General features: G+C 46.4%; 4 protein-coding genes and 8 long non-coding RNA genes across 33 annotated transcripts; 1 reads left to right on the plus strand and 11 right to left on the minus strand.

The window, feature by feature from the left end:
* Positions 1–15,180: 15,180 nt before the first annotated feature.
* On the minus strand, positions 15,181–114,432 carry LOC128825717 (uncharacterized). Of its 2 annotated transcripts, XR_008442706.1 has the most exons (12): positions 114,371–114,432; positions 108,427–108,553; positions 70,417–70,631; positions 69,477–69,842; positions 68,991–69,107; positions 67,560–67,646; positions 67,076–67,194; positions 65,582–65,724; positions 18,838–18,924; positions 18,356–18,474; positions 17,113–17,255; positions 15,181–15,250 (listed from the first exon to the last, which is right to left on the minus strand). It is a non-coding gene; the product is annotated as an uncharacterized LOC128825717 (long non-coding RNA). The 2 variants fall into 2 exon arrangements; XR_008442707.1 differs by lacking the exons at positions 70,417–70,631; positions 108,427–108,553; positions 114,371–114,432 and adding exons at positions 80,185–80,272; positions 82,327–82,417 and having other exon boundaries at positions 69,477–69,839.
* Positions 114,433–132,694: 18,262 nt separating this feature from the next.
* Positions 132,695–144,393, minus strand: LOC128825747 (uncharacterized). 4 transcript variants are annotated; one of them, XR_008442719.1, is made up of 13 exons: positions 143,692–144,393; positions 143,190–143,381; positions 143,023–143,076; positions 142,524–142,661; positions 141,861–142,221; positions 141,340–141,471; positions 139,027–141,040; positions 137,871–138,722; positions 137,207–137,566; positions 136,686–136,817; positions 136,216–136,386; positions 136,049–136,102; positions 132,695–135,700 (listed from the first exon to the last, which is right to left on the minus strand). It is a non-coding gene; the product is annotated as an uncharacterized LOC128825747 (long non-coding RNA). The 4 variants fall into 4 exon arrangements; XR_008442718.1 differs by having other exon boundaries at positions 132,695–135,910; XR_008442716.1 differs by having other exon boundaries at positions 136,049–136,386.
* A 6-nt stretch (positions 144,394–144,399) lies between these two features.
* Positions 144,400–147,858, minus strand: LOC128825748 (uncharacterized). 2 transcript variants are annotated; one of them, XR_008442721.1, is made up of 5 exons: positions 147,177–147,858; positions 146,013–146,866; positions 145,370–145,738; positions 144,866–144,997; positions 144,400–144,557 (listed from the first exon to the last, which is right to left on the minus strand). It is a non-coding gene; the product is annotated as an uncharacterized LOC128825748 (long non-coding RNA). The 2 variants fall into 2 exon arrangements; XR_008442720.1 differs by having other exon boundaries at positions 147,173–147,858.
* Positions 147,859–148,582: 724 nt separating this feature from the next.
* Positions 148,583–152,622, minus strand: LOC128825751 (uncharacterized). Its single transcript, XR_008442724.1, has 6 exons — positions 151,775–152,622; positions 151,119–151,477; positions 150,610–150,745; positions 149,465–150,305; positions 148,963–149,154; positions 148,583–148,849 (listed from the first exon to the last, which is right to left on the minus strand). It is a non-coding gene; the product is annotated as an uncharacterized LOC128825751 (long non-coding RNA).
* Positions 152,623–155,970: 3,348 nt separating this feature from the next.
* LOC128825749 (uncharacterized) lies at positions 155,971–160,010 on the minus strand. Of its 2 annotated transcripts, none has more exons than XR_008442722.1 (6): positions 159,163–160,010; positions 158,507–158,865; positions 158,002–158,133; positions 156,853–157,693; positions 156,351–156,542; positions 155,971–156,237 (listed from the first exon to the last, which is right to left on the minus strand). It is a non-coding gene; the product is annotated as an uncharacterized LOC128825749 (long non-coding RNA). The 2 variants fall into 2 exon arrangements; XR_008442723.1 differs by having other exon boundaries at positions 157,998–158,133.
* A 1,380-nt stretch (positions 160,011–161,390) lies between these two features.
* LOC128825752 (uncharacterized) lies at positions 161,391–162,542 on the minus strand. Its single transcript, XR_008442725.1, has 3 exons — positions 162,458–162,542; positions 161,953–162,084; positions 161,391–161,644 (listed from the first exon to the last, which is right to left on the minus strand). It is a non-coding gene; the product is annotated as an uncharacterized LOC128825752 (long non-coding RNA).
* A 1,720-nt stretch (positions 162,543–164,262) lies between these two features.
* On the minus strand, positions 164,263–165,467 carry LOC128825803 (uncharacterized). Its single transcript, XR_008442739.1, has 3 exons — positions 165,422–165,467; positions 164,767–165,125; positions 164,263–164,393 (listed from the first exon to the last, which is right to left on the minus strand). It is a non-coding gene; the product is annotated as an uncharacterized LOC128825803 (long non-coding RNA).
* Positions 165,468–171,077: 5,610 nt separating this feature from the next.
* On the minus strand, positions 171,078–176,292 carry LOC128825493 (uncharacterized). Its single transcript, XR_008442684.1, has 2 exons — positions 175,851–176,292; positions 171,078–172,143 (listed from the first exon to the last, which is right to left on the minus strand). It is a non-coding gene; the product is annotated as an uncharacterized LOC128825493 (long non-coding RNA).
* A 66-nt stretch (positions 176,293–176,358) lies between these two features.
* Positions 176,359–329,031, plus strand: LOC128825491 (adapter molecule crk). Of its 8 annotated transcripts, none has more exons than XR_008442683.1 (7): positions 176,359–176,701; positions 259,907–260,106; positions 286,412–286,518; positions 288,567–288,773; positions 296,674–296,810; positions 326,742–326,814; positions 328,065–329,031. XR_008442683.1 is itself a non-coding variant. In XM_054008021.1 (7 exons), exons 1-6 carry the CDS (start codon positions 176,458–176,460, stop codon positions 312,991–312,993), a joined length of 903 nt encoding a protein of 300 aa, XP_053863996.1. In that variant the 5' UTR covers positions 176,359–176,457; the 3' UTR covers positions 312,994–313,032; positions 314,886–315,860. The 8 variants fall into 8 exon arrangements, 7 of the variants coding, with proteins under 7 accessions (XP_053863996.1, XP_053863995.1, XP_053863992.1 ...); XM_054008021.1 differs by lacking the exons at positions 326,742–326,814; positions 328,065–329,031 and adding exons at positions 312,986–313,032; positions 314,886–315,860; XM_054008020.1 differs by lacking the exon at positions 328,065–329,031 and having other exon boundaries at positions 326,742–326,928.
* Positions 320,515–430,186, minus strand: MYO1C (myosin IC). 3 transcript variants are annotated; one of them, XM_054008016.1, is made up of 32 exons: positions 430,039–430,186; positions 384,572–384,727; positions 383,177–383,292; positions 378,489–378,687; positions 377,612–377,692; positions 374,145–374,324; positions 373,681–373,779; positions 373,328–373,441; positions 366,760–366,831; positions 366,348–366,467; positions 365,984–366,066; positions 365,104–365,209; positions 363,394–363,474; positions 358,506–358,597; positions 355,787–355,881; positions 355,489–355,535; positions 355,087–355,167; positions 354,766–354,871; positions 350,279–350,396; positions 343,756–343,869; positions 343,505–343,581; positions 343,297–343,365; positions 342,981–343,065; positions 341,973–342,132; positions 340,765–340,848; positions 334,467–334,560; positions 334,294–334,349; positions 333,335–333,470; positions 331,807–331,877; positions 330,916–331,013; positions 323,465–323,564; positions 320,515–322,126 (listed from the first exon to the last, which is right to left on the minus strand). In XM_054008016.1, the coding sequence occupies exons 2-32, from the start codon at positions 384,695–384,697 to the stop codon at positions 322,100–322,102; spliced, it is 3,087 nt and encodes a 1,028-aa protein (XP_053863991.1). In that variant the 5' UTR covers positions 384,698–384,727; positions 430,039–430,186; the 3' UTR covers positions 320,515–322,099. The 3 variants fall into 3 exon arrangements, with proteins under 3 accessions (XP_053863991.1, XP_053863989.1, XP_053863990.1); XM_054008014.1 differs by lacking the exon at positions 430,039–430,186 and adding an exon at positions 401,402–401,548; XM_054008015.1 differs by lacking the exon at positions 384,572–384,727 and having other exon boundaries at positions 430,039–430,119.
* Positions 430,187–466,514: 36,328 nt separating this feature from the next.
* On the minus strand, positions 466,515–498,695 carry INPP5K (inositol polyphosphate-5-phosphatase K). 7 transcript variants are annotated; one of them, XM_054008073.1, is made up of 14 exons: positions 498,677–498,695; positions 497,432–497,506; positions 490,766–490,873; positions 489,790–489,898; positions 487,682–487,798; positions 487,113–487,288; positions 483,996–484,107; positions 483,231–483,340; positions 479,519–479,545; positions 477,384–477,576; positions 475,062–475,199; positions 474,357–474,440; positions 472,247–472,351; positions 466,515–469,813 (listed from the first exon to the last, which is right to left on the minus strand). In XM_054008073.1, exons 2-14 carry the CDS (start codon positions 497,485–497,487, stop codon positions 469,715–469,717), a joined length of 1,434 nt encoding a protein of 477 aa, XP_053864048.1. In that variant the 5' UTR covers positions 497,488–497,506; positions 498,677–498,695; the 3' UTR covers positions 466,515–469,714. The 7 variants fall into 7 exon arrangements, with proteins under 7 accessions (XP_053864048.1, XP_053864047.1, XP_053864045.1 ...); XM_054008072.1 differs by having other exon boundaries at positions 497,432–497,509; positions 498,677–498,694; XM_054008070.1 differs by lacking the exon at positions 498,677–498,695 and adding an exon at positions 498,478–498,667.
* Positions 498,696–500,374: 1,679 nt separating this feature from the next.
* On the minus strand, positions 500,375–545,561 carry PITPNA (phosphatidylinositol transfer protein alpha). Its single transcript, XM_054008046.1, has 11 exons — positions 545,379–545,561; positions 528,028–528,173; positions 524,261–524,352; positions 519,315–519,322; positions 517,909–517,983; positions 517,406–517,489; positions 513,220–513,297; positions 512,859–512,969; positions 506,296–506,418; positions 505,452–505,521; positions 500,375–503,280 (listed from the first exon to the last, which is right to left on the minus strand). The coding sequence occupies exons 1-10, from the start codon at positions 545,559–545,561 to the stop codon at positions 505,474–505,476; spliced, it is 948 nt and encodes a 315-aa protein (XP_053864021.1). The 3' UTR covers positions 500,375–503,280; positions 505,452–505,473.
* Positions 545,562–566,434: the final 20,873 nt, after the last annotated feature.

A 566,434-nucleotide genomic window follows, 5' to 3' on the forward strand; every position in this document is an offset into this window, starting at 1 on the left:
CAACCAAAATGCTTTATGGATCCCTTCCATAGCTGAGGCGGAGCGAGCCCCCTTTAAAAAGGGTTCAGGTCTCTGTGGGTTTGAGCTCCTTAGGACCTAGCCTTTAAAATGCCCCGTGCCGTTGACCTCTCCCTGTCAGAAGGGTGCAGGTCTCCCCTTTCTAACTCCTTTTGGGCCGTTGGCACTCGCTGGGCAACGACACCACCCATTTCTGAGGGAACGGAGGTCTCTCCTTTACAGCGCTTTTCCCTCTGGCCCATTGGAAGACCCCAGGCTTAAGGACCACCCTGTAAGGAGGGTTTCGGTCTCCTTTGCCATGCAAATTAACAGGTCACTTTGACAGGCCCGGCAAAATGACTGCCCTGTAACCAGGGTGTAAGGTCTTATACCTCTCACGCTTAAGCTAGGGGAGCCTTTCCGTGCCTGTGGCTTAGCGACTCCCCCCGACCCTCCACCACTTGAGAAGGGTTGAACTTCTGTTTCTCTTAGTCACAGTAAATTCCCACAGAATGATTTCTACTTGGCTTTTTTGAGATTTGAAGTGAAATCTTACTCGGGACCTATCCCGGTCAGATGGAACATGGTGTGGCGAAGGGGCGGCTGTAAGGGGATGGCGGAGGCCGTGGAAAATTCGCCCCTTTTCTCAAAAAAGACAAGAAATGGCCCAACCAAGCAAACGTCACAAAGTCTGGAAATGAACAGGGGAGTTGGGGGGCTCCTTTCGGACCCTCACTTCCGTGTAATCCTTCCTCAAGTCCTTTTGCCCTGCCCAATTTACACCGCTCAACCAACCACAACTTTCACCCTTTGTTTTCTTGTGCACAAGAAAGAACACTGTCGGACTGACGAGCGCCAACTGCAGGGATTCGGACAGCTCCGTTAGTTGTGTCCGAATTCCTGGCCTTGTGTCTCTTTGGTGATAAAGAGAGGAGATTCCTCGGGCTACCTTTGAAGAGATTGATGTGGCGGTCCTTTCTGAAATGTGTTCATGTTGAGATGTAGGTAGATGCGGTGGTATTCAGAGCCGGCACATGGGTGCACCTAACCCTACTAACAGGACGGCGTCACAGGTCAGAGGGGTCTTTTTTGGTAAAGGTAGGGGGCACAAAGTTGTCATTTTCTTGGTGGGGTAGGAGGTAAGTCGGGAAGGGTGTCGCTGAGGGATGGAGGATTGATTGGAAAGGGGACACTCAGCAGGATCCCTCCCTTACCTGTTCATTTCCAGATCTTTTCACATTCAGGACTCCCCCACCCCAACAGTGTAAAGGAGGTATATTTGACTAAAAAAAGGGTGACTGCCCTGTAATCAGGGTTCAGGTCGCTTTCCCTTTTCTCCTCCCTACATTGGCCCTCTTCACGCCAAGGTCCAAAGTGAGCGCCCTCTAACTAGGGTGTGGGTCTTTCCCTGCCTTTCACAAGGTAACACTGTCATTTGGAAGGTAGTTCTAGAAACCAGCCTCTTGAGAGGGTTCAGGGTTTGTCCTACTAGCTGTCCCGTGCCCTCCTCACTCACGCACTCAGCCAAGTCAAAGCCCGCGTCCTCTGCATCCACCTGGACCCGCCTTCTGCCGCAAGCTCTCCTGCATTCTGAAAGAGATCGGTGCCGAAAAGAAGGAATTAGGGTAATTTCCGGCAGGGCCGAGTACCTTGCCAATGTCATCTGAATCTACCTTGTACACGTGCTCTCTACTGAGCCACACCTAACCCGCTTCACCTCTCTCTTTCTAGCAACTCAAAGGACAAAATGGACAAGATGACACAAGCACCAAAGAAACTGCAGGAAAAGGGAAGAAAAAGCCACTGCCAACGGCTGCACACACCGCACACACAGCACACACCGCACCCTGTACCGAGGGATCGGGTTCGACACTTCTCCTCACAGGCTTAATCCCCCTTCAGGTGCCCGGTAAAAGGACCTCCCTGTAAACAAGGATCAAGGTCCATTCCTTACCAACCAAAATGCTTTATGGATCCCTTCCATAGCTGAGGCGGAGCGAACCCCCTTTAAAAAGGGTTGAGGTCTCTGTGGGTTTGAGCTCCTTAGGACCTAGCCTTTAAAATGCCCCGTGCCGTTGACCTCTCCCTGTCAGAAGGGTGCAGGTCTCCCCTTTCTAACTCCTCTTGGGCCTTTGGCACTCGCTGGGCAACGACACCACCCATTTCTGAGGGAACGGAGGTCTCTCCTTTACAGCGCTTTTCGCTCTGGCCCATTGGAAGGCCCCAGGCTTAAGGACCACCCTGTAAGGAGGGTTTCGGTCTCCTTTGCCATGCAAATTAACAGGTCACTTTGACAGGCCCGGCAAAATGACTGCCCTGTAACCAGGGTGTAAGGTCTTATACCTCTCACGCTTAAGCTAGGGGAGCCTTTCCGTGCCTGTGGCTTAGCGACTCCCCCCGACCCTCCACCACTTGAGAAGGGTTGCACTTCTGTTTCTCTTAGTCACAGTAAATTCCCACAGAATGATTTCTACTTGGCTTTTTTGAGATTTGAAGTGAAATCTTACTCGGGACCTATCCCGGTCAGATGGAACATGGTGTGGCGAAGGGGCGGCTGTAAGGGGATGGCGGAGGCCGTGGAAAATTCGCCCCTTTCCTCAAAAAAGCCAAGAAATGGCCCAACCAAGCAAACGTCACAAAGTCTGGAAATGAACAGGAGGGATGGGGGGCTCCTTTCGGACCCTCACTTCCGTGTAATCCTTCCTCAAGTCCTTTTGCCCTGCCCAATTTACACCGCTCAACCAACCACAACTTTCACCCTTTGTTTTCTTGTGCACAAGAAAGAACGCTGTCGGACTGACGAGCGCCAACTGCAGGGATTCGGACAGCTCCGTTAGTTGTGTCCGAATTCCTGGCCTTGTGTCTCTTTGGTGATAAAGAGAGGAGATTCCTCGGGCTACCTTTGAAGAGATTGATGTGGCGGTCCTTTCTGAAATGTGTTGATGTTGAGATGTTGTAGGTAGATGCGGTGGTATTCAGAGCCGGCACGTGGGTGCACCTAACCCTACTAACAGGACCGCGTCACAAGTCAGAGGGGTCTTTTTTGGTAAAGGTAGGGGGCACAAAGTTGTCATTTTCTTGGTGGGGTAGGAGGTAAGTCGGGAAGGGTGTCGCTGAGGGATGGAGGATTGATTGGAAAGGGGACACTCAGCGGGATCCCTCCCTTACCTGTTCATTTCCAGATCTTTTCACATTCAGGACTCCCCCACCCCAACAGTGTAAAGGAGGTATATTTGACTAAAAAAAGGGTGACTGCCCTGTAATCAGGGTTCAGGTCGCTTTCCCTTTTCTCCTCCCTACATTGGCCCTCTTCACGCCAAGGTCCAAAGTGAGCGCCCTCTAACTAGGGTGTGGGTCTTTCCCTGTCTTTCACAAGGTAACACTGCCATTTGGAAGGTAGTTCTAGAAACCAGCCTCTTGAGAGGGTTCAGGGTTTGTCCTACTACCTGTCCCGTGCCCTCCTCACTCACGCACTCAGCCAAGTCAAAGCCCGCGTCCTCTGCATCCACCTGGACCCGCCTTCTGCCGCAAGCTCTCCTGCGTTCTGAAAGAGATCGGTGCCGAAAAGAAGGAATTAGGGTAATTTCCGGCAGGGCCGAGTACCTTGCCAATGTCATCTGAATCTACCTTGTACACGTGCTCTCTACTGAGCCACAGCTAACCCGCTTCACCTCTCTCTTTCTAGCAACTCAAAGGACAAAATGAACAAGATGACACAAGCACCAAAGAAACTGCAGGAAAAGGGAAGAAAAAGCCACGGCCAACGGCTGCACACACCGCACACACAGCACACACACCGCACCCTGTACCGAGGGATCGGGTTCGACACTTCTCCTCACAGGCTTAATCCCCCTTCAGGTGCCCGGTAAAAGGACCTCCCTGTAAACAAGGATCAAGGTCCATTCCTTACCAACCAAAATGCTTTATGGATCCCTTCCATACCTGAGGTGGAGCGAACCCCCTTTAAAAAGGGTTGAGGTCTCTGTGGGTTTGAGCTCCTTAGGACCTAGCCTTTAAAATGCCCCGTGCCGTTGACCTCTCCCTGTCGGAAGGGTGCAGGTCTCCCCTTTCTAACTCCTCTTGGGCCGTTGGCACTCGCTGGGCAACGACACCACCCATTTCTGAGGGAACGGAGGTCTCTCCTTTACAGCGCTTTTCGCTCTGGCCCATTGGAAGGCCCCAGGCTTAAGGACCACCCTGTAAGGAGGGTTTCGGTCTCCTTTGCCATGCAAATTAACAGGTCACTTTGACAGGCCCGGCAAAATGACTGCCCTGTAACCAGGGTGTAAGGTCTTCTACCTCTCACGCTTAAGCTAGGGGAGCCTTTCTGTGCCTGTGGCTTAGCGACTCCCTCCGACCCTCCAGCACTTGAGAAGGGTTGCACTTCTGTTTCTCTTAGTCACAGTAAATTCCCACAGAATGATTTCTACTTGGCTTTTTTGAGATTTGAAGTGAAATCTTACTCGGGACCTATCCCGGTCAGATGGAACATGGTGTGGCGAAGGGGCGGCTGTAAGGGGATGGCGGAGGCCGTGGAAAATTCGCCCCTTTCCTCAAAAAAGCCAAGAAATGGCCCAACCAAGCAAACGTCACAAAGTCTGGAAATGAACAGGAGGGATGGGGGGCTCCTTTCGGACCCTCACTTCCGTGTAATCCTTCCTCAAGTCCTTTTGCCCTGCCCAATTTACACCGCTCAACCAACCACAACTTTCACCCTTTGTTTTCTTGTGCACAAGAAAGAACGCTGTCGGACTGACGAGCGCCAACTGCAGGGATTCGGACAGCTCCGTTAGTTGTGTCCGAATTCCTGGCCTTGTGTCTCTTTGGTGATAAAGAGAGGAGATTCCTCGGGCTACCTTTGAAGAGATTGATGTGGCGGTCCTTTCTGAAATGTGTTGATGTTGAGATGTTGTAGGTAGATGCGGTGGTATTCAGAGCCGGCACGTGGGTGCACCTAACCCTACTAACAGGACCGCGTCACAAGTCAGAGGGGTCTTTTTTGGTAAAGGTAGGGGGCACAAAGTTGTCATTTTCTTGGTGGGGTAGGAGGTAAGTCGGGAAGGGTGTCGCTGAGGGATGGAGGATTGATTGGAAAGGGGACACTCAGCGGGATCCCTCCCTTACCTGTTCATTTCCAGATCTTTTCACATTCAGGACTCCCCCACCCCAACAGTGTAAAGGAGGTATATTTGACTAAAAAAAGGGTGACTGCCCTGTAATCAGGGTTCAGGTCGCTTTCCCTTTTCTCCTCCCTACATTGGCCCTCTTCACGCCAAGGTCCAAAGTGAGCGCCCTCTAACTAGGGTGTGGGTCTTTCCCTGTCTTTCACAAGGTAACACTGCCATTTGGAAGGTAGTTCTAGAAACCAGCCTCTTGAGAGGGTTCAGGGTTTGTCCTACTACCTGTCCCGTGCCCTCCTCACTCACGCACTCAGCCAAGTCAAAGCCCGCGTTCTCTGCATCCACCTGGACCCGCCTTCTGCCGCAAGCTCTCCTGCGTTCTGAAAGAGATCGGTGCCGAAAAGAAGGAATTAGGGTAATTTCCGGCAGGGCCGAGTACCTTGCCAATGTCATCTGAATCTACCTTGTACACGTGCTCTCTACTGAGCCACAGCTAACCCGCTTCACCTCTCTCTTTCTAGCAACTCAAAGGACAAAATGAACAAGATGACACAAGCACCAAAGAAACTGCAGGAAAAGGGAAGAAAAAGCCACTGCCAACGGCTGCACACACCGCACACACAGCACACACACCGCACCCTGTACCGAGGGATCGGGTTCGACACTTCTCCTCACAGGCTTAATCCCCCTTCAGGTGCCCGGTAAAAGGACCTCCCTGTAAACAAGGATCAAGGTCCATTCCTTACCAACCAAAATGCTTTATGGATCCCTTCCATAGCTGAGGCGGAGCGAACCCCCTTTAAAAAGGGTTGAGGTCTCTGTGGGTTTGAGCTCCTTAGGACCTAGCCTTTAAAATGCCCCGTGCCGTTGACCTCTCCCTGTCGGAAGGGTGCAGGTCTCCCCTTTCTAACTCCTCTTGGGCCGTTGGCACTCGCTGGGCAACGACACCACCCATTTCTGAGGGAACGGAGGTCTCTCCTTTACAGCGCTTTTCGCTCTGGCCCATTGGAAGGCCCCAGGCTTAAGGACCACCCTGTAAGGAGGGTTTCGGTCTCCTTTGCCATGCAAATTAACAGGTCACTTTGACAGGCCCGGCAAAATGACTGCCCTGTAACCAGGGTGTAAGGTCTTCTACCTCTCACGCTTAAGCTAGGGGAGCCTTTCTGTGCCTGTGGCTTAGCGACTCCCTCCGACCCTCCAGCACTTGAGAAGGGTTGCACTTCTGTTTCTCTTAGTCACAGTAAATTCCCACAGAATGCTTTCTACTTGGCTTTTTTGAGATTTGAAGTGAAATCTTACTCGGGACCTATCCCGGTCAGATGGAACATGGTGTGGCGAAGGGGCGGCTGTAAGGGGATGGCGGAGGCCGTGGAAAATTCGCCCCTTTCCTCAAAAAAGCCAAGAAATGGCCCAACCAAGCAAACGTCACAAAGTCTGGAAATGAACAGGAGGGATGGGGGGCTCCTTTCGGACCCTCACTTCCGTGTAATCCTTCCTCAAGTCCTTTTGCCCTGCCCAATTTACACCGCTCAACCAACCACAACTTTCACCCTTTGTTTTCTTGTGCACAAGAAAGAACGCTGTCGGACTGACGAGCGCCAACTGCAGGGATTCGGACAGCTCCGTTAGTTGTGTCCGAATTCCTGGCCTTGTGTCTCTTTGGTGATAAAGAGAGGAGATTCCTCGGGCTACCTTTGAAGAGATTGATGTGGCGGTCCTTTCTGAAATGTGTTGATGTTGAGATGTTGTAGGTAGATGCGGTGGTATTCAGAGCCGGCACGTGGGTGCACCTAACCCTACTAACAGGACCGCGTCACAAGTCAGAGGGGTCTTTTTTTGGTAAAGGTAGGGGGCACAAAGTTGTCATTTTCTTGGTGGGGTAGGAGGTAAGTCGGGAAGGATGTCGCTGAGGGATGGAGGATTGATTGGAAAGGGGACACTCAGCGGGATCCCTCCCTTACCTGTTCATTTCCAGATCTTTTCACATTCAGGACTCCCCCACCCCAACAGTGTAAAGGAGGTATATTTGACTAAAAAAAGGGTGACTGCCCTGTAATCAGGGTTCAGGTCGCTTTCCCTTTTCTCCTCCCTACATTGGCCCTCTTCACGCCAAGGTCCAAAGTGAGCGCCCTCTAACTAGGGTGTGGGTCTTTCCCTGTCTTTCACAAGGTAACACTGCCATTTGGAAGGTAGTTCTAGAAACCAGCCTCTTGAGAGGGTTCAGGGTTTGTCCTACTAGATGTCCCGTGCCCTCCTCACTCACGCACTCAGCCAAGTCAAAGCCCGCGTTCTCTGCATCCACCTGGACCCGCCTTCTGCCGCAAGCTCTCCTGCGTTCTGAAAGAGATCGGTGCCGAAAAGAAGGAATTAGGGTAATTTCCGGCAGGGCCGAGTACCTTGCCAATGTCATCTGAATCTACCTTGTACACGTGCTCTCTACTGAGCCACAGCTAACCCGCTTCACCTCTCTCTTTCTAGCAACTCAAAGGACAAAATGAACAAGACGACACAAGCACCAAAGAAACTGCAGGAAAAGGGAAGAAAAAGCCACTGCCAACGGCTGCACACACCGCACACACACCGCACCCCTGTACCGAGGGATCGGGTTCGACACTTCTCCTCACAGGCTTAATCCCCCTTCAGGTGCCCGGTAAAAGGACCTCCCTGTAAACAAGGATCAAGGTCCATTCCTTACCAACCAAAATGCTTTATGGATCCCTTCCATAGCTGAGGCGGAGCGAACCCCCTTTAAAAAGGGTTGAGGTCTCTGTTGGTTTGAGCTCCTTAGGACCTAGCCTTTAAAATGCCCCGTGCCGTTGACCTCTCCCTGTCAGAAGGGTGCAGGTCTCCCCTTTCTAACTCCTCTTGGGCCTTTGGCACTCGCTGGGCAACGACACCACCCATTTCTGAGGGAACGGAGGTCTCTCCTTTACAGCGCTTTTCCCTCTGGCCCATTGGAAGACCCCAGGCTTAAGGACCACCCTGTAAGGAGGGTTTCGGTCTCCTTTGCCATGCAAATTAACAGGTCACTTTGACAGGCCCGGCAAAATGACTGCCCTGTAACCAGGGTGTAAGGTCTTATACCTCTCACACTTAAGCTAGGGGAGCCTTTCCGTGCCTGTGGCTTAGCGACTCCCCCCGACCCTCCACCACTTGAGAAGGGTTGCACTTCTGTTTCTCTTAGTCACAGTAAATTCCCACAGAATGATTTCTACTTGGCTTTTTTGAGATTTGAAGTGAAATCTTACTCGGGACCTATCCCGGTCAGATGGAACATGGTGTGGCGAAGGGGCGGCTGTAAGGGGATGGCGGAGGCCGTGGAAAATTCGCCCCTTTTCTCAAAAAAGCCAAGAAATGGCCCAACCAAGCAAACGTCACAAAGTCTGGAAATGAACAGGGGAGTTGGGGGGCTCCTTTCGGACCCTCACTTCCGTGTAATCCTTCCTCAAGTCCTTTTGCCCTGCCCAATTTACACCGCTCAACCAACCACAACTTTCACCCTTTGTTTTCTTGTGCACAAGAAAGAACGCTGTCGGACTGACGAGCGCCAACTGCAGGGATTCGGACAGCTCCGTTAGTTGTGTCCGAATTCCTGGCCTTGTGTCTCTTTGGTGATAAAGAGAGGAGATTCCTCGGGCTACCTTTGAAGAGATTGATGTGGCGGTCCTTTCTGAAATGTGTTCATGTTGAGATGTAGGTAGATGCGGTGGTATTCAGAGCCGGCACGTGGGTGCACCTAACCCTACTAACAGGACCGCGTCACAAGTCAGAGGGGTCTTTTTTGGTAAAGGTAGGGGGCACAAAGTTGTCATTTTCTTGGTGGGGTAGGAGGTAAGTCGGGAAGGGTGTCGCTGAGGGATGGAGGATTGATTGGAAAGGGGACACTCAGCGGGATCCCTCCCTTACCTGTTCATTTCCAGATCTTTTCACATTCAGGACTCCCCCACCCCAACAGTGTAAAGGAGGTATATTTGACTAAAAAAAGGGTGACTGCCCTGTAATCAGGGTTCAGGTCGCTTTCCCTTTTCTCCTCCCTACATTGGCCCTCTTCACGCCAAGGTCCAAAGTGAGCGCCCTCTAACTAGGGTGTGGGTCTTTCCCTGTCTTTCACAAGGTAACACTGCCATTTGGAAGGTAGTTCTAGAAACCAGCCTCTTGAGAGGGTTCAGGGTTTGTCCTACTAGCTGTCCCGTGCCCTCCTCACTCACGCACTCAGCCAAGTCAAAGCCCGCGTTCTCTGCATCCACCTGGACCCGCCTTCTGCCGCAAGCTCTCCTGCGTTCTGAAAGAGATCGGTGCCGAAAAGAAGGAATTAGGGTAATTTCCGGCAGGGCCGAGTACCTTGCCAATGTCATCTGAATCTACCTTGTACACGTGCTCTCTACTGAGCCACAGCTAACCCGCTTCACCTCTCTCTTTCTAGCAACTCAAAGGACAAAATGAACAAGATGACACAAGCACCAAAGAAACTGCAGGAAAAGGAAAGAAAAAGCCACTGCCAACGGCTGCACACACCGCACACACAGCACACACACCGCACCCTGTACCGAGGGATCGGGTTCGACACTTCTCCTCACAGGCTTAATCCCCCTTCAGGTGCCCGGTAAAAGGACCTCCCTGTAAACAAGGATCAAGGTCCATTCCTTACCAACCAAAATGCTTTATGGATCCCTTCCATAGCTGAGGCGGAGCAAACCCCCTTTAAAAAGGGTTGAGGTCTCTGTGGGTTTGAGCTCCTTAGGACCTAGCCTTTAAAATGCCCCGTGCCGTTGACCTCTCCCTGTCGGAAGGGTGCAGGTCTCCCCTTTCTAACTCCTCTTGGGCCGTTGGCACTCGCTGGGCAACGACACCACCCATTTCTGAGGGAACGGAGGTCTCTCCTTTACAGCGCTTTTCGCTCTGGCCCATTGGAAGGCCCCAGGCTTAAGGACCACCCTGTAAGGAGGGTTTCGGTCTCCTTTGCCATGCAAATTAACAGGTCACTTTGACAGGCCCGGCAAAATGACTGCCCTGTAACCAGGGTGTAAGGTCTTCTACCTCTCACGCTTAAGCTAGGGGAGCCTTTCTGTGCCTGTGGCTTAGCGACTCCCTCCGACCCTCCAGCACTTGAGAAGGGTTGCACTTCTGTTTCTCTTAGTCACAGTAAATTCCCACAGAATGATTTCTACTTGGCTTTTTTGAGATCTGAAGTGAAATCTTACTCGGGACCTATCCCGGTCAGATGGAACATGGTGTGGCGAAGGGGCGGCTGTAAGGGGATGGCGGAGGCCGTGGAAAATTCGCCCCTTTCCTCAAAAAAGCCAAGAAATGGCCCAACCAAGCAAACGTCACAAAGTCTGGAAATGAACAGGAGGGATGGGGGGCTCCTTTCGGACCCTCACTTCCGTGTAATCCTTCCTCAAGTCCTTTTGCCCTGCCCAATTTACACCGCTCAACCAACCACAACTTTCACCCTTTGTTTTCTTGTGCACAAGAAAGAACGCTGTCAGACAGACGAGCGCCAACTGCAGGGATTCGGACAGCTCCGTTAGTTGTGTCCGAATTCCTGGCCTTGTGTCTCTTTGGTGATAAAGAGAGGAGATTCCTCGGGCTACCTTTGAAGAGATTGATGTGGCGGTCCTTTCTGAAATGTGTTGATGTTGAGATGTTGTAGGTAGATGCGGTGGTATTCAGAGCCGGCACGTGGGTGCACCTAACCCTACTAACAGGACCGCGTCACAAGTCAGAGGGGTCTTTTTTGGTAAAGGTAGGGGGCACAAAGTTGTCATTTTCTTGGTGGGGTAGGAGGTAAGTCGGGAAGGGTGTCGCTGAGGGATGGAGGATTGATTGGAAAGGGGACACTCAGCGGGATCCCTCCCTTACCTGTTCATTTCCAGATCTTTTCACATTCAGGACTCCCCCACCCCAACAGTGTAAAGGAGGTATATTTGACTAAAAAAAGGGTGACTGCCCTGTAATCAGGGTTCAGGTCGCTTTCCCTTTTCTCCTCCCTACATTGGCCCTCTTCACGCCAAGGTCCAAAGTGAGCGCCCTCTAACTAGGGTGTGGGTCTTTCCCTGCCTTTCACAAGGTAACACTGCCATTTGGAAGGTAGTTCTAGAAACCAGCCTCTTGAGAGGGTTCAGGGTTTGTCCTACTAGCTGTCCCGTGCCCTCCTCACTCACGCACTCAGCCAAGTCAAAGCCCGCGTCCTCTGCATCCACCTGGACCCGCCTTCTGCCGCAAGCTCTCCTGCGTTCTGAAAGAGATCGGTGCCGAAAAGAAGGAATTAGGGTAATTTCCGGCAGGGCCGAGTACCTTGCCAATGTCATCTGAATCTACCTTGTACACGTGCTCTCTACTGAGCCACACCTAACCCGCTTCACCTCTCTCTTTCTAGCAACTCAAAGGACAAAATGAACAAGATGACACAAGCACCAAAGAAACTGCAGGAAAAGGGAAGAAAAAGCCACAGCCAACGGCTGCACACACCGCACACACAGCACACACCGCACCCCTGTACCGAGGGATCGGGTTCGACACTTCTCCTCACAGGCTTAATCCCCCTTCAGGTGCCCGGTAAAAGGACCTCCCTGTAAACAAGGATCAAGGTCCATTCCTTACCAACCAAAATGCTTTATGGATCCCTTCCATACCTGAGGTGGAGCGAACCCCCTTTAAAAAGGGTTGAGGTCTCTGTGGGTTTGAGCTCCTTAGGGCCTAGCCTTTAAAATGCCCCGTGCCGTTGACCTCTCCCTGTCAGAAGGGTGCAGGTCTCCCCTTTCTAACTCCTCTTGGGCCTTTGGCACTCGCTGGGCAACGACACCACCCATTTCTGAGGGAACGGAGGTCTCTCCTTTACAGCGCTTTTCCCTCTGGCCCATTGGAAGACCCCAGGCTTAAGGACCACCCTGTAAGGAGGGTTTCGGTCTCCTTTGCCATGCAAATTAACAGGTCACTTTGACAGGCCCGGCAAAATGACTGCCCTGTAACCAGGGTGTAAGGTCTTATACCTCTCACGCTTAAGCTAGGGGAGCCTTTCCGTGCCTGTGGCTTAGCGACTCCCCCCGACCCTCCACCACTTGAGAAGGGTTGAACTTCTGTTTCTCTTAGTCACAGTAAATTCCCACAGAATGATTTCTACTTGGCTTTTTTGAGATTTGAAGTGAAATCTTACTCGGGACCTATCCCGGTCAGATGGAACATGGTGTGGCGAAGGGGCGGCTGTAAGGGGATGGCGGAGGCCGTGGAAAATTCGCCCCTTTTCTCAAAAAAGACAAGAAATGGCCCAACCAAGCAAACGTCACAAAGTCTGGAAATGAACAGGGGAGTTGGGGGGCTCCTTTCGGACCCTCACTTCCGTGTAATCCTTCCTCAAGTCCTTTTGCCCTGCCCAATTTACACCGCTCAACCAACCACAACTTTCACCCTTTGTTTTCTTGTGCACAAGAAAGAACACTGTCGGACTGACGAGCGCCAACTGCAGGGATTCGGACAGCTCCGTTAGTTGTGTCCGAATTCCTGGCCTTGTGTCTCTTTGGTGATAAAGAGAGGAGATTCCTCGGGCTACCTTTGAAGAGATTGATGTGGCGGTCCTTTCTGAAATGTGTTCATGTTGAGATGTAGGTAGATGCGGTGGTATTCAGAGCCGGCACATGGGTGCACCTAACCCTACTAACAGGACCGCGTCACAAGTCAGAGGGGTCTTTTTTGGTAAAGGTAGGGGGCACAAAGTTGTCATTTTCTTGGTGGGGTAGGAGGTAAGTCGGGAAGGGTGTCGCTGAGGGATGGAGGATTGATTGGAAAGGGGACACTCAGCGGGATCCCTCCCTTACCTGTTCATTTCCAGATCTTTTCACATTCAGGACTCCCCTACCCCAACAGTGTAAAGGAGGTATATTTGACTAAAAAAAGGGTGACTGCCCTGTAATCAGGGTTCAGGTCGCTTTCCCTTTTCTCCTCCCTACATTGGCCCTCTTCACGCCAAGGTCCAAAGTGAGCGCCCTCTAACTAGGGTGTGGGTCTTTCCCTGTCTTTCACAAGGTAACACTGCCATTTGGAAGGTAGTTCTAGAAACCAGCCTCTTGAGAGGGTTCAGGGTTTGTCCTACTAGCTGTCCCGTGCCCTCCTCACTCACGCACTCAGCCAAGTCAAAGCCCGCGTCCTCTGCATCCACCTGGACCCGCCTTCTGCCGCAAGCTCTCCTGCGTTCTGAAAGAGATCGGTGCCGAAAAGAAGGAATTAGGGTAATTTCCGGCAGGGCCGAGTACCTTGCCAATGTCATCTGAATCTACCTTGTACACGTGCTCTCTACTGAGCCACACCTAACCCGCTTCACCTCTCTCTTTCTAGCAACTCAAAGGACAAAATGAACAAGATGACACAAGCACCAAAGAAACTGCAGGAAAAGGGAAGAAAAAGCCACGGCCAACGGCTGCACACACAGCACACACCGCACCCCTGTACCGAGGGATCGGGTTCGACACTTCTCCTCACAGGCTTAATCCCCCTTCAGGTGCCCGGTAAAAGGACCTCCCTGTAAACAAGGATCAAGGTCCATTCCTTACCAACCAAAATGCTTTATGGATCCCTTCCATAGCTGAGGCGGAGCGAGCCCCCTTTAAAAAGGGTTGAGGTCTCTGTGGGTTTGAGCTCCTTAGGACCTAGCCTTTGAAATGCCCCGTGCCGTTGACCTCTCCCTGTCAGAAGGGTGCAGGTCTCCCCTTTCTAACTCCTCTTGGGCCGTTGGCACTCGCTGGGCAACGAGACCACTCATTTCTGAGGGAACGGAGGTCTCTCCTTTACAGTGCTTTTCCCTCTGGCCCATTGGAAGACCCCAGGCTTAAGGACCACCCTGTAAGGAGGGTTTCGGTCTCCTTTGCCATGCAAATTAACAGGTCACTTTGACAGGCCCGGCAAAATGACTGCCCTGTAACCAGGGTGTAAGGTCTTATACCTCTCACGCTTAAGCTAGGGGAGCCTTTCCGTGCCTGTGGCTTAGCGACTCCCCCCGACCCTCCACCACTTGAGAAGGGTTGAACTTCTCTTTCTCTTAGTCACAGTAAATTCCCACAGAATGATTTCTACTTGGCTTTTTTGAGATTTGAAGTGAAATCTTACTCGGGACCTATCCCGGTCAGATGGAACATGGTGTGGCGAAGGGGCGGCTGTAAGGGGATGGCGGAGGCCGTGGAAAATTCGCCCCTTTTCTCAAAAAAGACAAGAAATGGCCCAACCAAGCAAACGTCACAAAGTCTGGAAATGAACAGGGGAGTTGGGGGGCTCCTTTCGGACCCTCACTTCCGTGTAATCCTTCCTCAAGTCCTTTTGCCCTGCCCAATTTACACCGCTCAACCAACCACAACTTTCACCCTTTGTTTTCTTGTGCACAAGAAAGAACACTGTCGGACTGACGAGCGCCAACTGCAGGGATTCGGACAGCTTCGTTAGTTGTGTCCGAATTCCTGGCCTTGTGTCTCTTTGGTGATAAAGAGAGGAGATTCCTCGGGCTACCTTTGAAGAGATTGATGTGGCGGTCCTTTCTGAAATGTGTTGATGTTGAGATGTAGGTAGATGCGGTGGTATTCAGAGCCGGCACGTGGGTGCACCTAACCCTACTAACAGGACCGCGTCACAAGTCAGAGGGGTCTTTTTTGGTAAAGGTAGGGGGCACAAAGTTGTCATTTTCTTGGTGGGGTAGGAGGTAAGTCGGGAAGGGTGTCGCTGAGGGATGGAGGATTGATTGGAAAGGGGACACTCAGCAGGATCCCTCCCTTACCTGTTCATTTCCAGATCTTTTCACATTCAGGACTCCCCCACCCCAACAGTGTAAAGGAGGTATATTTGACTAAAAAAAGGGTGACTGCCCTGTAATCAGGGTTCAGGTCGCTTTCCCTTTTCTCCTCCCTACATTGGCCCTCTTCACGCCAAGGTCCAAAGTGAGCGCCCTCTAACTAGGGTGTGGGTCTTTCCCTGTCTTTCACAAGGTAACACTGCCATTTGGAAGGTAGTTCTAGAAACCAGCCTCTTGAGAGGGTTCAGGGTTTGTCCTACTACCTGTCCCGTGCCCTCCTCACTCACGCACTCAGCCAAGTCAAAGCCCGCGTCCTCTGCATCCACCTGGACCCGCCTTCTGCCGCAAGCTCTCCTGCGTTCTGAAAGAGATCGGTGCCGAAAAGAAGGAATTAGGGTAATTTCCGGCAGGGCCGAGTACCTTGCCAATGTCATCTGAATCTACCTTGTACACGTGCTCTCTACTGAGCCACACCTAACCCGCTTCACCTCTCTCTTTCTAGCAACTCAAAGGACAAAATGAACAAGATGACACAAGCACCAAAGAAACTGCAGGAAAAGGGAAGAAAAAGCCACGGCCAACGGCTGCACACACCGCACACACAGCACACACCGCACCCCTGTACCGAGGGATCGGGTTCGACACTTCTCCTCACAGGCTTAATCCCCCTTCAGGTGCCCGGTAAAAGGACCTCCCTGTAAACAAGGATCAAGGTCCATTCCTTACCAACCAAAATGCTTTATGGATCCCTTCCATAGCTGAGGCGGAGCGAGCCCCCTTTAAAAAGGGTTGAGGTCTCTGTGGGTTTGAGCTCCTTAGGACCTAGCCTTTAAAATGCCCCGTGCCGTTGACCTCTCCCTGTCAGAAGGGTGCAGGTCTCCCCTTTCTAACTCCTCTTGGGCCGTTGGCACTCGCTGGGCAACGAGACCACTCATTTCTGAGGGAACGGAGGTCTCTCCTTTACAGCGCTTTTCCCTCTGGCCCATTGGAAGACCCCAGGCTTAAGGACCACCCTGTAAGGAGGGTTTCGGTCTCCTTTGCCATGCAAATTAACTGGTCACTTTGACAGGCCCGGCAAAATGACTGCCCTGTAACCAGGGTGTAAGGTCTTATACCTCTCACGCTTAAGCTAGGGGAGCCTTTCCGTGCCTGTGGCTTAGCGACTCCCCCCGACCCTCCACCACTTGAGAAGGGTTGAACTTCTCTTTCTCTTAGTCACAGTAAATTCCCACAGAATGATTTCTACTTGGCTTTTTTGAGATTTGAAGTGAAATCTTACTCGGGACCTATCCCGGTCAGATGGAACATGGTGTGGCGAAGGGGTGGCTGTAAGGGGATGGCGGAGGCCGTGGAAAATTCGCCCCTTTTCTCAAAAAAGCCAAGAAATGGCCCAACCAAGCAAACGTCACAAAGTCTGGAAATGAACAGGGGAGTTGGGGGGCTCCTTTCGGACCCTCACTTCCGTGTAATCCTTCCTCAAGTCCTTTTGCCCTGCCCAATTTACACCGCTCAACCAACCACAACTTTCACCCTTTGTTTTCTTGTGCACAAGAAAGAACGCTGTCGGACTGACGAGCGCCAACTGCAGGGATTCGGACAGCTCCGTTAGTTGTGTCCGAATTCCTGGCCTTGTGTCTCTTTGGTGATAAAGAGAGGAGATTCCTCGGGCTACCTTTGAAGAGATTGATGTGGCGGTCCTTTCTGAAATGTGTTGATGTTGAGATGTAGGTAGATGCGGTGGTATTCAGAGCCGGCACGTGGGTGCATCTAACCCTACTAACAGGACCGCGTCACAAGTCAGAGGGGTCTTTTCTTTTAAAGGTTAGGGCGCACAAAGTTGTCATTTTCTTGTTGGGGTAGGAGATAAGTCGGGAAGGGTGTTGCTGAGGGATGGAGGATTGATTGGAAAGGGGACACTCAGCAGGATCCCTCCCTTACCTGTTCATTTCCAGATCTTTTCACACTGGTGACTCCTCCCCCGCCTTGTGTAAAGGAGGAATATCTTACTAACGAAAGGGTGACTGCCCTGTAATCAGGGTTCAGGTCTCTTTCCCTTTTCTCCTCCCTGTATTGGCCCCCTTAACAGCACCCGACATAATCACTCTGCAGAGTAGACTCTGGACCCTCCGCAGCCTTGATACCACAGAGCCCCTACCCAACGAGGAAGCACACGGCCCGTGAAGAAACTAGAGGGAGCACACATGAGGAATTCAAAGCACTGACCTCTTACTCAGAGCCAATTATCTGGGAGGCGGAAACCTGGGGACTGTTCATATCTGCTTAGAAGGATTTCCAGGTTGCTCAGGTCCACTTGTATCAGCTTCTCCTGTGGCTGGGGCTCCTGGCCAATTCCTCTGCAAGCGCAGCTGCAAAAGCCAAGCATGAGCCATCACTACACAAATCTCTATTGGTGTGTGAAATCTTGCCCTCATCCCTGCCTCCCTCTCCCATCCCATCTACATCAGCCCCACTGGATGAACAGAAATTGAGTGATCATTTCTCTAGTGGAGCAACAGTGATACCAGGTGGCCCGTCAGGGGAATGCACAAAGCATTTCCCTTAGGCAGTAACAGTGACACCAGGTGGCCACTCGGTGTAATTGCACAGAGCATTTCCCACATGAAGTAATAATGACACCATGTGGCCACTTTGGGTAATGCACAAAGCCTTACCCTACTGGAGCAACAGTGACACCTGTTGGCTAATCCAGGTAATAAAGAAAACATTTCAGGGAGCAGGAGTGGCACCTGGTGGCCACTCGAGGTAATGCACAAAGTAGTTCCAAAGGGAGCAACAGTGACACTGGGTGGCTAATCCAGGTAATTCACAAAGCATTTCAGGGAGCAAGACTAACTAGGTGGCCACAAGGGGTAATGCACAAAGAATTTCCCCCATTGATCAACAGTGACACTGTGTTGTCATCTGCAGTACCCTCAGAGTAATCCCTTAAGAAGCAGCAGTGACATTGGGCGGCCAGTTGGACAACTGCACAGAGCATTTCTTTCATGGAGCAACAGAGACACTAGATGGCCAATCGGGGAAATGGACAGAGCTTTTCCCCTGTGGAACAGCAGTGACGCCCGGTGGCCACTCAGTGTAAATGCACAGAACATTTCTCTCATGAAGCAAAAATGAGACTGCGTGGCCACCCCGGGTAATCAGAGAGCATTTCCTTCATGGAGCAATATTGACACCGGGTGGACACTCTGTATAGTTGCACAGAGCATTTCCCAAATAAAGCAACAGTGACACTGGGTGGCTAATCCAGGTAATGCACAAAGCATTTCCCCCATGGAGCAACAGTGGCACTGGGTGGACACCTGGGGTAATGCACAGAGCATTTCCTTAAGGAGCAACAGTGACACTGCGTGCCGTGATACAGCAGGGCCAGAGAGCAGCAGGAGAATGGTGGAAGAAAACTAGAGTGGTACGGATGAGCAATAGAGTGCCATAATTGTTCACTCACAGCCAGTCATGCAGAAGACAGAAAGCGGAGGACTGTTCATCTCTGCTTACAAGGATGTCCAGGCTGCTCAGGTTCACTTCTTCCAGTTTCTCCTCTGGCTGGGGTCCTGGGCGATTCCTCTGCAAACACAGCATATAACCCAAGCAGGAGCCATCACTGCCCAAAGGTCTATTGGTGTATGAGATACTGCCCTCCCTCTCCCATCCACTGTACATCAGCCCCACTTGATGAACAGTGACAGTCAACTCCCACAGTCACCCCCACCACTACCAATGGAGGATCTAGTACCATCATGTTTCTCTTCCCCCTCCCAATGCCCCAGTGGGTTGCAGACGCCCCAGACCAAGACTGTGAGCATGCACCATTGCCCATGTTCTATGCAAGGAGACAGGACAAGGGGAGAGAGAGAGTATGTTGGCCAACATATGAGAGCTCAGAGAGAGACACATAGGAAGAAAGACAAACTCAGCACCAGTACTCACCTTTCCGGTTCCAGGCCTCTGCTCAGGTGAACATGCTCCTCCCTGTCCAGGAAGATCAACTGCTCCCAATATAGAGAAATTCTCCCTCTGCACCCAGAACAAGGATGAAAACTTTTATTACAAACCGAACCCCACCTAAAGGGAAGCAGACATCTGTACTCAGCCTTTACCACACATGTATCTTAGAGGCCACCTGGGGTATTTTTCAGAATGTAGTTGCCCTGGAGCAACAATGACACCCAGTGGCCAATCACAGCAATGCACAGAGCATGTCCCCCATGCAGCAGCAGTGACACTTGGTGGCCACTCGCGGCAAAGCACAAAGCATTTCCCTCGTGGAGCAACACAGACACTACGTGGCCACTCAGGGTAAGGCAGATATCATTTCCCCACCACAGCGCTGCACTGATACTCGGTGGCCAGCCGGGGTATGGGCTGTCTGCCTTGGACCATCAATGCCATCCGGTGGGCAGACAGGGTAACATACAGACTGTGTTTCTCCTGGAGCAGCGGTGACATTATTCTTTCTGCTTTGACCTTCCGCCCCCGCCAAGCTGCAAGCTCAGGCTGCCGTCAGTCATAGGGGCACCAGTTTAATAATAATGCATAGGGACCGATAAATCCTAAGGATGGCCCTAAGGGGTGCCAAAAAGCAGTGACCTGGCTTGGCAGGGAGGAACCGCCTTCCGGAGACACCAGAGAGCCAGAACATCGGCTTGCAGGGGGCAGCGAGCCCCCACCATGGAGGAGCCGGTGCGGCGCGGGGGGGAGGAGCCCTGCAAAGGCGGCAGCGCCGCTAGTGGGGAGCAGCCATGCCCCTTGCCCCTCCTGCCCAGGGTGCGGACAGGCGGCCCCCCTGGGGGCGCCAGCAGCTGCAGCAGATGCATGCGGGCAGAGGCCCCCGTGCGCCCCCCAGCTCCCCACTTCCTGTGCTCGGGGTCTGTGGCTCCCGGGCATGTGAGCCACTGCCGGGGCGCGGGGCCCGGAGCCTGCTCTTTGGAGTGGCAGCAATGGTGGCAGCTCACATTCCCGGGAGCCGCAAAGCCTGAGCGCAGCGAGGAAGGAGCCGGGGGACGCATGGGGTCCACTGCCGGCAGGCATCGACTGCATGGAGCAAAAGTGACACTTTCTGGCCACACGGGGTAATGTACAAGCATTTCCTTAAGGAACAACAGTGACACCGTATGGCCTTGCGAGGTAATGCACAGAGCATTTTCTGCATCGAACAACAGTGACACTGTGTGGCCATGTGAGGTACTGCACAGGGCATTTCCTTCATGGAGCAACAGTGACACTTTGTGGCCATCGAAGATAATGCACAGAGCATTTCCTTCAAGGAACAACAGTGACACCATGTGGTCATGAGAGGTAATGCACAGAGTATTCTCTGCATCGAACAACAGTGACACTGTGTGGCCATGTGAGGTACTGCACAGAGCATTTCCTTCATGGAACAACAGAGACACTGTGTGGCCACGCGAGATAAAACACAGAGCATTCCCTTAAGGAGCAAAAGTGACACTGTGTGGCCACCTGGAGTAATGCACGAGCATTTCCTTGAGGAGCAACAGTGACACTGTGTGGCAATCCAAGGAAATGCACAGAGCATTTCCTTCATGGAGCAACAGTGACACTGTGTGGCCATCCAAGGTAATGCACAGGGCATTTCCTTCATGGAGCAACAGTGACACTATGTGGCCACGTGTGGTAATGCACAGAGCATTTCCTTAAGGAGCAACAGTGACACTGTGTGGCCACGCGGGGTAATGCACAGAGCATTTTCTAAATGGAGCAACAGTGACACTGTGTGGCCATCCAAGGTAATGCACGGAGCATTTCCTTCATGGAACAACAGTGACACTGTGTGGCCACGCGGGGTAATGCAGAGAGCATTTCCTTCATGGAGCAACAGGGACACTGTGCGGCCATGCCGGGTAATGCAGAGAGCATTTACTTAAGGAGCAACAGTGACACTGTGTGGCCAGGCGGGGTAATGCACAGAGCATTTTCTACATGGAGCAACAGTGACACTTTGTGGCCATCGAAGATAATGCACAGAGCATTTCCTTCAAGGAGCAACAGTGACACCATGTGGTCATGCGAGGTAATGCACAGAGTATTCTCTGCATCGAACAACAGTGACACTGTGTGGCCATGTGAGGTACTGCACAGAGCATTTCCTTCCTGGAACAACAGAGACACTGTGAGGGCACACGAGATAAAACACAGAGCATTTCCTTAAGGAGCAAAAGTGACACTGTGTGGCCACCTGGACTAATGCACGAGCATTTCCTTAAGGAGCAACAGTGACACTGTGTGGCAATCCAAGGAAATGCACAGAGCATTTCCTTCATCGAGCAACAGTGACACTATGTGGCCACGTGTGGTAATGCACAGAGCATTTCCTTCATGGAGCAACAGTGACACTGTGTGGCCACGTGGGGTAATGCACAGAGCATTTTCTACATGGAGCAACAGTGACACTGTGTGGCCATCCAAGGTAATGCACGGAGCATTTCCTTCATGGAACAACAGTGACACTGTGTGGCCAGGCGGGGTAATGCACAGAGCATTTTCTACATGGAGCAACAGTGACACTTTGTGGCCATCGAAGATAACGCACAGAGAATTTCCTTCAAGGAGCAACAGTGACACCATGTGGTCATGCGAGGTAATGCACAGAGTATTCTCTGCATCGAACAACAGTGACACTGTGTGGCCATGTGAGGTACTGCACAGAGCATTTCCTTCCTGGAACAACAGTGACACTGTGTGGCCACGCGGGGTAATGCACAGAGCATTTCCTTCATGGAGCAACAGGGACACTGTGTGGCCATGCCGGGTAATGCAGAGAGCATTTTCTGCATCGAACAACAGTGACACTCTGTGGCCACTCGAGATAAAACACAGAGCATTTCCTTAAGGAGCAAAAGTGACACTGTGTGGCCACCTGGAGTAATCCATGAGCATTTCCTTAAGGAGCAACAGTGACACTGTGTGGCAATCCAAGGAAATGCACAGAGCATTTCCTTCATGGAGCAACAGTGACACTATGTGGCCATGTTAGGTAATGCACATGGCATTTCCTTCATGGAGCAACAGTGACACAATGTGGCCACGTGGGGTAATGCACAGAGCATTTTCTACATGGAGCAACAGTGACACTGTGTGGCCATCCAAGGTAATGCATGGAGCATTTCCTTCATGGAAAAACAGTGCCACCGTGTGGCCAGGCGGGGTATTGCACAGAGTATTCTCTGCATCGAACAACAGTGACACTGTGTGGCCATATGAGGTACTGCACAGAGCATTTCCTTCCTGGAACAACAGGGACACTGTGTGGCCATGCCGGGTAATTCAGAGAGCATTTACTTAAGGAGCAACAGTGACACTGTGTGGCCACGCGGGGTAATGCACAGAGCATTTCCTTCATGGAGCAACAGTGACACTGTGTGGCCACGCGGGGTAATGCACAGAGCATTTTCTACATGGAGCAACAGTGACACTGTGTGGCCATCCAAGGTAATGCATGGAGCATTTCCTTCATGGAGCAACAGGGACACTGTGTGGCCACGCGGGGTAATCCACAGAGCATTTCCTTCATGGAGCAACAGTGACACTGTGTGGCCACGCAGGGTAATGCACAGAGCATTTTCTACATGGAGCAACAGTGACACTGTGTGGCCATCCAAGGTAATGCACGGAGCATTTCCTTCATGGAAAAACAGTGCCACCGTGTGGCCAGGCGGGGTAATGCACAGAGTATTCTCTGCATCGAACAACAGTGACACTGTGTGGCCATATGAGGTACTGCACAGAGCATATCCTTCCTGGAACAACAGGGACACTGTGTGGCCCTGCCGGGTAATTCAGAGAGCATTTACTTAAGGAGCAACAGTGACACTGTGTGGCCACGCGGGGTAATGCACAGAGCATTTCCTTCATGGAGCAACAGTGACACTGTGTGGCCACGCGGGGTAATGCACAGAGCATTTCCTTCATGGAGCAACAGTGACACTGTGTGGCCACGCGGGGTAATGCACAGAGCATTTTCTACATGGAGCAACAGTGACACTGTGTGGCCATCCAGGGTAATGCACGGAGCATTTCCTTCATGGAAAAACAGTGCCACCGTGTGGCCAGGCGGGGTAATGCACAGAGTATTCTCTGCATCGAACAACAGTGACACTGTGTGGCCATATGAGGTACTGCACAGAGCATATCCTTCCTGGAACAACAGGGACACTGTGTGGCCATGCCGGGTAATTCAGAGAGCATTTACTTAAGGAGCAACAGTGACACTGTGTGGCCACGCGGGGTAATGCACAGAGCATTTCCTTCATGGAGCAACAGTGACACTGTGTGGCCACGCGGGGTAATGCACAGAGCATTTTCTACATGGAGCAACAGTGACACTGTGTGGCCATCCAAGGTAATGCATGGAGCATTTCCTTCATGGAACAACAGTGACACTGTGTGGCCACGCGGGGTAATGCACAGAGCATTTCCTTCATGGAGCAACAGGGACACTGTGTGGCCATGCCGGGTAAAGCAGAGAGCATTTACTTAAGGAGCAACAGTGACACTGTGTGGCCACGCGGGGTAATGCACAGAGCATTTCCTTCATGGAGCAACAGGGACACTCTGTGGCCACGTGGGGTAATGCACAGAGCATTTCCTTCATGGAGCAACAGTGACACTGTGTGGCCACGCGGGGTATTCCTTCATGGAGCAACAGTGACACTGTGTGGCCACGCGGGGTAATGCACAGAGCATTTTCTACATGGAGCAACAGTGACACTGTGTGGCCATCCAAGGTAATGCATGGAGCATTTCCTTCATGGAGCAACAGGGACACTGTGCGGCCATGCCGGGTAATGCAGAGAGCATTTACTTAAGGAGCAACAGTGACACTGTGTGGCCAGGCGGGGTAATGCACAGAGCATTTTCTACATGGAGCAACAGTGACACTTTGTGGCCATCGAAGATAATGCACAGAGCATTTCCTTCAAGGAGCAACAGTGACACCATGTGGTCATGCGAGGTAATGCACAGAGTATTCTCTGCATCGAACAACAGTGACACTGTGTGGCCATGAGAGGTACTGCACAGAGCATTTCCTTCCTGGAACAACAGAGACACTGTGAGGGCACACGAGATAAAACACAGAGCATTTCCTTAAGGAGCAAAAGTGACACTGTGTGGCCACCTGGACTAATGCACGAGCATTTCCTTAAGGAGCAACAGTGACACTGTGTGGCAATCCAAGGAAATGCACAGAGCATTTCCTTCATCGAGCAACAGTGACACTATGTGGCCACGTGTGGTAATGCACAGAGCATTTCCTTCATGGAGCAACAGTGACACTGTGTGGCCACGTGGGGTAATGCACAGAGCATTTTCTACATGGAGCAACAGTGACACTGTGTGGCCATCCAAGGTAATGCACGGAGCATTTCCTTCATGGAACAACAGTGACACTGTGTGGCCAGGCGGGGTAATGCACAGAGCATTTTCTACATGGAGCAACAGTGACACTTTGTGGCCATCGAAGATAACGCACAGAGAATTTCCTTCAAGGAGCAACAGTGACACCATGTGGTCATGCGAGGTAATGCACAGAGTATTCTCTGCATCGAACAACAGTGACACTGTGTGGCCATGTGAGGTACTGCACAGAGCATTTCCTTCCTGGAACAACAGTGACACTGTGTGGCCACGCGGGGTAATGCACAGAGCATTTTCTACATGGAGCAACAGTGACACTTTGTGGCCATCGAAGATAACGCACAGAGAATTTCCTTCAAGGAGCAACAGTGACACCATGTGGTCATGCGAGGTAATGCACAGAGTATTCTCTGCATCGAACAACAGTGACACTGTGTGGCCACACGAGATAAAACACAGAGCATTTCCTTAAGGAGCAACAGTGACACTGTGTGGCAATCCAAGGAAATGCACAGAGCATTTCCTTCATGGAGCAACAGTGACACTGTGTGGCCATGTTAGGTAATGCACAGGGCATTTCCTTCATGGAGCAACAGTGACACTACGTGGCCACGTGTGGTAATGCACAGAGCATTTCCTTCATGGAGCAACAGTGACACTGTGAGGCCACGTGGGGTAATGCACAGAGCATTTTCTACATGGAGCAACAGTGACACTGTGTGGCCACGTGGGGTAATGCACAGAGCATTTTCTACATGGAGCAACAGTGACACTGTGTGGCCATCCAAGGTAATGCATGGAGCATTTCCTTCATGGAACAACAGTGACACTGTGTGGCCAGGCGGGGTAATGCACAGAGCATTTTCTACATGGAGCAACAGTGACACTTTGTGGCCATCGAAGATAATGCACAGAGCATTTCCTTCAAGGAACAACAGTGACACCATGTGGTCATGCGAGGTAATGCACAGAGTATTCTCTGCATCGAACAACAGTGACACTGTGTGGCCATGTGAGGTACTGCACAGAGCATTTCCAACCTGGAACAACAGAGACACTGTGTGGCCACGCGAGAGAAAACACAGAGCATTTCCTTAAGGAGCAAAAGTGACACTGTGTGGCCACCTGGAGTAATGCACGAGCATTTCCTTAAGGAGCAACAGTGACACTGTGTGGCCATGTTAGGTAATGCACAGGGCATTTCCTTCATGGAGCAACAGTGACACTGTGTGGCCACGCGGGGTAATCCACAGAGCATTTCCTTCATGGAGCAACAGTGACACTGTGTGGCCACGCGGGGTAATGCACAGAGCATTTCCTTCATGGAGCAACAGTGACACTGTGTGGCCATCCAAGGTAATGCACAGAGCATTTCCTTCATGGAGCAACAGGGACACTGTGTGGCCATGCCGGGTAATGCAGAGAGCATTTACTTAAGGAGCAACAGTGACACTGTGTGGCCACGCGGGGTAATGCACAGAGCATTTCCTTCATGGAGCAACAGTGACACTGTGAGGCCACGCGGGGTAATGCACAGAGCATTTTTTGCATCGAACAACAGTGACACTGTGAGGCCACGCGGGGTAATGCACAGAGCATTTTCTACATGGAGCAACAGTGACACTGTGTGGCCACGCGGGGTAATGCACAGAGCATTTTCTACATGGAGCAACAGTGACACTGTGTGGCCACGCGGGGTAATGCACAGAGCATTTTCTGCATCGAACAACCGTGACACTGTGTGGCCACGCAGGGTAATCCACAGAGCATTTCCTACATGGAGCAACAGTGACACTGTGTGGCCACGCGGGGTAATGCACAGAGCATTTCCTTCATGGAGCAACAGTGACACTGTGTGGCCATCCAAGGTAATGCACAGAGCATTTCCTTCATGGAGCAACAGGGACACTGTGTGGCCATGCCGGGTAATGCAGAGAGCATTTACTTAAGGAGCAACAGTGACACTGTGTGGCCACTCGGGGTAATGCACAGAGCATTTCCTTCATGGAGCAACAGTGACACTGAGTGGCCACGCGGGGTAATGCACAGAGCATTTCCTTCATGGAGCAACAGTGACACTGTGTGGCCACGCGGGGTAATGCACAGAGCATTTCCTTCATGGAGCAACAGTGACACTGTGTGGCCACGCGGGGTAATGCACAGAGCATTTTCTACATGGAGCAACAGTGACACTGTGTGGCCATCCAAGGTAATGCATGGAGCATTTCCTTCATGGAACAACAGTGACACTGTGTGGCCACGCGGGGTAATGCACAGAGCATTTCCTTCATGGAGCAACAGGGACACTGTGTGGCCATGCCGGGTAAAGCAGAGAGCATTTACTTAAGGAGCAACAGTGACACTGTGTGGCCACGCGGGGTAATGCACAGAGCATTTCCTTCATGGAGCAACAGGGACACTCTGTGGCCACGTGGGGTAATGCACAGAGCATTTCCTTCATGGAGCAACAGTGACACTGTGTGGCCACGCGGGGTATTCCTTCATGGAGCAACAGTGACACTGTGTGGCCACGCGGGGTAATGCACAGAGCATTTTCTACATGGAGCAACAGTGACACTGTGTGGCCATCCAAGGTAATGCATGGAGCATTTCCTTCATGGAGCAACAGGGACACTGTGTGGCCACGCGGGGTAATGCACAGAGCATTTTCTAAATGGAGCAACAGTGACACTGTGTGGCCATCCAAGGTAATGCACGGAGCATTTCCTTCATGGAACAACAGTGACACTGTGTGGCCACGCGGGGTAATGCAGAGAGCATTTCCTTCATGGAGCAACAGGGACACTGTGCGGCCATGCCGGGTAATGCAGAGAGCATTTACTTAAGGAGCAACAGTGACACTGTGTGGCCACGCGGGGTAATGCACAGAGCATTTTCTACATGGAGCAACAGTGACACTGTGTGGCCATCCAAGGTAATGCATGGAGCATTTCCTTCATGGAGCAACAGGGACACTGTGTGGCCACGCGGGGTAATCCACAGAGCATTTCCTTCATGGAGCAACAGTGACACTGTGTGGCCACCCGGGGTAATGCACAGAGCATTTTCTACATGGAGCAACAGTGACACTGTGTGGCCATCCAAGGTAATGCACGGAGCATTTCCTTCATGGAAAAACAGTGCCACCGTGTGGCCAGGCGGGGTAATGCACAGAGTATTCTCTGCATCGAACAACAGTGACACTGTGTGGCCATATGAGGTACTGCACAGAGCATATCCTTCCTGGAACAACAGTGACACTGTGTGGCCACGCGGGGTAATGCACAGAGCATTTCCTTCATGGAGCAACAGGGACACTGTGTGGCCATGCCGGGTAAAGCAGAGAGCATTTACTTAAGGAGCAACAGTGACACTGTGTGGCCACGCGGGGTAATGCACAGAGCATTTCCTTCATGGAGCAACAGGGACACTCTGTGGCCACGTGGGGTAATGCACAGAGCATTTCCTTCATGGAGCAACAGTGACACTGTGTGGCCACGCGGGGTATTCCTTCATGGAGCAACAGTGACACTGTGTGGCCACGCGGGGTAATGCACAGAGCATTTTCTACATGGAGCAACAGTGACACTGTGTGGCCATCCAAGGTAATGCATGGAGCATTTCCTTCATGGAGCAACAGGGACACTGTGGCCACGCGGGGTAATCCACAGAGCATTTCCTTCATGGAGCAACAGGGACACTGTGTGGCCATGCCGGGTAAAGTAGAGAGCATTTACTTAAGGAGCAACAGTGACACTCTGTGGCCACGCGGGGTAATGCACAGAGCATTTCCTTCATGGAGCAACAGTGACACTGTGTGGCCACGCGGGGTAATGCACAGAGCATTTCCTTCATGGAGCAGCAGTGACACTGTGTGGCCACGCGGGGTAATGCACAGAGCATTTTCTGCATCGAACAACAGTGACACTGTGTGGCCATCGAAGATAATGCACAGAGCATTTCCTTCAAGGAGCAACAGTGACACCATGTGGTCATGCGAGGTAATGCACAGAGTATTCTCTGCATCGAACAACAGTGACACTGTGTGGCCACACGAGATAAAACACAGAGCATTTCCTTAAGGAGCAAAAGTGACACTGTGTGGCCACCTGGAGTAATGCATGAGCATTTCCTTAAGGAGCAACAGTGACACTGTGTGGCAATCCAAGGAAATGCACAGAGCATTTCCTTCATGGAGCAACAGTGACACTGTGTGGCCATGTTAGGTAATGCACAGGGCATTTCCTTCATGGAGCAACAGTGACACTACGTGGCCACGTGTGGTAATGCACAGAGCATTTCCTTCATGGAGCAACAGTGACACTGTGAGGCCACGTGGGGTAATGCACAGAGCATTTTCTACATGGAGCAACAGTGACACTGTGTGGCCACGTGGGGTAATGCACAGAGCATTTTCTACATGGAGCAACAGTGACACTGTGTGGCCATCCAAGGTAATGCATGGACCATTTCCTTCATGGAACAACAGTGACACTGTGTGGCCAGGCGGGGTAATGCACAGAGCATTTTCTACATGGAGCAACAAGTATCAGGGGGTAGCCGTGTTAGTCTGTATCTACAAAAACAACAAAGAGTCTGGTGGCACCTTAAAGACTAACAGATTTATTTGGGCATAAGCTTTCGTGAGTAAAAACCTCACTGTTGCATCCGAAGAAGTGAGGTTTTTACTCACGAAAGCTTATGCCCAAATAAATCTGTTAGTCTTTATGGAGCAACAGTGACACTTTGTGGCCATCGAAGATAATGCACAGAGCATTTCCTTCAAGGAACAACAGTGACACCATGTGGTCATGCGAGGTAATGCACAGAGTATTCTCTGCATCGAACAACAGTGACACTGTGTGGCCATGTGAGGTACTGCACAGAGCATTTCCAACCTGGAACAACAGAGACACTGTGTGGCCACGCGGGGTAATCCACAGAGCATTTCCTTCATGGAGCAACAGTGACACTGTGTGGCCACGCGGGGTAATGCACAGAGCATTTCCTTCATGGAGCAACAGTGACACTGTGTGGCCATCCAAGGTAATGCACAGAGCATTTCCTTCATGGAGCAACAGGGACACTGTGTGGCCATGCCGGGTAATGCAGAGAGCATTTACTTAAGGAGCAACAGTGACACTGTGTGGCCACGCGGGGTAATGCACAGAGCATTTCCTTCATGGAGCAACAGTGACACTGTGAGGCCACGCGGGGTAATGCACAGAGCATTTTTTGCATCGAACAACCGTGACACTGTGTGGCCACGCAGGGTAATCCACAGAGCATTTCCTACATGGAGCAACAGTGACACTGTGTGGCCACGCGGGGTAATGCACAGAGCATTTCCTTCATGGAGCAACAGTGACACTGTGTGGCCATCCAAGGTAATGCACAGAGCATTTCCTTCATGGAGCAACAGGGACACTGTGTGGCCATGCCGGGTAATGCAGAGAGCATTTACTTAAGGAGCAACAGTGACACTGTGTGGCCACTCGGGGTAATGCACAGAGCATTTCCTTCATGGAGCAACAGTGACACTGAGTGGCCACGCGGGGTAATGCACAGAGCATTTCCTTCATGGAGCAACAGTGACACTGAGTGGCCACGCGGGGTAATGCACAGAGCATTTCCTTCAAGGAGCAACAGTGACACCATGTGGTCATGCGAGGTAATGCACAGAGTATTCTCTGCATCGAACAACAGTGACACTGTGTGGCCACGCGAGATAAAACACAGAGCATTTCCTTAAGGAGCAAAAGTGACACTGTGTGGCCACCTGGAGTAATGCACGAGCATTTCCTTAAGGAGCAACAGTGACACTGTGTGGCAATCCAAGGAAATGCACAGAGCATTTCCTTCATGGAGCAACAGTGACACTGTGTGGCCATGTTAGGTAATGCACAGGGCATTTCCTTCATAGAGCAACAGTGACACTATGTGGCCACGTGTGGTAATGCACAGAGCATTTCCTTCATGGAGCAACAGTGACACTGTGTGGCCATCCAAGGTAATGCACGGAGCATTTCCTTCATGGCGCAACAGTGACACTGTGTGGCCACGCGGGGTAATGCACAGAGCATTTTCTACATGGAGCAACAGTGACACTGTGTGGCCATCCAAGGTAATTCACGGAGCATTTCCTGCATGGAACAACAGTGACACTGTGTGGCCACGCGGGGTAATGCACAGAGCATTTCCTTCATGGAGCAACAGTGACACTCTGTGGCCATGCCGGGTAATGCAGAGAGCATTTACTTAAGGAGCAACAGTGACACTGTGTGGCCACGCGGGGTAATGCACAGAGCATTTCCTTCATGGAGCAACAGTGACCCTGTGTGGCCACGCGGGGTAATGCACAGAGCATTTCCTTCATGGAGCAACAGTGACACTGTGTGGCCATGCGGGGTAATGCACAGAACATTTTCTGCATCGAACAACAGTGACACTGTGTGGCCACGCGGGGTAATGCACAGAGCATTTTCTACATGGAGCAACAGTGACACTGTGTGGCCACGCGGGGTAATGCACAGAGCATTTTCTGCATCGAACAACAGTGACACTGTGTGGCCATCGAAGATAATGCACAGAGCATTTCCTTCAAGGAGCAACAGTGACACCATGTGGTCATGCGAGGTAATGCACAGAGTATTCTCTGCATCTAACAACAGTGACACTGTGTGGCCACGCGAGATAAAACACAGAGCATTTCCTTAAGGAGAAAAAGTGACACTGTGTGGCCACCTGGAGTAATGCACGAGCATTTCCTTAAGGAGCAACAGTGACACTGTGTGGCAATCTAAGGAAATGCACAGAGCATTGCCTTCATGGAGCAACAGTGACACTGTGTGGCCATGTTAGGTAATGCACAGGACATTTCCTTCACGGAGCAACAGTGACACTATGTGGCCACGTGTGGTAATGCACAGAGCATTTCCTTCCTGGAAAAACAGTGACACTGTGTGGTCAGGCGGGGTAATGCACAGAGCATTTTCTACATGGAGCAACAGTGGCACTTTGTGGCCATCGAAGATAATGCACAGAGCATTTCCTTCAAGGAACAACAGTGACACCATGTGGTCATGCGAGGTAATGCACAGAGCATTTTCTGCATCGAACAACAGTGACACTGTGTGGCCACGCGAGATAAAACACAGAGCATTTCCTTAAGTAGCAAAAGTGACACTGTGTGGCCACCTGGAGTAATGCACGAGCATTTCCTTAAGGAGCAACAGTGACACTGTGTGGCAATCCAAGGAAATGCACAGAGAATTTCCTTCATGGAGCAACAGTGACACCATGTGGCCAGGTGGGGTAATGCACAGAGCATTTCCTTCATGGAGGAACAGTGACACTGTGTGGCCATGCATGGTAATGCAGAGAGCATTTCCTTAAGGAGTAACAGTGACACAGGGTGGCCAAGCGAGGTAATGCACAGAGAATGTCTTTCATGGAGCAACAGTGACAGTAGGTGGCCGCTTGGGGTAATGCACGAGCATTTCCTTAAGGAACAACAATGACATTGTGTGGCCACGTGGGGTAATGCACAGTGCATTTCCTTCATGGAACAACAGTGACACTGTGTGGCCACCGAAGGTAATGCACAGAGCATTTCCTGCATGGAGCAACATTGACACTGGGTGGTCACACAGGGTAATGCACAGAGCATTTCCTTTATGGAGCAACAGTGACACCGTAATGCCATGCGGGGAAATGCACAGAACATTTCCTTCATGGAGCAACAGGGACCCTGTGTGGCCACGTGGGGTAATGCAGAGACCATTTCATTAAGGAGTAACAGTGACACTGGGTGGCCACGTGGGGTAATGCACAAACCATTTTCTATATGGTGCCACAGTGACACTGTGTGGCCACGCGAGGTAAAGCACAGAGCATTTCCTTCATGGAGCAACAGTGACACTGTGTGGCCATGTGGGGTAATGCATGAGCATTTCCTTAAGGAGCAACAGTGACACTGTGTGGCCACGTGGGGTAATGCACGAGAATTTCCTTAAGGAGGAACAAGTATTAGAGGGTAGCCGTGTTAGTCTGTATCTACAAAAATAACTAGGAGTCTGGTGGCACCTTAAAGACTAACAGATTTATTGGGGCATAAGCTTTTGTGAGTAAAATCCTCACTTCTTCAGATGCATAGAGTGGAAGTTACAGATGCAGGCATTATATTCTGACACATGAAGAGCAGGGAATTACTTCGCAAGTGGAGAACCAGTGTTGACAGGGCCAATTCAATCAGGGTAGATGTAGTCCTCTCCCAATAACAGATGAGGAGGTGTCAATTCCAGGAGAGGAAAAGCTGCTTCTGTAATGAGCCAGCCACTCCAGTCCCTATTCAAGCCCAGATTAATGGTGTTAAATTTGCAAATGAATTTTAGTTCTGCTGTTTCTCTTTGAAGTCTGTTTCTGAAGTTTTTTTGTTCAATGATAGTGACTTTTAAATCTGTAATAGAATGACCAGGGAGACTGAAGTGTTCACTTACTGGCTTATGTATGTTACCATTCCTGATGTCCGATTTGTGTCCATTTATTCTTTTGCGGAGGGACTGTCCGGTTTGGCCAATGTACATGGCAGAGGGGCATTGCTGGCACATGATGGCATATATAACATTAGTGGATGTGTGGGTGAATGAGCCCTTGATGGTGTGGCTGATGTGGTTGGGTCCAAAACCCCAGAACCCCGACTAGGTGTATTCTATCTGCTACCCAACATCCATAAACCCGGAAACCCTGGACGCCCCATCATCTCAGGCATTGGCACTCTTACAGCAGGATTATCTCTCCTCAGACCCTACGCTACCAGCACTCCCAGCTATCTTCGAGACACCACCGACTTCCTGGGGAAACTACAATGCATTGGTGTTCTTCCTGAAAACACCATCCTGGCCACCATGGATGTAGAAGCACTTTACACCAATATTCCACATGAGGATGGACTACAAGCTGTCAGGAACAGTATCCCTGATGAGGCCACAGCATGCCTGGTGGCTGAGCTTTGTGACTTTGCCCTCACCCACAACCACTTCAGCTTTGGGGACAACTTATACCTTCAAGTCAGTGGCACTGCTATGGGTACCCGCATGGCCCCACAGTATGGCAACATTTTTATGGCTGACTTAGAACAACGCTTCCTCAGCTCTCGTCCCCTAGTGCCCCTCCTCTACTTGCGCTACATTGATGACATCTTCATCATATGGACCCACGGAAAGGAGGCCCCTGAAGAATTCCACCTGGACTTCAACAATTTCCACCCCACCATCAACCTCAGCCTGGACCAGTCCACACAAGAGATCCACTTCCTGGACATTACAGTGCAAATAAGTGATGGTCACATAAACACCACCCTATACCGGAAACCTACTGACCGCTATACGTACCTACATGCCTCCAGCTTCCATCCAAGACGCATCACACGATCCATTGTCTACAGCCAAGCCCTAAGATACAACCGAATTTGCTCCAAACCCTCAGACAGAGACAAACACCTACAAGATCTTTATCAAGCATTCGTAAAACTACAATACCCACCTGGGGAAGTGAGGAAACAGATTGACAGAGCAAGACGGGTACACAGAAATCACTTACTACAGGACAGGCCCAACAAGGACAATAACAGAACACCACTGGCCATCACATACAGCCCTCAGCTAAAACCTCTCCAGCGCATTATCCACGATCTACAACCTATCCTGGAAAATGATCCCTCACTCTCACAGACCTTGGAAGGCAGGCCAGTCCTCGCTTACAGACAACCCCCCAACCTGAAGCAAATACTCACCAGCAACTACACACCACACCACAGAAACACCAACCCAGGAACCAATCCCTATAGCAAACCTCGTTGCCTACTCTGTCCCCGTATCTACTCTGGCGACACCATCAGAGGACCCAACCACATCAGCCACACCATCAAGGGCTCATTCACCCGCACATCCACTAAAGTTATATATGCCATCATGTGCCAGCAATGCCCCTCTGCCATGTACATTGGCCAAACCGGACAGTCCCTCCGCAAAAAAATAAATGGACACAAATCGGACATCAGGAATGGCAACATACATAAGCCAGTAAGTGAACACTTCAATCTCCCTGGTCATTCTAGTACAGATTTAAAGGTCACTATCATTGAACAAAAAAACTTCAGAAACAGACTTCAAAGAGAAACAGCAGAACTAAAATTCATTTGCAAATTTAACACAATTAATCTGGGCTTGAATAGGGACTGGGAGTAGCTGGCTCATTACAGAAGCAGCTTTACCTCTCCTGGAATTGACACTCCTCATCTGTTATTGGGAGTGGACTACATCCACCCTGATTGAATTGGCCCTGTCAACACTGGTTCTCCACTTGCGAAGTAAATCCCTGCTCTCCATGTGTCAGTATATAATGCCTGCATCTGTAACTTTCACTCTATGCATCTGAAGAAGTGAGGTTTTTACCCACAAAAGCTTATGCCCTAATAAATCTGTTAGTCTTTAAGGTGACACCAGACTCCTTGTTCTTTTTAATAAGGAACAGTGACACCGTGTGGCCACACGGGGTAATGCACAGAGCAATTCCTTCATTGAGCAATAGTGACACTGTGTGGCCACACGGGGTAATGCACAAAGCATTTCCTTCGTCAGGGGTCTGGGGTGGAGGTGTGGATGAGGGGTTTGGGGTGTGGGAGGAGCTTAAGGCTGGAGCAGAGGTTTGGGATGCAGGGTTCAGGAGAGGGCTCAGGGCTGGGGCAGAGGCTTGGGATGCGGGGGGTGGAGGAGAGTTCTGACTGGGGGTTCAGGCTCTAGGGTGGGGCCAGGCATGAGCAGTTTGGGGTGCAGGCAGGCTGCCCTAGGGCTGGTGCCGGAGGACTCCCCGCAGCAGGAGGGCCGACAGGGAGGGAGCATGGGGCTCCGGAGAAAGGCTCGCTCTCCCCCTTGCGAGCAGCAGGGAGCTCTGGGCCTCGGGAGAGGCCCACAGCAGCCCTGCAAGCCCCAACTTGCTCCCCTCCCCAGTTCCCACCCACTCCCTACCTCTCCCCTCTTCAGGTCCCTGCCGTGTGGCCCTTTAGAGCTGCTGCACAGCTAGTTATAGCCAGCTGCGCGGCCACGCAGCTTAGAGGGAATTTAGCGCACTTAGGCTCGATGGGAGCCGCCACTGACTCGCGGGCCTTGCAATGCAGAACACTGATTTATTATCTGAATTATCGTAGCAAATGGCCCATGACCCCATTGTGTTAGGCGCTGTACCCAAAGGGAATAAAGAGACAGGCCCTGCCCCTGCTCTAGTCTATGCCATCTCTAACATTAACAACTCCTGGTTCATGTTCCACGTAAGAGACAGCCCCAAATCCCTGCCTTTGTATCTCCTCTGAACAACCCGGGAATAGCAACACCTGCTTCTCCAGCCCCATGATGCACCCAAACAACCCTGTAGTTCAGTTAACAGCACAGCTGCAGGGGCTGGGGGCGCTGCCCTCACAGGTGTTCCCCTTACCTTGCGCTCTGATCGGCTGGGAGCACAGAGCGCAGTTTGTATGGGAGCAGGGCAGCAGCAGCTGCTCCTGAGGACTTCCAATAAAAGTCATAAGAACGTAAAAATGGCCCTACCGCGTCAGGCCCAAGGTCCATCTAGCCCAGTATCCTGTCTTCCCACAGTGGTCAGTGCCAGGTGCCCTAGAGCTAATGAACAGAACAGGGAATCATCAAGTGATCCATCCCCTGTCGCCCATTCCCAGTTTCTGGCAAACAGGGGCTAGGGACATCATCCCTGCCCCTCCTGGCTAACAGCCATTGATGCATTTATCCTCCGTGAACTTATCTAGTTCTTTTTTGAACCCTGTTATAGTCTTGGCCTTCACAACATCATCTGGCAAGGAGTTCCGCAGGTTGACTGTGCATTGTATAAAGAAATACTTGCTTTTATTTGTTTTAAACCTGCTGCCTATTAATTTCATTTGGTGACCCCTAGTTCTTGTATTATGAGAAGTAGTAAACAACACTTCCTTATCTACTTTCTCTACACCAGTCATGATTTTATAGACCTCAATCATATCTCCCCTTAGCCGTCGCTTTTCCATGCTGAAAAGTCCCAGTCTTATTAATCTCTCCTCATACGGAAGCCGTTCCATACCCCTAATCATTTTTGTTGCCCTTTTCTGAATCTTTTCCAATTCCAATATATCTTTTTTTGAGATGGGGTGACCACATCTGCACACAGTATTCAAAATGTGGGCGTACCATGGATTTATATAGAGGCAACATGATATTTTCTACCCTATCTTTTAACCAGTTACCAATCCATAAGAGCACCTTCCCTCTTAACCCATGACAGCTTACTTTGCGTAAGAGCCTTTGGTGAGGGACCTCGTCAAAGGCTTTCTGAAAATCATAGTACACTATAGCCACTGGATCCTCTCGGTCCACGTGCTTGTTGACCCCTTCAAAGAAGTCAATGTTCAGTGGTCCAGCGCTTCTCCCTGTTGTCAACGTATGTCCCTGTCACAAACATACAACTAAGGGTACCATAAAATCCCTCTTTACCCTGTAAAGGGTTAATTCCTCTTTTACCTGCCCTGTTGTCATTTGTGCCCCCTAAACTCGCACCCTGCTCTGCCACTGCCTGAATGTGCTGAAGAATGGGGGTCTCTTGCAGGGCAGACAATGCATTGCCTCTGCCCTGATGCAATCTAGCCTAGCTGGGTCCTCCTCCTTCGAGGTGAAGGAGGACCGGTCATCAGGCTGAGCAGGGCTGACTTTGTCAGGTCCTCGGAGTTAGATGACTGGATTAAAGAGCACTAGATCAGCGTAATAAGTAGAAAAGCATATGCTTGTCCAAAAAGCCCCTGACAGATTGCAGCCTGCAGTGGTTTAAAGATGTACAGAGCAACTTGGCACCACATCATCCAGTAAACCGATTGTCCACTGAGCTGAAAATACAGATGTATCAATTGCAAAACTGACTATGCAAAAACAGCAACAAAAGTCTGTTTTTTGATCAATACAACGCTGGCAACTGCACTGCCAAGGTCACCCACTGGGCCCAGAGCTGCAACTCCTCCTGTATTTTTATAGCACCTTTTATCCCCAAATGCGTTCCAACCCTACGCAAAGAGCAGCGCTGAAATGCAGCCACATCTGGGGGTCAGGGTGACAGCTGACCGGCTAAGTAGCAGATTGTAGAACAGGGAAGGCTGGGGGAAGGGATATTTCTCTAAGGACTTCCAAGGAAAACCCCATCCTCTTGGAGAAAAAACCATCTCTGGCAGGTCCTGCTACTCTAAGGACTTACCTGGAAGCCCCACACAGAATACTGTACGGTGTATGGAGCTCAGCTTCTCCAGCTATCTGCCGCCAATAGCAGGCTCACTGGAAATAGCTACAACAGGGAGCTTAGAGGCCGTCATAAAGTGAAGGGCTGGGCCCATGCTGTCATTTACCAAAGAGTCCTGGAGAGTTCACACCAGGTGGTACATTCCCCACAGCCATGCCCTCCTGCATTCCATGGCTCTCAGCATGGCAGTGAGGATCATACAAATACAAAAGAGCCAGGCCTGGGCAAAGCAGCTAACTTTGGCAGGGCCGCCCAGAGGATTCAGAGGGCCTGGGGTCTTCGGCGGCGGGGCGTCCCTGCCGCCGAAGACCCGGCACTTTGGCGTCGGGTCCCGGGCCGGAAGGACCCCCCGCCGCGAGTCTTCAGGGCACTTTGGCAGCAGGTCCCGGAGTGGAAGAAGCTTCGGGGGCCCGGGCCCCGCAAGAGTTTTCCGGGGCCCCCGGAGCGAGTGAAGGACCCCGCTTCAGGGGCCCCGAAAAAGTATCGTGGGGGCCCCTGCGGGACCCGGGACAAATTACCCCACTTGCTCCCCCTCGGGCAGCCCTGAACTTTGGGCCCATTCCTGCTCCAGCTGGACTCAGCAGCAAAGCTCCAATTGCTTTCAATGGCAGCAGGATCAGACCCGATGGATTCACCCCCGCCCCTCAATCCTCCAGGTACAGCCTTTCTCCACTGACATTCCTTAGCCAAAATCTGCTCCTGACCATGTTTTCAGACTAGAAATGTCTCCTACAACAGCATTTTAATGTACACTAATATAGGAAACTGCACTGCCTGGCTTCCTGCCCTTCAGTCATCTAGGCCCTAACATTCAGAGCTGAGCTACATTTCCAAATATATTGATTTCAGTTACAACACAGAATGCAAAGTGTACAGTTCTCACTTTATATTACTTTTGATTACAAATATTTGCATTGTAAACAGATAAAAGAGGTGTTGGGCGGAAAAATCACTAAGCGGGCTGGTGCTGACTGGGAAGGATGTGTTGGGAGGGAAATCCCAGAGGTGGGTTTTGCTGATTGGGCAGGAGGTGGTGGGCGGGGAAATCACTGAGGCAGCTCGTGCTGACAGGGTAAGAGGCGTTGGGCGGGAAAAGTCATTGAGGGGATTGGCGCTGACTGGGGGGGAGGTGTTGGGCTAGAAAATCACTGAGGGGGCTGGTGCTGACTGGACAGGAGGCTCTGAGTAGGAAAATCACTGAGGTGGCTCTTGCTGCCTGGGTAGGAGATGTTGGGAGGGAAAGTCCAGAAGTGAGTTTCGCTGACTGGGTGGGAGGTGTTGGGCTGGAAAATCACTGAGGGGGATGGCACTGACTAGGTAGGAGGTGCTGAGCGGGAAAAGTCACTGGAGGTGACTGGCGCTGACAGGGTAGGAGGTGCTGGGTGGGAAAGCCTTGAGGTGGGTTTTGCTGATTGGGCAGAAGGTGCTGGGCAGGAAAATCACTAGAGGTGGCTCGCGCTGACAGGGTAGGAGGTGCTGGGCGGGAAAAGTCACTGGAGGAGACTGGTGCTGACAAGGTAGGAGGCGCTGGGTGGGAAAAGTCACTGAGGCGGCTGGCCCTGACTGGCTAGGAGAAGTTGGGAGGGAAAGCCCAGAGGTGGGTTTCACTGACTGGGTTGGAGGTGTTGGGCTAGAAAATCAGTGAGGGGGCTGGTGCTGACTAGGTAGGAAGCGCTTGGCGGGAAAGCCCTGAGGTGGGTTTTGCTGATTGGGCAGGAGGTGCTGGGCAGGAAAATCACTGAGGCAGCTCGTGCTGACAGGGTAGGAGGTGCAGGGCAGGAAAAGTCACTGAGGGGGTTGGCGCTGACTGGGTAGGAGGAATTGGAAGGGAAAGCGCTGGATGGGAAAATCTTTCAGGGGCTGGCACTGACTGGGCAGGAGGCTCTGAGTGGGAAAATCAATGAGGTGGCTCGTGTTGAGAGGGTAGGAGGTGTTGGGAGAGAAAGCCCAGAGGTGGGTTTTGCTGACAGGGCAGGAGGTGTTGGGTGGGAAAAGTCACTGAGCGGGTTGGCGCTGACTGGGTAGGCGGTGTTGGGAGGGAAGCCCAGAGGTGTGTTTTGCTGATTGGGCAGGAGGTGCTGGGCAGAAAAATCACTGAGGCAGCTCATGTTGATTGGGCAGAAGGTGATGGGTCAAAAACCACGGAAGCCAACCTCAAGGACTGGGCAGGAGGTACTGGGCAGGTAAACCTGCAGATGATACCCTTACTGTAGAAGAGACATGGAAAGGAAAGGGGAACAGACTCTACTACTAATATTACAAAAAGTACTGGGTAGGAAACTCCTAAAGCAGCTTGCACTCACTACACAAATGGTCCTAGGGGGCAAATGTGTGTGCAGGCTTCAGCTTACCCAGAAAAAGACGCTAAGCAGGAAACCTCAAGCAGTTTGTGCTGACTAGGAAGAAGGTGCTGAGTTCTCATGAAAGCTCTCCTAACTTCTGCAACACACACGTGCTGAAAACTAGGAATTAGGGTAATTTCTATACGGGGAGATTACTTTGTAATCCTGATGTCTAATGAGCCACACCTAAACAAGGGGAATCTTTTAGAACCTGTGGCTGAGAGATTCCCCATCCCCCTACCCCATCAGAAGGATTGAGGTTCCGTTTCTATTAGTCACAGTAAATTCCCCCAGGATAATTTCTACTTGGTTTTTTTGAGATTTGGCCGAGTACCTTGCCAATGTCATCTGAATCTACCTTGTACACGTGCTCTCTACTGAGCCACACCTAACCCGCTTCACCTCTCTCTTTCCAGCAACTCAAAGGACAAAATGGACAAGACGACACAAGCACCAAAGAAACTGCAGGAAAAGGGAAGAAAAAGCCACGGCCAACGGCTGCACACACCGCACACACCGCACACACTGCACCCCTCTACCGAGGGATCGGGTTCAACACTTCTCCTCACAGGCTTAATCCCCCTTCAGGTGCCCGGTAAAAGGACCTCCCTGTAAACAAGGATCAAGGTCCATTCCTTGCCAACCAAAATGCTTTATGGGTCCCTTCCATAGCTGAGGAGGAGCGAGTCCCCTTTAAAACGGGTTGAGGTCTCTGTGGGTTTGGGCTCCTTAGGACCTAGCCTTTAAAATGCCCCGGGCCGTTGACCTCTCCCTGTCAGAAGGGTGCAGGTCTCCCCTTTCTAACTCCTCTTGGGCCGTTGGCACTCGCTGGGCAACGAGACCACCCACTTCCGAGGGAACGGAGGTCTCTCCTTTACAGCGCTTTTCGCTCTGGCCCATTGGAAGGCCCCTGGCTTAAGGACCACCCTGTAAGGAGGGTTTCGGTCTCCTTTGCCATGCAAATTAAGCCACAGGTCACTTTGACACGCCCGGCAAAATGACTGCCCTGTAACCAGGGTGTAAGGTCTTATACCTCTCACGCTTAAGCTAGGGGAGCCTTTCCGTGCCTGTGGCTTAGCGACTCCCCCCGACCCTCCACCACTTGAGAAGGGTTGAACTTCTGTTTCTCTTAGTCACAGTAAATTCCCACAGAATGATTTCTACTTGGCTTTTTTGAGATTTGAAGTGAAATCTTATTTGGGACCTATCCCGGTCAGATGGAACATGGTGTGGCGAAGGGGCGGCTGTAAGGGGATGGCGGAGGCCGTGGAAAATTCGCCCCGTTTCTCAAAAAAGCCAAGAAATGGCCCAACCAAGCAAACGTCACAAAGTCTGGAAATGAACAGGGGAGGTGGGGGGCTCCTTTCGAACCCTCACTTCCGTGTAATCCTTCCTCAAGTCCTTTTGCCCTGCCCAATTTACACCGCTCAACCAACCACAACTTTCACCCTTTGTTTTCTTGTGCACAAGAAAGAACGCTGTCGGACTGACGAGCGTCAACTGTAGGGATTCGGACAGCTCCGTTAGTTGTGTCCGAATTCCAGGCCTTGTGTCTCTTTGGTGATAAAGAGAGGAGATTCCTCGGGCTACGTTGGAAGAGATTGAGGTGGCGGTCCTTTCTGAAATGTGTTCATGTTGAGATGTTGTAGGTAGATGCGGTGGTATTCAGAGCCGGCACGTGGGTGCACCTAACCCTACTAACAGGACCACGTCACAAGTCAGAGGGGTCTTTTCTGGTAAAGGTAGGGGGCACAAAGTTGTCATTTTCTTGGTGGGGTAGGAGGTAAGTCGGGAAGGGTGTCGCTGAGGGACGGAGGATTGATTGGAAAGGGGACACTCAGCAGGATCCCTCCCTTACCTGTTCATTTCCAGATCTTTTCACATTCAGGACTCCCCCACCCTCATTGTGTAAAGGAGGTGTATTTTACTAAAGAAAGGGTGACTGCCCCGTAATCAGGGTTCAGGTCGCTTTCCCTTTTCTCCTCTCTGCGTCGGCCCTCTTCACGCCAAGGTCCAAAGTGAGCTCCCTCTAACTAGGGCGTGGGTCTTTCCCTGCCTTTCACAAGGTAACACTGCCATTTGGAAGGTAGTTCTAGAAACCAGCCTCTTGAGAGGGTTCAGGGTTTGTCCTACTAGCTGTCCCGTGCCCTCCCCTTTCACGCACTCAGCCAAGTCAAAGCCCGCGTCCTCTGCATCCACCTGGACCCGCCTTCTGCCGCAAGCTCTCCTGCGCTCTGAAAGAGATCGTTGCCGAAGAGTAGGAATTAGGGTAATTTCCGGCAGGGCCGAGTACCTTGCCAATGTCATCTGAATCTACCTTGTACACGTGCTCTCTACTGAGCCACACCTAACCCGCTTCACCTCTCTCTTTCCAGCAATTCAAAGGACAAAATGGACAAGACGACACAAGCACCAAAGAAACTGCAGGAAAAGGGAAGAAAAAGCCACGGCCAACGGCTGCACACACCGCACACACAGCACACACCACACCCCTCTACCGAGGGATCGGGTTCGACACTTCTCCTCACAGGCTTAATCCCCCTTCAGGTGCCCGGTAAAAGGACCTCCCTGTAAACAAGGATCAAGGTCCATTCCTTGCCAACCAAAATGCTTTATGGGTCCCTTCCATAGCTGAGGAGGAGCGAGCCCCTTTAAAACGGGTTGAGGTCTCTGTGGGTTTGGGCTCCTTAGGACCTAGCCTTTAAAATGCCCCGTGCCGTTGACCTCTCCCTGTCAGAAGGGTGCAGGTCTCCCCTTTCTAACTCCTCTTGGGCCGTTGGCACTCGCTGGGCAACGAGACCACCCACTTCCGAGGGAACGGAGGTCTCTCCTTTACAGCGCTTTTCGCTCTGGCCCATTGGAAAGCTCCTGGCTTAAGGACCACCCTGTAAGGAGGGTTTCGGTCTCCTTTGCCATGCAAATTAAGCCACAGGTCACTTTGACACGCCCGGCAAAATGACTGCCCTGTAACCAGGGTGTAAGGTCTTATACCTCTCACGCTTAAGCTAGGGGAGTCTTTCCGTGCCTGTGGCTTAGCGACTCCCCCCGACCCTCCACCACTTGAGAAGGGTTGAACTTCTGTTTCTCTTAGTCACAGTAAATTCCCACAGAATGATTTCTACTTGGCTTTTTTGAGATTTGAAGTGAAATCTTATTTGGGACCTATCCCGGTCAGATGGAACATGGTGTGGCGAAGGGGCGGCTGTAAGGGGATGGCGGAGGCCGTGGAAAATTCGCCCCGTTTCTCAAAAAAGCCAAGAAATGGCCCAACCAAGCAAACGTCACAAAGTCTGGAAATGAACAGGGGAGGTGGGGGGCTCCTTTCGAACCCTCACTTCCGTGTAATCCTTCCTCAAGTCCTTTTGCCCTGCCCAATTTACACCGCTCAACCAACCACAACTTTCACCCTTTGTTTTCTTGTGCACAAGAAAGAACGCTGTCGGACTGACGAGCGTCAACTGTAGGGATTCGGACAGCTCCGTTAGTTGTGTCCGAATTCCAGGCCTTGTGTCTCTTTGGTGATAAAGAGAGGAGATTCCTCGGGCTACGTTGGAAGAGATTGAGGTGGCGGTCCTTTCTGAAATGTGTTCATGTTGAGATGTTGTAGGTAGATGCGGTGGTATTCAGAGCCGGCACGTGGGTGCACCTAACCCTACTAACAGGACCGCGTCACAAGTCAGAGGGGTCTTTTCTGGTAAAGGTAGGGGGCACAAAGTTGTCATTTTCTTGGTGGGGTAGGAGGTAAGTCGGGAAGGGTGTCGCTGAGGGACGGAGGATTGATTGGAAAGGGGACACTCAGCAGGATCCCTCCCTTACCTGTTCATTTCCAGATCTTTTCACATTCAGGACTCCCCCACCCTCATTGTGTAAAGGAGGTGTATTTTACTAAAGAAAGGGTGACTGCCCCGTAATCAGGGTTCAGGTCGCTTTCCCTTTTCTCCTCTCTGCGTCGGCCCTCTTCACGCCAAGGTCCAAAGTGAGCTCCCTCTAACTAGGGCGTGGGTCTTTCCCTGCCTTTCACAAGGTAACACTGCCATTTGGAAGGTAGTTCTAGAAACCAGACTCTTGAGAGGGTTCAGGGTTTGTCCTACTAGCTGTCCCGTGCCCTCCCCACTCACGCACTCAGCCAAGTCAAAGCCCGCGTCCTCTGCATCCACCTGGACCCGCCTTCTGCCGCAAGCTCTCCTGCGCTCTGAAAGAGATCGGTGCCGAAGAGTAGGAATTAGGGTAATTTCCGGCAGGGCCGAGTACCTTGCCAATGTCATCTGAATCTACCTTGTACACGTGCTCTCTACTGAGCCACACCTAACCCGCTTCACCTCTCTCTTTCTAGCAATTCAAAGGACAAAATGGACAAGACGACACAAGCACCAAAGAAACTGCAGGAAAAGGGAAGAAAAAGCCACGGCCAACGGCTGCACACACCGCACACACAGCACACACCGCACCCCTCTACCGAGGGATCGGGTTCGACACTTCTCCTCACAGGCTTAATCCCCCTTCAGGTGCCCGGTAAAAGGACCTCCCTGTAAACAAGGATCAAGGTCCATTCCTTGCCAACCAAAATGCTTTATGGGTCCCTTCCATAGCTGAGGAGGAGCGAGCCCCCTTTAAAACGGGTTGAGGTCTCTGTGGGTTTGGGCTCCTTAGGACCTAGCCTTTAAAATGCCCCGTGCCGTTGACCTCTCCCTGTCAGAAGGGTGCAGGTCTCCCCTTTCTAACTCCTCTTGGGCCGTTGGCACTCGCTGGGCAACGAGACCACCCACTTCCGAGGGAACGGAGGTCTCTCCTTTAAAGCGCTTTTCGCTCTGGCCCATTGGAAGGCTCCTGGCTTAAGGACCACCCTGTAAGGAGGGTTTCGGTCTCCTTTGCCATGCAAATTAAGCCACAGGTCACTTTGACACGCCCAGCAAAATGACTGCCCTGTAACCAGGGTGTAAGGTCTTATACCTCTCACGCTTAAGCTAGGGGAGCCTTTCCGTGCCGGTGGCTTAGAGACTCCCCCGGACCCTCCACCACTTGAGAAGGGTTGAACTTCTGTTTCTCTTAGTCACAGTAAATTCCCACAGAATGATTTCTACTTGGCTTTTTTGAGATTTGAAGTGAAATCTTATTTGGGACCTATCCCGGTCAGATGGAACATGGTGTGGCGAAGGGGCGGCTGTAAGGGGATGGCGGAGGCCGTGGAAAATTCGCCCCTTTTCTCAAAAAAGCCAAGAAATGGCCCAACCAAGCAAACGTCACAAAGTCTGGAAATGAACAGGGGAGGTGGGGGGCTCCTTTCGGACCCTCACTTCCGTGTAATCCTTCCTCAAGTCCTTTTGCCCTGCCCAATTTACACCGCTCAACCAACCACAACTTTCACCCTTTGTTTTCTTGTGCACAAGAAAGAACGCTGTCGGACTGACGAGCGTCAACTGTAGGGATTCGGACAGCTCCGTTAGTTGTGTCCGAATTCCAGGCCTTGTGTCTCTTTGGTGATAAAGAGAGGAGATTCCTCGGGCTACGTTGGAAGAGATTGAGGTGGCGGTCCTTTCTGAAATGTGTTCATGTTGAGATGTTGTAGGTAGATGCGGTGGTATTCAGAGCCGGCACGTGGGTGCACCTAACCCTACTAACAGGACCGCGTCACAAGTCAGAGGGGTCTTTTCTGGTAAAGGTAGGGGGCACAAAGTTGTCATTTTCTTGGTGGGGTAGGAGGTAAGTCGGGAAGGGTGTCGCTGAGGGACGGAGGATTGATTGGAAAGGGGACACTCAGCAGGATCCCTCCCTTACCTGTTCATTTCCAGATCTTTTCACATTCAGGACTCCCCCACCCTCATTGTGTAAAGGAGGTGTATTTTACTAAAGAAAGGGTGACTGCCCCGTAATCAGGGTTCAGGTCGCTTTCCCTTTTCTCCTCTCTGCGTCGGCCCTCTTCACGCCAAGGTCCAAAGTGAGCTCCCTCTAACTAGGGCGTGGGTCTTTCCCTGCCTTTCACAAGGTAACACTGCCATTTGGAAGGTAGTTCTAGAAACCAGCCTCTTGAGAGGGTTCAGGGTTTGTCCTACTAGCTGTCCCGTGCCCTCCCCACTCACGCACTCAGCCAAGTCAAAGCCCACGTCCTCTGCATCCACCTGGACCCGCCTTCTGCCGCAAGCTCTCCTGCGCTCTGAAAGAGATCGGTGCCGAAGAGTAGGAATTAGGGTAATTTCCGGCAGGGCCGAGTACCTTGCCAATGTCATCTGAATCTACCTTGTACACGTGCTCTCTACTGAGCCACACCTAACCCGCTTCACCTCTCTCTTTCTAGCAATTCAAAGGACAAAATGGACAAGACGACACAAGCACCAAAGAAACTGCAGGAAAAGGGAAGAAAAAGCCACGGCCAACGGCTGCACACACCGCACACACAGCACACACCACACCCCTCTACCGAGGGATCGGGTTCGACACTTCTCCTCACAGGCTTAATCCCCCTTCAGGTGTCCGGTAAAAGGACCTCCCTGTAAACAAGGATCAAGGTCCATTCCTTGCCAACCAAAATGCTTTATGGGTCCCTTCCATAGCTGAGGAGGAGCGAGCCCCTTTAAAACGGGTTGAGGTCTCTGTGGGTTTGGGCTCCTTAGGACCTAGCCTTTAAAATGCCCCGTGCCGTTGACCTCTCCCTGTCAGAAGGGTGCAGGTCTCCCCTTTCTAACTCCTCTTGGGCCGTTGGCACTCGCTGGGCAACGAGACCACCCACTTCCGAGGGAACGGAGGTCTCTCCTTTACAGCGCTTTTCGCTCTGGCCCATTGGAAAGCTCCTGGCTTAAGGACCACCCTGTAAGGAGGGTTTCGGTCTCCTTTGCCATGCAAATTAAGCCACAGGTCACTTTGACACGCCCGGCAAAATGACTGCCCTGTAACCAGGGTGTAAGGTCTTATACCTCTCACGCTTAAGCTAGGGGAGTCTTTCCGTGCCTGTGGCTTAGCGACTCCCCCCGACCCTCCACCACTTGAGAAGGGTTGAACTTCTGTTTCTCTTAGTCACAGTAAATTCCCACAGAATGATTTCTACTTGGCTTTTTTGAGATTTGAAGTGAAATCTTATTTGGGACCTATCCCGGTCAGATGGAACATGGTGTGGCGAAGGGGCGGCTGTAAGGGGATGGCGGAGGCCGTGGAAAATTCGCCCCGTTTCTCAAAAAAGCCAAGAAATGGCCCAACCAAGCAAACGTCACAAAGTCTGGAAATGAACAGGGGAGGTGGGGGGCTCCTTTCGAACCCTCACTTCCGTGTAATCCTTCCTCAAGTCCTTTTGCCCTGCCCAATTTACACCGCTCAACCAACCACAACTTTCACCCTTTGTTTTCTTGTGCACAAGAAAGAACGCTGTCGGACTGACGAGCGTCAACTGTAGGGATTCGGACAGCTCCGTTAGTTGTGTCCGAATTCCAGGCCTTGTGTCTCTTTGGTGATAAAGAGAGGAGATTCCTCGGGCTACGTTGGAAGAGATTGAGGTGGCGGTCCTTTCTGAAATGTGTTCATGTTGAGATGTTGTAGGTAGATGCGGTGGTATTCAGAGCCGGCACGTGGGTGCACCTAACCCTACTAACAGGACCGCGTCACAAGTCAGAGGGGTCTTTTCTGGTAAAGGTAGGGGGCACAAAGTTGTCATTTTCTTGGTGGGGTAGGAGGTAAGTCGGGAAGGGTGTCGCTGAGGGACGGAGGATTGATTGGAAAGGGGACACTCAGCAGGATCCCTCCCTTACCTGTTCATTTCCAGATCTTTTCACATTCAGGACTCCCCCACCCTCATTGTGTAAAGGAGGTGTATTTTACTAAAGAAAGGGTGACTGCCCCGTAATCAGGGTTCAGGTCGCTTTCCCTTTTCTCCTCTCTGCGTCGGCCCTCTTCACGCCAAGGTCCAAAGTGAGCTCCCTCTAACTAGGGCGTGGGTCTTTCCCTGCCTTTCACAAGGTAACACTGCCATTTGGAAGGTAGTTCTAGAAACCAGACTCTTGAGAGGGTTCAGGGTTTGTCCTACTAGCTGTCCCGTGCCCTCCCCACTCACGCACTCAGCCAAGTCAAAGCCCGCGTCCTCTGCATCCACCTGGACCCGCCTTCTGCCGCAAGCTCTCCTGCGCTCTGAAAGAGATCGGTGCCGAAGAGTAGGAATTAGGGTAATTTCCGGCAGGGCCGAGTACCTTGCCAATGTCATCTGAATCTACCTTGTACACGTGCTCTCTACTGAGCCACACCTAACCCGCTTCACCTCTCTCTTTCTAGCAATTCAAAGGACAAAATGGACAAGACGACACAAGCACCAAAGAAACTGCAGGAAAAGGGAAGAAAAAGCCACGGCCAACGGCTGCACACACCGCACACACAGCACACACCGCACCCCTCTACCGAGGGATCGGGTTCGACACTTCTCCTCACAGGCTTAATCCCCCTTCAGGTGCCCGGTAAAAGGACCTCCCTGTAAACAAGGATCAAGGTCCATTCCTTGCCAACCAAAATGCTTTATGGGTCCCTTCCATAGCTGAGGAGGAGCGAGCCCCCTTTAAAACGGGTTGAGGTCTCTGTGGGTTTGGGCTCCTTAGGACCTAGCCTTTAAAATGCCCCGTGCCGTTGACCTCTCCCTGTCAGAAGGGTGCAGGTCTCCCCTTTCTAACTCCTCTTGGGCCGTTGGCACTCGCTGGGCAACGAGACCACCCACTTCCGAGGGAACGGAGGTCTCTCCTTTAAAGCGCTTTTCGCTCTGGCCCATTGGAAGGCTCCTGGCTTAAGGACCACCCTGTAAGGAGGGTTTCGGTCTCCTTTGCCATGCAAATTAAGCCACAGGTCACTTTGACACGCCCAGCAAAATGACTGCCCTGTAACCAGGGTGTAAGGTCTTATACCTCTCACGCTTAAGCTAGGGGAGCCTTTCCGTGCCGGTGGCTTAGAGACTCCCCCGGACCCTCCACCACTTGAGAAGGGTTGAACTTCTGTTTCTCTTAGTCACAGTAAATTCCCACAGAATGATTTCTACTTGGCTTTTTTGAGATTTGAAGTGAAATCTTATTTGGGACCTATCCCGGTCAGATGGAACATGGTGTGGCGAAGGGGCGGCTGTAAGGGGATGGCGGAGGCCGTGGAAAATTCGCCCCTTTTCTCAAAAAAGCCAAGAAATGGCCCAACCAAGCAAACGTCACAAAGTCTGGAAATGAACAGGGGAGGTGGGGGGCTCCTTTCGGACCCTCACTTCCGTGTAATCCTTCCTCAAGTCCTTTTGCCCTGCCCAATTTACACCGCTCAACCAACCACAACTTTCACCCTTTGTTTTCTTGTGCACAAGAAAGAACGCTGTCGGACTGACGAGCGTCAACTGTAGGGATTCGGACAGCTCCGTTAGTTGTGTCCGAATTCCAGGCCTTGTGTCTCTTTGGTGATAAAGAGAGGAGATTCCTCGGGCTACGTTGGAAGAGATTGAGGTGGCGGTCCTTTCTGAAATGTGTTCATGTTGAGATGTTGTAGGTAGATGCGGTGGTATTCAGAGCCGGCACGTGGGTGCACCTAACCCTACTAACAGGACCGCGTCACAAGTCAGAGGGGTCTTTTCTGGTAAAGGTAGGGGGCACAAAGTTGTCATTTTCTTGGTGGGGTAGGAGGTAAGTCGGGAAGGGTGTCGCTGAGGGACGGAGGATTGATTGGAAAGGGGACACTCAGCAGGATCCCTCCCTTACCTGTTCATTTCCAGATCTTTTCACATTCAGGACTCCCCCACCCTCATTGTGTAAAGGAGGTGTATTTTACTAAAGAAAGGGTGACTGCCCCGTAATCAGGGTTCAGGTCGCTTTCCCTTTTCTCCTCTCTGCGTCGGCCCTCTTCACGCCAAGGTCCAAAGTGAGCTCCCTCTAACTAGGGCGTGGGTCTTTCCCTGCCTTTCACAAGGTAACACTGCCATTTGGAAGGTAGTTCTAGAAACCAGCCTCTTGAGAGGGTTCAGGGTTTGTCCTACTAGCTGTCCCGTGCCCTCCCCACTCACGCACTCAGCCAAGTCAAAGCCCACGTCCTCTGCATCCACCTGGACCCGCCTTCTGCCGCAAGCTCTCCTGCGCTCTGAAAGAGATCGGTGCCGAAGAGTAGGAATTAGGGTAATTTCCGGCAGGGCCGAGTACCTTGCCAATGTCATCTGAATCTACCTTGTACACGTGCTCTCTACTGAGCCACACCTAACCCGCTTCACCTCTCTCTTTCTAGCAATTCAAAGGACAAAATGGACAAGACGACACAAGCACCAAAGAAACTGCAGGAAAAGGGAAGAAAAAGCCACGGCCAACGGCTGCACACACCGCACACACAGCACACACCACACCCCTCTACCGAGGGATCGGGTTCGACACTTCTCCTCACAGGCTTAATCCCCCTTCAGGTGTCCGGTAAAAGGACCTCCCTGTAAACAAGGATCAAGGTCCATTCCTTGCCAACCAAAATGCTTTATGGGTCCCTTCCATAGCTGAGGAGGAGCGAGCCCCTTTAAAACGGGTTGAGGTCTCTGTGGGTTTGGGCTCCTTAGGACCTAGCCTTTAAAATGCCCCGTGCCGTTGACCTCTCCCTGTCAGAAGGGTGCAGGTCTCCCCTTTCTAACTCCTCTTGGGCCGTTGGCACTCGCTGGGCAACGAGACCACCCACTTCCGAGGGAACGGAGGTCTCTCCTTTACAGCGCTTTTCGCTCTGGCCCATTGGAAAGCTCCTGGCTTAAGGACCACCCTGTAAGGAGGGTTTCGGTCTCCTTTGCCATGCAAATTAAGCCACAGGTCACTTTGACACGCCCGGCAAAATGACTGCCCTGTAACCAGGGTGTAAGGTCTTATACCTCTCACGCTTAAGCTAGGGGAGTCTTTCCGTGCCTGTGGCTTAGCGACTCCCCCCGACCCTCCACCACTTGAGAAGGGTTGAACTTCTGTTTCTCTTAGTCACAGTAAATTCCCACAGAATGATTTCTACTTGGCTTTTTTGAGATTTGAAGTGAAATCTTATTTGGGACCTATCCCGGTCAGATGGAACATGGTGTGGCGAAGGGGCGGCTGTAAGGGGATGGCGGAGGCCGTGGAAAATTCGCCCCGTTTCTCAAAAAAGCCAAGAAATGGCCCAACCAAGCAAACGTCACAAAGTCTGGAAATGAACAGGGGAGGTGGGGGGCTCCTTTCGAACCCTCACTTCCGTGTAATCCTTCCTCAAGTCCTTTTGCCCTGCCCAATTTACACCGCTCAACCAACCACAACTTTCACCCTTTGTTTTCTTGTGCACAAGAAAGAACGCTGTCGGACTGACGAGCGTCAACTGTAGGGATTCGGACAGCTCCGTTAGTTGTGTCCGAATTCCAGGCCTTGTGTCTCTTTGGTGATAAAGAGAGGAGATTCCTCGGGCTACGTTGGAAGAGATTGAGGTGGCGGTCCTTTCTGAAATGTGTTCATGTTGAGATGTTGTAGGTAGATGCGGTGGTATTCAGAGCCGGCACGTGGGTGCACCTAACCCTACTAACAGGACCGCGTCACAAGTCAGAGGGGTCTTTTCTGGTAAAGGTAGGGGGCACAAAGTTGTCATTTTCTTGGTGGGGTAGGAGGTAAGTCGGGAAGGGTGTCGCTGAGGGACGGAGGATTGATTGGAAAGGGGACACTCAGCAGGATCCCTCCCTTACCTGTTCATTTCCAGATCTTTTCACATTCAGGACTCCCCCACCCTCATTGTGTAAAGGAGGTGTATTTTACTAAAGAAAGGGTGACTGCCCCGTAATCAGGGTTCAGGTCGCTTTCCCTTTTCTCCTCTCTGCGTCGGCCCTCTTCACGCCAAGGTCCAAAGTGAGCTCCCTCTAACTAGGGCGTGGGTCTTTCCCTGCCTTTCACAAGGTAACACTGCCATTTGGAAGGTAGTTCTAGAAACCAGACTCTTGAGAGGGTTCAGGGTTTGTCCTACTAGCTGTCCCGTGCCCTCCCCACTCACGCACTCAGCCAAGTCAAAGCCCGCGTCCTCTGCATCCACCTGGACCCGCCTTCTGCCGCAAGCTCTCCTGCGCTCTGAAAGAGATCGGTGCCGAAGAGTAGGAATTAGGGTAATTTCCGGCAGGGCCGAGTACCTTGCCAATGTCATCTGAATCTACCTTGTACACGTGCTCTCTACTGAGCCACACCTAACCCGCTTCACCTCTCTCTTTCTAGCAATTCAAAGGACAAAATGGACAAGACGACACAAGCACCAAAGAAACTGCAGGAAAAGGGAAGAAAAAGCCACGGCCAACGGCTGCACACACCGCACACACAGCACACACCGCACCCCTCTACCGAGGGATCGGGTTCGACACTTCTCCTCACAGGCTTAATCCCCCTTCAGGTGCCCGGTAAAAGGACCTCCCTGTAAACAAGGATCAAGGTCCATTCCTTGCCAACCAAAATGCTTTATGGGTCCCTTCCATAGCTGAGGAGGAGCGAGCCCCCTTTAAAACGGGTTGAGGTCTCTGTGGGTTTGGGCTCCTTAGGACCTAGCCTTTAAAATGCCCCGTGCCGTTGACCTCTCCCTGTCAGAAGGGTGCAGGTCTCCCCTTTCTAACTCCTCTTGGGCCGTTGGCACTCGCTGGGCAACGAGACCACCCACTTCCGAGGGAACGGAGGTCTCTCCTTTAAAGCGCTTTTCGCTCTGGCCCATTGGAAGGCTCCTGGCTTAAGGACCACCCTGTAAGGAGGGTTTCGGTCTCCTTTGCCATGCAAATTAAGCCACAGGTCACTTTGACACGCCCAGCAAAATGACTGCCCTGTAACCAGGGTGTAAGGTCTTATACCTCTCACGCTTAAGCTAGGGGAGCCTTTCCGTGCCGGTGGCTTAGAGACTCCCCCGGACCCTCCACCACTTGAGAAGGGTTGAACTTCTGTTTCTCTTAGTCACAGTAAATTCCCACAGAATGATTTCTACTTGGCTTTTTTGAGATTTGAAGTGAAATCTTATTTGGGACCTATCCCGGTCAGATGGAACATGGTGTGGCGAAGGGGCGGCTGTAAGGGGATGGCGGAGGCCGTGGAAAATTCGCCCCTTTTCTCAAAAAAGCCAAGAAATGGCCCAACCAAGCAAACGTCACAAAGTCTGGAAATGAACAGGGGAGGTGGGGGGCTCCTTTCGGACCCTCACTTCCGTGTAATCCTTCCTCAAGTCCTTTTGCCCTGCCCAATTTACACCGCTCAACCAACCACAACTTTCACCCTTTGTTTTCTTGTGCACAAGAAAGAACGCTGTCGGACTGACGAGCGTCAACTGTAGGGATTCGGACAGCTCCGTTAGTTGTGTCCGAATTCCAGGCCTTGTGTCTCTTTGGTGATAAAGAGAGGAGATTCCTCGGGCTACGTTGGAAGAGATTGAGGTGGCGGTCCTTTCTGAAATGTGTTCATGTTGAGATGTTGTAGGTAGATGCGGTGGTATTCAGAGCCGGCACGTGGGTGCACCTAACCCTACTAACAGGACCGCGTCACAAGTCAGAGGGGTCTTTTCTGGTAAAGGTAGGGGGCACAAAGTTGTCATTTTCTTGGTGGGGTAGGAGGTAAGTCGGGAAGGGTGTCGCTGAGGGACGGAGGATTGATTGGAAAGGGGACACTCAGCAGGATCCCTCCCTTACCTGTTCATTTCCAGATCTTTTCACATTCAGGACTCCCCCACCCTCATTGTGTAAAGGAGGTGTATTTTACTAAAGAAAGGGTGACTGCCCCGTAATCAGGGTTCAGGTCGCTTTCCCTTTTCTCCTCTCTGCGTCGGCCCTCTTCACGCCAAGGTCCAAAGTGAGCTCCCTCTAACTAGGGCGTGGGTCTTTCCCTGCCTTTCACAAGGTAACACTGCCATTTGGAAGGTAGTTCTAGAAACCAGCCTCTTGAGAGGGTTCAGGGTTTGTCCTACTAGCTGTCCCGTGCCCTCCCCACTCACGCACTCAGCCAAGTCAAAGCCCACGTCCTCTGCATCCACCTGGACCCGCCTTCTGCCGCAAGCTCTCCTGCGCTCTGAAAGAGATCGGTGCCGAAGAGTAGGAATTAGGGTAATTTCCGGCAGGGCCGAGTACCTTGCCAATGTCATCTGAATCTACCTTGTACACGTGCTCTCTACTGAGCCACACCTAACCCGCTTCACCTCTCTCTTTCTAGCAATTCAAAGGACAAAATGGACAAGACGACACAAGCACCAAAGAAACTGCAGGAAAAGGGAAGAAAAAGCCACGGCCAACGGCTGCACACACCGCACACACAGCACACACCGCACCCCTCTACCGAGGGATCGGGTTCGACACTTCTCCTCACAGGCTTAATCCCCCTTCAGGTGTCCGGTAAAAGGACCTCCCTGTAAACAAGGATCAAGGTCCATTCCTTGCCAACCAAAATGCTTTATGGGTCCCTTCCATAGCTGAGGAGGAGCGAGCCCCCTTTAAAACGGGTTGAGGTCTCTGTGGGTTTGAGCTCCTTAGGACCTAGCCTTTAAAATGCCCCGGGCCGTTGACCTCTCCCTGTCAGAAGGGTGCAGGTCTCCCCTTTCTAACTCCTCTTGGGCCGTTGGCACTCGCTGGGCAACGAGACCACCCACTTCCGAGGGAACGGAGGTCTCTCCTTTACAGCGCTTTTCGCTCTGGCCCATTGGAAGGCCCCTGGCTTAAGGACCACCCTGTAAGGAGGGTTTCGGTCTCCTTTGCCATGCAAATTAAGCCACAGGTCACTTTGACATGCCCGGCAAAATGACTGCCCTGTAACCAGGGTGTAAGGTCTTATACCTTTCACGCTTAAGCTAGGGGAGCCTTTCCGTGCCTGTGGCTTAGCGACTCCCCCCGACCCTCCACCACTTGAGAAGGATTGAACTTCTGTTTCTCTTAGTCACAGTAAATTCCCACAGAATGATTTCTACTTGGCTTTTTTGAGATTTGAAGTGAAATCTTATTTGGGACCTATCCCGGTCAGATGGAACATGGTGTGGCGAAGGGGCGGCTGTAAGGGGATGGCGGAGGCCGTGGAAAATTCGCCCCGTTTCTCAAGAAAGCCAAGAAATGGCCCAACCAAGCAAACGTCACAAAGTCTGGAAATGAACAGGGGAGGTGGGGGGCTCCTTTCGAACCCTCACTTCCGTGTAATCCTTCCTCAAGTCCTTTTGCCCTGCCCAATTTACACCGCTCAACCAACCACAACTTTCACCCTTTGTTTTCTTGTGCACAAGAAAGAACGCTGTCGGACTGACGAGCGTCAACTGTAGGGATTCGGACAGCTCCGTTAGTTGTGTCCGAATTCCAGGCCTTGTGTCTCTTTGGTGATAAAGAGAGGAGATTCCTCGGGCTACGTTGGAAGAGATTGAGGTGGCGGTCCTTTCTGAAATGTGTTCATGTTGAGATGTTGTAGGTAGATGCGGTGGTATTCAGAGCCGGCACGTGGGTGCACCTAACCCTACTAACAGGACCGCGTCACAAGTCAGAGGGGTCTTTTCTGGTAAAGGTAGGGGGCACAAAGTTGTCATTTTCTTGGTGGGGTAGGAGGTAAGTCGGGAAGGGTGTCGCTGAGGGACGGAGGATTGATTGGAAAGGGGACACTCAGCAGGATCCCTCCCTTACCTGTTCATTTCCAGATCTTTTCACATTCAGGACTCCCCCACCCTCATTGTGTAAAGGAGGTGTATTTTACTAAAGAAAGGGTGACTGCCCTGTAATCAGGGTTCAGGTCGCTTTCCCTTTTCTCCTCTCTGCGTCGGCCCTCTTCACGCCAAGGTCCAAAGTGAGCTCCCTCTAACTAGGGTGTGGGTCTTTCCCTGCCTTTCACAAGGTAACACTGCCATTTGGAAGGTAGTTCTAGAAACCAGCCTCTTGAGAGGGTTCAGGGTTTGTCCTACTAGCTGTCCCGTGCCCTCCCCACTCACGCACTCAGCCAAGTCAAAGCCCGCGTCCTCTGCATCCACCTGGACCCGCCTTCTGCCGCAAGCTCTCCTGCGCTCTGAAAGAGATCGGTGCCGAAGAGTAGGAATTAGGGTAATTTCCGGCAGGGCCGAGTACCTTGCCAATGTCATCTGAATCTACCTTGTACACGTGCTCTCTACTGAGCCACACCTAACCCGCTTCACCTCTCTCTTTCTAGCAATTCAAAGGACAAAATGGACAAGACGACACAAGCACCAAAGAAACTGCAGGAAAAGGGAAGAAAAAGCCACGGCCAACGGCTGCACACACCGCACACACAGCACACACCGCACCCCTCTACCGAGGGATCGGGTTCGACACTTCTCCTCACAGGCTTAATCCCCCTTCAGGTGCCCGGTAAAAGGACCTCCCTGTAAACAAGGATCAAGGTCCATTCCTTGCCAACCAAAATGCTTTATGGGTCCCTTCCATAGCTGAGGAGGAGCGAGCCCCCTTTAAAACGGGTTGAGGTCTCTGTGGGTTTGAGCTCCTTAGGACCTAGCCTTTAAAATACCCCGGGCCGTTGACCTCTCCCTGTCAGAAGGGTGCAGGTCTCCCCTTTCTAACTCCTCTTGGGCCGTTGGCACTCGCTGGGCAACGAGACCACCCACTTCCGAGGGAACGGAGGTCTCTCCTTTACAGCGCTTTTCGCTCTGGCCCATTGGAAGGCCCCTGGCTTAAGGACCACCCTGTAAGGAGGGTTTCGGTCTCCTTTGCCATGCAAATTAAGCCACAGGTCACTTTGACACGCCCGGCAAAATGACTGCCCTGTAACCAGGGTGTAAGGTCTTATACCTTTCACGCTTAAGCTAGGGGAGCCTTTCCGTGGCTGTGGCTTAGCGACTCCCCCCGACCCTCCACCACTCGAGAAGGGTTGAACTTCTGTTTCTCTTAGTCACAGTAAATTCCCACAGAATGATTTCTACTTGGCTTTTTTGAGATTTGAAGTGAAATCTTATTTGGGACCTATCCCGGTCAGATGGAACATGGTGTGGCGAAGGGGCGGCTGTAAGGGGATGGCGGAGGCCGTGGAAAATTCGCCCCGTTTCTCAAAAAAGCCAAGAAATGGCCCAACCAAGCAAACGTCACAAAGTCTGGAAATGAACAGGGGAGGTGGGGGGCTCCTTTCGAACCCTCACTTCCGTGTAATCCTTCCTCAAGTCCTTTTGCCCTGCCCAATTTACACCGCTCAACCAACCACAACTTTCACCCTTTGTTTTCTTGTGCACAAGAAAGAACGCTGTCGGACTGACGAGCGTCAACTGTAGGGATTCGGACAGCTCCGTTAGTTGTGTCCGAATTCCAGGCCTTTTGTGTCTTTGGTGATAAAGAGAGGAGATTCCTCAGGCTACGTTGGAAGAGATTGAGGTGGCGGTCCTTTCTGAAATGTGTTCATGTTGAGATGTTGTAGGTAGATGCGGTGGTATTCAGAGCCGGCACGTGGGTGCACCTAACCCTACTAACAGGACCGCGTCACAAGTCAGAGGGGTCATTTCTGGTAAAGGTAGGGGGCACAAAGTTGTCATTTTCTTGGTGGGGTAGGAGGTAAGTCGGGAAGGGTGTCGCTGAGGGACGGAGGATTGATTGGAAAGGGGACACTCAGCAGGATCCCTCCCTTACCAGTTCATTTCCAGATCTTTTCCCATTCAGGACTCCCCCACCCTCATTGTGTAAAGGAGGTGTATTTTACTAAAGAAAGGGTGAGTGCCCCGTAATCAGGGTTCAGGTCGCTTTCCCTTTTCTCCTCTCTGCGTCGGCCCTCTTCACGCCAAGGTCCAAAGTGAGCTCCCTCTAACTAGGGTGTGGGTCTTTCCCTGCCTTTCACAAGGTAACACTGCCATTTGGAAGGTAGTTCTAGAAACCAGCCTCTTGAGAGGGTTCAGGGTTTGTCCTACTAGCTGTCCCGTGCCCTCCCCACTCACGCACTCAGCCAAGTCAAAGCCCGCGTCCTCTGCATCCACCTGGACCTGCCTTCTGCCGCAAGCTCTCCTGCGCTCTGAAAGAGATCGTTGCCGAAGAGCAGGAATTAGGGTAATTTCCGGCAGGGCCGAGTACCTTGCCAATGTCATCTGAATCTACCTTGTACACGTGCTCTCTACTGAGCCACACCTAACCCGCTTCACGTCTCTCTTTCCAGCAACTCAAAGGACAAAATGGACAAGACGACACAAGCACCAAAGAAACTGCAGGAAAAGGGAAGAAAAAGCCACGGCCAACGGCTGCACACACCGCACACACCGCACCCCTCTACCGAGGGATCGGGTTCGACACTTTTTCTCACAGGCTTAATCCCCCTTCAGGTGCCCGGTAAAAGGACTTCCCTGTAAACAAGGATCAAGGTCCATTCCTTACAAACCAAAATGCTTTATGGGTCCCTTCCATAGCTGAGGCGGAGCGAGCCCCCTTTAAAACGGGTTGAGGTCTCTGTGGGTTTGGGCTCCTTAGGACCTAGCCTTTAAAATGCCCCGTGCCGTTGACCCCTCCCTGTCAGAAGGGTGCAGGTCTCCCCTTTCTAACTCCTCTTGGGCCGTTGGCACTCGCTGGGCAACGAGACCACCCACTTCCGAGGGAACGGAGGTCTCTCCTTTACAGCGCTTTTCGCTCTGGCCCATTGGAAGGCTCCTGGCTTAAGGACCACCCTGTAAGGAGGGTTTCGGTCTCCTTTGCCATGCAAATTAAGCCACAGGTCACTTTGACACGCCCGGCAAAATGACTGCCCTGTAACCAAGGTGTAAGGTCTTATACCTCTCACGCTTAAGCTAGGGGAGCCTTTCCGTGCCTGTGGCTTAGCGACTCCCCCCGACCCTCCATCACTTGAGAAGGGTTGAACTTCTGTTTCTCTTAGTCACAGTAAATTCCCACAGAATGATTTCTACTTGGCTTTTTTGAGATTTGAAGTGAAATCTTACTGGGGACCTATCCCGGTCAGATGGAACATGGTGTGGCGAAGGGGCGGCTGTAAGGGGATGGCGGAGGCCGTGGAAAATTCGCCCCGTTTCTCAAAAAAGCCAAGAAATGGCCCAACCAAGCAAACGTCACAAAGTCTGGAAATGAACAGAGGAGGTGGGGGGCTCCTTTCGGACCCTCACTTCCGTGTAATCCTTCCTCAAGTCCTTTTGCCCTGCCCAATTTACACCGCTCAACCAACCACAACTTTCACCCTTTGTTTTCTTGTGCACAAGAAAGAACGCTGTCGGACTGACGAGCGTCAACTGTAGGGATTCGGACAGCTCCGTTAGTTGTGTCCGAATTCCAGGCCTTGTGTCTCTTTGGTGATAAAGAGAGGAGATTCCTCGGGCTACGTTGGAAGAGATTGAGGTGGCGGTCCTTTCTGAAATGTGTTCATGTTGAGATGTTGTAGGTAGATGCGGTGGTATTCAGAGCCGGCACGTGGGTGCACCTAACCCTACTAACAGGACCGCGTCACAAGTCAGAGGGGTCTTTTCTGGTAAAGGTAGGGGGCACAAAGTTGTCATTTTCTTGGTGGGGTAGGAGGTAAGTCGGGAAGGGTGTCGCTGAGGGACGGAGGATTGATTGGAAAGGGGACACTCAGCAGGATCCCTCCCTTACCTGTTCATTTCCAGATCTTTTCACATTCAGGACTCCCCCACCCTCATTGTGTAAAGGAGGTGTATTTTACTAAAGAAAGGGTGACTGCCCTGTAATCAGGGTTCAGGTCGCTTTCCCTTTTCTCCTCTCTGCGTCGGCCCTCTTCACGCCAAGGTCCAAAGTGAGCTCCCTCTAACTAGGGTGTGGGTCTTTCCCTGCCTTTCACAAGGTAACACTGCCATTTGGAAGGTAGTTCTAGAAACCAGACTCTTGAGAGGGTTCAGGGTTTGTCCTACTAGCTGTCCCGTGCCCTCCCCACTCACGCACTCAGCCAAGTCAAAGCCCGCGTCCTCTGCATCCACCTGGACCCGCCTTCTGCCGCAAGCTCTCCTGCGCTCTGAAAGAGATCGTTGCCGAAGAGTAGGAATTAGGGTAATTTCCGGCAGGGCCGAGTACCTTGCCAATGTCATCTGAATCTACCTTGTACACGTGCTCTCTACTGAGCCACACCTAACCCGCTTCACCTCTCTCTTTCTAGCAACTCAAAGGACAAAATGAACAAGACGACACAAGCACCAAAGAAACTGCAGGAAAAGGGAAGAAAAAGCCACGGCCAATGGCTGCACACCGCACACACAGCACACACCGCACCCCTCTACCGAGGGGTCGGGTTCGACACTTTTCCTCACAGGCTTAATCCCCCTTCAGGTGCCCGGTAAAAGGACTTCCCTGTAAACAAGGATCAAGGTCCATTCCTTGCCAACCAAAATGCTTTATGGGTCCCTTCCATAGCTGAGGAGGAGCGAGCCCCCTTTAAAACGGGTTGAGGTCTCTGTGGGTTTGGGCTCCTTAGGACCTAGCCTTTAAAATGCCCCGTGCCGTTGACCCCTCCCTGTCAGAAGGGTGCAGGTCTCCCCTTTCTAACTCCTCTTGGGCCGTTGGCACTCGCTGGGCAACGAGACCACCCACTTCCGAGGGAACGGAGGTCTCTCCTTTACAGCGCTTTTCGCTCTGGCCCATTGGAAGGCCCCTGGCTTAAGGACCACCCTGTAAGGAGGGTTTCGGTCTCCTTTGCCATGCAAATTAAGCCACAGGTCACTTTGACACGCCCGGCAAAATGACTGTCCTGTAACCAGGGTGTAAGGTCTTATACCTCTCACGCTTAAGCTAGGGGAGCCTTTCTGTGCCTGTGGCTTAGCGACTCCCCCCGACCCTCCACCACTCGAGAAGGGTTGAACTTCTGTTTCTCTTAGTCACAGTAAATTCCCACAGAATGATTTCTACTTGGCTTTTTTGAGATTTGAAGTGAAATCTTACTCGTGACCTATCCCGGTCAGATGGAACATGGTGTGGCGTAGGGGCGGCTGTAAGGGGATGGCGGAGGCCGTGGAAAATTCGCCCCGTTTCTCAAAAAAGCCAAGAAATGGCCCAACCAAGCAAACGTCACAAAGTCTGGAAATGAACAGGGGAGGTGGGGGTCTCCTTTCGGACCCTCACTTCCGTGTAATCCTTCCTCAAGTCCTTTTGCCCTGCCCAATTTACACCGCTCAACCAACCACAACTTTCACCCTTTGTTTTCTTGTGCACAAGAAAGAACGCTGTTGGACTGACGAGCGTCAACTGTAGGGATTCGGACAGCTCCGTTAGTTGTGTCCGAATTCCAGGCCTTGTGTCTCTTTGGTGATAAAGAGAGGAGATTCCTCGGGCTACTTTTGAAGAGATTGATGTGGCGGTCCTTTCTGAAATGTGTTCATGTTGAGATGTTGTAGGTAGATGCGGTGGTATTCAGAGCCGGCACGTGGGTGCACCTAACCCTACTAACAGGACCGCGTCACAAGTAAGAGGGGTCTTTTTTGGTAAAGGTAGGGGGCACAAAGTTGTCATTTTCTTGGTGGGGTAGGAGGTAAGTCGGGAAGGGTGTCGCTGAGGGACGGAGGATTGATTGGAAAGGGGACACTCAGCAGGATCCCTCCCTTACCTGTTCATTTCCAGATCTTTTCACATTCCGGACTCCCCCACGCCCATTGTGTAAAGGAAGTGTATTATATTAAAGAAAGGGTGACTGCCCTGTAATCAGGGTTCAGGTCGCTTTCCCTTTTCTCCTCTCTGCGTTGGCCCTCTTCACGCCAAGGTCCAAAGTGAGCTCCCTCTAACTAGGGTGTGGGTCTTTCCCTGCCTTTCACAAGGTAACACTGCCATTTGGAAGGTAGTTCTAGAAACCAGCCTCTTGAGAGGGTTCAGGGTTTGTCCTACTAGCTGTCTCGTGCCCTCCTCATTTACGCTCTCAGCCAAGTCAAAGCCCGCGTCCTCTGCATCCACCTGGACCCGCCTTCTGCCGCAAGCTCTCCTGCGCTCTGAAAGAGATCGTTGCCGAAGAGTAGGAATTAGGGTAATTTCCGGCAGGGCCGAGTACCTTGCCAATGTCATCTGAATCTACCTTGTACACGTGCTCTCTACTGAGCCACACCTAACCCGCTTCACCTCTCTCTTTCCAGCAATTCAAAGGACAAAATGGACAAGACGACACAAGCACCAAAGAAACTGCAGGAAAAGGGAAGAAAAAGCCACGGCCAACGGCTGCACACACCGCACACACCGCACCCCTCTACCGAGGGATCGGGTTCGACACTTTTCCTCACAGGCTTAATCCCCCTTCAGGTGCCCGGTAAAAGGACTTCCCTGTAAACAAGGATCAAGGTCCATTCCTTACAAACCAAAATGCTTTATGGGTCCCTTCCATAGCTGAGGCGGAGCGAGCCCCCTTTAAAACGGGTTGAGGTCTCTGTGGGTTTGGGCTCCTTAGGACCTAGCCTTTAAAATGCCCCGTGCCGTTGACCCCTCCCTGTCAGAAGGGTGCAGGTCTCCCCTTTCTAACTCCTCTTGGGCCGTTGGCACTCGCTGGGCAACGAGACCACCCACTTCCGAGGGAACGGAGGTCTCTCCTTTACAGCGCTTTTCGCTCTGGCCCATTGGAAGGCTCCTGGCTTAATGACCACCCTGTAAGGAGGGTTTCGGTCTCCTTTGCCATGCAAATTAAGCCACAGGTCACTTTGACACGCCCGGCAAAATGACTGCCCTGTAACCAAGGTGTAAGGTCTTATACCTCTCACGCTTAAGCTAGGGGAGCCTTTCCGTGCCTGTGGCTTAGCGACTCCCCCCGACCCTCCATCACTTGAGAAGGGTTGAACTTCTGTTTCTCTTAGTCACAGTAAATTCCCACAGAATGATTTCTACTTGGCTTTTTTGAGATTTGAAGTGAAATCTTACTGGGGACCTATCCCGGTCAGATGGAACATGGTGTGGCGAAGGGGCGGCTGTAAGGGGATGGCGGAGGCCGTGGAAAATTCGCCCCGTTTCTCAAAAAAGCCAAGAAATGGCCCAACCAAGCAAACGTCACAAAGTCTGGAAATGAACAGGGGAGGTGGGGGGCTCCTTTCGGACCCTCACTTCCGTGTAATCCTTCCTCAAGTCCTTTTGCCCTGCCCAATTTACACCGCTCAACCAACCACAACTTTCACCCTTTGTTTTCTTGTGCACAAGAAAGAACGCTGTCGGACTGACGAGCGTCAACTGTAGGGATTCGGACAGCTCCGTTAGTTGTGTCCGAATTCCAGGCCTTGTGTCTCTTTGGTGATAAAGAGAGGAGATTCCTCGGGCTACGTTGGAAGAGATTGAGGTGGCGGGCCTTTCTGAAATGTGTTCATGTTGAGATGTTGTAGGTAGATGCGGTGGTATTCAGAGCCGGCACGTGGGTGCACCTAACCCTACTAACAGGACCGCGTCACAAGTCAGAGGGGTCTTTTCTGGTAAAGGTAGGGGGCACAAAGTTGTCATTTTCTTGGTGGGGTAGGAGGTAAGTCGGGAAGGGTGTCGCTGAGGGACGGAGGATTGATTGGAAAGGGGACACTCAGCAGGATCCCTCCCTTACCTGTTCATTTCCAGATCTTTTCACATTCAGGACTCCCCCACCCTCATTGTGTAAAGGAGGTGTATTTTACTAAAGAAAGGGTGACTGCCCTGTAATCAGGGTTCAGGTCGCTTTCCCTTTTCTCCTCTCTGCGTCGGGCCTCTTCACGCCAAGGTCCAAAGTGAGCTCCCTCTAACTAGGGTGTGGGTCTTTCCCTGCCTTTCACAAGGTAACACTGCCATTTGGAAGGTAGTTCTAGAAACCAGACTCTTGAGAGGGTTCAGGGTTTGTCCTACTAGCTGTCCCGTGCCCTCCCCACTCACGCACTCAGCCAAGTCAAAGCCCGCGTCCTCTGCATCCACCTGGACCCGCCTTCTGCCGCAAGCTCTCCTGCGCTCTGAAAGAGATCGTTGCCGAAGAGTAGGAATTAGGGTAATTTCCGGCAGGGCCGAGTACCTTGCCAATGTCATCTGAATCTACCTTGTACACGTGCTCTCTACTGAGCCACACCTAACCCGCTTCACCTCTCTCTTTCTAGCAACTCAAAGGACAAAATGAACAAGACGACACAAGCACCAAAGAAACTGCAGGAAAAGGGAAGAAAAAGCCACGGCCAACGGCTGCACACACCGCACACACAGCACACACCGCACCCCTCTACCGAGGGGTCGGGTTCGACACTTTTCCTCACAGGCTTAATCCCCCTTCAGGTGCCCGGTAAAAGGACTTCCCTGTAAACAAGGATCAAGGTCCATTCCTTGCCAACCAAAATGCTTTATGGGTCCCTTCCATAGCTGAGGAGGAGCGAGCCCCCTTTAAAACGGGTTGAGGTCTCTGTGGGTTTGGGCTCCTTAGGACCTAGCCTTTAAAATGCCCCGTGCCGTTGACCCCTCCCTGTCAGAAGGGTGCAGGTCTCCCCTTTCTAACTCCTCTTGGGCCGTTGGCACTCGCTGGGCAACGAGACCACCCACTTCCGAGGGAACGGAGGTCTCTCCTTTACAGCGCTTTTCGCTCTGGCCCATTGGAAGGCCCCTGGCTTAAGGACCACCCTGTAAGGAGGGTTTCGGTCTCCTTTGCCATGCAAATTAAGCCACAGGTCACTTTGACACGCCCGGCAAAATGACTGCCCTGTAACCAGGGTGTAAGGTCTTATACCTCTCACGCTTAAGCTAGGGGAGCCTTTCTGTGCCTGTGGCTTAGCGACTCCCCCCGACCCTCCACCACTCGAGAAGGGTTGAACTTCTGTTTCTCTTAGTCACAGTAAATTCCCACAGAATGATTTCTACTTGGCTTTTTTGAGATTTGAAGTGAAATCTTACTCGTGACCTATCCCGGTCAGATGGAACATGGTGTGGCGTAGGGGCGGCTGTAAGGGGATGGCGGAGGCCGTGGAAAATTCGCCCCGTTTCTCAAAAAAGCCAAGAAATGGCCCAACCAAGCAAACGTCACAAAGTCTGGAAATGAACAGGGGAGGTGGGGGTCTCCTTTCGGACCCTCACTTCCGTGTAATCCTTCCTCAAGTCCTTTTGCCCTGCCCAATTTACACCGCTCAACCAACCACAACTTTCACCCTTTGTTTTCTTGTGCACAAGAAAGAACGCTGTTGGACTGACGAGCGTCAACTGTAGGGATTCGGACAGCTCCGTTAGTTGTGTCCGAATTCCAGGCCTTGTGTCTCTTTGGTGATAAAGAGAGGAGATTCCTCGGGCTACTTTTGAAGAGATTGATGTGGCGGTCCTTTCTGAAATGTGTTCATGTTGAGATGTTGTAGGTAGATGCGGTGGTATTCAGAGCCGGCACGTGGGTGCACCTAACCCTACTAACAGGACCGCGTCACAAGTAAGAGGGGTCTTTTTTGGTAAAGGTAGGGGGCACAAAGTTGTCATTTTCTTGGTGGGTTAGGAGGTAAGTCGGGAAGGGTGTCGCTGAGGGATGGAGGATTGATTGGAAAGGGGACACTCAGCAGGATCCCTCCCTTACCTGTTCATTTCCAGATCTTTTCACATTCAGGACTCCTCCCCCGCCTTGTGTAAAGGAGGAATATTTTACTAACGAAAATGTGACTGCCCTGTAATCAGGGTTCAGGTCTCTTTCCCTTTTCTCCTCCCTGTATTGGCCCCCTTAACGGCACCCGACATAGTCACTCTGCAGAGTAGACTGTGGCCCCTCCGCATCCTTGATACCACAGAGCCCGTACCCAACGAGGAAGCACACGGCCTGTGAAGAAACTAGAGGGAGCACACATGAGGAATTCAAAGCACTGACCTCTTACTCAGAGCCAATTATCTGGGAGGCGGAAACCTGAGGACTGTTCATATCTGCTTAGAAGGATATCCAGGTTGCTCAGGTCCACTTGTGCCAGCTTCTCCTGTGGCTGTGGCTCCTGGCCAATTCCTCTGCAAGCGCAGCTGCAAAAGCCAAGCATGAGCCATCACTACACAAATCTCTATTGGTGTGTGAAATCTTGCCCTCATCCCTGCCTCCCTCTCCCATCCCATCTACATCAGCCCCACTGGATGAACAGAAACTGAGTGATCATTTCTCTCGTGGAGCAACAGTGACACCAGGTGGCCCACCAGGGGAATGCACAAAGCATTTTCCTTAGGCAGTAACAGTGACACCAGGTGGCCACTCGATGTAATAGCACAGAGCATTTCCCACATGAAGTAACAATGACACCATGACAAGTTTCAGAGTAACAGCCGTGTTAGTCTGTATCCGCAAAAAGAAGAACAGGAGTACTTGTTGCACCTTAGAGACTAACAAATTTATGCATCCGAAGAAGTGGGCTGTAGTCCACGAAAGCTTATGCTCTAATAAATTTGTTAGTCTCTAAGGTGCCACAAGTACTCCTGTTCTTCTTTTCAATGACACCATGTGGCCACTTTGGGTAATGCACAAAGCATTACCCTACTGGAGCAACAGTACTTGTGGCACCTTAGAGTACTCCTGTTCTTCTTTTTGTGGATACAGACTAACACGGCTGCTACTCTGGAGCAACAGTGACATCTGTAAACATTTCAGGGAGCTGGAGTGGCACCTGGTGGCCACTCGAGGTAATGCACAAAGTAGTTCCAAAGGGAGCAACAGTGACACTGGGTGGCTAATCCAGGTAATTCACAAAGCATTTCAGGGAGCAAGACTGACTAGGTGGCCACAAGGGGTAATGCACTAAGAATTTCCCCCATTGATCAACAGTGACACTGTGTTGTCACCTGCAGTACCCTCAGAGTAATCCCTTAAGAAGCAGCAGTGACATTGGGCGGCCAGTTGGACGACTGCACAGAGCATTTCTTTCATGGAGCAACAGAGACACTACATGGCCAATCGGGGAAATGGTCAGAGCTTTTCCCCTGCAGAACAGCAGTGACGCCCGGTGGCCACTCAGTGTAATTGCACAGAACATTTCTCTCATGAAGCAAAAATGAGACTGTGTGGCCACCCCGGGTAATCACAGAGCATTTCCTTCATGAAGCAATATTGACACCGGGTGGACACTCTGTATAGTTGCACAGAGCATTTCCCAAATAAAGCAACAGTGACACTGGGTGGCTAATCCAGGTAATGCACAAAGCATTTCCCCCATGGAGCAACAGTGGCACTGGGTGGACACCTGGGGTAATGCACAGAGCATTTCCTTAAGGAGCAACAGTGACACTGCGTGCCGTGATACAGCAGGGCCAGAGAGCAGCAGGAGAATGGTGGAAGAAAACTAGAGTGGTACGGATGAGCAATAGAGTGCCATAATTGTTCACTCACAGCCAGTCATGCAGAAGACAGAAAGCGGAGGACTGTTCATCTCTGCTTACAAGGATGTCCAGGCTGCTCAGGTTCACTTCTTCCAGTTTCTCCTCTGGCTGGGGTCCTGGGCGATTCCTCTGCAAACACAGCATATAACCCAAGCAGGAGCCATCACTGCCCAAAGGTCTATTGGTGTATGAGATACTGCCCTCCCTCTCCCATCCACTGTACATCAGCCCCACTTGATGAACAGTGACAGTCAACTCCCACAGTCACCCCCACCACTACCAATGGAGGATCTAGTACCATCATGTTTCTCTTCCCCCTCCCAATGCCCCAGTGGGTTGCAGACGCCCCAGACCAAGCCTGTGAGCATGCACCATTGCCCATGTTCTATGCAAAGAGACAGGACAAGGGGAGAGAGAGAGAGTATGTTGGCCAACATATGAGAGCTCAGAGAGAGACACATAGGAAGAAGGACAAATTCAGCACCTGTACTCACCTTTCCGGTTCCAGGCCTCTGCTCAGGTGAACATGCTTCTCCCTGTCCAGGAAGATCAGCTGCTCCCAATATTGGGAAATTCTCCCTCTGCACCCAGAACAAGGAGGAAAACTTTTATTACAAACCGAACCCCACCTAAAGGGAAGCAGACGTCTGTACTCAGCCTTTACCACACATGTATCTTAGAGGCCACCTGGGGTATATCTCAGAATGTAGTTGCCCTGGAGCAACAGTGACACCCAGTGGCCAATCACGGCAATGCACAGAGCATGTCCCCCATGCAGCAGCAGTGACACTTGGTGGCCACTCGCGGCAAAGCACAAAGCATTTCCCTCGTGGAGCAACACAGACACTATGTAGCCACTCAGGGTAAGGCAGAAATCATTTCCCCCCCACAGCGCTGCACTGATACTCGGTGGCCAGCCGGGGTAATGTCTGGGCTATCTGCCTTGGACCATCACCGCCATCCGGCGGGCAGGCAGGGTAACATACAGACTGTGTTTCTCCTGGAGCAGCGGTGACACCCGGTGGCCAGTTGGGGAAATGCGCAGCGTGCATCTGCCCTGGAGGAGCAGTGACAGCCTGTGGGCAGCAGGGGCAGCACCAGCCCCTTCCTCACTGGGGGAGCTGAGGTGGGGTAGACAGAAAACTGTGGCAGCTGCATCCCCACCACCACCACGAGGCCTCACCCCTCACTGAAGTGCAAGTTCTGCCTCCGCCCCTCAGAGGCTCCAGCCCTTCACCAGCCCAGAGGCCAGAGCCAGGCAGGGTAGGGCGACTGCTACGCTAGGTGGCACAATGATGCAGGTAGCCACAGCGCTCCCCACCCTTGTCCTTGTGCTGTATGGGTTCCCGGGGCTGTGGCTGCTCCTCAGTTCCCGGCCGCCCTTCGACCACTCACAGACCTTAAGAGCCGCTCGGGTTGGGGTCGGGCTCCAGGGCCAGCAGAGCCCTCGGGGAGCAGTAACCAGGAGGGTTAGGACCCAGGAGCCCAGCCTGGAGCAGGTCAGCCCAGAGTGCTGTGCAGATCTCTGGACCCTTCACATAACATGTGTGGTGCAACTTGGTGACTGGAGACACAGGCCGAGGGCTACTCTCAGACCCCTGCTCATGTCCGCTACTGAATATGGCCTGCTTCAGAGAGGATACCTAGAGTGGCATGACCAGGGAAGCTCACCCAGTGATAGAGAAGGAAGAGACTTGAGGACTGAGCATACCTGCCCTCAACCCTCTTCCCGTTACACCTTTAGCATTACAACCAAAAAGCACCCCTTGCAACGGCACCCGACATAGTCACTCTGCAGAGCAGACTCTGGCCCCTCCCCCGCCTCAATCCCACAGAGCCCCGTGCCCAGTGAGGAAGCTCATGGCCTGTGAAGAAAATTAGAGCGAGCACAGATGAGGAATTCCAAGCACTGACGGCTTACTCACAGTCAGTTATGCGGAAGGCAGAAAGCGGAGGACTGTTAATCTCTGCTTACAAGGATGTCCAGGCTGCTCAGGTCCACCTCTGCCAGCTTTTCCTTCGGCTGCTGCTCGACTGTTCCTCTGCAAGCGCCACAAATAAGCCAAGCCGGAGCCATCACTCCACAAAACTCAATTGATGGGCAAAATCTTGCCCTCATTCCTGACTCCCTCTCCTATCCCGTCTACATCAACCCCACTCGATGAACAGAGACTGCGTCAATACTGACAGCGATGCTCCACTCATGCGCGCGCTGCCCCGCGTGATTGTTGTCCCCTCCCACTTCTACATGGCTTCCGAGACCTAGCCAGTGGGGATGCACACCTAGCATGCCTGCCCGTGTTCAACGAAAGGAGACCGAACAAGTAGAGACAAGGACAGACCGAGAAAATGGGTCAGACAACACACTAGAGAAGAGAGAGAGAAACATGGAAGGAAGGCAAGAAACTCACCAGCTAGAGTCATCCTCCTAGATGCAACCTTTCGCTGCGATGAACACACCGCTCCTGGCCAGACAAAATGAGCAGCCCCTGATAACGGGGGACCTTGTCTCCCTCGTAGCCACAGCTAGACGGGAACCTTTTCTTACAAACACAGACCAAGCTAACGGCGCATCCCTGCCTGGAGCCATGTGGGCCGTGACCAGACTCCTCACCAAACCAGACACTTAGCTCACTGACAGTGACGGCTGCTCCGTTTCCAGCTAGATGGCATCGCCATAGCCTGGCATCAACAATGCTCACTGTCTCATGGCTCTTGCGTGCCTTCCATCTCACACCGGGGGTGGGCTCTTACCCTTGACTTCTTTCTCCTTCCTACTAAGCAGAATACAAGAGGGAAAAACAAAAGTTATCATCGGTGTATGTTCTTCTTCTCCCTGTCCCATTACACCTTTATAGATACAATTAAAAAGCACACAACGCACACTCAACCTCTGGAATTGCTGGCCAGAGAATGCTGTGAAAGTCAAGACTATAATAGGGTTCAAAAAAGGACTAGGTCAATTCATGGAGAATAGGTCCATCGATGGCTATTAGTCAGGATGGGCAGGGATGGTGTCCTTATCCTCTGTTTGCCAGAAGCTGGGAATGGGCCACACAGGATGGATCACTTCATGATTACCTGTTCTATTCATTCCCTCTGAAGCACCTGGTATTAGCCAGTTGGAAGACAGGATACTGGGCTAGATGGACCTTTGGTCTGACCCAGTATTGCCATTCTTACGTTCTAATGTTAAGCAGCCCGTTGCACCTGCACCCAAGAGAGTCACTGTGCAGAAGAGACTATTGTCTCTTCCCCTGGTCGTAATCCCACAGCTAATCCCAAAATAGGGAAATTCTCCTCCCACACCCAGAACAAGGAGGAAAACTTTTATGAGAAACCAAGCCTCACCTAAAGAGAAGCAGCCGTGTGTACTCAGCTACTACCATGCATTTATCTTAGGCTTCAGCCGTGCCGCTAAAAGTTGTGAAGTGTAGTTATGAGGGAGGCAGAAAGCTGAGGACTGTTCATATCTGCTTAGAAGGATGTCCAAGCTGCTCAGATCCACTTCTGCCAGCTTCTCCTCTGCCTAGGGCTCCTGAACAACAATTCCTCTGTAAGAGCAGCTGCAAAAGCCAAGCATGAGCCGTCATTACACAGAGCTCTTGCCCTCATCCCTGCCTCCCTTTTCCATCATATCTACATCTGCCCCCCTCAATGAACAGAGACCGAGTTAACACCGACAGTCACCGCTCCATTCTTGCACCCACTGCCCTGCATGATTTTCGTCCCCTCCTACTTCTTCATGACTCCCGAGACCTAGCCTGTGGGGATGCACACCTACCACACCTGCCCTTGTCCTATGAAGGGAGACGGCACAATGAGAGGAGAGGAGAGAGAGAGTCCATGGGGCTGCTCTATGGATAAGTTCAATAGGCATCAGTGGCTAAGTGGTATGCAGGACTGGTGCAACCACTAGGCGAACTAGCCGCCTAGGGTGCCAAGTGGTTAGGGGCTCCCACTGGGTCTTAGTGTCGACCCTTCTGGATTTCCTATCCCTGTTCTGACCCTTCCTGCAGGCTCGGAGTCTTCCTGGGAAGGGGATCTAGTAGTTAAAAGAGAAAAAGCCTCCAGCCTGCCAGACCTATCAGCACAACACTGAAATTGTTAAAGAGCCATTCAAGGGGTAATGAAGCCACTTAACAGGCATTTGCCAACCCCCAGGTATATATTCAAAAAGAACAGGAGTACTTGTTTCAGAGTAGCAGCCGAGTTAGTCTGTATCCGCAAAAAGAAGAACAGGAGTACTTGTGGCACCTTAGAGACTAACAAATTTATTAGAGCATAAGCTTTCGTGGACTACAGCCCACTTCTTCGGATGCATACAGAATGGAACATATATTGAGGAGATATATATACACACATAAAGAGAGCATAAACAGGTGGGTGACACCTTAGGCCTTGGCTACACTCGCGGATTCACAGCGCTGCAGCGGCAGTGCTGTGAAGTACGAGTGTAGTCGCGCCACCTCTCCGAGGGGAATAGCTTGCAGTGCTGCGCGTGAGCATGCAGCGCTGCAGGCGCTGATTACACTGGCGCTTTACAGCGCTGCACTCGCTGCGCTCGGGGGGGGGTGTTTTTTCACACCCCTGAGCCCAGCAAGTGCAGCTCTGTGAATTGCCAGTGTAGCCAAGGCCTTAGAGACTAACAAATTTATTAGACCATAAGCTTTCGTGGACTACAGCCCACTTCTTCTGAAACCAGGTATATACTGTCAGTTTCTGAATGTACTGACAAAAACAGTTGTGCATGACGGTCATATTTACTCAGGACATGTCAGCCTACAGGATCTTAGTTTGCCAAAAAGCGGTGCCCTGGCTTGGCAGGGAGGAACCGCCTTCCGGAGACACCAGAGAGCCAGAACGTCGGCTTGTGGGGGCAGCGAGCCCCCACCATGGAGGAGCCGGTGCGGCGCGGGGGGGGAGGAGCCCTGCAAAGGTGGCAGCGCCGCTAGCGGGGAGCAGCTGTGCCCCTTGCCCCTCCTGCCCAGGTTGCGGACAGGCGTCCCCCCAGGGGCGCCTGCAGCTGCAGCAGATGCATGCGGGCAGAGGCCCTCGTGCGCCCCCCAGCTCCCCCCTTGCTGTGCTCGGGGTCTGCGGCTCCCGGGCATATGAGCCACTGCCGGGGCGCGGAGCCCGGAGCCTGCTCTTGGAGTGGCAGCAATGGTGGCAGCTCACACTCCCGGGAGCCGCAAAGCCTGAGCGCAGCGAGGAAGGAGCCGGGGGACTCATGGGGTCCACTGCCCGCATGCATCGACTGCATGGAGCAACAGTGACAATTTGTGGCCACGCGGGGTAATGCACGAGCATTTCCTTAAGGAGCAACAGTGACACCATATGGCTATGTGGGGTAATGCACACAGCATTTCCTTCATGGAGCAACAGTGACACTGTGTGGCCATGCGGGGTAATGCACAGAGCATTTCCTTCAAGGAGCAACAGTGACACCATGTGGTCATGCGAGGTAATGCCCAGAGCATTTTCTGCAGCGAACAACAGTGACACTGTGTGGCCATGTGAGGTACTGCACAGGGCATTTCCCTCATGAAGCAACAGTGACACTGTGTGGCCACCTGGGGTAATGCACACAGCATTTCCTTCATGGAGCAACACTGACACTGTGTGGCCACCGAAGGTAATGCACAGAGCATTTCCTTCATGGAGCAACAGTGACACCATGTAGCCACGCGAGGTAATGCACAGAGTATTTTCTGCATCGAACAACAGTGACACTGTGTGGCCATGTGAGGTAATGCACAAGGCATTTCCTTCATGGAGCAACAGTGACACTGTGTGGCCACGTGGGGTAATGCACGAGCATTTCCTTAAGGAGAAACAGTGACACTGTGTGGCCACGTGTGGTAATGCACAGAGCATTTTCTACATGGAGCAACAGTGACACCGAGTGACCACGCGGGGTAATGCACAGAGCATTTTCTACATGGAGCAACAGTGACACCGAGTGACCACGCGGGATAATGCACAGAGCATTTCCTCAAGGAGCAACAGTGACACTGTGTGGCCATGTGAGGTAATGCACAGAGCATTTCCTTCATGGAGCAACAGTGACACTGTGTGGCCACCGAAGGTAATGCACAGAGCATTTCCTTCATGGAGCAACAGTGACACTGTGTGGCCATTGAAGATAATGCAGAGAGCATTTCCTTCAAGGAACAACAGTGACACCATGTGGTCATGCGAGGTAATGCCCAGAGCATTTTCTGCAGCGAACAACAGTGACACTGTGTGGCCACGTGAGATAAAACACAGAGCATTTCCTGCATGGAGCAACAGGGACAATGTGTGGCCACGCGGGGTAATGCATGAGCATTTCCTTAAGGAGCAACAGTGACACAGTATGGCCATGCGGGGTAATGCACAAACCATTTTCGACATGGAGCAACAGTGACACTGTCTGGCCACGCGAGCTAAAGCACAGAGCATTTCCTTCATGGAGCAACAGTGACACTGTGTGGCCATTCAGGGTAATGCACAGAGCATTTCCTTCATGGAACAACAGTGACACTGTGTGGCCACGCGAGGTAATGAACAGAGCATTTCCTGCATGGAGCAACACTGACACTGTGTGGCCACCCAAGGTAATGCACAGAGCATTTCCTTCATGGAGCAACAGTGACACTGTGTGGCTACGTGGGGTAATGCACGAGCATTTCCTTAAGGAGGAACAAGTATCGGGGGTAGCCGTGTTAGTCTGTATCTACAAAAATAAAAAAGAGATTTATTTGGGCATAAGCTTTCGTGGGTAAAAACCTCTCTTCTTCAGATGCATAGAGTGAAAGTTACAGATGCAGGCATTATATACTGACACATGAAGAGCAGGGAGTTACTTCGCAAGTGGAGAACCAGTGTTGGCAGGGCCAATTCAATCAGGGTGGATGTAGTCCACTCCCAATAACAGATGAGGAGTGTCAATTCCAGGAGAGGTAAAGCTGCTTCTGTAATGAGCCAGCCACTCCCAGTCCCTATTCAAGCCCCGATTAATGGTGTTAAATTTGCAAATGAATTTTAGTTCTGCTGTTTCTCTTTGAAGTCTGTTTCTGAAGTTTTTTTGTTCAATGATAGTGACTTTTAAATTTGTAATAGAATGACCAGGGAGACTGAAGTGTTCACTTACTGGCTTATGTATGTTACCATTCCTGATGTCCGATTTGTGTCCATTTATTCTTTTGCGGAGGGACTGTCCGGTTTGGCCAATGTACATGGCAGAGGGGCATTGCTGGCACATGATGGCATATATAACATTAGTGGATGTGTGGGTGAATGAGCCCTTGATGGTGTGGCTGATGTGGTTGGGTCCTCTGATGGTGTCGCCAGAGTAGATACGGGGACAGAGTAGGCAACGGGGTTTGCTACAGGGATTGGTTCCTGGGTTGGTGTTTCTGTGGTGTGGTGTGTAGTTGCTGGTGAGTATTTGCTTCAGGTTGGGGGGTTGTCTGTAAGCGAGGACTGGCCTGCCTCCCAAGGTCTGTGAGAGTGAGGGATCATTTTCCAGGATAGGTTGTAGATCGTGGATAATGCGCTGGAGAGGTTTTAGCTGAGGGCTGTATGTGATGGCCAGTGGTGTTCTGTTATTGTCCTTGTTGGGCCTGTCCTGTAGTAGGTGATTTCTGGGTACCCGTCTTGCTTATGCCCCAATAAATCTGCTAGTCTTTAAGGTGACACCAGACTCCTTGTTGTTTTTAAGGAGGAACAGTGACACTGTGTGGCCACCCGAGGTAATGCAGAGATCATTTCCTTCATGGACCAACAGTAACATTAGGTTGCCACGCGGGGTAATGCATGGAGCATTTTCTACATGGAGCAACAGTGACACTGTGTGGCCACGCAGGGTAATGCAGAGAGCATTTCCTTAAGGAGCAACAGTGACACTGTGTGGCCACACGGGGTAATGCAGAGAGCATTTCCTTCATGGAGAAACAGTGACAGCATGTGGCCACACCGGGTAATGCACAGAGCATTTCCTTCAGGGAGCAACAGTGACACTGTGTGGCCATGCGGGGTAATGCACAGAGCATTTCCTTAAGGAGCAACAGTGACACTGGGTGGCTACACGGGGAAATGCACAGAGCATTTTCTGCATGGAGCAACAGTGACACCGTGTGGCTACGCGGGGTAATGCACAAAGCATTTCCTTCATCAGGGGTCTGGGGTGGAGGTGTGGATGAGGGGTTTGGGGTGTGGAAGGGGCTTAAGGCTGGAGGAGAGTGGTTGGGATGCGGGGTTCAGGAGAGGGCTCAGAGCTGGGGCAGAGGCTTGGGATGCGGGGGGTGGGGGGAGAGTTCTGACTGGGGGTTCAGGCTCTAGGGTGGGGCCAGGCATGAGCAGTTTGGGGTGCAGGCAGGCTGCCCTAGGGCTGGTGCCGGAGGACTCCCCCCAGCAGGAGGGCCGACAGGGAGGGAGTATGGGGCTCCGGAGAAGGGCCCGCTCTCCCACTTGCCAGCAGCAGGGAGCTCCGGGCCTGGGGAGAGGCCCACAGCAGCCCTGCAAGCCCCAATTTGATCCCCTCCCCAGTTCCCACCCACCCCCTACCTCTCTCCTCTTCAGGTCCCTGCCGTGTGGCCCTTTAGAGCTGCTGCACGGCTAGTTATAGCCAGCTGCGCGACTGCGCAGCTTAGAGGGAATTTAGCGCACTTAGGCTCGATGGGAGCCGCCACTGGCTCGCGGGTCTTGCAATGCAGAACACTGATTTATTATCTGAATTATCGTAGCAAATGGCCCATGACCCCATTGTGCTAGGCGCTGTACGCAAAGGGAATAAAGAGACAGGCCCTGCCCCTGCTCTAGTCTATGCCATCTCTAACATTAACAACTCCTGGCTCATGTCCCACGTAAGAGACAGCCCCAAATCCCTGTCTTTGTATCTCCTCTGAACAACCCGGGAATAGCAACACCTGCTTCTCCAGCCCCATGATGCACCCAAACAACCCTGTAGTTCAATTAACAGCACAGCTGCAGGGGCTGGGGGCGCTGCCCTCACAGGTGTTCCCCTTACCTTGCGCTCTGATCGGCTGGGAGCACAGAGCGCAGTTTGTATGGGAGCAGGGCAGCAGTAGCTGCTCCTGAGGACTTCCAATAAAAGTCATAAAAACGTAAAAATGGCCCTACCGGGTCAGACCCAAAGTCCATCTAGCCCAGTATCCTGTCTTCCCACAGTGGCCAGTGCCAGGTGCCCCAGAGCTAATGAAAAGAACAGGGAATCATCAAGTGATCCATCCCGTCGCCCATTCCCAGCTTCTGGCAAACAGAGGCTAGGGACATCATCCCTGCCCCTCCTGGCTAACAGCCATTGATGCATTTATCCTCCGTGAACTTATCTAGTTCGTTTTTGAACCCTGTTATAGTCTTGGCCTTCACAACATCCTCTGGCAAGGAGTTCCGCAGGTTGACTGTGCATTGTATGAAGAAATACTTGCTTTTATTTGTTTTAAACCTGCTGCCTATTAATTTCATTTGGTGACCCCTAGTTCTTGTATTATGAGAAGTAGTAAACAACACTTCCTTATCTACTTTCTCTACACCAGTCATGATTTTATAGACCTCAATCATATCTCCCCTTAGCCGTCTCTTTTCCATGCTGAAAAGTCCCAGTCTTATTAATCTCTCCTCATACAGAAGCCGTTCCATACCCCTAATCATTTTTGTTGCCCTTTTCTGAATCTTTTCCAATTCCAATATATCTTTTTTTGAGATGGGGTGACCACATCTGCACACGGTATTCAAGATGTGGGCATACCATGGATTTATATAGAGGCAACATGATATTTTCTACCCTATCTTTTAACCAGTTACCAATCCATAAGAGCACCTTCCCTCTTAACCCATGACAGCTTACTTTGCGTAAGAGCCTTTGGTGAGGGACCTTGTCAAAGGCTTTCTGAAAATCATAGTACACTGTAGCCACTGGATCCTCTCGGTCCACGTGCTTGTTGACCCCATCAAAGAAGTCAACGTTCAGTGGTCCGGCGCTTCTCCCTGTTGTCTGCCTATGTCCCTGTCATAAACATACAACTAAGGGTAGCATAAAATCCCTCTTTACCCTGTAAAGGGTTAATTCCTCTTTTACCTGCCCTGTTCTCATTTGTGCCCCCTAAACTCACACCCTGCTCTGCCACTGCCTGAATGTGCTGCAGAATGGGGGTCTCTTGCAGGGCAGACAATGCATTGCCTCTGCCCTGGTGCAATCTAGCCTAGCTGGGTCCTCCTCCTTCGAGGGGAAGGAGGACCGGTCATCAGGCTGAGCAGGGCTGACTTTGTCAGCTCCTCGGAGTTAGATGACTGGATTAAAGAGCACTAGATCAGCGTAATAAGTAGAAAAGCATATGCTTGTCCAAAAAGCCCCTGACAGATTGCAGCCTGCAGTTGTCTAAAGATGTACGGAGCAACTTGGCACCACATCAGCCAGTAAACCGATTGCCCACTGAGCTGAAAATACAGACGTATCAATTGCAAAACTGACTATGCAAAAACAGCAACAAAAGTCCGGTTTTTGATCAATACAACGCTGGCAACTGCACTGCCAAGGTCACCCACTGGGCCCAGAGCTGCAACTCCTCCTGTATTTTTATAGCACCTTTTATCCCCAAATGCGTTCCAACCCTACGCAAAGAGCAGCGCTGAAATGCAGCCACATCTGGGGGTCAGGGTGACAGCTGACCGGCTAAGTAGCAGATTGTAGAACAGGGAAGGCTGGGGGAAGGGATATTTCGCTAAGGACTTCCAAGGAAAACCCAAACCTCTTGCAGAAAAAAACATCTCTGGCAGGTCCTGCTACTCTAAGGACTTACCTGGAAGCCCCACACAGAATACTGTACGGTGTATGGAGCTCAGCTTCTCCAGCTATCTGCCGCCAATAGCAGGCTCACTGGAAATAGCTACAACAGGGAGCTTAGAGGCCGTCATAAAGTGAAGGGCTGGGCCCATGCTGTCATTTACCAAAGAGTCCTGGAGAGTTCACACCAGGTGGTACAGTCCCCACAGCCATCCCCTCCTGCATTCCATGGCTCTCAGCATGGCAGTGAGGATCATATGCATACACAAGAGCCAGGCCCGGGCAAAGCAGCTAACTTTGGCAGGGCTGCTCAGAGGATTCAGGGGGCCTGGGGTATTCGGCGGCGGAGGGTCCCTGCCGCCGAAGACCCAGCACTTCGGCGTCAGGTCCCGGGGCAGAAGGACCCCCCGCCGCGAGTCTTCAGGGCACTTCAGCGGCGGGTCCCGGAGTGGAAGAAGCTTCGGGGGCCCGGGCCCCACAAGAGTTTTCCAGGGCCCCCGGAGCGAGTGAAGGACCCCGCTCCAGGGGCCCCGAAAAACTCTCATGGGGGCCCCTGCGGGACCTGGGGCAAATTGCCTCACTTGCCCCCCCCCGCGGGCAGCCCTGAACTTTGGGCCCATTCCTGCTCCAGCTGGACTCAGCAGCAAAGCTCCAATTGCTTTCAATGGCAGCAGGATCAGACCCGGTGGATTCACCCCCCCCCCCCCGGCTCAATCCTCCAGGTACAGCCTTTCTCCGTTGACATTCCTTAGCCAAAATCCGCTCCTGCCCATGTTTTTAGACTAGAAATGTCTCCTACAACAGCACTTTAATGTACACTAATGTAGGAAACTGCACTGCCTGGCTTCCTGCCCCTCAGTCATCTAGGCCCTAACATTCAGAGCTGAGCTACATTTCAAATATATTGATTTCAGTTACAACACAGAATGCAAATTGTACAGTTCTCACTTTATATTACTTTTGATTAGAAATATTTGCATTGTAAACAGATAAAAGAGGTGTTGGGCGGAAAAATCACTAAGGGGGCTGGTGCTGACTGGGCAGGATGTGTTGGGAGGGAAAGCCCAGAGGTGGGTTTTGCTGATTGGGCAGGAGGTGGTGGGCGGGGAAATCACTGAGGCAGCTCGTGCTGACAGGGTAGGAGGCGCAGGGCAGGAAAAGTCACTGAGGGGATTGGCGCTGACAGGGTAGGAGGGAAAGCCCAGAGGTGGGTTTCGCTGACTGGGTGGGAAGTGTTGGGCTAGAAAATCACTGACGGGGCTGGTGCTGACTAGGTAGGAAGCGCTGGGCGGGAAAGCCCTGAGGTGGGTTTTGCTGATTGGGCAGGAGGTGCTGGGCAGGAAAATCACTGAGGCAGCTCGCGCTGACAGGGTATGAGGCACAGGGCGGGAAAAGTCACTGAGGGGATTGGCGCTGACTGGGTAGGAGGTGTTGGGAGGGAAAGCCCAGAGGTGGTTTCGCTGACTGGGTGGGAGGTGTTGGGCTGGAAAATCACTGAGGGGGCTCGTGCTGACTAGGTAGGAAGCGCTGGGCGGGAAAGCCCTGAGGTGGGTTTTGCTGATTGGGCAGAAGGTGCTGGGCAGGAAAATCACTGAGGCAGCTCGTGCTGACAGGGTAGGAGGCGCAGGGCGGGAAAAGTCACTGAGGGGATTGGTGCTGACAGGGTAGGAGGGAAAGCCCAGAGGTGGGTTTCGCTGACTGGGTGGGAAGTGTTGGGCTAGAAAATCACTGACGGGGCTGGTGCTGACTAGGTAGGAAGCGCTGGGCGGGAAAAGTCACTGACGGGGTTGGCGCTGACTGGGTAGGAGGAGTTGGGAGGGAAAGCGCTGGATGGGAAAATCTTTCAGGGGCTGGCACTGACTGGGCAGGAGGCTCTGAGTGGGAAAGTCACTGAGGTGGCTCGTGTTGAGTGGGTAGGAGGTGTTGGGAGAGAAAGCCCAGAGGTGGGTTTTGCTGACAAGGCAGGAGGTGTTGGGTGGGAAAAGTCACTGAGGGGGTTGGCGCTGACCGGGTAGGCGGTGTTGGGAGGGAAGCCCAGAGGTGTGTTTTGCTGATTGGGCAGGAGGTGCTGAGCAGAAAAATCACTGAGGCAGCTCCTGTTGATTGGGCAGAAGGCGATGAGTCAAAAACCACGGAAGCCAACCTCAAGGACTGGGCAGGAGGTAACCCTGTAGATGATACCCTTACTGGAGAAGAGACATGGAAAGGAAAGGGGAACAGACTCTACTACTGATATTACAAAAAGTACTGGGTAGGAAACTCCTAAAGCAGCTTGCACTCACTACACAAATGGTCCTAGGGGGCAAAGGTGTGTGCAGGCTTGAGCTTACCAAGAAAAAGACGCTAAGCAGGAAACCTCAAGCAGTTTGTGCCGACTAGGAAGAAGGTGCTGAGTTCTCGTGAAAGCTCTCCTAACTTCTGCAACACACACGTGCTGAAAATTAGGAATTAGGGTAATTTCCATACGGGGAGATTACTTTGTAATCCTGATGTCTAATGAGCCACACCTAAACAAGGGGAATCTTTTAGAACCTGTGGCTGAGAGATTCCCCATCCCCCTACCCCATCAGAAGGATTGAGGTTCCGTTTCTATTAGTCACAGTAAATTCCCCCAGGATAATTTCTACTTGGCTTTTTTGAGATTTGGCCGAGTACCTTGCCAATGTCATCTGAATCTACCTTGTACACGTGCTCTCTACTGAGCCACACCTAACCCGCTTCACCTCTCTCTTTCCAGCAACTCAAAGGACAAAATGGACAAGACGACACAAGCACCAAAGAAACTGCAGGAAAAGGGAAGAAAAAGCCACGGCCAACGGCTGCACACACCGCACACACCGCACCCCTCTACCGAGGGATCGGGTTCGACACTTTTCCTCAAAGGCTTAATCCCCCTTCAGGTGCCCGGTAAAAGGACTTCCCTGTAAACAAGGATCAAGGTCCATTCCTTACAAACCAAAATGCTTTATGGGTCCCTTCCATAGCTGAGGCGGAGCGAGCCCCCTTTAAAACGGGTTGAGGTCTCTGTGGGTTTGGGCTCCTTAGGACCTAGCCTTTAAAATACCCCGTGCCGTTGACCCCTCCCTGTCAGAAGGGTGCAGGTCTCCCCTTTCTAACTCCTCTTGGGCCATTGGCACTCGCTGGGCAACGAGACCACCCACTTCCGAGGGAACGGAGGTCTCTCCTTTACAGCGCTTTTCGCTCTGGCCCATTGGAAGGCTCCTGGCTTAAGGACCACCCTGTAAGGAGGGTTTCGGTCTCCTTTGCCATGCAAATTAAGCCACAGGTCACTTTGACACGCCCGGCAAAATGACAGCCCTGTAACCAGGGTGTAAGGTCTTATACCTCTCACGCTTAAGCTAGGGGAGCCTTTCCGTGCCTGTGGCTTAGCGACTCCCCCCGACCCTCCATCACTTGAGAAGGGTTGAACTTCTCTTTCTCTTAGTCACAGTAAATTCCCACAGAATGATTTCTACTTGGCTTTTTTGAGATTTGAAGTGAAATCTTACTGGGGACCTATCCCGGTCAGATGGAACATGGTGTGGCGAAGGGGCGGCTGTAAGGGGATGGCGGAGGCCGTGGAAAATTCGCCCCGTTTCTCAAAAAAGCCAAGAAATGGCCCAACCAAGCAAACGTCACAAAGTCTGGAAATGAACAGGGGAGGTGGGGGGCTCCTTTCGGACCCTCACTTCCGTGTAATCCTTCCTCAAGTCCTTTTGCCCTGCCCAATTTACACCGCTCAACCAACCACAACTTTCACCCTTTGTTTTCTTGTGCACAAGAAAGAACGCTGTCGGACTGACGAGCGTCAACTGTAGGGATTCGGACAGCTCCGTTAGTTGTGTCCGAATTCCAGGCCTTGTGTCTCTTTGGTGATAAAGAGAGGAGATTCCTCGGGCTACGTTGGAAGAGATTGAGGTGGCGGTCCTTTCTGAAATGTGTTCATGTTGAGATGTTGTAGGTAGATGCGGTGGTATTCAGAGCCGGCACGTGGGTGCACCTAACCCTACTAACAGGACCGCGTCACAAGTCAGAGGGGTCTTTTCTGGTAAAGGTAGGGGGCACAAAGTTGTCATTTTCTTGGTGGGGTAGGAGGTAAGTCGGGAAGGGTGTCGCTGAGGGACGGAGGATTGATTGGAAAGGGGACACTCAGCAGGATCCCTCCCTTACCTGTTCATTTCCAGATCTTTTCACATTCAGGACTCCCCCACCCTCATTGTGTAAAGGAGGTGTATTTTACTAAAGAAAGGGTGACTGCCCCGTAATCAGGGTTCAGGATGCTTTCCCTTTTCTCCTCTCTGCATCGGCCCTCTTCACGCCAAGGTCCAAAGTGAGCTCCCTCTAACTAGGGTGTGGGTCTTTCCCTGCCTTTCACAAGGTAACACTGCCATTTGGAAGGTAGTTCTAGAAACCAGCCTCTTGAGAGGGTTCAGGGTTTGTCCTACTAGCTGTCCCGTGCCCTCCCCACTCACGCACTCAGCCAAGTCAAAGCCCGCGTCCTCTGCATCCACCTGGACCCGCCTTCTGCCGCAAGCTCTCCTGCGCTCTGAAAGAGATCGTTGCCGAAGAGTAGGAATTAGGGTAATTTCCGGCAGGGCCGAGTACCTTGCCAATGTCATCTGAATCTACCTTGTACACGTGCTCTCTACTGAGCCACACCTAACCCGCTTCACCTCTCTCTTTCTAGCAATTCAAAGGACAAAATGGACTAGACGACACAAGCACCAAAGAAACTGCAGGAAAAGGGAAGAAAAAGCCACGGCCAACGGCTGCACACACCGCACACACAGCACACACCGCACCCCTCTACCGAGGGATCGGGTTCGACACTTCTCCTCACAGGCTTAATCCCCCTTCAGGTGCCCGGTAAAAGGACCTCCCTGTAAACAAGGATCAAGGTCCATTCCTTGCCAACCAAAATGCTTTATGGGTCCCTTCCATAGCTGAGGAGGAGCGAGCCCCCTTTAAAACGGGTTGAGGTCTCTGTGGGTTTGGGCTCCTTAGGACCTAGCCTTTAAAATGCCCCGTGCCGTTGACCCCTCCCTGTCAGAAGGGTGCAGGTCTCCCCTTTCTAACTCCTCTTGGGCCGTTGGCACTCGCTGGGCAACGAGACCACCCACTTCCGAGGGAACGGAGGTCTCTCCTTTACAGCGCTTTTCGCTCTGGCCCATTGGAAGGCTCCTGGCTTAAGGACCACCCTGTAAGGAGGGTTTCGGTCTCCTTTGCCATGCAAATTAAGCCACAGGTCACTTTGACACGCCCGGCAAAATGACTGCCCTGTAACCAGGGTGTAAGGTCTTATACCTCTCACGCTTAAGCTAGGGGAGCCTTTCCGTGCCGGTGGCTTAGAGACTCCCCCGGACCCTCCACCACTTGAGAAGGGTTGAACTTCTGTTTCTCTTAGTCACAGTAAATTCCCACAGAATGATTTCTACTTGGCTTTTTTGAGATTTGAAGTGAAATCTTATTTGGGACCTATCCCGGTCAGATGGAACATGGTGTGGCGAAGGGGCGGCTGTAAGGGGATGGCGGAGGCCGTGGAAAATTCGCCCCTTTTCTCAAAAAAGCCAAGAAATGGCCCAACCAAGCAAACGTCACAAAGTCTGGAAATGAACAGGGGAGGTGGGGGGCTCCTTTCGGACCCTCACTTCCGTGTAATCCTTCCTCAAGTCCTTTTGCCCTGCCCAATTTACACCGCTCAACCAACCACAACTTTCACCCTTTGTTTTCTTGTGCACAAGAAAGAACGCTGTCGGACTGACGAGCGTCAACTGTAGGGATTCGGACAGCTCCGTTAGTTGTGTCCGAATTCCGGGCCTTGTGTCTCTTTGGTGATAAAGAGAGGAGATTCCTCGGGCTACGTTGGAAGAGATTGAGGTGGCGGTCCTTTCTGAAATGTGTTCATGTTGAGATGTTGTAGGTAGATGCGGTGGTATTCAGAGCCGGCACGTGGGTGCACCTAACCCTACTAACAGGACCGCGTCACAAGTCAGAGGGGTCTTTTCTGGTAAAGGTAGGGGGCACAAAGTTGTCATTTTCTTGGTGGGGTAGGAGGTAAGTCGGGAAGGGTGTCGCTGAGGGACGGAGGATTGATTGGAAAGGGGACACTCAGCAGGATCCCTCCCTTACCTGTTCATTTCCAGATCTTTTCACATTCAGGACTCCCCCACCCTCATTGTGTAAAGGAGGTGTATTTTACTAAGGAAAGGGTGACTGCCCCGTAATCAGGGTTCAGGACGCTTTCCCTTTTCTCCTCTCTGCATCGGCCCTCTTCACGCCAAGGTCCAAAGTGAGCTCCCTCTAACTAGGGTGTGGGTCTTTCCCTGCCTTTCACAAGGTAACACTGCCATTTGGAAGGTAGTTCTAGAAACCAGCCCCTTGAGAGGGTTCAGGGTTTGTCCTACTAGCTGTCCCGTGCCCTCCCCACTCACGCACTCAGCCAAGTCAAAGCCCGCGTCCTCTGCATCCACCTGGACCCGCCTTCTGCCGCAAGCTCTCCTGCGCTCTGAAAGAGATCGGTGCCGAAGAGCAGGAATTAGGGTAATTTCCGGCAGGGCCGAGTACCTTGCCAATGTCATCTGAATCTACCTTGTACACGTGCTCTCTACTGAGCCACACCTAACCCGCTTCACCTCTCTCTTTCCAGCAACTCAAAGGACAAAATGGACAAGACGACACAAGCACCAAAGAAACTGCAGGAAAAGGGAAGAAAAAGCCACGGCCAACGGCTGCACACACCGCACACACCGCACCCCTCTACCGAGGGATCGGGTTCAACACTTCTCCTCACAGGCTTAATCCCCCTTCAGGTGCCCGGTAAAAGGACCTCCCTGTAAACAAGGATCAAGGTCCATTCCTTGCCAACCAAAATGCTTTATGGGTCCCTTCCATAGCTGAGGAGGAGCGAGCCCCCTTTAAAACGGATTGAGGTCTCTGTGGGTTTGGGCTCCTTAGGACCTAGCCTTTAAAATGCCCCGTGCCGTTGACCCCTCCCTGTCAGAAGGGTGCAGGTCTCCCCTTTCTAACTCCTCTTGGGCCGTTGGCACTCGCTGGGCAACGAGACCACCCACTTCCGAGGGAACGGAGGTCTCTCCTTTACAGCGATTTTCGCTCTGGCCCATTGGAAGGCTCCTGGCTTAAGGACCACCCTGTAAGGAGGGTTTCGGTCTCCTTTGCCATGCAAATTAAGCCACAGGTCACTTTGACACGCCCGGCAAAATGACTGCCCTGTAACCAGGGTGTAAGGTCTTATACCTCTCACGCTTAAGCTAGGGGAGCCTTTCCGTGCCTGTGGCTTAGCGAATCCCCCCGACCCTCCACCACTTGAGAAGGGTTGAACTTCTGTTTCTCTTAGTCACAGTAAATTCCCACAGAATGATTTCTACTTGGCTTTTTTGAGATTTGAAGTGAAATCTTACTGGGGACCTATCCCGGTCAGATGGAACATGGTGTGGCGAAGGGGCGGCTGTAAGGGGATGGCGGAGGCCGTGGAAAATTCGCCCCGTTTCTCAAAAAAGCCAAGAAATGGCCCAACCAAGCAAACGTCACAAAGTCTGGAAATGAACAGGGGAGGTGGGGGGCTCCTTTCGGACCCTCACTTCCGTGTAATCCTTCCTCAAGTCCTTTTGCCCTGCCCAATTTACACCGCTCAACCAACCACAACTTTCACCCTTTGTTTTCTTGTGCACAAGAAAGAACGCTGTCGGACTGACGAGCGTCAACTGTAGGGATTCGGACAGCTCCGTTAGTTGTGTCCGAATTCCAGGCCTTGTGTCCCTTTGGTGATAAAGAGAGGAGATTCCTCGGGCTACGTTGGAAGAGATTGAGGTGGCGGTCCTTTCTGAAATGTGTTCATGTTGAGATGTTGTAGGTAGATGCGGTGGTATTCAGAGCCGGCACGTGGGTGCACCTAACCCTACTAACAGGACCGCGTCACAAGTCAGAGGGGTCATTTCTGGTAAAGGTAGGGGGCACAAAGTTGTCATTTTCTTGGTGGGGTAGGAGGTAAGTCGGGAAGGGTGTCGCTGAGGGACGGAGGATTGATTGGAAAGGGGACACTCAGCAGGATCCCTCCCTTACCTGTTCATTTCCAGATCTTTTCACATTCAGGACTCCCCCACCCTCATTGTGTAAAGGAGGTGTATTTTACTAAAGAAAGGGTGACTGCCCCGTAATCAGGGTTCAGGACGCTTTCCCTTTTCTCCTCTCTGCATCGGCCCTCTTCACGCCAAGGTCCAAAGTGAGCTCCCTCTAACTAGGGTGTGGGTCTTTCCCTGCCTTTCACAAGGTAACACTGCCATTTGGAAGGTAGTTCTAGAAACCAGCCCCTTGAGAGGGTTCATGGTTTGTCCTACTAGCTGTCCCGTGCCCTCCCCACTCACGCACTCAGCCAAGTCAAAGCCCGCGTCCTCTGCATCCACCTGGACCCGCCTTCTGCCGCAAGCTCTCCTGCGCTCTGAAAGAGATCGGTGCCGAAGAGCAGGAATTAGGGTAATTTCCGGCAGGGCCGAGTACCTTGCCAATTTCATCTGAATCTACCTTGTACACGTGCTCTCTACTGAGCGACACCTAACCCGCTTCACCTCTCTCTTTCCAGCAACTCAAAGGACAAAATGGACAAGACGACACAAGCACCAAAGAAACTGCAGGAAAAGGGAAGAAAAAGCCACGGCCAACGGCTGCACACACCGCACACACCGCACCCCTCTACCGAGGGATCGGGTTCGACACTTTTCCTCACAGGCTTAATCCCCCTTCAGGTGCCCGGTAAAAGGACTTCCCTGTAAACAAGGATCAAGGTCCATTCCTTACAAACCAAAATGCTTTATGGGTCCCTTCCATAGCTGAGGCGGAGCGAGCCCCCTTTAAAACGGGTTGAGGTCTCTGTGGGTTTGGGCTCCTTAGGACCTAGCCTTTAAAATACCCCGTGCCGTTGACCCCTCCCTGTCAGAAGGGTGCAGGTCTCCCCTTTCTAACTCCTCTTGGGCCGTTGGCACTCGCTGGGCAACGAGACCACCCACTTCCGAGGGAACGGAGGTCTCTCCTTTACAGCGCTTTTCGCTCTGGCCCATTGGAAGGCTCCTGGCTTAAGGACCACCCTGTAAGGAGGGTTTCGGTCTCCTTTGCCATGCAAATTAAGCCACAGGTCACTTTGACACGCCCGGCAAAATGACTGCCCTGTAACCAGGGTGTAAGGTCTTATACCTCTCACGCTTAAGCTAGGGGAGCCTTTCCGTGCCTGTGGCTTAGCGACTCCCCCCGACCCTCCACCACTTGAGAAGGGTTGAACTTCTGTTTCTCTTAGTCACAGTAAATTCCCACAGAATGATTTCTACTTGGCTTTTTTGAGATTTGAAGTGAAATCTTACTGGGGACCTATCCCGGTCAGATGGAACATGGTGTGGCGAAGGGGCGGCTGTAAGGGGATGGCGGAGGCCGTGGAAAATTCGCCCCGTTTCTCAAAAAAGCCAAGAAATGGCCCAACCAAGAAAACGTCACAAAGTCTGGAAATGAACAGGGGAGGTGGGGGGCTCCTTTCGGACCCTCACTTCCGTGTAATCCTTCCTCAAGTCCTTTTGCCCTGCCCAATTTACACCGCTCAACCAACCACAACTTTCACCCTTTGTTTTCTTGTGCACAAGAAAGAACGCTGTCGGACTGACGAGCGTCAACTGTAGGGATTCGGACAGCTCCGTTAGTTGTGTCCGAATTCCAGGCCTTGTGTCTCTTTGGTGATAAAGAGAGGAGATTCCTCGGGCTACGTTGGAAGAGATTGAGGTGGCGGTCCTTTCTGAAATGTGTTCATGTTGAGATGTTGTAGGTAGATGCGGTGGTATTCAGAGCCGGCACGTGGGTGCACCTAACCCTACTAACAGGACCGCGTCACAAGTCAGAGGGGTCTTTTCTGGTAAAGGTAGGGGGCACAAAGTTGTCATTTTCTTGGTGGGGTAGGAGGTAAGTCGGGAAGGGTGTCGCTGAGGGACGGAGGATTGATTGGAAAGGGGACACTCAGCAGGATCCCTCCCTTACCTGTTCATTTCCAGATCTTTTCACATTCAGGACTCCCCCATCCTCATTGTGTAAAGGAGGTGTATTTTACTAAAGAAAGGGTGACTGCCCCGTAATCAGGGTTCAGGACGCTTTCCCTTTTCTCCTCTCTGCATCGGCCCTCTTCACGCCAAGGTCCAAAGTGAGCTCCCTCTAACTAGGGTGTGGGTCTTTCCCTGCCTTTCACAAGGTAACACTGCCATTTGGAAGGTAGTTCTAGAAACCAGCCTCTTGAGAGGGTTCAGGGTTTGTCCTACTAGTTGTCCCGTGCCCTCCCCACTCACGCACTCAGCCAAGTCAAAGCCCGCGTCCTCTGCATCCACCTGGACCCGCCTTCTGCCGCAAGCTCTCCTGCGCTCTGAAAGAGATCGGTGCCGAAGAGTAGGAATTAGGGTAATTTCCGGCAGGGCCGAGTACCTTGCCAATGTCATCTGAATCTACCTTGTACACGTGCTCTCTACTGAGCCACACCTAACCCGCTTCACCTCTCTCTTTCTAGCAACTCAAAGGACAAAATGGACAAGACGACACAAGCACCAAAGAAACTGCAGGAAAAGGGAAGAAAAAGCCACGGCCAACGGCTGCACACACCGCACACACAGCACACACCGCACCCCTCTACCGAGGGGTCGGGTTCGACACTTTTCCTCACAGGCTTAATCCCCCTTCAGGTGCCCGGTAAAAGGACCTCCCTGTAAACAAGGATCAAGGTCCATTCCTTGCCAACCAAAATGCTTTATGGGTCCCTTCCATAGCTGAGGCGGAGCGAGCCCCCTTTAAAACGGGTTGAGGTCTCTGTGGGTTTGGGCTCCTTAGGACCTAGCCTTTAAAATGCCCCGTGCCGTTGACCCCTCCCTGTCAGAAGGGTGCAGGTCTCCCCTTTCTAACTCCTCTTGGGCCGTTGGCACTCGCTGGGCAACGAGACCACCCACTTCCGAGGGAACGGAGGTCTCTCCTTTACAGCGCTTTTCGCTCTGGCCCATTGGAAGGCTCCTGGCTTAAGGACCACCCTGTAAGGAGGGTTTCGGTCTCCTTTGCCATGCAAATTAAGCCACAGGTCACTTTGACACGCCCGGCAAAATGACTGCCCTGTAACCAGGGTGTAAGGTCTTATACCTCTCACGCTTAAGCTAGGGGAGCCTTTCCGTGCCTGTGGCTTAGCGACTCCCCCCGACCCTCCACCACTTGAGAAGGGTTGAACTTCTCTTTCTCTTAGTCACAGTAAATTCCCACAGAATGATTTCTACTTGGCTTTTTTGAGATTTGAAGTGAAATCTTACTGGGGACCTATCCCGGTCAGATGGAACATGGTGTGGCGAAGGGGCGGCTGTAAGGGGATGGCGGAGGCCGTGGAAAATTCGCCCCGTTTCTCAAAAAAGCCAAGAAATGGCCCAACCAAGCAAACGTCACAAAGTCTGGAAATGAACAGGGGAGGTGGGGGGCTCCTTTCGGACCCTCACTTCCGTGTAATCCTTCCTCAAGTCCTTTTGCCCTGCCCAATTTACACCGCTCAACCAACCACAACTTTCACCCTTTGTTTTCTTGTGCACAAGAAAGAACGCTGTCGGACTGACGAGCGTCAACTGTAGGGATTCGGACAGCTCCGTTAGTTGTGTCCGAATTCCAGGCCTTGTGTCTCTTTGGTGATAAAGAGAGGAGATTCCTCGGGCTACGTTGGAAGAGATTGAGGTGGCGGTCCTTTCTGAAATGTGTTCATGTTGAGATGTTGTAGGTAGATGCGGTGGTATTCAGAGCCGGCACGTGGGTGCACTTAACCCTACTAACAGGACCGCGTCACAAGTCAGAGGGGTCTTTTCTGGTAAAGGTAGGGGGCACAAAGTTGTCATTTTCTTGGTGGGGTAGGAGGTAAGTCGGGAAGGGTGTCGCTGAGGGACGGAGGATTGATTGGAAAGGGGACACTCAGCAGGATCCCTCCCTTACCTGTTCATTTCCAGATCTTTTCACATTCAGGACTCCCCCACCCTCATTGTGTAAAGGAGGTGTATTTTACTAAAGAAAGGGTGACTGCCCCGTAATCAGGGTTCAGGACGCTTTCCCTTTTCTCCTCTCTGCATCGGCCCTCTTCACGCCAAGGTCCAAAGTGAGCTCCCTCTAACTAGGGTGTGGGTCTTTCCCTGCCTTTCACAAGGTAACACTGCCATTTGGAAGGTAGTTCTAGAAACCAGCCTCTTGAGAGGGTTCAGGGTTTGTCCTACTAGCTGTCCCGTGCCCTCCCCACTCACGCACTCAGCCAAGTCAAAGCCCGCGTCCTCTGCATCCACCTGGACCCGCCTTCTGCCGCAAGCTCTCCTGCGCTCTGAAAGAGATCGGTGCCGAAGAGTAGGAATTAGGGTAATTTCCGGCAGGGCCGAGTACCTTGCCAATGTCATCTGAATCTACCTTGTACACGTGCTCTCTACTGAGCCACACCTAACCCGCTTCACCTCTCTCTTTCTAGCAACTCAAAGGACAAAATGGACAAGACGACACAAGCACCAAAGAAACTGCAGGAAAAGGGAAGAAAAAGCCACGGCCAACGGCTGCACACACCGCACACACAGCACACACCGCACCCCTCTACCGAGGGGTCGGGTTCGACACTTTTCCTCACAGGCTTAATCCCCCTTCAGGTGCCCGGTAAAAGGACCTCCCTGTAAACAAGGATCAAGGTCCATTCCTTGCCAACCAAAATGCTTTATGGGTCCCTTCCATAGCTGAGGCGGAGCGAGCCCCCTTTAAAACGGGTTCAGGTCTCTGTGGGTTTGGGCTCCTTAGGACCTAGCCTTTAAAATGCCCCGGGCCGTTGACCCCTCCCTGTCAGAAGGGTGCAGGTCTCCCCTTTCTAACTCCTCTTGGGCCGTTGGCACTCGCTGGGCAATGAGACCACCCACTTCCGAGGGAACGGAGGTCTCTCCTTTACAGCGCTTTTCGCTCTGGCCCATTGGAAGGCTCCTGGCTTAAGGACCACCCTGTAAGGAGGGTTTCGGTCTCCTTTGCCATGCAAATTAAGCCACAGGTCACTTTGACACGCCCGGCAAAATGACTGCCCTGTAACCAGGGTGTAAGGTCTTATACCTCTCACGCTTAAGCTAGGGGAGCCTTTCCGTGCCTGTGGCTTAGCGACTCCCCCCGACCCTCCACCACTTGAGAAGGGTTGAACTTCTCTTTCTCTTAGTCACAGTAAATTCCCACAGAATGATTTCTACTTGGCTTTTTTGAGATTTGAAGTGAAATCTTACTGGGGACCTATCCCGGTCAGATGGAACATGGTGTGGCGAAGGGGCGGCTGTAAGGGGATGGCGGAGGCCGTGGAAAATTCGCCCCGTTTCTCAAAAAAGCCAAGAAATGGCCCAACCAAGCAAACGTCACAAAGTCTGGAAATGAACAGGGGAGGTGGGGGGCTCCTTTCGGACCCTCACTTCCGTGTAATCCTTCCTCAAGTCCTTTTGCCCTGCCCAATTTACACCGCTCAACCAACCACAACTTTCACCCTTTGTTTTCTTGTGCACAAGAAAGAACGCTGTCGGACTGACGAGCGTCAACTGTAGGGATTCGGACAGCTCCGTTAGTTGTGTCCGAATTCCAGGCCTTGTGTCTCTTTGGTGATAAAGAGAGGAGATTCCTCGGGCTACGTTGGAAGAGATTGAGGTGGCGGTCCTTTCTGAAATGTGTTCATGTTGAGATGTTGTAGGTAGATGCGGTGGTATTCAGAGCCGGCACGTGGGTGCACTTAACCCTACTAACAGGACCGCGTCACAAGTCAGAGGGGTCTTTTCTGGTAAAGGTAGGGGGCACAAAGTTGTCATTTTCTTGGTGGGGTAGGAGGTAAGTCGGGAAGGGTGTCGCTGAGGGACGGAGGATTGATTGGAAAGGGGACACTCAGCAGGATCCCTCCCTTACCTGTTCATTTCCAGATCTTTTCACATTCAGGACTCCCCCACCCTCTTTGTGTAAAGGAGGTGTATTTTACTAAGGAAAGGGTGACTGCCCCGTAATCAGGGTTCAGGACGCTTTCCCTTTTCTCCTCTCTGCATCGGCCCTCTTCACGCCAAGGTCCAAAGTGAGCTCCCTCTAACTAGGGTGTGGGTCTTTCCCTGCCTTTCACAAGGTAACACTGCCATTTGGAAGGTAGTTCTAGAAACCAGCCCCTTGAGAGGGTTCAGGGTTTGTCCTACTAGCTGTCCCGTGCCCTCCCCACTCACGCACTCAGCCAAATCAAAGCCCGCGTCCTCTGCATCCACCTGGACCCGCCTTCTGCCGCAAGCTCTCCTGCGCTCTGAAAGAGATCGGTGCCGAAGAGCAGGAATTAGGGTAATTTCCGGCAGGGCCGAGTACCTTGCCAATGTCATCTGAATCTACCTTGTACACGTGCTCTCTACTGAGCCACACCTAACCCGCTTCACCTCTCTCTTTCCAGCAACTCAAAGGACAAAATGGACAAGACGACACAAGCACCAAAGAAACTGCAGGAAAAGGGAAGAAAAAGCCACGGCCAACGGCTGCACACACCGCACACACCGCACCCCTCTACCGAGGGATCGGGTTCGACACTTTTCCTCACAGGCTTAATCCCCCTTCAGGTGCCCGGTAAAAGGACTTCCCTGTAAACAAGGATCAAGGTCCATTCCTTACAAACCAAAATGCTTTATGGGTCCCTTCCATAGCTGAGGCGGAGCGAGCCCCCTTTAAAACGGGTTGAGGTCTCTGTGGGTTTGGGCTCCTTAGGACCTAGCCTTTAAAATGCCCCGTGCCGTTGACCCCTCCCTGTCAGAAGGGTGCAGGTCTCCCCTTTCTAACTCCTCTTGGGCCGTTGGCACTCGCTGGGCAACGAGACCACCCACTTCCGAGGGAACGGAGGTCTCTCCTTTACAGCGCTTTTCGCTCTGGCCCATTGGAAGGCTCCTGGCTTAAGGACCACCCTGTAAGGAGGGTTTCGGTCTCCTTTGCCATGCAAATTAAGCCACAGGTCACTTTGACACGCCCGGCAAAATGACTGCCCTGTAACCAGGGTGTAAGGTCTTATACCTCTCACGCTTAAGCTAGGGGAGCCTTTCCGTGCCTGTGGCTTAGCGACTCCCCCCGACCCTCCACCACTTGAGAAGGGTTGAACTTCTCTTTCTCTTAGTCACAGTAAATTCCCACAGAATGATTTCTACTTGGCTTTTTTGAGATTTGAAGTGAAATCTTACTGGGGACCTATCCCGGTCAGATGGAACATGGTGTGGCGAAGGGGCGGCTGTAAGGGGATGGCGGAGGCCGTGGAAAATTCGCCCCTTTTCTCAAAAAAGCCAAGAAATGGCCCAACCAAGCAAACGTCACAAAGTCTGGAAATGAACAGGGGAGGTGGGGGGCTCCTTTCGGACCCTCACTTCCGTGTAATCCTTCCTCAAGTCCTTTTGCCCTGCCCAATTTACACCGCTCAACCAACCACAACTTTCACCCTTTGTTTTCTTGTGCACAAGAAAGAACGCTGTCGGACTGACGAGCGTCAACTGTAGGGATTCGGACAGCTCCGTTAGTTGTGTCCGAATTCCAGGCCTTGTGTCTCTTTGGTGATAAAGAGAGGAGATTCCTCGGGCTACGTTGGAAGAGATTGAGGTGGCGGTCCTTTCTGAAATGTGTTCATGTTGAGATGTTGTAGGTAGATGCGGTGGTATTCAGAGCCGGCACGTGGGTGCACTTAACCCTACTAACAGGACCGCGTCACAAGTCAGAGGGGTCTTTTCTGGTAAAGGTAGGGGGCACAAAGTTGTCATTTTCTTGGTGGGGTAGGAGGTAAGTCGGGAAGGGTGTCGCTGAGGGACGGAGGATTGATTGGAAAGGGGACACTCAGCAGGATCCCTCCCTTACCTGTTCATTTCCAGATCTTTTCACATTCAGGACTCCCCCACCCTCATTGTGTAAAGGAGGTGTATTTTACTAAAGAAAGGGTGACTGCCCCGTAATCAGGGTTCAGGACGCTTTCCCTTTTCTCCTCTCTGCATCGTCCCTCTTCACGCCAAGGTCCAAAGTGAGCTCCCTCTAACTAGGGTGTGGGTCTTTCCCTGCCTTTCACAAGGTAACACTGCCATTTGGAAGGTAGTTCTAGAAACCAGCCTCTTGAGAGGGTTCAGGGTTTGTCCTACTAGTTGTCCCGTGCCCTCCCCACTCACGCACTCAGCCAAGTCAAAGCCCGCGTCCTCTGCATCCACCTGGACCCGCCTTCTGCCGCAAGCTCTCCTGCGCTCTGAAAGAGATCGGTGCCGAAGAGTAGGAATTAGGGTAATTTCCGGCAGGGCCGAGTACCTTGCCAATGTCATCTGAATCTACCTTGTACACGTGCTCTCTACTGAGCCACACCTAACCCGCTTCACCTCTCTCTTTCTAGCAACTCAAAGGACAAAATGGACAAGACGACACAAGCACCAAAGAAACTGCAGGAAAAGGGAAGAAAAAGCCACGGCCAACGGCTGCACACACCGCACACACAGCACACACCGCACCCCTCTACCGAGGGGTCGGGTTCGACACTTTTCCTCACAGGCTTAATCCCCCTTCAGGTGCCCGGTAAAAGGACCTCCCTGTAAACAAGGATCAAGGTCCATTCCTTGCCAACCAAAATGCTTTATGGGTCCCTTCCATAGCTGAGGCGGAGCGAGCCCCCTTTAAAACGGGTTCAGGTCTCTGTGGGTTTGGGCTCCTTAGGACCTAGCCTTTAAAATGCCCCGGGCCGTTGACCCCTCCCTGTCAGAAGGGTGCAGGTCTCCCCTTTCTAACTCCTCTTGGGCCGTTGGCACTCGCTGGGCAATGAGACCACCCACTTCCGAGGGAACGGAGGTCTCTCCTTTACAGCGCTTTTCGCTCTGGCCCATTGGAAGGCTCCTGGCTTAAGGACCACCCTGTAAGGAGGGTTTCGGTCTCCTTTGCCATGCAAATTAAGCCACAGGTCACTTTGACACGCCCGGCAAAATGACTGCCCTGTAACCAGGGTGTAAGGTCTTATACCTCTCACGCTTAAGCTAGGGGAGCCTTTCCGTGCCTGTGGCTTAGCGACTCCCCCCGACCCTCCACCACTTGAGAAGGGTTGAACTTCTCTTTCTCTTAGTCACAGTAAATTCCCACAGAATGATTTCTACTTGGCTTTTTTGAGATTTGAAGTGAAATCTTACTGGGGACCTATCCCGGTCAGATGGAACATGGTGTGGCGAAGGGGCGGCTGTAAGGGGATGGCGGAGGCCGTGGAAAATTCGCCCCGTTTCTCAAAAAAGCCAAGAAATGGCCCAACCAAGCAAACGTCACAAAGTCTGGAAATGAACAGGGGAGGTGGGGGGCTCCTTTCGGACCCTCACTTCCGTGTAATCCTTCCTCAAGTCCTTTTGCCCTGCCCAATTTACACCGCTCAACCAACCACAACTTTCACCCTTTGTTTTCTTGTGCACAAGAAAGAACGCTGTCGGACTGACGAGCGTCAACTGTAGGGATTCGGACAGCTCCGTTAGTTGTGTCCGAATTCCAGGCCTTGTGTCTCTTTGGTGATAAAGAGAGGAGATTCCTCGGGCTACGTTGGAAGAGATTGAGGTGGCGGTCCTTTCTGAAATGTGTTCATGTTGAGATGTTGTAGGTAGATGCGGTGGTATTCAGAGCCGGCACGTGGGTGCACTTAACCCTACTAACAGGACCGCGTCACAAGTCAGAGGGGTCTTTTCTGGTAAAGGTAGGGGGCACAAAGTTGTCATTTTCTTGGTGGGGTAGGAGGTAAGTCGGGAAGGGTGTCGCTGAGGGACGGAGGATTGATTGGAAAGGGGACACTCAGCAGGATCCCTCCCTTACCTGTTCATTTCCAGATCTTTTCACATTCAGGACTCCCCCACCCTCTTTGTGTAAAGGAGGTGTATTTTACTAAGGAAAGGGTGACTGCCCCGTAATCAGGGTTCAGGACGCTTTCCCTTTTCTCCTCTCTGCATCGGCCCTCTTCACGCCAAGGTCCAAAGTGAGCTCCCTCTAACTAGGGTGTGGGTCTTTCCCTGCCTTTCACAAGGTAACACTGCCATTTGGAAGGTAGTTCTAGAAACCAGCCCCTTGAGAGGGTTCAGGGTTTGTCCTACTAGCTGTCCCGTGCCCTCCCCACTCACGCACTCAGCCAAATCAAAGCCCGCGTCCTCTGCATCCACCTGGACCCGCCTTCTGCCGCAAGCTCTCCTGCGCTCTGAAAGAGATCGGTGCCGAAGAGCAGGAATTAGGGTAATTTCCGGCAGGGCCGAGTACCTTGCCAATGTCATCTGAATCTACCTTGTACACGTGCTCTCTACTGAGCCACACCTAACCCGCTTCACCTCTCTCTTTCCAGCAACTCAAAGGACAAAATGGACAAGACGACACAAGCACCAAAGAAACTGCAGGAAAAGGGAAGAAAAAGCCACGGCCAACGGCTGCACACACCGCACACACCGCACCCCTCTACCGAGGGATCGGGTTCGACACTTTTCCTCACAGGCTTAATCCCCCTTCAGGTGCCCGGTAAAAGGACTTCCCTGTAAACAAGGATCAAGGTCCATTCCTTACAAACCAAAATGCTTTATGGGTCCCTTCCATAGCTGAGGCGGAGCGAGCCCCCTTTAAAACGGGTTGAGGTCTCTGTGGGTTTGGGCTCCTTAGGACCTAGCCTTTAAAATGCCCCGTGCCGTTGACCCCTCCCTGTCAGAAGGGTGCAGGTCTCCCCTTTCTAACTCCTCTTGGGCCGTTGGCACTCGCTGGGCAACGAGACCACCCACTTCCGAGGGAACGGAGGTCTCTCCTTTACAGCGCTTTTCGCTCTGGCCCATTGGAAGGCTCCTGGCTTAAGGACCACCCTGTAAGGAGGGTTTCGGTCTCCTTTGCCATGCAAATTAAGCCACAGGTCACTTTGACACGCCCGGCAAAATGACTGCCCTGTAACCAGGGTGTAAGGTCTTATACCTCTCACGCTTAAGCTAGGGGAGCCTTTCCGTGCCTGTGGCTTAGCGACTCCCCCCGACCCTCCACCACTTGAGAAGGGTTGAACTTCTCTTTCTCTTAGTCACAGTAAATTCCCACAGAATGATTTCTACTTGGCTTTTTTGAGATTTGAAGTGAAATCTTACTGGGGACCTATCCCGGTCAGATGGAACATGGTGTGGCGAAGGGGCGGCTGTAAGGGGATGGCGGAGGCCGTGGAAAATTCGCCCCTTTTCTCAAAAAAGCCAAGAAATGGCCCAACCAAGCAAACGTCACAAAGTCTGGAAATGAACAGGGGAGGTGGGGGGCTCCTTTCGGACCCTCACTTCCGTGTAATCCTTCCTCAAGTCCTTTTGCCCTGCCCAATTTACACCGCTCAACCAACCACAACTTTCACCCTTTGTTTTCTTGTGCACAAGAAAGAACGCTGTCGGACTGACGAGCGTCAACTGTAGGGATTCGGACAGCTCCGTTAGTTGTGTCCGAATTCCAGGCCTTGTGTCTCTTTGGTGATAAAGAGAGGAGATTCCTCGGGCTACGTTGGAAGAGATTGAGGTGGCGGTCCTTTCTGAAATGTGTTCATGTTGAGATGTTGTAGGTAGATGCGGTGGTATTCAGAGCCGGCACGTGGGTGCACTTAACCCTACTAACAGGACCGCGTCACAAGTCAGAGGGGTCTTTTCTGGTAAAGGTAGGGGGCACAAAGTTGTCATTTTCTTGGTGGGGTAGGAGGTAAGTCGGGAAGGGTGTCGCTGAGGGACGGAGGATTGATTGGAAAGGGGACACTCAGCAGGATCCCTCCCTTACCTGTTCATTTCCAGATCTTTTCACATTCAGGACTCCCCCACCCTCATTGTGTAAAGGAGGTGTATTTTACTAAAGAAAGGGTGACTGCCCCGTAATCAGGGTTCAGGACGCTTTCCCTTTTCTCCTCTCTGCATCGTCCCTCTTCACGCCAAGGTCCAAAGTGAGCTCCCTCTAACTAGGGTGTGGGTCTTTCCCTGCCTTTCACAAGGTAACACTGCCATTTGGAAGGTAGTTCTAGAAACCAGCCTCTTGAGAGGGTTCAGGGTTTGTCCTACTAGTTGTCCCGTGCCCTCCCCACTCACGCACTCAGCCAAGTCAAAGCCCGCGTCCTCTGCATCCACCTGGACCCGCCTTCTGCCGCAAGCTCTCCTGCGCTCTGAAAGAGATCGGTGCCGAAGAGTAGGAATTAGGGTAATTTCCGGCAGGGCCGAGTACCTTGCCAATGTCATCTGAATCTACCTTGTACACGTGCTCTCTACTGAGCCACACCTAACCCGCTTCACCTCTCTCTTTCTAGCAACTCAAAGGACAAAATGGACAAGACGACACAAGCACCAAAGAAACTGCAGGAAAAGGGAAGAAAAAGCCACGGCCAACGGCTGCACACACCGCACACACAGCACACACCGCACCCCTCTACCGAGGGGTCGGGTTCGACACTTTTCCTCACAGGCTTAATCCCCCTTCAGGTGCCCGGTAAAAGGACCTCCCTGTAAACAAGGATCAAGGTCCATTCCTTGCCAACCAAAATGCTTTATGGGTCCCTTCCATAGCTGAGGCGGAGCGAGCCCCCTTTAAAACGGGTTCAGGTCTCTGTGGGTTTGGGCTCCTTAGGACCTAGCCTTTAAAATGCCCCGGGCCGTTGACCCCTCCCTGTCAGAAGGGTGCAGGTCTCCCCTTTCTAACTCCTCTTGGGCCGTTGGCACTCGCTGGGCAATGAGACCACCCACTTCCGAGGGAACGGAGGTCTCTCCTTTACAGCGCTTTTCGCTCTGGCCCATTGGAAGGCTCCTGGCTTAAGGACCACCCTGTAAGGAGGGTTTCGGTCTCCTTTGCCATGCAAATTAAGCCACAGGTCACTTTGACACGCCCGGCAAAATGACTGCCCTGTAACCAGGGTGTAAGGTCTTATACCTCTCACGCTTAAGCTAGGGGAGCCTTTCCGTGCCTGTGGCTTAGCGACTCCCCCCGACCCTCCACCACTTGAGAAGGGTTGAACTTCTCTTTCTCTTAGTCACAGTAAATTCCCACAGAATGATTTCTACTTGGCTTTTTTGAGATTTGAAGTGAAATCTTACTGGGGACCTATCCCGGTCAGATGGAACATGGTGTGGCGAAGGGGCGGCTGTAAGGGGATGGCGGAGGCCGTGGAAAATTCGCCCCGTTTCTCAAAAAAGCCAAGAAATGGCCCAACCAAGCAAACGTCACAAAGTCTGGAAATGAACAGGGGAGGTGGGGGGCTCCTTTCGGACCCTCACTTCCGTGTAATCCTTCCTCAAGTCCTTTTGCCCTGCCCAATTTACACCGCTCAACCAACCACAACTTTCACCCTTTGTTTTCTTGTGCACAAGAAAGAACGCTGTCGGACTGACGAGCGTCAACTGTAGGGATTCGGACAGCTCCGTTAGTTGTGTCCGAATTCCAGGCCTTGTGTCTCTTTGGTGATAAAGAGAGGAGATTCCTCGGGCTACGTTGGAAGAGATTGAGGTGGCGGTCCTTTCTGAAATGTGTTCATGTTGAGATGTTGTAGGTAGATGCGGTGGTATTCAGAGCCGGCACGTGGGTGCACTTAACCCTACTAACAGGACCGCGTCACAAGTCAGAGGGGTCTTTTCTGGTAAAGGTAGGGGGCACAAAGTTGTCATTTTCTTGGTGGGGTAGGAGGTAAGTCGGGAAGGGTGTCGCTGAGGGACGGAGGATTGATTGGAAAGGGGACACTCAGCAGGATCCCTCCCTTACCTGTTCATTTCCAGATCTTTTCACATTCAGGACTCCCCCACCCTCTTTGTGTAAAGGAGGTGTATTTTACTAAGGAAAGGGTGACTGCCCCGTAATCAGGGTTCAGGACGCTTTCCCTTTTCTCCTCTCTGCATCGGCCCTCTTCACGCCAAGGTCCAAAGTGAGCTCCCTCTAACTAGGGTGTGGGTCTTTCCCTGCCTTTCACAAGGTAACACTGCCATTTGGAAGGTAGTTCTAGAAACCAGCCCCTTGAGAGGGTTCAGGGTTTGTCCTACTAGCTGTCCCGTGCCCTCCCCACTCACGCACTCAGCCAAATCAAAGCCCGCGTCCTCTGCATCCACCTGGACCCGCCTTCTGCCGCAAGCTCTCCTGCGCTCTGAAAGAGATCGGTGCCGAAGAGCAGGAATTAGGGTAATTTCCGGCAGGGCCGAGTACCTTGCCAATGTCATCTGAATCTACCTTGTACACGTGCTCTCTACTGAGCCACACCTAACCCGCTTCACCTCTCTCTTTCCAGCAACTCAAAGGACAAAATGGACAAGACGACACAAGCACCAAAGAAACTGCAGGAAAAGGGAAGAAAAAGCCACGGCCAACGGCTGCACACACCGCACACACCGCACCCCTCTACCGAGGGATCGGGTTCGACACTTTTCCTCACAGGCTTAATCCCCCTTCAGGTGCCCGGTAAAAGGACTTCCCTGTAAACAAGGATCAAGGTCCATTCCTTACAAACCAAAATGCTTTATGGGTCCCTTCCATAGCTGAGGCGGAGCGAGCCCCCTTTAAAACGGGTTGAGGTCTCTGTGGGTTTGGGCTCCTTAGGACCTAGCCTTTAAAATGCCCCGTGCCGTTGACCCCTCCCTGTCAGAAGGGTGCAGGTCTCCCCTTTCTAACTCCTCTTGGGCCGTTGGCACTCGCTGGGCAACGAGACCACCCACTTCCGAGGGAACGGAGGTCTCTCCTTTACAGCGCTTTTCGCTCTGGCCCATTGGAAGGCTCCTGGCTTAAGGACCACCCTGTAAGGAGGGTTTCGGTCTCCTTTGCCATGCAAATTAAGCCACAGGTCACTTTGACACGCCCGGCAAAATGACTGCCCTGTAACCAGGGTGTAAGGTCTTATACCTCTCACGCTTAAGCTAGGGGAGCCTTTCCGTGCCTGTGGCTTAGCGACTCCCCCCGACCCTCCACCACTTGAGAAGGGTTGAACTTCTCTTTCTCTTAGTCACAGTAAATTCCCACAGAATGATTTCTACTTGGCTTTTTTGAGATTTGAAGTGAAATCTTACTGGGGACCTATCCCGGTCAGATGGAACATGGTGTGGCGAAGGGGCGGCTGTAAGGGGATGGCGGAGGCCGTGGAAAATTCGCCCCTTTTCTCAAAAAAGCCAAGAAATGGCCCAACCAAGCAAACGTCACAAAGTCTGGAAATGAACAGGGGAGGTGGGGGGCTCCTTTCGGACCCTCACTTCCGTGTAATCCTTCCTCAAGTCCTTTTGCCCTGCCCAATTTACACCGCTCAACCAACCACAACTTTCACCCTTTGTTTTCTTGTGCACAAGAAAGAACGCTGTCGGACTGACGAGCGTCAACTGTAGGGATTCGGACAGCTCCGTTAGTTGTGTCCGAATTCCAGGCCTTGTGTCTCTTTGGTGATAAAGAGAGGAGATTCCTCGGGCTACGTTGGAAGAGATTGAGGTGGCGGTCCTTTCTGAAATGTGTTCATGTTGAGATGTTGTAGGTAGATGCGGTGGTATTCAGAGCCGGCACGTGGGTGCACTTAACCCTACTAACAGGACCGCGTCACAAGTCAGAGGGGTCTTTTCTGGTAAAGGTAGGGGGCACAAAGTTGTCATTTTCTTGGTGGGGTAGGAGGTAAGTCGGGAAGGGTGTCGCTGAGGGACGGAGGATTGATTGGAAAGGGGACACTCAGCAGGATCCCTCCCTTACCTGTTCATTTCCAGATCTTTTCACATTCAGGACTCCCCCACCCTCATTGTGTAAAGGAGGTGTATTTTACTAAAGAAAGGGTGACTGCCCCGTAATCAGGGTTCAGGACGCTTTCCCTTTTCTCCTCTCTGCATCGTCCCTCTTCACGCCAAGGTCCAAAGTGAGCTCCCTCTAACTAGGGTGTGGGTCTTTCCCTGCCTTTCACAAGGTAACACTGCCATTTGGAAGGTAGTTCTAGAAACCAGCCTCTTGAGAGGGTTCAGGGTTTGTCCTACTAGTTGTCCCGTGCCCTCCCCACTCACGCACTCAGCCAAGTCAAAGCCCGCGTCCTCTGCATCCACCTGGACCCGCCTTCTGCCGCAAGCTCTCCTGCGCTCTGAAAGAGATCGGTGCCGAATAGTAGGAATTAGGGTAATTTCCGGCAGGGCCGAGTACCTTGCCAATGTCATCTGAATCTACCTTGTACACGTGCTCTCTACTGAGCCACACCTAACCCGCTTCACCTCTCTCTTTCTAGCAACTCAAAGGACAAAATGGACAAGACGACACAAGCACCAAAGAAACTGCAGGAAAAGGGAAGAAAAAGCCACGGCCAACGGCTGCACACACCGCACACACAGCACACACCGCACCCCTCTACCGAGGGGTCGGGTTCGACACTTTTCCTCACAGGCTTAATCCCCCTTCAGGTGCCCGGTAAAAGGACCTCCCTGTAAACAAGGATCAAGGTCCATTCCTTGCCAACCAAAATGCTTTATGGGTCCCTTCCATAGCTGAGGCGGAGCGAGCCCCCTTTAAAACGGGTTGAGGTCTCTGTGGGTTTGGGCTCCTTAGGACCTAGCCTTTAAAATGCCCCGGGCCGTTGACCCCTCCCTGTCAGAAGGGTGCAGGTCTCCCCTTTCTAACTCCTCTTGGGCCGTTGGCACTCGCTGGGCAACGAGACCACCCACTTCCGAGGGAACGGAGGTCTCTCCTTTACAGCGCTTTTCGCTCTGGCCCATTGGAAGGCTCCTGGCTTAAGGACCACCCTGTAAGGAGGGTTTCGGTCTCCTTTGCCATGCAAATTAAGCCACAGGTCACTTTGACACGCCTGGCAAAATGACTGCCCTGTAACCAGGGTGTAAGGTCTTATACCTCTCACGCTTAAGCTAGGGGAGCCTTTCCGTGCCTGTGGCTTAGCGACTCCCCCCGACCCTCCACCACTTGAGAAGGGTTGAACTTCTCTTTCTCTTAGTCACAGTAAATTCCCACAGAATGATTTCTACTTGGCTTTTTTGAGATTTGAAGTGAAATCTTACTGGGGACCTATCCCGGTCAGATGGAACATGGTGTGGCGAAGGGGCGGCTGTAAGGGGATGGCGGAGGCCGTGGAAAATTCGCCCCTTTTCTCAAAAAAGCCAAGAAATGGCCCAACCAAGCAAACGTCACAAAGTCTGGAAATGAACAGGGGAGGTGGGGGGCTCCTTTCGGACCCTCACTTCCGTGTAATCCTTCCTCAAGTCCTTTTGCCCTGCCCAATTTACACCGCTCAACCAACCACAACTTTCACCCTTTGTTTTCTTGTGCACAAGAAAGAACGCTGTCGGACTGACGAGCGTCAACTGTAGGGATTCGGACAGCTCCGTTAGTTGTGTCCGAATTCCAGGCCTTGTGTCTCTTTGGTGATAAAGAGAGGAGATTCCTCGGGCTACGTTGGAAGAGATTGAGGTGGCGGTCCTTTCTGAAATGTGTTCATGTTGAGATGTTGTAGGTAGTTGCGGTGGTATTCAGAGCCGGCACGTGGGTGCACTTAACCCTACTAACAGGACCGCGTCACAAGTCAGAGGGGTCTTTTCTGGTAAAGGTAGGGGGCACAAAGTTGTCATTTTCTTGGTGGGGTAGGAGGTAAGTCGGGAAGGGTGTCGCTGAGGGACGGAGGATTGATTGGAAAGGGGACACTCAGCAGGATCCCTCCCTTACCTGTTCATTTCCAGATCTTTTCACATTCAGGACTCCCCCACCCTCATTGTGTAAAGGAGGTGTATTTTACTAAAGAAAGGGTGACTGCCCCGTAATCAGGGTTCAGGACGCTTTCCCTTTTCTCCTCTCTGCATCGTCCCTCTTCACGCCAAGGTCCAAAGTGAGCTCCCTCTAACTAGGGTGTGGGTCTTTCCCTGCCTTTCACAAGGTAACACTGCCATTTGGAAGGTAGTTCTAGAAACCAGCCTCTTGAGAGGGTTCAGGGTTTGTCCTACTAGTTGTCCCGTGCCCTCCCCACTCACGCACTCAGCCAAGTCAAAGCCCGCGTCCTCTGCATCCACCTGGACCCGCCTTCTGCCGCAAGCTCTCCTGCGCTCTGAAAGAGATCGGTGCCGAAGAGTAGGAATTAGGGTAATTTCCGGCAGGGCCGAGTACCTTGCCAATGTCATCTGAATCTACCTTGTACACGTGCTCTCTACTGAGCCACACCTAACCCGCTTCACCTCTCTCTTTCTAGCAACTCAAAGGACAAAATGGACAAGACGACACAAGCACCAAAGAAACTGCAGGAAAAGGGAAGAAAAAGCCACGGCCAACGGCTGCACACACCGCACACACAGCACACACCGCACCCCTCTACCGAGGGGTCGGGTTCGACACTTTTCCTCACAGGCTTAATCCCCCTTCAGGTGCCCGGTAAAAGGACCTCCCTGTAAACAAGGATCAAGGTCCATTCCTTGCCAACCAAAATGCTTTATGGGTCCCTTCCATAGCTGAGGCGGAGCGAGCCCCCTTTAAAACGGGTTGAGGTCTCTGTGGGTTTGGGCTCCTTAGGACCTAGCCTTTAAAATGCCCCGGGCCGTTGACCCCTCCCTGTCAGAAGGGTGCAGGTCTCCCCTTTCTAACTCCTCTTGGGCCGTTGGCACTCGCTGGGCAACGAGACCACCCACTTCCGAGGGAACGGAGGTCTCTCCTTTACAGCGCTTTTCGCTCTGGCCCATTGGAAGGCTCCTGGCTTAAGGACCACCCTGTAAGGAGGGTTTCGGTCTCCTTTGCCATGCAAATTAAGCCACAGGTCACTTTGACACGCCCGGCAAAATGACTGCCCTGTAACCAGGGTGTAAGGTCTTATACCTCTCACGCTTAAGCTAGGGGAGCCTTTCCGTGCCTGTGGCTTAGCGACTCCCCCCGACCCTCCACCACTTGAGAAGGGTTGAACTTCTCTTTCTCTTAGTCACAGTAAATTCCCACAGAATGATTTCTACTTGGCTTTTTTGAGATTTGAAGTGAAATCTTACTGGGGACCTATCCCGGTCAGATGGAACATGGTGTGGCGAAGGGGCGGCTGTAAGGGGATGGCGGAGGCCGTGGAAAATTCGCCCCGTTTCTCAAAAAAGCCAAGAAATGGCCCAAACAAGCAAACGTCACAAAGTCTGGAAATGAACAGGGGAGGTGGGGGGCTCCTTTCGGACCCTCACTTCCGTGTAATCCTTCCTCAAGTCCTTTTGCCCTGCCCAATTTACACCGCTCAACCAACCACAACTTTCACCCTTTGTTTTCTTGTGCACAAGAAAGAACGCTGTCGGACTGACGAGCGTCAACTGTAGGGATTCGGACAGCTCCGTTAGTTGTGTCCGAATTCCAGGCCTTGTGTCTCTTTGGTGATAAAGAGAGGAGATTCCTCGGGCTACGTTGGAAGAGATTGAGGTGGCGGTCCTTTCTGAAATGTGTTCATGTTGAGATGTTGTAGGTAGATGCGGTGGTATTCAGAGCCGGCACGTGGGTGCACTTAACCCTACTAACAGGACCGCGTCACAAGTCAGAGGGGTCTTTTCTGGTAAAGGTAGGGGGCACAAAGTTGTCATTTTCTTGGTGGGGTAGGAGGTAAGTCGGGAAGGGTGTCGCTGAGGGACGGAGGATTGATTGGAAAGGGGACACTCAGCAGGATCCCTCCCTTACCTGTTCATTTCCAGATCTTTTCACATTCAGGACTCCCCCACCCTCATTGTGTAAAGGAGGTGTATTTTACTAAAGAAAGGGTGACTGCCCCGTAATCAGGGTTCAGGACGCTTTCCCTTTTCTCCTCTCTGCATCGGCCCTCTTCACGCCAAGGTCCAAAGTGAGCTCCCTCTAACTAGGGTGTGGGTCTTTCCCTGCCTTTCACAAGGTAACACTGCCATTTGGAAGGTAGTTCTAGAAACCAGCCCCTTGAGAGGGTTCAGGGTTTGTCCTACTAGCTGTCCCGTGCCCTCCCCACTCACGCACTCAGCCAAGTCAAAGCCCGCGTCCTCTGCATCCACCTGGACCCGCCTTCTGCCGCAAGCTCTCCTGCGCTCTGAAAGAGATCGGTGCCGAAGAGCAGGAATTAGGGTAATTTCCGGCAGGGCCGAGTACCTTGCCAATGTCATCTGAATCTACCTTGTACACGTGCTCTCTACTGAGCCACACCTAACCCGCTTCACCTCTCTCTTTCCAGCAACTCAAAGGACAAAATGGACAAGACGACACAAGCACCAAAGAAACTGCAGGAAAAGGGAAGAAAAAGCCACGGCCAACGGCTGCACACACCGCACACACAGCACGCACCGCACCCCTGTACCGAGGGATCGGGTTCGACACTTTTCCTCACAGGCTTAATCCCCCTTCAGGTGCCCGGTAAAAGGACCTCCCTGTAAACAAGGATCAAGGTCCATTCTTTGCCAACCAAAATGCTTTATGGGTCCCTTCCATAGCTGAGGAGGAGCGAGCCCCCTTTAAAACGGGTTGAGGTCTCTGTGGGTTTGAGCTCCTTAGGACCTAGCCTTTAAAATGCCCCGGGCCGTTGACCTCTCCCTGTCAGAAGGGTGCAGGTCTCCCCTTTCTAACTCCTCTTGGGCCGTTGGCACTCGCTGGGCAACGAGACCACCCACTTCCGAGGGAACGGAGGTCTCTCCTTTACAGCGCTTTTCGCTCTGGCCCATTGGAAGGCCCCTGGCTTAAGGACCACCCTGTAAGGAGGGTTTCGGTCTCCTTTGCCATGCAAATTAAGCCACAGGTCACTTTGACACGCCCGGCAAAATGACTGCCCTGTAACCAGGGTGTAAGGTCTTATACCTCTCACGCTTAAGCTAGGGGAGCCTTTCCGTGCCTGTGGCTTAGCGACTCCCCCCGACCCTCCACCACTTGAGAAGGGTTGAACTTCTCTTTCTCTTAGTCACAGTAAATTCCCACAGAATGATTTCTACTTGGCTTTTTTGAGATTTGAAGTGAAATCTTATTTGGGACCTATCCCGGTCAGATGGAACATGGTGTGACGAAGGGGCGGCTGTAAGGGGATGGCGGAGGCTGTGGAAAATTCGCCCCTTTTCTCAAAAAAGCCAAGAAATGGCCCAACCAAGCAAACGTCACAAAGTCTGGAAATGAACAGGGGAGGTGGGGGGCTCCTTTCGGACCCTCACTTCCGTGTAATCCTTCCTCGAGTCCTTTTGCCCTACCCAATTTATACCGCTCAACCAACCACAACTTTCACCCTTTGTTTTCTTGTGCACAAGAAAGAACGCTGTCGGACTGATGAGCGTCAACTGTAGGGATTCGGACAGCTCCGTTAGTTGTGTCCGAATTCCAGGCTTCTGGGTACACGTCTGGCTCTGTTGATTTGTTTCTTTATTTCCTTGTGCGGGTATCGTAGTTTTGAGAATGCTTGGTGAAGATCTTGTAGGTGTTGGTCTCTGTCAGAGGGTTTGGAGCAGATGCGATTGTACCTCAGTGCTTGGCTGTAGACGATGGATCGTGTGGTGTGACCGGGGTGGAAGCTGGAGGCATGAAGGTAGGCGTACAACAGAGCCAGACGTGTACCCAGAAGCCTCCTGCTACAAGACAGGCCCAGACGAGAAACCAACAGAACTCCACTGGCCATCACCTACAGTCCTCAGCTTAAACCTCTCCAACGCATCATCAGTGATCTACAACCCATCCTGGACAATGATCCCGCACTTTCACAGACCTTGGGAGGCAGGCCAGTCCTCGCCCACAGACAACCTGCCAACCTTAAGCATATTCTCACCAGCAACCACGCACCGCACCATAACAACTCTAACTCGGGAACCAACCCATGCAACAAACCTCGATGCCAACTCTGCCCACATATCTACACCAGCAACACCACCACTGGACCTAACCAGATCAGCTACAACATCACCGGCTCATTTACCTGCACGTCCACCAATGTTATATATGCCATCATATGCCAGCAATGCCCCTCTGCTATGTACATTGGCCAAACTGGACAGTCACTATGCAAGAGGATAAATGGACACAAGTCAGATATCAGGAATGGCAATATACAAAAACCTGTAGGAGAACACTTCAACCTCCCTGACCACACAATAGCAGATGTAAAGGTACCCATCTTACAGCAAAGAAACTTCAGGACCAGACTCCAAAGAGAAACTGCTGAGCTCCAGTTCATCTGCAAATTTGACACCATCAGATCAGGATTAAACAAAGACTGTGAATGGCTATCAAACTACAGAAACAGTTTCTCCTCCCTTGGTGTTCACACCTCAACTGCTAGCAGAGCACCTCACCCTCCCTGATTGAACTAACCTTGTTATCTCCACACTGATATATACCTGCCTCTGGAGATTTCCATTACTTGCATCTGAAGAAGTGAGGTTCTTACCCACGAAAGCTTATGCTCCCAGTACTTCTGTTAGTCTCAAAGGTGCCACAGGACCCTCTGTTACTTTTTATGAAAGTCGGGGTGCTTATATACCCAGTGAAAGTTGGCAACTGTGACTCTGGTCCCTTCCCCAGCCTTAATCCCACAGAGCACTATATTCAACGAGGAGGCACACGGCCTCTGAACAAAACTGGAGTGAGTACAGATAATGAATTCCAAGCACTGACTGGTTACTCACAGCCACTAATGTGGAAGGCAGAAACACGAGAACTATTCATGTCTCCTTAGAAGGATGTCCAGGCTGCTCAGGTCCACTTCTGCCATATTCCTGTCCAGCTAGGGCTCCTGGACGATTCCTCTGCAAACTAATAAAGCCAAGCAAGAACTATCACTACACAGAGCTCTCTTGGTGCGTTGAATCTTGCCCTCATCCCTGCCTCTGTCACACTATCAGTCACCGCTCTACTCTACTATCCACTGCCCCGCATGGTTTTCGTACACCCCTACTTCTCCATGGCTCCCGACACCTGGCCTGTGGGGATACACACCTAGCACCCCTGACTGTGTCCTACGAAGGGTGCATGTTGGGGAGCAAGGAGAGAGAAAGGCTGAGGGGCCCCATGGGTGGTGGGAGGGACTGGGGGGAAGGGTAGGGATAGGGGTGCAGGTTGGGGAATGTTGGAGAAAGGAGAAAAGGGCACTGGAGGGCCCACAGATCTAGGGACAGAGTGGGGTGCAGGTTGCGTTGGGTTGGGGGTGTTGGGAGGGAGGAAAACAGGAGGCTATGGGGCCCAACGGATGGGGGGATGAACTGGGGGGCTGTTGGGGAGGAAGGCGGGCTGAGCAGTCCCTACAGGTGGAGGCATGGATGGAGGCGCAGGTTGTGGTGAGCTGGGAGAATGTTGGAGAGAGATGGGGGCTGAGGAATGAGTGGAGGAATGAATTGAGGAATACAGGCATGTGGGTTGGGGAAAGTTGTTGCAGGCTGGGGGGTGTTGGGGAGGGAGGGGGGCTGAGGGGCAGGGATGGGGGAAAGGTAGGGATGGAGTGCAGTTTGGGGTGGCCTAGGAGGTGTTGCAGGAAGAAGAAAGGAGGACTGAGGGGCCCAACGGATGGGGGGGGGATAGACGGGAGCGGGTTGGTTTGGGCTAGAGGAAGGGGGGTGTGGGTTGGAGAAGGTTGCAGGCATGGGGGGCGGCGCAGGTGGGTTGGGGACTGGGGAAGCAGGTTGGGGTGGGCTGGGGGTTTGGGGGGGGACTAGGAAATTTGCAGCAGGCTGGGGCGTGTGAGGGGGACGACAAAAGTCGTGGGGGGCGGGTTGGGGAAGGTTACGGTGGGTTGGGGACCGGGGAAGCGGGTTGGGGCGGACTGGGGGTGCAGGTTAGAGAAGGTTGCGGGGGGGGTGGGGACAAGGAAGGTTGCGGCGGGCTAGTGGGTGCGGGTTAGAGAAGGTTGCAGCGGGCTGGGGGTGCAGATTAGAGAAGGTTGTGGTGGGCTGGAGGTGTGGGGGGACAGGGCAGGCTGAGTGTGCGGGGGGACAGGGGAAACGTTGCGGCGGGCTGGGGGTGCGGGTTAGAGAAGGTCGCGGTGGGCTGGGGGTACGGGGGGAGGTTGTGGTGGGCTGGGGGTGCAGATTAGAGAAGGTTGCGGCGGGCTGGGGGTGCAGGGGGACGGGGGGCACACGGAGGTGCGGGCTAGAGAAGGTCGTACCAGGCTGGGAGTGCGGATTAGAGAAGGTTGCGGCGGGCTGGGGGTGCAGGGGGCTGAGGAAGGTTGCGGCAGGCTGGAGATGCAGAGGGACGGGGAGGTGGTCGGGGGAGCAGGGGGGTAAGGGAGGGTGCAGCGGGCTGGGGGTGTGGGTTAGAGAAGATTGTGGCAGGCTGGGGGTGTGGGGGGATGGGGGGGCAGACTGAGGGTGGGGGGGCGAGGGAGGTTGCAGCGGGCTGGGGGTGTGGGGGGGACGAGGAAGGTTGCGGCAGGCTGGGAGTGCGGGGGGGATGAGGAAGGTTGCAGGGCCACCCACAGGCCTCAGGCCCCACAGGGGCCCCCACGAGAATATAGTATTCTATAGTATTGCAACTTTTTTTTATGGAAGGGGCCTCCGAAATTGCTTTGCCCCAGGCCCCCTGAATCCTCTGGGCGGCCCTGGGAGGTTGCGACGGGTTGGGGGTGAGGGTTGGGGACCGGGGAAGTGGGCTGTTGTGAGCTGGGGAAGGTTGCGACGGGCTGGGGGTGCGGGGGGGAGGTCATGGCGGGCTGGGGGGGCAGGTTAGAAAAAGTTGCGGTAGGCTGAGGGTGCGGGGGGTGCACTGGGAGTGCAGGTTAGAGAAGGCTGTGGCGGGTGTGTGAGGGTGGGGGGGTTAGAGAAGGTTGCGGGGTGTGTGTGTGCGGGGGGGGTTAGAGAAGGTTGCGGTGGGTTGGGGACCAGGGAAGCGGATTGTTGCGGACTGGGGGTGCAGGTTAGAGAAGGTTGGGGGGGCAAGGAAGGTTGCGGCGCGCTGGGGGTGCGGGTTAGAAAAGGTTGTGGCAGGCTGGGGGTGTGGGGGGACAGGGCGGGCTGGGAGTGCGGGGGGGAGGTTGTGGTGGGCTGGAGGTGTGGGGGGACAGGGCCGGCTGGGTGTGCGGGGGGACCGGGGAGAGGTTGCGGAGGGCTGGGGGTGCGGGTTAGAGAAGGTTGCAGCGGGCTGGAGGTGCGGGGGGACAGGGACGGGCTCGGGGTGCGGGGGGGAAGTTGTGGTGGGCTGGGGGTACAGATTAGAGAAGGTTGCGGCGGGCTGGGGGGTGCGGGTTAGAGAAGGTTGCGGCGGGCTGGGGGTGCGGAGGGACAGGGACGGGCTGGGGGTGCGGGGGGGAGGTTGCAGCGGGCTGGGGGTGCGGGTTAGAGAAGGTTGCGGCAGGCTGGGGGTGCGGAGGAACAGGGACGGGCTGGGGGTGCGGGGGGGAGGTTGTGGTGGGCTGGGGGTACAGATTAGAGAAGGTTGTGGTGGGCTGGGGGTGTGGCGGGACAGGGCGGCCTGGGTGTGCGGGGGGACGGGGGAGAGGTTGCGGAGGGCTGGGGGTGCGGGTTAGAGGTTGCGGCGGGCTGGGGACCGGAGAAGCGGATTGTGGCGAGCTGGGAAAGGTTGCGGCGGGCTGGGGGGTCGGGGGGGGGGAGATCGCGGCGGGCTGATGGGTCCGGGGGGGGGGGGGAGATCGTGGCAGGCTGGGGGGTCGGGGGGGAGATCGTGGCGGGCTGATGGGTCGGGGCGGGGGAGATCGTGGCGGGCTGATGGGTCCGGGGCGGGGGGGGAGATCGTGGCGGGCTGGGGGGTCCGGGGGGGGGGGGGGAGATCGTGGCGGGCTGGGGGGTCTGGGGGGGGGGAGATCGTGGCGGGCTGATGGGTCCGGTGGGGGGGGAGATCGTGGCGGGCTGGGGGGTCCGGGGGGGGGAGATCGTGGCGGGCTGGGGGTCCGGGGGGGGAGATCGTGGCGGGCTGGGGGGCGGGCGGACGGGGGGGGAGATCGTGGCGGGCTGGGGGGTCCGGGGGGGGGGAGATCGTGGCGGGCTGGGGGGCGGGCTGGGGGGTCCGGGGGGGGGAAGATCGTGGCGGGCTGGGGGGCGGGCGGACGGGTCCGGAGATCGTGGCGGGCTGGGGGGCGGGTGGACGGACGGGGGACGGGCTGGGGGGTCCGGGGGGGGGGGGAGATCGTGGCGGGCTGGGGGGCGGACGGACGGACGGGGGGCGGGCTGGGGGGTCGGGGGGGGAGATCGTGGCGGGCTGGGGGGCGGGCGGACGGACGGCGGGCTGGGGGTTCGGGGGGGGAGATCGTGGCGGGCTGGGGGGCGGACGGACGGGGGGCGGGCTGGGGGGTCCGGGGGGTCCGGGGGGGGAGATCGTGGCGGGCTGGGGGGCGGGCGGACGGGGGGCGGGCTGGGGGGTCCGGGGGGGGAGATCGTGGCGGGCTGGGGGGCGGACGGCGGGCTGGGGGGTCGGGGGGGGAGATCGGGGCGGGCTGGGGGGCGGGCGGACGGGGGGCGGGCTGGGGGGTCGGGGGGGGAGATCGCGGCGGGCTGGGGGGTCCGAGGGGGGGAGATCGTGGCGGGCTGGGGGGCGGGCGGACGGGGGGCGGGCTGGGGGGGCGGGGGGGAGATCGTGGCGGGCTGGGGGGCGGACGGACGGGGGGCGGGCTGGGGGGGCGGGGGGAGAGATCGCGGCGGGCTGGGGGGTCCGAGGGGGGGAGATCGTGGCGGGCTGGGGGGCGGGCGGACGGGGGGCGGGCTGGGGGGTCGGGGGGGAGATCGTGGCGGGCTGGGGGGCGGACGGACGGGGGGCGGGCTGGGGGGTCGGGGGGAGAGATCGTGGCGGGCTGGGGGGCGGACGGACGGGGGGCGGGCTGGGGGGTCGGGGGGGAGATCGTGGCGGGCTGGGGGGCGGACAGACGGGGGGCGGGCTGGGGGGTCCAAGGGGGGGAGATCGTGGCGGGCTGGGGGGTCGGGGGGGAGATCGTGGCGGGCTGGGGGGCGGACGGACGGGGGGCGGGCTGGGGGGTCGGGGGGAGAGATCGTGGCGGGCTGGGGGGCGGGCGGACGGGGGGCGGGCTGGGGGGTCGGGGGGGAGATCGTGGCGGGCTGGGGGGCGGACGGACGGGGGGCGGGCTGGGGGGTCGGGGGGGGAGATCGCGGCGGGCTGGGGGGTCGGGGGGGAGATCGTGGCGGGCTGGGGGGCGGGCTGGGGGGTCGGGGGGAGAGATCGTGGCGGGCTGGGGGGCGGGCGGACGGACGGCGGGCTGGGGGTTCGGGGGGGAGATCGTGGCGGGCTGGGGGGCGGACGGACGGGGGGCGGGCTGGGGGGTCCGGGGGGTCCGGGGGGGGAGATCGTGGCGGGCTGGGGGGCGGGCGGACGGGGGGCGGGCTGGGGGGTCCGGGGGGGGAGATCGTGGCGGGCTGGGGGGCGGACGGCGGGCTGGGGGGTCGGGGGGGGAGATCGGGGCGGGCTGGGGGGCGGGCGGACGGGGGGCGGGCTGGGGGGTCGGGGGGGGAGATCGCGGCGGGCTGGGGGGTCCGAGGGGGGGAGATCGTGGCGGGCTGGGGGGCGGGCTGGGGGGGCGGGGGGGAGATCGTGGCGGGCTGGGGGGCGGACGGACGGGGGGCGGGCTGGGGGGTCGGGGGGAGAGATCGCGGCGGGCTGGGGGGTCCGAGGGGGGGAGATCGTGGCGGGCTGGGGGGCGGGCGGACGGGGGGCGGGCTGGGGGGTCGGGGGGGAGATCGTGGCGGGCTGGGGGGCGGACGGACGGGGGGCGGGCTGGGGGGTCGGGGGGAGAGATCGTGGCGGGCTGGGGGGCGGACGGACGGGGGGCGGGCTGGGGGGTCGGGGGGGAGATCGTGGCGGGCTGGGGGGCGGACGGACGGGGGGCGGGCTGGGGGGTTCGAGGGGGGGAGATCGTGGCGGGCTGGGGGGTCGGGGGGGAGATCGTGGCGGGCTGGGGGGCGGACGGACGGGGGGCGGGCTGGGGGGTCGGGGGGAGAGATCGTGGCGGGCTGGGGGGCGGGCGGACGGGGGGCGGGCTGGGGGGTCGGGGGGGAGATCGTGGCGGGCTGGGGGGCGGACGGACGGGGGGCGGGCTGGGGGGTCGGGGGGGGAGATCGCGGCGGGCTGGGGGGTCGGGGGGGAGATCGTGGCGGGCTGGGGGGCGGGCTGGGGGGTCGGGGGGAGAGATCGTGGCGGGCTGGGGGGCGGGCGGACGGGGGGCGGGCTGGGGGGTCGGGGGGGAGATCGTGGCGGGCTGGGGGGCGGACGGACGGGGGGCGGGCTGGGGGGTCGGGGGGAGAGATCGTGGCGGGCTGGGGGGCGGACGGACGGGGGGCGGGCTGGGGGGTCGGGGGGGAGATCGTGGCGGGCTGGGGGGCGGACGGACGGGGGGCGGGCTGGGGGGTCGGGGGGAGAGATCGTGGCGGGCTGGGGGGCGGACGGACGGGGGGCGGGCTGGGGGGTCCGAGGGGGGGAGATCGTGGCGGGCTGGGGGGTCGGGGGGAGAGATCGTGGCGGGCTGGGGGGCGGGCGGACGGGGGGCGGGCTGGGGGGTCGGGGGGAGAGATCGTGGCGGGCTGGGGGGCGGGCGGACGGGGGCCGGGCTAGAGAAAACTGAGACGTGTTGACACGGGAGCGACTGGCGCAGAACAGAAGCCGAGTTCCCCGGCGTACCGCGGTTGGCGTCCAGACCGCTGATATCACTTCCTCTTCCGACAACTTCCGGCCCCGCTCTGCAAACGGAAGCTGTAATGCCAAAAGCGCCTCCCGCCCAAACAGAGGGCGCTGGGCCCCGACCCGGCCCCCGCCTCTCCCACGGTGCCGCTGGATCTGCGGTGGCTGATGGGAGTTGTAGGCCGGGGTGCACTACATCTCCCACAAGCCACTGCTTCAGTCCTCCCCTCCCCCCCCAGAGGGGCTTAGATGGGCACATGGCAATAGTGGGGGCTGTGGATGGGCGCCGGGGGTGGGGGTCTTACGGTGTGTGTGTGTCCTGAGGCTGAGGGGCAATGGGGGGCAGGTGGGAGATGGAGAATAAACAGAGAGATTCGGGGCTTCTGGCAGTTTTGGGGTGTCGGGTTGTGGCTAGGCCAATCTGGGTTGAAGTGGGGACAGGTTGCTTTAGGACCCGCTCAGGGGGCATGGGAATGGGCAGGAGCAGGAGGGATGCAGGGCATAGGAGAGAGTAGAAGATTTTGGATGAGGAGGATGGGGGTGCAGATGCCCCAGGGGAGGAAATGAGAGGGATTAGGGGGCTTTATCTAGGTGAGTGGAGGAGGGTGAGTGCCGGGGGGGAGGGTGGTAGGAGCAAGAGCTGAAGTGGTTTCAGAGGAGGAAACTAAGGCACATAAGCCAAGGAGGGAACGCAAAGTTGATGGGGGGATGGCTAAGGGTGCCCCACTGTAACCTACTGTCCCCAGTCAGGGGAGGGGTCACCCATCCCCCTCGCTGTGAGGTTGGCTGCTCCCACTGGCAGCACAGCTCAGGGATGCTCCCTCTGTGACTCGCTGTTGCACATATAGAGGGCACGTCTCATAGCAGCTTGTGCTTCTCACCACCCCCTAGCAGCTAGAAGTTTCTGGTGCCTCACTCCATGGTGGGAGAAAGCACAAGACACTCCCATCGCCCCTGCCACCTCCATACCTTTTTCTCCTCTATCCAACCCTCTGCTTAGTGCCTTGCCCCTGCTGTGACATCTCAACATAGAGATGGGGCAAAAGGGTACCTGCCAAAATCCTGGGATAGCTCCCCTCCAGCACGGTACATGTGGTTAAGAGTGAAGGGAAAAGGGAGTACCCTGCCCCCTCATCCCACATGTTGAGTAATTTGTGATGTAAAAAAACCTGCTGTGACGGTACAAACGGAGAAACAGATCTTCCTATACATTATTACAGAGATTAAGTGGCACTGTTCTGCAAAGGTGCGTTGGAGTCAGAGATGCTAGAATGCATAGTCCACCACCACACATTTTTATTTAAAAAAACACTACCAACCTATCAGAATACATCCTTACTCTATAGAGTAAGCTGCCAGTGTGATAAGCATGACTGAGATACTAAAGAACTCAGAGTTATATGTAGTTAAAATTGTCTGTATTGTTCCGGGGTGTGATGGTTCAGCCTCAACCGTGCTTGTTTCTCCATCTGTAGAGGGTTAAGGATTACATTCTCCTGCTCCTGCCAGCCAGAATCTTGTGTCTGAAGCAGATTTCAAGGCAGTAATAGAAGTTTAGGGTCACCGCTTTGTTGTAGGTTTACAATTAGCATTGTGAAATAAGTAAAAGAATGAAATAATTGTTTTCTCTTGCATTTCAATTTGATGTTCCTGTTCAAATATTCTGTGTAAATCAATCCTGTTTTGTGCATGAATGAGGAGTGTGTGTGTTAGAATATAAGTGTGAAGGCAATCACCAGACCAAATGTTCTAGCAGGACAGAAAAAGGCGCTAGGAGATTACAACATGCCCCTATTGAGATGTCAAAGGAGCGCAGATTGATGACTCTAAAAAACAAGGCAAGCACCTATCAATTGGGACAAGATAGCTGTGATCAAAATCAGCATGGGTTAAGTCCCCGAGAGACTGATGAAGGAATAAAATAAGCAATAAGAACAATTTTAGAAAACAAGCACTCGTCAAACAGCAATTGATTACAGCATAACGATGCAAAACTCATTGGTCCCAATGAAGTTAGATCACTATATCAACAGGGTGCTTTACCATGAAATTTTGGGTTCGTCCTGCCAAGACTTCCCCGGAGCATCGTGTCACAACCGACAGAACCTGGCTCCTTCCTACCTATAATCAACCTAGCTGGCCACTAGGTTGCTCCAGACTCTGTACTGGTAACTACAGTGTGTGTGTGTATGATTGAATGCATATGCTAATTGTATCTCCAATAAATGCGGCATATTGCCTTTTCCTCTGAAAAAGATCCTGTGTGCTTATAAGCATAACACAGTAGGGGTGGGATGGTGGAAGAAACAGGAAGGGAAGCATTCTGGGGAATACATTTTCAACACCCAAGTGGGTCTTTGCAAACTTGTCAATATGATGTATTTATGTATTTTTAATCACACCTCCAGCGGCACCAAATAGCACATAGGGCAGCACATTCTGCAAACAAAGGTAAGAGACTACAATTCCCCTGCTGCATCAAGGCACACTGCACTAGAAGCACACCTGAGAAGCAGCAGCAGCTTTAAGTCCTTGTTCCCCCGCCCCCCGTCACACACACACACACACACACACACACACACAGAATCTGCACAGAGAGCTATAGACGTCTGTCATAACTATAAAGGGAAGGGTAACAGCTCTCCTGTGTACAGTATTCTAAAATCCCTCCTGACCAAAATCCTTTTACCTGTAAAGGGTTAAGAAGCTCAGGTAACCTGGCTGACACCTGACCCAAAGGACCAATAAGGCAACAAGATACTTTCAAATCTTGGGGGGGGAAAGCTGTTGTTTGTGGTCTTTGTTTGGGAGCTCGTTAGCTCTTGGGACTGAGAGGGACCAGACAACAATCCAGGTTCTCCACATCTTTCTAAACAAGTCTCTCCTATTTCAAACTTGTAAGTAAATAGCCAGGCAAGGCGTGTTAGTTTTCCTTTGTTTTCTCAACTTGTAAATGTACCTTTTACTAGAGTGTTTATCTCTGTTTGCTGTACTTTGAACCTGAGACTAGAGAGGGATCCTCTGAGCTCTTTAAGTTTGATTACCCTGTAAAGTTATTTTCCATCCTGATTTTACAGAGAGGATTTTTACCTTTTTCTTTAATTAAAAGTCTTCTTTTTAAGAACCTGATTGATTTTTCCTTGTTTTTAGATCCAAGGGGTTTGGATCTGTATTCACCAAGGAATTGGTGAAGAGTTTCTCAAGGCTTCCCAGGGAAGGGAATAAGCTTTGGGAATGGTGGCAGCGGACCAGAGCTAAGCTGGTAGTTAAGCTTAGAAGTCTTCATGCAGGCCCCCACATTTGTACCCTAAAGTTCAAAGTGGGGAAGCAGCCTTGACAACGTCTATGTCCCAATCACCACTGGACACATGCAGGTGAACATGGCTTTGAAGGGAGGCTGTAGACCAACAGGCAAGGAGAGAGAGCATGTTGGCCAACACCTTAGAGAGAAGTAATGAAGGAAGAACAAACACCACCTGTAGTCACCTTCCGGGTTCCAGGCCTCTGCTCAGGAGGACATGCTTTGCCCTGCCCAGGGAGATCAAAAACTCACAAGATGAAGAAATTCTCCCTCTGCACCCAGAATGAGCAGGAAATCTTTTATTAGAAAACAAGCTGCAGCTAGAGGGAAGCAGGAGTCTGTACTCAGCCTTTCTACACATTTATCTTAGAGGCCAGTCAGGGTAATGCACCAGTGTCCCCTGGAGCAGCAGTGACACCCAGTGGCCAGTCAGGATAATGAACAGACTATTTCCCCTGGAGCAGCCGTGACAGCTGGTGGTCAGTCAGGATAATGCACAGAGTGCATCTGCCCTGGAGCGGCAGTGACACCAGTGGCTAGTCAGAGGAAATGCATGGACTGTCTCTTCCATGGAGCAGCAGTGACACCCAGTGGCCAGACAAGGTTATGCACAGAGTGTTTCTCGAAGAACAGTAACACCCCAGGGACAGCACCAGCCTCTTCCGGTGGTGGTGAATAGACAAAAATGTGGCAGCTGCAACCCTCTTTGCCATGAGGCCCTGCCTAGGGTTACCATATTTTGTGCCTCCTAATGGAGGACACTCCCGGGGGCCCCGCCCCCAGCCCCGCCCATGCCCCCGCCCCAACTCCGCCCCCTCCCAAAGTCTCCGCCCCCTCCCCTGCTTGAAGCCTGAAGCAGGTAAGGGGGGAGGCGCGGCCCAGGCTGGCCCCCGGCAGCTCCAGCCTGGGTCGGCTCGGGCCCTGGCCGACCACCCCCGGCGCACCCCCCGGCTCCCAGCCCCGCGGGCCGGCTCCCGGCTCCCCGACCGGCTCCCGGCTCCCAGCCCCGCGGGCCGGCTCCCGGCTCCCCGACCCCGGGCCGGGCCGGCTCCCGGCTCCCAGCCCCGCGGGCCCGGCTCCCCGACCCGGGCCCGGCTCCCCGGCCCCGCGACCCTGGCCCGGCCTGGCCCCCGGCCCGGCTCCCGGCCGGGCACCATGCCCCCGGCCCCGCACAAAGAGGCCCCGGCCGAGCCTCCCGATTTTCCCGGATATGCCCGGCTTTGGGGGATTTCCCCCCGGATGGGGATTTGAGCCCCCAAAAGCCGGACATGTCCGGGAAAATCCGGACGTATGGTAACCCTAGCCCTGCCCCTTCTGTGGTTCCACCCTCTGCTCCTCCGCAGCGAAGTGCCAGCCCTGCCTCCTCTCCTCCAAGGCTCTGGCCCATGGCCATGTCAGAGGCCAGAAGCCAGAGTCGGGCAGGGTGAAGCAGTTGCTGCACTAGCTGATGTCAGAGTGCAGGCAGCCGCAGAGCTTCCCCATCTTGTCTTCCTGCTGCTTGGGACCCCAGGGCTGTGGCTGCTCCTCAGCTCCCTACTACCCTTTGACCGCTCACCGCCTGTAAGAGCCTCCCTGGTACGGGGTCCAGCTACGGGGCCAACACAGCCCTCGGGGAGCAGGACTCAGGAACCCAGGCCAGAGCACATCAGTCCGGGATGCTGTGCTGAGCCTTGGACCCTCCACCTGCCCTGGGTGGTAAACCCTTGTAAGCGGACACACGGGCCAAGGGCTATGCCCCGCTCACATCCTCTGAAGCAAGCCAGAGTTGGTAGGGAGGAGGACTAGAGTAGCCACCACACAAAATTCAGTTAAAGTCAAGTATTCATTAAGCTAATTTTTCCTTCTGGGGACTAGGCTGCTGCAACAGGGATGGGATGGGAGGAGCCTAGGGTAACTTCTAGGGAACAAATTTTTAGGCCTGACTGGAGTCTTTGCAAAAGCAAAGTTACAACCCCACCCCCCACCCCACCCCTGCGCACACACAAACACACACACAAAACACCCTACTGATCAATCACTGAACAGACATCCAGCTGCCCCAAGCAGTGCCCAGGTCACCACAATCTAGAAACACAGGCCAGAGAAGACAACTCCCATGAGGTATCAGGGCCGGTGAGGAGCTGCACTAGAAATACACATTAGATCAGGGGTAGGCAACCTAAGGCACGCGTGCTGAAGGCAGCACGCGAGCTGATTTTCACTGCCTGGGTCCTGGCCACCGATCCGGGGGGCTCTGCATTTTAATTTAATTTTAAATGAAGCTTCTTAAACATTTTAAAAAACTTATTTACTTTACATACAACAATAGTTTAGTTATATATTATAGAAATAGACCTTCTAAAGATGTTAAAATGTATTATTGGCACACAAAACCTTAAATTAGAGTGAATAAATAAAGACTCGGCACATCACTTCTGAAAGACTGTCGACTCCTGCATTAGATGTTGCCAAGGAAGATCAGTAGCTCTCAAGATGGAGAAATTCTCCACCTCCCCCTAGAGCTAGTTGGGAACCTTTTATTGGATATTAGCCCCAGCCAAAGGGAAGTACTCTCTCTAGTCATCTGAGCTGTCACCAGAGCCTTTAGGAGACACACACTTATCTTAGGACAACAACAGCTGCTTTGCTCCCCGCTGGTCTTGACTGGCCCCTGTCTTGAGGCCAGGCTAGTTTTGCTCTCCACCTCAGGACAGAGCTGAACTACTCTGCTACAAGTGTTCCCTTGCAGAAAACACAACCCAAGAAGAAAAAGTTAGTGGCAGAGACAGCAATGGTATTTAGCTCTGGCTCTTGCTATTCCAGAGGGATTTTTTCTACACTCCTTGAGACAGTAACAGCTAACTGAAGAGGCATCTGGCTACTTCTGCACCCAAAGCAATCACACTGCACAGCAGACTATTGTTCCTTCCCCTTGCCTTTATCCCAAAGAGGTCTGTACCTAACCAGAATGCTCATGTCCTCTGAAAGGAGCTAGAGTCAGTACAGACAAGGAGCAGAGTGCAATGACCAGTTATTCACACCCAGTGATGTGGAAGGCAGAGAGTTGAGGCCTGAGCATCTCTGGTTACAGGCAATTTGCCCTCCTGGAAGATAACCATAATTCAAGAAAACTAATGCTTTCCATTCCCGGGGCCCTGACAACTCCAAGTGGGAAGCCAGGACTCCCACAACCTTCACATGCCCCAGTTATATTCAACGACTTTTTTTCTCATGGACCCACCCCATGCTAACATAACACGTTTCTCTCCATAGACAAGAGTGTTTGCAGCACTCTTTCAATACTTAGTTTAAGTAAATTTCCATTTGCACCTACTCCCCATCTCGCTGTCTGGTTTCCATTCCTCTGAATGGGCTCAGGGTGGCTGCTCCTTCTCCTGGTCTCTCCTCCAGGTTGGCCATTCTCTCATCTTCCCAATGTCATTAGGAACTGAAAAGAGAACGTAGGCCAGCACTGGCGTGTGGAGGACAGACATGGGCAGGCAGGTCACCTGGCTTCTGCTTCCTGGAGCCCCCTTCCCTAGTCCCCTCCAGCCAAGCCAGTGCTTGAAGTGATCAGCTCTGGTAAGAGACTACAGTCCTGCAGGTCTCTCCCTACCGCCATCCCAGCCCATGCCTGGCCAGGATGCTCAGGTCCTCTGAAGGACCAGAAGATGGTTTTCTTTGGCTGTACTTGATATTGTGTCCAGTGACTCACACCCAGTGACTTGGAAGGACAGACAAGGAATAACAGAGGGTCCCGAGTTGCAGGCAGGTTTTCCTCCTTCACATTCAGTCTTGGGGAGCAGGGTGATGCTCCTAGCCCATTAACAGCCAAATGCGAGGCTCCAACCTCCCCAGGACCCAGCCCATGCAAACAAGAAGAATCTCTCTGTTCTCAGGGAGGCACCTTGCTACTCAGACACTGGATAGAGAGACATCATTTCAGCAAAATACACAGCTGCTCCTCCTCCATCACCAGACAGAATTCTCTGGCTACTCAGCTCCTGCTAAGTAGGATGTCTAGGCAGCTCAGGTCCTCTTCTTCCAGCCCCTCATCGGGTTGGGCTGCTCCACTGGCCTGGACAAGTCCTCTGCAAGCACAGCAAATAACCCAAGAGCCATCGCTTCCTGAACTTGTGCTGGGGTGTGAACTTCTATCTTCCCTGCCTCACCTGCACTAGAGCAGACCTAGATTAAGAGAGAGAGTCAACAATGATTAAAGCTAAGATTATATCACGGAGGTCACAGAATTCAGTGACATTTTCCGCCTCAGCCCTGGGGCAGTGACACTGGAACTGTCAGCCGCTGGGGGCCCCGTAGTTATCAGCCACCGGTGGCGGCAGGGGCCCCCTTCAGCTTTCAGCAGCCATGGGTGGTGGGGGAACTCCCACAGGCCCATGCCACAACAGATGGACCCCAGAGCTCCCAGTCGCTGCAGGCAGACTGGAGTTCCGCAGCCCCATGCCATTGCAGATGGACCCCATAGCCAGGGCCAGCTCTAGAATTTTTGCCGCCCAAAGCAAAAACAATTTTGGCCGCCCCCTCCCCTTCTTTAATTACCCCACCCCCAGCCCCGCCTCAACTCCGCCCCTTCCCCAAATCCCCAGCCCTGCCTCCTCCCCCCAGGCTCTCAAGCCTAGGAAGGAGGGAGGGAGGGGGAGAAGCAGCGCCCGCGCCGCGGCCACTCAGGATCTCCCCCTCCCTCCCAGGTTTGAGAGCCTGGGAGGGAGGGCGAGCAGCGGCGCGCAAATCAGCTGTTTCGTGCACCGTGGCAGCAGCAGCGGAGGTGAGCTAGGGCGGCCGGGGCACATTTTTAGGGGCGGCATTCTGGCGCCGGCCATGCCGCCCTAAAAATGTGCTGCCCCAAGCACCAGCTTGTTTTGCTGGTGCCTAGAGCCGGCCCTGCCCATAGCTCCCAGCCATCACAGGCAGACCCTAAAGCTCCCATTTGCCACATGTCGCAGCGGGACCCAGGAGCGCCCAGCCACTGTGGGCAGGGGCAGGGCCCCACAGCTTCAGCTGCTGCAGGCAGCGGGGGAACCCCACAGGCCTACACCACTGCGTATGGAACCCAGAGCTCCCAGCCGCTGCAGGTGGACCCAGGAGTTCCAAACAGCCATTGATGGCTTGGGGACCCCACAGCCCCACGTCATTACAAATAGACCCCTGTAGCAAACATGATCCTACCCCCTCTCTAGGGTGCCACTGACACAAAAACAATCTAAAAAAAACTACTTATGAATCACTATTGGCTGGCACCCCATTGCCACCCGTATTTCTATGCTGCTGCTGACCAAACCCTCCTGCCAAAATCTAACCCCCAACCCAAAGTTTTAAACCCCCCACCCATACCGGAGCACAAATTGCACCAAAAATTGCTCACCCTGGTCCCCAACCCTAAACCCCTTAACCCAAACCATAGCCCCATCCTCCCCCAACCCTAACCGCGAGCTCTGAGCCCAACCCCGCTAAGCCTGACACCCTCCCCCCCAACTCCCACACTGTGCAAACCCCCAGGAATCCTCCTTCATTCAGGCCGCCCAGCTACAGGGACTTGGCTCACACACACAGAAGCGGATTCTGCAGCTACAAACATCGCGCGCGTTCACTGGCAGCGCCTACCGCAAAGCAGGGAGTTCGGTCCAACCCCCAGCACCAGTGGCTGTGCCCACGAGCCTGTGGCTGGTTCGCTGCCCACAGGATCCTCGCGCTCCAGCCTGGCAATTTCCTGTCTCTCTTCAGCGACTCCAAACGGTCCTGGGGCTTCGAGAAGTTTCTGAGCCACAGTGCCTGCAGCAGCGATCTCCACCCCCAGGCAGTGACAGCCCATTGGCTGCCAGCTCGGTCAGAAAACGTCACCTAGCGACAGCCCATTGGCTGCCAGAAAACACCGGCACGTGCAAGCGGGCGCAACCTGTGAACACCCCCCTGCGGCTTTTCGCCAGGCAGGACGGCAGTGCCTGCTGCTGAGGGTCTCCGTTCCTCCGCCCGGGCAGCCGGAATCGGCGCCACTCGGCCTCGACCTGTTTCTTGCGGGCATTCGCTGAGCTCTGACTGCACAAGGCCCTGACGGGTCCACCCAGCATTGCTTTCAGAAAGCGTCACCAATGGGAGATTAGCTCTGTCAGAAAACGTCACTTAGTGAGGGCCCTGTAGGAGATCAGCTTTCAGAAAACCTCACCTCACTAGGCCCAATGGGAGATCAGCTGTCAGAAAACGCCTGGCAGGCTGGCACCACAGCTCTTCTCAAGTTGCCAGACAGCGAGCGGCCCGCCCCGTAACGTAGCAGCTCTTCCCACACTCACCAGCGGGCACTAGATGGGCCCATGCTGCCTTCCAATCCAGGTACTGCCGCGCGCCTCAACCGCTCCCCCATGCTCTTCCGTTCCGCAGTCAGTCACCCAGAGCCACCATCACAATAGCGTGCCTAAAACATGGGCAATAACACCCCACAACAAAGCCAGGCAACAGCTTAGTTAAGAGAAGAAGAAAAAACTCAGTGGTTTAGTCTCAAAACCGCCAGGAAACATAATTTTGGCATAACACCACATTTGTGTAATCTTGTGTAATCTCTCTTCTCTAGTTTATTAAAAGTGCCCAGCGCGCCTTCATCACGTCGGGCAACAGGCTTCCAGCTCAGGGTGACCACACCCCCAGTCAGTGGCAGGCTCCCAATAAGCTACACTAAAAATATGGGTCCCAACCCCAAAACTTACTCAAATTTGGCACCAGTGTCCCCAAACTGCCAGCTTTTAATATTCAAATAAGATATGCCACCCTCAGTCAACTCCTCTTGCTCTCCAGTGGAAGCCTGTCACCAGAGAACAACATTGATATTTAAATTAGCTAGTACATCGCTCAGTCAATTCCCTCTGCTCTCCAGCAGGTGATGTTGGAGAGCTCTGAGCTCGCTCACTTACCTTTCTCCCATCAGCTTCAGGCTCCAGGGTTTGCAAACGCATCTCTAGGATTCTAGCAGAAGAATATCACTTATTCACTTGGGTTAGCAGTTGAGGAATGTCGTGCTGTTCTGAGGGGACGTACTTGCATACTTGGGATATTATTGCAAAGATACAATTAGAATTTCTGTTAGACAATTTTAAGGGCAATTTATATTTGGTAAAAAACTTATTTATTGAAAGAAATGCTGGTGTGACAGCACGGTTACTGGATCTACAAAACACTTTCCCTCATGGGTGAAACAAGAAATTAGAATTAGAAAATTACATAGTTTGTTCCAATGTTGGTACAGGTTTAATTTCGCTTATGTGCAGGTTTGTTTAAGGCTGACTGTTTTGGTTTATTGTTTTGGTGGTTTTTTTTTTTTTTTTTTTTAGTTGAAGTGGAGCTTTTAATTGACTTTTGCTGGATTGGAATGTCTGACATGCAATACCAATTTTGACATAGTTCTGCATATTTTATACAGATTTGGCCAGTATTCAACAATTCAATTTTTTTATAGGTGGTTTTAATAGTAGGGCTTATTTATTTTATCTTATTTTATCATCCTGTAGTAGCACTCTTTTTTGATAATTTATGACATTTTTTAATTTTTGTTTTTAAAAACAAAATAAGCTTTTCTTAATGTTTGGGTTTTAAATTAAGCATTGTTTACAGTTTCAAATTTCGGTTTCTGATGATCTATTTAAGAGGATTTGGGATTTATACTAAAATTTGGACAGATTTAGATTATTTATATGGACTTGGACTAAATCCTATTTACTATTTTATTTTAATAAAAGTGATATTGCTATAAACCCTGGCCAGGGGGGAGAGGAGATGAGCCTGGCCTTTAACTGAGAAGCAGAGGCCTGGCCCCAATGCGGGTGGAGACAGGTGATGAGGGGGGCGCAGCCCCCCAATGTTTTCTCCAGCCCACCTCACCCCCCCTGCAACAAACGGCAAGAGGCTGATGCCACACCTGCTGGCCACTCTGCATTACCCCAACTGCTCACTGGGTGTCACTGCTGCTCCATAGGAGACCCCCAGTGCATTACCTTGACTGGACACCGGGTGTCACTGCTATGCCAAGGGGAACATGCTCTGTGCATTACCCTGACAGGCCACTGCTCCAAGGGAGACATACTCTCTGCATTACCCTGACTGGCCACCGGGTGTCACTGCTGCTTCATGGGAGATACACTCTGTGCATTTCCCTGATTGGCCACTAGATGTCACTGCTGCTCCAAGGGAAACATACTCTGCATTACCCTGACTGGCCACCAGGTGTCACTGCTGCTTCATGGGAGACACAGTCTGTGCATTACCTCGACTGGCCACCGGGTGTCACTGCTGTGCCAAGGGAAACACCTTCTGTGCAATACCCTGCCTGGCCACCGGGTGTCACTGCTGTGCAAAGAAAAATACCTTCTGTGCATTTCCCTGACTGGCCACCGGCTGGCACTGCTGCTTCATGGGCGATACACTCTGTGCATTAACGTTGTGACGGGTTGGATCACAGAAACCCCCTTGGGAGCTGCCACCTGCAGGGCCGGCTTTAGGCCGATTCAGCCGATTCGGCTGACTTGGGCCCCGAACCTAGAGGGCCCCGCGCTGCAGCTGTCCACCCCGCCCCCAGCTCACTTCCCCCTCCTCCCCTCCCCTGAATGCTCTGCCCCCTCCCCTGCTTCCCGCGAATCAGAGATTCGCGGGAAGTCTGAAAAGAAGCAGGGGTGGGCTGGCAGCACAAGGTAAGCTAGGGTGGTGGGGGCGCAAGAAGGGCTCTGGGGAGGCGCGGCCTGTTCCCGCAGGCCCCAGCGGCTCTGGCCTGGCTTGGCTCCAGCCCAGCCCCCGCGGCGCGGCCCGGCTCTGGCTTGGCTTGGCCCCCGCGGCGCGGCCCGGGTCTGGCCCGGCCCCCGCGGCGCGGCCTGGGTCGGCTCTGGCCCGGCCCCCGCGGCGCGGCTCGGGTCCCCCCGTACCTCCCGCGGCGTGGCTCGGCTCGGGTCCCCCGTCCCCCCCGCGGCGCGGCTCCGGGTCAGACCCAAGCCCTGCAACCCCGGCCGGAGCGCAGCTCGATTCCTGGGGGCGGGGCTTGCAGCAAGCCCCGCCTCCAGGAATCGGGCCCCGCTCTTGCTAAAGCCGGCCCTGGCCACCTGATGTGCAAAAGACTACCTCTGCTCCTGTTTTCCCTGCCAGCTCAGGACTCCAGCACCCTGTCTTGCTGAGCCTGACACTCCCGTCTGCTGCAGCACAGACCCAGGGTCTGAATCACTTGTCCCAAAGTTGCAAGTTTACCTGAAAACTGCTCACAGAAGTGTGCTTGTCTCTAGCACTCAGATGCCCAACTCCCAATGGGGTCTAAACCCAAATAAATCTGTTTTACCCTGCATAAAGCTTATGCAGGGCAAACCCAGAAATTGTTCGCCCTCTATAACACTGATAGAGAGATATGCACAGTTGTTTGCTCCCCCAGGTATTAATACATACTCTGAGTAAATTACTAAATAAAAAGTGATTTTATTAAATACAGAAAATAGGATTTAAGTGGTTCCAAGTAGTAACAGACAGAACAAAGTAAATCACCAAGCAAAATAAAATAAAATGCGCAAATCTATGCCTAATCAAACTGAATACAGATAATCTCACCCTCAGAGATGCTTCAGTAATTTTTTTCTCAGACTGGACACCTTCCAGGCCTGGGCACAATTCTTTCCCCTGGTACAGCTCTTGTTGCAGCTGAGATGATAGCTAGGGGATTCTTCATGATGGCTCCTCTCTCCACTTTGTTCTCTTTCACCCCTTTATATATCTTTTGCATAAGGCGGGAACCCTTTGTCCCTCTGGGTTTCCACCCCCCTCACTGGAAAAGCAACAGGTTAAAGATGGATTTCAGTTCAGGTGACATGATCACATGTCACTGCAAGACTTCATTACTCACTTGCCAGCACACACATATACAGGAAGACTCACAGGTAAACACAGTCATCTGCAGGCAATGGGAGTCATCAAGATTCCAAACCATCATTAATGTCCCACACTTTACATAATTACAATAGGCCCTCAGAGTTATATTTTATATTTCTAGTTTTAGATACAAGAGTGGTACATTTATACAAATTGGATGATCACACTCAGTAGATTATAAGCTTTGTAATGATACCTTACAAGAGACCTTTTGCATGAAGCATATCCCAGTTACGTTATATTCACTTTTTACCATATTTTTCTAAAACTATCCCAGTTACATTATATTCACTTATTATCATGTTTTTATAAAACCATATAGACTGCACAACGTCACAAACGTAACTGACCATCAGGTGTCACTGCTGTACCAAGGGAAACATGCTCTGTGCATTACCCTGACTGGCCACCGGGTGTCACTGCTGCTTCATGGGCGATACGCTCTGTGCATTTCCCTGACTGGCCACCAGGTGTCACTGCTGCTCCAAAAGAAAGACCTTCTGTTCATTACTCCAACTGGCCACCAGGTGTCACTGCTATGCCAAGGGAAATATACTCTGTGCATTACCCTAATTGACCACTGGGTGTCACTGTTCCTTCAAGGGAGACATACTCTCTGCATTTCCCTGACTAGCCACTAGGTGTCACTGCTGCTCCATGGGAGACCCCCCCTCCATGCATTACCTTGACTGGTCACCGGGTGTCACTTCTGTGCCAAGGGAAACATGCTATGTGCATTTCCCTGACTGGCCACTGGATGTCACTGCTGCTCCAAGAGAAACACATTCTGTGCCTTTCCCTGACTGGCCATCGGGTGTCACTGCTGTGCCAATGGAAACATGCTCTGTGCATTACCCCGATTGACCACTGGGTGTCCATGGGAAACAGACTCTGTGGAATACCCCGCCTGGCCACTGGGTGTCACTGCTCCTCCAAGGGAACCACTGTGTGTGCATCATCCCGACTGGCCACTAGGTGTCACTGCTGGTCCAATGGAACACCTTCTGTGCATTACAATGAGTGACCACCGGGTGTGTCACTGCTACTCCAAAGAAATGTGCTCAGTGCGTTACCCTGACTGACCACCGGGTGTCACTGTCGCTGCAACAGAAACACATTCTGTGCATTACCCCAACTGGCCGCCGGGTGTCACTGCTCCTCCATGGGAGAGAGAGAGACTTCATTAGCCAACCTGGCTAGCTCTCTGGCCGCCCAGCTCTGATGACAGTGCCACCAGCATCAGCAGTGCAGAAGTCCTCACTGAACTATGTGCTGCCCAGAGCAGGCAGAGGGTTCAGGATGCCCCACAGCAACCCAACAGCCCCACTCTGCCCCAGGCTCCTGGGCCTGCTGCTCATGGTTGATGCTCCCCGAGGGCTCTGCAAGAGCCAGGTTCCCCCACCTGGGTGGCTCTTGGGGGCTACAAGCAGTTGAAGGGCGGTGGGAAGTGGAGGGGCAGCCGCAGCCCCAGGGCCAAGAGCAGCAGCAGGAGGAGGAGACAGGGGAGCACCCCAGCTGCCCATCCCACGGCACAGCCAGCGGATCAGTCACCCCCCACTGGCCGGCTCCAGCCGCCAACCTGGCCAGGAGGAGGGCAATGGGGGGATGGGGCAGGAGGCAGGGCTGGCACTTAAGAGGAGCAGAGCCATAGAGATGGGTGGGGCCCTGTACCAAAGGGGGTGTGTGCAGCCCCCCCAATTTTCTGTCTAGCCTACCTCAGCCCCCCCACGGGGAAGAGGATGGTGCCACCCATGGAGGGGAGAAATTGGGGTTTCAGGGTTTAGGGTTTGGATTACAGGGTCAGGGTCTAGGGGTTGGATTAGGGTAAAGGAGAATTAGGTTTAGGGTGTGGATTAGGTTTGGAAATGGCTAGGAGTTGAGAGGGAGAGTCAGGGCCCCCCGGGGGAGGCAAGTGGGGCAATTTGCCCCAGGCCTTGTAGGGGCCCCCACGAGAATATAGTATTGCAATTTTTTTTATGGAAGGGACCCCCGAAATTGCTTTTCCCCAGACACCCTGAATCCTTTAGGCAGCCCAGGGGAGAGTAAGATTAGGGGAGGGGAGGAGTGGGGTAGGTTCTGGGAGGCAGGGTTGAGGGTTAGAGGGTTGTGTTTAATGCGAGGATGAGGATTAGCTTTAGGGATTAGATTAGGTAAGAGTTTGGGTTCAAAGGTGGGTTAGAGTTAAGGGGTTAGGGTTATGGTCAGGGTGGGGGTTATGATATAATAGGGTGATGATCAGGGTTAGTTGAAGGGTTAGGGTGCAGGGGTCAGGGTTGGGTTGCCTAGGGTGAAGGGAGGGGTCAGGATTTAGGGTTGGGTTGTGGTGTGGGATAGGGTCAAAGGTTAGGGGGAGGAGTTGAGTTAGAGTACTGGGGAACAGGAGTTAGGGTTTGGGATTAGGGTTAGCAGGTGAGGGCTCAGGGTTTGTCTTTTTTGCTCTTCTAATTGCTTGAATTGACCATTCTGTATCAATTTCCTGTAAATGTATTTTAATTCCTTTTAACAACTTTTCAAAAACATTAGTTTCATTATTATTATAACATCACCTATCTTTTTATTGTGAAATAGTAAATTACAGGTTTTAATACTCATGTATTTTTTTTGTTTTTTTAATGTCAGGCTATTATTTATGCCCATAACACTTGAATGCTGCCTGATTTCCTTGATTGTCTCAGCCCTGCGCCAGAAGTAGCAATTTGTGATGGATAGTGTCTGCCCTGTCACAGTTTCCTACCCCATGAAATCTCCATATTAAATTTGGATCTCAATAAAACAAATGTTTTCTAACTTAGAAAAATGTATTGTTAGAAAACTCATTTCATGTGTCCCAATTTCAAACAGAGATTTGCCAGAAGTAGCACACTGTGACAATGCATACCCCATCTGCCACAAATCGCTACTCCTAGACCCAGGGCTGGTGAATTGCATGAGGACAGCAAAAACGTGCTATGTAGATGTCAGTAACTGCAACTGGTAGAAAATTGGGACAGGGAGCAATTTGTAACAGTACGTCCTGACACTACAGAGGAGATACTGGGATGTTTCCCCCCACCCGACATCAGGCTCTCCACATTAGGGACAGTGGCTGCCAGGGCAGCTGGGGGCTGGTCTTGGTCTCTGTGATGAGCAGGCTACTCTGGGTGCAGGAGAGGGGCAGGTTGTTCAGCAGCCAGGAACCCAAGTGCTTGTCCGTCCCTGAGCAGCTAAGGAGCAGTGTGCAGCTGGTCCATGGACCTGCTGTAGCGCTGCTCTGTGGCCAGGCTTGGCGGTGGCTGCAAGAGATGGGTCAGCATCAAAAACAGCACAGCAAATGGGGAGCCAGGAGTTGCTGTGGCAATCAGCCACCAGCCAAACCCACAACCTTGTCAGCCTGCAGCATCACCATCTGTCCTCCATGTGCCACACACACACACCTCTCCATCCCTCCTCTGTATGCCAGAGACGCTCATCTATCCATCTCCAGACATCTCTGTTTCTCACGGATTTTCCATGCAGCACCCAACACAATGAGGCCCGGACCTGAGTGAGGCTTTTGGGTGCTGCAGTAGTGGAGCTGTAGGGTGACAGTGCATCTCTAGTCTCAGCCCCTTTTCTCTTAAGCCCGGAGCCATGACTGAGTTCACACCTCTCGGGCCCAGATCCCATAGTCCCGAAGATACTCAACCAACCACTCGTGCTCTGTGATCCTGTTACATCAACAAGAATCTCCCCAAAGTCCCCATGAAGAGGAGGAGGAGTGACACCTTGAGCCTGGCAGGCAGCATGAACTCTCCTCAGCATGGCATGGATCATCCCTGGGTCAGACAGATCCTATATGACTCATACGAGACCACGGGGGGCAAGAGAGTGCATCCCACTGATCCTGATAGGAGGTGTGGACCCTCCCTCTGGGGCAGACCAACCCTCCCCCGAGATGGATCCTCCCCAACCCATGGGAGACTACAGAGTACCAGGGAATCTTTTCCCAGGGTCTTGCTCTGTTGCAGGCTCTCCATGTGCTACACCGTATTCTCAGCACATCAACTTTCTACAGCTTGGATTGCTGTAAGGAGTGGAGGGAGGCACTGTTAATGAGTGATGGCAGGTACAAGGATTTGGGGACTCAAAGTGCTGAGGTGTCACAGGTGGGACAGTGCCATGTGTGTCCATCCATCCCCCTCCCCCCCATTTAGGCAGTGATCCCTGGTTGCTATTTCACACTTTAAGAAAAGAGCCAAATGCCACTGTTTGTCACAGGGTAATTTTATTTAACACACAGCATTCTTCATCAGAAACTTACAACCCCCACCTTGCCCAGCACCTGCCCAAACCAGCACAGTCACTCATGACAGCAAATACCCCAGAACATACAGACCCAAAGGGCAGCAGTTTTAATTTGAAGCAATGAGATAACGCCTAGAGAAGCTAGTGAGGGTCTGTGGGGAAGTAGACAAATTGCAACTAACTACAATGGGGAAAATCATAATCCACCAGGGAGAAAAACTGACTCCACTGGGAAATCAAGCGAGCCTGGGATTTCCAGCAATTCAGGATTGGAGCAAGAATTCTCCACTTCCCTTCATTGTCTGGCAATTTCCAGGGAAGGGTAAGGTTAGCAAGACCTTCACAAATGGATAATTCCCAACCCACTGTGGCCAAATGCACCCCTGTATTCACACCCTACACACTATTATAACAATCTTTGGACAAAATATGCCTTGTGAGGTAGCATTTGAAACTCAGTGATCAATACTATTTTGGTGAAATGGCGGTAGCAACAGTCTGTGTAAAGTTATGAAATTCCACCTATAGGGTATTAAAAGCACAAGTTCCAATTCACATAGCCTGATTAGGTGGAAGTGATCAAGCACACCTGTCCTAAAGAAAGGGATGTGCGTTTGCCTCAATTTGCATTTCAGCTGTAAACAGATTCCACAGAGGATAAGAGGGGGAAGAAAGAAGCAGTATACACGGATGAACAGAAACAGCACAAAGCCTCCTTCTTCCACCAAACTCCATGCTCTCAGCAAGAAAAAACTTAACCTAAGGTGAACACTGTTGTGAGAGGCTACCGGTGTGGTGCTTCTGTGTGCTGCCCCAGCTCTGCGCAGATAGCTGACACAGCAGACCCGACGAGAATCCCCAATAACCACAGAGTCTACTAAGATACAAAGGCCCCTCGGCCAGGTTTATTGCGACCCTGACACAATTTCAGTTCCCCGTAGATTACTTAGTCTACCGGGCATAGTGCTAGAAAGTGCCGCTCGGCAATGGACTCAGCTCAGTGGCGGGACTTTCCACTGCCCCCTCAGCCGGACAAAGACACCACCCCAGGGACACATTCTTATACACAAGTACAAACAAGTTACACATCACTCCTGACGTATTGAGGTGCAACCCCTCTACGTAGCAAGGTACAACCCCTCTATGCAGTAAGGGGCCGCCTCGCACCTTGTACCTGTTGGTTCGATCAAAACATCTCTATCCATCATTTTACCCTTTTGCCCCTGTCATTGGGATGGGTCGGTCTGTTCCATGTTATCTGTGGAATGTTCCCGTATGGTATGTCTTGGTACCATGTTTATACTATAACTATGCTAAATGAATATGTATTTCTGCAACATCAGCCCTTTCCTTGCCAACTTCTGTGAGCAGGGCCTGCCTTTTGCTCACAGCTTACCTTTGCTTTCTATGCTAGCAAAGCCTTGACCATTACTTTAGTTTGGTTCAGGCTTCATACTGGGCCTTCATTAGGCCTTTACCATGTTGCCTTCACTTACTACATTACTACAAACACTCAGGAAAATGTTTTTCAAATGGTGACCGAGCTATAAAAGGAAAGGGCAAAAACACCCAAGTTCTCTCTCCCTCATCTCCCTTTCACCTAAGATGATCAGAGAAACAGCTGCTGGACCCTGGAAGCAGATCCTGGCCTGAGGGTTTGGGCAGCAATATTACTGGAAGCTGTGGGAAGGGACTTCACAAGCCTAGTTCGTTAAGTTTAGGAAGCATTTTATCTTTATTTTTTCTTGTAACCATTTCTTCTTTAATGCCTTATTACTTTTGTTCACTTAAAACCTCTCTATGTAGTTAAAAAAACTTATTTTATTCTTGAACCAAAACTAATCCAGTGTTGTGAACTGTAAATGGAATTATCCACAAGGTGGCAGATTTTTGTATATTGACCTCCTAGAGGTACAACAGACCTAATCTATCTGGCCTGTCCAGGAGATGGCTGGACAGTGCACAACACGTTTTTGGGGTAAAATTCAGGACAGGGAGTGTGTTGGGGTCACCCTGCATGTGGTAGCCCAGGTCTGATGGAAGCCAAAGTGTGACTGGTGAGTGCTGACAAGCTCTGGGATCAGAGTCGTAGCCACACACAGACACTTGGGGGGGAAAGGGGGGAGCATCACGCTGACAGGCTGTTTGTGAGCTACCCAAGTCAGAGCTATAACAGAGAAGCACGGTGAGGTGCCCCCCCCGCGTTGCCGGTCAGATGACATAGCCCCACACTGGTCAGGATTACAGCCTGGAACATCGTACCTGAGCCACGGCAAGAGCCCCCCCAGCTGCTGTAGTGTTATAAAACACTCCCCAGCAGAATCGGTTACTTTGCTGTTGAGGATGCTGGAGCAAGCGGACCATGTACAGTAACAGGGGCAAAAGGAAGGTGTGGGGGGGGGAGCGGGGAAGGTCTAGACAAGGCTGCTCTTCCCTCTCTGAAATGATGTAGTGAGTTTCTGACACCTTCCCTCTCCCCCGCATACACCCTGCTCTTTAAATACTCTCAGTCTTCATTCAGGTGTTTACATACAAGTGACATCTGCACAGAGATGTTCACAAATTGGTCTGCTCAGCTGTTCCGATTCCCTGAACTGGCCACTCTTTCCCATTACCTCCAGGAAATGGAGTTTCACACATTTTAATTCTTTACTTTTCAAGAAACCTTCATATCTTCTTTTAACACTTCCTAGGGTTTTATTGTGACTCTCATTTACCATATTTAATACATTATTAAAAACCAAAACATTATCAAGTCTATTTTTATGATCACATGACTTCACTGGTGCTTGAATTGCTGGTTGGCAGGAATGGCTGACTCTAGACCAAGCGAGGGGTGGACAGCCGTTGCTCCTGTGAAACCTCTTTTTAAAATTTACACACAAGTAAAACAAGATTTTGCTAATTTAGAAAAAAATGTATTAAAATAGGTTTCAACTTGTGTGAAATCACTAAGTTACCTCTAAGCTGCACAGCAGCATATTAAACACTGTGCAGGGACTCAGGGCTGTGGCGTGGAGACATGCTTCTCCCCCAGCCCCGGACCTGCTGCGGCCGGGGAAAAAGCACCTATCCTGTGGCCCCAGCCCTGGAGCTGCCGCATTAGGGAGAGGTGCCTCTCCCCCCAGCCCAGGTGCTGCTGCGGGGAGAGAGAGCTGCGGGGAGTCCTCTCCCCGGCTTCCTGTAGTCCCAGGGCAGCCTGGACCCCAAACCCCTCATCCCCAGCCCTGAGACCACACCCCCAGATGGAGCCCTCACCCCCTCGCACCTCAACACTCTTCCCCAGCCCTGAGCCCCGTCTCACACTCCCAAAGCCTCGGCCCCACACCCGCCACATGAATTTTGTTACGTGCACCAATATGGAGGTAATATCACCTCCATATTGGTGCACATAAAATTCCTTCCACACATGAGTAGGAAAAATTAGAGGGAACACTGGTTCAAACTCTGACAAAGTCCAACCCATCTATCACAATTCCCTATCCCATAGACCCAGGAATGGGAAATTGTGGGTGTAGCAAATGGTGACAGGGCAGTCCTCCGCCCTCAACCCTCTCCATTCCACCTTTAGCATTACAACCAAAAAGCACCCCTTGCAACAGCACCCAAAATAATCATTCTGCACATCAGACTCTGGCCCCTCCCCAGCCGTAATCTCACAGAGTCCCGTACCCAACGAGGAAGCACACGGCCTGTGAAGAATACTACACCGAGCACAGACGAGGAATTCAAAGCACTGACCGCTTACTCACAGCCAGTTATGCGGGAGTCAGAAAGCTGAGGACTGTTCATGTCTGCTTACAAGGATGTCCAGTGTGCTCATGTCCACTTCTGCCACTTTCTCCTCAAGATCGGGCTCCTGGAAAATTCCTCTGGAAGCGCAGCTGCAAAAGCCAAACATGAGCCATCACTGCACAAAGCTCTATTGGTGCTTCAGAGCTTGCCCACATCCTAGTCTCCCTCTCCAATGCCATCTACGTTGGCCCCACTCGATGGACAGTGACAGTCCTGCATGATTTTTGTCCCCTCCTACTTCTCCATGGCTCCCGACACATAGCCTGTGGGGATGCACACGTAGCACGCCTGCCCGTGTCCTACGAAGAGAGATGGCACGAGGCGAGGAGAGGAGAGGAGAGTGAGAAAGTTGGCCAACACACTGGAGAAGAGAGAGAGAGAGAGAGAGAGAGAGAGAGAGAGAGAGAAAAAAAATGGGATGAAGGCAAGCAACTCACCATCTGGAATCATCCTCCTAGATGCAACCTTCCGCTGCGTAGGAGACACCGCTCCTGGCCAGAGAAATGAGCAGACCCTGAAAATGGGGGCCTTGTCTCTCTCGTAAGCGCAGCTGTTCAGGAACAATTTCTTACAAACCCAGCCCCAGCTAACGGGGCGTCCCTACCTGGAGCCCTCACCAAACCAGACACTTATCTCACTGACAGTAGCGACTGCTCCACTGCCAACTGGTCGGCTCCTGACTTGCATCCACAATGCTCGCGGGCTCACTGCTCTCGCTCGCCTTCCATCCGACGAGGGGCGTAAACTCTGATGTTTCATTTCTTTTCCCTCAGTACTAAACCCAGCACAAGGAGGAAAAACAAATAAGATATCATCTCAGTGGGCAGCGTCCCGTAAGCTATTCTTTTTGCCTCTCCCATACGGCACCGCTCCGCCCCGAACAACGCCCTTAGCACTAGAACTAAAAAGCACCCCTTGCAACGGCATCTGAAATAATCACTCTGCACAGCAGACTCTGGACCCTCCCCAGCCGTAATCTCACAGAGACCCATACCCAACGAGAAAGCACACGGCCTGTGAAGAATACTACAGCGAGCACAGATGAGGAATTCAGACCATTGACGGCTTACTCACAGCCAGTTATGCGGGAGTCAGAAAGCTGAGGACTGTTCATGTCGGCTTACAAGGACGTCCAATCTGCTCATGTCCATTTCTGCCAATTTCTCCTCGGGCTGGGGCTCCTGGAAAATTCCTCTGGAAGCGCAGCTGCAAAAGCCAAACATGAGCCATCATTACTTAAAACGCCATATGTCGCTTCAAATCTTGCCGTCATCCCTGCCTCCCTCGCCAATCCCATCTACGTCAGCCCCACTGGATGAACAGAGACCGAGTTCACACCGACAGTCACCGCTCCACTGTCGCACCCACTCCCCTGCATGATTTTTGTCCCCTCCTACTTCTCCATGGCTCCCAAGACAAAGCCTGTGGGGATGCACATGTAGCACGCCTGCCCGTGTCTTACGAAGGGAGACAACACGAGGAAAGGCAAGGACAGAGAGAGAGCTAGAGGTTGTGTGTTGGCCAACGTACTGGAGGAGAGAGAGAGAGAGAGAGAGAGAGAGAGGGGAAAACATCGGAGGAAAGCAAGCACTCACCACGTGGAGTCATCCTCCTGGATGCAATCTTCTGCTGCAGAGGAGACACCGTTCCTGACCAGAAAAATGAGCAACCTCTCAAAATAGGGACCTTTTCTCCCTCGTGACCACAGCTAGTCAGGAACCTTTTCATACAAACCCAGCCCTACTGTACTGGGCTTCTCTACCTGGACTCAGGTTGGGCATGAGCAGAGCCCTCATGAAACCAGACACTTATCTCACAGACAGCAGCGGCCCTCGGCTCCCAGATGGACAGCTTTTGCGTGGCATCAACAATGCTCAGAGTCTCTCGACGCTCTCACTCGCTTTCCATCGCATGAGGGCAGTAGACTCTGATGCGTGACTTCGTTTCCCTTGGTACTAAACCCAGCGGGGGGGGGGGGGGGAACCAAAAAAAATTAGCATCTTCATCTGCAATGTCGCGTAGTCTCCTTCATTTCACATCTCCCTTATCCCAAGGCTCCATCCTCAACCCATCTCCCATTACTACGTTACAACTGCAACTAGAAGGCACCCATTGTAACGGCACCCAAAATACTCACTTTGCTCACGAGATTCTTGTCCCTTCCCCAGCCTTAATCCCAGAGCCTCGTAACTAACGAGGAAGCACACGGCCTGTGAAGAAAACTACAGCGAGTACAGATGAGGAATTCAAAGCACTGACCTCTTACTCACAGCCAGCGATGCAGAAGGCAGAAACATAAGGACTATTCATGTCTCCTTAGAAGGATGTCCAGGCTGCTCAGGTCCACTTCCGCCATATTCTTATGCAGCTAGGGCTCCTGGACGATTCCTCTGCGAACTAATAAAGCCAAGCAAGAACCATCACTACACAGAGCTCTATTGGTGCTGGAAATCTTGCCCTCAGCCCTGCCTCCCTCTCCAGTCCCATCTACATCGGCCCCGCTCAATGAACAGAGACCGAGTTAACACCGACAGTCACCGCTCCACTCTCGCACCCACTGCCCCGCATGATTTTCGTCCACAACTCCCGAGATCTGGCCTGTGGGGACGCACACCTAGCATGCCTGCCCGTGTCCTACGAAGGGAGACGGCACAAGGAAAGGAGAGGAGAGTAGAGGAGAGACAGTGAGAAAGTTGGCCAATACACTAGAGAAGAAAGAGAGACAGACATGGGAGGGAGGCAAGCAACTCACCACCTGGAGTCATCCTCCTAGATGCAACCTTCCGCTGCACAGGAGACACCGCTCCTGGCCAGAGAAATGAGCAGGCCCTGAAAATGGGGACCTTGTCTCTCTCGTAAGCACAGCTGGTCAGGAACCATTTCTTACAAACCCAGCCCCAGATAACGTGGCGTCCCTAGCAGGAGCAAGGTGGGCCGTGAGCACAGCAATCACCAAACCAGACACTTATCTCACTGAGAGTGGTGTGTGCTTGCATCCCAGATAGACGACTCTTGCCTGGCATCAACTATGCTCACTGTCTCGTCGCTCTGGCTCGCTTTCCATCGCATGAAGGCTTGAGACTCTGAGGGATGACTTCTTTTCCTTCGGTCCTAAACCCAACAAAAGGGGAAAAAACAAATCCGTTACCATCTCTGTTGGTGATGTCTCATAGGCTCTTCCTTTTGCCTCTCCTGCACGGCGGGGCTCCTCCCACAAACATCTTCCCATTACACCTTTATCATTACAACCAAAAAGCACCCCTTGCAACGGCACCCGACAGTCACTCTGCACAGCAGACTCTGGACCCTCCCCAGCCGTAATCTCACAGAGACCCATACCCAACGAGGAAGCACACGGCCCGTGAAGAATACTACAGCGAGCACAGATGAGCAATTCAAAGCACTGACCACTTACTCACAGCCAGTTATGCGGGAGTCAGAAAGCTGAGGACTGTTCATGTCTGCTGACAAGGATGTCCAGTCTGCCCATGTCCATTTCTGCCACTTTCTCCTCGGGCTAGGGCTCTTGGAAAATTCCTCTGGAAGCGCAGCTGCAAAAGCCAAACATGAGCCATCACTACTTAAAGCTCTATTTGTTGCTTCAGTTCTTGCCCTCATCCCTACCTCCCTCTCCAATCCCACCTACATCAGCCCCACTCGATGAACAGAGACCGAGTTAACACCAACAGACATAGTCCTGCATGATTTTCCTCCCCTCCTACTTCTCCATGGCTCCCAAGATCTGGCCTGTGGGGATGCACGCCTGCCCGTGTCGTACAAAGGAAGACAGCACAAGGAAAGGCAAGGACAGAGAGAGAGAAAGAGAGATAGAGAGTGTGTGTTGGCCAACGTACGAGACAGAGAGACAGACAGACAGACAGACAAAGAGAGAAATAAAAACATGGGAGGAAAGCAAGCAACTCACCACCTGGAGTCATCCTCCTGGATGCAACCTTCTGATGCGGAAGAGACACCGTTCCTGACCAGAGAAATGAGCAACCTCTCAAAGTAGGGACTTTTTCTCCCTCGTGACCACAGCTAGTCAGCAATCTTTTCATACAAACCCAGCCCTACCGTACTGGGCTTCTCTACTGGACTCAGGTTGGGCGTGAGCAGAGCCCTCACCAAACCAGACACTTATCTCATGGACAGCAGCGTCTCCTCGGCTCCCAGATGGACGGCTTTTGCGTGGCATCAACAATGCTCAGAGTTTCGACGCTCTCGCTCGCTTTCCATCGCATCAGGGCAGTCGACTCTGACGCGTGACTTCTTTTTCCTTGATACTAAACCTAGCGGGGGGAGGGAGGAAACAAAAAAATTAGCATCTCCGTCTGCAATGTCGCGTAGTCTCTTCATTTCACATCTCCCATATCCCACGGTCCGCCCTCAACCCATCTCCCATTACTATGTTACAACTGCAACTAGAAGGCACCCATTGTAACGGCACCCAAAATACTCACTTTGCTCAGGAGACTCGTCCCTTCCCCAGCCTTAATCCCAGAGCCTCGTAACTAACAAGGAAGCACACGGCCTATGAAGAATACTACAGCGAGCACAGATGAGAAATTCAAAGCACTGACCGCTTACTCGCAGCCAGTTATGCGGGAGTCAGAAAGCTGAGGACTGTTCATGTCTGCTTACAAGGATGTCCAGTCTGCTCATGTCCAATTCTGCCACTTTCTCCTCAGGCTGGGGCTCTTGGAAAATTCCTCTGGAAGTGCAGCTGCAAAAGCCGAGCATGAGACATCACTACTTAAAGCTCTACTGGTGCGTCAAAACTTGCCCTCATCTTGGCCTCCCTCTTCGATCCCATCTACATCAGCCCCACTCGATGAACAGAGACCGAGTTAACACCAACAGTCACAGCCCTGCATGATTTTCATCCCCTCCTACTTTTCCATGGCTCCCGAAACCTGGCCTGCGGGGATGCACACCTAGCAAGCCTGCTTGTCTCCTACGAAGGGAGACGGCACGAGGAACGGAGAGAAAAGAGAGTGAGAAAGTTGGCCAACACATTAGAGAAGAGAGAGAGAGAGAGAGAGAAAAATGAGAGGAAAGCAAGCAACTGACCACCTGGAATCATCTTCCTGAATCCAACATTACTCTGCGGAGGAGACACCGTTCCTGACCACAGAAATGAGCAACCTCTGAAAATAGGGACCTTTTCTGCCTCATGACCACAGCTAGTTAGGAACCTTTTCATACAAACCCAGCCCTACCGTACTGGGCTTCCCTACCTGGACTCAGGTGGAGCGTGAGCAGAGCACTCACCAAACCAGACACTTATCTCACGGACAGAAGCGACTGCTCCACTGCCAACTGGTCGGCTCCTGACTTGCATCCACAATGCTCGCGGGCTCACTGCTCTCGCTCGCCTTCCATCCGACGAGGGGCGTAAACTCTGATGTTTCATTTCTTTTCCCTCAGTACTAAACCCAGCACAAGGAGGAAAAACAAATAAGATATCATCTCAGTGGGCAGCGTCCCGTAAGCTATTCTTTTTGCCTCTCCCACACGGCACCGCTCCGCCCCGAACAACGCCCTTAGCACTAGAACTAAAAAGCACCCCTTGCAACGGCATCTGAAATAATCACTCTGCACAGCAGACTCTGGCTCCTCCCCAGCTGTAATCGTACAGAGCCCCGTACCCAACGAGAAAGCACATGGCCTGCAAAGACTACGACAGCAAGCGCAGATGGGCAGTTCAGAGCACTGACCGCTTACTCACAGCCAGTTATGCGGGAGTCAGAAAGCTGAGGACTGTTCATGTCGGCTTACAAGGACCTCCAATCTGCTCATGTCCATTTCTGCCAGTTTCTCCTCGGGCTGGGGCTCCTGGAAAATTCCTCTGGAAGCGCAGCTGCAAAAGCCAAACATGAGCCATCATTACTTAAAACACCATATGTCGCTTCAAATCTTGCCCTCATCCCTGCCTCCCTCGCCAATCCCATCTACGTCAGCCCCACTGGATGAACAGAGACCGAGTTCACAACGACTGTCACCGCTCCACTGTCGCACCCACTCCCCTGCATGATTTTTGTCCCCTCCTACTTCTCCATGACTCCCGAGACAAAGCCTGTGGGGATGCACACGTAGCATGCCTGCCCGTGTCTTACGAAGGGAGACAACACGAGGAAAGGCAAGGACAGACAGAGAGCTAGAGGTTGTGTGTTGGCCAACATACTAGAGAAGAGAGAGAGAGAGAGAGAGAGAGAGAGGGGAAAACATCGGAGGAAAGCAAGCACTCACCACGTGGAGTCATCCTCCTGGATGCAATCTTCTGCTGCAGAGGAGACACCGTTCCTGACCAGAAAAATGAGCAACCTCTCAAAATAGGGACCTTTTCTCCCTCGTGACCACAGCTAGTCAGGAACCTTTTCATACAAACCCAGCCCTACTGTACTGGGCTTCTCTACCTGGACTCAGGTTGGGCATGAGCAGAGCTCTCATGAAACCAGACACTTATCTCACTGACAGCAGCGGCTCCTCGGCTCCCAGGTGGACGGCTTTTGCGTGGCATCAACAATGCTCAGAGTCTCTCGACGCTCTCACTCGCTTTCCATCGCATGAGGGCAGTAGACTCTGATGCGTGACTTCGTTTCCCTTGGTACTAAACCCAGCGGGAGGGGGGGGGAACCAAAAAAAATTAGCATCTTCATCTGCAATGTCGCGTAGTCTCCTTCATTTCACATCTCCCTTATCCCACGGCTCCATCCTCAACCCATCTCCCATTACTACGTTACAACTGCAACTAGAAGACACCCATTGTAACGGCACCCAAAATACTCACTTTGCTCACGAGATTCTTGTCCCTTCCCCAGCCTTAATCCCAGAGCCTCGTAATTAACGAGGAAGCACACGGCCTGTGAAGAAAACTACAGCGACTACAGATGAGGAATTCAAACCACTGACCTCTTACTCACAGCCAGCGATGCAGAAGGCAGAAACATAAGGACTATTCATGTCTCCTTAGAAGGATGTCCAGACTGCTCAGGTCCACTTCTGCCATATTCTTGTCCGGCTAGGGCTCCTGGACGATTCCTCTGCCAACTAATAAAGTCAAGCAAGAACTATCACTACACAGAGCTCTTTTGATGCATCGAGTCTTGCCCTCATCCCTGCCTCTCTCTCCAGTCCCATCTACATCGGCCCCACTCGATGAACAGAAACCGAGTAAACACAGACAGTCACAGCTCCACTTTAGCGCCCACTGCCACGCATGCTTTTCGTCCGCTCCTACTTCTCTGTGGCTCCCAAGACCTGGCTAGGATGCACACCTAGCACGGATGCCCGTGGTCCTACGAAGGGAGACGGCATGAGGATAGGAGAGGAAAGAGAGTGAGAAAGTTGGCCAACACACTAGACAAGAGAGAGACAGAGAAAAAAAACGTGAGGAAGGGAAGCAACTCACCACCTGGAGTCATCTTCCTGGATGCAACCTTCCGCTGCCGAGGACACACCGCATCTGGGCAGAGAAATAAGCAGCCCCTGAAAATGGGGACCTTGTCTCTCTCATAACCACAGCTGGTTAGCAACCATTTCTTACAAACCCAGCCCCAGCTAACGGGCCGTCCCTACCTGGGGCCAGGGGGGCCATAAGCAGAGCCCTCACCAAACCAGACATTTATTTCACTGACAACAGCGACTGCTCCACAGCCAACTCGACGGCTACTGACTTGCATCAACAATGCTCGCGGGCTCACGGCTCTCGCTTGCTTTCCATCCAACGAGGGGAGTAAACTCTGACGTTTGATTTCTTTTCCCTCGGTACTAAAACCGGCACAAGGAGGAAAAACAAATAAGTTACCACCTCAGTGGGCGCGTCGCATAGGCTATGCTTTTCGCCTCTCCTACACGGCAGCGTCCCGCCCCAACCCCTCCTTCCCATTACCCCTTTAGCATTACAACTAAAACGCACCCCTTACAATGGCATCCAATATAATCACTCTACCCAGCAGACTCTGGCCCCTCCCCAGCCGTGATCTCACAGAGTCCCGTACCCAATGAGAAAGCACATGGCCTGTGAAGAATACTACAGCGAGCACAGATGAGGAATTCAAAGCACTGATCCCTTACTCACAGCCAGTTATGCGGGAGTCAGAAAGCTGAGGACTGTTCATGTCTGCTAACAAGGGTGTTCATGTCTGTTTACAGGGATGTCCAGTCTGCTCATGTCCACTTTTCCCAGTTTCTCATCGAGATAGGGGTCCTGGAAAATTCTTCTGGAAGCGCAGCTGCAAAAGCCAAGCATGAGCCATCACTACACAAACCTCTATTGGTGTTTCAAATCTTGTCCTCATACTGGTCTCCCTCTCGAATCCCATCTACTTCGGCCCCACTCGAGGAACAGAGACCACAGTAACACCGACAGTCACAGCTGTGCATGATTTTCATCCCCTCCTACTTCTCCATGCCTCCAGAGACATAGCCTGTGGGGATGCACACGTAGGACGCCTGCCCGTGTCCTACGAAGGGAGATGGCATAAGGACAGGAGAGGAGAGTCAGTGAGAAAGTTGGCCAACACACTAGAGAAGAAAGAGAGAGACAGACAGATAGAAAGACATGGGAGGAAGGAAAGCAACTTGCCACCTGGAGTCATTCTTCTAGATGCAACCTTCCGCTCTGTAGGAGACACCGCTCCTGGTCAGAGAAATGAGCAGACCCTGAAAATGGGGTCCTTGTCCCCCTCATAACCACAGCTAGTCAAGAACATTTTCTTACAAACCCAGCCCCAGCTAATGTGGCATCTCTAGCAGAAGCAAGGTGAGCCGTGAGCACAACCAACACCAAACCAGACACTTATCTCACTGAGAGTGGCGGCCGTTCCCCACCCAGTTGGACGGCTTTTGCGTGGCATCAACAATGCTCACTGTCTCGTCGCTCTGGCTCGGTTTCCATCGCATGAGGGCTTGAGACTCTGAGGTGTGACTTCTGTTACCTCAGTCCTAAACCCAGCACAAGGGGAAAAAACAAATCTGTTACCATATCCGTCTGCAACATCTCGTAGGTTCTTCTTTTCGCCTCTCCCTCACGCCGGGGCTCCTCCCTCAAACAGCTTCCCATTACACCTTTAGCATTACAACCAAAAAGCACCCCTTGCAACGGCACCCGACAGTCACCCTGGACAGCAGACTCTGGCCCCTTCCCAGCCGTAATCTCACAGAGTCCCATACCCAAGGAGAAAGCACACAGCTTGTGAAGAATACTAAAGCGAGCACAGATGAGCAATTCAGACCATTGACCGCTTACTCACAGCCAGTAATGCGGGAGTCAGAAAGCGGAGGACTGTTCATGTCTGCTGACAAGGATGTCCCGTCTGCTCATGTCCACTTCTGCCACTTTCTCCTCAGGATAGGGCTCTTGGAAAATTCCCCGGGAAGCGAAGCTGCAAAAGCCAAGCATGACCCATCACTACTTAGAGCTCTATTTGTTGCTTCAAATCTTGCCCTCATCCTGGCCTTCCTCTCCAATCCCATCTACATCAGCCCCACTCAATGAACAGAGACCGAGTTAACACCGACAGTCACCGCTCCAATCTCGCACCCACTCCCCTGCATGATTTTCGTCCCCTCCTACTTCTCCATGGCTCCCGAGACAAAGCCTGTGGGGATGCACATGTAGCACGCCTGCCCGTGTCTTACGAAGGGAGACAACACGAGGAAAGAAAGGACAGACAGCGAGAGCTAGAGGGTGTGTGTTGGCCAAACTACTAGAGAAGAGAGAGAAAGGAAAACATCGGAGAAAAGAAAGCACTCACCACGTGGAGTCATCTTCCTGGATGCAACCTTCTGCTGTGGAGGAGACACCATTCCTGACCAGAGAAATGAGCAACCTCTCAAAATAGGGACCTCTTCTCCCTCGTGACCACAGCTAGTTAGGAACCTTATCATAAAAGCCCAGCCCAAACTTAGTAGGCTTCCCCACCGGGACTCAGGTTGGGCGTGAGCAGAGCCCTCATGAAACCAGACACTTATCTCACTGACAGCGGAGTCTCCTCGGCTCCCAGAGGGACGGCTTTTGCGTGGCATCAACAATGCTCGGAGTCTCGATGCTCTCGCTTGCTTTCCATCGCATAAGGGGAGTAGACTCTGACGCGTGACTTCGTTTCCCTCAGTACTAAACCCAGCTGAAAGGGGGAACCAAAAAAATTATCATTTTTGTCTGCAATGTTGTGTCGTCTCCTTCATTTCACATCTCCCATATCCCAAGGCTCCACCCTCAACCCATCTCCCATTACTACGTTACACCTGCAACTAGAAGGCTCCAATTCTAACAGCACCCAAAATACTCACTTTGCTCAGAAGACTCGTCCCTTCCCCAGCGCCTCGTAACTAACGAGGAAGCACACGGCCTGTCAAGAAAATTACAGCGACTACAGATGAGGAATTCAAAGCACTGACCTCTTACTCACAGCCAGCGATGCAGAAGGCAGAAACTTGAGGCCTATTCATGTCTCCTTAGAAGGACGTCCAGGCTGCTCAGGTCCACTTCCGCCATATTCTTGTGCGGCTAGGGCTCCTGGACGATTCCTCTGCGAACTAATAAAGCCAAGCAAGAACCATCACTACACAGAGCTCTGTTGCTGCTGGAAATCTTGCCCTCATCCCTGCCTCTCTCTCCAGTCCCATCTACATCGGCCCCGTTCAATGAACAGAGACCGAGTTAACACCGACAGTCACCGCTCCACTCTCGCACCCACTGCCCCCATGATTTTTGTCCGCGACTCCCGAGATCTGGCCTGTAGGGACGCACACCTAGCATGCCTGCCCGTGTCCTACGAAGGGAGACGGCACAAGGAAAGGAGAGGAGAGTAGAGGAGAGACAGTGAGAAAGTTGGCCAACACAATAGAGAAGAGAGAGACAGACAGACATGGGAGGAAGGCAAGCAACTCACCACCTGGAGCCATCCTCCTAGATGCAACCTTCCGCTGCATAGGAGACACCGCTCCTGGCCAGAGAAATGAGCAGGCCCTGAAAATGGGGACCTTGTCTCTCTTGAAAAGCACAGCTGGTCAGGAACCATTTCTTACAAACCCAGCCCCAGATAATGTGGCGTCCCTAGCAGGAGCAAGGTGGGCCGTGAGCACAGCAATCACCAAACCAGACACTTATCTCACTGAGAGTGGCGTGTGCTTGCATCCCAGATAGACGACTCTTGCCTGGCATCAACAATGCTCACTGTCTCGTCGCTCTGGCTCGCTTTCCATCGCATGAAGGCTTGAGACTCTGAGGCGTGACTTCTTTTCCCTCGGTCCTAAACCCAACACAAGGCGAAAAAACAAATCCGTTACCATCTCTGTTGGCGATGTCTCATAGGCTCTTCCTTTTGCCTCTCCTGCACGGCGGGGCTCCTCCCTCAAACATCTTCCCATTACACCTTTATCATTACAACCAAAAAGGACCCCTTGCAACGGCACCCGATATAGTCACTCTGCACAGCAGACTCTGGACCCTCCCCCGCCGTAATCTCACAGAGACCCATACCCAACAAGGAAGCACACGGCCTGTGAAGAATACTACAGCGAGCACAGATGAGCAATTGAAAGAACTGACCACTTACTCACAGCCAGTTATGCGGGAGTCAGAAAGCTGAGGACTGTTCATGTCTGCTGACAATGATGTCCCGTCTGCTCATGTCCACTAGTGCCACTTTCTCCTCAGGATAGGGCTCTTGGAAAATTCCTCTGGAAGCGAAGCTGCAAAAGCCAAGCATGACCCATCACTACTTAGAGCTCTATTTGTTGCTTCAAATCTTGCCCTCATCCTGGCCTCCCTCTCCAATCCCATCTACATCAGCCCCACTCAATGAACAGAGACCGAGTTAACACCAACAGACACAGCCCTGCATGGTTTTCGTCCCCTCCTACTTCTCCATGGCTCCCAAGACCTGGCCTGTGGGGATGCACAGCTAGCACGCATGCCCATGTCGTATGAAGGGAGATGGCACGAGGACAGGAGAAGAAAGAGTGAGAAAGTTGGCCAACACACAAGAGAAGAGAGAGAGAGAGAAGGAAAAAAAATGGCAGGAAGGTAAGCAACTGACCACCTGGAGTCATCCTCCTGAATCCAACCTTCCGCTGCGGAGGAGACACTGTTCCTGACCAGAGAAATGAGCAACCTCTGAAAATAGGGACCTTTTCCCCCTCGTAACCACAGTTAGTCAGGAACCTTTTCATACAAACCCAGCCCTAACTTAGTGGGCTTCCCATCCTGGACTCAGGTTGGGCGTAAACAGAGCCCTCACCAAACCAGACACTTATCTCACTGATAGCGGCGTCTCCTCAGCTCCCAGATGGACAGCTTTTGCGTGGCATCAACAATGCTCAGAGTCTCAATGCTCTTGCTCGCTTTCCATCGCATGAGTGCAGTAGACTCTGACGCGTGACTTCGTTTTCCTTGGTACTAAACCTAACAGAGGGTGGGAAAACCAAAAAATTAGCATCTCCGTCTGCAATGTCGCGTAGTCTCTTCATTTCACATCTCCACCCTCAACCCATCTCCCATTACTACGTTACAACTGCAACTAGAAGGTACCCATTGTAACGGCACCCAAAATACTCACTTTCCTCAGCAGATTCTTGTCCCTTCCCAAGCCTTAATCCCAGAGCCTCATACCCAACGAGGAAGCACACGGCCTGTGAAGAAAACTACAGTGAGTACAGATGAGGAATTCAAAGCACTGACCTCTTACTCACAGCCAGCGATGCAGAAGGCAGAAACATGAGGACTATTCATGTCTCCTTAGAAGGATGTCCAGACTGCTCAGGTCCACTTCTGCCATATTCTTGTCCGGCTAGGGCTCCTGGACGATTCCTCTGCAAACTAATAAAGTCAAGCAAGAACTATCACTACACAGAGCTCTATTGGTGCGTCGAGTCTTGCCCTCATCCCTGTCTCCCTCTCCAGTCCCATCTACATCGGCCCCACTCGATGAACAGAGACCGAGTAAACACAGACAGTCACAGCTCCACTTTAGCGCCCACTGCCACGCATGGTTTTCGTCCGCTCCTACTTCTCCGTGGCTCCCAAGACCTGGCTAGGATGCACACCTAGCACGGATGCCCGTGGTCCTACGAAGGGAGACGGCATGAGGATAGGAGAGGAAAGAGAGTGAGAAAGTTGGCCAACACACTAGACAAGAGAGAGACAGAGAAAAAAAACGTGAGGAAGGGAAGCAACTCACCACCTGGAGTCATCTTCCTGGATGCAACCTTCCGCTGCCGAGGACACACCGCATCTGGGCAGAGAAATAAGCAGCCCCTGAAAATGGGGACCTTTTCTCTCTCATAACCACAGCTAGTCAAGAACATTTTCTTACAAACCCAGCCCCAGCTAACGGGCTGTCCCTACCTGGGGCCAGGGGGGCCCTAAGCAGAGCCCTCACCAAACCAGACATTTATTTCACTGACAATAGCGACTGCTCCACTGCCAAGTGGACGGCTCCTGACTTGCATCAACAATGCTCGCGGGCTCACGGCTCTCGCTCGCTTTCCATCCAACGAGGGGAGTAAACTCTGACGTTTGATTTCTTTTCCCTCGGTACTAAAACCGGTACAAGGAGGAAAAACAAATAAGTTACCACCTCAGTGGGCGCGTCGCATAGGCTATGCTTTTCGCCTCTCCTACACGGCAGCGTCCCGCCCCAACCCCTCCCTCCCATTACCCCTTTAGCATTACAACTAAAACGCACCCCTTACAATGGCATCCAATATAATCACTCTACCCAGCAGACTCTGGCCCCTCCCCAGCCGTGATCTCACAGAGTCCCGTACCCAATGAGAAAGCACATGGCCTGTGAAGAATACTACAGCGAGCACAGATGAGGAATTCAAAGCACTGATCCCTTACTCACAGCCAGTTATGCGGGAGTCGGAAAGCTGAGGACTGTTCATGTCTGCTGACAAGGGTGTTCATGTCTGCTCATGTCCACTTCTCCCAGTTTCTCCTCGAGATAGGGGTCCTGGAAAATTCTTCTGGAAGCACAGCTGCAAAAGCCAAGCATGAGCCATCACTACACAAACCTCTATTGGTGCTTCAAATCTTGTCCTCATACTGGTCTCCCTCTCGAATCCCATCTACTTCAGCCCCACTCGATGAACAGAGACCACGGTAACACCGACAGTCACAGCTGTGCATGATTTTCATCCCCTCCTACTTCTCCATGGCTCCAGAGACATAGCCTGTGGGGATGCACACGTAGCATGCATGCCCGTGTCCTACAAAGGGAGATGGCATAAGGACAGGAGAGGAGAGTCAGTGAGAAAGTTGGCCAACACACTAGAGAAGAAAGAGAGACAGACAGACAGATAGAAAGACATGGGAGGAAGGCAAGCAACTCGCCACCTGGAGTCATTCTTCTAGATGCAACCTTCCGCTCCGTAGGAGACACCGCTCCTGGCCAGAGAAATGAGCAGACCCTGAAAATGGGGTCCCCCTCATAACCACAGCTAGTCAAGAACATTTTCTTACAAACCCAGCCCCAGCTAATGTGGCGTCTCTAGCTGGAACAAGGTGGGCCGTGAGCACAACCAACACCAAACCAGACACTTATCTCACTGAGAGTGGCGGCCGTTCCCCACCCAGTTGGACGGCTTTTGCGTGGTATCAACAATGTTCACTGTCTCGTCGCTCTGGCTTGCTTTCCATCGCATGAGGGCTTGAGACTCTGAGGCGTGACTTTTGTTACCTCGGTCCTAAACCCAGCACAAGGGGAAAAAACAAATCCGTTACCATATCAGTCTGCAACATCTCGTAGGCTCTTCCTTTCGCCTCTCCCTCACGGCGGGGCTCCTCCCTCAAACAGCTTCCCATTACACCTTTAGCATTACAACCAAAAAGGACCCCTTGCAACGGCACCCGACAGTCACTCTGCACAGCAGACTCTGGACCCTTCCCAGCCGTAATCTCACAGAGTCCCATACCCAACGAGGAAGCACACGGCCCGTGAAGAATACTACAGCGAGCACAGATGAGCAATTCAAAGCACTGACCACTTACTCACAGCCAGTTATGCGGGAGTCAGAAAGCTGAGGACTGTTCATGTCTGCTGACAAGGATGTCCCGTCTGCTCATGTCCACTAGTGCCACTTTCTCCTCAGGATAGGGCTCTTGGAAAATTCCCCGGGAAGCGAAGCTGCAAAAGCCAAGCATGACCCATCACTACTTAAAGCTCTATTTGTTGCTTCAAATCTTGCCCTCATCCTGGCCTCCCTCTCCAATCCCATCTACATCAGCCCCACTCAATGAACAGAGACCGAGTTAACACCGACAGTCACCGCTCCAATCTCGCACCCACTCCCCTGCATGATTTTCGTCCCCTCCTATTTCTCCATGGCTCCCGAGACAAAGCCTGTGGGGATGCACATGTAGCACGCCTGCCCGTGTCTTACGAAGGGAGACAACACGAGGAAAGAAAAGGACAGACAGCGAGAGCTAGAGGGTGTGTGTTGGCCAAACTACTAGAGAAGAGAGAGAAAGGAAAACATCAGAGGAAAGCAAGCACTCACCACGTGGAGTCATCCTCCCGGATGCAACCTTCTGCTGTGGAGGAGACACCATTCCTGACCAGAGAAATGAGCAACCTCTCAAAATAGGGACCTCTTCTCCCTCGTGACCACAGCTAGTTAGGAACCTTATCATAAAAGCCCAGCCCAAACTTAGTAGGCTTCCCCACCTGGACTCAGGTTGGGCGTGAGCAGAGCCCTCATGAAACCAGACACTTATCTCACTGACAGCGGAGTCCCCTCGGCTCCCAGAGGGACGGCTTTTGCGTGGCATCAACAATGCTCGGAGTCTCGACGCTCTCGCTTGCTTTCCATCGCATAAGGGGAGTAGACTCTGACGCGTGACTTTGTTTCCCTCAGTACTAAACCCAGCGGAAGGGGGGGAACCAAAAAAATTAGCATTTTCGTCTGCAATGTTGTGTCGTGTCCTTCATTTCACGTCTCCCACATCCCAAGGCTCCACCCTCAACCCATCTCCCATTACTACGTTACACCTGCAACTAGAAGGCTCCCATTGTAACGGCACCCAAAATACTCACTTTGCTCAGGAGACTCGTCCCTTCCCCAGCCTTAATCCCAGAGCCTCGTAACTAACGAGGAAGCACACGGCCTGTCAAGAAAATTACAGCGAGTACAGATGAGGAATTCAAAGCACTGACCTCTTACTTACAGCCAGCGATGCAGAAGGCAGAAACTTGAGGCCTATTCATGTCTCCTTAGAAGGACGTCCAGGCTGCTCAGGTCCACTTCCGCCATATTCTTGTGCGGCTAGGGCTCCTGGACGATTCCTCTGCGAACTAATAAAGCCAAGCAAGAACCATCACTACACAGAGCTCTGTTGCTGCTGGAAATCTTGCCCTCATCCCTGCCTCTCTCTCCAGTCCCATCTACATCGGCCCCGTTCAATGAACAGAGACCGAGTTAACACCGACAGTCACCGCTCCACTCTCGCACCCACTGCCCCCATGATTTTTGTCCGCGACTCCCGAGATCTGGCCTGTGGGGACGCACACCTAGCACGCCTGCCCGTGTCCTACGAAGGGAGACGGCTCAAGGAAAGGAGAGGAGAGTAGAGGAGAGACAGTGAGAAAGTTGGCCAACACAATAGAGAAGAGAGAGACAGACAGACATGGGAGGAAGGCAAGCAACTCACCACCTGGAGCCATCCTCCTAGATGCAACCTTCCGCTGCATAGGAGACACCGCTCCTGGCCAGAGAAATGAGCAGGCCCTGAAAATGGGGACCTTGTCTCTCTTGAAAAGCACAGCTGGTCAGGAACCATTTCTTACAAACCCAGTCCCAGATAACGTGGCGTCCCTAGCAGGAGCAAGGTGGGCCGTGAGCACAGCAATCACCAAACCAGACACTTATCTCACTGAGAGTGGCGTGTGCTTGCATCCCAGATAGACGACTCTTGCCTGGCATCAACAATGCTCACTGTCTCGTCGCTCTGGCTCGCTTTCCATCGCATGAAGGCTTGAGACTCTGAGGCGTGACTTCTTTTCCCTCGGTCCTAAACCCAACACAAGGGGAAAAAACAAATCCGTTACCATCTCTGTGGGCGATGTCTCATAGGCTCTTCCTTTTGCCTCTCCTGCACGGCGGGGCTCCTCCCTCAAACATCTTCCCATTACACCTTTATCATTACAACCAAAAAGGACCCCTTGCAACGGCACCCGATATAGACACCATTCCTGACCAGAGAAATGAGCAACCTCTCAAAATAGGGACCTCTTCTCCCTCGTGACCACAGCTAGTTAGGAACCTTATCATAAAAGCCCAGCCCAAACTTAGTGGGCTTCCCCACCTGGACTCAGGTTGGGCGTGAGCAGAGCCCTCATGAAACCAGACACTTATCGCACTGACAGTGGAGTCTCCTCGGCTCCCAGATGGACGGCTTTTGCGTGGCATCAACAATGCTCGGAGTCTCGACGCTCTCGCTTGCTTTCCATCCCATAAGGGCAGTAGACTCTGACGCGTGACTTCGTTTCCCTCAGTACTAAACCCAGCTGAAAGGGGGAACCAAAAAAATTATCATTTTTGTCTGCAATGTTGTGTCGTCTCCTTCATTTCACATCTCCCATATCCCAAGGCTCCACCCTCAACCCATCTCCCATTACTACGTTACACCTGCAACTAGAAGGCTCCCATTCTAACAGCACCCAAAATACTCACTTTGCTCAGAAGACTCGTCCCTTCCCCAGCGCCTCGTAACTAACGAGGAAGCACACGGCCTGTCAAGAAAATTACAGCGACTACAGATGTGGAATTCAAAGCACTGACCTCTTACTCACAGCCAGCGATGCAGAAGGCAGAAACTTGAGGCCTATTCATGTCTCCTTAGAAGGACGTCCAGGCTGCTCAGGTCCACTTCCGCCATATTCTTGTGCGGCTAGGGCTCCTGGACGATTCCTCTGCGAACTAATAAAGCCAAGCAAGAACCATCACTACACAGAGCTCTGTTGCTGCTGGAAATCTTGCCCTCATCCCTGCCTCTCTCTCCAGTCCCATCTACATCGGCCCCGTTCAATGAACAGAGACCGAGTTAACACCGACAGTCACCGCTCCACTCTCGCACCCACTGCCCCCATGATTTTTGTCCGCGACTCCCGAGATCTGGCCTGTGGGGACGCACACCTAGCACGCCTGCCCGTGTCCTACGAAGGGAGACGGCTCAAGGAAAGGAGAGGAGAGTAGAGGAGAGACAGTGAGAAAGTTGGCCAACACAATAGAGAAGAGAGAGACAGACAGACAGACATGGGAGGAAGGCAAGCAACTCACCACCTGGAGTCATCCTCCTAGATGCAACCTTCCGCTGCATAGGAGACACCGCTCCTGGCCAGAGAAATGAGCAGGCCCTGAAAATGGGGACCTTGTCTCTCTAGAAAAGCACAGCTGGTCAGGAACCATTTCTTACAAACCCAGTCCCAGATAACGTGGCGTCCCTAGCAGGAGCAAGGTGGGCCGTGAGCACAGCAATCACCAAACCAGACACTTATCTCACTGAGAGTGGCGTCTGCTTGCATCCCAGATAGACGACTCTTGCCTGGCATCAACAATGCTCACTGTCTCGTCGCTCTGGCTCGCTTTCCATCGCATGAAGGCTTGAGACTCTGAGGCGTGACTTCTTTTCCCTCGGTCCTAAACCCAACACAAGGCGAAAAAACAAATCCGTTACCATCTCTGTGGGCGATGTCTCATAGGCTCTTCCTTTTGCCTCTTCTGCACGGCGGGGCTCCTCCCTCAAACATCTTCCCATTACACCTTTATCATTACAACCAAAAAGGACCCCTTGCAACGGCACCCGACAGTCACTCTGCACAGCAGACTCTGGACCCTCTCCAGCCGTAATCTCACAGAGACCCATACCCAACGAGGAAGCACACGGCCCGTGAAGAATACTACAGCGAGCACAGATGAGCAATTCAAAGCACTGACCACTCACTCACAGCCAGTTATGCGGGAGTCAGAAAGCTGAGGACTGTTCATGTCTGCTGACAAGGATGTCCCGTCTGCTCACGTCCACTAGTGCCACTTTCTCCTCAGGATAGGGCTCTTGGAAAATTCCCCGGGAAGCGAAGCTGCAAAAGCCAAGCATGACCCATCACTACTTAGAGCTCTATTTGTTGCTTCAAATCTTGCCCTCATCCTGGCCTCCCTCTCCAATCCCATCTACATCAGCCCCACTCAATGAACAGAGACCGAGTTAACACCAACAGACACAGCCCTGCATGGTTTTCGTCCCCTCCTACTTCTCCATGGCTCCCAAGACCTGGCCTGTGGGGATGCACAGCTAGCACGCATGCCCATGTCGTATGAAGGGAGATGGCACGAGGACAGGAGAAGAAAGAGTGAGAAAGTTGGCCAACACACAAGAGAAGAGAGAGAGAGAGAAGGAAAAAAAATGGCAGGAAGGTAAGCAACTGACCACCTGGAGTCATCCTCCTGAATCCAACCTTCCGCTGCGGAGGAGACACTGTTCCTGACCAGAGAAATGAGCAACCTCTGAAAATAGGGACCTTTTCCCCCTCGTAACCACAGTTAGTCAGGAACCTTTTCATACAAACCCAGCCCTAACTTAGTGGGCTTCCCATCCTGGACTCAGGTTGGGCGTAAACAGAGCCCTCACCAAACCAGACACTTATCTCACTGATAGCGGCGTCTCCTCAGCTCCCAGATGGACGGCTTTTGCGTGGCATCAACAATGCTCAGAGTCTCAATGCTCTTGCTCGCTTTCCATCGCATGAGTGCAGTAGACTCTGACGCGTGACTTCGTTTTCCTTGGTACTAAACCTAACAGAGGGTGGGAAAACCAAAAAATTAGCATCTCCGTCTGCAATGTCGCGTAGTCTCTTCATTTCACATCTCCACCCTCAACCCATCTCCCATTACTACGTTACAACTGCAACTAGAAGGTACCCATTGTAACGGCACCCAAAATACTCACTTTCCTCAGCAGATTCTTGTCCCTTCCCAAGCCTTAATCCCAGAGCCTCATACCCAACGAGGAAGCACACGGCCTGTGAAGAAAACTACAGTGAGTACAGATGAGGAATTCAAAGCACTGACCTCTTACTCACAGCCAGCGATGCAGAAGGCAGAAACATGAGGACTATTCATGTCTCCTTAGAAGGATGTCCAGACTGCTCAGGTCCACTTCTGCCATATTCTTGTCCGGCTAGGGCTCCTGGACGATTCCTCTGCAAACTAATAAAGTCAAGCAAGAACTATCACTACACAGAGCTCTATTGGTGCGTCGAGTCTTGCCCTCATCCCTGTCTCCCTCTCCAGTCCCATCTACATCGGCCCCACTCGATGAACAGAGACCGAGTAAACACAGACAGTCACAGCTCCACTTTAGCGCCCACTGCCACGCATGGTTTTCGTCCGCTCCTACTTCTCCGTGGCTCCCAAGACCTGGCTAGGATGCACACCTAGCACGGATGCCCGTGGTCCTACGAAGGGAGACGGCATGAGGATAGGAGAGGAAAGAGAGTGAGAAAGTTGGCCAACACACTAGACAAGAGAGAGACAGAGAAAAAAAACGTGAGGAAGGGAAGCAACTCACCACCTGGAGTCATCTTCCTGGATGCAACCTTCCGCTGCCGAGGACACACCGCATCTGGGCAGAGAAATAAGCAGCCCCTGAAAATGGGGACCTTTTCTCTCTCATAACCACAGCTAGTCAAGAACATTTTCTTACAAACCCAGCCCCAGCTAACGGGCTGTCCCTACCTGGGGCCAGGGGGGCCCTAAGCAGAGCCCTCACCAAACCAGACATTTATTTCACTGACAATAGCGACTGCTCCACTGCCAAGTGGACGGCTCCTGACTTGCATCAACAATGCTCGCGGGCTCACGGCTCTCGCTCGCTTTCCATCCAACGAGGGGAGTAAACTCTGACGTTTGATTTCTTTTCCCTCGGTACTAAAACCGGTACAAGGAGGAAAAACAAATAAGTTACCACCTCAGTGGGCGCGTCGCATAGGCTATGCTTTTCGCCTCTCCTACACGGCAGCGTCCCGCCCCAACCCCTCCCTCCCATTACCCCTTTAGCATTACAACTAAAACGCACCCCTTACAATGGCATCCAATATAATCACTCTACCCAGCAGACTCTGGCCCCTCCCCAGCCGTGATCTCACAGAGTCCCGTACCCAATGAGAAAGCACATGGCCTGTGAAGAATACTACAGCGAGCACAGATGAGGAATTCAAAGCACTGATCCCTTACTCACAGCCAGTTATGCGGGAGTCGGAAAGCTGAGGACTGTTCATGTCTGCTGACAAGGGTGTTCATGTCTGCTCATGTCCACTTCTCCCAGTTTCTCCTCGAGATAGGGGTCCTGGAAAATTCTTCTGGAAGCACAGCTGCAAAAGCCAAGCATGAGCCATCACTACACAAACCTCTATTGGTGCTTCAAATCTTGTCCTCATACTGGTCTCCCTCTCGAATCCCATCTACTTCAGCCCCACTCGATGAACAGAGACCACGGTAACACCGACAGTCACAGCTGTGCATGATTTTCATCCCCTCCTACTTCTCCATGGCTCCAGAGACATAGCCTGTGGGGATGCACACGTAGCATGCATGCCCGTGTCCTACAAAGGGAGATGGCATAAGGACAGGAGAGGAGAGTCAGTGAGAAAGTTGGCCAACACACTAGAGAAGAAAGAGAGACAGACAGACAGATAGAAAGACATGGGAGGAAGGCAAGCAACTCGCCACCTGGAGTCATTCTTCTAGATGCAACCTTCCGCTCCGTAGGAGACACCGCTCCTGGCCAGAGAAATGAGCAGACCCTGAAAATGGGGTCCCCCTCATAACCACAGCTAGTCAAGAACATTTTCTTACAAACCCAGCCCCAGCTAATGTGGCGTCTCTAGCTGGAACAAGGTGGGCCGTGAGCACAACCAACACCAAACCAGACACTTATCTCACTGAGAGTGGCGGCCGTTCCCCACCCAGTTGGACGGCTTTTGCGTGGTATCAACAATGTTCACTGTCTCGTCGCTCTGGCTTGCTTTCCATCGCATGAGGGCTTGAGACTCTGAGGCGTGACTTTTGTTACCTCGGTCCTAAACCCAGCACAAGGGGAAAAAACAAATCCGTTACCATATCAGTCTGCAACATCTCGTAGGCTCTTCCTTTCGCCTCTCCCTCACGGCGGGGCTCCTCCCTCAAACAGCTTCCCATTACACCTTTAGCATTACAACCAAAAAGGACCCCTTGCAACGGCACCCGACAGTCACTCTGCACAGCAGACTCTGGACCCTTCCCAGCCGTAATCTCACAGAGTCCCATACCCAACGAGGAAGCACACGGCCCGTGAAGAATACTACAGCGAGCACAGATGAGCAATTCAAAGCACTGACCACTTACTCACAGCCAGTTATGCGGGAGTCAGAAAGCTGAGGACTGTTCATGTCTGCTGACAAGGATGTCCCGTCTGCTCATGTCCACTAGTGCCACTTTCTCCTCAGGATAGGGCTCTTGGAAAATTCCCCGGGAAGCGAAGCTGCAAAAGCCAAGCATGACCCATCACTACTTAAAGCTCTATTTGTTGCTTCAAATCTTGCCCTCATCCTGGCCTCCCTCTCCAATCCCATCTACATCAGCCCCACTCAATGAACAGAGACCGAGTTAACACCGACAGTCACCGCTCCAATCTCGCACCCACTCCCCTGCATGATTTTCGTCCCCTCCTATTTCTCCATGGCTCCCGAGACAAAGCCTGTGGGGATGCACATGTAGCACGCCTGCCCGTGTCTTACGAAGGGAGACAACACGAGGAAAGAAAAGGACAGACAGCGAGAGCTAGAGGGTGTGTGTTGGCCAAACTACTAGAGAAGAGAGAGAAAGGAAAACATCAGAGGAAAGCAAGCACTCACCACGTGGAGTCATCCTCCCGGATGCAACCTTCTGCTGTGGAGGAGACACCATTCCTGACCAGAGAAATGAGCAACCTCTCAAAATAGGGACCTCTTCTCCCTCGTGACCACAGCTAGTTAGGAACCTTATCATAAAAGCCCAGCCCAAACTTAGTAGGCTTCCCCACCTGGACTCAGGTTGGGCGTGAGCAGAGCCCTCATGAAACCAGACACTTATCTCACTGACAGCGGAGTCCCCTCGGCTCCCAGAGGGACGGCTTTTGCGTGGCATCAACAATGCTCGGAGTCTCGACGCTCTCGCTTGCTTTCCATCGCATAAGGGGAGTAGACTCTGACGCGTGACTTTGTTTCCCTCAGTACTAAACCCAGCGGAAGGGGGGGAACCAAAAAAATTAGCATTTTCGTCTGCAATGTTGTGTCGTGTCCTTCATTTCACGTCTCCCACATCCCAAGGCTCCACCCTCAACCCATCTCCCATTACTACGTTACACCTGCAACTAGAAGGCTCCCATTGTAACGGCACCCAAAATACTCACTTTGCTCAGGAGACTCGTCCCTTCCCCAGCCTTAATCCCAGAGCCTCGTAACTAACGAGGAAGCACACGGCCTGTCAAGAAAATTACAGCGAGTACAGATGAGGAATTCAAAGCACTGACCTCTTACTTACAGCCAGCGATGCAGAAGGCAGAAACTTGAGGCCTATTCATGTCTCCTTAGAAGGACGTCCAGGCTGCTCAGGTCCACTTCCGCCATATTCTTGTGCGGCTAGGGCTCCTGGACGATTCCTCTGCGAACTAATAAAGCCAAGCAAGAACCATCACTACACAGAGCTCTGTTGCTGCTGGAAATCTTGCCCTCATCCCTGCCTCTCTCTCCAGTCCCATCTACATCGGCCCCGTTCAATGAACAGAGACCGAGTTAACACCGACAGTCACCGCTCCACTCTCGCACCCACTGCCCCCATGATTTTTGTCCGCGACTCCCGAGATCTGGCCTGTGGGGACGCACACCTAGCACGCCTGCCCGTGTCCTACGAAGGGAGACGGCTCAAGGAAAGGAGAGGAGAGTAGAGGAGAGACAGTGAGAAAGTTGGCCAACACAATAGAGAAGAGAGAGACAGACAGACATGGGAGGAAGGCAAGCAACTCACCACCTGGAGCCATCCTCCTAGATGCAACCTTCCGCTGCATAGGAGACACCGCTCCTGGCCAGAGAAATGAGCAGGCCCTGAAAATGGGGACCTTGTCTGTCTTGAAAAGCACAGCTGGTCAGGAACCATTTCTTACAAACCCAGTCCCAGATAACGTGGCGTCCCTAGCAGGAGCAAGGTGGGCCGTGAGCACAGCAATCACCAAACCAGACACTTATCTCACTGAGAGTGGCGTGTGCTTGCATCCCAGATAGACGACTCTTGCCTGGCATCAACAATGCTCACTGTCTCGTCGCTCTGGCTCGCTTTCCATCGCATGAAGGCTTGAGACTCTGAGGCGTGACTTCTTTTCCCTCGGTCCTAAACCCAACACAAGGGGAAAAAACAAATCCGTTACCATCTCTGTGGGCGATGTCTCATAGGCTCTTCCTTTTGCCTCTCCTGCACGGCGGGGCTCCTCCCTCAAACATCTTCCCATTACACCTTTATCATTACAACCAAAAAGGACCCCTTGCAACGGCACCCGATATAGACACCATTCCTGACCAGAGAAATGAGCAACCTCTCAAAATAGGGACCTCTTCTCCCTCGTGACCACAGCTAGTTAGGAACCTTATCATAAAAGCCCAGCCCAAACTTAGTGGGCTTCCCCACCTGGACTCAGGTTGGGCGTGAGCAGAGCCCTCATGAAACCAGACACTTATCGCACTGACAGTGGAGTCTCCTCGGCTCCCAGATGGACGGCTTTTGCGTGGCATCAACAATGCTCGGAGTCTCGACGCTCTCGCTTGCTTTCCATCCCATAAGGGCAGTAGACTCTGACGCGTGACTTCGTTTCCCTCAGTACTAAACCCAGCTGAAAGGGGGAACCAAAAAAATTATCATTTTTGTCTGCAATGTTGTGTCGTCTCCTTCATTTCACATCTCCCATATCCCAAGGCTCCACCCTCAACCCATCTCCCATTACTACGTTACACCTGCAACTAGAAGGCTCCCATTCTAACAGCACCCAAAATACTCACTTTGCTCAGAAGACTCGTCCCTTCCCCAGCGCCTCGTAACTAACGAGGAAGCACACGGCCTGTCAAGAAAATTACAGCGACTACAGATGTGGAATTCAAAGCACTGACCTCTTACTCACAGCCAGCGATGCAGAAGGCAGAAACTTGAGGCCTATTCATGTCTCCTTAGAAGGACGTCCAGGCTGCTCAGGTCCACTTCCGCCATATTCTTGTGCGGCTAGGGCTCCTGGACGATTCCTCTGCGAACTAATAAAGCCAAGCAAGAACCATCACTACACAGAGCTCTGTTGCTGCTGGAAATCTTGCCCTCATCCCTGCCTCTCTCTCCAGTCCCATCTACATCGGCCCCGTTCAATGAACAGAGACCGAGTTAACACCGACAGTCACCGCTCCACTCTCGCACCCACTGCCCCCATGATTTTTGTCCGCGACTCCCGAGATCTGGCCTGTGGGGACGCACACCTAGCACGCCTGCCCGTGTCCTACGAAGGGAGACGGCTCAAGGAAAGGAGAGGAGAGTAGAGGAGAGACAGTGAGAAAGTTGGCCAACACAATAGAGAAGAGAGAGACAGACAGACAGACATGGGAGGAAGGCAAGCAACTCACCACCTGGAGTCATCCTCCTAGATGCAACCTTCCGCTGCATAGGAGACACCGCTCCTGGCCAGAGAAATGAGCAGGCCCTGAAAATGGGGACCTTGTCTCTCTAGAAAAGCACAGCTGGTCAGGAACCATTTCTTACAAACCCAGTCCCAGATAACGTGGCGTCCCTAGCAGGAGCAAGGTGGGCCGTGAGCACAGCAATCACCAAACCAGACACTTATCTCACTGAGAGTGGCGTCTGCTTGCATCCCAGATAGACGACTCTTGCCTGGCATCAACAATGCTCACTGTCTCGTCGCTCTGGCTCGCTTTCCATCGCATGAAGGCTTGAGACTCTGAGGCGTGACTTCTTTTCCCTCGGTCCTAAACCCAACACAAGGCGAAAAAACAAATCCGTTACCATCTCTGTGGGCGATGTCTCATAGGCTCTTCCTTTTGCCTCTTCTGCACGGCGGGGCTCCTCCCTCAAACATCTTCCCATTACACCTTTATCATTACAACCAAAAAGGACCCCTTGCAACGGCACCCGACAGTCACTCTGCACAGCAGACTCTGGACCCTCTCCAGCCGTAATCTCACAGAGACCCATACCCAACGAGGAAGCACACGGCCCGTGAAGAATACTACAGCGAGCACAGATGAGCAATTCAAAGCACTGACCACTCACTCACAGCCAGTTATGCGGGAGTCAGAAAGCTGAGGACTGTTCATGTCTGCTGACAAGGATGTCCCGTCTGCTCACGTCCACTAGTGCCACTTTCTCCTCAGGATAGGGCTCTTGGAAAATTCCCCGGGAAGCGAAGCTGCAAAAGCCAAGCATGACCCATCACTACTTAAAGCTCTCTTTGTTGCTTCAAATCTTGCCCTCATCCTGGCCTCCCTCTCCAATCCCATCTACATCAGCCCCACTCAATGAACAGAGACCGAGTTAACACCGACAGTCACCGCTCCAATCTCGCACCCACTCCCCTGCATGATTTTCGTCCCCTCCTACTTCTCCATGGCTCCCGAGACAAAGCCTGTGGGGATGCACATGTAGCACGCCTGCCCGTGTCTTACGAAGGGAGACAACACGAGGAAAGAAAAGGACAGACAGCGAGAGCTAGAGGGTGTGTGTTGGCCAAACTACTAGAGAAGAGAGAGAAAGGAAAACATCAGAGGAAAGCAAGCACTCACCACGTGGAGTCATCCTTCCGGATGCAACCTTCTGCTGTGGAGGAGACACCATTCCTGACCAGAGAAATGAGCAACCTCTCAAAATAGGGACCTCTTCTCCCTCGTGACCACAGCTAGTTAGGAAACTTATCATAAAAGCCCAGCCCAAACTTAGTGGGCTTCCCCACCTGGACTCAGGTTGGGCGTGAGCAGAGCCCTCATGAAACCAGACACTTATCGCACTGACAGTGGAGTCTCCTCGGCTCCCAGATGGACGGCTTTTGCGTGGCATCAACAATGCTCGGAGTCTCGACGCTCTCGCTTGCTTTCCATCCCATAAGGGCAGTAGACTCTGACGCGTGACTTCGTTTCCCTCAGTACTAAACCCAGCTGAAAGGGGGAACCAAAAAAATTATCATTTTTGTCTGCAATGTTGTGTCGTCTCCTTCATTTCACATCTCCCATATCCCAAGGCTCCACCCTCAACCCATCTCCCATTACTACGTTACACCTGCAACTAGAAGGCTCCCATTCTAACAGCACCCAAAATACTCACTTTGCTCAGAAGACTCGTCCCTTCCCCAGCGCCTCGTAACTAACGAGGAAGCACACGGCCTGTCAAGAAAATTACAGCGACTACAGATGTGGAATTCAAAGCACTGACCTCTTACTCACAGCCAGCGATGCAGAAGGCAGAAACTTGAGGCCTATTCATGTCTCCTTAGAAGGACGTCCAGGCTGCTCAGGTCCACTTCCGCCATATTCTTGTGCGGCTAGGGCTCCTGGACGATTCCTCTGCGAACTAATAAAGCCAAGCAAGAACCATCACTACACAGAGCTCTGTTGCTGCTGGAAATCTTGCCCTCATCCCTGCCTCTCTCTCCAGTCCCATCTACATCGGCCCCGTTCAATGAACAGAGACCGAGTTAACACCGACAGTCACCGCTCCACTCTCGCACCCACTGCCCCCATGATTTTTGTCCGCGACTCCCGAGATCTGGCCTGTGGGGACGCACACCTAGCACGCCTGCCCGTGTCCTACGAAGGGAGACGGCACGAGGAAAGTAGAGGAGAGTAGAGGAGAGACAGTGAGAAAGTTGGCCAACACAATAGAGAAAAGAGAGAGAGACAGACATGGGAGGAAGGCAAGCAACTCACCACCTGGAGTCATCCTCCTAGATGCAACCTTCCGCTGCATAGGAGACACCGCTCCTGGCCAGAGAAATGAGCAGGCCCTGAAAATGGGGACCTTGTCTCTCTAGAAAAGCACAGCTGGTCAGGAACCATTTCTTACAAACCCAGTCACAGATAACGTGGCGTCCCTAGCAGGAGCAAGGTGGGCCGTGAGCACAGCAATCACCAAACCAGACACTTATCTCACTGAGAGTGGCGTCTGCTTGCATCCCAGATAGACGACTCTTGCCTGGCATCAACAATGCTCACTGTCTCGTCGCTCTGGCTCGCTTTCCATCGTATGAAGGCTTGAGACTCTGAGGCGTGACTTCTTTTCCCTCGGTCCTAAACCCAACACAAGGCGAAAAACAAATCCGTTACCATCTCTGTTGGCGATGTCTCATAGGCTCTTCCTTTTGCCTCTCCTGCACGGCAGGGATCCTCCCTCAAACATCTTCCCATTACACCTTTATCATTACAACCAAAAAGGACCCCGTGCAACGGCACCCGACAGTCACTCTGCACAGCAGACTCTGGACCCTCCCCAGCCGTAATCTCACAGAGACCCATACCCAACGAGGAAGCACACGGCCCGTGAAGAATACTACAGCGAGCACAGATGAGCAATTCAAAGCACTGACCACTTACTCACAGCCAGTTATGCGGGAGTCAGAAAGCTGAGGACTGTTCATGTCTGCTGACAAGGATGTCCCGTCTGCTCATGTCCACTAGTGCCACTTTCTCCTCAGGATAGGGCTCTTGGAAAATTCCCCGGGAAGCGAAGCTGCAAAAGCCAAGCATGACCCATCACTACTTAAAGCTCTATTTGTTGCTTCAAATCTTGCCCTCATCCTGGCCTCCCTCTCCAATCCCATCTACATCAGCCCCACTCAATGAACAGAGACCGAGTTAACACCGACAGTCACCGCTCCAATCTCGCACCCACTCCCCTGCATGATTTTCGTCCCCTCCTATTTCTCCATGGCTCCCGAGACAAAGCCTGTGGGGATGCACATGTAGCACGCCTGCCCGTGTCTTACGAAGGGAGACAACACGAGGAAAGAAAAGGACAGACAGCGAGAGCTAGAGGGTGTGTGTTGGCCAAACTACTAGAGAAGAGAGAGAAAGGAAAACATCAGAGGAAAGCAAGCACTCACCACGTGGAGTCATCCTCCCGGATGCAACCTTCTGCTGTGGAGGAGACACCATTCCTGACCAGAGAAATGAGCAACCTCTCAAAATAGGGACCTCTTCTCCCTCGTGACCACAGCTAGTTAGGAACCTTATCATAAAAGCCCAGCCCAAACTTAGTAGGCTTCCCCACCGGGACTCAGGTTGGGCGTGAGCAGAGCCCTCATGAAACCAGACACTTATCTCACTGACAGCGGAGTCTCCTCGGCTCCCAGAGGGACGGCTTTTGCGTGGCATCAACAATGCTCGGCGTCTCAACGCTCTCGCTTGCTTTCCATCGCATAAAGGGAGTAGACTCTGACGCGTGACTTCGTTTCCCTCAGTACTAAACCCAGCGGAAGGGGGGAACCAAAAAAATTAGCATTTTCGTCTGCAATGTTGTGTCGTGTCCTTCATTTCACGTCTCCCACATCCCAAGGCTACACCCTCAACCCATCTCCCATTACTACGTTACACCTGCAACTAGAAGGCTCCCATTGTAACGGCACCCAAAATACTCACTTTGCTCAGGAGACTCGTCCCTTCCCCAGCCTTAATCCCAGAGCCTCGTAACTAACGAGGAAGCACACGGCCTGTCAAGAAAATTACAGCGAGTACAGATGAGGAATTCAAAGCACTGACCTCTTACTTACAGCCAGCGATGCAGAAGGCAGAAACTTGAGGCCTATTCATGTCTCCTTAGAAGGACGTCCAGGCTGCTCAGGTCCACTTCCGCCATATTCTTGTGTGGCTAGGGCTCCTGGACGATTCCTCTGCGAACTAATAAAGCCAAGCAAGAACCATCACTACACAGAGCTCTGTTGCTGCTGGAAATCTTGCCCTCATCCCTGCCTCTCTCTCCAGTCCCATCTACATCGGCCCCGTTCAATGAACAGAGACCGAGTTAACACCGACAGTCACCGCTCCACTCTCGCACCCACTGCCCCCATGATTTTTGTCCGCGACTCCCGAGATCTGGCCTGTGGGGACGCACACCTAGCACGCCTGCCCGTGTCTGCTTGCATCCCAGATAGACGACTCTTGCCTGGCATCAACAATGCTCACTGTCTCGTCGCTCTGGCTCGCTTTCCATCGCATGAAGGCTTGAGACTCTGAGGCGTGACTTCTTTTCCCTCGGTCCTAAACCCAACACAAGGGGAAAAAACAAATCCGTTACCATCTCTGTTGGCGATGTCTCATAGGCTCTTCCTTTTGCCTCTCCTGCACGGCGGGGCTCCTCCCTCAAACATCTTCCCATTACACCTTTATCATTACAACCAAAAAGGACCCCTTGCAACGGCACCCGATATAGTCACTCTGCACAGCAGACTCTGGACCCTCCCCCGCCGTAATCTCACAGAGACCCATACCCAACAAGGAAGCACACGGCCTGTGAAGAATACTACAGCGAGCATAGATGAGCAATTGAAAGCACTAACCTCTTACTCACAGCCAGCAATGCAGAAGGCAGAAACATGAGGACTATTCATGTCTCCTTAGAAGGATGTCCAGGCTGCTCAGGTCCACTTCTGCCATATTCTTGTCCGGCTAGAGCTCCTGGATGATTCCTCTGCAAAGTAATGAAGTCAAGCAAGAACTATCACTACACAGAGCTCTATTGGTGCGTCGAGTCTTGCCCTCATCCCTGCCTCCCTCTCCAGTCCCATCTACATGAGCCCCACTCGATGAACAGAGACCGAGTAAACACAGACAGTCACAGCTCCACTTTAGCGCTCACTGCCCCACATGGTTTTCGTCTGCTCCTACTTCTTCATGGCTCCCGAGCCCTGGCTAGGATGCACACCTAGCATGCCTGCCCGTGTCCTACGAAGGGAGACGGCACAAGGAGAGGAGAGTCAGTGAGAAAGTTGGCCAACACATTAGAGAAGAGAGAGAGACAGACGGATAGAAAGACATGGGAGGAAGGCAAGCAGCTCACCACCTGGAGTCATCCTCCTAGATGCAACCTTCCGCTGTGTAGCAGACACCACTCCTGGCCAGAGAAATGAGCAGACCCTGAAAATGAGGACCTTGCTCCCCTCATAACCACAGCTAGTCAAGAACATTTTCTTACAAACCCAGCCCCAGCTCATGTGGCGTCCCTAGCAGGAGCAAGGTGGGCTGTTAACACAGCAATCACCAAACCAGACACTTATCTCACTGAGAGTGGGGGCCGGTCCCCTTCCAGTAGGACGGCTTTTGCGTGGCATCAACAATGCTCACGGTTTCGTTGCTCTGGCTCGCTTTCCATCACATGAGGGCTTGAGACTCTGAGGCGTGACTTCTTTTCCCTCGGTCCTAAACCCAGCACAAGGCGAAAAAACAAATCCGTTACCATCTCAGTTGGCAAGATCTTGTCCCTTCCCCAGCCTTAATCCCAGAGCTCTATTGGTGCGTCAAATCTTTCCCTCATCCCTGCCTCTCTCTCCAGTCCCATCTACATCAGCCCCACTCGATGAACAGAGATCAAGTAAACACAGTCACAGCTGCACTTTGGCACCCACTGCCCCACATGGGATTCATCCGCTCCTACTTCTCCACGGCTACCAAGACCTGGCCTGTGGGGATACACACCTAGCACCCCTGACCGTGTCCTACGAAGGGTGCATGTTGGGGAGCAAGGAGAGAGAAAGGCTGAGGGGCCCCATGGGTGGTGGGAGGGACTGGGGGGAAGGGTAGGGATAGGGCTGCAGGTTGGGGAATGTTGGAGAAAGGAAAAAGGGCACTGGAGGGCCCACAGATCTAGGGACAGAGTGGGGTGCAGGTTGCGTTGGGCTGGGGGTGTTGGGAGAGAGGAAAAAAGGGGGCTATGGGGCCCAACGGATGGGGGGATGAACGGGGGGCTGTTGGGGAGGAAGGCGGGCTGAGCAGTCCCTACAGATGGAGGCATGGATGGAGGCGCAGGTTGTGGTGAGCTGGGAGAATGTTGGAGAGAGATGGGGGCTGAGGAGTCCCAAGAGTGGAGGAATGAACTGAGGAATACAGGCATGTGGGTTGGGGAAAGTTGTTGCAGGCTGGGGGGTGTTGGGGAGGGAGGGAGGCTGAGGGGCACTATGGGCGGAGGCAGGGATGGGGGAAAGGTAGGGATGGGGTGCAGTTTGGGATGGCCTAGGAGGTGTTGGAAGGAGAAGAAAGGAGGACTGAGGGGCCCAACGGATGGGGGGATAGATGGGAGCGGGTTGGTTTGGGCTGGAGGAACGGGGGTTTGGGTTGGAGAAGGTTGCAGGTGTGGGTTGGGGACCAGGTTGGGGCGGACTGGGAGTGTGGGGGGATAGGATGCGGGGGGGACGAGGAAGATCTTGGCGGGCTGGGGATGGGGGGGCAAGGAAAGTCGCAGCGGGCTGTGGGTGTGGGTTAGAGAAGGTTGCTGCAGGCTGGGGATGCGGATTAGAGAAGGTTGCGGCGGGCTGGGGATGCGGGGTGCGCGCTGAGGGTGCAGGGGGCAAGGAAGGTCGTGGTAGGCTGGGGGTGCGGGGGGATGGGAGGCAGGTTGGGGGGTGGGTCAGAAAAGGTCGTGGCAGGCTAGGGGTGTGGGGGGCGCGGGTTAGAAAGGTCGCGGCAGGCTGTGGGTGCGGGTTAGAGAAGGTTGCGGCGGGCTGGCGGTGCCGGGGGATGGGGGGGTGCGGGTTAGAGAAAGTTGAGGCAGGCTGGGGGGAAGTCGTGGTAGACTGGGGTGCGAGGAAGGTCGTGATGGGCTCGGGGTGGGAGGAACGGGGGGTGGGCTGGGGGAAGAATGTTGCGACAGTCTGGGGGTGCGGGGGGATGGGGACGGGATGGGGGGTGGCGGATTAGAAAAGGTTGCGGCCTGCTGGGGGCGCGGGAGGGCGAGGTAGGTCGCGGGGGCAGGGGGCCAGGCTGGGGGCGGGTTAGAGAAGGTTGCGGCGGGCTGGAGGTGCGCGGGGGCGAAGGAGGTGCGGGGGGCCGAGGAAAGTTGCGGCGGGCTGGGGGTGCGGGCGGACGAGAAAGGTTGGGGCGGGCTGTGGGGCGAGTTAGAGAAGACTGTGGCGCGCTGGGGTCAGTGGCTGAGACGTACCGGTACCAAACATACCCGAGGAAGCAGCACTTTAAAAACTACAACTCCCAGGAAACGTCGCTCATGACGGAAACGACTCGCGCAGAACGGAAGCCGAGTTCCCCGGCATACCGCGGTTGGCTGATATCACTTCCTCTTCCGACAACTTCCGTTTCCGGCCCCGCTCTGCAAACGGAAGCTGTAATGACAAAAGCGCCTCCCGCCCAAACGGAAGGCGCTAAGCCCCGACCCCGTCTCTCCCACGGTGCCGTTGGATCTGCGGTGGCTGATGGGAGTTGTAGGCCGGGGTATACTACATCTCCCACAAGCCACTGCTTCATTCTTTCCCTCCGCCCCCACTCCTCCAGCGGGGCTTAGCTGGGCACATAGCAATAGTGGGGGCTGTGGATGGGCGCCGAGGGTGGGGGTCTTACGGGGTGTGTGTGTGTCCTGAGGAGGATTGAGGCTGAGGGATAATGGGGGGCAGGTGGGAGATGGGGGATAAGCAGTTGGAGTTAGAGATGCTAGAATGCATAGTCCACCACCACACATTTTTATTTAAAAAAACACTACCAACCTATCAGAATACATCCTTACCCCTTAGAGTAAGCTGCCAGTGTGATAAGCATAACTGAGATACTAAAGAACTCAGAGTTATATGTAGTTAAAATTGTCTGTATTGTTCCAGGGTGTGATGGTTCAGCCTCAACCGTGCTTGTTTCCCCATCTGTAGAAGGTTAAGGATTCCATCCTCCTTCTCCTGCCAGCCAGAATCTTGTGTCTGAAGCAGATTTCAAGACAGTAATAGACCTTTAGGGTCACCGCTTTGTTGTAGGTTTACAGTTAGCATTTTGAAATAAGTAAAAGAATAAAATAATTATTTTCTCTTGCATTGCAATTTGATGTTCCTGTTCAAATATTCGGTGTAAATCAATCCTGTTTTGTGCATGAATGAGGAGTGTGTGTGTTAGAAGATAAGTGTGAAGGCAATCACCAGACCAAATGTTCTAGGGAGGACAGACAAAGTTGCTAGGAGATTACAACATGCCCCTATTGAGAAATCAAAGGAGCGCAGATTGACGACTCTAAAAAATAAGACAGGCACCTATCAATTGGGACAAGATAGCTGTGATCAAAACCAGCATGGGGTAAGTCCCCGAGAGACTGATGAAGGAATAAAATAAAAATAATTTTAGAAAACAAGCACTCGTCAAACGGCAATTGATTACAGCATAACGATACAAAACTCATTGGTCCCAATGAAGTTAAGATCACTATATAAACAGGGTGCTTTGCCATGAAATTCTGGGTGTGTCCTGCCAAGACTTCCCCGGAGCATCCTGTCACAACCGACAGAACCTGGCTCCTCCCTACCCGTGATCAACCTAGCTGGCCACTAGGTTGCTCCAGACTCTGTAATGGTAACTACATCTACTGGTGGGACAGTGTGAGTGTGATTGAATGCATATGCTAAGAGTTGTATTTCCAATAAACGCAGCGTATTGCCTTTCCCCCTGAAAAAGATCCTATGTGCTTCTTATAAGCATAACATGGTAGGGGTGGGATAGTGGAAGAAACAGGGGAAGGAAGGCATTCTGGGGAATACATTTTCAATGCTCAAGTGGGTCTTTGCAAACTTGTCAATATGATGCATTTATGTATTTTTAATCACACCTCCAGCTGCACCAAATAGCACATAGGGCAGCATATTCTGCAAACAAAGGTAAGAGACTACAATTCCCCTGCTGCATCAAGACATACTGCACTAGAAGCACATGTGAGAAGCAGCTTTAAGTCCTTGTTTCCCCCTCACACACACACTGAATAGATCTGGACAGAGAGCTATAGATGTCTATGTCTCAATCACCACTGGGCACATGCAGGTGAACATGGCTATGAAGGGAGGCTGTAGACCAACAGGCAAGGAGAGAGAGCATGTTGGCCAACACCTTAGAGAGACATAATGAAGGAAGAACAAACTCAACACCTGTAGTCACCTTCCTGGTTCCAGGCCTTTGCTCAGGAGGACATGCTTCTCCCTGCCCTGGGAGATCAGAAACTCCCAAGATGGGGAAATTCTCCCCCTGCACCCAGAATGAGCAGGAAACCTTTTATTAGAAACCAAGCTGCAGCTAGAGGGAGCAGGAGTTTGTACTCAGCCGTTACCACACATTTATCTTAGAAGCCAGTCAGTGTAATCCAGAGCAGCAGTGACACCCGGTGGGTGGGCAGTCAGGATAATGCATCTGCCCTGGAGCAGCAGTGACACCCAGTGGACACACAGAGTAATGCACAAACTGTTTATTCAGGAGCAGCAGTGACACCGCTGGCTAGTCAGGGATATTGCATGGACTGTCTCTTCCATGGAGCAGTGGTGACACCCAGTGGCAACTCAAAGTAATGCACACAGTGTTTCTCAGAAAAAAACAGTAACACCCCGTGGCCAGCGCCAGCCTCTTCTGGTGGCAGCTGCAACCCCCTTTGTCATGAGGCCCTGCCCCTCCTGTGGCTCCACCCCCTGCTCCTCCTCAGTGAAGTGCAAGCCCTGCCTCCTCTCCTCCAAGGCCCTGGCCCATGGCCATGTCAGAGGCTAGAAGCCATAGTTGGGCAGGGTGAGGCAGCTGCCACACTAGCTGATGTCAGACTGCAGGCAGCCGCAGAGCTTCCCCATCTTGAACTCCTTGGGACTGCAGGGCTATGGCTGCTCCTCAGCTCCCTACTGCCCTTTGACCGCTCACTGCCCATAATAGCCTCCCTGGTGCGGGGTCCAGCTACGGGGCCAGCACAACCCTCGGGGAGCAGGATTCAGGAACCCAGGCCAGAGCACATCAGTCCGGGATGCTGTGCTGAGCCTTGGACCTTCCACCTGCCCTGGGTGATGCACCTTTGTGAGCGGACACACGGGCCAAGAGCTATTCTCGGTCCCCCCGCTCACGTCCTCTGAAGCAAGCCAGAGTTGGTAGGGAGGAGGAATAGAGTGGTGTGACCAGGGAAGCTCACTCAGTGATGTAGAAGGAAGAGAGCTGAGGACTGAGCAAGTTGCTCTCCACATAGTTACCGTACTTCAGGAAGACTCCATAGCACCAGACAAGTCCTCAAGAGGGGACAAACGACTCCCCCAAGCTTATTGTGCCTCACATACATGCAAAGGCCTTTTCTCAGAGATCCACCCCATGCTGACAAGAGTTCTTGCAGTCCTCCCTCAATACTTAACTTAAGCAAATTTCTATTTGCTCTGACTCCACAGATGACTGTCTGGTTTCCATCTCCCTGGATGGTCTCAGGGTGGCTGCTCCTCTTGGTCTCTGCCAGAAGGCTGGACATTCTCTCATCTACCCAAAGTCAATAGGAACTGAAAAGAGAAAGAAACACTTATAAGCTAGGCCACCACTGCTGCATCCAACACAGACAGATATGCTTTGTGAGGGAAATGCTGAAAAGTAATAACTCACTGATCAACACTATCATGTTGAAAGTACGTAGCAACATTCTGTGTAAAGTTATGAAATCCCCCTGTATGGTGTTAAAGGCACTTGTTCCAATTCACATAGCCCTGATTAGGTAGCACTGGCCAAGCAGGCCTGTCATGTTTGCCTCAAATTGCATATCAGCTGTAAACAGAGGCCACAGAGTACAAGAGAGGGAAGAAAGAAGAATTTCAGCATCCCCAGGTGAAAAGAAACAGCACAAAGCCTCCTTCTTACATCAGATGCCGTCTCCTTGCTCTCAGCAAGAAAGAACTTTACCTAAGAGTCAAGCTTGAGCAAATGCTTTTCAAAGGGTGATAACTATAAAAGTGAGGGGCAAAACCACCCCAAATTCTCTCCTATCCATCTCTCTCTTTCACCTAAGATGATAAGAAGAATGTCGTTGGACTGTGGAAGCAGATCTTGACCTAAGAGTGTGGGCAGCAATGTTACTGGTACCTGTGGGAAGGGACTTCATAAACCTCGTTACATTTAGAAAAAAAATTATCTTTATTTTTCTGGTAAACATTTCTTACTTTAATGCCTCATTACTTTGCTCATTTAAAACCTCTCTCTGTGTAGTTAAATAAACTTTGTTTTATTTTTTAATCAAACCAGTCCAGTGTTGTGAACTGTGTGGATAATTCCATGTAAAGTGGCAAATTTTTGTATATTGACCTCTTAGAAGTACAATGGATCTAATAGATCTGGACGGTCCAGGGGCGGACTAAACAGTACACAACACATTTTGGGGGTAAAATCAAGGATAGGGAGTGTGTTGGGTCACCCTGCATTTGGTAGCTCAGGATGATGAGTGGTGTGTTTAGTGTTGTAAAACACTCCCCATCAGAATCTGTTACTTTGCTGTTGAGTGGCTGAACGTATGCAGTAACAGGGGCAAAAGGCAGGCAATGGGTGGGGGTGTGGTGGGGTGTGTGCAATATCTGGACAAGGCTGCAGGTTTCCAATATACCAAGAAACCTGCACTGATATGCAAGTGTGAAGGAACCTTAGAGCAAATGTATTGTAGTGGTCTGACTCTAACAGGATTTGTAAATTTAGTGCCGAAGGAAAATATTTTACCTTTCCTGACTAGCATGAAGAGTCCATGTAGAAAGCAGCATTGCCAAAGTTTCTCCAAACCATTAACTTCTATCCAATGGGGAAATTGTAATTTCAATTCCCTTAATTACAGCTTTAAACCATACACTGCCAACAAATGCCTCAAACATGACACCATTACACCTGGGCAATGAGGTAGTCCCACTTGGGTGGACGGGACCAGCCCTGTGCACTCAACAGGCAACAAGCAAGATGAGATGGGATGAGGCAATCCTCAGTGCTAAGGGAGCTAAGAGTGGTTCAGAAAAATAGTTTATTTGATTCCCTGAGTAACGAGATTTGGTGTTAGGCACTTTGAGAAATACTTGAAACTGGTTCTAATTCAAGAAGCCAAGTCTAAAGAGCATTTATAGCACTGAGCAGGGTTTGGGTTGATTTGTCTAATGTGGTTCTTACATGTTTTCTTGTGTTAATCTGAGTGATGTGGAGGCCTCTGAATGTAAATAGTTCTTAATTAAGCCTAAAATGAGCTCAGTTCCACAAAACCAAAGACAAAACCAAAAATAGTCTCAGAGATTTAGGGTGACTCAGCTCTGCTGTCCTGTGCATTGTTTCAGCTTCTGGTTTGTTTAATTCTTAAATTTAATTTATAAATCTGAACATGCAGAGACAACAATAGCACTAAAAACAGAGCTGTGAGAGAGGGACAGGTGGGAATGTCTCAGCATGAGTAAATTGCCAGCTGTACCTCATTTATTAATCCTTATGCTGATCTCAGTGATCTGAAAGTCATTGATTTTGTCTTTGGACCTTCAAGGTTAAAATGCTTTCAAATAGCCAAAGTTTGTAGAACAGATTTGGTCAGAGATTTTAGATCTTTTTCTTTCTAGTAGAAAATCTCCAAACAGGAGAGTACTTGTGTGCCTTGGATCTATTACTTCCTCATTGGTGGTTGAGAATTCCACATCATGGTGTTTCTGTTTTGAAACTAATACACCTCTACCTTGATACAACGCTGTCCTCAGGAGCCAAAAAATCTTACCGCGTTATAGGTCAAACCACGTTATATTGAACTTGCTTTGATCCACCGGAGTGCGCAGTCCCCCCTCCCGCCCCCGCCGTTCACTGCTTTACCGAATTATATCCAAATTCGTGTTATATCAGGTTCTGTTATATCGGGGTAGAGGTGTAGTTGTATTTGGTTAAAGCACCTTTGCCATATGCCCTGTAGTCTGCTTGACAAGAATTGTAGCCGCATCATCTAGGGTTTGTGGAGACAGAATGTAATGCTGTAATGTTATTCCAGTAGAATCCTAGCTTTGCCCAGGCCCCATGTGATCAAGTCCCTTTTTGGTATATTATTGGCTTCTATTTTTAAAATATTTTATTACAATGGCAGAAATGCATCAGAATAAGCTCTATATGCAGATATTTTTCTAATCAGAGTGGGATATTTTTGTCTAGTGAGCAGAATTACGTTTTTACTCTGATTCCAGAAATTAATCTCATGTGACCTAATTCACTGCAGGTACTGTGTGTACAAAGTAGCTGCCAGCAATTAGACTGTCTTTCCTGTCAAGCAGACAACTATCAAGCTTGAAGAGATCTTTACCATGATAGGAATGTGTTCAATGATCTAATTTGCTAAGCCTGGTGTTTCCCAGATAAGACGCAAGGACACAGAAGTATTGTGTCTCCTCTTGCTTCTGTCTCAACAGCACATAGTGGAGAGGAGGTGGATTTTCAGTGCACACTTTCTATATTCACACCTGTGATACAACCATGTTGATTTTTTCTTTCTAAAGATAGTTCTAATGTCATTTTGCCGGTGCTTGTATGCTTCATGTAGGAGACCTATGGCCCAGAACCCATGGATGGGCAGTACTAGTTTCTTATGTGGTTCCTTTTTGTTGTTCTGGCTCTTGTCCTGGTGCAGTTAGAAACATCCAATACTAAGTTGATATGACTACTTCCACCTTTTCATGTTCTGTATATATATATATATATATATATATATATATATATATAAATATCCTTACTATATGTTCCATTCTATGCATCTGAAAATGTGGGCTGTAGCCCACAAAAGCTTATGCTAAAATAAATTTGTTAGTCTCTAAGGTGCCACAAGTACTCCTGTTCTTTTTGTGGATACAGACTAACACGGCTGCTACTCTGAAACCAATGCTAATTTAACAGTTACTTGAAAGCTTGTTAACGCTGCACAGGCTGTTCCATGATTCCAAAGAACGCTGATTATAAAGGCAAAAATCTGGCCTTGTCCTTCACAGACCGGCCCAACGGTTAGGCCCTGCTCCTGCAACACTGGTGAGCCAGCCGTGCCACACACCCGCTAGGGAGGAGGGGAATCTGGGAGAGACTTTGGGCCCCTGCCTGGAGGCTGCAGAACCCGACACCGGCCCACCCTCGGCTTGGGGGAGGGGCGCAGGCGCAAACTTCCGCGCAGGCGCAGCACTTTCCTTGCGGCCAATGGCCAATCAGCCCGTACAAGCCACTGCATGTTACTGACCTTCTCCAAATGGCAGTGCCGCCAGCCCAAGTATGTAAGTCAAGGAGCTGAGGGAGGCCCTCTCCTTGTTCAAGGGCGGTTTAGCCCGCACTGGGGCACACTTCTACCCACGTCTCAGGACCTTCCTTCAACTGCCACCGATTATCTCTGACCTTCTTGTAATGGCGGTTGTGCAGCGCACTATTCTCCCTGTCCCCGACCCTCCCATTATGGCGGTTCCTCGGGAGCGCTATTCCGCCTAGTCCATGACCTTCGGTCAACGGCTGCTCAGTGCGCGCGCGCATTTCAGGGTAACCTGTAACTTCTGCTTATGGTAGAAATGTCTTCACGGGACATTTGAAAATACAGAAAGCGTCCTTTTTGCGCCCGCGAAAAGCGTTGACTGACCCCTTAGGACCGCCAACGGCCGTGTGGTCTGCGCAGGAATATGACGTCTCCCGATTGTCGACTTTTTCCTAGCAGTGGCTCAGTTAGTGTCGTCACGTCTGGTAGGTGAGGTCAGCACAGGGGCCGCCATTTTGGGTGGCGGGGCTGGGATCGGAGTGGGGGCCTTGGGTGGTTGTGGCCCGCAGGGGGAGTTAGTGCGGCCCACGGGGTAGCGGCCCCTATGGCCGGGCAGTTTGACTCCGAGGACCGGGCGAGCTGGTACTGGGGGAGGCTGAGCAGGGCCGAGGCGGTGTCGCTACTGCAGGGGCAGCGCCACGGGACCTTCTTGGTGAGGGACTCGGGCACCATCCCTGGGGACTTCGTGCTGTCGGTGTCCGAGAGTTCCCGGGTCTCGCACTACATCGTAAACAGCCTGGGGACGGCGGGAGGCCGAAGACCTGGCGGCGAGGGCCAAGGGGCCCCAGGTGAGTGCGCGGAGCCGGGCCGGGCTAGGGAGAGGGGCTGCTTTGATTGTCTGACCCGGGGAATGTTGCTGCAGCCTGGCCCTATATCCCACTTTGTTTTGCGCTGGGGAAAGCGCGGCCTCAGTTTCTCCCGATACAGCGGACAGCCCGCGGGCACCAGCCAAAGAGCCCCATTGCCCCTGCCCCCGCCCACTCCAGATTGGCGTTCAGTCTCCTGAGGCCCGGCTGTGCCGTTCGTGTTTGTCTTTTGGTTCCGCACTGGGAACAGCTATTTTTGGGGTCCTTCTTTGTTGGGGAGCGGCTCCAGGACTCCCATCCGCCGCCACATGACCTGCAGTATTCCTAGTGTTAAAATCGCGTTGGACGTTATTTGGCAGACAAAAATAGTGCATATATGGACACTGACCAAGGTGGGGGCGTCAAGACTTCCATCCTGAAGTCATTACAGCTCAGATTTCCCATCATCATGTATAAGCCAGGTATGGAAGAGTAAACTGCCACCACCTATTCAGAGGAAGTTGAAATTTTATTGTTGTTTTACATTTTGAATTTGCATGAAACAGTTGAAGACAATTGGCATATTAGAGACTTGGAGAATTTGAAAAATGACATTTTAAATTCCTCTCTTGAATGAGGGAGAACCCAAGATTTCCATTATTTAATTTCAAACCTCAAATGACTGATGAGTCTGAAAATGAAATATGTTAATTTAGTAACTTAAGTGCTCCCACTGTTTAAATAAATGAGTAATTTCTCTTAAGTGAGATGTTAAAAGTGGATGCTAAGCACAAATACCCTTATTTTATCCTTTCATACTTGGAGAATAAGTAGATGTTATGAATTCTAGAATGGATTAGAATCTGAGATATGAAAATATAAATGTCAAACTGTATTTTAATACAGTCAAGCAATGTCAAACATCTAGAATCAAAGGACATCGGTCATACTTACAGGATGGAGGATTGTATCCAAAAGCAGTGCTTCTGAATTTAGGAGTCATGATGAGCATGACTTCCCAATGCAGCGCAGTTGCTAAGAGGGATAATGTAATTCTTGGATGTATAAATGGAAATATTGAGCAATACGATATTACTTTTGTATGGAGCATCGCTGAAACCATTATTAGAATGCATCCAGTTCTGGTTGCCACACTCCAAAAAGGATATTGAAAAATTAGAAACAGTTCAAAAATTGGGATATTTTGAAGTCTGGAAAACCTGAAATCCAGCAAGAGACTTAAGAAGTCTCTTATTTAATTTTAAGAAAGAGAAGGTTAAAAGGTGAATTGAACCTGGTATTTAAGTACCTTTGGAAGCGGGGTAATTATTCTGGAATAAAGTCCTTTTTTCCAGAGCAGAGTGTCCACATGTGGGAGTTACATCAGCATAGATCAGGGGTGGGTAAACTTTTTGGCCCAAGGGCCACATCTGGGTGGGGAAATTGCATGCAGGACCACGAATGTAGGGCAGGAGTGTGGGAGTGGGTGCAGTGTGTAGGAAGGGGGGTCAGGGCAAGGGATTGGGGCAGAGGAGGGGTGCGGGGTGTACAAGGGAGTTCAGGGAAGGGGGTTGGGTGCGGAGTGCGGGAGGGGGCTCAGGGCAGGGGTGCAGGGAGGAGTGCGGGAGAGGGCTCAGGGCAGGGGGTTGGGGTGCAGCAGGGGGCTCAGAGCAGGGGGTTGGGGTGCAGGAAGGGTGTGGGGTGTTGCGGGGGGGCTTGGCAAGGGGTTGGGGTGTGGCAGGGGGTTGGGGTACAGGAGGGGTGGCATGGGGCTCATGGCAGGGATTCAGGGTGTGGGCTCTGGCCCAGCACCGCTTACCTGGGGAGCGGCACCGGGGTGGCAGCGGCGTGCACCGGGGCCAGGACAGGTTCCCTGCCTGCCTTGGCCCCACACCGCTGCCGGAAGCGGCCGGCACCATGTCCATGCAGCCCTTGGGGAGGTGGTGGGCAGAGGGATTTGCGCGCTGCCCTCACCTGTGGGTACCTCCTCCGTAGCTCACATTGGCCGCTCTTCCCCGTTCCCGGCCAAAGGGAGCTGCGGGGGGCGGTGCCTGCAGGCGAGGGCAGCACACGGAGCCCTCTGCCCCCTCGCCCCCCAGGAGTCGCAGGGACGTGGTGCTGGCCACTTCCGGAAGTAGCGTGGGGCCCGCGGTGCCACTGGGGTGGCAATCCCGTGGGCCGGAGCCAAAGCCCTAACGGGCCGGATCCAACCCACGGGCCATAGTTTACCCATCCCTGGCTTAGGTCTAGTGGAATGTTTCCATATATAGACACGTCCAAAGGCATAGCAAGCGCTAGCGGCTGAAAGTTAGTCAAATTCAACTGGAAATAATGTGCAATTTTTTGAGTGTGGGGGTAGTTAACTTTGGGAACAATTTAACAAAGGATGTGGTGGATTCTCCATCACTTGATAGTGTTCAGTCAAGATTGGAAGATTTCTTTCTAAAAGATGTGTCCTAATTTGAATACAAGTTTTGGATCTGTTTCAGGAATTAATGAGTGAAATGTTAAGGCTGGTGTTATGTAGGACAGAATAGATTATCAATGGTCCATTCTGGTGTTACTCATCAGTTTGGGAATCAGACGTACCCATTTCACAAAGATTCTCTCTCAGTGTCTAAAGAGGCAGAGTATGATAGAATGCAAAGTATATAGGGTGGGATAGTCCAGTATGTCCAAGTGATTTAGGCACATTGATGCCAACATGTGCTCCCAAACCACTTAGATGTTTTTGAAAATCCAGACCATAATTTCAGCAATCAAGTAACCTTTACATTGAGATATCCATGCACAACACTGTCTGCAACTTATGACGTATTACACATGTGAGCAATTTCTTTTGACTCGATGAGACTACATGCATTTGTAGGAATTTGCAAGATTGGGGTCTTGGAGGTCAGAGACTTATGTCTCTGTCGTAGTCAGAGGTATGACCGCAGCACATTTAGTCATACGTGAGCTAGCTCTGTTCTGTGTCTACATGTACTGCAGTTACACCACTGATTGTTGTGTAGACATATCCTAAGTCTTTACTCCCTCCTGCCCCAGCATTTTCTCCTCTTGTAATTAGAACTCTGTTCAGGAGTACTAATCTCTTCTGAGTAAGAAAATAGGTTTATGCTACCAATATTTCTGATCCTTTTCTTTTTAGCTGTAATGGTTCTGATGTTGCAATAGCTGTACTTCCAACTTAAATAGTAGAGATTTTTTTTAGCAAACATTACATGCTTGATTAGTCTCTAAGGTTCTTTTTGCGGATACAGACTAACACGGCTGCTACTCTGAAACCTTTGAAAAGTGGAGAGAATATTTTATATCAATAGATCCAAATCTCTTATACCACATTATTGTTTGCCTCAACTTAAGACCTATCTAAAACAGGCCTGGAGAACAAAAACCTGAATTGTTGGAGTCACTGGGATCAGAAGGGTCATATGTTGAGATAGAGCGAATGGTATTGCAAAAACTAGTAAAGAACTCATTACTTGTTCTGGCCTATAATATGAGAACAAGGGACACGTTCTATGAAATTGAGAAGGATCCCCAGGAAATACTTTTTTCCTATGTTCCTAGGTTGCATTTGTCACATTTCAAAGACAATTGAATAAGCTCTATGCCAGGCCTGTTCATTTGTGCAGTTCTGTTAATAGGGAAGAAGAGATACTATGCCCTAAAGATTTGATATGCTCTTACAGTTCTAGCTTGCAAAGCTATAAGTATTTACTAGTGGTCATATAATTATCCAATGATTATCTGTATGCCCTTCTGAAGCATTCCTGTTTCTTTTCATTTGTTGTAAACTTACTGTCCCTTAATTTAATTGAATGTATCCTTGTTTTGTACGTAAGATTGCATGAGTTTGCTTTGCTCGAGCTCCTGGCACCCATAGGAAAGTGCTGTAGAAAGTAATAGAGAAGAAGCACATGGGAGAGTAGAAGGAAGCAAAATATACCTACAGTAAACCCTTATATAACGCGCGATTATTCAGCACGTTTTTGACATAACACGGTTTTCATTTAGTGACCCATTTTTATGATGCGCGCACTATTTTTATATAGCGTGCGCTCCCATGGACCTGTCCACTCAGGTCGGGCAAGAAAACCATCGACTCCACTCCATCCTTAGTCCAGCTGTACCGGCGGCCTTTGTGTTGTTGACACTGTGTTGTACCAAATTCATCATGCCACCTAAGAGGAGTATCAGTCCTAAAGAAAGTGAGGAGAAGAGAATGAGAAGAAACGGGAAACGATGAGTTTAGCTAAGAAAATAGAGATACTGGACAAGCTCTGTGCTGGTGCCCGAGTCAATGCAGTTGGTCGCGAGTATGATGTGAATGAATCTACGATTTGCACCATTAGGAAAGGTGAAGATGGCATTAGAGCACATGTTATGGCTGCAGGTAATGCTAGTCTTATCATCAAGAGGATGACACAGGCAGATGTTCAGTTAAATAAAACAGAGACTTTGTTGAACACACAGATTGAAGATCTGACTCAGAAACGGGCACCGCTCTGTGGGACAGTCATTCATGAGAAGGCACGGAAATTGTATGCAGCCATGTGTGAGAAGGAAGGTGAACCATTCAAAGGAATGTCATTTAGTAGTGGGTGGCTTGATAATTTTAGGAAGCCCTTTAACATCCATAATGCGACGTTTACAGGGGAATCTGCATCGGCTGACCACCAAGCAGCAGAACTCTTCCCTGCTGAGTTAGCAAAAATTATTGAGGACAATTATTATAAGCCCCAGAAGGCTTTTAATGCTGATGAAACTAGTTTGTTCTGGAAATGAATGCCATCCTACATCACCCAGCAGGAGCATTCAGCACCAGGATTTAAAGCTGCTCTGTGCCAATGCGTCAGGGGATTATAAGTGTAAAGCAATCAGGGTGGATTTGATTTAAATCACTAGTCAGGAATACTCGATTTAATCATGGATTTCTACATAAAAGTGCGTTCTTGTTGATTGTTATAACCTTAATACATATTCTTCACAACTCAGAGATAGATGTAGGTTTCATTTTTAGAAGATACACACTGTACATTTTTAATGATTTATTTTGAAAACTTTTCAGATTAGTTTTACAGCTATATTAGAAAATGAATGATAGTTTGGTTATTTCGTTTACCAAAGGTAATTGAAGCAGATAGTTCACCTCCCAGTGACTTCATAAATATCTCCAATTCAACAGGTTAATCATTATTTGGAGGATTTTCTTGCCATGCTATATTAGGAGGAGAACATCACCAGACAGACATTTTAATTGTTTTATTTAACTAAAACGATGTTACGTATTCTGGGTTTTTTTTCTTCAACAGCAAACATATAATATTTTAACAAAACAAGCATATGAATTTTTGAAGGTAGTAAAAAACATTCAAGTTTTTTAAAATCAGGTTTGTTTTTGTTAAATTTGTTTTTAACTAAAATAGTTAAATGAAATAATAATAATAATAATAATAAAAGTTAAATTGACCGTCAGCCAGGTCAACATGAGAAACTTAAAATACTGGTTTCTGCAACTAACTCAGTCGTCTTCACCTTCATTTTCCTATTTGTTCATAATCTGGAAAAGAAAAACAAGCTTTCCTGCTTTTTCAGGTCCCAAACAATTTCTCAATTTGGAATGAATTAGTCCAAAGGAAGAAAATATTCTTTCTACACCGGTAGAAGAAGCTACTTCTGTTAAAAGTGAGATTATCACTTCAACAGTCTCTGAATCCAAGTCCTTAAGTGACTTCCGCCAGTTCGCTGGTTTGACTTCCTTTAAAACATCATCAGCAAACATATTTCTTGAATGGGATTTATTCCCAAACTGGGTCTTTTTTACAGCCTGCTACCATTATAGGTTTTCCTTTCTAGTGAGAGAATGGTATGGTAGATCTCAAATCAGTGAAGGCTATGCTCAGAAAGATCTCAAGACTTCTGGAATACGCTGCTCAGTTTCACTTTTGTTTCTACTGCCTGTCCCTCCCGCCTCACGTTTATCTCCAGACTTGTTCTTCTTGTCCAGATCTATTCTGCCCCTAACAATCTTCTATTCCTCGAACTTTTTGAAACTTTGCACTTTTAGAATGAGGTAAGGGATTGACTCTATGTACACAAATTTGCAGAGGGACAATAGGGTTGAGGTCTGTTATTTCTCACCTCTATATATTTATTTATTTATTTAAAAACATTTTTGCTGTTAACAAGCATGTTATCTCTGGAGATGCAAATCCACAGTTTGAGAACTGCAAAACTAACTATCTCTGATGGTATCTTCTAGACTGAGCACTGAGTCCCATTGGGTAGATAGAAAGATTAACCTAAATAATCTATACTGAAGCCCTTGGAGCCCCATAAAATTGGGTCCCTAATCCGTGAACTATTGGAACTCATTTACAAAACTTTTCTTAAACATTACATTAATATATTGTTTCATACTATAGAATTAGAATTTATAATCCCTATTCCATGATGAAATATCTTTGAGCTATAATGTATCTTAATAAAACTATTTTTAGATAGGTTTTTTTCCCTCAAAAAGCCTTGTATCAAAAAATCTGATTTAAATAAAAAAATAATTGATTTTTTATCTACCCTGAAACCAATGCTTGTTTACCGTGCTGAGAACCCTGTGCCTCAAAAGACAAGCAGAAGTCTCTCTTGCTAGTTTACTCGCGGTCTAACAAAAAAGCCTGGGTAAGATCTAAACTGTTTACAGAATGGTTTACTTTATGCTTTGTGCCTGTGGTAGAACTTTATTTAAAGTCACAAAACCATCTTTCAAGATTTTGTTGTTATTGGACAATGCCCCAAGTCACTCTGCCGAAGCTCTACAGGGTACAAACGAAAATGTCAAGGTGTTTTTCCTTCCACCTAACACCGCCTCATTATTGCAGTCCTTAGATCAAGACGTAATCAAGACATTTAAATGTTATACAAGGTAAACTGTCAAGAAGATGCTAGAGGCGTTGGAGGAAAACTCAGAAATGGGCATATCAGACTTCTGCATTCATATAACATGGCACATGTAATTGAAGGGATCTAGAAGTCCTGGGATGAACTGTTCCTACCATCAACGCCTGTTGGAACAAGTTGTGGCCATCAGTGGTGAATAATTTCACTGGCTTCCCCACAGTACACAAGGAGGTTAGGGAGATAATGATTTTGATAATGATAAACTGACACCAGGCGGAGCTGACTGAGGAGAAGTTAGTGGAGATGCATGAGGCCACCGACAACGAAAGTGAAGACGAGCAAAAGGAACAAAAACTCACAGCAGGATATTTAAGGGAAAATTTACAAATCATAGAAAAAGTCATAAGTAATTTGATGGAGAAAGATCCAAATATGAACAGGAGCCTAATATGCAAATGGCCCTATCATGAGCTGTACCAAGTCATTGCTGAGTCAGGCAAAGCAGAGTCTCATCACTGACTACATCATGCCCTCTACACACCAGTCAACAGACGCATCAACTTCAGCATCCCAATCATCAGCTGAGCAGGAACCAGAAAATACCACTACTGCTGCATCCTCACCACAGTAAGAACGTTCCCCAGCCATCACCTAGATTATTGTCTTCAGCAAGTCACCAATTCATAGTTTTTAAGGTAATAAATTAAAAAAAATCAACTTTGTCATGTCTGGGAACGTAAGCCTATTTTTCCCATTTATTCTTTAGTTTATATAACGCATTTTATATAACACATGGTTTTCTAGGGATGTAACTACTGTGTTATATAAGGGTTTACTGTATATGATTTGATTGCAATGCACATTCTTGTGGAACACTCAGATTCTAGGCAGGCGAGGGTTACAAATCCTGCAGGATGGAAGTGTCTTTCATCACTCTCAATGATCCCTTCTGGATGATAGCATGGTGGCTGTTGGAACATGAAGGGAACTGAAAACAGCCTTCTTTGCCTGAGGCAAGGTCACTAGAATGTGCTGGCATTTTTGGAATGGGACAGGAAGTGAAACTGAAAAATTGGAATCCCAAAAGGACTTTCCTTTCCGGCTCAAAAAATGCTTATGATGAAGGGATGGAAGCAATGGGACAGAGGAGAGAGATGCTAGTAGAAATATTCTGAACTTCAGGAAATACAGAGATAAGGTACATGCCTGCACAACCTTAACTTCCCTTCTTTACAGCTGGCAAGAGCTGCTGGGAATTATCTGCATGCACTCCTGCTGCATTTACTGTAGTAGTTACAGTTGTAGTGAGTAGTTGAGTGATTATTTGGAGCAGCTTGGCAGAGCTGTGATTGTGATATGAGGCAATATGGGGGGGGGTACTTCTTTGGGGGGGCGGCATCCCTCCACCTTTGTATGTGTGATCAAAGGAAAAAGGTGCAAGAGAGAATCAGTAGGCCTCATTTCAATGGTGCATTGTGTAGGTTGTGTCAGCAGAGAGGCACAGGGCTAGCCCAGTCACGGGGGTGGTCAGCAATTAGGTGGGAAATGTGTAGCCTGTGGATTTCATGAAGGATAAGTGGAAGTATAGTATTAGATGGCACTGTGGTCCCCACAGATCCTGGCTTGCCCATGTGGGCTGGGAGAGGAGCTCAGAGCCCATAGAGGGACAGTCCCCAGTTCCTGACAGAAGGAAAAACTGACCTGGCAAGCTGATCAGTTAATGTCTGTTGACCAGCTATTAAATTTTAAATAAATTTAAATTAATGGAGATATCATCCTATCTCCTAGAACTGGAAGGGACCTTGAAAGGTCATCAAGTCCAGCCCCCTGCCTTCACGAGCAGGACCAAGTACTGATTTTGCCTCAGATCCTGAAGTTGCCCCCTCAAGGATTGAACTCCCAACCCTGGGTTTAGCAGGCCAATGCTGAAACCACTGAGCTATCCCTCCTGCCATCAAATAGTCCAGCAAGAATGCCCTGATGTAAGCGGAGGCCGACTGTTTTGATTGCATCATGGTGCATTCTTTCATTATTTAGAACTTAATTTTGTGTGCTGTATTTTTTGGAGTTAAAATAACTCACTTAAGTAACTTTTTGGTTGTAATTAGGAATAAATATCTTTCTAAGGTAAAGCCTATTGGAGACCATGAAGTCTTACACCCTTTTTTTTTAACTGTTCTAATAAATTAGTGCTTTAAATATTGACCAGTATTTGACCAGTCAATTGACCAATTATTTTTGGACCCGTAAAATTACCAAACCTAGCACAAGAGGCAGGGAGAGGGGCTTGTGCCCTCCCCCCGCCCCGAAGGGCAAGGATCCTGCAGACCGCACGTGAGGGGGGAGAATGTGGGGCTGCCACATGCCCTGTACCCTAATTCTTCCTATTCACACTGCCACCCATCTCCATGTCACCTTTTCCACTCCCCTGATTTGAGGCCCCAACCCCTTTCCCAGGCCTATCACCCATGCCTGTTTATCTCCCTCTCCTCACGGCAATCTCAAATCCCTGCTCCTTATTCTCAACACTCTTCAGCCCCCTAATCTCCCTGGCAGCACATATTTGCATGTGTATTTATTTTCTTTTAAAAAATTATAGTAGAGCACCAACTCCGCTATAGTTAAGATGAAGACCAAGCAGTCTCTTTAAAACTAGACTCTTCTAAGTGCTCTAAAATACAGAACACTTACTCAGATTGCTTTGAAATGTTGTCTGCCTCATGGGGACATGGAGCTTAGTCAGTGAACCAAATTTGGGGCCATTTGAACAAGTGGTTCCTGAGATTCAGCCCCAGGGAAAAAACAGCTCTTCTTAAAGCTGACATGTTTTGGCAATGAGTTTTGTGCATAGATAGAGCTTAAATCGGGGCTGAGATTATTATACCAGGGTCTCAAATGCTTGGAAGTTACCCCAACAGAGTACATGCCACCCACTAGCCTTTTGGGAGAAATCAAATTACATTATTAGCCAAAGAGTAGTTCTTCAGTGAGGCGTATCGGCATTTGAAGTGTGTGGCATTGCATCAAACAGATTCCACTGAGCATGTGTGGACAGACAAGGTTTTTAGCCTTGAAAGTTTCACGCCTGCTGGATGGCTTGAGAATAAGCAGTAGTCCTTTGACCCAGACCCAGACCCAGCCAGCCACTGTCTGTTGGAGTCTCGCTGCAGGCAAAAGTCTGGAAAAGCTCAAAGGGCATATTGCTAAAATCTGTCTCTACGTTGGAGGGGGTGGGGTATTTTTGGTGGCTGTAATCAAAGTATGTATATATTTTTTTAACTCTATATGCAAATGGTTACTGGCAGGGGAGGGGCATTTTAGAGAGTGGAGAACTGGGAGGAATAGAGGTGAAAGGGGTTTAGCACTACATAAAGGGGACAGGGATTTTGGGGATGAGTGGTAGGGGAGATGAGTGGGGTTCGGGGGCTCAGGTGAGGGGGAGGGAGAGAGAGACACACACAGAGAAGGGAGCATATGGGGATGAGTAGCAGGGAGATTGCGGGGAGAATAGAGTCAGGGACTCCTGTCAGCCCCACCTTCTCACTGTGTCTGTGTGTGTGCCAGGACTTGGGGGGAGAGGGAGGTTGAGCTCCTCCCCCTACCTCTTTGTGTGTGTGTGTGTGTGTGTGTGTACGTGCGCACGCGTGCCAGGATATGGGGGCCTGCTGCCCCTCGGGGGGGGGCCTGATCCTCTACCTGCCCCCTCATTTAACCTGGAGTCTGGGCCGCCCCTGTCCTTCTGGGGGTGTCTGAACCCATCTCCCTGCTCCCCAAGTGATCCAGGATCTGGGGAAGCCCTCTCCTTCTGGGTGGGGAGCTAAGAACTGGCATACTGGGAACATGGGCCAAAAACACACTGCTGACACTGAGGTGAGAATGGACATGCTTGATGCATATCTCTCACACTCCAGCACTAAGTAGGGGGAATGAAAACACCCACTGAGATTAATGGAGCAGTTCACATATCTCATGGGGTGTTTTCTCAAGGCTTGTCTACATTTGAAACACTAAAGTGACACAGCTGCACTTCAGTGTAGATGCTACCTACACCAGTGCAAGCGAGTCTCCTGCTAGTATATGTAATCCACCTCTCCGAAAGGCAGTAGCTGGGTCGATGGAAGAAATCTTCCATTGATCTAGGGATATCTACACTGGGGGTTAGGTCCACTTAACTGCGTTGCTCAGGGATGTGGATTTTTCATACCCTTGAGCAACATAGTAGGTTGACTTGACTTTTTTTGATGTAGACCAGGTCTCATTCAACTGAGACGATCACATTGAGATGAATGGGCTATGTCAGATGTCTCTGAGCCTCCTATGCCTTCAGGATTATCCTGTGGTGGAGATATGCATATAGAAAAGCAGTCACTGATGACTAATTTCATAAATATTATAACAGAGTGGTAAGAGTGAGTTTTTTTTAAAGAACAGCGTTTCTAAATGTTCCAAAATCTGCATGTGAGCTGACCTATCTTCACATCTGCTGTGCTTTATGGGATGTAGGGTAGAATTAGTGATCCAAATTTGGGGTCATTTGTGCAAAGTGTTCTTTAAACAAAGGCCTTCCCCCTGAAAAAAAACAGATTGTCTTTAAGTACACAGATTTTACCAACTTTTTTTGTGTACTCCAAGCTTCTAAAACGCTGATAGCTTAATGGGATGGAAAGGGGAGGGTGAACTGGAAACAGTGGCAGGGGGCTACACGTTGTGGGGAGATAGTGGGTGAGGGGCAGGGAGAGACACCATTTTTTTTTCTCATATGCTTAAAGTTACTATAACCACCACATAATAAAAATGTCAAGTTCTTGGGACATGGATAATGCCTGAGTCTTTTCTCACCGGTTTCATTAGCAACTACTCACTACAGACATTTGAAAGCATGACCATTATCCCCATTCTACTACAAGAAATTGCAGAGGTGTGGGGGGGCTCTTATCGCATAGCATTTGTGTGACCTAGTGAAAAGAGTAGTGGTCTGGGACTCAGAAACCTGAGCTGTATTCCCGGCTTTGCCAATGGCTTGTTGGGTGATTTTGGACAAGTCACTTCACCCCGCTCGGTGCTTCAGTTTCCCCATCTCTGCAATCTCTTTGAGATTTACTGATGATAAACGCTTTGTAAGAGCTAGGTGCTCTCATTACTTGTCCACAGGAATGTCTCAGAGAACTGCACACTTACATGAAAATTAAGTGTCTAAATGACCACTGTCATTCCCCCCCCCCCCCTTTTTTTTTTTTTTAGATATTTAAATGGCACACTTCATTAACACAGATTTATGGTTGTTTGGCAGTACCGTGTGCCCTTTCAGAACATCAAGTTCAGCAAAATTCAAACTTGTGAAAACAAATAAATAAAAAGTGAAGGTACATGCCCATACACCTTTGTCCTGTGCTGAATAGGAGCTCCCTATACTCCTATACAGAAAGAACACCATGTCTACTAAACCTTACAGTTCTTTCAACCCCTTCATCCTTATACACACACTAACCTTTCATTAAACCCACAGACCATACTCATCTCCCATTGAACTGCTGACATATCCCCATGGCAAAGCAAGAAGACTTCTGTGCCCCACTGCTGACACAACCTACACAATACAGTGTTGAAATGAAGGATACTGGATCTCTCAATGTACACATGCACCTTTTTCCTTCGATCATACACACTGGGGTCCGGGAAAGAAATTCTCTCTCTCATATTCAGAGGGTCACCAGCTCTTCTAAGCCACTCCAGCTTATTCTTCCACCATTCAGTACTGCTACATCTAACACAGTGAATGCAGCTGGAGTTTGCGCAGATAATTCCCATTGGTTCTTTCCAGGTCCAGGGGGACAGAGTTATGGTTGTATGGGGTGTACATTAACTCTTAACTGTATTTCCTAGTTTTCACAAGTTTGGGTTTTGCTGAGTTCTACATTCTGGAAGGGCATGAGCTATTGCTGGACAGACTTAACTCTGCATTGGCAAAGCAGTTAAGGTGGTTTTTTTTTTTTTTTTTGGTCGTTTAATAGTTTTAACATCTGCTGAATTATCTGCTGTATTAAAACTACATTTCCTTAAAATAACCCCCCGGCCGGCAGATATTAACAACATACCTACAGACCTTTCTCAGGTTTCTGCTCTAGGTTAGATTTGAACTGAGACTGGTGGGGTGTAGGGCAGGTTCATTGGCTGCTGTTTGTTCCTTTGAGCCATCCATCTGCAGATAAAATTGGCAGACTAGAAAGCCTCTTGATTACTCTGTCCATATACAATATAGTCCATTGGATGCATGAGGCTGTAGGAAAATTAGGGTTGTACCTATTTAGAGAGCTGAACTCTTTTCTTGAATAATATTTTAAATTTTGTTCTCTCAAAGGGGTAGCGAGTGCCATGCTCTAGCTGGAGTAAGGGTGGAGTGATTGAGACCATTGTGCAAGGAGCAGGGCCCTGGCTTGATCCCCAACTCTGGCAAAAAAAAAAATTGGTAGAATCTGTCAACCTTGAGGAAAAGCTGGTTTGGGTTTTTATTTGTTGGTTTTTCTTTTGGCCCTCCTTTTCTGCCCCTCTCCCTTGGGTACGCAGGAACCTCTTGCTCATATGACCCTGAATTTGGATCAGTAACCCTATCCCATGCTCCCATGAGGCACACCAAATTTCAAGGCAGTCCAAGCAATCATGGATTTTAAAACCAAAAAAATATTGTTAATCTTAACTATAGCAGAGTTGGCCCTTCTGTAATAAGAGAATGACATGAAATCTAAAGAGACCGAGAATGGGCTGCTTTAAGGGTGGTTATGCCTTCTGACTACACTCTGAAAATGAAGTAGAATGGTAAGTAGTTTACCCCAAAATAGGTTTCCAGACTTAGGAAGTGTTTCCCTCCCCCCGCCCTCCTCAAAAATCTTCCAACATTGCTCCTGTGAGTAATTATCCCCATTTTACAGATAGGGAAACTGACTCAGAAGTGATTTGTCCATTGTCAGAAAGGGAATTTGTCTCAACCTGAGAGATGAGTTGAAGGGTCTCTGGCTCTGACCTGTGCTTAGATTACTAGACCATCTCGCCCACATAATCTCTCATCCCTCCCACAAAAAATATAAATTGTTAAATTCTAGATCATTTTTGGTCTTCAGACCATGCCTTCACTTCCTGATCAAAGGGAAAGATTTGGATTGCTGCTCTGACCTCCTGAGCAGGACAGAACAGGACAGAGGCCAAGTTGAGACACCATAACTAGTTAAGAAAAAAATTCAGCCCTTTATATGTCTTGACCAAATGAGCCAGCTGAAGGAGTTGTGGGACAGTGCGGCTGATTAGGGTGTGAGAGGAGAAAGTTAGAGAACTACTCTTTCCCTAGCACCACTGGATTGGAAGTGGTGGGGAAAGGTGAGAGAGTCATTCTCTAAGTAGCCTCATGCTGGAACCTTACTATCTCCTTTGGCAGCAAGCTTACCTTGGTAGTTTGACACCTGATCCCCCACATTATTCCCTCCCTGAGTATTGTTCCACCAGAAGATGAGGGCAATGTGCTACTGGAACTGGCTCCTGCAGGAACAGACCCAGAAGATAATGGTTTTACCTCTCCAAACAAATGTTTCCCTGGCTGTTATAATGTGTTCTTGTTCCTTGCGATAATATCAGAGTACCTCATACATCAATTTATCCTCATTACAACCTCTGTGAGGTATGAAAGTGTAGTAAACACGTAAAAGTTTAATTTTTTTTTTTAAAGCCAGAGAGGGACTATATGTTAATCGAATCTGACTTCTTGTATCACATGGGCCATAGAACTTGACCTAATAATACCTATTAGTGAAGGGAATTATTCTTCCCTGGCATGTAAGTAAACTCTATCAAGCTCAATAACTTGTGGTTGAACTAGAGGATTCCTGCTTTACAGACTCTAAATGATGGAGAATTTACCATTTTCCTTGTGGCAGTGTTATTATTTAAACTCATTGTTAAAAAGTTGCATTTTTCTAACTCTGACTTCTAGCTATGAGGTCTTGTTATGACCTTTTTTGCTACAATTAAGAGCCTCTTAATATGTAGTATGTCCTCTCCATTTCTAGGTACTTAGATGGGGATCATGTTGCTTCCTAATATCCTTTGATAAGCTAAATAGCTTGAGCTGCTTAAGTTTTTCATTGTAAAGAGTGTTTTCCAGAGTCGTCTTTTTTTTGTAGCTCTCCTCTGATCTTTCTCCAGTTTTTCAACATAATTTTGAAAGTACGTGTGCTAGAAAAGGACACAATATTCTGGCTCCTGGCACAATGGTCTCAATCACTCCACCCTTACTCCAGCTAGAGCATGGCACTCCCTACCCCTTTGAGAGAACAAAATTTAAAATCTTATTCAAGAAAAGAGCTCAGCTCTCTAAATAGGTACAACCCTATTGTATACAAAGGTATTATCACTTCCCTTCTAATCGTCCAAAGATCATGTTAGCCCCGTATTTTTCTGGGAGCTAATGTTCTCTTGGTTATCTACAATAACCTTTATATCCTCCTAGGGCTTGTCTTCACATCAACACTTATCTTGAGTTAGTACTACTTGAGTTATTGCAGATACGCTTCAAAACAATACTGGAGTTGCACAGAGTTATTAATTAGCAGCAGTTGTTGGATTAGTGGCTGACGAATTGTTGTAACTGAGGCTGTTGCATCCCCACTGCATTACTAGCTCCAGCATCAGCATTGACAGAGCATTAACACATCCCAAAAGGCCTTCTAGCTGGAGTTTAAAGCACCACTTAACGTGAATTAGAAATTTTTGTGTGTGGACAGGAGTTAGGGGTAACACTAGATTTATAACTTGAGCTAACTGCTGTGAAGACACACCCTTAGAATCACTGCTTTCCAGGATACAGTTCTTCCACCTTCTACCCTCTGAAATCAGTGGGGGAGGCCACTCATGGAATTAGGTGTTACTCAGTGTGAGAGAGGCCGGGTCAACACTACAAAGTTAAGTCAATGTAAGGAGCCTAGCGTCAACATACCTGTCCATGTGTCTATGCTTACATTTGTTTCCTGTAAAGTATATGCCCCAATACAGCGATGCAGTAAAACCACCTCCCTGAATGGCATTAAGCCATGGTTGACATACTGTGGTTGATGTACTGCGAGTGTAGACTGTCCTCTAGCAACTGTCCCACAATGCCTGACACTGACCCCCTCTGGTCACAGTTGTGAACTCCACTGCCCAGGGGATACAGAGAATGGAAGCCACCTGGCATATTTTTGAAATGCATTTTCCTGATTGCCCAGCTTGGCGAACATACCTTGCAGCTCTCCCTTGTTGTGTGCAGCTGCCCAACCGACCACGCTGGCTACATGCTCCAGATGGGTTCCTGCCTGAAGTAGACAGGAGGTATTGGATCTTTTGGGCCAGTGGGGAGAAGAGGCTGTGCAGGCACAGCTATGGAGCAGATGTAGAAACGTGGACATCTATGAGCAGATTGCACGGGGGATGCAAGAGAAGTGGTACAGCAGTGTCACGTGAAAGCCAAGAAACTGCAGCAGGCATATGAGAAGGCCAACCGTTGATTTGGTGCCAAGGTGCAGGCCTGCCACTTGTACAATGAGCTTCATGTTAGACTTGGCGGAGACCTCACCAGCACACTGCAGAGCACTGTGGATACCTTGGTGGAGTCAGAGAAACAGAGCCCTGCTGTGAACAGCGAGGAGGAGGAGGAGGGACATGTGACCTGAGGGTTGAGCTAAGCCTCAAGCCAGGATATGTTAGAGACTCCACTGCAGTTGAGTCAGTCCCAGCAGCTGAGCACAGGCGAGTCTGATGCAGGGGAAGGAACCTCAGGTAAGTGTGTGAATGCATTTCCCATTACAATGTTTAAATATACAAATGGTGCCCCATCCCAACTTACCAGGACCCAAGTAGTGACATTTAATTAATTTACTCATACTAGAAGTTGTAACTGTCCAAAAAAAAGAGAGGTAGAGTTGTTATCTGCTGTTCATTGCCCCGTAGATTTAACGGGGCGTGGCATGTGGAGCAGTTTGTGTACACAGATGTTCCTGGAATTCTCGAGAGAGATCTCGATGAAACTTTTGTGGGGGTACTCAGCAATCCTCTCCTGAAGGTTTCTAGGGATGTCAGCCTTATTTCTTCCTCTATGGTAAGATACTTTCCCATACCAGTCCACGATGACTTTGGCAATCACCATTGCAGCAAAGGCTAGTGTACGTGGGGCCAGGGGCTTCAGTACACCAGCAGCAGCTGTGCTGTCTGTGCCTATGTTACCCTCAGGAGTGAGATATCCGCTAAAATTACCACTGTCTGTGGAAAATAGTGCCAATGTTCAATGGGCATAAGTGTAGGGCAACAAAGGCTGAAATTTTGTTTTGTACAACTGCATTGCCTTCCCCTCTAATGCCTCTGCTCGGCCATACTCACCATGGCTGGGGCTGGTGAGCGATGCTGTGCACAGGCACTCCCAGGCTGAAGTGTCAATAACCGTGTCTTGTTTAAAACTTTAGGGGAGCCAAGGGAAGGGAGTTAGGAAACTTAACTTTCACTTTTCCTTGTGCTATACATAGAATACCTCTGTATGTTTTGTCTGTAGCTGCTGCTGTTGTGGTGTTGAGAGGTCCCCCCTACACACCCATGGAACGTCAGACCATGATAAAGGAGGAGAAAGAAGAGGATATGTGCAGAGAGATCCTGCAAGCTAGTGCTGCATCGGATCATAAAAAGAGAGCCTGGAGGGTGAATGTTGCAGACAGTATGGAGAGGGAAAGAGTGGATAGGAGAAGGAAATGTACCAGGACATAATGGGCCTTCTTCATCAGCAAACACAAATGCTGCAGACCTAAGTTCCCTGTAAGCTGCGCGGCCACGCAGCAGACTGTTTAGCGCTGCCCAGCTGACCTACCACGGCCAGGGGAGGGGTGCACCATAGGCGCCAACTTCCGCTGTAACTACGGAGGGTACTGGACCCCCGCCCCGGCCCTAATCCATCCCTTCCCCCAAGTCCCCACCCCTGTCCTGCCTCTTCCCTGCCTCTTACCCCGAGTGTGCCCCATCCCCGCTCTTCTCTCTGCCTCCCAGAGCTTCCTACCTACATGCTGCGAAACAGCTGTTCGCAGGGGCGGGAGGCGCTGGGAGGGAGGAGTTGGTCAGGCGCTGGGGGTGGGGGTAGCTTGGCTGCTGGTGGGTGCTGCTGAGCAGCACCCGCTAATTTTCTCTGTGGGTGCTCCAGCCCTGGAGCACCCACGGATTTGGCACCCTAGGGGGTGTCCCTCCCCCAGTCCCAACTCAGACCCGGACCTGCCATGACCGGGCACCGCTCCCCCAACTCAGCCCCAGCCCAGACCTGCCGGGGGAGGGGTGCCTATCCCACGGCCCCAGCCCCTGAGCTGTCACAGCGGGGAGAGGTGCCTCTCCCCCGCCCCATTCAGCCCAAGAGCTGCTGTAGGGAGAGAGAGCTGGGGGGAGTCCTCTCTCCCTGCCATAGCCCCGGAGCATCCTCCTGCACCATAAACCCCTCACCCCTGGCCCCACCCTATGCACCCCAGCCCTGAGCTCCTCAGCCCCACCCAGAACCCGCATCCCAGCCAAAGTCCTCATCCCCCCCACACACCCCAACCCTCTGCCCCAGCCCTGAGCCCCACCTCAGAGCCTGTACCCCCAGCTGGAGCTCTCACATCCCTGCAGCCAGCCCTGCTCCACTCTGCTCCAGCCCTGAGCCCCCTCCCACACTCTGAACCCCTTGGCCCCACCCCACCACATGAATTTTGTTATGTGCACCAATATGAAGGTGATGTGTCTCACATAACAAAATTTATTCTGCACATGTGTGGGGGAAAAATTAGAGGGAACACTGCTGCAGACTCTTGTTGACCTACAGGTTCAACAATTACGGGTTCACTTCCCTTTGCAGTCCGTGGAGAACTCCATTTTAGCACCTTTCTACGCCTCCCCCCGCCAACTTTCCACATAGCATCAGGGGATGCATCCATATCCCCTACCACTTCACGCTGGTGGACAATTAGGAGAACCATAGCTTCACATACACTGATGCATGAGAGTCGCTATTGCTGCATGTGTAGCCAGAATGAATTGAAAAGGACATGAATGTTCTGTCTCCTTGTTAAGTTCTGTTAATTTATTTCAGAACTTTTTATTGTATTTGTTTTTTTAATTGTACCCTGGGTTTTTTTACACTGGTTTCGGTTCTCAATAAAAATATTTTTTGGTAAATTCATCTTTATTACTTCACAACATATGTTGCAGAATGCCCAGCACTATTGAAAGCACTGACTGCTTGTTGTACAGGTGGACAAAACTTATAGGATCAGTGACAAAAACACTGTGTAATAATTGTAAATGTACAAGCAGCACTGGAAAATTAATAGGCCCATTAACAAACAGTGTTGTATTCATAAATGTACAACAAGCACCACACAATTCCTAATAACCACCAAAATTCCAGGGCAGATAGAGCACGTTCGCCCATATCATCTTACTGTGGCTGACTGTTAAAGTGCTCTTTCAAGGCCTCCCTCAGCTGCATAGTTCCACACTGAGCTCTTGTAATAGCCCTTGTGTCTGGCAGTTCAAACGCAGCAGACAGCCACTCCATCTTTGCCCTTCATCCCAGCGGCAACTTTTCCCCCTTTGCCTCACAGATATTATGCAGAATGCAACAGGCAGCTATAATCACTGGGATACTTTTCTCACTCATATCCAGTCTTGAGTAAACAACCCCAGCATCCCGTCAGTCTACCAAAAGCACATTCATCTCTTATTATGCACCTGCTGAGCCAGTAGTTGAATCTCTTCTTGGTGCTGTCGGGGTGGCTGGTGTATGACTTCACGAGCCAGGGGTAGTCCGGGTACCCCAAGGTCACTGTTGGCATTTCAACATCTCTAACGATAATCCACCAGTCAGGAAAGAATGTCCCTGCTTGCAGCTTTCTGAACAGTCCTGTGTCCTTAAAGATGCAAGCATCATGCACCTTCCCTGACCAGCCAGCGCTGAGGGCAGTGGAGCGTTCCCAGTTATCCAACAATGTTTGCATAATCTTAGAAAAGTAGCCTGTTCTGTTGATGTACTCTGTGACAAGATGGGCTGGTGCCAAAATCCATCCAGTATGTCCTGCACATTACTGCAAGTCACAGTCCTGCATAGCAGGAGACCATTAATGGCCCCCTGTTATAGATTTTCCAAGTCCAAAGTGATGTCCTACTGACTGGTAGCAATCTGGTGTTGCAAGCTTTTAGAAAGCAATCATCACTCACTTGGCTGTCAGTACAGCTATCATTCTAGTCTCCCTGTGCTAGAGGGCTGGGGTGAGTTTGGCATACAGATCCAGGAATGTGGTCTTTTGCATCTGACAGTTCTGCAGCCACTGCTCGTCATCCCAAACCTGCATCATGATGTGATCACAGTCAGTGCTTGTTTCTTCGGCACAGAAGCAGCGCTCCCTGGTCTGCAGCTGCTCTGTGAATGCCACCACCATCCTTGAATTGGTTTTTGCTATATCACTCAGCAAACTGTCCTCCACAAAATCTTCATGTAACCCAATGCTGAAGTTCTTAGTATGGCTCTCCAAATACCAGAGGATCATTCATCCTCTGCTTGCAACAGTCATGACGATAGTGCAGAGCTGTTCGGACTTCATGCTTCTGTCAGAGATGGCAGAGAGTGAAAAGTGCAGCAAGGCTTTGTGGGATTTTTTAAAAAGAGGAAAAATATGGGATACGGGTGACATTATGGGATGGAGGAAGTTGCATGATGGGAATTTGACCCCTTGCTCCTACTTACTCCTGTGCAACTTGTTTCTGCCTCACCAATTTCCCAAAAGGCAGTGTGCCAGACAATGGCAAGTTTCGCCTTGGAATATTTACCCTGGTGTACCACGCACTGCATTGACACAAACACCTGGTGAGTATCTGAAGTGTCAATGCAGGGAACCAAGTATGTGCACGCACAAGCAGTATGCTAACTGTGATGGTTTTATGCCAAAATAACTTGTCAATCAAAGTTTGTAGTGTAGACGTGACCTAAGGATGCCAGAATGTGACCCAGAATGTTTAAGTGATATGTCCATGATCACACGAGATTGGCAGAAACAGGAATTGAACCCAGAATTTTTGAGTTCCAGATCAGTGTCTCCCTAGGGGTGACTAAGGTTTGATCCAGATAGTCCCCTCTAACTAGCCCACTGACAGAGTTCTTAACTGTGTTGCAGGTGACCAAATCTGATGCCATTGGCCTTAGAGCTTCACTTCAGCAGAGCACATTGTTCTGTCCTAACTTGGAAGCCTTCTGTTTAGTTTGGCTAGAAAGGATAGAAATCCATAAGCATGGACTCTTCAAGCAGGTGGCTTATGTCGTGTCATCTCAGAGGCCATCTACAGCTTGAGATAAAAAGGTTTGCCTGTGGTACAGTCAGGCCCAATTAGTCCCTTTGACTTGTCCTGTGCAAAAATGTTTGACTATCTTCTTTATCTGTTTGAGTACAACTTAAAAATTAACTCTATCCAGATAAATTTGGCAGCTATTTCAGTTTATTGTACCCTAGCAGAAGTTAGACTCTGCAGCTCTTTGTCATAAGGTTCAGACAGTTCGGGGCAACTGCATCTGTATTTTCGCTTAGTGGCCCAGCAAGGACATCCACAGTCAGGCTTCCAGCTCCCTAGCTGTTGGCTGTCTTGGGTGGATCCCTGTCCCTCTCCCTTCTGACAAGGGTATTTCTAGGCTGAACTGTTTCTTGTGTTCACTGTGTATTTACCAGTACAGATAAGTTACCCAAGGATACCTGCTTGCTTTCTTTTCAGAGACTGTTAACAGGGTAATTGCTACATTTATAAATAGGGCTGTCAAGTGAGTAAAAAAATTAATCGTGATTAATCACACTGTTAATAATAGAATACCATTTAAATATTTTTGATGTTTTTAAACATTTTCAAATATATATTATTTCAGTTACAACACAGAATACAAAGTGTACAGTGCTCACTTTATATTTATTTTTATTACAAATATTTGCACTGTAAAAAATAAAATAAATAGTATTTTTCAATTCCCCGATTGCAGGTACAGTAGTGCAATCTCTTTATCATGAAAGTTGAATTTATAAATGTAGAATTATGTAAAAAAAAAAAACTGCATTCAAAAATAAAACAAAGTAAAACTTTACAGCCTACAACTCCACTCAGTCCTACTTCTTGTTCAGCCAATTGCTCAGACAGACAAGTTTGTTTACATTTGCAGGAGATAATGCTGCCCGCTTCTTTTTTACACTGTCACCTGAAAGTGAAAACAGGCGTTCACATGGCATTGTTGTCGCTAACGTCACAATATATTTACGTGCCAGATGCCCTAAAGATTTATATCTCTTCATGCTTCAACCACCATTCCAGAGAACATGCATCCATGCTGATGACTGTTATAACAACAAGCACCCACTGCTTGATATCAATCCAAAGCAGTGGGACCAACGCATGTTCATTTTCATCGTCTGAGTCAGATGCCACCAGCAGAAGGTTGATTTTCTTTTTTGGTGGTTCGGGTTCTGTAGTTTCCGCATTGGACTGTTGTTCTTTAAAAACTTCTGAAAGCATGCTCCACACCTAGTCCCTCTCAGATTTTGTAAGGCACTTCAGATTCTTAGACCTTGGGTTGAGTGCCATAACTATCTTCAGAAATCTCACATTGGTACCTTCTTTGTGTTTTGTCAAATCTGCAGAGAAAGTGATCTTAAAAGGAACAGCATGTGCTGGGTCATCAGCCGAACCTGCTATAACATGAAATATATGGCAGAATGCGGGTAAAACAGAGCAGGAGACATACAATTCTCCCACAAAGAGTTCAGTCACAAATTTTATTATTATTTTTTTTAACAAGCATTATCAGCATGGAAGCATGGACTCTGGAATGGTGGCCGAAGCACGCAGGGGCATACGAATGTTTAGCTTATGTAACTTACGTAAATAACTTGCAATGCTGGCTACAAAAGTGCCATGTGAACGCCTGTTCTCACTTTCAGATGACACTGTAAATAATCAGGCAGCATTATGTCCTGTAGATGTAAACAAACTTTTGTCTCCGTGATTGGCTGAACTAGAAGTAGGACTGAGTGGACTCATAGGTGCTAAAGTTTTACATTGTTTTGTTTTTGAGTGAAGTTATGTAACAAAAAAAATTCTACACTTGTAACTTGCACTTTCACAATAAAGAGATTGCACTACAGTACTTGCATGAGGTGAATTGAAAAATACTATCTTTTGTTTATCATTTTTAGAGTGCAACTATTAGTAATAAAAATAATATAAAGTGAGCGTTGTACACTTTGTATTCTGTGTTGTAACTGAAATCAATATATTTGAAAATATAGAAAAACATCCAAAAATATTTAATAAATTTAACGTGGTGTTCTGTTGCTTAACAATGTGATTAAAACTGCGCGTAAGCACGATTAATTTTTTTAGTTAATCGTATGAGTTAATTACGATTAATCGACAGCCCTAGTCATAAGTTCTACACAGTTCTTTCTATGCAAACCTACTTTATTCTTAAGGTAAAAAGCATGATAGAGAAAACAATAATTATAAAGACACCTACACAACTCTTAACATGCAGTCTGGCAGGCACAGACCTTCCAACCCTACCATAAGGATTGGAGCCCTCCGTGGACCAGGGGTCCTGTCCATTTGCTGGATCAGGAAGAAGCCCATGAGCGAGTTTAAAAACAGGCTATTTATCCCCAAACACTTTTTTTTGTTGGTCCCAGTTTAAACTACTAGATGCATATCTGTCCGGGTGGGTGGCTTCCAAGGCTGATAACGTAGGAAAGTACATTAGCATCCCCACTCCCTGCTAGAGAAGGTACGTACAGTGTCCTAACAACACACATATAACTGCATTTTTAGTACAATGTCCCCCAAAGGTATTAACTGTAATTCAGTGAGGTTTAACTTAATTTAGTAAATTTCATCTTAATTCCATAAGGTTTGTTCAGGATAATGTAGGATATTGTCAATCTGTCACATCTATTTCAGTTTATTGTCCCTTAGTAGAAGTCTCGCAACACCACCCCCATTATAAAGCCTTTGGTCATGGGATATTAATGTGGCCCTGACAAAGCTTATCAAACTTTCTTTAGAACCACTTATTTCCTATGAGTTTAAGTTCTTTACATGCAGTAATTTTGCTGGTGGCAATGACTTTAGTCTAACGACCAAGTTATCGTATACCAGTCTTTCCTGAGATAAAGTGTTGCTGCAGAGTTCAAGTTCTCTCCAGTGTGGTATTGGAGTTCCACACTAGTGATCATATTGGCCTGCCAACATTCTTCCCACACCTGCCTGCCCATTCCATATGCTTGATCTTAAAAAGTCCCGGGGAGGACTAAAACCTTTAGAAAATCAACACAATTTTTGCTTCATTTGGTACCAACACCGTAGAGGATCATGTCTAAGTGGATGCCTGATTGCATTTCATACTGCTGTGACCTGGTTGGCCTGAAATTAGAACGGCATATCTGGGCTCCCATCACAGCTTGCTAGGGAGATTAAAAAAAAAAAATTATCACAGACATCTGCAAAGCAACTATATGGCCCTCTCTCCTCACATTTACAAAACATTGTTGCTTGGATGTGGCCTACAAGAAGGAATCCTCTTTATTGGTTCTCTATTTTCCAGACCTTGTTTATAAGGTAGGAGGGAAAACTGTGGCCTGTGGACCAGATCTGGCCCGTCAGGGCTTTCAGTCTGGCCCACAGGATTGCCAGCCCCGAGGCACAGCGGGGCTAAGGCAGGCTTCTTGCCTGTCCTGGCCCCGTGCAGCTCCCGGAAGCGGCTGGCACTGCCTGCAGCTCCCATTGCCCGGGAATGGGGAACCCAACCAATGGAAGCTTCACGGGTGGTACCTGCAGGCGAAGGCAGTGTGCAGCAGAGCCGCCTGCCCCGCCCCACCCCCAGGAGCCACTGCCGGACATGCTGGCCACTTCCAGGCGCGGGGCCAGGATAGGCAGCTTGTCTTAGCCCCTCTGTGTGCCGCTGCCACCCCAGAGCCGCTCGAGGTAAGCGCCCCAGGCGGGAGGCCTCACCACAAACCTCGTCTGCATCCTGCACCCCAACTCCCTCCCCTCAGCTCCCTAACCCCCTCCCTTGTGCCCCCTCCCACACACCGCACCTCTCCTGTACCCCAACCCCTTGTCCTGAGCCCCTTCCTGCACACCTCACACGCTCCCTCCCAACCCCCTGCCCCAGCCCTACATTCATGGCCCTGCATACAATTTCCGTACCCAGATGTGGCCCTCAGGCCAAAGAGTCGTGTCCCTCTCTCCCCGCCCCCCCCCCCCCCCCCCCGCCCCCCGTTATGAGGTAAGGGAGGCTAAACTCTCACTACCCACCCCACCAAAAAAGATTTGTTTTGTTTTGTTATAGGATGTACCTTACTTTCAGTTAGCTAATTTATACTTATGTTTATATATTATAATGTAGGCATTTTGGGAGGTATCTTAATTCTTTCCTCTTTCTCTGCCCTATTGGCATTGGTCATGTTGTTTTTACTCATTTGCTTACATTTCCTTGTGGACACCTCTTGGGCTTCTAAGTCTGCTGGAATGTGAATCCTGGACTGATTGAGTGTACCTTATAATTTTGCTTCTCTGAAGATATTATCTAGGTGAATTCTCTCATCGCAAACACCTCATCCCATAATTCTGAGAGGTACTTTATTATATGCTTCTTCTCTGATAGTATTTTTTGCTAGTTGATCATCTTGAATCAGCTTTTCTTTCTGGGAGCATTATCTCCTGCTCAGTTGAAGGAACTACTTGGAATATTCAGGAAGTCAGGCTGAGCCAATGATCCACCCTGGTAATGCTGCCCTTGATGGTCAAAAATTTTTAAGAGCTAGGGTGAGTTCTTCTAACCTTGCACTAAGGAACTAAGGCCCAGAAGCAAGAGTTCTGTTAGAGATCCTCTTTGGAGAAACAGATTTACAAGGTAAGCAACTCTTTTTTGATAGAAGGAAAATGAACTAGACTAAGAACTTGAAGTATGACGGTCTCTCCTTCCTTACCCCTCATCATTACTTGTTGAAGTGTGAATCTCTTTGTCTCCATTTCTCCCACAACAACTGGTTATACTATATATGGAATATCAGACTTACTGTTTTCCAAATAAATTGAAGAACATAAAACCAGGAAAAAAGAGAAATAGACAGCTGGACCACTGAAACCAAGATTGGCAATTCATCAGTTGTATATCATTCATAATGTATAGTAGTGTGGGATGTGATTTATTTAGTTAAATATTTGTTGATGCATTTGATATGATGGTTTATAACTCACCTGCCATTTGACAAATATGAAGAAGGTGACTTATGCTAAGAGAAATTAGAAGTAAAAGGTTAATGCACTTGTTGCACATGTTTTGGAAATGTATATTGCTACGTTGATTTGTGGTGTTTATGACTTTCATAAAAAAAAAAAGGAAGAATGGCCTCATTTGTGTTTGCTCCAAAGCCAAGCTGCTAAAAACTCTTTGTAGTGTTTAGTATCTGTCTTCAAACACCGTTTTAGGGCATGTCTTCACTAGCAACGTTAAAGGGCTGCTGCAGCAGCGCTTTAATGTGGCTGTGTAGTCACGGTACCAGCGCTGGGAGAGAGCTCTCCTAGCACTATAAAAAAAAAAAAAACCCATCTCGAGGGGAGGCGCTGGTGCACTGTCTCCGCTGCCACTGTACAGCGCTGAAATTTGCAGTGCTCGGGGGTGGGTTTTTTTTTTCCACACCCCTGAGCGAGAACGTTGCAGCGCTGTAAAGTGGCAGTGTAGACAAGGCCTTAGTGTGTTTTTTGACCAACTACTAGTAACTAACCATAACAGCAACGTTGCTCTCTTGATGTAACATTCAGGACAGTTATGCTGTAAAGAGTAGAGGGCTAAAAAAGCTTCACGGTTCATTCTTTATCTTGGGCTTGTACCTAAAATTCATTCTATATGAAATATACAGATGTCTTATACTTTGGAAATGAAAATCCTGTACCGTCCCAAGTGAAAAGCTGAATGTGGCTGAGTTTATAGATGTGGTAGGTCGAAGACACACACAAATAAGAAAGGTTTCAGAGTAGCAGCCGTGTTAGTCTGTATCCGCAAAAAGAAAAGGAGTACTTGTGGCACCTTAGAGAGTAACAAATTTATTAGAGCATAAGCTTTCGTGGGCTACAGCCCACTTCTTCGGATGCATATATGCATATGCTCTAATAAATTTGTTAGTCTCTAAGGTGCCACAAGTCCTCCTGTTCTTTTTACAAATAAGAAACAAAACTCCTTCATTTCCTTCAGAATAAACTTGGGAGTGAAAATCAGACACTTATTAAATAGTAAAAATCTTCATTAACACAGAACATCAAGTTCAGCAAAACTCAAACTTGTGAAAACAAGGAAATACAAAGTTAAGGTAAGTGCCCATGCAACCGTAACTCTGCCCCTCTGGAGCTGGAAAGAGCCGTTGGCAATTGTCTACATGCAGGCCAGTTGCTTTCATTGTTTTAGGTATAGAGGTACTTAATAGTGGAAGCAATATGTGGGGCCGATTGTTAGAGGTGCGTTTGTGATATAAGGAGATCTGTGGATTTGTTTGAGGAATGCAGAGGTGTGATTTTGATATGTGGGTATCTGGCTCTGTGCCCCCATGCGTAGGATCAAATGAAAGAGGCGAATGTGTAACTTGAGGTTCCAGCCTGCATCATGTCAATGGAGAGTTGTGTAGGGTATGTCAGTGGCAGGGCTCTGGGGTTGACTTCCCATGGATTTGGTCAATAGTAAGAAGGGATATGAGAGCAGTCTGTGGATTTAATGATGGGTAAGGGGAAGTATAGGTTTAGGTGGCATCCTGTATGCAAGCGTTTAGGGGGTATAAAACGGTGTTAAGTGGTTATTAAATTTTACAGGAGTCAAGCACTTAGAGTTGTGCTTTGAACAGAAAGTTGGTCTTAATCTTAACTATAGCATAACTGGCCCACTGCTATAATTTTGTTCTAGTCTACCTAACCCCACCTTCCTAGTTTGACAAACTTCACTTCTAAAAATAAGATCCCATTCCATCTGAATAAGATCCACACACTCTACCTCCCAATTCTGGAAGGTACAGGATACTGTTCACTTCACTATTCTAACAAATCAAACTTCATTTTTCTTCCATGTATGCATATATACAAATCACTAACTATGTACAAAGGTTAGATACAATTAACAACATTATCCTGAAGTATAGTGCCTAATTCTGCATCAAATTATTCATCTGTAAACTTAAATAATTTTCGTAGAGATTTCATTTCAAGTTGTCACATTTTTATTATATTCTCTTTAATAATGTGCTGCCATTTTTCTTTTAGGGTTGAATCCCTCCAGATTCCGAATAGGTGACCAAGAGTTTGATTCATTACCATCTTTACTGGAATTCTACAAAATACATTATTTGGATACTACAACATTGATAGAACCTGTTTCCAAATCCAAGCAGAATAGTGGAGTTATATTGAGGCAGGAAGAAGCTGAATATGTGCGAGCTCTCTTTGACTTTAATGGAAATGATGAGGAAGATCTTCCATTTAAGAAAGGAGACATACTGAGAATCCGGGATAAGCCTGAAGAGCAATGGTGGAATGCAGAAGACAGCGATGGAAAGAGGGGAATGATACCTGTTCCTTACGTGGAGAAGTATAGACCTTCCTCTGCTTCAGTATCTACTCTGATTGGAGGTAACCAGGATAGTTCCCACCCACAGCCACTGGGAGGGCCGGAGCCAGGGCCCTATGCCCAACCCAGCATCAACACTCCGCTCCCTAACCTTCAGAATGGCCCTATTTATGCCCGGGTTATCCAGAAGCGAGTCCCTAATGCCTACGACAAGACAGCCTTGGCTTTGGAGGTACATAATGGGCAAAAATTAGAAAGAAGAGATTTGTTCAAGGGATTTCCCTTTCAAACACATAGCCTTTGTAGGAATGCTGAGTGGGAGAAAGCATTGTAATATTACTCTTGATGTAAAACTAATAACTAGTTTAATGTTTTGGATGGAGTCTTTATTTTAAACCTATTAGACTAGAGAAGGTTCTGATAATTTATATTCTAAAATGTTTAGGGTATTATATTCACTGAACAAATAACCTATTTCACTTCAAGCATTACTAATATAGCAACGCTTCCCCATCCACATTCTTATTCACTTCTTCATGCTTCTGAGGTTTTTTTCCAATAACAAAATTAAGAGTTCATAAACTGGTTAGTTTGAATACTTGGGCACAGTCTCTTTCCATTCCTAAGTGGGCATGCTGACTTCTCTCCCACACCTCCAATTTAATAACACAGATGGTTCTATGTCAGGATTCATGTATGATCTCCTTTAATAACACACTGAGATGGTGCTGATCATGCATGTGGTTTATCTGGAACATCACACACTGAAATAAGAGCACCTTTTAGGTGATTGCTCTTTCAATACCTCCCTGTGTTTCATGTGGTCTGGTAACTCTACATGTGGAAAGCATTGGGACGAGTGGATGCAGGATGCTTCTTGATGCATCACCACTTTTCCTTAAAGGGATGAATCGTTTTTTGATTGTACATTCAAATAGTAATACATGCATTCTTTTCTTTTTTCTTTTAAAATGAAATACCAAGGAAATAGGAGTACTCTATAGACACACTTCAACTAGATATCCTTAAAGTGAAGCTTGAGGGAATTGGGAGCAGGGCATTCTCAGTGGTAGGCTCTCCTCTCAGGATGGCATATAAAATGCATCTCTTTATCCAGGCTTTCCTTTAACTACAATCTCTGGATTTTCTTTATTTAATCTGCTTCCTGTTGTCCACCATCTTGGGTTCTTTCAGAGAAGCTGAGACAGTTTCTGTGAGGAGGCACAGAGGAAGCGCTTCCCATTCTTGTGATAATTAGTTTTGTCTTGTTAAAATGTACCTAAATACCTCAGTGATGTGGACACTATACATAATTAATTAATAATGCTGTCATAGCAACATCAGAAGTAATGTGGTGTTAATCAGATTATAGATGCATAACCTGGAAAATCCAAAACTTTGTTTCCTAAAGATATTGTAACCAGGGTGCACGCATGTAACTTGTTACTATATATGCTGTTGCATTTATGCTTTAAAGGTGAAATGGAAAGCTAAAATATAAATTTGAGTAAATCAAGAAATGTGCTTAGAATTAACACACACACACACAATTTTTCCAGGCTTTGATGGACACTCAGCACATAGTTTTTAATTTTTGGAATTTCATAAAGCCCTAAAATTGTTTATTTTTCTAGGTTTACTGGAGATGGCCCAGAATGATGCATTCTGGGATATCATAGATACCTGATGTACTCGAGCTCCGATATTGATGTTGTGGCATCTCTAGCAAACCAAAAAGAGCAGGTTTTTTTTTCCCCCCCAAAGTTCAGTGAAATTTTAAATTGTGTATTGAGTGACATCATAATCTTCAATATCTCTAGCAGCTTTATTAGTGGGTACAGTTGGCACACATTTCTGGACTTTCCTCTTTAGGTTTAGTTCACATTTAATAAAAAATTCCAATGCAAAGTTAAAGCTTGTAAGTAAACTTTAATTATAAAGAATTAAGAAAATGTATGTTATAATTACATGTACGTTAACAGAAAGCTGCTGTGTTGATTGGTGATACAAAGTGGGATTGAAAGTATTTATTTTCCCTTAGAAAGCATTGGAAATGTAAGTTGTCTTGTGCAGTCCATTTATAAGGGGCAAATTACCTGCAGGTGCCTTGGGCAGGTCTTCCAGTAGTTGAGTTCATGGGATTGGACACTCATCCCTTCATGATAAATGACCTATCAGTCTGCCACAGTTTGTAAGGAAGTGAAATTCCACTGAGACCTTTTCTCCCCTGTTCCAAATGAACTTAGAGAATACTACTAGCACAGGGGTTCTCAAACTTCATTGCACTGCGACCCCCTTCTGACAACAAAAATTAATAAATGACTCCAGGAGAGGGGATCGAAGACTGAGCTCGCCTGAGCACCACTGCCTTGGGCGGGAGGGCCCCAAAGCTTTCAGCCCAAGGGTTTCAGGCAAGGGGGTGGCATGTAACCTAAGCCCCACCACCTGGAGCTGAAGCCTTTGGGCTTCGGCTTTGGCCCTGGGCGATGAGGCTCGGGCTTTGACTTTGGCCAGCATGTCTAAAACCAGCCCTGGCAACCCCATTAAAACGGGGTTGCGACCCACTTTGGGGTCCCAACCTAAAGTTTGAGAACTGCTGCAGTCTACTTTCCTAACTAAAGCCATGAAGTCATAGTGTCACAGGGTCTGCTCATCGCTACTGTGCCTCCTCTGGGTCGCTCTGGAGATTAGTTGATTCCAGGTCCAATGCCTCTTTTCCGTCTCTCACCACACACCCTGCCTTCTCTTCCTGGCTCTCAGCAAGGCAAGATACTTTGTGTTCATGGCTCAGCCCTCTGGCCAAGTCAGATGTGTCCTCCCCTTCCGGATTATCAAAGTCTCTTCTTGTGAACGGGCGCAGGCAGTCTTCCCATTCACTGCCCAGCCAGTGCCTCTTCCCCAGTAGCTGGTAGGGGAACTTGGGCCCGCCCCCCTACTCCAAGTTCCAGCTCAGGGATCCTCTAATCACCAGCCAAGGTTTGCTCCTTTCTGGACCTTACTGCCTCTTCCCTGGGCCTTTCCTAACCTTCTGGCTCCCCCTCCTCTGGGTTTGTCAGCCCCAAAGCTCCTTCCTCCCATGGAGTGACTCTAGGCTACTTCCTTCAGCCCCCCTCTGCTGCTAGTTTCCTGTCTTTATAAACCCAGACCACTCGTTCCTCCTCAGCTGGGCTCCCTCATTATTCAGTCAAGGCAGGGGAGTTGGAACAATTTGTATAGTGGGGGTGCTGAGAGCCATTGAACCAAACTGTAAACTCTGTATATAATGAAAACTACTTCAAGCCAGGGGGTGCAGCAACACCCCCATCACCCCTAGTTCCAGCACCTATGAGTCAGGGGATTACTAAAACACCTGATTCCCCTCAACTGTGGCCTGTCTGGTTAATTGGCCCCCCATTTTATCCTACATTAACCCCTTCCAGGCAAGCATGGGTGAATACCCCATTCAAGTAGGTACCCCTAGAGACTCAGCCGTTTAAAATGGGGGGTGGGGATTACACTGATTGTGCTCAACAAGTTAAGGATTTAACTAAGATTCGATTCCCTTTTCCCTTTTTCATAGACTCCTAGAAATGTAGAGCTGGAAGGGATCTCCAGAGATCATCTAGTCTGCGCACGTGCTCAGCCAGGACCAAGTATACCTAGACCATCCCTGACAGGGGTTTTTCTAACCTGTTCTTAAAAACCTTGAATGGTGGGAATTGAACAACCTCCCTTGGTAACCTATTCCAGTGCTTAACTATCCTTATATTTAGAAAGCTTTTCCTAATATCTGATCTAAATCTTCATTGCTTCAAATTAAGCCTGTTACTTGTTGTCCTACTACCTTTCAGTGGACATGGAAAACAATTGATCACTGTCCTCTTTATAGCAGCCCTTGACATATTTGAAGACTTGTCCTTCCTCAGTTGTCTTTTCTCAAGACTAACTCATGCCCAGTTTTTTCACCTTTCATCATAGGTCAGGTTTTTTTTAAACCTTTGATCATATTTGTAGTTCTCCTCTAGACTCTCCCCAGTTTGTGCACACCTTAAGGGGGAGGGATAGCTCAGTGGTTTGAGCATTGGCCTGCTAAACCTAGGGTTGTGAGTTCAGTCCTTGAGGGGGCAACTTCGGGATCTGAGGCAAAATCAGTACTTGGTCCTGCTAGTGAAGGCAGGGGCCTGGACTCAATGACCTTTCAGGGTCCCTTCCAATTCTAGGAGATAGGATATCTCCATTTATTTATTTATATTTACCTTTCCTCAAACATAGTACCTAAAACTGGACAGAGTACTCCACCAGAGGCCTCATCTGTGCTGAGTATAGTAGGACAATTACTTCCTATGTCTTACATACAACTCTTTTGTTAATACACCCCAGAATTTTCATCACATTGTTGGCTCATATTCAATTTGTAATCCACTGTAACCCCCAGATCCTTTTCAGCAATACTATTGCCTAGCCAGTTGTTCCCCATTTTGTATTTGTGCAATAATTTTTTACTTCCTCGGTGTAGTACTTTGCATTTATCTATACTGAATATCATCGTGTTGATTTCAGACCAATTCTCCAATTTGTCATGGTCATTTTGAATTCTAATCCTGTCCTCCAAAGTACTTCCAAGTTCCAACCTTTCCCAGCTTGGTGTCATTGGCAAATTTTATAAGTATATTCTCACTCCATTATCCAAGTAATTAATGAGAATACTGAATAGTACTGGACCCAGGACAAACCCCTGTGGGACCCCACTAGGTGCATCCTCCCAGTTTGACAGCAAATCATTGATAACTATTCTTTGAATATGGTTTTTCAACTAGTTGTGCACCCATTTTATAGCATCTTCATCTAGTTTGCTTATTTTATTTACATTTGAACTACCATGTATGTAGGGCTTGAAAATTTAGTGAAACATCTACTAGCCCAAGGGCTGAGCCTACCAATGAGGGTGCAAAATATCAATTCTGCCATGTCCCTCACAATTTAAAGAAATAAAAATAATTGTATGGTTCTTGTTCTTTCTCTATTATTGGCAATTCTGATTTTTAAAAAATTGCCCTTACATTTCTCTTGCTCTGGTAGATCTTTTTTCCCCCCTTCCTGGCTTCACTCAACACAATTTTTTTGGTCTCAAACAGATCACTGTGTATCTTACTGAGTTGTCTCCACTGTGTGTTTCTTTTCCCTATACCCTGTGCACTCTACCTCCTCCCAAATAGTTGTCTTGATCTCTTCCCCCATCTGTCTCTTAGTACCATATTCCCTCTCATTTCCTTAAATCTTTCTCTTTTCTCTCCAGTATGCACTGTACACTATTTGTGCATCTGTACCCTACCCTGGTCATGCACCTACTCTGTCTGCACTGTCTCTGCTGTCTAAGGAAACAGCACTCCATTGACTTATATTCAATTCATGTTTGGAAAAATTTCCACATAGCCGTAAAGGCAAGAGACTAATTTTTTTTTAATGAAAGCTTTGATCCTGCAGAGGCTGACTGTGCTGCCTGGGAAAATTATCTGCTTGCCCCAGGCAAGTGGCTTTTTCAAGCCCTCTATTTGTGATCCAGACTACAAATAGCACTTTTGTACTGCCTCCATAAGATTAAAAATAGTGTATTTTAGAAAAGCCCAAGAAAAGAGCTGCTCTCTGGAGGAAATGACACCCTGACAAAGGATATACTGAATATTGGAAGAAAGATCTAGTATACGTATCAGATGTTGTAAAATTAAAGCTATGTTGATATGCATAAATGTTCACTTTCAAACATAGTCAAGGAAATTAAGGTTTAGAATCTCACTAAGGATGTAAATGATCCTGAAATACCTTCATCACCACTTTGTTACAAAGGGTGTGCCTTGTATAGATCCATTATGCAGCACTAGTGGGACTCTGTGTAACTCTCATTATATTTGGGTCAGTGGAGATCATTATGTGGTAAATGCCTGGGTTTTGCTGTAAAAGTGTAACAGCTACAGCTGGTGTAATGAAGATGGTGTTAAAGTTCTGGGGTAACTGCACCTCTGACCTTGTGGCCTCCTTGAGGGCACTATTCTCAGGCCTCGAGCCATTACCTTTTTCGCAGCAGGAACCTGCATTCTTCTCCCTCCAGACAAGAGATTCAGGCTGCAATTTCCTCCTACAGCTCACTATGATCACTTTAGCACCGTGGTTCTCAGACTGGGGATTGGGACCCGTCAGGGGGTCGCAAGGTTATTACATGGGGGGAGTTGCAAGCTGTCAGCCTCCACCCCAAACCTCATTTTGCCTCCAGCATTTATAATGGTGATAAATATATTAAAAAGTGTTTTTAATTTATAAAGGGGAGTCGCACTCAGAGGCTTGCTATGTGAAAGGGGTCACCAGTACAAAAGTTTGAGAACCACTGCTTTAGCAAGTCTCAGTTAAGTTCAGCAACTACTTTCCTGCTACCTCCCATGGGCTATGACAGGGTTAATCAGTGGCCAACCAGCCTTCATGAAGCAAAGTATTTATTTAGAGAAAACATGTCTCGAAAACAAAAAACAGCTTATATATATTCCAGTCTTACTAGGTGTCAGCAATCTTCCACGTGGGGACCCTGGTATGTTTCAAAATCCATCAAACCATTTCAGAAAGGTTTTCCCCAGTTGGTTACAGTTTCATGTTAGATCTTGGATCCAATGAGTAATACCTCCCACCGCCCACCCATAGCAGGCTGACCACTAGATACAGTTCTCATTTCTTTGTCTTCTGGGCCTCTTGAACTGGGTCAAAACGAGTATATGCAGTTTCCCCCCAAGGTGTAGTATTTCTGCAAACTTGTTTATCTGCCTAGAGATGTGTAGTAATTACCCTTAGAGACATAGGTTCCTAATAGTTCATTCCTGTTTAGTGACTTCCCTTCAGTTACTGCATTGCTTGTCTTGTTTCACGAAGGAAATTAACCTCTTTACACCCAGCAGAGAACAATACAAGGTGAGAGGGAAAACGGAGTTGCACATATTCTTTCATAAAAATAAATGTTTCCCAATTCTCCATAAATGGGATAGATAAACTCTCTGTAAAACCATTCTTTAAGGGCATCTGAGAAAAACAGAGCATTTAAATTAACTTGTCTTATTTTGTGCATTACCAGACTCTGTCAGATATTTGAAACAAAGCATTGGAATGTCAAGTTTGAAATTGATTTAAGAAGCTCTGACTTTGATTGGTTGAGAGTTAAATTGTTAACTTAAAAAAAATTAAAAGCTATTGTAATAGCTTGGAAATTGATTATACCTGCTTTCCAGTGAGGTAAAGATTTTTTTCAATCTAAAGAGATTGGAAGTATTACTGACAGGTCACATCCAAATGAGAGAGAGCTCTATTGACTAAATGGAGATAGTGAAACAGTGACAAAGAATAGTAAAATATAGGAATCTCCCCTTTTGATAATCTTCATTGAAAGTCTCTGAACCAGAACAACTATTTTTCTTAACTGTGTACGGTAGTACTATATATGTGCCAGAGGGACAAGTTAAATTTGCTTTGGGAACCATAATTCATTCTTTACTGATTCTGGTTGCTTTTTTAAATATATAACAATGCACTAAAAAGGCTTTTTGATTTTCATATATTGTACATTCTTGGGAGGAATGGGCCAGGGGAGACTTCTGGGCAGGGAGGGAGAGGGGAAGGTGCCAAGATAAGTTGCTAGTTATTCTACAAGATTTATAATATAAAAAGAACTTAAAAACCAAATTATCTGTTTTGTAGTATATTCTGCCTAGAATTTAATTATTGATCTGTATTTACTGGTGTCCCACAGTCCCTTTATTTCAGGTTATGCCAGCACAGAGGGATTGCAAAGCAATCATAAAGCCCCTTGAGACTACTTCCAGTACAGTGGGACTCCGACAAGCTCAGAGCTGGCTCCATTGTCTCCATGCTTCCTCCAGTGCAGAGAGTGCACTAGTAGTGGTAGGAGGTCAAAGTGGGGGGCATGGCTGAGGGTGGCCCGTTGCTCCATCTGTTTCCCGGTGCTGCTAGTCCTTCATTCACCACTAGGTGCTGCAGTATCTTCAAGGCTACCCCAGTGTTTCTCAACCTTTCCAGACTACTGTACCCCTTTCAGGAGTCTGATTTGTCTTGCACACCCCAAGTTTCACCTCACTTAAATACTACTGAGTTACAAAAGCAGATATAACAATATGAAAGGATTACAGCACACCATTACTGAAAAATTGCTTACTTTCTCATTTTCTCTGTATGAAATGTTAGTGCTTTTTATGTAAAACTAGGCAAATATCTAGAAGAGTTGATGTATCTCCTGGAAGACCTCTGTGTACCCCACCGGGTATGCGTACTCCTGGTTGAGAACCACTGGGCTACCCTAACCTGCAGTCCCAGGATAGGAGAGATGCAAACGACCACTGTTCCTGTGTGGTGGGCTCTGAATTCTCCCTCTTCAGCACTCTCACTTCATTTCCAATTATCCCTTTCAAAATTCACATACCCTGTCACATCTAAAACAGAAGATTTAACCTTATCACAGAAAATATTTGAATCTATGGAAAAACTTGATTATAACACATTGTTAAAACCTTTGTTATACTAAAGGCAAAATAAACTGAAAGTAGGTTTCTGGAACATGACAACAGTGGATGAAACAACAAAAGCTGTGCAGGCGATGAAAGAAATTTTGAAATTCTTGAAGCAAATTAATGTCAATGGCCAAGAGCTGATAAAAAACATTTTTAAAAATGTCAGTGTAATCAGGAAGGCAAGATGGTTAGCGCTCAGGAATAGCATTAACTATGACTTCCAAAGCAGAAAAATCACATAGAGAGAGGGAGCTGATTAACAGCAGATTATGTTTCAAACATGATAAGAGTATGACAATTATACAGTGTTATGCACCAACAGACAACTATAGTAAGATCAGTGATCATTTCTACAGTTGTCAACAAACGCCGACAATATTCCCAAGCATGAGATTTGCTTAATAATGGTGGATTTCAGTGCCAACATTGGGGATGATGATGACAGAGTGGATAAAGCAATGGGCAAGCTTGACCTTGGTTTCTAAAATCAGAATGGTGAAAGACTGATAGAACTGTGTGGTATCAGGGCTTATTACTGGTGGAACACTATTCCCAGACAAAGTTTTATACATAAAGTAACTTGAAATTTGCCAGATGGACTGGCAGCATTAGATGGCAAAGGAGCTTTAAAGCTCTCAACAGCTGTTCTGGAAAAAATTCATTTGCTAATGAAAGCAGTGTTAACATACTGTATCTGCCTCATAGTGTGTTGCAGCATTTCAGTCTGGAGGTGATGAATACATTGATCATTTTGGCCAGATCATCATCTGGGAGGTAGGTCTGAAGTTCTACTAGCCAGCTGAAGGTAGAAATAGGCATATTTCACCACTGATACCATATGGGTGTCTTGATCTAGTGATGAGCTGAACAGGACTTGAGGCTTTGTACTATTTTGATGAATAGGGGTTAGATGCTTTCTGTGGAAGGGGAAGATCAGCGTCTTGGTTAGTTCTCTGAAACATTTTTCCCTTTCCCTAACTATAATTGCTTAAACTAAACTCTTGAAGATGTTCTGATATCCTAGTCTTAGCATTGGCTGCTTCTATGGAAAATGATATACAGCTGAATGTCACCAGCATATTGCTGGTAATGAAGCACATGAAGTCTTGCCTCTTCAACTCTTATTTAGATATTGGGTAGGAAGAGAGGATAAATCCTTGAGGGGAGAGGAGAGATCCTTGTGGGCCTCATGAGGTGAAGGTTTTGGCATTACTACTCTGGGTCCTGTTAGAGAATATGTAATTCTGTACTGTCTGCCACCATGCATGGTCGTCACCAGCACCTTATGGTTAACTGTCCTGAAAGACTGAGTAATATGAGTGTTGACCTATGGTCTCTGGAGGAGAATTTCAAAGGCACAAATAAAAGTTAGATCACTAACTCCTATTCAAAGTCATTTGAAGTTAGGCCACCTAAGGCCAGATTTACAAAGGTATTTAGGCACCTAATGATGCAGACAGGCATCTAGTAGGATTTAGAATACTGAGGTTGGTTGCCTAATATGACTAGACACTCCAATAAATCCCACTAGATGTCAGTCTGCAATGTTAGGTGCCTAAATACCTTTGTAAATCTGACCCCCAATCACCATTTGTGCCTTTGAAAATCTCCCCCTATATTCATTGTCATAGGTCATAATTTAATGCTATTAGGGCTGTATCCTAGTCTGAAGCCTAATTGCAATGAATCCAGGATGTTGGCGGGTGTTGCATACTCTTGGAGTCTGGTTATGTCTAATCTCTCAATGATTTTTACTAGCAATTGAGATTTTCTGTGTCTGGCATAGTTGCATCCACTTGTTGTCTTGTGCTTGGCAAATTGGGACAACATATTATCTGTTTTGGTCAACAAGTTGTTATGCTGTTCTACCAGCTCATCAGCCTTGTTTTGCCCTTTTAGGAGATGCTGGAAATGCAAATAATCTGAGAGTTTCCACCAGGTTTGGCTCATTCCCCTTGTGAGGTAGAAGGAAGGCTTTGGTCTTTGCCTAGAAGAAGAGGCAGTAAGAACAGGAAAGCAAAACCATTTATGTACCATGCCCACTTCTAAGCCAACAATTAGGTTCAGCATGTGGATCCAGAGATGGTATGTGTGCAAGGCATTCTGGATGTTGACATTATTGCATATTGTTGGAGTTCAGTTGTCTTATCTCTTATGATTTTGACTAGAAATTGAGAGGTTTCCTTCATCTACTATTATGGAACCAGCTATTGTCTCATTTTATACCTAGATTATGAATTCAGTGTTTATACATGACCTAATACAATGGGGCTATGATTTGACACTTTTGCAATACAAATAATACATATTAATAGTATTGGCTTCCTGAGGATTAGGCAGAATACTTCATTTTTCAGGAATGTTGGTAGGCTTGCTTTTCTGTGGAAAGTGCGTTTTGATTTTCATTAGAAGTGGGCAGCGTTCTTTATTGCATTCACTAGGCAGAATGGGAGGGCAGGACATGGATTTGTTTTGCACTGGTGGCTCACATATTTCTCAGATCTTGATCATGATTTTGGGCCATACTCCACACAGATAGTTAAATGATTAATGCACTCTGGTTTGGTTTAAAGTTTTCTGCTTTAATAATGAATTCTTCTCATATTTGGTTGCTCTTTTCTGTAAAGTAGGATCAGCGCTCTTTCCTTTGATGTTTGGATTATTCAGTCTGGGTTAATTAGGCAATTCACTATACAGGATAGCTCTGCTGGCCATGGTTTATGCGGTGGTGATGATGGAGGAATAAGTTCTCTATTTTTATTGTGAGAAGTCTTTGTGCTGTTAATGGATGGATTTAAAGTGGATTTCTTAGTATCAGTACTCTATTTGCCTGCGTATGCACTTCATCTGACACAAGTTGAAAGTGAACTGTATTGATCTATGTGGAGGGCAAGCAAATTGGATCAATGTTTCCACACACTCAATAGCTTTGGCTTATTCCCCTGGACTCTTTCCCCCTCTCCCAGCTATATCACACTGTAAATCCTTGTGCAATTTGCTATCCACTGTCATTTCTAGGTGTTGGTCAATATTATTGTTTTCCCAGATTCCTGCTAATTAGGGGTTCAGATTTCCCCCCCAACTGCATTTTTCCAAAATTAATCTTTTTGTTTTTACCCTGTTTCTAATCGCTAGGTCCCTTATTATTCTCTGACCTCTCTGGTGTTCAAATGCTTTGAATTTCATATCTTTATATTGCAGCAGTATGCTGTTTACCTCCTCTTCTGGATCATTTAATTAAGTAATTAAATAAATCCAGTCCTAATTTTGATCAGTATGGTGTCTCACTAGACGCACACTCTCTTCTGTTCCCCATTTCCCAATTCAATACTTATCATTATCAAGTCTTTTAAGCCAATTTTCATTCACCTGAGTTTTCTTAGCCAAGACAATGTAACTAAAGCCTTACAAGACACAAATTACATCCAGGGCTTGAAAAACATCAGATACCTAACAGCAAGAGCCTGCTACTAAAGAGCTGAAGATGGGCCACCAGCAAGTCCAGGTGCCACAGCTCTAGTGCCTTGACTGCTATAGAAGCAGCAAAGAGACATATATACACCTTGACCCCGATATAATGTGACCCAATATAACATGAATTTGGATATAACGGGGTAAAGCAGTGCTCCGGGCGGGGTGGGGGGTGGGGGCTGCGCACTCCGGCGGATCAAAGCAAGTTCGATATAACGCGGTTTCACCTATAACGCAGTAAGATTTTTTTGGCTCCCGAGGACAGCGTTATATCGGGGTAGAGGTATAATTCTTAAACGTAAATTCTACAGCAATTGAGTTAGGAGCCCTGATTGGTCATGGAAAGCTTCCTGTTTGCCTGTGGCAAATAGATTAGTGGATTTTTTCCAAATATGCTTTTCATGGAAACTTCTTTATTAATCACATTACAAAAGAAATACAACAACAAAATCCTCAAGGTGCCTCTGTGGCCAAATGGTCATATTATTTGTGTTCATGCATTCCTGGTCCTTTTCCTCTCATGTCATTTTAATTTAAATATAGATTGTAATTTCCATGGGAGGCAGGAATTCCATGTTTATCTGTTTTATAAAGCACCATGTGCATATGTGGCACAATGTTAAGTAATACAAAATCGATCACTGTTGCATCTGCTGTGGCCTCGGCATTACCTAAAGAACAGTGAATTTTGTCTGTCTTACTTGATGGTTCAGTTGTCCTGTAGACAGTTCAATCAGACAAGGGAATTTGGAGAAGCTGGACTTTGAAAGGGGATAGTTTAATTTCTGACTTCTTAATTTTTTTTTATAAAAGCCTTATTTCAAAATTGGCTTGGTCTAGAAACAACTTCCTATTTACTGTTAGTCCCGGGACTAGTTTTGATAAGGATTGCTTATCAATCCTTAAATAGAGCTTAAATAAACTTGCCTTAAATAAAAAGTACCCATGGCAAGGTAATTTCAATGGAGAATTCAATCCCCTTTGTCATGGCTGTGATGACAGAGCATCACTTTAAAGCAGCCTTACTGGTAGAGAACTTTTGGAGATATCATGAGTCCAAATCTGTTCACACAGATTCAGAGTGCCTGGCTCACTGAATTTTGGCTTAGCTACAGAGCTAGTAAACTTTGTCAAGATATATTCTTCTAGGTCAAGAAGTTTGTAAGCTGTGTTAGTTAAGTATTCCTAGCTTAATAATTTAGTAGCAGATAATTGATGAGCGATTGAAGGAAAAAATATTAAGCACCTTTGGCTGTTCAGGATTATTTGAACTCCCAAACATAGGTATTCCGTCACTAATTATATGAAATAGAAAAATATCCATGGTTGGTTATAGGGGAAGCAGCAGCAGTAGCAACCCTTTTTGTAGGGTGCCTAAAGCTTTCCATTATTTAAAAATAATAATCTTAGTTTTTCTCTAAAGAACTCTAATACAACCATAGGTTGGAGCAAACTTAAATTTGGCAGGAAGATAGTCTTGGGGGTAAGGAGATGGCTTTTGTTGGCCTCATGAAAATATGTTCACATTAGACAGTTATAAGCTGTTGAAAACTGGCCATTGCCTGTCTGTGCTTCACAAGGTACCGTTTGTTTTTGGTTTGCTGCTAAACCCCTTCAACCCACATGTCACTGTGCATGCACTGTCCTGGTTTTTCACATTAGTAGTGCACACACAGACTAGAAACTCTGGATGGAACACAGCCAAGTGGATTGTCCATGTCTGTCTACATACTGCCATGGCGTCTGTACTTACACAGTCAAATTACCTCTGGCTCAGGGGAAAACAAACTGTACAGGGAACCAGAAGAACATTAATTCTAATCTGATTTCTACCAACTGGTAGTAATAATGCTCTGTCCTTCACAACCCTTTTTACTGAGCAAACCCTTACAGGGTATGTCTACATAGCATTCTGGAGCCCTGCCCATGAGAGTGAGCCTCTCAGTCCGGGTTGACTAGTGCTCTAAAACTAGCTGTATAGACAGCACTTTTTAATTGTGGGTTGGGCTCTTCAGCCCATCCCCTCCCTAGGGTTCAGAGCCTGAGTTGCAACTTCAAAGTGCTGTCTATACAGCTAATTTCAGAGTGCTGTCATGAGCCCTGCTTACCCAAATCTGTCAACCCAGGTTTGGAGGCTTTGTTGTGTGGGCAGGCTCCAAAATGCTGTGCAGACATACCCATAGACTACACAGGTGCAAGTAGAAACCAGACCCAAATCTTGATCATTTACTGACACCGTGTGTCAGTGTGCCAAATATTAGTGCTTGGCTAAACTGTTAAATAGCACTAATCTAGCATTTGTAAAGCATGTGCAACAGTGCTGAAGTCTTTGTGCTCAAACCCTGCTGCTGATGCATGATACTTTTTGGGGATTGGGGGGTAGGATTTGTGACAGCTGCATATAATAGAACTTGGTATGCCCTTTTTTAAAAAGAGAAGAATGGCCAAAACAAAATCTAAGAAATCACATACAAAAAATCAGATTAAAATTGTTTAGGTTGCAAAGTCAAGTACTGTTACTAGGAAATGCCAGACTTCAGGTTGTCTGGGCAGTGCTGAGGGAATTAATTAGAGTTGTGTAGCCTGTCGCTCATGGCTCCCAGTTTCACTTGCTCTACTAAAGTTGGAAGGAGTATAGAGATTGATGCAGGGGACTGCAGGAAGAATGATATAAGGTAGATTAGTGCTACCCAGGAGAACATAGTTCTATTGCTGCCTCAGCACAGACTTCCACTGTAATGGTGATCAAGTCAATTTACCAGAATTTTTTGGAGGGAGTGTGTTCCTCATTTTCTGAGTGTCTAACCTGAGACCCTTAGACAGTGCTTTTCAGAATGGCTGAATGCTCAACGACTTCAGCTGAACTACATGGAAGCTCTAGATACTCAAAAACTCTGGTAGTAAACTGATTTGGAGAAGTGAGCACAGAGTTGAAAGTCAGGAGGTCCTGAGTCTCTGCCACTGATATCACTGTGACACCTTGGTCAAGGTTGTTTGCCTTTTTCTTTCTATTTTCCCATCTGTAAAATGGGAATAAATATACTTGGGCATCTGATACTCAGGGTTGTAGAAGATTAATTAATAGGGCTGTCGATTAATTGCAGTTAACGCATGATTAACTCAAAAAAATTAACTGCGATTTTAAAAAATTAATCGCAATGTTAAACAATAGAATACCAATTGAAATTTATTAAATATTTTGGATGTTTTTGTACATTTTCAAATATATTGATTTCTATTACAACACAGAATACAAAGTGTACACTGCTCACTTTATATTATTTTTTATTACAAATATTTTCCACTGTAAAAATGATAAAAGAAATAGTATTTTTCAATTCAGCTTATACAAGTACTGTAATGCAATCAATCTCTTTACCATGGAAGTGTAACTTACAAATATAGACTTTTTTTTATTACATAACTGCACTCAAAAACAAAACAGTGTAAAACTTAGAGCCTACAAGTCCCCAGTCCTACTTCTTGTTCAGCCAGTTGCTAAGACAAACAAGTTTGTTTACATTTACAGGAGATACTGCTGCCTGCTTCTTATATGCAATGACACCTGAAAGTGAGAACAGGCTTTCGCATGGCACTTTTGTAGCTGGCATTGCAAGGTATTTACATGCCATTCATATGTCCCTTCATGCTTTGGCCTCCATTCCAGAGGACATGCTTCCAGGCTGATGATGCTTGGTAAAAAAAATAATGCATTAATTAAATTTGTGACTGAACTCCTTGGGGGAGAATTATATGTCTCCTGTTCTGTTTTACCCACATTCTGCCATATATTTGGTATTATAGCGCTCTTGGATGATGACCCAGCACATGTTCATTTTAAGAATGCTTTCACAGCAGATTTGGCAAAACGCAATGAAGATATCAATGTGAGATTTCTAAGGATAGATACAGCACTCGACCCAAGGTTTAAGAATCTGGAGTGCCTTCCAAAATCTGAGAGGGACGAGGTGTGGAGAATGCTTTCAGATGTCTTAACCCTACAGAACCCGAACCACCAAACAATAAAATCAACCTTCTGCTGGTGGCATCTGATTCAGATGATGAAAATGAATAGGTGTCGTTCCACTCTGCTTTGGATGGTTATCGAGCAGAACCCATCATCAGTATGGACGCATGTCTTCTGGAATGGTGGTTGAAGCACGAAGGGACATATGAATCTTTAGCGCATCTGGCATGTAAATATCTTGCGCTGCCGGCTATAACAATGCCTTGCGAACACCTGTTCTCACTTTCAGATGACATCGTAAACAAGACGTGTGCAGCATTATCTCCTGCAAATTGTAACCAAACCCGTTTGTCTGAGCTATTTGCTGAAGTAGGACTGAGTGGACTTATTGGTTCTAAAGTTTTACGTTGTTTTATTTTTGAATGCAGTTATTTTTTGTACATAATTCTACATTTGTAAGTTCAACTTCCATGATCGAGATTGCACTACAGTATTTGTATTAGGTGAATTGAAATGTACTATTTATTTATTTTTGTTTTACAGTGCAAATATTTGTAATAAAAAATATAAAGTGAGCACTGTACACTTTGTATTCTGTGTTGTAATTTAAATGAATATATTTGAAAATGTATAAAACATTTAAATAAATGGTATTCTATTATTGTTTAACAGTGCAATTAATTGAGATTAATTTTTCTAATCGCTTGACAGCCCTATTAATTAGTTAATATCTGTACAGTGTTCTGAACATATAAGCTGTTATAACAATTCCAAGTACTCTAAAAAATCATCCCTAATTACCAGGACACAAAAAATTAGTGGAGACTTGCAAATTCTTGTCTTTATCTCCCTGTACCTTAATTTCCTGTCTGTCAAATGGGAATATTGATACTCTGTCTTACAGAGCAGTTATGAAGATTAATTAATTAATGTTTGTGACACTCAGATATGATAATAAGCACCATAGACGAACCCATGCGTAAATTAATAATGACATATTCAGTGTGGCATTTGGATGGTATGCAATAAATAGGACATTGGTCCACATGTAGCAGTCAGACTGGATAATTGTAAAGGTTCCTTCTCGTCTTAAACATCTACCCCATTCTCTGAGAATCATCCATCCAGTGTACTGAATTAGGTGAGTACTGAGGAAAAAATTATATGTTTGCAATCATGTAATTTAAAAGACTATCATAATGTCTATGCACAAGTGAGCAGAAATAAAGTTCCACAAGCAGCCTTACATTTGGTGTTATCTAACTCTTGAGGGTTTGACTTTGCAACCAACTTACATTCTTCTAATTATAGATTTTTCTATGTAATCAAATATCTGCTATATTAATTGATCTGCAGGGTAGGTGTAGCTGTGTCGGTCCCGGGATATTAGAGAGACAAGGAACAACTTCTGTTGGTGAGAAAGACACGCTTTAGAGCTGTTTGAGACTGCAAGTAAATACTTTTCATAGAAAAGTACCAGCATGAACAGTACCAAAATGAGCGTAACAAGGAATCAGATACTTTTCTGCACTATGTGATAATTTACTTGTTCTTGTCCTGCAGGTTGGTGAGCTGGTAAAGGTCACAAAGAAGTTGGTCCAATAAGAGATATTACCTCACTCACCTTATCTCTCTAATATTAATTGAGCAACACTTAAAGTAAAATACTAAGGAAATAACTTGTTCAAACACTGAACTTTTTAAAGTGTGTTTAATTTTGGAATGTGGTAAAATATAGACTGAGTGTAGTCTGACATTTACACCAACTTACTGTATGCCTTTCGGCAAGTCACCTAATAGCTCTCGGTATTTTTCCTGTCTGTCAAATGGAGATAATGCTTGCCATACAACTGATCAAGTCTTGATGTTTGTGAAGTGCTCAGTCATATGGAAGATGCTGTAAATGCTGCTATTTATTACTAAAATGTAATACCTTTAACTTGCTCTCCCAAACCAGAGAATTTCACCACTATACTCTTATAAGCTACCATTATCACCTGTTTCTGTGTTCAGGGTCTTGCAACACTCCTTTGAGGAATTGTTGACACTGAGCAGGGTTGTTGTATCTGACCTATTATTTCTTAAAATATTTTGCTCAACCTTTCAGTTGTATTTGAGATGTCTCTCTTTTAAACAGCTATTATGTTTCCAATATAGTAATGTATTTCCTTTATACACTTGCAAACTGTCTTCCCTCTTCTGTTCAGTTATTGGTCCCACCCAGGAGAAATGCAACCATCTAATGTTAGTTCAGCAATAATTAATTTACCACAACAGGAGGGCTGATTTGTCAAGCCACAAGAACACACTGAAAGAGACTGGTGCAGGGTTGTAGACTCTATACTGTAGGTAGTCTTCTATCCACACATTGCTGCATTTCTCTCTCTGCTCTTCTGCTTTCTTCAAGAGTTTAATAATTTGGATTAGGCTGCCAAAGACTGACTATTTGAGACAGCAAATAAGCATTTTTAATTGAAGAGTACAAGTGTAAACAGTACCAAAATGAGGTTAACAAGGAATTAAATATTCTTCTGCACTATGTAATAACCATTTACTTGTTCCTGTCCTGCAGGTCGGTGAGCTGGTCAAGGTCACAAAGATTAATGTTAGTGGTCAATGGGAAGGAGAGTGTAATGGTAAACGTGGTCACTTTCCATTCACGCATGTCCGCCTGCTGGACCAACAGAATCCTGATGAGGACTTCAGCTGAGTGTGGCTCAACAGTTTTGCTTACAGATGGGAACAGTCTGTCTGTATTTCACTGCAGCTGCCATTTAGACTGTGTTCCTACAGATGTCGAAAGGAGTATTGCTTATACAAGCATTCTGATACCTGCAAACCCCTGGGACAGAACACCACCTTTCCTTAATCAAGACTCGTGTTATTCAGGGTACGAAATTAGATAACCTGTGTGTCAAGTGGCAGAACTAGTACATGATTGTAGGTTGTAATGCCTGCATATGTTCATGTGCAGAGCATACCGTACCTTACCTCCAGCAGCAGGTGGAGAAAGCAGCAATACATCTGTTGATTAGAGTTTTTAGCTTTCTCCAATCCCATTGCTTATGTTGCTGCTTCCACAGGCAATGCAAATCAACCTTAGAAAATTCAACGTATGGGTAGGAATTTCACAAACAGTTAATTCTGGAGCTTTTGCCTTTGTTTTCGTTCTAACTTTCTTTGCCCTAACAAATCTACATAATGTTTTGCACCATGCAAATAATCTTTTTAGATGTAGAACATACATTGGGATAGCTTTCTGAGTTACAGATATCTACCACTTCAATAGTAAATAAGAAATCAAATCCTCATCCAGGTCTTCAGATGAGTTTGAGGACACTAGAGATTGGTTTCTTCAGTACTGTTGCTACAAACTTTGCTAGTAGATAATTTAACTTCAAGTTGAGATGTTATATTAACAGATCCTGATATTTTTTACCCACAAATACATGTTTTAAGGAATTGTAGACCTCCATACCAGTGCTGACAAATGTGTGCATAGCACTTTACTCATTAATTCATAGCTTCAAGGTAGTATTTGATTCATAAGTGTAATAAAATATGCAGCATTGCTCTGAAAAAAAGTGACACAGAGCACATTAGTCAGTTGTAAGAGATAAAATTAAATTACATTGGGACAGTTTCATAACTCCTTTATCCTTAGTGAATAGTTTTAGTCATTGGCTAGAGCAAATCAGTGTCAAATGCCTTGAACTAACAAACCAAACATTACCTTTATTTTAAAATAACTTTTGGGACTGCTCTGCTTGTTTCCATCTGTAAAGCATTTGATAGTGAATTCATGAGAAGATTTTATTTGTAATAAACTAATAGAAATACTTGTGTGCTTCTGGACTGATTATAAAAAGGCATAATAGAGTAAAATACTACTTCATAGCAAATGATAAAAATCAGTGCATTGGCTAGGTTATATTATGCACTACTTGAATGTTCAACTTTTTCTACTAATCCTTACCTGATTTTTTTTAACATTAAAATCAGAATGGATGCAGTAAGGTTTGTAAATTACAACAATGAGGTAACTATCCCTTGCTTGTATCTTAAATTAATTTCTCCAAATACAGCAATCTAGTGACCAATATATTTAAAGTTATTTTGTAACTTTTGTGGCTTCATTGTAAACAGGATTTTTCTAAATGGTATAAAATTGAAACACCTTGGACATGTACAAGTAGTTAAATACCACTAGAATGTCTCTGAACAGTTGTAAATGCTTCAAGGGCTAGTTCCCACCACAGAGCCTACTGCTGAGAGGCATGGGCCCATAAAATAGAATACTGTTAACATTTTACCTCAAAACTATTACTCAAAACAGTAATAGGTTTCCTTTATCTGTTACATAGTTGCTTTACGTTAGAACTAATTGATCAGTATGTCTGTCCAATTTTCAGGTAGTGGGGCCAGATTACTGTAGAGAAATCCTAACAAACAATGATTTTTTTTAAAGTACTACTAAACCCTCTGTAGAAAACTTACAACATCTATTTTTGTGCTAATTACTTGACGGACAGAAGTAATTAAGTGACTGCATTTCTAATCTAATTTGAATTGATATTGTGCTTCTAAGTTAGTGCTGAATGTGCTTAAAAATGCTTAAAGATAAACTAATACTGGGCTGGTAAAATGTTATTTTCTTTACATCTAATTCATACTTTTTTTTTTTTTTTTTTCCTGACCTTGCTACCTACAGAAATTGAATACTTGATACAGGCAGTCTCTAAGTACGGTATCTATACATATAGATTAATTGCTGATAGATGCATATATTTTTCTTCACATATCGCAAAAGAAGCATAAATAAAGGAGAGACACGTTCAATATTCTCAGTAAGGCAATACAATTTAGTCAACTTCAGCTGATTCTTCCAATCATAATTAAATCATCCTGCATATCCTTAGTCATGACTACAAGATTCCATTCATCAACTTTTGTAAGTAAAGTTCCTTTAAGAAAATGTGATTTTGGTATGCAGGTTATTTTTTTAATATGGAGGGGATATAAGGAAATTTTAATTGCTAAATAAATGCCCTATACACTCATTTAAACTAAAAATACAATTGTATTATTATGTAGCTATGTTTTTGTGAAGACGATATCATTGCAAATACTTTACTTTTATTATAGACTTTGACAGAGCAGAAAAACAATCATCCCTACAAAAGTCTTAATGCCTGCTGTTATTCTAGAAGCATAAGTTCTTGTGAAACAGATTTGCTAAGCCCCCAGTATACTAATTGCTGAGTTTTCAGATGAAATATAAGTTTCTTCATCAGATAACAGGTCTACAGGATAAGACGGCATTTGTACAAGATACTGATTCAACCTATCTCACCAATGTCTTAAAGCAGGATAGATAAAACTAAATAATTCATAAATATGTAGATGGAATCGTCTTGTGGCCTTTGTTCCCTCTTTTGCACACACCCCTACCTTCCAAAAAACCAAACTCATTAGTAAGAATGTTAGAAGTCATACAAGTTTTAGTTGTCTCCGTCAGTGTTTGGATTTATTGTGCATAGACAGGTGCTAGAACGAGAATACTAATGGTTTCTAGAAATACACCATGAAAAGCAGAATGCTCAACTACACTGTGTTCTCCTAGTGCATTTACACGTTATATCACACTAAAGTACAACTTGGCTGCTATGTTTTTTTAATATATATTTCATTTCTGTAAAACCCAGACTTTTATACTAATATATGACCTGGTTAATCTGTTTCAATTGTATTTGTTAATGCAAATATTTCTAATAATTTGAGTAAAAACACTTCATGTTCTTAATGGTTTTGGGGGAAAGATGCTAAACAAACCAATTTGAAGTAAAAATATATGAACGTGCCATTGTATTATAACACTATACACTTTCTTGACAGTTAAAATCTACTTTTTTATTTTTTGTAGCATGTAATGTATATGTTCATACTATGTGAAATAAATAAAAAATATAGTAAAAAATGGGGTTGGAATAATTTTGGAGCAGCTTTTCTTTGGAAGTTTTTCATTTATTTTCTAATGGTGTAAATATAAATTTAAAAGGGCACAATATGATTGTCTCTACAGTAATGGTTTACTTAATTATGTCCTTACCCAAAAGAGGCTATTAAACATGACATTTGGGAGAAGTTGATAAACAATGTCAGCTTTTAGTAAACTTAACTGACAAGAAAAGTAATACTTAGGCCTCTGAAAAAAAGGTGATTTATTCATTTAAAAAAACCTGAATGTAGTCTTAACTCTTTCTGAAAAGTATGAATGTTTATTTTCCATGCAGAAATTAAAATCACATGCAAAATTTCCCCCATAATAAATAACTTTTACGATTCTTAGATACACTATTCTAACAATAATTCTCAGTCTTGCAAATAAATAATATTTTGGCAATCTGAATAGGCTCACTAGGAAAATTCAGACCCTTTAATTTACTTTTAGAAATTATTAAATATAGGCAGTACAGTGTAGTACTTGTTTTTTTGCATATTACAGTTAATTCTACCTTGGTCCCACACTTTCATCTTCAGACTTTTAAAACTATCAACGTTGTATGGGGAATCTGGGTAAAGGACAATGGCGAATTATGGGATAAATTTTAGCTGAATGTTTCTACTAGAATGATCATCAATTAAACAAATTTTACAATATTCACATTAAAATTTTTTTTAGGTGTGACAGTTAAAACCTCAGAGATTAATGGCAGTCTTGTCCTCTGAGCTCCTGAACACAATGCATCATCCTGATACCATGAATCTGCACACAGTTTCAAGATTATTTTCACAACCACGGTGATTAGTGAGAGAAATTTTTTGTAATTAAATTTTAAAGTCTACAAGTTAAGTCAGTGGAAAATTCTGTGGCCATAGAGCTCATAGTGGGCATCCACTGTTCTGGAGAGTACTCATGGGTTAGATGTGGCCATTCCATCATAATCACTGATGGGCCGCGGGGCCATCTGGTTAATAGATCTAGGCTTTGGGTCTCATGAAGAAAGTCTTAGTGTTCATTTTATTTTTTAAAAGGTGTGTTTTTAGCAAAGGTAGCCTTAAAAGTATAAAGTGATGCGAACAGAATGAAACAATTCAAAGCACAGCTGTGGCCTGTTCCTGCAGCACGAGAGTGGGAGGACAGAAACTAGACACTCTCCATTGCCACCACCATACACACTTTATGTAAAACAAGTCAGTTTAGTTTGTGGGGGTATACCAAAGAATCAGTTTACTAATTCTCCTACCCCTCGAATCCTTAGTCTAGCCCTGTATATAGCAGCGTGACAAGGCATGGGCACAAACTGGCTGTATTTGAGGGGAGGTGGCAGAAAACTTTTCCCCCCCACAATGTATGCCTATGGCTAGTGTTGTTGTTTGACATTTTCAACCCTCTGAGTATACTCATTTATTTCCACACCACTGCTGCGTGGAGAGCTTTCCAACCAGTGCCTCTGGAGCAGTGGTGGGCAACCTGCAGCCCCTCAGGGTAATCTACTGGCGGGCCACGAGACAGTTTGTTTACATTGACCATACACAGGCACGGCCGCCCACAGCTCCCAGTGGCCGTGGTTCACCGTTCCCAGCCAATGGGAGCTGAGGGAAGTGGCGCGGGCTACACTGGTCGCTGCTTCCCGCAGCTCCCATTGGCTGCGAATGGCGAGCCGCGGCCACTGGGAGTTGCGGGCAGCCGTGCTTACAGACGGTCAATGTAAACAAACTGTCTTTTAGCCCGCCAGTGGTGGTTGCCCACCACTGCTCTGGAGTGTATGTGGAGGACATACCAAATACTCCCCACAAATACATCCATCCCACCACCAGGTGCTTCCAGAAGTGCACAAAGAATGGCCTCACTAATGTTGTATACAGGAGTAATAAGCCATTCCTGATTCTTCTTATTCCCTTGCTTATACATCTAAGGACAGTATTTGTTCTCTTAGTTTCCATGTCACACTGAGAGCTTATGTTCAGCTGGTTTATAAGTCCTTTTCTGAATCAATAGGTTCCAACATAGGGTCCTTTATCCTATAAGTGTGACCTATACTCTTGGTTTCTAGATGCTCTAGCATCTAGTTAAAGTAAAATGCATATTGTTGAAGAGAGTCCACCCCACTACTGTAATTACAGATTTTGCATGCAAGCTTCACTGAGAAATGTGTGTGCATTAATGGCTCTTCTCAAAATGCTCCTGAATTTAGGGAAATATTAGCCCTTTTTTTTTCAAATGGGGAAACCGAGGCACAGAAACTAACTTGTCTAAGGTTACCTAGGAAGCCTAAGGCAGAACCAAAAACACAGTCCAGATATCAAATACCAGTCTAGTATCTTAACCACAAAACCAAGTGAGAGACAAATGTAAGATCCATATATTTAAACTTACAAAAGAGGTTAAGAGGTAACTTGATTACATGGGGAGCAGTTTTCTGATAGCAGAGGGCAGGGCTCTTTAATCTAGCAAACAAAGGCATAACAAGATCCAGTGGCTTGAAGGTGAAGATTGACAAATTCAGAATGGAAATAAAACACAATTTTTAAAGAGTAATTAATGAGGAATGTAGTAGCATATATCACTTGAAATCCTTAAACCAGAATTTAATGTCTTTCTAAAACATATACACCTTTACCCCGATATAACGCGACCCGATATAACACGAATTCGGATATAACGCGGTAAAGCAGTGCTCCGGGGAGGGGCAGGGCTGCGCACTCCGGTGGATCAAAGCAAGTTCGATATAATGCAGTTTCACCTATAACATGGTCAGATTTTTTGGCTCCCGAGGACAGCGTTATATCAAGGTAGAGGTGTACTGTAGGTCAACCAAAAGCTATGGGCTTGATGCAGGCTTTATTGGTTGAAATTCTATAGCATGACAACTGGCAGATGATTGTAATGGTCTTTTATGGTCTTTAAATCGCTGAAAGGGCCCTCTCAGCCCACCACCTAAGGGATCTGATGCCAACCCTATAACTACAAACTGCAGGAGCATTTACTGCCTGTGAGACGCAGCTACCAAGCAGGCTGAACTGGAGAGGAGGATGGTGAAAAGATTGATCAATATGGGAAGGAGAAGAGTGGAACTAGGGTTTGTTTGTTTATGGGAGAGTATCTTACCCAGGGAGTGTTTTGTGTATCAACAACTGCAGTAGAATATTTTAAGAGAGCCCCTTGTTTAAAAATGTTGCAAGCATATCCTAGGGCAGTGATTCTCAGCCAGGGGTACGCGTACCTCTGGGAGTATGCAGTGGTCTTCCTGGGGGTACATCGACTCATCTAGATATTTCCCTAGTTTTACAACAGGCTACATAAAAAGCACTAGCAAAGTCAGTACAAACTAAAATGTCACATAATACACTATACTCTGAAATGTAAACATAATATTTTTATTCCAATTGATTTATTTTATAATTATATGGCAAAAATGATAAAATAAAGCAATATTTCAGTTAACAGTGTACTGTGACACTTCTGTATTGTTATGTCTGATTTTGTAAGTAAGTAATTTTTAAGCAAAATGAAACTTAGGAGTGCACAAGACAAATCAGACTCCTGAAAGAGGTACAGAAGGGAGTTTAATTTTTTTCCCCTTCCTCTTGAGTTTTGCCTCCATCTGCTGGACTGCAGCAGCACTGCATTCCTGATTCTCTACCTCCATCTAATAATAATAATTAATAATAATGACGGAGGCTCACTGTTCTCCATAATAGATAGGTTGTGAGTATGATAATGTATTTCACAAACAGCTGGGAAATTCAAATTAACTGGATGGTCAGTAACTGAAAACTGGTGACTTTTCCTATTAGGACAGACTAAGGATTCTGTGTGTGAAGTCTGCCTTCCTTCCAACTCCTTCACCAGGAATGTCAGTGTCACCTGCTACTTACTCACACCTACCACTGTTTTCCATTAGCAGTGGAGAAAACCAGGCTAGTCCATACCACAAGCTCATCTGAGCCAGCAAACATCCAAATATGTGGAAGCCTCAGAAAAAAGTTCAGCCTACATTTCTCTGCTCCCAGCATTCTCTGCCTATATATCAGCATGATGGGATGATCCGTATGAATGCAAAATAAAAAAATCAATGATTATAACCTATTTAAGAAGGATGCAATGAGCATATAGGGAGCATACCCATTTCTGCATCACTAAAAGATTAAAGCACAAGATATGGTACTACTTGGTGTCCGTTAAAGACCACCAAATCACACATGGAAACAGGATGACCAGCTCCTTAATCACCTATCTATAACGACTAACAAGTACTAAAAAAAAGCTCAGTGACCATAGGGGATTCCACGGGGGTCTCATGCAGCCAGTACTAAAACAGCCTAAGAATTTTGAAAAGTTGGTGGTAGCTTTATATATAAACATAAGAATGGCCCTACTCGGTCAGACCAAAGGTTCATCTAGCTCAGTATCCTGTCTTCCGACAGCGGCCAGTGTCAGGTGCCCCAGAGGGAATGAACAGAACAAGTAATCATCAAGTGATCCATCCCCCATTGCTCAGTCCCAGCTTCTGGCAAACAGAGGCTAGGGACACCATTCCTGCCCATCCTGGCTAATAACCATTGATGGACCTATCCTCCATGAATGTATCTAGTTCTTTTTTTAACCCTGTTATGGTCTTGGCCTTCACAATATCCTCAGGCATATCAGCCTGAAGTTCTACAGGCTGACTGTGCGTTGTGTGAAGAAATACTTCCTTTCATTTGTTTTAAACCTGCTGCCTATTAATTTCATTTGGTGACACCTAGTGTGTGTGTGTGTGTGTGTGTGTGTGTGTGTGTGTGTGTGTGTGTGTGTGTGTGTGTGTGTGTATATATATATATATATATATAATGAATAAATACACACACACAGTGGTTTGAAAGGCCAGTTTTGCAAAAAGCTCAAAACAATTATGATCCAAATCAGCTGCGTGAGAGAATTTAAAAAGAAAAATTTGATTTATAATTGGAAATCATTTATTAATATTTTACTAGATGTCTCAAAAGCCATACTCAAGAAAGAAGGAAGCATTGGTTAAAAAAATAATCTGGCGTAGTGGGGAAGTGACAGCTGCGCACCCTCTCTCTAAAACAAATGGAAGAAAGGGAAAGTTGATAGTCATTAATATAAATTAGAAGCTAGGAATTGTAGAAAATTGATAAGGGAAACAATAGCCAGCAGAGTTACAGACAATAAGGAGTATTTTAAAGTATATTAAGAACAGAAAGACTTCTAACAATAGTATTGGTCCATTACTAGATGAAAAATGGTATAATTGTCAATAATGCACAAAAGGAAGAAGAAGAAGAAATATTCAATAAATATTTGTTCTATGTGTGTTGGAAAAAAAATGATATAGCCATATCATATAATGAGAATGAAACATTTTCCATTCCAACAGGAACTCAGGAGGATGTTAAACAGCAGCTACTAAAGCTAGACATTTAAAAATCATCAGGTCTAATTTGTATCCAACAGTTTTAAAAGATCTGACTGATGAGTTTGCTGGACCATTAATGTTGATTTTCAGTAAGTCTGGGAGCGGTGGGGACGTTCCAGAAGACTGAAAGAAAGCTCATGTTGTGCCAATATTTTAAAGAGTAAACAGAATGCTTGGGTAATTATAGGCCTGTCAGACTGACATTGCTTCCAGGTGAAATAATGATGCAGCAGATGCGGAATTTGGTTAATAAAGACTTAAAGGAAAGTCATATAATTTAGGTCAATCAATAATGGATTATGGCAAATAGATCCAGTCAGACGAATTGAATATATATTTTTTTACAAGATTACAAGTTTGATTAATATAGGTAATAGTGTTGCTGTAATATACTTAGGCCTGGTCCCCACTAACCCCCCACTTCGGACTAAGGTACACAAATTCAGCTACATTAATAACTTAGCTGAATTCGAAGTACCTTAGTCCGAACTTACCGCGGGTCCAGACGCGAAAGGGAGGCTCCCCCGTCGATGCCGCGTACTCCTCTCGCCAAGCGGGAGTACCGGCGTCGACAGCGAGCACTTCCAGGATCGATCCCAGAACATCGATTGCCTGCCGCCGGACCCTCCGGTAAGTGTAGACGTACCCTGTGATTTCTGTAAGGTACAGTAACTCCTCACTTAACGTTGTAGTTATGTTCCTGAAAAATGCAACCATGTTAAGTGAATCCGATTTCCGCATAAGAATTAATGTAAATGAGGGGGTTAGGTTCCAGGGAATTATTTTTCGCCAGACAAAAGACTATATTATATATATATATATACACACACACACAGAGTATAAGTTTTAAACTAACAATTTAATACTAGTACACAGTGATGATGATTGTGAAGCTTGGTTGAGGTGGAGGAGTCAGAAGGTGGGATATGCCTTACTGCTAAATGATAGAATCATAGAATTTCACGGTTGGAAGGGACCTCAGGAGATCACCTAGTCCAACTCTCTGCTCAAAGTAGGACCAATCCCCAGACAGATTTTTGCCCCAAATCCCTAAATGGCCCCCTCAAGGATTGAACTCACAACCCTGAGTTTAGCAGGCTAATGCTCAAACCACTGATGAACTAGCAATTGGCTGAGCCCTCAAGGGTTAACTCACACAGTCTGCAAGGCAGCAGGAATGGAGGGAGGGGAGAGAGCATTGCAGACAGAGATACACACTGTGTGTGTGAGAGAGATGTGCATTTCCCCTTTAAGTACACTACCTTGTTAATTAGATCAGCTTGCTGAGGAAGCAGCTGCTGCTGCCAGCAAGCTCTCTCTGTCCTGAGCCCTGTCCTATGTCCCCCCTGCTCTGTGGAAGATGGGGTAAGTGGGGTGCAGGGGCGAGGGGGACACCCTGACATCCCCAGCAAGCAGGAGTCTCAGGGAGCAGCTCCAAGGCAGAGCACAGGAGCAGCACATCGCAGTCGGGGGAAGGACAGCTGCAATTGCTAGCCTGCTGGGCAGCTGCTGCACAGGGAACTTAGGGGAGTGAGGAGCTGATAGGGTGGCTGCCGGTCCACCCTGTTTCCAAGCCCCCACCAGCTAACTGCAACGGGCTGCTCTTCCTGAATGCAGTGGACAAAGCGACGTTAGAAGGGAGCATTTCCCAACTTTAAATGATCATGTTCTCTAATTGATCAGCAACGTAAATGTTAACGAGGATGTCTTTAAGTGAAAAGTTACTGTAGTTGACGTGAATACCATGTCTAATTCTCATGCCCACAATTCGAGAAGGATGTTGACAAATTGGAGAGGATTCAGAGAACAACCATGAGAATGATTAAAGCACTGGAAAACGTACTTCCTAGTGAAAAACTAAAAGATCAACCCATTTATCTTATAAAAGAAAAGGTAAAGGGGTGATGTGATACCATGTATAAATACCTATATAATGAACAGAAATTGTATAATAGAGGACTCTTCAATCTAGCAGACAAAGGCATAACAAAAAACAATTACTGAAAGTTGGAGTTAAGTATATTTGGTCTAGAAATTAGGCACAAATTTGTAACAAAGTAATTAATCATTAGAACAATTTAGCAACATTTGTGGTGGAATCTCCATTACTGGAAGTTTTTAAATCAAGACTGGAAGTTATTCTAAAAGATATGGTTTGATTCAAACAGAGATTAATTCAAGGAAGTCCTATTGCCTTTATTGTGTGGGAAGTCAGACTAGCTGATCACAGTGGTCTCTTTTTGACCTTATAATCTATTAATAAAAACAAAACTGTACATACTTTTCTAATATTAATTCTTCATGGAAACAATTCCTGTAGTTGCCACAAGGATATTATTTACAAATTAGAGGGGAGAAGTCCATGAGAAAGTCTTTTAAGTTATGGCTATGAAAGAGTAAAAAATTACTGCTGTGTTTACTTGAAATTGATCAGTGCTATACATTTCCTTCTCAAAACCTTAGCATTGCCAACACCAAGCATTTAAAAATCATGAGTCAGGCCCTCCAAAATCATTATATTAAAAACAAATAATAAATTTGGAATTTTTTATTTGCATTCTAGGGCTGAAACCTTATGTGACCCCTGGGTCACATTTTCAAGGTTTTCTTCACAACTATGAGGGCAGTCCTATCAGTCTTCATCCTCAAAGAAACCCAAACCCTTTCAAAAGATGAACTTGGGATCTTAAATTAATTACTTTGCTAGATACTAAACATAATGTACTGAACAGAGACTCTGGATTATTCCAACAATCTGTAACACACTAACCCCTTTTATTTGTCCTATGTCTCCAAAGGTATTAACAGACTACTCTGCTTTCTTTGAATGGTCCCTTACAGTATGTGCTAACTACTTATGCAAAACAATCTGTTCCACCTTGCATTTAGCTGTGAAGCGATGCTGGGTGTTTTTTTCCTCAGACCTGAAGAAGCGCTCTATGTAAGCTGCAGGGCCATAACCAGGGTAGGGTAAGCTGGGCAGCCATACAGGGCACAAATCTACAGGGGGTGGAAAAATTATTAAAAAAATCTGGAAGGGGGCACAAATATGCTTGCACGCCCCAGGAACTAAAATGCCTAGTTATGCCTCTGGTAAGCTTGAAAACTTGTCTCTCTCACCAGCCACGTCTACATTAGTGAGCTTACAGCGGCACAGCTGTACCGATGCAGAGAACTCACCCGTCTACATAATTAAACCACCTCCAATGAGCACCAATAGCTATTTCATCAGGAGAGCACCTCCCGATGACATAGCTCTATCCACACTGGTGTTTCTGACAGTGTAACTTATCTTACAACATAAGTTATACTGACAAAGGTGCTAGTTTAGACATAGCCACCAACAGAAATTGATCCACTAAAATATATTACTTCACCCACCGTGTCTCTCTAATTGTAAATGAGTAACACGGACAGACATTCCCTGTTGCCCCACAGAGCTCCAGGGCTATGACAAAATGCAACAGGTGAATGAACACACAATGGGTGTGAGGGGTCAAGGGAACAGTAAAAATGAGTGTGTTGGCATAAATCAGTAGTTTCAGCGGTCACTGTAGTTACATTTATGTATCATGTAAACCCACAACCCACTACCAAGGAATCCTTACCCCTCCCAATATCTCAGTGCCAGGGGCTTTTCAGCCCCCCCCCCCCCCCCCCGTATATCTGGGTGCCACAGGCCCCTGTCCCTCCCATTTCCCAGTAGTGCCAGAGGCCCCTTACTCGCCATTATCCATGCCAAGGGCCCTTCACCCCCTATATCCTAGTGCAGGGGCCCCTAAACTCCCATTTAACACCTCAGGTCCCCGTCTCTCCCTCATTTCCCAGGAGCGCCAGAGGCCCCGCATCGCCCCCTCCCCCAGTTCCAGGGGATCCTCAACCGCTGTATCCTAAGAGTGCCAGCAGCCCCTCACCCTCACATCGCCATCACAGTGCCAAGGGCCCTACCCCTCGTAGCCCAGCCACAGCTCCCTTCCCGCACGCTTCCGGGACCTGGCAGCCGCAAGAGACGTGACGTCCTGTCGGACCCCACCCCTGAGTCGCTCTCCTCCCGCCGGTTGTCAGGGAGCCGCTGTTGCCATGGTGGGGCGCGCGATGCGCATGCGTGCGCTGGCGGAAGTCCCCGGATATAACAGGAGGCGGTGCTACCGCCGCCATCTTTGCCAGGAGAACAGTGAGCTAGTAGCGGCTGAGCATCCCGGACTCATCAGGCTCCATCCACCCCGTGTAGTCCCCGCCGCCGCCCCGTCTCTTGGACATGGACGATCGGGAGGACCTTGTGTACCAGGCTAAGCTAGCTGAGCAGGCTGAGCGCTATGATGGTGAGAGCCGGGAGGACGGGCGGGCCGGGTAGTGCCGGGGGAAAAGGGAGGGAGCGGCCACAAAATGGCGGCGGCTGGGCAGGGGGGCAGAGGCGGCGGAGGGGGGCACGAACAAAATGGCGACTGGGATTGCCCCGCGGGGTTGAAGGGGCCAGGAGTAGGGGACTAGGGTGGACGGGCGGCCTAGTCCTAGTGGGTGGTGTCTCGGCTCGTCTGTGTCTGGGGTCGGCGGCAACAACTGGGAATAAAATGGTGGCTGGGAAGGGCGAGTCGGGGGGTGGGGACCCGCCGGTGGGGACCCGCCTCCCCCGGCTCGATGGAGCCCGACAAAGGGACCCTGCGTCCTTTCTTGTGCCCTCACTAGTGACGGCACGAGGTGGTTCTCTTACTCGAGCTCTGCCCGGCATCGGGCCGAAAAGGGCTGGTTCAGAGTGGCTGAGCCCTGTGGAGGAGGAAGGGGGGGGGGGCAGATTACTTCGTCGCAATCAACGTACAGACCCCCCCCCCCCCCCGTCTGGGATCGGGGTTCCTGGCCCTCGAAGGTGCCTCGCCCTTTTTTGCCCAACATAGTTTGGCGATGTGTCTTTTTAGATTGATATTTTTTTTACCCTCTCTATTTCCCCGGCATAGGCTATGGAGTTTATTAAATACAATGTACTTCTCCCTACCTGAAGTAAATGTAAATCTTATTAGTCTTCCAATAATTTTAAGCATAAGGTGAATTTTAGAAAAAAAAAATCCTAAACATTGTATTTTTTTCTTTAATGTTCATGGGCTGTGCTGATTTAAATATGTGTAAGGTGTTGAATAGGTTTGAGCACTAAGGCTATTCTTCCTGAATCTACACTTAGGTAATATATGCTATTGGCAGGATTTGAAAAATCTGCTTGTCATGCTTACTTTAAACCCTTGCCTCTCATTTAAAACTAAATTAGATTTGTCACTTGACTAAAAACAATCTGAATGTGAAAGTAGTGTAAACCTATAGAATACAGGCTTTCTGATAGGTAGGCAGTCCACTCTGGTGCCTTAGTTGCTGCTCATAGCTTTCCCAAGTGACAAGACAAAAATTGATCAGGATCTTTCCTACCATTACTGCTGTTCAGAAGGGGAGGCAGTAAAACTGACAAGAACTAGGTCAGGTTCTCTCTGGAGCTACTGTCATTAGCAATACTTGCAGGCACTGGAGGAATATATTGGGGGTGGGGGAGGACACAAAATGGAGCCATAAGAAGTGATGAATCAAGAAAATGCTTACCTTTGGAATAGCCATGAGACTGGGGGAGTGCTAGAACAGTGGCTCTCAAGCAGAGCTGTATGTATCCTTGGGGGTATGCAGAGGTCTTCCAGGGGCTAGATCAACTCATAGATATTTGCCTAGTTTTACAACAGGCTACATAAAAAGCACTAGCAAAGTCAATATAAACTAATATTTCATACACTGACTTGTTTATACTGCTCTATATGCTATACAGTGAAATGTAAATAAATATTTATTTTATAATTATGTGTAAAAATGAGAAAGTAAGCAATTTTTCAGTAATCGTGTGCTGTGACTCTTGTATTTTGATGTCTCAATTTGTGAGCAAGTCATTTGTAAGTGAGGTGAAACTTGGCAGTACTCAAGGCAGATCAGAATCCTGAAGGGGGTATAGTAACCTGGAAAGGTTGAGAGCCACTGTGCTAGAGTAATTCAGAATTAAAATATTTCTTCTTTCCAGTAGCTAGAGAAGGGTTTAAAACGTATTGGCTATCTTGTAGACAGTGGCTGATACATAAGGCCTAGTTGACAATACTAGGTCACCTGTTATATTGGTAAATCACAGTGTAGATGTAGCATATATCGACAAAAGCACTCTTTGCTGATAACTACATCAACACTGGGGTTTTTGCTGGCATTTTTTCTGTCATGATCCTAAAGAATCTAGCTATGCTGGGAAAACTTGTGTAGATCAGGCCCAATTTGAAGCCCCAAGCAGGGTCTGTGAACAGCACACTGGAAGGTATGTCTCCATCCTTTTTGAGGTATGCCTCTCCGCATGGCATTTTCCAGGTGGTACATCTTTCCTCTTAGTGTCTGGTAATTTTTCAAATTCTGCTATAGACATCTGCAGTGCAAAGTAACCAGCCCTCCTGACGATTAGAATATTAATTCGTGGGATTTGCCTTTTGTTGAGAAGATGCACCATCTACTTTTTGTGCCTCTATCAATGTCTGTTCAGGAAAAAGGAAGCAGACTCTGATAGTTCAAGAGGTGAAAGGTTATGCATCACGCAGTGATATGGCTGGTAATGAGTTTTTCTGTTAATCAGGCTTTGCTAGAATGCAACATTTGTAGAGTCCAAAGCAGTTTGTTGGAATGGCTTTGTAAAATAAATTAAAGGGACGATGTCAGGTTAAAATCATTGTTAGAAATGCATTTTTGTATCTGTGCTTACCTTGGCATATTCATTGGATATGTGGGGAATGCATGCACCTGCATTGCGATATCAAGTATTATGGTGATATCAACAATGCAAAAAGATGATGAAATAAGTACAGTCTTTTTGATTTGTCATGAGGCTGTGAAGACAAATGCAATGACTTCTAAAATATTTAGATCTCTGTATAGCACTTTTTATTTATAGACCTTGAAATGTAAGTATCATTTCAGTTTTACAGATGGGAAAACTGAGGCATAAGGATTTGGAAATGGTTTGACACTGATCTACTGTGTGATCTTGTACAAAGTTGGGAAGAGACCCCAGGTTTCCTGACTCCCCAAGTTTTGTGCCTTTTCTACTAAACCATGCTGTCTCCTGGTGTTATAAACTGCTTACCAAATAATGCATCTTGTAATGTAAATAGTGAAACACAATGTGGGCCAATCCTTGCATACCTTGGATGCTCTCACTGGTTTAAAGCTGTTGCCTCAAAGTAAAGAATAACCTACTTGAAGTGACATTGTTTATACAAAACATTGTTTGGGAAACAACTGGTAAATGAGATCTGGCTGACTTAGCCACAATCAAGGTGAAGAAAATAAATATTTAAGAATATCACTGAAGCAAAGACCTTAGGATTCAAAAATGAATGGAGTATATGGGTAAGAACATCATACAGAGATATAATAGCAAGAATTAAAAAAAAGCAATATAAACTCTCATGCATTACTGTACAAGCCAGCTAGCCAAAGACTCAAAAAGTAAAAGCAAAAATTTTCCTTGAGTACATTAGAAGCAGGAAGCCTAAACAACCAGTGGGACACTGGACAGTGGAAATGATAAAGGAACACTCAAGGATAATAAGGCCAGGAGAAACTAAATGAATTCTTTGCATCAGTCTTCACGGCTGAGGACGTGAGGGAGATTCCTAAACCTGAGCCATCCCTTTAGGTGACAAATCTGAGGAACTGTCCTAGATTGAGATGTCATTAGAGGAGGTTTTGAAACAAACTGATAAATTAAACAGTAATAAGTCAGCAGGACCAGATGGTGTTCACCCAAGAGTTCTGAAGGTACTCAGATGTGAAATTGTAGAACTACTAACTGTGGTTTGTAAGCTATTATTTAAATCAGCTTCTGTACCAGATGACTAGAGGATAGCTAATGTGATACCAAATTTTTAAAAAGGGCTCCAGAAATGATCCTGGCAATTATAGGCTAGTAAGTCTGACTTGAGTACCGGGCAAACTGGTTAAAACTAATGTTAAAAAATTATATAGTACACAGGGTAAGAAAAGAGTGTACATCTGAGTATAGTGCTTAGATTATCCACAAATACAAAGTTTGTTTGAAGTCATAAGATATATGTAGTGCATAATCAGCAATAACCCAAATTTAGGTGAATAAAATTAACAATACAGTTTAGATATTAGCATCCAAGTATTTGAGTACATCACTTATGAAAAGTTTATATGGAGCGTTGGTTGTGGAAAGCAAAACATATCAAGGAGTGAAGATTGTCCCTCAATAATTGAGAATTTAGGGTAGGTTGTCCATTTAAAAACATTCAATCAGAACAGAATGATCAGACACGCAGATGAACATAATTTCTTGGGGGCGAGTCAGCATGATTTGTTTTGTAAAGGAGAATCACCCCATCTACTAGAATTGTTTGAGGGAGTCAACAGGAATGTGGACAAGGGGGATCCAGTGGATATAGTGTACTTAGATTTTCAGAAAGCCTTTGACAAGGTCCCTCACCAAAGGCTCTTAAGAAAGTAAGCTGTCATGGGATAGGAGAGAAGGTTCTCTCATGGATTGGTAACTGGTTAAAAGATAGGAAACAAAGGGTAGGAATAAATGGTCAGTTTTCAGAATGGAGAGAAGTAAATAGTGCTGTCTCCCAGGAGTCTGCACTGGGACCAGTCCTATTCAACATATTCATAAATGATCTGGAAAAAGGGGCAAACAGTGAGGTGGCAAAATTGGCAGATGATACAAAGCTACTCAAGATAGTTATGTCCCAAGCAGACTGCGAAGAGTTACATAAGGATCTCACAAAACTAAGTGACTGGGCAACAAAATGGCAGATAAAAATCAGTGTTGATAAATGCAAAGTAATGCACATTGGAAAACATAATCCCAACTATACATATAAAATGATGGAGTCTAAATTAGCGGTTACCACTTAAGAAAGAGATCTTTGAGTTATTGTGGAGAGTTCTCTGAAAACATCTACTCAAAGTGCAGCATCAATCAAAAAAGCTAACAGAATGTTGGGAATAATTAAGAAAGGGATAGATAAGACAGAAAATCTCATATTGCCTCTATATAAATCCATGGTACGCCCACATCTTGAATACTAAGTGCAGATGTGGCTGCCCCATCTCAAAGAAGATGTATTGGAATTGGAAAAGATACAGAAAAGGGCAACAAAAATTATTAGAGGTATGGAACGGCTGCCATATGAAGACAGATTAATAAGACTGACTTTTCAGCTTGGAAAAGAGATGACTAAAGGGGGATATGATAGTGGTTTATAAAATCATGATTGGTGTGGAGAAAGTCAATAAGGAAGTGTTATTTACTCCTTGTAACACATGAATTAGGGGGTCACCAAATGAAATTCATAGGCAGCAGGTTTAACAAGTTCTTCGCAGAACACAGTCAAGCTGTGGAACTCTTTGCGAGAGGATGTTGTGAAGGCCAAGACTATAACAGAGTTCAAAAAAAGAACTAGGTAAGTTCATGACTATTAGCCAGGATGGGCAGGGATGATGTCCCTAGCCTCTGTTTGCCAAAGCTGGGAATGGGTGACAAGGTGGCGTGTGTGGATCAATGCTGATGATTACCTGTTCTGTCCATTCCCTCTGGGGCACCTGGTATTGGTCACTGTCGGAAGACATGATAGTGGGCTAGACGGACCTTTGGTCTGACCCAGTATGGCCATTCTTATGTTATGTTCTTAATTCGTATTTAAGGGAGGTCAGAAAAATAACTTCCCTTCTTCCCTAATTAGGCAACTTTACTTGTTCCCTAATTCCCTTTTCCGAGATGGCTAGATCAGGGGTTCTTAGCCTTTTTCTTTCTGGGCCCCCCCTGACATGTTGTTAAAAACTCCACAGCCCACCTGTATCACAACAACATTTTTCTGCATATAAAAAGCTAGAGCTGGCATTAGGGGGTAGCAAGCAGGGCTGGTGCCTAAGACCCCACACCACAGGGTATCCTGCAAAGCTAAGTTGCTCAGGTTTCAATTTCAGCCCAAGGTGGCAGGGTTCAGGGCCCCGGGCTTCAGCCCTGGTATGGCAATTTCAGTGTTTTCTGTGTAAAATGGGCTAATGCCCTTTTTGGGTTAAGAGGTAACTCGACCTTGGTCTGTAAGTACCTACATGTGGAAAAGATTTCTGATAGCGTGCTCTTTAATCTAGCAAACAAAGGTATAATAATAAGATCCAGCAGCTTGAAACTAGACTAATTCAGACTAGAAATTAGGTGCAAATCTTGTAACAGTGAAGAGAATTAACCGAAGGAACAATGTGTGGAGGGTTGATTTGCTATCACTTGAAATCTTTAAATCAAAATGTCTTTCTAAGAAAAATGCTGTAGCTTACCCAGATTCTACAGCCTTTGTTATGCAGGAACTCTGACTAGATGAAAATAATGGTCCAGTCTGGCCTTAAAAATCTATTTGCATGTAAAGTTAGTCTACTCTGGAAACATATTTAGTTTGCACAGTAAAGTACTCTAATCTTAGGAAATGCCAGCTTTACATTTGCCTGTGCAAGCTTAAATCTGCCCCCTTCTGCATATGCATTATGATAAAATTGTTTAATTACGTGATCACATACTGGTTTTTTTCCACAGGATCGTTGCCTCATTCTCTGTACAAGATGGATGGTGCTCAGGGAATAAGGCAGCTCTTCAGTATTTCCTTGAATCCTTGTTCAGTGGTTAGCCCAGTACCTTATTCACAGCATGCTACAGTGAAAATACAATTATTTATTTATTCATGGCTATTCTGTGGTCCTTACAAATCTGAGCCTCACAAACATTAGTGAATATTTCTTCTCAACTCCCTTGCGAGATAGCAGAGTATTTATTCCCATTTAACAGACTGGGACTTGAGACACAGGGAGACTTAAGGCCATAACTTGAAGTCTTTACTAATTTTGCATTCCTTGCTAATTATTTCCCAAGTTGGGACACCTAGGACCTTATTTTTCAGAATAGTTAGCATCTTCATAGGACTTCATATATACAAAGCACCATACAGACATGAACTCATTATGACAAAACACTTGAAATGTATGTGGGGACATTTTATATCTATTTTGTGGACTGGGGAAACTGTGATGGAGAGGCACAGTAACTTGTCCAGGACCATATAATGAATCAGCAGAGGGGTGAGGTTAGGAGGCAGGACAGCCCCCTACCTGATATCCCTGTGGACATTTCTTCAGTCTTACTGCCAGAGCTGGGCATATTGAGTTTTCATTGCTTTCATAAGCAGTAGTGAATATGCAAACTTTATGTTGAGGTGTCTTGTCCATTATCACATAGGAAGTCTGGCAGAAGTAGGGATAGAACCAAATTCACCCAGGTGGCTGTTGCTAACTTGTTCTTCCTGCAATCCCCTACATTTAGAACAAGTGAGAAGGGATCTTTACAGACAACAGCTGCAGTCGCTACACAGCACTGATTAATTCCTTGAGTGCTGTCCATTCAGTTGGCTGAGTGAAGAAGGGATCCCATGGAAACAATATTTGATCATCTCATTAAAAGAATGTATTATCAATACACACATCAGGGCAGAATTATGATTGTATAGACAAACTTAATTCTAGTATTTCCTAAGTTTTGAGTGCTTAATGTAATTTTGTATTCAACTTCCTATACTTTAAAGAAAAATGGCACCTAACAGAACTTGCTTTTGCAACTTTAACAGCTCCAACTCCCATCATGCACCAGCAGCAGGATTTGTTGATCTGTAAATACTTAACACTACAGCACAGACCTATACCACAGCTAAAGGACTAAATAAGTTAGCTATCAGAGAAGATATGTGGCCCAGCCATTGGAAAAGGACACAGTGCATTGAAACAGCAGGTTACATATTCAGAATTATAGTTCCATTTTACAGACAGTATTGCCATAAAAAATACTCATACTGTCCCTCATCAAGTTTATTATGTATGTGACTGAGATTTGCATTGGGTTCTATTCCCACATGTAGAGCCTGTTAAGGCTTTGCTCTGTTTTCATAGAATCCTAGATTATCAGGGTTGGAAGGGACTTCAGGAGGTCATCTAGCCTAACCCCCTGCTCAAAGCAGGACCAATCCCCAACTAAATCATCCCAGCCAGGGCTTTGTCAAGCCTGACCTTAAAAACCTCTCAAGAAGATTATTCCACCACCTCCCTAGGTAACCATTCCAGTGCTTCACCACCCTCCTAGTGAAATAGTGTTTCCTAATATCCAACCTAAACCTCCCCCACTGCAACTTGAGACCATTACTCCTTGTTTTGTCCTCTGGTACCACTGAGAACAGTCTAGATCCATCCTCTTTGGAACCCCCTTTCAGGTAGTTGAAAGCAGCTATGAAATCCCCCCTCATTCTTCTCTTCTGTGGACTAAACAATCCCAGTTCCGTCAGCCTCTCCTCATAAGTCATGTGCTCCAGTCCCCTAATCATTTTTGTTGCCCTCCTCTGGACTCTTTCCATTTTTTCCACATCCTTCTTGTAGTGTGGGGCCCAAAACTGGACACAGTACTCCAGATGAGTCCTCACCTGTGTCGAATAGAGGGGAATGATCATGTCCCTCGATCTGTTGGCAATGCCCCTACTTATACAGACCAAAATGCCGTTCGCCACCTTGGCAACAAGGGCACACTTGTGACTCATATCTAGCTTTTCATCCACTGTAACCCCTAGGTCCTTTTCTGCAGAACTGCTGCCTAGCCATTCGGTCCCTAGTCTGTAGCAATGCATGGGATTCTTCCGTCCTAAGTGCAGGACTCTGCACTTGTCCTTGTTGAACCTCATCAGATTTCTTTTGGCCCAATCCTCTAATTTGTCTAGGTCCCTCTGTATGCTATCCCTACCCTCCAGTGTATCTACCACTCCTCCCAGTTTAGTGGCATCTGCAAACTTGCTGAGGGTGCAGTCCACACCATCCTCCAGATCATTAATGACGATATTGAACAAAACCAGCCCCAGGACCGACCCCTGGGGCACTCTGCTTGATACCGGCTGCCAACTAGATATGGAGCCATTGATGACTACCAGTTGAGCCCGATGATCTATCCAGCTTTCTGTCCACCTTATAGTCCATTCATCTAGCCCATACTACTTTAACTTGTTGGTAAGAATACTGTGGGAGACCATATCAAAAGCTTTGCTAAAGTCAAGGAATAACACATCCACTGCTTTCCCCTCATCTGCAGAGCCAGTTATCTCGTCATAGAAGGCAATTAGGTTAGTCAGGCGTGACTTGCCCTTGGTGAATTCATACTGGCTGTTCGTGATCACTTTCCTCTCCTCTAGGTGCTTCAGAATTGATTCTTTGAGGGCCTGCTCCATGATTTTTCCAGGGACATAGTGAAGCTAACTGGCCTGTAGTTCCCTAGATCATCGTCCTTCCCTTTTTTAAAGACGGGCTAGTCTTTTTCCAGTTATCTGGGACCTCCCTGGATCGCCATGAGTTTTCAAAGATAATGGCCAATGGCTCACATCCGCCAACTCCTTTAGCACCCTCGGATGCAGCGCATCCGGCCCCGTGGACTTGTAGCTCGTTCAACTTTTCTAAAGAGTCCTGAACCACTTCTTTCTCCACAGAAGGCTGGTCACCTCCTCCCCATGCTGTGCTGCCCAATTTTAAAGATTAAGGACACAGAATTAACTCCATTAGTGAGCCTAGATCAGGGGTGTTAAACTCATGCAGAGGCGAGAGCTAAATGTTTATTATCCATAGGCTACAGTTTAAATTCAGGATTGTCTACTCACATTGCACAAGGGATGCCCGTTGTCAGAGATTTGCAGAGATCTTAGTTTTTCATTTACTACACAAACTATTTATTATTTCCAGCTCTCATATCTATGGTTCAGTGAGGAAAATTCTGCTCCCCTTTTGGCCATCACTATTTTGGGCCTTTGTTTCTCTTCTTTACCCACCCTCCTTTATCTGTTTTGCTCAGCCTTCCCTATCTTTGAGTCTTCTGTTCTCTCTGCAGCAGCTTCCAATTCCAACCCAATGGGCTTCCCTCCCACCTCCTATTTCCATCTGCTAAAATGATCAGCAAGTCAATACTTAATGGTGACATTGTATTTTCATCATTGGGAACTAGAGCTGACATTCCAATAAGATTAGTAGGGGAAAGATTAGGTTGCCCTTTTGTCATTGTTTCAAGCCGTCTGCAGACTCAGGCAGATATCACTGCATTGTTTATGCTTGTTTCATATTTGGAAGGTAACTTCTCTAGCCATAGGACTAAATGGATTTTTTAATATGAAAGCTGACATCGTACACAGACCGGATATGTCCTGTGTGCTCAATCTGGCTTATGGTCTGTATGTTTGACCCTCCTCCCTCCATTTGGAAATCATGGTATCCTGGTTCCCTTCAGTGTCTCTTCCCAGAGGTCAGAGGGTGAGGTGGTGTCTGTCCCATCCAGAGATTCTCCTGTGTGTGGACTGCTTAAGTTGGAAATTGGGATAATGCACGCATAATAGTGATGGAATAGTGAATAGGCTTTTGTCAGGAAGCCATAAGCAAGCTGTGCTGTTTGAAATGGAGATGGGCATTGACAATTTTAAACACTAACTCTGCTAAATTAGAACAGATTTTCATGAGGTCAGAAAAAGGAACCACTTCACCCCAGGAGTACCCTGCCAAATTTCAAAATGCTGCTGCAAACCATGGAGGCCTTTTATTTTAAAGATGCAAGAATTCTTTTTATAACAGATCGTGATGGTCAATCTAATATAGGGAATACTGTCACTTCAACTTAACTTTTTTGTTGTTAATTTCTGCTTTTTTTTACATTTGACATTTAGTTCCTGTGAAACTTTGTAGATTATATGATGAGTGGAGGACTAGTGAAATATATCAGAAGAGCGCAGATAGTGAAAATTGATCAGTTAAGAGACAGAACTTGTAGTTACTATTTGTTTGCTCTTCTAATACCTTTTTCACTTTAGTGACTGTCATTTTGGAGAACAGATGCTTTGTTAAAGGACCATCTCCACCTCCCTCATATCCCTGCACTTCATTTAAAGTTGTATCTAATAATACAAGACACCTAGTAGGTTCTCCTGCAAAATAAGAGTAGATCAGGCTTTGTAATTTCTAAAATGAAATACAAGCTGAAGTAAACCTTTCAGGCCTCTTTATGCATAATAAAAAAAAAAGTAATCAAAAAAAGTCCTATATTAAAAATGCTTGTTTGCAGATATATTAGTCTCATTAAATAATTTTACATTAATATGCCATTCATCATTCAAATTCCCAAAGTGCATTGCAAACTACATATGCAGCTCTCATTACCATTGGAATCGAGCCACTTCTAAAGTAGCACCCACGCTTCCATGTTGAACCAACCTTGGTGTTTCTTCGGGAAGAGGAGGCTGGCAAACTTCAGAGAGGGAATTGAAGGTAGTCAGAACACAGGAACTAGTGCCTCTGTTTGCAAAAAGTTGTGTTTTGGAAGATTGTGGCATATGCTTGTATGATATGCTTACCTGTTAAATGTTTATCAGTCATGACAAACCTAATTGATTGTAGGGCCTAGAGTGCACAATTTCTGGAAAGTTTGAAGGCATGGAAAAACCCATTATTTTATCTTTTTTCCAGGAAAAAAATGGAAATTTTGTTTAAAATAGAAATACACCTCTACCTCACTGTCTTCGGGAGCCCAAAAAACTTACTGTGTTACAGGTGAAACCGCGTTATATCGAACCTGCTTTGATCCACCAGAGTGCGCAGTCCCCCTCCCCGGGCAGAGCGCTGCTTTACCGCATTATAGCCGAATTCATGTTATATCAGGTCTCGTTATATCGGGGTAGAGGTGTGTCTGCAGTAGTTACTTATCAAAACTAATATTTTTTTCTTCTTTAAGAATTAGAAATGAATTATGTATAATTTACTTAGCACATAAATACTGATTTGTATATTGATTTGAATCAAAACTAAATTTATACTTATTTCATAATGACAAATATACCTAGTATTAGGGTTGGAGCTGCAGCTGCACACTGAGGTACTTAGGTGTATTTTTTTTGCTGTTGACAATGGGGAAAAATACAAAATATTGACAATAGAAATCCTCAATATTGTAAACTAAAATGAAAGTTACATCTTTTGGGTTCAGAAATAATATAATAAAAGACTTGATCTGACACAATAATGGGGGGGGGAACCCCAGAAGAAACTTGAGTGTCTCGAGAAACATTTTATTAATATTAAACACTTCAGTTGTTAATAGAAAGCACTTTGAAGGACAGCAATAACATTATTTTAAACATTACCCTAATTTTTTCGTTGTTAATTCTGAGAGACTATTTCATAAATTGCTTTGCAATTTCCCCCCAATATTTCCAACTTTTCCATTGGGGGCAGGGGGTGGGGAAGGTGTAATTTTTTTTCTGAACCTTCACAACTCTAGTAGGGCTGCAGCTGAACCATTCACATTTGCTGTTAATGTAATAGATGTGTACCTTTTTGAATTTGCAGAATTCATTGACTGTCTAAAGGAATTTTTTCATTAGTTTTGTGAGCAGTCTAGATTTTGTCTGCTGTAACCTGTTAGGGAATAAGTAATTTCTCCCAGCCGCTGAGCTGTGGGATATTCTGATGTGGGACTCTCCCTCATTCTCTCCTTTTGAAGCTGTTCCACTTTGTATAGAATACTTGGAGTAGGGGGGACTAGATCCTGGGTCTCTGACCCTCCCTAACCACCAGGCAGTAGAATAATTCTCTCTGGCCCAATGTTTCTTCAGATATTTAACCCAAGTGGAACAGCTTCAACAGGACATCTAGTCATCTCCTCCATGCCCCCCTTGCCTAGCTAGAAGTTCTTAGGAAAATCTGGCAGGATTAGAGGCCCGGGGGATGAGGGATTCTGGTTATGCCAACTTGGGTTCACCCATGTACATTCCTCAGTTCTTTTAGCCACGCTGAAGGAAATAAATCCTCTGTTTTTCTCTAAGCCCAGACTGTTTGTATCAGCTATAAAGATCAGGTTTTTCACCCGGACCAGAATTGCTTAATCTGTTTGTCGGGTTGCTAGGTCGTTAAATCTTTGTATTTCTCTTGGTAAGACACATTTATATTTGTAAATTCACAGAAACTTACCACTAGGCGGCCGGTTGTCTAGGCAGTATTAATAGTTTTAAAGGTTTTGGAGAGCCTAAAGAAATGCGTGTCTTTCTTGTCCCTCTCCCCTCCACCTCTGCACTAAAGGAAGTTTGGGGGCTGGTGACTTTTATACCCTTTGTACAAGTTTCCAAAGAAGGGTTTGATCTCTTACCAGAATTTTGGTAATTCAGGTAATCCAGGTTTGATTTATCCTCAACAGAATCAAAACAACTGCATATAATGGGGCACAAGGCCTATTCCTCTGCATACCAGACTCTGAATGTGCCCAATTACTGAGTGCTCATGAACCTTTTAACTTCTTTGTGGATAAGGGCTGCTTCCTGAGCCATACTCATTCTGGGGGGAGAACGAGGAAGAAAGTTAGTGAATCCTTCTTGGAGTAGGTTAGGAGATGGTGTCAGGGCATATGGTGGGTGCATCATATGAAGGACCAAACTGTATCCAGCTCCTTTGCTTTGGCCATGGCTTTTATGAAGACCCGTTTGGGTTAGGAATTTGGATTTGTTCTTCATGGCCCATGCAAAGGCTTTTGATCTCCCTTTCAAAGGTTTTCAGGCCTCTTCAGGCCAAAGATGGATGGGTTCTGGAGGAAACTGAAAACAGAGTAAAGTTGTTTTTTTATAGCAGTTATTCACAAGCACATTCTGAAAATCAGTCTCTTCTATCAGAGAACAAAATGTCGTAACTCCCTTTAGCAGTGTGTGTCAGGCAGAGCTGCATCCAGGCAACAGATTTGAAGGTAAAAGAACCTGTAGCAGGATTGATAAAACCAGTTCTTTCTGTTTAATTTGTCCCAACTTATTTTGGCATGACATGTAATTTCTTCTTATGCCTGGGTCCTGGAAATAATGAAATGGGGATAATGCCTATAATGGTACATGCTTTGACACCTCTTGGCTTTCTGTGCAGATTATTAACTGGACAGATGGGGAGAAGGTTATTAACCTCTGTTGGGAGACCATTTGTAGGACAGGTTCAATGTTAAGACAATATTCACTTTTTACCTAATTGTGCTAAAAAGCACGATAGTTGATCCCATTGGAAAAGTACAGGCCACCATTAGTGGCTAATAAAACCTTTAGTGGCACGCCAGTTATTTGTCATGTGGGATCAACTCTGGCTGTAAGTTTATTTCTCACAACTGGCAAATGTGAGGTCATAATTATAATAATTAATAATTATAATTAATGGAGATATCCCATCTCCTAGAACTGGAAGGGACCTTGAAAGGTCATTGAGTCCAGCCCCCTGCCTTCACTAGCAGGACCAAGTACTGATTTTGCCCCAGATCCCCAAGTGGCCCCCTCAAGGATTGAACTGACAACCCTGGGTTTAGCAGGCCAATGCTCAAACCACTGAGCTATCTCTCTCCTCCCCCCCCCCCCCCCCCCGGCTCAAGAACAGACAGGGACCTGCGTTGTGTATTGAATGCCATTCTTTTGAATTGGAGGAAAGATCTCTCCTACGTGCCTTTGTAAGTTTCTTTTGGCCCCCTAAGACTCTGAAGAAAATTTGCTAGGACAGAACCAAGTTGATGCTGATCATGCTAGCCTGGGGATAGCAGGCTTGATTGTCAGTATTGATATGTAATAATAGATAAAGTGCAGCAAATGGGTGACAATACCATATCAGTGAACAGCTGACAAATCTTATTGCAAGTTGGCTGAAGTGATGTAAAGTGCAGGAGCCCCACAACAGTTGCAGGTATGTGCACTAACTAAGGTTGCAAAACAGTTTCACTTAACATTTCTCTTGTTGACACAACAGTGACAGCGAAACTTTGCCCAAGATCACACAGCAAGTTTATGGCAGAGCTGGGAGTAGAATGCAGGGCTGAACCCCAGTAGTGGTCTCTGTCCACAAGACCAAGTGTTTTGGAGGGCAGAATGCCTTGCATAGCTATGTATCTATAGTGGTCAGAAATACTAAATCATATTGGATGATTCTACTTAGAAGTGAATATAGAAATATTTTAAGATGCCTTTTTTAAAAGCTTAGAAATCAACTGTTCGGTCAGAGTTAAAGCCATTCTTTAATCAAAAGCAAAATTAATTTATAGAACCTCTCTCTCATACAAGCTACAAAAACTACATATTATAATCATAGTTTGGTAATACTGCCACTAGTTAAAGTAGTCAAATGTTTGTTTGAAGACCCTGTTTTTAGTTGCTTATAATTTTGCTGAATTTCAGCTCTTTGGATCAAAATGTTCCACACTAGATGAAGTTTCAACAAAACGGTTAAGCTATTTCTGAGAAAGGAAAAACAATATATTTTTCTGTGACCCCATGTTAAATTCTTACAATGGATTAATTAAAAAGCAAGAGTCCCTCCATGCTTTCAAGTAGGGATTTGAAGTTTGACTGGGGGGGGGGGTCACCTTACTGATTAGGAAAATGCCTTTTCTATCCAGGTGACAGTCTGCCCAAATTTGGCTAAATTGTAAGCCTCTGAAAATCTCAGTGCACACATCCTTAGTAGAGGTTTGTTAGGGACTGGCAGCATTAGTTTCCAAGGATTCTGTCTGCACTGAGCATGTGCCATACCAACACAATTTCTGCATGCAGACTGGACTGAACATTCATCATCCTTATGGAGCAACTGAGCATGTTCCAGCTTGAGGGGCTGCTCTGGTAACTGACCGCAAGGAGACAACGCTGCTATGGTTTGTGCTCCCCTAGCTGGTGACAGGTTGGCATGGAGAATGAGTAGATAGTCTGACTTGCTTGATTGTAGAGAGGTGAGGTGGGGAGGGTAACACTGGGGCAGGCTGGTGGTGGTGGCAATGGGAGCAGGGGTATGGAGACAGGATTGGACAGGCTGGGGATCAGGGAGATGGGGATGCATCAGCAGGAGACAGCAGAAGTCTAGCCACTAGAATACACTTCCCTGCAGAACCTAGATTTAGAACCCAGGACTCTTGAGTCCCAATAGTCCTCTGGTGTTGGCAGATAGCTGTGAAACCCAGTGGCAAAGTCTCTTATCCTCCTATTAGGATTTATGTTTATGATGCGGATAGACACCCCTGGCTGGCCTGTGGCACCTAGCTCAGGCTAAGGGGCTGTTTAATTGTGGTGTAGATGTTTGGGTTTGGGCTAGAGCCTGGGCTCTAGGACTCTGCAAGGTGGGAGGGTCCCAGAGCTCAGCCTGAACCTAGAGGTCTAAACAGCAATTAAACAACCCCTTAGCCCAATCCCCGCGATCCCGAATCTGTACGGGCCAGCGACAGGTGTCTAATTGCAGTGTAGACATAACCATAGTGACTGAAGTCCACATACAAGATAAGTCTGTTCCTGTTATCAGTTATCCTGTTAACTGTCTGGGTTGTGGCTCTAAAGGTACCAACCTTGATCTAGACTTGCATGGGAATCTGTGGTTCCATGTGATGGAATTTGTATTTTGCTTTTTTTAAAAGTAGGAAATTATATTCCTCCTCCCCCACCCCCCCGGATTTAAAAGATCTTTGATTGCAAAGTCAGGCAATCAAAAGCTAGAAAATGTCAGAATTAGATTTCTGTGCAACCTTAATTTGGCCCTCTTGTGCATAAGTGTTGTTGTGCAGTAGTTAATTTATGATTACTTTCTGTTTTTCCACAGAATCCTTTCTCATTAAGTGCACAGGATGGATGGTGCTCGGGGAACGAATCAGGGTCATGTAGTGAATGAGGCTGTTTGTGGAACCTGTTGTGATAATTGAGCCTACAAATTTACCCTAATTGTAAGCTCAATTGTAAAAAGTATGTGCAAGTTCCTAAGTTGTTACAATAACCTGTAATAAATATTGATGGAAAATGCCTAGTTAACAGAAAAAGGCCATGTTGATAAAATTCAAGGATTATGTTGAAATCATGTTTGGTAAAAACAGAATATGTGGAACAAAAATTAATTAACCAAAATTGGTGTCGGATATTAGACCTAACTGATGGGCAAAATAACGAGGGGATGGGCTGTTCTATCCATCACTCCTTTGTTGGGTTCTTAAAGAGAGACTTTGGGGGGAGAGGGGGAAGGCAGAATGGTGAGGAACAGATGAAGACTACTGAAGTGAGCTTCATCATGGCTGCCACCTCCACCATCTCCTAGGCCCCTGGACTTTTTTTGTCCCAATCCTAAGTGATGTCAGACCAGACTGGACCAGAGAGGAATCCAGATGACTTTGCTACCCCCTACCAGCTCCAGCTGAATCCCAAACACCACCTGAGATGAAATGGGATTGGACTTTAAAAATAGCAACTCCAGCTCATCTCAGCTAACATCTCCAGCTTCTTCTCTTTTCCACAAAAGGACAATTATTACCATCTTTGTTACTATCTAAGGCTATGTCTATAGTGGCACTTTTGTTGCTTAGGGGTGTGGGGAGAAAAGACCCATCTGAATGACCAAAGCTTTAGCGATGAAAAGCATTGGTGTGGACAGTACTTTGTTGTCCGGAGCCACGCTCCCATTGACAAAGCTACTGCCCCTTGTTGGGGTGGTTTTATTTTGTCGTCGGTGATAAAGAGCAGCCACACAACTCGCCTTACTGTTGTAAGGTGTGCTGTGTAGACATAGCCCAAGACTGTAAAACGGGGGTTTTCCTTCTAAAATCTCTCTCCAGCTAAAAGGGGAGAGAACAAGGGATATTTTTAAAATGAGAGGCTTATTTAATGCTACATTTTAAATGCTTTAACTATTTTTTTTTTTAAATAAAAGGTTTAAAGGATTTTAATGCTATGTTTACTATGCCCTGGTCTACACTACGAGTTTAGGTCAAATTTAGCAGCGTTAGATCGATTTAACCCTGCACCCATCCACACAACGAAGCCTTTTTTGTCGACTTAAAGGGGTCTTAAAATCGAATTCTGTACTCCTCCCCAACTAGGGGATTAACACTGAAATCGACATCGCCGGGTTGAATTTGGGGGTAGTGTGGACAGAATTCAATGGTATTGGCCTCCGGGAGCTATCCCAGAGTGCTCCATTGTGACGGTTTTGGACAGCACTCTCAACTCAGATGCACTGGCCAGGTAGACAGGAAAAGCCCCGTGAACTTTTGAATTTTATTTCCTGTTTGCCCAGAGTGGCAAGCTGATCAGCACAGGTGACCATGCAGAGCTCATCGGCAGAAGTGACTATGAAGTCCCAGAATCGCAAAAGAGCTCCAGCATGGACCGAACGGGAGGTACGGGATCTGATCGCTGTATGGGAAGATGAATCCGTGCTATCAAAACTCTGTTCCAAAAGACGAAATGCCAAAATATTTGAAAAAAATCTCCAAGGGCATGAAAAAAACAGGGACCCGCAGCAATGCCACATGAAACTTAAGGAGCTCAGGCAAGCCTACCAAAGATGCAAACGACCGCTCTGGGTCAGACCCCCAGACATGCTGCTTCTATCATGAGCTGCATGCAATTCTAGGGTGTGCCTCTACAACTACCCCACCCCTGTACGTGGACTCCTGCAAGGGAGTATCATGCAACAGGGATGAGGATTTTGGGGATGAGGAAGATGATGATGACAGCGCACAGCAGGCAAGCGGAGAAACCGTTCTCCCCGACAGCCAGGAACTGTTTATCACCCTGGAGACATTACCCGCCCAACCCAGGCTCCTGGACCTTGAAGGCGGAGAAGACCCCTCTGGTGAGTGTACCTTTATAAATATAATACATGGTTTAAAAGCAAGCGTGTTTAATGATAAATTTGCCCTGAAGACTTGGGATGTGTTCGCGGCCAGTAAAGCTACTGGAATGCAGTCAAGCAACATCCGTTCTTTATCTCTCTCTGTGATCCTCAGGAGAGTGATATCATTCACGGTCACCTGGTGAAAATAGGGGAATATTATTAAGGGGACATTCAGAGGTGGCTGTTCCTGCTGGGCTGTGTGCCTATGGCTGAAAAGATCATCCCTGCTGTTAGCCATGCGGTAGGGGGAGGGGTGAAGCAATCAGCCCAGAGAATTGGGAGTGAGTTGGGTTTGTGCTGCATGTTAACCTAAAAACCTTAGCCCCTCCTTTTAAATGGCCAACCCATTTTAAATGGTTAACCCAACTCTCCCTTTTTTCCTCCCGCAGCTGAAAATGTTTCAATGCCAACATTAACATCTCCGTCCCCGAGGCTAGTGCAGATGAAAAGGCAAAAAAAACACACTAGCGATGAAATGTTCTCTGAGCTCATGCAGTCCTCCCGCACTGAAAGAGCCCAGCAGAATGCGTGGAGGCAAACAGTGTCAGAGTCCAGGAAAGCACAAAATGAACGTGAGGACAGGAGGGATGCACGAGATGAGAGGTGGCAGGATCAAGAGAAGAGGTGGCGGGAGCAAGAGGAGCGGTGGCAGCAGCGTAATGAGAGGAGGCAATGCTGAGGCTACTGGAGGATCAAACTGATATGCTTCAGCGTATTGTTGAGGTGCAGGAAAGGCAGCAGGAGCACAGACCGCCGCTGCAGCCCCTGTGTAACCAACTGCCCTCCTCCCCAAGTTCCATAGCCTCTTCACCCAGATGCCCAAGAACGTGGTAGGGGAATCTCTGGCCACCCAACCACTCCACCCCAGAGTCCTGGCCAAGCAACAGAAAGCTGGCATTCAATAAGTTTTGAAGTGCAGTGTGGTCTTGTCCTTCCTTCCTTCCTCCCCTCCTCTGCCACCCCACCCGGTGCTACCTTGGGAGTTATTCCCCCCATTTGTGTGACGAATTAATAAAGAATCCATGAGTTTGAAACAACAATGACTTTATTGCCTCTGCAAGCTGAGATCAAAGGGGGAAGAGAGGGCGGTTGGCTTACAGGGAAGTAGAGTGAACCAAGGGGGTGGGTTTTCATCAAGGAGAAACAAACAGAACTTTCACATGGTAGCCTGGCCAGTCATGAAACTGGTTTTCAAAGCTACTCTGATGCACAGCGCGCCCTGCTGTGCTCTTCTAACCGCGCTGGTGTCTGGCTGCGTGTAATCAGCGGCCAGGCGATTTGCCTCAACCTCTAACCCCGCCATAAACTTCTCCCCCTTACTCTCTCAGATATTGTGGAGCACACAGCAAACAGTAATAACGATGGGAATATTGGTTTTGCTGAGGTCTAACCAAGTCAGTAAACTGCGCCAGTGCGCTTTTAAACGTCCAAATGCACATTCTACCACCATTCTGCACTTGCTCAGCCTATAGTTGAACAGCTCCTGACTACTGTCCAGGGTGCCTGTGTACGGCTTCATGAGCCAGGGCATTAAGGGGTAGGCTGGGTCCCCAAGGATAACTATAGGCATGTCAACTTCCCCAAAGGTTATTTTCTGGTCTGGAAAGTAAGTCCCTTGCTGCAGCCATTCACACAGACCAGAGTTCCTAAAGATGCCAGTGTCATGTACCTTTCCCGGCCATCCCACGTTGATGTTGGTGAAACGTCACTTGTGATCCACCAGCTTGCAGCACCATTGAAAAGTACCCATTTCGTGGTCCGGTCCCAAGATAGGGATATGCGTTCCATCTATTGCCCTACCACAGTTAGGGAATCCCATTGCAGCAAAGCCATCCACTGTGACCTGCACATTTCCCAGAGTCACTACCCTTGATAGCAGCAGCTCAGTGATTGCATTGGCTATTTGGATCACAGCACCCCCACAGTAGATTTGCCCACTTCAAATTGATTCCTGACTGACCGGTAGCTGTCTGGTGTTGCAAGCTTCCAGAGGGCTATCGCCACTTGTTTGTGAACTGTGATGGCTGCTCTCATCTTGGTATTCTTGCGCTTCAGGGAGGGAGAAAGCAAGTCACAAAGTTCCATGAAAGTGCCCTTACGCGTGCGAAAGTTTCGCAGCCACTGGGAATCATCCCAGACCTGCACACTATGCGGTCCCACCAGTCTGTGCTTATTTCCCGGGCCCAGAATCGGCGTTCTACGGCATGAACCTGCCCCATTACCACCATGATATCCAAATTGCCAGGGCCCGTGCTTTGAGAGAAGTTTGTGTCCATGTCCTCATCACTCCTGTCACCACGCTGCCATTGCCTACTTGCCTGCTTTTGCAGGTTCTGGTGCTACATATACTGAAGGATAATACGCGAGGTGTTTACAGTGCTCATAACCGCCACGGTGATCTGAGCAGGCTCCATGCTTGCCGTGGTATGGCGTCTGCAGGAGAGCAGAGTGGCAGCGGAAGCGTGACGATGGTTTGCAGCCCTATTGTACTGTCTGCTGCCAGCAGCACCCAGGACACAACAGCGGTGGCTGAGCTGAGTGGGCTGCACGCTTGCCATGGTATGGCATCTGCGCGGAAAAAAGGCACAAAATGATTGTCTGCCGTTGCTCTCACGGACGGAGAGGCGACTGAGGACATGTACCCAAAACCACCCCCGATAATGTTTTTGCCACATCAGGCAGTGGGAGCTCAACCCAGAATTCCAATGGGTGGCGGAGACTGCGGGAACTGTGGGATAGCTACCCGCAGTGCAACACTCTGAAAGTTGATGCTAGCCTCGGTACTGTGGACACACTCCGCCAAGTTAATGCGACTTAATGCGCTTAGTGGGGACACATACAATCAACTGTATGACATTGCTTCCTAAAAATGGACTTCTATAAATTTGACCTAATTTCATAGTGTAGGCATACCCTATGGTATTAAGCAGGCTGAGGTCTCTGTATATCAGCTGTTCTCAAACTATGGGGAGGGCCTCCCAAGGGAGGCACGAACTTTGTGTTTTTTTTTTTTTTTTTTTTTTAAGAGCTCTGGGTGTCTGGGGCTCATGCAGAAGGGATGTGCACGCCAGTTAGGTTGGGATAAAGAGGACAGCTGGAGCATCGCTATCTGGGCTTGGGTCCCCCCCCCCCCCCCAATCCAGCACTGGAAAGTAGCGGAGCTCCAGCTGTCAGCCCCGAGATGGCCGTAGTAGTGCAAAAGTAAAAATGGCAATAGGGCACTAAGTCTGCTGCAAAACGTGATATTGATCAATATCACTTTTAACATTGCCACCCTCCTGTGCTGCTGCTGGTGCAGTGCTCCTTCAGAGCTGGGTGCTGGTTTCCGTACTGGCAGTTGGGGGCGTAAACTACTACAGACACAAAAGGCAGTCCCAATCAAATAAGTTTGAGAACCACTGCTAACCCTACCTCATTTAATGCAGTAATTGAAAGTTGTTCAAAAATAAGTAGCCACTAGATGTTTCAAGTTGGGCAGCCAAAATTAGTGCCTTCTCTTGGATACTCATCTGTAAAACTGGGATAATATCCTCTTTTCTAAGAGGTGTTGTAAAGATAATTTCACATACTTTTAAAGCATTCACACTCCTGTATTGTATTTTGTAGGGTTTAAATGGTGTTCAGTAAGTAAAGCATGTAGCCATACCATGTCATAGAGTGACAAGGCTACAAAGAAATATTGAATACCTAGCTGTTCAGTGGACACTGTCCATCCCGTGCATTGAATGAGGTAGGCATTCTGTGGAAAAAAATTATGTAATCCTGTAATAAAAACTAGATCCTAATACGTACAAACAGGAAGAATATAGTTGCGCGGACAAACTTAGTTTTGGCATGTCCTAACTTTAGAGGGTTTGATTTTGAAGCTTTAACATAAGAGAATGCTTTAATTTTAATATTTACATTGTACTAGTGCTCAGGCACCAGTGAGGATCATGACACTGTACAAAGAGGCACTCATCCCTGCCCAGAAGATTTTAGTGGTTTAATGTGGTCTAATGTTGCAGTGGGAATTGGTCTAATATTTTTGGAGTTGCTTGTCTTAAGTTCTCACCTGTCTGCTGAAAGATGAGGAATCTCAGGTGATGAAGGGTGGGTAGGACTGACTCCAGTTTGTTGAAAATGAAGATCAGTGCATAATTCTGAAAATGTAGTCTTTTACTGAATGGCCTGAAAGTCTTGGTTGTGAGAAGGAATAAAGTAAATAAGCAATTCAGAAGTCTGTGGGGAAACTCTATTTTTTTTTAATATATGGAGATATACCTATCTCCTAAAACTGTAAGGAACCTTGAAAGGTCATTGAGTCCAGTCCCCTGCCTTCACTAGCAGGACCAAATACTGATTTTGCCCCAGATCCCTAAGTATAGCCCCCTCAAGGATTGAACTCACAACCCTGGGTTTAGCAGGTCAATGCTCAAACCGCTGAGCTATCCCTCCCCCTAATCAGTAACCTTTTCCTCCTAGAAATGGTTGAATCAATGAAGAAAGTGGCTGGAATGGATGTGGAATTGACAGTGGAAGAAAGAAACCTTCTATCTGTTGCATATAAAAACGTGATTGGAGCTAGAAGAGCTTCATGGAGAATAATCAGCAGCATCGAACAGAAAGAAGAAAACAAAGGTGGAGAAGATAAACTAAAAATGATTCGGGAATATCGGCAAATGGTAAGATCTAGTTAGTGAGATAATTATGTACTTCATTTAAAAATTTCTTCTGCTAAGGCAAAATACCATTTGACTGTCTGGCCTTGGGGGCTAATGAATCCTTGTTGAGTTCCAGTGGGTTCTCAGGGACAATACTTGGCTGACAAAAACATTTTAGTGATCATTTAATCAAATGCATGTTGTCTTCCTCCATCGATATTGTGATGTCTAAACACCCTCTTTCTCCTCCAAATTGCCGTGATATACAGGTGACACATGACAGAAGCAGAAGAGAAGACTGTTTAGAGTATTCTTGTCAGAAGTTGTGTTCCAAATTGTGGATCTGTTTCAGTTAGCTTTCTTGAGATCTTCTGCTGTTGGTGTGCTGTAAACAAAGCAGAACTGTGATGACTTGCTAATCCAGTTGATTTGCACCTGGTGACAGTGAAGTGTGGTGGTTATTTTTTATTTTCCTGTGAATTTTCCAATTATTTCTTAAATACAGTTGCTTTAAGGACGCTCTTGTCTCTGTGAATTTGAATTTTCTTCTCTGGGAGAGTTTTTCTGCGTGAATTTCAGTCTGACACTTAGAGGAGCTTTAGACTTGGTGGGATAATTGACTGACTACTCACAGGGAAATGTTGAGGCCATTTTAATAATTTGGCATTACAATGCAAAGGAATGCAAGGTAGTGGTTTGATCCGGTCTCTGTTTTCAGTCATTTTGATTTTAGTCCTTGTACAGCGGAAGTTGTCAGCTGTGGTGGTTGATCTGCTGGGATTAATGAAACATTCTGGTTCTCCTAGTCTCTCTTGTCTTTAATACTGTAGGTGTCTGCTATGCAATTGTATGAATTGACAAGGGCCGTTCTTGGGTGACTCTTCTTTCTGAAAGGTCCTAGACAATAGATCCAGGCTCCTCTACTTAGAGGACACTTGCATGTGAGGTTCCACAGAGTACCATTTTGTCCAACATATATTTGGAGTGTTGATGGCATGGCATCATGTAATTGGTAATAATGGGACCCAAATTATATGGAACGGCCTTCTAAATTTTGTGACGTTGGAGTGACACAGTGTAATTCTGTAGCAGCTTCAGGTAAATTAAAAAAAGAAGCTTTTATTCAAGGAAGCATGACAGTTAATACAATAGACAAATATTCTTTGATTTTGGTATTATATTCTATTTATTTTATGTTACATACTTTATTTTTTGGCATGCCACAAACTTTTGGTAGACAGTTGAGCATATTAACCAAATATGTCATCACTAACACCTCCCTCCCCCCAAAGGGTGTGTGTGGTTTTTTTTTTTCGTCACGGGATAACCAAAACATGTTAGTTTTTCTGCAGTAAAAGCATAGAGGAGACAAGACACTGTTTTACTATGAGGTAAACTAGGTCAGGGGTGTAGTGCTGATCTTGCCTACTTATTTCATGATAAAATCTTTGATTTGGTATTGCCTGTAGTGATCAATATCTGTTTTATGCTTGATTATTGTAGAGTGTTCACTGTATGCATGTTTTGGCTTGATTCTGTAACTGGATGGTCAGGACACATATGGGGGAATACTGGCAATAGTCCAGTTAAGTTACTTGGCAAATTCTGGGTTACAGATGGTGATGTATGCTACATCAAGGAGTATTGATCTGGGAAGTACTTAGCATGGGTCTCGCTGTCGCCTCCCAAGGCATTGCATTAGTGATCTCTAAAACAGATGGGACTAGAGCACTTCTACATGCGCTTGTATGTTCTGCATTCCCACCAGAAGTCACTATCTGGTTATGTGGGGGTGTGACGAGAGAGACCTGATCATAACTTGTTCTCCTTTATATCCTTGCTCACATCCATTCCAATGTAGGGGTTTGCGCATGCGCTCTGTGTACCGCCATCAGAAAGTTTTTCCCTCCATGGTATCTGTCGGGTTGGCTCTGGTGCCCCCTGGAGTCGTGCCCTCATAGTGCCAGTTTATAGGGTCCTGCTGCCCCCTGAGTTTCTTCTTACTACCTGTGACAGTTGCTGGAACTTCTGCTCATTCTTGTGTTCATGCATTTCCTCAGTGGACTTTGATTCTTTTCCTGTATATAGTTAAATAATAGTGGTTTGTTAGAGTTTACAATTTAGAGTTAGCTAATAGATTAGGCTTGGGTTTACCCCTTCCCAGGCACCAGGGCATGCCTCAGTCTCTGGGGTTTTAATCCGTGTGAGGCTTGCCATAAGCCTATGCCAATTAGTGACCCTCACTCTACTTGCCTTAAGTGCTTGGGGGAGTCCCACCTCTGTGAGCACTGCAGGATTTGTAAGGGGTTCAAACCCCATATCAAAAAGGACAGGGACCAGAGATTCAAATACTTCCTTATGGAGGTGGCTCTCCAACCCCCCTCGAAGCCAAGTCATGCTGACTTGACACTGTGCATCTCTACCTCAGTGAGAAGTGCACTGGCTTCTCTGAGAGACAGGCAGCATAGCTCAGCCTCTCCAGCACCGAGGAAGGACTCCACGTCCCGGGACACTCTGCACCGGCAGGGCTTTCCCATACAGAGGAGGTCTACATCTCACCAGGACGATCTGCACAGATCTCCGTTACCAGTGTGGAGGAAGAAGCAAAGAAAAACAGATGGGGGTGCTCCCTAACTCTAAGGCCCGCCGGTCACAGGAAGCTGGCAGAATGAGGGCTGTGTCAGGCCACTTGGACTCAACAGCTGCCAGCCTAGTACCATTGACTCCGGCCCAGGAAAGGGACCCATTGAGTCCAGTACTGTTGGACTCTCCTCTGGGGGAGAGCCATTGGAGTGTAGCTCTGGTGCCTCCATCCACACCAGAAGTGTTCGAGGCAGCAAGGGAACTACTATGTCTCCTTTACTGCTATCCCTCATCAGGCATGAACAGGCATCAGAGATGAGCAGCTATGGCAACGAGGTCCCACATGGTGGGGAAAACAGGTAGTGATGTTACGGCACCTGTTGCCTACCTCCTGGCACCGCTCTTTGGTAACTCCTCAGTCGGACGCCGAGGCAGAAACTTATACCTCTCTCAGGAGCCCAGACCAGTCCAACCACTGATACCTGATGGCTGATATGGGCCAAGAGTTCCGACCAATGGCCTGATCAGCACAGTTGCAGAAACTGGTGCCATGGCCTCTCTGGAATCCCTGAACCTTCCATGTGGTCCAAGGGTCTCATTCAAGGAGATCTTACTCCATTGTGTTGGAGCGTACAGCTTCCCCACCACTTTCCTCAGTACGGGACTCAGGACCCAGTACCAAGCCTGGCACTTAACTTCAGGATCCAGTACTGTGGGATCCTTCAGCTGCTGGAGGACAGGAACAGGGCCCTGTACCTCTCCTAACGTTGTCGTCCTCGCTTATGAGGTGGTAGTGGGGACTTAATTTGCCCCTGCTCTGGACGATTAAAGGGCACCCCAGGAGCTCCTCAGGAGAGTAGCCCAAAGCCTGGGGATCCAGGTAGAGGAAATCTCGGAGGCCTCCCATGCCCTGGTGTACATCTTGGCCCCTTCGGGACTATCGAGTGGCTTTGCCTCTGAATGGTGCCATTCTGGAACTCATTAGGGTGCTGTGGCATACTCCAGCATCCTTGCAACCCACTGCAAAGAGGGATGAAGAAAAGGTATTGTTCCCCCAAAGGGGTTTGAATACTTATACACCCATCCTCCTCCAGGGTTGCTAGTGCTGTCAGTGGCAAACGAACAAGAGAGGCAGAGACAGCAAGGATCTACCCCCAAGGCCAAGGATGCCAAGAAGCTGGATCTCTTTGGCAGAAAGATCTACTCCACGTTGTGGGGCCTCCAACTTCAAATCACCAACCAAGAGATGTTCCTGAGCCACTGACACTCGAGCTCCACAGCTTAAAGGATCCACCCTAAAGTCCCTAGGACTACATACCCTAGCCATCGAGGAAGCACTTTTAAACCCCAGCCATTGCCCTGTTTCTACCAGCCTCAGTCGAGGCAGGATTACAGTAAGAGGCAGGGTACGAGCTATAAGAGGAGGCTGCCTCCCCAGTTCTCATCTGCCCACAGGGCTGGCCCCACCAGACACTTGTCTGGGTCTAAACATGCCTTTTGAGAGTACGCTCGAAGACGTCGTTCCAGAACAGTGTCTGGATCTCCCCTCCCCAGTTTTTGTGGACTGGTTATCCCACTTCTATTGGGCGTGGACACAAATCATCTCAGACTGCTAGGTGCTACGTGCAGTAGAACTAGGATACCCCCGGCAGTTCAGTTCTCCCTCCCTGTCCCTCTTCAGGGACCCGTCTCATGAGCGACTCCTAATCCAGGAAGTGCAAATGCTCCTGCAAGTGGGAGTAGAAGAGGAGGTTTCTCTGGAGCTAAGGGACAGGGGGTTTTACTCCTGTTATTTCCTAATCTTGAAGACCAGCGCTAGTCTCAGACCCATCCTGGACCTGCAGAACTTCAACAGATTCATGCGGAAGCTTAAGTTCCTCATGATTTCCTTGGCGTCCATTATCTCTTTCCTAGATCCAGGGGATTGGTATGCCACCCTCGACTTGAAAGACGCTTTATATTCATATCTCAATCTTCCAAGGTCACAGGAGATTCCTCCTATTCATTGTAAACCAGGTACCAGTGCTCACATTTTGGCCTGTCAGCAGCCCCATGGGTATTCACAAAGTGCATTGCAGTTGTTGCGGCTTTCCTAAGGAAACAGAGTTTAGGGTATGTCCTTACCTCGACAACTGGCTGATCAGAATCGGACTAGGGCCTAGGTGGAGGCAGACATATGACTAATACTGTCATTCTTCCAGAGATTAGGCCTGTTGATAAACATGCAAAAATCAACACTGTCCCCATTCAAAGGATAGAATCAAGTCCTTGACTTGGTCCAGGCACGAGCCTTTCTTCCGGAAACCCGGTTCCGGGCTCTAGGCTCAATTGTAGAGCCTCGGAAATCAACCCATCACCACAGCAAGCAACTGCCTGAAACTCCTGGGGCATATGACATCATACACGTGCATAGAGAAACAAGTGAGGTTGCGACTAAGGCCTGGCTAGCATCAGTGTACTGACCCTGCTGGGATCGCTTGGACATGGCAGTCACACTTCCCCCTTCAGTGATCATCACCCTCCGATGCTGGTTGGAGCCGGAGACAGTATGTATGGGTGTCCCATTCTTGAAACTGCAGCTGTCTATGTCTCTAGTCTCTGATGCTTCCGTGCTGGTTTGGGGGGCTCATCTGTGGGTCCTCAGAACCCAGGGCCTCTGGTCCCAGGCAGTGCTCTCACTGCATATCAATGTGAGGGAACTTGTAGCAGTGCACCTTGTCTTCCAAACATTCCAATCCCATCTCAAAGGCAAATGTGTATCATTGCTTACAGACAACATGACAGTGATGTTCTATATAAACAGACAGGGTGGAGCGCATGCCTCTCACGTATGCCAAGAAGCTCTCTGCCTGTGGGAATTGTGCATATCCCACTCAATCCACCTCAAAGTCTCCTACTTCCCCTGGGCGCAGAATGAAGTAGTGGATTGCTTCAGCAGATCTTTCTCCAGTCACAAATACTCTATCAATCCTGATGTCGTGAAGGTCATTTTCCAGAGTTGGGGGACTCTCAGCGGAGACCTGTTTGTGACCAGGCACAACAGAAAGTGTCAGCAGTTCTGTTCCTCTTGGAATCCGTCTGGCTCAGGGGCACATTGCTTCTCCAAGGGAGGGGAAATCTCTATTATGCATTCCCCATTCCTCTCATACACAAGGTCCTGCTAAAGGTCAGAGAGGAGGGAATAAACCTGATCTTGATAGCCCCAACCTGTCCTTACCAACACTGGTTCACCACCCTTCTGGACCTCTCAGTGGAAACACTAATCACTCTACCTCTGTTTCTGGATCTCCTCTCCCAGGATCACTGACTCATACATCATCTGAACTTCGAGTCCCTCCATCTCTCAGACTGGAAGCTCCATGGCTGAACCCTTTGGAGCTAGCATGCTCAGATCCAGTGCAAGAGGTTCTTCTAGGGAGTAGAAAGCCATCCACTAGGGCCATGTATCTGGCAAAGTGGAAAAGGTTCTCAATTTGGTCAGCGCAGAAAGGGGTCTCACCCACGTTGAGCACTGGTGCCATGTATTCTGGACTATTTGCTACACTTGAAGCAGCAAGGGCTATCGGTGTCTTCGATTAGAGTCCACCTGGCTGCGGTTTTGGCTTTTCATTCATGGTTGAACAGCAGGTCCGTATTGCAAACTTGCGCTGGGGTCGCTCCCTCAAGGGGCTAGACAGGCTGTACCCACAAGTAGGATAGCAAATCCTGCTCTGGGACATAAACCTGGTATTGTCAAGTCTCATAGGTCCCCCATTCGAGCCCTTGACAATGTGCTCGCTACTCTACATGTCCTGGAAGGTAGCCTTCCTGGTGGCCATCACCTTGGCCAGAAGGGTCTTGGAAATTAGGGCTCTTACTTCAGAACCCCCATACACAGTCTTCTTCAAGGACAGTGTCCAGCTGCACCCTCTCCCAGCTTTCCTCCCAAAGGTGGGGTCACAATTCCACAATAAGCAGGACATTTTTCTCCCAGTCTTCTATCTAAAGCCACATGCCAACAGGCGGGAACAGAGGCTTCATTCACTAGATCTCAGGCAGGCACTTGCCTTCTACAAAGAAAGGACTGAATCGTCTAGGAAGACTACTCAGTTTTTCGTGGCAGACAGGTTGAAGTCTCCCAGTCTCAGCCCAGAGAATTTCATTGTGGATTACTTCTTGTATTCATGCATGCTATGACCTGACGAAAGTCCCTGTTCCAGCCCTGACTACACATTCCACAAGGGCGCAAGCCTCTTGAGCCGCATTCATAGCACAGGTTCTCATTCAGGCTATCTATAGAGCAGCAATGTAGACTTCAGTCCACACTTCTGCAATTCATTATGCCATTGCTCAGCAGACCAGAGATGATACTGGATTTGGCAGAGCGGTACTACGGTCTGCTTATCATTGAACTCTGAACTCTACTACGTCTGCTTGGGAGTCACCTACATGGGAATGGACACGAGCAAGCACTTGAAGAAAAAAATGGTTACTAACCTTCTGTAACTGTTCTTTGAGATGTTGCTCACGTCCATTCCAAAGCCCACCCTCCTCCCCCTCTGTCATAGTTAGCTGGCAAGAAGAAACTGAGGGGGTGGTGGGGCTGCTGGACCCTATATACTGGTGCTATGAGAGCTTGGTTCCGGGGGGCACCAGAGCCGACCCAACAGATAGTACTGAGGGAAAAACTTTCTAGCGGCGATGCATGCTGCGCGTGCATACCCGCGTTGGAATGGGCATGAGCAATACATCTCGAAGAACAGTTACGCAAGGGTAGTACAGTAGAACCTCCGTTACGAACACCAGAGTTAAGAACTGACTGGTCAACCACACACCTTATTTGGAACTGGAAGTACGCAATCAGGCAGCAGCAGAAACAAATAAAAAAAGCAAATACAGTACTGTTAAATGTAAACTGTTAAAAACAGGAAAGTTTAAAAAGATTTGACAAGATAAGGAAACTATCTGCTTGTTTTGTTTAAATTAAGATTAAAAGCAATATTTTTCTTCTGCATAGTAACGTTTTAAAGCTGGTATTAAGTCACTGTTCAGTTCTAAACTTTAGAAAGAACCATAACGTTTAGTTCAGAGATACAAACATTTCAGATTTCAGAGTAGCAGCCGTGTTAGTCTGTATGCGCAAAAAGAACAGGAGTACTTGTGGCACCTTAGAGACTAACAAATTTATTAGAGCATAAGCTTTCGTGGACTACAGCCCACTTCTTCGGATGCATCCGAAGAAGTGGGCTGTAGTCCACGAAAGATTATGCTCTAATAAATTTGTTAAACATTTCAGAGTTACTAACAACTTCCATTTCTAAGGTATTCCCAACTCTGAAATGCTGAAATGCAGAGTAAACAAAGTTACAACTTTTTGTTTATTCTGACTTTCAGAAGCATTGTTTGTCACCCTCCATGTTCTGGAAGGAAACAAGTTGCGTAGTGCTGCCCTTCAATATTAACAAATCATTTTTCAAGATGGATTGTTCTTGACTTTTTTGAGAAAGTGGTAGAAAGGGGCACATGATTGAGGGGCACGTGGGTGGGTGGGGGTGGGCTTGGGCTCAACTACCAGCTCCACCCTTTTCCTGGTCTCTCCATGCCTCCCATTTGGGCTGGAAGGGAGTATTGGGTGGAGGGAGGGAAATTGGTGCTGAGTGGTTGTGAGGAATGCATTTACCAGCTAGATGCAGCAAGGGAGTTGTGAGGGGAGCCCCAAAGGCCATATGCCATGTTGGATTCCCGTGTAACTAAAATGGTATAGAAATTGATTTAAGTGAAACAGCAATTTCCTTGTGTAGACAAAATCTCAGAATGCCTTTCAGAAGAGTTCCTGAACAAATTGCAGTGATGTGGACTGTTTGTAAGCAAAGTTACTACAACCACTGAAGTGAAATAACCTTTGAAATATTGGATTTCTAAACTGGTTCTTGATACCATTGAATGTCTGGGACCAGGGGCATTTCAGCGATGTAATTTTTATGAATATCAGAGTTTATTTTTTCTTAACTCTGTGTATTTAATTTAAAAAAAAATGCAGTTTTTAAGGCAGCACATTTAGGAGGGACTGCATCTCAGGAACTCCCTTGACCAAATGACCTCGAAGTCTCTCTTCCTGTGAATTTCAGAGTGCTCTGAAATGTTGCATGTTTGAAATTTTTGCTGCTGTCTCTCTTCTGTGCGAGCTCCTAAATATGTACTAAATTTTGTTACTTAGATCGGCATGAGTGTTATTTTAGACCTTCATTATGGATCTGTAAACTTTATTATTCTGCTTTTGAAGCTGGATCTTGGTGTTGGATACCAGATGAGCTTAGGAGCTGTCCAGTGATGACTTTGTAGCTACCATTCAGTGTTTTCCCAATTGTGGTCAAAACAGTTTAAAAAAAAATATATATATATATATATATATATATATATATAAGTGCCATAGGGTTTGCCAAGATACAGTCCCCCAAGTGACCCAGATTTGCTCCACTAACTGTACCTTGACCTCTCAGCTGGTATAGCAAGATTCAAAAAATCTGAATGTGCATGTGAATTTTAGAGCACATTTTAAAATTGGTCCTTAAACAGAAAGCTTTGTTCAGTCTTAACTATAGAAAGACCCCACTGCTCTTCCATAATATAGCAAGTTCATATAGAATCCAAACGTAGGTCTGGAAGGGACCATGAGAGGTCACCTTGCTCAGCCCGCTGCTGTGAGATGGGATCAAATGTACTTAAACCATCCCTGACAGGTATTTGTCTAACCCAGAGGTAGGCAACTATGGCCTGTGGGCCCCTCCTGCTCGGCCCCTGAGCTCCTGGCCTGGGAGGCTAGCCCCTGGCCCCTCCCCTGCTGTTGCCCCTCCCCCACAGCCTCAGCTCGCCCCGCCGCCGGCACAGTGCTCTGGGCAACAGGGCTGCGAGCTCCTGGGGCAGCGCAGCTGTAGAGCCTGGTCTGACCCAGTGCTCTGTGCTGCGCGGTGGCGCGGCTGTGGCGCCGCCAGCCACCGGTGCTCCAGGCAGCGTGGTAAGGGAGCAGGGAGCGTGGGGGTTGGATAGCGGGCAGGGGAGTTCGGGATGGTGGTGGGGGGCAGGGGTGTGGATAGGGGTCGCGGTAGTCAGAGGGTGGGGAATGGGGGGTTGAATGGGGGTGGTCAGAGGGTGGGGAACAGGGGTCCCGGGTGGGGGCAGTCAGGAAGGAGGGGGGGTTGGATGGGTCAGTGGGAGGCAGTCAGGGGCAGGGGTTCTAGAGGCAGACATGGAAAAGGGATGGTTGGATGGGGTAGGGGTCCTGGTGGGGGGTACAGGGGAGGCTGGATGGAGCAGGAATCGGGAGGTGGACGCTGATGGGAGGTGGGGGCCAGGCCACGACCCCTTCCCCTAACTAGTCCTCCATATAATTTCCGAAACCTGATGCGGCCCTCAGGCCAAAAAGTTTGCCTGCCCCTGGTCTAACCTGTTAAAAACCTTTGTTGCAGATTCCACAACCTCCCTTGGAAGCCTATTCCAGAGCTACCTGTACTGTTAGTTGTCGATCCCTTCCTCTTCTCCTCCCCCACCCCCCAAATCTAACCTTCTGCAGACTGTCTATTTCGTGTCCTACCTTCAGTGGATATGGAGGACATTTGATCACAGTCCTCTTTATAACAACCCTTAACATATTTGAAGTCTGTTGTCAGGTTCCCCCTTAAGTGTCACTTCTCAAGACTAAACGTGCCTAATTTTTTTTAGTCTTTCCTCATAGGACAATTTTTCTACGCTTTTAATCATTTTTGTAGCTCTCCTCTAGACTCTTCAGTTTGTCTGTCTGTCTTAGTGTGGAACCCAAAACTGGATGCGGTACTTCAGCTAATACCCCACCTGTGCTGAGTACTGCAGGTACCTCCTGTGTCTTACATGAGATACCCCTGTAGCTGAGTAACATTTTTGGCTCTCATTCAATTTGTGCTCTGCTGTAACCCTGAGATCCTTTTCAGCAGTATTACTGCCTGCCTAGTTATTCCCCATTTTCTATTTGTGCTTTTTTTTCCTTCCTAAGTGTAGTACTTTGCAGTTGTCATTATTGAATTTCATATTGTTGATTTCAAACTAATTCTTCTATTTGTCAAGGTCACTTTGAATTCAAATTCTATCCTCTAATGTGATTCCAGTCCCTCCCAGCTTGGTATCTTATACAAATTTTATAAGAATACTCTCCTTTCCATTATCCCAGTGGTTAGTGAAAATATTGAATAGTGCTGGACCTCACTAGATACATCCTCCAGTTTGACAGTGGATTGATAATTCCTCTTTCGATATGGTTTTTCAATCAGTTGTGTACCACCTTATGGTAATGTCATTTGGATCACATTTCCCTAGTTGGCTTATGAGAATTTCTTTAGGGACGCTGTCAGAAGCCTTGCTAAAATCAAAATCTTTCATGTCTGCTGCTTCCTCGCTATCCGCTTGGTCTGTAACCATGTCAGAGCAGGAAATTAGATTGCTTGAGGTGATTTCATTCTTGACAGATCCATTTTGGCTATTACTTATTACCCAATTACCAGCTAGGTCAGGGGTGGGCAAACTACGGCAGCTTGGTGCCGAGTCATGGGGCCGCGCTGATCAGTGCCCAGAGGTGTATGACTTGCCAAGGGGACATTTGCCGGTACAGGGAGCAAGCGAACGACACAGCAAACTATGGGAAAGCACGCAGGTAATGTACCCTCCCCCTCAACCCTAAGCAGAGCTATTACCGTACCTAGCTACAAGGGCATCACCTCATTTCACACCCAGTTATGCCTGTGGCCAATGCAGACCTTCCATGCTTCCCATTTGATTACTGTCCAACAAGATTAAAGGATGCAGGGGTTGTTGGACGGACTAATCTGCCACCTAAGAAGCACTCTTGTTTGGCTGATGGATTCTGCCCCCTGTCAGGGAGTGTTAATGTGGAAGCTGTGCTGTGCTGGTCTCTGAAGTGATGGCGGTGCAGACTGTTGGGTCTGACAGTGTGGCTGGCTTGTTTTCTGCTGAACTCCTGCTGACTGCTTCTCACCAGTGGAGGTTCTCACATCCATGTGTTCTGGCTGCAGCATGATTTGGTGGCACCTGTTGGCTCTTGTCACTCTATTTTTGCCTGTGATAAATGCCCTCTTCTGATCAGGGCTGTATGCAAGGCAAAGCCCAGCATGTAGGGCAGATAATGTGGCATTGGTCGTGAGGAGCAAAGAGAATAGAGCCCTAAAGCATAGCAGGGCTTTTCTGTAAGGGACAATGTGCAGAGCAGGGGAACTAGATTAGCCACTGCAGCTTTCTGACGTTTTTGGAAACCTTCTGCCTGGTGTTCTTGTGGAACTCTTCTGTGTGGGATGAGGGAGGGGAATAGGAGGCTCACCCCCATCTGACCAGCCCTGTCCCTGGGATAGAGGCATGTGGAATAGACTGGTGTACACTGATGTGCAGATACATCTGCTAGGGAATGTAAAATAAAGGGCAAACTACCATTCCAATCAGGTCCTTTCCTCCGGGGTAGCTTTACCATCACAAAAGGATTCAAAACAATGCAAAACACGTGGTCCCAGCCAGCAGAGTCCTTTTCAGCTTCCACTGGGTAGCCTTACCTGGTTCCTTCCAGGAATAGCTCAGTGGTTTGAGCATTGGCCTGCTAAATCCAGGGTTTGAGTTCAATCCTTGAGGGGGGCATTTAGGGATCTGGGGCAAAAATCTATCTGGGGATTGGTCCTGCTTTGAGCAGAGGATTTGGCTAGATGACCTTCTGAGGTCCCTTCTAACCCTGATATTCTATGATTCTTCTCCACTAAGTAGTGGACCTTCATAGAATCCTAGATTAGGATTGGAAGAGACCTCCAGAGGTCATCTAGTCCAACCCCCTGCTCAAAGCAGGACCCCACCCGCAACTAAATGATCCCAGCCAGGGCTTTGTCAAGCCAGGCCTTAACCTCTAAGGATAGAGATTCCACCACCTCCCTAGGTAACCCATTCCAGTGTTTCACCACCCTCCTAATGAAATATTTTTTTCTAATAACCAACCTAGACCTCCCCCACTGCAACTTGAGACCATTGCTCCTTGTTCTGTTGTCTTCCACCACTGAGAACAGCCTAGCTCCATCCTCTTTGGAACCCCTGTTCAGGTAGTTGAAGGCTGCCATCAAATCCTCCCTCGCTCTCCTCTTCTGCAGACTAAATAGGCCCAGTTCCCACTCCGCTTGATACCGGCTGCCAACTAGGCATTGAGCCATTGATCACGATGATCTAGCCAGCTTTCTATCCATCTTTATAGTCCATTATCTAATCCATACTTTAATTGCTGACAAACATACTGTGGGAGACCATATCAAAAGCTTTGCTAAAGTCAAGGTATATCACGTCCATCGCTTCCCCATATCAGCAGAGCCAGTTATTTCATAGAAGACAGTCAGATTGGTCAGGTATGACTTGCCCTTGGTGAATCCATGTTGACTGTTCCTGATCACCTTCCTCTTCTCCAAGTGCTTCAAAATGGGTTCCTTGAGAACCTGCTGCATGATTTTTCCAGGGACTGAGGTGAGGCTTTAGTTCCCTGGATTCTCCTCCTTCCCTTCTTTAAAAATGAGCACTATATTTGCCTTTTTCCAATCGTTTGGGACCTCCCCTGATTACCACAAGTTTTCAAAGATAATGTCTCTGCAATCACATCAGCCAACTCTCTCAGCACTCTCGGATGCATTGCATCCAGCCCCATGGAGTTGTGCATGTCCAGCTTTTCTAAATAGTCCTTAAGCTGCTCTTTCACCACTGAGGGCTACTCACCTCCTTCCTATACTGTGCTGCCCAGTGCAGCTGTCTGGGAGCTGACCTTGTCTGTAAAGACTGACTCAAAAAGAAGCATTGAGTACTTCAGCTTTTTCCACATCCTCAGTCACTAGGTTGCCTCCCCAATTCAGTAAGGGTCCTTCTCTGGCCACCTTCTTGTTGCTAACATACCTGTAGAAACCCTTCACATCCCTTGCTAGTGGCAACTCCAATTGTGCTTTGGCCTTCCTGATTTCACTCCTGGGTGCTCGTGCAATATTTTTACACTCCTTCCTAATAATGTGTCCAAATTTCCACTTCTTGTAAGCTTCCTTTCTGTGTTTAAGCTCACTGAAGATTTCTCTGTTAAGCCAACCTGGTTGCCTGCCATATTTGCTATTCTTTCTGCACATTGGGATGGCTTGTTCGTGCACCCTCAATAAGGCTTTTTAAAAATACATCAAGCTCTCCTGGACTCTCCTCCCCCATATTAGCCTCCCAGGGGATCCTGCCCAACAGTTCCCTGAAGGAGTCAGTCTGCCTTTCTACCTTTTGTCAGGATCCTGAACTCAACCATCTCATGGTCACTGCTAGCCAGCTTGCCACCCACTTCTGCTTCTACCAATTCTTTCCTGTTTGTGAGCAGAGGAGCATGACCCCTAGTTGGTACCTCCAGGTCTTGCACCGGGAAGTTGTCCCCAACACACTTCAAAAACTTCCTGGATGGTCTGTGTACTGTTGTATTGCTCTCCCAGCAGATGTCAGGGTGATTGAAGTCCTCCCTGAGAACTAAGGCCTGTGATCTGGAAACTTCTGCTAGTTGTCCGAAGAAAGCCTCATCTGCCTCATCCTCCTGGTCTGGTGGTCTATAGCAGACGCCCACCACAACATCACCCTTGTTGCTCTTGCATCTAAACTTAACCCAAAGACTCTCAACAGGCTTTTCTCCAGTTTCATACTGGAGCTCTGAGCAATTGTACTCCTCTTATGTACAGTGCAACTCCTCCATCTTTTCTCCCCTGCCTGTCCTTCCTGAACAGTTTATACACATCCCTGACATTGCTCCAGTCATGGGAGTTGCCCCGCCAAGTCTCTGTTCTAATCATATCATAGTTCCTTGACTGTGCCAAGACTTCCAATTCTTCCTCCTTGTTTCCCAGGCTTCTTGCATTCTTGTACAGGCACCTAAGATAACTAGCCAACTGCCCTACTTTCTCAGTATGAATCAGGAGGCCTCCCCTGTTGCATCCTCCTCCTTGTGCTTCCTCCGGGTATCCTACTTACCTCAGGGCTTAAGTCTCCATTCCCTGGCAAACCTAGTTTAAAGCTCTCCTCTCTAGGTTAGCAAGCCTGCCTGCGAAGATGCTCTTCCCTCTTTGTTAGGTAAATCTTATCTCTTCCTAGCGATCCTTCCTGGAACAACATCCCATGGTTGAAGAATCCAAAGCCATCTCTACCTGCGCAACCTAGGCCTTTTCCTTCAACAAGGAGGATGGATGAGAACATGACTTGCACCTCAAACTCCTTTATCCTTCTTCCCAGAGCCATGTAGTCTGCAAGGTCTGCAATGCTCAAGGTCATCCTTAGCAGTATAATTGGTGCCCATGTGGAGAAGTAGCAAGGGGTAGCGGTCCAAGGGCTTGATCAGTCTCAGTCCAAGGGCAGACACTCAGTCGCATCCTGAATTCTAGCTGTAGGCAAGCAGCACACTTCTTGAGTTTCCTGGTCTGGATGGCAGATGGATGATACTGTCCCTCTTAGGAGGGAGTCCCCAACCACCATCACCCATATCCTCTTGGGAGGGGTGGTCATGGAACCCCCATCCGTAGGACAGTGCTTCTCATGCCTTCTGGTCGATCGGGTCTCCTGATCCCTTCCCTCAGATGACTCTTCCAAACCATTCTCCACCATAATACCAGTGCAGAGAGCCTGAAAACGGTTTCTTACCTCTATCTGCATTGGTGGTACATTGGTTCCCCTCTTTCTTCTTCTGAAGGTCACATGCTGCCAGATTTCTTCCCTGTTCTGCACTGCCCTCTCTGATTCTTCAGCATGTTATGCCTGCAGTATCAAACGCTGACTTCTATGCAGAAGTCTTCATTTTCTCTGATGCAATGTGGGGTTGGTACTTGGGTCTCTAGTCCTTTAACCTTCTCTTCCAATATGGAGACCAGCTTGCACTTCATACAGATGAAGTTGCTTCTGTTCTCTGGGAGAAAGACAAATATGGCACATCCTGTGCAGGTCACAACATCTGATTGCTCGCTATCCATATTGTCTTCCTTCTAAAAGCCTCTTCAGATGTTGTATTTACTGCTCACAGAAGCCTACACTTCCCTTTATTTTTTTGCCAGGTGTAACTCCTCTTGTTGCCTTATCCTTTCTGATTTTATCCCTTCATGCTTGCGCTATTCTGTAGTATTCATCTTTAGCAATTTGTCCATGTTTTCACTTTTTATAAGATTCCTTTGAGTTTCAGGGTACTACAGAGCTCCTGATAGAGCCATATTGGCTTCTTATTACAGTTCTTCCTGTCTTTGCTATTGTACCTTTATACTGTCTCTTTGAGAAACTTCCAGCTCTCCTGAACTCCTATTTTCCTTAGATTTTCTTCCCAGAGGACCTTGCGTATGAGTTCTGAGTTAACATCTATTCTTCGAGTGCTTGCCCATGTCGATTCCATTCTAGGTGTGCTCGCCCATGTGCACAGATATTGGAGATATTTGCTTTAGTGGTATCTGTAGGGCCCGCTGTGGCGTCCTCTCGAGTGCTGCGCTCATGCGGCAGTATATCGGGCACCGCTGGCCCTACGCCCTCTCAGTTCCTTCTTACCGCCTATGACTGTTGGTTGGAGCGCCTGGTCTTGCTTAGCCAGAGCATTAGTGGTTCTTCACTGTTCTGATTGTTCTCCTCTGTTATTTAGTCAGTGATTAGTTAGCTGTTAAGTGTTTTAGTAGTAGTTTAATAGTTAGAGTCCTGGAATGGGGCATGCCCCTTTCCCCAGGCTTTAAGCCGTGTTCTGAATGCAGCCGGCCGATGCCCTTCAGCGACCCTCGCGAACGTTGTCTGAAGTGCTTGGGGAGTCCCATCGAAAAGACGAGTGCTGGATCTACAAAAACATTCGTCCCTGGACTCAAAAAGAGCTGCACATTTGGCTAATGGCCCTCCTCATGGAGGCTGCTCTGCCCCCGACATTGGAGCCCTCGGACTCCACGCACGCACTCAGTGCACCACCATCACCAGGATCCTCCCGGCACCATTCCCCCACACCAGTATTGAAGAAGCAGTCTAAGTCGTCTGGTCTGCAGGCCCCACGCAAGGAAATTTTGGGCAAAGGACCTGAGCTAGGCCCCATACCTGCAACAGAGGCTCTCTTGGGGGAGGGAGGGTTACCGCTGTGGTGGAACCCTCTAGCCCAGCCAGGGACCCGACTCCCAGGAACGGTGGGCCCATTGCAGGGCTATCTGAGCCCGAGGTGGGGGCCAGCGGCCAAAGAACAATTAGGCCGACTGGCACCTTAGACACCCGGCCATATGGTGGATCCCGGCAAGATACCAGCTCAGATGACCAAGCTAGTGATGGGTTCGCCCCTAAAGGCAGTTGAACATCCCCGTACCACAGGCATTGTACCCCATTGCCACTGCCAAGGACCCCGGTACTGCAACACCAGTCTCCAGCCAGGAGGCCAGATCTCAGATACTGCAGTCTCTGCATACGAGACACGGGACTCTGGAGTCCTGACGCTGATCCCCTAATTCTCTATTCAGCGGTCTTCCTGTCAGAGATTGGTAAGGCGCTGGTCACCATCACCTTGCAGGTCTCCTGGGGTTGGTCTCCTCCATTTGGAGATTGTTCCTGGTTGCGGCACCGGTGACTGGGGCCCCGGTACAGTTCTTCGGGCAGGCACCGGCCCTCACCTTCCCCATACCGGTTGCCCACAAGAGTCAGTCGACAGACTCAGGCTTCCATGGCCCTGCCTTGGTCACCAGAAGGGCAGTGATCTGGGTCAAAGGGACAGTTCAAGCCCTTCCTCTGTATGGGGCAAATCATCTCCCAGCCAAGAGCTCGCCAAGGCGTCTGCGGCACTGGCATTGAGTCAAGGGCAAGGGCCTGCCCAGTGACAGTATTGGAACCTGTAGGGGGTGCCTGTTAGGCTGGCACCATACTCCTCCCAGGCGGCATCGGCTTCTCCGAAGCTATCCCTGGCACGGCTGACACTGGTATCAGAGCAAGGGCCCGAATCCGAAGTGGTGACTCTGAGGGAGGCCCCACCAACCGTGGAGCAGTCCCCGACACAGCAAGGGGACGCCCCATCCGGCAATGCAGTCATCGTCCCTGGTAGAGGCAATGGTAGAGCCCTGCAAACCGGTAGCATTCCCTTTCTCCCCTCCCCCTCCCAATGACTTCAAGGAGCACCAAGCCCTACTTAAAAGGGTGGCGGCCAACCTGAACTTGGAGGTCAAGGAACTAGCTGAGGAGCCCAATGACCTCTTCAGTATCATTGCCTCCTATGTCCCAGCCCCGGTCTCATTGCCCGTTCATCCCGTTCATCCAGGAGTCCTAAAGATCGCCAAGTTGGTCTGGCAGACCCCATCTTCCATTCTGCCCACCTTTAAGAAGGTGGAAAAGAAGTACTATGTCCCTGCAAAAGGGTTTCAATACCTATACACGCACCCTGCTGCAGGGTCCCTGGTCAAGTCTGCTGTCAACGAAAGGGCCAGGCGAGTGACATCCCCAAAAATAAAGATGCCAAGAGGCTGGACTTATTGGTAGAAAAATTTATTCAACACCAAGCCTCCAATTTAGGGTCTCTAACCATCAAGCTCTACTTGTCAGGTACAATTTCAACCTGTGGGACTCAATCAGCAAGTTCAAAGAGCCTCCTACAGGATCGGGTGCAGGAGTTTGCCATTCTGATAGAGGGCAAGGCAGTGGCCAAGGGTGTCCTACAGATGGCCTAGGATGCCATGGACTTAGCGTCCTGAGTTGTCACCTCTGCAATAGCCATGAGGCACAGCTCCTGGTTACAGACCTCCCTGCTGTCCCAGGAGATGCAATCCACTGTCCAGGACCTCCCTTTTGAGGGAACGGGGCTCTTCTCAGAGCTAACTTATGCTAGGCTCCAGGGCCTTAATAACTCCCAGGCCACCCTCTGCTCCTTGGGCCTACATACTCAGCAGGTCAGAAAGCTGTTCCACCCCCCTCCACCTTCGTTGAGATCTTGGGGTACCCCTTGATCCGGCTCCTAGAAGGTGAAGGACTGGATTTTAAGTGATGCCACCAGCCTCCTCATCCACCTGCCCAGCCTGGTCCTTCCAGTGACCAAAGCAGCCAAAAGCAGTCATTTTGAGGGTGCGCCCAAGGACGACACCCCATTGCTGCACCGGAACCGTACCCTGTCGTCCTCAACTACCTTCACCCTTTCCAGTCGGCCTGGTCCCATATCACCTCGGACCTCTGGGTGCTTGACACAGTCTCGTCGGGCTATACTCGGCAATTTGTAGACTACCAACCCTTCCATTCCCCTTCCCCGTTCCTCTTCAGGGATCTTTCATGAGCAACTCCTCATTCAGGAGGTCGAAAATCTCCTGAACCTAGGGGCAGTGGAAGAAGTTCTACAAGACATGGAAGGAAGAGGATTTTACTCCCCCTACTATCTCATTCTAAAGGCAGAAGGGGGCCTCAGACCTATCCTAGATCTGCGTCACCTCAGCAAGTCTCTCAAAAAGTTGAAGTTTTGTATGGTCTCCCTGGCCACCATCATCCCCTCCCTGGATCCGGGAGACTGGTACGTCACCCTCAATTTAAAGGCCTTTTGAACCTCTGGCTTCCTGCTCTATCCTTCTCCTTCTCTCCTGGAAGGTCGCACTCCTGGTCGCAGAGATGTCGGCCTGCCAGGTATCCGAGATTCCGGCGCTCACCTCAGAACCGCTTGCACAGTCTTCTACAAGGACACGGTCCAGTTAAGACTGCACCCGGTCTTCCTTCCTAAGGTAGTCTATTTTATTCGAGCCAAGTCATTTACTTACCAGTCCTCTTTCTGAAGCTGCATAAGACGGAGGAGGAGCGCAGGCTACATGCCCTGGATGTCAGGAGGGCTCTGGCCTTCTATATGGAAAGGACCAAGCCAATCTGCAGGTTGACGGAATTATTCGTCACCGTGGCCGACAGGATGAAAGGTCAACCTGTTTCCGCTCAAAGAATTTCCTCCTGGATCACTGCCTGCATTCGCATTTGCTATGATCTAGCAAAGGTCCCGCCCCTGGCAATTGTCACTGCCCAGTCTACCAGGGCGCAGGCCTCTTTGGTGGCCTATTTGGCCCAAGTGCCTATTCAGGACATCTGTAAGGCGGCCACCTGGTAGTCGGTCCATACCTTCACGTCCTATTATGCACTTACCTAGCAGGCCCAGGACGATGCTGGTTTTGGTAGAGCAGTACAGCAAGTCGCCAAATGGTAAATTCGGAGCCCACCTCCATAGATACTGCTTGTGAGTCACCTAGAATGGAATCGACATGAGCAAGTACTCAAAGAAGAAAACAGTTACGAAAGGTAGGTAACCGTTCTCTTTGAGGTGTGTTGCTCATGTCCATTCCATTACCCACCCTTCTTACCCCTCTGTCGGAATTGCTGGCAAGAAGGAACCGAGCGTGCATAGGGCCGGTGGCGCCTGATATCTTGCTGTATGAGTGCGGCACTAGAGAGCGGCACAGCCAGCCCTATGGATACTGCTAAAGCAAAAGTTTCTGACAACTGTGTACGTGGGCATGCACACCTAGCATGGAATGGACATGAGCAACACATCTCAAAGAACAAGAGTTATGAAAGGCAGGTAACCGTTCTTTAAGTCCATTGTCTCTGTTCAGCTGCTCTCCACCTCCATCCTTTCCTTAGAATTATGAAATCCTCATTTCATGATCACTTTCACCTAAATTCTGTTCTACCTTCAGATTTGCAACCAATACTTCCCTTATTTTGCTCATGTTTGAGCTGCTTCAGCAAAAAAAAAAAAGGGGGGTGTGTGTGTGCTCATAATATAAGCAGCACTGGGCTCAAAGTAGGCTGGATTCCTTAGCTTTTAGAATTTCTTTCCTCCTTGGACTTATACAGCCTAGCTTTGTCAACCTTCAAATCATTACATTCTGTGCCAAAAAATTAAATTCTGCACATATTTTAAAATTTTTCAAATTTTATTTGTCAAAATAACACTGCATAATCATGCCAGTTTCAATTATTTTGATAATTTATTTCAAAATACCTGTCAGCAAGTATGTCTGTAACAATACAGACACACACACAAATTCCCCCAGGAGTAGAGAGTTCAGGGTGACCAGATGAGGGAAAGAAAATATTGGGACACGTGGGGGAGAGGGGGGGGACTAGCGCTGCCGGTGGATATTGGGACAGATTGCGTCCCGACTGAAGATTGGGAAATATCGGGACGGTCCCAATTTTATCGGGACGTCAGGTCACCCTAAGAGAGTTAGAGATCCTTATGACAACCCAGTTCCTGTTTCTCTGCCTCTCTTCCCCCAGGTATCAAGAGGGAGAAACAGCCTGGTCCCAGGCTTGTACGGAGTTTCCTGCGTGCTGCCCTCTCCTTCCCTCAGGGGTGTTGGGAACTGCAGCTGCCAGGAACCCTCTAGCTCCCTCCCCTTTCCCCAGGCAGTGTCTTCTATGTGCGAGCTGGGCTCTGCCAGCTCCAGTGGTCCCTAGTGGTGGCTAGCAGCACAGCAGCCCATTTCTGTGGGGGGGAAAGGAAATTCTGCGCGCACGTTAATTTCTGCATTGCGCAATGGTGCAGAATTCCCCCAGGAGTAAAATCATATTGCAAGGCCACCCAGCCCTGCAATAGGCCCAATAATACATTACAAAATAAAGAAAATATAATCTTTGCTTTGTGATGTTTGTAATTGATTGTATATAATCACAAAGGAAATACCTTACAGATGTGTTCTAATTCAGAAGAATTGTAGATGGTGTGGTCATAACAGACTGTCTTGTAATTATTAAATTTGAATAATTAGTTTAAATACAGTAACTTTTGGCAGCTTGTGCTCTTACTGATGGTCTTCGCTTTATTAGTGCTGCCTGTTGCTGCTTTACTCTTGTTTTCTTTTGGGATGTCTCTTAATATTCATATGTCTCATAGGTTACCTTTTTTGGCTTTGTTTTTCTCTTGCATCTGGTTCTGCCCTTTGGCATGTTTTTTTATCTTGTTCATCTTCAGTTGGCTTTTCTTTATAAGGCAAAGCTCCAAGAATGTGTAGAAATTTATTGAATGCTTTGAGGGAGGTGTTTATAACCTAAAAGGGGTGCCATGAGGTGACCAGTAGGGTAGGTGGCTTGTGCTATTCCTCATTACAGCTCTCTGCCAGTTTGTGATTTAAAAAAAAGAAAAGAAAAGTGAAGAGATAGGAGAGTTGTGCCAGTCTCGCAAAAGGAAGCTCTAATACCAGTCTAGATAATCTTGCAGAACATTTCCAGAGACACAGAGTTACTGGTAACTCATCCTTTTTGCAGCCTTTTATGTAATCACATTTTAAAGACTTTTGCATGTATGATGTGGGTACTAGCTACCTGCTACCATCTCTTCCCTCATGTACCTGGGAAAAGTTTAATTCTGCTGATTCTCTCAAAGTACTCTGTAGACTTGAACATCTTAGGGTATGGCTACACTTGCAGATGTAGAGGGCTTTGAGTTAAACCAGCCTTTGGAGAGTGCAGTAGGGAAAGTGCTGCAGTCTGTCCACACTGACAGCTGCAACGGCATTGAGAGCAGTGCATTATGGGCAGCTATCCCACAGAGCACCTCTTCCCATTCTGGTGCTGTGACTTGTGGGAAGGGGGCGGAGGGTGTGGAGCATTCTAGGTCTTGTCCCAATGCCCCGTGATGCATCGGTTCGCATCCCAGCAGTCCCTCTGCTTCCATCCACATTTGGCACCATCTTTCAACATTCTTTGTGCTGTGCGCTCTGTCCTCTCTTTTGGTCTGCGGGAATGGAGCCCGAATTGCTGAGGAATATGCTGATGAATCTCGCCAGCACGTCATGTTTAGCAGTAGAATTACTCCTTAATATCCAAACTGACAGTGAGGACTCCGATGATATCGACTCGAGTAACGCATACGACACGAGATTGCTTTTGGCATTCACGGACATGCTCACCACCGTGGAACGCCGCTTTTGGACTCGGGAAACAAGCACTGAGTGGCGGGATCGCATCGTCATGCAAGTCTGGGATGATGAGCAGTGAGTGGCTGCAGAACTTTCGGATGAGAAAAGCCACTTTCATGGGACTGTGTGATGAGCCTGCCGCCACCCTACGGTGCAAGGGCACATGATTGAGAGCTGCCCTGCTGGTGGAGAAGCGGGTGTCTGTTGCAGTCTGGAAGCTGGCAACTCCAGTTAGCTATCGATTGGTCACTAACTAGTTTGGAGTGGAAAGTCTACCGTTAGAATCGTGTTGATGCAAGTTTGCAGGGCCATTAATCACATCCTGCTCAGAAGAACCGTGACTATGGGTAACGTGCATGACATTGTGGCTGGCTTTGCACAAATGGGTTTCCCTAACTGCGGAGGGGTGATAGATGGGACACATATTCCAATTCTGGCACCAGCCCACCTTGCCTCAGAGTACATTAATCGGAAGGGGTATTTCTCTATGGTTCTCCAGGCGCTTGTGGGTCACCGTGGGTGTTTCATTTACATTAACACAGGCTGGTCCAGAAAGGTACACTGGCCTGTTCAGGAACCTGCAAGCCAGGACTTTTTCCCCCAGACCAGAAAATCACCGTAGGTGAAGTCGAAATGCCCATTGTGATCCTTGAAGACCCCGCTTACCCTTTAATGCCGTGACTCATGAAACCCTACACAGGGAGCCTTGACAGCAGCAGGGAGCAGTTCAACAGGCTGAGCTGGTGCAGAATGACTGTGGAGTGTGCTTTTGGCCGTTTAAAGGGCCACTGGCGCTCTCTGTATAGAAAGCTGGACCTGGCCGATGACTGCATCCCTGCGGTTATATCCACGTGCTGTACCCTCCATAACATTTGTGAAGGAAAGGGTGAAAGCTTCTCTCAGGCATGGACTTCGGAGGTTCAACACCTGGAGGCTGAATTTGAACAGCCAGAGAGCAGGGCTATTAGAGAGGCTCAGCGCGGGGTTGCAAGGATTAGGGATGCCTTGAGGGAGCAATTTGAGGCTGAAAGCCACCAGTAATGTCTGGTGCCCTGCATGGGAGTGAAGTACAGTGGTTCCAATGTTAATAGGAATCTGTGTTTGCTACGCTGACTTGCAGTGTCTGTTGCTTTCCTGGGCTAAGGTATCTTTTACTTTATGCAGTAATAATAGATTCATAGATTCTAGGACTGGAAGGGACCTCGAGAGGTCATTGAGTCCAGTCCCCTGCCTGCATGGCAGGACCAAATACTGTCTAGACCATCCCTGATAGACATTTATCTAACCTACTCTTAAATATCTCCAGAGATGGAGATTCCACAACCTCCCTAGGCAATTTATTCCAGTGTTTAACCACCCTGACAGTTAGGAACATTTTCCTAATGTCCAACCTAGACCTCCCCCGCTGCAGCTTAAACCCATTGCTTCTCGTTCTATCCTTAGAGGCTAAGGTGAACAAGTTTTCTCCCTCCTCCTTATGACACCCTTTTAGATACCTGAAAACTATCGTGTCCCCTCTCAGTCTTCTCTTTTCCAAATGAATGTTTTCAAAGCCAAAGAATCTATTTATTGAAAAGACAATTCATTTATTGAAAAGAAACACAACTGCTTGGGAAACAGGGCAAGGGGTTGGAGTGCGGAATGGTACAATCACAGATTTGCATATGTCCTGTTGTTGTACTCAGCCTTCCTGTCTGGAGTGCTGTGCAGTGAGTGCTGCACTTCAGGATGGCTATACTGCATGGTGATGGGGATTGAGTGCAGTGGGTAAAGGTTGTAGTTTGCAGGGCTGGGTGGTGAAACTACAGGTGTTGGAGGCAGCTGGTGGCGATTAGAACCTGGATGTTGGGGAAAGTGGGTTGGAGGTGACATGGGGGCACAAGGGAAAGAGTTTTGGGACAAGAGCTGCAAGGGGGAGTGGGCACGGTAGTGCTCCGCCTGCATGGCTACTAGCGCCTGGATCAAGTCCACTTGGCGCTCTATGATGCTTATCAGCCAATCCATGCTTTGCTGCCGGAGCTCCACGCTTTTGTGCCGGCGATTCGCAGTCTGCTGGTGGATCCTCCTTTCACTCTCCCTCCACTCCTGTGCTTTTAGATTCTCATTAAGTGACTGCTGCATTACTTCATGCAGCATGTCATCTTTGCTTCTATGTGGCCTCTTCCTGATTTTTTGCAGTCTCTCGGCCAGTGATAACACGGACGGCTGAGATCTGAAGGTTGCATCTATAAAGGCAAAATGCAACACTTAGAGGCAGCATTGTTCACACCAGACAGAGCAATGCTTCCCCCGTACTTAAGGAGGGCAAGCACAGTCTACACTATAGCATAATTTGCCCGTCCCAAAGCGAGCGCACATAACCCATGGGAGCTCCCAAAATGGTGAGTAAGCGCAGGGTCAAGGGGGACTGATTGTTTCATGACTGTACTGTCCTCTGGGTTTCTGTGCCTTGGGGAGAGCCAAGAGGTGCCAGGGGCCCCTAATACTGAACCCTACGGCTGGAGCTGGGACAGGACAGCTTCTTCCCCCCAAACACTGATGAGGTCCAGCACCTCGCCATTGCTCCATACTGGGGATTGCCTGGCACGTGGAGGCATGGTCACCTGGAAAGAATCGCTGAGAGCACTCCACACCTGGCTGAGCAAACAGGATGGGGATTTTCAAAATTCCCAGAGAATTTAAAGGGCGGGTCTGATGGTTGGTCACCTGAGGGCAGGGCAGTAGAGTTCAAACTGATGACCAGAGTGGCTAGAACAGGCATTGTGGGATACTTCTGGAGGCCAATCAGAACGCATTAACAGACCAGGGCATCCACACCGGCAACGCGGTGCTCCAGCAGGGGCACATCAAACGTTATTCCACTCACTGAGGTGGCGTACTAGGAGCACTCTACGTGCCTTGCCAGTGTGGACGCGTCGTGAGTTAGAGTGCACTGGTCTGCTTTAATGCGCTCTAACTTGCAAGTGTAGCCATACCCTTAGTGTTGGTGGCAGGGACCTTGACTCTAGAATTTACTTCCTTCCTTGGTCCAGTATAGTCAGTTCAGCCTTCTAACTGCCTATTTACTGTTTGTTATGTCAGGGATTCTTAACCTTTTTCTTTCTGAAGCCCCCCAACATCCTCTTAAAAACTCCACTGCCACCTTGTGCCACAACAACTGTTTTTCTGCATATAAAAGCAAAGACCAGCATTAAGGGGCAGCAAGCAGGACTACTGCCCGGAGCCCCGTGCCACATGGGGCCCCATGAAGCTAAGTTGCTTAGGCTTCAGCCTCAGGCCCAGGTGGAGGGGCTCGGGCCTCTGGGCTTCAACCCCAGGCGGTGGGGCTTCAGCTTTCTGCCCTGGGCCCCAGCAAGTCTAATGCCAACCCTGCTTGGCGGATCCCCTGAAACCTGCTCATGGCCCCCCAGAGGGCCCTGGACTCCTGGTTAAGAACCACTGCATTATGTGATGAGTCTCCCTGAATCTAGTTAATATTTATTTACAACTTATAAAATACGTACCTGTTCCCAGAGAAGACCGGCCCTGAGGTAGTTTTAAAAACTGAAAAATAAGATAAAGTATATGGGGAAAATGACTTTGCTGTAGTTAGGAACTTCTGCATCATCTTTCCCCTCTTTTTATTTTGACTGGTGAAGTTATGGTCTCTTGATACTGTCCAAAAGAAGTTGGACTCGTATGCACAAATGCTAGTTCCTATCTAAATTGGATTATTCTTCCTATTTTCAGCATTTGGGATTGAATATTTCTTGATTCCCTTTATACTATTACATTTTCTTTGCTAATCTTTGCTTTTTTTTCCCTTCCTCCTTCCCCACCCTCCACCCCAGGTTGAGACCGAGCTGAAATTAATCTGTTGCGACATTCTGGATGTACTGGACAAACACCTCATTCCAGCAGCTAACACGGGCGAGTCCAAGGTTTTCTATTATAAAATGTAGGTGACTTGTGGGGTTTGGGCCAGTGCCATCCTTATAGTTTGCATAAAATATTGAAGTGAATTCAGTACTGGTAAATATGCCAGATTAACAGTCATGGAGATTAAAATTTTACAGCCATGGAATAGGTACTGCATATAGAGTGGAAACGTAGTTCTCTCCACACTGTCCTACCACTGTTGCCTACTTCAAGAAATAAGATGATGGTTTGGTCATTCTGCCCAGTCAGTCCTTGTATTGAACACCAACAAGAGGCTCAGTGACTAATTGTGATGGTACATTTTCTCGTGGATGCCTGCCAACTAGATAAACTGTATTAAGACCACCAAATAGCACTCAAGTGGAAACAAATTTTAATTACTATACACTTGTAATTGGTCTTGAACAATTGATACAGAATAAAAATATGGAGATATACCTGTCTCATAGAACTGGAAGAGACCCTGAAAGGTCATCGAGTCCAGCCCCCTGCCTTCACTAGCAGCACCAAGTACTGATTTTGCCCCAGATTCCTAAGCGGCCCTCTCAAGGATTGAACTCGTAACCCTGGGTTTAGCAGGCCAATGCTCAAACCACTGAGCTATCCCTCCCCCCAAATGAAAGGCTATTTACCCACATTAGCAACCCACTGAACCATTCAGTGCTTTCTGTGTAAAATGTGTATAATACATAAAAACTAGGTTAATTTAACACACCTAAATATTTAAATCAAGGAATGCCAACATTAAAATTGCATGTCTAACTTAAGTTCAGCCCCTTGTGCATACCCATCATGATAGTTGCTAATTATGATATACTTTTTTCTTAAATAATGTATAGAATTGTGTGGTATTTTTTCTATTATAGTTATAAGTAATTTAATTGTTGTAAACTTTCATTTAGTTTTTATATGGATTTTAATAACTTTTCCAGTGTTCATTCACTATACATTTTCTTTTTACCCATCGGCATAGCCTTTCTGAGGTGCACTTCTGGGGTAGAGACAGCTTGCTACAAGCTTAGGTGGATTGCAAAAATTAGGAAAGTTCATTATTACTGTATTTATTTGTGTTTATACTTGCAGTTTTCATATATCTTCATGGACTGTCTGGAATACTCAGTAGTATATCATGTTACATATGTATCTGAGGTAATCTGAACTGAATGTGACGGAGCTAGATAAGAGTGTCATCAGCATATTGTGAAGGAACTTTAAGCCTGATCTCTTTACTAACCCTCCTAATGGCCTCATTTATGTTGACTGGGAAGTATGACAAAGTAAAAGCCCTAGGAACAGAAGAGCCGTTGCCTCCTACTACCCTCTGAGCTTGAGGAATGAAACCACCTAAAGACAGACCCATCCACTCGTAATAGAATACGTAGATAGATCAGAACATTCATGACATCAGAGGTAGCTAATGTCAGCATGGACACCTGAATGTTTATCCATCACCGAGAAGGAACTGAGCACTGTAGTGTAGACTTCTGCTAAAGTGACGGGAGGGAGTGTTTTTCCATTGCTGTAATAAATCCAGTCCATGGAAAGGTAGTAGCTAGATCAACAAAAGAATTTTTCATTGATCTAGTTGCATCTACAGTGGGGGTTAGGTCGACCTAACTATATCACACAGGGTGTAGATCAGGCCTCCGTGTATGATACTGACCAGTGGGTGAGTCTCCATTTCATTTTATCAAGCTTTTCCTGCTACTTGTAAAAAGGTCCAGGATGGCTTCTCTAATGGTGGAATTCTCTTCTTTCTGGACTAGAAAATTGTCTCAGTAACTTGAACTTCAGTGAAACACATTCAGTGTGTTTATTTTAGGAGTAGCGTGGTTTTAGTTACTTCAGAAAGTGACACAGGACTTGGTTATTCACATTGTCTTCCATGGCTGATTGTCTTAACGTTCTTATAAAGTACAAACCCTGTATTTTCTAGACACATATCTATAGTAAATGCCCATGCTATACCAATTTATTAATGTACAATTATTATCAACATTAACTTTTTTTTTTCAACAGCTAATGTGAAATCAAGGAATCCTGAATTTGTGCTCTTTACTCTTTCAGGAAAGGGGACTACCACAGGTACCTGGCTGAGTTTGCCACAGGAAATGACAGGAAGGAGGCTGCAGAGAATAGCCTGGTGGCTTATAAAGCAGCTAGTGATATTGCAATGACAGAACTTCCGCCAACACATCCCATACGCTTGGGTCTTGCTCTCAACTTCTCTGTATTCTACTATGAAATTCTTAATTCCCCTGACCGTGCCTGCAGGTAAGTAATGTCTGAGGAGACTGGAAGGTTTCTTTAAAATATAAAACCAGCTACAGTGTAGCATGTATAGCTTGTAAATTTGAATAACTGCATCAGGGGCTGCTAACAGGGAGTTTCCCAAGGGAGTTCTCTAGGTGAAGGAGGAGCAAATACAGCACCCTTGTGGTAAGTGGCTGCCTGTAGTGTGTGTTTGTGTTTGGGGGTTACTTGCTGTGTGCTGAGCTTGTGTTTCTGTCTGTTGGTTGTTTGAAGGACCGTGTGCTGTTGCTGGCAGTTGGAAGCTGTGAGCTTCAAAGTAAGGTTTGAAAGCTAGAAGCCTCTGTTAATTGGCTGAGCCTTAGTGGCAGGGCTATCAAGAAGGCTAGGGCTTTTTAAAGCAGTGACCACTGTGACCAGGGAGCTTTGCGAGCAGGGGCTGCTAACAGGGAGTTTCACAAGGGGAGTGGGAAGGGGGCAAGGTTGACTTGCTGTTCTTTAAAACCTGTAAACTAAACTACATTCAAAACTTCCTTGATTTAAACAAAACCCTTTCATTAATTAGATAGCTGCAGGAGACAATGCAAGCAGATGACCAGCAGCAGAGCGGGGGCTATCCAGTTTATTGCACTGAGTGCAGCATGTGTGATTACCTGCCCTGTGGGCGGGTGGCGTATATGTGCATTCGGTGCACGGAGCTCCTGGCCCTTAGAGACCGCGTACGGCCTTTGGAGGCCAGAGTGGCAGAACTGGAGGAGCTAAGGGAGGCAGAGAGGTATGTTGATGAGGCTTTCCTGTAGAATTGTCCCACCTCCAGTCAGACAGAGGCTGCGCTGTTGAGGAGGATGGAAGGCCCAGGGAAGCAGAGCAGTCAACTGGAGCAGAGGGACACCTTCCCATAGTTGGGACCCTCCTTCCAACTGGTGTTAGGGTATCCTCTCACACTGAGGTTACCTCTCTGGGGGAAGGAACTCCAGTCACGAGGAAAAAGCAGGTGTTAGTAATGGGAGATTTGAGCATTAGAAACATAGCTGGGTTTGTGATGACCGGGAGAACTGTATGGTGACTTGCCTGCCTGGTGCAAAGGTTGCGGATCTCTCGAGGCATCTGGATAGACTTGTGTAGTGCTGGGGAGATGCTGATGGTCGTGGTACATGTAGGTACCAGTGACCATAGGGAAGGGTAGGAGAGACGTCCTGGAGGCCAAATTTAGACTGCAAAGGAAGAGACTGAAATCCAGGACCTCTATGGTGGCATTCTCAGAAATGCTCCCAGTTCCAGACACAGTGCCAGGTAGGCAGGCAGAGCTTCAGATTCTCAATGCGTGGATGAGTCGATGGTGTAGAGAGGAGGGGTTTAGATTCATTAGGAACTGGGGAAACTTTTGGGATCGGAGGAGCCTATACAGGAGAGATGGGCTCCACCTAAACCAAAATGGAACCAGACTGCTGGCACTTAACATTAAAAAGGTTGCAGAGCAGTTTTTAAACTAGGAGATGGGGGAAAGCCGACTGCTGCAGAGGAGCATGTAGATCGCACAGAGACTTCTCTTAGAGGAGAGTCTATTGATAGAGATTCTCTAGGTTATAGTCAGGAGCAGAGGATGGAAGGAGGATAATGTAAGGGCCAGATCAGATGAGAAACATTCACATAAAGAATCTAACACATCAGAAAAGGGCAGACAAATAAACAGTGACAAGTTTTTAAAGTGCTTGTACACAAATGCTAGAAGTCTAAATAATAAGATGGGTGAACTAGAGTGCCTTGTGATAAAGGAGGATATTGATATAATAGGCATCACAGAAACTTGGTGGACTGAGGACAATCAATGGGACACAATCATTCTGGGGTACAAAATATATCGGAAGGACAGAACAGGTCGTGCGGGGCGGACGGGTAACACTATATGTGAAAGAAAATGTAGAATCAAATGAAGTAAAAATCTTAAGGGAATCCACATGTTCCATAGAATCTCTATGGATAGTAATTTCATGCTCTAATAAGAATATAACATTAGGGATCTGTTATCGACCACCTGACCAGGACAGTGATAGCGATGATGAAATGCTAAGGGAAATTAGAGAGGCTATGAAAATAAAGAACTCAATAATAGTGTGGGATTTCAATTATCCCCATATTGACTGGGAACATGTCACCTCAGGACGAAATGCAGAGACAAAATTTCTCGATACTTTAAATGACTGCTTCTTGGAGCAGCTGCTACGGGAACCCACAAGGGGAAAGACAACTCTCGATTTAGTCCTGAGTGGAGCGCAAGAGCTGGTCCAAGAGGTAACTATAACAGGACCGCTTGGAAATAGTGACCATAATATAATAACATTTAACATCCCTGTGGTGGGAAGAACATCTCAACAGCCCAACATTGGCATTTAATTTCAAAAAGGGGACCTATGCAAAAATGAGGGAGTTAGTTAAACAGAAATTAGAAGGTATAATGACTAAAGTGAAATCCCTGCAAGCTGCATGGACGCTTTTTTAAAGACCCCATAATAGAGGCCCAACTTAAATGTATACCCCAAATTAAGAAACACAGTAAAAACTAAAAAAAAGAGCCACTGTGGCTTAACAACCATGTAAAAGAAGCAGTGAGAGATAAAGGCGTCTTTTAAAAAATGGAAGTCATATCCTCCTAGTGAGGTAAATGGAAAGGAGCATAAATTAAGTGTAAAATTAGGTGTAAAAATGTAATACGAAAAGCCAAAAAGGAGTTTGAAGAACAGCTAGCCAAAAACTCAAAAGGTGGTAACAAAATGTTTAAGTACATCAGAAGCAGGAAACCTGCTAAACAACCAGTTGGGCCCCTGGCTGATGGAGATACAAAAGGAGCGCTTAAAGATGATAGTCATTGCGGAGAAACTAAATGGATTCTTTGCTTCAGTCTTCCCGGCTGAGGATGTTAGGGAAATTCCCAAACCTGAGCAGGCTTTTGAAGGTGACAGATCTGAGGAACTGTCACAGATTGAAGTGTCACTAGAGGTGGTTTTGGAAGTAATTGATAAACTTAACATTAACAAGTCACTGGGACCAGATGGCATTCACCCTAGAGTTGTGAAAGAACTCAAATGTGAAGTTGCGGAACTATTAACTATGGTTTGTAACCTGTCCTTTAAATTGGCTTCTGTACCGCATGACTGGAAGATAGCTAATGTAACGCCAATATTTAAAAAGGGCTCTAGACGTGATCCCAGCAATTACAGACTGGTAAGTCCAACGTCATTACCGGGCAAATTAGTTGAAACTATAGTAAAGAATAAAATTGTCAGACACATAGAAGAACATAAATTGTTGGGCAAAAGTCAACATGGTTTCTGTAAAGGGAAATCGTGTCTTACTAATCTATTAGAGTTCTTTGAAGGGGTCAACAAGCATGTGGGCAAGGGGATCCAGTGGATGTAGTGTACTTAGATTTCCAGAAAGCCTTTGACCCAAGGTCCCTCACCAAAGGCTCTTAGGTAAAGTAAGTTGTCATGGGATAAAAGGGAAGGTCCTTTCATGGATTGAGAACTGGTTAAAAGACAGGGAACAAAGGGTAGGAATAAATGGTAAATTCTCAGAATGGAGAGGGGTAACTAGTGGTGTTCCCCAAAGGTCAGTCCTAAGACCAATCCTATTCAACTTATTCATAAATGATCTGGAGAAAGGGGTAAAAAGTGACGTGGCAAAGTTTGCAGATGATACTAAACTGCTCAAGATAGTTAAGATCAAAGCAGACTGTGAAGAACTTCAAAAAGATCTCACAAAACTAAGTGTTTGGGCAACAAAATTGCAAATGAAATTTAATGTGGATAAATATAAAGTAATGCACATTGGAAAAAATAACCCCAACTATACATACAATATGATGGGGGCTAATTTAGCTACAACGAATCAGGAAAAAGATCTTGGAGTCATCATGGATAGTTCTCTGAAGACCTCCACGCAGTGTGCAGAAGTGGTCAAAAAAGCAAACAGGATGTTAGGAATCATTAAAAAGGGATAGAGAATAAGACGGAGAATATCTTATTGCCCTTATATAAAACGATGGTACGCCCACATCTTGAATACTGTGTACAGATGTGGTCTCCTCATCTCAAAAAAGATATACTGGCACTAGAAAAGGTTCAGAGAAGGGCAACTAAAATGATTAGGGGTTTGGAACGGGTCCCATATGAGGAGAGATTAAAGAGGCTAGGGCTTTTCAGCTTGGAAAAGAGGAAACTAAGGGGGGATATGATAGAGGTATATAAAATCATGAGTGATGTGGAGAAAGTAGATAAGGAAAAGTTATTTACTTATTCCCATAATACAAGAAATAGGGGCCACCAAATGAAATTAATGGGCAGCAGGTTTAAAACAAATAAAAGGAAGTTCTTCTTCACACAGTGTACAGTCAACTTGTGGAACTCCTTGCCTGAGGACGTTGTGAAAGGCTAGGACTATAACAGCGTTTAAAAGAGAACTGGATAAATTCATGGAGCTTAAGTCCGTTAATGGCTATTAGCCAGGATGTGTAAGGAATGGTGTCCCTAGCCTCTGTTTGTCAAAGGGTGGAGTTGGATGGCAGGAGAGAGATCACTTGATCATTACCTGTTAGGTTCACTCCCTCTGGGGCACCTGGCATTGGCCTCTGTCGATAGACAGGATACTGGGCTAGATGGACCTTTGGTCTGACCCAGTATGGCCGTTCTTATGAGCAATATGCTGGGTTTCCTTGTTTTCTGCTGTATATAAGTTGAAAAGTTTTATAATAAATTAACCACATAGGCACGGAAGAGAAGCCTTGAAACTTCACCCAGTGTTAGGGCTCTGCCTTGTGCATCTTTTAATTCATTCAAGAGTTGGCGAGCATTCAAGGAGTCCAGATTCATTTAATTTATTTGGGAGAAACAAACGTGATAAAGCAGAGAGTGGTAAACTAATTTGTAAAATCTGAACTTAACTTTTCAGGGGTGAATACTTAAAGTAGGGCTGTCAAGCTATTAAAAAATTAATCACGATTAATCACGCTGTTAATAGTAGAATACCATTTATTAAAATATTTTTGGATGGTTTCAACATTTTCAAATATTGATTTAAATTATAACAGAATACAAAGTGTACAGTGCTCACTTCATATTTATTTTTATTACAAATATTTGCACTATAAAAAACAAAAGAAATAGTATTTTTCAATTCACCTAATACAAGTACTGTAGTACAATCTCTTTATTGTGGAAGTTGAACTTACAAATGCAGAATTATGTACAAAAAACCTGCATTTTAAGTCCACTCAATCCTATTTTTTGTTCAGCCAATTGCTCAGACAGACAAGTTTGTTTACATTTGCAGGAGATAATGTTGCCCGCTTCTTGTTCACAAGGTCACCTGAAAGTGCGCACAGGTGTTCACATGGCACTGTTGTAGCTGGCGTCGCAAAATAATTACGTGGCAGATGCGCTAATGATTCATATGTCCCTTGATGTCAACCACCATTCCAGAGGACATGCGTCCATGCTGATGACTGGTTCTGCTAGGTAACAACCCAAAGCAATGCGAACCGACGCATGTTCATTTTCATCATCTCAGTCAGATGCCACCAGCAGAAGGTTGATTCTCTTTTTTGGTCATTCAGGTTCTGTAGTTTTTTCATCGGTGTGTTGCTCCTTTAAGACTTCTGAAAGCATGCTCCACATCTCATCCCTCTCAAATTTTTGGAAGGCACTTCAGATTCTTAAATCTTGGGTAGAGTGCTGTAGCTATCTTTAGAAATCTCACATTGGTACCTTCTTTGTGTTTTGTCAGATCTGCAGCAAAACATGAAATATATGGCGGAATGCGGGTAAAATAGAGCCAGAGACGTACAATTCTCCCCCGAGGAGTTCAGTCACAAATTTAATTAATGCATTATTTTTTAATGAGCATCATCAGCATGGAAGCATGTCCTCTGGAATGGTGGCTGAAGCATGAAGGGGCATACAAATGTTTAGCATAGCTGGCATGTAAATACCTTACAATTAGGGATGTAAAATGTTAACCAGTAAGCATTAGTCTACTGGTTAACCTGCCTTAACCATTAACCTCTGGGACGGCCAGAGGGGCCCCAGCCGCACCACCTGGCTGGAGCAGTGCTGCCTGGCCATTGCAGCCCCAGCTGGGCTGGCTGGCCCTTTAATTGGTTAACTGTTTCAAGGAAATTTTTTTAATCGTTTAAATGGTTAACTATTTAAATGGTATTTACATCCCTATTTGAAATGCGGGCTACTAAAGTCCCGTGCAAACGCCTTTTCTTACTTTCTGATGACATTGCAAATAAGTGGGCAGCAGTATCTCCCGTAAACATAAAAAAAAGTTGCTTGTCTTAGTGATTGGCTGAAGAGAAGTAGGACTGAGTGGACCTTTAGACTCTAAAGTTTTGCATTCTTTTTGTTTTTGAGTGCAGTTATGTAACAAAAAAAAAATCTACATTTGTAAATTGCACTTTCACAATAAGAGATGGCACTACTGTACTTGTATTTTTCAATTCACCTCATACTGCCTTTTTTATTTTTACAGTGAAAATATTTGTAATAAAAAATAATATAAAGTGAGCAGTGTACACTTTGTATTCTGTATTGTAAATGAAATTAGTATATTTGAAAATATAGAAAAACATCCAAAAACATTTAATACATTTCAATTGGTATTCTATTGTTTAACAGTGCGATTTAAAAAAATTAATCAGCGGATTAATTTTTTGAGTTAATCGAATGAGTTAACTGCCATTAATCGACAGCCCTAACTTAAAGCAATTACAATTTAATTAAAGGCCATTAAATCTATTTTCAAGTTTACTAACGAATCAGGAAGCAGTTGATCTTTATTTTCAGTATACTGCAGGATATAGTGTGTAAGAGGGTGGCCCAGGCTGGATCACCCTTGTGTGCCAGACCATGCCACAACCTGTGTGCCTGCCTCAGTTCCCCTTTCAGAATCTCTAGTAACTCCATTTCATGCTGTCCTGCTTAAATAGCCCTCCTTGGAACCAATTTATGATAAAAACATTGTACAAATGGTCTAGAACATCCCAACACATAGTCTATTTAATGCCACAGTGCAAGTAGTCACTAAAATCCCAAGACACCTTTCCCCCTCAGTGTGCTGTATATCCTACACCAGTGTCTTCAGCCACACCTGGCTGGACTCTGTCAGTTCTCTTCTGCCCCTCTGCCAAGACAGCCACATCAGCCCTTCAAGCTAGAGTGCAACCCCAGTCTTCTCAGTGGGAATGCCCACATCCTCTCTGCTAATAGCTCACCTTTACCTTAGGAGCATCCCTCACTCCCCCAGCCTTCCCATTGTTCCCCTGGATCCAGCTTTCTGGTGTGGAGACATCAGCAAGTAAGCTTCTCTGCTGCTCCCTGTCTTCAACCCTTGCCTTTGGCTCTCTGACTTCGAGCCAGCAAGCACCTCCCTCTGCTGCTGTCTGGCATCTAGCCCTGGTTCAGGGATGCTAACCAACAAACCTCTCTTGCTGCTCGCTTGCCTTGAGTCTTCTCCCAGGAATCACATACAGTCTCTTGGCTCTGGCAGCTCACCTGTCCCTTTCCCAGCTGAATCAGTGGGTGCTCTTAAGTGAGCCCTCACTGACTAGGTCTCTTCTCCTTAGGTCCCAGGTACCCTCTTTTAAGATCAATTGGAGTTAGCTGATGAGGCACAGGAACATTGGCTCTTACCTTATTAAAGGCCCAGTGTCACCCTGTGACATAGCATCCAAGTGACTTTGAAAGTCAATGGGACTTAAGTTCTTAAGTATTTAGGTGCTTTTGAAAATTTTACCCAAAAACTGTAGCTGTGGTCTCGTTAACTGAACTAAAAAAATCTTGTTTGTTCAATGAAACAAGTTAAGCTAGATACCTTTATAGGTGTTTGTTTTATGACATCTTGTATATTAATCTGATATTTGTAGGTTGGCAAAAGCAGCTTTTGATGATGCTATTGCAGAACTGGATACACTGAGTGAAGAAAGTTATAAAGACTCTACACTTATCATGCAGTTGTTACGTGATAACCTGACACTATGGACTTCAGATATGCAGGGTGATGGTAAGTAGACATCTGCTCTAAAATGCTGCTCCACCCTTTATCTCCCCCAAAAATTCAAGTTAAGCTAAAGGGGACCTGCAAGCATGTAGGTGTGGGGTGGATTTGGACTTGTGCACTTTTTTGTTTGACTGTGTTTTCCTTACAGCTTACAATAGCGAATTTCTATCTTCCCGTCTTATGTTGGATGACTTCATGGAGATGAAACTAGTGTACATTGGGAGTTTTTCTTAGCCCTTAATTGAAGGGATGATGTGTTGAATCCTTGAGAGGTTTTCTCCCTATTAAATTAAAATATTTGGTTTCAGCAATAACCCTTTTGAGGACAGAAGTTATTTTTCATTTAATCAGGTTTAATTTCCTTGGTGCTTGTCATCTTTCCAGTTATCCATAGTCTATAGACCTGAACTTCTAATAAGTAAGACTAGCAGGAAGACCAGTCTTCTTTCCCTTTCCCCCTTAGGTTCCCTATTATCACTATTATTCAGGGTTTCTCTACACTATTTAAAACAAACAAAAAAACCCAAACAAACCCCAAAACGTAAGCCTCCTATTTTCCCTCTGAAGGTCAGCGTTAATATCTCCATAGGCATTTGGTTTCATAGTGAATGACTTTGTTCATGGAGGAATGAGTAAATGTTACGAGTAGGGCTGTCAAGCAATTTAAAAAATTGCGATTAATCGCACAATTAATTGTGCTGTTAATAGAATACCATTTATTGAAATATTTTTAGATGTTTTCTACATTTTCAAATATGTTGATTTCAATTACAACACAATACGAAGTGTACAGTGCTCACTTTATATTTATTTTTGATTACAAACATTTATGCTATAAAAACAAAAGATATTTTTCAATTCACCTCATACAAGTACTGTAGTGCAATCTCTCTGTAGTGAAAGTGCAACTTATAAATGTAGTTTTGTTACATAACTGCACTCAAAAACAAAACAATGTATAAGTGTAGCTGACGTCACAAGATATTTACGTGGCAGATGCGCTAAAGATTCATATACCTCTTCATGCTTCGGCCATCGTTCCAGAGGACATGCTTCCATGCTGATGAGTCTCATTAAAAAAAATGTTAATTAAATTTGCAGCTGAACTCCTTGGGGGAGAATTGTACGTCTCCTGCTCTGTTTTACCCACCTTCTGCCATAGATTTCAAGTTTATAGTAGTCTTGGATGATGACCCAGCACTTGTTTGTTTTAAAAACGCGTTCACTGCAGATTTGACAAAATGCAAAGAAGGTAACTGTGACGGGTTGGGTCACAGAAACCCCGTTGGGACTGCCACCTGATGTGCTGGGACTACCTCTGTCTATTTTCTCTGGCAGCTTGGGACTTCAGTACCTTGCCTGGTTATGCCTGACACGCTAGCCGGCTACAAACATAGACCCAGGTCTGAACCACGTCTTCCACAAGCTGCAGGCTTAACTGAAAACAGCTTAAGAAGTACTCCTGTCTCCAACACCCAGATACCCTGCTCCCAATGGGATCCAAACGCCAAATAAATCCATTTTACTCTGTATAAAGCTTATACAAGGTAAACTCATAAATTGTTTGCCCTCTATAACACTGATAGAGAGAGATGCATAGCTGTTTTCTCTCCAAGGAATTAATTGCTTGCTCTGGGTTAATAAGCAGAAAGTGATTTTATTAAGTATAAAAAGTAGGATTTAAGTGGTTCTAGGTAATAACAGAACAAAGTAAGTTGCCTGTTTTATTTTATTCTGCTTGGTAAGTCTAAGCCTAATACAGTAGGAAACTAAATGCAGGTAAATCTCACCCTCAGAGATGTTCCAATAAGCTTCTTTGACAGACTAGACTTCCTCCTAGTCTGGGTCCAGCAATCGCTGTCACCCCTGTAGTTATTGTCCTTTGTTCCAGTTTCTTTCAGGCATCTCTTTGGGGTGGAGAGGCTCTCTTGAGCCAGCTGAAGACAAAATGGAGGGGTTTGCAGGTATCTCTCCTGTGGATGGAAACCCCTCTCTTCCCTGTGTAGAAACGACAAGATGGAGCTTTGGAGTCGCATGGTCAAGTCACATGTCCAAGCATGACTCAGTTCTTTACAGGCCGATTCCATTGCTCACATGCTAGTTTGAAAGTTCCCAAGAAAGCTCAGATGTGGATTGGTGTCTCTCAAGGTCCATTGTTAGTTAAGTACTCCCAATTACTTGAATAACCCCTTCACACTAAGTCTGCCTTAGGTGCTTCCTACAGCAAACACTTTAAATACAAACATAGAGCCAACACTCATAACTTCAGATATAAAAATGATACATGCATACAAATAGGATGAATACATTCAGTAGAACGTAACCATGGCAAAGATATGTTGCATGGCATATCTAGCGTAAAACATATTCCAGTTATGTCATATTTACACTCATAAGCATGTTTCTATAAAGCATTATGGGGTGCAACGTCATGGTACCAATGTGAGATTTATAAAGATAGGTACAGCACTCGATCCAAGATTTAAGAATCCTGAAGTGCCTTCCAAAATTTCAGAGGGATGAGGTGTGAAGCATGCTTTCCGCATCAGAGTGTCTTAAGACTTCTGAAACTGCATAACCAGACCATCAAAAAAGAAAATCAAGCTTCTGCTGGTGGCATCTGACTCAGATGATGAAAATGAATGAGAGTCAGTCCGCACTGCTTTGGATCATTATCGAGCAGAACCCGTCATCAGCATGGACGCATGTCCTCTGGAATGGTGGTTGAAGCATCAAGGGACATGTGAATCTTTGCAAGATATTTACATGCCAGTTATGCTAAAGCCGGCTACAACAGTGCCATGCAAACGCCTGTTCTCACTTTCAGGTGACATTGTAAACAAGAAGCAGGCAGCATTATCTTCTGCAAATGTAAACAAATTAGTTTATCTGAGCAATTGGTTGAACAAGAAGTAGAACTGATTGGACTTGTAGGCTCTAAAGTTTTACATTGTTTTATTTTTGAATGCAGGTTTTTGGTACATAATTCTACATTTGTAAGTTCAACTTTCATGATAAAGAGATTGCACTACAGTACTTGTATTAGGTGAATTGAAAATTAGTATTGTTTTTTACAGTGCAAATATTTGTAATAAAACATAAATCTCAAATGAGCACTGTACAATTTGTATTATGTTTGAAAATGTAAAAGCATCCAAAAATATTTAAATAGGCTAGATCTTCGGGCTCAACGTGTAGTGATCAACGGCTTGATATCTAGTTGGCAGCTGATATGAAGCAGAGTGCCCCAGGGGTCGGTCCTGGGGCTGGTTTTGTTCAATATCTTCATTAATGATCTGGATGATGGGATGGATCGCACCCTCAGTAAGTTTGCGAATGACACTAAGCTTGGGGGAGAAGTAGGTATGCTGGAGAATAGGGATAGAGTCTAGAGTCACCTAGACAAATTGGAGGTTTGGGCCAAAAGAAATCTGATGAGATTCAACAAGGACAAGTGCAGTGTCCTGCACTTAAGATGGAAAAATCCCATGCACTGCTACAGGCTAGGGACCGACTGGATAAGGGGCAGTTCTGCAGAAAAGGACCTGAGAATTACACTGGACGGGAAGCTGGATATGAGTCAGCAGTGTGCCCTTGTTGCCAAGAAGGCTAACGGCACATTGGCCTGTATTAGTATGAGCATTGCCAGCAGATCGAGGGAAGTGATTATTCCCCTCTGGCACTGGTGAGGTCACATCTGGAGTACTGCATCCAGTTTTGGGCCCCCCACTACAGAAAGGATGTGGACAAATTGTAGGGAGTCCAGTGGAGGTCAGTGAAAATGATTAGGAGGCTGGGGCACATGACTTATGAGGAGAAGCTGAGGGAACTGGGCTTATTTAGTCTGCAGAAGAGAAGAGTGAGGAGAGATTCGATGGCAGTCTTCAGCTACCTGAAGTGGGGTTCCAAAGAGGATGGAGCTAGTCTGTTCTCAGTGGTGGCAGACAGAACAAGGAGCAATGGTCTCAAGTTGCAGTGTGGGAGGTCTAGGTTTGACTTTTATTAATCACTAGCACCACTGCTAGTAAATAAGACTGTCAATCAATTGCAATTAACCCACTAGGAGGGTGGTGAAGCACTGGAATGGGTTACCTTAGGGAGGTGGTGGAATCTCCATCCTTAGAGGTTTTTAAGGCCTGGCTTGACAAAGCCCTGGCTGGGATGATTTAGTTGGGGTTGGTCCTGTTTTGAGCAGGGGGTTCGACTAGATGACTTCCTGAAGTCTCTTCCAACCCTAATCTTCTATGATTCTATGAAATAAATGGTATTCTGTTTAACTGTGCGATTATAATCGCAAATGACTTTTTATTCGTTTGACAACCTAATTAAAAATTCTTTTAAACATATTTAACACCATTATAAGTGCTGGAGGCAAAGCAGGGTTTGGGGTGGAGACTGACAGCTTGCAACACCTCCCCCACCCCCATGTAATAACCTCGCGACCCCCTGAGGGATCCCGACTCCCAGGTTGAGAACCCCTGTGCTAAAGATTCATATTTCCCTTCATGCTTCAACCACCATTCCAGAGGACATGCATCCATGCTGATGACGGGTTCTGCTTGATAACAATCCAAAGCAGTGCAGTCTGATGCATGTTCATTTTCTTCATCTGAGTCAGATGCCACCAGCAGAAGTTTGATTTTCTTTTTTGGTGGTTCGGGTTCTGTAGTTTCTGCATCGCAGCATTGCTCTTTTAAGACTTCTGACAGCATGTTCTACACTTTGTCCCTCTCAGATTTTGGAAGGCACTTCAGATTCTTAAACCTTGGGTGGAGTACTGTAGCTATCTTTAGACATCTCACATTGGTACATTCTTGCATTTTGTCAAATCTGCAGTGAAAGTGTTCTTTAAATGAACCAAATGTAGGAGTGGGCTGATAAAGTTTGCGGATGACACAAAGTTGGGTGGTATTGCCAATTTGGAGGAGGATCGGGATATTCTGCGGGGAGACTTGAACGACCTTGTAAATTGGAGTAACAGAAATAGGATGAAATTTAATAGTAAAAAGTGTAAGGTGATGCATTTAGGGACGACTAACAAGAATTTTAGTTACAAGCTGGGGACGCATCAGTTGGAAGTAACGGAGGAGGAGAAAGACCTCGGAGTCCTGGTAGACCGCAGGATGACTGAGTCTGCAATGTGACGTAGCGGTGAAAAAAGCCAATGCGGTCTTAGGATGCATTAGGCGAGGTATATCTAGTAGGGATAAGGAGGTGCTGCTTCCGTTGTACAAGGCACTGGTGAGACCTCATTTGGAGTACTGTGTGCAGTTCTGGTCTCCCATGTTTAAAAAGGATGAACTCAAACTGGAACGGGTACAGAGAAGGGCCACTAGGATGATCAGAGGAATGGAAAACCTGTCGTATGAAAGGAGACTCGAGGAGCTCGGTTTGTTTAGCCTAACCAGAAGAAGGCTGAGGGGGGATATGATTGCTCTCTTTAAATATATCAGAGGGATAAATACAAGGGAGGGAGAGGAATTATTTCAGCTCAGTACTAATGTGGACACGAGAACGAATGGATATAAACTGGCCGTGGGGAAGTTTAGGCTTGAAATTAGACTAAGGTTTCTAACCATCAGAGGGGTGAAATATTGGAACAGCCTTCCGAGGGAAACAGTGGGGGCAAAGGACCTGTCTGGCTTTAAGATTAAGCTAGATAAGTTTATGGAGGGAATGGTTCAATGGGATAACGTGATTTTAGTCAAATCAACAGCGTGCCATCGCTGCTAAATAATATCAGTGGCCAATGAGGGTCTGGCTGGAGAATCTTGCCTACATGCTCGGGGTTCTACTGATCGCCATATTTGGGGTCAGGAAGGAATTTTCCTCCAGGGTAGATTGGCAGAGGCCCTGGAGGTTTTTCGCCTTCCTCCGCAGCATGGGGCGGGGGTTGCTAGCTAGAGGATTCTCTGCGACTTGAAGTCTTTAAATCACAGAATTTGGGGACTTCAACAGCAGAGTCAAGGGAAAGGGGTTGGGTCAGCTTTTGTGGCCTGCATCATGCAGGGGGTCAGACTAGATGATCATAATGGTCCCTTCTGACCTGAAAGTCTATGAGTCTATGAACATGGCTGGGTCATCATCCGAGACTGCTATAACATGAAATATATAGCAAAATGCGGGTAAAACAGGAGACATACAATTCTCCCCCAAGGAGTTCAGTCACAAATTTAATTAATGCATTATTTTTTTAACAAGTGTCATCAGCATGGAAGTATGTCCTTTGGAATGATGGCCGAAGCATGATGGGGCATGCGAATGTTTAGCATATCTGGCATGTAAATTCCTTGCAGTGCTGGCTACAAAAGTACCATGCGCCTTTTCTCACTTTTCAGGTGACATTGTAAGTAAGAAGCGGACAGCATATCTCCCATAAATGTAGAGTTGTTTTTCTTAGTGATTGGCTGAACAAGGAGGAGGACTGAGTGGACTTGTCGGCTCTCTAAAATTTTACATTGTTTTGGTTTTGAGTGCAATTGTTTTTTTAAAAAAACAAAACTATTTGTAAGTTGCACTTTCATGATAGAGATTGGTATGAAGTGAATTGAAAAATACTATTTCTTTTGTTTATCATCTGTACAGTGCAAATATTTGTCTTATTGAGCACTGTACTTTTTTTATTCTGTGTTGTAATTGAAATCAATATAGTTGGAAATGTAGGAAACATCCAAAAATATTAATTACATTTCAATTGGTATTCTGTTGTTTAACAGGGCAATTAAAACCTGCCATTAATCATGATTGATTTTTTTGAGTTAATCGTGAGAGTTAATTGCAATTGATTGACAGTCTTATTTACTAGCCTGGTGCTAGTGATTAATTTGGTGGTGGTATTCCCTTAAAATAAAATTGAGTGCCCTATCAGCATTGTGCTTGGTTGTAGAGCGTTGATCAGTTGGGGTAATTAAATATCCAGTTCTTTTCACAAGGATTAAAGAGGTTTATCTTGGTATCTTAGCCAGATTCCTATTTTTAATTGTTTGCCGTGTTTGTTGGAGGGTACAATTTTTTGAGCCAAATTTCCTTTCCCCCGATCAAGGGAAGTATGCAGTATGTCGGAGCTAAATACAGGTTGGGACAGATTGATAAACTGAAGGCATAACGTGTTGGAGTTGGTTACTTGAAATGAAGTGCGCAATCGGGTTAGATTGTTATCCATAAAGGGTTTGAAGTGGATAATTAAGGGGTAGCGGGTGGTGTGGTCTGTTAAATTGTTGTAATGAGCCATAAGATCAGTGTCCTTCTTAAATCCATGTTTTCTTGTGTCTAGCAGAGCTATGAATTCAAGTTCCTAGGCTTGTTTTTTGAAAGTGTTCTGCAGGTTTCCCCTGAGAAGTATTGAAAGATTAGGTATGGAGTGATCACTTTGAAAAGTGTTCACCCACCAGTGATAGTGGTTTTTGTCTTCTATCATTTTTCTGTGTGAGTTCATTCTAGAGCATAGTGATTGTTTGGTTTCACCCATATAGTTGTTGTTGGGGCATTTGATGCACTGGATGAGGTATACCACATGTTGTGATAAGCATGTGTAGGACTCGTTAATCTTGAAAGGTGTATTGGGGGGCAGTATTGATCATTGTAACAGTAGAGATATGTCTGCAGGTTTTGCATCTGTTCTAGCAGGGTTCGATGCCACTTGGAGTTGTCTCCTGGTATATGGGGAACTTGCTTCTGATATTGAACTTTGTAAGGTTGTTCTATTGATGATAACCCTTTTTCCTCAGAGTACTTGCCTACATGTGCATGGGACTGGAAAATCTTGCAAGTGGCATCTGTTGGTCCATCCCTGTGCTCTGGTTCTTCTCATGCTCTGCACAGAGGCTATAAGGGGTGGTGTGGACTGGCTTCCTCTTCAATTCCTCCTTACCACCACCGCATGGCCTGAGTTGGAATTCTGTGTCTGGAACTATCCTCTCATTGTCTTCATTCCTGTAAATATAATTGTGTATAGTTTTACTGTTTTTATAGTATTTTATATACTTACTGTAGCTGAGTTTGTCCTCATCCTGGGGACCTTCTGTGCCCACTTTTGGGAGTATAACTATGCACAAAATTCTGGGATTCAGAAACTGGCTCCTGCCCTTGCTCTTTGTTAGTGACTACCTTTGGTGCCTTCAGCTTGCTCATACCTCAGTCAGGCACAGTATCTGTCACTCCTTTCCATTCCAGAGCAGAGCTGGACGAGAGCTCTGAGTAAGGAAGTTTCTCAGGGAGAAAGCCACGAGACTGTCAGTGAGATCCAGTGTGCGGAGATTCCCCCTTTACCTCAGCTACGCTCCTCGAACAGCACACCCTCAGATCGATCTCCAGACTGTCTCTCGGGCTTCTCATGAAACTAGGGAGTGCTTTCACAGGCATAAAATCAGATTCCCCCTATAAGCCTGCTTGGAGAGAAGGATCCCTCTCTAACTTCTTCCAAGTTGGATGAGCCTTTGCACACAGGTCCCAACCATGAAGGGATAATGTGCAGGAGTAAAGCTCCAATGGTACTAACCTTGGTAACAAACACCAGTGCTGGTCATGACCTCTAACTAGCTGAAGGACTGACAACTGTAACAACCAAGAGCTCCAAATGAGGTGCTTGCTTTCTTTCTCCTTGGTACTGGACTGATTCTGTAAAGACCCACCGACCACTAAGTCTGACATGGTATGGGATCTGACAGATCCAACAACTGGGACCCTTGTACTCCTGGATTGGCTGAGATCCTCTGGGATAGTATATGTATCCCTTTGCACTTCTGGACCCACAGTCTCTTCTACTTTTGTGCCCAGTCCTTCTCAGGGAAACCCCAGAAGAGGATACATCCTCAAGGAGAAAAGAATTACTTTCCTAATCCATCTGTGAGCCAGTGCTTCCTCAGCAGCTCTTATGGTACCACTGATTGAAGCAGGATCCAGCCTTCCTATTAGCTGAAACGGATGTCAAGATAAAACATCCTCCTGCCTCCCCTCGCCTAGGTATTTCTTGGACCTGTCCTCTGCCCAAGCAGGGTCACCCTCCAGGAGATTGCTGGTACCCAATGGCTTGGGGCCCTCTCAACTAGCCTTTGATCTTTCTTACTGGCCCTGCTGGTATCCAGAGGATCTTTATGCACAACTCCTTAGATACATGTTCTCTACTAGATAGTCACATAATTCCTCTCCTCCTAGACAATGGCACCCAACTCCATAGGAGTACATGGAAGAGGAAGATGAGCTGGTACCGATAGGCATACCCCTCTTCTCACTTGAGGAGTCCCACCAGATTACCATAGGCACTATCGAGAACTGTTGGCAGAACTTCACATTCCATTAGAAGTCCAAGTACACAGTACAAGCTTTTGGATATCCTGCAGTCCACAGAGTCCAACAGGGTAGCTCTCTTGGTGAGTGAAGCTGTTATGGAACCAGCTAGGCATACACTGGCAATATGTACCTACCCCTAAAAGGGTTGAAAAACATTATTTTGTGTCTGTAAAAGGGGCATTATTCTTGTTCTCGCACACTGTCCCCAGTTGCTAGTAGAACAAGCAGCCATGGAAAGATCCAAGCAGCAACACCTTAAGATCACCCTTCTCTATGTGGGTGCAACAGAATCAGTTATCAGGCTTAGCAGATATTTCTGCAGTTTTAGACAACCTCCTCACTCTAAAGACATCTGGTTTCTCTGTTAACTCATTGGATATCAACCTAGCCAAATTAGACCATTTCATCCTCTGGTAATGGCTATTCTATTTTTTACTCGTGTGGTAACAACCAGATTTCTAAAGGGTGTGACTGGGAACTTACTACTTCAGTCTCCTACTTTCATCACTTACTGGACCATCTTTCGAACTGTTGTCCCTGTGCTTGATGTCCCATCTGTTTATGAAAGTTGCCTTCCAGGTTGCCATTATGTCAGCCAAGGAGGGAGAGGTGACCTTGGGGTCAATTGGGGCTAACCTGCCCCAGTCATTACATTTCATAAAGAGACGCTACCCCTTGACCTCCGCCCAAAATTCATCCTGAAGGTAATTTCTGAGTTACACGTAAACAAATCAATTCACTTACCAGTATTCTTACTGAAGCCTCGTGCTTTTAGAGAAGAGAGGAGACTTCGTTCTTTCAATGTCAGAACAAGCACTAGTGTTCAACCTGCAAAGAACAAAACCTATTAAGAAATCACCTAAAGTAGACTATTTGTTGCTGTAGCAGAGCGACCACTGACTACTCAGACTCTTACTGCTCAAACTCTTAAGTGGATTTCTGGCTATATTCTCCTTTGCTATCAGTTGACGCATATCCCTACCTGGGAGCATTTCACTAGAGCAGAGGCAGGATCAGTACCACTCTCTGAGATGTGCCTATGCTGGACATGTTTATGGGGGAAACCAGGAGTAACAGCTGTATTTTCACAAGACATTATGCTTTGGTCCAAGCCTCTTCTGCTGATGCAACCTTGGGGTTTCCATTGTAACAGGCATCTATACTGCCTGCATCCTTGCACCCCTTTCTGTTTGAGTACTGCTTGCCATTCACCGATGTGTGTAATACACAGGAACCAGGACTTGAGGAAATAAACGGCACTTACTTGTAACTAGAGGTTCTTTGAGATGTGTGGTCCCTATCTGTATTCCACTACCTGCTTTCCTTCCAAAGGATGTTACTTGGAAGACTTTACCAGTCTCAAGTACGTGGTGTTCATGCATACCCACATGTGGTATACAGATAGGGACCACACATCTCAAAGAACCTCCAATTACAGGTAAGTAACCTTAATTTATTGGGCTAGATCATTAATATAGATCCAGACTACTCACCTATTCCTACTTCCTTGAAGTCTGACATTTTCTGAATAAGTGAAAGGAACCACAGACCTTCCTTTCCACCCCCAGTGTAACCTTAGGTCCAAACTTCAGGTTTCACAAGGGAGCACACAGGCTGCTCCTACATGTTTCTAGAGCAGTAGTTTTCAACCTGTAACCTTGCCAAAGGGGTCCGCACCTCCATTTGAAATTTGTTAGGAGTCAGCAAATGAGAAAAGGTTGAAAGCCACTGTTCTAGACAGAGCATTTCAACTGGTGCAGAAAGTTCATGCATGTTCAAGTTTATGGATCTGTACAGATAGTATATTACACTTACTGGTAAATGCAGTCTTCCCTATGATTAGATGCTCAAAATCATTGTTCCTTTAGTATGGTGGTTGCCCTTTGATGAAACCAAGTGGGATTAGTGTCAGTGATGCACTGAACTTTGCCTTGCTACCATGAGGTACCAGTGCATTGTCTCATTCTAAGAAGCTGTGCTTAGTTGAATGCAAGTTCATTAAAATGTGTTCAGTAGAATCCATAGAAATTAGATAGGAAAAACTATTTATAGTAGGTCACTTTGTTCTTCTTCCTGCCAATGCAAATTATTCATTATAGCATCTTCAGTTTTTGTTGTCCTAATCAAGTATTGGGCTTCTTCTTCCTTGGCTCCATGTCATAGTAGAGCTTGCTTTTCCTGATGTTCCAACTGACTTTTTTTTCCCTTTTCAACTTAATCTCATTGCTTTCCTGGTTTTTATTATTAAACAGGATAGCTGAAAACCACTTGTCTGCGCATAGAATTGTGAAGATAATTTTTCAATAGTTTAACTGAAATAATAAAAAATTTTAGGTCAGCAAAATATATTTACAAAATTGGAATTTGACTAGTGGACTGATTAATCTGTGTAAAAAGAAATAACACTGTAGTGATGATAGCTAGTATGTTAGAATATGTTAACAATACAGTTACTAGTATGTTGCCTTCCTTCTCCCCCCCACCCCACCCCCAGGCAAGTAACAACCACACGGGATGCTGCTTGAGATCATGCCTTACTTATCAGTCAATACACCTTCACTTTTTTGATTGTCTTGATGAGCAGAGCAATAGATATCATTGGGATGTGAGGTTGCTACTCAGAACCGCATGGGAGAAAAATATTAGTTACATTAATCACCTCCTGAAAATTAGGCTTGCTATTGAATTATAGACTTAAATTTGTGTAAGATGTTTGAGTTGGTACTGCACAACATTTTGATTAAAAACTAGAATATCAGATTAATTTTGGATACAGTAAATGGATTAAAAACTGGCTGATAGATCTCAAAATGTAATTATAAATGGGGAATCATCAAAGGAATGTTTCTAGTGAGGTCCAATGGGCATTGGTTCTTGGCCCTAGGCTATTAAACACTTTCATCGATAACCCAAACATCAAATCATCAGTGTTAGTTTGCAGAAGATCCAAAAATTTGGGGGAGTGGTAAATAATGAACAGGACAGGTCACTGATTCAGTGGATTGCTTGGTAAGCTGGGCACAAGCAAACAATGTGTTTTTAACATGGCTAAATGTATGTGTTCTACAACAAAAAATGTAGGCCGTACTTACAGGATGGGGGGACTCTCTCCTGGGAAGCAGTGACTCTGAAAAAGATGAGCGGATCATGGTAGCTGAATGTGACGCCGTGACCAAAAGAGCTAATATGATCCTGGGATGCATAAATGGTACTCCCAAACAGGATACTCCTGGGGGAATTCTGTGCCAAACAATTAAAAATTATGCATGTGTTGTTTGTCAAAAAAACACAATATAATCACTCCAGTTTCAATTATTTTGGTAATTTATTTCAAAATGTTAACAAGTATGTCAACACACAGAGCATCAAAAAAAGATTCCCCCAGGAGTAGAGAGTTAAAGTAATCCCTATGACAACCCAGTTCCAATTGGGGAGTTCTGGAGGGGGCTGTGTGGGCCCCCAGAGTCCAGACACCTGCACTCCCCCCAACTCCCCAGAGTCCAGTTGTGGGGCCTCCCTCCTCCCCCTAGAGCCCAGTTGAATGTGAAATAGTGTTATTGATAAAGGTATCTTACTATGACTTTGATTTTTCTAATATTAATACAATTTTTAGTAACTATGCTAAATTTAGAAATCAGGGTGGGTTTCTTTCTTTTTTTTTTTTTTGGACTGATAGTATCTGATTGTTAGGGCCCTACCAAATTCACAGTTCATTTTGATCAATTTCACAGTCATAGGAATTTAAAAATGGTAAATTTCATTATTTCAGCTATTTACGGCTGAAATTTCACAGTGTTATAATTGGGGTCCTGACCCAAAAAGGAGTGGGGGGCAGGGGGTCACAAGGTTATTGGGGGGGGGTCACAAGCTTATTGGGGGGGGGATGTTGCGGTACTGCTACCTTTACTTCTGCGCTGCTGCTGGCGGCGGCGGTGCTACCTTCAGAGCTGGAGAGCGGCAGCTGCTGACAGGGAGCTCAGCTCTGTAGGCAGAGGCGCTGCTGCCTGCAGATCTGGGCCCTCAGTAAGCAGCCATGACTCTCCGGTCACCCAGCTCTGAAGGCAGCAGCACAGGAAACTACTGACAGCACTCAGTTCATATGGCCCTCCTATTTCTGTGCCCCCCATGCAGAAAAATGTAAAAGAGATCTGCAGGGGGGATACACGTCTCTTCCCCGTCCACCCAGGCAGCATATCTGTTCCAGCATGCCTGGAGCAGCTTCAGAGATGCAGATCACTGTGGGGAGAGGGGCTCTGGGTGTGCATGCCTGCGGGGAGACATTGATCACCTTCGGGGTGGGGCTGGCCAACAAGAGAGACTCTGTGCCTCTCGCTTGATAATGTGGCTCCAGGGGCGTGAAGGAAGGTAGGATTTTTTCTTATGCAGGAGGAAAGCTCTCTCCCCAGGCAGAAATGTAGCAGCCTGCCTAGTAAAATGTCACTTCTTGAGAATTGAAAAAACTTAATTAAATATTAGTATCATGTTAACTTAAAAACAATCAATTTTCAGTAAAGAAACTAGCATGCGTGTTTAAAAAAAGAAAAACAAAACGAACACCCACCAACACTTTTTGTTAATGTGGCCGTTGATGGTTAACTTATCTCATCTCTGTGGCAGAAATGTAGCAGCCTTTCTGCATAGTAACATTAATTATCCTATGGTTAGTTAACTGTTCCCATTCTCAATCAATTCGCCCAGGAGCATAAAACCTGTAAAAGTTTTAAGGCCCCCGACATTGCCAGGGTGATGTAAAGCCTTATAAATGTCAGTAAGGGAATCAGCTGGGAAGATCTATGCACTTTCTCACTTTTTTCCTGGGCCAAAGTGGCACAATGGGGTTAGATTTTTACTTACCCATTTTTTTAATAAAAGACTTTTGAGGGCAAAATAAAATATTTACTAAGTAGTCAATAAGATGTCAGGACAATCAGAACCAAGCACTTCCCAAACTACCCAGCTAGGTACAGGACAGTGATTAGCAAAACTCTGACTTTCATGTGTGAAAGTCTGAGCAATTTAAAATGACATTCTACTTTTTTTCCCCCTCTTTGTTGTTCTGTTATGTGATTTAAATGAAAATCCAGGATTATAACTGGAATGCAGGGTATTAGTTACCAAGTATTTGGAACTTAACTTTCATGTGTTTTAAGAAATGCTGAATAGTTACTGTGACTTTTTTCTGTATTGTACAGTAACTCCTTACTTAATGTTGTAGTTATGTTCCTGAAAAATGTGACTTTAAGTGAAACAATGTTAAGCAAATCCAATTTCCCCATAAGAATTAATGTAAATGGGGGAGGTTAGGTTCCAGGGAAATTTTAAACAATTTTAAACAAGCAATTTAATACTACGCTGCGGGGGAGTAGTGTGCACATGCTGTGTGTTTACAAACATACTGTACATACAGTACAGTACTACAGTTGGGAGGTGCCCCTGCCTTACCCCACACAAGCACAGCCCACTGGCACTGGCGATGAGGCAGGCAAGGAGGCTGAAGGTGCTGGGAGAAGCACTAGGAGAAGCATGTTGCGCAGCAGTGGCAGCTTCCCCTACTCTGCAAGCACCAGGGGCGGGGGGTGGGGCTCAACCTTCAGCCCGTCCACTCACCCCTTCCCCCAAGCCCCCATCCTTGACCTGCCTCTTCTCCCCCCCCCACCTCCTCCCCCTTTACTTCCCAGGCTGCGTCCTCGCTCCTCCCCTCCCTTCTAAATGCAGCAAGCCAGCTGATTGCCAGGACAGGAGGCAGGGGAGGGAGGGGGAGCCTGCATGCTGAGTCCTTGCTCCTCCCCCCTCCCTCCTGCTTGGGGCAATCAGCTGGCTTGCAGTGTTTAGGGGGCAGGAGGGAAGGGGAGGAATGAGGACTGGGCGTGCAGGCTTCCCCTCCCACCCCTCCTGTCCAGGGCAATCAGCTGGCTTGTGGCGTTCGGGAGGCAGGGGGAGTCCTCGCTCCTACCCCCGAAATGCCGCAAGCCAGCTGATTGCTGCGGGCAGGAGGAAGGGGGGAAGGAGCTGATCCGCAGGTCTGCGGCGGGCAGGAGACACTGGGGGGAGGGGGCGGGTAGAGCGGCTGCCAGCTGTGAAGAAAGCAGGCAGCCAAACAACTTAAGAGTGGAGGATTCCACAACTTTAAATGAGCATGTTCCCTAATTGATCAGCAACGAAACAACATTAACCGGGAGGACTTAGAGTGAGGAGTTACTGTAGTTCAAATAACTTACCAGAACAATTGAAACCGGTGTAATTATATTGCATTATTTTGACAAATAAAATTTGCAGAATTTTAAATGTTTTGGTGCAGAATCCCCCCCAGGAGTAATGCGAGTAAGGGTGGCATGGTTGCCACCCTAAAATAATCTTGCAACTCCCTTTTGGGTCAGCCCTCCCAATTTTGAGAAATGCTGGTCTCCACTGTAAAATCTGTATAGTACAAGGTAAAAGCACAAAAAGACCACATTTCACGGTCTGTGATGCGTTTTTCATGGCCATGAATGTGGTAGGGGCCTATTGATTGTGAACCATTTGAAATGGGCACTGATGTATACAAAAAGCATAATGTATATGCACCTGTTTGTGTACATGTGAGAAATGCCTTAAAAAATGAAAGGGAGGACTTTATTTTACTATATAACTACTAATTTATCTGATAAATCAAGGACCCAATAAAACTGTAGTTATAGTTTGGCTTTAACTACTTCTGTTCACTTTCGATTGAATTTTGTAGGTTATGTATCACTGTTCCTTAACAAATTTGCTGTCACTGGGCTTCTACAGCTCTCCATCTCATTGTATCTTTTAACCATGTGTCATATCCAAGTTGTTAATTTATTTTCATGCTTGTAATGTTGTCTTTCATATGATTTCTGTTTTTCCCCTTCTTTCCTGCTATGTAGATTCCTAAAGGAAAGTCCAACTGTTCATTTCCTAAAAACTCTACTTTGTAAGTCCTCATCATGGCTCAGTGAAGTTTTTCAACTTCAGTTTTCCTCTTGTCACTAATTATGCTTTGCATACAATTATCCTGCAGCTGATAAATTGCTTGTATCTGATGCCAGTCCAGGGCTAAGCTCTCTTCTACCCATTCATGACCTATCTCCCCTACCCAGCATCAGATGTAACTGACCCGAATTGACTTAGGCATTTTTGTAACTGGACTGGATAGATACTAAGAATACCTGGGCATGAAAAGTACTTTCACTTTGGTCTGTTTTATAGTATTTGCTTAAGTGTGCCTGTTAGAGCATGCTCAGATCTTCTGTACATATTAACCATATTCCTGAGTTAAGTCTTCTACTGTTTTGCTCTTTAAATTGAGTTGATCTGTCATATAATTTTGTGTGTTGTTTTTTTGTTCACCATAAGCTATATCTTCCAAAATCTCCCTTACATTGTACCTAGTGCTAATCCTGGAGATGCCCTTTGCAGGCATTTTGATTGGAAGCCAAAAGTCATTTGACTGATCTGATTGGCTTTTACAGCAAATTGTGTGAATGGATAATCCTGTTTATATGTTGTCCCTGGAGGCAGAACTATTTCATTGTGGTTAAGAGTAGTTGTATAGAAACAAATCTACCTGAATTACTTCATCAGTTCATTTGACCCTTGCACATATTGCAGCACTAGCTTACATATGTTAAGACTTTATGTAGTTCCACTGGATTTCAGGAAAAGACAGACAGATGGCAAGCATGCTTCTATTGGGGAATGGGAGGGGACAACTAGTTTAGACCTCATTGGTAGGCAACAGTTTAAATGAAAAAGCTGGTTTTTCACTGCATGTTACAGCCCGGGTAAATAGCTCCAAACTAATTGGCATCAAACAAGAAGCATGGAGAGAATCTGCCTAAAATGTCATCTTTAATAACCTCAAGTCCAGGATTTTTGGCTTGTTTTCCTGCATTGGAGTTGCAAAGTTGGAAACTGTATTCGTATATACCAGTTTTGATTGGCAAGACTAATATACTGTGCAACTTCAGTGGAGTTCTTCTGCAAAATTGACTGTAGCACTGAGACTGAGGTGGCCTTCTCGTCACAGGAAGAGGCTTGCCTGGTATAGCTATCCCAGTGGAGATGCAGACATTACCGGCAACAGTTCTTTTGTCAGAATAGTTTATACTAGTTCCTTGAACAAAATAAGCTATATCAGCAAAAGGACCCTTTTTGCCAGTAGAACTGCATCTACACTTGGGCTTTTGCCAACATAGCTATGTTGATTGGGGATGGTGGATTTTTTTCCACACACCTAAATGAGAGCTATGCCACCTAAACTTCCAAATGTGGATCAGGCCTAAGCAAAATGAATGGCAGATGTTTCATTTTCTAAATACCAGTGTTTTAAACACCATTTCTTCATTTTAAGTCAACATTCTTCATTTTTTTAACAGTAAAAGTGAAGTTATTAGGGAAGTACGATTTGATGTGTTGTATGGTTGTAGTTGTCGCTAGGTTTGTGTTGATTTTCAGTTGTTCCATAATTTTATCTTGGCTGTGCCTTTTTAGAGAGCATATGTGCATCTTTTGATTGTCAGTTTATTGGTTCTTGGTTGACTCTGTCCTTCTAGCTGGGAATATGTACTAATAGCCTGTGGCATCAGTCAGTGTTTAAAAAACGTCACAAGCTTGGAGTGCAGAACTTTTTCCTTGGAAGGACTTTACATTAAAACTGGTTTTATAAATATGTTCTATATATGATTAAACTGCATGAAAACCGTCAATGTCAAGATGTTAGCAACTTTGTAGGTTTCTTGTATAGAAATGATGAAGCAGCTGACTACGTTTTTACACCTTTTGTAGGTGAAGAACAGAATAAAGAAGCGCTGCAGGATGTGGAAGATGAAAACCAGTGAGACACCATGGCCAACAAGAGAACCCATCTCTGACCACACCCACCCTCCCCAACAAATCCCTCAGTGTCACTCTGAGAACCACCAAATCTGACTTTTACATTGGGTCTCAGAATTTAGGTTCCTGCCCTGTTGGGTTTCTTTTTTTTTTTTCTTTTTTTCTTTTTTTTTGTTTTGTTTTTGTTTTTGGGTTTTTTGTTTTTGTTTTTTGTTTTTATACAGTTTAAAAGTTCTTAAAGGCAAGAGTGAATTTCTGTGGATTTTACTGGTGCCAGCTTTTAGGTTCTTTAAGACACTAACAGGACTGCATAAAGGTTTTTTCAGCATTACTGTATTGTCTTCTGCCAGATGTGATGATTATTATTAGAAGTGAATATTACATTTGAAAGCCATTAGACTTTTAGGGGAGAGATTTGTTATCGCACTGTAGGGCGCATGTGATGGCATTTTTCCTTTTTTATAATTGTTTAAACTGAATTTTATACCAGTGTTTAAACTTAATTGGGTGTTTAGCTTGAAGTTTCAGGTTGCATTGGAACGTTTATTGTAGTGATTTTACTGTTTAAAAAAAGTTTCCCAACTGCTGAAATGTTGCTGAAAAATTTGGTGCTGGTAACAGTTCAACAATCCGTGGCTGCTCATTCTTGCCTACTTTTTACTTTTCCTCAAAGCAGGTTAGCATTGAAGGTGGCATTGAAAAGCCTGCATGCGTGTTCAATATTTTTTTTTCCCTTCCCCATCCCTATTCCCCCTTCGCTCGCTCAACCTCTTTTGTTCAGTATGTGTAACTTGAAGCTAATTTGTACTACTGGATATCTGACTGGAGCCACAGATACAGAATCTGTATTGTTCTTACTGAAACACAGCATGGAATTAACATTAAACTTAAATAAAACAAACCTAAATTAAAAAATGCCAAATATCACTGTGAGTTCCTCTTTTATACTTGGATTAGAATTTAGCTAGAGTAGACTTTCATACATTACAAGTATCAGGAAAATTTGAATATATCAAAGGAGGGGGAGGGGTAATAGGAATAAAAATATATATCTGCAGGATAGCTTACATTTAAACACTAGTAAACATTTAAACACTGTATTTCAAATTTTTAAACTAAAATGTGATTCAGTAATGTTAACCAGCTGTGTCCCAGGATGGTTTGCTTTTTCTGGGTGAGATTGTCCCCTCAGCTCCACTTCACCTTCTGAGGAAGGGAGTAAGGTGAGAAAAGCCAGAGGCAAAAGGAAGGGTCTTTTCCTGGTCTCTCCTTGTTGGGACCTCAGCTGGTTCTGCAGATAGGATGTAATTTTTCCTCAGCCCAGCCCAAGTGGATTGCCTCTGCATGCCCTTTCTCCGTCCTGCCAGGCAGGTTGGGAGAGGATAGCTCCACTGGGTAAGAAGCAGCCCAGATTGGATAGGGTTCCACTTCAGGCAGGAAAAAAGAGGCAGCAGATTAGAAAAGAACATACTCTAGGGAAAGCAGCCCCATATCTATCTCCATGAGAGGAATGAAGTTGAAGGACAAAATACCAGATAGGAGGTCACTCCTGAGTCCTTACAACCCACACCAGCAGCCACACACCTCTTGACTGTGGAGCTCAGCTGCCCCTTGGCCTGCAGGTTGTGGATGGCGGGGACCAGACAGAGTATGGACAATATCAACACCAAAGAATGTGGTAAGGGACCTTTGAGCCCAGTTCCCTCTCCCTGCTGCCTCTTCTATACAGGTGCCCCCATACTGTTATCTCAGAGTGAGATTTCCAGGAGAGACACAGGTCTGACTGGCCCTTGTGGCTCCCACCCAAAGAGGGTTTAGGGTTAGCTCTAGCCCAGTGCCTACATTGAGAGACCCCATGGCAGAGGGAGACGAATAAGCCCATCTTCTTTGAGAACAGGAGAGCATTAGCCACTTGAAACATTTTCAGAGCATTGGAGTCCATTTTTTGCTCCTGCTGCTGAAGCAGGATGAGAAGGCAAACTGCCAAAGGGGAAATAGCGTAGTTTATCCTGCTCACCTTCACAGAGAATCCAATAGTAAAATAAATATATATTTATTTAAAAAAAAAAAAAAGGTGAGCTAGACTCAGAGTGAATTGTGTATTGTGAAACTATGCTCAGGAGGTCTGCAGCTGCCCCAGACAAAGGTTATAGCTATGTATCCAATATCATTCATGCTGGAAAGACTGAATAATGGGATAGGGATTTTATGCCACCCTTAAAGGACTGGGAAAATACCTGGTTGTGACCAACAGGAGCTGCTGATCACCATGTCCTAATGCCAATGTTCCCAGATTCTGTTGCAGGGTGTTGTCTCTACCACCTTCTGCCCCCAGCAGCTGCCTACAGAGAGATGAGGGACAGCAGGTTCAGCTGTGGAAGAACTGGCAGGTACTAAGGGGCCTCAGCCCATCACTTATTTTTTTCTACTGATCTCCCCTGATCTCCATATTATGAGGCCAGACAGTTCCTTAGTGGGCACCAGTCAGAATTTAACCTGATAGCCCCATTTATCTTCAGTAGTGAAAATATGCCTGGTGATCAGGGACTCGGTGGCCCTAAGTGGGGGAGATTTTTACCTGAAGTAGTGGTCTCCTCATTATACAGGCAGCCATGTCTAGCTAGATATTGTCGGCCCCCTCCTTCATAAAAACAACCATGATCTGTCATCTGACACCCTAGATTCCCCCTGAATGCTTTCACAAGCAATGCTTACATGGGTAGACAGAATTGCAAGTATTGTTCCTCAACCTTTTTCTAAGGTGGGGCGGGGAGCACAGGGCTGTTGTATGAAGGTTTTTGGATCAGATGATGCAAGTTCCGGGCCATCTTATTGATACGATGGTAACTATATGAAAAGAAGCTGAAGTTTTTCTGTGTTGTCAGAAAAATAAACTAACAAACCTGGATCCTGCCCGATGCTATAGAAAAAAATACAGGTCAAATGGCAAATTGAAGCAGCCCATGAAGTACAGGGGGAGAAAATACCTCCTTGCAAGTGTTTCCTAGAAACAAGTGCAGGGTCAGTAGCTGCTCTGTGGCCTCAGAACTATCTGCAGGTCTCCCACCAGCCCTTTCCAGAGTTAGAACATTCCTACATAAAGGCTGTCAAATGATTAAAAAAAATTAATTGTGATTAATCACACTGTTAAACAATACCAAATATTTGTCCATGTTTTCTACATTTTCAAATATATTGATTTCAGTTATAACACAGAATACAAAGTGTACAGTGCTCACTTTATATTTTTTGATTATAAATTTGCACTGTAAAGGGAAAGAGTATTTTTCAATTCGCCCAATACAAGTACTGTAGTGCAGTCTCTTTACCATGAAAGTTGAACTTGCAACTGTAGAATTGTGTTTAAAAAAAAAAAAAAAAAGTGCACTCAATGTAAAACTTCAGAGCCTACATGTCCACTGAGCCCTGCTTCTTGTTCAGCCAATTGCTCAAATAAGTTTTACATTTGTGGGAAATAATGCTGCCTGCATCTTGTTTAAAATGTCACCTGAAAGGGTGAGAACAGGCATTCGCATGGCACTGTTGTAGTTGGCATCACAAGATATTTGTGCCAGATGCATTAAAGATTCATATGTTCCTTCATGCTTCAACTACCCTTCCAGGGGACATGCATCCAATGCTGATGACTGGTTCTGTTCGATAACTATCCAAAGCAGTGTGGACTGACGGTGACATATTATTAAAATATGACTATGTAGATCATTGTTGCTACCACGGTTACAAAATTGCAACAAAATTATGGCATGTAAGTTGTCTGTGGAAAAGTTATGATTTGTTGAATGATTATGCTACTTGCATGCAATCATTTTTTTAATCTGAAGTTATGAATATTAACTACCTGTATTTCAAATGTTTGCTCCTGTGGTAACACTTACAAGATATTAAGCCAGCACATTGTTAATGAAGTATTCAAGATGATAGCTCATCAGCTAACACAGTGGCCCTGGAAGAAGCTTATCTACATCTAATGGACTTCCTGAGGATGTTCTAACTAGAGTATGGGTAATGGCCTCTGTTCTGACTAAGTGAAGCAGCCATAGACATGTGGTTTGCCCATCTCACTCCAAACTCCATCTTGTTACCTTTTAATTTTCTATAAACTAGCTTGACTTTAGTGTAGGCCTGGTCATAGTTGCAAAAAGACCTATACTGCTCATTGAGGGGATTTGATTATGTTGGAGTTACATCAGCAGGAGCATTTTAGTGTGTACACTGCCACTGTTTTGTCAACAAAACTGAATTGTAGACAAGGCCTAAGTTATGGTTTGGCAGCCTGTAGTGCTTCATCATGTAAGTTGCAATAGTCTATATGCCTGGATATGTAATGTTGCTATTGGCTGTACTAAAATGTGGATGTTGGTCAGATGAGTCCACTTTATTGAATGGGTCAGGTCATAAATACCCTGGCATCAATTTTTGTTGCATGCAAATTTTACTAGAAATTATTTTCTTTTTTCCCCAGATCATTGCTTAAAGCTAGTGACTAGTATTGGGCTAAGACCAGTTCATTACAGGACTGTATGAGAAATGTCTAAGCGAGAACAATGATCAGTTCACAATTACTTAAACTTTGGGTAACTGATAGTTCTTAAGCTATGAAACAAGGGCCTATGTTGATTTTTTTAAGAATGGTAACTTTTATCAGACTGTCTTGTATGAATGTCTGTTATGTCAGCACAATTACTTTTTATCATCTAAAAGGGTTAATCCTCCGTGCTTTAGTCCTTGTTTACAAGGAATGGGAGACTAAATTCTTTCACGTGGGAGGAGAAGCTTGCTTTTGCTAGCTATTATGAGCTCGTTATACTCAGAGTTAAAAGCACTGATGTTGGATATATCTTTAGTTAAGTGAAAACTACATATTGGAAATTCTGCTTTTCTAAAACTACTGTCTTACACATTTTTCACTCCTCATCCCACCTCTCCTCAGTTACAGGTTTTATGTTTCTCTAAGGCATAGGCTGAGGGTTTGTCTGCATCGTAGCATTTAGTGAAGATCCTACTTACAGTGCTTGGAGAGCTTCTCCCATTGGCATAGGTCCACCAAAGTGGCAGTAGCTACCTTCGGATCACTGTCTATAGCTGAGGGCATTAGATCAGTATAACTATTGCTCGGGCATGTGGACTTACTACACCACTCAGTCACAAATTTATACTGCCTTAAGTTTTTAATGTAGACCACAACTTAATCATCTGCATCTCTTCTTGGGTGCTTTGTCTCCAGCAGTCAAAGACCTGATAGGAATGGGTCAGAGGCAGCATTTATATTTGTGCAGTGTTGGTATGCCATGGCCCACAGCAGGGCTTGGCTCATTGGTGTTCTACTAAACTTATGCCCTTCCCAGTCACAGCATTACAAGGGGGAGTGCCACTACTGACCCAACTTAACTTAAGCTTCAGGCACAAGAAGTGTGCCAGCTGATACCTTCAAATGTTGTGCTTCTAAAAGTAAGAATTGTATTGGTTTTAGGGTAGTTGTTAACAATAAACACAGTGTAGTTCACATGTTGAATATCCTTTATATTTCTACTCTTAATAAACAACTAAACTAAACCCTCAGTTTTGTTTAAAAAAACGTTTATTTAGCAGACTTTAGAGATGATATCATGAAGTGTATACAGCATTAATACAGCACATACACTACAGCGTGTACAGCATTCCAGGCGTGATGCAGTGTTGATCTGAGAACACACAGAAGTAGGGGAAAAACACAGTATTAGATTGAGCTTCTTGCATCCCAGTTCCAGCATGTTTGGTTTTTTGAGCTTAATGTATACTTGCCACTGCCCCATGATTACAGATGGAATTATGGAGGCAAGTACATGGTGCCTTGCAGCCTATCTTTAGCAGTAGCCTGTGGAGGTTGCAGCTCACTGTGATTCTGCTGTTTACTAGAAAGCAGTTCACCTCCAAGCTTTTTCCTCCTAAATGTATGTATTTAAAAAAAACCACTTCATATTTAGCTCTATTTGCCTCAGTAGTGCTCTTCCTTCCTCTTACCCCCCTGTGCAGTTTTGGTGAATATTTTAACATACAGAGTTCACTCTTAGCTATAAAGTAAAATGCTATAGCAAGGATTCCACAAAGTGCAGCCACCATGTGGCCAAGCTGTTTCCATTTAAAACTCTGTTTGTCTAAGGGCTGTGTGTTTATTTTGAGACTGCAAATGCCTAACTCCCCCTGCCACTATGTAGGGATTTTACCTATGGCACTGCTGAATAACTGCAGCACATAGCAACTTGGGCAGAGAGCAGGGGTTTTAGGGGAGGTACATTTTTATAGCAGAACAGGTCACTTGTGAATCCTTCACCAGTACTACTAAGGCATATGGTAAGGGCCAAGAAACACACAAGGGCTCTTTCAGGCATCACATGGTGGTGGGGGAGCTGTATGTGTCTGCAAAGTCTTTTACATGCACATGTTAGGAAGGTGGGCATAAGAAACAGGCACTATAGCACAGGAAAGGGGGGAGGCAGGGTCCATATGAGGAAAGATGGGTGCTTTAAACGAGTACATTTGCTACATTACCTTCTGTAATTGTTTTTGAAAAGTCTCAAAAGTTCCCATAGAAGCTCTGCTTTTCTTAGTGCAACTCACCCAATGAGCTAAAAAATATTTACAGGGTTTTACTCATTTATATATGGCTTCTTAAGTTTTATACAAAGCAAAATTCTTCATAAATTGTTCTCTGATGATAAAGTCTGGCACTTTATTGAGTTGGCCAATACAGATCTGCCACTGTGTATTTCTTATGATCATGTATGTATCAGAATGGATCAGAAAAAGTTGGCAATTTCACTTCAGGGCTTGGTCTCTGCAGCAGTGACACCCTTAACTCCCACTGAGCCCAGCCATGTACATGAGTTTCCATGAGCCCCAGCTGTGAAAACAAACTCGGACCCATGCAGTTGCCAGTAAGAGGAGGGAAGAGAAGGTGCTTTTTTTTTTTTTTGGGTAGTTTCAGATAACATTTTCGTTTTCACTGTGTTTTGTGGAAGTGCAGTTCTTTGGTAACTATTAAGGAAATGAGCAAAGCAGCAAAAAAAAAAAAAAAAAAAAATCTGCAGGGAAGTACTTTCAACCACTGGTACAAAAGGCAATCCCGAGTGATGGAGGAACAGATCCTTTCCTGCTGACAAATTTTATCATCGAGAATTCAAACGAGGAGCAACCTGAGGAGAAAGTGGAATGGAAACAAAGATAATGTAAACGTTTTTAACAATTAGCCCATGAAGCTACCGCAGTCTGGACTGGAGTAGTAAAAGCAGCAAAGAGTCCTGTGGCACCTTATAGCCTAACGGACATACTGGAGCATGAGCTTTCGTGGGTGAATACCCACTTCGTCGGATGCACCCACAAAAGCTTATGCTCCAATACGTCTATTAGGCTATAAGGTGCCACAGGATTCTTTGCTGCTTTTACAGATCTAGACTAACACGGCTACCCCTCTGAGACTGGAGTAGTGTTACCCCATATGGGATGCAGAATAAATAAGAACTTGTCCTGATCTAACAAACTCAGACAGATTCTGTAAATCAGAAAGCAAACACACCGATTTGCCCATGCAGGAAGTCAGGGTTTCTTAAATCTCATCCAGACTCCCAAAAGTTTACCCCAGCAGTGTGGAACTTCACTGGAGGAAGATCTGCTTTGTTAAGCAGAGTCCACATAAAGTTGTTCTAATGGGCAAACACTAGTGTACAGTCCCATAGGGTTGAAATCATAAAATATTTTGGGATATAATCATAATGGATGCATAAGAGCAAACGGGCCTTGATGGGGCTATGGAAGATGTCCATAGCCCAGAAAAGGGATGCTGGTTTCAGTGTCCTGGCCAAATTCCAACAATTTTACTATGTAAATTCTTTTGTTTTATGTGAATAAGTAACTCCCCTCTCACTTGTCCTCCTCAAACCCCAATCTGTAGGGCTGCTAGCTCAGATGGTTCCACCTTAGGGGTGGGGTGGGGTGGAAAGTTATTTCCCTTCTGGGACTGACCTCTTGACCAGTCTGAAACTGGGATGGAGACTTTGGAACTTTTCCCTTTTAGATTCAGTGTGTTTGGACTTACCTCTGGCCTGCTGTGACAGGATAGCACAGGGGAACAAATCTGGAGGAGTATGACAAGTGGTTCTGTTCAAGCAGCAATATGGCTATTTCAGTCCCAGAGGGGAACTGAGATTGGGGTAAAGGATTGTTTCTTACTTCTGCTCTAAAATCAACAGTTTCTAATGTGGGTTTGGAACCGATAAGGTGGGAATATTGAACTGCACTACTAGAGGTAGAGAAACAGCCTAGCCAAGTCTGAACGATTTCTGGTAATTGCAGGAAAAGAGGTGTGCAGTCCTTAAACATCTCAGAATGGGAGAGAGGTTGGAATGCAAATGCTTCCTGTATTGTGTAGGGAACTATAAAGACAATCATAATTTAAAACCCACTTTTCTAAACACGTTTAGATTAATTACTTTCCTTCTTAAGCTGTGCAAACTCTTACGCCCAAAGACACTTACCACAGCAAGGTGGCCATTTTTGGCTTTGGCTATGAGCAGTTCAGATCCTGAAGTAAAGTCAATTATTCCTTCTTTGCCTTGCCCAATTGTAAATTTTATGCTGAAAGAAACAAAGGAAGAGTCCTCACATGATATCTTAGCTAAGTCCCAACTTGCTCACGAACAGTATAATTGTGTCTAATGCTACAGTACAATCAAATACTTCACAAAAAACAGTTACCTGCCTCTCATAACTATTGATGTGTTGCTCATGTCCATTCCATGTCAGGTGTATATGCTCATCACATGCACTGGTGCCTGAAGTTTTCCCCCAGTGGTATCTGGAGTCGCGCATGTATGCGTTGGTATAAGACACCGCTGTGCCCCTCCCCTCAGTTCCTTGATGCCGGAACTCCGACAGAGGGGAAGGAGAATACTCATGTCCATTCCATGACTCAACACATCTCAAAGAAAAATCAGGTACCTACCTTTCGTAATTGTTGTTCTTCGAGATGTGTTGCTTATGTCCATTCCAAGTAGGTGTGCGTGCGCACAATCGGCAGAAAGCTTTTCCCTAGCAGTACGCGTCGGGTTGGCTGTGGAGCACCCAGGAGTGTATATAGGGCCCTGCCGACCCGCCGCCTCTTCAGTTCCTCCTTGCCAGATCACGCCGACAGAGGGGAAGCGGGTGGGTCTTGCAATGGACATGAGCAACACATCTGGAAGAACAACAGTTACAAAAGGCAGGTAACTATTTTTTCTTCTTAGAGTTATTGGTCATGTCAATTCCAAGTAGGTGACTCCCAAGCGGTCCCCAGGAGGAGGGGGAGCACTGCTCTACCAAACGCAGCATCATCTCTAGCCTTCTGTCTGATAGCGTACTGCGACTAAAAGATGTCCTGGCTGGGGACCTGTGCTAGGAAGCAGGGCAGGAGTAACAGGAGGCACCCATCTCAATCCTCCTTCGGCCAGGGCCAGGGCTCAGCTAAGCAGCCTTCGAGCTCAAAGCCAAACTTTTGAAGGTGCGCCCGAGGATGGAACAACCAGTTCAATGCCAGGATCCTGCTCCTCCTTTTGTGAACCGTCTATCCCATTTCTACCATGCCAGGGCTCAAATAACCTCAGACCACTGGGTCCTGAGCATGGTAGAATTGGGATATTCTCTCCAATTCTGTTCCCTCCTTCCCTCCCACCCACCCACCCTCCCCATGTACAGGCCGAACCGGGACCATATAGATAGACTGGTCATGTTCTCTCCTCAGGTTCTCAAGTCCCTCCAGTGGTGGCTCGATCCACAAGCAGGCAGTGATCTAGGACAAAATTCTCTGAGAGGACATCAGGAAACCCTTCATCCTGTCAGCCTCCGCAATAAAAAGTTGAGTAGACCTGCAGAAGGACTTGGTTCATTTAAAGTAGGCCAGGGCACATCTGATGTTCAAAGTATGCAAACGCCTCTCCTCGTTGGAATTTTGTGGCTTTGGGAAGAACACTGGCAGGAAGATACCCTGACTGACATGGAACTGCGATACCACCTTTGCATGAAGGCTGGGTTGGGATGCAGTTGGACTTTGTCCTTGTAGAACACCGTAGAAGGGGGTTCTGAGGTCATGGCCTTAATTTTGGAGATTCGTCTCGCCGAAGTGATGGCTACGTGGAAGGCGACCCTCCACGAAAGATGTAAGAGAGTAGGAGGCAAGGGGCTTGAAGAGAGGACCAGTGAGCTTGGTGAGGACCAGGCTGAGATCCCATTAGGGAACCCGATCATGGACCTGCAGAAAGAGTCTTTCAAGGCATTTAAAGAATCTGATCATCCTTGGATGTGAGAGTGGAAAGCCGATATGGCTGCCAGGTGTACCTTGCCTGATGAGTGCCAGACCTTGGTGTTTTAAACGGAGCAGGTATCCCAGAATGAATTGTAAAGAAGACTGAGCTGGAGAAAAGTTCCATTCAGATGCTCAGCAGGTGAACTGTTTCTACTTATCCAGGTAAATCACTCTGGTGGAGGGTTTTCTGTTTTGTAAGAGAAGCTGCTGGGCCTGCATAGAGCAGGCCTTTTCCTCGAGGCTTAGCCATACAGCATCCATGCTGTCAGGTGCAGGGAGGCATGGTTCAGGTTCAGTAATTGCCTGTGGTCCCACAAGAGCAGATCTGGGTGGTTGGCAAACGTCCAAGGGGCTGCCACCGCTAAATCCATGAGCATGCCAAACCAATGCTGGCAAGACCATGCCGGGGCTATCATAATGACTTGTACTTTGTCTGTCGTGATCCTCAGGAGGACCTTGCTGATAAGTGAGATTGGTGGAAAGGTATATATCAGGTCGCCTGCCCATGACAAGAAAGGCATTAGATAGTGAACCGCTGTCAAGAACTGGCAGGGAGCTAATCTGGTGGCATTTTCTGTTTTGCCTAGTAGTAAATAGGTCCATTTGAGGAGTTCCCCACCTCTGGAAGATGGTCCTGATGACCTCTGGGTGGAGGGACCACTTATGGTGAGAGAAGAAGGACCCGTTGAAGCAATCTGCTGTTCAGCTGCTGATCATCTGTGTTCCGGACCCCAGGGATGTGCAAGGCTTCCAGAAGGACAGCGTGTTGGATACAGAAGCCTCACAGGCGAAGGGCTTCTGGGCAGAGGGCCAATGACCACGCTCCCCCATGCTTGTTGACGTAGAACATAGAAGCTGTGTTGTCTGTCAACGCTTGCACTACCTTGCCCGAGCGCTAGGGAAGGAATATTTCACAAGCTAGACAGATGGCCCTGAGCTCTCTAACATTTATATTTAACAATAGCTCCTGTTGGGACCATAAGCCTCGAGTCCTGAGGGACCAAGATGGGCTCCCCACCCCAAGTCCGAGGCATCTGACACCAGGGACACCATAGGCCATGGGGTTACAAACGGAACTCCTCTGGTTACATTGTGCGGGTTCGATCACCATGCAAAGGAGGTAAATATGTTTTAGAAGAAAAAAAAAAATTAGAAAAAATTTGCGGAGGAATTGTGAGGACCTTGTCCAAGTGATGCCTGACTGGGGAGTAGATGGATGTCAGCCACATCTGTAGTAGTCTGAGATGCAGTCTTGAATGCTGAATCACATAGGTGCACGCTGCCATGTGGCTTAGCAGGCTGAGGCATACCTGGGCTGTGGTGAGTGGATGGGTTGTGACTCGGGCAATCAGATCCGACATTGCTCAGAACCTGGCTTCCAGTAAGAAGGCTCTGGTGTGAGTAGAGTTGAGGACTTCTATAAACTCTATCCTTTTCACCCGCACCAATGTTGATTTTTGTTCATTTATCAACAGGCCCAGCGCTTGGCAGGTAGCTTGGACTACGGACCTGTGCTCTTGAGTGACCCTTGATGAGCCAATTGTCAAGGTACGAGTAAATTTGAATACCCTGACGTCTGAGGTAGGCTGTGCCCACTGTCATACATTTCATAAACACTCTTGGGGCTGTTGCTAGGTTGAATGGGAGCACTGCAAACTTGTAGTGCAGGGGTTCTCAAACTGGGGGTCGGGACCTCTCAGAGGGTCGCGAGGTTATTACATGGGGGGGGGTCGCAAGCTGTCAACCTCCACCCCAAACCCTGCTTTGCCTCCAGCATTTATAATGATGTTAAATATATAAAAAAGTGTTTTTAATTCATGGGATGGGGGGGGTCGCACTCAGAGACTTGTTATGTCAAAGGGGTCACCAGTACAAAAGTTTGAGAGCCACTGTGGTAGTGAGTCTGCCCGACTACGAATCGTAGGAGCCTTCTGTTCCTATGGAAAATAGAAAAGTTCACATCCTTTAAGTTGAGACGTACACGTCTCCAGGATCCAGGGAGAGGATGATGGAGGCCAAAGAGACCATGCAGAACTTCAACTTCTTGAGATATTTTTTGAGGCCTCGCAGGGCCAAGATTGGTCGTAGACCCCCTTTGGCCTTCAGTATCAGAAAGTAGCAGGAGTAAAACCCTTTCCCTCTCAGTTCTTTTGAAACTTCCTGTACGGCCCGCACCTACAGGAGGGTTTGCACCTCCTGGGCAAGAAATTGCTCGTAAAAAGGGTCCCTGAAGAGGGAGGAAGGAGGGATGGAAAAAAAATTGGAGGGTGAACCTCACTGCTATGGTGCTGAGCACGCACTGATCCACCGTTATAGTGGCCCAAGCAGCGAGGTAGGGCAAGAGACCGCTTGAAAATAAAAGGGTGCTTGGATCCTGGGTTGTAGACTGGGAGGTCGCCCTTGGGTGCACACACAAAATATCTGCTTATTTCCAGGTGTATATCGGGTAGAGCCCGACTGGGTAAATGCAGCCAGTGCGTCATTCAGTAGGGCTCTGACCTGGTCTGGCCCACAAATCTCTGAAGCTGCCGGGTTTAAATCGCTTCCTTGCAGGCACAGGAGTATAAAGGCCCAGGAAGTGTAATGTAGCCCTGGAGCAGTGGTTCCCAAACTTTTACAGCCTGTGAACCCCTTTCACTAAAATGTCAAGTCTCACGAACCCCCTCCTAAAAATTAATATTTACAGGGATTTTCTCCTTTACCCGAGTATAAATTATAAAAGCAGTGATCTTAGAAATATAAAATTTGTTTTTATGACATACTTATTACACACTATTTATTATTATTTATCATTACAGTATTTTTATTACATTATGAAAATGGCAACACGCTTCCAAGATCTCACTTTCGTAGCTTGTATCTCTTTGACTAAGCCTGTTATAAGACAAGGCTCATATGGTTCATCAAGGAGTCTCAGATGTGAAACAGCATGAAGATATTTAAGAAGCCAACTCAAAGAGTTCCTCCTACATAAGTATTCAGGTCTTGAGCAGTCCAGGCAAACAACGCACGTTACAACAAAGCTTAAACTTGTTCTTCATAATAATTTTAAAGACAATACTAGCTGTCTATTTAATTTTAAAAAAGCAAAAAATATCCACCTCCCTTTCCATTTCTTATAAGGAGTCTTCAAGTTTAAATCTCCTCAGTGTGATAGATATGCTTGCTTTGATCTGCTTAGCTCTTGGAAGTCCAGGGGCTCCGGGCTGCTGGCCCCGTGCCGGGGTCCCTAGGGACAGCTCTGTCCGCCATTAGGGAATTTTTTCCCGAGAACCCCCTGTTCATTTCGTGAACCCCAGTTTGGGAACCACTGCCCTAGAGTCTTTCAGACCATGCAACCTGCTGTCCATCTGTTCGGAAAACAGGTTCAATCCATCAAAAGGGAGATCCTGAATGGACTGGCTGGACCTCCGCGGAAAGGCCTGAGGACTGCAGCCACGATGCCCATCTTGTTAAAATGGCCAACACCATTGTTCTGGCTACGGAGTTGGCTGTGTCAGAGGCTTCCTGGAGGGAAGCCCTCACCTCAGTCTTGCCCTCTTCATGTATGGCCAAAAACTCCTGCCTGGATTCCTGTGGCAATGAGTCCGCAAACTTGGCCATGGATTGCCACACGCTGAAATCAAACCACCTGAGCAGGACTTGGTGATTTGTGTCACATAACTGGAGGCTGGCAGTTGAATAAACTTTTCTGCGGAAAAGATCAAATCTCTTTGTGTCCTTATTTTTGGGGGTTGAACTGGATTGACCCTGCCTATCTTGCTCATTGGCAGCAGACAGAACCAAGGAACTTGGGGAGGGGTGGAAATAAAGATACTCAAAGCTCTTAGCAGGGACATAGTATTTTCTCTCTGCATGCTTTGCAATGGGACAGACCTTGACCAGTTTTACATCCTCGTAAACAGGCAGGATGTCTCTCGATAGGGCCACTGCAGCCAAGATGTCAAACGTGTCAGCTGGTTCTGACACTCCTCTGCTTCCAGTCCAAGTTTAGTGGCCACATGCTTAAGTAGTTCTTGGTGTGTCTTAAAATCATCCTGTGGCACCACATGGGATTGGCCCGTCACTGCCTCATTGGGTGAGGACGATGAGGAGGCTAGAACCGGGGAAGGGACTGACTCCGCTTTCCTGGCTGGCACAGCCTCAGCCAAAGCTGACGGAGGCTCCTGAGTATCTGAAGCAATCCCTTGTCTGAGTCAGGAGGCGGGCGGGAGATCCCCCCTGGGTTCCAGAACTGCCAGGGTGCAGGCCACTCGCTCTGGGGCCATGTGCTTGTTGGCGGCCCCGGGGAAAAACCCACTGGCATTGCAGAGTGCGCCTGGGCGCTGTGACTTCCTCAGAGCCCAAGGAGGCAGGGTCTTCCCTCGGTGAGCAGGTCGGTGCCGCTGCTGCTTCCGTTTCCCCAACATACAAGATGGTCCAGGGCTTCGCACTTGGGGAGCGGTATTGCAGCCCCATATCAGGGTGCCACATGTCTGGCGATGGTGCTTGGGGGAATCGGCAACAGTATTCTGTCAATCGACGCCTCAAGCTTGGGGACTGGTGCCAGGGCTCCGGTGACCAAGAGTGGGACCATGAGGACTGGCATTGTGGCTTCAGGGACTGGTGCTGGGTTTCTGGGGACTGATGGTGTGCCTTGGGAAGCTGGCACTGATTGTCTGGTGATCGTTGCCGTGAGTCTGGGGACCAGTGCCGAGAGTCCAGAGATTGGTGCCGAAGACTTGGGTGGGTTTCTGAAAACTGGTAGCACAGCTCCAGAGACTGCTGGCGTGAGTGATGTTGAGCGTCGCGGTGCAGGGAAGCGATGCCATGACTATGGGGATTGTTGCAGTGCCCCTAGTGCTGGCTTTCCTCTAGAGAGGACTGTCATCCCAAGGTGTTGGCGGCACCAGCACTCTCATCCTTATGTCCTACTCCTTCTTAGTGCATGGCTTGAATCCTTTTCAGATTCTACACTTGTGTGCATGTTGGTCTCCCCCAGGCACTTCAAGCAGCTCTGGAGGGGCTCACTGATTGGCATGGGTCTTCTCGCACTGCTCACACGGTTTGAAATCCTGGGACATGGGGCACGCCTTGTTCCTAAGCTAAGTTCCTTGCCAAAGCAGGAGGACGTTCCAGCACTGTCACTGCCAGCAAGAAGGAATTGAAAGGGGGGCAAGGGCGACTGGCGTTGTTCCTTATACTGGTGCACACGCGCACATCTCCAGAGGGCGCTGGAGCTGGCCCTATGGATTCCACTGGGGGGGAAATTTCCAGCACCGGTGCATGTGGCAAGCATACACACGTGCAATGGAATGGACCTGAGCAAGCACTCGAAGAACTGTGCTCCTTATTGTAACTTATTTTACTTAGAAGTATCTAGATAATTACAGGCTGCATGTTACCACAGTGACTCATCACTCTGTCAGTGACAGAAGAGTAATGATATCATAGCTACCATGGTAGTCAGTACAGCTACGGTCACATCATGCAGCAATGACAAATGATCTGCTACTTCTGTGAGAAAGTAATTAGTAACATGCAGTTAGTTAAGGAGGTTTTGAAGTCAATCATTTGTTTAGATTAACTGTAACACTCTTTTCACTTCCCAGCAAGGCTTGAACAGAGTACCCTATTCAGAACAAAAAAGGAACTTCTTTCTTAACTCACCTGCCTTGACTGATGTTGACATTATTGATTTTGTCAGCACTCATGGCAGTTTTGGTTAGTGTCTCAATGACATGATCACTTTGTAGTACAACATCTCCCTGAAAAAAAGCCATAAAAGATCTTTGTAATCATTAATTCTTAACAGATTTTATTTCAATGTATAAGAGCCCAGAATTATCCCCAAGGGCCTGCAGGATAGTCTGTATTTGTATTTGTATAAGCTTCATTTGCTGGAGAAGTCCAGGACATGTATATCATAATATAAATCTCCTGATAGGGACTTAAACACTTCTGATGCTGTTCATAATAAGGCCAAGACAGAACCAATCCAAACTGCTGCAACATCCAGCAGGGAACCCATAGGCGCTGACTCCATGGCAGCCAAGCTCCCCGCCCCCACCTCCTCCTCCCCCTCCCAGCGCTTCCTGCCCCCTCTCCCCCCACCACCTAACAGGTGTTTGGCAGCGCTTAGGACTTTCCGGAAGGGAGGGGGCAGAGTGAGGACATGACATGCTCAGGGAAGGAGGCAGGGGTAGGAATTTGGGATGGGGGTGGAATTGGGGCAGGGCAAGGGTGGGGCCAGGGGTCAAGCACCCATGGGGCAGAGGGGAAGTCGGCACCTATGAGGGAACCCATCTCCCCAGTACAGGACAATGACGACCAAAAAAAAAAAAACCCACCAACCCAATTAGAAAGTGGTGACAAATCAAAAGTCAGTTAGATCTAGGTACCACCCTGCATTCCATCTATTTACATCTTCTCTCTGGCTCTTTGAATATTCCCTCTCTCCTTCTCCCTGAAACTCAGGACCTGCAGCTGTTTCATACAGTTTGGGACATTCAGCACTTATGGTTAGTGAGACAGTGAATGACAGAGACGAGGTTCTCCTACCTTCTGTTTGTTATCCTCACAGCTCACATGAAGTACAAACAAACTGTCACTCAAGCTGCTGACTGAGATTCCTGCAAAACAGAAATGCTGTTTGACTCCAATATATTTTGATGCCTAGACAGTCTGAATACTAGTGGTCCTTGTGAAGCCTGAACTGAGTACAAAGGACTCCATCAATTTTCCAAGCATTTTAGAAATTTTCCGTGAGTGTGACAAATAAGTTATATGATGCCCTAGTTGGAAGAGAATGAAAGAGCCGCTTATTGTTCTGTCCCTATCTCCCAATACTCACTCAGAAACCAAGGCTTGGCCCAAAATGTAAACTTACATTAAATATAAAAATATATTAAATGGCATTGCTAAGTTTGAGAATATAAAACAAAAGTCAGGAAATGCCTAAGTTATCCCTGAGAATGAGGGCTTCACTGAGGACATATGCCCCTGAGAATGTGACAAGAGAACAGACCTGCCATCCTCTCCTTAAAATTGAGATGGAGATGAAGGGGAGATGGAACCTAGTCTTCCCCCTGAACACACCCTAATGGGCCCACCCAGATAACTTGAAGTATGCAGAAATTCTATTGTACGTACATTTTTATACTGTTTTCATCACCATAGTATTGAGTACCTGTGTGCGGTGTAGCATTTTGTTTTGAAAGGATTTGGGTGTGTTTGGTTTTTAGTTAGAAGTGTATCAGATTAAAATCTAAAATGCAAACATTTTGCAGTCTGAGATTAGGACATTCAAATCAAAATAACCTAACTTTCACTGAAACATGCCCCAGCCCTGCAATGATAGGGGCTTGTGGGACCCAAACCCCTGAATTAGTGTTGCCCTTGAAAACTTCTTTAAAATGTTGGCAACTATGTTTGCAATAGAAGACTCTGTTAGGTCAGGATTGGAGCAATGCAGTGGTGAATTACTGAACTGGGTGAGAAAGGAGGAAAGGGGACTTGCAATAATGCTGCAGACTGCAGTGTCTGGGACTGTAGGGAGTTTTGGAACTAAGGGGATGGGGGTGGGAGTAAGTAGGACTGAAGAGATTTCACAGACAAGGTAAAGCAAAGTAGTGACTACAGTACATCAGCCAAGGGCTGAACTGGGTACAATTATTTCTGAATAAGATTCCTTTGTTAGCATTTTTCTAGCGTATCCTAACCAATAAACTTTTACACAAATGCCAACAATAATCTTTAAAGGCCTGAGGCCTGGAAAACTAAACAATGTCCCAAAAAGCTGAGAAACTAACACTGCTCTGCCTGGTGTTTGGAGACTGTGAAACTCCCTTGTAGCAAGTGTATGTAGTTGATCAATCCCCAAAATCACACTCGTACAAAGAATATATACAATGCGCACTAGTAGGGGCTCAATATTGGGAAATCCCAATTTTAGGATATTAAAGTTAAAAAGCTACTCTATATCTAACACTCTGTCTTCTTATGTACAGATCACACAAACATCTGGAGTCTTTGCCCCCACCTATAATCATTAAGTGAGCAAAAATCATGTGTCCTGCAGTTGCCTTACCTGTCAGATTGGCATAATCAATTCGTTGTTTGATTTTGGCTTCTTCAACTATGAAGATGGCATTCTGAGTGAGAAGTAGCTGCCGCACTCTTGCCTTGTATCCTTTCCGGTCATACTTGACCACAGGAACTGCATACTGAAACAAGTGTTATGATTTCCAAAAGGAACTTCTTGCCCTCCAATGTAGAAAGCACTGACTAGTGGTCAGTTTACGGGAGTCAGAGAGACAACGGGGGGGTGGGGTGATGAGGTAATATCTTGTATTGGACCAACTTCTGTTGGTGAGAGACAGAAATGCTTTTGAGTTCATACAGAGGTCATCGTCTTCAGGTCTGGAATTTAATATCTTTCATTGTTATATATAATCCCAGGCCTGAAGACAAGCTCTAAGCTCAAAAATGTGACTCTCACCAACAGAAGTTGGTCCAATAAAAGATATTACCTCACCCACCTTGCCTCTCTAATATCATGGGACCATCATGGCTATAACAACATTGCATACAGTTTATAGGGGTGGCAGACAAGCATTCTGGCTTATATTTTCAGGACTGCCTATGTGATTTAAACTGGTCCTAACCCATACCTCAATTTCTCCACCAACAAGAAGATAATGCCACCCAGTTCACAAAGGTGTTGAAAGGCCAAATTTAACTCATGTCTATAATGCATTTTGGCCTACTCTAGCCCCTTTCACCTAGTGTATCATCTCCACCAGCAGGCAAACACCCTTTTCAATTCCAAATTCTACACCATAATCCAAATTTATACACACCTCAAAACTACAATTTTTGCAATTGGAACATTAACACCTCAGCACAGAGTTATCATCACAGATACCCCCTAATCTAATGTAGAATTCTTAATACATTGCATCAGGAAATCCAGACACTTGGTAAAGAATTCACTTCTACTGAATCATTGCAGAAGCTTCACAGTAATCACAGGACACAAAGTCTCACCTTGATTGTTTCATTTCCTAAAACCTGAAGGACTTTAGGGTTTATCTCTTCGGTGCCTAAAAGAGAAACCAAAGAGAAGGTCAGGAGTAACACAATGGCAGGAACAGAAATTACTAGAAAAGAGAGAGAAAAAGTACTAGTATTCCCTGTTCAGATTTCTGAGTGCTACTCACCAAGTCGAGTGTTGATGAAGAGTCTGGGAACACTCTGAGGATAATTGTCTTTTTTACCCTTAAACATCTCACTTGCAACCACTTTCTGATCTAACTGCAAGGGGGGAGGAGGAGGGGAGGAAAAAAAAACAACAGACGTTTTCTGGATCTGTGTAACAGAGTAAAATTCTATTTAAATATAGACCAATAGCTATCTCCAGAAGCTCTGTAAAGGAGTCTTAGATTTTAATGCCAGAAGGGGCTGTTATGATCGTGTAGTCTGACCTCCTGCATAATACAGGCCACAGAATTGCAACAAGTACTGCTTGTAGTAAGCACATAACTTCTGGTGGTGATGCAGCATTTCTTTTAAAAAGACATTCAAGCTTGATAGAAAGCCTTCAAGTGAAGGAGAATACCGTATCCCTAAGTAAATTGTTCCAACAGTTAATTAATCTTAATGTTAAAAATATGTGCCTTAGTGAGAAATTATTTGGCTTCAGTTTATAGCCATTGGATCTTTTATGCCTTTGTCTGTTAGATTACAAAAATCCTCTGGTATTGGCAATTTTTCCCCATGCAGGTTCAGTACTTATAGATGCTGATCAGGTCACCTCTTAACCTGCTCTTTGTTAAGCTAAACACTTCGAGCTTCATTCTATCATTGTAAGGCACATTTTCCAGACTTGAAGTAATTTATGCTCTTTTTATGAAACCCTTCTATTTTGTCCTCATCCTTTTTGAAACATGGACACCAGAACTGAGCAGAGTATTTCAGTAATGATCTCATTAATGTTATATACAGTGATAACAAGAACTCCCTACTTCTGCTCAATATTCCCCTGCTTATATAGCTAAGGATAGCAATTCTTCTCTTATCCGCCACACCACACTGTGAGCTCGTGTTCAGCTGGTTATGCACCATGACAGGCAAGTGTCTTTCAGAGGCACTGCTTTCCTGGACAGTCCTCAGTCATATAAACATGACCCACATTTTTAGTTCTTAGATGTATGACCTTGCAAATGAACAGCTTTTGCCATATAAGGACAAATAGAACATTACAAAGTGTATTATTTGTATAGCACCCAATGGGTATGTGTACACTGCAATAAAAGATTTGCAGCATGGCCGTGGCTGGCCTGGATTAGCTGACTTGGGCACGTGGGGGTCAGGCTGCAGAGCTAAAAGTTGCACCATAGCCATTTGGGCTGGGGTTGGCGCCTGGGCTCTGAAACCCTGTGAGTGGGAAGGGTCTCCGAGCTCAGGCTCAGGCCCGAGCCTGACTGGTGACACTGCAATTTTTAGCCCTGCAGCCTGAAACTTGAAAGCCCAAATCAACTGACCCAGGCTCTGCAACTCAGTAATACATATTTTTAATCGCAGTGTGTGTATACCTAAAGTATACTAAATACTTTATAGAAGAAAAAGATGAAAGTGTCAGTCCTGAGGGATAGCCATTGCTAACTAGTTGGCAAAAAAACAGCATTCTGTTCAGCTTGACAAGGCCCAAGTGGGAGATCTAGCATAGAACAAGGAATGTTGTAATTGTAGGGGTCCTGACCCAAAAAGGAGTTGGGGGGGATCACAAGGTTATTTGGGGGGGTTGTGGTACTGCTACCCTTACTTCTACATTGCTGTTGGTAGGGGGCGCTGCCTTCAGAGCTGGGCAGCTGGAGAGTGGCAGCTGCTGGCCTGGAGCCCAGCTCCGAAGGCAGAGCCACTGCCAGCAGCAGCGCAGAAGGATGGCCTGGTATAGTATTACCACCCTTACCTCTGTGCTGCTGCTGGCAGAGGCGCTGCCTTCAGAGCTGGCACCTGACCAACAGCCGCAACTTTTTGGCCGCCCAGCTCTGAAGGCAGTGCAAAAGTAAGGGTGGCAATTCCGCGACACCCTCCCCCACCCCAAAATAACCTTATGACACCCCACCCCCCCGCAACTCCCTTTTGGGTCAGGACCCCCAATTTGAGAAACACTGGTTTCCCCGTTGAAATCTGTATAGTATAGGGTAAAGGCACATGACCAGATTTCACGGTCCGTGACGTGTTTTCCACGGCCATGAATTTGGTAGGGTCCTATCTATAAGTCTCCAAGACAAAGATGCATTTATTTTTTTTTTTTTAAATAAAGCAAGCTACTGAGAACAGTATTTTGAAGATCTGGGTAATTGCCTGTGCAAACTGGCACAGCCATATCTACAATAACCAGCCATTCCCTGCACAATTCGTTATTCAGACCTTTTCAGAGATTTGTAGCCGGCATAAGGTATGTAACTAGAGCTATGTAAATATAAAACAACTGTATTTAAATTAAAATATAACATATTTAGGAGATATTCTAGCAATGTCTCACATGTTTAATATATTTCTCATTGTCTGCTTTTGCAGAGCTATTGCATGTAGGAAATGGAATCTCATTGGTGGTTTATTCTTCTCAATGACTCAAATATATCCATATGAATTTACATAGATCTTTTCATGTAATCTGGAGTGCTGTTGGACTGGAATATTGCTCATTCACACAGCTGATTTGCACAGCTTTAGGAGTAATGTGGAAAGGGAAAATGACTAGTCTTGTTATTCTGCATCGTGTGCGCGCGCGCGCGCAATGCTACCTATCTTACACACAGACACTTAGAAGAGCCATTCCTTTTCTTCTATCCCTACAGCTTCATCCATTTTCTCAAATCCATTCAAAGTGCTTCTATCATCTTCCTACCTAATTGTTTTGATTAAATTACATCCCACTCATCCTCTGGTCCCTTGTGCTTCCCCCCACCACGATGCTGGGGGATACTTGAGGATATTATGAATACTAATATTGTAAAATTGCAATGAGTTGTTCCAGATATGCCATGTAAGATATCTGGAAAAATGTTATAATTTGCCAGATATGATCACCTCATTTGTGTGTTTGTATCACCTTTGTATTGTGAGTTATAGATATGTCTGTATTCCAAACCTGTGCTATGCTTCTGGGTGACACCTTCAGACAGTTTGGCATCTGCAGCCCTGCCTAGCCTGCTTGATGGCCCATTAAGGACCATTAGCTATACAACTGACCCATTGAGAGAAGGCAGATACACATTATGACTCAGACGGACATGCCTATGGACAGAATTCGAACGTTTTGAAGCCGTGTGCTGGACAGCTTGTGTTTGAAACAAAGGAAGCACAGGCCGCATGGCAAAAGACTATAAAAGGCAGCTGCATCTTCTCCATTTTGTCCTCAATCCTGCTTTCCTCACCTCTGGAGGAACTTTGCTACAAACTGACGCTCTGAACAAAGGACTGAATGACCCATCCAAGCTGTGGTTGTGATCCAGAGGGACTTTCAAGCCAGCAAACTCACCAATACTGCTAGGAACTTGATATATGGACTTTGAAGTCTTTATATTTATGTAACTGCTTTACCATTTAACATTTCTCTTCTTGTTCTTTCCCTTTTCTTTATAATAAACCTTTAGTTTTGGACACTAAAGGACTGGCTGGCAGCATGGTTTTTTGGGTAAGATCCAAACCTATACTGACCTGGTAATGTGGCTGACCCTTTGGGGTCAGAAGAACGTTTTTGTATACGTGAGCAGAGTTTAAAATAACTTCTCACTGTACTGGACCTAGGTGCTGACTGGGAGACAGAGAACTGGAATGCAATAAAGAGGGCTGTGTGATTTCTTTTTTGCTTCTTGATAACCAGTGTGGGGGATCAGAAGCATAGTTTGTGATTGGTTGGGGAGTTTAACTTCAGTGTTACCCACCAGTCTTGGGAGTATCTGCTCTCCCTTTGTAGCCTCCCCTGGCACCCCCGTTCACAGCCCCACACAGTTCCCCGAATGAAGAAAAAATGGAGTCCATTTTCACTGACAGTGCCCTCAGTGCAGATGAAACCAGGATTCCATGGCTGGCAGATGGGATAGGGGATGAACTTCTCTTCCCATAGTCTGCTTTGTCTGTTGGAGTCAGAATCTTCCTGGTAAGGGTTGGTTCCATCAGTAAGGGAAACTGCAGGTCTGGGAGGACCAAAATACCCTCTGGTGAGATATGTGTCTCTACCATTCTTGAAGGACATGGAGTCTTGTCTCCCCGTATTTCTGGAACTGGTGTGGGAAGGGTTTTAGTGATCAGTGGTTCCTTATGGGACTGAGGTGTTACCGATGATGCACTGGGCTTCCACCAAATAGTCGTTAACCAATACCAACAGTTCCAGTGCTTCGGATCCCCGTGTTTACTTGTGGTTGGTACCGGAGCTGGTGCCATTGTTAATGCTGAGGCTGGTATCTAAACAGTCTTGGTTTTATTAGCCTTCTGGCCAGGGCCATGATGTGTGCTCCTGGATGTCTGGCAGGGTCTCTCATTGCACACTCCATTATATGTTTCTTAAACCAGAGTTCCCACACTTGCCAAGTTTGGCTGGATAAGGAGCGGCAAACACTGCCCTTTGCAGAGATGTGGCATTCTCCTAGGCAATAAAGACACTGCTGGTGCTTGTCATTGACCGAAGAGGAGTGAGGGCAGAAGGGACAGATTTTAAAGCCTTGTAACCTGGGCATAATCCATATTCCATACTGAGGAGGCAGGGGAGGCTCCCTGGGGTGCAGAAGGTATTAACTATCTACATTAAGTAAACTAACACAAACACATTTTTAACACTGTATTTACAGACTGAAACCAAGGATCAGCTCTGGACACAAGGATTCTGACTCAGATCCTGTGATGGTAAGAAGGAACTGGAGAGGCAGTTGGGTTGCATAACTCCTTGTTCCCTTGATGCAGAGCATGAAGAAGGCAACGGTGATGGTGTCGAGCAATGGATACCACTGGCAAGAATGCTCTCTCAGATTTGTAGAGCATATGTATATCCCACAGTGAAATACACACAGGGACCAGCACTTGAAATGAAACTAAATGTTTGTGTAGACAAGTCCAAAGTCAGGAAATGCTAAGGTGCTAACAGCAGTGGTAATTCAGTTATATTGCACATATTTAATATTTTATTAATATTTTCTATGCTTTATTTATTTGGGTTATATATGGCTGTTTCTACCCTAGGACTCCCTTCCGTAATTGACCTGATTTACCATACCTCAAACTGCTCCTCAAAACAAACTTCTTCCATGAAAGCACAAACTTCCCAATGAAAGACTATATCAAAATACACATGCACCAGGGCAACCTTAATTCTGACATTTCCTAAATTTCGAATGTTTCACTTTGCAACTGTAATGTTCTTTTAATGTAGTTTTTGGGAATTGATTTCCTAATTGTTTTTAAAAGCAAACTGAAAACCCCACCAGAAATTACAGCACATGGAACTGTATTAACCTCCAGCTTGATCAGCAGCAGGATTTGGGACCTTTAGATCCATAGCAAATAACTCTACCACTTGAGCTGATAGACTAACTAGTAGCAGTAGTAGGCTGTTATCCTCCAGGTGGACTAGCCACTAAACGATGATGAGACAGTTGTGAAACTGACTGTCAGTGGACATCTGATGACAGCTTCTTCCTCCCGAGATGCCCTCTTTCCCTGCTGCTTCTAGCTACCCTCTTGGGACTCCTGCCCTCTCCTCCATCTGGTCTTATCTGCCTCCCCCTCCTCCGCATCCCATTCAACCATACTTAGGCACCTAAAACCCAGCCTGGGTCTCCCATATCTCAAGCAAATCCGCTAGCCATTGGGCTAGAAGTTATAATGTGGGCATCACCACTCCTCCTGACTTCACCCTTTTGTGTGGAGCACGGCAGGTGCCTAACTCATTCCCACAAGACACTTTAGGTGCCTAAGCCACCTGACTCCAGGCAGTTTGTGGATCACTGATCACTAAGCAGAAATAGGTCCCTAACTCTGTGAGTGGGGCAAGGCTTAGGACTCCTCGCTCCCACCCCCCAGTTTGTAATGCCCATTGGCTACTTTATGTGGCTCCCTACCTAGTGTGGTAGATCACATTCTAAGGTACCCATCTCTCCCCATTCATTATATAGGGAGCCTAGATTTCAAACTTGGCTTTGTGGATCACAGTGCTGTCCCTGTGATTTTTCTGGGCATCTAAGTGCCTATGTGGATCCCACCTCTTTTTTTTAATGGAGATATCCCATCTCCTAGAACTGGAAGGGACCTTGAAAGGTCATCGAGTCCAGCCCCCTGCCTTCACTAGCAGGACCAAGTACTGATTTTGCCCCAGATCCCTAAGTGGCCCCCTCAAGGATTGAACTCACAACCCTGGGTTTAGCAGGCCAATGCTCAAACCACTGAGCTATCCCTCCCCCCTCTTGTTCTTAGCAATACTTGAGAGATCTGGTAAGTAATGTAAATGTCCTGTACCTGCTGTTTCCATTCTGGGCTGATTCTCTTGCAGTAGCTCCACACCATGTTTTGCATACACAGTTGTCTCAAGAGCTGAGATACCTGAAGAAATAAGATGGTAAGTGAAGATGGCTTTAAGTTGAACAAAGGCAAAACAATTCTAACAGAATAGAAGGAGAGAACAGAGAAGAGATATGAATGCAGAAAATGCAAGGCTGAATTTGAACAGTTCATCTTCAACACTGTATGTTATTGCAGAAATATTTTTAAAATTAAATAGCAACAAGTAATCTATTGCCCTGTGCTGAGACAGTTTGTCCTGTATTGTGCTCCAACCACACTGTTAGGGCTTGGGGTTGGGAATTTTCCTCTTCACATCCTCCAGCCTGTTTTGGAGGTACCTATGAGCCAAACAAGGCACACACAAGAATCTTAAGGGGCCAAGAAGATCCACTCCTAGGAACAAATTTTTGGAAAATGTCATAAAAATGGGTCCTTTTGATAAGATTTTTTTTGCAGCTCAGTGAACTTTCAGGTGGAGAAAACATGTATCCAGAGAACTGACTCTTCAAAACATAAAATAATATACTGGACAGGAAAACAAAGTTTATTTACTTTCTTTATGGGTAATCAAATACCATTCCATTGCTTTTCAGCCAAGTTTAACCATTCAGGCAAAAGCCATTTAACTCAGAACAAAATGTGTAAAATTGTCAAAAATGCCTACAGAAGTCCCTGATGTGCTTTTGAAAATTTTATTCTGAGCTAAATGATATCTGTCCAACACTTAAAATACTAAGTCACTTAGGCATTTCTGAAAATCATACCCTATGTCTTAAAGTGCAATTCTACTTTGAAAAGTTGTTTTTAACAATGTCATAATTGGATTCCATTTTTAGTGTCACTTACTGATCTCAGTAATAATTATATGTAAAATAAATTAAATAATCAACAGTCATTTCATTTTTGTAATTTCACAAAGATGCTCAGTATACATGTTAACTTATGTTTTGGTTATTTTTTCTGCCAGTTCTGCTAATTCAGTGTAGAATGAGAGTCAAACATAGTTCTTTCTTTCTCACACATCACCGCTACTAATGAAGGTTCCACAGGTTTCACTGCTCTCAGTGACATGTGTGACACCCAGGGCCTTCAATAACTGAAACTACAGTGCAGGACTCTGTCTACACAAAGTAGTCAACTCCTCCTCTTTTTCTTCTGCCTACCTCGCAGAGTGATGGAGGGGGAGTTGGCCATGATTTGTCCAAAACATTCTTTGGTAAATTGCGTTTGAGGTTCATCAAGAAGGAGTAGCGAATGTAATCTAGGAAGTATTCATTCTCTGAGCAGCGAGGGTAGTTCCGGTAAATAAAACCTTTAATAAACCTGAATGGGCAGAAGAAGGGAGATCAGTAACCATTATGGATGAGTTTGATACAGATGATTAGACTAAAGAATCTAAGTGTCTTCCACTCTAATCATCTATGGTTCTACAACAAACCTGTTTAACACTAAGACTTCCTATGCCCCCATTACTGAAGGCAATTGACTATAAACAAGAAACTTCGCATCTGTGGGGAAAAAAACAAATTAATTGGAAGCTGTCAGACAAACAGAAGACACACCTTGCAAAGGAATGGGAACTGGGCAGCGATCTGCGAAGAACTGAGAACATGTGCTCTTTAAGCAACTCCCAGGGCAAATAAGGTTGAGAGCGGATAGTACAGGGAAACTGTCCATAGGGATAGAGGATTCAACATATATAAAAAATGCAGGGGTAACGTTTCAGTTCCCCTGTTGCACTTGAGCCCAGTTTTAGAGGTTTGATTTAGAGATCTGTAATCAGTGCTGTCATATAGGAAAAGCAGTGCTTATTTTCAGCCACTATACTCAAATTTCACATCATAGTCTCAAGTGTATGAAAATAACTACAGATTCACCAACTTCTCCATTCCACTGAGGAACCAGAATCTTTGTGTTATTGAAAACAGGCAAATTCCCACATTTCTTGAGCTTTGTTCAACAGATGTGTTTTTTTTAAAAAGTCACAGAAACGACACTGAAAAGACAGTTTATCCCCATCTGTTCATTGTTAGATTCATAGATTCTAGGACTGGAAGGGACCTCGAGAGGTCATCGAGTCCAGTCCTCTGCCCGCATGGCAACTAGGTTTTGAGAATCTCCCCCTACATTACAATCTATGTGACAATTTTTTTTTTTTTTTAAAAACACACCGTCTAATTGTCTCCACTGCCCACTTTTTCTTGGTGGCTATTCGGCGCCCCTGGGTTCCACGCCACCATGACTGGATAGTTATTGCTGAAGACAATAAAAACAAAAGGTATTACATTGGACAGAACTCCTTAATTCAATATAATCCAAAATATTCCCCTCTACTCTATGCTTTCTGGCTTTTTATTCTTGCATCTCAAACTCGGATCAACTTCTGTTCCCCTTTCCACCCACCCCCTTGCTAGAAACAGAATACGGGCTTTGAACTATACAGGTAATTAGCCATAAGCTTATTCCGCTTCCCATGCCCTCACATACCTGAATGTTTCATGTGCAGGAATTTCTGTCGCCAATAGAAGCCTCTCCATGTGGCCTGTATTTTTGTGGCTGAAATTGGAAAAGAAAAGAGCTATCAATTAGAAATAGTGGCCAAGGTTTGGATTCTGACAGAGAATAGATCAACTGAAAAAACAAGGCACACTGATAATTTTCTGCTAAACCAGCTGGTTAAATGTGTATGACTTACCCAGACTCTGCTTCCGTATCTCCAAAGCATCTTCTGTTGCAAACAAAGTCTTGGGAAAACGAATAAAAATCTTTGTTCTGGAAATGGAAATATACGATTATGTATAAGAGGCCAGAGGGACCTACTTCCTGCCCTCACCATCCCCTTGGGGCTTCTGCTCTCTCCCCCACCCTCTAGACACAGGGGCCATATTTAAACACAGACTTCCTATGATTCACAACCCCAAATTAGGGAAGAAAGAAATAACTGACCGGCCCATCTTATACTCTTCCTGTTTGTAGCCTAGATGTTTCACAAGCACAGCTACTCCATCATGGGGCCTCCCTTCCCATGTGGGCCACGTTTCTGAACAGAGTGATTTGTACCTGGAAATAGATAAGTGAGAGACTTTATAATGAGAAGTAAAGTGGAGCACTTCCGCAGGGTACAAAGGGGGAGTCACAGTGCCTCTCCCTCAGACAGAGATTCATTCTGGTAACCAAGGCCTTTTAGTTAAACAGACTACATGTTATTTGCTGTATAGAAAAAGACGGTTACTCACCGTTGTAACTGTTGTTCTTCGAGATGTGTTGCTCATATCCATTCCAATCAGGTGTGCGCGCGCTGCGTGCACGATCGTCGGAGAATTTTCTACCCTAGCAACACCCGGCGGGTCGGCTGTGGAGCCCCCTAGAGTGGCACCTTCATGGCGCTGGATATATACCCCAGCCAACCCGGTGCCCCCTCAGTTCCTTCTTGCTGGCTACTCCGACAGTGGGGAAGGGGGGCGGGTTTGGAATGGATATGAGCAACACATCTCGAAGAACAACAATTACAACGGTGAGTAACTGTCTTTTCTTCTTCGAGTGCTTGCTCATATCGATTCCAATCAGGTGACTCCCAAGCCTTACCTAGGTGGTGGGGTCGGAGTGAGACATTGCTGTGTGCAAAACCGCTGATCCGAATGCAGCATCGTCCCTGGACTGCTGTACCAGTGCGTAGTGAGCTGCAAATGTGTGGATGATGACCAAACTGCAGCTCTACAAATGTCCTGGATCGGAACTTGAGCCAGGAAGGCAGTCGAGGAAGCTTGGGCCCTCGTTGAGTGAGCGGTGAGGTGCAGCGTCGAGACACCGGCCAGGTCATAGCAAGTCCGGATGCAAGACGTGATCCAGGAGGACAGGCATTGTGAGGAGACCGGTAAGCCTTTCATCCGGTCGGCCACTGCAACGAAGAGTTGTGTCGTCTTTCTAAACTGCTTTGTGCGGTCAATATAGAAAGCCAGGGTCCTGCGTACGTCCAAAGAATGCAAACGCTGGTCTTGGCGAGTAGCATGTGGTTTAGGATGGAAGACTGGGAGAAATATATCCTGATTCATGTGAAACGGTGAGACCACCTTAGGAAGAAAGGCAGGATGTGGGCGAAGCTGCACTTTGTCCTTATGGAAAACCGTGTATGGGGGCTCGGATGTAAGCGCCCTAAGTTCAGAAACGCACCTTGCTGAGGTGATGGCTACGAGGAAGGCTGTCTTCCAGGATAGGTACAGGAGTGAACAGGTAGCCAGTGGCTCGAATGGAGGCCCTGTGAGCTTGGAGAGAACCAGGTTGAGATCCCACGTCGGAACGGGCTGACGTTGATGTGGGTACATCCGGTCTAAGTCCTTGAGGAATCTAACGACCATCAGGTTAGAGAATACCGAGGAAGCGAGTTCCCCTGGGTGGAAGGCCGATATAGCGGCCAGGTGAACCCTAATTGAAGATATCGCCAAGCCCTGCTGTTTTAGGGATAGGAGATATTCCAATATGAGAGGAATAGGTGCCTGTAACGGGGACTTGGCTCGTTGTTCGCACCAACAGGAGAACCGCTTCCACTTGGCCAAGTACGTGGTCCGTGTCGAAGGCTTCCTACTGCCCAGCAGAATCTGCTGGACAGAGTGCAAGCATTGTCGCTCCGCCTGGTTCAGCCATGGAGCAACCACGCCGTGAGGTGGAGTGATTGTAGGTCGGGGTGACATAGTCGGCCGTGGTCCTGAGAGATGAGATCTGGACACAACGGAAGCGGGATCGGTGTTTGAACCGAGAGCTCCAACAGCGTGGTGTACCAGTGTTGCCTCGGCCACGCTGGAGCGACTAGAATTACTTGTGCCTGGTCTCTGCGCAGTTTGAGCAGCACCTTGTGGACCAGAGGAAATGGAGGGAAAGCGTAAAACAGGTGGTCTTTCCAAGGTAGAAGAAACGCGTCCGATAGAGAGCCCAGAGCTCGCCCTTGTAGGGAGCAGAACGCGTGACACTTCCTGTTGGCTCGAGATGCAAACAGGTCTACCTGGGGAAATCCCCACCTCTGGAAAACGGAATAGATGATGTCCGGACGAATTGACTCGTGCGTCTGAAAGGACCTGCTGAGTCGGTCCACTAGTGTGTTCTGGACTCCAGGAAGAAACGATGCCGTGAGATGGATCGAGTGGGCGATGCAGAAGTCCCACAGGCGAATGGCCTCTTGGCATAGAATCGACGAACGTGCTCCTCCTTGCTTGTTGATGTAAAACATGGCCGTGGTGTTGTCGGTGAGAACTAACACACAGCGGCCACGTAGGAGATTGAGAAATGCCTGGCAAGCCAGGCGCACCGCCATCAGCTCTCGAACATTGATGTGCAGGGCTAATTGGGGTGCGGTCCACAGGCCCTGGGTATGGTGTTCGCCGAGATGGGCACCCCAACCCAGAGATGAAGTGTCTGTGACCAGGTGCAGAGAGGGTTGCGGGGCGTGAAACGGCACTCCCTCGCAAACCACACTGTGATCCAACCACCAGGTGAGGGAGGTCAAGACCGAGTTCGGAACCGTGATCACCATGTTCAGGCTGTCCCGATACGGGCGGTATACCGATGATACCCAGGCCTGGAGTGGGCGAAGCCAAAGTCTGGCATGCCTGGTTACGTACGTGCAAGAGGCCATGTGACCCAACAGGGCGAGGCACGTCCTCATTGTGGTAATCGGGAAGGTCCTGAGCCCTCGAATGAGGCTTGTGATGGTATGAAAGCGATTGTCTGGTAGAATAGCTTGAGCACGTCTGGAGTCTAGGACTGCCCCAATAAATTCTATCCTCTGGGTAGGCTCTAGAGTGGATTTCTCTTTGTTGAGTAGAATGCCCAACTCGTGGAATGTGTGTACTATTATGTGGACGTGAACTCGAACTTGCTCCCTGGTGCGACCGCGTACCAGTCGTCTAAATACGGGAACACCTGTATCCCTTGCTGACGAAGGTATGCTGCCACGACAGCCATACATTTTGTGAACACTCTTGGGGCCGAGGATAGGCCGAAGGGAAGGACTGCAAATTGATAGTGCACCTTGCTTTCCACGAATCGCAGGAAGCGCCTGTGAGGCGGGTAGATTGCTATATGAAAATATGCGTCTTTCATGTCGAGGGCGGCGAACCAGTCTCCAGGATCCAGGGAAGGGATAATGGTCCCCAATGAGACCATGCGGAACTTCAACTTTACTATGGATTTGTTGAGTCCACGTAAGTCTAAGATGGGTCGCAGACCCCCTTTGGACTTGGGGATCAGGAAGTAGCGGGAATAAAATCCCCTGCCCCTTAACTCTAGTGGAACCTCCTCTATGGCCCCCATAGACAGGAGCGTAGAAACCTCCTGTGTAAGAAGTTGCTCGTGAGAAGGGTCCCTGAAGAGGGACGGGGAGGGGGGGTGGGAGGGAGGGAACGAAGAAAACTGGAGAGCGTATCCCCTCTCCACCGTGCAAAGGACCCAACGGTCCGAGGTTATAAGGGACCAAGCACGGTGGAAATGGGAGAGGCGATCCCGAAAGGAGGGGGCTAGATCCTGGGTGATGACTGGGGCGCCGTCCTCGACCGCACCTTCAAAAGTTCTGCCTAGGGCCTGAAGGTGGCCTAGGTGGCCCCTGGTTCTGACCGGGTTGAGGGCCGGTCAACCTTCTCCTACCACCTCGTCCCCGCCTTCTGGCAAAGTCCTGTCTCGGACGAGGCGGGGGGGGGATAGAACCTCTGAGGCTGGGGCCGAAATGGCCTGCGCTGGGGTCCCGGAACATGCATCCCCAGGGAGCGCATGATTGTTCTCGAGTCCTTGAGGCTCTGCAGTCGAGAGTCCGTCTTGTCCGAGAACAACCCGTGTCCCTCAAAGGGTAAATCCTGCAGGGTTTGCTGCAGTTCCGGAGGCAAGCCCGAGACCTGGAGCCAGGAGACTCTCCGCATGGCGATACCTGAAGCCAGCGTCCTCGCAGCCCGAGTCCGCTATATCCAAGGAGGCCTGTAAGGAGGTCCGTGCCACCTTCTTACCGTCCTCCACTAAGGCCCCGAACTCTTCCCTGGAGTCTTGGGGGACCAACTCCTTGAACTTCCCCATAGAGTTCCAGGAATTAAAGTTATAGCGGCTCAAGAGCGCCTGCTGGTTAGCCGCTCTAAGTTGCAGCCCTCCGGCTGAATATACCTTACGCCCAAACAAATCGAAGCGCTTAGCGTCCTTCGATTTGGGCGCTGCAGCCTGCTGACCGTGGCGCTGCCTTGCATTCACCGATGACACCACCAGTGAACACGGCTGGGGATGAGTGTATAAGTACTCATAGTCCTTTGAGGGGACGAAGTATTTTCTTTCCACCCCTCTGGCTGTGGGTGGAATAGAGGCAGGAGTTTGCCATATCGCAGTGGCATTAGCCTGGATCGTACGAATCAGGGGCAATGCTACTCTGGATGGGGCATCCGCAGAGAGGATGTTCACAATGGGGTCCTGCACCTCCACTATCTTCTCTGCCTGTAGGTCCATATTACGTGCCACCCTATGTAATAGGTCCTGGTGTGCCCGAAGATCTATCGGGGGCGGACCTGTGGCCGTTGTGCCCGCCACCGCCTCATCTGGGGAAGATGAGGAGGATGCCTCAGGTGGCAAGGGATCTAAGGGCGGGCCCTGTTCCAATGAGCCCTGGAGCGGAGCGTCGCCTGCCCCTGGGTCCAGGTCGTCAGGTGGTGTGGGCACGGGAGCCTCCATGCCCCCTGGGGGAGGGCGGGAGATGGTGGCTTCTGGAGCCCTATGCTCAGAGCGTATCGAGCGAGAGGCTGATGGTGGAGCCCCCTGCGCTTGGTGATACGCCCACGGGGTCCAGAACGACCAGTGTGTAGGTCCCTGAGCGGGATCCTCCGCTACCTCCTGCCAGTGGCTCATGTCCGCTTCAGCGGCCTGCCCCTGAGGGGGGTATGCTGATCTCGAGGCCCCATCGGAGGAACGGGACACTGATCTCGAGGGCCAGGGCGGTGCCGGTCGCGCCGAAATTAGCTCCGGATGGTACGGTGCCGCTCCGGAGATGACCGGTCCCTGTGCGGTGCCGGTGAGCGGTACCGAGATCGGGATCGGTGCCGATGACCACGTCGGTGCAGAGATTCTGATCTGGACCTGGATGAAGGCGACCACGAGTAGGCACGGTGCCGGGAGCGGCCCCTCGAAGCCGAGCGTCGCTCGTACCGGTGCCGGGAACTACGTCTGGAGTTCGATCGGTACCGATGATCGTAACAGTGCCGGGACGTAGAACGGTGCCACGACGAGGATCTTGGCCGCGAGTACGACCGGTGCCGAGGTGATAGTCGGCGCCGGGACTGCGAGCGGCGTCGGGACCTGCTTCGTGACCTGGAGCGGTGCCGTGGGTCCGCTCCCTGAGATGGCGGGCGCACCAGGGCAGGCTTGCCCCTGGATTGCACCGGACGAGGAGCCAACGGTGCCGGTGGTTGGAGCGGTGCCGGATCCGTGAGAGCAATAAGATCTCTCGCCGTCGCGAAGGTCTCTGGGGTCGACGGGAGACAAGGCTCCACCACTGATGGAGGTGGTGATCCAGTCCGCACCGGACTCAACGGCCTCGGAGCCGGAGTCGACGGCGTAGCAGGCACCTGCTTTTGGTGGTCTAAAGGCAGACGCGGCTCTACCCCCGGCACCGGGGGAGCCGGCGTCTTCAGGACAGCAGCGCCGAGGCACTTGTGGCGGGTGCGGTGCCGAAGGGGGCCGGTGCCGCGGAGGCTTGTCCGACTCTACCCGCGGTGCAGAAGCAATCGGTGCCGCAGGGGCGCTGCGCACCGAGGCGCTTGGTGCCGGGGCCTGACGCGCCGATGGAGTGTCCGGGCTAAGTGCCGCCTCCATGAGGAGTTGCCAAAGCCGAAAGTCCCGCTCCTTTTTGGTTCTCAGTCTGAAGGCCTTACAGATCTTACACTTATCTGTTTGATGGGACTCTCCCAGGCACTTCAGATACGAGTCGTGCGGATCACTCGTGGGCATAGGCTTAGCGCAGGACGCGCACTGCTTAAAGCCGGAAGCCTTGGGCATGAGCCCGGCTATGCGCCGGGGGAAAAAGAGGGGAGAACAACCCCCTTTAATCCCCTCTAACTATCTACAACTATTAAAAAGTAAAATGAACAACTATCTAACACTATACAACAAATACAACTATCTACAAAAAACAGGATAAGCTAGGGAGAGTGGAGAACAGCTATGCCGCGCTCCACAGTTCCAACGACCGTCAGGGGCGGTAAGAAGGAACAGAGGGGGCGCCGGGTCGGCTGGGGTATATATCCAGCGCCATGAAGGCACCACTCTAGGGGGCTCCACAGCCGACCCGCCGGGTGTTGCTAGGGTAGAAAATTCTCCGACGATCGTGCACGCGGCGCGCGCACACCTGATTGGAATCGATATGAGCAAGCACTCGAAGAACTTCCTGTTCTGAACACATTAGTGCAGAGATGGTGAGGGAGAACAGATTTGAGACAATTACTGTAAATCCTACCTCTGCAGGAATATTTCATATTTCCGGCGATAAGCAAAACCAGCTCTGCGCACTCTGACATTCTCCATCAGTCCTAAGTACTTCACTTGATGTCGGATTAGAACTTCATCAAACCGACCTAGAAATCACACAAATGGTGGGAAATTATCACATTACAGCTGTCCTTCAATCTGGAAAAGGAACTGTTCTGGTATCAGCTCTTCATAATCACTCTTCCAACTAACCAACTAGATAATAACTAACTTTGTGATCAGGAACTCAGCCAAGGTGTCAACTAAGTGAACATTCCATTTGCCACGTGAAAGTCAGCCTTCCTCACTCAGACAGTACTAAGAAGCTCTCCTTCATATATAACAGTCAAATCCAAGGCTGGCAAGCTCAATACCAGTTGTGTAGTTTCAGTCTTAAGAACTCCAGGGACCAGGAGGAGTCTTGAAGGCTGGTTATGCAGGATTGCCAGGTCTCCGGTTTTCAACCAAAATGCCTGGTCGAAAATGGGCCCTGGTGGCTCGGGACCAGGCCGTTAAAAGTCTGGTCGGTGGTGCAGCGGGTCTAAGGCAGGCTCCTTGAGGCTCCCAGAAGCAGCAACATGTCCCACCTCCGGCCCCTAGGCGTAGGGGCACCTAGGGGGCTCCACACGCTGCCCCCACCCCAAACGCCGGTTCCGCAGCTCCCATTGGCCGGGAACTGCGGCCAATGGGAGCTGCAGGAGTGGCACCTGCTGATGGGGCAGCACGCAAAGCCACCTGGCCACACCTCCATGTAGTAGCCGGAGAGGAGACATGCTGCTGCTTCTGGGAGCTGCCTGAGGTAAGTGCCTCCCAAAGCCTGCAATCCCTCCCATACCTCAACCCTCTGCCCCAGCCCTGACCCCCCTCCGAACCCTTTGGTCCCAGCCCGGAGCACTCTTCTACACTCCAAACCCCTCATTCCCAGCCCCACCCCAGAGCCCGCACCCCCACCCCAGAGCCCTCATCCCCCCCACCCCATCCCCTTGCCCCAGTGCCCTGATCCCCCTCCTGCACTTGGAACCCCTCAACTCCAGCCTGGAACCCCTTCCTGCACCCCAAATCCCTCATCGCCAGCCCCACACTCCCAGCTGAAGCCCTCACCCCTCCCCTCACCTCCCCACACCACAATGCCCTGCCCCAGCCCGGAGCCCCCTCCTGCACCCTGAACCCCTCATTTCTGGCCCCACCCTGGAACCTACACCCCAGAGCCCATACCCCCTCCTACACCCCAACCCCCTGCCTCAGCCCGGAGCCCCCTCCCATACTCTGAACCCTTCGGCCCCACCCCTCAGCACCCTCCCACACCCTGACCCCCTGAGTCAGCCCAGTGAAAATGAGCGAGTACTGAGTGAGTGAGGGTGGGGAGAGTGAGCGACAGGGGGTGGGGGGGGGAATGGAGTGAGTGGGGGCGGGGCCTCATTGGAGGGGAGGAGCCTCATTGGAGGGGACTGGCAGGGGTCAGGGCAAGGGTGTTTGGTTTTGTGCGAGTAGAAAGTTGGTTATGTTGAGCCTTACTATGGGTTGTTCAGTAAAATTGTTGAAAGAAAGCACAAATCAGATTCAAAAATATAAACAGAGTTTGTTGGAGCTAAAAGAGCTGCTAAATAGGTGGTTTCAAGGCTTCTGGTGAGATTTGTTACAGCAACACACCCAAACCTTTCTATGTGGACAAACATATTCACATACGAACCATGTGGAAATGTGACAATGGACAAGGCTTTGATTTCTTTGGACTTTTCTCAGGAGCACTGGGCAACTTACACAGCTCAGCATGACAGCAATCCTTTTAGTCTGACAAAGACTGGAGTAACATCATAATCGCCACCACCACCACCACCACATTATCCAGCCAGGGGGGACTGATTTAAATCACCAATTTTAATCATTTAAACCAGCAAGCAGGTAACCATGATTTAAATCTTTGATTTTAATAATGTTTTGTATTTGTACTTTTTAGTTATTGAGTCTCATTAGTTATAATAATATAAAATATAAATAATAAAATGGATATAAACCTATCTCATAGAACTGGAAGGGACCCCAAAAGGTCATCGAGTCCAGCTCCCTGCCTTCACTAGCAGGACCAAGTACTGATTTTTGCCCCAGATCCCTAAGTGGCCCCCTCAAGGATTGAACTCACAAACCTGGGTTTAGCAGGCCAATGCTCAAACCACTAAGCTATCCCTCCCCCCATTTTTTTATTTTCTATTTTTTTTAAGCAAAAACAAATTTTGCATTTTAATGGTAACCATTAAAAAATGTTATTTTCAACTAACATTAATTTTGGTGCTTTTTTTTGCTAGTCACGGGGATACAATATATCTACACACATTATTTAATCAGTTACATAGCTTAACTTTCATTTATTTACTTTCTTAATTTTTACATTTTTTAAATTATGTTAGGAAATACATCATTTACCATTTTCTATTTATTAAATGATTAACATTTTACCTGTGATTTGTGTCAAGCTCAGTTTGGGTGGCAATTCAAATTCAATGGAAAAATGCACAAAAACCAGCATTTTAATTTTTTTTAATAAAATAAAATTACCTTTGGATATATATATACAAAAAAAAATTTTTTTTAAGCAAAAACAAGTTTTGCATTTAAAATTAGGTGATTTATTAAACAAAAGGAAGTATTATTTGTAGTGAGTGAAATGAACTGATTGTTTTTGGTCACCACGTTCTTCAAGATGTTAGAACTAGATGATCTCATTCTCTTCCACCTCGTTTTATTCATAGATTGGAAGAGGAAAATACGCTTTCCTGCTTTTTCTATTCCCAATTGGTTTCTTAATTTTTAATCAACTAGTCATTGAACTGAACTAGCTGAATAAACTGAATGAAGAATATATTTTCTCTTCACCTTCAGAAGAGGCTACTGCTGTCCAAAGCTGCTTTAGCACTTTAACAAACTCTGGTTCCAGGGGCTTAGCCAGTGACTTCCTGTAGTTCAGTGGTTGAACCCTCTTTAAAACTTGGTAGCAATCATGTATTGCTTAATACTACTTTTTGTATTTAATTTAAATTATTTTAATTTATCAAATTATGCTTTGATATAGGTTGTCAGTTTTAAATTTTATTTTAAATAGATTTAATTAGTTTTAACAAATAAACCTATATGATTTAAATAAAAAATAATCAATTTTTATCCACTCTATCACCAGCACTGGCATCCCCACCATCAGCACCACCACACATGGAGGTTTGGGGATTTATCACCACATCATTGGGTCTTCTATTTCCTAGACATTCTGACAAGACCACACAAGAAGGGGAAACTGGATAACATCAACATTTCTCTAGCTATAGCCTGAATAATTGTTGCAAAGAGTCACATCTCAGAACTTTGCTGTGACCAGTTCAATGAGCTAACAGCAATTCTTGCCTGCCAACAGTGCCTAATTGGGCCACGGGCCATGTGCCTATGATCTTCCTGTAACTGAACTGCAAGCACTAAGAATAGAAGTTGCATTTTCCTATCTGTTGCTATTCTTTTCTCTCTTCCCCTTTGTCTTTTTGACATGTTTTGTCTTAAAAAGAAACAGCATCAATGACAAAATATCAGAGATACCACCTGAGATGGATTCTTTCCTCAATAAGGATCCCTGATGCCATTTAAGAGACGTTTAAGCAAGAGTTTCCCTTTAAAAGTTGCTATGACAATGGGAGAGGGGAAAGAGGGAGAATAAGAAAGCTTGTTAAAATTAAGAATTTAATTATGTTTCAATTTTTCAACTCTGACAAGTTTTAATGGTTTTCTCCTTGGACACTATTTCTAATTGATAGCTCTTTTCTTTTCCAATTTCAGCCACAAAAATCCAGGCCACATGGAGAGGCTTCTATTGGTGACAGAAATTTTATTGAGAATTTCTTGCTTGGCAATGGAACACCAAGCAAAATAAAGGCCGTGGCAATAAAACCCGAACTCAAATTACTATTAATATGATGACAATAAACAGGCAGCAACAAACAGTAAAGCTTAAAAAACAGATTCATAGATTTTTAAGGCTAGAAGGGGGACCATTAGATCATCTTGTCTGACCTCCTGTATAACACAGGCCATAAAGCAACCTAATAACTATTTAGGATTTTTATGAGACAGGAACTAGGTAAAGAATCAGAATGGAGAGCTCGGAACGTTGATGATGGTCATTCTACATCCTGATAGCACTTCTCCAGTGACTGGGTCATGGCTACGATGAGGGCAAGAAAATAATTGATCATGAATACAGAATAGACACAAGCTTATCTCTTTCACCAACAAAAGCTGGTCCAGTAAAATATATTACCTCACTCATCTTGACGCTCTACAAATCAATTATTTTATCGTAGTGGAATTTGGACAGCATCTTTCTTTACCTGATCTGTGCTCCCAAGTTATAACTCTTGATGTGAATTTCCTACACATTCCTAAAGACTGGAAATTTCCTGAAGCAGCAGACAAGAGAGAGTGTCATTAAAACCTTACCAGCTTGTTTAGCATCATTAGGTTTAATGCAGCGAATGTATGATGGCTCCTTGGACATCAGAATTTCCATTAGTTTGGACAGACTGTTCTTAAACTGAGTTGCTGCCTAGAAGAAAGAAGAAAGACTCAGATATGAAGTGATTGATTATGACTAGTTTTTGTGACACTGCACCACACGCATAAGGCTAAGAACAAGCTTTTCAGTATCAAAGCTTTAAACATCATGGAAGACCTACTTTACACCACAACGTTAGAGAGAAGGGGACATTATCTTCAGTAATTGGAAATGACTATGCTTCAGTCCAACTCTTGTGTTCTTACCGTTTCAGGTCTCTTTTTATCTGTCAACTCAGTCCTCTCAAAACAGTGATTTATGATGGGATTCTCCGAGTTGCACATGGCCTAGAAAGAAACAGCAGAGGACAAATGCATGAAAAATTTTAAAGGCAGACTGCACAAAGTACTAGAATGTGTATTTTTGGGAGTTGGTAGGGGAACAGATGAGACCCAGTTTGTCTTTTCTATCTCTGATTTCTATGATAAACACCAAAGATAAAACAAACTCTGAGACCTCAGGTGTTTTTGCATAGTGTAGCCATGTAGACAATGCATCCTGAAGACTGAAAGGTCCAAGACAGAGATGATACCTTCACAGCCCTCTCCATTCTCAGCTTGATCCTTTACAATGCTCCACAAAACAGGCAGTTCTCGATCGACACTCACCTCCTTCAGGTTCCGAAATAGAAGGTCATTATTTTTATCCAGAAAACCTAGAGAAAAACAAACAACTCTGTCTGCTGTGGCTGTTTCATGGGAAGTCCTCCTCAATAAGGCAGGATCTTGAGCTGGAAAAGTAATCTGATTAATCAAATTACATATTTAAATATTGTGTGATGGTATTAATCTGAACGGCAGGAGATAGGAGGAGAAAAAGGAAGTGTAACTGTCTGAAGTGGGGGAAAATGGGGATGGGAAGTGACCCTGGTGTCAGGCAATGGTGTAGTTGTTGTGTAACATTTACCTGTGACACTGTAGGTGACCTCTCCAGCATAGTGCAAGAGACGGAACTCTTCTCGCCCTAGAGACTTCCGAGTCTTCTGGTCAGCCAGCTTATGTCTGGGGAGAAAGCAAAAAGGCTTAATGGGGAGAAGATATTAGCCTCAAATGGGATTCATTTACAAGTACTACTGGTGCTAAGTACAGAACCATCACAGCTCTTGGCAGAGGGATGGGACCACAGGAAAACAGGTAATCTGACACTGTGTTTCTCTCTAGGAACAGCAATACTAAGGTAAATGGGAGCCACAAACCAGCAACTATCACTCCAGTCCCAGAAAAATATTTGGACTTGTTCCAAAGGGATAAGTGATTAACTTTTTAGAAGAAAGCGGGTCAACTCTGTGTGCATGTGAAATCGCACTGGAGACAGCAGGCCAGAGACCTGAAGGTTTCTGGCAACAGAGATTAAGTTATCAGGGAACCCACTCTGGGAGGTTGTCACAAGGATGATGCCATTCAGATCTTGAATTGAGAATATGAAAAGGTTCAGGGATGATGAAAAGACCTGGCTTATTGATGTTGCAGTTTTTAAAATTACCAATCTAAAAATTTTAAGCATGGGTTAGACAAACACTTGTCATGAATGCGGGGGACTGGACTAGATGACCTCTCAAGGTCCCTTCCACTCCTATGATTCTATGAAATGGAGATAAAGCAACCTGAAGGGCAAAATTAGGGACTGAAAACCCACAAAATTTGTGTGGAGGCCGTAGAGATACTTTATTAGAGTCAAAGAAGGGGCAATAATCCCAGAATGTCAACTAGAAAGCAGAAAGCCATGGTGAATGGTGCTATATATAAAAAAACCTAAGAAAGATTACAATAGCAGCAGCATTGTTTAAATCTCACTACAAATCATACATTTCCAGTCCATGCTCTACTTATTCCTAATTTTGACTCTTGCAAGAGTTTTCTGGCTGATCTTCCTGAATTGTTTCTCTGGTTTGCAAACTATTTAACATTCAGCAGTTTGTCTGGATATTTATGCTCTCCTGACTCCTGTGTTAAGACTTTATTTAGTGATTGCATTGGCTATTTTTGAAATAGAGGATTAAGTTAAAAACTTCTTTAAAGTTCTTCAGATTTCTTGTTATCTGAGGAACCTAACAATTACCTTTAGTGTCTGATTTCTCTTGTACCTACTCTGTTTTTGTAGGCCTCTCTACTGTACGAAATGTGTACTGATGATTGTCTTAGTTCTTTCTACATTTCTGTGTTATAAGTAATTTTATTTCTTGTATTTGTTTACTGTATTTATGCTGCTTGTTTTTATTGTTGTGTTATAAAGGGAAAGAACAAGTTGAAGACTATTTAGATAAGTTAGATCTATTCAAGTTGGCAGGGCCTGATGAAGTATGTAGGGTACTTAAGGAACTACCTGAATCAGTCTCAGAACAGTTAATGATTATCATTGAGAACTCATGAAGGATGGGTGAGGTCCCAGAGAAGTTCAGAAGTGCCTATCTTCAAAACGGAGAACAAAGAGGAACAGGGAATTATAGCCCAGTCAGCCTAACTTCAATACCTGGAAAGATACTGGAACACATTATTAAACAATCAATTTATAAGCACTTAGAGGATAATAGGGTGATAAGTAATAGCCAACGTGGATTTCTCAAGGAGAAATCATGTTAATCAATCTAATTTTCTTCTTTGACAGGATTTCTGGCCTAGTGCATAGAGGAGAAGTTGTAGTTGTGACATATTTTGATTTTAGCAAGGCTTCTGACAGCTGCACATGACATTCTCATAAGCAAACTAGGGAAATAGGTTTAGATGAAATTACTATAAGGTGGTTGCACAACTGGTTGAAAGACTGTTTTCAAAGAGTAGTTATCAATAGCTCTTTGTCAAACTCAGAGGATGTATCTAGTGAGGTCCCACTGGTACTGGTACAAGAAGAGAAGAGAATGTGCCAGTAAATTTATGCCTGCATTTGTCATTTTCGCTCCATGCATCTGAAGAAGTTGACTTTTTACTCACGAAAGCTTATGCCCAAAAAAATCTGTTAGTCTTTAAGGTGTCACCGGACTCCTCGTTATTTGAAGAATGTCTCATTCACTTCCTCTTCTTGATTTGGTGGTCCACCTTAACATCACTACTATTCTTTTCTCTTTTTAGCCTCATTTTTGTTAGTTATACCCACTTATTCTGTTGTTTTAACTGAGGTTATGTCTACGCTACCATGGTAAATTGACCTACACTACGCAACTCCAGCTACATGAATCACGTACCTGGAGTCGACATACCTTAGGTCAAGTTACCACGGGTCTACACCGCAGGGGGTCAACGGCAGAAACTCTCCTGTTGACTTACCTTACTCTTCTTGTCGGGGGTAGAGTACAGGGGTCGATTGGAGAGCGATCTGCTGTTGATTTGGTGGGTCTTCACTAGACCCGCTAAATCGACCGCCGGTGGATCAATCTCAGAGAGAGTCAATCCCAGCTGTAGTGTAGACCTAGCCTTAGAATCTAAGCTCTTTGGGACAGCAAGTATCTTTTGCTTTTATGCACTTCCCAGCATAATGGGGCCCCACTATGACTGGGACCTCTGGGTGCTACTGTAATACAAATACAGTAATAGGTACAGCAGAGACTGGGTGTATTTAAAACTCATTAGCTTTATTCTGTATTTTGTCCCTCCTCAAAGACAAAACTAGCAACAGCTACTTGAACACTCACGTGAGAAAATGAGGATGATTCTTCACCGTTTCCTCCAGCTTCTCCAAAAATGTCATGTCTGTGGCATCCCCAGGTCTCAGACACTCCTCATCCTGTAAAGCGGGGAATCAACAAACACAGCAATACAACACAATGCACATGTTCAACATTTCCTTCTACACATGTCAGCATGCAAGCCAGATCCACCCTCATCTCACTAAAATGGTGCCCTCAATTTGGTTTCTCTAGCAGGTTTTTGTCTTGTACTAGAGAGGCTGCCTAATTCACTCCCATAATAAAGAACTGCTGTGTTGAAAAGGAGAATTTTTTTCTTCTTGGAGACTAGTTAGACTTTTAGATTCTTTCCAGCCAGCAGATGAAGACAAGTACATTTTGACTTTTGGTGAGAGGTCGTCTCCCTGTATACAAAGAACTTGCCTGCTCCCACAGTTCAGTTGAGTTTTCAAGAGCAGCACAATTAAAATATGACCATAAAATGAAATCAGATCAAGCCCTGTAACTCTAATCTATGTACAGAATTGATTCTAAAAAAGAAAGGAATTTAGACTGGGTTAGGAGGTTTCAAAGAAAGAAACTGATCAGGTTTGCCCTTCAATTTTCTGTGCTAGTTAAGCAAGAATATATGACATTATTATTTAGAGCTAGTATTACAGCAGTGCCCATAACTGTAACAAGTGCCCCATTTTGCTGAGTGTTGTAAAAATACACAAAAAGACATGCTTCCTGCTTCATTTGCTGACAACCTAAGAATACAAGTGACCTCCAAAGGGAGAAGAGGAAAACAATTAAATATATACAGTTTCTATACACATTTACATTTGGGGGGGTTTTATACATAGATAACGCAAGATCTACTTATCCTCAACTGCCACCTAACTTACCTATCACTACTTTGCATTCAGAACAGCAATACAGGAGAGGGCTTAGCATCCAACAACAGCCTGCAAGATGCTCTTACTGAGCCCTGCTTACCTGGCATGAATACGTTATTTATAGTGTTTAGAGAATATATCTGCAGCAAAGCCCTGAGAGTTGCCTCACAAGTTTGCAGTACAAGATGATGCCACTGAACTAGTACAGCACACTAAGGCAGCTCAGAAGTTCTCTAGGATTGAAAATACTGGGTACAAGGATGCTACCTGAAGCAAGCTTGTTGTCTTGTTTGTTTCCTTTTTGGGGATGGAAAATACAGACCCAGTGAACACACATTTGCCCTGGGGTCTTCTAAAAAAAATGAAGGGTCTTGTCCATTTTAGAATTGAGAAGTTCACCACCCTCAAAGGAAAGGTCCCCACTTGTTATTTGTTCCTCCCTGGGTATTCCCTAGGACTGGAGCCAGGGAGACCACCTCATTGTCACCAATATAATCATAGTACCCACTGTGGTGTCAGACACATCCAGTGAAGCCTATAGGGAAGTGTGGGCTATCAAATGCCCCTCAGTCATGATGGCTCTCAGCTCCTCTCAATGGTCCTGTGGTAACTTGTCCAGAAACCAAGACAGCTTATCCCAGCTCCAATGGAAAGGAGAGCATGATAATTAGCCCCACACACATCTGGTGCTTGACTAATGAGTAAACCTTGCACGAGATAAGGTCTAGTTTCTTTGCGTCCGGCTCTAGGAGGTATTTGTCATTTTTGACCTTTCCTTGACAGCAGCTACTACAGGCAAATGTGGTACTGGGAGGGAATAAAAGTATTCAAATCCCTTGGAAAGGATATGGTACCTTCTTTCTGCTCACTTGGATGTGACCAGTATCAAGGCTGGTGTATGCCATAGGTCATCTGAGGGCTCCAGTGGTCTTTCATTAATTGTCACGGGGAGCCTGTTGGGCAAGGAAGGGTGCAGAAATCCAGGAGCTCGTGGGACTTCTGCTGTATTACTTCTAGTGGTATATCCACTATATCTGCCATGTGTTTAATGAGCTCTTGGAATAATTTAAGACCATCCACTGAGGAAGACATAGAGGGGCTTACTGCCTCATCGGGGGAGGATGAAATCACAGCAGGAACAAGTTGTTCTTCCCCTTGTGGTTGTTGTTCCTCATCATTTTCCTCCTCCTCCTTTCTTTCCAGGATCTGAGGGTTCACTAGTTTGCCTGGCTGAGATGGTCCATATTGTGTCTTTGAAGAGGGGGGTCTAACCCTGCAAGGAGCAGATAATGCAGGCTTACACGAATACGGCTGTACACCCCAGTGTGTCCAGTAAGGACAGTGTTGATAGGGATAGAAGTACTGAGGTAGGAGACATGCAGGAGGATACCAAGATAAATGTTTCCTATGAGTCCAGGTCTTCTCCTACTTTCCTTTGTAGAATCCTCCCTTGAGTGCCTTCCTGGTTCCCAGTATGGTACCCCAGGGGGAAGGCGAGTGGGTGGGAGATGTGTCTAGATGGGGATGAGGAGAAAGAGTACACTTCCTTCAAGCGAGGAACCATTCTATCCAGAGTGCCCTGCATATAAAGGGAGAAGTTGATACTGGAGATACCTCCCTGACTTGCTGTACCAACAGTGCAGTAGTTGGTGGCTTAGATATCACCATCCTCCGCCTCTCTAGGAGACACAGCTGTAGTGTCAGGCCCAAAGTCACTGGTACTCTGTATGCTTTGGGTACCAAGACAGCAAGTATTGCTGGGTACTGAAGAACACAGTTCTGAGGTGACCAGTTCCCAAAGCTCTGGGTACTGAGAGAAAAAACAGTCTGCAGATATGGTGGGTGCAACTGGGGCTCTCTTAGTAATCTGTACTGGGGCACTTCAAGGGACCTTTTCAGACTTTTGGCCCTTAGGAGGTTGAGCCTGAGATGAGTCAGAAGTCTGATGATGCTTGTGTCTTGACTTGCCAGGCATCTGAGAAGGAGACCTTGGCTCATCCCTTCTCCCATTGTTCCTGCCCGTCAGAAGACTGATGCCAGAATGAAGATGGATGACTGGGGTCTCTCAATAGGTGTGACCCAAGAGCTCAGGATGGAATCTCAGCTCACCAGGGTACTGATGGAGAAGAACTGATCAGAGGACCATAGACTGTTTTTAGCTATGTCTGTGTCTGAGAAGGCGTTTTGAACTCTTGAGGAGGAACAACTTCAGGTGGGCTTCTTTAGCATTCTGATTGTGCTTAGAGAAAGACCAACATATGGAATACTGCTTGGGGATATGTCCCTCTCCTAGCAGAGCAGGCACTGGGAATACCAGTTGTTATGCGGCACTGAAACTTAATGATGATTTAGCTTCTGCCATGTTGCTAGGACCTTTTTGGGGGGGGGGAGGAAGATGGGAGGGGAATGGTATATGTCTACCTACACTGAAACTTATCTAAGAAAAAATATAGATAAAATATTAGCCAACAAGCAATAACTATATGAACTAACTAAAGTTGCTAACTAACACCAGCACAGTGCATAGGGAAGTGGACACTGCAGAGGTTCTGTCTCATTGCCACAAGTGGTTAAAAGGAACTGAGGAATAGTTGGGCCTGCTCTTCCCTTTATGGCTTTGGACTGGGGGGACAGTCCAGGACATCTAGGGTGCAGATACTGCCCGAGTGGATACTACTGACCAAATGCCACCAGCAGAAGGTTGATTTTCTTTTTTGGTGGTTTGGGTTCTGTAGTTTCTGCATCAGAGTATTGCTCTTTTAAGACTTCTGAAAGCATGCTCCACACCTCGTCCCTCTCAGATTTTGGACGGCTCTTCAGATTCTTACACCTTGGGTCGAGTGTTGTAGTTATTTTTAGAAATCTCACATCACTACAATTCTCCCCCAAGGAGTTCAGTCCCAAATTTAATTAATGCATAATTTTTTTAACGAGTATCATCAGCATGAAAACATGTCCTCTGGAATGGTGGCCGAAGCATGAAGGGACATACGAATGTTTAGCATATCTGGCATGTAAATAACCTGCAACACTGACTACAAAAGTGCCATGCAAATGCCTGTTCTTGCTTTCAGGTGACATTGTAAATAAGAAGCAGGCAGCAGTATCTCCTGTAAATGTAAACAAACTTGTTTGTCTTAGCGACTGGCTGAACATGAAGTAGGACTGAGTGGACTTGTAGGCTCTAAAGTTTTACATTGTACTCAAAAACAAAACAGTATATAAAAAAAAATCTACATTTGTAAGTTACACTTTCATGATAAAGAGATTGCACTACTGTACTTGTATGAGGTGAATTGAAAAATACCATTTCTTTTATCATTTTTACAGTGCAAATATTTGTAATAAAAAATATAAAGTGAGCACTGTACACTTTGTATTCTGTGTTGTAATAGAAATCAATATATTTGAAAATGTAGAAAAACATCCAAAAGAGAGTTCTCTTGACTATAGGCGCTCTGCTCAGAATCCCCCTTCCCCCCAACAAACAGACTCTCTGCAGGACACTCTTAGACAACCAGTTTAAAGGTGTAGGGGGGATGGGGGAGCGGAGCTTTGGTGCATTCAGACATTTGTTTTCTATTGATCTTTTTTCTTGGCAGGTTCTTGCTTCTTCTATACTCTCAGATGTGGTTAATGAGAAATTTGTGCATATGCATTGTATGGCATTATAGATATACAGGTCTCAGTATTACCTAAATCAAAATGTAAGTTAAAACAGTTTTGCTTAAAAAGAAGCTTCTATCTTATTAGAAAGATGGCTAGAAATGCCAGCAAATGCAAAAACATGCATGGAAGACGGTTAGCCTCTGGGTCTACCACACATAGTTCAGACTTAACACTGGGCTCTATATCCTTCTCTACCTCCCTCCGCAATCCTCACACTCCCCGCTCCCACCAACAACCTGTACACCAGCCTCCACTTCCTTTTCACCTACGACTAGTCATTTCCCATTATGTTCCTAAATAGCTTCAATTAAAAATATATATAAATAAATATAGGTTTGTCAACTCACCAAAATAGAAATTATGCCTTTGAATTTCTCTTCCACCAGATCACAAATGATTTTGTTATTGAAATACTGGACAGGTTCCCACTGCCATTCACAAAAAGACACACACAATTAAAGACTGATTAAAGATCTTGATTCTGCACTGTAAGGAAATAGTCTGAGTGATCAGTGTATATCAGAGGATAGAAAATATTTAAAACAGTCTTCCTGAGGCCCACATGTCAAGTATGAAAGATATATTTCTTTCATAAATATACATTTATTTTTCTGATATCTGGGTTTTTTGTTTGTTTTGCCAGAGAGAGGGTGAACATCTTTGTCCTAGCACAGTCAAAGGGAAAGGGGAAACCTATGCAACCAAGCTCTCTATTCTGAAACATGGCTGGAGTGGACAGAGTCCCTCTCTAGAAGAAGTCTAACTCAAACACACTGTGCAGTTGCAACTAGACATGTAAAAGCTTATATTATGGAACTAAACGAATACAGAGCTGGGGTTCTTGCTCCTGCTGTGCATACACCACACAAAAGACTGACTATTCCTGAAACCAAACCCCACAACGAAATATTTCTCTTTGTTCCAGGTCATCACTGAGTCACGTCATCCCCGTTTCTCATCTTTCATTCAGATCTGTGAAAGGTAGTCTCCCTAACTCAAAGAGCAGCCGATCTCTGTGGTTGCTGCTCTGAAAAAGGTCTCCAAATTCTGAATGCAGGATTCAAGAGAAAGAACCTCTTCAGAAACTGGGAACCAGGCCATTCACAAAATATATTTAGTTGGTGGTAGCAACAAAAAGGTGAGGGAGGAGCACAGAAATTTCTAAAGGGCTGTCTTACAGCATCCTTATTCTCCTATCTATCTGGGTTCTTCTATAGCACCCATCAGTGAAGCATCTGAGTGCCTTTTAGCCAGCACCAGGTACCCGCACAGAATCTCCAGACAGTAAGTAGGCAGAGAAGCCACCACAGACGCTTCTGCTATTTCTTAATTATATGACTGCATGGATCCCAACAGTAGCACATAAAGGATCAAACACAACTCAATCACCATTCTGCCCTTCCTACCAGTCTTGCTTGGAAGTATGAAGGGCAGGAGTTTGGGTTTTTCTGAAGCAAGGCTCCAGCAAGAAGAAAACTGAATAATTTTCCAAAAATAAATTGGTAGGATCTACATTTTCTGGCAGCAAAATGCCAAAGGGCCACAATGTCATGTGACATTCTTGACAGGACAAGAATGTATGGACTAATTCTGATGTTTGATAGCCTCAAAGTTACAAATATCATAGCTGTGAGCAAAACTGCAGGACTTTCAGTGCCAAACACACAGCTTCTAACCCAGCAAGCTAGAAGACAACTTTCCTCAGCTGAGAGCAGTGTTAAAATTTTTATGCATTGTATAGACAAAGGACTACAGAACAAGATAATCTCTAATGCTGGAACAGGTCTAGTTCTAATCTGAATGGGTTTTGTTTGAATAAATGCTATCACCTGTGAGCAGGTGATTGCATGTGCAAAAACAGAGCCCAGTTTGAAGCCCCTTTTGTATGAACCAGTTCTGGTGGATCACACACAGACAAATAAGGTAAAAATAAATATTTACTTCCAAATTCTTGGTTTACATACTGTAAGTTATTATCAGCTCCCTTTAATTAGCTGGCCTCTCCCAATAGGAGATGCTACAGAGGAAACAATACAAAATGAGGTCTTGGCTCTTACCGCTATGCCTTCTGACTCATACTCCTCTTGTTCTGATTTTAGTGTGAGTTCTATGAAGAGCTGCTGCAGTTTTTCATTACAATAATTAATACAAAACTGCTCAAAGCTGTAAACAATCAGAAAGAATTAGTCACTCCCACACTGTATTTCAATAAAACAAAGTCTGCACCATTTTGGTCAGGCACCATGCATTATCTGGGTACAAATCAAGAGAGATACAGGCAAGAGATCTAGAGACTCATATGAGCTCTACAGAGATGAACCAATGAATAGTCAGATTTGCCCCAGAAGAGAGAAAGAGCCATCAGAGGTAAGCAAGGAGGAACATGCGTACAGCAGATATAAATAAGGGCCTATTTACACTAAAAATCCAACAATGGATATCTGCCATAGTTAGGTTACAGGCTCCAATGTAATTCCATATTGTGATCTCTCATTCACACTACAACAAAAATGGTTTAGAAGGAGGACACCCATACCCATACCCATACCCATGCCACACAACTGCATGTAGGTCCGATTACAGCTGTCGTGTAGATAGGCTCCAAGATGGGCAAAAATCAGTTTCGCATCCTTGAAACTTGATAAATAGTACTGAATGCTGAGTCTAGCAGAGTCCCAACTAGGCACAGATGTCCCTATCTAGAGATGTTAAGACTAGGCCTCTCGCTCAGAAGGTGTTTGCCTACTACTATCAGGTAGTTTGTTGATTTCCTGAAGTTGAGACCTAATCTCATGTTACAGAAACCTCTCCTATTAAAAAAGTGCCAGGCATGGGGAAGCCTATTGTTCTAATGTTGAGGGAAGGAAACAAAATAACAGGATTAAATCACAGGAAACAAGGTTATTCAAAGCTCAAAGACATTGAGGTGAAACAAACCTATTGTGCTGGAAAACCTCAAATCCATAAATGTCAAGCAGCCCTAGAACTGTTGCACTCCTCCAGCCTGGGCATTCTGCCTCCTGTAACAAAGACACAGAATACTCTGTCACATTTGGTGTAGCTTTTATCATTAGGTTCAAAAGCAGTCGTGAACCTCCACTGCTATCTTCCCATATAATTCTACTGTCTGGTCCTCACTCCTCTCAGTGAGAGAGGAATGCAGTCAGAAAATCATTGTTCAGTATTGAGCTGAACCTCTTCCCTGCTTCCTAGTTCAATGGTTTGAACTCACTCTTCCCACCCACTTAGTAGCACAGGGGTACAATATGATCACGGGAGTGCAAGTGAGAGATAAATTTACCTTGTAGGCAAGAGACTTGTTAATCTTATTCACTAGCCAGGAGAAGGTGCGCCCATATACTGCCTTGGCTAGAGCATCCCGTGCATAGGCTGCTTGCTCCAGATTCAGAGGACTGACCAACTGTATGTGGAAGGAGAAGAGACAAATTAAAAAAATCAGTCCACTGAGCGATGCAATCTTCGGAACACAATACTAATAACTAGTTGTGCACACATCACAATCTCCCAGAGGTACTGATTACTAGTTAGTCACAAGTAGGTTATATGAGACCAAGAAATACAGAGACAGTTTCCTCTCAGACCTGTGAGAAATCTGTAACCAGAAGGTGAACTGTTTAACCTGATAACAAAGCAGACCATATTAGTTGGCTTCAGTTCTGGATGTCTCCCAGTTTGCCAGCTCATGTTCTCACCTCTTCCCCTTTTGCTATGATCGTCTTGTGGATCAGTGCTTCCCGGAGCACAGAGCCCTCAACCCCCAGGAGCTGCAAACCACCAAAAGGAAAACTCAATTAGAGAAAGTATTAATTTCACATCTGTTTTAGAGACATTAGAAACTTTAGGCCCCATAGCTAATCAAGTCCTGCTCTGCACGGATTAAAACATCCTGTCCACTGCTGAGATTCACAGTGATTCACTCCTCATTCTAGTAGGCACATGCACTCAACAGTAAGACAGGGTGACTGGACATTACTGGTTTACCAGGACCATTCCAGCAGAGTGCACAGAACAAAATCTGTTACCCACGCTTCGTAACTGTTCTTTGAGATGTGTTGCTCATGTCCATTCCATTCTAGGTGTGTGCGCACCCACGTCCACAGTCAGAGACTTTTGCCTTAGCAGTATCCATAGGGTCAGCTGTGACACCCACTAGAGTGCCATGCTCATACATCGGTATATCAGGCGCCGTCAGCCCTACGCCCTCTCAGTTCCTTGAACAATCTTGCCCTGCAATTGGGACCGAAAACCTTGGCAGGCCAGGCAAACCGTCCTGAGCTCCTTGGCTTTTATGTGAAGGGAGAAGTCAACCCTTGTCCAACGGCCTTGAGTATTGAGATTCCCCCGGTGGGCTCCCCATCCGAGATCCAAAGTATCAGTCACCAGAATCAGAAACACAGACGGGCCCGCAAAGGGAACTCCCTGCAAGACCAACACAGGGTCCAGCCACCATGCCAGAGATGCCCAAATGTGGTTCAGCACTTTGACTACCAAGTTTAAGTTGTGTCTGTTGGGGATGTACTCCGATGCCAACCACGCCTGCAACAGCCAGAGATGGAGTTGGGCACATCGAACCACGTAGGTGCAGGCCGCCATATGAGTTAACAGCCATAGACAGGTAAGGGCGGTAGTAAGGGATGATCCCTTACACAAGATATTACCACCGACATGGCTTGGAAGCGGGACTCCGGGAGGAATGCCCTTGCCTTTGTGGAGTGCAAAACTGCCTTGATGAACTCTATCCATTACACTAGTACAAGGGTTGACTTTTGCGTCTTGACTAACAGGCCCAGGTCACGGTATGTGGCTCGCACCAGATCGAGGCTGCTCTGCACTTGATCCTGCGATCTGCCCACGATGAGCCAGTCAGTCATCGAGATACGGGTATACCTGAACCCCCCAGCATCTCAGGTAAGTGGCTACTAGGGCCATACACTTTGTAAGGACCCCTGGGGTCGAGGAGAGGCCAAAGGGGAGCGCCAAAAATTGGAAATGGCACTGGTCCACCATAAAGTTTAGGAACCATCTGTGTCCCAGGAAGATCGAGACATGGAAATAAGCATCTTTCAAATCGAGAGTGACATACCAGTCGCCCAGATCTAGGGAGGGTATAATGGAGGCCACAGACACCATGTGAAACTTCAACTTTTCGAGGAATTTGTTGAGCTGTAGCAGGTCCAGAATGGGACATAGGCCCCCTTTTGCCTTCGGTATCAGGAAATAATGGGAGTAGAACCCCTTTCCCCTTCATTTCCTGAGGGACCTCCTCCACTGCTCCCAGTTGCAGTAGGTTGTTTACCTCCTGAACAACAAGTTGCTTGTGAGAAGGATCTCTGAAGAGGGATAGGTAAGGGGTGGGTGGGAGGGAGGGGAGGCTGTAAACTGGAGGGTGTAGCCTGATAACACTATGTCCAACACCCAACGGTCTGAGGTGACCCTTGACCAAGCCAAAAACGGAAGGGGCAGAGGCAGTTTAGGAAAAGGGAAGGACAAATCCAATGAGTTGACTGGTGCATTGCTACCGAGCACACCCTCAAAACAAGCGCTTTTGACCTCCGCGGTGTTTCACTGGGCCAAGTTGCACAGGAGAGCGGGAGGAGGAAGGTCAGCAGCAGGTAAACCCTGTATCTTTCCTTCTTGCAGGCCCCTGCCAAGACAGCCACTGCCTTGGCAGCAGAGAAGGCTGGAACGGCGGCCTGGAGGCCTGAGGCGTATGCATCCCCTGTGAGTGGAGGGTAGCCTGAGTGTCTTTCAGGCCATGCAACCTCATGTCCATCTGGTCAGAGAATAGTCCGACACCATCAAATGGGTGGTCCTGAATTGAGGCCTGCATCTCCTGGAACAGGCTGGCAGTCTGGAGCAAGGAGCTGCGCCTCATGACCACCACCGAGGCCACCACCCGAGCAGCTGAGTTGGTCACATCCCAGGCCATCTAGAGGGAGCACCGGGCTGCCACAGTGTCTTCCCTCCACCAGAGGCCCGAACTCTTAGGCTGCCTCCTGGGACATGGAGTCCTTGAATTTTGAGGAGGAAGTTCCACAAGTTAAAATTGTAACACCCCGAGAGGGCCTGGTGGTTTGCCACCTGAAACTAGAGGCTGGCTGTGGAATAAATTTTGTGACCAAACAAGTCCAGTTTCTTTGCCTCTTTATTCTTGAGGGTAGAACTGGCTGGCCCCTGCTTATCCTTTTCATAGGCTGCCGAAAATGACCAATGACCCCAGGGGCAGGTGAGTGTACAGATATCCAAACCCCTTTGTGGGACAAAATATTTTTTCTCTGCCCTCTTGGAACTGGGTGGAAAGGAGGATGGGGTTTGCCAGAGGGTCTTGGCAATGTTCAGGACCCCCTCGTATACCGGAAATGCCACACGAGCAGGGGTGGACGTGGAAAGCATGTTAAACAATGTGTCCTCTTGCTCCACCATTTCCTCCACCTTGAGGCCCAAGTTTTCAGCCACCCTGAGGAGCAGCACCTGATGCTCCCTGAAGTCATCAGGTGGACTAGCCCAGGAGAATCCTGCCACTGCCTTGTGTGGGGAGGAAGAGGACTACCAAGGGAGGTCCCGGGATGTCATCACCCACCGGGGAGAGAGGTCTTGGGGTAGGCACTGGTTCTTCGCCCGCAGCGCCCCCCAGTGCATCCTGCACCGATCCCAGTGTTGTTGGTGCCACTGGTGCCGATCTGGGCTTGTCCAATGCAGCGATCAAGGAGCTTCTAGTGGCTTGCTCCAGCTGGCCAGGGAGCATCACCCACCGTGGACACCCTCGTTCCACCTGCATTGGCATAATTGGTACCCCACAGGCATTCCAATAAGGCCATTGCGTCAGCCACTGGCCTTGCTGCCAGGTTGGCATTGCAGCAGCTGATGCACCCTCCAGAGCCCAATTGCACTGCTATCTAGGCGAGGGGCTGAACTGCTTCTCTGCCAGAGAAGTCCTCAGTCTCTGGTGACCAGGTCGTTGAAGCCTGGGTATGGGGTCTAATTGTCTCTGCGGGGGACCGGTGCCGGGAGTAGGGAGAGTGGCGCCATGCTGTGGAGCATCCCCAGGGTCTTGGTGACTATGACTGATGGCGTGATGACAACCGGTGCAGACTGTGGGATGATAGTCTGTCCCTGGGTGAACTCCAGCGTGAAGGTGGAGACCGGAAGCGCAGTTCAGACAACTCTTGTTGGCGAGCCCAAGACCTGGGTCGACGCGGAGACCAAGGATGTGGCGAAATAGGGCTCTCCCTTGGTTCCGGAGACTGGTGGTGCTCCCTTGACTTGTGCAAGGCCTTTCCAGCGGGCTTGCCCTCGTGGGGAGCCTTAGTCATATCCAACGCCAAATGCGGGGTCAGTTGCAGCAGGAGTGCTCTATGCTCTTCTGGTGCCAGGAGCTGAGCGAGTGTTGACTGCACTGTCAGTCTGGGTCTCCTCCCCCTCCCCAGAGTTGGAAGTGGGTCCCTTTGGGGGGAGAAATTCTCCGGGGCTGAGCCCTCTTGCAGGTCCAGATTTGGCAGGTGGCCCAAGCCGGGTCCTTTGCCCAACAGCCCCTGATTAGGTTTGCTCAGTGCCATCGTCTTAACTTTCTTCTTCGACACCGGTGATGGGAGCAGGTACTGGGAGGAGCCTGGTGCCGGAGGTGCACTACACTCCGAAGCCAAAGTGCTGGGTGCTGCGTTGGGCTGTGCCGGCTCACAATCTGGACGAAGGGCGGTCTCCATCAGAAGGGTCCTTAATAGAATGTTGCGCTCTTTGTGTCCTGGGACAAAAGTTCTTACAGATGCGACACCTTTCTTTTATGTGGGATTCCCCCAGGCACTTTAAACAGCTACTGTGTGGGTTGCTAACAGGCGTAGGCCTGTTGCAGTCAGAACAGGGCTTAAAACCTGGAGATGGGGGCATGCCCCACCCGGGGCAAAGTCCCGTGACCCCTCCATCCCCCCGCAACTGACTAACACTTATCAGGTACTTACTAACTAACAACAAACGGAACTATTTACAGTTGGAATAGGAAGTTGAGAGAGAGAAGAAAAACTGCTGACCGCTTGCGAAGCAAGCGAAAGAAGTGCTCCGACCGACCACTACGGTGGTAAGAAGGAACTGAGAGGGAGTAGGGCCGGCAGTGCCTGATATACCGATGCATGGGCGCAGCATTCCAGAGGGCACCACAGCCGACCCTACGGATACCACTAAGGCAAAAGTCTCCAACAATTGTGCACGTGGGCACGCACACCTACAATGGAATCGACATGAACAAGCACTCAAAGAAGAACTAATGTCACCATCCTTTTCTCTCAGTCCAGATAGTCAAAACACTCACCCAGACTTCATTATCTCACTATAACCACCTCCTCTCTAGCTGTGAGATCATCTTCCTCACCTATTGTTATGGCCACATCACTCCCACACTCTGAATCTTTTCACTGGTTTCCCATCTTCACCATCAATACCTTCCACAACTTGCTCCTCCCTTCTTCTCCTCCTCCTCTCATCTGTTACTGCATCACCCCTTAGTCTTTCTGCCTCCTCTGCTCTAGCAATGATATCAGCCTTATCTGCTTGTTTGTCAGCTTTTCACACAAACACCTCTGTGCCCTCTTCCTGGCCACCCCTTACACATGGATCATCCTCTCTGACCTGATCAGTAAGGCCACTATCCTCTCCTCCAAATCCCTCCTCAAGACCCTCTCTGCTGAGATGCCTACAAGAAATAGTCTAATCAATGTGGACCAAGCAGCAAATGGGGAAAGTTGACAACTTATAAATGTTTTAATGCAAATACATATTAATATTGTTTGTCATTGACTGTATCCCTTTTTTCCCCACTCTCCACATGTCAGTTATCTTAAATTGTAAGCTTTTTGGAGAAGGAGGGTATTTGTATTGCACCCAGCACAGACACAACAATCCTAATCAGATCATCAGGACACTACACCAGCAGAGGCAGGCATGGGAAGGGTAGAGTAAGAAAAAGCTGAGGGGGTGTTATAATACAGGGAGAAAGACTTATCACAGCAGCTAGGAGGTTGGGAGCAGGGTTAAGTAGCTCAAACACCCACCCACACTGCAAACAGGTGTCTCTGGGGCTGAAAGGGGGAAGAGAAAGAGAGAATGCTTCTCTCTCTCCTGGCAGCCAAAAGAGGGTTTCTGGAGAGAAGGTAGGCTCCAAATTTAATGAGAAGCCTACTATAGCCTGAGGTTGACATGAAAAATGAAGCCCCTGAGTGGGATCTAGAAACAGGATACTGTCAGGAACCCCAGAACTTGGGAGTGTATATTAGGTTCTCAACTGAACAATGCTCCAAGACAGTAGAATATCTGTTTATGACCATCAGGATTCTGGTAAAACTCCAAGGTCCTGCATATGGATGCATAGATAGGCATGGGGTGGGCAGCAGAAAAACAGTGGATAAGCTAGAAAAGAAAAGCAAGATATTTAGGCCAGGTCTACACTACAAAGTTTTGCCAGCATAGCTATGCTGGCAAATCCCCCCATGCAGACACAGTTTATACTGGCAAAGAGAGTCCTTATTTATATAGCTTATGTCATTCGGAGAGATATACCAGCAAAACAAATCCTTTTACTGGTATATAATGAGCCCCCACTAAAAGGCATTACCAGTATAACTATACCAGCAACAGCTCTGTACTGTAGACTAGCCATTATAAAGGGGAGAAGAAGAGTCAGAAAATAAAGGGAGGAGGTAGAGAGCACAATAGGGGAGGGGAGAGGAGAGGAGGAAATATCTAACATAAGCAAGAAATATAGTGCAAGTAGGGCTGGTCAAATGGTACTTGAGGAATGTTCATGTAATGAATGGGAAAGCAGTCATAAAACCATTTATTCAGCAAGAACTATTTTGCTGTACTGCAGCAGCTCACAATAGGTCAAATACTACTCAGCAAATAATGTTAATCAACAAACAAGATAAAATATGATGAATAATATATTCAGAGAATATTTCTTTTGCATTTACTAACAAAATATATGACTATTAAGGATAATACACAAACATTATATTATTTCTATAATGGCAGAGAGGCAAAGGCTTGGAGAAAGCGCATGCAAGGTATTTTTCCACACAGGCTAATAGGAATTGGGTAAAATTTTAAACCTCTGACCTTAATTATTTCATACAGAAAAGTGACTTTCAATTGATTGCATCCCTTTAATAGTGTCAAGATCTAATAACTACTAAATCTTATCCTGGAGTAATACAACAGCAACAGAACCAAGTACATTAGTATATGGGAATGTCTCCAAGGGATTATACTCACCCTGGCCAGATATTTAATCTGGTTCTCTGTGGTCACCTGAGCATTGCCCTGTTCATCGGCAGCAAACTGCACATTCCCTAGGTGCAACACACTAGCTACAATACTCAGCAAATCCTAGTACAAGAGAAAGAAGAAATAATGGTCAAGAAGATGGGAATCATTATGGATTAAAGCTTAGTTGGGGGGGGGGGGGGGAGGCAGTTTCTTTATATGTCCATCAGTAGGAGACATTTTTACATTTAGCTTTCTGAAGGGCACTCATTCAAAGGCTGCCTCCTGGCAGAAAGAACTAACTGAAGCAGGACAGGCCTCTAAGGGGAGAAGACTCAGATGTACTTCAAGGCATTTCTTACCTCTATCTCATTGTCGTTGAAGTTAATGACTGACAGGGCCCTTCGCACAACCTTCCAGTCATTTTTATCACTGATGGAACTGACCCTCGCACACTGACCCTAAAAACACAGATTTTGATACACAATAATCCTTACAGCCTGACGCATTGTACATACAGCCCGCATAGTTCTATCATGTGTTAATTGTTACAGAAGGGGCCATCTCACCAGTATCTTTATAACTCTGTCAAGTGAGGGAAAGATACTGAGAAGTAAAACTAAGAATCACATCTATCCTATAATACAGGATAGTTAGTTTAATAATGATGATCATTACTTTCACCCAGAAAGTTTCTCTCTCTCCTTATAGATCAACATTCTGATCTCTCCTTCAACACCAACGAAGTCTATCAGGTAAGGAGAGTTTTTCCCTTTACTGAACATGCAAACCAAGAAATTAGCAATCTGCAGGACCCTGTTCACACCTTCACTAGATAATGGTACTGTTGGGGGTTCTTCTCAAGGCCCAGACGCCGCAGTAGGTCATCTTCCCCTCCCTCTAACAGCTGGTAGAAGATGTGAAAGTTCCTCTCTCCATGATTCTGATGGACAACCCGAGATTTCTCCAGTAGGTAGTTCAGGATGTGACCCCCCACAGGTGCCCCCTAAACCAAAGAAGATAAGCTGAAACATCCTGCTTCTTTGATGGCAGAATATCAAAGACAAAGAGAGTTTGGAATAATGGGTCACAAAAAGTAGAAGTAATCTTTGTCATGTAATAGCATAAACTATCTCAAACTAACAAATACTGAGTGTGAGTTTGAGCTCTTAGACTTCCACAGAGTAGATCAAACACAAAGTATTAGAGAATAAAACTCAAAATATAAAACCATTACACAGATCAATATTACAGCTCACCTTGAATGTTGTGTTCACTTCTGGTCACCCCATCACAAAAAACTTATACATGTCTCTTGACATGGATTCCATCCTTGCCTCTAATAATTTTGTTGCTTTTCTCTGGACCTTTTCCATTTCTTCTATATTAGAGACAAGGATGGAGTCCATGTGTGACGTTGTGTAGTCTACATGGTTTTATAAAAATATGATAAGTGAATATAATGTAACTGGGATATGCTTCATGCAAAAGGTCTCTTGTAAGGTATCATTACAAAGCTTATAATCTACTGAGTGTGATCACCCTATTGTATAAATGTACCACTCCTGTATCTAAAACTAGAACTATAAAATATAACTCTGAGGGCCTATTGTAATTATGCAAAGTGTGGGCCATTAATGGTGGTTTGGAATCTTGATGACTCCAATTAACCAGGACCATTGTCTGCAGATGGCTGTGTTTTACCTGTGAGTCTTCCTGTATATGTGTGTGCTGGAAGTGGGTAATGAAGTCTTGCAGTGACATGTGATCATGTCACCTGAACTGGAATCCATCTTTAACCTGGTGCTTTTCCAGTGAGGGGGGTGGAAACCCAGAGGGACAAAGGGTTCCCGCCTTATGCAAAAGATATATAAAGGGGTGGAAGAGAACAAGGGGAGAGAGGAGCCATCATGAAGAATCCCCTAGCTACCACCTGAGCTGGAACAAGAGCTGTACCAGGGGAAAGAATTGTGCCCAGGCCTGGAAGGTGTCCAGTCTGAGGAAAAAAACTTACTGAAGCATCTCTGAGGGTGAGATTATCTGTATTCAGTTTGATTAGACATAGATTTGCACATTTTATTTTATTTTGCTTGGTGACTTACTTTGTTCTGTCTGTTACTACTTGGAACCACTTAAATCCTACTTTCTGTATTTCACTTTTTATTTATTAATTAACTCAAGAGTATGTATTAATACCTGGGGGAGCAAACAACTGTGCTTATCTCTCTATCAGTGTTATAGAGGGCGAACAATTTATGAGTTTACCCTTCATAAGCTTTATACAGGGTAAAACGGATTTATCTGGGTTTAGACCCCATTGGGAGTTGGACATCTGAATGCTAAAGACAGGCACACTTCTGTGAGCTGTTTTCAGGTAAACCTGCAACTTTGGGGCAAGTAATTCAGACCCTGGGTCTGTGTTGGAGCAGACGGGAGTGTCTGGCTCAGCAAGACAGGGTGCTGGAGTCCTGAGCTGGCAGGGAAAACAGGGACAGAAATAGTCTTGGCACATCAGATGGCAGCTCCCAAGGGGGTTTCTGTGATCTAACCCATCACACCATGGTTCAGAGATATTTAAAAGCTTAGGATGATTTCTGTCTATCTAGGTTTTACACTATATTAATTCTCATGGCATTGTGGTATTTCGTTTAGAAAGGAAACAAACAAACTACACGATAAAGCTATATACATTAATTCTACAAAGAAAACTAAGGTTGCCTCTACAATCTTAATTCTGTCCCTTTGTGCATATTCACAGTCTTTAATTTCAGGATCATATGCTTCCCCTCTCCCCCGCAGAACCCCAGCATCCTCCATTTTTTTTTATATAGCTGTATATATAAAAATTGAGGTGATTTAGTTAATGCGTGTTCTAACATGGGCTAAAATGGAGCAAAGATTCTTATTTTTCTCTAAAAGTAGGTGGCCAACTGATGCAAGATTTTTCACTGGATTAATTTTTATGCCATTTGAACTTTCTATGTAGTTTTGATTTGGTTTCTCTTAATATATATTTGTAGTAGGAAAACTTTGAATCTGGGCCCTGGCTGAAATCTTTCCTGGGCTATCCTACTTTTCACTATTGACATATTTCCTACAAAACACTGATTAGCTATTCATAGCTTGGTAGAGAGGTGGCCCTGAAGAGAAAGGATGTAATGGGAGATTTTCTAAAATGTTTAGTTTAGGGTCATTTTTAGCTCTTATTTGCATTATAACTGAAAGTTTGTGAGCTGTGCCCACAAGTATGATAAGTTGTTGATGGGACACACATAAAACCGATAGATAGCACACCAAACATTCCACATAACGAGCTACACTTTTCTGTCAGAGTTTACCCTACAACAGAGAATGGTTCATGCACAGCAGCTGGTGGATAAAATATTCTCCTGCCACACTTCTACCTTGTCTCTCTAATATCCCAGGATCACCACAACTACAATGACACTGCAAACACACTTCTACCTCCACAGGTTTTCCTCTCTCTCCTCTCTGCCAATAATACCCACCCCCAATTAAACTTTAAAAAACTCGGTGGCATTAATACATACACAGAAATTTGCTGGACGCTATGAGGGTTGCTGCACATACCACATACTTGAAACAAACCCATAAAGGCAAGAGAAGGAGAAGTTCAACCCCCTAACAGTAAATACCCTCTACTACTCCACTCATAAGCACTTACCTTACCACTGCCACTACAACCATACACTGCAACCTTAACTCTTCCCCCCTAGGGATACGAGCCTTTCATCACCTCCTTTAATAACCATTGTGCACACAACGCTTCATTAAACTACCCTCTCCTCAGCACAACCAACTACTGCACTACATATCCACAATCACTAGGATTGGGAAAAATTAGCTGGTAAAAGTATTTGTGAACCAGGATGAAAACAGGGCAGTGTAATGGTCGTGGTGCATTGTCTGTGGTGCACAGTAGTTGTAGTAGTGGTAAGGTGAGTGCTTGTAGGTGGAAGAACAGAGTCTCTGTACCTTTTGGTTTGACTTTTCACTTTCTTAACTTTTGTGTTTGTGTCAGCCATGCTGTGCCTGTAGCAATTCTAGCTGCTTCACAATGAAATGTGTGTATCTATATATATAGAGAGAGATACACAATTATAAATCTGAACTCTAGAAAATTCTTTGTACCCAAACTTTTCTGAAACAGTAGACTCCATTCACAAGAGGCTAGGATTGTTACTATACCTGAACTGTTGCGGCAGATCTCAATATCTATGTGCTTGGGCATCCGAGCAAGGCTACAATGAGGAATATAAAACAGATTTTCACCTTGTAATCAAACTGCACATCCATGTATTTCCCAAATCGGCTGGAGTTATCATTCCGAAGGGTTTTCGCATTTCCAAATGCCTAAATTAAAAAGATACCAGATAAAAAAGTAAACAAGCTTCAAAAATAAGGAAACCACAAAATAGGGCATTTTAAAATATTTTTCACAAACCTGCCAGTGGCTTATTTACTGGCTTACAGACACAGGTTTGTCTACCCCTGAGTGACATATGTTTTGCCAGCATAAGTGGTAGTGTGCACAGCTCTATGTTGGCGGGAGAGCTTCTCCCACCAACATAGCTATTGCTGCTCTTTGGGGATGGTTTAATTATGTTGACAGGAGCGCTTTCTCCCATCGGCACAAAGCGGCTACATGAGAGATCTTACAGTGGTACAGCTACCGCACTGTAAGCTCTCTAGGGTAGATATAGCCTAAGAAGAAAGTAAGCAGCTATCTGAGTTCTGATTGTTTGAGCTGTACGCATACTGCAAATGTAAGGTTATTACCTTGCATGGGCCTGTTAAACCACTCCTCTCCTCCTTGTTAGGAAAATGTGCCACCCGAAGAGGTCTTGTTAAAGCTTCTTCCCTCATCACCAGTATGACGTCATAGGAACTCATTAGCCTGCACATAAGTCACAGACTTCCCAGCCTTGCCCAAGCCTGCCAAACGTCTCCTTCCCACAGGCCCACACCCAGAACATTGTTTTGAAAGGATGGTGGAAACAGTAAAAGGAACTGTAAGGACTGTACAGAACTGGACACTAGAGGTCACTATAACACCAGAAAAATACAGCACCAAATACATATCTGCGGTAAATCAGGGGACTGAGTTGCCTACACAATGCCAAGTTTCATATCCTGGACTTCAAATTACCTCTAAGACCGGATTGGACTGTAGGAGGCGATCTTTCACTGTTTCAACTTGGTCACTGGCTGGACATGTCACTGCATAGTACTGCAGGATTTTCTTGGTGGCTTCAGTTTTTCCAGCTCCGCTCTCCCCAGATATCAGGATGCACTGATCCTTCCTCTCAATGCGAAGGGAACGGTATGAGTTGTCAGCAATAGCATAACTAAGGAACAATGATAACTGGAAATTAAGTCTGCTTTCACAAACATGAAAGGCAGAGATTCCTCATTTAGGTTTTTAGAGTATCCATACTGTCACAATCACAACCAGAAGAAATGCCAACTCCAGCCCAATTTTCTAACAGTGCAAAATCCTAGAAAATATGGTTCTTCGAGAATAGTGTTTATATGGATTGAGAAACTCTGATCCAAAGCTTCTATAATTACTGCTCACACCAGTTTTCTGGAGTACCTTAACACACCAAGTCTTGTTTAAATCAAGCTGGATTATAGAATTTCAAACACATTCCTTGCAAAGAAAGGAGCATTAGCGAGCAACAATTTCTTCTTTTGCTACTTAAGATTTTGCTTTGTAAAAATATAATTTATTATAGTTTATCAAATTCCTCTCCCTTCTCTATCCAAATTCCACTTCTGGGGCATTTCCCAAATCAAAAAAATGTAAACTGTATTTTAGTTTTAGAGTTTGCCTCTGGACTGCATATTCTTATGTATAGGATTTATAACCCCCTTAAGTGCAAGGGAAAGGCTAACAGTACTGCATACCTTATATTTTGTGATGCATCTCATTTATTTAGGGATGACTGCTGTCCACATTATTATTCACAGTCTCTGTGAATCCATGGACACGCTATAATAGGTAAAACAACTACAGTTTCAAGTCTCCTTTTTTAAGTCTTTTGTTCCCCCCACTTGCATGGTGACTCATCCTTACTTTGGATGGGGAAATTCTAGCCAGGATGTCTCTGTGTTTTCCCATTAACTCTGATAGCCCATAATTTGTCTTTTCCTGGGTAGTACAATGGTAGGTGCTTGGAAGTAGTCGTGTCTGGTTGGGGAGGCAGTCCCTCCCTGCTTGGCTGACCACTGCGATGTAGAGGTAAAGCTTTACAAACCCAGTTCTCTATATACATTAGGGTTACCATACGTCTGGATTTCCCCGGACATGTCCGGCTTTTTGGTACTCGAATCCCCGTCCGGGGGGGGAATTGCCAAAAAGCCGAACATATCCGGGGAAATAGGGAGGCAGCATAAGCCAGGGTCCCCCCGGCCCCAGCACGACCCGCAGAGTCCGCAGAGCAGCCCAGCCGCCCGGCTAGATTGTAGCGAGCTCGGGCGGGGGAAGGGAGGGCGCAGCCACAGAAGGCGGCGAAGGGGCTGCTGCTGCCCCCAGAGGCCAGGCGGACCGCGCGCCCCAGCCGAGCCCACAGGACCACGGGGAGGCCAGGCCCAGCCAACATCTCGGGCTTCCCTCGTGGGCGGGGACTCCCCGGCCACTGGGGGACCCTTCCTGCGGCGCGGGGCAGGGAGTGCTGTGTGTGCCGGGGCTGCAGGGACCCACGCTGCCCCGGTCGCTGCTGAGTGTCTGAAGCCCCCGCCAGGCAGAGGCTGCCGGGTGAGTGGGGGAGCAGGGCAGGTGGGGGGTGCAGAGGCTGCAGGGCGAGGAGAGCAGGGCAGGCAGGGGCATAGAGACTGCAGGGGTAGGGGGGCGCAGGGGCAGGACAGATGGGGTGCACAGAGGCTGCAGGGGCGGGGGGGTGCAGGGGCTGCAGGGCGAGTGGGGAACAAGGGGCACAGAGGCTGCAGGGGTGCAGGGGCTGCAGGGCGAGTGGGGAACAGGGGGCACAGAGGCTGCAGGGGTGCAGGGGCTGCAGGGCGAGGAGGAGCAGGGCAGGCAGGGGCAGGGGCAGGGCAGATGGGGGACACAGAGGCTGCAGGAGAGCAGGGGGCACAGAGGCTGCAGGGCGAGGAGGAGCAGCACAGGCAGGGGCATAGAGGCGGCAGGGGGGCGCAGGGGCAGGGCAGGTGGGGGGCACAGTGGCTGCAGGGCGAGGAGGAGCAGGGCAGGCAGGGGGGCGCAGGGGCAGGGCAGACGGGGGCGCAGAGGCTGCAGGGACGGGGGAGGTGCAGGGGCTGCAGGGCAAGTGGGGAGCAGGGATGCACTTAGCAACCCCCAACCAAGATCAGAGCAGGAGGGAGGAGGGGGAATGCGGGGTGCTCAGAGGAGGGGACAGAGTTGGGGCAGGGACTTTGGGGAAGAGGTTGGAATGGGGGCGGGGAAGGGGCGGGGCCGGGGCCCCACGGAGTGTCCTCTTTTTTAAATGTTTGAATATGGTAACCCTAATATACATAAATAAATAAACACAGTTTGTATACACCTATCTCATAATGATGAAGTTCAGAACATTACAAGCTTTCATAGAAGACCTTACCCAACTTTTTTATACACAATAACATTGTACACAACCAGCTGATTAAATTGTTTACTCTTGGGAGATCAGACCCCCCCAATCTCTCTTTGGGGTGCCTGGACCCTGATTGTCACAGAGACATGCAGCATTTCAAGTCCACTGGAATAAACCTTTTTTCTTTTCAATGACTAGGTACTACAGACTCCAAAGAATCTGACTCTCAAGTGTTCCCAGTAGCTTTAAAGTATTTTGATATTTGGATAGCAAGGTAGAATTGTTTTAATTTTATAGAGCGCATTTAAAAAAAGTCTCGGAAAAATGGTCTGAATTGCTGCTAACAGTAATCGATGAAACAGCACAGTCCAATGCTTAAAATGAGTCTGTTTCCCACAACATTTAAAAATATTCAAATTATTTTCTGTGCAACAATAATATCCCTAAGGGAGTTAGTCTGGAAATACCATCTCCTATATCAGAATAGTGTTGGCAGTCCCTGCACTTAGGATTTACTGAGATGTACAGTTACAATTTCTCATCCACTGGTTGCAATGAGGGTGAGAACTTTTTTTTATTCTTGGCCTGTTTGAAAGAGTAATAGTTTGCAGGGCACATCTTCCCTTGTACAATGTATAACTGAATAGAAGCAGAACTGGGCAATGCTCCAATATTTAAGGATTTGTTTAGTGCTCACAGAATCCTCAGTGTTGTACACTGCAAACAAATAAACAGCCCCTGTTCCAAAAATGTTACATTCCAATTAACATATGTATAGACAGGATTCTGGATTTTCCCAAGCAACCATGTTTCTAGCACCACCTCATCATGCTTGTAACATACTCCCATCTCACTTGCACTGTTGAGTCACCTGCCAACAACAGGAAACAGCCCAAATAGTTCTCCCTGTCCCTTCAAAGGTCTTTGGAAGAGGTATCTCAGGATTGAGCCCCGGCTCAGCAAGCACTTTGGTCAGCTAGGCTCACTCAGCTGTGTCCTCTCTCTCTCTTTTGGTCTGACAGAAAAATTCAGTTACGTTCAAAAATAAAAGATTTTTGAAGCTTGAAAGTTATTTTAAATAGGAAATTGTGAATGTTCAACAGGCCATGTAAATAAATACATTCCTTGTTCCAACGGGCTCATGGTATCTTAGCAACAAGGGAAATACCAGATTAATATTGGTCAAGCAGTGACAGAGGAGGTAGGAAAAAACCCATCACACACACACACTTACTTTCCCAAAGTTTAGTCATAAGCTGAATAAGCTGCTTAGCAGCAAGGGAAACTTAGAACCAGATCATCTAGACACTGAATAACCTTGGAACAATGGTATCTAAATGGTATCTATTTTTCAGGTATCTAAAAGGGTGTCATAAGGAGGAGGGAGAAAACTTGTTCACCTTAGCCTCTAAGGATAGAACAAGAAGCAATGGGCTTAAACTGCAGCAAGGGAGGTCTAGGTTGGACATTAGGAAAAAGTTCCTAACTGTCAGGGTGGTTAAACACTGGAATAAATTGCCTAGGGAAGTTGTGGAATCTCCATCTCTGGAGATATTTAAGAGTAGGTTAGATAAATGTCTATCAGGGATAGTCTAGTCAGTATTTGGTCCTGCCATGCGGGCAGGGGACTGGACTCGATGACCTCTCGAGGACCCTTCCAGTCCTAGAATCTATGAATCTAAGGCCTGGTCCACACTAACCCCACACTTCAAACTAAGATACGCAACTTCAGCTACGTGAATAACGTACCTAAGTCGAAGTACCTTAGTTCGAACTTATCGCGGGTCCAGACGCTGCAGGCAGGCTCCCCCGTCGACTCTGCGTACTCCTCTCGTGGAGCAGGAGTACCGGCGTCGATGGCGAGCACTTCCGGGATCGATCCGGGATCGATTTATCGCGTCTTGTCTAGACGCGATAAATCGAACCCAGAAGATCGATTGCTTACCGCCGGACCCGGAGGTAAGTATAGACGTACCCTATGAATGAGGTCTGTGGTGCTGCCTAGGCTTGATCAGCAGCTCAGATTCCTCTGAGTCTCAAATCATTTGGCCAGGAAGGAACTAACTCCCTTTCCAAACAACACTCTCAAAGGCAACTCACTCTCTTTGGAAAGAGAAGCAGGAATAAAACAGCCAGACACCACCCTTTCTAAAGGTCTCTTTTGCCTCCACTCCAGTACTCTGTTTGGAAGATGGAAGGAAAAAAAAGTCTTGCTTTCTGTATACCAGTATTAAACAAGCCAGGTGGGAATAGCACAAACTGTATTGTTTACCCACAGGCCACTCACAGGTGAGGAGAGACTTCATAGAAACTGACGCCACGGTATCGCTCCATGTGTTGTTTGCTGTAGATTTCCAGATCCTTGTATGGATTTACTGATACCAGAACTGAGCCAATGTAAGTCTGAAAAGAGCCAAAAGGAAAAGCATTACATGAAGGCTAGCATCTATTTCTACAAGAGCCTTCAGAATTACTCTGGAATCTCAGATATTGTTACAAGGCCAGCCTGCAACAATGGCATTTGGAATGCTGTTAACCGCTTTGAAGAGAGTGACTTGGGAGTCTGAAGAAACAACCTCACAGCTAGTAAAAGTGGGAATACAGAACTTGTACTGGATGTGTCCCTTTTACCGAAAATGCTGCACTTACATCCTTTAGGCCTGGTCCACACTAACCCCCCACTTCGAACTAAGGGTACGTCTATACTTACTTCCTGGTCCGGATGTAAGCGATCGATCTTCTGGGGTCGATTTATCGCGTCTTGTCTAGATGTGATAAATCGATCCTGGATTGATCCCGGAAGCGCTTGCCGTCGACGCCGGTACTCCAGCTCAGCGACAGGAGTACGCGGCATCGACGGGGGAGCCTGCCTGCCGCGTCTGGACCCGCGGTAAGTTTGAACTAAGGTACTTCAAATTCAGCTACGTTTTTAACGTAGCTGAATTTGCGTACCTTAGTCCAAAGTGGGGGGTTAGTGTGGACCAGGCCTTAGATACGCAACTTCAGCTACGTGAATAACGTAGCTGAAGTCGAAGTACCTTAGTTCGAACTTACCGCAGGTCCAGACGCGGCAGGCAAGCTCCCCCGTCGACTCCGCGTACTCCTCTCGCAGAGCGTACCAGCGTCGACGGCGAGCACTTCCGGGATCGATCCGGGATCGATTTATCGCATCTAGACAAGACACGATAAATCGATCCCAGAAGATCGATTGCTTACCGCCGGACCCGGAGGTAAGCATAGACGTACCCTCAGTGACTGCTTTAGTGCTTTTGGACATCCCAGCAATGCAACTTCAGTATAGGGTTATTTTTGACCATTCATTCCAATATTTGGGATCAGAGCTAAGCCTGGGTTTGTTAAGACCACAACAGAATAGGTTTATGAAGTCGGAAGAATATAGTATGTGCTGGATTTTCAGTGGTGCCGGGCACTCAGAATTCCAGCTGAAGTTAACTGGAGCTGCAGATGCTCAGCAACCTGAAAATCAGGCCCTATATATGCCAACATGTCAGTACACAGAACAGGTCTGAGAAACAGGATCATGGGCTATAAAAGGGGAGCTGGTGGACACCACCACATCCAGATCCCACACCTGCAGAACAAAATCACTATGTCCAGTTTTCAGAGCAAATATCCATATTCTAGTCAAAGATCAGCACTCTGGCTGCTCTCTGCTACTCACATAGATCAGATTCTCCTTGAATCGTTTACGTAGGTTTTCAATAAAGGCTGCTTCGCTAGTAAAGTTCTCTAGCAGGACGAAATCCTGAACCCCCACACGGTCACGGGCTGTCAGAGCACTCTCCATTGTCAACCGGATACCGTCACTCCCTGCCGCCTGCAACCAAAACCAGTGAAATCAAAAGGCCGAGACTTTCACGACACACAGACCACTTTGCCCACAAAGCACAGACACAGGACCAGCATACAAACAAGAGAAAATAAAGCAAACCCCATTAATAAAGCAACCCCAATTCACTTCACACTAGCAATGGCCAATTTTCCAGAAGACAAGGCAGCTTTGGGAGAAAAAGTTTTTGCTAAAATTCCAATCAGTAATAAAGCAGGATCAAACATCACAAGAACAATGATTAATACTTTGTTCACTCTTGAAAATATTTATACTGGTTGATACACCACTTCCAGGAACTAGTAAACAGTGCTGAGATTAAGTATTCTTGTCAAAACGAATAATTTATCTTCCTAGAATAATTTTAGACTTTTTAAAAAAAAAAAGAATTAAACTGAATCCAGATTTCCCCAAGGGTCTTTCAGTAAGACTGAGTCTGAATTGCTTTCCTATTTCCCTACCCTGTGGTAAAGGACCTGCCTTGAGGTAAACAGCCTTTCATGGAGCAGTAAATGCACAAAGTGCTAACAAGTTGGCAGCTCTAGTCCAGGCACCTTTTCCTGATTTCTGTCAACAGCACAACTGAAATTATAACAAAGATCTATAAACAATAATTAATATGAGAAAAGGGATTTCTTTTGCCTCTTTTCACATCATTAAGCTAGTAAGACAACTCCACGCCTTCAAACTCACTTACATACTACTTCTCTCTCCTCAACTGCACTTACCTCTTCTTAGAATCCTAGAATATCAAGCTTGGAAGGGACCCCATCCATACACCCCCGCTCCCTGTCCCCTGACCCCCGCTGCCTCATCCAACCACTCCTCTCATTCCTGACAGCCCCCGGGGGACCCCTGCCCCATCCAACCACCCCTTCTCCCTGTCCCCTGACTGCCCCCTGCCACCCCATCCAACCCCCCCTCCTTCCTGACTGTCCCCCAGGACCCCTGCCCCCCATTCAACCCCTATTCCCCTCCCCGACCCCTATCCACACCCCTGCCCACTGACCACCACGCCGAACCCCCCCTGCCCTCTATCCAGCCCCTTCTCCCTGCTCCGTGCCCCCTTACTGCACTGCCTGGAGCACCCGTGGCTGGCGGCGCTACAGCCACGCCACCCAGCTGGAGCTGGGCCACGCCACCGCCGCCACCACGCAGCACAGAGCACTGGGTCAGGCCGGGCTCTGCAGCTCGCAGCCTCAGGAGCTCGCAGCCCCAACGCCCAGAGCATTGCGCCGGCAGCAGAGCAAGCGGGGGAGGGGGGAAAACAGGGGAGGGGCCGGGGGCGAGCCTCCCGGGCCAGGAGCTCAGGGGCCGGGCAGGATGGTCCCATGGGCCGGATGTGGCTCGCGGGCCGTAGTTTGCCCACCCCTGCTCTAGAGTAATATCTTGCAATTTTTAAACTCAAGTGTCACTACAGGGAGGTAGTGGGCATCACCTCCACAACTACCTCCCATTGCTTCACTTGCAGCCCCAGCAACAACTGTAGTGTGAGCAAAGATCTGAGCACCCCTTGACCATTATTGAAGAATATAGAAAAGAAGAGCTGGAAGGGACTGCAAGAGGTCATCTCGTCCAGCCCGCAAATACCCATACAGCTACATCTGCAGAGCCCCCTAGTATAGATGCAGCACATACCAACAGGAGTTTTTCTGCTGACATAGTAATGTTATCTCCCCAATGATATTCACAGTGCCAACAGATACATCCACACTGCGGTTTTTGCCAGCACAGAAGTGTCAGATAAGGGGTGTGGTTTTTTTTCAAACTCCTGACTGACAGCTGTGGCACCAAAAACTGTGTGACAGAGAGAAACTAGACAAATTCAAACTGTAAATAAGGCATAACATATACCTTATAAGCTGGGGAGAGGGATAGCTCAGTGGTTTGCGAACTGGCCTGCTAAACCCAGGGTTGAGAGTTCAACCCTTGAGGGGGCCACTTAGGGATCTAGGGCAAAAATCAGTATTTGGTCCTGCTAGTGAAGGCAGGGGGCTGGACTCGATGACCTTTTGAGGTCCCTTCCAGCTCTATGAGATAGGTATATCTCCATATATTTAACAGTGAGTGCAATTAAGCATAGGAACAATTCATGAAAGGTGGTGGTAGAGTCTTAAAATCAAAATTGGATGTTTTTCTAAAGATCTGCTCTAGGAATTATTTCGGGGAAGTTCTATGCTCTGTGCTACACAGAAGATCAAACTAGATGATCATATGGTCCCTTTGGCCCTTGGAATCTATGAAACTCTTAGCATATCATAGGTACTACTGTAATACAAATAGATAAGTAAATAAATATGTAATATAGGGAACAATCCTATATTGGCCCTTGCAAAATCAAATAGATGGTACCCACACTGTTTTTTTCCATCTCCACTGCCCATTAATTTATTACATTTTAATTTGATCTACTTCATTAAATGTATTCCCTTCAATCTCTTTCATATCTGACCTCAAGGATGTGACCCCACCTTCAGTTCTGCCAAATTCGTATTTCCATTACTTCTAAACTTCCTTTTATTTGCATTTTAGGCTGTTACTATTACAGAATAGGAGAAAGGAGATAATCTCCTAGGACAGCTCAAGACACACCTATCTTAACAAAGAGAAGGTTAAGGGGTGACTTGCTCAGTCTGTAAGTACCTACATGAGGAACAAATATTTGATAATGGGCTCTTCAATCTAGCAGACAAAGGTATAAACACAGTCCAGTGGCTGGAAGTTGAAGCCAGACAAATTCAGACAGGAAATAAGGTAAATTTTTAACAGTGAGGATAATTAACCACTGGAACAATTTATCAAGGATCACGGTGGGTTCTCCGTCACTGACAATTTTTAAAATAAAGATTGAATTTCTTTTTTTTAAGATATACTCTTGTTCAACAGAAATTATTTTGGGAGTCAGTCAGCGTTATACTGAAGGTCAGACTAGAAAATCACAATGTTCCTTTTTGGCCATGGAATCAGCAAAGTGGATTTGGGTATTTGTAATCTGACCAAATACTTAAACAAAGTATTTGGAAAAATAACTATGAAGTTAGTGGCCGGTCTGAAAAAAGTCACACCAGCTGGCTTCCACTCTGCTGATATAGCCCAGAATGCATCAGTCACTAGTATCACAACTACCAGGAACTATCCTGGAGCAGATTCCTAAGGGGGCCCAAGCAAGTCACAGCACCCCTTGGCCACTCTCTGCAATAATAATGCAACAAGCCAGGAATGCAGGGCTTTCCTGCTGAGCCAACCTTACCATCAGGTGCTAGAGCCCTGGACAAAGATGCAGAGCTACACTGCCAGATGGGTCCTATTACCTCCATCCCAAGATATAAGAGGGTCCGGAGTACATCTCTGGGACAGGGACTGATGTCCTGCAGGGGAAAACCCTAGCAGCAGCAAAACTCAGCAGAAAATTTAGGTTAAGGTTTGTGTTATGTTATTTACGTTAACAAAGACAATCCCTCACAAAGAGATAAGTTTGGCCCAAATTCACGATGTGCGGCCTCAGTATGCAGCATCACACATACACTGCGGCCAACTCATGTGATTTTATTGAGTCTTATAATATTGAAGCTCCTGCTCTTTGAGACAAGTGATTCTGAGAGACTTTCAGCTTTCATTAAGAAAAATCAAAGTTTCTATCCTTCATGGCTGTGGAGAAAGACTCAGAAGCCAGAGGGCAAATTTAAAGAACCTCAAATTTTTTTTTTTTTTTGGTTAATTCTTGTGATTTTTAAATTGATTTCATGATTTTTGGGAGCTTGACTCTTGAGTTTTGAAAAGCTGGGGGTTGGCAATTCAGCAATCAACCTTCGAATCCATTCCTCCTGACCAATCCTCTATTGCAAAATGCCTGAGTCACATAAACCAATTACTCCACTCACCCCAGCAAAGCACATTTAGCAGCTTCTTTCAAGCTGGGGGGGGGGGGGGGAAGAGGACAAAGGAATCAGCCACAGACTCCAGCTCCTATGAGCAGCTGTCAAAACAGGGACTGCTGCATTGGGGCAGAGGGAGGGGGTAAAATAGGCCCCAGCCAAGGCCACCCCTTCCCCGTTATACCTCCACCCACCCATTCAGAGCTATGCAAGAGACACCCCAACACACACAACTAGTAGGGTAGTGCCTCCCCTAGTTTCCTCCCCCTGGCTTTGGGGGGTGGGGGAAGGAAGGGAATTGTTGGGAGAAGCCAGCCAGAGAATCCAGCCAGTAAAAGCAGCTGCAGAACCAGCAAAGCAGGGAGGTTCAGAGAAATTTCTGTCGTTTTGATTGGATCTTCTCTGACCTGTGCTGATTAGCTGTTTGCACCAACCCTCCTCCTCCTCTACAGTCTTTTCACCTCAACTTAACTTCACAGGATCTGCCCCCCTTCTTCTCCCCTATCCTAACCCCTCAGTGCCCTTTCAGTGTTCCCTCTTCCTTCACTTTCCTTTTAATTTACCGAATTCGCTTCTTACTAAACCCACCAAAACAAACTGTGGAATTAACACACTGTTTGCTAACATCACATTCTCCATGCTGCTTGTGTGTTCTACCCCCTTTTCCCTCCCTGAGTCCATCTGGTCTATTTCAACTGTAACCTCTTTGGGGAACAGGCAGTGGTCTAGTTGTGCAGTGCCCAGCACAATGGGGCCCATTCTTGGTAGGTCCTCGGACACTACCATAATAAACATGATTATAAATAAGAAGAAGATAGGTATGTCCTTCATTTCTTTGGTACTTTGGAACTATACCATTTATCAATTGGATACAAAATTCCTCAGCTAATGGAGCAAATTTCCAGATGTGTAGGTCCATTTACACACAGTTTTTTGCAATGATTTAACCAAACTGGTAGAAAAACTGATCTAGTTAAATCAGTGCAACTCCCTAGTGTGGATGAAGTTATAGTGGTATAGAAGTGTTTAACATGTATAGCTTGTTTTGGTAAATTTACTGAAAGAAACACATGCAATTTTATAAATCATCCTGTAGAAGCAGTTGGAAAACAAATCAGGACCAGCTTCGTTGAACTACAGCTCTCAGAAGTGGTCAATAGCTCTTTCATCAGCCACTCCCTCAGTCCAGGACATACCATTTCTAACCGAACATATCCGGTGATTAAGGAAGAAGCAATATGTCCTCCCTAAGAAACAGAACAATTTTCTTTAGCCCTATCCACTGAGACTAACATTTATGACTAAGTATCTTCCAGCTTCCCTCCTACACATTTCTTACTCAGCTTCCCAGGCTCGAGCTCAGCAGAAACAAAGCAGCCATGTTTGATTTTCAAAGACTTTTAAAAACTGAGTTTACAGTTTTAAGAATAATCAGGAATGATTAGATTGCCTTATTTCTATGGCAAGGGTGTCAAACCCATCCTCCACAGGCCTGGTCTAGCACCGTAGATGTATTTACATGGCCTGCAGGACAAACAGGTTCTGCAGAACCTAAGCTTTAATTTCAAGTTTTGAGCCCTCCAGGTTGCAAAGATAATCTTCTAAATATAAATTTAGTATAAACTAAGTGTACAGACAGCCTGAAACACTTTCTGAAGGGAGTGAACTCTTCTGTCCTACCATTAATTTTGACTTGCTACTTCCCAAGTCTAACTATGCTTTAAAAGGGTCACCATTAACTATTTCGCTGTTGACCATTTTCAGCAGATGGGATGCAGAAGGGGATGGAAAGTGAGACTTGCTGGGTGCGAAATTGTGCGTTGCTACAGAAAAGGTAATGCACAGGAAAGAATGGTCAGAGAGAGAGAGAGAGAGAGAGAAAGGAGGCTAGGGAAGGAAGAGAAAAAGGTCAGAAATAGCAGTGATCATAAAGGGGAGCACATTGTCCCACTGAGTGATAACAAGTGTGACAATAAGGAACTGAATAAAGAAAACAATTGAAAGGTTGGTTACTTTAATCTATCAGACAAAGGTACAATTACAGCCAATGGCTAGAAGCTGAAGCTACATAAATTCAGACTAGAAATAAGGTGCAAATTTTTAATTGAGAGAGTAATCAATCACCAGACCATCATACCAAGGGTTGTGGTAGATGCTCCATCAGTGGAAATCTTTAAATCAAAATGGCACGTTTTCCTGAAAGATAGGCTCTAGCTCAATCACAGCTATGGGACTTGAGGCTGGAATTAATACAGGGAAATCCTATGGCCTGTGTTATACAGGAGGTCACCTAGATGTCCTTTCTGGCCTTAACATCTATGTCCTTCCTCTACGGCATCATCTCACCTACTGACAAAACAAAACAATGGAATTCAAAGCAAAGACTGATTCTAAACCTGACACTAGAAAGTCCTGTTCTCTGGCTGCCTGCTTTCTTCTGAAAATCACTGTTTACCCCTTGTAACGTCCTATATATTAGAGAGAAAAAAAAATCGGGACACCGTGGAAATGGTATGTTAAAGCCACGTGTCAACATCAGGTGAAAAAACAGTCTGTATGGACATGTAGTTCAAGTGCCTTTCTATTGTAATTACAACTTTGGTGCCGAGTGTCCATCACGTGGTTCCCATCCACACTGGCTTCACTAACAGCATCCTTGCAAAATGGTGCAATCAGAAACTTTGTCAAGACTTGCTCTGAAGTGGTGCAATCACAAGTATACTGGATATCACTTGTTCAACAATGGGAGCATTTCTGGGAGTGGCCAGTACATATTTTACAGGCATTGCTAGTTTTTAGCACCACCACCACCACAGGTAGCAACAATTCCCTAGTTCAAAGATCCCAAGCATCTAGAAAGCTCTGCTTCAGCACTTTCACTGCCCAAAGATTATACCTGAGCTGAAGTGACAACTGTTTCCACAAGCCTGGTTCTTGTAAGGATAGATATTGTGTTACAAGTATGGCAGTGACCATGCTAGTGAGATGTCTTACTGCTATGGGAGGGACTATGCTAATCACGATTCTGGGCCTCTCAGTTTGCCCTGTGTGAACTAGAGGAGGGTTTCCCCAGAAATCCAAGCAGTCTCAGTCTGATTTTAGTGCCTGTCCAACTAATAGAGCACTCTGTGCCTTCTTTCTCAAACTTGCCTCCTGAGTGCTTACTAGAGATTATAGGTGTTTGTTACCATCCATTTGTGGAGTTGCAGAGCTAACAGTTGTAGAATGGACTTTCTTGAACTGATGATTGCATATGATCATAGGGGAGCCATTCCCACGTTATTTTAACCCACTCTATGCTTCTAATCTCTTCTCCAGAACAGTCAGTACAACAGTGGCTCAGAGCCAGAAAAGCAAAGCAGTTACTATTGAAAGATGGGACTGAGCCAGTGCAATTAGCAAAGCAGACTACTTCCACAGGCCTTTTCTTCTCCATAATTACACTTTGGGAGACTCTGGGCTGCTGTCAATTGGTGTAGTTCCATAAAGCCCACAGAGCTATGGCTGCTTTACACCAGCTGTGACTAAATGATTGACTATAAAGGATCAGAATTTGCCTTCTTAGAGCTTAGTTCCTTTGAATACAATATAACTTGAACACACCGTACTGCCTGGCAAGGGCTGATAAAACATCCATTTAGGTTAGCTCACTAAATCCTTACATAGTATTTTGGGGCAGAAGCACTTTATTTTTAACTAATTTTAAATGTTGAAGTGTGGTAGACTTCCCACAACCCAAATGAAAAACAGGGCCTTCTAAGCTCTGCATGACAAATTCACAGAGCATTTTTTCAGCGATCTTTTTTAAAATTTAGTTTGAGCTTCCCTCCATTTGACATTTTTCCCTGTGAGGGAAGAGGATGAGATTCTCTTTTAAATGAGTACTGGGTAAATATAGGGATATGATGATCTGGTGAACATCCAGCCAACAACTGCCTGAGGGCAGGGCAGGGGCTGTATAATGCACTAATACATTTTCTTTTGTACCAAAATTTCCAAACAATCCCATTTTGGAGTTTACTGGAAAGGGTAAATGAGCTAGCAATCATAATGAAGCATTTTCAGTGGCACCCCAGTGCCTTGGCTAACCCTCTCCCCTCTGAGTTTGTGAATCACTTGGGAACCCTCATAATAAATGGTTTTATATAACGTAGAAGAGACTTTAAAATCACCAGTCCCACTCAAAGCTCAACAGGATTTGTGCTCCTAAATCTCTTAGGCACTTCTGAAAATCTCCCCTGTAATATATTATTACCTCACACCCCTTGGCTGTCTTCTGCTTGTAGTTTTTAACTATCTTTAAAAATGTAGTGTGGATTAAAGTAGAACTTCTCAACCTGCTGGGCACAACTGCCCAAGGAAGTCACAAGGCGAATGGAGGTTAGGGGTATTGCAGGTGGGCAGAAAAATGCTGGTCTTTAAGCTCTCCAGTCCCAGTATACCCTGGCTGCTTCTTTCAGTTGTCTCCCCCATTGCACCCCCCAAAAAAAATCCCTCTTTTTCTTGCTGTTTGGGTGGGAGTCAGCTTCTGGAACTCCCTTTTCTGTCTCGGGCTTTTATGGCTAGTAATATTGTAGTATCTGAGCACCTCACAATGGCTATGAATTTTATCCTCCCAATGCTTCTGTAAGGTGGGAGAGTGCTATTCCCATTTTTACAGATGAGGAACTGAGACCAAGGATTGACTAAGTGATTTGTTCTCCTGCCACCTTCCAGCCTAGCCCACATCCCATCTCATTCCCTGACTGTAGAGTGGAGCAGAGATCAGGAAGGGGATTCTGCAAATTTTCAAATTGCAAATTCTGCTGAAAAAATACTACACTACTTGGGTCAGCACCGGGTTTACAATGGCGCGCTGGGCTCACAGCCAGAAGGGGCCCTGGCCAGCCCAATCCCCCGGTCGGCTGAGCTGGTCAGGAAAGCTGTCCCCATCCTGCCTCTTCCCCAAAGCCCCCACCTCTGCTCCGCCTCTTCCCACCTCTGCTCCGCCCCAGCCCTGATCCCACTCCACCCCTTCCCCCCAAACCTCCTCCCCTGAGCTACACGTCCCAGGGACTGCAACAGGGGTCAGGCTCGCCCTACACTCAGTGGAGCAACCCAGACCCAGCCCGCTCCGCTGGTGAGTGCCCGGGGGCAGTTCCCCCCGACCCAAAGTCCGTGAGCCAGGGGAGCAGAGCGGAGTGGTCTGGGGCCAGGTCACTCCACTTCCCACCGCCCCATAAGTGCAGGGTCAGGCCCACCCTGCAATCACTGGGCAGCAGGAAGTGGAGGTGGTTTTCCCCTGCCCACTAGGCCTGGGGAGGAGATGGAGCGGTGGGGAAGGGGCATGGGATGGGGAAGAGAAGGGGGTGAGGGGGAAAGCAGGGAGTGGGGGAAGAGGCAGTGGGGAAGGAAGGGGGTGGGATGAGGAGGAGATGGAGTAGTGGGGAAGGGGCATGGCATGGGGAAGAGAAGGGGATGGGGGAAGCGGGGGCAGGGGGGAAGCTGGAGCCCAGCATGCGGCATCCCCTTGGCAGAAGCTGGGGCTCCCCTGTTAAGCAGACCCATTGAACCCTCACCCTGACAAGCCTGACCTCCCCTGCATCCGTACCACCCCAATGAGCTCCCCCCAGACACCCTCCCCACTGAGCCCCAACCACCCACACCTGGACCCCCACCCAAATGAACCCCACCTCCCCTGCACCTAGACCCCCCTGTTGAGCCCCAAACACCTTCATCTGGATCCCTGCAGAGTCCCATTGCCCCTGCACCTGGAACCCCCCCAATAAGCTTCTGTGCATACTGAACCACCGCACCCAGATTGCCCCACAGAGAACTCTCCTACCCCCACCTGGATCCCCCCACACTAAGTCCCTCTGCACCGGGATCCTGTTGCCGGGCTGAGCCTGCTCACCCACACCTGGTGCGCCTGGCCCTTGCACTGTGTCAGGGTTGGGTGCAGCCTCATTGCTGAGTCCCTATCCCGTGGTGGGGTGGGGCGAGGCTGCAGGGTAATCTCCCACCTCCATGTAACCAGTGGCCTGTGCTCCCCACTGCCATGTTGGAGCCTCCACATTTATTTATTGACAAATAAAATTTGCAGAATTTTAAAATACCGTGCACAGAATTTTTAATTTTTTGGTGCAGAATCCCCTCAGGAATATGGGGTGCTGTGCAGCTGTGATGGTGGGACTGTGAGGAAGATGGTGGGCAGTGGGGAGGTCTATGGGCAGGGGGCACTGGGTGAGCAGTGTGGTGTGCAGGGTGTTGTGCAGTTGTGGTGGGAGACCAGCAGGGGAGATCTCTGGGAGGGGTGGGGACTGGGCAGAGAGATCTGTGGAGGTGGTCTCTGGGCGAGAGGGCACTGGGCATAAGGGTGGGGCACTTGGCATGGGGGCGGTGTGGTGCGGGCCCACCCTCAAGGGGAAGGGGTATGCTGGCAGCTCAGGACTGGGCAGGCCAGTGTGCGTCTGGCAGCTGCAGGTTTGTAAACACTGCCCTCCTGCAGGGCTGCGCAGAGTGGGCCCCCCCCGCCCCCCCGCGCTGTGCCTCATTGCCCCCAGCCCGCCCTTCACTCTGGAGACTGACCATCCCGCCCCCCTGCACCTTGCCCCAGGGGGGCCCACAAATATGTTTGGCGCCAGGCCCACAAAAAATTAATCCGACCCTGACTTGGGTGACAGCTGCATTGTAATTGAGCACCCCAACATGATTATTTATAATGTAGGTAATGCGGCCTAATTGTGCTTGTTGTGTCTTTGTACCAAACTCCTGAATCCAAGGTACTAACATGGCTTCAACATTGCAAAAAGCAAAAGCCAGAGTGTTACTAATTAGATGGTCAGTGGCTGGTATGGGAGAGAGGGCTCACTGACAAGACAACATGTTAATGTCTTACATAACAATACCCTGCTACTGAACATGTGAGTAGCAGCTGAACTGCCCTGAAGCTAACTGTGCACGAATAATTATTTTTAGGATAAAAAAATCTCATTCTATACATGTATTGTTTGACATTTAAGCAGAGAGAAAAAACTAAATGAATATTCAATTCTACATTTGAATATCAGGGTCTGGAAGGGACATTTAGAACAATGCTACCCCTAACATGGGTAAGCCACTTTGAGCAAAGAGAAAAATCAGAATTTTAACAAAAACAGCAGAGAATCACCACTAGCATAGTACAACTGTGTAACCTTTAACTCACAGAGACGTGAGTATGTCAGTGGCTGCCTCACGCAAGGATTGTTTATAAAATAATTTTCTCTTTTTGATTGCTTTATAGTAAATATTACAGGAAAGGTAACTCCTGGAGTTGGTGTTCTAGAGGTTATTGCTGCGAGTTTGGGGAACAGTGACTCACACTCAGAATATGGTCTTCTCTCCCTGATGTTGCCCTCCTGATTCACTCACCATTTCTTCAGAATTTACTTCCACACTATGCTATTGTTCTGAAAAATGTTTGAGGGGGAGAGGAATGCCACTCCTTTGACAGACGCCTTTAAACCGTTTAATTTCAAGGGCCCTTCATATTTTGACTATTAAATAATAGAGGACATAAGCTGGAACACTTTAGAAATACTAATGATGCAGTAGAGGGAAAAAGAGCCTTACTGTTGTCCTAGTAAAGTTTGCTGTAACATCTCTCCTGGCAGATTTTGCTTTTAAAACTGAAGATGTGGAACTCCTGTTATTCCACCTATCTAAACTTCAGATTCATTCAATCCCCTAAAATGCAAAGTAGAACAGGAAATGCTGGCAATTAAATCATGCTGTGTGTATTTTAAATGTATATTACATGTTTGTCACAGGGACTTGAAGCAGGGAGAAGGGAGAATCAGAAGTGTAGAGAGAAAGGTATGTCATTGAATAATTCTGCTGGAGTTTGAACGTTGCAATTTATTACTACTCATATAGTACCAGAGATGTATTTGAAACTTCTTGTGTTTGACAACAAGGTTCCTGCCCCAAGCAGTTCATAATCTAAAGGAGAGAAAACAAAAAAAGCAAGGTAATGCTGATTTTACAAAGGAAGCGGATCATGTAATTTGTTCCATGTTTTGTATGTTGCTTTATTTTCTTTTTTAAAATGTCAGAGAGCAAGTGTAGATAAACCTGGAGCAAAGATTAACAATGGAAAGTAAAGCAGTTTTAAGAAAGAATTTTAAGGATGAGAATGAGGCTGTTTATTGCATAGAGGGGATACTCAGATTTCAGTCAGCAAGCTAAACAGAAAATATCTGAGAGAAAAATGAAGTGGGCAAACCAGAAAGAGATCAGGGAAATGTACAGAGTCAACACAGTGGATTTCTATATTTAGGGAGCTGGCATTTTTGCTCTTTATCAGGTGGCACCAGCTGTGTAAATCAGTTAAAAAGATGCTGCTAGTTCCAATATCCACAATGATTCCAGTATCCATGAACTAAAACCTAGGTGGCTCTACTGTAAGGTCGGGGCATCTCTGGGAACGGTTTTCCAACCAGTCAACAGTGGTTCACAGTCAAGCTAGAAAGGCATAATGAGTGGGACCAGTCCTGGGTCCGGTTCTGTTCAATATCTTTCTAAATGATTTAGATAATGGCAGAGAGTAGACTTATAAAGTTTGCGGACAATACCAAGGTGGGAGGAGTTGCATGTGCTTTGGAGGATAGGTTTAAAATTCAAAATGATCTGGATAAACTGAAGAAATGGTCTGAAGAAAATAGGATGAAATTCAATAAGGACAAATGCAAAGTACTCCACTTAGGAAGGAACAATGAGTTGCACACATACGATATAGGAAATGACTGCCTGGGAAGGAGTACGTGGAAAGGGATCTAGGGGTTATTGTGAATCACAAGCTAAATGAGTCAACAGTGTAACTGTTGCAAAAAAAAAAAAAAAAAAAAAAAGAAAATGTCATTCTGGGATGCATTAGCAGGAGTGTTGTAAGCAAGACACAAGAATTCTTCCACTCTACTCCATATTGATTAGGCCTCAACTGGAGAGTTGTGTCCAGTTCTGGGCACCACATTTCAGGAAAGCTGTGGACAAAAGTCCAGAGGAGAGCAAAACAAAATTATGAAAAGGTCTAGAACACATGACCTATGAGGAAAGATTGAAAAAACCTACTTCTATGATTTTATGGTGCTACACAATGGGTCTGTGGGTCACATGGCAACTTCACAGAGTTCTTATGACAAACATGAAAAAGCCAGAACATCCCCTTTCACAGCACTTTTATATGAACTTTGTAGTAGCTTCCAGGTCAGGCAGAGAGGAAGGAATAAGGGAGGAAGATCCTGCTCTAGTGAAACTTTTACTGAGGATTATACACACTAACTTCATGGCACCCATTTGCATCCCTTCCTACCCATATCAACTCGCCACCACCAAAGCATCCTGATCTATAATGCTCTGCTGTACCTTTTGATTACTGGCCTCCAAGCATTGCTCTATTCCCCTCTAGACATCAATGCCCTTTCAACCTAAACACTGTTGCATCACACTTCATTATAACTACTGCCCTATGCCCTTTCCCATATCGACATCACTAACCTCCTAGCTGGACACTGCCCCAATTCTCCACCCTACACAATGATCTAACACCATTATGCCCTTCAGAGATAGCAATACATTCCATAATAAAACCAGCAGTATAGCACATCTTACAGTGGATATGAAAAGCGCTTCTACATCTCCCTTCTTCTCATGGAGAACATCAAACAACATCCTGACAAGCATTAGATTAGTCAGTATCAGCTTAGTCACTGCACACTCATTGCTATGAATAGCCTTTTACATCGTACCTCTGGGAATCCCGCCCTGTGTGTCTATTGGTGGGGACATGCCTGCTGTCACTCGACTTGCCCCTCTGCAAGAAGAATCCCCAAACCAAACCTCTAGAGCTCAGTCTTCAGATGTCTAGTTCATACACATGGGGAGGGATTAGGAAGGCACTACCAGGATTCAGCACACCTTCACTTAAGTGCCCACTTTGGTCTCAGAGGTCCTATCTACACAAGAAAAATCAGTATCCAAATTACAATAAATGCCACCAATACTGCAGATGTATTGATGATAGCAACAAAGTAAGCTCTAGTGTAGATGAGACTCAAGTGGTTTTATCACCATATCACAAAATCTGTTCTGAGCCGTGTTAGAATGATGGTTAGAACACCAAGGGCCTATTTATGCTGTTGCTCCCAACAGTGGGCCTGCACTGGGGCTAAAGCAATAGTGGGAGAATTAAAAGAAAAATAGGAAGACAGGAATTGCCTTTCTAGATCAGACCTGGATCCTATCCAATCCAGTATCCTGCCTCAGACAGTGGCCAGTAACATATGCCTCAGGGGAAGATGCAAGATGGCTAACATTATACAGATGATGGATAATCTGCCCCCACATTAGGTCTCCTCTAAATCCCTAATAGTTAGGGATTAGTGTAAAATCAGAACTATGAAGTTTTTAATACCACTTTCAACATCTGTTAGCATTAAATGACAACTTTGAATATTCTTATCCATGTAAATGTCCAATCACTTTTTCAATCTTGCTATGTTCTTGTCTTCAACAACTTCCTGTGGCAATGAGTGCCACAATCTAATTATGTATTGCATGAAAAAGTATTTCCTTAGATCAATTTTGTATTTGCCAGCTTTTAATTTAATTGACCGTCGCCTTTTTCTTGTGTTATGAAATAGGGAGAAAAGAAGTTCCCAATAGCCATTAATTATGTTATATATTTTTGTCATGCCTCCTCTTATTTGTCTCCTTTCTAAGGTAACAATCCTAGTCTTTTCAATCTCTCTTCAAATGCGAGTTTTCCAGGACCTTGATCATTTTCACCAACTGTCTCTGAACCGCCTCTAATTCTGCACTACTGAGAATAGACTGAGTTTGGCTGGTTGCTGCTTCTCCAATACAAATGCTAATTTTAAACATAAGAACAGCCCTACTGGATCAGCCCAGTTGCCCATCTATCTTGCCCAATATCCTGGCTTCTGACCATGGCTAGTACCATATGCTTCTGAGGGAATAAACAGAATAGAGCTATTTTGAGTGATCCATTCCTTGTCATCCAGTCCCACCTTCTGGCAGTTGGAGGTTTAGTGGCATCCACATAACTCGTCATCTTGGCTAATAGCCAATGATAGACCAACCTATCCTCCATTAACATATCTAATTCTTTTTTTAACTCAGTTATATTTTTGGCCTTCCCAACATCCCATGGCAACGAGCTCCACAGATTGACTGTGCATTGTGTGAAGTAGTATTTCCCTTTGTTTGTTTTTAAAAGGATGCCTATTAATTTTCCATCACATTCCCTCTCTCCTCCATCACCGCTGCCTCCGCCAGCTTCTCCTCTCCCACAGACTGTGCAGGGAGAGTCTGACAGGAGGCAAGCTGCAGAGATTGTCAGTGGGGAATTGTATTAATTGCCCATGCCACAGACTGTGTACTGTGCTTGAACTATCCCATCTAGGTACCTAGAGCAGTGGTTCTCAACCAGGGGTACGTGTACCCCTGGGAGTACGCAGAGGTCTTCCGGGGGGTACATCAACTCAACTAGATCAGTGGTTCTCAAACTTCTGTATTGGTGACCCCTTTCAAACAGCAAGTCTAGGAGTGCAACCCCCTATAATAATTAAAAACAATTTTTTTTATATTTAACACTATAAATGAGGTGAAGCAAGGTTTGGAGGAAGGCTGACAGCTCACGACCCCCCCAAGTAATAACCTTGCGACTTCCGGAGGGGTCACGACCGCTAGTTTGAGAACCCCTGATCTAGATACTTGCCTAGTTGCACAATAGGCTACATGAAAAGCATTACCAAAGTCAGTACAAACTAAAATTTCATATAAAGACTTGTTTATACTGTTCTATACACCACGCACTGAAATTTAAATACAATATTTATATTCCAATTGATTTATTTTATAATTATGTGGTAAAATAAGAAAGTAAGCAATTTTTCAGTAATAGTGTCCTGTGATACTTTTGTATTTTTATGTCAGATTTTGTAAGCAAGTAGATTTTAACTGAGGTGAAACTTGGGGGTATGCAAGACAAATCAGACTTCTGAAAGGGTAGTCTGGAAAGGTTGAGAGCCACTGACCTGGAGCATTTTAACATAGTCCTGCAGCGTCCACAAGGGGCAGTTCAAGTGCCACACAGCCTGTGGCTTTGGTGGTGAATCCAGCAGTGCCCCAACCCATTCAAAACCACTCTGACTTGCCTCCTATCAGAACCTCACTGCACAGTATGCACTTGTGCCATGGGCGTTGTGAAGAATGCACCAGGTGCACCCCTCCCTCCCCATGCTATTTGCTGTGTTCGTAAGACCCGAGTGGTGAGCGACACACACACTTTATATACATTACATGTGTGTGAGATTGTAAAATTACCCAATTTATGCCCAAATTAGTAATTTCATAATTACATCTAAAAAAAAAAAAACAATCAGAAGAATTACTGAAAGTTAGCAAGGGTTGGCATCTCTGTGACATCACACAAAAAGAACCCCAGAACATGATGCATATGCCCTTCCCAGAACCCCAACACATTCCTGTCTCAGTCTTTTCCCACCCTCTGTACCCCCACATACACCCACCTCCTTAAAATATAAGCCCCCAACCTGCCTTGCTTTTCTTCTCCCCATCTCAAGCACTCACACTTAACTTTCAAAGAAGGAGTTTTCCATTTGAAATTGTGTGAGAGAAACACAGGGACTTCCTGCCGAAACTCTGAAGAATTCTCTCCATTCCTCTCAGGCTGGACACACATTAGAAAGACTGCAGAAGAACACAGCAGTTAAACAAATCTTACCGCAGCCCTGAACTTCATTTCTGATCCTTTTCAGCTCACAAGGCACTTTCAGAGAGTCAGTTACGCTGTCTCAAAGCAAGAAATCGGAGGACAACTCTCTTCAATCAGTTGCCTTTTTTATTTTTAATGACATTTTTGGTACAGTCAGGAACCATTCCTGTCTATCCAACTCCTACTGGAGCCTGCTAAAGAAGGCGTTGTATAAGGAGGAGAGTGAGCAAAAAAAAACCACCAAACCTCTCCTCCCCTTCTAAACAGAAAGAGAGAGACAGACACACAGATCGCAAGCTGAAGCTCAAGATAAAAGAAGCCTGCTGCCTGTATGTGGAGCACAAGCTGTCTAATGACAGAGAAAAATGGAAAGAAAAGGAATCAAAGAGGCTGGAAACCTTGGGCCAGAGCCTACAATCCAAAACCACAGGAAAAAAGCAAAGGCAGCAGCCATATGTTCTGCTGTGGCAAAATCTGCACAAAAAGGCAGCTACAAACAGGAACATCATCAAGTGGGCTACACTGAATCAAACTCAAACACACTGACCTGCAAGTCCACAGCAAAGTTCCCGTGCCTGAAGCTGTAGCTCCTCTCATGACTCCAGCAAACCAAAAGAACCACTGCAGGAACTTTGATGGTAGGAAATGGTTGATTTTCTTGTTTGTCCTTGCAACAGTTTAGCACATGTGCCCAGCAACATTCTGTTCCAGAATTGTTGTGAAGCGTCCAGACCTGAAGCTCCTTACAATCAGAGTTGCATCAGCGCATGCTGGCACACCTGCAGCACTTATCCCATAATGTCCAGTATTGCTGCTGGTAGCAGGGGCTTTTGGATAACTTCCCAAGACGAGGCACTTCATTATAGGATGGAGTTATGAGTCCCCCTACATTGGGGCAGTTGCAAAGCTCTACATTTCCTGGCCGTGCTGGGGAGAAGTCACAAGATGGCAACAATTCAGCACGATCAGAGCTTGAAATTGTCTCAGATATTGCAGCCTTCTGCACTGTGCTGGCATGGGGCATGGATGAAACACACTGCACTCCAGCTATTCTGGGCCCCAGGTAGTCATATAAAGCTGCTGTAATTTAGGGCAGACTTGGAGCTATCGTAAGCTGTGTTGGAGGCCAAGCAGTCTCTTGAAGGGGGAATCATCTCCACACTGAGTCAGGAGATTTGATTTCCCTTCTATCTAGGCTTCCGTAACCAAAAGTATTTAAAGGCAATAAAATTTTCCAGCCATACAATTTGATTCACAGCAACAATGCCAGCAACTACAGGAGTTTCTCAAAAGAAGATGAGTACTGGGCGGTATATGTCTTGGAATCCAGATAACTGCAATCTACACAGACCATACGGCCATGAATTTCCCTTTTATATTGTTTCATGACTATCCCTCTCTTCAAAGAGCTCACAACATGGGGCGCTGCAGCTATCCACTACCTGGGCAAATTATTAAAACTGAAGGAGCATCTGCACATACCGGGTGCTGTTCATACACAGAGGAAGACAAAGTCCTCGTCCTGAAATCTATAGCATGTCAACCTACTAGACTGACAATACAGCCTTCACTGACTGAGCTGTTGTTCAGAGTCCCAATTAAAGAGATTTGTGCTTCAACTGCCTTGTATGCATCTACACAGAGGGACTTCTACTCTGACCCAAATGAGACCTAGTTCGGATTCCCTGGTTTTCTGTAGAAACCACACCCTTCTTTGCATCTTCAGGTCTGGTAAAATGAGGCTATTCCTGGTGCCCTGTGTTGTCTACTTAAACTTTTCTGAGATTAGCAACCAGTACTGGCCAGTTTCCAGGGACTTGGGGAGGCCATCAGGGGTACCCAGTCAAAGCCTCTCACTATTCAGTGACTGTAAAGCTTGGGAGGAGAGTGGGCAGGCAGAGCTCAGTGCAGGATAGAGGGGAGACAGTAGTAAAGATAAGTTGGTTCCCTTCCCTGAGTATACTCTTCGGAGTAGAAGTGAAGATGTGTTAATTCTTCAGTCATTAGGCTGGTGATTCTCATACATCTGAGGATCTTAGGTCATATTCTAGCATTACTGTTCAAACCACATTGTATTTTTCATCTGTGAAGTACTGGCATGTGTGTCTAGGAGCTGCTGAGAGACCATTAAGGTTTATAGCTCGTTAATAGGTGGTGATCAATTGCCCTTACTAGCAGGCTGCTCATGGAGAGGAGCAGAACCTGGAAAAAAAATCTAAAGACTTAAAGTTTCTTACCCAGTGGTTATTCCACCTTAAACTTCCGTGTACTCCAAGAATTTCAGCTCCAACGATAAAGGAAATTCCCCATTTCAAGTCTTCATGGCTGCTGGCATCGCATCAAGTCAACCCACGTAAAGGTTTTCTTCCCCCTGTCTTCTCAGTAAAACTTCCCAGTAGCAATATGTACACCTTAGATTTCCATTATAAGCCCATCTTGTCTTATATGAAATAGGGTTGGACACGGATAATACTTGGATGAGGGACCTCTTAAAACCCAGATAATTGTGGAAGAGGTGTTAGCTATTCGGTGTGGCACTCTGATCATACTGACCCAATCCCGCAGTGTGCAGCTAGTAGACGTTGTACTGTTGCAGGTGCCATCTTTTAGAGGAAACAGAATACCAAGGCCCTGAACATTTGTGACAAGGATCCTATGGCACTTTTGAAAAGAGTTGGGGCATCAGCCCTGGTGTCCTGGCCAGATTCTAGTTTGAACAATTACACTGTCTCCCTTATTTCCCCCTACAGTTCTAACTGGCTGCAAGTTCTCTTTTCACTTTTTGTCCTCAACTTCTATGGAGTTACGGTGAACTGTTAAACAACTGCTGCATCCCACTAAAAAGCAAGCGGTGTTTCAGCAGTGGATGAAAGTATTCCTATAGATCAGAAAAGCTTTGTGATCATCCTGGCTGAGACACATTATTTAAAATATGCCATTCTAAGTCTCATGTTTATTGTACTCTGGCTTCAGAAAGCACTGAAGTACACTATGCTATACTGACATGTTGACACAACCAACATCCTGGCTCCTAAGCAGCCTCCTGCTTGAAAGGGCCTGGTAGGTTTACAATTGGAGTACTGTAGTTAACCTCCCTCAATCTGGGAAGTGACTTGGCCTTTAAAATAAGGCTCAAAACTAGAGAACTAGTGTATTAGGAATTTGTTTAAAGAGCTGCCCAGTTAATTAAGGCTTCTTCTTCAGATCACTTCTGCACTATACCAAATTTTGCGTCTGGTGCGTGTGTGTGTGGGAAGGGGCATGGTTACAATAGCCTGGATCCCTGAAAAAAATGTAGAAACATTGATCAGTTCTGCAGCATAGGAGAGACCAAACCATACACAAAAATCTTGCTCAAGCTTTGGACTTTTGGTGCTGTAGCTCAACTCAGGAAAACAATTAAAACCCAGTTGAGTTCAACTTCCATTCCAAGAATAAACCATGTTTTTTAACTATGTCAGGTGACCACTGCATTATAACAGCATACTCTGACAAGAGATTTATAGTGTGTCTGGCACCTGAGCCTTTCCGCTTTTCTATAGCCCTTTCAGAAGAGAGTTAATTCCCATTAGCATTTTTCTAAAATCTCTCTAATTCTAGCCTGGATTCCAACCACGGAAGGAAAGAGACAATGCAATACATGAGGGGAATTACACATCTGCACCACCGGTTATTAGGTTATCGTGCACCTCACACATAACAGCTTCCCTCTCGTCAGAAAAATCCCACTTTATCTTGGTGAGATTGAGGCAGAATTTTGTTCATACTTGTGCCACACCTCAGGACTAGACCATCATTATCACTCTTTATTATAGTCGCATTTGAGGCCACAACCAAAATCAGGATCATATTGTGCTAGGTGCTGTTCAAACACATACCAAGGCACAATCTCTGCTTATTGATTCAGAGATTCCAAGGCAAGAAGGGACCACTGATGTCATCTAGTCCGACTTCCTGGATAGCACAGGCCACAAAACTTCCCAAAAATAATTTCTAGATAATATCTTTTAGAAAAACATCTAATCTCGATTTAAAAATTGTCAGTGATTAGAAAAGCTTACAGTCTAAATAGACAAGACAGACAAAGAGAGAGAACAGTAGTTTAATCACCATTTTACAGTCATCAACTTGAGGGCTAGAAAGATCGATTAACCCTCTCAAGGCCACAAATGGAAGTCTGGCAGAGACAATAACTGAACCCAGTTTTCCACACATCCCAGTGTAGTGTCTTAACCACAAGACCATCCTTCAATCAGCAAGTGTATTGCTTCTGGGTGAGACGTGGATTATAAACTCTGTGGGCAGAGAAGACTGGATTTTTCTTTATGTTTGGACTTTGCCCAGAACACTGATGGCACTAAAATAATTAACAACCATCACCATACCTTCAGTAAAAAGAACAGGAGTACTTGTGGCACCTTAGAGACTAACAAATTTATTAGAGCATAAGCTTTCGTGGGCTACAGCCCACTTCTTCGGATGCACGAAAGCTTATGCTCTAATAAATTTGTTAGTCTCTACGGTGCCACAAGTACTCCTGTTCTTTTTGCGGATACAGACTAACACGGCTGTTACTCTGAAATCATACCTTTAGTGCAATTCACCTTCTGGCTTTAAAAGCATTGACAATGGACAGAAGAACAGAAACTAGGTGCTATTACTGAACGGAAAAGAGTCCAGTACAGACCATAGGCTACAGGTTGATCTGAGACAGTGCAAGATCAGTCAATAAAAGTGATCTGAGCTGTGATGTTAAGCCACATTGAATCATGTTCCACATTCTTCAGACTAACATCCTCCCCTTCCTACTGCTCTGCATCTGCCTCTAGTTCACACAAGCAAGCTCTCAAAACATCTCTCCACAGTTGCCAAAGCCCCAATCAGGACAGAACAGGCAATATTTTTGAGGCTAGAAGACTGCAAAGGATATGATCAACTCCTACTGGAGGGGAACATAATCCTATCTTTGGGGAAGTTGGAGTTAGGAGAGAACCAACTCTGGGTAGATAGGAGGGAGTCAGAATGCCCTACAGGTAAAATGCCTTCTGTTTAAAACATACTGACCCTTGAACAATGTGGCTCAAAGGCAGTCCAAGCAGTTTCTTCCTTGCCAGCTAGGCGGAGGTCAATGACCATCTGTGTCTGGTGCTAAGGACAGATGGAGGTTCCATTGCTACTAAAGGCAGAGATGTGAATCAACTTTTCCACGCCCCTTCACTCAGTAGTGATTCACTGCAGCCTTGGATGAGAGCACTGGGACTGCTCTGTTCACTACTGATAAGCAGTGAATTCCCTGCACGCAAATTCACATTCAAAACAAGGGGACAGGAAACTCTTCCTGTCAGCCCTGCACTGCAAGGCTCAGAAAGCAGAACACGAACTGCCTAGCTGCCCCAGCAACTGCTGTCTCTATTTAAATTAAATAAATAAATGAATCTGAACCCAGCCCCACTAAACTGGCTTTGGCAAAGCATTCATCGTCTCCTAAATTCAGGATTCCAGCTTTTGCTATACAATTGAATCTGGGAGTCTAAGATAATGCCTTTAGTATACTCTGTACACAATACTTCATTAGCAGAGTGATGGGTTTCATGGTTAAAGTAGTCAAAAAAATAAGGAGATGCCAAGTACACGACAGTTATAGGTTCATGTACCATTTCTGACATAATACAATTTTTTCAATAGTTTTTTTCTACAAGTTCTGCTGCCTTAAAAAATGCAAATACATGTAAATTCCACAATCTGAAAGTATTTGGCCAGATGCTATCGGAACCAACCCATCCAACACAGACTAGGAGGGGTCCAAAAGGAAGGCTCCCTCCAGCATGTCATAGGAATTCTTTAGCTGGAGAAGATAACAGGTCTCTTCATCAACCAAAAACATTCTTAAGGTGCCCTGTGCTGCATACTTTAAGTGATCCAACCTGGTAACAGCGCCTTGACTGAGGCTGTGAAGGACATCTATCTCACCACTTACAAGAACTACTCCTGTCCTCATGTATGGTTGAAACTAGCAAGAACACCTGACCTCCATGATAGCTGAAATCACCAATGCCTCATTCACATAAAAAGAACAGGAGTACTTGTGGCACCTTAGAGACTAACAAATTTATTAGAGCATAAGCTTTCGTGGACTACAGCCCACTTCTTCGGATGCATATAGAATGGAACATATAATGAGGAGATATATATACACACATACAGAGAGCATAAACAGGTGGGAGTTGTCTTACCAACTCTGAGAGGCCAATTAATTAAGAGAAAAAAAAAAAAAAAAAAAAAAAAGAATTAATGGACACAAATCTGACATCAGGAATCAAAATACTCAAAAACCAGTGGGAGAACACTTTAACCTGTCTGGTCATTCAGTGACAGACCTGCGGGTGGCTATATTACAACAGAAAAACTTCAAAAACAGACTCCAAAGAGAGACTGCAGAGCTAGAATTGATATGCAAACTAGGCACAATCAACTCCGGTTTGAATAAGGACTGGGAATGGCTGAGCCATTACAAACGTTGACTATCTCCCCTTGTAAGTACTCTCACACTTCTTATCAAACTGTCTGTACTGGGCTATCTTGATTATCACTTCAAAAGTTTTTTTTTTTTTTTTTTTTTTTTCCTCTTAATTAATTGGCCTCTCAGAGTTGGTAAGACAACTCCCACCTGTTTATGCTCTCTGTATGTGTGTATATATATCTCCTCATTATATGTTCCATTCTATATGCATCCGAAGAAGTGGGCTGTAGTCCACGAAAGCTTATGCTCTAATAAATTTGTTAGTCTCTAAGGTGCCACAAGTACTCCTGTTCTTCTTTTTGCGGATACAGACTAACACGGCTGTTACTCTGAAACTCCTTCACATAAGGCAACTGAACACCAGTTGTTGACATTACTGATGTGTGTTTCAAATAGAGCTTTCCACAACCAACCCCTGAGAATCCTATTCTTCCACAAATAAATATGCATACTCCAGGAATCCTAGGCTCAGGGATACACATCTTTAGACCTTTTCCTATTTCTCCTTTGAGGGGATCAACAAGCATGTGGACAAGGGGGATCCAGTGGATATAGTGTACTTAGATTTTCAGAAAGCCTTTGACAAGGTCCCTCACCAAAGGCTCTTAAGCAAAGTAAGCTGTCATGGGATAGGAGGGAAGGTTCTCTCCTGGACTGGTAACTGGTTAAAACTTAGGGTAAACAAAGGGTAGGAATAAATGGTCAGTTTGCAGAATGGAGAGAGGTAAATAGTGGTGTCCCCCAGAGGTCTGTACTGGGATCAGTCCTATTCAACATATTCATAAATGATCTGGAAAAAGGGAAAAAGTGAGGTGGCAAAATTCGCAGATGTTACAAAACTACTCAAGATAGTTAAGTCCCAAGCAGACTGTGCGGAGTTACATAAGGATCTCACAAAACTGGGTGACTGGGCAACCAAATGGCAGATGAAATTCAATGTTGATAAATGCAAAGTAATGCACACTGGAAAACATAATCCCAACTATACATATAAAATAAGGGAAACTAAATTAGCTGTTACCACTCAAGAAAGATCTTGGAATTATTGTGGATCATTCTCTCAAAACATCCATTCAACGTGCAGCAGAAGTAAAAAAAGCAAACAGAATGTTGGGAATCATTAAGAAAAGGATAGATAAGACAACAGAAAATATCATATTGCCTCTGTATAAATCCATGGTACGCCCATATCTTGAATACTGTGTGCAGATGTGATTGCCCCATCTCAAAAAGGATATACTGGAATTGGAAAAGGTTCAGAAAAGGGTAACAAAAATGATTAGCGGTATGGAACGACTGCCATATGAGGAGCGATTACGAAGACTGGGACTTTTCAGCTTGGAAAAAAGACAACTAAGGGGGGATATGATAGAGGTTTATGAAATCATGACTGGTGGGGAGAAAGTAAATAAGGAAGTGTTATTTACTCCTTCTCATAACACAAGAACTAGGGGTCACAAAATTAAATAAATAGATGATAGGTTTAAAACAAACAAAAGAAAGTTTTTTTTCCACACAACACATAGTCAATCTGTGGAACTCTCTGCCAGAGGATGTTGTGAAGACCAAGACTATAACAGGGTTAAAAAAAAAGAACTAGGCAAGTTCTTGGAGGATAGATCCATCAATAGCTATTAGCCAGGATGGGCAGGGATGGTGTCCCTAGTCTCTGTTGGCAGAAGCTGGGAATGGGCGACGGGGGATGAATCACTTGATGATTTCCTGTTCTAGTCACTCCCTCTGGGGCACCTGGCATTGGCCCCTGTTGGAAGACAGGATACTGGGCTAGATGGACCTTTGGTCTGACACAGTATGGCCTTTCTTATGTTCCTTACATGCTGTTCAGCATTCAGATACCAAGACAGTAGGTGCCTTTGAGAAAAAGGCACAGATAAAACAAGACAATTGTTACACTGAGATTTAAATCTGGCTACTGCACATACAGAGCAATTGTGTCCCTATGATACTTAGGTTGGAAAATATAAGCTGGTCTGATCTAATAAACCTGAAGAACTCTGTACATCCTTGCTTCCTACTGAATCAATAAAACAGGAGTTGCATGACAGGCACTGATCATGTCTATCAAAACAAAAGTTCCACTCCTTTATAAATTGTCTCCATACAATATTACAGGACTAAACAGTACATCTCACGTGTAATCAGTCACTACTAGCATGTGGCTATTCTATCCCATGTACCACCAACTCTTGCTTAAATGTCACCACACTTGTGGTTCAGGGAGTTGCTACCAAACTGCAGCCAAATCAGATGCCTGTTCAAATAACTTCAGAGAAATGTTCCAGTAGCACCACTCATTTAGAACCCTGCAGTAATTGCTGCACCAGTCTCAATAATAAAGAGCCTAAAAAATCATTCAGTGTTTTCTTTACCCTACTTTATTGCAATGTTGGGTGGCTCCCCTGCTTAATCTGAGGCATTACTAGAAGAATTATTAAAAAAAATAATTAATACGAACAGTCTGACCCAGTTCAGCTGATGTGCATTCCTCACAAGTGACTTTCTCAATAGTCCCTCCCAGTGGCAGGACCTAATCTTCCTTTTATGGGGAAAAAATGTTTTCACAGGAAAAGTTAAGTGTCCAAGGTCTGTGCATATGTCAGTGCTTTCAGCAGCCAATTGTTTCTCTAAAAACACATTCTGTCTGCACACACAAAACAGAATCCATTCCCTCCTCATTATGAAGCTGCTCCTCTCTTTCTCCAAATGCTGTTACAATCATCACTCGTTTCCTGCACAGGCTCCGTTCTGACACAGGCAAGGGTGGATCATGCCCATCTTGCCATGTCATCTGTGGCAACAAAGAGGTGAGTCAGTTTTCCAAATCATTAGGAAAAGACTGATATCCAGAGAAAGACAATAGTTGGCTGAGAAAAACTGGGCACATTTTACAGGGTGCACGCACAATGCTTTAAGTTTCAGCACATGTGACTGAATGGAAAAAACCTGCAAGAATAGGAGCTCTATATTTCTAGAAATGGTAATAGTTTTAAAGGGACTGGGGCCAGAAACTGAATTACAATGAAGCCCCCCATCCCATGGACATTAGACGTGGAGTGTATGAAAAGTGCTGCTAGCCCTGCATTTCAGATGAAGGAAACAGGATTTCCCTCTGCTACTCCCCCAACAAGATCCCAGGGAAATGTTTCTAATAATAGGAAATGACTATATAAGGCCAGATCAGCACTAAAACTCTTTGCAATCTGAAAAGAAGAACAAACAAAACAGTGGTGAGGAGGGAAGCAATTCTCAGAATGGGGTTCTTCACACTTCGCTATCCTCCAAAAGAGTAATATAGGGTATTCTGGCAACTCCCCTCACCACAGCCAGGAGAAGGTGGCCTAGGAGCAATACTCAACTTGTGGCTATTCTAGATGTCTCAAATTCAATCAGCACTCCTCTCCAGAGCAAGAAGCACTACTCCCACAGCCCAAATGTATGCACAGCAGCACAGGGAAACTAGAATAAACTGATGTAATCCCTCCCTGCATAATAAGGAAAGAGAAAGAGCACACATGCAAAATGGAATCTCAAAGCCATAAAATAATCCGTAGATGATGGCCTTACACTGCACTGTGTGTTTGAATTGTGCTGTAACGTTTGTTTTATACACACTGGCAGGACCTCTCCATGATTATTTTTCTCCTGGGGACTCCAAGGAGAGAGTCCTTGTTGGCTCTGAAAGGTACCAATGTCCTGCAGCACCTCCCAATGGGAGGAGCTGGCACTAGAATAGCTGAGAACTTCCTTCACTCAGTGCTTCCACATAATTGAATGATTTGTAGGTTCGTGCTAAGCAGGTTAACAGTTCAGCAATTACATAGTCATCACCTATACAAAGAGTTATGTAAATTTCACAAAGATGTCAAAACCAAGTTGTTCTCAGACACTGTAATTGTAGCTGAAGCAATATACATCTCGCAGACTGTCTGAGATGCAAAACCCACAAGCCCAGTTAAAGAAGGACTGTCCTTTGGCTCATGCAAATGAAAGGGCGTTTCTACAATAAATGCCACAAAGCACTGCTTTGCAGGATGTGATCAAACAGGAATGTTCCACTATACTTCCTGGCCATGGGTTTTAAGTTCCATACTTGCTCTTGTCTTGGGATAAGGCCATAGACTTTCCATTGTAGCCAAGGCCTGCTGAAATAACACAAGCGGATGTAGTACCTCAGATACCACGATAATAAGCAAAATATAAACACCAAGACAGGATAGGCACACTTCCCTGAGCTGAAGCGATCAGCTGCACCTGAGCATAGTTAGGTTCAGAGCCTTAAAAGAGGATGGGCTACTCTAGTAAGAGAGATAGGTTTGCTGACCAGAAGCCAGAATAGAGTTCTGCAGATAGAAGCGCTGCTTTATGTCATGTTTGTAGTTTACAAATTCTCTTCTGGCAGCTGAACAACGTGACCAGGTTTTGCTGGTCTATATTCCTTCGGTTGATCAAGTCAGAATCCCCTGAAAGGATTGTTTTTTGTTTCCATTTAACCTGGCCCACTGTTGGAATCTTCACCTGCTGCTCAAACCTTAGCCCGATCACAATGCTACACATCTAGGAAAGGGTCTGCTCTTAAAAGTGTCTTATGCCTTTCCACTCATATAGCATTTCTTGAGTGCTTGCCTTATTATATATTTGTTTCTGGGAAGAGTTTCATATCTGTGTTCTGAATGACACACTTCGTCATGAAACTTGAGCAAAACTCACTCCAACCAGATTTCTGAGGATAATACCCTGGACTTAATTTTTCCTAGCCAATCTAGATGCTTGATTGAACAATACCCACTGTATGATTATTAAGAAACAGTTCAGAAAAGCAACCTATGCTAGTGCTGTTTGCAGTCATTAGCATGTGAAAGCTAATTTATTTAAGAAAAAAAAAAGTCTTGGGACATTGACAATGAACAGAGAGTGTAGATAAGCAGCTTCTTGTGTATCCAGTGACAGGTTGGTACAAAGTCCCAGCTCTAGTTCTAATCCTTAAAATTGTTGCCTTCCCTACTGATGCTTGGTACCGAGTCTCAAGAGAGAGTTAATAAGTTGTTTGTTCAGTTCCAGAAAGTCTATTCCTGTAGAAATGATAGATTTGTGCTGTGCCTGTGTCAAGGGAGATCATCAACATGAGAACAGCAGATGGGAAAGCAGAGATTAACTTCAACTGCCCCAACCAAATGTCATAGAGGCAAGGCCTTGTGCATCCTGCCATTTCTTGGACACACAATTTGCTGAGGATGCTGTCCCTTGATGCAAAGTTGTGCAGCAGAATCTCAGCTTTTGCTTCTTTTTTTTTTTTTTAAATATTTCTATCCCCTTCTGATTCCGAAGAAAACATGAACTGAGAGTAACTTATATAGCATTGTCTGCCTAAGTCTGCAGCCAGTCTGAAACACTAGATCTAAGTTGTGAGCGGCCTCATTCATTTCAGTGGGGTTAAGCCTGAAATCTAGAGAGCCGTATTTAAAATGTCCGCACTATTAACTATTTTGTCGTAGATCACTGTGAGACAACCAGCTGCGGGGTTTATTCCAGAATTTCAAGCTGTCATCCTCACCTTTCCAGGTATCAAAAGACATAAGTGGCCACTACTCAGTTGCTCGGCCTCCAGCTTCTCCCTGACAGCTTTGTTAATCCAGTTGTGCATTGTCTATTACAAAATTCTTTGATATAACGAACAAATGGGGGCAGCATAAAACAAACTGAATTTGATATAAAAATAAATAACAGAGGCCACAGAACTTTTTTCCATTTAATAATTAAAATTGTTGGTTTTCTGTAGAACCCACACCCTTCTTTGCATTTTCAGGTCTGGTAAAATGAGGCTATTCCTGGTGCCCTGTGTTGTCTACTCAAATTTTTCTGAGATTAGCCACCAGTACTGGCCAGTTTCCATGGACTTGGGGAGGCCAATAGGGGTACCCAGTCAAAGCCCCTCACTATTCAGTGACTGTAAAGCTTGGGAGGAGAGTGGGCAGGCAGAGCTCAGTGCAGGATAGAGGGGAGACAGTAGTAAAGATAAGTTGGTTCCCTTCTCTGAGTATACTCTTAGGAATAGAAGTGAAGATATGTTCACCCGCACTCCAACCCCCTCTTTTGTGAGCATTCATGGCCTGCCATATTATTTCCATACCCAGATGTGGCCCTCAGGCCAAAAAATTTGCCCACCCCTGTTGTAGTAGCGCAATGGGGCCTCAATCCTGAAGGCGAATAATTACATACAAAACCTATGTTTAGATTGCAAATTCAAGCATCTGAGAGTTTAAAAATGCCAGATTTATAGTTGCCTGACACTTTTAATTCTGCCCCAGCCTGTGCACTGAGTAAGGCAGAGGTTCTGAGGGGAAAAACATAGTATGTGATCGCAAAGACTATCATAATGAATACACACAAGTGGAGAGAAAACTCCCCCTGTCCCGAATACTCTGTACTGGGAACACTTGGAGCTACTGGAGCAGTGTCCACTACTGCTGCTGCAGGGACACAAGCTGGCCTTAGGAGGTATATGGATGTAGTTACTTTGTCAGGATGCAAACATTTTCCCCAAGGCGCAAAAATGAGAGAAGGAAAATGGTTATTTTCAATAGCTTATATCTCAGCAAAAGCTAAATGGAATTTCCTGGGTCAAAGAAAAGCCACTTCCCTAACCTGAGAGTATCCCCACTGCCAAATATCAATTATCTGCTGTGAAGAATGGAGGCGCTAGAGCAGTGGTTCTCAAACTTTTGTATAGGTGACCCCTTTCAAATAGCAAGCCTCTGAGTGTGACCCCCGTTATACATTAAGAACACTTTTAAATATATTTAACAACACTGTAAATGTTGGATGCAAAGCGGAGTTTGGGGTGGAGGCTGACAGCTTGCAACCCCCCACCCATGTAATAACCTCATGATCCCCTGAGGGGTCCTGACCCCCAGTTTGAGAACCCCTTCACTAGAGGTTCTCAAAGAAAATGTCACAAGAATCCTTCACAGGGAAAAGTGTTATCCAACCTAGGGGTGCTACCAGCTCCCCTATAATTAACTGAGGATTTTGCAAGATGATGATAGCCAAAGCGTAAGACACTTTGAGCCTCATCCTGCCTCACTTAAGTCAATGTTCTGTTCATTCCCTCTGAAGCATCTAGCACTGGCCACTATCAGAAGACAGAATACTGGGCTAGATGGACCCAATATGGCTGTTCTCATGTTCCTGGAGTTTTGCCATTGACTTCAATTAGGCAAGATTAAGCACTGGACTCGCCTCACCCCTTTGACCTACTCAGGGAGAAAAGGAAAAAATGAGAAGTCTGAGGGTTTGGTTCAGATGGAACAAAATTTCCTGTATAGCTGGAGGTAAAACCAAAATGAATAAATTCAATTAAATTTAAAAAAAAAGGAAAATAGAAAGCTCTACTGGTTTGTTACCTGGATAATTGAAGTTCATCACTGTGAATTGTGATAATGCCACTGGGAATTAAAACAAATGGCAAAGAGAAGCCTCATCAATTATGGGGGTGCCACTTGGAGTTACACATGCTGCATGATACATGATACATGAGCCACACAGGTGAAACATGACCGCTGCTCTTCATAGTGCCAGTCTCCCCTTCAGAAGTCTCAGTTATAGCACTGGCAGCACATTCTCTCACTTCAGTGCTTCCAGACTGCACTTTCCCTCCAAATATTAGCAGGGTAAAAGGGAAGTATGTTTTTTCTTGTACACAATGTCATGAGGAGAGGCTATGGGAACTGGGCTTATTTAGTCTGCGGAAGATGGTGGCAGATGACAGAACAAGGAGTAATGGTCTCAAGTTGCAGTGGAGGTGGTCTAGGTGGATATTAGGAAAAACTATTTCACTAGAAGGGTGGTAAAGCACTGGCAGGTGATGGAATCTCTATCCTTAGAGGTTTTTACGGCCCGGCTTGACAGAGCCCTGACTGGGATGATTTAGTTGGGGTTGGTCCGGCTTTGAGAAGGGGGTTGGACTAGATACCTCCTGAGGTCTCTTTCAACCCTAATCTTCTATGATTCTATGGTAGTACAGTCTATGGTCAGAACAGAGGACTAAGTTAGGACTACTGGGTTCTCCTCCCTGACCTGCTACTGACTTGCTGTGATATCTTGGGTTAAATCACTTAACCTCTGTGCATCTATCCCTCTCTTAAAATAGGGATAACATTGCTTGTCTACTACAGGGCTATTGTGAGACTTACATATTTGTAAAGCACTTTGTCGATACTTGATACTGGTAGGTTTTCCTATGTTCTACAGAAGAGTAAATGTATTCATGTAGACATCTTCTGCAATCCTAACATAGTACTGGCAAGGCATTGCTGAGAGGAAGCTCAATACTGGAGATACTGCTTCGGGGGGAGAAAGTCCACAGGTACACTCAGTCAATTTCTGCTTGTTACAGTTTCCTATGTCTGGATGAACTATTTATAGTTTCTCATTAAATTTATGATGGCAGCAAACAGGCTAATGTATTAAAATGTAGCAACTGCGTTACACACGTGAAAATATACCTCATCTATTTAATATCAAATATTTATAGTACAGTATCAGTCAGAGGCCTCAAATAGGATCAGGACCCCACTGTGCCGGGTGCGATACAGACACTTATGGAAACATGTTCCCTTCCTCAAATAGCTCACAATCCAAGAGAGAAAAAAAACTATTGTGAAGGGTGGGATGGGAAGAATAAAGTTACCATTAAACATACACAATTTTTAGATAAATAAACAACATTGTGCAATTCCTCTTGCAATAACTATAAACAAAATACCAGTTATTTCCCACTACCCCTCAGAGCATCATTAATTGGCAGAAATGGGACTGGAGGAGAAGCTAAAAGGCTGAGTACTGTACATAATGGGCTGCCTAAAAGAAGGTGCAGAGATGTTTGTATGACAAACTAATATGATGAAGCTGGCATCATTTGCACAGCAGGGGAGACAGGGGAGGTGTTGCGATAAGAGAGGAGAGTGAACACGCAAGGAGGGGCAGAGATGTGAAAGGCCTTGAAGGGAAGGAAAAGAAGCTTGTACTTGATGTCTTGAAATGGGGAGACAGTGGAAGGATTCAAAGGGTGGGTGGTGAGGGGGAAGTTCAGAGTCCCTGCGTGACAGGCAAGGAAGAGGATCTCAGCAGCTGCACTTTATATGGATGGGAGAGAGGCAATGTGGGTGTCAGGGAGTTAATCAAGGTGGGAGATGAGGACGCCTAGACAGAAAAAAAACAAAACAAAACACAGATTGTAAGCATTTTATGAAGGAAGCAGCAGCAAGATTTGGGCACCACCCGGATGTTGGGGCAAGAGAGTCAGAAGTGACCCTCCCCACCCCCCAACTAGGGGCCTGATTGACAGAAAGAGTAGCAGTAGCACTTATATAGATATCGTGGCAGTGGCTACTGACATTTTTACTACCCTATTATCTAGACAGTTCTGAAAGCGTTACACAAAATGGTGCCTAACATACCAGTGGCTGCTGGCGCCTTATCGACACTAGAGCTCCTACCAGTAGAACAGCATGGGTGGGAAATTTTAGGGTAAAGGTTTGGCACAGATGTAGCCTTTGGGTTACAGACAAAGCCGACAGCCCCCATATCCAGCTTGTCACAGCAAGCCTTTCTTGAAGTCAGCAGCATGGAATGAAGGGAATCTGGCATCAGCGTCTGTGTGTGCATGGTTCATGCACTCAGGGGTGGAGGGCTGACTTTAATCATACTTTCCACAAAGGGGGAGGAGAGGCAAAGCACAGTAAGCTGATGGGCGTTTTCTGTATGTTCAGAAATTCCTCCTGTTTGACTTTATCCCAGCAAGCTCTGGTTCCCCTCCAACAATATATATTGGAGGGGGAAGGGAAGAAAGAGCACACAGAGATGAAAAGTCAGACAGGGAGTCCTTCACTTTCCCAGGATTCCTTTTATATGTAACAGGCAATCCAAGGAGAACACAGGTGTCTGTCTGATGGTCTTACAAATTCCACATTCTGGGGAATTATTGGGATAGAAAATGGATCACAAGATCAGCCACATACAAACTCTATCCCTTCTGCACAGTTTAATCCAGAAAACCTACTGACTACTGTATTATCATAACCTTCTAAAGCACAAATAAAACAGTCTCAGTGCCTTCTACATAGGTGTGGGGGCTGCAGAGTCAAACACTTCAGCAAATTGAACTTGGGCTCTGTGTAGAAGTAGCCACTTGGAGGCTTTATTTTAGGAGATAGAATAAACAAAACCTAAAGCTTAAACAATACAGTCAAAGTCTAGAAAATAGCTAAATCAGAACTTGCTTTCCAAACAGATGGCCAAGCTCAGTGATCACTAGTTAAGGGGCTCTAAACCATGTGTCCACCCATGCGACTCCAGGCCCTCGAGTTGTCTTACTCCTACTACTAGGGTTGCCAACTGTCTAATCCAGGGGTGGCCAACTTGAGCTTGAGAAGGAGCCAGAATTTACCAATTTACATTGCCGAAGAGCCACAGTAACACGTCAGCAGCCCCTCATCAGTTCCCCCATACCCCAATCCCAGCACCTCCTGCCCACCAGCAGCCCCACCGATCAGCGCCTCCCCCTCCCTCCCGATCAGCTGTTTCGTGGCCTGCAGAAGGCTGGGGTGGGGGTGGAGGAGCGAGGGCACTGCAGGCTCAGGGGAGGGGGCGGGAACTTCCGGGAAGGAAGGGGTGGAGTGGGGGCAGGATCTGTGACAGAGCCAGGGGTTGAGCAGTGAGCATCCCCCCAGCTCACTGGAAAGTTGGCACCTGTAGCTCCAGCCCCGAGTCGGTGCCTATACAAGAAGCTGCATATTAACTTCTGAAGAGCTGCATGTGGCTCCAGAGGCCCCTGTTCTAATCACACAAACCCAAACACCCTTGCTCTGCCCCGCTCACACCATCCCCACTCCTTCCGTCGCTCACTCTCCCCCACCCTTACTCACTTTCACAGGGGCTCGAGCAGAGGGTTGGGGTGGGGGTGGGGGCTCTGGGCTGAGGCTGAGAGGCTCAGAGTCTGGGAGGGGGCTCCAGGCTGAGCCTAGGGCAAGGGGTTGAGGTGCAGAAGGTGTGGGGTGCAAGCTCTGGCAGGGAGTTTGGGGGATAGAGGAGGCTCAGGGCTGGGGCAGGGGATTGGGGTGTGGGAGGGGCTGTGGGCTCTGGAAGGGAGTTTGGGTGCAGGAAGGGGCTCCGGGCTGGATTGGGGTGCAGGCTCCGGGCAGAAGGCGCTTATCTCAGGCAGCTCCCAGTCAGTGGCGCAGTGGGACTAAGGCAGGCTCCCTGCCTGCCCTAGCCCAGCGCTGCTCCCAGAAGCAGCTGGCACGACCCTGCAGCCCCTGGAGGGAGAGGGCCCAGGAGGCTCCATGTGCTGCTCGTGCCCGCAAGTGCCGCCCCCACTGGCCCCAGTTCCCAGCCAATGGAAACTGCAGAGGTGGTGCTGGGGGCAGGGGCAACATGCAGAGCCACCTTCCCCCCTCCCAGGGGCCACGCAGGGACATGCCAGCCGCTTCTGTAAGCGACGTGGGGCCAGTGCAGGCAGGGAGCCTGCTTTAGCTCCGCTGCGCTGCCAGACTTTCAGCGCCAGCCACACCCTCAGAAAATACAATCCATCCAGGAAGTATTTGAATTACTTTCCCATCTGCGCTTCTCATTGGCACTCCAGCTCATCCCTCCTGGTATTTACTACAAGCAGAACTGATCTTCTCAAAGTAATGTACAGGTTGTATAAATATTCCTTTCCATTGATATGCCTTAAATAGCAGTGCCCCTCCATCTACACCAATGAGATATTTTTAGAGACGCTGCTTATCTCAGATGGCAGACAATTAGTATTTCAGGCAAAATTTCACTTGATGACAAAAAGCCAACTTAGCTGAAGCCTCTGGGGGAAAAAAACAGGCACACAAAAGCATCTTCTGAATTCTCATTGCTTTAGCTTGTCCCACATGGTAGCAAGCAGAAAAATCCTCACTGCGGCTCACTCTGAGCTGAAAAAGGTTAAATAGCACTAACTTCCAGGTAAACATGGTCAACAACTGAGATTTGGAAGGAGCCTTTCACATAATCCAGTTGGACACAGAATACCATAAGCATACACTGACATTTGGCAGGTGGTCTGGTTTAATTTAAATGGGATAGATCCATTATCCTCTTTTCTCTGCTCTGTTCATTTCCAAGTAGGGAAGAAAACAGGGAAGGGGCACTACGCTTTCATTCTGCAGCGCGCACACTCTCTGGTAACTGCAATAGGTCTCTCCAATCACATTTTACTATGCTCTCTCCAATTTGTTCTCACTTCCTTCATTACCCTCCTCATATCAGGACACTACTCCCCAAACTCAGGCCTGATCCACACTCAAAACTTAAAAATCAACCTAGCTACGTTGCTCACGGATGTGAACATTTTTGCCCCTGAGCACCACTGTTAGGTTGATCTAACCCCTGGCAGCAGACATAGCTAGGTCAACAGAAGAATCCTTCCAGTTGACTCAGCCGTCTCCTCTCAGAAAGGTAGATTAACTCCATTGATGTAAAAACCTCTTCCATTGATGTAGGAAGCGTCTGCGCTACGGGACTACAGAAATACCTCCCAATTAAACAGCTGGCTTGAAAACATCACCAATCTACACATTAACTTGCACTGCTCAGCTACCCATTCATATTAACAGTAAGCAATGATATGGTCCCTACATCTTTCATCTCAATGATTTTACACTTTCTAGGGACTCCAGGACTCACTTGAACCTGAGAAAAGCCTCAAAAAAGGTGCCAAACCTGCCCCTCTCCCATTCTGGATTCATTATTCCAATTTGCTCCTAATTTTATCTACTCCCTGCATAAAAGAGGCGTAGGTGGCAGTCTCTCCAACAAGAAACTGCAGAACTGGAATTAATTTGCAAACTAGACACCATCAAATTAGGCCTGAATAAAGACTGGGAGTGGATGGGTCACTACAGAAACTAATCTCCTCAAACTAATTTCCTGCTACTGGTACTCACACCTTCTTGTCAACTGTTTGAAATGGGCCACCATGATTACATTGCCCCCATTACCACTACAAAAGTGATTTTTCCTCCCTTAATATTCTACTGTTGGGAATAGCCCACTCCCACTTTAATTGAATTGTCTCATTAGCATTGACCCCACACACACACTTGGTAAGGCAACTCCCATCTTTTCATGTACTGAGTATATATACCTGTCTACTGTATTTTCCACTCCATGCATCTGATTAAGTGGGTTTTAGCCCACAAAAGCTTATGCCCAAATAAATTTGTTAGTCTCCAAGGTGCCACAAGTACTCCTCATTGTTTTTGCTGATACAGACTAACACAGCTACCACTCTGAAACCAGTCTCTCCACTGTTACTACAACAGCAGGCGTATAGATCATCCTGTCAGTGACCTTTAAGAAAATTATTAAGGCAGATGACACCTAAATGATACAGACTGCACCAGTCCTCATCTGTACAGACAAAGATTTCAAGTAACCTAAGGAAACATTTTCCTTAATTGACTTCACAAACCAGAACTATAAACAGCTGAAACTAGAAGGCAAAACCATGCCACAGCTGAGGCCTACAGGTACATTCACATATTCTGATATATCCTTTCATATAGCTGAGCCTTCATTTTCCTCAACTTTGTCACAAGAACTGTGATTAAGTTGGGAGGTTGTACAGATGTAAATGAGCAGAATCTGGCGCTGAAATTATAAATTAATTAATAGTTCTGCTGATTATGTGCAAGCTGTAAAAGAATCCTGCTCACACTCCCACAGCACTGCAGAGCTAACTCAGCTAACAGGAATACTAAGTGACAAGTCCTGTCTTATTACTAAAGCAAGCAAATCTGATTGAATAATATACAAGGCGCAAATCAGTTGAGCATAAGAATAGCCATGGTGGGTCAGATCAACCATCTATCTAGCCCAGAATCCCATTTCAGAGAGTGGCCAGTGTGACACACTTCAGAGGAAATTAAAAGAACAGGGCAATTTTGACTGATCCATCCCCTGTCATCCAGTCCCAGCTTCTAGAAGTCAGAGGTTTAGGGACACCTGGAGCATGGGGTTGCATCCCTCTCCATCTTGGCTAATAGCCACTGATGGACCAATCTATCCTCCAGGAACTTATCTAACTCTTTTTTTAACCCAGTTATACTTTTGGTCTTCACAACATCCCATAGCAACAAGTTCAAGAGGTTGACTGTGCAATGTGTGAAGAAATACTTCCTTTTGTTTTAAACCTGCTGCCTGCTAATTTCATCAGGTGACCCCTAGTTCGTGTGTCATGTAGAGAGGTAAATAACACTTCCCTATTCACTTTCTCCACATCAGGATTTTAGAGACCTCTATCATATCCCCCCCGTCATATCTTTTCTAAGCTGAACAGTCCCACTCTCTTTAATTTCTCTTCCTATGGAAGCTGTTCCATCCCCTTAATCATTTTCGTTGCCTTTTTCCAATTCTAATTTTTAAGATGGAGTGATCAGAACCATACATAGCATTCCAGAGGTGGATGTACCATGGATTTATATAGCAGCACTTTAATATTTTCTGTTTTATTATCTATCCCTTTTCTAATGGAGCTTAACAGTCTGTTAAGCTTTTTTGACAGGTGCTGCATATTGAGCAGATGTTTTCTGAGAACTATCCACAATGCCTCCAAGATCTCTTTTTGGAGCTAGATCAAGCTTTTCCTACACAGGCAATTTTCAGAATAGAATTTGGCTTTAATTAAGATTAGGGGTGATCTGAAATACCATTACACCTGTTTAATCAAAAGCAGATGATGTTGCTGTTGTCAAGGGCTCTGTGTGGTGCCGTTTCCAGGCCGTATCCATCAGATTACCAGCCTGAACTGAAGTCAGCAAGGGCAGAATTAAAATCCTCAACATCATTCCCATTGGGTTATATTGTCAGGCTCCACCCATTTGTATTTTCTTTTAAAGCAGGAAAAAAAAATCACAAACAGTTCTAGAAAGAAGAAAAGTCATAATTCATACATAAATAAAAGGGATATGTTGGAAGTTAGATATTTACATTCACCCTGACTTGTCTTATTATAAGGCACCTGTAAGTTCTTCTTTGCATTAGGAGTACATGGCAACACCCAACCTAGGCACAGTCTAAAGGATGTTTTGATAGGAAACAGATTATTGGACATAGTACATAAGAAGTAAAAAGTAAAGGAGGTTCGAGTATTGAGGAATGTGTAGCTGTTGAATTTAATGCAACATGTGAAAGACCTGGGACAAACTGGAGGAATTACACCGTTCCACAGACCCTGTTACATTCTCCCATTGCCATTACAGTTCTTTAGCATGCCTAATTCAGCAAAACACTTGCTTAACCTTATGCACCTGCTTTAGTCCCACTGGCTTCAATGAGACTTACACATGCGTATTAAATGCTTTGATGAACTGGGGCCATAATACTATATGAGTAGCTAACCAACTGGCTTTCTATCAGCATACATTTTCTTCCACATCGGGTATATCAGATTCATCAATGTCATCTGCACTTTGAGCATGACAATGTTTAAATTCAAGCTCAATTCATATAGTATTACAATTTTTGAACTGTGTCTGCAGATCTCTAATCTCTTAATATGGGAATGAGAGAGTAACATTCTAAGGCCCTTGGGAATTCCATAAAGTCTTGCAACATTACAATGTTTGGTTTACTCAAAAAGTCTGCCAGGCAGAAAAACACCCAATAAATGTCTCCTCCTTTTAGAAGATGAGACAGATTATAAAGGTGACCTTCCATTACAGATTTCTAAACTTTTTCAGTTGCCCTATTATTCTGAATCTCCTAATTCACAGGGTTTGCATTCACTGGGCAACATTTGTATAGGGCATTGAAAATTATCTGTTGTATACATGCTGATTATTATTACGACCTTGATAAACACAATGGGTGCAAAGGTGAATCACATGTGGTCTCTAAAGAGAAAATAATATTCTAACACAAAATGACAAACAAAGAAACAGTTAAGCAGAAAAAACAATAAACCACTCCCTGTTAACCTTCACTGCTTCTAGAAAACAAAACAAAAGAGTGGTCTGCATTGCCATCCAAATTCTTAGCGAGACATATAACTTCTGGCAGGCGGATCCGTAGGCATTTCTTCCCCTCCCAGTACACAGAAGCAGCAATTCTGAACTGTTTGCGAGGTGCTTGGAACAGAAGACAACCTGCTATCGAAGACTGGAGATAGCAGACAGAACGAGGTTTTTCTGTCTCTAAGGGCTTGTCTACACTGGCAATTAACAGCACTGCAACTTTCTCGCTCAGGGGGGTGAAAAAACACCCCCCTGAGTGCAGCAAGTTGCAGCTCTGTAAAGCGCCAGTGTAGACAAGGCACCAGCACTGGGAGCTATGCCCCTCATTGAAGTGGTTTTTTTTAGAGCTCTCTCCCAGTGCTGCGACCACACAAGGCATGTTAAAGCACTGCCACGGCAGTGCTTTAGCGTTGCCAGTGTAGATTAGCCATGATTTATAGGATTCTATGGAAAGTCTCTAATAACCTTTAATACCTCTGACTGTACAATAATCTTTTGTTTTTTACAACTGCATTGTTGGTCACAGCAACAATTGCTACAACTAGAAATTTCAACTGCAGAAATATAGCTTGTAATGTCCACTGTTTAGTGTTTTAAATATATATCAGTTACTGTTATTTTAAACAGAAAGTTGATCTGTAATTTGTGAAATTGCTTATTTTAGTTATGAAAATTAACAAACACATCTGACTGTTGAAAGTTACTTCTCTGAGTAAACACTGACTCAGTGCAGAATGTACAATACAAGATTAATTAGTAACCATTAGCAAGTTTAAAAAAACCCAACTCATTGCACTACACAGAGAAATATTTCAAAATGGAAAAGAATTTCCCCCTATTTCTGTGGTTTGCAGCTATTTTATTACAATTAAATTTAACTTCTTAGGAGGTTAAACAGACCAGGGTCTCACTAAAGTCAGGTAAAGCCTTGGGACACTTGCTGCTTTCAAGCTCCGTTACGTTTGTTTAGATAACTCTGCTCTTTTTACCTAAATGGCCAAATACACTTAGGGGCAGATCTTCAGCTGGTGCAAAGTGTGATAGCTCCATAAAAGTGAAACAAAGGCCTTCCTGAACTCTCAACATCTCTCCAACTGTTCAGCTGTTACAAACATACATTATTGTAAAACAACAGATCTATACCCAGTGTTGCCCTTTATAAGGGTGAAGCCTTGGGCTACATGCAAGAATACTGTTGCTAAATGAAGACACTCAAATACCTTTGGTAAATTGGTGACAGAAAGGTCTCATCCACACTATGGCCGAAATAATTTTATAACCAGTTAGAGGCAAGGTCTCTTTAATCAGCTGCAATTTGCAATATTCAGCATGCATCCAAAGAGCAGGTTGTCTGCCATCATAATTGTGTTTGTGTGTTCACTCCTAGCATTCTGTCTGTCTTCCTAGGAAAATCTTTTGCAGTGCCTCGGCAGCAACTGCCCATGCCAAAAACTATGCAGGCTTTTTTTCCAGACAACCTCCACTTTCTGCCTAAGTTTAGGGGATTTCTTAGGCAAAACCCATAATTCGTTTGCCACAGAAGTCAGTGTCTAGGTCTTCCAGTCATCGCAAGCTGCTGCTTTTTCCACCTCCTTGATTTTAGTGCCTAGAAGCCAAGCAGGGCAGAAAGCAGCACCCCAGCTGCATCCCAAGATGCCATCTGAGCAGAGGCAAGTACTAAAGTTTGTGTTCATACATTGCTGAATTGAACTACAGGGAGGGCAGAAAATGAACCAGACTGAGCTCTATCTGCTGGTGGGCCAGTGTTGTGAAGTCCAAACTGATAGTGACCAGCCAAGTGCATTTTATGAATGGGTGTGTGAAATGAGCAGCTGTCTCACAGAAGAAAAACTACCTATGACAGCTGTCCTTGGTGACCGTGTTCCCAAGCACTCTAGAGACCAGCACTCTCTGGCAGATGATTTTGGTATGGGGAAGACCACAGTGAGACAGTGTGTATAAACTGAGTGATCAAGGTAACTAATGCCCCCGAAATAATGGAGGGCAGCCTTGGAAGAATACAGAAGCTTTTTTTTGCCACCAGAACATGATACACGTGACATAATTACAACAAAGACTGCTGGAGTTCTGTCCACCAGTAGCTTCTGTCTTAACACAAACTTTGTCAGTGTTTTCATATGAACACCAAACTTTGCTGTCTCAGCATGTCTGTGTCAGTACATTCTGGAAAATCTGGGAAGCTATCCCACACTGCCTCAACAAAGGAAAGAGTGCCCAGAGGACATAGCCAATGCATTCCGGAATGTCCTACAGCAGACAGAACCAGGAGGATCAATCAATCCAGTTACTGAGGCACAATGAGGATGGTCCCAACACTCCATAACATGAGTGTTATACTTTGTTACACAAAGACAACCACATATGAACCCAGACCACTGGAAAGGGTGAGACAAGGTTAGCTGCCATGGTTACTATCACCATACTAACTATGTGACTGGACACAAATCATGTTTAGAGCCTACCATGTCATTAATTGGTTACAAACAGTTAAAAACCACAGCATGGACAGGGCTTCAAGAAAAGAAGACTAACCAGGTAAGGGGCAATGCAACAAAGCACTTTGCTTGACTTCAGTCTGCATGTCCTGGTTTGTTGTAGAATGCAGATACACTACATTGTGAAGAACGTCCAGTCCCAAATTACTGTACACAAATAGTAATTCTGCATAGCCTCAAACACAGGTTTCCAAACATGAAATTAACATAATTTGAGTAAGGCACAAGGTGGGTGAGGTAATATCTTTAATTGGACCAACTTCTGTTGGTAAGCGAGATAAGTTTACAGAGAGCTGTTCTTTAGGTGATTTGAGTGAGTGAAGCCATGTTATAAACTGGTTTCACTGCAACTACATTTCAGCTGTATATAAATATGGTTTTAACTGTGATTGTCTGCCACGTGAAAACGGGATCTCAGAGTGCCAATCTCACTGCTCACACCAGCATGGAAATTTTCCTCAAGGTAGTAAATTTTGCTGCCATCTACTGAGAGGGGATATTAAAGCAAGTGCCTCTGCTTCTTTCTCTTCAGTGACATACTGGAATTTCTATCCCAGACATCAGGCTATCCTAAAGGAGTCATTGGCTGTTTTGAAAAGTGCCAATCATCTTCTCATTCTTCCAAATGGGGAGGCAAGGTGCACTAGGTTTTCAAAATTTTCCATGCTATGACCACATGTTACAACAGAACAAAAAAAAAAAAATTCAGAACCTCCCATCTAGACATAAAAGAGCAGGATATGGTTGTGACCTCTCTGGACCAGTTCACAATTCCCAGGTTGAGAAACCATGAATAGACTGGAACTCACAAGACTTGGGTTCTATCCCTGGCTCTGCTATGGACCTACTGAGTGACCCAGACTTCACCTGTTTCCCATCTCCACTGTGCACAATAGCGCTTATGCTGGCGTAATTCATGTCACTTGGGCGGTGGAATATTCACACCACTGAGTAACATAAGTTTTGCAGACATAAGTGGTAGTGTAAACATAGCCTTACTCTGCACAGGCGATCACAAAAACAGAGCTGTACCCAAGTATCTAACACTGAGGGGGGGGAATAGCCAAACACTAGATGTGAGAACAATCCACTCTCTCCAGATTGCTCTGGTGCTGTGCTTACCTCTAGACACACTGCTTGCCCCATCAATCCGAGAACTTTACTGAGTCAGTCCAAAGACACTAAAAACTAAAAGCATTTGTCATCTATCTGTAGTGATGGAGGGAGTTGCCCACCCCCAACCAACTATAATAGCGCAACACTGTCCATACCAGTTCCCAGGTTCATTTTCTTTTTGCAAACTCATAAAAATACAAAGTAACTGCAGTCACATTACTGGAGAGAAGATTCAAATAATTAAACATGATGCACTCTTTCTGCAGACTAGTCAGATACTTTCCTTAAATTACTGTTATTTACAAATAATCATATCCACTTATATGGGATTACGACTAGGGCCCTAACAAATTCATGACCATGAAAAATGTGTCACGGACCATGAAATCTGGTTTCCCCCCATGAAATCTGGTCTTTTGTGCGCTTTTACCCTATACCGGGATAGTCTATTATTTTTTGTCAAGGTCCAAATTTCTTGGCCAAGGTATAGTCAAGGTCCAGACTCCAGAGAAAATAATTACAAAAATAAATAATAAGTAGTAAATAAAAAGATTTTGGGGTCCACTCAAAAGCATCAGGTAGTCCGGATTTAGCCCATGCTCCGCCTATTGACTACCCCTGCCTTATACGATACAGATTTCACGGGGAGATCAGTGTCTCTCAAATTGGGGGCCCTGACCCAAAAGGGGGCTGCAGGGGGTCACAAGATTATTTTAGGAGGGTTGCAGTATTGCCACCCTTACTTCTGCCCTGCCTTCAGAGCTGGGCAACCAGAAAGTGGCGGCTGTTAGCCGGGCACCCAGTTCTGAAGGCAGTGCCCTGCCAGCAGCAACGCAGAAGTAAGGGTGGCAATACCATACCATGCCATCCTTCTGCGCTGCTGCTGGTAGCAGCTCTGCCTTCAGAGCTAGGCTCCCAGACAGCAGCAGCTGCTCTCCAGGTACCCAGCTCTGAAGGCAGCACTGCTGGCAGCAGCAGTGCAGAAGTAAAAGTGGCAGTACTGCAAAAAAAAAAAAAAATCCAATGCTTTTATGGGTCAGGACCCCTACAATTACAACACAGTGAAATTTCAGATTTAAATAGCTGAAATCATTAAATTTACAATTTTTAAAATCCTATGACCATGTAATTGACCAAACTGGACTGTGAAGCGGGCAGCATTGTGCAGCAATTAGGGCACTGAACTGGGAGCCAGGACCATGGATCCTATTCTCAGCTCTGACACTAACCTGTTGTGTAAAACTTGGACAAGGCGTGCCTCAGTTTCCCCATCTATAAAATAGGGCTAATGATACCAACCTTCCTTTGTACAGCGCTTTGAGATCTGTGTATGCAAATTGCTAAATAAGAGCAAAGTATTATTATTCCAATATAGTTTAAGACCCTTCCAGAAAAGCGCATTTTGTCACCAAGGCACACAATGGGAGCCATATAATTATCTAAAATAGATACACACACAGACTCTCTCTCTCTCTTTAGGATAATAAGGAGTAAAACAAAGTTTTTAAAATTACATGCCATTACCACTTTTGTTACAGCAAAGGCAAAATCAGCTTCTTTCTTCTGCACTCAGCCACACCCATCTCTTAATCATCCCTCTAGATGATTTTATTAACCTGCTATCTAAGACTCACACTACCCTCCTGAAGAACAGGTCCTCTTGGGGACTTCACTTTGTTTTAATTACAACAATTTAGGGTGTTACAATATAAACAGAATAATAATGCAATTTGTAACATTTTGGAGTGAAATTTTTTGCTGATTATCTGAGGAACATACCATGAGGTTTTGTTTGTTTATTTTTTAATTCTACACTGGAATTTTAAAGAATTAACCAAAGCTTTCTCAATTTAGGAAATGCTAGACTGGCAATTTTGCCCTTTGCCTTCAGCTCCATACCACTCAGAGAGTTGAATGGTCTGAGGAACAATATCTTTCATCTACAGAAGTTCACTCTCAGCTTTCATGTCTATTACCCAGGAGCACCTATTTCTAAAGCAGCACAAACCTCAATAAAAGAACCCATTATCTTGACACAAAACACTTATTTTGTGAGTAAACGTTGGTAGAACTATCAAATGGGACATACTGGCTGGCTCTCAGAGGCTGGTGACTTCTCGCAGCAGTCTGGGTTAGGCTCTCACACCGTATGTTCCCCACCTGCCCGGGGCGACTGGGGCGGGTGAAGTTACGCACCCCCAGGGGCTCGCTCGGTGTAAGGGTTACACACACACACACACACAAACTCCTCAGTATACCCGCTTATTCCCTCGCCTTAAAACACAGGAAGTGAAACTTAGTCGCTAGGTCCCTCCTCTCCATTCAGCCCTCCCCAGGACCACTAGCGACGGGCCTGGAAGAAGCGCTGCTCTCGTCACACCCGACAGGGCCGGGCGGCGGGGCTCTGCGGGCGGACGCCCCTCGTCTCACCTGTGGGGTCGGGGTCGGGATCGGGGTCGGGCCCGCCCGCGCGGGAAGCAGGCGCTGGCCCGTCAGGAGCGAGGGTCTCCCGGACAGCGTGTCACGGCCAGCTCCCCATCGGAGCCTGCGCCCGCCGCGCTCAGGAGCATGCGGAGAGAGGGCGGGGAAGCCGCTGCCCTCACTCCGCCCGCCGCCGCGCTGGGCGGGACCGAGCAGGGGCCGCCCGGAAATGGGGGGGGGGGGCCTGTGGAGCCAAACCACGTCCCCGCCAGCGCAGCACCGGCACGGGGGTGCTTCCCTTACCCGCCGAGTCTAGCCCAGGCCGGCCGGCCCCGGGCAGTGCCGAGGCGCTGCTGGTATTTTAACCCGCGCTGGCATGGTACATGGCAGGAGTCAGGCGTGATATGGAAATACCTGCCTGAGACCCACCCATCCAGCGCCTCACACCTTCCTACTCTGGCTAGAGCCTGCCAAAAGATGGATCCCCTGCCAGACCCCCTGCCCTCCACCCTGCCCGGTTAGCGCCTGCCGCCTTAGCAGCAAATGAAGAGTTTGTTTACACTGGACATGCTAAATACAAATTGGGCCATAGGGGCTCTTCCAAAAAGTTTACTTCAGTTCATGAAAATAACCTCCACTGACCAAACATCCTCATCCTAAACTGGGCTACATTTTACACATCTTACATTGTAAAAATGATAAACAAATACACCTCTACCTCGATAGAACGCTGTCCTCGGGAGCCAAAAAATCTAACCGCATTATAGGTGAAACCGCATTACATTGAACTTGCTTTGATCCACCAGAGTGCGCGGCCCCGCCCCCCCGGAGCACTGCTTTACTGAGTTATATCCAAATTCGTGTTATATCGGGTCGCATTATATCAAGGTAGCGGTGTAGTATATTTTTCAGTTCACCTCATACAAGGACTATAGTGTAATCACTTTATCCTGTAAGTACAATTTACAAATTTAGTAGTTTTTTTTGTTTGTTACAGAACTGCACTCAAAAACAAAACAATGTAAAACTTTAAAGCCTACAAGTCCACTCAGTCCTACTTCTTATTCAGCGAAGCACAAAGACAAACAAATTGTTTACATTTACGGGAGATAATTCTGCCCGCTTATTTACAATGTCACCTGAAAGTGAGAAGCATTTGCATGGCACTTTTGTAGCCAGCACTGCAAGGTACCTACATGCCAGATATACTAAACATTCATATGCCCCTTCATGCTTCAGCCACCATTCCAGAGGACATGCTTCCATGCAGATGAAAAAATAATGCATTAATTAAATTTGTGACTGAACTCCTTAGGGGAGAACTGTGTGTGTCCTGCTCTGTGTTTTACTTGCATTCTGCCATATATTTCAAGGTATAGCAGTCTCGGATGATGACCCAGCACATTATTAATTTTAAGAACACTTTCACTGCAGATTTGACAAAACATAAAGAAGGTACCAATGTGAGATTTCTAAAGATAGCTACATCATTGGACCCAAGGTTTAAGAATCTGAAATGCCTTCCAAAATCTGAGAGGGATGAAGTGTGGAGCATGCTTTCAGAAGTCTTAAAAGAGCAACACTCTGATGTGGAAATATAGAACCCGAACCACCAGGGCCGTCTTTAGGCCAATTCCACCAATTCCCCCGAATCAGGCCCCGCGCCTAAGAGGGCCCTGCGCCGAGTGGCAGGGCCGCCCAGAGTGGGGGGCAAGTGGCAGAGAATCCTTTCCCTGGCTAGAGGCGCCTTTTTAATTTTTACTCACCCGACGGCGCTCTGTGTCTTTGGCGGCAGGTCCTTCAGTGCCACCGAAGACCCGGAGCGAGTGAAGGACCTGCCGCCAAAGACTAGGAGCACGGCCCAGTGAGTACAAGCCCCATGTGTTTTTTTTTTGTTTTTGTTTTTTTTTTAAGTCAACCCTGCCGGGGCCCCGTCAAAACTATTTTAATCGGGCCCCACACTTCCTAAAGCCGGCCCTGCAAACCACCAAAAAATAAAATCAACCTTCTGCTGGTGGCATCGGACTCAGATGATGAAAATGAACGTGCTTCGGTCTGCACTGCCTTGGACCGTTATCGAGCAGGACCTGTTATCAGCATGGACGCATGTCCTCTGGAATGGTGGTTGAAGCACGAAGGGACATATGAATCTTCAGTGCATCTGGCATATAAATATCTTGCGATGCCAGCTACAACAGTGCCATGTGAACCCTTGTTCTCACTTTCAAGTGATATTGTAAACAAGAAGCAGGCAGCATTATCTCCTGCAAATGTAAACAAACTTGTTTGTCTGAGCAATTGGCTGAACAAGGAGGAGGACTGAATGGAGCTGTAGGCACTAAAGTTTTACATTGTTTAATTTTTGAGTGCAGTTATTTTTTTGTACATAATTTTACGTTTTACATTTGTAAATTCAACTTTCATGATAAAGAGATTGCACAATACTTGTATTAGATTAATTGAAAAATACTATTTCTTTTGTTTCTTTTTTACAGTGCAAATATTTGTAATAAAAAATCATAATATAAAGTGAGCACTGTACACTTTGTATTGTGCTGTAATTGAAATAAATATATTTGAAAATGTAGAAAACAAAAATATTTAAATAAATGGTATTATATTATTAACAGTGCAATTAACCATGCGATTAATCGCGATTACATTTTTGTAATCACTTGACAGCCCTAGTTTCCAGTAAATTTCTTTTCTGTTCTGCAATGATCATACAGTACAGAGTTTATATATGAGAAGAGGGGTGAAAGTAACTTACAGGACTTACCGGTACTGCTGGAGTCCTGAGGGGGGCGTGGCCTCATCCAGAAGAGGCGTGGCCTCTCAGGATTTAAAGGCCCTGGGGCACCGGCTGTGGCTGGGAGCCCCAGGGCCTTGAAATCAACCCAGGGCTCCCAGCTGCAGAGGTGGGTGCGAGCTCCCAGGGCTCAGGGGCAAATTAAAGGGCCCGGGGCTTTGGCCGCCGCAGAACTCCGGGCCCTTTAAATCCCGGGCCAGGCCTGGCAGCTGCTATCCGGGGTGGGGATTTAAAGGGCTCGGGGCTCCCGGCAGCCGCGGGAGCTCCGGGCCTTTTGAATCCCTGCCTGAGCCCAGCTGCTGAGCTGCCGCTGCGGGGAGCCCCGAGCCTTGCCGGGCTGGGGCCGGGATTTAAATGGCCCGGAGCTCCCGCTGCTGCCGGGAGCCCTGAGCCCTTTAAATCCCAGCCCCAGCCCAGGCGCTGAGCTGCAGGGGGGATTTAAAGGGCTCTGGGCTCCCTGCAGCCATGGGAGCTCCAAGCCCTTTAAATCCCAGCCCCAGCCTGGGCGCAGTGGCGGGGAGCCCAGAGCCCTTTAAATCCCCACCGCAGAAGCCGGTGCGGTCCGGCACGGCCTACTATCTCTTGCCGGTATGCCAGACCGGACCAGCTTACTTTCACCTCTGTATGAAGACCTTGAGAACAGAAGCCCGGATAAAAGGGGAGGTGCTGACCGTGCTTCTTTTGCTTAGTTTGTTTAAAAGGAGAAAAAGGGTAATTTTTTAAATTTTCTTCTCACAGAACTGCACAAAGAACTACACAAACTGGCTGCCTGTAGATGATGTTGCTGTACCTGCCGTAATCTAGCCTCCATAGCCACCATCAGGCTGTTTTTCATACCGGTCTTGGCACTTCACTCATTTTGCATACATAAGAGACAAGCAGTGAAGCAGCCTCACTGGTCCAGCAGATACCATACAGGACTGGGAGTCAGGAGACTTGGATTCTATTCCCAGATCTGATACTGACCTACAGTGTGATCTCACATGAGTCACTTCACCTCTCTATACCTCTGGTTTTCCCTCCATCCCTTTGTATTGTCTATTAGACTGTAAACTCTTTGGGATAGGACCAGTTTCCCATTCTGCATTTACAGAGCATCTAGCACAATGGGGACTGACTGTGAATTGGGACTGATGACACAACTATAATATAAACAACATAAGCTTATTTATTAGAAAAGCCTCTGTTGGGGAGTGCTCTCATTCTTAAGTGTACAGACAAAATTTCTAAGGAGATGAAAAATATAGTTTTACCTCTTCTCAACCAGTGATTCGTTACCGGGCATGAATCATCAGCAGGATAAACTCATGGTAAGCCCCCTGAGCCAAATCAAGCTTTAGTGTAACTTCACTGAAGTCAACGGGAGGAATCATCCCTTTACATTTAGGTGGCCATCAGCTGTGGAGCAATAGGGATCTTCACTCACCTCCCCAGTATGTTACATACACACTCAGATGTGAAGTGCACATAAATCTTAGGGGGCGGGAAGGCAATGATATCTTCAAGTTCCACCCACAAACCAAGCTCCACCTACTTGAGATGCCACATTCAAATGTATTTTGAACATTGTAATCGATTGTACATTCTGCTGAGCTCCTCAGGCACAATGCTCCCCTAAGGAGCTTCGATGCCCTGCTAGGCCCTGTTAGGCACTGGGGCTTGAGTCCTTCTTGATTAGGGGAAAAAATAAGCAGTGGTAACTTCCAAGGACCTGAAGAGGTCTGTGTAAGCTTGAAAGTGTCTCTCTTTCACCAACAGAAGTTGTTCCAATAAGAGATATTACCTCATCAACCTTGCGTCTCTAATAGCCTGGGACCAACATGGCAACAACACATCTCTGCAAAGCACCACACACTCATTTTGCTCAAGTGAGCTGTCACGCATAGTAGATTGTGCACATCTTCATAGTATATATTATACCTCTTTTCCTCCATGATTTGATCAGCAGTGAAACAGTTAGTATTGGGCATTTAAATTAACACCTAAATGAAATTAATTGTGCAATTTACCCCTTTCAGAGCTTTTGCTTCAGAATCTCTGCCAACTGAGGCAGACATCACTGCACCAGTTACACCAGTGGTTCCCAAACTGTGGGTCACAACCCCATTTCAGCAGAAGGGGTTAAAGCAATCCCTAGTGTGTGGAGGATGCCATTTTGCTCTGGACAGTGTGACCTTGCATGTAGAGTGTGTGGGAAGACATGATGCATGGACGACACCATTTTACTTTACAAAATGGCACTCTCCACCCAAAACAATCTTGTATGGACCATATGTATGAGGTCACACTGTGCAGAGGACATCATTTTGTTGAGGAAAATAGCATAATTTATGCAGTGAATTGTACGCATGGAAAATGCAAGATCATGATGTGTGGATGGCGCCCGCCATTCTGTAGAGAAAAATGGCATTTTCCATGCTGTCTGAGGTCCCGGCTGGAAATACTTCTTTAAAATGGGTCTGTCCTGGCAAAAAGTTTGGAAACCTGTGAGTTACACTCAGGTCCCATTTTGTAGGTTTTCTTCACAATCATAGCAGATAAAGGCTCAAGGTCAAACCACTGGTACATTCTATATGGTCTAACAAGCTAGTTAATCTGGTTTTATATCTGATTTGCGTCACTGGAAAGTGGGAAACAGTGTACATATGAATCTGACCCTTCTTAAAGATAAAGTTTAATTTCTGGAGCATGAGATGAACAAACAAATTAGCAACCAGGAGCCGCTGCTCCCAGACCCCTCCTCCCCCCGTTTTAGCAATTTAACCCATCCCACTCAAAGCCAAAAAGAGAAGCCAGAAATACTGATCTCCAACATTCCACTGTTGTCTAGCAATTAATTATGGAACTTACTTGCAAATGATGCATTGTATCCCCTTCTAGCAGCTGGTGCAGAGAGAGAATAACTGACCGCTACTGTTATCAGCTAACAGGGATTACTCTTAGAACAAGTGGTAGCAGTATGTGCAGAGAATCTGAAGAGCCCAGAGGTTCAAACTCTGCTACAGCCCTATGCAAAAGATAAGTTTGCAGTTGTATGTGCTGGAATTTGGGATTGTGGTTGAGGTTTTGTTGGGGTTTTTTTTGCTGCTTTTATTTTAGATCTAGATAATTCCAAAAAAACCCACAAACCCACTGAATTTGAATAACATTAACTTGCAAAGTCAAACACTCTAATGCAAGAAAATGTCAGAATTAAGATTGTCAATGCAACCTTAATTCTATCTCCTTGTGTGTATACATTATGATACAATCTGCTTCAATTAGTGCACAACATGGACAGTAAGTGATGTAGGATCATTCAGTGGGTGAAGGTATCAGATGTGAGACTCCTGTTCAAGGATGTGTAGTGAATTAGGTAGGGGATGAAAAGAGAAAACATAAATGTAAATTTTAAACATAAATGCTCTTGCACATAAATTTCTGGACTGGGACCCAGAAGAATTGGCTCTATTGCCATGTCTTTATGAAGGCACAGACTTTATGAAAGTAGGCAAGCTGCTTAAACCCAAATTTTAAAAAGTGTCCACTAACTACGTAAATTCTTCTGTGTGTCCAACTTTAGATACCTATGCCTGATTTTTAGAAGCACTGAACACTCATCGCTCCAATTTAAGTCAATCAACGGGAACTGTGGGTGCTCAGCATCTCCGAAAAAAAATCAGGATCTACAAGTTGGGAGCACTCCCACATTAGTGCACACTTGAAAATTTGCCTGTAATTTTTCTGTTTCAGTTCCTTCAAGTGGTGTTGTGAAGATTAATTCATTAGTGATTGTGAGGCACACTTACTAGGATGAGTGGCATACAAAAGCTGGTGAAGAAATGTAAAAAATCTTATTCAGTGCAGGGTTTGGGTGATGTGCAGTAAATACAAGATGGGACCACATACTGAATAAGGGTAAAAAAAATTATTGAAGAGCTGCCTCGTTCAGTGAGAACTTCCCATTCTTTGCATTGAATGGGGCAATGGTCCTTTGGAAAAGATCACAGAATCACAGAAGAATAATATAAGATGAGGGTTGGAAGAGACCTCAGAAAGTCATCTAGTCCAACCCCCTTGTTATCTAATTAAAGTATGACCATGCAAAGCATTGTTGCTATCACTGTTATATAACAACAAATCTTATACAACGTGTTATGTATGTCCAAAAGGGGTTAAGCATCCTTCAACCATTAGAGAGATGATAGAACAGTATGTAAATGGTAATTAAAGCCATTCTATGGTAAATAGGCTAGAACTTTGAAATGCAAACCTATATTGTTAGAAACTAGAGGTAATGCTAATTGTATGTGTGTACTCATATCTTGTTTAATGCTAGCCATGTAAACAGACAGTTCCTGTCTGTCACTATAGCTATTGATTCAGAGATAAAAAGGACATATTAACATTTAGATGAACGTAAACATAGTAACATCACTGTGTTCCTCTCTTTGAAATGTACAGCAAATCACCTGAGAATCATGAAAAATGGGCAAGTACCTTATGTTAATCTGTGTAGATAATTACAGAACCTCCCCCACTTACGCAAGAGCAAGCGTTCCATTCCATTCCATTCTTAGAGAACTCCACACTAGCAGCTCCCTACCCCCCTCTCCAACATTCCACATAGCATAATGGGCCACATCCTTACTCCACACCGGGGGGGGGGGGGGGGGGGCGAAGGGACGACAACGACAGCAAGAAAAACCACAGCTTCACATACACCAGGTATGGTTCTCACAGGTCAGTGTATGTGTAGGTACACAGGACTATATTTACACACTGAAATGGACAGAAGTGTTTTCTGCCTTTCCAATTTCAAAGTCTCATTCCATGAAGTTATGCTTAAAGTTTGTATTGCATTGCAGAAAAACAATATACAAAAAAACAGGCACTGATTTTGGCACTCAAATTACTATTTTTGGAGAATAAAATTACCTTTATTAGTTCACAACACACACTGCAGAATGCATAGCCATACTCAAAGTACACAGTATATGTAAATGTACAGTGCCACACAATTCCTAGCAGGACCCAAAGCACCAGGTCTAGAGAACAGTCCAGCACAGAATAGTACCATTGCTGACCGCTAAAGCGCTCTATCAAAGCCTCTGTCAATCACAAGATTTCATGTTGAGCTCTTCTAGTGGCTATTGTGTCAAACTCAGCAGAGAGCCACTCCACCTCTGCATTCTACCATGGCAGTAACTTCCCCCCTTTTGCCTCACATATATTATGCAGGACCCAACAGTCAGCTATAACCATGGGGATACTGTTCTTACTGAAATCCAATCTAATGAATAACCACTGCCAACACCCCTTCAATCTACCAAAAGCATAAGGATTTCTGGGAGACACTAGGGGGATGGTGGCTGCACAGTTTACAGCTCTCTTCCCAACCTTCTAAAATCCATCAGCAGCTGAATCACTTTTTCTCCATCTCATTTTCATCAGATATTATTCTACAACTATTTTATTTTAGTTTAATACCATTACAGATGTTTCTCAATCTCCAGACTTTCTACAAAATCCTAAAAAGCAGAAGCTATTTGAAAGTCGTCTTGCAGGGAGAGGCTGCCCCTTTGAGACTAGATGAAATTATGGAATGGCTAAAATAAATCTCAAGTGAACAAATTACCTTGAGAAGAATATCTGAAGATATAACAAATCAAAAGTATTACCAGTACACATCAAGTTAATTTGCAAGGCTTGGCATCAAGACTAGACGAACCTGAGAACAGAGTCTCCTCACAGTGCATACTATGAATATAAACAGGAAAGGACTATTCAACCCTGAAAAAAAAAAGGTTAATGATCTTGAGGAAAGATCAAGGAGAAACAATCAGAGAATTGTGGGTCTCCCAGAGGGACTGGAAAAAGGAAGGTCTGTGGAATTTTGATGCACCATGCTGCTAGTGCTTTTGTTTCTGCACCCAGATCAGAACTTAGACATTGAAAGAGCCCATCACTCACTTGCACCAAATCTCCTCACCATAATTATAATATTAACAAAATATAATACTAAGGAACTCATTCTTTAAAAAGCCCATGAACTCAAAAATCTAACATGGAAAGGACATAGGCTGATGATTTTCCTGGTTATACCAAGGATGTGGTGGAAAAGAAGGCTAAATTCAACAGATCAAGAGCGTTAGCCAAAAGGTAAGGTTTGGACTATTTCATTTTCTTCCCTGCTACTTTCAAAAGTTAAAAAGGAAGGCAAGATACTTAGTTTTATGACATCAAATGACGATGAAAGATATCTGATCTCTCTACAGCAAAAGACTCTACAAAAGAAACTGACATGAGGAATTGGAATAACCTTACCAGATCAGTCACTACAGTGCTGGAATTCAGTTCTCAGTCTAGCAACAAACTGTACAAGGCAAACCAACCACTTTCTCCCCTTCCTTCCCCACTTTTAACTTGTTCAGCTTCCCTAGTTTCAGTAGCAGAGAGAGAGAGCTAGGGAGCAAGTGGGTGAGGAGAAAGCTCATCTCTGATTGACCCTCTTGATCCTCCATCAGACTCAGGGAGCAGCTCTTGCTGATGCTGTTAGCAGGCTGGAGTGTTACACTATTGACACACCTGCCTTGCCTCCACCTACCCTCTCCCTGCCCCCTCATGATTCCAGTGCGGACGGGACACATACACCTTTGAGTTTGAGATCCTAACTCCAAGCAAACCAGACCTGGGAACTTTTTACACCTGTGTATCAAGATTTTCAACAGAGAAGTGTGATTTTGTGTTCTGAGGCATTCTCCCTCATTTTTTGCCACCATTTTTTTTTTTAAATCATCCCATTCATCATGGCTTGGCAACTTTCTAACTGCACAAAACTGAACACCCTTGCCCCGCCCCTTCCATCTCCACCCCTTCTCTGAGGCCCCGCCCCCACTCCCTCCAGCCCCCTCCCTCCTAGGGTTGGCAACTTTCTAATCGGACAAAACCAAACACCCTAGCTCTTCCCCTTCCCCGAGGCACTGCTCACTGTATTCCCCCACCCTCAGTGGCTCGCTCTCTCCCACCCTCACTGGGCGGGAGCATGGGAGGGGGTGAGGGCTCTGGATGAGGGGTTTGGGATGCAGGAAGGGACTCCAGGGGTGGGGCCAAGGGATTTGGAATGTGGGAGGGGGTTGCGGGTTGAGGCAGGGGGAGAGGGTGCGGGCTCTAGGCTGGGTCTGGGGTGCAGGAGGGGGCAGCGTGCGATCAGGGAAGCTCTGCACCTATGCCTAGGGGCCACAGGGACATACCGGTCACTTCCGGGAGCTGTGCAGAGCCAGGGCAGGCAGGGAGCCTGCCTTAGTGCCGTGTGCCACAGACCGGTGCTGACTGGAGCCGCTGGGGTCCCTTTTCAATTAGGCGTTCCGGTCAAAAACCAGACCCTTGGCAACCCAACCTTCATCCCTGATGATTTCAGTTTGTTTCATCCCCATCTGATTTCCTAGATTCTGGGTTTATAGTAAATCTGGAAATAGTCAATCCATTTGCCTTAAAATGCACACTTATAAGAGATACCAGATCTAAACAATGTAATCAATATTTAAGTTTAATGATTAATCTTCTAAATTTTCCAACTGTAACAAAAAATCTATCCAAGAATAATTATTATTGCTCGTTATGATTCACCAAATTACTGAGAATGTGTTAGTATAAGATTGTTAGGGTTTTTTTCAATAATATTAGTTAAGGTGCTTTTCTTTACTTTTTATTTTTGTTAAATGAGTTGAAATAAATGTTATGTTGATTTACCTTGCTGCTGTAAAACTATTGGGCAATGGCGTTCATACTATAATTGAGCGTGGAGAAGGCTCTAGGGGGCAAAGTTTAGGCAGAAATGTTCTGCCAATGAACCCTTATCTGCAAATGACCCATTTATGTTAAAGTTATTTAAACAATTTGTATAGCTCTCTTATATATCCACTATAGACTTGTTCTTAAGTTTAGATTCTAGTCTTCTTCCCCCTTTTTTGTTGTTGTTGTGAACAGTGCAGAAACTATGCCCTCCCTTGATATCAGTGTATTTCTTCTTTATAAAATTAGAAGGAATCTGTTATAGTCCAACTGAGTGTTTTGGGGGTTAGGGAAAGTGAGTGGTGAGTCTACCCCCTTGCAAACCACCTGGACAGAGGTGCTATTTCTGTTTGAATAAGAGTTACATATTTTTTTTAAGTATTTTTAAGGTCAGTTTTGACCATTTAATTTCTTCTTCTTCTATTCGTTTCCCACATTATACCTATCTTTTACCTTTGCTGGTCTGCCTTAACCTTTCCCTTTTCCTTTCCCCCGGGGGCAGTGAGGAAGAACCTAGATATACCATTCCTAGATCTGGAACAAACAATGACACTATTCAGCCACCTGATAAAGAGATATAGCCACTTCTTATGACTAATATTATAAATTGTGTTTCCTGGAATAGCTAAGGGGTGAATCACATGATAAAGAAAAAAAGAATGATCACCCATCTAAAAAACACTGGAAGCAGATATCTTCCTACTAGAAAGTGACCTTAATGACTTGGAGCCAGAGAAATTTAGGGGGGTCTGAATGGGGAAAAGGGCATTTAACAATTTCTCCTCTGCAGCCAAACATGTAGTAATGTTGTTTCACAAAAGACTCAATTTACAAATTCTAGATATAAATAAAGATGAGGAAGGTAGATTTTTGCTGGTGAAGGCTAAGATCTCTGACTCTGTATACCCTGATTAATATATATGGACCCAATAAAGATGACCCAAGTTTTTTTTCCAAATTAATTAATATCCCACTAGAATCAATTATCATATCAGGAGATTATAATGAGGTGTTGGACCCCTTTTTAGACAAGTCATGCCAACCCCAGCATACAAAAGCACATGCTAGAAACATTATAAAAGACTCTGTGGAAGAATTAGGGTTACAAATGTATGGCGGTTGCAGAACTCTATAATGAAGGATTTTACTTTTTTCCCCTCCCCACATTCCACATATAGATTTCTTCCTGATTTCTATGGATCTGGTGGATTCAGTACTTAATAATGAAATCAGGTCTATCAATCTCTGATAGTACACCAGCAATATGAGAATTTTTCCCTCCTGAGACACACTGCTAACCAATGGAAACAAATTTAGCCAGTACACTGAACTGTTCCTTGAACTTCCATTTAAGATTAATCCAACAGAAAGTCATATGGAGGATGCACTGTATCCCTCTCCAACTGTTCAAAACAGGTCCAACTAGTCAGACAAATGTTGACACTGTGATTCAGCAGGTGCAAACTTAATGCATATGCTCTGGGAATGCTCTTATACCCATATATTTTGGCCAGAACTTAACTGCAAAGTTCATTTTTTCCTATCAAATGCAATTGTATTACAAGCTAAACATGTACTTTTAAATCTAATGGATGTTAATTGGAATAAATCTGAAAAAATGTGCTATGCAGAGTCCTGGTTCATGACTGGGGCTCCTAGATACTACAATAAGGCAAGTAAATAACAGTCCTGCCCCGAAGAGCTTACAGCTGTAGACGAAAAGTGACAGACAAAAGGTTAAAGGATACTGTCAAATGTACAATTTTATATACACATACACACAGACATTTAAAATTATTTAAAATAAAGGTGCCAACTATCCTGATCTACCCCCAAAGTCATCATTAATCATCTGATTTATTAAGTACTGTGGCAGGGTGAGTCTTGAGGAAGAATATGTAGGAGGAAAAGGTTTGGGCTTATGTGTTCCATGCATATGAGTAGCTTGGAAGAGAGCACAGAGAATTTTGAGAGACCCAGATAGCACTGTGCTGTGTCTCACGTCAGAGGCGACATCACTGCATCCCACTCTGTGTCAAAAATAGCATTATGCTCCCCATGTCCTGACCTCACTATACCACATGCTGGAGGCAGCATCAACTACTTGTGCACACCAGGCAGGATTAAATCCTTCACTCTAACAGAAGTGGCACCTTGTTGGACCTTCTTTTAAAATGGTAAATAGACATTCTCTTTTAAAATTTGTAAACAAACCATGGGTTGAAAATTAGTTCAGATCTTGGCAGGTAAATTTTCATCTATTTTGTTATAAAACTATTTATTTTGCCATTTAAAGGTCTTAGTGATTTAGGATCTCTAGTCTAAAGGCTTTCCTTTTCCCTTCTAGCTAAATACATAGCTTTAGTTCAAAAGAATCTGTATTTCTTCCTTAAAAACAGTAGGAATTGTTTATGATGTAGACTAGAGTGAAGATCTGGTTCCAACCCTGAAAGGCAAGTTTTAAACTGCAATTCCATGTGTTTAAAAAAAAAAAAAAAAAAAAAAAGCCTCTCTCTCAATTGTTGGCGCACACAAATTTCCACACTTTAGGGTCAGGTGATGACAATTTCTGCGTGTGGCTCCCTGGTTCTCATCTCATCCCTTTTTATTCATTCCTAGTTTGCCCTATGGTTCTCCTCCAAGGTTGATTTTAGTTGCGTATCTCCAGGCTGCCATTCAAGGAAAGGCCACTTAAATTTTTCATTACTTGCCATTTCTCCCTTCAATATGGAATCTTGTTTTATAGGGATGGGGAATGAAGGGACATAAGACACGGAACTACATAAGATTAATTGTGTTTGTTGTATTCATCCTACTCCCATTCCCTAATATATTATTTATATTTGTATTATCATAGGACTAGGAGCTCTAGTCATGGTCCAGGACCCCATTTTGCTTGCTAGGCACTTTCTACACATGCATCTCATTCTTGTGATTTCAGTCTTTTTTTTTTTTTGAACGACTGAGGAGAAAGAGATAGAGCCTTACAACACACTTCCTGTGAGTGGAAATCTTTTTTGCTTTTGTTTCTTTGTAGATGGAGCTATAAATGTGTTATCATACAAAACAAGATTTGTGACGAAGAAACAGAACAATGACAAATAAATGGTTTAGTATGTATTTTTTTTTTATTACTTAAGACTAAGGACAGGTTCTTCATAGCACACTAAATCCCTCTTCTCTTACCTCACAATGAGAACATGTTCCCCATAACATCCACACCTGTATTCCCAAACAATGAGAACAGATTCCCAATCCATAATGAAGGCAGATTCTGACACCCCAAACCACAAAGTCTTTGTGATTCTCCCAATCCCTGTTCTTTAAAACCAAGAACAGATTTTCCAGAATGCTTTCAAATGCTGAATACCCTTGTAAGAGTGTGTTCTCCAAAAAAACTCTTATACCACAAAAACAGAAATCATATTTTCACCAGCTTTCAGATCATGAGTCTCCTACATATTTCTAAATTGATTATTTCATCGCCAACGAAAAGAATTCAAGGGAAGAAAATAATGTAGACAAGAAAACCAAGACAACAAAACTGGGTACTTACATGATCAGCTTTGTTTACATGTAGGACCTACCACACCCCATATTTGTGTTTTCTATTGTAATTTTTTTAAATGCTTATGTGTATTTTGTAATGGTGAAAGTGTTAGACAACCATAAAGAGTAACCACAGAACCAGTACAGTGCTGGTCAAGTTAATCCATACTGTCTGCCAATAGGCCTCATCCTTATTATGGAAGGACCTCCACCTCTCTTACTGAGAAGCAGTGGCGAACAGCAGAGGCTAACAGTGGGAGTTTGCCTGGGAGCTGTCCGAGAGGAGGTACGCTAAGTGCTGCATTAGGGGGGCTGTGTTGGTGAGTATCTGAGTGTCTGCTTCTGGGACAGTTGGTCAGTTTGACCGTGTGCTTGATTGCTTGCTTGTTTGTTTGAAAAGTGTGAATTGGGAGTGCTTTGTTCCAGGTGGGCCTTGAGTGGGCCTGACTGGTATATAAGGGCAGTCAGCAGCGAACCAGCTGAGCAGCGAACAGCAGAGGCTAACAGCGAGAGTTTGCCTGGGAGTTCGCACTGAGGCTTTCATCTTCAGGTTTCTCTGAGTAGTTCCTGCAACAGTTGAGGACGTTCTTAAGAGGATGGTGATATGGAAGGTGAGCGATCAGCTGTTGTAACCTGCACAGGTTGTGCCATGTTTGTCTTTCTTCCACAGGACAGAAGCGACTTTGTCTGTACAAAGTGCAAGCTGGTCTCCATATTGGAAGAGAAGGTTCGAGGGCTGGAGAAACGAGTATCGACTCTGCGTTGCATAAGGGAAAATGAAGATTTCCTGGACAGACGTCAGGAGATGCTTCTAGGGCCACAATGTTCTGAAGATTCAGAGCAGGCGCAGCAGGGACAGAAGGATTGTGAACAGGTTTGGCAGCATGTGACCTCCAGAAGGAGAAAGAGGAGCGTCCATGCACCAGCAATGGAGATACAGGTGAGCAATCGTTTCCATGTTCTCTCTACAGGTACTAATGCGGAGAGTGGACTAGATGACCCATCTGAGGGAAGGGAGCAGAAGGAGACTCCACCGATTGGAAGGCAAAAGATGCACTGTCCTAGGGATGGGGGTTCCACGACCACCCAGGAGGGTGGTGGTGGTCGGGGACTCCCTCCTCAGGGGGACTGAGTCATCTATCTGCCGCCCCGACCGGGAAAACCGAGAGGTCTGCTGCTTGCCAGGAGCTAGGATGCACGATGTGACGGAGAGACTGCAGAGACTCATCAAGCCCTTGGATCGCTACCCCTTCCTGCTTCTCCATGTGGGCACCAATGATACTGCCAAGAATGACCTTGAGCGGATCACTGCAGACTACGTGGCTCTGGGAAGAAGGATAAAGGAGTTTGAGGCGCAAGTGGTGTTCTCGTCCATCCTCCCTGTGCAAGGAAAAGGCCGGGGTAGAGACCGTCGAATCGTGGAAGTCAACGAATGGCTACGCAGGTGGTGTCGAAGAGAAGGCTTTGGATTCTTCGACCATGGGATGGTGTTCCAAGAAGGAGGAGTGCTAGGCAGAGACGGGCTCCACCTAACGAAGAGAGGGAAGAGCATCTTCGCCAGCAGGCTGGCTAACCTAGTGAGGAGGGCTTTAAACTAGGTTCACCGGAGGAAGGAGACCAAAGCCCTGAGGTAAGTAGGGAAATGGGATCCTGGGAGGAAGCACAAGCAGGAGAGCGCAAGAGGGGAGGACTCCTGGCTCATGCTGAGAAAGAGGGACGATCGATGAGTTATCTTAAGTGCCTATACACAAATGCAAGAAGCCTGGGAAACAAGCAGGGAGAACTGGAAGACCTGGCACAGTCAGGGAACTATGATGTGATTGGAATAACAGAGACTTGGTGGGATAACTCACATGACTGGAGTACTGTCATGGATGGATATAAACTGTTCAGAAAGGACAGGCAGGGCAGAAAAGGTGGGGGAATTGCGTTGTATGTAAGAGAGCAATATGACTGCTCAGAGCTCCGGTATGAAACTGCAGAAAAACCTGAGAGTCTCTGGATAAAGTTGAGAAGTGTGAGCAACAAGGGTGATGTCGTGGGTGGAGTCTGCTATAGACCACCAGACCAGGGGGATGAGGTGGACGAGGCTTTCTTCTGGCAACTAGCAGAAGTTGCTAGATCTCAGGCCCTGGTTCTCATGGGAGACTTTAATCACCCTGATATCTGCTGGGAGAGCAATACAGCAGTGCACAGACAATCCAGGAAGTTTTTGGAACATGTAGGGGACAATTTCCTGGTGCAAGTGCTGGAGGAACCAACTAGGGGCAGAGCTTTTCTTGACCTGCTGCTCACAAACAGGGAAGAATTAGTAGGGGAAGCAAAAGTGGATAGGAACCTGGGAGGCAGTGACCATGAGATGGTCGAGTTCAGGATCCTTACACAAGGAAGAAAGGAGAGCAGCAGAATACGGACCCTGGACTTCAGAAAAGCAGACTTTGACTCCCTCAGGGAACAGATGGGGAGGATCCCCTGGGAGAATAACATGAAGGGCAAAGGGGTCCAGGAGAGCTGGCTGTATTTTAAAGAATCCTTATTGTGGTTGCAGGAACAAACCATCCCGATGTGTAGAAAGAATAGTAAATATGGCAGGCGACCAGCTTGGCTAAACAGTGAAATCCTTGCTGATCTTAAACGCAAAAAAGAAGCTTACAAGAAGTCGAAGATTGGACAAATGACCAGGGAGGAGTATAAAAATATTGCTCAGGCATGCAGGAGTGAAATCAGGAAGGCCAAATCACACTTGGAGTTGCAGTTAGCAAGAGATGTTAAGAGTAACAAGAAGGGTTTCTTCAGGTATGTTAGCAACAAGAAGAAAATCCAGGAAAGTGTGGGCCCCTTCCTTACTGAATGAGGGAGGCAACCTAGTGACCGAGGATGTGGAAAAAGCTAATGTACTCAATGATTTTTTTGCCTCTGTCTTCAAGAACAAGGTCAGCTCCCAGATTGCTGCACTGGGCAGTACAGTATGGGGAGAAGGTGGCCAGCCCTCTGTGGAGAAAGAAGTGGTTCGGGACTATTTAGAAAAACTGGACATGCACAAGTCCATGGGGCCGGATGCGCTGCATCCGAGGGTGCTAAAGGAGTTGGCGGGTGAGATTGCAGAGCCATTAGCCATTATTTTTGAAAACTCATGGCGATCGGGGGAGGTCCCAGATGACTGGAAAAAGGCTAATGTAGTGCCCATCTTTAAAAAAGGGGAAGGAGGAGTATCCGGGGAACTACAGGCCAGTCAGCCTCACCTCAGTCCCTGGAAAAAATCATGAAGCAGGTCCTCAAGGAATCAATTATGAAACATTTAGAGGAGAGGAAAGTGATCAGGAACAGTCAGCATGGATTCACGAAGGGGAAGTCGTGCCTGACTAACCTAATTGCCTTCTATGATGAGATAACTGGCTCTGTGGATGAGGGGAAAGCAGTGGATGTGTTATTCCTTGACTGTAGCAAAGCTTTTGATATGGTCTCCCACAGTATTCTTGCCGCCAAGTTAAAGAAGTATGGGCTGGATGAATGGACTGTAAGGTGGATAGAAAGCTGGCTAGATCGTCGGGCTCAACGGGTAGTGATCAACGGCTCCATGTCTAGTTGGCAGCCGGTTTCAAGCGGAGTGCCCCAAGGGTCGGTCCTGGGGCCGGTTTTGTTTAATATCTTTATTAATGATCTGGAAGATGGTGTGGACTGCACTCTCAGCAAGTTTGCAGATGACACTAAACTAAGAGGGGTGGTAGATACACTAGAGGGTAGGGATCAGATACAGAGGGACCTAGACAAATTAGAGGATTGGGCCAAAAAAAACCTGATGAGGTTCAACAAGGACAAGTGCAGAGTCCTGCACTTAGGACAGAAGAATCCCATGCACTGCTACAGACTAGGGACCGAATGGCTAGGTATCAGTTCTGCAGAAAAGGACCTAGGGGTCACAGTGGACGAGAAGCTGGATATGAGTCAACAGTGTGCTCTTGTTGCCAAGAAGGCGAACGGCATTTTGGGCTGTATAAGTAGGGGCATTGCCAGCAGATCGAGGAACGTGATTGCTCCCCTTTATTCGACATTGGTGAGGCCTCATCTGGAATACTGTGTCCAGTTTTGGGCCCCACACTACAAGAAGGATGTGGAAAAATTGGAAAGAGTCCAACGGAGGGCAACAAAAATTATTAGGGGTCTGGAGCACATGACTTATGAGGAGAGGCTGAGGGAACTGGGACTGTTTAGTCTCCAGAAGAGAAGAATGAGGGGGGATTTGATAGCAGCCTTCAACTACCTGAAGGGGGGTTCCAAAGAGGATGGAGCTTGGCTGTTCTCAGTGGTGGCAGATGACAGAACAAGGAGCAATGGTCTCAAGTTGCAGTGGGGGAGGTCCAGGTTGGATATTAGGAAACACTATTTCACTAGGAGGGTGGTGAAACACTGGAATGCGTTACCTAGGGAGGTGGTGGAGTCTCCTTCCTTGGAGGTTTTTAAGGCCCGGCTTGACAAAGCCCTGGCTGGGATGATTTAGTTGGGAATTGGTCCTGCTTTGAGCAGGGGGTTGGACTAGATGACCTCTTGAGGTCCCTTCCAACCCTGATATTCTATGATTCTAAGCAAGTTGTCGCCATGACAACAGAATCTTTTGCCACTGCCAGCAAGAATGACAACCAACCAGCCATCAGATTGTTTGACAGGGTGTAAAGGCCCTACCTGGTTACTAGCAAGCAATGAATTAACTCCAGCTCAGCTTCACTTTCTTCATGTACAGGTACTAGAGGAAAGGTAAGGAGGCAGTGCTGACTGCAGGCCAGTGAAGAGGCTACAAGAAACTCTATAGACCTATCAACTCTATTCACCATGAAATGATGCAGGCTGCTAGTGAAGCTAAACACTGCGAGAACCATTTTATTTCCACAACCGTTCAGCATAGCCACACTAACAAGTCTGGGTTTTGTAGAAAAGAATAGCATGTCCACTCACAGCACCCCCTTCAGCAGTTGATGTACAAGACTGCCGAGGCACCTATTCTATAGTTCCTGGCACAAAAGTTTCTCCATAACAGGTGCTGTTCTCAAGTTAGCAAATTATTGTTTTATGCAGTTTTAATGAATATTTTAAACTTTTTTTAAATAGCTGAACTAACAGCTTTTCTTTTTCTCTTACTTAATTGGCCTCTTAGAGTTGGTAAGACAACTCCCACCTTTTCATGCTCTCTGTATGTGTGTGTATATATATATGTTCCATTCTATGCATCCGAAGAAGTGGGCTGTAGCCCACGAAAGCTTATGCTCAAATAAATTGGTTAGTCTCTAAGGTGCCACAAGTACTCCTGAGCTTTTCTTTTGTATCTTTTCCCAAGATGTAGGTACCTATCATTCAGGGGAAGGCCTGAGTGAACATTTCTCTTTGGGAGAGACCATCCAATCCAGCCAACGTCCTCTGCTGCCACACGGATGGTAATGCAACTTGCAGGCCATTTAAAAGGAGGATGGGAAAGACTAATGGTGTCTGCAGCATGACGTTCTGGCAAGCCAGAGGGATAGGATTTCTTATGGGGGTCAGGGAAGTTTTACTTAATGAATGTTTGTGCAATCTGTAAGTCAGTTATGCTCACCAGTTTTCATATGGAAGTTTTAAATTGCTTAGTAAAATGGTAGTGAAAGGAAACTGGAGTAAGACTATGCTTGCTTCAGCATGCAATTGCTTAGCACAAAGCACTTGTGCAATCAGTATTGCAGAGATATTTAATAACTGCAACACCAATCACAGAAATTTAGAGTAAAATCAAGGCCTGGGTAAAATAAAGTTTGATTACTACACGTAGGGAAATGGAAAATTATTTTTACTTATTGCTGCATACAGAGCGGTATTAAGACAGAAAGGATGATCCAGCAATTAGGGCATTAGCCTGAGATATGGGAGACAGGTCCCGTTCCCTGCTCTACCAAAGGTTTCCTGTGTTATCTTGGCAAGTCATGTAGCCTCTTTGTGCTAGAATTTCATCTCTGTAAAATGGAGATAACAGTATAGAATCATAGAAGATTAGGGTTGGAAGAGACCTCAGGAGGTCATCTAGTCCAACCCCCTGCTCAAAGAAGGACCAACCCCAACTAAATCATCCCAGTCAGAGCTTTGTGAAGCTGGGCCTTAAAAACCTCTAAGGATGGAGATTCCACCACCTCCCCAGGTAACCCATTCCAGTGTTTCACGACCCTCCTAGTGAAATAGTTTTTCCTAATATCCAACCTAGACCTCCCCAACTGCAACTTGAGACCATTGCTTCTTGTTCTGCCATCTGCCACCACTGAGAACAGCCTAGCTCCATCTTCTTTGGTAGTTCCCTACCTCACAGGGTTGCTAAAATCTTTAATGTATTTATTCTCATAAGGCACTCAGATACTATGGTAATAGGAGCCATATAAGCACCTAAAATAGACAGACAGGGACATATGTACATAGCTGTGTTTAGGTATGAAATTATTTGGCTTAAATTACTATAGAAATAATTAAAATAATTCACAATCATGTTCTGAGTAGCTCTAGCATGTACAAACAAAAAGTAATACAGAAATGTGAAGGAGTGAAATGTCAATTTCTTTTAGAAGCAAGATTTATTCACTTGAAAGAAAAACACCCTATAACTTAGTTGCAGTGTATTCTTAATCCAGCAGAACTGACAACTGCAATTTCCTACTCAGGGCATACCTTGACAGTAAAGGAAAAACAAAAATTTGTTACTTGACCTTCAGAAATCAAGATAAAAATATGCTGTAGGCTTTAACCTTCCTGAACTGCCCATTTTATTTTAGGTCCTTTCTGTGAAATTTACACAGATATTAGAAAACTGAATACTTTGAATACAGTCTAAATACAACATAGATGTTCTGTTCACATGGAAGCCTGAAGAGTGAGAGAGAATATATTTTGTAGCTTTTTTAAAAACAATGCACAGTGGTGCTCTCGGGAACATTTAACTCTACTTGTGTGTTGAGCTATAGGTAAAAACCCACCCAGTGACTCTCCATTAGCAATGCACATATACACAGGATTCTAAACATAATTCAATAAAGTGGTCATGAAGTAACTAGATAGGAAACCCAGTTCTCCAAGATGCTGACAATTTTCATCTTATTTTTCTTGATACATTGTTCTACCTCTATCAGGAGATAGCCGTGTTAGTCTGTATCCAAAAAAAACAACAAGGAGTCCGGTGGCACCTTAAAGACTAACAGATTTATTTGGGCATAAGCTTTCTTGGGTAAAAGTGAGGTTTTTTACCCACGAAAGATTTATTTGGGATAAGCTTTCATGGGTAAAAACCCTCACTTTTACCCAAGAAAGCTTATGCCCAAATACATCTGTTAGTCTTTAAGGTGCCACCGGTCTCCTTGTTGTTTGTGTGTTCTACCTCTATTTTCCACTCTTTAGTATTTACTAATTTTTTTAATAAGTTTCTGACATGAATCCAGCGGCAAGATGACCAATGAATATCTAAGAGGCTGGACAGTATTCTTTTTAAAACTGGTTTTCTTCCCTTCAATTATTTTATAAATCCTTTCCCAAATTCTAATGCACCAACTCAGTGCTCCTGGGCCATACCAATTACAAATCATGCTAAGTGTGGTGAACTCATACAACACTGTTTTGAACACTTCTGCCATTTCCTTAATTCTCAATCACAGACTCTTCTTTTATACTGCTGCCGAGTTTAAAAGTTTCTATTTAAAAGATGGTCACAATCATTCTAATTAGGAGTCTTTGCAGTAGCCTCATTAGCCTTCTCACATTAACTTTTCTCCTGAACTCAGAACAATGGTGACTAGATTGCTCATTTTGAAAATAACTAACTCCAAAGCAAGAAGTGAAAAGAGAACAATAAGAAACACAGGCTTACAGTCTTGCACTCTCCATTCTGACTGACCACACGGATGATTTCTCCTGTGGGAATGTACTCAATTTGCAGTTCCATCTTTCCAGAACTAAGTTAGTAGATTTCTCTGTCCTTTAGAGGAAGGTGCTGACATCAAGGAACAGCAACAGTATTCTATGAAACAACGGACTGAGTAGGTTCTTTGGTCCTACTGTGAGCGGAAGAGCTGAATCCTTGTATTTACACTAAATGTAGGTGTGAGCTCAAACTACAATTAAGTTCAAGCACTAGTTTCCACTAAATTCTGGATGGTTACAGTGAGTCAAGACAGTTCCAGGAATCATTAATTTATGTCCTTGCTTGTTGCTGTTAACTCTAGATGTTCCATTTCAGACCCAGAGGACATAGAAAAGTCAGGTTGCTATGGCTGGAATTTGACAGTTATTGGCATAAAAGTACTGTACAGAAGACTTTGTAAGCACTGCCCTGAGATTTTACGCAGGAAAGATTCTCTGTGTTGGACTGTGAGATATTGGATTTAAAGAGATGGTGCAACACAAAATACCAACTATTCCCACTGTAACTCCAGGAAGTCCTTCAAATTACTATAGAACTAAATTGTTATTAAGTTCTTCATTGTTAACTAGTTCTGACAAAATCAAACATAGCAGTCACCATAATATATATATAAAAAAAAAAAGTTACCCCACAGCATTTCTTACTCTAAGTACAAGGTAAAACTGTTGGCAACCACCATATACACCTTTGAGGCATCTATCAGTGTTGCATCTGGCTGTACTTTACTCTCTATTTTGGGGATAATGTTTAGAAACACTGCAAATGACCCCCTCACCTTCAAAGCCTCTAAACAGATATCCTGAACAGACCAAAGAATACCAACCAATAGGCTAAACGCTGGACATTTCAAAACCTGCTGTTGGTAGATGTATCGATTCTCAGTAGCCATATTTGAGCCCAGACACTTGTTTCCAGAGGAAGGTAATTCCAGATGAGGAGGATTGCTAGTGAGAATACTTGACTCCTAAAACATTTATAAATATATAGCACCTTAAATGTCACCCACAAATGAAAGGATTAACAAGAAAAGAATGGCACAGATGATCATTCCATTGCAGGTCTGAGAACAAATAGTTTGTTGCTTGCATTGATATTTCTTTCCCTTGGAATTATTATTCTACCCTTAGGTATTATGTGACAGGAAAGATTGTTCTAGACCAAGAGGCATTTCCCTGGTCATGCATTTTTCATTCTACCTTCAAGGTTGATTCAAAGGCTAGAAATCATTGGTTCCTTTTCCAGACCTATTTCCTGGGATAAAAATCATTGCTTCATCATTTCTCCAGCTGGGAACTGTCCTATTCCCACAACCATAAAGCAGTGTCTAATCTAGCCTTCCTATCTATGTACTTAAGTATTCATATCTTTGTATGTGAAATCTAATGTGTTTCTCAGATCTTCTTCAAAGGAATAATTTCAATTATATGCATAAAACTTCTGGATCTCAGTAGCAAACAAGAAAGGGTAAACAGAAAAACAGAAGAGGAAAGTGAAAAAGCTAGAAGAAGAGGACAGAGAATAAGTAAATACAAATAGGCAAGAGAAGAGACTCATAAAAAAAGGTAAAATGTCAAACAGAGGAGAAAGGGGAGGCCATGCATTAGACCTTAAAGGAGAAGCCAAGGTTGTAGCAAAGCAATTGTTTACTACACTGAAGTCCTCACCACTACTTGTGTGGGATTGACATAGTTAGATGCATGAACTATTGTAGCCATGTCAGTCCCAGGATATTAAAGAGTCAAGGTGGATGAGGTAATATCTTTCATTGGACCAACTTCTGTTGGTGAGAGAAACAAGCTATTGAGCTTACATAGAAAGTGTAATCAATCACAAATAGTCAAATGAAGACAGTCAATTTCAGGTCAGAGGCATAGCTGGCAATTAAAATTATCTTAAATTTTTATTCTTGTGGAATATGTCTCTTTCTTCCTGAAATTTCCTTGTGGCTTCATATTTTTATTCTTCCGGCATCTCCCTCTGTTTCCTTCCCCTCTTTGCTTCTCTCCCGTTTTTATCTCCATGTCTAAGATTTCCTCTATGACTTCAACGTTTTCCTCCAGTAGCATATAAGCTAGAGAGAGGAGCCAAGTTTCCCTAAACCAGTTTTCCTGCTTTTTCCTCGGTTTTCTGGTTTGATTATATACATTACCTGACATTTAGTTGTAGTAGACCTTGTGGTAGAAAGAAGGCAGGACTGTTACAATCAATGTACATGGGATTTTTTTGTTTGTTTGTTTTAAACTGAGGCTTCTGGACAGACAAAATCTACAGAGTTCTCCCTGGCAAACTAGCTTTTACTGTAACTAAACACTGCTTGTGTTATCAGACAGGATATCCCTAAGCATTGGGTTGGACAAAGCAGTTATTGGAAGACTGGGGACAACTCTACAGTACTCTGTACTGCATTCTGATTTCTAAGGTTTGGACCTTTCCCCGAAATGGCAAGGTCCAAGAATGTGGAGGGAGAGGGAAGATTAACTATATCTAAATAACTAGCCTCAATTACTTCCTTTAAATCCTACTTTCCACAGAACACAATGGACATCATTCTTCTCCAACAGAGAGATCTGGAGAGAATGAGAAGTTGAGGAATCAGAAACAAGAACATAAAGTAGTACTCTATGTTAACACATAGAGTGTGAGCTACAAATCTGTTAAAAGCAATGTAATCACTCACTGATGAGTTCTTCTGTGACCTTCATATACTGTTATTCTGAAAACAATTGCCTCATTTCATTCACAGTAAGGTAGAAAATCTGCCATCGCCAGGGTACAAGAGGATGATTTGAAATATTCCTGGTAGTCATGCAGTTCTCTGTCTCCAAAAAAGCCACCACAGAGTAATTTCTCCCTCAACAAAAACATAATAATTCAAGCTTTCTTGAACTGGCCCTTCCACTGCAGCATATTAATTAAGGGCAGGTTCATCTGAGTGTCACTGCTGCAGGAGCAGAGAAGGAAATAATGGTGGTGCAGACAATAGCCCTTATCAGAGTGTATTTTTAGGATATAGAAAACACACAATACAGCTCAGAAATATTTCCTGTTTACACACAGCTGTACTATCTATGTCCAGAGATACATTGTTTTTCCTGAAGTCAGCTGAGAATTAGAAATTTCCTATGTGGATGCTAAATAAGGATAAGCTTGCTAAAGTTCCTTGGTAAACATCCTTCCTATTTTAATAGAAAACAAAAAGTGTACGCCGACAATGCTGACCCATGAAGAGCTGCCCACCTTATGGACAGAAGTAGTAAGTGGCAATTTACATTTAACATGCAATAAATTAATTTACTTTAAAATATATGTCAAGATACAACTGCTTCTTTGCAGGGAGAAGACAAAATATTCTTACCTCTTAAATCAGTGGCTCTCAACCTTTCCAGACTACTGTACAGCTTTCAGGAGTCTGATTTGTCTTGCAAACCCCCAAGTTTCACCTCACTTAAAAACTACTTGCTTACAAAATCAGGCATAATATACAAAAGTGTCACAGCACGCTATTACTGAAAAATTGCTTACTTTCTCATTTTTACCATATTATAAATCAATTGAAATATAACTATTGTACTTACATTTCAGTGTATATTATATAGAACAGTATAAACAAGTAATTGTCTGTATTAAATTTTAGTTTGTACTGACTTCGCTAGTGCTTTCTATGTAGCCTGTTGTAAAACTAGGCAAATATCTAGAGGAGTTGATGTACCCCCGGAAGACCTTTGCGTAAGAGAACTGTTTTTATAACAATTTGGTTTAACTTTGCGATTTCAGACAGTGGTTCTCAACGTGGGGTACATGTATAGAATACATTTATTCTAAAGTTAATTCAACACCTTAAATGGCTTAAGCATTTTTACAAAGAACACGCCAAGAAACATAGCTGGAATCAAAATCTCAAGTATTTAATGAATGAAAGGGAATTGTGGTAAAGTGCTTTGGGCAAGGATCTAAGTAACCAAACCCTCCCTCCTCCTACTCTTTCTCCTCTGAACAGAACTGCATCTGACTCTTCTCTCCTTCACCCCTCCATGTTACTGTCATCTACCATCCATGCAACTCCTCCATCAGTCGTCCTCTCTGATTTTGACTCCTGGCTCTCTCTCCTCTTCTCATCAATCTCCCATGCTCATCTTTGGTGATTTCAGCTTCCATGTTGATGATCCATCGGATGCCTTAGCTGCACATTTCCTCACCCTAACCTGTTCATTAGACCTGCAGCCTGGTTCAACTCTCCCACTCATGAAGTTCACTCAACTTGGTTTCCACCAAGCACTGCTCTGTCTCTAATCTCTGTATTGTTGAGTTTCCCCTCTCTGATTACCTGGTCTCTTTCAATATCACCCATCAACTACCCCTAAAAAACACTTTGCCTCCCAAAAACACTCTGTCTTTTTGTGACTTCCACTCCATCGGTGTTGATGATGTCTCATCTGCTCTCAGCCCTCTCCTCCTATCTTCCATTGATATGGTTGTTGATTCTGTCCATGCTTCACTCTCCTTCACCCTTAATTCTTTTCCTCCTTTCCCCCATTGCAATTTCTGCCCTGCCAACACGCAGCTCAACCCCAACATCCACTTCCCCCACTCCTGCTCTCTCATTGCAGAACCTTTCTAGCAGAGATCCCATGATCAGGTTGACTTTCTGCACTACAAATACATTCTGACATCTTCCTAGCTGAACAATTTCACTCTCACAATCCCAGCACCTTTTCACCACTTTTGACTCACTCTTCAAACCTTCCCCCACTCCTCCCTTCATTTGTCTCTCCACATAGGATCTTGACAATTTTTTCCAAGAGAAAATTGACAATACACAACATTGACCTCCCTCCTCTCAGCTCCCCTCCCTTTCTCTCCTTCTCCCATCACAGATGCAGAAGTTTTTTGCGAGCTTTCCTCTTCTTGCTGACCCCTTCCCAAACCATCTCCTGATCTGCCTCATGCCCAGTCTGATCCCCTCCCTAACTGCACTTAATCTCCCCGCTCTCCTTTTGCTCTTTCCCCTTACAATACAAACATGTTTTAGTCCAGGGGGAGGAAACCTGCGGCACGCAAGCTGATTTTCAGTGGCACTCACACTGTCCTGGCCACCGGTCCGGGGGGCTCTGCATTTTAATTTGATTTTAAATGAAGCGTCTTAAACATTTTAAAAACCTTATTTACTTTACATAAAACAATAGCTTAGCTATATATTATAGACTTATAGAAAGAGACCTAAAAACATTAAAATGTGTTACTGGCACACGAAACCTTAAATTAGAGTCAATAAATGAAGACTCGGCACACCACTTCTGAAAGGTTGCCGACCCGTTTTAGGCTTTGTCTACACCATATAGCTTTTAGCGACATGGCTGCATTGCCACATCTGCTAAAAGTTGTGCAGTGTAGCCACTCTTTGTCGGCTCTCCTGCTGACAAAAAACTTCCATCCCCAACAAGCGGGGTTAGCTTTGTCAGCAGGAGCACACTCCTGCCGACAACGCACTGTTCACACTGGCACTTATCGCCGCAAAACTTTTGTCTTTCCGGGGGGAGGGAGGAGGAAGGGGTTTAACACCTCTGAAAGACAAAAGTTGTGTCATTCAATTGCCAGAGTAGGCATAGCTTAAGTCTCTCCCAGCTTTAAAAAATAAAATAAGATAAAAAATAAACCACACTCTTGACACAGCTTGCCTCTCCCAACCAACTTCCTCTTTTCACTTCTAAGATCATTTAAGGTGTTGTTTACAATCACTGTCTGGAGTGTTTCTCTCCTCCAATTACATGCTAGACCCTCAGGCTTCCTCCCTTTGTACTCCACTGAAGCCACTCTTGCCAAAGTCTTTAATTACCTCTTTCTAGCAAAACTCAGAAATAGTATACCATCCTCCCCACAACCTGTCAGTCATCTTCCACACTGCCGCCCATGCTCCTCTTCTGGAAATCTTGTCTCCCTTGGATCCATTACTGGGTCCTTTTCTGATTCTTCTCCTACCTTTCTAATCACTTCTTCAGCACGTACTTCAGAGGATCCTCCTCACCGGCCCCTCCAGCTTTCTGTGGCGGTTCCACAGAGCTCTGTCCTTTATCTCTGGGTTCTCACATCCACAAACACAAATTCAGCTATCAACTCTATGCTTACCACTCATAAATCTATTTCTCTACTCCAGACTTCTCTTTTCCTGTCCAAACTGAAATCTCAGTCTGTCTCTGACATCTCCTTGTGGATATGCCATCAGCTCAAATTCAAGGTGGCTAAAACAGAACTCCTAATTTTAGCCTCCTCTCCAGCCACCCAAGTTCTCTCCGTTATTTCTTTTCTTAACCACCATTCTGCCCGTAACCTGGGCATCATCTTCAACTTGGACCCCTCTATAGCTCCTCACATTGAGGCTACATCTAAATCTTGCAAATTCTTTCTGAAGAACATCTCTAAGATATGGTCTTTCCTATCCATCAAAACAGCTAAAACTCTCATCAGCTCATGTCTTGATTTTCCCTCTGGGGCACCTGGCACTGGCCACTGTCGGAAGACAGGATACTGGGCTAGATGGACTTTTGGTCTGACCCAATAGGGTCATTCTTATATTCTTATGATTACTGCAACATCCTTCTCTCTGGCCTTGATAAATGCAATCTTGCCCTGCTCATATCCATTCTGAAGACTGCTGTAAAGATAATTTTCCTAGCCTATCACATTGACCATATCGCCCTTTGAAACCCTTTCTTTGAAACACTTCACTGGCTCCCCCTTCTCTACCACATCATACAAAAGCTTCTTGTCTTCACTTTTAAAGCCTTCACACCTATCCTTATCCTTCCTATCATCTTTCATTCTTTATCAAAATGTTGACTCCCTCCTCTGAGCAGCCCATGAGGCCAGCCTCTATCACCCACTTGTTAAATTTTCAAACAAGCACATTCGTGCTTTCTCCCAGGCTACCTCTCACACTTGGGAGAAGCTCCCTATAAAAAACCTCAAAGCCACCTCATTATCCTCCTTCAAATCCCTCCTTTACCATGAGAGCTACAAGAAACTTGACAATGGCTAAGCTGGTGGTGCCACTGAGACTGCAGCCTATTGTACTGATCAATACAGTTTCATTGTATTCCCGTGACAATCTGTGGAATATCTGTACTATTTATAAAATTGTGTGAGATTATAAACTCTTTGTATTTTAGCAAGCTGCAAACTCAATTTTGAATGTGAGGGTTAGTTACCTTTTCTGTTGGCTCTTTACCCCCCACACTGAACTGAAATTTCAAAGGGTAGTGAAACCAGGCTGACAACAGAGGTTCACTAACTTGGGATAGTCCTCTATTCAAATCCAAACATCCTACACAAAGCATTGGCTCCCAACCAGGGAGAGGTCACCTAGCAATGAAGTCACCAATAAGGGTCTGGGATCACCTGACGAGGCTGATCCACTCAACCAAAGGACTGAAAGGTTATAAAAGGACCCACAGGGGAAAACTAGGAGAGCCACACAGGAAGTTTGGGCAAGAGGAGGGAAGGGGACAGCCTGGACAAGGTCAGAATAGGCAAGTTGGGGAGAGGAGGGGTGAAGCTCCACATTTCAGGACACAAATCACACAGCGCAACAGAAGGATACTGGGTGGCCCCAAAAGACCATGACTCCAGCCGAAAGAATGCTTCAGAGTGGTGAGGAAACTGAGGCAGGAAATATCTATAGGGTTTATTATTTTTTTATAGATTGGTGTATTTCTCATGCTATTAAAGAGAAAGAAATGGTCATTTAGAATTGTGCGTGAAGTCTGTGTTGTTCAGTGTTTACACCAATCACATGCCCTCTTGAAGAGATAAATCAGAAGGCACACGCATTTAGGTGAATTCTGGTGTTTAAGCAACATGGAGAGTCTGAAGGGGTCAGCACTGGTAACAGGGACAAGGCAGTTCGACCATGGAAGTATCAGCCCTCAAGACAGGATGCTAGGCAGAGTGCTAGGCAGGATGCTAGGCACCTTGAGTGTGCACCTATAGACAACAACACTGGGAAAGTGCATGGACTCTTCAGTGACTCGCTCCCATCACAGCAGTCAGGTGAGTGGCCAAGAGGGGCTGATCGACTGGACATGCAACAACTCCCCCATCTGTAGCTTGTCTCATCTCCACCTCTGACCTCTCATACTTAGATTGAAAGCTCTTAGGGGCAGGAAGAGAATTATCTTTTGTTCTGTCTTTACACAGTGCACGAGGTCTGGCTCATTGACTACGGATCTGCGGTAATACAAATAATAGAATATTGCCAATTCCAGGCATTAATAATCATAAGTCAGGTGCCCCAAAAACATGAGATTAAAAAATACATTTTGGGATCCTTCTATTTACCTTCTAGGGTAATGATGAGGTCACATTTTAGAAGTTTTCTCAAAAACCGAAAGGGCTGGAAACTTTTTTTTTAAATGAAAAAGCAAGCCAATATTCTCACATTTCCATGACTCAAGGAGCTGGGACTTTGGGGACGGGGATGACCCAACAGCTTTGTCCAACCCAATGGTTAGGGATATCCTGTCTGATAACACAAGCAGTGTTTAGTTACAGTAAAAGCTAGTTTGCCAGAGAGAACTCTGTAGGTTTTGTCTGTCCAGAAGCCTCAGTTTAAAAATGTACATGGGATTTTTTTTTTTAAAATCAGGATAAACGCATGGGTGGTGTGTGGAGGAGGAGAAAAGGAAGCGGAAGAGCAGCTCATAAAAACTATAAGAAAGGTATAAAAGCTTCCTTATACCTGTAACTCTACTCTGAAACCCATACACATTTTTTGGGTCAGCTGAGGTTGCTCATGAAACCTTATTGTTGCCCATTTTTGACCTGAAAAGGTAGTCAAAGTTTGGGGTCCTGGGTGTGTTCCAACTGGGAACAGAAATTGGTGATAGTAAATAAACAAAACTGCATCAAAGAACGTACGAAGTCCTGTGTCTGAACATGGAGGGACTCTAAGAGCAGGAAACAGCTTCTTGTGGGTCACAACACCAAGAGCACTCTTTTAGCCTGCACCACAACACAAAAACTGCTTCCCAGGTTTCTTCCAGGGTCAACCATGTTGCTGTCAGCTGCTTGTTCAGGCTCTCTCTCTCAGGCTATGTCTATACTACAGACCTTACAGCAGCAGTCTTCTGTGTAGCCGCTCAGTGCCAACAGGAGAGCTCTCTTTGGCATAATTACACCACCCCCAACGAGCAGTGGTAACTACATTGGCAGGAGAGTGTCTCCTGCTGACACAGCGCTGTCCACACTGGCACTTTTGTTGGTGAAACTTATGTCAGTTGGGGAATGGGTTTTTTTCAGACCCGACTGACAAAAGTTTTACTGACAATAGTGCTAGCGTAGACACAGCCTCAGTCTGTTCTTATCTGACCCCCAATTCTGATCTCTCTTCCACCACCCTCCCTACACCTGTACCCAAAACAATCGTCAGTCAAAATCTCCTGGGCAAGTTCACAAACCTCTTTTGTTTTAGGTGGAGCTATGGTTATGTTACTTGAAGGGTGAGTTCACATCTAACAATTGCCATGGGTTTTAACTCAACCCATTACAAGGTTTCACCCAGCTCATAAACATTATTTTTGGCATTTCCTAATTTGAATGCTTAACAATGCAAACAATATTCACAACAGGTGGGTTTTGTTTTTAAAGAAAAAAAAAAATCCATAATTTTGTTTTCTGACTTGACACCATTGGGACCATATATCCTCTGCAAGGTACAATGAAAACTGAAACAAGGGATTCCTGTGGAGCCCTTGCTTTATTCAATAGGTGTCTTATGCAACTGAAACATTATGTCAAGTGCATAGTTTATCATGTAAGCCAGTATGCACTGAATGAAGCAGAGCTTCTATGTGCTCTAGACTACAAAGAGAATGAGACTGTTCTTTAACGGCATGTCATATTGCTCAGTTAGCCATGTATCCACATACATCCTTCCTTTGCTTAGAAGAAAGTAAACTGTGTTTAAAAAAACTGGACCCTGGGTGCAAAGAATGCATAAAATTAAATTTTCAACTTTTCTCATAAGTCAAGCAAATCAAAACCAGTTTTCATCTGAACACTCAGCATTTCTGACTCAAGGCTATTTCACTGCCAGCTTTCTAACCCCAGCTGATTCAATATTAGAGCTGCTAAAAATAAAAATTTTTTAATGGAAAGTGAATTTTTGTTTTGCTACTACTCACTCAAGTGAACTGTTTTTGCTTAGGAAAGTTAGAAAAGATTAAATTCTAGGTAGTGACCAGACCTGGAAAAGTTCTGCCTGAAAAGTGAAAACTAAGTTGTAGGCACATGACATTAAGTCACCCATGCCCTTCAAGGAATCTTGGCAAACTTCTCCAACAAAGCAAAACAAAACATCAGTGGACAGAGGGTTCATAGTCACAGGAAGGTGAGTGAAAACTGATGCTTATAAATGAAAGGCTTAGGCAAACTTAACTGTAGCTGTCACTAGCATTCTAACTATATTTACCATGCAATCTGGAGAAAGAACATGAAAACAACTAGGGCCCTTTGGCTGTGCGGCACATACAAAACATTACTAGAGTAGCTTGCCACTAGCATGTTTAGAACATTGTTGCATAAAAATGTGTGTCTGTACATCTTCTGAGATGAAAGAAGCTTCTTTGGTAATTTAGTTTTTCAAAGAAGGACATTCCCTCACTGCAACTTTTTTTTTTTTAAACCACATACTTTCATCAAAAACTTTTCTCCTCCTTGTTCAAGTCTACATGTCTACACTTATGAGCGCTACAGCTGCAGCACATGTGGTGAAAATGCTCTCTGCCGACGGGAGAGAGCTCTCCCGCTAGCATAAAAATCCACTCTTGCAAGAGGCAGACACATCACCAGGAGAACCTCTCCTACCAGCATAGGGCTGTGCACACTAGCGCTTATGCCAGCATAATTTATGTTGCTCAAGGGGGTGGTTTATTCACACTCCTGCGTGACAGAAATTATGCCGGCATAAGATGTAATGTAGACAGAGTCTAAATGTTACCATGGATGGGGACTAAGGGAAGAGACACCACCCCTTCTATCTCTAATACCAATAATTTATTAGCATTTATATAGGGACTCATCTTCAAGGTGCTTTTACAAACATTTATTCAAACTTCTTCCTCTCCTTGAGCCAAAGGAGAGCCTCCTGCTCTCCTCTGACCTTACCTCCCCCAGCAGTGAGCCTGTAAGCCAATGGTCCCCAAACTTTTCATGGTCATGCCCTCCCATATCCAATTTACACCCCCCTGGAAGTCAGGGCTGCAGCTCCAGGGGTGTGTGTGTGGACATGGCCAAGGGGGCTGGGGATGGGCCGAGAGCAGATCCACAGCTCGGAATCGGGGCCAAAGTAGAGATGGGAGCGGAGCAGGAAAGGGTGGTGCTCCCTCCCCACCGCCCTGTGGGGCTGACCCGAGCCCTGCAGTGCCCCCCCCAACTTTCCTCCACACCCCCATGGGGAGGTATGCCGCAGTTTGGAGACCACTGCTAAGCAAAAAGCAACTTTCTGCCCCCATGTGCATCCTGCTCCACTCCCAGCTGTTCACTCTCCATTAAGCTGCTCACTCCCTTCTAGGAGTTTCCCAGCCAGAGAAAAGGACAAACTTCTGATATACAAAGGACAGAGGGCTCAAATCCAGAGGAAGGTGAGGACTGACTTTTTCTCTGGAGCTCTGGTCTAAATCTGCCCCCAGTCTGCCACTCTAACCCATACTACTCATGAAAGTGTGGGTCATTTTTAAAAATCAGGCCCTAAATGTTAGTTCTGGAGTGGTATTTGTAGCAATTTGGTTCTAAAACAGCTGTATCCTGCACTAGAGGCCACACTAAAGTACTTTCCTCATTAAAAAAACCCTGAAACTTCAAATCAAAGAGAATTCTCTTCTACAGTCTGAAACAATTTTTCTGCCTATTTAAGGAGCAGAACAAATGAGCTCAGTGATGCTACCTTGTGGCTTACTTCTCTTGTTGATCATTAATAAATGCTAGAAATTGAAAATGAAAATCGTATTGGTTTGCAGAGTCAACTGACCTCAACAAATCTGGTTTATGGCAGAGATGGAAACACTTATCAGAGATTGGATTACATCCACAATTCTAATATGCACTTATACTATACTAAGTACAAGTGATCTGTTTTACAGACTCTTGCCAGGTTCTATTAAAAGAATAATTTTATTATAAGGCACATAGTAATTCATGTTACATCACATCTTTATAAAATCCTAGAGATTATGGAGATTTTCTTGTTAAATAGGAACAAAATATTAAAACAAGATCCGATCAAACAAATAATAGATATGTTGCATATTGGTCTAGCTACACTCAACTGTAACTTCAATAGGATTCCAACCATATGTATATTTTAATACTTTTTAGAATTGTAATAATTCTGAAAAACTCAGAAAGAGAATACAACTATAAAACAATCCAAGCACAACATTAAGTAGACTTTAAACTACTGTACACATTGATCAATTCTGCATTAGGAATCAGAGCTACGTTTCATGATGGGCAGCAGTGGTAAAATAAGATCTTATACAATATATAAAATATGGGAGGTGAAGATGCAGAAAATGTCATTATATGAAATGACATTAGAGCCTCACCTTGTATTACAGTTATTGGCCAACTTATCTCAAACAAGACATAGCAGAAATAGAAAAGAGCCAATGAGAATGGAATGAGGAGACATCAAGGTTGGAGATTTTTATATGAAACAAGATTAAAATGATTAGGACTAAAGTTTGGAAAAGTAAGGAAATATGTTGTCTGCCAGTTGGGCTCCATTTATCATGTACCAGAAGAAGAGGGCATTATGAAAACAGAAAGGCAAAAAAGCACCCAGAGTATTTAAAAGAAAACCCAAACACAACCAAACTTGTAACTAATGAGCCACATGCCATTTGTATTAGCCAGTTTTGGATAAACAAAATACCACAACAGACTATATATTCCAGCAATCTCTGTGAGTTAGCGTCACCTTATTTTCATCATCTGATACATTGCTTACCTCATAATTCTGTCTTTCCCCAAAGAACTGTGAATTATCCAGTTTTTTTTATTATGTTTGAGCTTATATTTAAGATCTGAAAATGTTAAATGTGCTTTCATCTTCTCCCATACTAGCTAAGAAGATATTTTATTCCAGGTTTGCAAGATGTTGTTTACAGAGCGTGAAAGACTTAAGTAAGCCTCGCCCATGGGCCATTTCTCCTCATACTTACTGATCAGAACTTAGATCTAAAGTCATCAAATCAGCAAAGTTCCAAAATCATCTGTTCAAATCTGAAAGTATTACTTAGGGCTTGTCAACACTTAAAACTTGTTTCAGAGTAACAGCCGTGTTAGTCTGTATCCGCAAAAAGAAGAACAGGAGTACTTGTGGCACCTTAGAGACTAACAAATTTATTAGAGCATAAGCTTTCGTGGACTACAGCCCACTTCTTCGGATGCATATAGAATCCATTCTATATGCATCCGAAGAAGTGGGCTGTAGTCCACGAAAGCTTATGCTCTAATAAATTTGTTAGTCTCTAAGGTGCCACAAGTACTCCTGTTCTTCTTTTTACTTAAAACTTGTAAATCCTGTAACACTGTAATGCTTAGTGAAGACGCTACCTAGGCTGACTGGAGAACTTCTCCTGTCGGCAGCAGTAGCTAGGTTGACAGGAAAAGCCCTTCTGTCGACAGAGCACTATAGGGTTAGGTTTGTATAACTACATTGGTCGGGGTGTGGATTTTCCATACCCGAGTGACATAGTAACAGCAACATAAGTTGGTAGTGAAGACGAAGCCTAAGACTTCTATTTCACTAATTTATGAAGTTTTGGAAGGGGATTAAAACAGCTGCACAGTATACGGAAGCCCTTTATGATGCTATTTAAAGAAAAGTTTCCAAAAATCTACTCTATTTCCTTCAGGGATTCAGAAAATTAAAACGACACTACCATACCAGGTCAAATGTATTTCTGATATAACCAGGGATAAATCCAATGAAGTAAATGGACATGTACTTGGGTTAACTAGGGCTGAATTTGGACATACTTGCCACCCACAAGTAATATACGCTTTTTCTGTTGAACTATCAGAGAACTTCTTGCTGACTGGACTTATCCAGAACTTCAAAGTGCTACAAAACCAATGACACTAATGTGTGTAAAAAACCTTTCCCCTAACTCAAAGTTTCTGATAGAAGAATGCTTCAACCTTATGTGGAAGACCAGATTAAAGTAGTATCCATCTGCCTACAACTTGCAGTCTGAAATTCAATACTATTCAAGAGACTCAACCCACTCCAGGCAAGTGCCTCTTGCTTTTGCTCTATATATCCAGCATTCTAAACATTTTAAAGTTTCAGATGATTTTTGTACTCAGACACCCTTATAGGTGAAGGGCTTTCTGGCCCTTTAGGATCCAGTTCAAAGGGAGGGACATTAAATACAGAACTCCTTCAAAGGGGAGAATTTTATTTCAAGATGCATCCACTTTCTCCAAAGGAGAATTACATTACCACTTGGGCCCTTCTTTGGAATGATTCAGTCCCTTACAGTGTATTTATTACTACCCCACTGCAGCATAATCTCTTAAAATACAAGTATCCAACTGCACACCAAAAATGGTTATCAAAGGTTTGTGTGAAAATCATTACAAGGGAGAATTCCCCCCAGGTCCCCACAAAAAAAAAAAAAAAAAAAAAAAAAAAAAAAAAAAAGCAGTCTTCAGTTGTTTAAAATACAAGAAGTGATTAATTCACTTCATGGACTCTTCATTACCAAGACTCATTTCAGACTGATACATGCAGTGCATTAAAAAAGTAAATGGGTTTAAAAGCCATTTCTAAATATTATACAAGTAAATTAGTATTTAAGAAAAAATTAAATTCCATCAAGAAGCTGCATGATACTGGTCACAAAATATTCTTTAAAAATCCTTTATGGATCAAGGTAACAGACAAAATTTAGAATTAATTTGCTACTGTATGTACAGTGCCTAACAAAGGAATCTATAAAAGTAATATAAAGCTCCTCACCAAGACCCCAGCATATTCAAGTCTTATGTAGTTAGTGGATAAAGAACTCACTGTTGGAAAAGCCCACAACAATGTGACTTCAATCAGAGTCCTGTGACATGAAGCCCGGCCCTACATTTATAAGGACCACCTTCCAATTCCAATAATTGATCAGCGGTCAGCCCTCACGTGGTGTTAAGAAGCAGGGGTGTTGGGAGTCATGTAAACTTCCCTGTGTCAGTGTTCAGCTCCTCAAATATCCGCAAAGATGCCCACAAATGGAATGTGTGCCTGAGCAGCAGAAACTGGATTTTGGTCCCTGCCCTATCACCAGCTGTGGTCGGGAATTTGAAGAACTCAGTTCCCAAGTTTTTTCCTCACGGGAAGCATGAAAACAGATTTATACAATCAATTTCAAATTCAGAAAAAAAAAGCTTAAAAACTACAGTTAGTTTTGTGATGCAGTAGGGGCATTTAGTATATTTCTATTGAAAACGAAAACTTTGAAAAAGTTATCTTTAGTGTAAAGCAAATTTTACACAACAATGGTACAAATAGGACAATACAACGTAATCTCCTTTTATAGCAGACAATCAACATTATTACATTTTTCATGTTTTATATTTAAGAGCTGTATTAATTCTTGTGCTGGTACACAGTATCTTCTGCCCCCACACTTGCTGTTGGGAAGTGAACAGTTCCCACTGCCAAAGCATTAAGTTCAGACACTTGACAACATAAATCTGACTATATGGGAACTAGAAACCTCAAAAACTAGGTGTCTTTAATCCAAAAAGCTCTGACAAGCTAACCAGAGCATTCTACATGCTGCTATTTCCAAAGCTTAAAGCTAAGGCTTTCTTCACCCAGAACATCTTATACACCAGCCATAACTACAGCACCTTAAGACAGATTCAATTACCAGGGAATTCACTTTCTAACTCCAAAGGCCATGTCTACACTAGCGAACTTACAGCGGCACAGCTGTACCGATGCAACTGCGCCACTGTAAGATCGCTCAGGTAGCCACTCTATGCCAACGGGAGAGAGCTCTCTCGTCAACATAATAAAGCCACCTCCATGAGCAGCGGTAGCTATGTTGGTGGGAGAAGCTCTCCTGCCAACATAGCACTGCCCACACCAGCAAGTCTGTCATTGTAACTTATGTAATTCAGGGGTGTGTTTTATATAAATTTAAATAAATTATACCAACAAAAGTGGTAGCGTAGGCAAGCCCTAAGATAGCTAGCCAAGGCTTCAAGACTATGAGCAGGAAGGAATCCATCCTGTTTCCCCCACCTATTCTCCAAAAATATATACACCAATGTCTTTTGGTTCTACAGCTCCTTTTCCTGATCTGAGTTTTGTATTTTCACTATTGCCATTATTTACAATGCACTGAGATAACTAACATCAATTACATATCACAAGTTTGTATGTTGCTAAAGTTGTGTACCTCCTGTAGAAAGCAGAGAATGGCAGCAAGGAGTCACAACAAGTACCCTTTACTGGCTCTGCAATCTAAGGGTCTATGGAGATTTATGAATGGCCCCCAAAGTTTCATATAACTTTCACACCCCTTCCTCCCCAGCAAATTAATTGCAATAAGATAACAAACCATCTATTTTTTTAGCTTCTTTTAATATAATTTAACAGCCGGAGAGGAGGAGTTAGCATCATGTGACCAGTCAGCTCTGCCAATAAGTGCCCCATGGACCACAATTTGAGAACTATTTTAATGTTGTTAAGCAACAGCATTTAAAAACAATTTATTTCTGAAACCACATGATACTGGGTTGACTCCAAGTTGCCAGCTAGTACAAAAAGGTCTTTCTTGTCCATGGGGGTAATAGGCAAATTCCTCTATGATTTTCATTACCAGTGAAAGAGGCATCAGAAATCAAGTAAAAGTTTGGTTTGCTGGATATGTGCTTGTCTTTAACATTTCAAACAGGAAAATTATTCAGAAAGATTATTATTTAAATGTGGGGCAGAAAGTAAAAGGGATCAAAAGTCAAAGGAAAATCCACGTGACCCAAATATGTTGTTTTCATATTACTTCTGTTGCTCCATAGTTGGTTGCTTCCAAAGATACCACTTGCTAACATTTATTCATCAAATTTCAAAAATACTTTAAAATAAACTCAATAATTGTATATCTAATAAATAAAACTTTGTTTTTAAAATAATTTCACTTAAATTCTGAAACACTAAAAAAAATAAAAAATAAACAAACAAAAAAATCAGTCAACTGCATGGTTACTAAAATATCTCCTACAAAAAGCAGGAAAGCAGCAGACCTGGAAGCTGCTGCAGAATGCATCTACAGATTAAATCACTGGAATAGAGATTTCCACTATGATCTCATGTTGGCCAGCACTGATCAGGAGCTGTCATTAGAGCTCTGGTTCCATGCAGGACCACTAGAGAGTTACCTCCTATGGCGACAATAGAAAGAGTCATTTCCACAAGAAATTACTTTCTATAAAGCGTTTAAAGTCTATGATCTGAACAGCCCTACCTGTGGGACCCTTTGCACTGCCTGACTCCATTTCCTACAGAGGAAGGTCTATAATTGCTAAGACACAGGGAAGGTAAGCATCTCTGACACCTGAATCAATATCACTAAGTTCTGACTTCAGAACTCATCATATGGCTCGGGACTGTGAAGTTTCTCTATGCCATTGATGTTTTCCTGTGCCAGTTCCTTCTCTTCTGATCTCCTGCTTGGCTGAATCTAAAAGAAAAGGAACACGTTTTTAGAAGTTTACATTTGACACACATTTAGGAACAATGTTACTCTAACAGTCAATATACAATTAGATGTCCCACACAGACTTGCTCAGAACTGAGACAAGTAATACAAATCGATTCCATTTGGTGATGAATGTTTCATTGGGGTAACTATTTGAAAGTATAGGGAACATTTTAAACTTGAACACTAAGGCTCTGACTATATAACATGAAAAAAGCAAAGGCATGCCAAACAACATTCTTGCTTGAATTTGCCAGACCTATACAGTATGTTGTGCCCACACACAACTGAGAGCCACACTGCAAAAGCAGATTGTATTGGTTGGTTGCAACCCACGGGAAATCTTTAGCTCGCATCCAGCTGATGTTCCTGCAGTCTGCAATGTTTTCTCCCTGATAGGGGCAGGAAGCCACAAATGTTGCAGATTCCCCAATTCAGGCAGTCCTCTTCACTAGAGCCCAGTGCGGATACAGAATCTGTATCCGCATCTGATCCACAAACATGGTCCATGGATATAAAGCAGACATCTTCCAATTTGCAGGGCTCTACTCTTCAAGCCATCCCACAATGTAGTACTTTGAGTCTGAAAACCTCCCAAAAGCCCCTGCTCCCAATAGTGCTGACACTGATGTTTCAAGCATCCCAGAGTACACAGCCCCAGCTGCAAGGCAGATTATGTATGGATATGTCAAAATGATTCTGGCAAAGATGCTGGTTTAGGGACAAGCAAGAAATAGCCATTTCATGTAGTCTATGCACTTGCAACGTTTTCCTCAGATAGATAACCTGCTGTTTATGTTCCAGTGTACCTGTATTTCTACAGTCTGTGAGGATGGGCCACCTCCTCGTAGATGAACAAAAGAAAGGTCAGAGGTACAATGAACGCCTGGAGATGCAACTAAAAAGACCAGTCACCTGGAAACCATTGCTGTAGAAATGTCCCATAGGAGTACCTAAGGGGAGCTCAGTGATGAACAGGCAGTCAGAAACCAGGTAGCTCTTAGAAAATTAGGTTAAATTCCCATCTTTCTGTGGGCCAGGCATCTAGGTGACAGTAGGTCTGAGGTTTCATGACCTGGAGCCTATGTGTGTGAACCAGTTGTGCCTTATTTTGCTGTGACATTCAGATATAATAAATACTCAGATTCCTTCTGGGCATTAGTACCTTTCTTTGCTTGAGGTTTACCACTACATTTCCCTCTTACATCTCACACAATGCACAATTAACCTGCAGAACTCATTGTCATGAGGATGTTGTGATGGCCAAAAGTATAACTGGGCTCAAAAAAAGAACTAGGTAAGTTCATGGAGGACAGGTCCATCAATGGTATTAACCAAGATGGTAGAGGATGTAACCCCATACGCAGGGCAATCCTAAACATCTGATTGCCAGAAACCAGGAAGGGAAGACGGGTGGATCTCTCCAAAATTGCCCTGTTCTGTACACTCCCCCTGAAGCTCTGTCGGAGACAGGACACTGAGCTAGATCAGTGGTTCCCAAACTTTAACAACCTGTGAACCCCTTTCACTAAAATGTCAAGTCTTGTGAACCCCCTTCTAAAAATGAATATTTCCAGGGATTTCCTCCTTTACCTGAGTATAAATTATAAAAGCAGTGATCTTGGAAATATAACATTTGTTTTTATGACATCCTTATTACACACTATTATTAATTATTATTTATCATTACAGTCTTTTTATTACATTATGAAAATGGCAACACGCTTCCAAGATCTCACTTTCAAAGCTTGTATCACTTTGAATAAGCCTGTTATAAGACAAGGCTCCTATGTTTCATCAAGGAGTATCAGATGTGAAACAGCATGAAGGTATTTACGAAGCCAACTCAAAGAGTTCCTCCTACACAAGCATTCAGGTCTTGAGCAGTCCAGGCAAACAACGCATGTTACAACAAAGCTTAAACTTGTTCTTCATAATAATTTTAAAAACAGTACTAGCTACCTATTTAATTTTTAAATCAGCAAAAAATATCCACCTCCCTTTCCATTTCTTATAAGGAGTCTTCAAGTTTAAATCTCCTCAGTGTGATAGATATGCTTGCTTTGATCTGCTTAGCTCTTGGAAGTCCAGGGGCTCCGGGCTGCTGGCCCCGTGCCGGGGTCCCTAGGGACAGCTCTGTCCGCCATTAGGGAATTTTTTCCCAAGAACCCCCTGTAACATTTCGCGAACCCCCCGGGGTTCACAAACCCCAGTTTGGGAACCACTGAGCTAGATCAATGGTTCTCAAACTTTTGTACTGGTGATCCCTTTCACACAGAAAGCCTCTAAGTGTGACCCCCCCTTATAAATGAAAAACACTTGCAGTTCATATGTTTTCACAAACATCCAGCTGCACATACTAGGAAAGGCACACACAACTCCTTCAGCATTATCCAAAACTCCAGAACATTTTACCTGGAAGGGCTGGCTCATACCAGCTATAGACTGCATATTATGGCTATAATAACAAAGGAGAAACTCTCCTCCTGCATGGGGGATCTCATCAGCACTGATGTAAACCTGTCAACATGAAAGAAGGAAGACAACCATCAGCAATTCCACTGACAAAGCAATTAATAAAAAGCAGCCTTTACCATCCACTAGAACTAGATCATAAAAGACAATACTGAGCCTTTACAACAGATCCACTGTATACATGTAAATCAGGGAGGGAGAAAAGGCAGTTCTTAACACTTCATTCAGGGGCTAGAGCTTTATCTCTTCCAGGAAAGTGCAAAAATGCTCAGTCTTACTATGCTGCAGGTTTCTGCAGGCTTCTCTTTGCTCATGATATGCCAGAGAGATAAAGTCATGGGCTGCCACTCATTACCTCACAATCTGTATTTTGGCTCAACTTTTTGTACGTTGACATTAATCTCCCTCTCGGTAAGACAAGGTGGGTGAGGTAATATCTTCTATTGGACCAACTTCTGTTGGTGAGAGAGACCAGCTTTCAAGCCACACAGAGCTCTTCTTCAGTACTCCAAGCATCACAGCTAAATGCAAGGTGGACCAGAATGTTTAGCCTAAGTAGTTAGCACATATTCTAAGGTAGAGTGGCCTGTTACAACTTTTGTCCTACAACTGCAGAGGAGGGGGGTAGTGGGTTACAGATTGTTGTAATAAACCATAAATCCAGGGTCTCTTCAGTCCATGATTTTTAGTCCTGGTCTACACTGGTGGGGGAGGGAAGGGGAGAGAGAGAGAAATCGATCTAAGTTACTTAGATTGACTTACCGTGGTATCTTCACTGCAGTGAGTCGACTGCTGCCGCTCCCCCATCGACTCTGCCTGCGCCTCTCGTGGCGCTGGAGTACAGGAGTCAATGGGAGAGCGCTCGGGGGTCGATTTATTGCTTCTAGACTAGACGCAATAAATCGATCCCTGCTGGATCGATCGCTGCCTGCTGATCCAGCGGACAGTGAAGACATACCCTTAGTGTCTAACAGAGTTATAACTTTAAGGTCCCAGGCTCATCTTTTGAACGTGATGCGCTGGTTTCTTTTGAGGATGAAGACTGATAGGTTATAGAGCGATCACTTTGTGAAAAGTGTTCACCCACAGAATAGGATGTTTTTGCCTTTTATCATTTTCCTCTGAGAGTTCATTCAAAAAGCATAGAGATTGTCTGGTTTCACACACGTCGTTGTTGATGAGGTATGCCACATGTTATGACAGGTATTTTTAGGATCCATGGATCTTGAAAGGTGTGGTTTGCATTGGTTGTTCCGGCAGGGTATGGTGAGGCTTGGAGTTGGTGTGACCTGATCTGTGGGGAGTTTGCTTCCGATTATGAGTTTGAAGAGGCTGGCAGACTGTCTGAAGGCCTGAAGCGTGGGTGAACACTTTTCACAAAGCAATCGAGACCTATCAGTCTTCATCCTCAAGGAAATCTGCATAATACTTTCAAAAGATGAGCCTGGGAGCTTACTCTGCTAGACACTAAAAATCATGGACTGAACAGAGACCCTGGGTATATGGTTTATTATTACAATAATCTGTAACCGACTAACCCCCTGCTTTTGTCCTCTAATAAATTTGTTAGTCTCTAAGGTGCCACAAATACTCCTGTTCTTTTTGTGGATACAGACTAACACAGCTGCTACTCTGAAAATTGCAGAGGTGTTAACAGGCCACTCTACCTTGAATGTCCCCTTAGAATATATGCTAACTACCTGTGCTAAACAATCTGTTCTGCCTTGCATTTAGCTGCAACACTTGGAGACCTTTCCCAGACCTGAAGAAGAGCTCTGTGTGGCTTCAAAGTTTGTCTCTCTCACCAGCAGAAGTTGTTCTAATCAAAGATATTAACTTACCCACCTTGTGTCTCCAATATCTCTCAGTTGGAGTGGTGAAGATGGGGTACAAAGACCTACTCCATTACCAGCTAGCATTCCTTCAGTTGAAGAAAGATTACGCTTATACAGAGCCTTGAAAATGAGCACGGGGAAAAACAACAGAGGCAGGAGCCCTTGAACCCAACAATATTAGAAGCCCACACTAAAATAAATGGTAATTCCCTCACTTGAGTAACATCTTCACTGGACGAAATTTCATCATCTTTAACCCAGGCATAGGTCACATAGTCATTCACATGCCTGAATGCCACCTGCAGGGGAAGACAGAAGCCATCAGCTCTCTAAAAAGTAAAGCAAGACAAACTGGACATGGAAAACCTGAGAGTAAGATATCTGCTTTTTAGTATATGTTACTATAATTCTAACTAAAAACATTCATTTTAAAAATTAAATTATTTTCAAAACATGCGCTGAGCATTAGTCAGCAATTTATCATGTGTGAGTGAGAGATTTCTGTACCCTAATCTCTCTACCTTCTTCCGTCCATTTCTGTTCACCCGTGCTACATTATACCAGCAGGCAGGGGCACTTTGGGGAAGGGATCATTCTTCACTATGTCTCATACCTAGAACATTTTGCATAAATAATAATTTATCACGCTTTACAAAATATTATTTCTAGGGATGTTAAAAATCATTATTTTTCTGTCCACCTAGGCATTGTACCAAATAACTAATAATTCAAGAGTTGGTTCCAGGCATATTGAAGCTATCAGCGACCAGTGACACTAGAGAATAACTTGCATATTAGGTCTCTAACTAAGGGAAGCATGCAATGCCAAATGAACTACTTCCCCATATCCAACCCCCCATCTGCATTACTGCAAAGGCATTTTCATTTTGCAGAGAGGCATGATATTCTGGTAATGTCACCTGGTAGAGCCCAATCCAGTCCCAGGTACTGCTTGGAAATTCAGATACCGTGGAATAGCTGATTAGAACATCCTGTGCAGCATTCCACTCACCCTCAGGATTCAGAGTGACCAATGGAGTGGAAAAAAGGGGCTTTATCTAGACAAAAAGGAAGACTGTTTTAAATAATGCATCTCTTTATATCCATCAGTTAGGCCTGGTCTACACTGAAAAATGGTATTTACCTAGTTACGTTCCTTAACGGTGTGAAAAATTAGTTAGATCGACCGACCCCTCAGCTAGGTCGACAGCAGAATTCCTCTGACGACTTAGTTACCACCTCTTGGAGAGGTGGATTAATTACAGAAATGGAAAAAAAGCCTTCCAACCATGTACGAAGTGTCTACGTTGGCACAGCGGTGCCACTGTAGCATCTGTAGTGCAGACCAGGGATTCTCAACCTTTTTCTTTCTGAGGCCCCTCCAACATGCTATAAAGACTCCAGGCCCAGGGAACAGAGGGGAAGGTGGGTGGGCTCTGGCATATTTTGACTTCTACTGGGGGGGGGGAGGGGAGGGAGGAGGAGGAGGAGGGCCTGGTGGGGCTCGAGCCAGCTCTGCACCGTGGGGCCAGAGGAGGGAGCCCCACCTCCACTCCCAACTCACTCAGTGGGCCATGTCTGGGTTGGGGAGGCGCAACCAAATATTATAACTCAAAGGTGGGGGGAGGGGATCAGCATAAAAAGTTTGAAAACTGCTCAGGGTGCAGGCAGGGGGCAGCTAGGAGCTGTGTGCAGGGAGAGGGGTAGCTAGAGGCTGTGTGAAGGCAGGGGGGTGGCTCAGGGTGCCGGGAGAGGGATAGCTAGAGGCTGTGTGAAGGCAGGGGGGTGGCTCAGGGTGCCGGGAGAGGGGTAGCTAGAGGTTGGGTGCCAGAGGGCCCCCCCTGCAGTCACTGCTCCCAAAAGGCTCTCCAGGCCCCAGAGCTAGATCCCTCCTCTCAGGCAGCTCTTACTGGCTGCGCAAGCAGAGGGCTGGAAGCGGAGGAGCAGCCACAGCCCTGGGCAGCAGCAGCAGGAGATGGGGGAGCTCCATGGCACCAGCCAGAACAGCAGCTGCCTCACACTGCCTGGCTTCAGCTTCCCACCTGCAACCTGGCCGGGGGCGGGACCCTGAGGGGTGCTGAGCCTCCCCGGGACTGTCCCACTCTGGTTAAGGCACTGCAGTTTTGGAAGGGGGGGGGCAATGTCCCCTCATGCCCACCCCAACTCCTCCCACGGGACTATGGGACCCCCTGAAACTGGCTCACAGCCCCCCAGTTGAGAACTGCTGGTGTAGACTAGCCCCCAATATTTTACCTTTAGTTCTCAGCAAGATCTGTTGTGGGCCCTTAGTTGCATAAGGAGAAGGGGAACATTTGATGGGGTAACCAGATGGATTGGGGGTGGGGGGGGGGAGAGATAGTAGACATCACATAGCTGGACTTCAGTAAGGTTTCTGATAGTCTCACATGACATTCTCATAAGCAAACTACGCAAATATGGTCTAAGTAAAGTTACTATAAGGTGGGTTCACAACTAAATGAAAAACTGGTCTCAAAGAGTAATCGTCAATTGTTTGCTGTCAAATGGGAAGGACATACACCTCTACCCTGATATAATGCTGTCCTTGGGAGCCAAAAAATCTTACCGCATTATAGGTGAAACCGTGTTATCTCGAACTTGCTTTGATCTGCCGGAGTGCGCAGCCCTGCCCCCAGGAGCACTGCTTTACCGCGTTATATTCGAATTCGTGTTATATTTGGTCACATTATATCGGGGTAGAGGTGTATTAAGTGGGGTCCCGCAGAGCTTTATCCTGGGTCCAACACCGTTCAGTATTTTAATTTACAATGTAGATGATGGAGTGAGAGTGTGCTTATAAAATCTGCAGATGTGACCAAGCGGAGGGGGGGAGGGGGGAAGAGGTTCTAGAATAAAAGTTCTAGAATCCCTGAAATACCTACTTCACTCTGTGCGACTTGCCTCTCAGGAAGAGGAAGCCATTAAGGAAGAGAAATTCTCAACCTGAGTCATGAACCTAAAAGTCTGAGGATGAAGAAGCCTTTGCTCATTTGTAAAAAAAAAGCCAGTGCAAACAAATTCTGTAATCCATAAGAAAATGTCTGTGTGACTGCAACCAGCAGGGCTTCATCTTGTTGTGTTTGTCATATTTCTGCTTATGACTTACATAAAATGATTCAGAGAATTAAATTCCGTAAATTAGAATTAATTTTAGTTTTGCCTTTAAGATTACCATTTCTTAATGGGGAGATATTGGCTCCAGAATTATAAAAATGGAACAATACCTGAAGCCCAAAGGTTCCTGTAACAGGTTTGTGATCACTGATGCCATAGCTCATGTGACTGATATAGTTATTCAGGGTCACAGAGATTGTCTGCTCTCCTTCAGACAAATCTCCATCCTCTGATGGATGCTGGGAGAGATTCTTCACCCTCCAAAGAATTCGATCTGTCCATGCTGGCTTCCGTTTCTTCCCACTACAAGGAGTATAAGCAGAGTGGATGAAAAGAGAAGAAAAAACAGTGGCCAAAAGCTAAAACGTTATGTAACTATAGAACATCTAATTCAAAGTTGATCCAAAATTGTCAAAAATTATTACAACATTCAAAGCAATCACATCTCAACTTCATTTTACAATTCTGCTCTAGCATGCACTACAACCAGACCCATGGTTTATTTTATTTCAATTGAACTCCACTGTAAGAGATCAGCTTTCATGGGTCCCTCTAACTGGAAAGAAATAAAATGAAGGAGTGTGGGATTGGATTAGTCAGTCAGTTTCATACAGGAAATGATGCTTTCTCCTAGAACTCACTCCAAGAACATGCAAGAGTCTACAGTTAATGCAGAAACTGTCCTGACCTCAAGCCAATGGCCATCCTTGGGGAGGGTACAGCACCCGTCAGACACTTCCTGCCTTTTGCTGAGTTGTGTCACATGTCGAGTATTTTTTTTATATATTCTTGGTTCCAATATTTTTAAAAGAACAGGAATAATTTTGTATTAATAGCCATCTGGAGAGCTTCACTGATGCTAATTATGTAGCTAGTAGCTTTTCCATACTATTATCACCTGTTATGTAGAAGAGAGACAGCAATGGATTCTGGCAAGCTACTCCAGTGCGTTATAATGATAGCATAATTTTTATACTTAGTACACAAGCTTTTCCCTAATAAAATGCTTTATAACATCTAGTAGAGGAAAGTTTGTCTACAGGCAGCAGATTCTTGCATCTAAGTAGCCTGCAACCATGTGTCATGTCAAAACTGCAACCACTATGGTTTGGAGTTTCCTTTTATACCATACATCAACAAGAGAAGAAACGAGCCTTTCCAGATTCTCTCTGTGATGGGAAGATGACTTTAAAGCAACAGTCCTCTGTATGGCTATATCACTTCACAGTGAAATGGAGAAAAAATCATATCCTATGGAAGAGGAATTAGAATGCATTGCATTGAATTGAATTACAAGGGTTAAAGGAGCATGATGCGTAAGGAAAACTGTCAGTTTGACAATTTTAAACAAACTACCATAAACCAGAGGTACTGCTCAGATTAAAATTCAGCACCCTTTCCCCTCCCTACATGCAGGTCTGACTCACCTTAAATGAGAACTGGAAGGATTTTAAGTGATTAAGTAACTGTACACATGAGGGAACCAATCCCATGTATTCCAGTAATAATACAAACTGACAGAAATCTTTAAAAGCTGCAGTACATCTGCTCTGCTGTGCAAGCCAATACCAAAATGAAGAGCCTGAATACAAAGTTAATACACTGTCTCCTTTATCTGATGATATGGAATAATCACATAGAGAAGGGAAGCTCAGAACATATACACCACTATCCAGAATAATATAAAATATACCAATCCATTGAAAGATAGTGGTTGGCTGGTTTAAAGCATCCTTTGTGAACATACTCAGAATGCAAAAATGTCTGCCTGTCCCCCACCTTAGGTGAATCAAAAAACCTCAATATTAACAGAAACTGAATGCACATGTTAGAGGTGTTTAAGTGAAGTAACTTGAGTTACAAAGAGAGAGTATATAATATTCATATTTAACAAACTAATGCCACATTAATTACTGTGTCAAGATTTCTCAAGTTGCATAATTACTTATATTTGTTAGTTACTGAATTTTACAGCGGCTTACACTACTGCTATCTGTTCGTGCTCAGATAAAGAGCCTAGTGCTTTCAGTCCAGACTAATAAATTAAGATTAGTCTCAGTGATTCTCTTGAAGTGCTACAGCAGAGAAGATGATGCTACAACTTTCAATTAGATTCAGGAAATTCCTGCAGAAAATCAGAAGTCTGATTTTCAAATATTTCACAAGAATCAAATCAAAATATTTGAGCCTTGTTTTGATTCTGCAATATCTACAATCTAAGAAAGCCAGAGAGTTTTCTTCTTACTTAAACCAAAACAGTGTCTTCTGCCCCCTGAAAATAAAGATAAAGATAAGTATAAGACTCCTGATGGTCAGGAGCTAATTTCTCCATTGCAATGTGCCCTGCAGATCTTGTAAATACTAAAGCAATTTGGTAACAAATTAAATTCACAGATTAAATATTTTACAATCTTTATTTAAAAAGCTGTTTCAAACATACCTTTATGGACGATTTAAAGCAGTGGTTCTCAACCAGGGGTATGTGTACCCCTGGGAGTATGCAGAGGACTTCCAGGGGGTACATCAACTCATCTAGATATTTGCCTAGTTTTACAACAGGCTACATAAAAAGCACTAGCGAAGGCAGCACAAACTAAAATTTCATACAGACAATGACTTGTTTATACCGCTCTATATACTATACACTGAAATGCAAGTACAATATTATATTCCAATTGATTTATTTTATAATTATATGGTAAAAATGAGAAAGTAAGCAATTTTTCAGTTAACAGTGTGCTGTCACACTTTTGTAATTTTTCTGTCTGATTTTGTAAGCAAGTAGTTTTTAAGTTAGATGAAATTTGGAGGTATGCAAGACAAATCAGACTCCTGAAAGGGGTACAATAGTCTGGAAAGGTTGAGTGCCACTGATTTAAAGCAACTGAAAACTTCCCTGTGGTGTCCCAGCAGTCCAGAAAAATAATGGACTGCAAATGTGAAGTATCATATATTAATTTATTAAAAACATCAGGCCATTTGTTTCTCCCCAGAACTTTGCAAGGCAACATTAGTCTCTGCTGACAATTTATAGGCCTAGTTTGGGCTTTAACAAAAGTTAAGTGATCAGACTTTTTGGCATGCTGAACAATCTTACAAAGATAGAAACTGGCTAAGAAAAGGAAAATAAGATTTTCAACTGTGGAAAGTCCCAATGTTCTCCACTATGTCCAGTGTTTGATATATTAATCTGGAAAAGTGGGTAAACAGTGGTGTCAAAACATGCTGATGACAATTATTTTGGTTAGTCAAAACTAGAGATGGGTAATGAACTACAAAAAGATCTAACAAAGCTAGATGAACAGGCAACAAAAAGGCAGATAAAATTTAATGTTAACAAATGCAAGGTAATGTACATTTCAAGGAATAATATAAACTACTCATACACCTTAATGGGTTCTAGAAGACGGGGGGGAAACTTGGGCATCATAGTGTGGCAAAAGTCAAACAGCAAAAAAAAAGAGTTTTCATGTATAAAAAATGAGTGAGAAAAATACCACAAGGCCATTACATAAATCAGTGTAATGCCCTCAAAGGTATAACAAGATCCAGTGGCTAGAAGCTGATGCTACAAAAATTCAAACAGGAAAGTATGTGTAAATTTATTTTAAGTGTAGCTGTGTGTAATTAACCATTAGAATAGCTCACCAAGGGATGTGATCAATTTGAAGTCTTTCAATCAAGAGTTGATGTCTTTCTAGAAGTTATATTGTAGTTCAACCATAAATTATGTGTCTCTATTCAGGAATTACTAGTTGGATGGAGTTCTATGGCATGTCATATGCAGGTCAGATTAAATGATCATAGTGACTCTCCTCTGAACTTAAAAATTGTATCTATGAATGCCATATTGAGCTCTGATAACTATCTCACAAAGTATAGTAGAAATAGAAGAGGGGCAGAGAAAGGCAACAGATGATTACAGGTATGGAGAGAATTCTGATGAAGATAGGGTAAAAAAATTGGGATTGTTTAGTTTAGAGAGGAGATGAAGACAACAGGACATGACAGAAATACACAGACTGAATGGTGTAGACAAGATATATCAGGAGGTCCTATTTATCTTCTCATTATACAAAAACAAAGGGACATCCAATTAAATTGAAAGGCAGAAAATTTAAAACTGATAAAAGGAAAACATACATAATTAACCTGTGGAACTCAGCCACAGGATGCCACTGAAGCCAAGATCTTAAGAGGGCTTCATGAAAGGATTAGAGATTTATAAAATCATGACTGGTGTAAAGAAAGTAGATAAGGAAGTGTTGTTTACTACTTCTCATAAACACAAGAACTAAAGGTCACCAAATGAAATTAATAGGAAGCAGGTTTAAAACAAATAAAAGGAAGTATTTCTTCACACAATGTACAGTCAACCTGTGGAACTCCTTGCCAGATGATATTGTGAAGGCCAAGACCATAACAGGGTAAAAAAAGAACTAGATAAATTCATAGAGGATATGTCCATCAAGCCAGGATGGGCAGGAATGGTGTCCCTAGCCTCTGTCAGCCAGGAGCTGTGAATGAGTGACAGGGGATGGATCACTTGATGATTACCAGTTCTGTTCATTCCCTCTGGGGCACCTGTCCCTGGCCAATGTTGGAAGACAGGATACTGGGCCAGATGGACCTTTGGTCTGCCCCAGTAGTGCCATTCTTATGTTCTTATATGGATAATAGAAACATCCACAGTTGTATTAGATAAGGCACGTCTGTTTTTTTTAAAATGGGATATAAATTCATGTTTTAGCAAGAGTCAGCCACTAAATTATGGGGTTTAGGAAGATAACCTGCCCACAGAGAAAGCATTTCATAGCTTTGTGATCTGAGGTTTCTTGAATCTTCCTCTGAAGTATCTGGTATAGGCCATGCCAAGAGACAGGATGATGACAGTAATTCGTTATGTTCTTATGAAGTAATGAAAATTAGTTTTCACATTCAGATAAGAAAAAAAACTGAACACATTTTGTTTTAAGTAGTAAGAAAATGGGCTCAAAATATGAGTATCAACCCAAAGGATATTCTTTTATTAAAGAACAAAGTTGGGCCCTTGAAGACAATGCTTTTGAATAAAAAGATTTGGTGCCTACATTGTCCATCTAGCCCAGAGGTTCTCAAACTGGGGGTTGGGACCCCTCGGGGGTTGTGAGGTTATTATATGGGGTGTCACGAGCTGTCAGCCTGCACCCCAAACCCCGCTTTACATCCAGCATTTATAACAGTGTTAAATATATTAAAAAGTTTTTAATTTGTAAGGGTGGTCGCACTCAGAGGCTTGCTAAGTGAAAGGGGTCACCAGTACAAAAGTTTGAGAACCACTGATCTAACCCTTCCAAATGCAAGCTCAGGCCCACGTTGCCACTCCCGTTCCCCTCATGTGACATGGAAACACAGCTCTCTTCAGTCAGAAGAGTTCATTAATTCAGCATTGCCCACTGAATGAACCAGATAAACTAATAGGTCTAATAGCCTCATAGTCAACATGGGCAGCAGATATCGAAGACCATGGAAGGCTGAGCCTCCACAAACAGCTTTGCATGGCCCCGCCCACACTCCACCCCCAGATCCCTTCCTGCTTCCTGGCACTGTGCTGCAGGGGGCTCTTAACCCCATGGCTGGGGCCCCAGTCTGGGGCTAATGGGGGCTGGCCTGTGCTCCGAGGCTGATGGGCGGGGGGTGCCGCCCACCCAGTGCTCTGGGGCTGGAGGGGGCGCACCACCTGCCCACCCACTTGGTGCCTGTGTGGAAGTCGCCAATCTGAACTCCGGCAGGAAGGCGGGGCCTCTGGCAGAAGGAGTGGGGCCTCCCCGAGCCTGGGGTTCACCCACTGCCCATGATAGTCAACTAGCAATTTGGGACAAATCTAGGCCTGTTTAGTTGATCAGACTGATATTTACTAAGGCACAAGGCTTATCTCAGACTGTTCCCAGCCTGAAACAATATATTGTGCTTTTTACCTCGTGTCATACACATCAGAGTGAAGGTCGAACTTGTAAGTGGGTTTAAACTGCAAGGGACCCTCTATAAATTCCTGGAGAAAAGCTTCCTTCTTCTTTGCCATATTTAACTGCGGAAATAAAACAAATGTTATAAGCAATGTGTTATAAAGGGCAACTTGTAAAGATTATATTTAAAATCAGAGATTAAAGAATCATTCATGAAGGAGATGAGGAAGCATCTTCTAAAAAGGATTCAAAATTTACACACTGCAATACATCTTTCAAAGAAAAGGCAGAGGGGCTCCTTTGCAACTGCTAGAGACTTTAAACTAATCTTTCTAAAAATACTGTAGTAGTTATTCTGGAAATGGAGATGTGCTAGGGCCAGCCCACTAATATTTTAAATGACCTCTTGGGGTGCGGGGAAAGAGGGAGACAGATAGAGACAATAGGACAATTTACAAGGCTGTAAAGTTCACTGAAATCTTCAGTCAGCACTGCACCTGAGTCAGAATGAAACAGAGCAACAAATATATATAAGTTAAGTAGGTAATATTTAAGACTGAAATGCAAGACTTCACAGTTATACCAGTCCCAGTAGGGAATGAGTTAGGAATAATAGTGGGAACTCAAAGCTACTCTAACATTGGCCTCTCTGAACAAGGGACCCTGTAGTCCCTGTAGGAACTTTGACAGAAGATGTGAGAGCAGAAGCACCAATGTAAGCTATTCTTTAGCACGTGTCAGCACTAGAACCAGCAGAACATTAAAAAGGGACCATACCTGGTCCTTTTCCCATAGTAGATTGTATCGGCTATTGCTTATTGACTCTCGGACAAAATGTATTCCATAATCTGCTATCCGGAAGTTTAGATCTCCAAACCAGAAAAGAATGCTATTTAAAAAAAAAAAAAAAAGGGGGGGGGGTAGTAAGTGTTCATGGTTTCCTATAAACCTTTTTTTTTTTTTTTTTGGGGGGGGGGGGGGGAGGGTGAAATCATGACTATAGGGAGAGATTACAATAGAATGTTGAAAAATATACATTATTCCATTGCTTAGATACTTTTTTATATTTCTAATCTAAACACCACAAACATCATCTTCATTCAGTGACAGTTAAGGTTACAGAATGTCAAATCCACCAGTCCAAAACTTTAAAGGGATGGTAATCAAAATTAAGGGGAAAGTTTCCTACATTCCTTGCCACTTTCAACACTGCCTACTACACAACAAACTCCAGCACTCCACATGGCCTATACTTTCAATTTCAACAGGCAGCAATACTCATGGGCAGCGGGTATCAAAGGCAGGGGAAAGCTCAGCCTATCCAAACTGCCTCCGTGGCCCCACCCACACTCCACCCCCAGACCCCCTCCTGCTTCCCACTGGGCCCATGTCTCTTCTTTCTCATGTGGCCAAGCCCCAGGCCAGTGGCACTGGGGGAGAGAGAGAGAGAGTGTGAGTGAATGAGTGTGCCATCGCCCCCACCTCTCTACCCCAGCCAGACCAGCGTGGAGCGCAGCTGGGGAGCCCAGGCAGCTGTGGGGAGCCGTGGCAGACCCTCCACCTGCCCGGGCAGCCCCCGTTCCCCAGGTCCACCCGAGGCAAGCAGAGGGTCCACAACTCCACACCAGCAGCTCTCCCCGACCCAGCTGGGGGACTTGGGGGGGAAGAGAGGAAGAGCCGCATGCGGGAAGCTGTGAGGAGCCGCAGACCCCCCCACCTGTCCCGGTGGGGTGGGGAGGGGGGGAGAAGGGGGAGGCAAGAAGCCCAGGGGCAAGAACACTGGCCAGGGGTTGCTCTCAGCCCCCTCAGACTGGCGGAGGGTCAGCTGCAGCTCCCCACTGCTTCCTGCCCAGCTCTTACCATGGCTGGGCTGTGGCTCCGAGGCCCACCTCCCCCGGCCAGAGCTGGGTCGGGCAGAGCTCCAGACTAGTGCCTGCCTTTGCCTCCACCTCGGGTTGGGGCTCCTGCCCCCCCCGCCCACTTTTGGGAGGGCTCCGGCGCCTTGCTCCAGCCTGAGGCTAGTGGAGGCAGGCCTGTAGCTAGGGACCCTGGGCGGCTGGAGCCAGTGCTCGTGCTGCCCGTCCACCCAGTGCTCGGGGCTGTGCTGCCCGCTCACCCAGCACTCCAGGGTGGGAATGGGGCACACTCAGCTGCCTGCCTGCCCACTTGCCGGGTGCTCCAAAGCTGGGGGGGGGGGCCACTCTAGGCTACGGCAGGGGAAGGGCAGCGGGCCCCGGGCGGAAGCAGCAGGCTAGCCGGGGGCTAACCTACCCAAGCCCATTGGTAACTCACCACCTATGCCAATAATCCAGTTTCATCAACATTTTGTGCTAGACTGCAAGTTGAATGGCACCTTCAACAACAGAGTAACTTCCAAATGTCCGGTATATGTGATAATAATCTGTATCAATCTGTTGATACCAAAACATCTTCAGACACTGTTAAGGTTTTGAACTATAGCGCAAGATTGATGAACCTGGAGTACATATTGCTTTTTTTAATTTGTTGGAGATGGGAAATGAAATCCTCATGGAGTAGGTTATTGACAATGTTGAACACAATACAAAAGAAGCACGGAAATGAGCCTTTTCCTTTCACTTCTGAGTTCCATATTTAAGGTTTTGCCCTGCTAGGGAGTGTCCTATTGCTTTGTTGAATGACAGCTAATTTCTTAGGTTTTTTTAATATAGAGTTGGGGCACTTCAGTGGGTCAGTCCCCAGAGTCAGGGAGAAGAAGAGATACAAAATGACTGAAATCTGAAATACTTATATTTTGGTGCACTGCACTACAGATAATTTTTTTTTTTAATTACAAAATATTTTCCTATATGCAGTGTTGTTGTAGCCATTTTGGTCCCAGATATTAGGAAGACAAGGTGGCCGAGGTAGTATCTTTTACTGGACCAACTTCTGTTGGTGAGAGACAAGCTTTTGAGCTTATACAGAGTTTCTTCTTTAGGTCTGGGAAATGTACTCGGGGCTTGTCTACACTGCAAAGTTGTTGACAAAACTTTTGTCTTTCATGGGTACTCATGGAGGTGGATTACTAAGAGCGCTAGGAGAGTTCTCTCCTGGCACACTCGGACTTCAAAGCGCTGCCACGGGAGCGTTCCCCGACAGCGCTTTGAAGTTTCCAGTGTAGCCATGCTCTTAAACACAATGTGAAAGACTGTTTAGCATAAGCAGTTAACATATTTCAAGGAACTATTCAAGCTGAAGTGGCCAGTTAACACCACGCCATTCATGGTGGGGCTGGGGAGGAGGGAAGATTCACCCCCCCTTGAATGAATGAATTACTTTTATTCTTTAACCCATTTTAAGTAATTCCTGTAAAATTAAAAATAAAAACCACACTAGTGGCCTGAAACAGATAGTGGAATATTTAGGTTAGAAATCTGAGAGACAGTACAACACTCAGGGCAATTAAGTAATAAAATAACTTGCCAAGAACTGGTGGATGGAGGCTCCATCAGTAGATGTTCTAACAAATCCATTTAGGTAGATAAAATTGCAAAAATGCAGCAAAATGGAAAAAAATTCTACTCAGAGAGAAAGGAGAATCTCAGCATATATGGGTTTTATCTTCTAAAGGCCTCCAACCACTAGAAAACTACATTACTCAGACTAGCTAACTATATACTACTTGAAATTAGCAGAGTACAATTCTGCACTACAAGCCTCAGACCTCCAGGAGATCTCTTCCAGCTCTTTCAGTTTGAATTCAAGGAACACATCCACTGAAGAGACATTTAAAGTAAAAGTGTGACATGTGGAAGAAGTCCTCAGACAAATCTCTACTTAAGAGAATGTTGTGAAATGAACCTATGACAGACACTATTATCTCAGAAATGGGGCAGAAAAAAAACTGTTCTAGAACTTGAGTGTAACACTCACTCATGATCTAGAATATTTGGCACATTCTCATCTTCAAACTGCTGCATTTCCAGAATTTTCTCAAAGTCATCCAGTCGTTGCTCAGCATTCTCAATGTGAGCAGGCAAATGGCAATTCATGAAGCAGATCATATGACCATAGAGGGACATGCGAATGGTGACTCCTCCTTTGTTCCCCTGAAGTGGAAAAATAACAGCGCTCTTTGAAGTTATGGTCAACAGCTGCAAATTTATCCATTGCTACAACATATGTAATTTCAAACAGTGCTATTAAGGAATAAATATTTTGGTTTTGTTTTAAATTTACAAAAGCAATATTCAATAGCCATCATTCAGAAATCTCTCAGCCAATAAACTGGTGAAATTCTGTGGCCTGTGTTATGCAGGAGGTCATACTATGTGATCATAACTATCCCTTCTGACCTTGGGGGATAGGGTGGGGGGGAAGAGGAAGAATCTATAAAACTCTCTAGTACATTTATTGCCAAAAAAAAACAAAAAGCTCCCCAAGAAATCCACATCATGTAGTCACGCAGTAACCCATGCCATCAGCTCTCAGATATCCTTTACCCAATATCCATAAAGGCCTGTGCGCGTGTAGTGAGTGTGAATGTCCCGTATGAAGGGGATATGAGCATGCTTCACAAAAACCAGCAGAAGGAGTCCCTGCATTCGAACGGATGAGAGCTGCAAAAGATGAGAAAAAGGTCATAGTCAGGTTATATGGAGTACTTGGGATACCACAAATACTGGAGTCTGCTCCCCGGGCCTTTAGTTGGAGAATGCCACACCCAAGGTCGCATATTCCCTACAGAAAGTTTGACCTAATGTTTATGGTAAAGCACATACTGAAGAGCTTCTGAAAGTGCCATTGACTGGAAATTATAAAATAATCTCAAATTAAAAAGGGAGTTCTTTTGTTGAATTAAATATTAAACTGATCAGTACAGTATTCCTTGTTACTTAAATTGAAAGTAAATACAATGCTGTCCCTAAAATTTTAATTTTCAAATATATTGTAGAATTTTGTGCTGAAAATGCCTAATTGTATTGTAGAACGCATCAGAGGGAAACTGGAGGTTTGGACAACTGAGGGTTGAAGCTTTTGGCACCTAAGAAGGTGTGAACATTTAACTAGATATTTCTGCTGAAATAATCAGCAGAGAAATAGTTCATGTGGACCTTTAAAGGTTGGATGCTCAGCACTTTCTAAAAGGCAGGGCCCATAAGTGCGTCTCAAGATGGACACCAAGAATTGACACACCCAGTATCACTAGTCACTTTTGAAATCTTCATTCCAAAGAGTTCACAATTTAGAGATTCAAACAGACAACTCTAAAGGACAAAATCTTTTTTCTTGAGCTGGTATTTTTCGTGAGTCCACGTCAAGAGTTTCATGTTACTAAACTCTGAATATCTAATCCCTGCATCCTGACCCCCCAATGTTTCCACTTTTCACATCATTTCCAAGTGTGAAACTGGAGCTATGTCTATTAGAAGTGCTGTCATAATACAGAAACACAATACTTGCAAAGCATTCCTAAAGCTGGGTCTACACTGCCACTTTCAGCGATAAACCTTAGTCATTCAGGGGTGTGAAAAAACACACCCCTGAGCGACAAAACTTTTAGCTCTGAAAAGCGCCAGTATAGACAGCGCTTTATCGCCAGGAGTCACACTCCCATCAATAAAGCTACCACCCCTCATTCGGAGTGGGGTTTGTTTGTTTTTAAATCACCGGGAGAGCTCTCCCACGGATATAAAGTGTATCTACACTGCCTACGTCACAGAGCTGCTGCAGCAGCGCTGTCGCGGCCGTGCTGTAACATGGGCAGTGTAGACATACCCTAAGTGTGGACACAGCTTTCACTAGCAAAGCTGCACTTAAAACCATTCCCTCAAGCAAAACAAGCTATACCAGCAAAAGCAGTTTTGCTGAAATAACTGCCTCTGCACTAGGTTTTTCTACCAGCACAGCTATATTGGTCAGGGATCAGACCCCTTCATACCTGACTAAAACAGCTATACTTGCAGAAGCCCCTAGTATAGGCATAGCCTGACCTCAGAATACTGAAAACTGTCATATTTTTCATATAATTAAAGGCCAAATATTAATCTTTTTCTGCCTCACTAGCCTACAGCTACTATCTGTAACAATACTCATGCTTAGAAGGAACAAATCATGTCATTTCACTCAAAATCTGAGGCCATACGCAGCTGGAGTTTTTAGTCAAGAATAAGTTTTGCCAACTGCCCCCGCATCCCAGCGTTGCAGGATGGTTACAAATGCTATTTAAAAAGCTCAATCTCTAATCAACGGGTATGTAATGCTAGGCATCTGCAGAACTGACTATGAGCAGTGCAAATACCCTTCCTCCTGCAAGGAAGATTTAGTTTACTGAATGTTACTAAAACTATGATGCCCACGAGGCAAATAAGGCACTGTTTCTACTTTAAGATGTGTTGAAATTCCATTTACTTCAAAAAGTGCCTGTGCTAACAAGCCAGCAGGTTACAAGTCTAACGGAAAGACTTGCGTATAAGATAACTATCAGCATCTGTACAAAAATACTCAGTACCAGTTGCCAAGGTGTGTCCCTGTTACCCACAGTAATCAGAGTTTGGAAAGAAAAATAACGAATGAAGGGTGCTAACCATTTATAGAATTGAGAAATTACCTTGATATAACCCAAAGGAGAGAATACGGTCATGAAGAAAATGCTCCACGGATCATCAAATGCCAAGTCAGAAAGGAAATTTATGATCTTGGAGTTCACCTCCTGTAAACTGAAGACAACAGGGTTACTCATATATCCTGGGCTCAATCTAATCCATACTTTTGACAGAGTCCTCGTAAGTTTTAGGAGCAAAAACAGGTAAGACTAACACCATGACATCCTAAGAGACTTTCCTAAAAGCAGTTATAATGTTTCTTATTCTTACCCATGCAAGATAGATTACACTGCCTGTTGTATCTGTGGTGCTAACTTTCAAAACAGGAAAGTTACAGGGTCTTAACCAGAGCCCTGACCTATGCTCAATGTCAAAATTCATGACAAATGCAGGTGACAGAAGGTGAAGTGATAAATGATACCATTACAAGGTGTTGCTGCAATTTAGCTGAAGGAAAGAGAAGGGTGTGGGTTGACTACAGGGTGATCTGACAGATCAGAACCCCACTGGCACCGCCATGGGGTCACTGATGCAAGGACAGAAACACCTTGACTGACACAGGAGGCAAGGAAGATTCTGCACAAACACTTGGCTCCCCTTGATTTCTTTAAAAACTCTGCACTGTAAAGTTTTGTCAACAACTGCCACTGAGGTAAGAATTTTTAAAATTTGTAGATGTTTGAGTAAGTGAGCTTGTATCAAGGCACATAAGGCCTGTAGTTCTGCTACATAAAAAGATGCAAGATGCGAGTTGGGGAAACAAGCAGATAGTTCATCACAATATGCTCCTAATTTCAATTCACAGTCACTAGCCCCTAGCCTTTGGACATCTGCATAGTGATACTATGATCCAACACATCACCTTTCACAACCATCACAGTAATTATGGCTGTTCAAAAGAATTGGGAAGTTATTGAAAAACAAAATTTTGGCAGTAAACATGCAGAGAACTGACCATGGCGTCCTTTATCACATACCTACCCGATAACATACATATCCATACTCGGTCCCTGTGAACTGAGCTGAAGTAAGCTAGTGACATCAGGAGGAGGAGAAGCTGTGCCCACATTCCAGGTTACCAAGTGCAGTCTACATATACAAAATAAAACAAAATTTAAGTCTAAACAGGTGAGCACTTTTCCACTGCAAACCTCCCATATGTGGGGGAAAAAAACAAGATTTACAAATAATGACAAATTGAAATGTATCATAAAAGCTATTTACTAGCTACACAAAAATGTAACAACTCGCCAATCAGAGAATGAAACCTGAACTCTTGACACTTGTCTTTCAGCTTTTTCCCCCAAATCAGGAAAGCCTCATCTAGCGTGCGAGAGACTTCCTCATGAATCTCATCATCTGAGCTGATGTCCTCCACACAAGCCATGAGTTGTGCCACTCGTTGTCGGAGCTGTAAGCGACCACTGGACCCTGTACTGCTGAAACTTGCAGAGCGGCTGCGGAAGGGGTGCAAGCTTTCTAAATCAAACAGGGAGAGGGATGATGAATCTTGAAGCGCATCTTCACTATTCAAGGACGCCATCTGGGCAAAAGAGCAGCACAACTATACTCCAAAGTGTCAGGCACTTTACCCTTCAAATCCTGAGTACAAGAAACCCCTCAGTGGCACACTCACAGGGTTCTTCAGCTCGAGTTTTAACTCATGTGAAATTTAGCATTATTCCTAGAAAAACGTACAGGTGCATTCTTTCAGTAAAGCTGAAAGAAATACAGCATTAAGATCAGTCACACTCTACTGCTTCTGACAAAAGCTGATGAGTCCTGCCCCATCTCACATACTAAACCATTTCTTCCTAATAGATTTAACTCTGTTAAGAGCTTGAGGTTTAAGAGAATTTATTGCTGATGTGATTTGAATCACATGTTTCTATCAGCAGCTAGAAGAAATGTAATCTCCAACTTCCAGGCGTGTGCACTACTCAATTCTATCTGAGTACAGCATAAAAAGCCACAAGGATCCTAGAGCTTCTGATGACGGGTTCCAAAAGCACAGACCTGCCACCTAACTTTTCAAACAGTATCTAATACTGTACACAGTTTTCTGAGAAAGGATTTTTCAATATTATTATATTGTAGGTGGTCTTTAAAATACTAAGCTGCTAATATCCACCTAACTTACGTTCTTATACAGCATCCATTACAAAAGTATCTGAATAACTAACAAACAATCTTTAATGTAATTACCCTCACAACATCTCTGTGATGTAAGACAGTACAGTAGAACCTCAGAGTTACGAACACCTCAGGAATGAAGGTTGTTCACAGGGGCGGCTCCAGGCACAAGCGCAGCAAGCGTGTGCCTGGGGCGGTAAGCCGTGGGGGGCGGCCTGCCGGTCGGTGTGAGGGCGGCAGTCAGGCTGCCTTTGGTGGCGTGCCCGTGGGAGGTCCGCTGGTCCCGTGGTTTCAGCGGTAATTCGGCGGCGGGTACACTGAAGCCGCGGGACGGGCAGATCACCCGCAGAAACGCTGCCGAATCCGCGTGACCGCGGACCGCCCGCAGACATGCCGCCGAAGGCCGCCTGACTGCCGTGCTTGAGGCGGCAAAAAACATAGAGCCGCCCCTGGTTGTTCATAACTCTGAAATGTTCGTAACTCTGAACAAAATGTTATGGTTGTTCTTTCAGAAATTTACAACTGAACATTGACTTAATACAGCTTTGAAAGTTTATTATGCACAAGAAAAATGCTGCTTTCCCTTTATTTATTTTGAAGTAGTTTAGTACTGTATTGTATTTGCCTCTCTTTTTTTTTTGGTCTCTGCTGCTGTTTGATTGCGTACTTCTGGTTCCAAATGAGGTGTGTGGTTGACTGGTCAGTTGGTAACTCTGGTGTTCATAATTCTGAGATTCTACTGTATTATTATTCCCATTTTGCAACTGGAGCACAGAAAGACTGAGGTCACATAGGAAGTCTTCGGAAAAAGCAAGGAATCGAACCTGTATCTCCTCACTCTTAGGGTAGTGCCCTAACCACTGGAATATCTTTCCTCAATGAAAGTTTCCCTTTGAAATGTTATACTGAAGTTAGCCAGAAGCTATAGTAGAATAAGCTGATACCGCAGTAAGTGATGGGCCTTTCATATATACTACAGTTCACCCTCTACTATGGAAGAGATGGATTACCTGAGAAAACTCTCCAAATTAGCATTCAGAAGGAAAGCCAGATGGCAGTGAAGATACAGAGCCAAAAAACTATTGAATACAAAGGGGGAAAATATCAGCAAATATTGAGGAAAATTTAATTCCATGATGTCGCTAGACAAGAGACGAAAAGGGCTGACAACCTGAGGATCCACACCAAAAAATGAGAAAATTTGAGGTAAAACCAATTCAAACAATTCAAGGATTAAGCATTCTTGTGAGCTATAGCTGTAGGACAAATTTCAGAGTAGTGAATATATAGCTGTAGAAACAGAATGAAAAAGGCATAACACCATAGGACATTAGGCAATCCCAATGGACTGGGTATAATTCTCTATAAACGCTTAGCACTTTATAACTCTCTAACAATATTAACTGATCCTCAACAATCACAGTGAGTAAGTATGATAAGATCTTCACCTGACTGACATCACAAGTAAATTCTCTTGCAAAATAAAGAAGCTACTCAAGGTACTCTGTTTTTCTCCATCTTATCATCATAGTGATCCAAGCACCTAGTGACGTGTCAGAACATTGTTCAAGCCAGGAGAACCCTATTCTAGACATTTGGATCACAGGGCAGGGGATTCCCCAGGAATGAGCCCTTCCCAAGCATGCTTTCTGCATAATATTGATTTACGATAAGTTCCAGAAGACTGGAAGAAAGCTAATGTTGTGCCAATATTTTAAAAGGGTAAATAGGAGGATCTCAGAAATATAGGGCTGTCAAATGGACATCAATCCCATGCAAAAAAATTGAATGGATGATATGAGAATTGGTTAATGAAGAATTAAAGAAGGGGTAATATAATTAATGTCAATCAACATGGTTTATGGAAAATAAGTCTAGGCAAACTATGTGGTATCATTTTTTGATGAGATACAAGTTTGGTTTATAAAGGTAAAAAAGTTGCTGTAATATATTTAGACTTCTGTAATGCATTTACTTGGGACTGAACAATATCTTGATTAATAAACTAGAACGATACAAAATCAACATGGCACACATTAAATTGATTAAAAACTAGATAACTGACAATTATGAAAGGGGAATCATCAAGCAGCTAGCGTATTTCTAGTGGAGTCTTGCAGGGACTGGTTCTTGGCCCTAGTTAACATCTTTATTAATGACTTGGAAAAAAGCAAAATAATTCCTAATAATGTCTGCAGATGACATGAAGTGGTCATAATGAAGACAACAGGTCACTGATATAAGAGTGATCTGCGTCACTTGGCAAACTACATGAAGGCAAACAATGTACACTTTAATATTGCCAAATGTAAGGTTATATATCTAGAATGAAGAATGTAGGCCATCCTTACAGGATAGGGGAATCTCTATCCTAAGAAGCAGGGACTGCAAAAAAGACTTGAGGGGTCATAGTGGACAATCAGCTAAACATGAGCTTTCAGGGCAACACCGTAGCAAAAGGCTAATACAATTGTTGGATGTATAAACAGGGGACTATTGAGTAGAGTAGGGAGGTTATATTACCTCTGTATTTGACACTGGTTCTGATGTCCACAAGGATGATGAATAATTGAAGAGGGTCCAGAGAAGAGCCACAAGCACCATTAAATGTTTGGAAAACATTCCTTATAGCAACAAATTCAATGACTTATATCTTAGTTTGTCAAAGAGAAGGAGAAGAAGTGACTTGATCACAGTCTATCAGTACCTACACTGGGAACAGAAATTTGATAATAGAGGGCTCTTCAATCTAGCAAATAAAGGTATAACAAGACTCAATACTTGGAAGATGAAGACAAATTCAGACTAGAAATAAGGTGCAAATTTTTAACAGTGAGGGTATCTAATCATTGGAACAACTTACCAAGGGCTATGGTGGATTCTCCATCACTGGTAAGTTTTAAATCATGACTGGATTCTTTTTCTAAAAGATCTGCACTAATTCAAACACAGCTGTTAGATTTGAAACAGGGAAGTTCTCTGGCCAGGGTTATGCAGGAGGTCAGACTAGACCAGTGGCTTTTTCCCTGGGATCCACAGACTATGTCTAAGATTTTCAAAGGGATCCACATCTCCATTCAAAAATTTTTTAGGGATCTGCAAATGAAAAAAGCTTGAAAACCACTGGAGTAGATGATCACAATGGTCCTTTCTAGCCTTAAAAAAAAAAAAAAAAAAAAAAAAAAAACACTATGAATCTATATGAACTTCCAAAGACTGAACAATGCTGCTTTTTTGAAGAGAGCACCCAGTCCTATAAATTCTTGTTAACTACCTGACAGCAGAGAAACTGAGTTAGAAATATTTATTGCTATAGTGCCTTCCTCATAGCTCTAGACAAATAGAGCACTCTGGCCAAACTTTCCCACAACCTATGATGCCTTATCTTCATTTGATTTATTTCAAGTAACTACAATTTCCTTTATTTCCCCTTAATATGTCTACAGAAATCAAATTGTGAGGGTTTTTAAAAAAACAATTATTTAATTTATATATTAATAGGGGGTTTACTCTAAGATCACATAAGCAGTCATTGGTGCCCTAGCTTTTCTCCTGAAAAGACTGGCAAATGGAAATCCTACACGTCCTTAAAATGCCTCAGTTGCTTGGTTCAGAGGGAAGAGAACGTATCTGGGAAACTTTACAAAGGGCTTAATATCTTAGTCAAATCTCAACTTAAGTTTTACACCCATTTTCTGTATTTCTTTGTCTATTACTGACAATTACCCATAGTGGTTTGTAAACAGAAGCTTTCTCCATTCACTGTCAAGTCCACAGTCCAGTGCTTGTGACATTACAATTCATCCCCCCAGAAACCATTATTTTAAAAGCACTGGTCTGTAGCAAAAATAAAGTCAGAGACTCATTTAACTCTTTCCCTTTGTATTTGCCAGTGAAGGGAAGAATTTTGGTTTCTGGTGTTTAGATTCAGAACAACATAAGTACAGCAGATTTCACTCTCTGCATTAAAAATTAAGAAGTGGGCCTTTTTTAATTAGAAACAAAAACCTGTTAAATAGTCAAACAATGTTCAGTTCTCCTGTCTGAAATTACTCAAGTTCCAAAAGTTTAAAAAGTAGAAAATCAGCTTTTCTTCTTTACTCCATGTGACTATGCAAAGTTGGTAATTAGTATAACTCCTTGCTAATGAGCTGGGACAGTCATCACATGCTTCAGTAATTACAAGCCATTATATAAACTTTCAAGGGCTTTTATTTTTTTTTAAAAAGATCTAATCATGGATTTCAGCAGGTCATGAGATCTTCTAATCTCTTCTCTAAAAAGGGGAATGGCAGGTCCATATATTACTACAGCTGTAAGGTTAATTTTCACTGCTGACACAAACCACTAAGCTCCATTAATAATATCCACTAATATTGCAGCAGCTGCATAAAATTAAGCAGTTTTCTGCAGTGAAGCAGCAACTAGTATGAATGTGGGAGGTCTTCAGAACACAAACATATACCAGCCCCTGAACCCTGGAAGAGCTGGCTCAACAAAGTGCATGAAGACAGATGACGATAATGGGTGAAAGAATGAAGATGACCCCTGTCACAGATCCACAGTTTTCAAACAGTCTCTTGGAGGAGCCCCTTTAGGGTGCCAAACCCCCAAGTGGTCTCACTCTTCCTTCAAGGTAGGCCACACAGACTCACCACATCCTAGATTGAGCTACTGGGTTCCAGCATTCCTGCTTTACACTGTCAAGTATCAGGGGGTAGCCGTGTTAGTCTGTATCTACAAAAACAACAAAGAGTCTGGTGGCACCTTAAAGACTTTAAGGTGCCACCAGACTCTTTGTTGTTTCTACTTTACACTGTGAGCTCTGCTCAGCAAATCTAACCAAGACAGACTCCTGGTAGAGACTTGTATATTCTTCTGAGACTAATGCAACCCAGCCAGTATTTGCGGTCACAACCCAAACAGAACACAGCATTCAAAGTCCTTAGGTTAGTACAAAGAAATAAAAGTTATAGCACAGTCCAGTCTGGTCAAGCTACAATTCACCAGTCAAGCTGTAGTGAACTCCATTTTCAGGCTCTGGTTCTCTCAGACTTCCTTCCTCAGGGTATGCCTAAACTTAAATCACAGCAGCTGGGTCACTGTAGCGCTTCAATGTAGACACTACCAATGCCAACTGGAGAGGTTTCCAGTGGCGCAGGTAATCCATCTCCCAAGAGGTGGTAGCTAAGTCAACGGGAGAATTCTCCCATTAATCAAGAGCTTTGTACACTGGGGGTTCGGTCGGTTTGACTGCACTGCTCAAGGGGATGTGGATTTTTCACACCCCTGAGCAGTGTAGTTATCCCGACCTAATTTTGTACTGGCAACCCCGGCTTAGTTTATCCAGAGAGCAAACAACTCTCTCTCTCCCCTCCCGCCCCCTCCCAACTGGGAAGCAATGCAAAGTAGGGGGGAAACTCAGGCACACATAGACTTCACAAAAATATTACAAAAAAATTCCCACTTTGTTAAAACCCCCAAGTTCTGGGGCTCAATCCAAAACTCGCTTACCTGAGATTCTTCATGATCTCTAAATCAATAGGCTGGGCCAGGCCCCTGGGTTCCATCCTCGCCCTCCCCAAAGACCTGCTGGGAAAGTAGGAGCTCTTGTCAGGAAATGGGTATGTCAGCAGGCTGACTGAGTGCCAGGAACCAACAGCCCAGTGGGATCCCAGGGTGCTCTCTCACCCCCCCCCAAAAAAGGGGGGAGCTGTATCCCCTTCCTTCCACATACATATACCAGAGGTGTATCCCTGGGCCCCTACTTCCCCTTCCCCCATCAATAAACCAGACAGGAGCCCCTGAGGTACTGCATCCCCCTGAAAACCCAAATATATGTATTTATTTACATGGGGGCGTCCCTGAGTCAGTCCCCCCCCCCACAGGTGGTATCCCTCCCAAGGTATATATGCACCCTGGGGGACAGCTGTCCCCAAGCCACCTGCATGCAGGGGAGATGGGGGGGGGGTCATCCCCAGGCCACACACAAGTACATGGGGGAGGGAGTGAGGGTCATTTCCAGGTCACCATCGCCACACCACACACCTACATGCTAGGACAGGGGTGTTCCCTAGCCGCTCCACGCCCCTCAGCCCACACACCTAGGAGTTTACTTCCTAGCCCCCCCACACACACACACACTGGGGGGGTGGTCCCTAGCCCGCTCCCGCACACACACCGAGGAGGGGGGGGGTCCCTAGCCCGCTCCCGCACACACACCGAGGAGGGGGGGGTCCCTAGCCCGCTCCCGCACACACACCGAGGAGGGGGGGGTCCCTAGCCCGCTCCCGCACACACACCGAGGGGGAGGGGTCCCTAGCCCGCTCCCGCACACACACCGAGGAGGGAGGGGTCCCTAGCCCGCTCCCGCACACACACCGAGGGGGAGGGGTCCCTAGCCCGCTCCCGCACACACACCGAGGGGGAGGGGTCCCTAGCCCGCTCCCCCCCCGCACACACACCGAGGGGGAGGTGGGGTGGTCCCTAGCCCGCTCCCCCCCCCCGCACACACACCGAGGAGGGGGGGTCCCTAGCCCGCTCCCCCCCCGCACACACACCCTCCGAGGGGGGGTCCCGACTCCCTGGGCTCTTCTCGAGAGGCGCGGCCAGGTTCCTTGTGCGGGGCGCCCTGCACCGAGGCCGGGCCTATCCGGGCGCCTGGTCCCCCGGGCGGCGGGACCCGAGCGGGGCGCAGCGAGGGCCGCAGCCGCCCCAGACAGACGCTTTCGGGCCAGCTCGGACTCTAGCCCGCCGCACCTGTGGGCGGAGCTCGCGCCCTCGATCTCCTCAGGGCCGGCGGCGCTCGCGGCACTGTCCCGCCCCAGCCCCAAGCCCGCCCCCGGCCTGCGCGCACCCGCCCCCCAGGCCCACGTGACGAAGGCGGCCGCTGTCTGCCAATGGGAAGATGAGGGGCGGGCTTCCCTGGAGCCTGGAGCGGGTGGGGTCGCTCGGAGCAGAGGGAGCAAAGATCACGTGACACAAACAGAGGCATTAAGTGACCCGATAGCAAAAAATCGGGACGGGGGTGGGGGTAATAGGCGCTTATAGAAGAAAAATCCCCAAATATCACAACTGTACCTAAAAAATTGGGACATCTGGTCAAACGAAGCGGGCATGATGGGGGAATAGCCCATGCCACTCTCTGCCACTTGACAGCAAGGATTGCAAGCTAGGGTGACCAGATGTCCTGATTTTATAGGTACAGTCCTGATATTTGGGGCTTTTCCTTATATAGGCACCTTTTACCCCCTACCCAGTCCCTATTTTTCACACTTGCTATTTGGTCTCCCTATTGCAAGCTGCTCCACGCCCACTATGGCCAGTGGGTATTGGCACAAGGGTCCCAGGGCTCATGCTGCCCCCTTCCTCTGCCACAACTCACAACAACCCCTATCCAGAGAGGACTAGGGGCTAGCTGGGCTGCTGGTCTCAGGGGGTCCAGATAGTGTGCCCCCCACCCCCAGTCCAATCCACACTGAGGGGAATGGAACAAGCCTATAGAGACAGGACAGAAGTGGTGTAGGAAGACCACGGTGGTATTTTTCTGCATTATAAACTCTGCTCGTTAGTCCTCCTGAAAAACAGCTGCTGTCAGCACAGTGCAGGAGACACAGGTAGACTAGAGAGGAAGGGCTTTAGTCCCCACCTCATGCCCCCACCCCCACCAAGAGTCTCCACCCCAACTGGGAATCATGGCTTAACAGCAATGATATTTCACCATTTAAAATAAACAGGAAGAGCTTGCTCTGCCCTCCTTTTTCCAGAATTTTTTTCCCCTTGAGTAACTAATCTTTAACCCCCAGACAGGAGACCCCACCACAAGCCTGTCTCTCCCTTTTCCAAAGACCCCAGCTCTAGTCTGAGGATAGAACTGCCACAGCTGCAGGGATAAGGCTAGAACACCCAGAACATTCACAGAAAGAAGAGTGGCCCAGGCCCAACCCACAGCAAAAAAATAGGCCTGTGAAAAATAACAAATAACCGCCAAGTGACATCTGGTCACTCTAGAATGGACAGAACCCCTACTTTAATCTAATTTTCATGCTGCCCTTACTCCCTCTCAAATACCCACTACACCAAGATTAATATTAAAGACCAGCAAGATGTTCACATAATGGACTTAAGTAACCACATAATATTTTTATCCAGGTCTTCTCTCCCCACTTGTTTGCTGCATTACAGCTAATATTAGATTGTAAATACAGGTAACATGGTCAGATTCTTATCTTACATCAGTTTTACAACAGAGTAATTCCATTGGCTTCAGTGGAGTTACTCCTGATTTACATTAGTGTGAGATCAGAATCAGGCCTTCTTTGTTCTGTAAGGAATCCAGCAAATTGTAGGTCCTCTGTACATAATTATATAATCAGAAGATTTTACACAATAGCATATGCATGTGGAATACTAGACCCACATAATAAGGTAAAAAAACAAACAACAGACTCCAAAAAGCTCTGTCTAAGATTTTATTAGATTTGTTTCCAATATGCCTGTATTGGAAGATTAGGAGACAAAAGGCACAAACTCACATTAAAGAAACAACAAGATAATCTAATTAATTCTACAAAGTGTATGTTGTAAAAGGAATAGCACTATGAACCAATCAAAACTTGTCAGGGAGTCCCAGCAGGGGCTGTAGGAGGATAAACCCAGAAAGGTGCAAGTGTGCTGGGAGTACAGAGTGTCACTGTGGCCTTCATCAGGTAAACGCCAGCTAAAACATCCCAGCCCATGGGCCTCTCCACCAAGGCACCTGCTTCCGATCAGAACTGCAGTGTTTAAAATCCAACCAGGGGACCCAGTTTGGATCTGAAGAGAATGTGACAGCACAACGATCCCCCTGGAACAAACAAACATCCGATCATTAACCCCTCCGGGAGCCAGCAGGTTTTGGGTTCTTGCCAAAGCCAATACAAGAGATATACAGCACACTAATACAATCAGTGAAGATTGTTACATTTCGCTATGCTCTCACTAGTGGGAACCAAGGATCAAGACTGCCCTTGAGAGAGGTCTCTACAGGATCTCTCTATCCCAACTTCGAGGAAAACTTTCACTCGGGATAAACGTGAATTTTTTTTTAAATCATGTATTTAGCTTGCAGTTTCCTGCATTTTTTCCTGGTAATTACTGCTAATCAGGAAAGCTCTGTGTTTAAATAAGAGCTTTCACCCTCATACACAATCCTTTTCTGATCCCGTCTTTAGAATGTCACAATCTGTTTCCATGGAGATGAAATGTCAGCTAGAAAACCTCTTGGATAAAAAAAACAAAAGTATCTAAGAACAATCGTGTTATATATTCTCAAGTTTTCCCCAAGTGTAAGAATCCCTCCTTAAACTCTGCTGCTGACAAGATGTTAACAAGTCAATGTGTTAATTCTCAATTAAAATATTCTAGATTGAGGGAACTCTAGTAAGGGGCGTACACTCCTGGACTCTGCTTCTCAAACCCCTAGAGAAATAGTGCTACAAAAACAACTTTCCTGGTCCCAAGTAGTCTTGAAGATTAAGGTTTAATATCTTAGACTATTATTTAATAATGAGCTGGTTTTACTTCTACTTCGTGAGTATGCTAAAATCCACATCCCAAAAACCCTCTGAGGTCACTGAGAAGGATCAGCCAGAGTTACCAGTACAACTCAACAGAGCTTATTGCACTTAGACATCCGTAAGGCAAAAGAACAGACTTACCCCCCCCCCCCCCAAAAAGGGAGAGGGGGAATAAACTGCCTCTTGACTGAAAACCAGCCTCTTCTGCTAGAGCAAGCCCTGTGCATCTTTCCCCTGCACTGAAAACAATTTACCCCCACACTTTCATTCAGCATGGCCTGGGACTGATTCAGAATCTACTAGCTGATGGAGGTTTGTAAGAGGCTGAGTACAAGTCAGGCATACTGCATGAAGCCAGCATTACTTAAAAAAAAAGTGGGGAGGTGGAGACTGTAACATCACAGCTGCCTTTGGCATTTACATTTCACTTTACTTCAACCCAATACAGATAAAGGGAATGAAGTTTGATTACATAGCTGCTGGTGGAAGCAAGCCAAACACTGGCCTCTACCAATCAGCCAGGAAAGCCCTTGTTTCTTCTAGTCATGTTTCCTCATGTATTTAATAAAGTAATGTTTGTTTGATTCTGTCCAGCTTATTTGATTGTCTAAAGCTGAGATACCACCATAAGGACACAGACTAAGAATGAGTCCTGGAGCTGTTTTCTGCCACTCAGCAACATCCTTTGCAACCCTCGGAAATCACAATTGTCTTGTGCAGAGATTGCTTGGTCTTACATCTTGCCTTTTTACAGCATAGTTTGCCTTGCTAAGTTCTAGCAATTTCATAATGGGGAGTATGCAGAGAAGTATTATTGCTGAACAGCAGCACAAATCCAGGCACCTGAGCGTGATTGGATACGGAGATTATTTATGCCTATCAGCATCACAAAATTCTGCTTGTCCTGGGACACTCATTTTCTTTTTATGGGCGAACAAAACAGTGTTAGTTTTACAAATTATGAGCAATCATAATAAAGGCCAGTCCAGTAGATTGTGAGATTCATCAGGTATGTTATCATAACAATTTTAAAAGGCTGATTTATACACACAACTATAAAACACCACCATAGTTCCAAGGGCCAAAGGAAAGACACCTATCTAGACAAAAGATGCATTCAAGGTCTCAGCATTTGCACATAAAGGATACCTGCTGTTCAGTCCCTTTAAGTTGTGTGTGTTTAGACAGACCAAGTAATGCTGTTGCAGTGGCCATGTATGGTGGTATCTTAACAGCAGACTTGACCTTGGCAACACAGGTGCATCTTGGAGCCTGTATGCCAGTAATATCGTGACTTCGGGAGCAAAAGTCAGAGCCTAGAATTCTGTGGAATAGTTTTGCACTCTAAAATAAATACTGACAATTCCCTTCTCCATAAATGGATACTCAAAGAATGGTGAAGGGCTGGGACAGGACAAAGGCAGCAGTTTATCCCAGTTTTGAAAACAAACAAAATAAATCTAAATCACCACATCACAAGACTAATTCAGCTAAAAATGCCACTTGGAAATCAAACTGGGCCACATGGAAATTGGTCTGAACACAATGAAAAAAGGAGGGAGGAGTCATAAATACAGCAATCTATAAGTCACACGTCTCCAAGGAGCTGCCTCCTTCACATACGTGCTAACATTGGAGTGCTTAGTACCAGACTGTCTATTTGCTCACAATATTAAAGGGCATCTAGAATTAGCTATGGGAGATTTAAAATCGCCTGCCGATTGGATATAGAAAGGTGTGATCCAGAGATGGTCCATTGGTCAAGAGGGTGGGGTCTCTGGGCCTTCCTGCTGACTGTCTTGCAAACTAGAAGAAAGAGACAACAGGAAAACATTTAAAAACCATTTCTGAAATTAAATGTGCCAGTAAAGGTGCAATATTGACAGCCCTGAAGGAAAAGTCCTTCATTTAGCAACAGACTGAATCGAGCATAAGCAGTGGCAGGACAGGCTACTCCATTCTGTCCCATCAACAAGCCTCGGATCTAACCTAGCGCAGAGTTCAATCCAGAGTCTATCTGCACAGACTGCCAAAGAGGACAATTTATAATATATTTATCTAGCACCTTTCATCCCAAAAGACCTGTGGGACAAGGCCACCAACTCATTTCCAGATGGGATGGGGTAGGTATGGAAGAGGGAGAAGCTGAGTATGGGGTTAGGTAATGGACAGGAACTGAATTTAACTAGCAACTCAATCAGGGGCTAGCGGAAGGGAAGAGGGAGATGAAAGTTGAAGCTGTACCAGAAGCCCAGAGACTGAGCCTGCAACTCCCAGATCAGCCAACAGTTAGTATGGCAAGGGAATAGGAGAACATTCAGGCAGTGACAGCAGAAAAGGGAACACAGGGCCACCAGGGCCCAGTGCCACATCCCACCATGGATAACCCTTCAAAACATAGCCAGAATAGGGGAGCCACACTACACCAGAAATTCCTCCGATGTTAGTGCCTTTAAATTTCTGATCTTTTTACAGAATGGGAACCTTTCCTTCCTTCCCCTCACTAACTCCCACCTTAGAAAAAGTGTACAAAACAAAAACCTACCCAAAACTTTTTTATTAAAAGTAAACAAAGAAAAAATTGTGGAATTAACATGATGCTGGAGAACATTCTCTTCAGTTTGCTTTTTACATTCTTATCCTTTTCCCTGAACCTGGGTCTGTCTTGTCTATTTTGATTGTTTGCTCATCAACGCACAGACCATTTTCTACTCTACATGTGTATGGTACCCAGAACAATGTTGGGCAAAGGGAAGTGGAAGATTTTCAGGAGAGGTGTATCAAGGAGGCAGGGTAGGAGGTTAGGTTCATTATGTTAAAGAAGGAAGGGGGAGGGCTCATAGGAAAAAGAATGGCAAAGCTATGATTTTAGTTGGCTTGAATTTTTTAAATTTAAATTAAGATTTGTAGCTATGGGTTGGAACAGAACTAATACGTCTCCAAAGAAATCGGGAACAATTTAAATATTAACAGAGTGAGATTAAGAAGATATGCTTATCTTCCTGCCCATTTGGCTTGCATGTTGAACATCTTTCCCTTTGTGTATCTTACCTTTTTAGACTGTATGCCCTTTGGGGAAGGTACTGCATCTTGCTGTTTACAAAGCACAGAGCACACTGTGGGAGCTATTGCCATCTAGATAAATAATGTACAGGCAGCTTGTATAACCTTCTATGCTTTTTTCTCTTGATCACTAGTGCCTTTCAGACATTTAGCTTCCACCATTTCCCCACCAATATTGCAACAGTCATGGATAAAAACATTGCTTCCTATCCCACAGCCACTCAAGTTTGCTTCATGTCAGCAGTACGGAAGTATAAAAAAAGTTGTCCCCATCACCTGTACATTTCCTAGAGCACTGGCACAAAGTTTGGCCAACAAGGAAAAATTGAAATATGCAAATGCTTGTGTCTCCAAGGATCAAAGTACTACAGTTAGCATGTCCACAGTGATGCACACAGAGACAAGACAAAAACAGAAGCTTAAAGAAACATCTATATCATCCTTCTCTGTCCTGTGACCATGGATGTTGCCCCAGGCCTTTGCCCATTGATGAACATTGTTCCTGGGCACAGTCCAGGCCAATACACCCTCAAATGTCCAAAAGGGCAGGGCTGCTGGACTCAAGCTCATTAATTATTTGAGACTATTGAAAAGGCCTCTAATAGGGTATTAAAGTGATGGATACATTACACAGAAATGAGGCATCAGTGTAACTTTGTGTTTACTGTGCTAATATGATGCTTTCCTTAACACCTTCCTTGTGCTCACAAACAGTTTAAAATAATTCTGAAACAAGACAGTAAACTCAGTTGGCATAGTGAAAAGTGTATTCATTATCAGGCAAAATGAGCAGCTTTATAGATTTCTGACTCGCACAATTTCTGTACTGACTCCATGCTGAATCAATTTGATTTTTGCTCTAAATGGCATTGAATGTCACAACAAAATGTGAGACAGATACTCTGGGTACATACAGTGCACAAGGAGGAAGCCACATTAGTCATCTGCAGCTGTCATTCCTTTCACGGGATCTTTTTCTCTCATCTGAAAGAAAATAAACATCTTTAGCTATTTGTTCCAACATATGCTGGTTAATCGGCTTCCCCGTCAGCTCCACATCAAAAAAGGGTGTGAGGGTGAGAGTTTCTCGGCCTCAGAGGTAAAGCCTCACATCCCTGAAAATTGTCCTAATTTAAAGCAGTTTGTAAACACAAGTTGTGCAGGTCCTGAAACCATTTCTGGCAAAGCTACAGCCCCTTTTAAGGCTCTATTATCCAAAGGCCAAAAGGCACATGGTACTACAATCAAGTAAATTTTGAAGTGTGAAAAAATTAAAAGGAACATTCGTTACAAGTGTATGAAAACTCCAGCACCAAACCTACATTTCTCAAAGCAGGGCCCACCGCGCCCCCCCCCCCCCTTTTTTTTAAACACACACACCCCGTACCTAGAGACTGATTTTGCTGATAACTTACTGAGACTCATTGAGCTGAACACTCATTAGGGTAACAAGTAAGAAAATATCTTCATTTATTTTAAAATAGTCAGTAACAGATCTTCTAAATTACCAATGAAACCAATAAAAAAGTTGTCCCATAGCAATACAAGGAGTCTGTGCTAACTAGGAAGCCAGAACTCAAAGAAGCTGACTCTACAAGTCAGATCCAACCACCTAATTCACCATAAGCAGCATGACCTGTGTGGTAAGTGAGCGCATTGCATACCATGGCCAGGGGGCAGGCCGCCTTTTCCCACCCCATCTTGGGCTTAGAATACAGATACTGCCTCACAGCCCACACCTGCTCTCCTCCCACTTACCTCATCCAGCTGTTTCTTGGTCTCCTCCTCCATCCTGCGAATGTCCTCCATAGTCAGATCAACCCACTTATCAAGCCAGCAAAACAATTGCCGGTGGAAATTTGTGAAAAGACGTTTCTCTTGCTGCAAAAAACAAAGGTGAGGGAACAAACAACTTAAAAAGCTCAGCAAAAAGAATCCCACACAATTCAGCATGCTGCACAATATGTTTACAGTCAGTTAATGTGCACTGTCATAAAGATGTGTGCACTGGGAGTTGCTACAGGTCTAACCTCAGTGCTTGCCATTTTGTTTTATAAGGGAATGGGATCACTTTGCCTAGCATAGGAAAGCTGCAGGGGGGAAAAGAAAGAAAAAAAATCCAACTATTTCTGGTTCATTATAATTGAAATGCCCCTGTTAGAGAAGCCATGGATGTTGTGATTTAGTGTTCTAGATTTTTAAAATGTCTATAACTGGACCTTTTTGTGTTCTTGCATACAGCCAGCGGTTAGGCAATAAGGTTTATAGTGGAATTGGCTCACCAGTCTCTTGAGACTACATAATAGGCTTAAAAGAGAAGGAATTAATTAGAGTTAGTGATTTGACATGCAGTTATGGACTCTGATTCCTCTTGTTTAATTTGAAAGTCCATCAGCACTGTCAGATTAAAGAATTTTGGGGCCCTGTGCATTATGAGAACTGCCCACCCTCACCTTATCGGCCCCCCAGCGGGATGCGGGTCCTGCCTTTGAGGGTGGGAGGCCCTGGTGGGATGGATTGTTGGGTCCTTCCCCCTGTGGTGTGTGTGTGTGAGCGCAAGCCCACCCCACACTCACCCCACAGCAGTGCCAGTCCAGTGGGGCTGGCTTGGCTCCCCCCTCTGATCCATTAGCTCTCGCTACAGCATCCAGACAGGGCCCTCCACCTACAATGCCCCACCTCCTTCCTGGCCCTGGGTTGGTGGGTTTTTTTGGGGGCGGAGGGGTGCCCTGCACAAGATGGGGACCATGCACATGTGCACCAAGTACACATTGACTAATCCATGCCTGCCCATCAGATCACTTCCATTCCTGGTGTAGGAGGCATCTGTTCAGTCATTTTGCCTTTATGTTCTATTCCTTTCCCTTATTTTCTGCTGTGTCTACTTAGATTGTAAGCTCTTCAGGACAGGGATGTTGTTATTGCGTTTGTTAGGTATCACACCCACTTTGGGTTCTTGATAAAAAAGCAGCACTGAAGAACAGCATTGACTCGCCCTCATCTACCTTCCTGCATGGCTGCTGCAACTGGAGACTGACAATTCCTGCCAAAGTCAATGGAAACATAACGGAATCACCCAATGTCTTGAATCCCCAAAGAAATGCATCTTTTCCAAGTGCCTCATCCAGTGACCTGCAGCTGAATTTTCATTCATGAGGCTAGGAGAGTGCAATCCATTCCTTACATAAAGAGAACGCCTCAGTTTGAGTGTGTGAGTGAAATTAAGTAAGCGTTCCAGATTTGTTTTTTGAACAACATTGGTTTCAAGGAAGGAGTTATGACCTGGGCATCAGGACTAACAGGGCAGGACAGGAGAATCATACTAAACACACTATTGAAGTAAGTGTGGGGGATTTTTTAACTCATCCTTGACCAGTTACAAGCACCTGAGGTTATTTTAACTGAAAGGTTTGAGTTATTTATTATGTATTATCCAGTAACATCAAAGGCGACTTAGCTGCTGTGCTTGCACATGCACTCGCACAACCTGTCCCTGAGGAGCTTATCTGAAAGACAAGACACTGATGAAGAGCACAATGTAAGGCGCTCCTTTGTTCATGGTTTGTTTGTTTTTTTACTTAACAATTGCAAGTCCCCTGGCAAGTCAAGTCATTCTCAACACCAGAGCCACATTTTTTGGAGAAAAGTGTGGTTTATAGAACCTAATTATCCAAAGGAACCCCAGACAGACAATAAGGTGGCCCGAGGGCCACATCTGGGTGGGGAAATTATATGCAGGGCTGGGGTAGGGGGTTGGAGTGTGGAAGGAGGTGCGGGGTGCAGGAGGGGGCTCAGGGCAGGGGGTTGGGGTTCAGGAGGAATGCAGGGTGTGGCGGTGGCACGGGGCAAGGGGTTGGGGTGCAGAGTGTGGGAGGCGGCTCAGGGCAGGGGGTTAGGGGTGCAGGCTCTGGCCCGGCGCCACTCACTTTGAGCGGCTCCAGGGTGGCAGCGGCGCACAGCCAGGGGCCGCAGGGACGTGGTGCCGGCCATTTCCAGGAGCGGCACGGGGCCAGGGCAGGCCGGGAGCCTGCCTTAGTCCCACTGCGCCACGGGGCTGTCAATCCCACAAGCTGGATTGAAAGCCCTGACAGGCCCTCCACTGGACTAAGGCAATGGAAACACTAAGGCCTTACAATACATTATGTTTCTAGTCAATTTCACAATCTGGTTCCTATGTTTAAGTACAGTTGCAATGTGTAGCTTATAAACAGGGCAAGGGAAGACTTCTTCAAAATATCATTTTTTTTTAATTTAATAGGCATTTCCATGATCTTAGGTTTTATAAAAGTAAGTTTTTTACAGGAACCTAAATATTAAATCAAATTTGGCCTGACTTTCATTTAAAGCTGCATTTTGTACAGAAGATTCTTCTGGGAGTATTAAACACTTCCTGCTTTTTTAGATGTGAGCAATGTGCCTCTTAGAGCCAAGCTACCGTCTGGACTGGGGTGTGAGTCAAAACAAGGAGATGGCTTAAAAACCAAAGAGCAATATATTTTTCCATTAAATATTCTTTTTTGCTGCTCATTAAAATTACAGAATTTTGAATTTAATAGAGGAAGTGATTTATTTATATTTAATAGTGAAGATCCATATTGTAATCATGATAAGAGACTCCAAGGTCACATGCAATTGTTGGAGGAGAAGTCCCTTGGCTTTGTAATTCATGGCATGTGAAGCGTCCATATGTAGCCCATTAATGGCAGGTCCTAGAGACACAGTGCTTAATTGGTTTAGTTTTCAGACACATAACCAGGATCATAGAAGGTGTTCCTGGGTACTCTGCCTAGAAGGGCTGTCATATGTGGCATCATAAAGAACTTAGTCACACGTACTAATTCACTCAAAAAGAAGTCGGCAGTTGAAGTTTCTTTTAAAGGGCCACAGTTAACTGAAAAAAGAAAAAAAAAAGAAAAGAAAAAAAGGTTACCTACCTCTCATAACTATTGTTCTTCGAGATGTGTTGCTCAGGTCCATTCCAATTAGGTGTGAGAGCGCCACATGCATGGTCGTCGGAACGCTTTTCCCCTAGCAGTATCCGTCGGGTCAGCGGTGGAGCCCCCTGGAGTCATGCCTTCATGGCACCGCATATAGGACCCTGCTGATCCGCTGCCTCTTCAGTTCCTTCTTGACGGATTACTCCGACAGAGGGGAAGGCATGGGTTTGGAATGGATACGAGCAACACGTCTCAAAAAACAACAGTTATGAGAGGTAGCTAACCATTTTTTCTTCAAGTGCTTGCTCATGTCAATTCCAATTAGGTAACTCCCAAGCCTTACCTAGGAGGTGGGGTCAGAGTTCATGGAATCAATGACTGAAGCACCACTCTCTCGAATGCTGCACCATCCCTGGCATGCTAGGCAATAACATAAAGGGAAGTGAATATGTGGACCAAGGGTCACGTTGCTGCTCTACAGATCTCCTGGATTGGGACATGGGCCAAGGCGGCCACCCGGGCTCTGGTGGAATGCACTGGTCAGTGCGGGAGCTGGGGCCCTCACTAGGTCGTAGCATGCCCGTATATAGGACGTGATCCTTGATGATATCCTTTGGGATAGGGCGACCAGATGTCCCGTTTTTAAAGGGATAATCCCAGTTTTGGGGACTTTTTCCTTATATAGGTGCCTATTATCCCCCACCCCAGTCCCGTTTTTTAACAGTTGCTATCTGATAACCCTACTTTGAGAGGACACTGGGAGGCCCTTCATCCTGTCCGCCACCAAGACAAACAGCCGGTTTGACTTGCAAAACGGCATTGTTCGTTCAATATAAAAAGCCAATGCCTGCCGAACATCCAGGGAGTGGAGCCTCTGCTTGCAGCTTTTACTGTGGGGCTTCGGGAAAGAGACTGGGAGAAATATGTCCTGGTTGGGGTGGAAATTTGATACCACCTTTGGGAGGAATACCAGGTGTGGTCAAAGCTGCACCTTGTCCTTGTAAAAGATGGTATAAAGCGGGTCAGATACGAGGGCCTTGAGCTTGGACATTCTCCTGGCTGAAGTTATCGCGACCAGGAAAGCCACTTTCATGACAGACAGAGCAGTGAGCATGTCAGTAAGGGCTCGAACGGAGGCCCCATCAGCCTTGAGAGTACCAGGTTAAGAGCCCAAGCAGGGGTCGGCCGCCAGATTTGAGGATATAGACTGTCTAGTCCTTTAAGAAAACGTCGCACCATCGGGTAGCAAAGACAGAGCGGCCCGCCGCTCCTGGGTGCAAAGCCAAGATGGCGACCAGGTGAACCTTTATCAATGAGCGTGACAAGCCCTGCTGTTTCAACTTTAGCAGGTAGTCCAAGATAAAGGGAACTGAAGATTGCATTGGAGGGATGCGGCTCTCTGAGCGTGCCACTGTCCACGGTGCCGTCTCCTTCGGGACACATAGGAGTCCACCTCAGAGTCTGACTCTGAGGAATCCGAGCATGGTGACCAAGGTGTCACCATGCACAGGATCGGTGCTGGGGAGAGGGAAAGTGGTGACTCATCATTTCCGGTTTACCCCTGGATGGCACGGGTGGTCTCTGCTGCTTCAGGGTCGGCGATCTCTCATGCTGGTTGGGAGAGTGTGGCCCCATCAGGGCTATGAGATCCATGGCTGCCTTGAAGGTCTCTGGTATGGAGGGAAGGTCTGAATCCTCCACTTGGCCCTTCTCCAGAGGCACTGCACATGACAGGCCCCTCTTTGGGCCTGGAGTCAACGGTGCCGGCTGCTGGCCCAGTGGCCCAGCACAGGTCGTACTGCTTTAGTTGGCTCACGCTCAAGTGCTGTTGAAGGGGAGTGCCCCCTGTCCATCTTCCTGTGCTTCTTACGTGGCACAGACGACAGAGCGGTGCTGCAATTCTGCCCGCAAGGCAGCCTTCCATGCCGGAGAGTGCCAGTCTTGAGGGTCTCTGACCCCAGAGTCCTTCCTCTGCACTGCATCTCTGAGAGAAGCCAGTGTGCTGCGCCCTGATGCCAAGGAGCCTGGCTGCAGGGTTGCTTCCATCAGCAGCAGCTTCAACCTGTGGTCCTTTTCTTTCTTGGCGTGGGGGCAGAATCCACCACAGATCTTGCACCTGTCCATTTGATGGGATTCCCCCCCCAAGCACTTTAGAAGGACATGTGCAGATCTCCTCTTGGCATCGGCTTCTGGAAGACCCCATCCGGTTTAAATCCCTGGGCCTGAGGCATGCCCCGGCCACAGAAGAGGGACGGGAAATAGGGTAGAAAACTCCTGGTAACAAGGGTTCAAACTACTCTAACACTAAAACTATTATATTAACTATTTGCAGGTAAATATACAAAAACAACTACTAGAAGATCACTCGAGACAAGAGAGAAAGAGAACGCTCCAACGACCGTCACTGGCAGTACGAAGGAACTGGAGAAGCAGTGGGTCGGCAGGGCACTATATGTGGCGCCATGAAGGCGCGACTTGAGGGGGCTCCACAGCCAACCTGACGGGTACTGCTAGGGGAAAAACCTTCCGATGATCGTGCATGCGGCATGCACACACCTAACTAGAATTGACATGAGCAAGCACTCTAAGAAGAACAAAATAGTCACAATGATCTGAAAGATTTCCCCCTCACCATTATTACAGTAACACTGGGTGTCACAACTAAAACATAGTAAGTTATTTTTCAGTTGGTTTGCTTCCTACATTTGACATGACTTTGCATATAGTCAGATTCTCTGGGTCGCTGATATATCTGGTAAGTTTCTCCTTTAGTTTGCTGTATGAAAGGGCCACACAGCAATAAGGGAAGAAATTAATCTTATGAATTCAGAAAATGTGACTATAAAAACCACAAGAGCTGCCGGGGGACTCAATCAGATGTAGTATCTGAATCAAGTTAACTAATTGTTTTAAATGAACAATATTTCAAGTGAAGGGTGTCTTTCAGGTGACAAGTGGGATCAGGTAAAATGATGTACTGAACTGATAGGAAGTGGGTTTCCACAAGACTTGTTGCAGACAGACATGAATTTCTCCATTTTCCTTGCCATCCCGCATCAGCACCAGGTTCAGGGCCGGATTAAACTTTTGGTAGGCCCCGGCACCCAGAATGTGGCTCTGCCCACCGCTCAGTCCTGAGACTCGGCTTGCGCTGTGCCTGGAGGCCCCTCCCCTACTCTGTCTCTTCCCTCCAAGGCCCTGCCCACAGCCCACACGGGGAGAGGAGGTGGAGAGGAGCGAACAGGGGGTGAAGAGGAGAGGGGCCGGAGAGGACCAAGTGGGGCCTCGGAGGGAAGAGGCCAAGTGAGGGTGGGGCCTCGGGGTGGGGTCGGAGAGTGGGGCCACGGTGCCATTGAAAACCCGGTACTGATCAGGTTCACTTACCTTCTGTATAAAGTTCTCAACTTTATTTTGCAAACCCCACCACTTGAACTTGACTGTTACCAGTTTGTAGGCACACATGTACGGACAATCTGTCTGTTTCCCCAGCTCTTTCTGCAAAGATACAAGGATGTTCATATGACGAGCTTAAATCAGAAACTCTGTAGGAAGCTTTTTCTGGGACAGGACCCCCAGAACTAGTAGCCCACTCGTTCAGTACACATTCATAAGACCCTCCACTGACACAGATGAAGACAACACCTCCTCCCTTGTTTATACAAATTAACACCCCGAGCTCCACACCCCGACAACCACACTCCAGTCACGAAAACAGATATGATGTGCTGAGGTCTGTGATCCACACCTTCCAGTTGGGGCCCAGAGGACCACGTCCAGTCTTGACAGATTTAAATTTTGCTGGGTCTTCTTCCTGCTTGTAATCCTGTTGTAAATATAAACATGTTTAGCCATAAGAAACAAATCTTGGAGGAGAGGTTAATGTCTAGAGTAACTCTAAGTCCTTCTCAAGACCCACTTTTTCCATTAAGCCTTTAAGAAATTGGCCAAGGGAAAAAACAATTAACTCCCCCATGCTGTACATTAACCCTAGCTGAGTAAGAGTATCAGAAAATTGACGTTACCTTTGTTACCCCCACCAAATCCACTAGTACATTATGTATGATACTAGTTTCTAAAGTTTTCAAGACAGGGTTCACATTATCACCTATAACGGGAGGCGACTAGAACACACGGCTGTTGTAAGAAATAACGTACATAGCACTCTGATGCGGAGAGACCTTGTGTATTTCTAAGCATCAATATTGGTCAGTGCTATACAAACAGCATCACCACAGTACTCGTTTCAGAATGCACGCCTTCACTTCCCTGCATCATAGAGAAGATGAAGACACTTTGTTTAAATCCTTATTTAAAAGGTCAATCTTCCAAAACAATTGCTTTGGGATTCAAGTTCCTTATTACTCAGCCAAGAGATTAAATTTATGTATTTCTAAATCCCATGATTTTTTGAGGGACCAATTAATTATTTTAAACACTTGGTGTTGGCAATACTCCCAAGGAGACAAATTGCAAAAAAGCCAGGAAATTCAAATTTTAAGTGTATTTAGGAGCAGAAGAGCAATTGAGATGTGGCTTGCTCTTTGTGCATATTACAAGTAATAGCTACAGCCTTCGGTGACCAAAAGAGCCTTTACTCCTGGCATCACTGCAGAGCCAATATAGCCTGGGAGAGCAATCTGAATTGTTCTGGAGCAACAGACTAGTCCAGTTCCATTCAGAGATCATTGATTTACACCAATGTAACCCCATGGGAGATATGGAATTAAACCAGTATCATGCAAATCAGAGTTTTGCAGTAGGTTTATTACTAGAAATAACGCACAACCACCATGAAACTTCAGTTGCATTTTGATGCCAGTCTAAATTAGAGAAAATACCCTTCTTTACTGCAGTTAAGTAAGTTTGACTTGAAAGGATTGAGTCACTAAATGGGGAACTGCACCATGCCATATTTACAGATACTTTTCATTGCAGAACTGTACCTTAGGTTCCTACAGTGACTAACTCTTCCTACAATAGGATATTAATTACATGATCACACAGTACAAATGTAGTAATATAACATGCTAGGTCTGTGCATCTAAGTTACAGGAAGAAGGCAGTTTAAACAAGGTAATGCAACTTATTTACAGTCTTACTGATGCAGCATTAAAAAATAACTGCACTTTTTTCTTTCTATTGCTTTGTGGATAGCATGTCACCAACAGTATTGGAACCTTATAGTACACTAGATTTAATCAGCATATTAGTAAAACTTTAGACTTGATATTGAGGTGAAGCATTATCTATGGATTCAGATATTGAGTTTCCTTACTTATACAATCTCTGAGACCTGTTAAAGTGGAGTTAGTTTAAAAGTGAGGGTCAGGAAACCTAGTGGTAAGCATTGCACATGATTTGGATTCTTGTCTTTCTGGATTTGACATACCATATTATACATATGGTATATACCATCAGAAAGCAAGTGAGAGAAAGGAAATTAATGGAAATGATTTAAAAGTGCATAAAACTTGGGAAACATTTTGAAAAATGTTAATTTAATGTTCACAACCATAAATTACCACCCCTTGGCATTACAGCCATTAAACAAATCACTAGCTGCCATAGTATTTGGGCTAATTTGGACCACTTCCCACTCCAACACACTTTTTTTTTTTTTTTATTATTAAACAAAAAAAAGGGTACATGGATCCAAGTGTTTAAGAACAGTCTCCTCCACCCCACCCCCATCTTCCCTCATGCTCATGCAGTCCTCTTCTCTTGCTTAACATCACTCATATTTCAAAATACCCAGATAAACGCACCTCAAACACCCGTTCAAAGAATACTTTGCATGTGTAATTTCATGCCTTGGATGTGACAAGTCATTTCTGGGAATTACACTTGGAAGGTATGTGGGAATTATGAATTTTTTTTGTGCATGGTACTAGAGTGTGCGTACGCGCGCGCACACACACACACACACACACACACACACACACACACACACACACCCCTGATATGTAGATACAAGCTATAATTCCATGGAAGGGTTCTGGTGACTAGACAAGCCACAAAGGCAGAGCTCATGGACATTTGCTGCAAGAACCTGAGATGGAATTGATTTATTACTGTAATTTAAAGGCCCTAAAGATCTGAATATGGTGTCCATTTCAGATTATTGCATTTGTTATACTGAAACAAAAACAACTTAATTCTCTTTAAAAGGTGAAGATACTGAAAAAAAGTTAATGCGAGGCATATAGCACCAGCCAACCAACCCCATAACCTTATTTTGTGAATTTCTTCCAATTTCACCTGTCCTCTTCTCCACTGTCTGTTTTGTGCTGCTTTGAAATCCAAGCTCTTCAAGACAAGGACAATGTCAGTCCTTGCTAAGCAAAGTGCTATGGCCAACTACAATGCTATATACAGATGAAGAACACTTAACTAGGCATTTCTACCAAGCCCACTGTTTTAGTATCAAGGCACTGGATACAAAATTAAGAGTTACATCAAAATTGTCCATAAAGGACCCAACTGTTCTCCACAGTTTGCTTTAGCCCTCTGCTACGCTGAGCCAGCGAGAGTTAAGCAACTACCAGGCTGTGTGACCTGAAAATAACCCACAAGGACATATTAGAACAGTACCGAATTGGTAAACAAGGCTATTCCTTGTAGACAGTTAGCAAAGCCATGTTAAATAGACTGGAGCCCTTGATATGTAGGCCTGTACTGTTAGAGAATTAGAAGTAGGTACTAATTGTATTTGCCTGTGTTTACCTATATCTTGTTAGAAGTTTAACAATGTGATCTAATTAGCTTATAAATGCTAAACTTCTGTTCCTGTCTATGATATTTCATTACTATATTCCACTGATTCAGAGATCAAAAGGGGATACGGACACATAGATAGAACTTGTGGTGTAATAATATCGTCTTTATTTCTCTTTGACGTTTGTAGTAATCTACCTATGAACTGTTTGAACAGTTAATTGCCTTATGCTAATGAATACAACTAGTTATCCATGTATGCTTAGGAAATAGAGATTTACTTCAAAGCAACAATGTACATTACTTATTCTTGATCCACAGAATGCCTGCTGTGATTATTTGCTGCCAAGAGGCTTATCAGCTGAATTTCAGCTGGAAAGGAACTTTCGGGCCTGATCCTTACTATCTCAGATTTGCTTAAAACTTTGTTAGGGAAAGTAAGCTTAAATCACAAGACCGAGGTCTCCAGGTCTCTTCTGGATTAGCACTGAAATTCGCATGGAAGAATTTGAACAAAACTATGCACACGGACTGCCTTTTGAGCTATAGCCTATTGAACGGATTCTAAAAGGAGTTTTACGAATCAGCAGCTTCATCATCTCTGCTATGAAACTGACATAAGAACATTATTCATATCTGTATATATAATGATCTTTTAACCACAGTAACTCTCTTTCTTTTCTTTTTAACTAAATCTTAGATAAGCTTAGGATTGGCTTTAAGCATGCATTTGGGTAAGATCTGAAATATTCATTGACCTGGTAGATAATGTGTCCGATCTCACAGGACTGGTAGAACTTTACATATGGTAAATAAGGTTTTAAGTAACCCTCACTATATATCAGACTAGGCTGTCTGGGTGGGAGCCAAAGGCTGAATTGGTTAAAGGGAACGGTGTTTTAGCTTCTTGGTAACCATTAAGGTGTTACAGAAGCTGCTTGGTTACTGGCTTGGTGAAATCTAATTATAGTATAAACCACCAGTTTTGGGGATTATCTGCCCTATGCTTTGTAGTTTGCCCTGATCAAGCATTCTTAGTATAGCCCCTCCAGCGACCATGGTCACACCCCCACTAAAAAAAAAAAGTCTCTCCTTCCCATCTCACACCTTGTCTGATTATCTGCAGGGTCATGCTAATTTTCATAGATGAGGTTTGTATGAATCTTCCTTTTGTAATACTAATGCCATTACATGAAATACTTTATCCACCAGCATACCTTGGAGAGCACTTGGTTCCGATCTGCAATGTCTATATAAACTGCTTCTACATTCTTCCATACGTCTGGCTCTAGTTTATGAACCTGCAGTAGAAGTGGGAGACAGATTTGTAATTCAAACCATCTACATATCATTCCCACTCCAAGTTAGAATGGAGAACAGAGATAAAGATCTGAGCACCAAGCACCCACTACCAGGGTAGTCACAGTTGAGGGCTTCATCAGTTAATGCTGAAACATAAAATCAACTAAAGAAAAGAGTAATTCAGAAATGAAGATGCAAAACCCAACAAATTTCTGCACAAGAGTACAGTTTTAATAAGCATCCATTCCCACCCAGAGCAAGCAAAAGGGAGTCTAATCATAAGGGGCATAGTCTCCTTGCTAGCCTGACATGCGGTATGTTAATCCCAGGAATGTGAAAAGAACACTGAATTCAAAAACAGGACAAGCAACAGATCTAGCCATTTAATGCCACAAAGTTCCTCAGTGAAAGCACTTACATTCTCCTGCATTCCAAGGTCCGGTTTGTGCCAGGTTTCGATTTTGATCAGAAAGTCATCTTTCATGTACTCATTCTGCCATAAAGAAAAATTTTGGTTACCTGTTGGGATCCAAGAGACTAACATGATCTTATTGCTGATTGACGGATTATAGCATCAAAGTTATCAAACAGTTACTCCCAGACCTGGGACCAAGGTTAGAATGCAGTGACAATGGGATTTCAAATTTCTATTTGTATGTACATTTCTGAAAGCACCCAACCACTGGTGGCCAGGTACAAGATTAGGTCAAAGCCTAAGTTGTCCATACAAGACACTTAAGTCTGATACCCAGAGCATTGGAGCTTGCTATCTATTTCATTTACAGGGTGTTTTATTTTTTTAAAGAAAGGAATGAAGACTCAAGGGAGGAAGCCTGTTTAACAGAAGTAAACCAGACACTGCCAAGTACAGCTTTGACTAGATCAGGGGTAGGCAACCTATGGCACCTGTGCCGAAGGCGGCACACGAGCTGATTTTCAGTGGTACTCACACTGCCCAGGTCCTGGCCACCGGTCTGGGGGGCTCTGCATTTTAATTTAATTTTAAATGAAGCTTCTTAAACATTTTGAAACCTTATTTACTTTACATACAACAATAGTTTAGTTATATATTATAGACTTATAGAAAGAGACCTTCTAAAAAGGTTAAAATGTATTACTGGCATGTGAAACCATAAATTAGAGTGAATAAATGAAGACTCGGCACACCACTTCTGAAAGGTTGCCTGCCCCTGGACTAGATGATAGATGTGGAAGAAATAGGGCAGAAGTTGGCTTTTCAAAGACAAAATGTGGATCCAGAACTGGATTCAAACTGTCCTTGGAAACATGCACCTTGCTCTGCACGTAAGCACTGAAACCAGACAGTCCAGCATGCAGAACTTTCACCACAGCTACTTGAATTTCTCCTCCCTAATGAGCAAGAGATGTCAGTTTCAAGCAATGACTGATATGATAGGAAAAGAGGAGCCACTATATATCCTTGGTGGGTGGGGTGGGGTGAGTAAAGACTAGTGAAGCACTTGGTATATAAAAGGAGTTAAGGGATTCAGAGGGCAGGTTACTCATGGGATCATGTTGCCCAAAGGCAGCAGGACTGGATAGACTTGCTCTATGGTTTGTTCTGAAAGATGCAAAGTCAAATGCCACTGCAGTAAATAAAGAATCATCTGTGTCATTTAATATATCAGTTTGTGAGGAGATGTTGAGACTCAGTTCCTCATCCATGTAATCAGCTAACTGAGAAAGTAGCAACTCCACTAGCTCAGGTCAGAGACTTCCCTATACATATACACAGTGCCTTGTACCAGACAGATTTACACACACTTTCAAGCACAACAGATCACTGATAAAAGCAATACTTACTGTAATAACTGCTCCAAGAAACCAACACATGAAAAGAAAGAGATACATTACATTAATGAGAAAGAAAAGTTAACAGTTGCAAACCACTTCCACCCAATATCAGCAACAAGGGGACAAAGTCGTTTGAGCATTAGCCTGCTAAACCCAGGGTTGTGAGTTCAATCCTTGAGGAGGCCATTTAGGGATATGGGGCAAAAATCTGTCTCAGGATTGGTCCTGCTTTGAGCAGGAGGTTGGACTAGATGACCTCCTGAGGTCCCTGCCAACCCTGATCTTCTATAATTCTATGAATTCTGGAGAGTGCTCCTAGGCAGCTGCCAGTTTCATTGAAGGAAGACATCCAGTTTTCCTGTCAGCGTCTAGTCTGTCAAAAGTAAACTTGCTCCACCCAACTCGAAACCTTCTATAAATTCTCACACATGGTGAAACCCAGAACACTACTAATTATGTACTGCCACTGTTTGCGCCTGGATTTCATCCAGTTAGATGAGAAAATGGAATAAGTTTGATCAGCTGACTGCATTTTACCAATCATTCTTCACCTTGCAGATAAGCCTCTCCCCAGTTCTGCAACTGAACGAATGCTAGATTTTAAGCCAATGCAGACCTCATTACTCCTGCATGTGGTAACTGGAGTCTTTGCCTTCTGCATCTCTCCTGCTTGTGGTAATCAGACTCCTTGGATAGCAAAGCTCAATTATTCATCAGAGAAAAATCAACTAAAGATCTTGTAACAGCCATAGACCATTCTATCTTGTGCCCTCAGGGACTGTCAGTATTTCGACTATAAAAATAATGATTTCCACTGAGTGTCACAAGGCTGTAAAATTGGACACTAAAATGTGATTCATAAGGTCTACACTAAGGAGAACATTTAGTCAAACCAATACTTTTTTTTTTTGTTTTAAAAAGGGACAATAAGGACATAAGAGGTTTGAGGAGTGTCTACTACACAAACCTGGGTACTATTATAGTAGGCATACTGGTCTAACCAGTAAGTTTCCATATTTAACATATACAGACATTTACAATTATTATAACTGCATATGTGTTATATCTGCTCACACACACACAGATCAAGTGGTGACATGTATGTGATAAATTGCATGCATTTATTTAAAAGATTTTTGATGGCATTCGTCACCATAGTCTCCAAGCACCTCACATCAACACATTTAATGCCACAACACTCTTGTGAGGGAAATATTATCCCCACTGTACAGCTAGGGAAAGAGGCACACAGAGTAAGTCTATGGCAGGGCTGAGAATTGCACCCAGGTCTCAAATCCCAGTCCAGTGTCTTATTCACAAAACCATCCTTCTTTATCTTAACATACTCCTCTGTTCTGCTAGGACTTGGACTATTTTAAATCTCTGAGCAGGTCTGGAGAAAATCTAATAGAAATGTTTCCATCATTTAAAACAGTAAACGAAACAGCTGTTTGGATTTAGACATTCCTTGCAATGTTTGCAACACAAAAATACTTCAGCACTGTTAGTACGGAACCAGAAAGTGAAATCCCCATTCATTGTCCCAGCTGAATGAAAGGCAAAGAAGTAAACAGCATAAAATGTGAAAAATAAGTTTTAGATAAGATTGTTTTGAGTATCTCAAATTTTTATTATTAATAACACAGTTAAGACTTTTTAGAAAAAATATTTTTAACATGATAGTGTCCCTTTAAATTTGCTTCCTATATGTATGAATGTAGAAAGTGGCCCAATCACCATAGTATCTAGTACCAGCCAGGGAAGCCTCAGTATGTCTACACTGCAGTTAAACACTTGCAGCTGGCCCATGTCAGCTGACTTGGGCTATGGGGCTGTTTAACTGCAATGAGGATGTTCAGATTTGGGCTGAAGCCCAGGCTCTGGGTCCCTGCAAATGGGAAAGGGTGTCAACTGACATGGGCCAGCCACTGAGCAGGTCTACTCCGCAATGACACACCAATGAGGCTTTGTTAAGCTTGAAAAAGCTGACCGGATGCTTCTGCATTACCACTATGACAGATGACCACTGGGTTTGAACGTCCAATGAAACAGACACGTGAAGTATGTTTTCTTTAATTTGTGACCATTTCAATACTCACTTCATGTATTTTGGTGTTCTCAAGTATGTGAAATAATGTCCACAAGTATAAAGCTCCATACCCTGCACGAGTGTCTCTATATATCCAAAGCTCTATATGTTTGAATTAGGGCTGTCATGCAATTAACTAAAAAAAATTAATCACAATTAATCGCAGTTTTAACCACACTATTAAATAGTAGAATACCAATTGAAATTTATTAACTATTTTGGATGTTTTTCTACATTTTCATACATATTGTATTTTGTTGTAATTGAAATCAATGCATATATTATTTGATTACAAATATATGCACGGTAAAAACTATAAAGAAATAGTATTTTTCAATTCACCTCATACAAGTACTGTAGTGCAATGTCTTCGCCCTTAAAGTGCAACTTACAAATGTAGATTTTCTTTGTTATGTGACTGCACTTAAAAACAAAACAATGTAGAACTTCAGAGCCTACAAGTCCAGTCAGTCCTACTTTTGTTCAGCCAGTCACTAAGACAAACAAGTTTGTTGATATTTACAGGAGCTAATACCACCCTCTTATTTACAATGTCACCAGAAAGTGAGAACAGGCATTTGCATGGCACTTTTGTAGCCAGCATTGCAAGGTACCTACGTGCCAAAAATGCTAAACATTCAAATGCCCCTTCATGCTTCAGCCACCGTTCCAGAGGACATGCTTCCATGCTGACGATGCTCGTTAAAAAAAATAATGCATTAATTAAATTTGTGACCGAACTCTTGGTGGGAGAATTATATGTCCCCTGCTCTGTTTTACCCGCATTCTGCCATATATTTCATGTTATAGCAATCTCGGATGATGACCCAGCACATGTTGTTCATTTTAAGGACACTTTCACAGCAGATTTCACAAAACACAAAGAAGGTACAAATGTGAGATTTCTAAAGAGAGCTACAGCACTCGACCAAAAGTTTAAGAATCTGAAGGGCCTTGCAAAATCTGAGAGGGATGAAGTATGGAGCATGCTTTCAGAAGTCTTAAAAGACCAACACTCTGATGTGGAAACTACAGAACCTGAACCACCAAAAAAGAAAATCAACCTTCTGCTGGTGGCATCTGACTCAGATAATGAAAATGAAAATGCGTCAGTCCGCACTGCTTTGGATTGTTATCAAGCAGAACCCTTCATCAACATGGATGCATGTCCCCTGGAATAGTGGTTGAAGCACGAAGGGACTTATGAATCTTGTGGCACGTAGATATCTTGCGATGCCAGCTGCAACTGTGCCATGAGAACACCTGTTCTCACTTTCAGGTGACATTGTAAACAAGAAACGGGCAGCATTATCTCCTGCAAATGTAAACAAACTTTTTTGTCTGAGCGATTGGCTGAACAAGAGGTAGGACTGAGTGGACTTGCAGGTTCTAAAATTTTACATTGTTTTGTTTTTGAGTGCAGTATTTTTTGTACATAATTCTACATTTTTAAGTTCAACTTTCATGATAAAGAGATTGCACTACAATACTTGTATTAGGTGAATAGAAAAATACTATTTTTTTTATAATGCAAATACTTGTAATCAAAAATATAAACTGAGCACTGTACATTTTGTATTCTGTGTTGTAACTGAACTCAGTATATTTGAAAATGTAGAAAACATCCAAAAATATTTAAATAAATGATAGTCTATTATTTAACAGTACAACTAATCATGATTGATTTTTTTAATCACTTGACAACCCTAGTTTGAATGTAGCCTTGCAAACACAACATCAATACATGCAGTTTATCACCTATTGAAATTAGATTTCTTTAATGTTTTGTTTTATAAATGAGGATTAGAACAAAAGGGATAGAGAAAGGAAAAAAACAAGGAAATTTAATGCAGAAAAAGCCATTAATGAAATGCTGCAGCTAAAAATTTAAAGTGCAAAGGTCAGGAAATTGTAAATATTGGTTCCCATAGCAACTGTACCTCTGCCAAAGGATAAATTTAATAGCATAAAGAGTAACCCCAAATATTACATAAACACAAGGAGATCAAGTTACTGTGGGAACAATAAATGAAGAATAGATGATCTGTCCATTGAAGTTCTCAACCATAATGTTGCAGCAATCCTTTTTCCACACGGATTTTAAATATTGTATCCCATAAGAGTAAAAAGGGATTGTGTCATCTTCACGATCCACCTCAAGCAGATTTCAGGGCACCATCCCGAAGTTCAGTAGTAGATTAACTCTGCATTTGCTAGCTGAGATTTTGTATTAAAAAGTTGCACACTATTGCTTTTGCAAGGAGACCCATAAAACATGCCGCTCTAGTGGCAATACACCAGTATCTAGCTGTACTTTCAGTTCCAGCTTCACCACCTTTGATCTGTCCTTACTATTGGAGGGATCATTGGGCCAATGATGATACTGTTCTCTTCAAACTGCACTAAGCAAAAGATAACCAGATCCTCCCCAGCTCCTCTCTTACACCATCTCCTTCAGAGTACATAAATTTCTCTGTCATGCATTTGCTGCCAAGCCACTTGTATGACTAGAACTGTGAGAGGTCATTCTGTGGTTCTCCCACTACCAAGTCTATTTCTCCAAACCTGCAGTATTAGGATCACATCAATTTCTTACTTCTGCCCCTTCTCACACCCTGCCCCTAACCAATCCCCAGGCTACTTAGGATTCCCTGCTTATTAGCAGGAACTCTGCACTGCCACTGTAAGGTAGGGACATTTCTTTTAACTCCCCCTTAGCTCTAAATTCTCATTTTCCCAAACCACAGGAAGGGGTTATGGACTACAGACTGCAGGCAGCAGCCAAATCAAACTAACTGCCCCTCTTAGGGTTAAAAAAAAAAAAAAAAAAACCATCCCCATGGTACAGAACTTCCCCAGTACTCACCAGTCCTGCAGTAGGGATAGGCATTCCATGCTTTCTCGTGTATGTTCAGGGCTCCCTCTGGGGCCAGCATTCTCACAAATGACGGCACTTTGCTGCAGTTTGGGGGAGAAGAAGGGGGGAGAAGCAAGATAAAGAGTTTTTATATCCATATTCAATTGACTGTGACTCAGACACTGCTTGAGACATGCAAGGCACCCACCCTGAAATACAGATCCCCGTGCCCTGCATGTGTTTCCGTTTTCACAATTATCGTCTCTAGGATTGTTCATTGTTCTGTTAGTAGGATGCTCAGACACTGGATAAATGAATATGGGCTAGGTGCCAACCCTTCCCTGCCTTGTACAGGAGAGCAAAGGCACATCTGATGTTGAATGCAGGCTGACAACTTGGAAACATTTTTCTACCCAAGCTTCACCACCACAATGCTGGATAACAGTGTTATAATTAATGATCAAAACCACTATGGGTTCTGGATTTCCCAAGACAGCAGCCATGTTTATGATGGGAAGAGTCCGTTAGCAACACCTGGACTGTACAACTTGAGATGAGCTCTGATATTATAACCTGAAAATTAACTGCCAAAACCACTTAGCTCTTACCATATTTCCCAACTATTAGTCTGCTCTAATGTCCACGGCTCCACAGCACAACCGGTGCTACTTACTATTATTATTCAACTAATGGCTGTGATTTCCATCTATTCCACACTCAGCTATTCCACACCCCAACCTACCAGGGTGCAGAAAATGTCTGAGTTTGTCCGCCACAGCAGGATCTACAGGCTGCTGCAGGAAAAGATTTTACACCTGAGAGTCTCAAACTTTCACACAGTATGGACCACATCCTAATAAAGAGTCCTGTGGACGCCTCTCCTCACATCATCTCAGTTTCTATAAGGAAAGATCCCAGTGACAAACAGACATTGCTTATATGGAAAACTAAGGCTAGTAAAGTGTTTTATCACTGTTTTGCCTGTTTTGAAAAGAACAGAAAGACAGCATTATGTAATTTAATTTTAAAGCCCTCTTCCTATCCGCATGTGACACAGTGGCCCATTTGTGGTTCACTACTCTCTCAGGCCAGACATACTCACTACACCTAATACACGGTCGTCATAATCTGGAAATGAAAAAGGTGACATGTAAGATATCACTGGAAAATTAATAACTCACTTATTAATATTCTTGTGTGAGGTATGCACATGGTGTGTACAAAAAGCTATGAATACGTGCTAGAATTATATTTAAAATATGTTTGGCAAGCAATGCATAAGCCCAGTATGCCCTAGACAAAGATGTGTGTATTTGTCTGTCTGTCCACCCTGGTCATCATGCAGAGACAGAGAAGGTCTTTCTAGAGAGTACACTTATAAAGTCTGCGGACAATACCAAGCAGGGAAGGGTTGCAAGTGCTTTGGAGGATAGGATTAAAATTCAAAATGATCTGGACAAACTGAAGAAATGGTCTGAAGCAAACAGGATGAAATTCAATAAGGACAAATGCAAAGTACTCCACTTAGGAAGGAACAATCAGTTGCACACATACAAAACGGGAAATGACTGCCTGGGAAGGAGTACTGCGGAAAGATCTGGGGGTGATGGGATCACAAGCTAAATGAGTCAACAGTGTAATGGTTGCAAAAAAAGAAAATGTCCTTCTGGGATGTATTAGCAGGAGTGTTGTAAGCAAGACACGAGAAGTACTTCTTCACCCCACGCTGATTAGGCCTCAACTGGAGTATTGTGTCCAATTCTGGGCGCCACATTTCAAGAAAGATGTGGACAAACTGGAGAAAGTCCAGAGAAGAATAACAAAAAATGAGGGAAGATTGAAAAAATTAGGTTTGTTTAGTCTGGACAAGAGAAGACTGGGGACATGAGAATAGTTTTCAAGTACATAAAAGCTTATTACAAGGAAGAGGAGAAAAATTATTCTCCTTAACCTCTGAGGATAGGACAAGAAGCAATGGGCTTAAATTGCAGAAAGGGCAGTTTAGGTTGAACATTAGGGAAAAATTCTTGTCAGAGTGGTTAAGCACATAGGAGACTTTTAAGAGCAAGTTAGACAAACACCTGTCAGGGATAATAATTATCCTGCCATGTGTGCAGGGAACTGGACTAGATGACCTCTCAAGGTCCCTTCCAGTCCTACAATTTTATGATTCCATCTACATGTAAGGTGAACAAAGCTATCAAGCAGGGGAGAAGACAGCATGTCATCTACACCCCAGTAGGCAAGAGAAATTTTATCTGGGCTACAAAGACAGGAGGTCTGAACCTCAAATAAGTAATTGAATCAACTGATTGTAAACAATATTACTATATTAAAAAAAAAATCAAGCAAGGTCTTTTCTCAAAGCTAATGAGACACTGGTGATTTATATTATTGTGAAATGTATGTATTAACACGATACGAGGAAATATGAATTCTTAAGAGGTTCCCTCCCAGACAGAAAGGAATGTAGTTGTCTACCTGTCTCCAATTAAACTACGCAAGGTGTGACCAAAAACAATGGATGCCCCATTTCCATACAAATCAGCAAAGGGATCGGAAGTCCACAGGAAGGGAAGAATAACATGGGGTCATCCTGAGTCTGGAGACGAAACAGTAAGTTTAGGAAGCTATAAGTATTTAGGAGAAGCCATCTTGGCATCCATCTCTGGACAGACACCGAGACCACAGCTGTAGCAAGCTGAGAAAGATGGGTCCTTCAACCAAAGGCGTTGAAGGAATTGAAAATTGGTAAGGACCTTGAACGAAGACTGTAACTTGTTAAGTTAGGTCTTAGCCATTAGAAAGCTTATTTCTACTTTTGTTTGTAATGCTAACTTTATTTCTTTTACAGTACTTGGTATCATTTAACCTACGGTCCGCTTGTTGATACACTTGTTTTATTTTTACACTAAATCAACTCCATGCTGTGCTTGAAAGGAAGGATGTATTTATCCCCAGTTAAATTAGTAAGCTGTAATGTTTTTTCATCTCTTTAAAGGTGCAAACAAACTTTAATATATCTCTGAATGCTCCCGGGGACAGCTGATCATAGCAGAGCACAAGGTTTTGGGAAAATTTGGGACTGGGAATGTTTTGGGGTCACCTCTGCAAGAAGTAACCAAGGAGTAAGGCTATTGTGTTATAGGCAGGCTGCTAGGGTCAGAATGGTGAACCAGGGCTGCATAGCACACACTCAGGATACTGCATGCTTGTATGCAGTCTGGAAGCATTCTGACAAGAGAACCACACCAGGAAAGTGTCAACTCCTCACTGGTCAGGATTGCAGCCCTGAGAGTGACACCTCTAGCCCCATCTCTTCTGTTCCTTTCCACACCTTGGTCCTCTGCAAGTGTTTGTCAATCTCATGCTGATACCCTGGGATATGTTGCTCCATCACCGAGCCCTCCTCTCCCCTGACTCATGCTACATGACTGCCTGTTTTCTTTTTTCCCCTCTGGCGTTACTCCCCTGCTCAAGAGCCCAAGGCCCAGTGATAGCTCTGAACTTCTCTTGTGATGGTGGGCGAGTTTTAGTCCCACTAGTAACTGTTCTAGTCTAGGAAGCAGTTCCTAGGTTCTTCTTTTTCACTGCAACAGCAAGCCCTAGCAGGGGCAGGTAGGATGATTCTGTTTCCAGTTGTTGTGAATCTATGAAAACTTGCATGATCTCTAACCTGAGTAGCAGTTTCCTAAATTGTATCCTATTTATACAGTTCCCCTTACCCTTTGATCCCGCTCACAGCTGGAAATAGGCCATTTCTCCATCCCACATACCTCTGTAAGTGGTAGATCTTGTGTGTGTACTGACCACGTTCTCCATCTCTCTCGTAGGGTTCATTCATCAGAACCTCCACTCCTTCACCTCCACCAGTTTCATTTTTACTGGCTTCTGCCACAGAATACAGCTGTCCCACTTGATACTGAAGGAGTTAAAGACACATTATTGCAATAGTCATAATTTAGATGGTGTCAACATAATTAAACTGCAAGAAGCTGGGGACAAAAATAAATGAGATTTGTGTCCCACTCCTAACATACAACCATGTCAGGTATCAACCAAAATATAAGCATTTGGAGAATAGGTACCACTTTTATATCCATTTCCATCTAAGCATAGTTTCACTTATGACTTCCCTTAGGAACTTAACAGATAGCTCTCAAGTGTACCAGAAGGAGAATGCATACAACAGTGATGTTATCCTCCAACCTCTGCCTCAAACTCTAAGAAACCCAATATGTGGAGAAATTTACAGAGGAAATCAGAAGTGGGAGACGAATGGGTGTTTGGCTGCCATTTAGAAAATGTCAGGAAGACAACAGCTCTGCAGTAGTCAAACCCACTCATTTCTATTCACTGTGTATAAAACCAGATAAGATATGTCTGCTGTTCAGGTGACATGTATAACACACACTCCACTAGTTCCCAACATGCTCTGACATGTATACAGCACTTTGTTGTGAAGGATCCCAAAGCATCCTAGAAAGGAATTTTCATTATGTGTTTACCAATTAAAGACAGCCATCTCTGGGTGGCTTCACTATTGCAGTCACTATATCTCTGGCATTCCTGACACCCATCTCACTCCTCCCAATGTATCCAAACCTCTGCTGTAAAAACCTTCTCTCCTGCCAGCATCATAGCCATTTTCAGAACACCCTTAAAATCCCTTCACTGAATCTCTATTTGCCTCCTGAACCCAAGCTCCCTGCTCTCACCTTCCAGGTCCTCCACAACCTAGCTCTTCCCTTCCTCTGCTCAGTTTACTCCCACCCACATTTTCTCCTTCAGCCCACTTAAGTCCTTTCCCAAAACTCACTTCAAAGAAAGTCTCACTCATGTTTAAAAGTTGTAATTGAACAAGTTTTAGCTTCCCAAATGACCATATGATTCATATTGCCCTTGTTCTCTTCCCCACCACTCGTACCATCATCTTTTGGCTAGAGGGTTATAGTTCAAAATGGTTGAATTTGTCCCAATTACATGGGCCTATTCCTTATTGCACCCGCCCATTCCTTATTACACCTTCTATAGGCAGGCTCTTTCTGCACAACACCCTCCTCCTGGCCTTTGGCATTACACTATCATGTAGGACACAGAGCCTTAAAGATCCAGTAACATTCCTGCCCAGATCTTTGAGCCTCTTGCAGACACTCAAAATTTGATAGCCTTAGCCCTCTTTTTCCATCAGTACTGGCAACTAAATTCAACACTACTTTACACTGCACAGCTTTTCATATAAAGTGTCTCCCAAATGCTTTAAAAAGAATAGCAAAAGGAAATTCAGAAGGATAGGGAAATAGAACAGAAGTTAAATACGATGGAGTCATAAGAGGGAGGACATTCTGGGTGACAGAAGCCATAAAGGGATAGGCTCTCTCACCATCAGTGGCATGACTATATACAGGAATGGAGAAGGGGGAATGATCAGACTTGTCAAGAGAGAGATGTGATCAGGTGAAGCAAATCCATGAAGGATTTTCCAAACTTGATCCTGAAGTGGATCTGGGAGCCAGTGGAGAGGTCTGAGGATTAGGAAATTAGAGTATTAGTCTGAAAGGGGATGTTTAAGACGTGGATGGAAAGTGACAGTTCAGAGAGGTGAAAGTATCAGAAGCAAAGGAGTGGTTGACCAAGGCAGTAAATGTAGAGAGCCTATTTGAAAGAGAACAAAAATGTAGTCAGCAAAATGCTAGGTAAACCAAAAAACATCATCATCATAGCTGATGTGTGCATTAAAAAAAAAAAAAATCTAAATGCAGTGAAACAGAGGAATCCACCCTGCCCACTCTTCCCTCACCTAGACAGAGGGCACTGTGTAGCAAGTAAGGAAAAATTAAATTCTGAAGAAAAAAGGAATAGGGATTAGTCATCGCTCTATATGCCTAAACTAAGGCCTAGTCTACTTGCACCCTGAGTGAGCACTGTAGTTAGGTCAACTTAACCCCTGGTGTAGACACAGCTATGTCAATGGAAGGTATCTTCTATTGACTTAGCTACTGCCTTTCAGAGGTAAATTAACTACATGGAGGGGGAAAAAATCCCTTCCGTCAATGCAAGAAGTGTCTACACCATGGCGTTGCAGCGCCAGAGCTGTGCTGCTGTGGGTATACATACCCTCAGACAAAATAAGCAGGGTGCTGATCAAAAAGCCAACAAAACCAAACTAGTAGTGAGAGTGTAGCACTCACTTCTAGGTCCAGCAACAGCTGTTTGAAAAGAAGTATTTCCATACCTGCTAAGTTCTGACATAAATGCAGCATCTGACATAAATGCAGCCCGTATGCATTGCAGGCTTTTTCCATCGAGTATTAACAAAACAAGAACAAATTTTTAGGAAGTAACAGCAAAGATCTGTTCCTAATAAGAGAAAGCTGATGGTGTGCCAACGGTACGTCTAGGTCTCCTTCCCTTGGGTAGCTGGGGACAAGTCAGAGAGCACACCAGAGTGGATCTGCTCAGGTTCAGGCTCACTTCCCAATCGCTTTCAGCAGCACATTTAGCAGAATCATTGACTTTTTAGAAGGCCTCTGCATAGAAATGTCCCAGAATAAAAACATTTATTTCTGTAATGATTTCTCTCCCCACTCAGTGAAATGGAAAGTTCAGTCAGAGCACTGCTGCATATGCACAAGATGTTGCACTAAGTTGTGCGAACACTTTACTTCTGAAGAAATTTTGGGCAGCTTCCTCACTGCCACCATCAAACTTAGTCTCATCGCATATCAAAATGCGCCATCTCCTTACTTTTCACACACTGCATTCCTTGTGGTTTCCTATGGCTGCCCCATAAAAGCAGTCCTCTCCGACAGAGAACTCAGTGGAGTTATGAAACAGGAGTTTATTTCAGAGAAGAAGAATATTGTATTTCCTTTGCAAGAGAAAGTGTCATCAACTCAGTGACCCCAGCACTAGAAAGAGGAGGAGACAGAATGGCTTTGTCAACTCTGCAGTGGGTCTCCGGGAGGTACAAACTAAGCCCTTTTAGTAACAGTCTCTCACTCATTCCACCTTAGGTATACAAATCAAAGGTCAGGCCCTAAGAGGATCAGCCCACTGGTCTGGCATCTTCACCCTTTAGTCTACCCTGATAGTCCTGATCCTTTAATCCCATTCATACAAGGGTAGGAGTTCCATATACATTTGTCTGTTAAATAAGAGCAGATCCTCTGCTGGGGAATGTTAATAGAAAGACAGGCGGTGTCCTCCAAAAAATCTGAATCCTAGAACTGCTGGGAAGATTAGACACGACACACAAACTTGCTTTTGGAACTCCTGAGAGCTCGCTCTTGACTTCCACAGCCAACCCACAGCAGGGTCTGTATTGTAAGGCCTCTCACACAGAGATCAGAGTCCACTGTATTAGCAGAATTTCATGGACGAGGTCGGAATTCAACACAGCAGCCCCTTTGGGGAAAAAAAGCTGTTCCCTAGAAGCAGCTTAGAACTCAATACAGAAATAAAAGAATCCTTTGTGTTTGGCAAGCTCCTTCCCATGTGAGAGGAACAAGGAGGCGGTAGAGAACTTGTACACACACTGCTCTAATCCATAACAACGCTTTCAAAGCAGCAGCTGGTCAGACACCCACACACAGCTGGCCAAGTCCGTGCACCCAATATTGCAAATCTCAGAAATGGAAAGAGCTCAAACAGCTAGACAGATGCTAGTTCGAGGTGCCCAAACCAAAGGGAAGGATTCATAGAAAGATGTTATAGGATAGCTTTTCCGCTCCCTGACAATGAAATATTGTTCCTACGATCCAGATTTTTTTTCCAGTCTACATTCAGCAGGCTCATGGTCCAATAGATCCACAATCTGGAAGCTTTTCCTGATATTCAGCCTAAATTCTCGCACTTTATTCATACTTATAGTCCTTGAATCATCCTAAATTCTTCACCACAATTGGGACTTCTATCTCTTCAGTATTCGTAGATTGTCACATTCTCACCTTAGTGTTCACCTGGCCAAGTTATTTGGTATTCGGCTGTTATTCTTTCCTCAGAAGCTACAATTCCTCTGGCCTCCCTGATCATTTGTTGTTTTCTCTCAACTCCCTCCAGTTTGTCAAGATCTTCCTAATAATGAGGTGCCCAGAGGAACACAATATCCCAAGTGTATCACATCAGAACCATATAGACAGAAACTCTCTCTCTTCCCTAGTCCAGGCCACAACGCCTCAACATCACATCAGCTTTTTTACTGCCATATCACATTAACTGCTTCTTGAGGGCCAGGGCCAGTGTAACTGGGTGGCCAGCTGCCAGGTGTTCCAGGATAGATTTCCATCTATTAAACTGAAGTTGGAATTAAGTTCTCATCTCATTAGTCCATTTGTGCTTCAAATCTGCCATAATCACAAAACCCATAAACAGTATCATGTGTGTACAGTGAGAGCTTTGTGCATAAGAGTGAATCTACAATAGCAATAAAGGTGTAGTAGTTAATATACCCTACTTCCTGCAGCCTGAAAACTGAACCCTAAGAGCATCAAACAGCACACCCAGCGTCCTCTCCCCAAGGATTGGGAGTGGGTAGTCCACCGACCTCGTCAGGCATGAAACACAGTATGCATTCCTTCACCTGGGATTTTGAGAGGCATGGTAATCATGTTCACTCTTCTGTGGCTTTGAACATCATCAAGTTCTTGTAAGCAACAAGCACAACATGGGTACAGATCCCCATGCCTAATCAGATGGGCTAGATTACAGGAAACAGTTCCTGCCAATTGTGTCAGAATGCCACCACTCATTGTAAAAGGGGGGATAGGATAGTGGAGGTCTATCCCAAACCAACATTTAACTGGGCAATCCAAAGACTCACCAACTTGATATCGTCTGAGACTTCCTAGCAGTTACACCCTATTCTCCTTTAGGGCAGCAAGGAGCCAATGGGGAGAGCACCCCTTCTGCTCTTCACATTACAAGCTTCTAAACAGATTTATAACTGAACTCTTCGGAATTCTGGATTCCTTCACTCCAAATCAACAAGTTCACTCAAGAGTTGACTGCAGGGCATCCTCAGGCTCAGAGGACAACCTTCTCAGACACAGAGTGCCCAAAAGATACAAGTCCTTACATTGCCTGGGGCCTCTACTTTCTACACATACACAGCCTACATTTCTAAACATTCATAGCATTGAATAAATCAGCAAGGGGAAGAATAAAACACCAACAGATTCACTTTACCCTGATGAAGCTGAATCCCAGTATCAGAGAACTTAGAGAAGCAGGAGCCTGTTAGGTTCCATCCAGTCCAGTCTCCTGGGGGGCAAGGGTCAGAGAGCATGTTCTAGTGCTTTGGCCCATCTACTTTGGGATGATCTGGCTCCTCCCAGACAATTCCAGGGCTGGAGTCACCTCACTGTCAGGAAGGGTTTCCTCACATTCATTCAGACTACATTTTCCTTTCATTGATTAAATTCCTTTGCTCCCAGTTATAGCCCCTTAGATGCTCCTAAATGACTCCCCTTCCATCTGGATATTTACATGTTTTGGATACCTGCAGAATCATGTCTCCTGCCATCATTGCTGATTCAAGATATATTGCATAATTAATTCTTTTCATCTTCCCTATAACTCATTCTCTCTGCCCCTGACCACCTCTGTTGCTTTTCTGAGTGCTCTTCAGTTTGGGAATAAGATGCCAAATGTTGAGGCAACATTCTAGGGGCAGTCACATGCCAACTGCCTTTCACAGAGGCAGGATTTCAAAGACTTCAACAGCTTTACCTTGCACAGATGTCACCCAGGAAGAGAACAATAGAGGACGATTCTGTTCACCATTTATTAGTTTAGACAGACTTTTTTTTTCTTTTGTAAACTGCTTGAAATATTTTCGCCTGCTGTGATCAGCTCTCAACTGCAGGACCAGAAAACACTGTGCACGCAAAGCATCACCCCATTTGACCACATGGCCAAAATGTGCATATCGGGGGGGGGGGGGGGGAGAGGGAGGGAGAAGAGAAATGTGTGCCCTCTTGGGCTGGTCTTTAGGGAGAAGAGACTAACATGATGCTGCTTTAGCCTGGAGCGGGGAGAAAAAAAAAAGCTACTAGAGGGCAACAATTCTGTTCTTTTACTACCAGCCATATTTAAAAGGAATGTGCTACGTTCAGCCCCAGAATGTTATGGTCAAGATCAGAGAGGAGCACAAGAGCACCAAAAAGGTTGGATTTATTATAGTAGTGACCAAATGGATGGGGCTGCTGCAGTGAGTCAGTTCTTCATTGGGTATTCAAGCAAAACTCAAGAGCATGTGCCTCTCCAAACCTGTAGCCGTTTCATTCAGAGAAAGGAAACCTACAAAGAGCATGGTGCTCACAGCTCTCTCACCAAAAGGCATTAGAAAGTAAAGTAAACCCTGGACCTTGACATTTCAAATGAAAGGTTTCTAGTGAGGCAGCAACAGAGAAATGTATCCTGAGAGGGGCCCAGGCCTGGTGAAGCATCTGCTACTGACACGCTTCGAGGCTGGAGTCATTTTCGCTCCAACTCCTTGGCCACTTTGTGAATGTGACGGTAGGTCTCTGGAAAAGCATTTATTCCCTGGCAGAGTTTCTCTATAGAGAAGTGGTGTTGAGAGCACAAGGAGGGAGGGAAGTTAAAAGAGTGGTGCAGTGTCAGAAGATAGAAGTCCAGGGAGCAGAACCAGTTAGCTCTCCACAGCTGTCTAATGGCCAGTGAAGAAATAATCAGATCAGCATATCCATTATAAACACCTATTCTCAGAATTCCATCTCCTACACCCGTTAAAACTTAATATAAACAAAGCCAAAAAGTGGAATGTAATTTTTACAAGATCTGGAAAAGACCCGCTCAGCTGCAAGTTCTATGAAGTGTAGATAGAGTGAACACTGTGAGTTGGATTAAATGAGAGGGGGACTTCTTCAAATTTTCGCTGCTATTAGTCTATAACATGGATGCAGTGCTTTAGGAATGTTAGGGGTTTGTTTTTTTTAATGTAACCTAGCTATTTTGTTTAGAAATATGGTTTACGTCCAAAGGGAGTTCCCCATGCAGACTTGCAGTCTTCCAAGAAAAAGCAAAGTACATGTTTTGCCCAGGAAATATATTTGAAAATAATTAGATAAGAATTTTCAAAACCAAGAAGGCTTGCTTTCTTTATTCACCCTTAATTCATTTAACCCCCTTGAGTTCCATGATGCCTAGATACTACAAGTTCATAGCAATAATTATTTGTTTAAAATGCAAGTTATTACTTCCCAATGAGGAATGTCTTCTCTAGGTCCATTAGACTATTATTGTTTTTGGGGTAGAGACAGTCTAACTGCGTGAGCACAATATCAGGACTAAACATTAACATACTATTCGTAGTTAGACATGTATCACTCACATACCTTGTGCATTTCATCATGCACCCAGCTCCCAATCTACATTGGGAGCATAACAAGTTTGACAATGGATGTCTCAGTGGGTCACTTTAGCTAGTGCTGACAGTGATTTAACTGCTAGAACAGACAGGACAAAACTGCATTCAGCACTGTTCCAGTAATCATGTTCTTGGAGAAGGGATTTGTCTCAACTACAAGTAAGTATCAGAGGGGTAGCAGTCTTAGTCTGAATCTGTAAAAAGCAACAGAGGGTCCTGTGGCACCTTTAAGGCTAACAGAAGTATTGGGAGCATAAGCTTTCGTGGGTAAGAACCTCACTTCTTCAGATGCAAGTAATGGAAATTTCCAGAGGCAGGTATAAATCAGTATGGAGATAACGAGGTTAGTTCAATCAGGGAGGGTGAGGTGCTCTGCTAGCAGTTGAGGTGTGAACACCAAGGGAGGAGAAACTGCTTCTGTAGTTGGATAGCCATTCACAGTCTTTGTTTAATCCTGATCTGATGGTGTCAAATTTGCAAATGAACTGGAGCTCAGCAGTTTCTCTTTGGAGTCTGGTCCTGAAGGTTTTTTTGCTGTAAGATGGCTATCTTTACATCTGCTATTGTGTGGCCAGGGAGGTTGAAGTGTTCTCCTACAGGTTTTTGTATATTGCCATTCCTGATATCTGACTTATGTCCATTTATCCTCTTGCGTAGTGACTGTCCAGTTTGGCCAATGTACATAGCAGAGGGGCATTGCTGGCACACGATGGCATATATAACATTGGTGGACGTGCAGGTGAATGAGCCGGTGATGTTGTAGCTGTTCTGGTTACGTCCTGTGATGGTGTTGCTGGTGTAGATATGTGGGCAGAGTTGGCATCGAGGTTTGTTGCATGGGTTGGTTCCCGAGTTAGAGTTGTTATGGTGCGGTGTGTGGTTGCTGGTGAGAATATGCTTAAGATTGGCGGGTTGTCTGTGGGCGAGGACTGGCCTGCCTCCCAAGGTCTGTGAAAGTGAGGGATCATTGTCCAGGATGGGCTGTAGATCACTGATGATGCATTGGAGAGGTTTAAGCTGAGGACTGTAGGTGATGGCCAGTGGAGTTCTGTTGGTTTCTTTTTTGGGCCTGTCTTGTAGCAGGAGGCTTCTGGGTACACGTCTGGCTCGGTTGATTTGTTTCTCTATTTCCTTGTGTGGGTATCATAGTTTTGAGAATGCTTGGTGAAGATCTTGTAGGTGTTGATCTCTGTCTGAGGGGTTGGAGCAGATGCGGTTGTACCTCAGCGCTTGGCTGTAGACGATGGATCGTGTGGCGTGTCCGGGGTGGAAGCTGGAGGCACGAAGGTAGGCGTAGCGGTCGGTGGGTTTTCGGTATAGGGTGGTGTTAACGTGGCCATCGCTTATTTGTACTGTGGTGTCTAGGAAGTGGACCTCCCGTATAGATTGGTCCAGGCTGAGGTTAATGGTGGGGTGGAAGCTGTTGAAATCATGGTGGAATTCTTCCAGGGTCTCCTTCCCATGGGTCCAGATGATGAAGAGGTCATCAATGTAGCGTAGGTAGAGAAGGAGCGTGAGTGGACGAGAGCTGAGAAAGCGTTGTTCCAGGTCAGCCATAAAAATGTTGGCATATTGTGGGGCCATGCGGGTGCCCATAGCGGTGCCACTGGTCTGGAGGTATATATTGTCACCAAATTTGAAATAATTGTGCGTGAGGATAAAGTCACAGAGCTCAGCAACAAGCTGTGCTGTGTCATCATCAGGGACACTGTTCCTGACAGCTTGTATTCCATGACCCTCTGTTGCTAACTACAATTAAGCCATTTTCAACATTACTGTGGGGCTGTGAGGGCAGGCGAAGGGAATGAAAAACAGAAGGACCCACTCAGACAATCATTGTCAGCCAAGGGCCATTTTTCACACTGTGAATAGAGCCATAATACTATGCTGCTGTATACCTGAGAGCCAGTTCACGGGTTCAGCATTTACCTTAGCGACAATAACTCATGAGCGGCCACTCAGTGCTTGTCTACTAACATGATGTTAAATGCCGATACCCTGTCTAAACTAGGATTGAAGATGTAGGAGCACATATTTATGTTAACATCACACCTAAAATCCTAAACTAGACAAGGCCTGAGGCTTTGTCTACCTGGGCAAAAAGGTGTGTTTTTCAGTTAAGGGTACGTCTACATTTAAAATGCTACAGACGCACAGCTGCGCCACTGTGGCACTTCAATGTAGACTCTCACTACAGCAATGAGAGGGGATCTCTCATTGCTGTAGTTAATCCACCTTCCTAAAAATCTTCTTTTGACCTAGCACTGTCTACACTGGAGGTTAGGTGATATAGCTACATCTCTCAAGGGGGTGGATTTTTCCTAAATTAACTCAATTGATTTAGATTAACATGACTGAAAATCCTTTTAACACCTACACAAACAGTTTAATACTTCATTTGAACTCAGCAAGTTGTAGTCTAGGGTCTTGGTCTACACTACAAAGTTAGGTCGATGTAAGGTAGCTTACATCGACCTAACTGTAAGCATCTACACTAAAATGTAGCTCCCACTGATGTAACTCACCCACTTAAGTGAGAGGCGTAGCACTTAAATCGATGTAGTTAGGTCGATTTAGGATGCATTGCTTACGTTGACTGTTGCTGCCTTTCAGAAGCCGTCCCACAATGCCGCATACTGGCAGTTAAATCAGTGCAAGCGCTCCTGGTGAGGATGCACGCTGCCAACACGCGGCCGACACAAAGAGCATAGTGTGGATGTGTAAAACCATTTCAATTACTGTGGCGGCTGTATATCGATGTAACTTAGGTCAACTTAATTTTGTAATGTAGATTTGCCCTAGGTGGAAGATTAAGGGCTTGTCTACACAGGAAAGTTATACTGGTATAAACTATGGTGTGAATTTAAACTGATATACACTATTATTTCAGACTAACTTAACCAAACTTTTTTTGGGGTTACCTTAAACCCCTTCCAAAGTGACATAAGCTAAACCAGCAAGCAAGCAAGCTACTGTTATTCCAGAATAAAAATGTCAGCCCAGGGAGTTATACCAGTATAACCCCCCTATTAGTTTAAATTCACCCATGAGCTTAAGTAGCTTTAACTGGAAAACTTTTCCCATGTAGACATGCCCTTAATCTGAAATGTGTTACACTGTCTACAAAGATGTTGAGTGTGTTTTCAATCAAATTAAACTAACTTGACTGAACATTTCTTGTACTGTGAGGTTTAAAAATCACAATAGTTGGTCATGGTTAACCATATGGTAGACAACAGGATTGACCATAACAAACTGACAATTTTAAACAACAGTCCTCACCTGCACTGAATGTTTAACATTATTAGGTAAAATGTTTTAACACAATTACATTTTGTACTGTAGACAAACCCAGATTAAAAGGAACCTCAGAGATTTATTAAAGTTTCCTCACCTTAAAAGAAAAATGATTATATTAAACAAAGAAGGAAGTTGTGCTTTGGAACAATCTGGCAAATCCAAGTTTATCATTAACTTCTCTAGGAGTTGTAATTCATGGATCTGAAAGCACTTTACAGGAGGAGGGACAATATCATTAGCCTCATTTTAGAGAAGATGGGAAAACCCAGATACAGATAAGTTAAATGATTTGCCTAAAATCACAAACTGAGTCAGCAGAAGAGCTGGATACACAAATCTGACTCCCAGTCCTCAATCTTAATCATTGGATCATATAGTTTCATGATAATCCTGAAGGTGGATGCATGTCTTTCTTGCATTTCCTGACTTCTGTCGGCTGGTCAATCATAAGCTTAAACATTTGTTTAAACAAAACAAAGTCCTGAAAAGGAAGCGGCAGGAAAAGGACTTACCTCCTCCACAGACACAGGCAGAATGACACGACTGCAAGAGAACACAAAACAGGAAATGAACTGCAGCCCTTGTAACTTGCACCACTTAGAACACACAAATGTTTCACACTGCAGGCATAGCAACACTTGTTCCTGGCTGCCTCCAGAACTTTGCTAGCTTGGGTTTATCTGCGTGATATACCAGTTTCCTTCTAACCTAACACAGTGTCTTTCCCAGTGCTTGCTGCCTTCCATTGGTTAGGTAACTCAAAAAATGGCCTAATACCAAATCCATAAATGTAAGTGAAATAGCCTAATAGCGATCTTTGTATAAACATAAGGGCTATCTTCTCAGAGAACTTTATAAATCACATATATCACTTCACCCACCACTGAATTCCAGAAGCTGTTTAACAGTGTACAGTTAAACACTAGACAATAGTTTGCCAAGAAGTAAATAAAGGTCCTAGATATAGCAGACTATATTGGGGAGAGGTATTTAGAGAGAGAGTGTAATTAACTAAATACATTCCAGCCCCTTATCTTTGCAAGACATTTCACAGACTTTCTAATAAAGCAGCAAGGATCCTGGTTTCGTCTCATCCAGTAGACAGCTACTCCGGTACAGCAAACCATGTGCCACTGCTAGAGCATTGTTTCAATGCTGAAGGAAGAGTGACCATTATGATCACAAACACCACTTCCTGTTGTACCCTCTGGTTTCCTTGGAGGTCTTCTATGGAAAAACTGATCAGGCTCAACTCTAATTGGGTTGTAAGATCTGGTAAATATGGTAATAAAAGCGTAATAAGTGAACAAGCCTCACTGAGAGAGCTGGCTTCCCAATTCCTCCCCAATAATCCCTCTCTTCATGGGTCATAAGCAAGTATCACAATAACAAACAAATAAAATAATCAGAATAAGCTCTTATAACACTTTTCATCAGTAGATCTCAAAGAGCTTTACAAAACAAGGTCAGCCAGTGTCTTCATCCTCATTTTACAGATGGGAAAACTGAGGCAAGGTGAGATTAAAGAGACTTGCCCAAGGTCACCCAGCACTCTGGTGGCACAGTTAAGACTAGAACCCAGGTTTTTGAGCCCCAGTCCAGTGCTCTATCCACTAGATTTCACAGCCTCCTTATTAGTTCTTTTGTTCCCTCTATACTAATAAATATTCAACTCAACATTTGCCAGCTCCCCAACGGTGTTCAGGTTGGTGGGAATAACACTTAAGGGATCTAGAGCAAAGAATAGAATAACCTGCAAAAAGCATGAAGAGACCAGTAATCAAGGGAAATCTGAAGGGGGTCTGACGTTTTCTGCTGTGGTCACAATTTCCACAGAACTGCTGACTACACCTGGAATTCCCTCCCTTGCCCACCCACTCTTTATTCTAATTCCTCCTTCCAGGATGCCCACCAATACCAGCTCGCTTCAGTAAAAGCACAGTCACCTACACATTAGGTGCTTAAAGAGAAAGGGGCTGTGCTCCAAATTCAGACCATCCTCTGGGTCTCCCAATGCACTCTCTCGCTAGCCTGAGTGCTCTTTCTATTCAGATTGTAAGAGCTTTTGGGTAGTGACTAATATAAAGGTAACTCTGCATTCAGTAAAGAATAAAACAGAAATGACAGCTGACCAGAAGCACGGACCAGTTAGGGTCACAGAAGTATTTTCCAGAATATAATAGAGCACCAAATTAAGGAGTTAAATACAAATAGGGATATGGTCAAAAATAGAAACTACAGATATCTATATAGCAATGAAAGAAACTTCAAAACAAAGATAGATGAACTAGAATTGCCTGGTAATGGAATAGGAGCGTGACATAATAAGCATTACTGAAATATGATGAGATGACCACACACAAAAAAACCCACCACCCTTAATTATGACCTGGGACAATAATACCTGAGTATAAACTATACAGGAAGCCAGAATAGGTCAAAAGGTGGAAGAATAGCTTTATACCTAAAATATTCCAAAGAATCCAGTAATCTGAGTGGAGAAGACCTGTACAGTAAAAAACGTAATGTATAAAAATCAAAAGTCATAAATATACTAGCAAGGTAATACCACCAGCCTCCGGATCAGGAAAAGCATATTGAGTGCACAATGTTGAAGGACACCAAAGAGGCGACTAAATCCAATAAAGTAGGAATAGTGTATGATTCCAGCTACCCATATAAAGAAGCAATTTCTTATTACTTTAAAAGTTTGCTTCTTGGAACATAACAGACTATCCTTGACTAAGTCTTAAGTTGCATGCAGGAGTTAATTCAAGTTGTAACCACAGTTTGGTCACTAAGTAATTATATACTGTGGTCACTATTAAGTGTAACATCCTTGGGGGAGGCATTGTACCAAAAATTAGCACAGTGACAAAACTCAAAAGGGGTTTCTAAAAAGTGATGATAGTAGTCAAAAAGATCCAAAAGGTCAAAACAAACTAAGCTAAAATTCTTAGATTGATCAACCATAACAGTCAAAGAGCATACATTCCCCCCCTTCTAAAAAAGGAATCATGAACGAAAAAACCCACCATGCCATGATTGAATAGCAAGGTTCAAGAGGTTTTTCAAGCCAAATGTGTATTCTTTAATAAACAGAAATCCAACCTCAGTGAAACCAACCACACTATGGCAGGTAAAAGTAGAAAGGAAATTTGAAGTGGTACGAGTAAATTTTAAGAGCTAATAGCCAAAGACATAAGAAAGACCAAAAAGAAATTATTTTATAGCTATAGCAGAAAGCTTGTGAGAGTCTATGGATCTGCTGTTTTGTCAGGGAGAAAAGGGAACAATTAAGGAGAAGAAGACATTGTAGAGAAGTAAAGTGATTTCCTGGCATTACTCCTCACCACAAAGGATGCTGAGGAGCTATCTGTTCCAAACTACTCTTTTCAGGTAATAGAGAAGTGCTGTCAAAGACTGAGGTATCAAAAAAAAAAAAAAAAAAAACTACAGAAACAAAATGATCAATTAAAGCACAAGGCACTAGACCCAGATGGGACATACCCAAGAAGTCAGGAAAATGTTAAGAATTAAATGACTGAATATTTTTATTAGCAGTGCAATCTCTTTAAAATCAGTTATTACATCAGAGGAGTGGAGGGAACCAAATGTTGTACTTATCTTTAAAATACCTACTGGGATAATGGTGGGATGATCAAACAGATGAGCTTTACTTCAGTACAAGGTAAATTGACTGAAATAATTAAGCAGAATTATGAAACATATAGATGCACATAAATAGGGATAAGCCAGTGCAGCTTCTGTAAGAGGAAAACTTGTCTTTCAAACCAACTAAAATTCTGTGAGCATGTCAACAAAATAGTGTCTAAAGAAAAACTGATTATCCGGCCTTCCAAAAACTTGGATAAAGCCCCTTATGAGATCTATTAAGGAAATTAGCATGAGGCATGAGGTAAAGTACTATGATAAATTAGAAACTGGCTAAGTGATAAAAAACAAAGTAGCATAAGTGGTCAGTTTTAAACATTGCAAAGAGCTGACACCAGAGTATCCCGACATTCCTTAACAAGACAAGTGTTACACATATTTATTATCCAGATATGGGGGGGAAGTGGTGAGGAGGCAAAAATTTGCAGTGTCACGAATTAAGCTTAGTCAAGTCTAAAAACGACTGCAAAGACCATGAAAGGAATTTAAAGATAACTGAATAGGCAGGACAGTGACAGATTGAATATAGTGTTGAAAATGTGAAGTAATGTATATTGAAAGGAAAAATTTGAACAATTCAGTCACATTACTAGCTTCTAAGTTACTTGTAATTACTCAGGGAAGAGATACGAGCATTACAGTGGATCATCAACATGTAGCAGCAGTCAAAAGAGTACTCAAAATTTTAGGATGTATAAGGATTGGGACTGAAAAATGCTATGTTTGGTCCCAGTCACCCTATCTCAAAAAGGATGTCACAAAAACAGGTGGTACCGATGGGTAACAAAAGCTAGAGGGGCCAGGGAAAGTTCCACATGATGAGAGATTGAAAAGATTGTTTGTCTGGTTTATAGAGCAAACAAATAAGAACAGGTATGATTGGGGTATACAAAACAATTAATGGACTGAAGAAGGTAACTGGGTGCTCCATCTCCCCCTCTAATGATACAAAAAGAAGGGCCATTCAATTAAACTGAAAAGCAGGATTTAAAAAAAAAAAAAAAAAGACAGCAAATTATAAGTACTCTACTGAATTCATTACCACAAGAAAGAAGCCAAGACCTTAGCAGGATTCTAAAACAGATTAGTTATTTACATGGATAATGGCCCAGATCCTCAAAGATATTTAAGCACCTAACTCCCATTGACTTCTGAGGATCTGGGCTAATGAGAATATCTACATTTACAAGATTGAAAAGAGAAGGCTTGTAAACCCTCATACTTCCGGTATAAGCCAACCTTTCATAGTAGGTAAAAAAGAAACTGTCCCTATAAGCAGTTTATTATTTGAGTCCAGTACATGGATTCTTTTTCTTACACTTCCGCTGAAGCGTCTGGTTGCAACCACTGTCAGAGATGGGATAGAGGACAAGATGGTACACTGGCCTGACCATAAGGCTTCCTTTGTGTCTTGGACAGAACAGAGTTCACTGTTTAATAGAGCTACCCAAATAGCAATGACAGTCATCTGTACTGTGGGAAATCACAACTCAGTTCAGGAACATTCAACCATCTCTAATTAAGAAAAGCTAAAGATGGTGCACAGAGGTTACCATTGAGGGAAAACTTGCACCATCAGGAGAAACATACTAGAAACAATTAGCTTGACATATTCAAGACCAAGGGGGAAAAAAAACAATTCAAAGTTTCCAGAGTTAATCCAAAAAGTATTGGAACGGTAGAAGCTCTCCTGATGACCGAGAAATGGTCAAATCAGAGTCACTGTAGGGAGAGGAGTCCTTGTGACACCTTGCAGACTAAGGTGCCACAAGGACTCCTCGTTGTTTTTGCTAATACAGACTAACACGGCTACCACTCCGAAACCTGTAGGGAGAGGGGCTCTCTCAACAGCCCAATGCTGGATCGCTCATTCTGCTGCTTATATTACAGCTACAGAACCTGTCTATTGTCTTCAACAGTCTCATGAATTTAAACTTCTCTCAGCGCTACAGCATACCTCTCAAAGGGACCTAGAGTGTTATAGACTCAAATATCCATACAGCAAGAAAACAAAATCTGTACTGATTTAGTGACCTTCACCTTACCCCGCTCCCGAGAGCTGCAGCACTCGTGCGGTGATAGTGAACTGTCCCCAGAGTCTCTCTCTCACACACACACACACACACACACGCGGACACGTCTGAAGGTGTATTACATCACTGGGGCTCCCTGAAGCTTCCCTGCCGGTGTCATGAGCGCAGCAAAGCGCGGAGCAGCGTCCACAGGCATTTCCCCCTCAGAGCCCCGTTTCGCCTCCATCCTCAGGGCCCTGCTCTGAGGCCACCACTCGCTGCGGGCGCCACCGCTGCCTTAGCGGGCGAGGAAAGGCCAAGGCAACGGGAAAGAAACGGAGCCTCCCGCCTGGGCTGCCGGAGCGACCCGCGAGTCAGCGAGCGCCGGCAGAGAGCCCTGGCCCTGGCCCTGGCCCCTGGCCGCGGCAGGGACCCCGACGCGCTGCCGGGCCAGCCAGGAGGGACGCACCAAGCCGGGGTCGCAGAGCGCAGCGCCCCTCCCCCTGCCCCGCGCTAGCCGCGCTGGCCGACCCCTGCCCCGGCCCCGGCCCCACCACTAACCGGCACCTGGACTCGCGGACATGGGGGCAGGACCTGACGCGGCCCCGCAGCCTCCCCGGCTTCACGGGCGGGGGTCTGACGCCGGCTCCGCGGGCAGAAACTCCCCTTCCTCCCGTCCCGGCCTCCCTCCAGCCCGCGCCGCGCCGCGCCGCGCAGCGCCCGCCCGCCCGGCTCCGCGGCCCGCACTCACTACTCCTTGATTAGCACCATGGCGGCCCCGCCGCCGCAGCGTCTCCCGCCCGCTCCGGCCCGCGCTGAAGGTGACAGGCGCCTCCCGGCAGCTCCACTGCGAACCGCACCGCGCGGGGGGAGCGGAGCGTTTCTGCGGCAACCACTGCGTCACGGCGGCACGCAAACGTGCTGCCCTCATCATCGCGTGGAGGCGCGATCCTCCGCAGTGCCCCGCCCACTCACAGCCCACCTTAAAGGGCCAGTCGCGCGTAGTGTCTAACGCGCATGTGCGCAGGGCGGCGCCTGGGTAGGCGGGAAAGACGGCTCACAGTCGAGGGCCGCCTGGGCTCGGAGCGCGGGAGGCGAAGCTCGAGCGCTAGCCGCACCCCAGGGTGTCGCTTTGCCCTGACAGGCCCTTGGCCAAGGCCACGTGCTCATGGCCTGGCGTCGCTCAGCGGCTACCGACAGAGATGGAAGCCGGAGTCTGAGGTCAGGCTCAACTCTAGCTTAACCAGGGACCGGCTGTTCCCCTCAGGGCCAGGGCTGGCCCCGCCCAACTTCCCTGGGGCGAGGTGGCTGTGCTGGGACATGTGCCAAGGCACTCCCTAGTAGCCTGGGTAGCCCAGTTTTCGGCTCCTCCCAGGGGGCAGCCCTATTGACAAGTATGGCCCTTCCCTCTCCTGCCTGTCCCACCCAGCTCAGCTGGCGCACAGCCTGCTTCCTGCCTCCCTGGTCATTAAGTAGTGTAAAAACCGCAATTAGGATAACTTTGGAAAGAGTAACTTGCTTCTGTATGTAATCTTTTAGTATCATGTTAGCTGCAGTATCTGTAACCCCAAGCATTCAACCAAAAACAGGCCCAAGAAATCTTCACGCTTGGGGGGAGGGTAAGTCAAACTCTGGGTATTATTTGCCTTCTGGGTTTTGAGCTTTAAAGTTACACTTGGGGCAGGGCCAGCGCAACCCATTAGGTGGCCGCCTAGGGCACTACAATTTGGGGGACGGCAACTGCAGCGGTATTTCGGCAGCGGGACCTTCTGCCGCCTCTGGGGGGGGGCGGCAGAAAAGCTGGCGGCGCTCCTGACTTGGGGTCATGTTTTTCCAGCCTGTCTCCACAACCAAGAAGGCTAGAAACTTTTTTTATTTAAATTAATGCTGAGATACTCACATTTCCAATAGCTAGTGAGTTAAGAAAATCTGCAAATATCCTAAGAGTTGTCAACACTGTAATAGTCACTGTGAAAACTCCACGTTAAGCAACCACGTACCAACTGCCAGATCCACAAAGGGAGTTAGGTGCCTAACTGCCACTTTAGGCACCTGAGGCCAAAAATTTGCTCCTACAAACCATCCACTCGTCTTGCCCAACCCTATAGGTGCCTAAGTTTTCACCAGAAAAGTCCCCTCAGTGCCTAGGGTCCAATGTGGTAGGTGAGGTCAGAGCATAGCTAACTTGCACAAAATACAGAGGAAGTGGTGGTAGTGCTCCCTTTATACCCAGTAGTCTAGTGCAGCGTTTTTCAAAGTAAGGCATTGGGTCACTCTGGTCAGCATTGCTGACCAGGACGTTAAAAAGTCCCGTCGGTGGTGCTGCCCAGCTAAGACAGGCTAGTGCCTACCTGTTTTCATACTGTGCTGCTCCCCGGAAGCAGCCAGCACTGGTTACGGCTTCTAGGCAGGGAGGCCATGGGGCTCTGTGTGCTGCCCCCACCCTGAGCACTGGCTCCGCACTCCCATTGGCCAGTTTCTGGCCAATGGGAACTGGAGGGGGCGGTGCCTCTGGGCAAGAGTCGTGCGCCTCTGCCTAGGAGCCGGACCTGCTGGCCACTTCTGGGGTGCAGTGCGGTCTGCGGTGCTAGGATAGGCAGGAAACCTACCTCTGAACCCCAGCTGTGCCGCTGACCAGATTCGCTGGAGGTAAGTCCGCGCCCCAACCCTATGCTCCAATCCCCTGCCCCACCCCAGAGCCTGTACCCCTAGCCCAGAGCCCTGACCCCCTCTTGCACCCCTACCCCAGCCCTGAGCCCCCCAAAACCCAGAACCCCTTCCTGCACACCAAACCCCTCATCTCTGGCCCCACCCTAGAGCCTGCCCCCCCCAGCCCAGAGCCCTGCCCCCCTCCTGCACCCCAACCCACTGACCCAGCCCAGAGCCCCCTCCTACACCCTGAACCCCTCATTCCTGGCCCCAGCCTGTAGCCCTGACCCCCTGCATCCCAACCCTCTGCCCCAATCCTGAGCCCCTCCCACACCCCAAACCCCTCATCCCCAGCTCTGTTGAGTCACAGGCAGCAACAATTTTCTTCAACTGGGTCCCCAGAAAAAAAATTTGAAAACCACTGGCCTAGTGGTTAGTATTCATGTGAGAGAGACAGGTTCAGATCTTTACTTTGCCTGATTTGGCACAGAGACTGGAATCTGGGTCTCCCATCTGAATCTACTAACCACTTGGCTGTAGAGTCATTCTTACTCACTCTGGCCCCATGACTCTCTAAATGTTTATACAAAATGAAACCACTTCAACAGGAACGAGTCTCACTATAAAATGCCCTATGTGCCTGTAGTTAAGGCACTCACGGGAGTTGGGAAACCTGGGTTCATGTCCTGTTCCAAATCATAAAGGGTAAGGATTTGAACTTGGGTCTTCCACCTTTAGGCGTGCTTTATTGAATGCAAGGGGGTGAGCACCACTTCCTTGTCTCTCTCGCACACTTTAATTTTTGTTTGTTTTTTGTTTGCAAGAAGGGGGTAACTTGGCTTAGATGTGGAACTCCACAAGAGGATTCACAGCTATGAATCCTGAGCAGAGATGGATACCTCTCTCTGTCCCAGACTTAGGCACTTAAGTCCTTTTGAAGCATTTCCTATTGATTATCTTAAACAGCTGCCTGCTCAGCTTGCTGGCTTCTGTGAATCCCAGTCTTGGGTGTCTTTAACTTTCCCTCTGCATTACATGGGGAGCCTGGGTGCCTAACTCAGGGCTGTGAGTTCCATTGGGTGTAGCAGGGCACCTACATCTAAGTATTGCAATGCTAAGCCTAAATCCGCTTTGTGGATCTAGCCCCACTCATGCACAGTTCTTTGAGCTCAGCCTTCTCTCACTGCAAGTCCATAAAAATCCTTTTATCAGGAATACTTTCTGTGTTTGTGAAAATCTTCAGTTTAATGGAAGTAATGCAGTAGAGTGTCTTTGCAACACTGTTTAGAGTACAAAGTATCCTGAGCATTATTCATAATGCAGGAGCTAACTACGGCAACTTGGCATAAAAATCCGGAGTATAAATCATAATAATGTATATACAAATAGAACTTTGTAGTCTGTCGGTACCCATTTGCTTCCTCACAATAAGATAAATCTTTGTGGGAAGACAAGAACTGCCATATTGGATCAGACCAATAGTTCATCTATTACAGTATCCTGTCTTCAGCAGCAGCCAGTACTAGCTGTTCAGAGGAAGGGGCAAAAAACCCCTCTCAGAATAATCTCCCCCCATACACCTTGTCTCCTAATATCTGAAACATGAGGTTAAATATAGTTTCCAAAATTTATTAACATTAAGTATTATAACTCTGGATAGTGTTTGTTATCCATATAACTTCTGAGAGGAAGAATTCAATCAAAAAAATATGAAAGATAATTGGGAATCATTTAAGAACACCTTACTAGATGCCCAAGAAGGCCATACTGTTTAAAAAAACTGAATTGAATTGAGGATTTGAAAGCAGATTACATATAACAAATGGAAAAAAGGCGAAGCTGATAGAAATGAATATAAATCAGATGTTAGGAATTGTAGGAAATTGATAAAGGAAGCAAAAGGATGCAAGAAAACAAATCTATGACCAGCAGTTAAGGACAATAAGGAGGGTTGTTTTAAATATATTGGAAACAAAAAGAATCCTGACAATGTTATTGGGGGTCCATTACTAGCTGGGAATGTAGAATTATCAATAATAATGCAGAAAAGGCAGAAGTTTTCAATAAATATTTGTTCTGTATTTGAAGAAAAAACATGATATAGTCTCATCATATGGTGATAACACACTTTCCATTTCTCTAGTACCTCTGAAAGATGTTAAACAGCAACTACTAAAGTACTGGCTATTTTAAAAATGTCTAACATGTAAGTTGCATTCAGGAGTTTTAAAAGAGCTGCCTGGCCCAGTCTACAAAAAGAACTATATTTTGTAACCAGTTTAGGAGACTTATCTTTGGAGGACAGGGTCATAATTCAAAATGATCTGGACAAATTGGAGAAATGGTCTGAGTTAAACAGGATGAATTTTAACAAAGACAAATGCAAAGTGCTCCACTTAGGAAGAAAAAATCAGTTTCACACATACAGAATGGGAAGAGACTGTCTAGGAAGGAGTATGGCAGAAAGGGATCTAGGGGTTATAGTGGACCACAAGCTAAATATGAGTCAACAGTGTGATGCTGTTGCAAAAAAAGCAAACATGATTCTGGGATGTATTAACAGGTGTGTTGTGAGCAAGACACGAGAAGTCATTCTTCTGCTCTGGTTAGGCCTCAGCTGGAGTATTGTGTCCAGTTCTGGGCACCGCATTTTAAAAAAGATGTGGAGAAATTGGAAAGGGTCCAGAGAAGAGCAACAAGAATGATTAAAGGTCTTGAGAACATGACCTATGAAGGAAGGCTGAAAGAATTGGGTTTGTTTAGTTTGGAAAAGAGAAGACTGAGAGGGGACATGATAGCAGTTTTCAGGTATTTAAAAGGGTGTCATAAGGAGGAGGGAGAAAACTTGTTCACCTTAGCCTCTAAGGATAGAACAAGAAGCAATGGGTTTAAACTGCAGCAAGGGAGGTCTAGGTTGGACATCAGGAAAAAGTTCCTAACTGTCAGGGTGGTTGATCACTGGAATAAATTGCCTAGGGAGGTTGTGGAATCTCCATCTCTGGAGATATTTAAGAGTAGGTTAGATAAATGTCTATCAGGGATGGTCTAGACAGTATTTGGTCCTGCCATGCGGGCAGGGGACTGGACTCGATGACCTCTCGAGGTCCCTTCCAGTCCTAGAATCTATGAATCTATGAATCTTTCTCAGCACAACAAATACTGTTTGAGATGTCTCTGTGCTGTCAAGCTGCCTACAGTGAATCAAGAGCGCAATTCCTAATCTCAGGGCAGATTGTTAAGAATCAGGACACAAATCCAAATTTTATGTGAGTGCTATATTTAGATTTCACTCCTCAATTATCAGGTGTAAACTCAGGCACTATAAGAGCCTTAACATGAAGTCACAGACAGTCCCCTGGAGTACTCCAATCTGTCTCGCCTCCCAGGTGGTAGATGGTCCCTACGCCATGAATCACGATAATATTCTGATTACTCCCAGTCCAAAGGACTAGTCACTTACCCCAGGTCAATTGCATCTTAGCTCTCATACCAAAGATATTTGGTATTGGCATTGGTACTCTGACAGCAGGATTATCTGGCTATTTGGACACTCTCCTCAGACCCTATGCTACCAGCACTCCCAGCTATCTTCGAGACACCACCGACTTCCTGAGGAAACTACAGTGCATTGACGTTCTTCCTGAAAACACCATCCTGGCCACCATGGATGTAGAAGCACTTTATACCAATATTCCACATGAGGATGGACTACAAGCTGTCAGGAACAGTATCCCTGATGAGGCCACAACAAGCCTGGTGGCTGAGCTTTGTGACTTTGTCCTCACCCACAACCACTTCAGATTTGGGGACAACTTATACCTTCAAGTCAGTGGCACTGCTATGGGTACCCGCATGGCCCCACAGTATGCCAACATTTTTATGGCTGACTTAGAACAACGCTTCCTCAGCTCTCGTCCCCTAGTGCCCCTCCTCTACTTGCGCTACATTGATGACATCTTCATCATATGGACCCACGGAAAGGAGGCCCTTGAAGAATTCCACCTGGACTTCAACAATTTCCACCCCACCATCAACCTCAGCCTGGACCAGTCCACACAAGAGATCCACTTCCTGGACACTACAGTACAAATAAGTGATGGTCACATAAACACCACCCTATACCGGAAACCTACTGACCGCTATACGTACCTACATGCCTCCAGCTTCCATCCAAGACACATCATACGATCCATTGTCTACAGCCAAGCCCTAAGATACAACCGAATTTGCTCCAACCCCTCAGACAGAGACAAACACCTACAAGATCTTTATCAAGCATTCGTAAAACTACAATACCCACCTGGGGAAGTGAGGAAACAGATTGACAGAGCAAGACGGGTACCCAGAAATCACCTACTACAGGACAGGCCCAACAAGGACAATAACAGAACACCACTGGCCATCACATACAGCCCCCAGCTAAAACCTCTCCAGCGCATTATCCACGACCTACAACCTATCCTGGAAAATGATCCCTCACTCTCACAGACCTTGGGAGGCAGGCCAGTCCTTGCTTACAGACAACCCCCCAACCTGAAGCAAATACTCACCAGCAACTACACACCACACCACAGAAACACCAACCCAGGAACCTATCCCTGTAGCAAACCTCGTTGCCTACTCTGTCCCCATATCTACTCTGGCAACAGCATCAGAGGACCCAACCACATCAGCCACACAATCAGGGGCTCATTCACCTGCACATCCACTAATGTCATATATGCCATCATGTGCCAGCAATGCCCCTCTGCCATGTACATTGGCCAAACCGGACAGTCCCTCCGCAAAAGAATAAATGGACACAAATCGGACATCAGGAATGGTAACATACACAAGCCAGTAAGTGAACACTTCAATCTCCCTGGTCATTCTATCACAGATTTAAAAGTCACTGTCATTGAACAAAAAAACTTCAGAAACAGACTTCAAAGAGAAACAGCAGAACTAAAATTCATTTGCAAATTCAACACCATTAATCTGGGCTTGAATAGGGATTGGGAGTGGCTGGCTCACTACAGAAGCAGCTTTTCCTCTCCTGGAATTGACACCTCCTCATCTATTATTGGGAGTGGACTACATCCACCCTGATTGAATTGGCCTTGTCAACACTGGTTCGCCACTTGTGAAGTAACTCCCTGCTCTCCATGCGTCTGTATATAATGCCTGCATCTGTAGCTTTCACTCTATGCATCCGAAGAAGTGAGGTTTTTACTCACGAAAGCTTATGCCCAAATAAATCTGTTAGTCTTTAAGGTGCCACCAGACTCTTTGTTGTGTTTATACCAAAGATAATACTTGTAACCAATCCTACAATAAACTATATACAGATTTATTTCTGGGAAAAGGAAATGAGAATTAAACAAGGTAAACATATATACCCAAATGAGTTACAATCTTAATTTTCAGCTAACTAGAAGCTTCTATAATATGCAAACTCTATATGTCCTTTAGGGCTAACCCAAGCTAAGCAGCTGGGGATCCCTTGTTTTACCTAGAAACCTTGCCCCTCAGAGTGCAAGAAGCATATAGATACAATTCCTTCGCAATGGGGTTTTTATTCTCCTGCTCCCATGTGCTCTGAGGCCTTGGCTACACTTGCAGCTGTACAGCGCTGTGAGGTAAACCTGTCTCCGTGCAGCTGAGTAGGGAAAAGTGCTGCAGTCTGTCCACACTGACAGCTGACAGCGCAGTGGTGTGGCCACACTTGTAACATTTGCAGCTGTGTTGGGAGTGGTGCATTATGGGCAGCTATACCAGCATTCATGTGGCTGCAACGTGCTTTTCAAAACGGGGGGGGGAGGTTGGAGCGTGACAGGGAGTGTGGGGGGAGAGAGAGTGCTTTTTGGAGCATGTCAGCACTCTATTTTGCAAGTTCTGAACTCCCGGCCCCCTGCTCATTCATTCACTCACTCAAAGCAAACAGCAAACCGTTTGCTTTTTCTCTGTGGTACAAGCTTTGAAACCAGCACTTCCACATTCCTGCAGCCGGTCACAACAATGGAGAGGATTGGCCACTTGCCAAGGTGATCAGTACAGCGCTGCAGGTTGATTCCTGGTACACACTCACAGGGGAGAGTCGTAACCACTCCGCTGTATCTCTTATGCTTCTCGGGGAGGTGGAGTACCTGCAGCGCTGTACCTAGAGAGATACAGTGCTGCAAGTGCCCTGCCAGTGTGGACGGGGAGTGAGTTACAGCGCTGGGGGAGGCTTTACGGCGCTGTAGTTCGCAAGTGTAGCCAAGGCCTTAGGTACAAACTCATCTGCTGGGAAGAATCCACTTGCATGACTCATCTTTGTGGAGGGGAAGAGCACAGCAACAAAGTCTTTTGTCTTCCTTATTGTTCCTCAATAGTCCATCTGATGCTGATGGACCTTTCCCATTAGGCAGGATGTAACACCTTTGATTGCAGATCAACGCTTCACGCTTGTTAATGTCTCTCTCCTTCTTTGGTGACTCATAGCTTTGGTGACTTGGCTACACTTGCAAGTTACAGCGCTGTAAAGCCTCCCCCAGCGCTGTAACTCATTCCCCGTCCACACTGGCAGGGGACTTACAGCGCTGTATCTCCCTGGGTACACCGCTGCAGGTACCCCACCTCCCTGAGAGGAATAACAGCTGCAGCCGAGTGGCTATGACTCAGGGGTGTGAGTGTAAACGCTTGCAGCTGTACTGATTAGCTGTACTAATCACCTTGTCAAGTGGCCAATCCTCTCCATTGTTGTGACCGGCTGCAGGAAAGCGGAAGTGCTGGTTTCAAAGCTCATACCACAGAGAAAAGCAAACAGATTGCAGCTTGCTTTGAGTGAGTGAATGAATGAGCAGGAGTTCGGAACTTGCAAAATAGAGAGCTGACATGCTCCAAAAAGCACAGAGGCTTATAGTGCTTATGCTCAAATATTACAGAGGCTTATAATGCTAATGCTCAAATATTACCTTACAACAGTGGTCTCCAACCTTTTTACACCCAAGATCTAAGGGCAACTCAGGATCTAACCCGCCTCTTCCCTGAGGCCCCGCCCCACTCTCTCTGTCGCTCACTCTCTCCCACCCTCACTCACTTTCATGGGGCTGGGGCAGAGGTTGGGGTTCAGGAGGAGGTGCAGGCTCTGGGCTGGGGCCAAGGGGTTTGCAGTCAGAGAGTGGGCTCTGGGCTGAGCCTGGGGCAGGGGGTTGGGGTGTGTGAGGGGTGCAGGCTCTGGGAGGAAGTTTGGGTGCAGGAGGGGGCTCCAGGCTGGGGCAGAGTGTTGGGGTGCAAGAGGGGGTTTGGGGTGCTGGCTCCGGAAGGGGGATGGAGGTTGGGGTGCAATGGAGGTTTGGGGTACTGGCTCTGGGAGGGGGCTCAGGGTGGGGCTTGGGGTGCAGGAGGGGTGGGTTATGGGGTGCTGGCTCCAGGAGGGGGTTCAGGGATGGGGGTTGGGGTGTGGCCTCCTGCCGAGCAGCACTTACCTCTAGTGGCTCCCGGTTGGCGGTGGGTGCAGCGAGGCTAAGGCAGGCTCCCTGGCTACCCCGGCCCAACACTGCTCCCAAAAGGAGCCAACGTACCCCTGCGACTCCTGAGGTGGGGTGGGGTGGGGAGGGAGCACATGGTTTCGCACGCTGCCCCTTTCCGCAAGCACTGCCCCCACAGCTCTCCTGGCCAATGGGAGCTGCAGGGGCGGTGCTTGCAGGCAGGAGCAGCACACGGAGGGAGACCCCTGGGGCTGCAGTGGCTGCTTCCGGGAGCAGTGTGGGGCTGGGGTAGCTTTAGCGGCAGCCATACTGCGTTGCTGCCAGAGATTGCGATCAACTGGTTTGGGACCACTGCCTTACAACGTGGAATACAGACATTATAAGTGAGATTAATGCATGCAGCAACTCACATGCATTCAATAAAGTCTAAAACACGTTCTTATAATTCTAATACCTGTTTTAACAATACAGGTGAGCCAAACATGAGCCAGCCATGTGTTTGTCAGTATTCCACTGAAGCATGGGAACCTTGGCATGAGCTAGCACCTGGGCTGCCAGCATCACACATGCTGTGACTTTTCTGCCTCTCAGCTGCAGCTGAACCATGTTTATACATTCATAACTTTTGTGTTTGCATCAGCACATTCTGGGAGTGTGGATCTTTCTCCCAAAGTGACTGTGCTGTCCAGAGGTGAAGACTAGACAAGACTAGACACTTTAGTTTTACCACCAGGTGAACTAAGTCACGTCAACCTCTAGTGAGGGTATAGTGTAGACCTCATCTAGGTACTTCACTGTAAAAATACATACCTTGTCTTCACTGTGTTTTACCTTAGGATAGCTCATGCATGTTAGTTATAGATAATAAAACCACACTTTTTTTTTTTTAGCAGTGAAGAAGCAATCAAACGTTGTGGGGGTTTTATTACAACAAATAACAAATAGCAAGCTAGTTATCTCACTAAAAAACAGTAAGTGGAAACAAGGCACTTGTATGTTTACCATGAGGTAGCTAGGGGGGTTGTTATCTCTATATTATCCCCACCACCCCCACCTCCTATAGTTTACCTCAAAAGTAAAGTGCCTCATCTATGTTTTTACAACAGGACAGCTAATGTGCATTAGTTAAACACATCATTTTTTAATCAGAGAAGATAAGCCTTTAGAGCCAGCCACATCAGTAATGTGTTACAAGCTCTTAAAAGTTGTAGTTTGGTCAAAGCCCCAAGTGCCAATAACCGTCTTTTATACAGGCCATTTAATCACTCCTCTGATTCCTCTTTGAAAAGCTGCCACTGCCATTCCCTATTTTCCAGTACTTAACTTATCTAAAATCTCATTACAGTGGTTTCTGTATTTTAAGTACCATATATCTGGTAACTTTTGACACTCGTTCCCTGTGATTGTTTGCAGACACTTAGCTCACCCTGAACAGACAGACAGTTATTTTTGTGTTGATACTGTTAAAGATGCTGATCTATTCAGGAGTAGCTTTGCTAGATGCTTGTGTGTGTTTTCCTATTGTCACTTATACAGTTCTTGGATTAATGAGATGGTTCTCAGTTTACTCCTGCTATAAACAGCCAACTTTATTGGTAAAGGCCTAGTCCAAGATAATGGATTATACTGACTCATTAAAAAAAAAAAAAACCTTTTTGATTGATCAGTGTTCTCAACTAAAATCTAAGATGGCCATCTTTTATTTCCTTTTCTATGGGTATGTCTACACTACAAAATTAGGTCTATTTAATAGAAGCCGATTTTTTTAAAATGAATTTGATACAGTCGATTGTGTGTGTCCCCTCTAAGCGCATTAAGTTGGTGGTGTGCGTCCACAGTACCTAGGCTAGCGTCAACTTTTGGAGCGTTGCACTGTGGTAGCTTGTCACGTTATTGATTTGAACTGGGACCATATAGAACATGGTTGCAACCAAAGTCCTGTAGTGGCACCAAATCTTGTATAAAGGGGGTCAAATGAAGTGCCTAAGACAAGGTAATGGTTTGCTGGTTATGATTATGCTGTCTATATGTGTGTATCGGTTTTGTAGTTGAAGTTATGAATATTGACTCTATACTGTCTGTATTTCAAACTTATGCTGTGCTTCTGGGAAACATCCCAGACAAGTTGGTGTTAGCTCTGCCTAGCCTGCTTGATGGCCCATTAAGGACCATCAGCTATACAATTGACCCATTGAGAGAAGGCAGAAAGGCCTTGTAACTCACCAAAGTATGCAGGAACTTGCCCATGTGATTTCAGACTCCATTTTGCTGTAATTTTCCACAGTAAGAACAAAGAGGTATTCTTACATCTGGAAAAGACTATAAAAGGCTGATGCCTCATCTCCAACTTGTCTTCAATCCTGCTTCTTACCTCTGGAGAGACTTTGCTACAAACTGAAGCTTTGAACAAAGGAATGAGGACCCATCCCAGCTGGGGATGTACTCCAGAGACTTGAGTTAAACCTGCAGTTTATTCTATCACTGCTACAAGCCTGAACCAAGAACTTTGCCATTACTGTATGTAATTGATTCCATTTAACCAATTCTAACTCTCATCTCTATCTTTTTCCTTTTATGAATAAACCTTTAGATTTTAGATTCGAAAGGATTGGCAACAGCGTGATTTGTGGGTAAGATCTGATTTGTATATTGACCTGAGTCTGGGGCTTGATTCTTTTTTTCTTTTACTGGGGTATTGGTTTTCATAACCATTTGTCCCCATAACGAGTGGCACTGGTGGTGATACTGGGAAACTGGAGTGTCTAAGGGAATTGCTTGTGTGACTTGTGATTAGCCAGTGGGGTGAGACCAAAGTCCTCTTTGTCTGGCTGGTTTGGTTTGCCTTAGAGTGGAAAAACCCCAGCCTTGGACTGTAACTGCCCTGCTTTAAGCAATTTCTCCTGAATTGGCACTCTCAGTTGGGTCCCACCAGAACCAGCATCGTTACATGGCTATCCCACAGTTCCCGCAGTCTCCGCCGCCCATTGGAATTCTGGGTTGAGCTCCCAATGCCTGATGGGGCAAAAACATTGTCGCGGGTGGTTCTGGGTACATGTTGTGAGGCCTCCCTCTGTGAAAGCAATGGCAAAAAATCATTTCTCCCCTTTTTTCTGGGTTGCCCGTGCAGACGACATACCACGGCAAGCATGGAGCCCGCTCAGCTCAACGTCACCATATGTCTCCTGGGTGCTGCTGGCAGATGCAGTACTGCATTGCTACACAGCAGCATCCCCTTGCCTTGCCTTGCAGATGGTACAATACGACTGTTAGCCATCGTCATCGTCCCGTGGGTGCTCCTAGCTGACCTCGGTTAGGTTGGTCGGGGGCACCTGGACAAAAATGGAAATGACTCCAGTTCATTCTCTTCTTTTAAGTTTCGTCTAATGGAGATTCAGTCCTGCCTGGAATATCATGCCATCTGGAGGCTTCTGCCTCAAGCTGCTCTTCCCGTCGGCAACACCGCACAGTCGCACCTACCCCAGCCTACCCCTTGCTCAGTAGTAAGGAGCAGTTCAACTATAGGCTGAGCAAGTGTATAATGGTGATAGAATGTGCCTTTGGACAGTTAAAAGCTCGCTTACTGACTCTGTTAGACCTCAGTGAAATCAATATTCCCATCGTTATTACTACTTGCAGTGTGCTCCACAATATCTGAGAGAGTAAGGGGGAGATGTTTATGGCGAGGTGGGAGGTTGAGGCAAATCGCCTGGCCGCTGATTATGTTCAGCCAGACACCAGGGCGGTTAGAAGAGCACAGCAGGGCATGCTGTGCATCAGAGAAGCTTTGAAAACCAGTTTCATGACTGGCCAGGTAATGGTGTGAAAGTTCTGTTTGTTTCTCCTTGATGAAAACCTGCCCCCTTGATTCACTCTACTTCCCTGTAAGCCAACCGCCCTCTCCTGCCCTCTTTGATCTCCACTTGCAGAGGCAATAAAGTCATTGTTGTTTCAAACTCATGGATTCTTTATTAATTCGTCACACAAATGGGGAGATAAATGCCAAGGTAGCCTGGGAAGGGTGGAGGAGGAGAGAACCACAGGGGTGGGGAAGTTGTAGGGGCACCCCCTAGAATGGCATGCAGGTCATCATAGAAGCGGCATGTCTGGGGCTCTGACCCGGAGCGGCCGTTTGCCTCTCTGTTTCTTTGGTAGGCTTCTCGCGGCACTGCTGCGGGTCCCTGTTATAACCTCTGTCCTTCATGCCCTTGGAAATTTTTTCAAATGTTCTGGCATTTTGTCTTTTAGAACGGAGTTCGGATAGCACGGATTCGTCTCCCCATACAGCGATCAGATGCAGTATCTCCCGTTTGGTCCATGCTGGAGCTTTTTTGCGATTCTGGGACTCCATGGTCACCTGTGCTGATGAGCTCTGCATGGTCACCTGTGCTGATCAGCTCACTACGCTGGCCAAACAGGAAATGAAATTCAAAAGTTCACGGGGCTTTTCCTGTCTACCTGGCCAGTGCATCTGAGTTGAGAGTGCTGTCCAGAGCGGTCACAATGGAGCACTCTGGGATAGCTCCCGGAGGCCAATACTGTCGAATTGCGTCCACACTATCCCCTCGTCGGGGAGGAGTACCAGAAATCGATTTTAAGAGCCCTTAAGTCGACAAAAATGGTTTCGTCGTGTGGACGGGTGCAGGGTTAAATCAATCTAACGCTGCTAAATTCTACCTAAACTCGTAGTGTAGACCAGGGCTAAATTTTTTTCTTACTTCCTGACTTAATACTTATTTTCATTGTTAATTTAAACAATCTTAAATACTAGTGCAGTCATACACTTCTGTAGGCCAAACTCATTACACAAACTTGGGGATCCTTGCATTCTTCCATTCCACCCAACAAGCTCCCTGTGTGCCATCTTCCCATCTCCTCTATTTTAGGGACTCCTTCCAAATCCCCCACCTTCAGGATCTGTCTCACCCATTTCCCCCTCCATGGCAGGGGCTCTGTTTGCCCCCTATTCCTCCTTCACACTATACCAGGTTTCACATTCTCAACTTATGCCATGGGCTATGTGCTCACCTCCAGTCTTCCCTATTGTTGTTGGTCGTTCTCTCTCTTTCTGAGACAAGTCATGTTAAACAAATGGTGTGGGCTCTGTGTCCCCACTCCCCTTTGTTTCCCCCATTTTGATTTTTCCCTAAATCAATAGGCTTATGCCTGAAATTGATTGGATGTGGTGTTCAAACATTTATTGTGTTACATACAAACAGAAATGCTGTTAAGTTAATGGTGTGACAAGCTCAGCCAACTATCAAAAAATGGTGACATGAAAACAGTCACTTGTGTTAGAAAAATAAATGATTCTGACACTATATGAACACGCAGTTGGTTTTGATGGGGCTACTCAATGACATGATCAGGGTAGTCAGAACCTGACCATCATTTTAATCTCATAAAAATGTTAGGCTAGAGGCTGCTTCTGCAATGACATAGCTATCAATAATAGTTATGTTTGATTCATTAAAACCCTTTTTGAAACAAGAGCTTGACCTTGGTTATTTAGTGTAAATTGATGAGAAACATTTTATTTCCCAAAGTCTATCTGTAATGTTATTCCTTAGGAGAACTGTCCCTGAGCCTAGCCATGAGTTTCTGTTCTGTAATAGGGTTAGTGGGTACTTTGGTGTGCAGTTATTGAGAAGGGTTGTCAGGGGAGAGGCCTGGTTGTGCAGTTACCTGGGTGTAATGGCTAAAATGGTCATGGAGTTAACCTGGAAGAAAGGGAGGCACTGATCAAATTTTCCTCACACTGGTGTAGTTATTGGAATGTGCTTTTAAGTATAGTGTCCCTATAGGTGTTCCACCGTAGGATGTGCATACACCTGTGCATTCTCAACCAGTGACTGCAAAGTAGTAGTTGCAGGCTAATGGCTGCATGGAACAGTGCATCATGCTCTGAACAAGGGCACCTATGAGCCCACCCCCCAATCACTTTCTTCTCAACCACCTGCAGTTCATGAAGAGAGTTCTACTGTCTGCTGTATTCAGCTCCCCATCTTAACATGTAAATTATTGTATTTGTTTGAGTAGTTACTTTATTTTATTTATAGTCTACCTTTATTTAACTTTGTGTTAGTTGGGGTAGGGGAGAAGTGGGGTCCTCTTCCCTGATTTTCTGTGTTAGAGTATAATTATGTCCAAGACGCAGGGTTTAAGGCTGAGACTTGCCACAGGTCCTTTCCCCACAGTGATGAACACTCCAGCTTCCTGCTGGGTTTGAGGCACTCCTACAACCCTGCCAAACACAAGGTCTGTTGGGATTTTCAGGCCAGATCCAAGAAGGACAGGAAGGCTAGATTTAAACTGATAGTAATAGAGCATACCCTAGCTCAAAAGAGATCTGCTCTCCCCCTGCCCCATACATCAGCCTCTGTGTTACAGACAGCCTCAGTCACTTTTACTGCTTCCCTGGATCATAAGACTTCAAAAAAGAGTAACCATACCTCTCCCAGCAAGGAAATGAAGAAGAGCATTGATCACTGCATAAATCCTAATCTCAAGAGACCTCTCATCCATCAAGGTCCAATTGCAATCACTCAAGCTCCAAGGAAGAAGCCCCACTTGGATATGCCTACTGCAAGAACAATTACTTCAGCAGTATTATCTAATGCCTTGAGGCACAGGGCTACAACTCAGGCACTGGTATCTCACAGTACCTCTGAAAGGGGATGTGCAAAAACAAAAGGAGGAAGCCAACCCTGGGGGGTGGGACTGAGGATGGGGGGACACAAAAGTATTGAGAAGGCATGTGTGTTTGAAGGGAGAAAGGGTCCTTCACCTTGCAGTCTGAGCCCAGAGAGTCTTCCCATTTCCCCGGCTTTTTATAATCACCCAGTATTATCCAAAGCACAGTACGTGGTGGTGATGGGGGACTTAGTCTACCCAGACATCTGCTGGGAAAAGAACACAGCACGGCACAGATTATCCAACAAATTCTTAGAAACTATTGGAGACAATTTTTTATTTCAGAAGTGGAGAAAGCTACTAGGGGGAAGGCTGTTCTAGAGCTGATTTTGACAAATAGGGAGGAACTGGTGGAGAATTTGAAAGTGGAAGGCAATGTGGTTGAAAATGATCATGAAATGGTAGAATTCATGATTCAAAGGAATGGTAGGAGGGAGAACAGCACCGTAAAGACAATGGATTTCAAGAAGGCAGACTTTAGTAAATCCAGGGAGTTGGTAGGTAAAATCAGTGGGAAGCAAGTCTAAGGGGAAGAACAATTGAAGACCGTCGGCAGTTTTTCAAAGAGACATTATTAAGGGCACAAGAGCAAACTATCCTGCTGTGTAGGAAAGATAGGAAGTATGGCAAGAGACCACCCTGGCTTAACCAGGAGATCTTCAATGATCATTAAGAAATCAATTTGCAGACACCTAGAAAATAATGAGGTGAATATGTAACAGTCAGCGTGGATTTGTCAAGAACAAATCGTGTCAAACCAACCTGATACCCTGTCAAAGAAAGCTAACAAGCTTTGTGGATAGGGGAAGCGGTAGATGTGGTATATCTTGACTTTAGTAAGGCTTTTGATACTGTTTCACATGAGTGTCTCATAAACAAACTAGGGAAATACAACCTAGATGGAGCTACTATAAGGTGGGTGCATAACTGGTTGGAAAAATGATCCCCAGAGAGTAGTTATCAGTGGTTCACAGTCATGCTGGAAGGGCATAACGAGTGGGGTCCTGCAGGGATCAGTTCTGGTTCTGTTCAATATCTTCATCAGTGATTTAGATAATGGCATAGAGCATACACTTACAAAGTTTGCAGATGATACCAAGCTGGGAGGGGATGCAAGTGCTTTGGAGGATAGGATTATTCAAAATGATCTGGACAAACTGGAGAAATGATCTGAAGTAAATAGGATGAAATTCAATAAGGACAAATGCAAAGTACTCCACTTAGGAAGGAACAATCAGTTGCACACATACAAAATGGGAAATGACTGCCTGGGAAGGGGTACTGCAGAAAGGGATCTAGGGGTCATAGTGGATCACAAGCTAAATACAGTAACTCCTCACTTAACGTCATCCCAGTTAACATAGTTAAGTTGCTGATCAATTAGAGAACATGCTCGTTTAAAGTTGTACAATGCTCTCTTATACTGTTGTTTGGCAGCTGCCTGCTTTGTCCAGTGCTTGCAGAAAGAGCAGCCCGTTGGAGCTAGATGGTGGGAGCTTGGAACCAGGGTGGACTGGCAGCCCCCCATCAGCTCCCTGCTCCCCTGAGTTTCCTGTGTGGCAGCCACCTAGCAGGCTATCAATTGCCACAGTTGAGCTGTACCTCCCCCCCACTGCAATGTGCTGCTACTGCCCTCTGCCTTGGAGCTGCTCCTGGGAGCCTCCTGCTTGCTGCGCGGGGGTTGGGGGGAAAGAGGGATGCTAATGTCAGGGTGTCCTCCTGCTCCTGCCCACCACTTACCCCTCTCCATAGAGCGGGGGGGAGGGAAGGAGACATGACAGGGCTCAGGACAGCGGGAGCTTGCTGGCAGCAGCTGCTGTCTCAACTTGCTGATCTACTTAAAAAGGCAATGTACTTAGAGTGGGTGTCAGTGTACTTAAAGGGGCTATACCCAGCTCTCTCTCTCTCACACACACACACACACACACACACACACACACACACACACACAGGATGTGTCTCTGTCTGCCATGCTGTCTCCCCTCCCTCCATTTGTGCTGTCTTGTAGAATATGAGGCTTCATTAACAACGTGTTAACCCTTGAGGGCTCAGCCAAATGCTAGTTCATCATTTAGCAGTAAGGCATCCCCTGGGAAATATCCCACCCTCTGACTTCACCCCCTCAACCAAGCTTCACAATCACCATTTCTCTGTACAGTATTAAATTGTTTAAAACTTACACTGTGTGTGTGTGTATATATATATATATATATTAGTGTTTTGTCTGGTGAAAAAAAATTCCCTGAAACCTAACCCCCCCCTCATTTACATTAATTCTTATGGGGAAATTGGTTTAAAGTCGCATTTTTCAGGAACATAATTACAACGTTAAGCGAGGAGTTACTGTATAAGTCAACAGTATAACACTCTTGGGACAAAAAGCAAACATCATTCTGGGATGTATTAGCAGGAGTATTGTAAGTAAGACAAGAAGTAATTCGTCCCCTCTAATCCGTGTTGATTAGGCATCAACTGGAACACTGTGTCCAGTTCTGGGCACCACCTTTCAGGAAAGATGTGGACAAATTGTAGAAAGACCAGAGACGAGCAACAAAAATGATTAAAGATCTAGAGAACATAACCTATGAGGGAAGATTGAAAAAATCCCTCCCTCACCAGGGAGTACAGAAGTCGATTTTAAGAGCCCTTTAGGTCAACGGAACGGGGTTGGTTATATGGATGCATTCATTTTTAAATCGACCTAAAGCGGATAAATTTGACCTAACCCTGTAATGTAGGCCAAGCCTCTGGACCTTTCAAAGGGCTTGCAACAGCAGTGACACCTTCAAACTATGAAGCAAACTTCAAATTATTGCATTCCTCTCACACAGTCACCACCCAGCTGCTACATTAAAATGAACTGGTAAATATCTAAAGTCTAGTTTGGAAAAAAATAAATAAAGCGTATGGTAACAGGCCACACCTTTCTTCCAAAAGAAATCATGCTTTCCTCTCCCTGCAGCTACAATAGGGTCATCTTATTTCAGCCTGGTGGGGAAATCTATTACCTACCATAGTCGTAGTCGGAAGTTACCTAGAAGAAACTTAACATAAAACCAGCCTCCTGTGTGCTCAAAACTTGTATGTACTAACCCCGGCCTTTTGTGAAGCCTGCGCTCGTAAGCTGGAAAAGTATGCTCCCCTGGCCGACACCCTGAGAGCGAAGGGCTACGAGGTGCAGATGGCCGCCCTGATTGTCGGAGCCCTGGGCGCCTGGGACCCCTGCAATGAGCGCGTGCTGCGGACCTGCATGATCAGTCACCACTACACATGGCTCATTTGGTGCCTCATGGTCTCAGACACCATCCGATGGTCCAGGGACATCTACACCGAACACATCACCAGCCACCAACAGTACCAGGAGGCGTGAGCCAGAGCGACATTGTGCATCGACTACGAGAAAGGGACCAAGAGACTTTTTCCCATTGAAACAAACTCACTGAACATTAAATCTCACCAAATGAGGGTCAATCCATCCTCATCATCGTATCCACTCATTACACTCCACACCTGAACATAGCCATTATATGATCATCATACTCTCATATCTCAATGTCTGTACTTTGACCCGTTAATCTTTTACCCCCAATCGGCGATATTTTAGATTATGTATTCCTTACACCATCCGGACTTCACACCCCTTGATAATCTGTACATTATTCCCTGATAACCAGAAACTTCTACGCTTAAACTCTGTACCGTTCACTTTTTTAAACATCTTAATAAAGACTACAAGAACCACACACAACGGATACTAATTTACCTAACCACATTAGGCTTCCAAAGTAGTGATACAGACTTACAAAAGCTTCAAGTAAACACAACAAATGTGTGCATGTGGAGATTTTGGCACTTAAAACTGGGATCAAAGCAGTGCTAAGAAATCCTTTTACACAAGAACTTGGGGAAGAGCAGTACCAGAGCAAAGTCAGAGCATGGGGTGAGGCAAACAAAGTTCTGGCCACTCTAAAGCCCAGATGGATTCTTCAACTTGGCAGGAGAGACTTGAGTTCCTACAAACTCAAGAGATACTGCTGCAGATTAGTCTGCATGAGCTATCCTCACCCTCCAGCACACAACACTTTAAACCAACACTCAGCCATTAGTTCAGGAATCATCTTGACAACCGCAACCTTCTATATCACACAGTCACAAATGGTAGAAGGGCAGGATCCCATTTAAAAGAGTAGATACTTACACATCCCTCAGATTATTCTAGTTTTGAACCCAATCCCAGTCTTCTCCCTAAAGTAAGAAAGTGTTGTGCTAAAAAGTCTGCAAGCTGGGGCATGGAGCTGGCTTTCAGTAACTATTCTTAAAGTCCACCTGTTTATGTCAAAACCATGACCCCATCCTGCAGCCAGGCCCAGTGAAATAAAGTTATGATTTAGAATATCTTCTATAGAAGCCAAGTTTATGATGTTAAATTTAAAAAAAAAAAATGCATGCAGACTTTTTATTTATGAAGGTACCAGCCTTCTAAAGTACAGGGCTTTGTTACGTCAGCTACACAGAAAATTGTCCCACATAGTAATGGTTTATTTTGATTTTAATTAAAAAGTACCCAAATACTTATTCTTTTTAAGAACATATAGCAGTAAAGGTGTGAACTACATTTCCCATTTCCTTCAAGAAGGCATTTGTCCCAATAAGGACTTGGCATTCAATGAGAGAAAACACATACACACCCCCAATTGTCTTGTATTTAACCTGTATCCTATTTCAACATAGGGGAATACAGACAGAAAGAATTGCCAGAGCTAGAATTTCGCAAAAGTACTGGGGTTAACAATGCATACTCTTGCAAAAGTTGTCATCTCACTTACACGGAGGTCAGGACCAAGTCTGTGTCAGATCTGAAAAATGGTACCTTAAGCAGAAATGCACCCAACAGCACCAGGCTCAGTCTGATGCAAACTTGACAAATTATTGCTAAACAAGATTCTTTCATGTTTCTGGGTGGGGAAAGAAATTGGAGTTCTAATTCCCGGTTTTGGCCTTAATCTTTCGTTGGCTT

This window comes from Malaclemys terrapin, chromosome 18, assembly GCF_027887155.1.
Source record: "Malaclemys terrapin pileata isolate rMalTer1 chromosome 18, rMalTer1.hap1, whole genome shotgun sequence".
NCBI classification, from domain to species: Eukaryota; Metazoa; Chordata; order Testudines; family Emydidae; genus Malaclemys; species Malaclemys terrapin.

Bases quoted from the DNA above. Each gene is read 5' to 3' on its own strand.
- PITPNA (XM_054008046.1), bottom strand. From the start codon at position 545,561: ATGATGAGGGCAGCACGTTTGCGTGCCGCCGTGACGCAGTGGTTGCCG. The intron at 528,174-545,378 runs GTGAGTGCGGGC...TAACTCCTTCAG, and splicing joins ATGGTGCTAATCAAGGAGTA to TATCAAGTGGGACAGCTGTA. The intron at 506,419-512,858 runs GTAAGTGAACCT...TGTTTTTTGCAG, and splicing joins TTGAGAACTTTATACAGAAG to CAAGAGAAACGTCTTTTCAC.
- LOC128825491 (XM_054008017.1), top strand. From the start codon at position 176,458: ATGGCCGGGCAGTTTGACTCCGAGGACCGGGCGAGCTGGTACTGGGGG. The intron at 260,107-286,411 runs GTAAGATCTAGT...CCTCCACCCCAG, and splicing joins TTCGGGAATATCGGCAAATG to GTTGAGACCGAGCTGAAATT. The intron at 286,519-288,566 runs GTAGGTGACTTG...TTACTCTTTCAG, and splicing joins AAGGTTTTCTATTATAAAAT to GAAAGGGGACTACCACAGGT.
- INPP5K (XM_054008076.1), bottom strand. From the start codon at position 491,327: ATGGCGTCCTTGAATAGTGAAGATGCGCTTCAAGATTCATCATCCCTC. The intron at 490,874-491,052 runs GTTTCATTCTCT...TTGTATATGTAG, and splicing joins GACAAGTGTCAAGAGTTCAG to ACTGCACTTGGTAACCTGGA. The intron at 487,289-487,681 runs GTAAAGGATATC...TTTCCACTTCAG, and splicing joins CAGGCCTTTATGGATATTGG to GGGAACAAAGGAGGAGTCAC.
- MYO1C (XM_054008014.1), bottom strand. The intron at 377,693-378,488 runs GTAATTTGAAGT...TTTTTAATTTAG, and splicing joins AGTCCAATCCGGTCTTAGAG to GCATTTGGAAATGCGAAAAC. The intron at 363,475-365,103 runs GTAAGAGCCAAG...TGTGAATGGCAG, and splicing joins ATGAGTCAGAAGGCATAGCG to TGGGAACCTGTCCAGTATTT.